The 576,716-nt window shown below is 41.6% G+C and overlaps 1 protein-coding gene across 1 annotated transcript; it reads right to left on the bottom strand.

The window, feature by feature from the left end:
• Positions 1–174,951: 174,951 nt before the first annotated feature.
• Positions 174,952–423,392, bottom strand: LOC124796307 (cholinesterase 1-like). Its single transcript, XM_047260433.1, has 11 exons — positions 423,299–423,392; positions 320,838–320,975; positions 303,262–303,393; positions 295,039–295,201; positions 272,384–272,569; positions 251,308–251,510; positions 241,014–241,179; positions 219,932–220,113; positions 203,453–203,582; positions 184,816–184,948; positions 174,952–175,342 (listed from the first exon to the last, which is right to left on the bottom strand). The coding sequence occupies exons 1-11, from the start codon at positions 423,380–423,382 to the stop codon at positions 175,183–175,185; spliced, it is 1,677 nt and encodes a 558-aa protein (XP_047116389.1). The 5' UTR covers positions 423,383–423,392; the 3' UTR covers positions 174,952–175,182.
• Positions 423,393–576,716: the final 153,324 nt, after the last annotated feature.

Consider the following 576,716-nt stretch of genomic DNA (forward strand, 5'->3'; position numbering starts at 1 on the left):
AGCATAAATTTATATAGCTTCCATAAAACCTCCAGCTCATGTGACTTCAATGAAGTTTCTTGTACCAATGTCGTTCGTAGAATTATAGCAGTTCAATTTCTTATCTTAAAATATAAGGCACTGAGCGTAAGCAAAACATGCAACAGCGAGTAAATATACCAGTAGAGAACAGAATGTCAACAAGTGGATGCAGCACAATTCCTACAACGAGGCTCTGCTAAGCGAACAATCTATAATTAATACCATAGTGTGACCTAAACTCCATGTTCGTACACCGCATATCAGCATTTCTATATACCAAATTAAAGAGTAGTTATGACAACAAACAGAAATGTATAAATATGCAATCCATACGCAAAGCAGCAAATATGTAACTTACATAATAAACAGGTCATTAGCATCATATCAGCATAAGCAAATAAATGTTCATATGTAATCTTAATAAGTAAACATGAAGGCGCAAGCAGATAAATCACAAAGTGTAACGTACATACATAACCATATCAGCACAACTAATCAGGTGACAATTAAAATTTAAATAAATAAGCACAGCAGGCACATAACAAAAAAAATGTGACATCAGTGAAAAAGCAGTGCAGCCAAGCGATGCATAATATACATAATTAACAACCCTGTTCATTAATCAATCATTGTCAAAATCAGTTAACACAAAGTATAAATCGCGAGCAGCAAATTACGTCTAAAGTACGTACCTAAGGGGAAATATGTTACCTGACAAATAAACTCAATTAATAGTTACCTTTTTAGTTTATTAGTTTCTTCTTCGAAATTACATTCTTTCTGAAATTTTCTCGATAGCAAGTCCTCCTAACGTCGGACACACACCGAATTTACATTAAGTTCTTAAATATTTTACACAACCGTATCCTGAAAAATACTGAACGTTAACAACAAAATTTATCAAGTCACTATAGCTTTATACTGAATTTAATCGGAGAAATTAGACTGTGTATTTGTTTACGGCTGTCAGTGCATTCGCACTGAGCGCTCGATCAGCTGTAGGTACGCGTGACGTAGGAAGTAATTGTTTGCGGTCAACGACTGCCTTGTGCGGCGCGCAGACTTGACTGTTGCTTTGAGTATGTGCCGCCGCCGGAACACGGCGCGATATCCTTGTATTCTCTGCATGTTTACATATAACTGGTAGTTTCTCTAAAGTATGTCATTCCACAAAAATTTTAACGTTCGATATATGATGTATTCCCTTAGAGCGCCGAGACTTAAAGAGTTTCTACTTCAACAGTGTTATCATGAATAATTTTGCGAACTCTATATGGACCGTTATAAAGCAGAAAAAATTTGCGACACAAGCCTTTTCCTTTGTGAGACAAACGATGAGACTTAATTAACACCTTTTGACCAACTGACAAGGTTTTTAAACGACCAGGACGTTTAGCTGATTTCTCTCTTCTAGCAGCCGCAGATGCAATATTTTGCAGAGCCATGTTCACTTCAGAATGCCGCAGTTTCCGTGAGAGCGGAAAAGGAACGATTTGTCGGTGCTTTATTTTTTAATATCAATACAGGCGGTAAAGAAGTTGAATCATTAGGGAGTTCATTCAGAATGTTTTGAAAAATATGAATATACTGATCCTAAGTTCTGTGATTCTGATGACAATAAAGACGACACAATTTATTGATTTCCTTCATCCATCTCTCTAAAGCGTTAGATTGAGGGTGAAAAAGTGAAATGAAAATTGGTTTAATCTTACGACGCCGTAGAGTACGAAGCCAAATTTTAGAGCGAAACTGTGATCCATTATCTGATATAACCTTATCAACATGACCCACTTCTTTAAGAAAATGTTTGATGAAAGCATTAGATATTGAACGAGCTGTTGCTTTGCGTTTAGGTGTAAAACACACATATTTTGATGTCAATTCCACAGCTACCAAAATGTACGCAAAACCATTAGTAGAACGAACCACTGGACCAAACAAATCGACTGCAGCCACGTCTTTTAATTTCGCTGGAATGATAGGAAACAACAGTGCTCTGTGAGAAGTAGTTGGCGGCTTAGCCTTTTGACATAATTTGCATTTGGCAAGACATCACGAAGTTGTTCAAATTCTGATTGAGCTTCCTCATCCCAACACCAATTAGATTTCTTTCCAGACAGTTCACATAAACGAGGAGTGGCCAAATCGTCCAATCTAACAAAGCGTCTAAGAAAATTACAGACACCAAGGAAACTACGAACATCACGTTTTGTAGTACGAACAGCATAATTACGAATAGCGTCTAGTTTCTCTGGATCAGGAAGAATACCTTCTGTAGAAATAATATGACCAAGAAATTTAACCTGTGAACGACTAAATTCAGATTTTTTCCAAGTTCACTGTAATGCCAACTCTTGCAAAAATACGTAATAATGAATCCAAAATTTTGTTATGCTCACTCCAAGAACGTTTAGCAATAAGAATATCGTCAACATATGAAGTAATATTGTCATGAAGATAAACAGGTAAAATTTCGTTTAAACTATGAATGAATGCTGATGAAGATACAGTAAGTCCAAATGGTAATTTCCTAAATCACTTTTGGGTAAAATAGTCATATCCGGTGCATGGGGGCTTAATTGAATAAATGAAAATAATTTTTTTTATTTTTCGTAGCTGTATGTCCGATTACGCTGTTTTGTAAACGTTTGGCCCTGACTAGTTTTTGTACGCAATCTGACTGCATAGAACAACAACAAGGAATGAAATGAAAATTTTCGTTAACGCAATTAATTAATTAAGTTCCCAGCAACTATAAACCCTACGAAACCAAAACACAAGTGTAATTGTTCTGTGTGTGGGAGTGTGACTCAACGTACACATCTGACACGGTTCTTCTTCAACAAGACAAGAAATTTTAAATACCATTTATACTGAAATAATTAAAAAAAAATAGAAATACTATAATTGCGCAAGAAAACCAGAATTACACTCTAATACAAGAACACACGCCATATGCTTTGTTGACTGAACCAGTAATGACGCATTATTCAGGACACTGAAATAATGAGAGAGAAAAGAAATTTTTTTTTACCTTCATTTATACTGATGAAAAGCACTCTAATCATTACAATATCTCCACGCCGACTCGCTACTACCACATCTCAACAAGAACTGACTACTGCCACATCTCGAGAAGCACTCTTCACTACGACATCTCAGCAAGCACTGACTACTACGAGTTCTCAACAAGCGCTGCACTCCGCCACTTCTAAATAATCACTGCCAGTGGAGGCGGCGAAACAAAACTCTCTGGCGCTGTGGCTCAGTGTAGCCACCTGTCATATACCCTTCCTCTACGGGCTAGAATTTGACGGTATTTTTGCCAGCATTGGTGGTGAAAATACCACCAAATTCGTCAAAAAAAAATACAGACAAAAACTAAAGATAATATTAATACGTAAATATCACATAATTAGATAAAATTTTGGCTATGCACTGACCGTTCAATAACCTAATATATAAAATACAGTAGGCAATACAAACTCTTTCATACATGTGGCTTTACATAATAGCTTACACAATACACAAAAAATCAGTTTATACAAATGTTCACATAAAATACTTTTAATTATTCAAAAAAAAACAAATAGTTGATAGTTCCAGCAGCAGTACCCAGCAATGGTCAACAGGTGCAAACACCAACAAGTGACATCATTTTAATAAAAGTGGTTCCATCTGTGGCACCCAGTAATGTTGAACAGGTGCAGACAGCAACAAGTGACATCACTCAGCAGAAACAGTTCCATTAGTGGCACCCAGCATTGTTGAACAGGTGCAGACACCAACAAGTAACATCATTTCAGTAGAAGCAGTCCATCAGTGGCACCCAGCAATGTTGAACAGGTGCAGAAACCAACAAGTGACATTATTTCAGTACAAGCAGTCCATTAGTGGCACCCAGCAATGTTGAGCAGGTGCAGACAGCAACAAGTGACATTATTTCAGTAGAAGCAGTTCATCAGTGGCACCCAGTAATGTTGAGCAGGTGCAGACAGGAACAAGTGACATTATTTCAGTAGAAGCAGTTCCATTAGTGACACCCAGCAATGTTGAACAGGTGCAGACACCAACAAGTGACTTCATTTCAATAGAAGCAGTCCATCAGTTGCACCTAGCAATGATGAGCAGGTCCAGAGAGCAGTCCATAATATTCACTATCACTGATGACACTGTTCATCAGAGTTTATAAGCAGAAATTAAACATGTCCTAGTGGCACCAATCATGTAGAAAAAGTACAAGTAACAGTCCATAATATTCACTATCCTAATCACACAGTTCATCAGCAGAATTAATCATTTCTAAGTGGCACCCATTATGTTGAAAAAGTGCAGGTAACAGTCCATAATATTCAGTACCACAAATCACACAGTTTATCAGCAGAAATTAATCATTTCTAAGTGGCACCCATTATGTTGAAAAAGTGCAGGTAACAGTCCATAATATTCACTATCACTAATCACACAGTTCATCAGCAGAAATTAAACATTTCTAAGTGTCACACATCAATGTTGAACAAGTGCAGGTAACAGTTCATAATATTCACCATCACTAATCAGACAGTTCAGGCATGAACAATAGTTTGAATGCACATACAAATGCTTTTACAAAATTATTCTCAATGCTCTTACACTAAACATACAAATTCTAATAAACACACAAATGATATCAGACAATTGTCATATTAACTATTACAAATACTCAAATATCAGTAAACCTATAATATTTATGGGTGTCAGTGCAAGCCACTACAAACAAATAAAACAATATTTAGGAGATAGGTGGGTAGGATTAGGAAAGGAAAACACACAAAACACACTCACTCATCTTTCATCCACATTAAGTACTACTGTGTAATTGAATAGTGTTAACTGTGTAAATGCAATTCTGTCAAAATTTGATGTTCATCATGTGTATCAAGTAGTAGTGGCAGCAATGTATAACAGTCAATAATAGTTAAGTCAATGTCATAGTCATCACGTCAAGACCAATGTTTGCCAAGCCAGATCAAAATGTACAGTTGCTGAACAACTGTCAGGGAGCCAAGATATGCAATTACTTCCTCTCTCTCCAAAAAAAAAAAAAAATATGTACTGCTTATTGATTTAACAAAGAGTGTGTAGACAATCTTCCTTCTACTTGAGTGTTCTAGTCTGCTATCTTCATTCTCCTTGTTCCATATAGACCAACAAAAAAAAAAAAAAAATGCACCTCACTTACTTTACCTCTTATCCACCAAAACTCCAATAATCATCAGCATCACATAATCTCAATACTTCAATAATGCCTCTTACATCGATACATATAAATCTTATCATCAATATCATTTACCTTACCTCTTGTCCACAAAAACTCCAATAATCATCAACTTCATATAATCTCAATACCTCAATAATACCTCTTCAATACGTCGACACATATAAACCTTATCGCCAATATCATTTCACTTCCATAACAACTCTTTCCTCTAGTCAGTCTCCTCGAACAAGTACAGATAAAATCCTAATGCAAACCTCATCATCCCATACAATCCGAAGACACACTGTCAACACACAACCTCTGTGTAATCCATCTGACCCAAATCTTCTACTCATTATAAATTATAAGGTGGATTTTGGTTACCTTGTCCATCATTAAATAAAAGAAATGCATACATGACCTCTAACAGACTTAGTTCGAATAACTCTCAGTAATTAATTACTATTACGGAGTGTGAATGATCATAATATTTCACAGTGTGTACACCACTTCAAGAATTATGGCAAACAGAAGCAAACATGTGGAGTATTTCTTGTGTCAAGTGTCACTTCCTATTTCAATTGCTCACGAAAAATGCAGTGTTATAACTGTCAACGGTCTAAACCTAGTTTTGGTATGTCATGTCGTTAGCTGTCTTCCTATTAGCATAAATTTATACAGCTTCCATAAAACCTCCAGCTCATGTGACTTCTATGAAGTTTATTGTACTAATGTCGTTTATGTCGAATTATAGCAGTTCATTTTCCTATTTTAAAAATATAAGGCACTGAGTGTAAGCAAAACATGCAATAGCGAGTAAATATACCAGTAGAGAACAGAATGTCAACAAGTGGATGCAGCACAATTCTTACAGCGAGGCTCTGGCAAGCGAACAATCTATAATTAATACCATAATGTAACCTAAACTCTATGTTCATACACAGTATATCAGCATTTCTATATACCAAATTAAAGAGTAGTTATGACAACAAACAGAAATGTATACATATGCAATCCATACGCATAGCAGCAAACATATATCTTACGTAATAAACAGGTCATTAGCATCATATCAGCATAAGCAAATAAATGTTCATATGTCATCTTAATAAGTAAACATGAAGGCGCAAGCAGATAAATCACAAAGTATAACTTACATACATATCAGCACAACTAATCAGGTGACAATTATAATTTAAATAAATAAGCACAGCAGACACGTAATAAAAAAATATGACATCAGTGAAAAAGCATAGCAGCCAAGCGATGCATAATATATACAAATAACAACCCTGTTCATTAATAAAACATTGACAAAAATCAGCAAATGTACGCAAGCACGTCGCTTCACAAGTAAATTCATAGAACATGAAATTAGCACAAAGTATGAATCACGTAATTGCGAGCAGCAAATTACGTCTAAAGTACGTACCTAAGGGGAAATATGTTACCTGAAAAAATAAACTCAATTAATAGTTACCTTTTTAGTTTATTAGTTTCTTCTTGGAAATTACATTCTATCTGAAATTTTCTCGATAGCAAGTCCTTTTAACGTCGGAGACACACAGAATTTACCTGAAGTTCTTAAATATTTTATACAACCGTATCCTGAAAAATACTGAACGATAATAACATAATTCATCAAGTCACTATAGCTTTATACTGAATTTAGTCGGAGAAATTAGACTGTGTATTTGTTTACGACTGTCAGTGCATTCGCACTGAGCGCTCGATCAGCTGTAGGCGCGTGACGTAGGAAGCAATTGTTTGCGGTCAACGACTGCATTGTGCGGCGCACAGACTTGACTGTTGCTTTGAGTATATGCCGCTGCCAAAACACAGCGCGGTATCCTTGTATTCTCTGCATGTTTACGTAAACTGTTGGTTTCTCGAATGTATGTCATTCCACAAAAATTTTAACGTTTGATATATGATGTATTCCCTTAGAGCGTCGTGATTTAAGAGTTTCTACTTCAACAGTGTTATCATGAATAATTTTGCGAATTCTATATGGACCATTATAAAGCAGAAAAAATTAGCGACACAAGCCTTTTCCTTTGTGAGACAAACGATGAGACTTAATTAACACCTTTTGACCAACTGACAAGATTTTTAAACGACCAGGACGCTTAGCTGATTTCTCTCTTCTAGCAGCCCCAGATGCAATACTTTGCAGAGCCTTGTTCACAACTTCAGAATGCCGCAGTTTCCGTGAAGGCGGAAAGGGAACGATTTCAGATATGCGATTTGTCGGTGCTTTGTTTTTTAATATCAGTATTGGCGGTAAAGAAGTTGAGTCATTAGGAAGTTCATTCAGAATGTTTTCAAAAATATGAATATACTGATCCCACGTTCTGTGATTCTGATGACAATAAAGATGACACAATTTATTGATTTCCTTCATCCATCTCTCTGAAGCGTTAGATTGAGGGTGAAAAAGTGAAATAAAAATTGGTTTAATTTTACGACGCCGTAGAGTACGAAGCCAAATTTTAGAACGAAACTGTGATCCATTATCTGATATAACCTTATCAACATGACCAACTTCTTTAAGAAAATGGTTAATGAAAGCATTAGATACTGAACGAGCTGTTGCTTTGCGTAACGGTGTAAAACACGCATAATTTGATGTCAACTCCACTGCTACGAAAATGTACGCAAAACCATTAGTAGAACGAACCACTGGACCGAACAAATCGACTGCAGCCATGTCCTTTAATTTCGCTGGAATGATAGGAAACAACGGTGCTCTGTGAGAAATTGTTAGCGGCTTAGCCTTTTGACATAATTTGCATTTGGCCAGAACAGATCGAATACGTTTTTCCATATTACTGAAGTAGCAATTTTCCCGTAATTTATGAAAGCATTTTCTGGGGCCAAAGTGTGCATAACTGAAATGCGTATACCAAATCAGCTTATTAACCAACTCATCAGGAATACAAACTAACCAAACAGAGTTGTCGACCGATTTTCATTTAAAAAGAACTTTCCAGATAGTTCGCAAAAACGACGTGTGGCCAAATTTTCCAATCTAACAAAGCGTCTAAGAAAATTACAGACACCAAGAAAACTACGAACATCACGTTTTGTAGTAGGAACAGCATAATTACGAATAGCGTCAAGTTTTTCTGGATCACGAAGAATACCTTCCGTAGAAATAATGTGACCGAGAAATTTAACCTGAGAACGACTAAATTCAGATTTTTCCAAGTTCACTGTAATGCCAACTCTTGCAAAAATACGTAATAATGAATCCAAAATTTTGTTGTGTTCACTCCAAGAATGTTTAGCAGTAAGAATATCGTCAACATATGAAGTAATATTTTCACGAAGATAAACAGGTAAAATTTCGTTTAAACTACAAATGAATGCTGCAGAAGATACAGTAAGTCCAAATGGTAATTTCCGAAATCACTTTTGGGTAAAATAGTCGTATCCGGTTATTGTTTAACGACTCTGTAGATAGATTGATAGTAGAAGAGTTGTTTTGACAGATGCAAAGAATAGTAAAAGAGTAGGCAGCGGTGCAGAAAACTAAAAGGGAAATAGCACCACTACAGCTCGGGGCCCTATGCACGCTACGGCACATATTCACTTAGTGTAGTGAATCCCATGAGGACTTTAATAGCCGCACATAATTTCTAGTTTGTGACTTAGTGGCCAATTTGGTGAAAGTGCGTACGTAAATTGATCTAACCATGCACATGGATGTATATCATTCTTAGAATTGCGAAAGATCTTAAATTTCCGAACAGTTAAGAAGTGTTTATAGTCAAAGTTTTCGCCTCGTGGCGACAAAGACCTACCGCGCCTGTCCCAGTCCCAATGTTGATTATTGTCAAGTTCGCGCGCCTGGCGCTCTCTTGTTGCATCCCGTAAATGAAACAAATTATTTTCTTGAAACCCCTCTGGTATCTGTGATTCTAAATTTCTTTTGCTGTCTTTTCCTACGATTTCGCCTTCAATTTGTTTGACTTGCTTTTTTAATGCCTCAAATTCCCTTTTCACGAGTTCATTAAATTTTCCCTGATTTTCAACATGCTTATTTATGTTCTGGTACTCTTCGGTTTCTGCAAATGGCAATGGTGCTGTATCATCTGAATCTCTGTCCCCATTTAAACTAAGACTTGTCAATTTATCTGAAATCTCCTCAACTCTTTCCGATAAGTCACCTATTTTTTCTTTCTGTTTATTTACGCCTTCCGTAAGTGTCGCGACTCGGGTTTCAGTATTGACACATTTGGTAGTTAACTGTTCATATTCTTGTGTTAGATTATTTATTCTGTCATTTGGGACGGATTCCTCGATTCTCTCAAATATTTCTTCCTTACCATGTGCACGTTGTAAATTTAACTCTGAAAATTCTTGTACTATCACGCGATCTCTTTCTTCCTGTTCTCTATCCTGTTCCCTTTGTCTAATCTCTACTGCAATTAATCTATTATTGTGAGAATTCAAAATCGGTTGTACTTCTTCTCTGATTTCTTTCTTTAACTCATCTTTCATATTTTCGAAACATGTCCCTATTCGTGAGTCTAACCGTGTTTCCAGTGTTCCATCTCAGCTCTGATTGTTCCTATTTGTGAGTCCAACCGTGTTTCCATTGTTCCCATATCAGTTTTTAATTCAGATCCCAAAGTTCCCATCTCTGTTTTAATTGATCCTATCTCTGTTTTAAATTCAGATCGAAACTGCTTCATTGTTCCCATTTGTGAGTCTAACCGAGATCCCAAATTTAATATTGCACTCATCAACTGCTCCATGTTAACTGGCTCGAAACTTTTTTCGCCTCTAACATTTCCCGCAAAACCAACGTCTTCCGTCAAAGCTGTAAAGCTATTTGTATTCGATACTATTCCAGAATCTTCTGTCGTTAATCTCAGATTCTGAAAATTTTTTGATTGAGAAAATTTTGAAATGGTTCCGGACTACTTTCCCGACTTATTAAATTGTTTTCCACTTCATTATTCATCATCCTGTTCTCCTGTGTTAGCGAGTTCGCCATGTCAACAATTTCGTTATTCTGGCTATTCATCGTTTTTGCCTTTTTCATTGATCGCATAATCATTTACAAATCATACAAAACTCGTCACTGTACGAAAATTACACACAATGACTCCTCATCTCCAACAATACCATTCACACGAAATGTTTCCCTCAAACACGATTAACGAGCAATTGAAATAATTGCACTAAATTGTCAAACGCGTATACAAGACAACAAAATTAAATTCTACAAAAAAAAAATACCTTTAGAAGAATGACAATTACCAAATCTACACATGCAAAATAGACTACAATTACTAAACTACAAATTACTACAACAATACTACTGTCTACTATTTTTACAATCAGAAGAATTCCAAGGGACGATCCGAAGCAGCAGTCGCCACGTGCATGGGGGCTTAATTGAATAAATGAAAATAATTTTTTTATTTTTCGTAGCTGTATGTCCGATTACGCTGTTTCGTAAACGGTTGGCCCTGACTAGTTTTTGTACGCAATCTGACTGCATAGAACAACAACAAAGAATGAAATGAAAATTTTCGTTAATGCAATTAATTAATTAAGTCCCCAGCAACTATAAAACCTACGAAACCAAAACACAAGTGTAATTGTTCTGTGTGTGGGAGTGTGATTCAACGTACACATCTGGCACGGTTCTTCTTCAACAAGACAAGAAATTTTAAATACCATTTATACTGAAATAATTAAAAAAAATAGAAATACTATAATTGCGCAAGAAAACCAGAGTTACACTCTAATACAAGAACACACGCCATATGCTTTGTTGACTGAACCTGTAAAGATGCATTATTCAGGACACTGAAATAATGAGAGAGAAAAGAAAATTTTTTTTTTTACCTTCATTTATATTGATGAAAAGCACTCTCATCATTACAATATCTCCACACCGACTCGCTACTACCACATCTCAACAAGAACTGACTACTGCCACATCTCGACAAGCACTCTTCACTACGACATCTCAGCAAGCACTGACTACTATGAGTTCTCAACAAGCACTGCACTCCGCCACTTCTCATTAATCACTGCCAGTGGAGGCGGCGAAACAAAACTCTCTGGCGCTGTGGCTCAGTGAAGCCACCTTTCACCGGTTATTCTTTACCGATTCTCTAGATAGATTGATAGTCGAAGAGTTGTTTTGATAGATGCAAAGAATAATAAAAGAGTAGGCAGCAGTGCAGAAAACTAAAAGGGAAATAGCAACACTACAGCTCGGGGCCCTGTGCAGGCTACAGCACATATTCACTTAGCGTAGCGAATCCTCTGAGGACCTTAATAACCGCACATAAATTCCAGTTTGTGACTTAGTGGCCAATTTGGTGGAAGTGCGTATGTAAATTGATCTAACCATGAACTTAGATGTATGTCATTCTTAGAATTGCGAAAGATCTTAAATTTCCGAACAGTTAAGAAGTGTTTATAGTCAAAGTTTTCTCCTCGTGGCGACAAAGACCTACCGCGCCTGTCCCAGTCCGAATGTCGACTATTGTCAAGTTCGCGCGCCTGGCGCTCTCTTATTGCATCCTGTAAATGAAACAAACTATTTTCTTCAAACCCCTCTGCTGTCTGTGATTCTAAATTTCTTCTGCTGTCTTTTTCTACGATTTCGCCTTCAATTTGTTTGACTTGCTTTTGTAATGCCTCAAATTCCTTTTTAACGCGTTCATTAAATTTTCCATGATTTTCGACATGTTTATTAATGTTCTGGTACTCCTCGGTTTCTGCAAATGGCAATGGTGCTGTATCATCTGAATCTCTGTCCCCATTTAAACTAAGACTTGTCAATTTATCTGAAATCTCCTCAACTCTTTCCGATAAGTCACCTATTTTTTTCTTTCTGTTTATTTACGTTGAAACGTACCCTTTGAACAATTTATATATGGCTGTGCTTAACCTGACACACAATATTTTGTTAGCGCAACGCAATCTGACTTTCAAAATTCCCTACAAAAGAATGGCCCTGACTAACATTAAACTATGCCTTTCACAAATCACTTACCTCACAAAAATCTTCGCTGCTCAAGCTACTGCAATACAGCGAGCGCCACTACTGCCAGCTAAATGAAAGATTCAAACTACTGAAGGCACTAACTACTGATAGGGATAGTTAGCAAATAAAAGATATTAATAGAGAACAAACAATGTATTTACCTTGATATCATCATATATAAATATAGCAGTTCATGACAAATTACAAATCTCCGCCATCTCTCTCCCCACATCCACCACTGCTGGCGGCTCAACTCCAACTGCGCAACGCTACGCGCTGTTCACATCCAGCTGCCGCTGCCCAACACTACAATGGCAGACAACAATGTAAACTAGCCACAGACTGCACACAGCACAGCCAGTGATTTTCATATTGAGCGCTACGTAACGTTGCCAATAAGAAAACATAAACAGCCTACTTACATAGAGAAAACATAAACAGCCTACTTACATAGCCCCCATGCTCCCCACAAAAAATTTTACAAATTTTTTTTGGGCAGTGGCCAATAATGATTTGATAAAATTTTTCATAATTACAATAACAAAGAAATCAAATGCACACACTTATTGATACAATGTTGGTCAAAAGCTAAAATTTTCTCCCAGTCCATAAAGATAGTCCTGATCATTCATCATAACAGTAATTACAGGTTTTTTTTCACAAAGTCTCATTAGTAAAAGAAATTGCACACAGAAGTAGTGGATTTCCATGCAGTCTTGAAGAAGTAGTGTTGTCCTTCCAACGGAAAGACAGTGCTGACTCTTGACATGCATACAGGTAATGGGCCACAACAGAGCAAACCCACAGCAGAGTCATTCGAAGTTTGGAAGAATATTGGTAGGTAGGTCATCACAGAGCAGACCCACTGTAGTCCTGGTAGAGATTACGGTATTGGTGGGCCACCAGAGGTGCAGACCCACTGCAGTCCTTGTAGAAATAATGGTATTGATGGATCATCAAAGATGTAGACCCACTGTAGTCCTTGCAGAGATAACCAACAGCCATCTGTTGTGACTGTGCAGGTGCACATTCACCATCAAAGAGTCTTGCGGACAATATAGCAAGTCCATAAACCACCACTTGTGCACTCACAAAGTTTTTGGAATTGTCCTTAGAACCAGCAATGCTGTTATCCAGTCCCTTGCTGAATTATTAACACACGTGCAAACATTAACAGTCCCTACTTCTCACATATTGTCCATATACTATGACCAACAGAAACGTGTGCAGTGAAATGTAACTTAATTGGAAGAACTGGTGTCTGTACAATTATAAATTTACAACATGAAAATACAATTACAAAGGTACAAAATACATCATTAAAGAACACAATAATACAGATAACATTTGTAGTACAGGCTTTACAAAAGAATAGAAATAAACATATACATCAGTGGAATTATGACATGAGTACATACATAAAGGATCACAATAACTTTTGAAACATCAACTTCACACATGAGCATTGAACAGAACAGAATTAATAATGTCTAACATCTTTACAAAGTAAATAACATATTATTAATGCCAATTATATTCGAGGATAACAGTATTCCTCATCATAGTGAATGTAGCTTAATATTAAAAGAAGAAAAAATTCTATGAAACTACACAGAGACAGGAAGAAAACAAATACACAAGGGTACACAAACACATAGTGGGATAACACCAATAGGAAAGGACAGGGTTCGTTTTCAGTGTCACATTTGGTACTGCAGTCCAACCCAAAACTTCATATATCTTTCCTCTTATTTCATCCTTTGTTTCCACCAAAAAAATTCTATCTAAGCATGCTTTCTGTATTTATATGTTCACACATTTCTCACCTCAACATTTATTTCCAAGAAAATCCTACCTAAACCTGTTTTCTGTAATTTAACCATATTTCTTTCAAAAGAAATATGGCTCATTGTGCAATACTCATTTAGGCCCAAATCGTTTTCATATAACTTTCAAAGCATTCTTTCCCTATTCTCCATAGTTAGGTTCTTATATAGTCTACCCCCTCTTAAGCTAACTTAAATCTACTGAGCTCAGATACTAAACTAAGGAACGAGGCAATGCAGCAGCACATAAAACAATTAATATAAACAGCAATAAAAAAATGGAAAATCGCAAAGCAAGCTACAGTAAATTTAAATTACCAAGCAATTCAACATTACAACTAATATGAGGCAATGCAGCAAACAAAAAATAAATCTGGCTTAGCAGAGTAACACAAATTAAAGTTCAGTAGCACTATGCCTGGCAAACAGCAGCTTATATCTAAACATGACATAGCTCAAGCAGAAAAAATAGTACACTAAAGATAACAATGCAGATAAGGCAAATGTATAATCACATCTTAATGTCTAAGTAATTAAAGTAGTGCACCACAACAACTTATTGTAAAAAAATATTACCATGTACTTGAAAAGAAAATTATGTGTTACTGTTACTAGTTCCTTCTTATTGTTCTTTCCTTTCCAAGTGCTCCTTTTTTAAAGAATGTGGATCATAAAATAATTATTTAATAGAGCTGTTGACAGAAAGTGTTCACATTAGTAAATGCATTTCATTTTATAAAAGCAATGCTGCAACACAGCTGGAAACCAGATATCAAATGAAATAAGCAACTATGAAAAGCAAAGCATAAAAATATCATTCAGTAGTCATGTGACATTTCATAAGTTAGTAGAAATTCTCTCAACTCTCATAGAAAGACACTTGTCATAATCAGGTTTGCAGATGTAAGAATATTTCCCATCAGTTTATAAGCATTTCAGTAAATATCATAAATTACGAGCTCCACAGTATGCTTTCGACAAGGAAATGTCAATAGCGAGTATAATGGCCCCCCCTTTTTTTTTTTTTTTTTATTTTTTTACCTGTGCCGCTGTAAGGCTAATGGCTTTTTTTCGGGCGGCTGTCGCCCAGGTGGGTGCCCGCGACGCATTACGTGCAGGTGGCCACTTAACTTTCTTACGGAAATGTTTACGACAGCAGTTTCCGCTACAGTGACAGTCTCACATAAAAATATTTCACAGGTCAAGAATTAGCGTTGCAAATCTGTAGAAAGAAAATCCTATGAATATAACGTTATCCAAAAAATTTTCGCCGGCATTGTGATACATTCACTCATTTACACATATTTCATAACTCTTAAAGTACGTTTCTTGGTTTCCAACATCCTTTTCATAAATCAGAGTCCCTAAACACTACTCATTGTTCCTTACCTCATTATACATATACATATTCGTCGACACTTCTTCAATATTTCATCATGAGAAATAGGTAGCATAATAAACATTCCTCAACAACATAATACACATCGTCGTCGTAATAATAACATCATAACACTTCAGTCAAATCTCAAAATCGTCGTAACTTCCTCCAATAATTTCTAAGCCTAAAAAAATTCTCTGCTCATGTCAAAAGTGTCAGCTGCCTCAAACGTACTTTAAAAATCATGATCTCATACCAAATACATCATTCAAAGTTCTCATAGTATCACAATGATTCTGAAAAAATATGAACAGTTTACAAAGTACTGACAAAATACAGTTTCATAAGTGTGAAGTTATCCAACTGTGTAATTGCGTAAACATGTGTCACTGATGTAGTAAAATAAATGTTTGTCTCTCTCAGTTAAATGATCAGATAGCTGTGTAATTTGTGTGTTAGAGAAATATGGTACCGATGTGTAAAGTTGTATAAGCAAATACCATATTAGCTAGGGTTCCTTGTGCTTGCCAAACACATGGTACACAAAGTAGGCGTGTACCCCCCTGAGGATTAATGTAATTATACCCTCAGGTGTTACAGATTACACCAATGGAATGAAATATATCACGGAAAACTTTCTTTGTAATTCAAAAATCTTTAAAAATAAATGTTTTAAGTATAAAATTGATCACTCAAATACGTGTACTGTAGCGCTAAACTGTGCGTCTTGTAACATAATCTCTGTGGAAGTGTCGTAGTTATCGTCCTCCGAAAGCTAAGTTCTGCAGAAGTCAATGTACTTACCTCATGATAAACAAAAGTGAAATGCTTTGCGTATAGATATCTTAGTTATTACGCTTATTGCCATGATGAAGAAAGTACTGTGCTGTAACGTATTGTTGTGCTACAGAAAAGGCAATCTCATTGTAGCTATACCACAAAAGTTACTACTAAAACATGTTTTTCTTCCTAGAAGAATTCAGAAAACTGTGTAGATATAAAACAGATACACTGCAAAAGCAACATTGTAAATTGTCACTCATTAGAAGCGTCGTGATAAAACCGTGTAGTTGTCACTTAAACTAACCACTGTGTCGTCTGGTATCTCACAGAAAGCACTTTAAATTCAGAATGTATTTTCAAATAAACCAAAATGTTGCATTAAAATCTCATTAGCAGTACTGGTAAATGTTCTAAGTATGTGAGCCTTATAGTCGTTACGTAATCGTGCAACTAACAAGCAAGAATGTACACACACAATAACACTGTGTCGTCTGTTCGCAAAAACAATGCATTCGTAAATTCTGTTTAAATAAGTTCTCTAGGTTCTTGATTGGATATTTAACTTCAAACATTGTTGCATGGTAACAGTTTTTTTAGTCTGGCAATGCATACTAGAAATGTGAAGTTAAGAGTTTTATGGCAAAGACAAACAGCGGATTATTATTCAATAAACGGTTTTACATGTGAAATGTGGTGTAAACCTTTACTCTTCCTAGTACACAGAGTTTCAACTTCAAAGCAATTATTATGTTGTATACATCGGTAAAGAATGCTAAAATTTTTCTCAAGGCTAACGTCTTATGTTATTTTTCTCGGAGCTAGCGGGCGCACGCGGCTCCCTGCTGCATGCGGTGTGAGTCATTGTCTGTCCCTTTGTTGGCGCGCGTCGTTATTGGGGTTTGGAGACCTAACTTCTACAAATTTACCGTGACGAGAAGGCCCTGCTCTGTTTGAATCCCGCCAGTTCTGATGCAATTCAGGTCTGTCGTTACGATCACATCGTCTGTCGTCATGTCGGTAGTTCCTGTAGTTTCTTTCTTGTCGGTTAAGTGGTGGAGAATTTCTCCCTGAATCGTAACTGCGCGCTGGTCCGTTGCGTCTAGAGTTAGCCTGTCTCCCTTGATAGTATTTATTTTGGTTCCCATATTGTCTGTTTCTCTGATTGTCTCTGTGATAGTCACTACCGCGGAGAGGTGATCTTTCCCTGTAATTATTACTACTCTGCCAACGGTTGTCGTACGGGTGGTGTCTATTTTGGTCACGATTTGCGTTGTAAGAATAGACCAGTCGTGTTCGGTTATTGTTTCTGTCGTCACGGAATTGTGACGGATGTGACCTGTAATTGTTGTGTCCTTGTTTTCGCGTTCCGCGATTATCAGTGTCAATTTCTAGTTCTTGTAACAGTCCCTGAAAAGCTTCAATGTCGTCTTTGCAACGTCCTGCTAAAATAATATGCCGTAAATGTTCAGGTAATTTGATTAAGCAAATGCGGATGAGTTCTGAGGGGCTGTATGGGTTTGACAGGTACTGATTCTTGTGCAACATGTCTTCAAAATATTTCACAAGACTGGAGAATTCAGATTGTTCGAAATGTTTCATCATTATGATACCATGTTTTACGCGGTCTTGTGTGGCTTGAGACCAATACGCTGAGAGGAAGGCATGGTAAAATTCTCCTTCACTGTGGCAATCGTGAATGACCGATCGCATTCTTACAGCTGGTTCATTCTCTAAGTAGCCACACATAAATTCTAATCTGTGTTCCAACGACCAGTTGGGAGGAAAACAATGAGAGAATTGATGGAGCCATGCTTGTGGATGAATGTCGTTGCCAGAATTCTTAAATGTTTTGAATTTACGTGTAGTAATGAACAGCTTATAGTCAAAATCGTCATGTCGGCGAGTCGCATATCGGTCATTGTTAGGTCGTGTCGGCCGTTCCATCTCAAAATTCGGTGCACATTGCCAATTTCTTTCATAACTTCCGAAATGCCCTGTGTTATTATTTTGCGGCTTTTCCGTATTTCTAAGTCCCTCTTCCCGTGTTGGAGCGCGAGTGTCCTCTGAAATACGTAATTCTTGTATTACCTGTGTCAGCTGATCTTGTACTTCCCGGATTTCTCTTTGGTGTTGCGTATTAATTTGATTCTGATTTTGTTTGAATTTCCTAATTTGTTCGCACTCTTCAGTGTCAGTGAAGGCTACAGGTCTTGTGTCATTCAGATCATCATCTACCTTTGTAGATAAGTTAGTGACCTGATCCGAAAGTTCAGCTACTTTCTCCGATAGTGAACACATTTCCTCAGTGTGTTTTTCTGAACCAAGTTTCAGAGTGTCTACTGTGTCCTTAAAGTTTTCCTGAGTTTTTGCAAGTTGCGTAACCGAATCGGTAGATGCAACTGAGTCAATTTTAGCCCACAAGGTCTCATGATTTTCATGAACAATGGTTTGCAGTTCTTTTATGGCTGCTTCGTGATTCTGTAATGCATTTTCATGCCGCGAAAAAATAGGTTGAAAATGCTCACAAATTTGTGTTTTTACGTCATTACAGACTTTTTGACATTTCGATTCAATGTTATGTAACTCAGTAGTTAAATCTTCACGTGTTTGTTCAAGCGTGGTGTGAAGATTTTGTTCCATTGCGTCTAACTGTTGCTGTGTTTGTCTCTGGCGTTGTTCCATCGTGTCTAACTTTTTAAGATTTTGTTCCACTGTGTCTAACTTTTTAAGATTTTGTCCCATTTGTCTCTGATTTTGTTCCATTTGTTGCATTAATTGCAATAATAATGTATTAGTGTCTGGAATCTGTTTCTCTACGCTTTTCGGCAGTGCATTTGCACCGGCAACATTCACACTTTGACAAGCGGAAAATGTGTCTTGACTTATTTGAGAAAACGGTGATGACCCAAAACCTGAATCTACAGTATTTGCGATATTGTGTTCTGTCATTCCTGATTCCTGAGGCGAGCTGTTGCCGACCAATCGATCGATAACGCTTCCCTGTTCACTACCTGTTTCACTGTCTACACCATTGTTTGCCGCCCGCTCCATTTCCCTATGCGCAATTACCAAATTACTACTTTGAACATTAGTTAATTCATTACTCTGCGGCGCTAACATACTGCCTTCGTCTTCACTGTCATTTCTCAGTTTACTTTGGAGCCTAGTATTACGTTTTTCACACGCCATAATTGTCACAATATTTCACACGATAACACAGAAAAGCACAATTTGAAGAGCAAAATAAAATAACATAGCAATGGAAATAATGTCTACTTAATTGCCAGCGCAGCTGCGAAATACTTGGTGCAAATCTACATGCATGCCACAACTGTTTTACTGTACAACAATGAAAGGCTACAACTCCAAAGGAGATTCTCTCTACAATTACGCTCTAGCAATAAACAAAATCTACACTAATTACACAAACTACAAGAAAAAAAATCAGAAGATTCCAGTGAGGTATCCTCGGCTAAGGGTCGACATATGAAACGTACCCTTTGAACAATTTATATATGGCTGTGCTTAACCTGACACACAATATTTTGTTAGCGCAACGCAATCTGACTTTCAAAATTCCCTACAAAAGAATGGCCCTGACTAACATTAAACTATACCTTTCACAAATCACTTACCTCACAAAAATCTTCGCTGCTCAAGCTACTGCAATACAGCGAGCGCCACTACTGCCAGCTAAATGAAAGATTCAAACTACTGAAGGCACTAACTACTGATAGGGATAGTTAGCAAATAAAAGATATTAATAGAGAACAAACAATGTATTTACCTTGATATCATCATATATAAATATAGCAGTTCATGACAAATTACAAATCTCCGCCATCTCTCTCCCCACATCCACCACTGCTGGCGGCTCACCTCCAACTGCGCAACGCTACGCGCTGTTCACATCCAGCTGCCGCTGCCCAACACTACAATGGCAGACAACAATGTAAACTAGCCACAGACTGCACACAGCACAGCCAGTGATTTTCATATTGAGCGCTACGTAACGTTGCCAATAAGAAAACATAAACAGCCTACTTACATAGAGAAAACATAAACAGCCTACTTACAACGTCTTCCGTATGTGTCGCGACTCGGGATTCAGTATTGACACATTTAGTAGTTAATTGTTCATACTGTTGTGTTAAGTTATTTATTCTGTCATTTGGTACGGATTCCTCGATTCTTTCAAATATTTCTTCCTTATCGTGTGCACGTTGTAAATTTAACTCTGAAAATTTCTGTGCTATCACGCGATCTCTTTCTTCCTGTTCTCTGTCCTGTTCCTCTTGTCTAATTTCTATTGAAATTAAACTATTATTGTGAGCATTCAAATTCGGTTGTACTTCTCTAATTTCTTTCTTTGATTCATCTTTCATGTTTTTGAAACATGTTCTTATTTGTGAGCCTAACCGTGTTGCCATTGCTTCCATCTCGGTTTTAATTGTTCCTATTTGTGATCCCAAATTTAATATTGCACTCATCAACTGCTTCATATTAACTGGTTCGAAATTCTTTTCGCCCCTAACATTTCCCGTAAAACTAATTTCCTTCGACATAGCTAAAGCTATCTGTGTTCGATACTATTCCAGAATCTTCTGTCGTTAATCTCGAATTCTGAAAATTTTTTGATTGTGAAAAATTTTGAACTGGTTCCGGACTACTTTCACGACTTATTAAATTTTTTTCTACTTCATTATTCATCATACTGTTCTCCTGTGTTGGCGAGTTCGCCATGTCAACAATTTCGTCATTCGTACTATCCATCATTTTTGCCTTTTTCATCGATCGCGTAATCATTTACAAAACATACAAAACTCGTCACTATATGAAAATTACACACAATGACACTTTATCACCAACAATATCATTCACACGAAATGCTTCCCTCAAACACGATTAACGAACAATTGAAATCTTCATAATTGCACAAAATTGTCAAACGCTTATACAAAACAACAAAAATTAAATTCTGCAAAAAAAATACCATTAGAATAATGACAATTACCAAATCTACACATGCAATATAGACTACAATTACTAAACTACAAATTACTACAACAATACTACTGTCTGCTATTTTTACAATCAGAAGAATTCCAAGGGATGATCTGAAGCAGCGGTCGCCACGTGCATGGGGGCTTAATTATTTTAGAATGCAAATATTTTTAACTTTTTGATTTAGTAGCTGTATGTAGGATTACGCAGTCTCGTAACTGGTTGGCCCTGACTAGTATTTGTACGCAATCTGACTGCATAGAACAACAACAAAGAATGAAACGAAATTTCCGTTAACACAATTAATTAATTAAGTCCCCAGCAACTATGAAAGCTCCGAAACAACAAGGCACAAGTATCGCTGTTCTGTGTGTGGAAGTGTGATTCAACGTACACATCTGGCACGGTTCTTCCTCAATACGACAAGATATTTTAAATACCATTTATACGGAAGTAATTAAAAAAAATAAACAGAGATACTATAATTGCACATAGAAACCAGAAATACAGTCTAATACAAGAACACGAGCCAGATGCTTTGTTGACTGAACCTGTGACCAAGAGGCATTATTGTTTAAGACATTGACATAATGGAAAAAAAGGGAATTTTTTTACCTTCATATATATTGACGAAAAGCACACTCTGATTATTACAGCAACCCCAATCCAACAACATCTGGAGCGTAGCCCATCAAAACAATACTACAAGTTCTGAACAAGCACTCACTACCGCAACTTCTCAACTACGACTCGCTACTGCAACATCTCAACAAGCACTGCCTACTGCTACTTCTCAATAAGCACTCTCCACCACGACTTCTCGACAAGAACTGCCAGTGGAGGCGGCGGAATAAAACTCTTTGGCGCAATCTCTGGCGCTGTGGCTCAGTGTAGCCACCTTTCAGTATGTACCGCAGAAGTTACGCCAACTCATGTGGGAAACACTCTAGCGCCGCTCTATGGCCATGATCTCTCCCCATCCGATTATCACGCCTTCGACCCATTAAAAAGAGCCTTGAAGCATCTACGACTCCTTTCGAATGTGGATGTGCAGCACGCAGTTAAGGACTTCTTCATGCAGCAGGACACGGCGTTTCATCAAAATAATGTCTTCAACTTGGTGCGTCGGTGGGATGATTGCCTCAAAGCCCACAACGATTTTGCCTGAGGGGCATACGAATTCTGTACCGTACGGCCTTCGAACAGAAACGTTTTGGTCTCCCATTATATTTTGATTTTCAATCGTACGACCAAAGAGGGATTCGCACTTTCGATAGTCAACTTGGCCATAGTTTCAACTATCGATACATCGATAGCACTATTAGCTATCGCCTATGCCTACTTTAGCCAAATCAGCTATTGCACATTGTTTATCTTACATAAGTTCTGTTGTTGTTTTGTAAATCAGTGATGTTCTTGCTTGCAGATGAATTTAATGTGAGTGCTGCCGTTTATTATTTTTGTGCTGTTAGTTGTTGTGATAGCTTCTAGTTATGGATATATTGTAACGAAAAAGAAGAGGAAAATCGATCCACTAGTGTTATGATAAGTAAAAAATATGTACGCACAATAGCCTAATTACACACTTATAGCAGTTTTAATGTTAGCACTGGAGCTATTGTTTGGCGACTGGCAGAACATCGGGGTTGCAATATGTCAGGATTTGACAAGGCAGTGGAGCGGTAAACAAAATCGCAAATAACACTTAATTAAAATAAACGCATAAAAATACTCTTGGATATCCCTGTGTTTCCCAAAAATCGCGTTGATCCACAAAAGTACCACCCAATCGGTGATAGTAGCATTTATATAAAAAAAATTGCTCAAAATTGTAGCGATATTACCCAAGTGACGTAATATCGCCCAGTCAGGTTACCCAGGTGAACCTCATTACGAAAACCGGTTCCCATACGGAACAAAGGAGAGAGGTTTGTGGAGAGAGGAAGGGATTTGTGATGACAGCGCATTCTATAGTCTGTTCATGTCAAAAAGTTTTTTAGCGGGCTGCTTCAGTTCTTCCGAGCTGCTCCCTACGTACTTCACCTCCTTTCGTCCAAAACCTGTTTACGCTCTTGCAGTACTATAACAACTTGAAGCCACGAATTTCTTGCAAAATTGAACCTTAAAATATGTGTGCGTTCAAGCGCTATCACATGACGAAGCATGCACAACAAAAGGAAAAACATGTAACCGTCAGAATTCCATCGGTTGTCGTGAATCATTTTATTTTATAAAAAAAAATGTACAACAACCTGGCCGGCCGAAGTGGCCGTGCGGTTCTGGGCGCTACAGTCTGGAACCGCGTGACCGCTACGGTCGCAGGTTCGAGTCCTGCCTCGGGCATGGATGTGTGTGATGTCCTTAGGTTAGTTAGGTTTAAGTAGTTCTAAGTTCTAGGGGACTGATGACCACAGCAGTTAAGTCCCATAGTGCTCAGAGCCATTTGCACCATTTTTTTTTTTTTTGTACAACAACCAGTTTTTCAAATTCTCCACAGACTGGTATAACTCTGCGCCTCGAGGCACTGAACTAGCAATACGGCAACCTTGAAAATGGTTTTTTTTTATTTCCTGTACCCAGTTTCGGCAAATGCCGAGGCTGTTCCCTTACCACAGGCCACAGCCAGTTTCTTCCAAATGCGTTTCTTTCCTGACATATTTCAGTTCGCTTAAGAATCGGCCTCTCTGCTTAAATGAAAATAGATGCATCGAAGGCGAGCCGAACACGTGTTCGGAGACTCCCTGCACTAAAAGCCATATCTACATTGGAAGGCGGCTAAAGATCGTCATTTTTTACTATGTATCTGTGCATAAGAATGGCTCACTTGTAAAACGGGGACATATCGTGTCGTCAAGTTTTACTATAAGAACGATGTTCTACTGTGGAATCTCTTATTCGTAACATCCTTTTAACACTGAGTACAGTTGTCACTACACTAATGTATTCGTAAATAAACGTCGTATAAACGACAACGTATGACGTACATAGCAGGGGAGTTCGGTACCATCAAAGTACACTAGCACCAAAGCATATTATGATGGATTAACATAATGAGATCGCATATAGTAGAAGTCTAGCTGAAATTAATGCATGAATCAATGTTAAGATCCCAAAATTGTAGCTCTCATAGTACGTGTGTATTTCGGTTTGTTTTATAAATTAGTTTGGTTGCTGTAGTTTTAGGCTTACTGTTTAAATAATAATTTTTAAAAAGAAGTTCTTGATCACTTAGGAAATTGAAGGATTTTAATGAAATGAAAGATAATTCAATAAAGTTTGAGACTGTATTGAGGAATTTGAGATGCTTTGCTGCGCTGAAGAAATTCTGACTTGATTTCAGATAAGTCATAAATTTTAATATAAGACCGTGGTGGAGAAAGACTGCTGTTGTCGAAAGGGATTCTAATACACTTAAGTTATTCAACCAGACGTTAAGATTCTTCTGCTCTGAGATGGTGATCCTTAAATTAGAAAACTGAGCTGTGTTTTGTTAGGAAAAAGGCAATACATTTCATAATAAAATTAAAACATTAAAGTATTTAAAAAATGAGATCCCCCCCCCTTCCCTCCCACTCTTTGGCAAAATCCTAGCTACGTCCTTGTCAGAGGTGTCAAACCTGTTTTCGCTTATAACTTCACACTTGTTCGTTACTGGTACATGGACCCTCACCTCAAATACGCTGAAAAGCCAACGAAACTGGTACACCTGCCTAAGATCGTAGAGGGCCCCTGCGAGCACGCAAAAGTGTCGCAACACCATGTGACATGGACTCAACTACTGTCTGAAGTAGTGCTGGGGGGAACTGACACCATAAATGCTGCAGGTAAGAGTACAAGGGGTTGGAGATCTCTTCTGAACAGCATCCCAGATAATGCTCATGTTTGGCGGGTTTGGTGGCCACGGAAGTGTTTAAATTCAGAAGAGTGTTCCTGGAGCCACTCTGTAGCGATTCTGGACGAGTAGGGAGTAGCATTGTCCTGCTGGAATTGCCCAAGTCAGTCGGAATGCACAATGGCTATGAACGGATGCAGGTGATCAGACTGGATGCTTATGTGCGTGTCACCTCTCACAGTTGTATCTAGACGTATCAGGGGTCCCATATCATTCCAGCTGCAAACACCCCACACCACTGCAGATCCTCCACCATCTTGAACAGTCCCCTGCTGAAATGCAGTGTACATGGATTCTGAGATTGTCCCCCTAACCGTACACGTCCATCCGCTCGATGCAATTTGAAACGAGACTCGTCCAACCACGCAACTTGTTTCCAGTCTTCAGCAGTCCAATGTCGGTGCTGACGGGTCCAGGGGAGGCGTTAAGCTTTGTGTCGTGTAGTCATCAAGGGCACACGAGTAGGCCTTCGGCTACGAAAGCCCATATCGATGATGTTTCGTTGAATGGTTCGCAGGCTGACACTTGTTGATGGGCCAGCATTGAAATCTACAGAAATCTGCGGAAGGGCTACACTTCCGTCACGCTGAACGATTCTCTTCGGTCGTCGTTGGTCCAGTTCCTACAGGATATTTTTCTAGGCACAGAGATGTCAGTGATTTGATGCTTTGCCAGATTCCTGATATTCCCGGTACACTCGCGAAATGGCCATACCGGAAAATCCAAACTTCATTGCTACCTCGGACTGCTGTATCCCATCGCTCGTGCGCCGGCTACAACACCACATCCAAACTCACTTAAATCTTGATAACCTGCCATTGTGGCAGCAGTAACCGCTCTAACAACTGCACCAGACACTTGTTGTCTTATATAGGCGTTGCCGACCGCAGCTCCGTATTCTATCTGTTTGCATATCTCTGTATTTGAATATGCATGCCTATAGTTTCTTTGGCACTTCAGTGTACATACAATTATCTTTTTCCATCATCCTAGAATTGTAACTCCATGACGCAATCATTCTGAATATACACATACATTTACTCGCGCCAGCACCTATAACTTTGACGCTCTGTAACGTCGTTGGATGAAGTCTCCGGGCATGGTTCCTATGTAAAGCTTGATCTACTAAGTCATCTCCACAACCTTGAGAAGTGTTTTACATGACTCGTGCAATATTCTGTATATTGTAATTTGGAACCACCTTTTGTTCATGGAACTGATGATCCAGTAGTTTAGTCCCTTTAAACACATAATCATCATCATCATCACTTCCTGTTCACAGGTTTTCTGGTGGACAGTTTCCATGAGGTTATCCTGCGAATCCTGATATTGGAGCTCTGCACTACCTGCTTCTTTACATTGTCTTCGATAAGCATTTTGAAGCAATTTAAGTGTCATAGTCGATGCACAATTTCTATATACCTCGGTAAAAGTAATTTGTTTCGTCCCAAATGCGATGTTTCAATTAATTAAAACGTCGATAAATTTATGAGATTCTTTGCCCTAGATAACACAAATCCAGATTTCTAATCTATGACCAATTCATATACAGGGTGACCCAGCTGTCTCTACCGCTGAGTTTTGTTCAGCCCACAATGCCTTCAGATACCACGTGCAAGACTTTCATATTCAAAATGGTTCAAATGGTTCTGAGCACTATAGGGCTTAACAGCTTAGGTCATCAGTCCCCTAGAACTTAGAACTACTTAAACCTAACTAACCCAAGGTCATCACACACATCCATGCCCGAGGCAGGATTCGAACCTGCGACCGTAGCGGTCGTGCGGTTCCAGACTGAAGCGCCTAGAAGCGCTCGGCCACTGCGGCCGGCCAGACTTTCATACTCTCTCCCTCATTTCAGACAAACTATTAGTCGTACATAAAAAGTGAACGGCGCCATTTTGTAGGAAACTTAATGTAGTTAAATTTTCTACAGGGGAGCGTTTCGCTAGAAGCCGTAGTTTTTGAATTATTCAAGGAAAACGTAGAAAAATAACCTTCTAATGTCTTTTTCTCGAATAACTCGAAAACCGTGGCCTCCAGCGGAAACACATCCCAGTGCAAAATTTAACTACCTTCAATTTAATACAAATAGGTCCTGTTCATTTTTTTTCTTTAGGGTTAATAGGTCGCACGTTGCGAGAGACCTAAGAGTCCTTGAAGGGATTGCTGCTGCACGTCCCTTAGGCCTTCCTTCCAACTGCTTCGTATGCAACACGGTGACATTGGAATCAGATTTGCAGCGCATCCCGGTGCTAGGAAGGGAAAATTTTCTTTACTGCTACCAGGGTCCACATCCTTGGATAAACAATTACATTATTATCGTTTATGTTACGTTGTGTTTACATGAAAGTTTTCCAGACTTCACTGTCATGGTTTTCTTTGTGGTGGAAGATGAAGTGTTTGGTGTGCGAGACACCAAAAGACACTCCAGAAGAGCTGGCTGCACATTTGCTGAAGCTAAAGCCATTATCCGTAAAACAGCTGATAGTTCTGAGCGTGCTACACGATTATTAGCACAAAGATTCTAGTTGTGCAGTAATGTAAATGGACGACATGTTCATCAACAGCAGTCATCATACAGCAGGTTGAACATCATTCCTGAACATTACAAGAGTCGGTTCACCTGTGACCCTTTTCACATGAAAAAGGATGCAATCGGTAGTTAACGCAGTATGGTATTTGACGAAGGTTGTTTCGGAACCAATTAGAGTGACACTCTGTGTGGTATGGCAACATGACTGCAAGGTATCATTGAAATGTTTACGATCGCAGACGAGCTGTTGGACGGCTCGAAGCTCGTCAAAGCATCACTACTGTCGCACAGTAATTGGTGTGTCAATACTGTCATCTCGCGATTAAACTAGGCCAATGAAGGTGGAAATTCTATGTGAAAGCGGAGGCTGTCGTAGATGGACCACCACACCGCAAGAGGATGGATAACCATAGTGGCGAAAAGTAACAGGCTTCTCACTCCAAGACATATCGCTGCAGACCTTGCAACCGCCACTGGTACACATGCCTCTGCCAGAACCATGTTGCGGCAATTAAATCAGGCTGGTTTGTGCGCTCAGAAGCCCGCTAAATGCATACCACGTAACCTCGCGATCGAGAAGGAGTTCGTTAGTTAGGGTCAGCAACAGTGGTCCAGCAGATCACTTAGATCTTCTTCAGTTTTGCTGAGGGTAACAATGTCATCAGCGAATTTCGTTGACATCCTTTCACCTTGAATTTTAACCCCACTCTCGACCCTCTCTTCTAGGCGCTTCAGACTGGAACCGCGCGACCGGTACGGTCGCAGGATCGAATCCTGCCTCGGTCATGGATGTGTGTGATGTCCTTAGGTTAGTTAGGTTTAAGTAGTTCTAATTTCTAGAGGACCGATGACCTCAGATGTTTAGTCCCATAGTGCTCAGAGCCATTTGAACCATTTGCATCATGTACATACCACGTCTTCGCCGCTGGACTGGTACAATTTCCATAAACCCCACCAGGCAGTTGTTTAGGCTAGTATAATCACATGTATAAAACGTAATAAATAAATTTTCATTATCTCGAGGTGACAAATTACTGTATTTGTTTCGACATTTGCAGACAACCGATACGGAAAAAAGGAGCTTCTACAGATCTTCAAAAGTGTAAGATAGTATGAAAATCACATTTGTTTGACACAGTTGCGTTCGGATTTCGAGTTATGTACCTTACTTCTGGACGCGGTGTCTTTTATCTGGTTTGTGCTCATTCGTAGATGCATTGTATGCTTTGCCATTAATACTCAGTTTCTTCTGCGCATCCTGCTTACATCCAGTACCTTTATTACTTCTTTTCTTCCCAATTTCAACATTATCTGCATGCAAAGCAACCGAATCATTGTCCTCCATTTTTCAAATCAGCTGTTTTCATTTAACAGACTTCTGGGTAAACAGGTGAACAATATAGTAAGCTTCCATCTTGTGACGAACGTATGAACTAGACAAGCCACTGTGGAACAAAATCAAGTCTTGGGTGCATTGGCAATTTTACAAGATGGGTTGTAATGAAAAAACTATTTTATTTAAAAAATGGCACGTAACAGGTTTGGGTTACACTCTTCAGTTGTACTAAGGATCATTTGATTCGTACGACAGGCTTGGTCACAATAAGAATGAAGTCACAAGCCACATTAGTAAAAGGAGCTGCCTCAGCCTCAGCTGGGCAGTTGTAGGGATTTGTGGAGAGTGTCCAGTGAGTTAGGCCAGCTGGCAGCAGAATGACGGCAGCAACTGTCTCAGATGGTTCGGTTGCGACAAACAGTATGATGGCAACACTGCTTACACCTTTTTGTAGTTACCAATTTTTTTGGTGAATGGTAATAAACATTACGCAACGTTTTTCTTCGTGAGTCATTAGCACACAAAAAAAATTCGCTTAAGAATGGAAGAAGTAAATAAGTTTTAATACGTGCCTTCGAAATAACTGATGATGCTCGAGAAAGAGAGGATATAAAAGGCAGGTTGACAAATAAATAATCCCTGAAAAAAAATCGTTAATATTTAACGTAAATTTAAATGTTAGGGACTCTTTTTGGAAGGTATTTGTCTGCAGTGTAGCCTTGTATGGAGGTGGAACGTCGACGATAAAGACAAGAAGAGAACAGAAGCTTTTGAAATGTGGTCTGCAGAACGATGTTGAAGATAAGATGAGCAGATCGAATAACTAGTGAGGAGGTACTGAATCTAATTAGGGAACAATAAATTATGACCCAATCTGACTAAAAGAAGGCATCAAGGAAGGGAGTGAAATTTTGCGGGAAAAATTGTGGAGGAAGAAAAATCATAAAGGTTCAGTGGATGTAGGCTGCCATAGTAATGCAGAGATGACGTGTCCCAGGATACACCAGCATGGAGAGTTGTATGAAACCAGTCTTTGGCCCGAAGTCCACAACAGCAACAAGAATGGCAAATTTCAGTTAGACTACAAATTCCTCACGATACAATTCTCCCGTCCATACTGAAATAACTGGGAGACACAACAGATCGAACTAAAAGAGGATAACGAGCGTAGACAAATAAGCACAACGCGTATTTTCACAAGCTTGTTTACTTATGAAAGGATCTAAGAGACTGTTGAAACATATCGACCTGCAGACACTAAATGAAAGACGCTTAACACGGGGCTAAAACATAATTAGTACTTCCTGTTAACTGAATTTCATAGCACGACCTTGAATGGTCTTTGCATATCTTTATAGACAATAGTCCGTGTTTATTCTCCGACATGCAGACCGTGATACACTGATAAGAGTTCCCATAGAAGTATATAAGCAAAATTTCTTCTCTGTCCGTGAATGAAGCAGTAAAAACAGTGCAATACACAATGCAAAGTACCTTTTACACGCTATTTTCGAATACTTCTCAAGAAACGAAGTCACACGTAATTGGGTAAGAAGCAAAGATATCATCTGAAGCATGCCGTAGCTAATCCTCACTGCCAGATTAATACTGCGTGCCGTATTGGGACTTCAGCCTGGGATCTTTGTCTTTCGCGTGCAAGTGTTCTACCAGCAGTTTTTAACCGATGCTGATTGCGCAATGTTATTTCATTCAACTCACATCCTCCACGCGCTCCCCATGTGCAAGTCTGCAGGTCTTGAGACACTACGACTGTGCTATCTAAGCACGATGCAAAACCATCCCTCACAGCTCTATTTCTGCCAGTAGATCTCCAACCTCCCAGTTCTCTTGCATAACTTGTTAGACTAGTACTCATAGAACAAAAGATATTGCCGAGACATTGCTTAGCCACAGCATGGGGGATTGTTTTCAGAATAAATCTTCAAATTGCAGCGGAGAGTGCGGAGACTAGAAACTTCCTGGCAGATTAAAACTGTCTGCCGGACAGGGACTCGAATTTGGGACCTTAGCCTTTCGTATCAAGAGCTCTACCGATTTTTGTTTCCAGCAGTCTACTTTTTTCAGATTTAGAAAATGAAAATGCTCATACATAATAAAGAATTTCTTTTAAAACATCACACATTCATGAAAAAAGAATAAATTCAAATGGCTCTGAGCACTATGGGACTTAACATCTGTGGTCATCAGTCCCCTAGAACTTAGAACTACTTAAACCTAACTAACCTAAGGACATCACACACATCCATGCCCGAGGCAGGATTCGAACCTGCGACCGTAGCAGTCGCGTGGTTCCGGACTGCGCGCCTAGAACCGCTAGACCACCGCGGCCGGCTAAATTCAAATATTTCAGTATTAACAAAAAGGAAGGAAGATTAAGTGGTTGTTTCTGTTCATATATACATTGTTTCTTTTATTTTAATTTTTCAAAGGAAAAGGAAAGACAAGTAACAACCCTTGTCGCGGGCGGGAATCAAAAGAAAGCAATCGTCTGCATCACATTCCAAACAGCACGTGGTATTGCATCACAAATCTTGCGTCCAGCCGGATAAATTTAATCATCCCCGCCATTGGGGCGGTGTCCCCGTTATAAGTGATGATCATTTTTCAGAACATTATGTGAGACGTTGTAGCCGTTTACCACAGTTAGTAGGTAATCCAGTTACATCTGGCGTCAACAGGAGGGGGGCCACTCGGCCTCTCAATGCGCAATATGCCAAAATGCATAAACCGTGTATATTATCGTCTTTAAAGCTGGAAAAGTAAGTTGTGCATTTCGTATTACAATGTATGAGCTCATGTTGTTCTTATACGTATATCCAACAATCCACCACAGACAATACGTGTCCAGCGACCCAGTTGACCGCATACGTCTTATGTTTGGGAAGATCGTCGTGTCCGGCAAAAAAAGTGTGTCTGATGTGATCTCTGTATCGGTTGAGCTCCGAAGAAAGGCCAATATTTGCATGCAAACGCATACCAAGTCATGTTCTTCCGTGTCCAACAATCCACAGGTTACGCAAAGGGAAGAATCAACCATATGAATGGCGTTCAACCGGTTCCGTCTGACAATTTTACTGTTAATGAGGGTAAATCACGTCGATTGCGCTGCCGTTGACAGTAGTGGCGTATGCACTACTGGCCAGATATGCTGCCAGGCTCTCGTTGGACGTTTGGTTTTCAATGACGTTGCATCCAAGCACGACAAACGACCCGCCCTCACAGCTCTACATGGTGTCCAACGAGGAATGGTCAATATTTAGTGATATGACAGGAATGAAGCAAAAGAGCCTAGTAAGCATGGCTCTAAAACGCATACCTAAGAAGCTATAAGCACCTCTTCATCTTCGATACTGTCGAACAAACCCCTTCTGCTGAAAGCTCTTTGTTTTCAATATTTTGTGAAAAGGTTCTATGGACCAAAACAGGAAAACATTGTTCAGTAGAAGACAGGTGTTCCACAGTGCTCTTTGGTCCGTACTGCCACCTCTCAAAATAAGGAAATTAAAGAGCTTTCCGCAGAAGAGATTTGCTTCGCAGTTTTGAAAATGAAGAAGTGCTCATAGCTCTTAATGTACGCCGTTTAGAGCCCATGTCATTCTATACTTCTTTGCTTCGAATGATCATTCCTGTCGTATCCCAGAATATTGAATGTTCTTCCCAGGACACCCACTGCAGGAGGCCAGCGGACTTTCGAGCCCAAATCGCTGAGTCAGCACATCTGATGTCAGTTTGCAGCTTATGCAATTGTAAGAGTTATCTACGTCAACATCAGTACTCTTCAAGCCCCTGACGGTGTGTAGCGAAGGTTACTTCCGGTACCACTAACCGATCCTCCCTTCCCTGTTCCACTCGCGAATGCTGCGTGGGAAGAATGATTGTCGATAAGCCTCTGTATTAGCTCTAATTTTTCGAATTTTCTTATCACGGTCATTTCACAAGATGTGTGTGGGAGTAATAAATATGTTTTTCAACACTACCCGGAAAGTATTCTCTCTACATTTCAATAGTAAACCTCTCCATGATGCTTAACACCTCTCTTGCAGAGTCTGGCATTGGAATTTGTTAAGCATCTCTGTAACTCTCTCTCGCGCCGATAGCACAATCTCTGACAAAATGCGCCGTTCTTTGCTGAATCTTCTTTACCCATCAGTTCTAACAGATAAGAATCCCAGATTTATGAACAGTGCTGAAGAATCAATCGAACAAGTCCCTCTTAAGCCACTTCTTTCATGGGTGAGTTGCATTTCCTTAAGATTCTTTCTACGAATCTCAGTCTAGCATTTATTTTTCCTACTCTCTGCTTTATACGGTCATTCCACTTAATGTTGTATCTGGACATTTACTCCAAGGTATTTTACAGTGGATTCTGTTTCGAACAATTTGTTGTCCATAGTGTAGTTGTACAGTAGTGGATTGATTGTTCTATGTATGTATGATATGTTACATTTACTGACATCTAGAATCAACTACCAGAGCCTGCATCATTCATCAAACCTGTGTAGGTCATTCTGTAAATCGATACTGTCTTCTGGCATCACTACTTTGTTATAGACAGCCACATCATCCTGAACAGTCTTAAAGAGCCTCTAACGCTTTCTACTTGATAATTTATACACAATGTAAATAGCAATGGCCATATCACACTTCCTGTATATACAGCAGGGTGTATGAATGTGTGTATGTCCTGGATCTCTTCTCAAACTCTGAATCGATTTCAACCAAATTTTTGCACAGAAACAGCAGGTGTTTTAGGTATCGGCGTGAGGTATTTGTAACGTCCCAGCTCCAGTAGAAGTGGAGGTACGGGCGAAGACGTGTTTTTACAGTCCACAATGTATAGGCTGCCCTGCATGACAATCATGCCAAATCAACCTGCTTTGCAGGGCAGTTTACATGTCAGGGGAAAGAAATGATTTTCCAGGCCCCAACATGTAGCCTGCCTTGCATAACAGGCGTGATGTGCGAGTAGTATCGGCCTGCTTTATTGAACTATATTGCAGGGTTACATGTGCCATTGAGCATGGCTGGGAATAGGTTAAGATAAATGGAGGAGGGGATGGACAGAACGAAGGAGAGGAGGAAGTGAATGGAGAGAGGGGAGCAGGGGAAATGTATGAGGCAGATAGAGGGTGTTGAGTAGTATTGGGCAGGTAGAAAAGGAATAGAAGGAGGAAGAATTGGAAACAGAGAGGTGGAGGTGGATATGTTCAGAGGGAGAGCGGAGGAGGATATGATCAGAGAGAGAGGAAATGGAGAATGGGAGGAGGAGATGAAAAGATATAGGGAATGGGGAGAAGATAGACAGAGGTGGGAGCAAGAGAGGGTGAGGGGATGGTGTGTTCAGTAAATGCGTTGAATGCAAATGAGGGCGAAGCCGAAGGAAAGAGCTAGTAGGCTTATAGCTAGATTCATCTATCCTACGACCCTTCTTGAAAACTAGAATGTCCTGCGCTTTTTTCTAGTCGCTAGGTTCCCTTTGTTGCTTCAGAAAATTATGATAAACTACCGTTATATGGTGAACAAGTTCTTTTGCATGATCTTTGTAGAATCTTACAGGTATCTCATCTGCTGCTGATGCCTTTCCACCACTAAGCAATTGTAGTAGCTTTCTGTTTTGCAAGCAGTTATTTCAGTGTTTCCGATTTAGACATTCGTACAACGATTGAAAGGAGGGACTCTATTATGATCGGCTGCGATCAAACAGTTTCGAAGACTTAGAGTTTTAAACATGGCTGTCTCTCAGCACCCGAGTATAAGAAGCTTTAATGTATACAATTCCACTGATCATCTATTAATTTCCCCTCATAAATCGAAAAGTGTTGAAGAAATAGCAATGGCGCGGTGTAGCTTGCTCGCCAGGTTTCGAGAGGGTGCGTTTCTGGATGAGGTATCGAATATACTGCTTCCCCCTGCTTATACCTCCCGAGGAGATCACGAATGTAAAATTAGAGAGATTAGAGCGCGCACGGAGGCTTTCAGACAGTCGTTCTTCCCGCGAACCATACGCGACTGGAACAGGAAAGGGACGTAATGACAGTGGCACGTAAAGTGCCCTCCGCCACACACCGTTGGGTGGCTTGCGGAGTATAAATATAGATGTAGATGTAGATGTAGAAATTTCCATTTTGCGTAAGGAAAAGAAAATTCATAACCTTGACGTACTCGAAGAGCTGGAGATTTTCATGCACATTTCTAGGAACGATGGCTTCATCCTCAATGAACAGTTACAATTACGCAACAAAAATATTTTCAATGGCTTTAATCCACTACTCGTGGAATTTTCATTCCTTTATGTTTTACTATGTTTTCCTGCTTCTAGTTCCGAAACATCTCTTTCTTCGAATCTCGTAGACGTGATACTTTTTGGATTGGGCAGCTGTTTGTATAAATATTCTTTAATATCCTGTGTTTTACGTAATGGTAATTTCTGTATAGTCAAATAGATAGGTCTGTTATACTTCATTTGCTGGACTTCTTTGTATTTTCAGAAGTACAGTAAGCTCTATTCCTTTGTATTTTTTTATAATTAACTGTTGTTTGATTCACTTATTTCTGTTACAATGTCTCAAATGGGCACATGTCACTTTCCGCGCCCGATAGGCGGCGCAACTTGTATTGTTTTCGTGTCAGCGATGTAAGCCACTGGGCCGATCAGGCTGATGTTTCTAGCAAGCCATATGTGCCCAAGTTTGGAAAGTGTTTAATTTTAATTTTTTACTTGAGCGTATCTGCTCCAAACTTTGACCACTGCCTTCTCGCAATGCAACTTTACGTAAGAAAACTTTGTATGTCATGACCATTGTCGTGTCGGTTAATGTTTGTGTCTAAATTAATTTTCTATGTATCATTTTATAGGCTTTCTTAAAATTTCATTCTGATGAAGACATCTTTAGAGATGTCGGAACCTAGGCCAATGTACCAAACAGTTAATTGCAACCGGTTGGTTGTCTGATCCCTATGCTGGAATTTCGAAGACCAAATTCAGTATTTTGACCTCTCTGTTATTTTCCGTTTCGTTGTCAGTATTGTCACTGAGTGACTGAACAGCTGATTTAGAACCGTTTACTGATTTTCCATAGGACCAAAACCACTTAGGGTTTTTGTCCAGATAGGTAGTAAAAATTTTACTGTCAAAATCACTTCTCTCATTGCTCTCCTTACAATCATTTTCGCTTCGTTCATCTTTTGTTTGTTAGCTAGGTTTTGATTTCTCTTGAATGTGTGATGCTTTCTATGTTTACATAACAGTCTTCTAACATGGCTACTGGGTCTTTCCAATCAAGTAAGTCCTTGGTCAGGTTGTACTTGTCTAAGTCATACTGAACGATACTTTTAAATTTTTGTCCATCTGTGCTCGACACCGTCGTCCTCTGCACTGAATATTTGATGTTGACTATTTGCTCTGCAACTTTTATCCTGCCACACTTGCTAAGCAAAAACATTTATCTACTTTTCTTAATAATCGTTATAATACCCATATCCATAGTTGCTTTCACAGCTTTATGATCACTGATGCCTTCCTCTATGTTAACTGAATGGATAAGGTTAGATGTGTTATATTCAAGATACCCTTCCTTTCTCCTCTTCGTTTCTACCCCCCACATATTCCCAACCCCCCCACCCACCCACCCACCCATCCTCCTCCACGACTTCCCCCACTTTGCTCTCAGCCAATCTTACATCGACATCATGTTACTCTCTGACAATCGCTGGTGAGGGAAAGGGGGGGGGGGGGAGGGGTAGGCACAGCTCTCAGGAAATTTGCTCTCAGCCATTGGAAATCTAGTTCTCCACCCTCTTTTTTACCATAAAAATCCAGTTGCCTCCGATTCAAAATTTGCACGTCATAGTTAAAGGATCACAGTGAAGTTGGCTATCAGCAGAGAGTAGCCACCACCTCAGGACAGAATAAAATGGAGATGGAAACTGTTAGATTTGAAAGTAAGTATCTACCCAGCAATTTTTAATTATATTATTATTATTAATATTGTTATTTATTCATTACTGATATATTTATTCATACTTAGGTTTTATTCCAGCAGTACAACATGCCCCAGCTCCATTACTGGCAGAACTGCAGGACCAGAACACTCACATGTTCAACATACTATTGTCTACACCACCACAACAGCAGCAGGCCCCAGACGGTTTTCCGGATTTATTGCCCCTATCATTCTACTTCTCAACACCACCACAGCTGCAACAACGTGCATATGAGTCACCAGATATTTCAGGTCAGGACACACAGATGTTTCCTGCTCCATTGCCTATCATCAAGCCACAGTTAAGTGGTCCAAGTGTTCTACAGTTTGTCACTACATATAATTTGATTGCAAGTGGGTCTAAACGCATGAATGTAGGTGTAGCACCAGACAGCATCTTTGATGTAGTTAACGAGGTAGAAAACGTTCATCATGTTGGGTTAGAGTGCAGTATTTCTGATATGAATGGGTCTATCTGTGCAGCTTGAAGGAGCACATAGAAAAATGAAGAGAGTACTACCCATTCCATGCACCTATTAACGTCTGTATGTTTAGGAGGGAGATTTCAGTAGTTGATATATATGGAGAAGCGGTACTTCAGTTAACTTCGGTGGCCACGCATATTAACATAAAACATTCGAGTGTTGTGAATCTGAATGATCGATACTGTGTGTTAATGATACTACAGTCAGACTGAATTATTTGTGCCTCGCAGGGTAGCCGCGCGGTCTTTGGCGCCTTGTCACGGTCCGTGTGGCTCCCCACGTCGGACGTTCGAGTCCTGCCTCGGGCATGGGAGTGTGTATTATCCGTAGCGTAAGTTAAAGTTAGATTAAGTAGTGTGTAGGCTTAGCGACCGATGACCTCAGCAGTTTGGCCCCATAAGACCTTACCACAAATTTCCAACTTTCCAAAAACTGCTTGCGTCCATATGTTAGCGGTGCGTTCTATGACTTTATAGAGTATTTTTGCGAGAATAGTGTAAGTATGAAGCATTTAGAACAGGCTTGTATTTATCCTGTACCAAAGTGTACAAGTGTAGGACCTATAATCGTAAAGTTCGTAGAAGCAGGATTCATGGATGATATGCCAATATATGTAGTTGTACCGATAGGTTTGAATGCTATACAGGCCGATTTTAAGGAATATAGAAGATAACTGTTCACAAAATATTGCACAACACAATCAGTGTAGAACTTTGTGACAGTGTATTATACAAGCAAAAATATTTCCTACAAAATTGTGCTTGTTCAAAAATGGCTCTGAGCACTATGGGACTCAACTGCTAAGGTCATTAGTCCCCTAGAACTTAGAACTAGTTAAACCTAACTAACCTAAGGACATCACAAACGTCCATGCCCGAGGCAGGATTCGAACCTGCGACCGTAGCGGTCTTGCGGTTCCAGACTGCAGCGCCTTTAACCGCACGGCCACTTCGGCCGGCAATTGTGCTTGTTTCCTCCATCCCTATCCTACCATTTAAATGCTTTATAGCTCGCTTTTGAGCAGTTGCATCAGTATAGTCATTTGTACTCTATAGTGAATGGATCAGTTTGGTCTGTAAATAAAGCATGAAACTGTTTCTAATCTTGCTTCTTGCGAGGTATTAGATGTTATTCATTTCAAATTCTACAAAATGGCGGAAAATGTTAGTCTTCTGTGTGAACTGTATGAGACTGGTGGTATCATACTTTAAAATGATATCTAATATTATCATAATGAATCGTGCAAACTGGTGGCTTTCAAGTACCATGTCAATACAACTAGCAGCGAATTATTAGCATTTTTCTGTAAGTACTCGACCTTCCATTGTACTTTGAGGATAGGCGAATTGCCTTACATAAAAGACAGATTTGACACGGAAAAGCTGATGTCCAATCGAGAATTCACTCGTAAACTTGAATCCTTATATCCAGAGTGCTGGGAAGAACTGCAACAAGCCCTGGCCAGAACAGCGAAGGGAACTGTTCCGCTTCTGAAACCGAAGAAGCATGCTTGGTGGAACTGTGATTATGAGGCAGCAGTGAAGCAAAGACAGCATGCGTGGCAGAGATGGAATGCCAAAAAAATGAAGCTAACAAAACAATCTTCCTCACTGCTAGAAAACACACTGCAAAGTTCATAAGAGATTGAAACAAACATTTGAGAAAATGCAGTTGGCACAAATTGAACAAGACTTCCAGAAGACAAATACGCGAAACTTCTGTAGAACTTTTAAGGCCAATCTCACCAAGTAAAATCCTCCAAGCCTACACTTCAAAGCTCCAAATGGGAAGCTAGCTCACAATGATAAAGACAACTGCCAGATATTGGCGAATTACTTTACAGCTTTTCTGAACTGTGAACCTCCAAATTCCAAAATAGCTCTGAGCACTTAGAACTACTTAAACCTAACTAACCTAAGGACACTACACACATCCATGCCCGAGGCAGGATTCGAACCTGCGACCGTAGCGGTCTCGCGGTTCCAGACTGAAGCGCCTAGAACTACTCGGCCACACTCACCGGCTCCAAATTCCACATTCCCCTTTATCGACTATGTAGAAGTACACCCAAATTCATCACCACCCACGAAAGAGGAAATCAAACTAATTATTCACTCGCTTAAAAACAACAAAGCACCAGGGGAATTGCTGAGCTTTGGAAGTATGCAAGGGATAAGGCAGTAGATAAACTAACAGAAATTAACAGCTACATTTGGGAAACTGAAAGCCTCCCACATGGCTGGAATTCTGCTCTAATTCATCCTCTTCATAAGAAAGGCGACAGAAGGAATTCTACTCTAATTCATCCTCTTCATAAGAAAGGCGACAGAACATATGTAAATAACTATCATGGTATCTCACTCATATCAACAACCTATAACGTTATGTCGAAAGATCTGCAAACTAGGACAGAAGAACAGCTATACCCACAGCTGGGAGAGTATGAAGGAGGTTTCAGGAAGGGGCGATCATGCGTCTAACAGATAATGAACCTCAAATCCATCCTTTCGTACCTGAAGCTCAGGAATAAAAATTTTGTTGTGAACTTTGTGGAGTTCAAAAAGGCATACGACTCGATTGATCGTAAATCCCTGATAAGAATTCTAGAAGAACTTGGCCTAGACAAGAAGCCCAAAGCTATAATTCGCCAAACACTAACCAACATAACCTCAAACGTGAAATTTAGAGGAGAAACATCAGAAGCTTTTGAAATAAAGACTTGAGTGAGGCAAGAAGATGGGCTCTCACCTCTGGTCTTCAACTGTGCCCTCGAGAAGGTGATTCGTGAGTGGCGCAAAGAACTGGAAATCCAAGGAATGAACATGATGTCAGGCTGGGTTACAAGAAACAAAATCTTGAAATCGATTGTCTCGCTTTTGGAGATGATCTTGCAATTCTTTTCCGATTCCATGGAAACATCTGAGAGACAGATTAATGAGCTTAACGTAGTAGGACAGAAGACTGGCCTCCAAATTTCATTTGAGAAAACCGAGTTTATAACGAACATAAATTCACCACCAAGGGAACTTGGAGTGCGTCAAGGCAAAATTAAGCGAGATCTAAAGTTTAAATATCTTGGAGAATGGATAACAGCCACCTTATCAGAGAAAGAAGCCTTCATATCAGGTATGAACAAAATGGAAATGGCATTCCATGTAACCAAAAACATCTACAACATAAGATCAGTATCGTTCAATGCAAAGTTAAGGCGTTACTGCAGTGTTATCCGTCCAGAGGTCTGGTACGCTTCTGAATGCCTAGTTATGAACAAAAAAGGCCTAATAGAAAATCTGGAGGCCAAGGAAAGGAAGATTTTGAGAAAGATCTTAGGTCCCATCAAAGAGAATGGGGAATATAGAAACCGTCATAATCATGAACTGTATTCAGAATGAAATTTTCACTCTGCAGTGGAGTGTGAACTGATATGAAACTTTCTGACGGAGTAAAACAGTGGGCCGGACCGAGATTCGAACTCGGGACCTTTGCCTTTCGCGAGCAAGTGCTCTACCAACTGAGCTACCCAAGCACGACTCAGGCCCCGTCCTCACAGCTTTATTTCTGCCAGTACCTCGTCTCCTACCTTCCCAACTTCATAGAAGCTCTCCTGCGAAACTTACAGAACTAGCACTCCTGGAAGAAAGGATATTGCGGAGACATGGCTTACCCACAGCCTGGGGGATGTTTCCAGAGTGAAATTTTCACTCTGAAGCGGAGTGTGCGCTGATACGAAACTTCCTGGCAGATTAAAACTGTGTGCCGGACCGAGATCCGAACTCGGGACCTTTGCCTTTCGCGGGCAAGTGCAGGAGAGCTTCTGTGAAGTTGGGTAGGTAGGAGAAGAGGTACTGGCAGAAATAAAGCTGTGACAACGGGGCCTGAGTCGTGCTCGGGTAGCTCAGTTGGTAGAGCACTTGCCCGCGGAAGTCAAAGGTCCCAAGTTCGAGTCTCGGTCCGGCACACGGTTTTAATCTGCCAGGAAGTTTCATGAACTGTATTCCCACATAGAGAAGATAACCGATACCATCCGGAAAAGAAGGACTAAGTTTTATGAACATATGACCCGAATGAGCCCTGGAAGACTCACCAATCGTATGATCGCCTACTTTCTGGAGAAGGAAACAAAATGGGGCTGGTTCACAGAGGTGGAGAAAGATCTTTAAAAAAGTGGGGATCACCCAGGATGACATCTTGGAGCGTGTCCCACTCAAGGAGAAATTTATGGCTTGGCAGTGTTCCCAAGAAAAGCCGAAACTAAAAACAGGAAAGGCTTGGACCCAGGAGATGAAGGAGCAACTCCGAGAACGAATGCGGGGCCAGTGGGCTGACATCAGAACACGCAAAGCAAGACCGTAGAATTAACGTTGTCCAAAGATGGCCTATACGAAATGAATTAATGAATTTATTATTATTTCAATTACGCGAGTTTCGAAATTCGAAGTCTGTATGCTGTAGTAAGAATATCAGAAGCAGAGTTATCCCACTTAAAAATGACGGCAAATATTACCATAATTTATGATGTAAGATACTTTGGCATTACAGTGTGTGTGTTTATAAACTGATGAAATCATAACTTATTCTGCAAAATTGCCGTAAGCTTATTGCATGCGCACCACACGACATGTCCACTGCAGTGGCTGGCTCGCTTTTGAGCTGCCACAACATGGCGGAAAATGTTAGTCCATAAGGCGAATCGTTTATGACCGGATGCTCTCCTACTTAAAATGGTAGCTAATATTATTGTAATTAATGGCCACCTTCAAGTTTTGTATCTTAATTAACACTATCAACAGCAAAGTATTAATCATTTTTTCCTGTAAGCACTCCACAAACAGCCACTCTAGGTATGAGACTGCACAACAAATAAGCTAATGCTACAAGGGAACATGTATCCTGCATTTTTTGGGGTTGTTTCACGTTGCACTTTGGTGAGGTTAGCCTAGAGGAAACCTCCAGCAGTTTCCTTCGAACGTGGGTAAGAGTGATGCTATACGATTCTAGACAAAAATGCCATATTCCCCTATACGTCAAAATACCCTATTAGTAATAGGCATATCGGAAAAAATGTAACAACAAATACATCCCTGTTTATACCTTCTGCAGGGACACTGACAAATGATCACATCTCTCCATTACTTTTTACCGGTATCTTGGGCGTCGGACGAGAGACTGTTGTCATGACCGGAAATACTGTGTCAAGTGCCTATCTACGTCGCCCCTACATTATTATATTATTGTTAGTGGTTGTGTGTGTGTGTGTGTGTGTGTGTGTGTGTGTGTGTGTGTGTGTGTGTGTGTGTGTGAGAGAGAGAGAGAGAGAGAGAGAGAGAGAGAGTGTGTGTTTCTTTGATTCCATAATGTGTGTCAAAATGGGCACATTGTTCTATTGACACACTTATTGTAATTTAATTACGCAATGGTGTTGTCTGAAAAAACACGACTATTGTAAAACAAGTACTCTACAGAAACATGAGATGTTTGAATGTTTAACAAATTTCGCAGTGCATTATTTAACAACAAAGATTTATCAGGTCCACATTATCCCCGCATTACTAGTGCGTGTCGCTATAAGTGCCCTAGTATACTCATAAATAATAAGAAACTATGAATAATCCAAATATGTCTTTCCACAACACATCGATGTTTAAGATATTTTGACCTATTTGTTTTCCCCATAATATCTAAAGATGCATGTAAAAAAGTCAGGCTGAACGCTCCTGTGACCTGATACTGTCTTCCAATGCTAGTATTTTAATCTAATGTGGCGTGGAGTTTTCTTCAAATTAATGTCTTTGTTTTATGTTTCCATTATATATATATATATATTACTGCTATGAATAATTTTGCCATGCGTTACTAAAAACAACAACTTAAACAAATCAATGTATGAACACATCCTATTGCTTTTCACATAGGAAATACTATCATTAATCCAAAAATAAATGGCTTCAAGACACGCAGACCGAGTGGACATTACCTCGTCGCAGTTAGAACAACTACCTCAGTAGCAGTCAGGGCCCAATACATAGGCACCACGTCAGCGAGGTCTGTCTGTTAAACTTGCATCCGCGCCACAGATTAAAGAGAGGCTCTCTCTCTCTCTCTCTCTCTCTCTCTCTCTCTCTCTCACACACACACACACACACACACACACACACACACACACCTTGCAAGTGCCACCTGACAGGAAGCAGCCTAATGCTATCGGGTTTCAATTTGTCAGAGCAGCCAGCAGAGTACACAGTGTGCATGTGATCTAGAAATATTTTTACTACACATCGCTCCAAATAGCGATTATATTTCCGGTAATGACGTGTTATTAATAATCGGCGTACTAGAAAAGGTCTCCCGCCCAGTAAACATTTTGCATCATGTACCGGTACCAGAAAAGAAAACTCGTCCTTTGACTACCGTATACATTAATTTCTAGGTGTTTTCGGTGTATGGGCGTGTGTTAGCCCTACTGCAGTGCCGGGAGTATGTTTTTTTTTTTTCAAATTATTTGTGACCATGTTACACTGTCAGACGTAAATCATATATGCTACTTGACGCTCCTGTGACCTGATACTGTCTTCCAATGCAAGTATTTTAATGTAATGTGGCGTGGAGTTTTCTTCAAATTAATGTCTTTGTTTTATGTTTCCATTATATATATATTATCCCATGTTAAACAACTACTGTAGCTGATTACGTTAACAAAAATTAACTGATATCCTCTGTTAAACAATTTCCGTGATGCTTTATTTAACAACAAACACTCTCTTGCTCGCATTAGCACTTCGTCAGAGACATCACAAGCTGTGGACTGCACGAATACCGTTCATATCGCGTCGCTGCGTGGAAGGTCACGGATGCCTTCACCCAGCAGCACTATGTCCACCTGGTAGCCAGTGAGTGCTTGTCTGCGTCTTGTGGCGTCATGCAGTATTTTTTTTTTTTCAAATAAGTAAATACACTCTTGCAAATAGTCGAACTAGTCGACATTGAATTGATTGTTGTAATGGAATAATGTAACAGCTTCGAATAGATGATACATGGATTACCCACAAGTACTATGTTACTACTGTTATTAAGAAAGTTGGTGAAATATTTTGGGCTCCATGGGCTGAAATACAGTTATTACATATGACTAAGTTGTATTTGACGAGTGGGGCTCTAAAGCAGGCAGTTAACTTTCTTTCTATAGTTCTAATTACTTAACGTGGAAATCGAGACAGATCAGCAGGGGAAATTTGCAAGGGGGCGGGGGGAGATGCGATACAGTTTTAAGGTTCAGCAGCTGATGCTTAATATCACATTATGACACAGACACTACCCGATCAAAAGCATTAATATGAGATATGTCCATCATTAGTTGGAACATGGGTTACACTGCTGCACTGTATCCGCAAGTATCACTATTACATATTGACTAATAGGCTGAAAGCGAAAATCACTTGATGATGCAGCTCAATTGCTCAGGTACAGTTCAGTGACACAGTGTAAGGCATTATGTCAGTATCACAACAATAGGAGTTACATACCATCACTTCAGTACAGTGCTAGAAGACAAACACATGTCGTGTATAGTTCACACGAGGTACAATGTGCATCTGCCTACTGTAAAATTAAGCTCATTTAATGGGGTTTTGGGAGGTGTGTTGACACTGCTGATAAAAATCGCGTTACCTGATTGGTTGGTTTGTGATGCTTTCGACGTGTGTATTAGGTGCTGCTAGCCTATTGCTCCAGCGCTAAGTACAATAACAGTACATGTGGAAATGTGTTACAGTTCCACCACACTACGCTAAAGTCAGTACTCCGTCGTGAGAGTACCTAAGATTAGCCGTCCTGATCGATCTAATCTACATTTATCTATCAGTTGCAAAACACGTATTTGGAAATGATTCGCATTTTCATATGCGTTTTTCGTGGTAAGTTATCTAAAAACAGATGAGGCTACAGTAATTGGTCGCCAGCCTGAAATCAGTAGCAGGTTGTGTTATAGTAGAAGTGGATATAATTATAGCAGAAGCTACCACAAACGTATGTTCCATAACAAAATATCCAGCACAGTTTCGCGAAAACAATGATGTCGTTCTCCGTTAGCAGTTAGTTGTTACTGGGTCTTAACATAGTATTCTAACGTCGGATGACCACAAATCAGGAAACTGGTAACCGTAAAATTGGCCGATTGACAGAATAGACTATAACATTGGCAAACTTGTACGATATGTCATAAAACGTGGCCATAAATTGGTAGGATAGGCTATTAAATTGGCAAATTGGCAGGAAAAACTGGCAAATTGGCAGCATAGCCCGTATACATTGATAGTAAATTCGCAGTAAAAATTGGCAGGACAGGCGCACTTGTAATTTCACTTAGACGCTCAGCAATATTAATCGAAACTCTCCTGTCTTCATTATGTACACTGGGATTAAAATTTCGTTCTGACAGTCGTCATAGGCGATCCGTTACACCGTACCGTGGGTGAGAATGGTTTGGATTAAGGCTATATACACTACTGCCCATTAAAAGTGCTACACCAAGAAGATATGAAGATGATAAACGGGTATTCATTGGACAAACATATTATACTAGAACTGACATGTGATTACATTTTCACGCAATTTGGGTGCATAGATCCTGAGAAATCGGTACCCAGAACAACCACCTCTGGCCGTAATAACGGCCTTGATACGCCTGGGCATTGAGTCAAACAGAGCTTGGATGGCGAGTACAGGTACAGCTGCCCATGCAGCTTCAACACCATACCAGATACCACAGTTCATCAAGAGCAGTGACTGGCGTATTGTGACGAGCCAGTTGCTCGGCCACCATTCACCAGACGTTTTCAATTGGTGAGAGATCTGGAGAATGTGCTGGCCAGGGCAGCAGTCGAACATTTTGTGTATCAAGAAAGGCCCGTACAGGACCTGCAACATGCGGTCGTGCATTATCCTGCTGAAATGTAGGGTTTTGCAGGGATCGAATGAAGGGTAGAGCCACGAGTCGTAACACATTTGAAATGTAACGTCCACTGTTCAAAGTGCCGTCAATGCGAACAAGAGGTGACCGAGACGTGTAACCAATGGCACCCCATACCATCACGCCGTGTGATACGCCAGTATGGCGATGACGAATGCGTTCACCGTGATGTCGCCAAACACGGATGCGACCATCATGATGCTGTAAACAGAACCTGAATTCATCCGAAAAAATGACGTTTTGCCATTCGTGCACCCAGGTTCGTCGTTGAGTACACCATCGCAGGCGCTCCTGTCTGTGATGCAGCGTCAAGGGTAACCGCAGCCACGGTCTCCGAGCTGATAGTCCATTCTGCTGCAAACATCGTCGAACTGTTCGTGCAGATGGTTGTTGTCTTGCAAACGTCCCCATCTGTTGACTCAGGGATCGAGACGTGGCTGCACGATCCGTTACAGCCATGCGGATATGATGCCTGTCATCTCGACTGCTAGTGATACGAAGCCGTTGGGATCCAGCACGGCGTTCCGTAATACCCTCCTGAACCCACCGACTCCATACTCTGCTAACAGTCATTGGATCTCGACCACCGCGAGCAGCGGTGTCGCGATACGATAAACCGAAATCGCGATAGGCTACAATCGGACATTTATCAAAGTCGGAACGTGATGGTACGCATTTCTCCTCCTCACACGAGGCATCACAACAACGTTTCACCAGGCAACGCCGGTCAACTGCTGTTTGTGTATGAGAACTCGGTTGGAAACTTTCCTCATGTCAGCAGGTTGTAGGTGTGAATGCTCTGAAAAGCTAATAAATTGCATATACAGCATCTTCTTCCTGTCGGTTAAATTTCACGTCTGTAGCACGTCATCTTCGTGATGTAGCAATTTTAATGGCCAGTAGTGTAGGTATGCATAATGGTTAAGGCGTGTAAACTCCACACTCAGCCGATCAGTAACTGATTCAATAAAGCTTAAAGTTGACCTTTTTTGTCATTTTTTTCTGTGTCAGCAATAACAAGAGCCACAGAACGTGTATCGGGCAGGCAAGACTCGGCCGCTGACAGCCAGACTTTGCCCAGCGCCTGCCGCAGTCGGGTTGGCTACAGAACCGCGCGGTGGCGATCCAGACAAGCCTTGCTGCAGACGCTCTGCATCAGCCGCTTTATTGACTTAACGGAGCTCATAATCGGATTAGGGCCGTAAGCCCGCTGGGTAGTAAACCATAAATTTCCGCCCGGAATTGGAATTTGGTCTTGCGAGCGCCGTATTCCGCCGCGCCACACTGGCCCCTCACTGCTGCAGTAGGTTACAGCTGTGGCCCGTGATGCTGAGTTAGCTTATATTCCGGTCAGACCTTGTTCCCCAGCGTGTAACGGCGCCAGTTGTTCCCCCGTGCACCAGCCGTTATCACAAGCGACCAACGCGTGTGCGACTCTCGACGTGGGGTCATTTCTGTTTACAACCTACGCCATTGCCGCAACGACTCGATTCTTATCACATTGTTTGCAACAGAAGCGAGTTCTTGACCTCTTAGCGACAAATAATCCTGAGTTAATAACGAGCATCAAAACCGATTCAGGAATTAGTGAACACAGGGCTGTCGTAGCAAGATTGAATATTGTTATCCCCAAATCCTCGAGAAATAAGCGAAACATATTCAAAAAAGCTGATAAAAATTCACTTGACGCCTTCCTGAGAGTCAATCTCCACTCATTCCAAATTAATAATGTAAGTGTAGACCAGATGTGGCTTAAATTCAAAGAAATAGTATCGGTAGCAATTGAGAGATTTGTACCAAATAAATTAACATATGACGGAGCTGATCCTCCTTGGTACACAAAACGGGTTAGAACACTGTTGCAGAAACAACGAAACAAACATGCCACATTTAAACAGACGCAAAATCCTCAAGATTGGCGATCTTTTTCAGAAGCTCGAAATTTAGTGCGGACTTCAATGCGAGATGCTTATAACAGTGTCCACAACGAAAGTGGCAGAAAATCCAAAGAGATTCTGGTCGTATGTCAAGTATGTTAGCGGCAATAAACGATCAATACCTTCTCTGCGCGATAGCACAGGATCTGACTCCCCGGATTTCTTTCTGTGGGGAAAGTTGAAGGATATTTGCTATCGTGATCCACCGACAACGCCTGACAGCATTCGTCAGCGCATTGTCAATGCATGTGCGAACATTACGGAAGGCGAACTACTCGCTGTTGAGAGGAATGTCGTTACACGTATTGCCAAATGCTTTGAGGATGACGGACATCATTTCGAGCATTTATTGCATAATGTGGTATTTACAGGTAATCACGCTGTAACAGCATGCTTTCTCAGAAATGACAAGTTCACAAAGGTACATATATCACACTGGAACAACCGAAATAAAGTATTCAAACGTACCTACGTTCTGTATTTTAATTTAAAAATCCTACCTGTTACCACGGTCGCAGGTTCGAATCCTGCCTCGGGCATGGATGTGTGTGATGTCCTTAGGTTAGTTAGGTTTACGTAGTTCTATGTTCTAGGGGACTGATGACCACAGCTGTTAAGTCCCATAGTGCTCAGAGCCATTTGAACCATTTTGAACCTACCTGTTACCAACTGTTGTCTAAAATTGTGAGCCATATGTTTGTGACTATTACAGTGCCATCTATCACAAAGCGAAAAAAGTGGTCCAACTAAAACATTCATATTTCTTTACGTACTACACGATTATGTAATAAAAAATGGGGACTCCTATTTTAAAAAATACAGTTCATATCCGTTTGACCTTTGGCAGCGCCATCTAGCGGGCCAACCATAGCGCCATCTGGTTTCCCCCTTCAAGATAGACAAGTTTCGTTCTTTGTAATTTTTTCGTTTGACACTTATTTCGTGAGATATTTGACCCGGCCACGATGGACCACCCTGTAGACTGACATTGACTGTAGATGATGCGCTGTGTTCCGATCTACCGTCGACAAGCAAAACGAAAGAAATCATCGAGGCTGCACCAGGTGGAAGGACCCCTTTCGGCCGGAACATTGGACATGGGTGGGAATTCCCGAATCGCTCCTATTGGCCCGGTAGGGAAATAAATTGTATGAATCAGTTTCAATGTGTTTTCTGTCACCATGCATAGGATTATAGAAAGATATTAAGTTTTAAAAAAAGGCGACGTGTTGAAACAAATATCATTTTCATCGCCAAAAACATCGAGACGAAAGCAGGCACCGAAAACAGACTTTTGAAGATATCACTAAACGGCTACGTACGCTGACGGAGAATTCAATTTAGAATACCAGCATCAAATTACGATCAAAATCGTACCGTTCTCAGGTTATGTTTCACACCAATTTGAAAAATACGGTTTCGATAAAAATGCGTTTAAACTTTGGGGCTAATTTTTTTTTTATTTAAGTTAAACATACCTTTTTTCATCGATCCCCGTGCCATAAAGCAATCCTTCCAGATCGAGAGAGACGCCTTCCTCCATCTTCTTCGTGGTCATGGTAGTCCTAGGGTGTTATTTGGCAGCTTCTGTCGTCCCCTACTCTGGTTGCTCATAAGTCTTTCCCCCGCTTTTGTGTAGAAGTATCAGGCGGGTCCTATCTCAAGTTGGAGCACGTTCATAATTTCCACAATGCCCTTTAGGTCGTTTTTTTTTTTTTGCTCTGAATAGTTTTCTGAGACATGTTTTTCACAAATCGCCTTGTAGCTCGATAACGGAGTTTCTGGCGAAATTGGAATGAACACTGCAATAAAGTAGACATCCCAGAAAACACTTTTTGTAGTATCGCGAAATATGGGAGAGAGTTTCACAGAAATGATACAAGATTTGGGCTGGGAATCACTAAAAAAAAGGCGTTTTTCGTTGCGACGGAGTCTTCTCACGAAATTCCAATCACCAACTTTCTCCTCCGGATGCGAAAATATTTTGTTGACACCGACCTACATAGGGAGGAACCATCACCACGATAAAATAAGGGAAATCAGAGCTCGTACGGAAAGATATAAGTGTTCATTCTTTCCGCTCGCCATACGGGATTGGAATAATAGAGAATAGTGAAGGTGGTTCGATAAACCCTCTGCCAGGCATTTAAATGTGATTTGCAGAGTATCCATGTAGATGGAAGTGTAAACAGTGAAATGAGTATGTTAAAATCGATTTATGGAATCGATGCCGTAACAGGGTCGACGTGGAGACGTGGGAGAATGGCAGAAAGGAGCTATTGTGTTTGGACGGTCCCACGTCCACAAAGTGAATGAAGTTCCCCGAGCTGTTGGCATATCAACACGGGGTATCCAATACGTGTACAGTGAATACTGCACCACACACAGCCTGTAACATTGTGTAAGAACTGCGGTCGTAAAAAGAACCTAACCGACAGGGGAGACACTCGACCGTCAGCCGATAGCAACTGCTTTATTTATCCTCGTACTGAGGAGTGATCGAAGACTTTTTGAAAAAATAACTTTATTAACAAAAGCAAAACTAGATTATAGTATCCTTGGATGAATATCTACACAACTACATACAACAAAAATAACTCTCCTGTGACGTTGTCTGCAATCTGCCTACATCGACGAACTCTAGACTAATGATAGGCGGCGGCGTGAAGACCTGGGACATTGCTGGGCCGTTGTTGCCGGCGTGTGAGATCTGACGTACTGCTGGTGAAGACCACTACGACCTGGGCGGGGTCTGCTGGCGCGGAGCGCTGAGATGGAGCTGTTGGTACTGCCAACTTTTAGCGCAGGGACTGAGCTGCTGATGCGCCTGGACGGAACTCCTGGTACAGCCGACTTGAGGCGCAGGGCGTAACTGACTTCGTACTGTCCGGCGGTGGCCTAAATAGTCGGTAGCGGATGGATATTCTCGTGGAGCTGCGACGGCACGTGATCTGGCATAGCAAAATAGTGGCCTGCTGTTAGCGCTCTCTGCTGTGACGAGGTTGGCGCCCGCAAATGCTGTGGAGACGACGTGTAACTCTGAGGCAAATTGCCCAGGCCATACGAGAAAACTTTTCTCGTGTTTGTGAAAGCCGTTTAAGCATGTCCTCCTGGCAGTTAGGCTGTCCGCAATGCCTAGCTGGTGTGCGGTGCAAACGACTATCAGGCGACACAACACATCTCAATCAGTTTCCGAACGAGCATTTAGAAAGGAACGGCATGCAATTGGCATTTGGAGTCGGGTACCTCGGAAAAGACCATTGATCACAGCAACACACAACGCTGTAAGTCTTCAATAGGTCGAACAACACAGAAGCTGAACGGTTGCTGTGTGCAGGTATGTAGTGACCCCCAACGAATCACGATTTGGCTTCTCTTCAAATGTTGCAAAACGTCAAGTGAACCGAAGAGTCATTACAATTTTACCCAGCAGTGTAGGGTGTATTTCTGGCTGGAGGCTGTTCTTTTGGGATGTTTTTCGTATCATGACTTGGGCCCCCACATTCCAACATTCTGAGTGGCCGATTGTTACCCTTCCTTCTGCATCTTCATGATGAGTGTACTGTGGATTCTATCGTCTTCCAAGGGGACAACTACTGTGGTCACAGGTCTACCCGAATAGATTTCTCGTTTGATGATCACTTGATGTACCTGTCGCACCCAGACTTGCCCGGCATATCAGCCGATCTTAATCTACTTATAAAAAAATATTTGTTGGCATACCTGTTTGAGATTAATATCTGTTTGAGATTAAGAGTTCGACGCCGTTCGACCAATCTGTGCGAAACTTGGCACGTTAAATTATTTTTTCATGCAAAATATTTTCACGATACCCACTTGATGGCGCTGCAACCTATCGACTTCTATAACGTTCTGTCGACTGCAAAATCATATCGACGCTTCAGTCCTCAATAGTAACAAATAGTGATTGTGACTATGATTACTAATTTGTGAATGAGTGTGAAATGAAATACCATTTTTATTTTGGTGAGAGCTGGACGTATATACGATCAACTACTCTACTTTTGTTTGTAGGCAAACAACGCCCCATTCTTCTTTTGATTTTTCTTTACAGGCGAAAGAAATTTGTGTCACACACGATTAAACTATTTTTGGACGTCTCATCTGTCATTAAACATTAAGCACTGGAAATTATCTAAAATGCCGCCCAAAAACTCTACAGCCATACACCAAATCAGAAAACCAAAAATATAGTTGTAGCCTATCATGCTATAATAAACGCTAACATTGCTTTATTCAGCCGAGCTGCCCTTATAGCCGTCCGCAATTGCGAAAATGCAGGACTTCGTGCACCAACTAAGCTCTTGATTATGTTCGATAAATACTCCACGGCATTCATGTCGGGCGATCTAGGTGACCAAACAATTGGCTCCGACTGTCCAGAATGTTCTTCAAACCAATCGCGAACAATTGTGATTCATTGACTTCGCGCATTGTCATCCATAAATAATCCATCGCTTTTTTTGGGAACATGAAGTCCATGAATAGTTGCAAAAGGTCTCCAAGTTCCCGAACACAACCATTTCCAGTCAATGATCGGTTCATTCGGAACAGACGACCCAGTCCGTTTCATGTAAACACCGCACACACCATTATGGAGCCACGACCAGCTTGCACAGCTTCTTGTTGACAACTTGAGTCCATCGCTTGGTGGGGCCTGCGCCACACTCGAATCCTGCCTTCAGCTCTTACCAACTGAAATAGAGACTCGTCTGGCCAGGACATCGTTTTCCAGTCCGTCTAGGATACAACCGATATGGTCATGAGCTCAGGACAAGCGCTGCAGGCGATGTCGTGCTGTTAACATACGCACTCGAGTCAGTCGTGTGCTATCATAGCCAGATTTCACCGCACTGTCCTAATGGATACATTTGTTGCACTTTTCACATTGATTTCTGTGGCTATTTCACGCAGTAGTACTTGTGTCTTAGCACTGACAAGTCTACGTAAACGTCACTGCTCTCGATCGTTAAGTGAAGGCCGTCGGCCACTGTGTTGCCTCTGGTGAGAGCTAATGCCTGAAATTTGGTATTCTCGGCACATTCTTGACAACGTGAGTCTCGGTATATTGAATTCGCTAACGATTTCCGAAATGGAATCTCCCCTGCGTTTAGCTACAACTACCATTCCTCGTTCGAAGGCTGTTAATTTCTGTCGTGCAGCCACAATCACATCAGAAGCTTTTCGCGTGAATCACCTGAGTACAAATGATAGACACGCCAGTGAGCTGTTCTTTTATACCTCGTGCACGCAATGCTACCGTGATTCAACATGTGCATATCGCTACCCGATGACTTTGTCACCTCACTGTACATAGTTCATCATGAATTTATACCTATAAAAATAATGGAATCTCATCAGTATGAACTATTTTTCATTTTTATATAACGAATTATGGATTCTAGTTACATACAGATCTTTTTTTTAAATATGCAGAGATAAATAAATTTACACAGGCAGGACTACGTCTACCGAGTTTCGTTAGTCCCATATAAACTGTCTGGAACTACATGGAAGCGGATGAAACACATGAAACACACCAGTCAAATCCCCTCATTCTATTAGTTTTACGGGACCTAAAAATCGGTGGGTGGCTCCATCTAGACATGGCATACAGGAAGAAACTTACGGCATTTTTTCCCAGCCCAACTGAGGCCATTGTCAAGCTTGGTGTTACGCGGTAGTAGCGTGATGTTACTCGAGCATGACCAAGTTTTTTGTCCAGCGTCCTTACTCCAAAGAACAATGCCTCAGTGAATTTACATTATATATCATCCTTCAATAAAATTTTCTCTGTTTACCATCGTCATCAGGAGTTGAAATCACTGATGCCGAGGCTGACATGGTTTTCTGCTTATATAGATGCAATGTAGGCGTCTGGAACCTTTCAGAGAGTGCCGGAGAGGCTCATGCACCGAAGGCAAGTTGGACAGCTCCTAGCGGCTCTATTCCGCCATGGGACAGAGTGACGTCATATGGCGCGAACCGGCGGGGCCACCTTTGAAACTGCCACTCCAGCGTACCTACGTCTTTGCTTTCGCTCAATGTCCAAAGCCCGCTCCCATCCCCTACTAAGTCTGTACCCCTAGTCTCTGCTAAAATTCTTGCTGTCCATTGTCATTTCGACCGCTTCTTTGATAACAGAATCCCGGTATAATGGTGTTTGAGCCAAAACTGTTGTTTTCTCATAGGTCAAACCATTCGCACTGTTACCGATCGTTGTGTGAAGCATTCTCGACGTATCAAACAAAAGGAACTTGGGAATTCGGTCGTGGTTGAACACTGCCTACAAAACGGGCATAAAATACAGTTTGAAGAAACGAGAGTTTTGGCTAGCGAGTGCTCTACCGACTGATCTATACAGGGTAGTACGACGGCAATGGCCATAAGTGCCCAAATGACAGAGACGGCACGTCCTGTATCAGGCAACAGCTGCTGCAATTGTGCTTCTTATGTTGAAGGTCACTTGTGTCAGGTTACAGATAAGACAATTGCACGAGTTATATTCAAGGTCACCCTTCATCTCCCCTTCCCAGATTTTGCCGAAACGCAGATACTAGTTTATTTACATTTACATTTCACATTTCCACCTTCACACATGATGTCACTTGGCCCTTTGCACTAGTTAGATTTTCTTTCTGACTTCACTAGAACTTGGCTCCACACAGAGGTCTTTGTCCATGATTCACTTCGTCAATCGATTTTTCATTAGTGAGCAGCTTTTGGTTCCACTACATGAAAGCGAACAGGTAACAGGATGGCTTCGTACGACTACGAGCCGATTTGGTTTTATCTGACGCTTTTCGTATCACTTTCTACATTTTACGCTAATAACTTACTACTTAACGTTAACCACTAAAAAACAAAATACATGTGGTGCAGACTGAGCTCTCCCTTAAACTATGAGGAGCAAAGCTTACCTATGCGTACAAAATGGGTCGCGCACTGCCCTGTTGCTTAGCGATACTGGCCTGCGTGAACTCAGAGATTTGCATACTGTCCTTTCGCTCCTCATACCTTAGCAATTCCAATAAGTTTCTTTACAACAGTTTGAGATCCATTGTAACTTGGCTCTCGTTGCGGTCTCGAGACATAGTGATTGGCGAATATGGTTCAAATGGCTCTGAGCACTATGGCACTTAACTTCTGAGATCATCAGTCCCCTAGAACTTAGAACTACTTAAACCTAACTAACCTAAGGACATCACACACATCCATGCCCGAGGCAGGATTCGAACCTGCGACCGTAGCGGTCGCGCGGTTCCAGACTGTAGCGCCTAGAACCGCTCGGCCACCCCGGCCGGCGATTGGCGAATATATCCGAACTTCCGAAACCTATTACTCTTCTCACTCTTTAATAATTCTTTAAGACTTTCTCTCGCTCTAAGAAATTTAACGAGTGACCCCTCTAGCTATCCGGTACCACTGACCCGGTATAGCCCCATCTGCACCGTACAACAACCCTGTAATTCCGCGAATGCAGGCGCAATATCATCCCCAACTGCGTCGTACAATAAAAAAGAGGCCCTTTAATTCCTTTATCCCCACACACCTTCTATGAACCAATAGATTTTCTCACTATATCACTTCTTTCGCTTGGCCGTCAATTGCTGGTGGGTTTACCATTATCAAGAACATCGCATCTCTATGGACCTGGAGTAGTTTAATGACGCGCCTCGCTTCCTTTGATACGCGTATCTCAGTGCTTTTGCTGTTCTGATACAATGCCACATGATGTGAAGACAGCAAAAGCTAACCTTGTTCTAATTTGTCGACAATGTATCACGGCTTGAACCTATCTTAAACGAGTAAGTCGTACCTGTTAACTATAAGAGACAGCGAAATGAAAACGAGACAGATGGCAGAAAGTAAGTAAACTGTTTATTACTTCAGAAGTAATGACCCTAACCGTTAATGTATTTATCCCACTGTGAGATAAGATGGCCGGTGCGTTCAAGGAGAAAAGATTGCAGTTGCCTATGGAACCATGACTGAATCCAGGTGTGCAAGTCTTCGTCTGAAGCAAATCGTTGGTCACGAATGTCTTTCTTCAGGTCTGCAAAAATAAGTAAATCGCATGGGGACAAATTGGGACTGAATGGAAGATGTGTAAGGGCTTCCCAAAGAAACTTCTGCAGCGTAGTCTAAACAACCTTGGCAACATGTGGATCCGCACCAGATAAGATTTATCCGATTCCGTAAGAGTAATGAGAATGATGGACAAGGGACACTGCATTAGCAGCGTGTGGATAAGTTGAGAATTTGGGCCGGACGGGAGGCATTCTAGGGTAGTCCGTACCGTTGCAATGACCACTGTGTCTGGTTGGCTTAGTGGTCAGTCGGGCTCTAGAGGTCGTGCGGCGAGGACGTATTGTTCACGTCCTAGCCAGGATAAGCAGCGTAGAGGAATCAGCGGAGAGTTCAGAGTACACAGACGACGATCACATGGCTAACTTTCTAGGAAAAACGACTGTGAAGTTCAAGTTTGAAAACAGATTTGCCCAAACAAAAGCGCTTGAACGTTTTTTGAGAGGTCAAACTGTAACTTCACGAAATGATTGGCATTCATCTTTCAATAGTAGCAAGTGTCGTAAAGCTTATTAACCAACTCATTCAATCGTCTTATAAGTCCCTTCACTCCGATGGAAATGTAGAGAACGTTCTGGTGGAGCCAGCAAAAATCGTAATAAGAACGGTGCGCTTTTTTGAACTGTCGTTTGAGGTAACGGCACAACAAGTAACGTGGGCATTCCAGCAATACGCCACAGTCCTCGCCCATACGGAAGAAAACTGGATGAGCTTTGAGACATATCCTGTTCCGAATGGAGTACGTAAGTCAGAATCGATCTGTCCACCTTATTTACATATATTTGTGGCTGCCATGCAATCGTTATGTATAAGGGACTACCTCAGACATGCTCCGGTTGTAGCAAAGAAGGTCATATATGATCAGTGTGCCTACAAAGACGAATTGTGCAATTGCCGGTGGGAGGAAGCCTTGAGCTGCAACAATCTCAAGCATGGCTGCTCACATACATCGAAGCAGCGCGAGGAACTACATCACCGCTCTCTGCTGCACAAGCACCTACCAGTGAACCACGGGAGATGACAGCTTTGCAGGATGGATCAGTATTGAATAGGCCAGCGAGAACAGTGGAAAACACCCCAATTCAAGCCTCTCGGCACTTGTTAATCCCATACAAATGGAAGGGATGGATGTGGTAGCTGACGTGATAAGAGAATTCAGAAACAGCAACTAAGGGACAGTCTGAAACATCAGATTCGGAGAAAGGACACACGCCTCGGAACCAGCAAAAAAGCGCAAGAAACGACGTATCATGCCCCCTGATCCCGAGAAGACAGTCCCTCATCTCGAGAACAGGCCAAACAAATAGCAAAATCGCAGCACAGCACTCCGACGACGAATCGTGCAAAAGAACAGGAACCCATACAGCATACAGCAAGAGACGACCCGAGGTCACTATGGCGGTGAAGCCTATCGTGCGACGCCCATGGAAGTGGGTACGGTGCAACAACAGGAAAAACTGGGCTGTAGAGATCAACAAATTCCGACCTTGCACCGAGCTACCCTTGGGCACAACTCTGTGAATTAAGGCAGATGATGTTAAGCATGACAACCACTATGCAGGCACGACGCACAGACAGACGGCAACACAGGACGCGGAGGAAAACAAAGGTGAACAGCACGACACAAGAAGGTGCAAGTGAAACAGCCCCATCTGAGAGAGAGAACGGCGAGTTGAGCCGCACAGTGGAGTTGTGCAGAATGAACCGCAGCAAGCGTATCGAATAGCGACGATAAACATCAATAAAATCAGCAGTGGGCATAAATTACAACTTCTAACTGATGTGTTACTGATAGTGGATGTCGATATCACCTTGTCACAGGAGGTAAGGGAGGCGGATCTCAACTCCTTGCGCGCTCATAACGCTCATATCGACCTAGGTACCGCTCAGAGCTAGGCACACCAAGCCTAACCAAAGAGGATATCGAAGTTAAGGACGTCGAGTTTTTACCTTCGGGGAGAGGAACAGCGCTTAAGCTCATCGACGTCCGGATCATCATTTTATACGCCCCATCTGACTCCAGCAACAGACGCGGCCACTCCGAATTCTATCGGGAACGTACAATCATGCTATTCTTGGAGGAGACTTCAAGGACTTGTCACCACGCGATTAGACCCCCAATTCCCGGCGGGGTCAGGGATTTTCTCTGCCTCGTGATGGCTGGGTGTTGTGTGCTGTCCTTAGGTTAGTTAGGTTTAAGTAGTTCTAAGTTCTAGGGGACTGATGACCATAGATTTTAAGTCCCATAGTGCTCAGAGCCATTTGAAGCATTTGATTAGACCCCGAATTACGAAACGTGGCCAGAACTATCCACCGTCGTAGGCGACATGGCCTTGCTGGACACGTGGACCTGCCTACATGGGGACGCGGCGGATTTCACGTACTTTGCAGTTACGTCAGCGAGTCACATGAACTACATACATATGTCAAGCGAGCTTCGGACCAATCTTCAGCAGTCGAAACTCCGGCCACTTCGCATGTACCTGCACCGTAACCCAGGCGCTCCAGGCAACGTATCGTGGCAAGGGATTGTGGAAACTGAATGTACCCGCTCTGAAGGATCGAGATTGTCGTGCATAGTCGCCGAAACCTGGACGAAATGCTCACAATGCATTCACGCGTATCAGTCAATGCTCCTGTGGTGGATACAATGCGCCAAACCGGCTTTGAGGAGGACACTGATGAACTGCTCCCGAGAAAGAATGCAACAGATCGATGACAAAGTGTTACTTTACTTTAGTGTCTTCCGTCATATGTGTCACAGTCAAGAATAGCAAAGGGTCCGTCTTGTAGAAATCAACCGCGTCAAAGCCAAATTGTTGCAACTCATGCGCCAAAATATGGATGGTACAGTCACTGGGGTACAGCAGGGATATGAGATTGTGTATGAACCACCCGCCAGGCACTATATTGTGGTTACAAGAGGCCGTCCAAGATGCAACTCAGGCAACTCGTCATGACACTTCGGACAGAAGACGACGAGCTGTTAGCAACTAAGGCAGAGATCAAGAAGGGGTTCGCGGATTACTACACCCGTTTGTATTCGCAGAAGACTCTAGATGCGGCGTCACTCAACGAAATGCTCACGGCACTACAGCGCAAACTGGACCGCGAGACTGCTGATAAGATGCAAACGGATGTGACGGAAGAGGCAGTGACAACGACTCTGGCGAAGGGTCGCAAGAATAATTTCCCTGGACTCGACGGACTGCCCATATTGCCGATATTGCGACAGTCGTTTCAGGAGTTACCGTATCTCGCGATTTTTACGCAAGGTCTGATCATCTCCTTTCCGAAGACATCCTCAGGATACTCGGTGCATCAATTGCGGTCACTGACACTTCTCAATAGCAATTAAAAACTTTTTGCAAGACTTTTAGCACTTCGTTTAAAATCAGCCCTTGCAGTGTTGACGGGAAAAGACCAGACTGCAGCCGGTGACAACGCACTACCCTCTCATTATGAGCCTACCGCGATCTGATAGCCACCCTAGAAGCCTGCAGAATTCATGGTGCGATGCTTGCGGTCGACTTAGAGAAAGCCTTCGACGCAGTCGGCCATGACTTTCTGCGCTCGCCGATGGCAGGGATGAATAGACAACAAAGGTTCATCACGACAGTAATGCGGTTTCTTCGCGGCTCGCAGTCAATCGTCTTTACGTACGTACGTTTGACAAGACCAATACAGACAATGCTCTGTCAGACAGGGGTGGCCCCCCTCCTGTTTGCACTCGCGATTGAGCCGCTCCACAAAACGCTAAAAAGCGTCAATGTGTGAGGAGATAAATTTGTGAATCGGGCGTATGCGGATGATGTGGTTCTTTCAGTACGTTCGAACGAAGAGATTGCTGTGGCTCTACCCCTAATTGAGAGATTTTGAAAAGCGACTGGTGCACAAATGAACAGGCGATAATCTGGAATGATGATAATTGGTCGTCGGTTACCTTTGCAACCGGAAGGACAAGTTAATGTGGTTAGCGAGGGTGGTGTACACTAACACAACACGTCGCACGGTCGCTCTCAGCTACAAACGCCTCTTAAACAACATCTGCGCCTGTATCCACCTGCGCTCCATACGATGTCCTGAGGCAGCTGCAAAATATCGAATTAGTTAACGCTTACTTGGTGTCGAACATCAGCTATTTGGCGAGAATCTTTCCCACGCCCCGAGTGACAGCGAATATACTCCAGTCAGCTTTCGGCCAGTACACTGATAAGCCAAACATTATGTCCACCTGCTTAATATCTTGTTTTTCCGTCTTTGGAACGAAATACATCACGGATTCAGAATATCAGGGATCCGACAGTTATTTGGTAGCTTTGTGGAGATATGTAGCATTAGACGTCTATGTACAAGTCATGTAATTCGCGTAGATAACGGGCTGCTGATTTGCGTATACGGTGATGGCGCCCTATAGCGACCCAGATGGCTTCCATAGGATTTCCATCAGACGAAATTGGTCGCAGAGATATCAACGTGAGTTCATTGTAATGCTCCTCAAACCACTGTAGCACGGTTCTGGCTCTGAGACACGAACAATTATACTGCCGAAAGATGACATCGCCGTCGGGGAAGACATCAGGCATGAAGGGATGCAGGCGGTTCGCAGCTATCAGTTTGTCTTCGACTACTATCATAGGCTCCCACCAGCCTGCGTCCGTGGCGCGCTGCATGTTTCGAGCTGCTGTTCTCCTCGATGACGACGTTTGTGGAGACGACCATCGACCCAGTGTAGCGAAAACGTAATTCACCCGAAAAGCCGACACGTTTCCATTGATCGACAGTCGGATCCCGATGATCCCGTGCCCACTGCAATCGTAATTGACGATGTCGTTGGGTCAACAAGTGAACACGTAGGGGTGAGCTGTTGCAGAACTTCATGTTCAACAATATACGATGAACGGTGTGCTCCGAAACACTTGTTCGTGCACCAGCATTGTGCTCTTTCAGCAGAAAAGCCACAGATCATCATCCATCCTACTTTACAGAGCAAACGAGCCTCCGGACCCCAAGTTCTGTGAACAGTTGTGGACGTCCAGCCATTCAGCGCCTAGTGGTAGTTTCACTGTCATTCTACCTCTTTCCGAAGATGCTCACGACAAAAGAACGTGAACATTCCACCATCTTTGCCATTTCCGAGATACTCGTTCACAGACTCTGCTTGATAATATTCTGCCCTGTGTCAAAGTCGCTTATCTCAATCGATTTTCCCATTTGCAGCCTATTTCTTGGCCAGGGTAAACAAAAAAACTACCCGAATTGCCCGGTACCAAACAAGCATCGGAAAAGACGGCTGTGTTCCTGGACAGTGCGGAAGTCTCCACACCATCTGACTCCACATTCTGAAATGTTTTCAGGAAGGAAATCACGTATGTTATAGGCCGGGAGAGGAATTTACTTTTGTTGTTTCTCTTATAACTACTCTTTTGTGAAAAAATTGAAAGAGTCTAAAGATTTTGTACATGTAACTACCGTAAAAATAAAAAAAAAGAAAGAGGTCAGATCATCTGCCTAGTAAGCAGGAGATTCAGGTTCGAATATCGCCCCAGCACAAATTTTCAACTTTCCCCTTCGATTTCAGTCAATGCCTGCTCACAGCCAATGTCTACAATTATTTTGTGTCTGAAATGAAATACGTTGGGACTACGTTGTCCAACTAACTGATGAGGTCAGTGCAATGCGTGATATCAAAGCGACTTAATGCTGAAAAAGCAATTTATGATTTGGAGATGGCCGTTGCATGGACGAAATAAGTAACAGTGTAAAACTTCTTGGCGGTTGTGTCTGAGAATAAATCGTTAAGACAGAAATCCAAAATCAGGCATAATAAATGAAATGCATAAATTATATCTCAGTCTTTAGAGGTGAAATTACAAATATATTACCTTCTGTTTGATAGATATAGTTACGTCCAATACTGAAGTCACTAAGAGGCGACTAAAAATCACCAGATAATTGATACTTATGTGCTCCTTATCAGTCAACCGGTGTTGTCCTCGATATTGTGTTGGCGCTATCAGCGCTTAAGACAATTCTTGTCATAGATCTGTGTCATGACACAAACACCGTCCACTGGACATCTTGAGGTAAACAACAGCATAGTTCCCTCAAGACTTTCAGGCGTGGGATGTTGTAAAAACAGGTAAAACGTAGTGCTGTTTTATGAGAGAATTTTCAGTACACGACCACATGAAATTCCTATTCCACGTTGGTGTGAATTTTTCATGCCGCGCACCAGGCATCAGTGAGAGAAGGTGATACTACAAATATACGAGTATGGAAAAGGAGAAAGTTTGACTGGAGTTATAAAGAATGCTTACGAAACTTTTGACAGCTGTAACTGCTCGGAACGTACTTTACCTCACGTCTCACGTGAATGGAGGATCAGGAACTACAGGTACCGACTTGCAAGTAAAATACACTCCTGGAAATTGAAATAAGAACACCGTGAATTCATTGTCCCAGGAAGGGGAAACTTTATTGACACATTCCTGGGGTCAGATACATCACATGATCACACTGACAGAACCACAGGCACATAGACACAGGCAACAGAGCATGCACAATGTCGGCACTAGTACAGTGTATATCCACCTTTCGCAGCAATGCAGGCTGCTATTCTCCCATGGAGACGATCGTAGAAATGCTGGATGTAGTCCTGTGGAACGGCTTGCCATGCCATTTCCACCTGGCGCCTCAGTTGGACCAGCGTTCGCGCTGGACGTGCAGACCGCGTTAGACGACGCTTCATCCAGTCCCAAACATGCTCAATGGGGGACAGATCCGGAGATCTTGCTGGCCAGGGTAGTTGACTTACACCTTCTAGAGCACGTTGGGTGGCACGGGATACATGCGGACGTGCATTGTCCTGTTGGAACAGCAAGTTCCCTTGCCGGTCTAGGAATGGTAGAACAATGGGTTCGATGACGGTTTGGATGTACCGTGCACTATTCAGTGTCCCCTCGACGATCACCAGTGGTGTACGGCCAGTGTAGGAGATCGCTCCCCACACCATGATGCCGGGTGTTGGCCCTGTGTGCCTCGGTCGTATGCAGTCCTGATTGTGGCGCTCACCTGCACGGCGCCAAACACGCATACGACCATCATTGGCACCAAGGCAGAAGCGACTCTCATCGCTGAAGACGACACGTCTCCATTCGTCCCTCCATTCACGCCTGTCGCGACACCACTGGAGGCGGGCTGCACGATGTTGGGGCGTGAGCGGAAGACGGCCTAACGGTGTGCGGGACCGTAGCCCAGCTTCATGGAGACGGTTGCGAATGGTCCTCGCCGATACCCCAGGAGCAACAGTGTCCCTAATTTGCTGGGAAGTGGCGGTGCGGTCCCCTACGGCACTGCGTAGGATCCTACAGTCTTGGCGTGCATCCGTGCGTCGCTGCGGTCGGGTCCCAGGTCGACGGGCACGTGCACCTTCCGCCGACCACTGGCGACAACATCGATGTACTGTGGAGACCTCACGCCCCACGTGTTGAGCAATTCGGCGGTACGTCCACCCGGCCTCCCGCATGCCCACTATACGCCCTCGCTCAAAGTCCGTCAACTGCACATACGGTTCACGTCCACGCTGTCGCGGCATGCTACTAGTGTTAAAGACTGCGATGGAGCTCCGTATGCCATGGCAAACTGGCTGACACTGACGGCGGCGGTGCACAAATGCTGCGCAGCTAGCGCCATTCGACGGCCAACACCGCGGTTCCTGGTGTGTCCGCTGTGCCGTGCGTGTGATCATTGCTTGTACAGCCCTCTCGCAGTGTCCGGAGCAAGTATGGTGGGTCTGACACACCGGTGTCAATGTGTTCTTTTTTCCATTTCCAGGAGTGTAGAATGTTTTCTTGCAGTCAACTGGCTAGGAAACTTTTGGAAATAACAAGAGAAATGTAAAGCCATATCGCTCGTTACTCTACCGCGACTGTTTCAAAAGGATGGTAAAGTTTTTCAGAGACCGCTAGAGTACAAATCTGTTGGCTTACTTAAAGTATTTAACGAAGGATCATGTTGGTAGGTATAAATATATGTACTTATACATCACATAATAAGAAGCAAAAGCAAATGAAATGAAACTGCCCCCATTCCCAGCAAAATCTTCACTATTCTGTAGAAACACTTCTTCCTACCGCGGTAGAATAAGAGCTAGACTCAACGTACATTCACCAAGAAAGGCTAAACACAAAACTCAAAACAGCATTTTCTGCCTTGGATAAATAATATACAATAAATTGCCCAAGGAGATGAAAGATATTACCAAAACAAATGTATTTAAAAAGGCAGTTAAAAAGTATCGCTACACATTTTATACATTGAAGGGTAACTTAGATAACACAGACTAGGCGTCTGACAAAAGAATGTAACACAAATAAATAATAATAACGATTATAAAACACCTTTCATCTCACGTAATATTTTCACACTATGTTTATTCGCTCTTTTCCTCTCTAAAAACGTACTTCCATAGCTATGCAATGTATAATACTAACTCCTGATCCTCTGTCCAAGCTCAATGTCTCACTCGTTGTAGAGTTGCTAACTCAGTTTTTCAATCTAGCAAATCGGAAGTTGCGGTACACGAAAGCGGACATCATCGCTGTATCGGCTGGTAGTGTGTGTAGTGTAAAATCATGAAACAATATGTGTATAGCGTGTGTAGAGTATGCTGTGACTGGGAGTGAGAGATGAATGAGTATTGTGATACTAGCCTTCTACATTATTAAATAACTTCTTTGTAAAGCATTAGAGCTTACTCAGGACAAACCGAATGAGACAGCATTGTTTTAAACAGACTGGCCTTGTATTCGGGAGGATTGAGGCTCCATTCTTCGTCTCGCCATCCTGATTTAGGTTTTTCGTGGTTTCCCTAAATTACTTTAAGCAAATGCCAGGATGGTTCCTACTATAAGGCCACGGCCGACTACGTGTCCCTCTCTTGCAAAACTATACCTGTAAGTATGTAAATGATGTATGTATGAATTATGTTATTTTTGTTGTTCTTAAATTGCAGTACCAAGTCATATCCAGTAAACTTGTAAAAGTGATCTACAGATGAATAAAACTACTAACACTAGCAGTACTACCTAAGTATATAAGTATACAATATTTAGGAGTCATTTCAGACAAAATACACAAACTTTTTGATAACACAAATATCAGGATCACTAATCATCTTGAGGTTGAAGCTCTTTTTTCCGCGTTTGCTGTAACACTACATATGTTTTTGGATAGAGTCCGCCTTTAGCAAAGAAGTAACAATTTTCGAATCGTAATTTTGGCTTAAACAATTTATCTACTTTAAGGTGTAAGTGGTTGCAGATGACAAACTCTGTAACAAAACAGTCACTTTAGAAACACAGTACATCAGGAAAACCATACCATGTGGTAAAAAGGTATGAATTCATAATTATATGTTTTTTCAAATATCTGTAATTAAGATTTAAAAAAGAATAGTTACATGTATACAAACCGTAAAGAACATTCTTTATCTTTAACAGCCATAAAATAAAAACCCACTGAAGATGCTGCAGCTGCACTGAAACACGTTTGGGTTAAGAAACAAAATTGTGTTTTGCTAAAGGCGGACCCTATCCAAAAACATATGTATCAGGATCACTTTTGCCACCACCAATAACATAAGGAAGAAACTGGTGCATATCATCTCACAACCAGCTGGGAAACAGCAAATCAGGAATCTATAAAGTAACTCGAAGTCTTTGCAATAAATACCACATCGGCAAACCCGGCAGATATTTTAAAACTCGTATTAAAGAACATATTGACTGTTAAAGTTAACAACTCAGCTATAGCGGAGCATATAGACGGAACAAGACATAATATTGCAGTGGACAAAAGACAAAAATCTGATAGCATTGCGTACCTTAGAGTCGAGCTTGAAAATTGACATCTTCGAAAGATTTATCCATGGATAAAAGTAGAAAAACGAGATCCTAAATGAAAATACAGATTTCAGGAACTCACATTTCTTCACCAACAGCAATTCTATACTGTTAAAAACTTTTACACTGTCTCTTTTAACATCAAATTGTCACAGACTCTTACCGACATCAAATATGCGACAGCAATATATACAAGTGACTGTAATACGATGATTAATTAAATCGAAACGAGCTTTGTCTTGACCGCCATCTTGTTTCTACTGCACAGAGAATTGATTGTGATGTTGTGTTTCAAGTGTCCCTTGCATGTTTATGAAGAGTGGATAGCAATATACAAGAACCCTTGACGGTGGAGGCAATGGAGGCAAACGAACGCACCACAAGAATACAGCCACCTCATTTGAACAACGACATTGATTATTTAAAATTCTTTGACTGAAGGGCAAGCCAACAAAGGAAGTGAGTTTCACTCATATTAAGTTTTCCTTCTCTTTCTCTGCACATGCCAAGGCTATTCAGAACAACTTTCATACCTATGTGTACTTTTATTAAATGTTTTTGTACTGCCACTGTAGCCTGATGATGAGTTTTTTACTTCAAAGCATGTTGAATCCTTGAATAATTTAAGTGATTTAACAAATTTGTGACTCATTCCAGTCTCTGACAATCCGTTTTAAATAAGACGAATAATGAAAATCAGAAACAAACTGGCTGGAACAAGCTGAGGAGTACAGCCAGACGCCTTAAATACAGATACATGATCTATTGTGCAGCTTGGCGCAACAGCTAATGCCGGTAGTAGCAACCGTCCTACTTTATTTTCGTATTCGATCTGAAGATGACCTAATTCATGCTGAAAGAGGTGGTTACAGTTCAATAAAAAAAAACGTGATCCATACCGTTTCGTTTGTAAATTATTATGTATTCGTTTGTCAGAAACTGCACTTGATGTCAATAAGATTGAGATCCTGCTGAAAGTCGTATGTTGTCATTGGCGTGCTTTAGTCAACATCAGTTTCCTGGCTTCAAATATTACTTAGTATAGCACTATCATGCGTTAGACAACACGCAGTAGACCTAAAATGGAATAAGATATGCAACAGGTAAGTTTCTAGGAACTCCCCAATCAATAAGAATCTTACCAAGTATAAATTCAGCACACATAGGATTTCACCAAACTCCACCAACTTACACTTCATGATTCAGAAGAGGGATGGAGAGCTAATTGGACATTGTTTGCTGTACCTGAGTTGGAGAATCAGACTGCCCAAACCAGTGCCCGCCAAAAATTCGAATGAGTGCCATAGCACTCAGCCTGGCTGCACGTTTCCTGCATTGCCAGGGCACGCTGTCCGAGCATGGGGAGGGAGAAGAAGAGAAACTGTGAATGTACCGCATTTGAATGGCAGCGCAGTCTCTCTGAATATGACTTGGATTTATATTTTACATTCCTCAACCACACAGATCACAAGTAAAACCATTTTCACTTTTATTTAATTATGTTTCGCACACTGAAAACGTAATATAATTTTTATTTGTACAAACAGTTAGCATACAGAATGAGATTTTAAACTCTGCAGTGGAGTGTGCGCTGTTATGAAACCTCCTGGCAGATTAAAACTGTGTGCCCGATCGAGACTCGAACTCGGGACCTTTGCCTTTCGCGGGCAAGTGCTCTTCCATCTGAGCTACCGAAGCACGACTGACGCCCGCTCCTCACAGCTTTACTTCTGCCAGAGCACTTGCCCGCGAAAGGCAAAGGTCCCGAGTTCGAGTCTCGGTCGGGGCACACAGTTTTAATCTGCCAGGAAGTTTCAGTTAGCATACAGATATATGCAGACAATTTCACTTCTGACTAATTTAGTTTCATAATCGAAAAAGCCTTTAACATACGTTTGTTGCTCGAAATACTGTTCCACCTTTGCGATCTCATTATGTAAATGTGGAAACCCTTCCTGAAGAAAACAATGTAAACTTCCTGGACAGTTCTAACATAAAAGTATTTTTCTTTTAAACTGGGCTTACACTGGAGATGAATCCGTTCCATCTCCACATGGGGCGCTTTCAGCTGTAATGACAACCGGTCTCAAAAACGGCTCGCAAAAAGATGTGAGATCGGCAGTATCCTTCAAATGTTTAGATAACTATTCTTGTAAGTCTTTCGAGGCCACAATGAATTACGACATTATCTCTAAGAGAAGTGCTGATACATCTGAAAGCCACTGCTTGCAAATTTTAATCACTGTCCAAAACAACCTTATGTTGTCTTCGTATTCTAGTTTACCCATTTGAAACAAAACTCACACCTTGCTAGTATACAAGGTTTATTCGCAAAGTAAGGTCCGATCAGGCGCAAAATGGAAAACGCAGAGAAACCCGAAGAAGATTTACTCAGATGTGTTGGGCAGTGTCTCTTGTATGCCCATCAATAGGGTCATGTCGCTCTTTTTTTGGTTCTGAGCGTACAGCGAGCACCCGAAGATTCCTAGAAATTAGTGTCTCACACCAAGTATCATTGCCTGGTGACAGATTTCGGCTGATGTCATGCAGCCCACATGACATAACTCTCGTGCGTTTCCTTCTTTGTGACCATTCTCAGCTGCAGTCTGCAGGGCCGATGGAGATACTCTTGCAGCGTTTTCGATGGATAGTTTTTTTTTTTTATCGCCAACTATACAGCACGTAATTGTTGCCCCCAGAGTTTCATCTCTGCTCACATGAACCGCTGGCTATGAAAACATTTTAGCACAGCATAAAGAACGGGTGAAACGAGTAGACAGCTGCCTTCTATGATGAAAGTACTGGGAAGTTGGCAGGTGTCTAAGGCGGAGCAGCAACTACGTAGAGAAGTTGCTGCAAGGAGCAGCTGACTATTGAAAGTAAAACATTTTTGATTTTATAGTGGTTTCCATTTCGCGACCGATCGGACTTCACTTTCCGAATAGCCTTCGTAAAAAGCTACACAAGCAATAATATTCCGCAACTAAGTTGAAAAAACAATTATGTTACTGTCCATTCGTCTTCTAAAAACATAATAAAAACAAAATATAATTGATATCGATGCCATCTCTGTACAAGGTTGAGAACTTTTCTCGTTACCCTCTTTTCATAGTAAATAACCACGTCTGTGTGGAGAATAATTATTTGTGTGACACCCCCAGAGTTTCATCTCTACTCACGTGAACCGCTGGCAATGAAACAACACTTTGGCGCAGACAAGCTGTAGATCAGCGTAGGTACATGAAATTCTGTTCTGGAAATTAGCATAAGAGCACAGATATTATTATTCAGAAACACGGCGGCGTTATTAAGCACCTAATAAAAGGAGGTTTCCTGTTTAACCTTTAAAATGAAGCGGAGGGTAGAGCGCTGCAGCGTTACTGGCCTATGTGAGCTATTGCTGCAGAACTGTTCGCCCATAGCTACCACCTGTGCCGCGAGTTACGAGCTCTGGTCCGGGTGGTGGGCTGAGAACCGCTCTACACGGCATGCTCGCCCCTCTGCTAATTATTCCGAGCCGGCTGTACTTCGTAGGGCCATGGGCCGGCCAGAGTTCGTTGAACCAGCTTTCTCCACCATTAGCACATACCGTCACATGGCCTCCTTGAAGCAAGTGGTAATCATTAGCTGTGAATGCAGAACTCTTGCTCTCATATTCGTTGAATGTATCGAAGCCCAGATCGAGATTGAAAAACTTATGCAGACGAAAATACTGCAATGGTACAACTTATTCATACTTGATAATCTTAATTTTATTTGAACTCGACCCTTATTAGCCATTTAGCCAGCTAAGATGTAGATAAAGTGAAGTATTGAGGAAAACATGCATCATAAGTTTATCAGAAAATTTATATGAATATATATGAAGATGGTATCTGTTCTTTCGGACATGTCCGAAGGAACAGGTACCGTCTTCATATATATAGTTAAGGCTCACCGGCCATTTCACATTCCTCTTCTGTGCAGATGCACAAACAGTGCCCGAACTCTTACGTAAATTGGCAAAAAGTCGCGAGTAATGAGTATAATGGGCAGGGGCACTATGAATATAGTGCGAGACAATAAGTTGGGAATGTGGGTCTCACCGGAGGAGTGACAGAGATAAGTCCTTGCAGTCGCACTATCCTCTGTGTCCTCGGTGGCTCAGCTGCACAGAGCGTCTGCCATGTAAGCAAGAGAGCCCGGGTTCGAGTCCAGGTCGGGGCACACATTTTTCAACTGTCCCCGTTGACTTATATCAACGCCTGTATACAGCTAAGGGTATTCATTTCATTGTAATTATCAGAAAATACTACTTATCCAGCCACAGGTAATTACTTGGTATCTAATTCCACTGGGAACCGTTTGCAACACGACAGTATAATTGTCACTACATTATGGATAAATGGCACCTTCGGTCGTAAATACTTAAATCCTTTATTTCACAGATCGATTTCGGTCACTTTGTGACCATCTTCAGCATAAATTATTCGAACCTTGTAGGCCCATGTCACATTAGCACAACATTTTCCATGAGGTGTAATTACTTCCAACAGATATCTACACTTTTACTTCTTACAGTAATTTTTATATTTACAGATGAGTCTATCTTGTAACCTTAGCTGTTGCCGATCCAACGTAGAGTAAACGTATCTGTTGGAAGTAATCATCACAGTTCAAGCTACACCTCATAGAAAATGTTGCGCTGTTACGAAATACAAGATTTGAATAATTTGCACTGAAGATGGTCACAGAACGACCGAAATCGCTCTGTGAAATAAAAGATTTCAGTATTTGCGACCGATGCTGCCATTTATCCAAAATACATATGTAATTATGCTGAATGGCAGGCTAATAAAAACACAAATTAAATGAAGTGAGATGAAAAATGTACGAGGGCGTGCTGAAAAGTAATGCCTCCAAATTTTTTAACGAATTTTAAATAGGACGAAAGTTATTAACATTCTAAATCTTTATTCTTCATGTCTAGATAATTATTTCACAACGTAGACACCTAGCGACGAACACGTTTCTCCCAACGAGAGACCAGTTTGTTTATACCGTCACTGGAGAATGTTTGACTTCGTTGACAGAGCCACAACCTCAGCTCTACTTACAGCTTCCTCCAAGGCGTTCTTTAAGCTTTGAAAACACACGAATGTCGGATTGGGCCAAGTCGGGACGGTTGTTGTTGTTGTGGTCTTCAGTCCTGAGACTGGTTTGATGCAGCTCTCCATGCTACCCTCTCCTGTGCAAGTTCCTTCATCTCCCAGTACCTACTGCAACCTACATCCTTCTGAATCTGCTTAGTGTATTCATCTCTTGGTCTCCCTCTACGATTTTTACCCTCCACGCTGCCCTCCAATGCTAAATTTTTGATCCCTTGATGCCTCAGAACATGTCCTACCAACCGGTCTCTTCTTCTCGTCAAGTTGTGCCACAAACTCCTCTTCTCCCCAATTCTATTCAATACCTCCTCATTAGTTATGTGATCTACCCATCTAATCTTCAGCATTCTTCTGTAGCACCACATTTCGAAAGCTTCAATTCTCTTCCTGTCCAAACTGTTTATCGCCCATGTTTCACTTCCATACATGGCTACACTCCATACAAACACCCTCAGAAACGACTTCCTGACACTTAAATCTATACTCGATGTTAACAAACTTCTCTTCTTCAGAAACGCTTTTCTTGCCATTGCCAGTCTACATTTTATATCCTCTCTACTTCGACCATCATCAGTTATTTTGCTCCCCAAATAGCAAAACTCCTTTACTACTTTAAGCCTCTCATTTCTTAATATAATTCCCTCAGCATCACCCGACTTAATTCGACTACATTCCATTATCCTCGTTTTGCTTTTGTTGATGTTCATCTTATACCCTCCTTTCAAGACACTGTCCATTCCGTTCAACTGCTCTTCCAAGTCCTTTGATGTCTCTGACAGAATTACAATGTCATCGGCGAACCTCAAAGTTTTTAATTCTTCTCCATGGATTTTAATACCTACTCCGAACTTTTCTTTTGTTTCTTTTACTTCTTGCTCAATATACAGATTGAATAACATTGGGGAGAGGCTACAACCCTGTCTCACTCCCTTCCCAACCACTGCTTCCCTTTCACGCCCCTCGACTCTTATAACTGCCATCTGGTTTCTGTACACATTGTAAATAGCCTTTCGCTGCCTGTATTTTACCCCTGCCACCTTTAGAATTGGAAAGAGAGTGTTCCAGTCAACATTGTCAAAAGCTTTCTCTAAGTCTACAAATGCTAGAAACGTAGGTTTGCCTTTCCTTAATCTTTCTTCTAAGATAAGTCGTAAGGTCAGTATTGCCTCACGTGTTCCAATCCAAACTGATCTTCCCCGATGTCGGCTTCTACCAGTACTTCCATTCGTCTGTAAAGAATTCGTGTTAGTATTTTGCAGCTGTGACTTATTAAACTGATATTTCGGTAATTTTCAAATCTGTCAACAGCTGCTTCCTTTGGGATTGGAATTATTATATTCTTCTTGAAGTCTGAGGGTACTTCGCCTGTCTCAAACATCTTGCTCACAGATGGTAGAGTTTTGTCAGGACTGGCTCTCCAAAGGCCGTCAGTAGTTCTAATGGAATGTTGTCTACTCCCAGGGCCTGGTTTCGGCTCAGGTCTTTCAGTGCTCTGTCAGACTCTTCACGCAGTATCGTATCTCCCATTTCCTCTTCATCTACATTCTCTTCCATTTCTATAATATTGTCCTGAAGTACATCGCCCTTGTATAGACCCTCCATATACTCCTTCCATCTTTCTGTATACCCTTCTTTGGTTAGAACCGGGTTTCCATCTGAGCTCTTGATATTCATACAAGTGGTTCTATTTTCTCCAAAGGTCTCTTTAATTTTCCTGTAGGCTGTATCTATCTCACCCCTAGTGAGATAAGCCTCTACATCCTTACATTTGTCCTCTACCCATCCCTGCTTAGCCATTTTGCATTTCCTGTCGATCTCATTTTTGAGACGTTTGTATTTCTTTTTGCCTGCTTCATTTACTGCATTTTCATATTTTCTCCTTTCATCAGTTAAATTCAATATTTCTTCTGTTACCCAAAGATTTCTATTATCCCTCGTCTTTTTACCTACTTGATCCTCTGCTGCCTTCACTACTTCATCCCTCAGAGCTGTCCATTCTTCTTCTACTGTACTTCTTTCCCCCATTCCTGTCAATTGTTCCCTTATGTTCTCCCTGAAACTCTGTACAACCTCTGGTTCTTTCAGTTTATCCAGGTCCCATTTCCTTAAATTTCCACCTTTTTGCAGTTTCTTCAATTTTAATCTGCAGTTCATAACCAATAGATTGTGGTCAGAGTCCACATCTGCCCCTGGAAATGTCTTACAATTTAAAACCTGATTCCTAAATCTCTGTCTTACCATTATGTAATCTATCTGATACCTTTTAGTATCTCCAGGATTCTTCCAGGTATACAACCTTCTTTCATGATTCTTGAACCAAGTGTTAGCTATGATTAAGTTATGCTCTGTGCAAAATTCTACAAGGCGGCTTCCTCTTTCATTTCTTCCCCCCAATCCATATTCACCTACTATGTTTCCTTCTCTCCCTTTTCCTACTGTCGAATTCCAGTCACCCATGACTATTAAATTATTGTCTCCCTTCCCTATCTGCATAATTTCTTTTATCTCATCATACATTTCATCAATTTCTTCATCATCTGCAGAGCTAGTTGGCATATATACTTGTACTACTGTAGTAGGCGTGGGCTTCGTGTCTATCTTGGCCACAATACTGCGTTTGCTATGCTGTTTGTAGTAGCTTACCCGCACACCTATTTTTTTATTCATTATTAAACCTACTCCTGCATTACCTCTATTTTATTTTGTATTTATAACCCTGTATTCAGCTGACCAAAAGTCTTGTTCCTCCTACCACCGAACTTCACTAATTCCCACTATATCTAACTTTAACCTATCCATTTCCCGTTTTAAATTTTCTAACCTACCTGCTGGATTAAGGGATCTGACATTCCACCCTCCGATCCGTAGAACGCCAATTTTCTTTCTCCTGATAACAACGTCCTCCTGAGTAGTCCCCGCCCGGTGATCCGAATGGGGGACTATTTTACCTCCGGAGTATTTTACCCAAAAGGACGCCATCATCATTTAACCATACAGTAAATCTGCATGCCCTCGGGAAAAATTACGGCTGTAGTTTCCCCTTGCTTTCAGCCGTTCGCAGTACCAGCACAGCAAGGCCGTTTTGGTTAGCGTTACAAGGCCAGATCAGTCAATCATCCAGGCTGTTGCCCCTGCAACTACTGAAAAGGCTGCTGCCCCTCTTCAGGAACCACACGTTTGTCTGGCCCCTCAACAGATACCCCTCCGTTGTGGTTGCACCTACGGTATGGCCATCTTTATAACTGAGGCACGCAAGCCTCCCCACCAACGGCAAGGTCCATGGTTCATGCGGGGAGGGGGGGGGGAGGGGGGGGACGGTATGGAGGATGATCGTTTGATCGATGTGACAGGGGGCCCAGGGCGTCAAACTGTTGCAGATGTCGCAGCGCTCGTCTGTGGTCTAATTGGAAATTCGATTACATCACGCTGTTTCTCACGCACTGACGTAGTTACGTTACACATCACCATGTTAGACGTCCTCCTCTGGTAGCTGAGTGGTCAGCTCGACGGAATATCATACCTAACTGCCCGGGTTCGATTCCCGGCTGGGTCGGAGATTTTCTCCGCTCAGGGGCTGGTTGTTGTGTCGTCCTTATCATCATCATTTCATCCCCATCGACGCGCCAGTCGCCGCAGTGTCGTCAACTCTTAAGACTTGCACCAAGCGAACGGTCTACCCGACGGGAGGCCGTAGCCACAAGGCTTTTCCATACCAAGTTACATGCTCCATTTGGGAACCCTCTAGCGGCAGAGGTCTGAAAATATGTAGACGTGAAGAATAAATATGTAAAATTATAATAAAGTTTGTTTTATTTAAAATGCTTTAAGAGTTTTCACATAGAAAGTTCGGAAGTATTACATTTCGGCACGCCCTCCTAAAAAATTTTGTTTGATAAAGAGTATTTGGTCAAATCGTTGATCCGATTAAAAGAGTATAAAAGCAAAAGTTTAACAGAAGTAGTTACAGTGAAATACGAGCGTTGTTCCACAAGTCATGACAACTATGGTGAATCCTGTGAACGTGTGGCATCACAGTAATCGCAGTAAATACATTGGAAAGCCCGCGACAAACATTACCGAAATCAACCGACAGATTGCGACCTCATGCGAGGATGGCCCGATACCAGCGCCTGAAACATTCTGTGTGAGATTGGCCGTGCTACGAGATCGATCTTCCCCCACCCACCCTACCCACCATACCTCAGTCCATGCGACTTCAATCTCCCCACAACTGAGGAAACCGCTGCGTGGAAGGCGCTTTCCAAACAGAGCGAATGTCCTCACGGCATTTCACCGACAGATGGTGCACATTGATGAGAATGTGAAAGGCGTTTATTGTCTTCCCCTTCGGTGGCAATGCTGTGTGTATGAACTTCGGGACAACTTTGAAGCAGTGTAGTTGATTTTGATTAATTTTTGTTCCATTTGTACTCGTGCACAACAAATTTACACAGAGTTCCAGTATGAGTCGTTCATATCAACCTTACCCTTACCTCCCGTACTGGAACCCTACACTGATGAACCAAAACGTTGTGATCACTGCCCACCGCGAGGATGTATGCTGCCTGGTGGCACCGAGTGCATGTGAGTGGAGCGACGCATGCAGAATCGTTCTAGAAACTGTAAGTGGCCCAAGTGCTGAAATCCACCGACTTCAGGGACGTTGACAAACGCCAGACTACTATGGCCCAGTGCCTGGGAGCGAGAATCTCGAAAACGGCAAAGCTGATGGGCTGTTCGCGTGCTACTATCGTGAGCTTCTATGGAAAGTGGTTGAAGAATGCTGAATCCACAAATAGGCGACAAGAAGTTGGACGTCCATACATGACAGTGCTGGCGCAAGCACAAGCGTTTCGGAGCTCACCGTTCAGGGCGCGGTGTTGGACATGGTGTTCCGCAGCAGAGGACCCTTGCATGTTCCCACTTCGACCCAGTAACATCGTCATTTATGATTACAGTGGGCATGGGGGTGAAGTAGTACCAGTGGTCTAGGGGTAGCGTCTTTCATTCATAATCAAAAACGTCTTCGGTCCCGGGCTCGATCCCCGCCACTGCCTAAATTTTGATAAATAATCAGCATTGGCGGCATAAGAAGTCAGCCTCATTCTGCCAACGGCCTTGTCAAAGAGGGCGGAGGAGCGGATGGAGGTTCAGGGCACTCTCTTGTCCTAGGGGTGGGAAATTGCCCCTAAAGGCGGAAGAATCAGCAATGGTCAACGACATGAGGATGCAGAAGGCAATGGAAACCACTGCATTAAAGACACGTAACGTGTATCCACAGGACACGTGGCCTGTAATTGAAGAAGTGTCATGATGATCTCTCCATTGGCAAAAGATTCCGGAATAGTCCGCCATTCGGATCTCCGGGAGGGGACTGCCAAGGGGGAGGTTACCATGAGAAAAAGATCGAATAATCAACAGAAGGATAACGTTCTACGATTCGGGGCGTGGAATGTCAGAAGCTTGAACGTGGTAGGGAAACTAGAAAATCTAAAAAGGGAAATGCAAAGACTGAATCTAGATATAGTAGGGGTCAGTGAAGTGAAGTGGAAAGAAGACAAGGAATTCTGGTCAGATGAGTATCGGATAATATCAACAGCAGCAGAAAATGGTATAACAGGTGTAGGATTCGTTATGAATAGGAAGGTAGGGTAGAGGGTGTGTTACTGTGAACAGTTCAGTGACCGGGTTGTTCTAATCAGAATCGACAGCAGACCAACACCGACAACGATAGTTCAGGTACACATGCCGACGTCGCAAGCTGAAGATGAACAGATAGAGAAAGTGTATAAGATATTGAAAGGGCAATGCAGTATGTAAAGGGGGACGAAAATCTAATAGTCATGGGCGACTGGAATGCAGTTGTAGGGGAAGGAGTAGAAGAAAAGGTTACAGGAGAATATGGGCTTGGGACAAGGAATGAAAGAGGAGAAAGGCTAATTGAGTTCTGTAACAAAATTCAGCTAGTAATAGCGAATACCCTGTTCAAGAATCACAAGAGGAGGAGGTATACTTGGAAAAGGCCGGGAGATACGGGAAGATTTCAATTAGATTACATCATGGGCAGACAGAGATTCCGAAATCAGATACTGGATTGTAAGGCATACCTAGGAGCAGATATAGACTCAGATCACAATATAGTAGTGATGAAGAGTAGGCTGAAGTTCAAGACATTAGTCAGGAAGAATCAATACGCAAAGAAGTGGGATACGGAAGTACTAAGGAATGACGAGATACGTTTGAAGTTCTCTAACGCTATAGATACAGCAATAAGGAATAGCGCAGTAGGCAGTACAGTTGAAGAGGAATGGACATCTCTAAAAAGGGCCATCACAGAAGTTGGGAAGGAAAACATAGGTACAAAGAAGGTAGCTGCGAGGAAACCATGGGTAACAGAAGAAATACTTCAGTTGATTGATGAAAGGAGGAAGTACAAACATGTTCCGGGAAAATCAGGAATACAGAAATACAAGTCGCTGAGGAATGAAATAAATAGGAAGTGCAGGGAAGCTAAGACTAAATGGCTGCAGGAAAAATGTGAAGACATCGAAAAAGATATGATTGTCGGAAGGACAGACTCAGCATACAGGAAAGTCAAAACAACCTTTGGTGACATTAAAACCAACTGTGGCAACATTAAGAGTGCAACGGGAATCCCACAGTTAAAAGCAGAGGAGAGAGCAGATAGGTGGAAAGAATACGTTGAAAGCCTCTATGAGGGTGAAGATTTGTCTGATGTGATAGAAGAAGAAACAGGAGTCGATTTAGAAGAGATACGGGATCCAGTATTAGAATCGGAATTTAAAAGAGCTTTAGAGCACTTACGGTCAAATAAGGCAGAAGGGATAGATAACATTCCATCAGAATTTCTAAAATCATTGGGGGAAGTGGCAACAAAACGACTATTCACGTTGGTGTGTAGAATATATGAGTCTGCCGACATACCATCTGACTTTCGGAAAAGCATCATCCACACAATTCCGAAGACGGCAAGAGCTGACAAGTGCGAGAATTATCGCACAATCAGCTTAACAGCTCATGCATCGAAGCTGCTTACAAGAATAATATACAGAATAATGGAAAAGAAAATTGAGAATGCGCTAGGTGACGATCAGTTTGGCTTTAGGAAAAGTAAAGGGACGAGAGAGGCAATTCTGACGTTACGGCTAATAATGGAATCAAGGCTAAAGAAAAATCAAGACACTTTCATAGGATTTGTCGACCTTGAAAAAGCGTTCGGCAATATAAAATGGTGCAAGCTGTTCGAGATTCTGAAAAAAGTAGGGGTAAGCTATAGGGAGAGACGGGTCATATACAATATGTACAACAACCAAGAGGGAATAATAAGAGTGGACGATCAAGAACGAAGTGCTCGTATTAAGAAGGGTGTAAGACAAGGCTGTAGCCTTTCGCCCCTACTCTTCAATCTGTACATCGAGGAAGCAATGATGGAAATAAAAGAAAGGTTCAGGAGTGGAATTAAAATACAAGGTGAAAGGATATCAATGATACGATTCGCTGATGACATTGCTATCCTAAGTGAAAGCGAAGAAGAATTAAATGATCTGCTGAACGGAATGAACAGTCTAATGAGTACACAGTATGGTTTGAGAGTAAATCGGAGAAAGACGAAGGTAATGAGAAGTAGTAGAAATGAGAACAGCGAGAAACTTAACATCAAGATTGATGGTCACAAAGTCAATGAAGTTAAGGAATTCTGCTACCTAGGCAGTAAAATAACCAATGACGGACGGAGCAAGGAGGACATCAAAAGCAGACTCGCTACGGCAAAAAAGGCATTTCTGGCCAAGAGAAGTCTACTAATATCAAATACCGGCCTTAATTTGAGGAAAAAATTTTTGAGGATGTACACCTGGAGTACAGCATTGTGTGGTAGTGAAACATGGACTGTGGGAAAACCGGAACAGAAGAGAATCGAAGCATTTGAGATGTGGTGCTACAGACGAATGTTGAAAATTAGGTGGACTGATAAGGTAAGGAATGAGGAGGTTCTACGCAGAATCGGAGAGAAAAGGAATATGTGGAAAACACTGATAAGGAGAAGGGACAGGATGGTAGGACATCTGCTAAGAAATGAGGGAATGACTTCCAAGGTACTAGAGGGAGCTGTAGAGGGCAAAAACTGTAGAGGAAGACAGAGATTGGAATACGTCAAGCAAATAATTGAGGACGTAGGCTGTAAGTGCTACTCTGAGATGAAGAGATTAGCACAGGAAAGGAATTCGTGGCGGGCCGCATCAAACCAGTCAGTAGACTGATGACCAAAAAAAAAAGAGGGCTCATCGAGACTGGACTGCGGACCAGTGGAATTATGTCTCCTGGTCGGATTAATCCTGTTTATTGTTAAAACAGGTCGATGGTCGTGTCGAGATTCGCCCTCATCCAGGAGAATGGCTCTTAGAGTCATGCAGCAGCGAGTCACGGACGCAGGCCAATGGGAGCAGCAATATGTTATGGGGTACATTCACCTGGGCTTCTTTGGGACCTACTGTTGTAATCGAAGGCGCCATGACGGCTGAGGGCTACGTGAACATTATCAGATACTACCTGTAGCCCCTTACGGTTGATGTCTTCCCCAGTAGCGACAGCATCTTCCAGCATGATACAATACTGCCCATTAAAATTGCTACACCAAGAAGAAATGGAGATGATAAACGGGTATTCACTGGACAAACATATTATACTAGAACTGACATGTGATTACATTTTCACGCAGTTTGGGTGCATAGATCCTGCGAAATTAGTACCCAGAACAACCACCTCTGGCCGTAATAACGGCCTTGATACGCCTGGGCATTGAGTCAAACAGAGCTTGGATGGCGTGTACAGGTACAGCTGCCTATGCAGCTTCAACACGACACCACAGTCCGTCAGGAGTAGTGATTGGCGTATTGTGACGAGCCAGTTGCTCGGCCACCATTCACCAGACGTTTTCAATTGGTGAGAGATCTGGAGAATGTGCTGTCCAGGGCAGCAGTCGAACATTTTCCGTATCCAGAAGGGCCCGTACAGAACTTGCAACACGCGGTCGTGCATTATCCTGCTGAAATGTAGAGCTCCGCAGGCATCGAATGAAGGGTAGAGCCATGGGTCGTAATACATCTGAAACGTAATGTCCACTGTTCAAAGTGCCCTCAATACGAACAAGAGGTGACCGATACTTGTAACCAATGGCACTCCATACCATCACGCCGGGTGATACGCCAGTATGGCGATGACGAATACACGCTTCCGATGTGCGTTCACCGCGATGTCGCCAAACACGGACGCGACCATCAAGATGCTGTAAATAGAACCTGGATTCATTCGAAAAAATGACGTTTTGCCATTCGTGCACCCAGGTTCGTCGTTGAGTACACCGTCACAGGCGTTCCTGTCTGTGATGCAGCGTCAAGGGTAACCACAGCCATGGTCTCCGAGCTGATAGTCCATGCTGCTGCAAATGTCATCCAACTGTTCGTGCAGATGGTTGTTGTCTTGCAAACGTCCCCATCTGTTGGCTCAGGGATCGAGACGTGGCTCCACGATCCGTTACAGCCATGCGGATAAGATGCCTGTCATCTCGACTGCTAGTGATACGAGGCCGTTGGGATCCAGCACGGCGTTCCGTATTACCCTCCTGAATCCACCGATTCCATATTCTGCTAACAGTCATTGGATCTCGACCAGCCGGCCGCGGTGGTCTAGCGGTTCTAGGCGCTCAGTCCGGAACCGCGGGACTGCTACGGTCGCAGGTTCGAATCCTGCCTCGGGCATGGAAGTGTGTGATGTCCTTAGGTTAGTTAGGTTTAATAAGTTCTAAGTTCTAGGCGACTGATGACCTCAGAAGTTAAGTCGCATAGTGCTCAGAGCCATTTTTGATCTCGACCAACGCGAGCAGCATTGTCGCGATACGATAAACCGCAATCGCAATAGGCTACAATCCGACATTTATCAAAGTTGGAAACGTGATGGTACGCATTTCTCCTCCTTACACGAGGCATTACAGCAACGTTTCACCAGGCAACGCCTGTCAACTGCTGTTTGTGTATGAGAAATCGGTTGGAAACTTTCCTCACGTCAGCACGTTGTAGAAGTCGCCAACGGCGCCAAACTTGTGTGAATGCTCTGAAAAGCTAATCATTTGCATATCGCAGCATCTTCTTCCCGTCGGTTAAATTTCGCGTCTGTAGCACGTCATCTTCGTGGTGTAGCAATTTTAATGGCCAGTAGTGTAATTGTCCGTGTCACAAGACCAGCATTGTGCTGCAGTGGTTTGAGGAGCATGATAGTGAACTCACGCTGATGTCTGGACCACCAAATTCAACTTATGTGAATCCGATGAAACCCAACTGTGACACTATCGAACTCCAGTTCCGCGCGCACAAACCAACCGCCTGTAAATTGCGGGAAGTGTGTGACCTGTGCCTAGGCATCTGCTGCCATAAACCTTTGGACACCTATCAAGTACTTGTCGAATCCTTAACATGCAGAATCACTGCTGAATTACGTTCCAGAAGTGGGCCAACAATCTTTTAAATAGGCGTCACAATATTTTGGCTCATCAGTGCATTCTATACTGGCATTCAGATACACACTGCCGTACTGGTACAATGCACATCGTGGAATTCTCATGTCGTCGCATTGTCGCAAGTGACAGATGAAATGACCCTCATCAATCTTAAGTTCACAATCACAGTACGTGTCCAAGCAAACGCCCGCTAGTAGTTCCCGATACTTTATTATAGCTACGATCGCAACATTCATAAAAATTTTAAAACATATTCATCGCAAGAGTGGGCAAAGACTGTGGGGTGGTAACACTAACGGGAAATTATGCTTTCAGGCGACGTAAAATGTGCAAAACTGGTCGTCTCTTCCTTTCCGACTTCGTACAGTTGTGTTGAGTACAGAACCGCATAAATTCCAATATGATGATGTTGCGCAGGAAACCGTCACTGGCAGAACCTCGTACGTAGTTCATATTAGCTGTCTGGTATGACAAACGTTGAAAAACTAATATTTAATTTTACAGCAGGTCAGGTTGACTGCAGATTAACGATATGCCAGTGTCGTGAATATGGCATAGTTCTTTTTCCATCTGTGGAAGGGGTTCTGGGCGCTCAAATGCTGCGTTTCAGAAGACTAAAGTCTTATATCGATTTGCGATCTTGTTTTTGTGACTCATTTAGAAAAAATACCAACTCCATCGTTACGAGTAATGATGCAGTAAGAAATAAACAGAAGTAATTGTTGCATTGGGATGAGAGGTCCTCTTTTAATTTGTGATTTCTACCATCTTTCCCCAGCTATTGTCTGCACAGTTTCGAGTGCAGTGAAAAAGTAGTGCGCGCAACCGGCAAAACTATAAACCCTTGCACAAACTGACATTCTAAGACTTCTTGGTATAATTATATTTTCTTTTAAAGTTCATAGAATTGTTGAAATCATGTTACGTCCAAGCGCTATAATTAAAAATGATTATTTATGATTTTACAACGAAGAATATCTTTTATTGATTTTTGCAACCTAACAAGTGGTATAAATTTGCTTCAAGTGCAGGGTTACAATATTTCAATAAAAATCAGGATACAAACCCCATTTAATGCCTGAAAGTATGTTGTCTTCACGTCGCCATACTGTGTGATAACAAGTCTTGTGAAGCCTTTTCTTTCACGTCAGTTATTGTTTTTTATTGTAAGTTATTTCGAATTTATCACTGAACAACACATTTCACTTCACAACTTTTTGGATTACCTAGCTTGCTCCTTAGTCACTTTAGATTTTATATTTACAGATCTTCATTTACTTGGGCTAAGCAAACTCCTGCCAGGTTAGCATATAATAATGACAAACATTGCAAACATTTCTCTAACTGGTAATTATGAGCTATTCACGAAACAACTTTTTGAATTTCTATACACGATGAAGCAATACTACTGGAGATTTGAGTCACTCACAATTTCTTGTAACCTAGCTCTCCTCGCGTAATTTTCAAACAATTTAATAGGAACCAGCAGCATTGCTGCTGGTAACATTATTACAGATATATCCAAAAAGATGATATAAGTTCTGCAATAAATTGTATGTCAAACCATGATGATCAACTGCTGAAAAAAAGTGGAAAACCACAAGAGTAATAAGTAGGAAGAGAACCGAGGAATTCAAGACCTGCTTGTGGAATATGGACTGATTCGATATACACACCACACCTCCTGTAAATTAAAAGTACGAAATATCCCATAATTTAACCCCGTCTACTTTAAAACGTTTTTAGTAATTACCTCACACCATTAGATTAAATGATCTTAAGCCCTGGTTTGAAACTGGCATCGAAACATTACGCAAAACTAAGAGAAGATTATATTTCATATAAATCTTGGTTACTGAATGAAATCACATTACAAATGTATTGTAGTTTTTTGAACAAAGTCATCTGAACATAAAAAAACGTGTAGTTTAAAGAGCTCTCAGCTATTAGTTCGTTATTTAGCTATAAACAAATTGCCTCACTTTCGCCTTTCATTAAACATGTTATAAAGTATAGACGGAAAGGTCAGCTGACAGCGTGAGGAATCATGTGGAATACACGTCCTGTTTAAAACAGCATCGTTCTGTTCGTTTCACATGATACGCGCCCCACTAGCAGCTGCTAGGAACACTTCGAAGATGTACAACAATTTTCACACAGTCTACACTGATATATGCGTTTCCAGATGGAACAACAGAGGTCCCAAAATATTTATACTGAAGAAGTATTCCAACAGGAGTGTCTCGTCAGCTGAAACTTTTTACTCAGTGGATATACTCCTGAGGTAATGTGGAGCATCTGTAGCACTCTGGGATTTACAGTTGGGGGATGACCGTTAACACGCAGTACGCATGCAGAGAAAAGTCTGTTGCGGAGAACCTCAGGGTAAGCAGTGGTTCTCTCAGCACTGCGTTGGGCAATGTGAATACTGTAAAGAACTGTGAATTACTTTCTGCCATTACACTCCCAACAGATAATGCTATACTGCACCTTCATTTTAAAGCATAAGATGAAAGGTCAGCATTGTATAATAACAATGCCTTTCGCAGTGAATTGTACAAGATGCATAACATACGTTTGTAAGAATACGCAAACCTTCACAAGATGTACGAGAGTGTAGCACTATCTATCGTCGTATTAGGGAAAATGGAACACAGACAGGGAGTTTAGGTAAGAAATTGAGGGATTTATTCTGAGTGATTGATTATGTTAGTGACCGACATTTGTTGCAGTAGGATTAGACAAGCTACTCGTGGTATGGTTGGGGCGGGATCAAGAATGTGAACTGGGAGTAGTTCTGGCAGTATGTGGTGGTGTCATTCACGTGAAATGTGGAACGAGCTGCCAGTCTGACTTTATGAATGATACAGATATTTTGAAGGACAGTTGTAATGAAAGTAATTATGTCTTCTATGGAAGGGTTAGAAGGTAGGGAGTTGTTAAAATGGAGCGCTGTTTACATGGAGTGAATGGCTCACAGGTTTTCTTTGTAGCAGAGGGTCAGCCGCGCACTTGTATGGGTAGGTCAGGTGGGATGTTACATTGAGGTAGGAGTACATTAGTCTGTCTCCTCAGACGACATGTCAGCAAGCACTAAAGAACCGAACCAGGTGTTCTAAAATGTGGAGGTCCACACTCAGTTTGCTCTTGCAGAGCCAAAAGCAATTGCTAGCGTTTAGTCATAGGCAAATCATGTGTGTAGTATAAGAGAAGGAGAATGGATCAGGAATTACTCACAAAATCTTAGCTACCTTAGGGTTTTGCTTATACGCTAAAGCGGTTACGAGTCGATAACATTACTTTCGCTCCAATTCATCACAACTGGCAGCCAAATCCCAGTCTGTATAATGTGCATAGGATGTTAACAACAGATCATGGAGTGTGACCACCTTAATCTTCATCTGCCCGCGACGCAGGAACGTTGCTTTGTGAAACGAACTGTGGTGTTGTGAGGTGATCATACCGTTGTGTTGGCGAAATTTCTTGATGTGACATGATTTCAGAGCCACTGTCCGAAAGACCAGAGTGAGTGTCACCCCTTATGAGTTTTTGCAAACGACCTGCAGAGGGCCCTAGCGAGAAGTTCACGTCACTGTTGTTTTAAAATTGTCATTTCTTATCGTTAAAACAGGTTCAGTTCTCAAATTAGCACGAGTACTTTGCTTATAAAGAGCCTCAAAGAAAAAGTGTTGTGAATAATGGAAATTTCTCGTGAAGGTTTTCGATGGACGAATTTTTTTATTGCGATTTTCGTAAATGCTAGTTTCAACAACAACGCTGCGTATCTCTTCATTCAGTTTTCAATAATTAATTAATTTGAGAAAAATGTGACTAAGTAGATTTCCCCAGTGTATTAACTGGTGTTATTCTTGTTGGGTATGCAGAGGAATCATACAGTCATCTAGACACATTATTTCAGGGGTATCTAGTCGACTTCTTCAGGTGAGAACGCTGTTTGCCTAGTGCAAAAGGTTAAAATGGCTCTGAGCACTATGGGACTTAACTTCTGAGGTCATCAGTCCCCTAGAACTTAGAACTAGTTAAACCTAACTAACCTAAGGACATCACGCACATCCATGCCTGAGGCAGGATTCGAACTTTCGACCGTAGCGGTCGCGCGGTTCCCGACTGCAGCGCCTAGAACCGTTCGGCCACTCCGGCCGGCTTGCCTAGTGCAGATCTGGGTCAGGTAACAGAGAATGTAGGTTCTTTATGCAAGCATTTTACAAAGGAGGATGCCGTGGTTATAGTGGGTTGTCCGGGAAATAGCATTGACAGAGACTCTGAATATTCCATAGAGAGTGACCTGGTGAAAATAGCATCATCAACGAAGCATACGAGTGTGGGATTTGTGTCTGTGTTGAGACGCCATGATCGGCCTCATTTGAACTCTTCCGTCGGGAGGGTGAACTTGGAGTTGGAGTGGCATATTGGTTTGATTCCCGTGGATGATATCGATAGGTGGGACTACACTAGGCATGACCTTCACCTCAATAGGAAAGGAAAGGGAAAATTGTCTGGGTCGATTGCAGTAAACTTAAGGGGGAACACGGTCACAAGTGGTAAAATACCAGTGGTCACAGGTGTAAGAGAGATGCCTTTTTTAGGATAGGGAAGGGGGAAAGAAAACGAGTTTTAAGAGAGATTGGCAGTTACACTCAGTTTGAGAAAACAGATGAACAGGAGTCAGATTTTAGCATACAGCCTCCATTTAAACAATGTTTAACAGAAAGTAATCAGAAACTGTCAGTTCATCTTCGCCAAAGCAGTTATAATACCATTAGTATGCAGTGTCAGTTATCTTTGTTACATCAGAACATTCCGGGACTCGGAAATAAAGTTGATGAACTACTCATTTGTATTGATGAAATGAATTCATCTAACCAAATTGACATTATCTGCCTCTCTGAACATCAAGTGACCACTGGTATAGATATGTCAGACATTTCAGGATTTAAGCTAGCTTCCTGCTTCTGCAGAGTAGATATGGATGGAAGAGGAGTTGCCACATTTATTAAAAACTGCCATAAATTCAAGAACATTGACATTAATAAATTCTGTTTAGAGCAGCATCTAGAAGCATGTGCAACAGAAGTAGAGTTCCATAACAGATCCTATATAATACCAACTATTTACCGAGCACCTGCAGGGAATTATAATCTATTCATAAATCATCTAGAAGATCTATTGGGTTACTTAACAGGAAGAAACAAAGAAATTTTGATTGCTGGTTACTATAATACAGTTTTTCTAATGCAATCTTCCAGTAAACATTTACTGCAGTTAGTAATGTTGTCTTTCAATCTAACTCACACTGTAAACTTTCCAACTAGGATCACTAAATCCTCAAGGACAGCCATTGATAACATTTTTATAGACAAATCAAAGGAACTAAATCGTATCATAAAACTTGTAATAAATGGACTATCAGATCATGACATGCAGCTCCTTGTTTTAGATGTAAATTCTAAGCAGATTATCAATAATGCTAAATCTGAGTACAGGAGAGTAGTCAATCAACCAAAAATTGAGTGTTTTAGAAAACTGCTCAACGATATGAACTGGAAAGATGTTTATAGTGCTCATGACGTGAATGAAAAATATAACACATTCATGAACAATGTCAGTACCATGTTTTAAAACTGTTTACCTCTAAAAGTTACTCAAATTAAACAGACGTCTATAATAAAACCATGAATTACACAAGGAATAAAGATTTCCTGTAAGACAAAAAGGAAAATGTATCTGTCGACCAAGAATAGCTCCAATGCTGATGATTTACCTAAATACAAAGAAAACTGTAAAATATTAAAAAAAGTAATTCAGGCATCTAAACAAATGCACTATGAGAAGAAGATAGCAATGTCAGGGAACAAAATAAAAACAATATGGGATATAGTGAAAGAGTAGACTGGTAGAACCAGAAAGGAACAGGAGCAAATAGCATTAAGGGTAGATGACACATTAATAACCGATGGACATAGTGTGGCAAATCTATTTAACAAGTACTTTATATCCATTACTGATAGAATTGGATTGTCTCGATCAGTAAATAATGCCCTTGAATATCTGAAACTAGTCTTTACAAATAGCTTCAGGTACATGAATATGTCACTCACTTCACCAAAAGAAATAACTTCCATAATAAAATCCTTAAAAACAAAGCATTCTGGTGGTTACGATGAAACATCAACAAAGTTAATTAAGGTATGTTCTTGTGAGTTTAGTACAATTCTAAGTTAGGCCTACTTGTGTAACCAGTCAATTATAACTGGGACATTTCCTGCCTGGCTAAAATATGCAGATGTTAAGCCTCTATTCAAGAAAGGGGATAAAGAGATACCATCAAACTATAGACCGATTTCACTTTTGCCAGCGTTCTCAAAAATTGTAGAAAAAGTAATGTACAGGCAGCTTCTCAACCATCTGACCACAAATAACATATTATCAAATACACACTTTGGATTTCTGAAGGGTTCTGATATTGAGAAGGCTATTTACACCTACAGTGAAAATGTACTTAATTCATTAAATAACAGATTACAAGAAGAAGGTATTATCTGTGATTTGTCAAAGACATTTGATAGTGTGAACTTCAACATCCTTTTAAATAAATTAGAATTCTATGGTGTCATGGGCATTGCTGTGAAATCATACCTCGCTAACAGGAAACAAAGGGTGTCAGTGGAAGGGACTAGTGAATTAAGTCATCAGTCATCATCACAATGATCAGAAATTATATGTGGTGTCCCAGAAGGATCCATCTTAGGGCTGTTGCTTTTTCTTGTGTACATTAATGATCTCTCATCAGTTACACTGCCAGAAGCAGAGTTCCTTTTGTTTGCAGGTAACACAAGTATTGCAATAAACAGTATGTCGAGTGTAGTTCTAGAAAGATCTACTAACGATATTTTCATGGATATTAATAAATGGTTTAAAGCCAACTCACTGACATTAAACTTCGAAAAGACTCACTATATACAATTCAGAACCTGTAAGAGGTTTCCACCCAACATATGCATAAAGTATGAAGAGGAGCAGATAGAAGAGGTTGACAGTCTTAAATTCCTGGGATTACAACTTGATAATAAATTCAGTTGGGAGGAGCACACCACAGAACTGCAGAAACGCCTTAACAAATTTGTATTTACAGTTCGAGTGTTATCTGACATAGGCGACATAAAAATGAAAAAGTTTGCATACTTTGCCTAATTTCATTCCATAATGTCACATGGTATAATATGTTGGGGTAACTCTTAAAGTCAAACAAAAGTTTTCAGAGTCCAAAAGCGTGTAATACGTATTATTTGTGGAGTAAATTCACGGACGTCCTGTAGAAACCTCTTCAAAGAACTGGGTATACTAACTACTGCCTCTCAGTATATTTACTCCTTAATGAAATTTGTCCTAAATAATATATCTCTTTTTCCAACAGAGCTCAGTTCATACATACAATACTGGGAACAAAAATGATCTGTACAAGGACTTAAAAAGCACTTACTTTAGTTCAAAAAGGGGTCCACTACTCAGGAACACTCATCTTCAATAATTTGCCAGCAAATATAAAAAAATTAGTTACAAATAAAGATCAGTTTAAAAGGAGCCTGAAAGACGTACTAGTGGCCAACTCCTTCTACTCCACTGACGAATTTTTTAATAGAAACAAATGATGTATTGTATATATTCATACTATTAGTATTGTTACTTCAGCTAAAAAAAACAAAACAAAAAAAACAGACATGTTCCACATCCACGAGGATCTCCTCAGCACGGAGCTATGGAACGAAAAAATAATCTAATCTAATCTCTAATCTCCCTGACATTGATTCACACCGTTAACAGTGGTCCTTTTACACGCCCGCGGACGGCCAGAAATCGTTACTGCTGGTCCCTAAAGCAAGTGAAGTTACAGCGGGCCAATTATGAAAGCTGACAGAAACAATGAATCGCTATCGAGCACCTCTGTCAATACATCCCGCCGGCTGAATCAAAAACCGTTGATTTTTAATGTCACATAAAACGGAATTCCATATATTACTTAAAATTTGTGCACAACTCACAGGGGTCCTGTGGATGTTGGCAAGGAGAGCTTACACCATCTCGGATGCGAAAAGCCTGACACGACAGCAGAATGGCTACACTGACAAACAAATCCATCGTGACTTCGAGTTTGTACCTCCGCCAGAACCAATAGAAGATGTATGTAGATCGGTTGTTCTCCTACCATATGCAAGGGCGTATCCCCAAAGATGGAAATGTACAACATTGCTTCCGTTGTTTTTTCTCGAAGTTCGAGGCTTCATTGTGAAAAAATCTATGCCCATTTCTTTCTCCCATCTTTCAGACAGCATACGAATGCCGCGGCATAAGGAGTGGGTGGCTTTTAATGAGATCCATGAATCGGTCCAATTTTGTGCTTGTCCTTATGGCCGGGAGTGCTGGTCAACCAGACCGTAATCCAACGATCGAAAATGGTGGTAGGCATATGGAGCAATTTCGAGAGAATACGACGGATGGGGCAGGACTTATTTTTTCAACATTTTCAAGTAAGTTTTGAAGGATTTTGAGAATGAGCTCGAACATTTTCATGTTGCGTAAGCACCTTTTCATGTCTGTCGCTGTATTGTGGCCATTTGTATTTCAGTGGTCAGATCAAACACAACTGCTTTCGATAATGATCTCTTGTGTGGTTTCAGTAGCTTCGAAAACCTTCTCTTTTCCACCACCATGCCGGTCTTCGTTGTCAGAATCACTGTTCCCGAAGAGTTGAAACCATTCTCTGCACGTTCTTTCACTAACAGGTGTCTCTCCGTAGGTCTTACCCAGCATTTTATGAGCATCATCCGCGGATTTATTCGTGTTAAAGCATAAAATTAAAATTTTCCGCCGATGGCGAAAACTGGGTTTGTTAGCTGACATATTCAATCAAGAATAACTTTACGATGGAAACACAAATCGACTAATATTTTAATGGTATTATGTTTACAAACGTCTAAGCTTATTGTATGACACTTATGGCCTACCTCCTGCACCATCACTTAACGCTACTGCCATCTATCGCAAAAATGCGGAAGCAAAGTTGTGTGTATTTCGTAGGCCGGCCAAGATTAAAGCTCCCCTTGGTTCGGTAAAAGATGGTCTAGGACCAAGAAAGTCCGGCATTTACAAAATCTCTTGCCATTGTGGAAAACCATGTATTGGCCAGACAATTAGCACCATTCAAGACAGATGTGCTAAGCACCAGTGCATCACCAGACACGGTTATTACAAACTGAGAAATCTGCGCTATCTAACCGGGCGACGCAGATTGAGATTGATGCATGGTGAGACACAGATAGCTTCCCATGCGTCTCGCTATTGGCACTATATGTTAAAGAAATCGACTGAAATTAGATTGGTAGAAAACATAGTAAATGAAGACATTGGCTATCCTTAAAAAATGTGGAACTTAGTTTTATCTGAAAATGAAAAATAACGGTCTTTCATTCGAACGGCATAATGTATTGACAGAGGTTCTTGATAGTGAGTCATCTTCTCTGCCAACTTTCACCACAGGTGCGCTGTAACTTCATTCCGTCATGGGGCAACAGCGTCGATTTCTGGCGAATGCACTGTTAGTCTTCCACGGCGTACGTAAGGGCCGCCGTTCAATGTATCAATAAAATAAATCACAACACCAGTCATAAATTAATCTAGACTAATGAAATTTCAGGAATACTTTTTTCTGGGTAATATACTTATGTGATTAACAGTGCAAGATCAAAGGTTAGTAAAGCGCGAGATAACCCATTGCAAATGTGAAATGCTGCTACATTAATAACCGGTGTAACCGACAGAGTGTTGAATGCAAGCACGCACACGTGCATGCACTGTGTGTACTGTTGCCGGATGTCAGTTTGTGAGCTGGAGTCCCATGCCTGTTGCACTTGGTCTGCCAATACACGGACGGTTGATGCTGTCCATGGATGACGCTGGAGTTGTCGTCCGATGATATCCCACATGTGATCTGGTGATGGGATAGGACGGAGCAACATGTCGACACTTTGTACAGCATGTTGGGTTGGAACAGCAGTATGTGGTCGAGCGTTATCCTGTTGGAAAACAACCCCTGGTTCGTGAATGGCAGCAAAACAAGTCAATCACCAGACTGAGGTACAGATTTGCAGTAACGGTGCGTGATCCTGCTGTTGTACGAAATCGCACCCCAGACCATAACTCCAGATGTAGGTCAAGTGCATCTAGCATGCAGACATCTTGGTTGCAGGTGCTCTGCTGGTCTCTTTGTAACCAACACACGACTATCACTGGCACCGGGGCAGAACCAACTTTCATAGGAAACACTACAGATCTCCACCCTGCCCTCCAAAGAGCTCTTGAGTTACACCACTGAAGTCGCAAATGGCTGTGGTTTGGGGCCACTGGAATGCACGCTGCAGGGCTTCTGGCTCGAAGCTGTCCTGGAAGTAACCGTTTTGTAACCGTTCGTTGTGTCACTGTAGTGTCAACGTCTGCTCAAATTGCTGCTGCAGATGCAGTGTGATGCGTGAGAGCCGTACGCCAAACACGATGGACTTCCCTCTCAGTAGTGGCATGTGGTCGTCCGGAGACCAGTCTTCTTGCGACCGTACATTCACGTGACCACCACTGCGAGCATTCTTGTACAGTGGCTACATTCCTGCCAAGTCTTACTGCAGTATCGCAGAACGAATATCCAGCTTCTCGTAGCCCTATCAAACGATCTCGTTAAAACTCAGTGGGGTGTTGATGATGGCGTATTTGTCGCCTTAATGGCGTTCTTATCTAACAACAACTCATCGCGTCCGGTCTCAAAGGCAATTAACTGTCACGACCGATACAGCGTGTATTTAAAGCAAACACGATTTGCATCCTCATAGTAGCACCACTCTTACGCGATTGGCGCGAAACTGGAACAGACATCAACTTTCAGATGCAGAAACACGTCTGCCAACTTTCGTTTATGTCGCACAACTCCTTCTTGGTACTGTGATTTTTTCTGTCAATGCAATTCCTGCAAAATCAGTTAACATTGTTATCACATGAAAGCAGCGGCCAGATGGAGAGCTGAAATACTGTGTCTAGATAAGTGACAGTCAATATTGATTCATCAAGTGGCTGTGATGCGCCTGCTCTTCGTCTTTTGTTCTTAGTATAATTCGATAGATTCCATTTTATAATCTGTTCGTCTGTGTCAATGATATTGCTGCCCACAAACAGCTTCAATCAGCTACAGGAGAAGACACCATCACGCTTCCAGGTATCTGTGCAACGCAATAGCTATCAGACCTATTCCCAACATTTATATCGGCTACCGCAAATTCCATAGTCTCTAACTGCCCATAAACTTACATATCTTCCGCCGTCCTACAGGAATCGCCTGCAACTTTTTTTGCCAAATTTGGAACATTTTAGGGACAATATTCAGGCTCAGAATAATATCCAAGACTTGAGTGACTTCATGTGCACTCTTGTTTTAGAATTAATTCATCATGCAGTCAGCTGGATCCAAATGACATGCCACCAGTTATATATAGAAACCACCGTATTATCAACTCGACTTAGAAGGCTTCAATTTTTCCAATAGAATACACGATCAGTAAGATCCACTCGATTAATGTCAGTTATCCATCAATTTTGACGATTGTAGCCAGACTGTTAGTTCTGACTTTCAGGTTAGAGTCTTCACATACATCTACGTCTACATGACCACTCTGCAATTCACAATCAAGTGCCTGGCAGAAGGTTCACCGAACCACCTTCTACCGTTTCAATCTCAAACGGCGCGCAGGAGAAACGAGCACTTAAATCTTTCCTTGCAAGGTTTTGTTCCTCTTATTTTATTACGATGACCATTTCTCTCTGTGCATATGGGAGCCAACAAAATAGTTTCGCATTCGGAGGAGAACGTTGGTGACTGAAATTTTATGAGAAGATCCTCCCGTAACGAAAAACGCATTTGTTTTTATGATTGCCAACCCAATCGCGTATCATACCCGTTGCATCCTGTCCCGTATTTCGTGATAATACCAAACGATCTGCCCTTATTTGAACTTTCTCGATGTCATCCGTCAATTTTATCTGATGCAGACCCTACAACGCGCAGAAACAATCCAGAAGAGGACGGACATACGTAGTGCAAGCAGTCTTCAGTAGACCTGTTACATTTTCTAATTGTTCTGCCAATTACAGTATAAAGTATTTCGAGAAAAAATGAACTGATGAAAAGAGTAGCATCGAGCAGTTAATACATGAAACTACAGCAATCCAGTAATTACAGGCCTCCCAATGAAGTGATCACTATTCCAGTTCGTTGCAGCGCACATAAAACTACAACGTGGCTCATTTATAAATGTGCCTTTCGTTTCCCACAGATGATGAAGAGCGCTAAATCTCGCACGGTATGAACCACCGAACTACATTTTCGGCAGTCTTGATGCTCAGGTTACAGCGTGAAACTGCCAGGCAACAGCCTGAAATGATGCGACTCCTCTATCGCTTCTATTGTCAAACGACGTTTCACCCTCGATGGTGTTATCACCTTATCGGACAAAGCCAGTCGCTGATATTTTCGTATATTCTCCAACTCGCTCTATTATGGGAAATCTTGAAAGACGTCACGGTACTGGACCAGTCCCACTCTGATCGCTTTGACAGAAAACTCGCCTCCTTCTCTCCAAATAACTGGGTCACGCAAATGGCATATCGACAAAGCTGACTGGGAAAGATATTCGACATAATATAAATTAATAATTTTTCTCCCCACGTCGTTGGACGAATGGTATGTGATTTCTTCAAGCAGACGTTGTAGAAGGCAGCTTCTAAAACGAGTCCAAAAAACCTGTTCACCGCTCAGGCGATAAGTAGCCTAGGACTTTGTGAACTACTTTGAAGATAACACAAACTCAAGATTTTAGACGATGTCCCACACAGGAAACGTGCCTAAAATATAAAAAAAGTCGACTCCTGAATTAAGCAACTCTTAAACAATGCAAAAAATTAAGCGCAGTGCTAACATGATGAACATGTGAACGAAATTTAAAAGGTTCAAAAACGCGAAATATGCCTACAACACGGAGTTACAGGACAAATAGGTTTTGCTGTCACAATCGCCCCATCTACCAGCTCTGAAAAACTTTCACTTGATCTCATGCAGTAGAACCACTTTCTGCTCAGACCTGTCACTGTGAATGAGCTTCAACAGGCAATCAAGCAAACATGAGACAACGTCCCTGGGATTGAATACGTTTGTCATCCGAAACCCTTAATTGCCATCAAAAGCGCTACACATCCTAAATGAAATATGGTCTATTGAATCTCGCCCAGCGGCGTGAGTTACATAGATTTTTGTTTCCATACTGAAGAACGGAAAAGGTCGGGTCATACCGCATCTTATGGCCTGATTTTCAAGAGCTAGTGCACCAGTAAAACTCGGAAAAGGATGGATGTTAAGCACAATTTACTTGCTGTCTAAAATCGAAATGGATTCAGGAAAGATACCAGGACTTACGGTAATCATGAAATATTAACCACTGATATCTTTGCCGCATTTGTCAGGCCCAGCTTCCTCGCATCAGTCTTTCGATATCTCAGTTGCATATTGCTGGGCCACGGATAAATACCAGCATGGATTTGGAGAATTCCTGAAAATTTTGCGCAGCTGTTGCCGGAAGGTAGGAGTTAAGGGACCTAAGGACACATTGGGTAGTGGGCACTGGAATGTTGTTATTAAGCAAACGGTTTGCGATGCAGGTTTACGACACCTCTCGCTTTGCGAGGAAGCATGGCCTGGTGGGCACTGTAAACAAATATGGATACGAGTAAGGAGTAATCATGCACAACATTGGGCATTTACGTGGCATGAAAAACGCGACTAGCAACCTGTGTGTGGAGGCCGAATTGGGCTACTTAAATATGACTCTATAATTACTAAGGAACACTCCACTCATCCTCTCCAGTGAGACTACGTCAGATGGGTAAGGAAAGGAGTATAAATCAGGAAGCCCAGAGGCTCAAGGCAGGCAATCGTGTTGCTATTCTGTTCGCGTCTGGAACCATAGAGAATGACGACTGTTTAAGTTGTAGACCAACCACGGTGACCATCTCGTAAGGAATTTCGGCGGCCAACCGACCCACTGAACCAACCGCCAAGCTCTGGCGTAAGGACGTGACGCAGCCGTGGTGAGGTGGATCCGAAACTTGGCGCTGCAAGAGTGCGAGGAGCAGGGGGTGGCCAGTCTCCACATTCTTGGTGGCGTCATCCAACGGACTGCAAGCTGCTGCCTGCAAGGACGAAGCCAGGATGCAATTTCGCATCATCCAGGGTCAGAGGCGTCCTCAGTCACAGACGGAGCCGCCCTGGGCGGGTGACTGGAGTTGCTGAGGCTCTTCTACAACAACGGCTGCTGGCTGCTACCCTTCAGCGCTCTACATGGTGACCACGAGAAGCGCTTGAGGGAACAGCCAGCCTCCGAAGGGCAGGGAAGAGGCTTCCGACTCGACGGACGCACGCTGCTGGCCACGTCACCTGGGACGGGACAGGAGACGGTACGTCACGATGACGGAGCGGTCTGGTTCCGTAGCAGCATATCCTGAAGCTGGCGTTTGTACTCACACGTACACATGCCGCGCCACCATCTTCTGGATCAAAAGAGGCACTGAGTATTCTTCGGCGGAATAAAAGTCAATGCCAATCTTGTCTATGTACACTGTGTGATCAAAAGCATCCCGACATCCCCAAAAACATACGTTTTTTTCATATTAGGTGCGTTGTGCTGCCACCTACTGCCGGGTACTCCATATCAGCGACCTCAGTAGGCATTAGACATCGCGATAGAACAGAATGGGGCGCTCCGCGGAACTCACGAATTTCGAACGTGGTCAGCTGATTGGGTGTCACTTGTCATACGTCTTCCCTCGAGTTTTCCACACTCCTAAACATCCCTAGGTCCACTGTTTCTGATGTGATAGTAAAGTGGAAATGTAAAGGCACACGGACAGCACAAAAGCGTACAGGCTGACCTCGTCTGTTGACTGACAGAGACCGCCAACAGTTGAAGAGGGCCGTAATGCGTAATAGGCAGACATCTACCCAGACCATCACACAGGAATTCCAAACTGCATCAGGATCCACTGCAAGTACTATGACAGTTAGGCGGGACGTGAGAAAACTCGGATTTCATGGTCGAGCAGCTGCTCATAAGCCACACATCACGCCAGTAAATGCCAAACGACGCCTCGCTTGGAGTAAGGAGCGTAAACATTGGACGATTGAACAGTGGAAATACGTTGTGTGGAGCGACGAATCATGGTCCACAATGTGGCGATCCGATGGCAGGGTGTGTGGATGGCGAATCCCCAGTGAACTTCATCTGCCAGCGTGTGTAGTGACAACAGTAAAATTCGGAGGCAGTGGTGTTATGGTGTGGTCGTGTTTTTCATGGAGAGATCTTGCATCCCTTATTACTTTGTGTGGCACTATTACAGCACAGGCCTACATTGATGATTTAAGTACCTTCATGCTTCCCACTGTTGACGAGCAGTTCGGGGATGGCGATTGCATCTTTCAACACGATCGAGCACGGCCTGTGGCGGAGCGGTTACACAGACGTAACATCCCTGTGATGGACTGGCCTGCAAAGAGTCCTGACCTGAATGTTATAGAACACCTTTGGGATGTTTTGGAACGCCGACTTTGTGCTGGACCTCACCGACCGACATCGATACCTCTCCTCAATGCAGCACTCCGTGAAGAATGGGCTGCCATTCCTCAAGAAACCTTCCAGCCCCTGATTGAGCGTATGCCTGCGAGAGTAGAAGCTGTCATCAAGGCTAAGGGCGGCCATCACCATATCGAATTCCAGCATTAACGATGAAGGGCGCCACGAACTTGTAAGTCATTTCCAGCCAGGTGTCTGGATACTTTTGATTACATAGTGTATCTCTGCACGCCCCGGCGTGGTTCATCCCCTTCTCCCAAATCGTATCTCTGGCACCCTAGAGCATCATGACCAATGAGGTCGTGGAGTCGTAACAATCTGGGGTCGGAGTGCTCGTTTAGCTTCCCAGTTCGACAAATTGTATCGGGAAGTTTAGTCCACGTCCAGTACTACAGTTTGGTGACAGAGCTGGTTTAGGTGAGTGGCGAGTGACGCAGTGGCATTTGACGTGGGTTCAGTGGTGTCAACTCAGCAAAACGTGGTGTATTATTTTTAATGTTCGCTCTCGGTGTCAGAGTTAACTGTGTGATGTTTACAGTTACTTTTGTGAAGCCACAGGAAAATGTGGACTTATCTTTATTTAGAAACATGACATGATAATGTAGTAACAGTGAGGCGTTAATTTTGTAATTTGTCTGGGCGCGATTTCCCATGTACGAGAGATATAGCAGCTACTTGTTCTGTGTGTTGGCGAATTGGTCATCTGGCTAGTAGCCTACCGAGTGTAGATGGGCGGTAATTCGCCGGAAGAATTAATTTGTGGTTAGATTTTAGTGTGGGGGGCAGTCGAACAGGAGTTTGAAAAAAAAAAAGAGGAAGAAGTAGACTACGTGAAATGATGGCTACTACTACCGCTGATGTAGTTGCTGCTTTAATTCAGGGAGAGCTTGCGTTAACAGAGGAATTGGAGCATGAGGGGCAGAGAAATTTCGAACTTAATCGTGAGTTAGAATCTGGTAATTCGATTCAGGTTCAGCCGCAATTGGAGTCAGACGAAAATAAGTTCAGATGGAGAGTGCTTCCTGCTCAATAGTGATCACATTAAACCCCTCTCGGGCAAGGCAACGGACCACGTGACAATTTTTATTGAAGATGTTAGAGACGATGCGGAAGCGCTTGGGTGGTCAGACGAAATAACCCTGCATGTTGCTAGTACGCGTTGGCAGGGGACGCCAAAGCATTTGCTGTGTACCATGAGACCTTGAGTAAAGCACGTATGTTGGTCGCTAGACTGTGCCAGCGGTACCAGGAACATAATAGGGCGCGATTTTTTCTGGAGTAACTTAGTACTTTGTCAATGCAATGCAACAAATCTGTGGAGGCTTTCTCGGATAGAATCGATAAACTGAATGCAAAGACGTATGTACCGACCCAGAACGCAGACGCAAATAGGGTGTCATTGCAAGAGCAGTGGACGTTTTCTGCGTGGTATACCCGCAGATCTGTCACGGAGGGTACGAATGGAAAATCCGGAGGACTTACCATCAGCTCTTAGGATCTCAATACGTGTAAAAGAGGGTGGATATTGCAAAAAGCAAAGAGTGAACCACCGAGTGTTCGCTTCCGACGTCAGGTGTTACAGATATGGTCAGGAGGGCCCATAGGGAAGCAATGTAGGCAACCGCAGTGCGATGCTTATGGTGAATGGGCCACTGGGCACCTGATTGTAGAAGGAGGAAATGCGGGAAGCACCGGCAAGGGAAGCAGCCGTCAAACGCAAACAGGAGTGCTTCTGCGCTTCAACCGTCAGAAGGCAGTCTCGACAAACCGTAACACTGCACAAGTTAGTGCACAGACGGAAGCTGCTTCGTGGGGTTGTTGAGTGGCAGGAAACAGATATTTAGTAGACATGGGGGCTTCGTGGGAAAGAGGAGACAGAGGCCGCCATGGTATTGATTACGTGGAGTTGGCAAAAATAGTGTGGAATCATTGGTTACGACAGTACTAGAGTTTTCGGCTGGGAAAACTACAGGGTGTCCAGAAAAGGGCTCCCTGATTTCAAAATTTAATATCTTGAAAACAAAGATCGATAGAGGAATGCAGTAAACGGTATGTTTATTGTGAAAGCTGTAAGACGTTTATACAGCAGTTTGAAATAATAGTTACAAAAGCTGCTAACAGATGGTGCTGTACGCTGTACAGCTCATATCAGCATTCATAAGTGAAATAATCGTATGAAAACAATCTTTGCAAACAATCACATCACAATGTTTTCAAAATGTTCACCATTGGCACTACAGAGGTGGCGCAAACGAAGAATGAAATTCGCCATCACCTTTCGTAGTGTCTCAACCGAAATGGATTCACATGCCACAGAGATCGCCGATTCAAGCTCGTCCAGCGTGGCGGGATGCTTCGGGTAGACCATGTCTTTCACTGTGCCCCACAAAAAAAAAGTCACAGGGAGTCAAATCCGGCGAATATCGAGGCCAATCCATGCCTGCACCAGTAAATTTGGGGTATTCCAAAGCAATGACTCGATTCCCGAAGTATTCCTCAAGAAAGCGAAACATTTGTTCGGTCCGATGTGGTCGGGCTCCATCTTGCATAAACAATTCAGTACCTGGTCGATCCTCTAACGCTTGCTGTGTGGCGACAAATTGTTCCAAAATTGCAACGTAACGTGCACCAGTGACCGTTTCTTGAATGAAAAAGGGCCAATAATGCCTCTGCTGCATATTGCAGCCCACACAGTAACTTTAGGAGAATACAGTGGTTTCGCTTCACACCAATATGGCTTTTCGGAACCCCAAAACCGCCAGTTCTGCTTATTCACGTATCCATTCAGGTCGAAGTGTGCTTCATCTGTAAACCAGATGCAGCCAACATCAAATCCTTCACTATCAATCATTGTGAGCATCTGATTAGCAAAGGCAACCCTTTGTTGCACAGCTCGTACGGGTATGGCCTGGTCCGCTTGAATTTTGAATGGAAACATGTGTAGGCTCTTTCTCAGTATTTTCTGCGTGCTGGAACGCTTCAAACCAGTCTCAGATGCAATTATACGGACGGATGACATTGGATTTCGCTGAATAATTCCAGAAACTGTGGCGATATTTTCAGGCGTAACTGCAGTTTGCTTGCGGCCAACATGCCCCACTAGATCATCAGTTAGGCTGCCTGTTCGTTGAAATTTTGCGAAGAGCGTACGAATGGTTTTCGCATCGGGTCCTTTTGGAACATCAAATCGTGCTTGAAAACTTCGCCTTGTTGCCGTAGGACTCTCTTCTAACCTGTGGTACTCAAGCACCAGAAAAACGCGTTGTTCAATGGAGTACATGGTTTTAAATCTCTTCCTTCGGTACGCTAACCTCCTTTCACGTTTCAATAGTGGAACTGATCGCTCTGGGCTTCGGATCACTATTTATACTAGGCATTACGTATGGCGATTACAGCGCCATCTGTTAGCAGCTTTTGTAACTATTCTTTGAAACTGCTGTATAAACTTATTACAGCTTTCACAATAAACATACCGTTTACTGCATTCCTCTATCGATTTTTGTTTTCGAGATATTTAATTTTGAAATCAGGGAATCCTTTTCTGGACACCCTGTATGTTTAGGGAACGCATGGAGGTGTTGCCACTTACAGTCAAAGGTTGTTCAGTGATTTCGAGCTAGACTTTCTCAACAAACACCCTGCTAAGCTTGATATTTGGCGATACACAATACAACTCCGTGGGAGTTTGTTTCAGCTGGCGGCAAACAGTTGAAACTGAGGCAGTGGCGCAAGTTTCACCATCACGAGTGTGAGACCAACTGAACTGTGTACGTTTTCGGTAAAGATCGATCATCAGGATAAAATGCTAGCAGGTACGAGGAAAACATTGTGGGTTTCAGTGGATGCCGATTTGCTGAGAGAAACGTAACATGGGTTTGAACCACTCTTAAGCAATACGGAGTTGGATAGTTCACATTGTTTTGTCCGTAGGATTTTGGCGCCTGTGAGTGATATTATGGCCAACAGATGACTGTGGTTAGTGTGGATAACTTTGGCCGGCCGGAGTGGCTAAGCGGTTCTAGGCGCTACAGTCTGGAACCGCGCGACCGCTACGGTCACAGGTTCGAATCCTGCCTCGGGCATAGATGTGTGTGATGTCCTTAGGTTAGTTAGGTTTAAGTAGTTCTAAGTTATAGGGGACTGATGACCTCAGAAGTTAAGTCCCATAGTACTCAGAGCCATTTGAACCATTTTTTTTGTAACTTTGGCAAAGGGGAGTGACTTTGCTAAGGATTGCAGTAATAGCCATTCCGGAAGTCTTGGAAGATGGATTTCAATATGTTGAGTGTAGAGGAAAGCTACAAGCAAACCGTTGAGACGCAAGTGTTAAATGGGGAAAGAGAGTCACTTGAAGGGCAGTGATTGAAGGGCTGCAGAAAATTTGTTGTTGAGCTTTGGTGATTTTTTTGTACACATGGAGGGTTACCAGCAACACTAATGAAACATTATATACCGAGGATAGCACACCAATTTACAGGAAGCCATACCGTATAGCAAGGCAACTACAATTATTAGTAGAAGAGTTTCTTGAGCAATAACATCGGGGTAGGACCATAGACCTGAGTCATAGTCCTGTAGCACGAATGTAGTGGTCGTACCAAAGAAATCGATGGAGGGAACAACGAAAATACAGTTTTTTCTGTGGCTACAGATATCTAAATGCACGAACCTTTTCGGATTCTTATCTAGTTCCCAACATCACAGAAACTGCGCATAATCTTGGTCAGTGTCAGGTCTTTACAGCTGTGGATTTCAGGAGCGGGTGCCATCAATTGGAAGTGGCGTCTGAGGATAGGCCAAAATAGCATTTACAGTACTATGTGGCCACTTTCAAGCGCATGCTGCTTGGACTAAAAAACCCACTGGGAACTTTTCAGCCGTTGTTGGACGGGCTATTGAGAGAATTAAAACCAAAAACTTGTATGGTGTATCTAGATGACCAAATTGTTTTTTTCAAAGGATTTACCGGAGCCTGTGAGACATTGAGATGATGGCTTCAGTAGACTACGATTGGCATGTTTAACGGTAAGTATGAACAAGCGCCTTTTTGCACAAACTCGGGTAAACTATGTTGGGTACATGATTAGTGAACATGGCGTACAGACTGATCCTCATCTTACAGACGTAACTCAAAATTTTCCGAAACCACAAACAACAAAGCAGGTACAGTCATTGATTGCCATTTGTAATTCTTATAGACAGTTCATGAAGGACTTTGCAGCCGGCCGAGGTGGCCGAGCGGTTCTAGGCGCTTCAGTTCGGAACCACGCGACTGCTACGGTCGCTGGTTCGAATACTGCCTCGGTCATGGGTGTGTGTGATGTCCTTAGGTTAGTTAGGTTTAAGTAGTTCTACGTCTAGGGGACTGATGACCTCAGATGTTAAGTCCCATAGTACTCAGAGCCAATCGAACCATTTAGAGACTTTCCAAAAATAGCCTAACCCTTGAACAAGCTACTGAAAACGGGTTTAAATTTCACTGGACACAGGAATGTCAAGTGGCATGTGAAAAATTAAAAGAAACATTAGATTCACATCCAGTATTGGTCTTTCCAGATTTCGAGAAGGAGTTTATCCTTTCATCTGATGCTCCAAATGAAGCAGTCAGTTGTGTTTTGGAATAGATGGTATATGGTCAAGAATATCCAGCAGATTATGCTTTGAGGCAATTAAACAATGCAAAACATAACTACTCAATGACTGAGGAAGAGATGTTGGTGGTCATATATGGTATTACATATTTCAGATGTTACTGTGTAGTAGGAAGTTTAAGGTCGTGACAGACCATGTCTCATTGAAATGGTTGCTTGGTTTAATATAGCCATTTAGTGGATTAACTACGTGGGCACTTAAGCTTAATGAATTCATGTGCAACGTAATCCATAAGCCAGGGAAATCACATGCAAATGGAGATGCATATGTCATAAGGTACCAATTTTGAGGATGTTGGGGAACAATGCGGAACAGTGACAGTGGTCACTGGCAAAGCGTAAGGAGCGCCAGGTATTTCAGTCACAGCCACAGGTTGTCATTCACCATGGTTTGTTGTGTAGAACAAAGAGGTATGGACCATGTGTGGTTCCAGCAGTTTTTCAGAGGGAAATTTTGCAGCAAGCTCATGACCGTATGTCGCATGACATGCGATGGATACACATAGAGCACTGCCGTTTTGATGGAGGAACAGAAAGCATGATATGAAGAGGTACGTTAGGACTGAGTGCCATGTGTGCACAGGACCGGCATTGTGTATCAGAAAGTGCCGTTGCAAAGATTACCGGAGGGGAGGTGTCCAGTCTAAAGGAATTAGTATGATCTCACGACAATCGATAATATTTCTCGATTTTTGCCAATGGTAGCAATGCCAGACCAATCGGCTAGTAGCATGGCACAAGTATTAGTGAACAACTGGATATTGAAGTTTGGGGTACGTGATGCTATAGTTATGGATCATGGGACAAATTTTGTTTTGGATTTAATGAGACAATTAAGCCACATGTTGCATTAGTAGAAGTTACAGATGAGTCCGTTTCATCTACAGGCCAACAGGAGAACCAAAAGTATGCATAAGACAATTGCAACGATGTTGAATTCTTAGGTTAACTCCAGGCACAGTGACTGGAAAATCTATCTCATGTGCACCTATAATTCGAAGAACCATACTACAAAGGACTTGTCGCCATTTCAGGTGGTGTACGGCAGGAAGATGCCTCATGCCTTTTACGTTTTGACTCCAAAATTAGATTCAAATAGTTCAAATGGCTCTGAGCACTATGGGACTTAACATCGGAGGTCATCAGTCCCCTAGAACTTAGAACTACTTACCCCTAACTAACCTAAGGACATCACACACATCCATGCCCGAGGCAGGATTCGAACCTGCGATCGTAGTAGTCGCGCGGTTCCGGACTGAATCGTCTACAACCGCCCGGCTACAGCTGCCGGCCAGAAATTAGGGCTGGATGATGGTCGATAAGCAAGTTTCTCAGAGGAGTGAGGGAAGTTTGGAGGAAAGTACAGAAGGCAAACACGAAGGGGCTAGAAGAGCAAGAATAGAAGCGTAGGCAAGCTGTCTCAGAACCGCATTGGACAGTGGGTCACGAGTCCCTGAAACCAAAGAAATTTTTAACTAAGTACCAGGGAACATACCAGATCGTGAAAATGTTCGCATCGGTCAATGTGCAGGTACACTTTCCCACAAAAATGTCTGATATACACGTCACTCACATAAAGCCGTTTAAAGGAATGGTAGTGATCGGCAACCAACCAAGAGGAGACAGTTACAAGGACAAAAAAAATTTACCTAGAATTGGTGAGCAACGTCAGGTGCATGTTGTTCAAAAATGTCTCTGAGCACTATGGGACTTAACTTCTAAGGTCATCAGTCCCCTAGAACTTAGAACTACTTAAACCTAACTAACCTAAGGACGTCACACACATCCATGCCCGAGGCAGGATTCGACTGGGACCGTAGCAGTCGCGCGGCTCCAGACTGTAGCGCCTAGAACCGCTCGGCCACCCCGGCGGGCGTGCATGGTGTGCTATATAAGTTAAGGTCGCGTAAGTTAGTTGTATGATTGTAATTTGTTGCGGGTTTTTCGGGTTAGGGTATCGGAGAGCGTATTTTTATTGCCATAGGAATATTTGCTTTTCTTGCGGAGTTGTTAGGTTTTAATCATGTTGTTACTATTGACACTGTTTTTTTTGTTTATTGTGCGTCTTGATAAGGCAGGAAAGGGTGATAGTAATGTTGTTCTACACATGGCGAAGCCATAAGGATGTCCTGAATGGCCAGGATGGTCTTGCTGTTGCTGTACTTCATCAAGGGCAGGCGCCACATGCAACGCTTGTGCAGCCTCTACTATCGGGTGTGGAGTTCTCGAGAAAACCAGATATATGGCTTTCTAATCCTAAATTGACACTAAAAGCAACTGTGGGGATCTGGGAAATTAGAAATGAGGTACGTAAACCAGAAGACGTCTTTTCAGAACTGTAAAGCAGGCACAGGGGAATAATTTTTTTTAAGGAGGTAAAGGGAGAGTACTAGGAGTTGCAGTACACTTACATTAAATTAAGGACGCAGTTGTCACAGTTGGTGGATGTGGCTCCACACAGTCAGGAGTCGGCGGAAGGGGCGCTGGGTAAATGTTGGAGGAAAATTCTTAAAGAGAAATTTGGAACAGCAGATGAAGAGAAAGTGCAGGACTTAAATAGCACAGTTGTCCAGGTTCAGCAGATGGCAAGTTCTATGAAGTATGTGAAGTGCCACACAACGCAGTTATCAAACTTGGAATAATGGGTGTCGAATAACACGATAGTAGTATGGGAATTGGCAACTGAGCTAACCCGATGTGCTAGTGAAACGAGGGAAGTGCTGAATAGCGACTTGGAGAAAATACGGAAGCAACTGCGTGCACTGGGCAACGAAATGAATATCGCAAGGTTGCTACGTGGGTTACGCACCAGCTTGGAGTTGCTAGGAGTGATGTAGCGATGTTGCAGGCGGCGACGTTCATGCAGCAAACGGGCAACTTTAGTCCCGCAACGGTTACACCTCTGGAATTCATGGTGGAATTGCTTCGAGCAGAAAAGCAGTTTCCCGCAGAATTACGACTGTGCCATGCAGCGGTTATATCGGTGGTTTCTTGGTAATCGATATACCCGTGGTTACAAGCTACGAAGCTCTTTGGTGCTCGCCTGAGGCAAGGAAGGTTTTGCCGAGAGCGAAAGCTCCCGGCGAGTGCCGCTGTGGCTGCTGGAGTAAACTGGACTGATGACTGCTGGCGGCGGCAGCCGATGTTTGGACGGTACGAAGTGGAGTCGCGCGTAGTTCTGTTAGTATTGACAGAATATGAGGACAGTCGGGGCAACTCACTACTGCCCTTCTCGAACTGCAAGTCTTATAAAAAGCTCAGTTTTGCTCGCCTTCCTGTTCACTACTGTTCTAACTGTTGTTGTAAGTTTCAGGTGACGTTTGTTTAATTTGATCCGAAAGCGCACGAGTCACTGATCTGTACTAGATTTATGGACCTGTTGTTCACATTAAGTTTGTTAACGTCCTGAAGCACTTGCCGTGACTATTGGCGCAAGATTGTGTCCACCTATGTCAATAAGCCTGACACAGGAATAAATTGTTCAAATAAGAATGAGGTAAGATTTTTTTGGAGCCGCACCTCACAGTCACTTAATGTTTAATTTCTGTTCTTTAGATTTTACTCAATTACTGTAATTGCTGTTCACGTCTGTTTACGTGAGAAAGCACAGTTTTAAGTTAACAAGTGTCAGATGAGCCTAGGCGACGCTTGATCGTTGGCTCATTTCAAATTTATGAATCGTCCGCGCCATTCTGCCTAACAGGATTATGTGTTCTCTCGTCGCTGGTACTGATATCAGCAGTTAACGTGGTTTTGTATAGCCTTGTTAAGGCTCGGGTCCGGCTGACACGGTGAGTGATTTAGTTCCTTGAATAGCATTATCTAGAGGATTTAATATCTTGCTTCAAGGCAAACCATGTCATTTCAGCAGGAAACTTACGCCTTAATCAAAACGTACTCTGGTATTTGACTGCGCCACTGAAGTAATTGGCAATAATCCTTTACTGCTTTCCAAATTTTGACAGATTGCTTTAACGTTTACCTGTATTTGACATTTGGCGTTGATTGTGTCACAGACAGTCTTGGCTGTTACAGGTTTCTTATTCTACCCTACTGAGCCGCGAGCGGTATATTATTTTCCACGCCTGAGATGGGTATAAATTGCTCAAATAAGAATAAGGAGGTAATGTTTACTCCCTTTAATGGAGCCGCACCTCATGGTCAGTTAATGTTTAATTTGAGATCAAATGGTTCAAATGGCTCTGAGCACTATGGGACTTAACATCTATGGTCATCAGTCCCCTAGAACTTAGATCTACGTAAACCTAACTAACCTAAGGACATCACACAACACCCAGTCATCACGCGGCAGAGAGAATCCCTGACCCCGCCGGGAATCGAACCCGGGAACCCGGGCGTGGGAAGCGTGAACGCTACCGCACGACCACGAGCTGCGGACAATTTGAGATCATTTTAAATTTAAGGTACTGTGTTTCTTTAAACCCCTTAGGTGACATACGTCTCGTCTAAGCTACATTAAACTTTTTAATTCTTTTTAAGTAAATTTTTGTTTTCTTAAAAGTGATATGTGTCACGCTTAGCCGCATTTTCTCTCTTGGTTTTGTTTAAATAGTTCCTGTTTCTTAAGAGTGACATATCTCACGTTTGTATGTTTGGTACCTATGATTCAGTTTAAGTACAATCTTGTCTTTCTACAAGGTGAAATACGTCACGTTCTGCTAAAGTATACTTCTATGCTGCTAAAGTAAATCCACATTTCGTTTAAGGATTTTGATGCTGTTGGAGTAAATGTCCGTATTACAGGCAAAGTGTCGCCGAAAAATCTGACACGGTACTTCCATATGGCTAGGGTAGAGGTGGAAACAATAACGCCGGTGTTCAAAAAGCGATCCGTGTACCTGTAGATGGGAGAAATTCGGAGTTTCAATGGCGCTACGCCATTCACCCATATCCAGCGAAATGCGGGATATTGGGGAAGTGGGTGCAGCTAAGAGCACGGGAAGTATTGCCAGTTCTAAAGGACAGGCAGACTCACGTGGTGATGTTACGGATAGAAGCGGAAAGGTATAAACTAGGAAAGGTTGCGAGCTGTGTGCGTGGCCATGTACAGAGTGATATGCGGGCATGTGAAACGAGTTTGTTTCTGAGGGAAGTAAATGCAAAGAGTTGTGAGAAGGGGCTTCTGTCAGCTCGAACCTACTTCCAGAGGACGGGCTTGGTTCAAATGGCTCTGAGCACTATGGGACTTAACTTCTTTGGTCATCAGTCCCCTAGAACTTAGAACTACTTAAACCTAACTAACCTAAGGACATCACACACATCCATGCCCGAGGCAGGATTTGAACCTGCGACTGTAGCGGTCGCGCGGTTCCAGACTGTAGCGCCTAGAACCGCTCGGCCACTCTGGCCGGCCCAGAGGACGGGAACACTTTGGTTACACTCAGTATTCACACCGGAAATTGTGGGTTGAATTGCTACTAAGTGGAAAGTTAGGTAGGGTTCAGAAAACTCAAGGTTCAGGAAAGTGGAATGATAATTAATGACAGGACTTCTGAGATAATCGGGAACGACTTTCGGCTTCTGGCTATGCTCACAGGCTCAACTGTTATGATACTGTCACGGAATACATTGTATTGGCCGAAAGGATTTCTGAGGGTATTGTCCGTTCAAAATTTAACCTATTTCAATAGCACACTCGATCCAGAACTTATGAAGTCCTTGGACAAATTAATAGAGTCACAGCAAGAACGTACTGTATTTCTGGGTAAAACGAAAGCAGCCATAGACTGTATACGTGCCAACATATCAGTTACTAATAGAACGGTTGACCGGCACTGGCCAGGGAAGCAATTGGTTTTAAGGACTCAACTAGAATATAACAGTAGAATAGAGGTAAATGGTTGTTAGTTAATGATGATGATGTTTGGTCTGTGAGGCGCTCAACTACGCTGTTATCAGTGCCCCTACAGATTCTCAATCTGCATTCTGTCCAAACTCGCCACTTTCATGAATGATGATGAAACGATGAGGACAACACAGACACCCAGTCCTCGGGCGGAGAGAATCACCAACCCGCCGGGGAATCGAACCCGGGACCCTGTGATGCGTAGGCAGCAACGCTAGCCACTAGACACGAGCTGCGGACTTGTTAGTTAAGTGGGCAATACGAGTGTGAGGAAATGTTCCATATGGGGACTCTATATAGTGAAATGGGGAGATTGTCCTTAACACATAAATTATTGGAGTTAAGGCAGTTCAGTTAGATTGGCGTCGAATCTTTTCGAAAAAGAGGAGGTATGATGCGCCATAAATAGACTGAAGAGCCAAACAAAACTGGTACACTTGCCTAATATAGTGTAGGGCGCCCGCGAGCACGCAGAAGTGCCGCAACACGACGTGGCATGGACTCGACTAAGGTCTGAAATAGTGCTGGAGGGAATTGACACCATGAATCCTGCAGGGCTGTCGTTAATCCGTAAGAGTACGACTGTGTCTAGATCTCTTCTGAACAGCACATTGCAAGGCATCGCAGATATGCTCAACAATGTTCATATCTGGGGAGTTTGTGGCCAGCGGAAGTGTTTAAACTCCAGCATTGCTGTAGCCACTCTGTAGCAATTCTGGGCGTGTGGGGTGTCGCATTGTACTGCTGGAATTGCTCAAGTCCGTCGGAATGCACAATAGATATGAATGGATGCAGGTGATCAGACAAGATGCTTACGTACGTGTCACCTGTCAGAACCATATCTAGGTGTATCAGGGGTCCCATATCACTCCAACTGCACACGCTCCGCACCATTACAGAGCCTCCGCCAGCTTGAACAGTCCCCTGTTGACATGCAGGGTCCATGGATTCATGAGGTTGTCTCCATACCTCTACACGTCCATCCGCTCGGTAGAATTTGAAACTAGACTCGTCCGACCAGACAACAAGTTTCCAGTTAACAGCAGTCCAATGTCGGTGTTGACGGACTCAGGCGAGGCGTGAAGCTTTGTGTCGTGCAGTCGTCATGGATATACGAGAGGGCCTTTGGCTCCGAAAGCCCATATCGACGATGTTTCGTTGAGTGGTTCTCCCACTGACACTTACTGATGGCCAGCATTTAAATCTGCAGAAATTTGGGGAAGGGTTGCACCTCTGTCACACTGAAGGATTCTCTTCAGTCGTCGTTGGTTCCGTTCTTGCAGTATCTTTTTCTAGCCGCAGTGATGTCGGAGAGTTGATATTTTACCGAATGCCTGATACTCACGATACACTCGTGAAATGGTCGCACGGGAAAATCCCCCTTCATCGCTACCTCGGAGATGCTGTGTCCTATCACACGTGCGCCGACTTTAATACCACATTCAAAGTCGCTGGAATCTTGATAACCTGCCATTGTAGCAGCAGCAACCGGTCTAACATCTGCGCCAGACAGTTGTCTTATATAGACCTTGCCGGCCGCAGCGCCGTACTCTGCCTGTTTACATTTCTCTGTATTTGAATTCGCTTGCCTATACTAGTTTCTTTGGCGATTCGGTGTACGTATAGACATCAATTTGGGGATTTCTTGAAGATTTTGCGCAGCTATGGCCGGAAGGTAGAAGGTAAGCGGCCGATGGAAATACCGGGTAGCGGCCCTGGCAATGTTGTTATTAAGCAATCAGTTCTGCGAGGTAGGTTTACAAAACTGCTCACAGGCGAGGAAGCATGACCTGGTGTACACTATAAACAAATTTGTAGATGGATGTGAAGTAATCTGGCGCAACACAGGGCACTGACGTGTTATGAATTAACCGTACTTTGCTGTTACGACAGTCCCTAGCAACCTGTACGTAGAGGCCGAAATGGGATACAGAAATATGACTATCTTTATTAAGAAACACTCCATTCATCCCCTCCACAGGAACTATATCAGAAACATAAAGAAGGATATGGCAAAGTCCGTTTCTATGAGAGCTCAGTGTAGTATGCCACGTATGCTGCTGATATCGAAACTTCACTAACACCAAATGTTAAAGTACTGTAACATGTAAATCACACACACCTCTTCCACACTGCAAAAAGCTCTTCAGGCACAAAATTTAAAATCCCTAGATATTGAACAAAAAGTTAAAATAATGCCTCATTATGAACTTATTCCACGAATTATAAGAATATTACGACTCAGGGATTCAGATTCCACATATCGCTAATGTTCATACTCAGCATATCATAACTTTGTCGGTATACAGACTGCTGATAGTGGTCAATGGGAAATAAATGCCTTGTTTGATGTATTACATAAACACACCAGCTGAACAGCATAAGGTACGGTTGTCTTTTCTCCTAATATACACTTCCTGCCAAAAAAAGGTGAAGAATCCAGAAGGGAAGGGGAAAACGTAACGAAAATTCACGGATTGAGAGGTATGTAACGTTATTTCAGTGATTACAGAACTCAATCACATTTACAAAGTATTTCGCGGTACACACCCAGTTACCAGAATGACATGTCACCTCCTCTGCCCTGGATGAATACACTGTTTCGGTTGGGAAGGTTGTCAGGCAACCGTTACATCCTCTCCTTAGGCAAGCTGGGCCACAGCTGTAACTGTGGTCTTTGATACACTGGACACTGGCCCTGGAGTGGAGATGACGACCGAGCTGGCCTCACTCATGTTCCGTTGGGGACAGATCTTCGAATTTTTCCGACCACTTGAGTACCTCAGTATCACGCAGAGGCTACAAAGCGACATGTGTCAGGTGGTTGAGCATTGTTCTGTTGAAAAATTGCACCACGATGCTGTCGCATTATAATAAATTAATTCCATATGCTTAACCCAACGATCTAAATGTATCAGGTATCTTCATTATCATTTAACATCCATGGTGCACTTTACGATTGTCAGTTCTAAAAATAATTGAGCCACATATTGCTTCCTGGGTTTCATCTGTCCTCTTGCATACAGTAAGTAAGGCCAATTTCTTGCTCGTTATAAATGTGCAACAGTAATAATAGTATCTGACTTACACGTTTTACTTCTCGGAAATAACACCACTCTCATTTATCAACGATATGTTTCAGCTTTTAACCATGGTGGAAAGCGATTGGTTTGTTGACACATCAATTTATGCGCCATCCGCGCGCCATTTTATATAGACTTGCATTCATACAAGTCGAAGCTTGCAGTCACATTTCTTTCATGAAGTCCGATAAATGTGTTTAGAACTATGCAAAACTTTTTGTCCCATTATACTACATATTATCAAGGTCCATCGCCACCAAACTTATCTGCTCTCCAGCGACGACTCTAACCTGACTACTGTGACGTCTCCTGGCAAGACATCTGCAAAAGTGGTGTAATATATGTGAAAAAAGAAACATTTATCTGTATTATTATTATTATTATTATTTCTTTTCTGTATGAACGGTTTTCTATTATCTAGAGTCTGTAAGAAAGGAAATAATCATTTTTCATTTTTTTGTTTGTGCAATATTTGTATCTCTATTTCGCAAATAACGTCTGTGGTCGGCGATCGTGGAAATCCAAGTCGACAATGATAACTGAAAAAATTAACAAAGATATTTATTAGCGTACTGAAGTGATTATAAATAGTGGAGACTTAATCTCTCTGTCTTCTTGTAGCCGTTAAAGTTGTAAGAGCCTGTGACGCTCGCTTGAATGCTTGGTTAGCTTTCTTTTGTTTTCGTTCGAGAAAGACGCCATTGGAGGGTGATGTATGAAAGGGGTGTGTACCTTGAATTTATGTTGATTTTTTATACAGAAATTATTAAAAATACTTGTAATAATTTATTGCTAGCTTTCCCAGTATTTCATTCCATATTTTTAGCCGTTTTCAGCATATTTAGAATTTTTCATGAAGCAGAGCTGCGCCGCAATTGAGCGGGCAGGTAATGGTACATTAAAATTATTTCTTTCGGCTTCCCAGAGCCCTCAGAGGAGTATTGTGGATTTTATTATGCCATTTTCAGGTGGACATGGGCAACTGCGATTACAATCTCAGTGACGTAAATAATTTACGTAAATCAGAGTGGTAAAACTTTACTTGTGATATCAAAGACTGCTGTGCTGAAACCTGTTCTGGCTACTAATAATATTAAAATCAAATTTCATTTTTTGTTTCATGCTCTCGTGTTAGTCGTGGCAATCAATAGTGTTCATATGTTATAAAAGCCACTGCAGCTTTTGTGTTTAGCGAACATAGCATAATGTAACTTCTGTACGTAATTTTCAGTGCATTTCAGAGATGAAAGTAGAGGAGGACATGTTTAATTTCATAATTAGTTACAGTAATGATACCGTGTTCCATTTCTAACAGAGAGTATCTCGTCTAGGTTAGCAAAAATTTACATGCTACGGCAGAGAATAAAAAATGGTTTTGGTAGAATCCATGTAATTACTATAGCCGACAAAGCTACTGCGAACAGGTGGCATCTGGCAAGTCCGTCACCTGTGAATAAAATTATGATTCGTCACGAGTAAAAAACATTATATAAACTTCACAAAAATTCGTAATTTAATAAGCCGACGGCGACCATACCCATGGTGTTGCTATAGGTTTGTCTTCGTCGCAGTCTGCTTCCTCAGGTGGCCACTGCCACTGTTCTACCAGACCACTGTTTTAGACTGCAACGTACCACGTAAATTTTTGCTGGTAAGTTGTACAGCTTACTCTTCTAACCGACATAGTCAGGTACGTTCTGGTACTTTTAATGTTTGGTGATGATATGGTGTAATAACAACGTTGTATTTCGTACAGTATTTGTTGATTAGTTATCTTACTGCTGTCTACAGATCTGAAGATAGTTCCTATCGAACTGACACTGGTCATTTTAAAAAATTAAAGCAACCAAGACGGACAATTAAAAATCTATTTTGGAGATTGTTTAGTACAGGCTTTTCCACTGTTGTGAAGGTATTTTCAAAGGAACAAAGGTAACGGGTAACAAACCGAAGAAATCATATTACATTATTACTCTGCAACGAGCTGAACAAACTCCGAAATTTTCTCGTTTGGTTGCATCTCCGTCCTGTACCGCGTCAGCTGCGCTGTTGCTGAAGATCTCTCTTCGCTTCAAGCAGCCTCTTATCATTCATTCTGAGAATGTGACCGTAAAATTTCAGTCGCCTCTTCCTAAACGTGTCAGAGGTTTTCTCGATGCTCAAGTAACTCTAGCGCTTTCCGTTCCATACAGATTCCATCTACACAGACTACGCCACTTTTATTACATTTTAAATCATTAAAGGTCGACTTTTTGCGTTAAGAAAAATACCTTGCCCCATTTGTAATACAAAGAAACTAAGTGACAGCATAAATGCTGGCAGGTGATGCAAGACTAGCATTATACGGAAGCCGTGTATCTACACTACTGGCCATTAAAATTGCTACACCACGAAGATGACGTGCTACAGACTCGAAATTTAACCGACAGGAAGAAGATGCTGTGATATGCAAATGATTAGCTTTTCAGTGCATTCACACAAGGTTGGCGCCGGTGGCGACACCTACAATGTGCTGACATGAGGAAACCTTCCAACCGATTTCTCATGCACAAACAGCAGTTGACAGGCGTTGCCTGGTGAAACGTTGTTGTGATGCCTCGCGTAAGGAGGAGAAATGCGTATCATCACGCTTCCGACTTTGATAAAGATCGGATTGTAGTCTATCGCGATTGCGGTTTATCGTATCGCGACATTGCTGCTCGCGTTGGTCGAGATACAATGACTGTTAGCAGAATATGGAATCGGTGGGTTCAGGAGGGTAATACGGAATGCCGTGCTGGATCCCAACGGCTTCGTATCACTAACAGTCCAGATGACAGGCATCTTATCCGCATGGCTGTAACGGATCGTGCAGTCACGTCTCGATCCGTGAGTCAACAGATGGGGATGTTTGCAACACAACAACCATATGCACGAACAGTTCGACGACGTTTGCAGCAGCATGGACTATCAGCTCGGAGACCATGGCTGCGGTTACCCTTGACGCTTCATCACAGACAGAGCGCCTGCGATGGTGTACTCAACGACGAAGCTGGGTGCACTAATGACAAAATGTCATTTTTGCGGATGAATCCAGGTTCTGTTTACAGCATCATGATGGTCGCATCCGTGTTTGGTGACATCGCGGTGAACGCACATTGGAAGCGTGTATTCGTCAACGCCATACTGGCGTATCACCCGGCGTGATAGTATAGGGTTCCATTGGTTACACTTTTCGGTCACCTCTTGTTCGCATCGACGGCACTTTGAACAATGGACGTTATATTTCAGATGTGATACGACCCTTGGCTCTACCCTTCATTCGATCCCTGCGAAACCGTACATTTCAGCAAGATAATGCACGGCCGCATGTTGCAGGTCCTGTACGGGCCTTTCTGGATACAGAAAATGTTCGACTGCTGCCCTGGCCAGTACATTCTCCAGATCTCTCACCAACTGAAAAGTCTGGTCAATGGTGGCCGAGCAACTGGCTCGTCACAATACGCCAGTCACTACTCTTGATGAACTGTGGTATCGTGTTGAAGCTGCATGGGCAGCTGTACCTGTACACGCCATCCAAGCTCTGTTTGACTCAACGCCAAGGCGTATCAAGGCCGTTATTACGGCCAGAGGTAGTTGTTCTGGGTACTGATTTCTCAGGATCTATGCACCCAAATTGCGTGAAAATATAGTGACAAGTCAGTTCTAGTATAATATATTTGCTCAATGAATACCCGTTTATCATCTGCATTTCTTCTTGGTGTAGCAATTTTAATGGTCAGTAGTGTATTTCGCTGTAAACTAAGGAATGGGTGTCCTTGCACACGTCAGTACCAATTTCCATGTAAATATATGCACAGTTCATGCTATTGCGGGGTCGGGGGGTCGAACCCAGGACTCCAGATGGCAGAGCTGAAGCCGGGACCCACCGCGCCGTATTTTGTCATGTGGCCGAGCAAGTTCAATAACGTCAAGGGGCAGTGCAGAGTGATACAGCGGTATTCGGCAACATTCGTTTATTCAGATAATTTACAGTACTCGATGGGTGAATCGTAGTGTCGGCGTGCCGCCAGCGCACTGTCCCGTGAGTCCAGCCGGATCAGCAGACTCCTGGGATGCCGACGCCACTGCTACCGTCATCAAGGCCGCTCTGCGGGAAGTCGAGCTCGCTCTCCCGGTCGCTGCTCGCCGGTGCATTGCGACTTGCACCGCGCTGATGCCCGCGATTCCGGAGACTGCTACAGTCCCTGGTCCTCGCCACCCTCCGCCCCGTTTGGCCTGCTCTGTCCGACCATGCGACGAAGGTGGCTGTACTGGTCACCTGTGGCCCTCGGGCCACGCCTGCTTCCAGGACAGGACCGGACTCGAACCCGAGCCCTCCTGGATGCTGTGCCGGCCGCGGTGGTCTAGCGGTTAAAGGCGCTCAGTCCGGAGCCGCGCGACTGCTACGGTCGCAGGTTCGAATCCTGCCTCGGGCATGGATGTGTGTGATGTCCTTAGGTTAGTTAGGTTTAAGTAGTTCTAAGTTCTAGGGGACTGATGACCACAGATGTTAAGTCCCATAGCGCTCAGAGCCATTTGAACCATTTTGATCCTGGATGCTGTGCTGTAACTTGCCGCTAGTGTTGCTTGCCGGATGTTAACACCCGCCACCGTCTCATACATCGCAATAACTTAAAGCAATGCTACAGTTTTCTGCCTCATTGTTGCTCCACTCAAAACAACTCGTGCGTGCAATACCGCCATCACAGCTCTGTGCCCGCAAGTGCCATGTTTACCTTGCCTGGCCTGCTGGCTGTCGACTGTTACCACACTCTGCCAGCGGCCCCAGATTTCATCGCCCATCCGCACCTTCATTGAATTTTCATAAAATTTCCCTTTCCCTTGACTAGGACTGACACTAGCGCATCAATGCGTAATTTTCACTATCACTAGTGACATGGCTGCGAAAAATGTCAGTTTTGTTCCAGAAGTATCTGCATTGTTTGTCACACTTTATTCTAGAAACTGCACATACTTAAGGTCAAGCTAATGTAATGTCTAATTTAGCGATTTCTACTACATATTATGATCTTTTTTCATGATAAAGGAATGAGTGACTACAGTACAACAGAAGTGAAGTAAAACAGAATCAGGTTTCTGATCGGCCTGTCAATGCCCGGATCACATTAGAGTTCTGAAATGACATAGCAAAATTATCGTCATGTTTGCACTAGTGTTGAAACAGTTGATTTTGTTCTTCTACATAAATGTGGAACACCATGTGGACGCAGAATGGAAAAGCATTTTCTTTGGAATTCAATCGACACTTCGTTTCGTGAATAGTTATGAGCATAACATGGTGATGACGAGGCCGAGGATCTGTAACTGTCACACTCACATGGCAGCCGTTTGACATCCAGATTGATAGAAATCACTGATCCACGCTGAAAGTGCCCAGTTGCCTTAAACATAATACACTCCTGGAAATTGAAATAAGAACACCGTGAATTCATTGTCCCAGGAAGGGGAAACTTTATTGACACATTCCTGGGGTCAGATACATCACATGATCACACTGACAGAACCACAGGCACATAGACACAGGCAACAGAGCATGCACAATGTCGGCACTAGTACAGTGTATATCCACTTTTCGCAGCAATGCAGGCTGCTATTCTCCCATGGAGACGATCGTAGAGATGCTGGATGTAGTCCTGTGGAACGGCTTGCCATGCCATTTCCACCTGGCGCCTCAGTTGGACCAGCGTTCGTGCTGGACGTGCAGACCACGTGAGACGACGCTTCATCCAGTCCCAAACCTGCTCAATGGGGGACAGATCCGGAGATCTTGCTGGCCAGGGTAGTTGACTTACACCTTCTAGAGCACGTTGGGTGGCACAGGATACATGCAGACGTGCATTGTCCTGTTGGAACAGCAAGTTCCCTTGCCGGTCTAGGAATGGTAGAACGATGGGTTCGATGACGGTTTGGATGTACCGTGCACTATTCAGTGTCCCCTCGACGATCACCAGTGGTGTACGGCCAGTGTAGGAGATCGCTCCCCACACCATGATGCCGGGTGTTGGCCCTGTGTGCCTCGGTCGTATGCAGTCCTGATTGTGGCGCTCACCTGCACGGCGCCAAACACGCATACGACCATCATTGGCACCAAGGCAGAAGCGACTCTCATCGCTGAAGACGACACGTCTCCATTCGTCCCTCCATTCACGCCTGTCGCGACACCACTGGAGGCGGGCTGCACGATGTTGGGGCGTGAGCGGAAGACGGCCTAACGGTGTGCGGGACCGCAGCCCAGCTTCATGGAGACGGTTGCGAATGGTCCTTGCCGATACCCCAGGAGCAACAGTGTCCCTAATTTGCTGGAAAGTGGCGGTGCGGTCCCCTACGGCACTGCGTAGGATCCTACAGTCTTGGCGTGCATCCGTGCGTCGCTGCGGTCCGGTCCCAGGTCGACGGGCACGTGCACCTTCCGCCGACCACTGGCGACAACATCGATGTACTGTGGAGACCTCACGCCCCAGGTGTTGAGCAATTCGGCGGTACGTCCACCCGGCCTCCCGCATGCCCACTATACGCCCTCGCTCAAAGTCCGTCAACTGCACATACGGTTCACGTCCACGCTGTCGCGGCATGCTACCAGTGTTAAAGACTGCGATGGAGCTCCGTATGCCAAGGCAAACTGGCTGACACTGACGGCGGCGGTGCACAAATGCTGCGCAGCTAGCGCCATTCGACGGCCAACACCGCGGTTCCTGGTGTGTCCGCTGTGCCGTGCGTGTGATCATTGCTTGTACAGCCCTCTCGCAGTGTCCGGAGCAAGTATGGTGGGTCTGACACACCGGTGTCAATGTGTTCTTTTTTCCATTTCCAGGAGTGTATGTAAAGCGCCCAGCTTTCATTTGAAGCTGGTCATGGTTCCTGAGGAGTTTGTCCCTCCCGTTTCGTTTTTGAGAAATGTTTGGCTGAATTCAGTAACACCTTGCATCTAATGAAGGCCATCACGTGGAGGACGTCTCAAAACTGGAGACACATAAAGGAACTGGAAGAAATGATATTGGATGGCAGCTAGTTAAATGTCTACAAATATCTGATGCCATCGGTATATCAGAAGGCAGACTACTGTGGTCTGTTCATGAATAATCATTAACCACAAAGCTTTATGCAAAACAGATGTGGCATTTGCTGTGTATAGGCAGAAAGTAAATTTGAGATCAATTTTACCAGTTTTGCTGAGACACTTTCAGAAATAATACGAATTATTTTCTGGTAGAAACTGCCAGTGGTAGCGGTCAAAGCTATAATGTGTAACAATCTCTTCGTTGTACCTTTCTGCAACTCAACGGGTCGTCTTTCAAAAATGGGTCAAATGGCTCTGAGCACTATGGGACTTAACATCTACGGTCATCAGTCCCCTAGAACTTAGAACTACTTAAACCTAACTAACCCAAGGACATCACACAACACCCAGTCATCACGAGGCAGAGAAAATCCCTGACCCCGCCGGGAATCGAACTCGGGAACCCGGGCGCTGGAGGGTCGTCTTTATGGTGTCCTTTTCCTAATATTGTCGATATCCCAACCTGGAGTTTCAATTGTTTAATGATTTTGTACACTTGTTTATCACTGTAGTTAAGACGTGAGTCCGCTATCTCACGCCAGAAGCAAAACAATCAAACCAGTGAATGGAATCCTATGCCCTTGAATTAAAAAAAGTCGACTTCCTCTTTAAGAAAGGTTAGTCAATGTAAATATAAATGTTCTAATCAATAATTACTTTCCAAACAATAAAACAGTGACTGGTGCACGCTCTAGGAATTTGCCCACTCGTTATTGTTTGGTTATTCAGAGAAATTGCTTTGAGGCACCTCTCCACACTACTCTATTCTATCCTGTGCACGTGCCTTCGCCTCTACAGGCTAGACCCATTCGAACTTGCTTACTATAATCAAGCTTTGGTCTCTCTTTACAAATTTTTACGTACCACATTTCCCTCCGTTACCAAATTGATAATTCCTTGATGCCCCACGATGTGACCTGTCAATCGATATCTTCTAAAACAATTAAAGCTGTAAATTTCTTTGCTGTCTAGTTCACTTCAGTATCTCTTCATTAGCTATCCGATCTACCCATCTAATCTTCAAACTTCTATTCTCTTTTTGTTTGAACTGTTTTACTGTTCAAGTTTCACTTACGTTCAAAGTTACATTCCAGTCAAATACCTTCAGAAAAGACTTCCCCACACTCACATTTATATCCAATGTTAGCAAATTTCTATTTTTCAAACCAACTTTTCTTACTATTTCCAATCTCCATTTTATATCCTACCCGGCCATCGCCGTTTACTTTGCTGTCAAATAACTAAACTCATCTACTACGTTCACTACCTTATTTCCAAATCTAAGTAACTGGGCACCACCTGATGTAATAGGACTACATCCCATTATCCTTGATTTAGTTTTGTTGGTATTCATCTTATAACCTCTTTTCAAGACATTATCCATTCCATTGAACTAAGTCTTAATTTCGGCTGGAACGGCGTTCCGTCACCTCCGAGGAAATTTTTGCTGAACTCGCTGGAATACGTCGGCACCGCAAAATTTAAAATGGTACAACATAACTATAATTTTGGTAAAGTATGTGTGTGTGTGTGTGTGTGTGTGTGTGTGTGTGTGTGTGTGTGTGTGTGTGCACGCGCGTAGTATACCCACGATAAGCTGAGCTTCATTCCGAAGTTGTGATCGCTACATGACCCCTTTTTTTACAACTACGAGCAACCTCAGCGATCTAGTAGTATGACAACGTATTGTCTTATGAGTGTGAATTAGTAACAAATAGGCCTAACGTTCATCGAGCAGCTGCAATAGAACTGTACGAACTTTGCCACTGGCAGCAGTTGAAAATATGACGTCACAGTCACGATGACTACCGCCTGTACCGACATGTATCGAGCAGACGTAAGGAGCAAAGTGACACTGATACGTGGGCAGACGGTAACACCTGCTACTTATATTGAATCTTGCGATTTTATTGTATTGTTTATACTATTTTATTTATTTATTTATTTATATTTTTTTTCAAACGTGAATTTCAAGATAGTATTGTGTAAAAACTGATTTCTCATTGTAAGACTTATCATCAGTTTTTAAATATCGGAAGTCGTGATTTTATGGGTGGCAAGTCGTTTGCTGTCACTAATAGGATAATAAACCCCGAAGTTTTTATTTCCCCTCCCTGAACTTTAATTTCCTTTCCAAATTTCTCCTTCTTTCTCTCTGCTGCTTTCTCACTGTGCGTATTGAGTAACATAGTGCACAGACTCAACGGAATTAAAAATATGTGTGAAGAGGACTGGACTACAAATGGAGTAAAATCGTGTATACCTGGGTCACTGCAACCGTACACATACGCAATTTGTCGATGAGAAATATGAGGGATTTGGTGTACGAACTTTGGAACACCCACATTATCAGAATGACGTCGCAGAACTGAAGAAATACAATGATAAGCCACGTTATGACCACCTGCTTAATAGCTTGTTTGTCCCTCAAAAAAAAAAAAATGGTTCAAATGGCTCTGATCGCTATTGGACTTAATATCTGAGGTCATCAGTCCCCTAGAACCTAACTAACCTAAGGAAATCACACACATCCATGCCCGGGGCAGGATTCGAACCTGCGACCGTGCGGTCTCGTGGTTCCAGACTGTAGCGCCTATAAGCGCTCGGCCACTCCGGCCGGCTTGTTTATCCCTCTTTGGAACGAAAGACATCACTGATTCTGCGTATCAGAGATCCGACAGTTTCTTGGTAGTTTTGTGGAGGTATGTGGCATTAGATATATAAGCATACGTCATGTAATTCGCGTAAATAACGGGCCGCTGATTTGCGTACGCAGTGATGGCGCCCGATAGCGACCCAGATGGGTTCCTTAGCATTTACATCAGGTGAATTTGGTCGCCGAGACATCATCGTGCGTTCACTATAATTTTCCTCAAACCACTGTAGCACAGTTCTAGCTCCGAAACACGGGCTATTCTATTACTGAAAGATGACCTAAAGTCGGAGAAGTCACCGAGCGTGAAGGGATGCAGGTGTTTTACAACTGTTAGCGTGTCTTGGATTACTACCACAGGTCCGATGCAAGCCCAGGAGAATGTCTCCCGCAGCATAATACTGCTCCCACCAGCCAGCGTCGGGGGCGCGCTGTACGTTTCGAGCCGCCATTCTTCTCGATAACGCCGTTTTTGGAGACGACCTTCGACCTAGTCTAGCAAAAACATGAGTCACTCTAGGAGCCGACACGTCTCCATTGATGGACGATCGAATCCCGATGGTCCTGTGTCCACTGCAATCGTAACTGACGGAGTCGTTGGGTCAACATGTGAACACGTAGGTGTGGTCTGCTGCGGAGCTCCATGTTCAACAATGTACGATAAACGATGTACTCTGAAACCCTTGTGCGTGCAACAGAATTATGCTCTTTCGGCAGAGATGCCACAGATCACCATCTATCCTACTTTACAGAGTAGACGAGCCTCCGAACCCCAAGTTCTGTGAAGAGTCGTGGACGTCCAACTATTTAGCGCCTAGTGGTAGTTTCACTGTCCTTCTACCTCTTTCCGTAGATGCTCACGTGAACATTCGACCAGCATCGCCGTTTTTCACAGGCTCTGCATAATAATAATCTGCCCTTTGTCAAGGTCGCGTTACCTCAAAGGATTCCCCCATTTGCAGCCTATATCTTTGTTAGGGTGATCCCCCGACCACGTGTGCTCCGGTTACATGCATTTATTACCGCGTCACGTGCCCGCAACGCCATCAGGCGGCTTCAAACGTCGTGTTGGGCAGTGGTCATAATGTTTTGGCTTATCAGTGCATATGGCAGAGAAACGTCTGTAATACCATAAAGAGGTCGAACCATCTGTAGTTGGTATTTTGTAGACTTTCCACAATACCCAGCAGGATTGGTTCTACTCCCAAGTTAAACGTCGGATAATAGAATAGAAGCTTTCGAAATGTGGTGCTACAGAAGAATTCTGAAGATTATATGGGTAGATCACATAACTAATGAGGAGGTATTGAAGTATTGAATAGAATTGGGGAGAAGAGAAATTTGTGGCACAACTTGACTAGAAGAAGGGATCGGTTGGTAGGACATATCCTGATGCATCAAGGGATCACCAATTTAGTCGCGCGACTGCTACGGTCGCAGGTTCGAATCCTGCCCCAGGCATGGATGTGTGTGATGTCCTTAGGTTAGTTAGGTTTAAGTAGTTCTAAGTTCTAGGGGACTGATGACCACAGATGTTAAGTCCCATAGTGCTCAGAGCCATTTTTGAACCAATTTAGTATTGGAGGGCAGCGTGGAGGGTAAAAATTGTAGAGGGAGACCAAGAGATAAATACACTAAACAGATTCAGAAGGATGTAGGTTGCAGTAGGTACGGGGAGCTGAAGAAGCTTGCACAGGATAGAGTAGCATGGAGAGCTGCATCAAACCAGTCTGTGGACTGAAGACCACAACAATAACAACAATCTTATTTGACCTAAAAGGGGACTAAGTAGTAAACTGAGGTCGTTTCTGACTTTTCGCTGCCAGGTCGAAATACAGTATGTCTTGTGTTTGTAAGCCGCAGGATGGTGAACTGAGCGCAGCCCTCGCAGCGGCTGGCGGGCGAGCGAGAAGAAGCGCCTTCAGCAGTTAGAGCTCTAATTAAAACATGTTGCGCGCATTTCCCCCTCCGCTCTGCCCCCCCCCCTCCCCCACCACCCCCCTATCTGCCGCCGACGCTTGTTTTACCAGCGCCAACTGCGGTCGGACTGTTGCTAAGGAGCCACTCCACCCAACGAGATCTGTACAGACCTGTCCTGAGAATTACGAGTTTTGAAAATACCCTGCTGGCGCACATCCTTCAAATTACCTTCTCACCAGAAATGAGAATATCATTATTTTTTAATGAAATAAAACTCCCGTTATGTACATTCTGCTTTCCAATTAAACGGTTGCTTGAAGGCACTCTTTCTGAAATACAAGCAAATATTCAGTAAGTGTTAGCAAAGAATAACAACGCTATTCGTAGGATTTATTTAATCCTCTCCTAACGGAGGGCAAATGTAAGGATTTAGAAGCATATTTTACTAGAGGAAAGACAGATACCGCCTACAAGAAAATTAAAGGGTCCTTTGGAGGAAAGAGAAGTAGATGTATGAATATCAAGAGCTCAGATGGAACACCAGTTCTAAGCAAAGAAAGAAAAGCTGAAAGATGGAATGAGTATATAGAGGGTCTAAAGAAGGGGACGAACTTGAATGCAGTGTTATAGAAAGGAAGAGGATGTAGATGAAGACGAGATGTGAAACATGATACTCCGACAAGAATATGAAAGAGCACTGAAAGGGCTAAGCAGAAACAAGGATCCAAGAGTAGACCACTGACACCCTTAGAAGAGCCACGACAAAACCTTCCATCTGTTGTGTGAGATGTGTTAGACAGACAAAATATCCTCAGACTTCAAGAAAAATACAAATTCCAATTCCAAAGAAAGCAGTTGCTGACAGGTGTGAATATTACCGAACTATCAATTTACTAAGCCATGACTGCAAAATATAACACGAATTCTTTATAGAAGAATGGAAAACCTGGCGGAAGCCGACCTCAGGGAAGGTCAGTTTGGATTCTGGAGAAATGTAGGAACACGCGAGGCAATACTGACGCAACATCTTAGAAGATAAGATAAGGAAAGGCAGACCTATGTTTACAGCATTTGTAGACTTTGAGAAAGCTTATGACAGTACTGACTGTCATACTGTCTTTGAAATTCTGAAGGTAGCAGTGTTAAAATACAGGGAATGAAAGGCTATTTACAAAGTGCAGAGTAACCAGACAGCAGTTATAAGAGTCGCAGGACATGAAAGGAATGCAGTGGTTGAGAAGGAAGTGTGACAGGGTTGTAGCCTTTCGCAATGTTATTCAATCTGTACATTAAGCAAACAGTAAAGGAAACAAATGAAAAATTTGGAGTAGGAATTAACAATGCAGGGAGAAGAAAGAAGAACTTGGAGACAGCAATGGACTTGGCAGAGCAGTTCAGCGGAATGGATAACGTCTTGTCAGGAGGATATAAGGTGAACTTCAACAAAAGCAAAAGGAGGATAAGGGCATGTAGGTGAATTAAATTAAGTGATAATGAGGAAATTAAATTAGGAAACGAGACACTTGTAGTATTACACAGCTTTTGTTATTTGGGTAGAAAAAGAAATGGCGATGGATAAGGTAGAGAGGATATAAAAAGTAGAAGAGCAGTTGCAAGAAAAGCTTTTCTGAGGAAGAGAAATTTGTTAACATCAAATATACATTTAAGATGTGTAAATGTGTGTGAAATCTTATGGGACTTAGCTGCTAAGGTCATCAGTCCCTAAGCTTACACACTACTTAACCTAAATTATCCTAAGAACAGACACACACACCCATGCCCGAGGGAGGACTCGAACCTCCGCCGGGACCAACCACACAGTCCATGACTGTAGCGCGTTAGATACATTTAAGAGTTAGGAAGTCTTTTCCGAAAGAATTTGCATGGAAGTGAAACATGGACGAAGAACAGCTTAGGCAAGAGAACAATGGAAGCTCCGGAAATGACGTTACAGAAGAATTCTAAGATTAGCCGGGTAGATCATGTAACTAATGAGGAGGTACTAACTAGAACTGTGGAGAAAAGAAATTTGTGGCACAATCTGGCTAGAAGGAGGGTATTAGTTGATGGGATACATTCTGAGACATCACGGGATCACCAATTTAATATTGGAGGAAATGTGTGTATCTGGGAGGGGGAGGGGGGGATGTAACAACTGTAGAGACGAATACACCAAGCAGATTCAGAAGGATGTAAGTTGTAGTAGTTATTCGGAGATGAAGAGGCTTGCACAGGATAGAGCAGCATGGAGAGCTGCATCAAATCAATCTTTGGACCGAAGACCACGACAACAACAACCGATTATTCACCTTTGCTGACATACCATAACATTCTATTATAGGGGGAATATTATCATGTATCTGTGTTGTGAAATTAAAGTCATTTTGTTTGTTTGTTACATCTTGGTAATTACGGTACATAAATTCACTGTGGTACTAACGCGACACCAAGTCTGATAATAAACTGCCTAACAAAAAACGTGAAGCACCCAGAATGCGAGCAGGAAACTAAACGTAACTTCATGGGTTGAGGGGGTATGTGATGTTATTTCAGTGATTATAAAACTGAGTCACATTTACGAAGAGCTTGCCAGTAGGAGCCCACTTATCAATATCACAAAGCACCTCCTCTGTCCTGGGTGCATGACATGGCTGGAAAGGATTTAATAAAGCTGTTGTATCACCTCCTGAGGCAAACTGGCTCACAACTGTTGTAACTGGTTCTCGATATCCTGGATATTGGCACCGGCATCAAGCTGATGTCCCAGCTGGTCCCCCACATGTTCTATCGAGGTCGAGGTGATTCTGTTGTCCAAAAGAGTACCTGACATCACGCAGGCGGTTCATAGAAAGAAGTACCATGTGTAGACACGTACACTCCTGGAAATTGAAATAAGAACACCGTGAATTCATTGTCCCAGGAAGGGGAAACTTTATTGACACATTCCTGGGGTCAGATACATCACATGATCACACTGACAGAACCACAGGCACATAGACACAGGCAACAGAGCATGCACAATGTCGGCACTAGTACAGTGTATATCCACCTTTTGCAGCAATGCAGGCTGCTATTCTCCCATGGAGACGATCGTAGAGATGCTGGATGTAGTCCTGTGGAACGGCTTGCCATGCCATTTCCACCTGGCGCCTCAGTTGGACCAGCGTTCGTGCTGGACGTGCAGACCGCGTGAGACGACGCTTCATCCAGTCCCAAACATGCTCAATGGGGGACAGATCCGGAGATCTTGCTGGCCAGGGTAGTTGACTTACACCTTCTAGAGCACGTTGGGTGGCACGGGATACATGCGGACGTGCATTGTCCTGTTGGAACAGCAAGTTCCCTTGCCGGTCTAGGAATGGTAGAACGATGGGTTCGATGACGGTTTGGATGTACCGTGCACTATTCAGTGTCCCCTCGACGATCACCAGTGGTGTACGGCCAGTGTAGGAGATCGCTCCCCACACCATGATGCCGGGTGTTGGCCCTGTGTGCCTCGGTCGTATGCAGTCCTGATTGTGGCGCTCACCTGCACGGCGCCAAACACGCATACGACCATCATTGGCACCAAGGCAGAAGCGACTCTCATCGCTGAAGACGACACGTCTCCATTCGTCCCTCCATTCACGCCTGTCGCGACACCACTGGAGGCGGGCTGCACGATGTTGGGGCGTGAGCGGAAGACGGCCTAACGGTGTGCGGGACCGTAGCCCAGCTTCATGGAGACGGTTGCGAATGGTCCTCGCCGATACCCCAGGAGCAACAGTGTCCCTAATTTGCTGGGAAGTGGCGGTGCGGTCCCCTACGGCACTGCGTAGGATCCTACGGTCTTGGCGTGCATCCGTCCGTCGCTGCGGTCCGGTCCCAGGTCGACGGGCACGTGCACCTTCCGCCGACCACTGGCGACAACATCGATGTACTGTGGAGACCTCACGCCCCACGTGTTGAGCAATTCGGCGGTGCGTCCACCCGGCCTCCCGCATGCCCACTATACGCCCTCGCTCAAAGTCCGTCAACTGCACATACGGTTCACGTCCACGCTGTCGCGGCATGCTACCAGTGTTAAAGACTGCGATGGAGCTCCGTATGCCACGGCAAACTGGCTGACACTGACGGCGGCGGTGCACAAATGCTGCGCAGCTAGCGCCATTCGACGGCCAACACCGCGGTTCCTGGTGTGTCCGCTGTGCCGTGCGTGTGATCATTGCTTGTACAGCCCTCTCGCAGTGTCCGGAGCAAGTATGGTGGGTCTGACACACCGGTGTCAATGTGTTCTTTTTTCCATTTCCAGGAGTGTATTTCCCTGTTTAAAATTGGCACCACAATACTGTACCATCACATGGCAGGTAACACAGGAGGACGCAGGATGTCTGTGACATACTGTTGTGATGTAGAATTCCATTAGTTACTACCGGCCGTGACCTTAAGACGTACTCTATGGCTCCTCGCACCCTGTGACCAGTAGCACACTACATCGACATCTACATACATATTCCGCAAGCCACCATATCGAGCGTGGCGGAAGGTGAGCTGCACCACTATTAGTCATTTCGTTTCCTGTTCCACTCACAAATTCAGTGAGGGAAAATCGACTATCTATATGCCTCTGTATGAGCCCTGATTTTCATACCTTATCTTCATGGTGTACATTGGTGGTAGTAAAAACGTTCTGCAGTCAGTTTCAAATGCCAGTTCTCTAAATATTCTCAATGACGTCCCTCGGAAAGAACTTCACTTCCCTTCTAGGGATTTCCACTTGAGTTCCTGAAACACCTCGGTCCCACTTGTATGAACCTACCGGTAACAAATCTAGCTGCCCACCTCTGAATTGTTTCGATGTCTTCCCCTTAACCCGACATGATACATATACCAAACACTTGAGCAGTACACAAAAATAGATTCCACTAGCGTCGTATAGGTGGGCTCCTTTACAGATGAACCACACTTTCCTAAAATTCTCCTAATAAACCAAAGTCAACTATTCGCCTTGCCTATCACAATCTGCATCTTTATCAATGCTCTGCAAATCATATTTAAATGTCTACCAGAGGGTTCATCGAATCACCTTCACAAAAATTCTCTTATATTCCAATATCGTACGGCAGGCGGATAAAACGAACACTTATATCTTTCCGTGCGAGCTCTGATTATCCCTATTTTATTATTATCATCGTTTCTACCTCTGTAGGTTGGCGTCAACAAAATATTTTCGCATTCGGAGGAGAAAATTCTTGATTGAAATTTCGTGAGAATATTGTGCCGCAACGAAAAAGTATTTGTTTTAATGATATCCACCCCAAATCCTGTATCATTTCAGAGACACTCTCTCCCCCTCTTTCGCGATAGTACAAAACATGCTGCCCTTCTTTGAACTTTCTCTACGTACAAAATTGTTAAGGCTTTCGTGGCCACTTGTTGACAAACTGCCTATTGGCTTCTGTCTCGGGTTCTTCGGCCGACGTTCATCTAACGATTTTACTGACGTTTCGCCAGCACGAGTGGCTCGCATTGTCAAAGCTTTACCCTCCATTGCCGGTGGTGAACTGGAGGCGAGCTAGCGGCCGCAGACTGTATGTACCTGGCGCGCCAACGTCCGATGGCTTCTCCGCGATCATTTCCGATGCTGTTCTCTAAGTACTTCGTCAACCCTATCTAATAAGGATTCCACGCCGCGCAACAGTATTCTGCACTGAGGTGCCAAAGAAACTGGTATAGGCATGCGTCTTCAAATACAGAGTTATGTAAACAGGCAGAATACGGCGCTTCAGCCGGCAACACCTATATAAGACAACAAGGCACAGTTGTTAGATTGGTTACTGCTGCTACAATGATAGGTTATCAAGATTTAAGCGAGTTTGAACGTGGTGTTATAGTCGGCGCACGAGCGATGGGATACAGTACCTCCGAGATAGCGATGAAGTGAGGATTTTCCCATACGACCATTTTACGAGTATACCATGAATATCAGGAATCCGGTAATTCATAAAATCTCTGACATCGCTGCGGCCGGAAAAAGATCCTGCATGAACGGTACCAACGACGACTGAAGAGAATCGTTCAACGTGACAGATGAGCAACCTTTCCGCAAATTGCTGCAGATTTCAATACTGGGCCTTCAGCAATTGTCAGCACGCGAAACATCATCGATATGGGCTTTCGGAGCCAAAGGCTCACTCGTGTACCCTAGATGACTGCACGACACAATGCGTTACGCCTCGTCTGGAGCCATCAGCTCAGACATTAGACTGCTGATGACTGGAAACATATTGTCTACTCGGTTGAGGGTCGTTTCAAACTGTATTGAGCGGATGCCCGTGTACGGGTATGGAGACAACCTCATGAATCGATGGACCCTGCATGTCAGCAGGGGACTGTTCAAGCTGGTGAGGGCGTATGCAGCTAGAGTGATATGGGACACCTGATACGTCTAGATACGACTCTGACAGGTGACAAGTACATAAGCATCCTTTCTGGTCGCCTGCATCCATTCATGTCCATTGCGGATTCCGACGGACTTGGGCAATTCCAGCAGGACAATGCGACACCACACACGTCCAGAATTGCTACAGAATTGCTCCAGGAATGCTCTTCGGAGTTTATAAACACTTCCGCTGGCCACCAAACTCGCCAGACATAAACGTTATTGAGCATATCTGGGATGCCTTGCAGTGTGTGCTGTTCAGAAGAGATCTCCACCCCCTCGTAATCTTACGGATTTATGGACAGTCCTATAGTATTCATGGTGTCAGTTCCCTCCAGCGCTACTTCAGACATTAGTCGAGACCATGCCACGTCGTGTTGCGGCACTTCTGCGTGCTCGCGGGGGCCCTACTCGATGTTACGCAGGTGTACCAGTTTCTTAGGCTCTTCAGCGTAAAAGAGGAGGGACAAGCATATGGTAGGCAGTCTAGTAGATATGTTACATTTTCTAAGTGTCCTGCCAATAAAACGCAGTCTTTGATTAGCCTTCCCCCCAACGTTTTCTTTGTTTCCCTTCGAATTTAAGTTGTTCGTAATTGTAATTCCTAGGTATTTTGTTGAATGTACAGCCTTTAGATTTGACTAATTTATCGTGTAATCGAAGCTTAACAGATTCCTTTTAACACTCAGGTGGATGATCTCACACTTTTCCTTATTTAGGGTCAATTGCCAATTTTTGTACCGCACAGATATCTTTTCTAAATCGTTTTGCTATTTGTTTTAATCTTCTGATGACTTAACTAGTCGATAAACGACAGCATCATCTGCAAACAACCTAAGATGGCTTCTCAGATTGTCTCCTAAATCGCTTATATAGATGCGGAACAGCAAAGGCCCTATAACATTGCCTTGGGGAACGCCAGAAATCATATCTGATTTACTCGATGACTTTCCGTCAATTACTACGAACTGTGACCTCTCTGAAAAGAAATCACGAATCCAGTCACATAACTGAGATGATATTCCATAAGCAGTGGTTTCACCAAAAGCCGCTTGTGTGGAGCAGTGCCAAAAGCCTTATGGAAACCTAGAAATACGGAATCAGTTTGAAATCCCTTGTCAATAGCATTCAACACTTCGTGTTAGTGAAGAGCTAGTCGTGTTTCACAAGAACGATGTTTTCTAAATCCGTGTTGACTATGTATCAATAGACCGTTTTCTCCGAGGTAATTCATAATGTTCGAACACAATATATGTTCCAAGAACCTGCTGCATATCGACCTTAATGATATGGACCTGTAATTTAGTGGATTACTCCTACTACCTTTCTTGAATGTTGGTGTGACCTGTGCAACTTTTCAGTCTTTGGGTACAGCTCTTTCGTCAAGCGAATGATTGTATATGACCATTAAGTATGGAGCTATTGCATCAGCATAGGCTACTCTGAAAGGAACCTAGCTGGTGTACAGTCTGGACCGAAAGACCTGCTTTTGTTAAGTGATGTAAGTTGCTTCACTACTCTGAAGATATCTGCTTCTGTGTTACTCATATTGGCAGCTGTTCTTCTTTCGAATTCCGGAATATATAGTTCATCTACTTTGGTGAAGGAATTTCGGAAGGCTGTGTTTCCTCTGCTTTGGCAGCACTGTCATCGATAACATTTCCATTGCTATCGCGCAGAGAAGGCACTGATTTTGTCTTGCCGATAGCATGCTTCGCATACGGATTTTCTGCCAGATTACAAGACAAAGTTTTGTTGTGGAAACAATTACAAGTACTCGCATTGAAGTCCGCACTAAATTTCGAGCTTCTGTAAAAGTTCGCCAATCTTGGAGATTTTGCGTACCGTAAGCGGGGGTGACTTTATGACTGCCGAGGTGACATTGTGACATGTGAACTTTTTCAAGGAGTTTAAATGTTGCTCCATTTCTGCGCTTGCCACAGGGGTACTGAGCGATTTTGTCATATGCCTTGCACTTCTACGCGAACTGTCATGGCTGCTACAGTGGTTTAGTTAAAACGTGTTTTTCTTCCCAGGAGAAAATCTGCTAACTTTGTATTGTACAACGTTCAACTCTCTTGCTTGTGTTTCTACAGGTTATTATATTAATAACCATGTTTGTTGGCAATCATTTAATGTTTAAAGAACTTAAATATATTCTTTTGGTGTAAAGTTATACAGACATAACCAAAATTTCGAAGGTTGATGGAGTGACTGTGACAGATACAGATGGTCACAAAGTCACCACACAATGTTTTGTTTTTTTTCTAACATTTTGTTTTTTCCAGTTTATTGTCAATTGAGTCAACTATATTAACAGTGCAGCATGCTGAGGACATACGTGAGAAGGATTGGGAGTTGTTCTTACCGCAGTTATACTGAGGAAACTCTGGCAGAAGCTGTCAAACAAGCTTTGGAGAAACAGCTATCATTGAGAGAAGCTACCTGCAGGTCAGTACCGGTAACATACTCATGAATGGAATTACTATGAAAAGATGTTATTACAATGCATAATATTAATTTATCTGTTCTTCTCAGCTACAACATTCATAAGAACACACTGCAGCTGAAAACAAAAGAGGCCTGAAATGTTCCAGTTGCACAGCTGTACCAGTGAGAACAGCGAGTTTTTACAGACAATAGGGAAATGGGGTTTGCAGTACATGCGGTTTCCATGTCTACATATGAATTTCCAATTACCTGTTTTGATCTTCGCTGCATTGCTAAGAGCTATCTGGATAGAACAGGGCGAAAAGTACCTGGTTTTGAAAATAATTTTCCTGGTAGAGATTGGGCCGATTTTTTTATGAAAGGTCACAAAGGTTTCATTTCACAATGAACTGCCAAAAATATTACCTATTGAAGGGCTTCAACTGATGAAAATATAATGAATGATTTCTTTTCAAATCTTGAGAAGGAGACTGCTTGTGTACCTCCAGAACAAATTTGGAACTATGATGAAACCAATCTCGTTGATGACCCAGGAATACAAAAAGCTCATAACAAGGCAAGTACCCAGAGCAAATTCGAAACTCTTCAAAGGCTTGCACATCATTTATGTTTTGTGGGAATGCTGCAGGGAATTTGGCGCCTTTATATATTAATTATAAAGCAGAAAAGATTTGGTCCACTTGGACTGAGAATGGACCAAATGAGTCTAGATATAATAGAACCAAATCTGGGTAGTTTGATCACCAGGTTTTTGAAGACTGGTTCATTTCTCTCATGTTGCCTATTTTGAAGAGATAAATGTGTGTCAAAGTATGGAGCTCCCACATCAATATGGAAGTGCTACATCACTGTGAAGACAACAAAATCAAATTTATAGCCCTCCCACCAAACACAACCCACCTTCTGCAACCTCTTGGTATAGCATTTTTTCCGCCCTTTGAAAGGCCATTGGAGGGAAATACGTTCTTCATGGAAGATGACAGCTTCTGGAAGCAGATGCTCATATATTCCCAAGGATCAGTTTCCTGGTCTGTTAAAGCAGCTTATGGAAGCCATGGCATCAAATGTAGAAAAAAATGTGAAGTCTGGTTTTCGCAAAACATAAATTTTTCCACGAAACAAACAAGTAGTTTTGTCAAGACTTCCTAAAGCTAACCTAGAAAACAATATGGGTGATACGGCAGACCACATTGGAGAATCATTTCTTCAGGAGCTGCAGAAAAGAAGGCAAAGGAGACAAAGCCAAGAGAAAAGAAAAGATGTAAGAAGTTACATGTACCAGTGGGGAGGAGCATTGGAACATCAGATGTTTTAAATGTGGAAAACAACCAAACTGAGGAAAACATGACAACTGATGCAAACAAACAAGGAAAGATGAGAATGAAGCAGAAAACAAAGAAGAGACAGTCAGATGATGAAACTGATGTCAGTGAAACATTTTCTATAAAGGAATCCGATGATACTGATTTGGACTTTTTACATGAACAGTTGTCTGATCCTACCGAAGACAACTTTTTTGATTAAACAAACTGTGTAAATCAAGACACATTTTCCACTGAAGAATCCAATAACACAGACTTTTCTGTTGGAAGTTATGTTGTTGTCAATTTTGAGGGTAATTTGTTCCCAGGGAAAGTCATTGAGATGAAGGTCGGTGGAGCAATCGAAGAAGAGTTGGAAATGGCCATCAAAACCTGACGTCATTTGTTATGGTGCAGAAGAAGTTTTGTACAGCATAAATCCACCCAAGCAAACAAGTGACAGAGGTTTATTTCGTGTGAATGGTGCAGATTTAAAAGGTCAAGTTTATTGTCAAGTTGTTGAGCTGTAATGTCTGAAACAATAGCTATTAGTATTATCAATGCCTAGCATTTAAAATTCATTTTTATAATTTTTTATTTGATCATGATGTTAAAATAACGTTTATGGGGTTAAATTGTGACTGTATTATTTCCCTATTAGTTTTAGTAGGAAAACCAGACTGTCACAAAGTCGCCCTGCATTGTGTGGTGACATTGTAACAGTTATTTTTAAATGTAATTGGGTCATACTTTAGTATTCCGTTTGTGCTTTTATGTTGTTATATAACCAAAGAATGTAGTTAGACATAGTAGTATATATACCCGAGATTGAATCATTTTTGTCTGGTTTACATGAAAAAAAGTCAAAAAGGTGTCCCAAAGTCATCCCACCCTTTACAGTACATTTAAATTCAGCATATTTTCTTTGTTGCTCCTGCAACAGTGTTCTGACTTGTTTTGTGTACTGAGGAGTTTGACGTTTACTAATTTTGTCATTTGTTAATTTATTTGGTATACATTTCTCAATTGCTGCCGATCCTATTTCTTTGAATTAAAGCCACATCTTGTCTACACTTACATTGTTAATTTTGAAGGAGTGGAGATTGTCTCTCAGGAAGTTGTCAAGTGAATTTTTATCTCCTTTTTTGAATAGGTGTATTTTTTTTATTTTTGGAGGATTTGGGGGTTATAATATTCAGTCTTGCTGTGGCACCCCTGTGTTCACTAATCCCAGTATCTGTTTTGATGCTTGTTTTTACCTCAGGATTATTTGTTGCTAAGAGGTCAAGTGTGTTTTCACAACCGTTTACTATTCGCGTGGGCTCATGAACTAACTGCTCGAAATAATTTTCTGGGAAGGCATTTAGAACATGATGTTTTATGCGAACCTCCGGATTTCAACATGTATTTTCGCCAACATATCGAGGGTAGCTTAAAGTCACCACCAATTATAATGGTATGAGTCGGGTACGTCTTTGAAATTAAACTCGAGTTTTCTTTGAATCTTTCAGCAATTGAATCATCTGATTTGGAAGGTCGGTAAAAGGATCCAATTATTATTTTATTCCAGTGCTAAGAATTACCTCTGCCAATACTAACTCACAGGAACTATCTACTTCAATTTCGCAACAAGACAAACTGCTTCTAATAGAAACAAATACTCCACTGTCAACTGTGTTTGGCCTGTCCTTTTTTTCGCAAAACATTCAGCTGAACTTATCTCCGGCTTTCAGTGCCTATAACATTTTTGGCATCAGTGCTTTCTATTAGCACTTGGAGCTCTGGTACTTTCTCAACACAGCCATGACAATTTTCAACTGTTATACCGATGGTTCATGTATCTACGTTCTTCCTGTGTTTGGCCTGCACCCTTTGAGACTAAAATCCCTTTTCTGTTTTCCCGAGACCATCTGACCTAAAAAACTGCCCAGTTCATTCCACACAGCCCCTGCTACCTGTGTAGCTGCCTCCTGCGTGTAGTGGACTCCTGACCTATTCATTAGAACCCAAAACCCAACCACCCTATGGTACAAGTCAAGGACTCTCCAGCCTACAAGTTGTGGAACAGGCTGAGCATCTGATTCAGACCCTCCTCTTGGCTCTGTACCAGAGGTCCACAGTCAGTCCTGCTGGCTATGCTGCAGATGGTGATCTCTGCTTTCATCTCACAAGCAAGACTGGCAGGCTTTACTACTTCTGTTACCTGCTTGAAACCAGAGAGAATCTCTTCTGATCCAAAGTGACACACATCATTGGTACCGACGTGAGCAACCACCAGCAGTTGACTGCACCCTGTGCTCTTCCTGGCATCCAGAAGGACTCGTTCCAGGTGTGGAATGACTCCACTAAGTATACACACAGTGTGCACATTGGCTTTCTTTGCTTCTTGGCAGCCATATCCCTGAGGGGCCCCACAATGCACCTAACTTCGGAACTCCAAACTACCAATAATTCCACCCTCTGTGACTATACAGCTTTTGCAGGCTGAGAGATTTTCTCTGAAAAAGGACAGGCAACTGCATCTGGCTGAGTGTCAGTGTCAGCCACATACAGCCCCTGGAACCCATTTGTCAGACTAACAACGAAGGCCTTACATGCATCCCCCTGGGAATCTTTCCCCACCTGCCATGCCCTAAGACAACCTCCCACAGGTGAGGGGTCAAACTCAGTGTGAGCAGTAACTGGGCTGGCCACTGGTGAGGACCGATCGGAGAACTCAGATGTGCTGGACATCCATTGGATCCCCACAGCCAGCCCACAACAGTGATTCCTGTCCACTCCAGCTTCAAGTTGTGTAACTGAAGCCATCACAGCCTGGAGCTGAGAGCGAAGTATCACCAACTCGGCTTGAATCCACACACAACAATCACAGCCCCTTCCTCACATGTTCATTCCATTTCATATTGGTTTGCAGTGTTATGCCCATATATTTAAATAATGTGATTGCGTCAAGCTGGACGCTAGTAATGCTGTATATGGACATTACAGATTTCTTTTTACTACTCATCTACATTAACTTACAGTTTTCCAGTTTTCCACTTTTAAATCTAGCTGCTATGCCTCTCTAAAGACAGTAGAAGAATTGGGCCTCTCCCCAGGTTGCCACCACACTCAACAACAATGATCATACAGTGTAGTGCAGAAACGATTGACAAATGAACACAATCAGCTGCCATTCATCAGCAGTCGATGCTTTCTGATCATGGAGCCACTAAAAATGCAAGCATTTATGTTACAAAGCTAGTGGCAACCTAAGTGTGGGACAGTAATTCCCTAATCTGGCTGTCGCTAGTCTCTTACCAATGATGCGGATGATACAAAATGGTTCACGGAGCCCATTACTTGTACTTGTATGGCAGGTGATATGAAGGGGTTCTGGTGTGCTTCGGGCACAATACGGCAATCATCCCTTGTGATGGTCAGACTTGTTCAATTGGAACCTTGATGATGTGTTGCCCTCATGTTCCCATGAAGTCTTAGTATCACATACATTTGAATGCCCCACAAATCTGAATATTGCACAATTCTACCAGTCAGCCACAATCACTCAACACGTGTGTGTGTGTGTGTGTGTGTATGTGTGTGTTTGTGTGTGTGTGTGTGTGTGTGTGTGTGTGTGTGTATGTGTTTTCCAGCACAACTCTGCCGCACTAGGAACAATGGGTACCACTGGATTATAATTTCACCAATTCTAGTCTAAAGAAGCATTATGTCCAGCAGATTTTAGCGAATCCAATGTCTTAGTGTTTGATCAATTTTAAATGTCACTCCTTCCAACTTCCTCCCCCCCCCCCCCCCCCCAATCTTCCTCCAGTCTCCATCACAACACCCACAGTGCCATCAGCATTGTCACAAAGAAACCTTTCATTACTCTCTCTCTCATTTTTTTGTCATCATTCTTGTGACTGGTAAAATGTGGTCCACCATGACTCGTTCTCTTGTGCCAAACTCTTCATCTGAAAGAAGCTCTTAACCCAATGTCATCAATTTTTTGTTGAGTATATTTCACCCTCTGTCTTCCCCTATGGATTTCTTCCCTCTACAGCTCCCTCTAGAATCGTGGAAGCTATTCCCTGATGTCTTAATGTATGTTCTATTATCCTAGTCTTTCTTCTAACTAATATTTTCCATATGTTCCTTGAATCATCTATTCCCTTGAGAACATCCTCATCTCTTCCATTATCAGCCCCTTAATTTTCAGCTTCTGTAACAGCAGTTCTCAGGCACTTTGATTCTCTCTCTCTCTCTCTCTCTCTCTCTCTCTCTCTCTCTCTTTTCCCACAGTTCATGGTTCACTTCCATACAATCCTCTGCTCCAGACACACACTCTCCAAAATTTCATCCTCAATAAGTTTAAGTTTAATACCAGAACACATATTTTAGTGAGGATACCCGCTTTACCTGTGCTTGTCTGCTTCTTATATCCTTCTTATTTCATTCATCATGTGCTACTTTGCTTCTAAGGTAACAGAATTCCTTCAATTTCTCTACAACACATGACTCCAAGTTTTTATGTAGACTGTACTGTCACTCTCGCTTCTGCAACTCTGCATTACTTTTGCCTTTCTTCAGTTTTCTCTCAGTCCATATTCTGTGCTCATTAGATTGTTTATTTCATTCAACAGGCTCTGCCATTCCTCATTTTCAATGACGATAGTAATTTTATCACTGATATTCTTTAAATCTGAATTTTAATTCCACTCCTGATCTGTCAGAGAACCTGAGAAAATTCTGGTCATACGTAAAATGATAAGCAGGTCTAGGGCTTCCATTCATTCCCTTGTTGACAAGTCTGGTGTGGCAGTTGAAGATAGTAAAACAAAAACTGAAGTTTTAAATTTCACATTCAGGAAACTGTTTCCACTGGAGAACCATACAAACACACTGTTATTTGACCATCAGACAGGCTCCCATATGGACGACAGAGAAAACTTGGCATAGAGAAACAACTGAAAGATTTGAATACAAATAAATCACCAGGTCCAGATGGAATTCCAATTTGATTTTACAAAGAGTACTCTATGGCATTGGCCCCTTTATCGTGAATCTCTCACCCAGCATAAAGTCCCCAGCAACTGGCAAAAAGTACAGGTGATTCCGGTATGTAAGAAAGGTAAAAGAATGGACCCACAAAATTATAGACCAATATCCCTAACTTCTGTTTGCTGCAGAATCCTTGAACATATTCTCAGTTTGAATATAATAAACTTTCTTGAGACTGAGAAGCTTATGTCCACGAATCAGCATGGTTTAGAAAGCATCGCTCATGCAAAACTCAGCTTGCCCTTTTCTCACATGATATACTGAGAACTATGGATGCAGGGCGACAGACAGATTTCATATTTCTGGATTTCCAGACGGCATTTGACATGGTGCCCCATTACAAAGGTATGAACATATGGAATAAGTTCACAGATACGTGAGTGGCTCAAAGACTTCTTGAATAATAGAGCCCAGTATGTTGTCCTCAACGGGGAGTGTTCATCAGAGACAAGGGTATCATCAGGAGTGCCCCAGGAAAGTGTAATATGACCACTGTTGTGTTCTATATTTTAATGATTTGACAGACAGGATGGGCAGCAATCTGCAGTTGTTTGCTGGTGGTGCCATGGTGTACAGTAATGTGTTGAAGTTGAGTGACCATAGCAAGATAAGACAACTTAGACAACATTTCCAGTAGGTGTGATGAATGGTAGCTATCCCTAAATGTGGAAAAATGTAAGTTACTGTGGATGAGTAGAAACATCAAACCTGTAATGTTCAGATACAGTATTACTAGTGTCCTGCTTGACACAGTCAAGTCGTTTAAGTATTTGGGCGTAATGTTGCAAAGCAATATTAAGTGGAACGGGCACATGGAAATTATGGTAGGGAAGGCAAATAGTCGACTTTGGGGGACTATTGGGAGAATTTTAGGAAAGAGTGCATCACCTGTAAAGGAGCCCACATATAAGACACAGGTGCGACCTACTCCTGAATACTGCTTGAGTGTTCAGGATCCATATCAGATTGTACTGAAGGAAGACATCAAAGCATTTCAGAGGTGGGCTGCTAGATTTGTTATCAATATGGAGAGGCTTCGGGAACTCAAATGGGAATCCCTGGAGGGAAAGCAACATTCTTCTCGTGAAACACTATTGAGAAAATTTAGAGAACCCAGCATTTGAAGCTGACTGCCAAACAATTCTACTGCCGCCAACTTATATCACTTATAAGGATAATGAATGTAAGACACAAGAAATTAGGGCTCTTATGGAGGTGTACAGACAGTTGTTTTCTCCTAGCTCTATTTGCAAGTGGAACAGGAGGTGGTTATGTTACCCCTCCGCCATGCACCATATGGTGGCTTGTGGAGTATCTATATAGATGTAGATGTAGCTTTTTTATTTTATTTCAGTCATTACTTCTTTGATGTATTCGCTGAACAGCAAGGGAAATAGACATCGTCCCTGCCATTAATCTGAAATCTTATCTCTTGGTCTCCCATTCTTATTGTTCCCTCTTGGTAATTGTAAATATTATATATTACTCATCTTTCCCTGTTGCCTATACTGATTTTTCAGAGGATTCCAAATACCTTGCACCACATTACACTTTTGAATGCTTTTTCTAGATCTACAAATTCCATGCAGCTGTCTCAGTTTTTCTAAGTCTTACATCCATTACCAAGCATGTCAGGACCATCTTTCAGGTCTCTGACTCTAATAATGAATTAAAAATGAATTCCAAATTGACATCTAATTTCCTTTTGATCATTTCAGCACACTTCCTTTGCCTTGTGGAGTTCTTCAGTGTGCTCTTTCCATCTATCCATCCTCTCTTCTGGGTTTAACACAGGAATTCATTTTGCTCTCTTAATGTTTACACATTTGCTTTTAGTTTCACAAAAAGTTATTTTGACTTTTGTATATGTTTATCTGTCCTTCTGGTTACCATTTCTATTTCAGTTTCTTCACATTTTTCCTGCAGCCATTTCATTTTAGCTTTCTCATGTTTTGGCTAATGAGGCTAGCTATCATGAAGCAATGTATTGATCACTTATATTAGTTGGTTTTGATTACCTTTCCAATCCCACCTCAATGGCTAAAGCTCACGGTGAGGTGCCATTGAGTCTGTTACAAGCTTGTTGCTTGAGACTATGGATTTGAGACTAATATTGTTGATTATTTTTACATGTTTCACCCTTTCCATCCTGGGAGTTCTGTGTGTGGTTTGTCCACACAGTAGTATTTCTGGTTCGTACATCTTATTTGTACCAAGTTTGGTTCCAGGCATTCCACATCTATGCTGGAACCAACCCATATGTGTGTACATATGCAAGCTTGATCCTAACTCCACCAACAGATTTTGGTTTTTATTCAAGGATATGTTCCAATTGCTTTGGTGTAGGTGGGTTTCATTACACAGTAAGTGTACTTCTTTGATTTGTTGCCCCCGTTTATCTTTTTATATGCACAGCACTGAAAATTTCTGCACTACAGTCCAAATGTCAACATTATGTGCTTTGTGTCTTGTTTGGAAACAATTTTATATCATATCAGTAGCACTGCCAGAAAAAATTGAGGCTGCGACATTGTCTATTGGCACGAAACCGGTGATACACAGCGAGCGACTGCAATGTATTTTCACTGCTTGGCATCACCAATGTGGTTTTTTTTGGCTATAGTGACGGACCATGCACTGAAAACTCCAACTTATTATGATAAGACACTTTTATTAAGGATCATATAATTACAGTAACACAAGAAAAACAATGCAGAATTTCAAAGATGTGTATCACTCAGTCAAGTCGCAGACAGGACAGCCAAAGAATCTCGAATCTCCAAAGATCATTTACTCTGCGCTTCGCCGGTGAAGTTACTGGTGGTCGACTGTCGCCACACAGTTATCTTTGTTTATACAATTATATGCTCCTTATTTTTCATATAACAGTGATACTCTTCTAATCTATAGAAAGTATTTGACTTCACCATGGGATGAGTCATAACTATACTCTACAGTCAACTGTTTAATTCTAGTCCTGTATATTGTGGACCCTTTTCAAAGAGTGCTGTTCTATGGCTGCTGATTTACAATATCTTTTTATTTTGAGTACTATACAGTAACGTACTGATATTAGCAAGCAATATAGATTTTGGAATATAAATGTTTATATGGTCAGCATACCAGTTTTTGGAAACTGGCCACAACATGATTCCTTATATGTATCTCCACAGATGATTCTCAAAGGAAGGAATTGCTGTCATTGATGGTGTGGGATGCAGTAGATAAACTAAAATCAGAAGAATAGCTGCCAGCAACAATAATGAAAAGCTGCATCAAGCCAGCCCTAGGGTTGATGATCAAAACATCAAGGAATTATTTCAGCATTTTGCACAAATGATTTAAGGAAAACAAGGAAACTCTAAATTAGGATGTAAGATATTTAACCCCACTCTTTCACATGTGAGTTCAGTGACTTAACTACATTTGTTCATTGAATAAAAGATGGTTAAATAAATTCTTTACTGGGCTCCTCATCATGGAAAGAATATTAGACTTTAATTTCCTGACAGTAATTCAGTCATCAGAAATGGAGCAGATGCTAAGAGTTAGGGAGGGATGGAGTAGGAAATTTGCTGTGTGCTTTTTAAAGTAATCATCTTGGTACACTATTTGTTTTAAGCAATTTTGTGAAACCTAATTCTGTAGTCTTAATCACTGTGCCACCTTGCTCAGTTTGATACTCTTGTGATTTAAAATTGTATATAAATGACTTACGGAAAGATGATTGAAGAAATCAGAAAAAAAGGTGGCACCAACTTGGAAGCTAAAGGTAATTACTGTGTGAAAACTTCAGAAAGTGAAGGAGATGGCTTAATGACATGTCAACATTGTGGTCATTGGAGTTGGGGCACTGCTTACTTGGACATGAATGAGGAAGTAAACTGTTAATGGTATTGCTGAATGAAACATCTCAGTAATTGCCTTATGTAATTTAGAGACATTGTAGAAAGTTTGATTTGTGTGTCTGGACAGAGGATCTGAACTCCCTTCCTCCAGACCTTTGGTACTATGTATAGCAGCAGTGGTGTTGGCTTCCTGTCTAGTACTGAGAAGAATAATTCAGTCACTTGATACCCCACAGTAATTCAATCTCTTACCCATATTTATAAGCAAAACAACACTGCCTGATGCTGTTATTACACTCTATAGTTGACTAACCAGAAATATCTGTGCCCTTCTTCTTTTCCTAAGCTATACCCTAGTTTGGCCTTTCCATTTCCCTTTTGATTTTTTAGTTTCCTCGGTATTCAAACATCTAAAATCCCATCCTCTGATTCTTAGAAAAGTGGCCCCAACATGTTCAAAAATACTTCTTTTTTGTGTGGACAGACATTTCTGTCTTTAATAAAAGCTTTTCATTGTCTTCAGTGTACCTGCAATGAAGATCATTACTGATTTTGATGGCATTATGATTCTGTGGTCTATTTTCTATTTTGTTGGCATTGTAATTCATTTCTTCTAGTAGGTATAGTGTGCTCTATCCTACTCACTTACGTGTATGACTTACCCATATAGGGTCATCCCACATTTTTAAACTGAGAAGCATTCTTCTAAGTTCATATTCATTTTGCAGGTTCATGCAAATGTACAATACCATCATTTTATATAAGTTTTAATGAAGTAGTGACAGTTGGAGGGCATGTAGGCCTGGTTAAAATGTAAAGATGACATTACAAACGTTAGGGAATCCATAATGATTTTGCAGTTCATAATCAGTAGACAAGTAACAGAAATAAACAAATTTCAAGCATGAAATCATGAACTGAGGAAAAAAAGAAAGATACAAGGTCAGCTGGCCTGCATTACAACTTGTGCAAAAGATAGCAATCATAAGAAGATCCCGCCATCACTGTTGCATGCCTCTAACTCTGTTGTGTATTTCAAAACTCCATTATAACACAGTTCAGAAATATGAAAATACAATATATTTCATGTAATATGTCACATTGTTAAGTGTGCCAATGATAAATTATATTGTGTTGAAAGAATTTTTCTATAAAATGATTATACATCCAACAAAAATGAGATGATTTTATACATGGTCCAGTCACATTAACCTGATCACTGCCTGTATTTGATATCAATGTGCAATAACCACTCATAGCTGGGAGGTAGGAGCAGATGCAGTGGATGATATATAAAATGTATCTAGTGGACACAGAAAAAAGTGCGGTTGTTGCCATAATGGAGAAACAGAACAATTTATCTGACGTCCAAAAGGACATGATCATTGGCTTTCAGACCAAGGGTGGAAGCATTTCTGAAACAGGTAAGTTTCTAAACTGTTTGGATGCCACCATGGTTAAAGTACACCATACATGGCAAAACGGCACTATCTAAAACCAGGGCCGAGGTAACTGCAGAGCACCACAGGCAATAGATGACAGGGGTGAATGACACCTCTGGAGTTGTGTACGAGTGAATAGATGTCCAACTGTTGAGCACTGACAACTCATGTGAGCCTTGGGGCTACCAACAGTGTCAGTGTCTCCTCAATGACCACTCAGTGAATATTGCCACGTATTGGCCACTGCCGCAGGCACCTGGTTCATGCACCAATGCTGACTGCTGTTCACCAGCAACAGACACAGGAATTTACATACCAGTACTGTAACTGGACAACCAAGGAGTAGTGGCTGGTGTCCTTTTGAGATGACTCATGTTTTACACTCCATTAGCATGAAAAGTCTGAAAGAAAACACTACCATCAGAAGGGTCCAGGCTGGAGAAGGGAGCATTTCGGCCCAACAAATGTTTTTGTGCCATTCTTTAGGTAATCTCATCTTTCTGGAAGCCACAATAGATTAATACGAGTATGCATCTATCCTTGGGAACCATGCCCACCTCTCATCCATCTTATTTTTTCTCAGCAAGATGTCATCTACCAGCAGAACAATGCAACATGTCACATGGCTTGCAATGTACATGTGCTGTCTGAAGAGAAACACAATGAGTTTACCATAGTCCTCTGGCCACCAAACTCCCCAGATTTAAAACCAGTCAAGAATCTGTGGAACCACCTCCACAGGCAGTTCGCACTATAGATCAACCAAGAAACCTAGTGTAGCAGCCATGGCACTGAGTCAGCATGGTTCCACATTCCTGCTGGCACCTTCCAGAACCTTATTGAATCTCTTCATGCATGTTTCACAGGCGACTGCACTACAAAAGGTGGCTATTCGGGCTTTTGATGGGTGAGCATGTTAAAGTGACTGCACAGTGTATGTTGAATGTTAATATCCCACAAGGCATGCTGCTTAATGAAAATGTTAAAAATTACAGAAAGAAAAATAAACATTCATGAGTCACTCAAAAAAGCATAAATATTATCTCTGAAAATTTACCTAAGTACATTTCCTAAGAGTAAACATGGTTTTCAGATGGGACATACATTCTGTGCTTATTATCTGCAAAAAGAAATATTATGATTTTACACTAAAAATCAGTTGGTTTAATGTGACCTACACACTTAGTGGATGTTATTGTTCTGAGTACAGTGGTCATAAGCAAACCAGACCTTCGGAGGCCAGATATAACACCACATCTGATGACCATTACAGATCTCAACAATGAAGAAACCTAAATTCAAGAATCAAGAAAAGAAGACCCACATGAGAAACTGCAGTAGTGACAGCCACATACGAGGTCTGTTCATAAAATTCCAGAACATTTGTACTTTCATGCCAATGATATGTTGAAGCAAAATGCAGTTGGCATCCCTGCACACACTTGTGTTTAATGTGTAACTGCTGGAAGTTTCATTGTTGTATGTTTATTATTCAGTGCTGTATTGAATAGAACGTTGTGTCACACAGTTTGCAGATTTCAAGGTGGCAGATTTATAGGAGGAACACATCTGCATTAAATTTTGCATGAAACTTAAGAAAACCTTTACAGATACACACCAAATGATGCAGGAAGCCGATGGTGATGAGTGCTTAAGCCATACTCAGTGTTACGAATGGTTCACATGGTTTAAAAATGGCTGGACAGAAGTTGAAGATGACCCTTGTTCAATGTGTCCCTCAGTGTCTACTGACAACACTCATGTCAAGAATATCAAAGAGGTTGTGTGTGCCAAATTAAAGACTAACTGTCTGACAGATTACAGAAGAATGTAACATTTCAGTTGGATCATCTCATGAAATCCTGACACAGCAGTTTGGAAAGCATTGTGTTGTCACCAAGTTCATCCCACAGCTCATGAGCCAAGACCATAAACACCTTCACTTCACAATCTATAAAGAGTGTTTTGACTTTTCCTTAAGAGAGTCATAACTTGTGATGAGACATGGGTCTATGGTTATGATGTTGAGACCAAGGTTCAGACTTCACAATGTGTTGAGAAAGGTTCTCCAAGACAAAAAAAGCTCATCAGGTCAAGTCAAATGTCAAATCCATGCTGATAGTTTTCTTTAACTTTGGAGGATTGCTTCATTATGGATTCGTGTCACAGGGAAAAACTGTTAATCGATTGTACTATCAACACATGTTGTGATGTCTGGAGAAAATGTGAGAAGGAAATCACCTGAAATGTGGAGAGACAATACATGGCTCATGCATCACGATAATGTACCAGTACATTCATCCCTGTTTGTACATGTATATTGAACAAAAAATGAAATCACTATGCTACCTCATCCTTCATACTCTCCAGACCTGATCCCTGCAGACTTCTTTTATTTTAAAAGTTGGGAAGCCCATTGAAACAATGAAGATATACAACAACAGATGAGACAAAAGAAAATTTGCAGAAGGTTCTTCACACAATCCAGCTAGAGGCATACCTAGACTGCTTCTGGAAGTGGAAATGACATTGGGAGTGATCTATCAATTTTGGAGGAGAGTATTTTGAAGGAGACCATGCACAATAAGTAAAAGGTATGCATAGAAAAAATTTGTGGACAAAGTTCCAGAATTTTTCGAGCATACCTCATATATCATTTCTGCAGATCCAAGAGCTAGGCAGAGCCACGCAAAGCTGTTACAAATGCATGTAAGTAGATTGACTAGTGTAATTAGTGGTTGACTATGATGCAGACACCAGCAAGACACAGCGTGACCTGGTGCTAGAAGCTGAATTCAAGTTGGTGGATCTATGCCGTGTTCCAGTTGGCCAGCAATTTCAATTCATACTGAAGAGGGATATTGTGACCAGGGGGCATATAAAGCACTTTGCCCAATGTCATACTTGTGTTTCCAAAAGTAGTATGGGGGTTCTGTGGTAGATAACTAGGACTCTAGATTACAACATTTTACCATGAGTGTAGAAACTTTGGAGGAAGTGGTTATATCTGTGGGTTTAAAATGATATTTAAACATTTTCAAAAATATATAAAAGATCATACTAAAACTGTACATCAAAAAATTGGCACTCTAGGTACAAAGATCAATAGTTCAAACTTGTGATTAAGTAATTTAAGTACACAGGTAAATAACAAATTCACACCTACAGCCTCATACTTGTAAATCATGAGAAGAGAAAGTTCAAATTAAATAAGACATTCAAATTTTAAGTGAGCAAGAAGGAGACCTAAAGATTCAGATGTAGAATGAGATTATTAAAAATAATGTTGTAATTTGAAGAGAGAGCTATGATCAAACTGAGATGGTACATAAATAATTTTTAGGATCAACTAGGGCAATATTATCACATGCAACTGAAAAATCTGAACTACAGAAACCAGGATTCAAAACGATTAATAATGATACAGATAAGGGACAGAAAATATTAGAAGGTTTATATTCATAAATGGAAAAGAACTCTAATACGTAAGTGCAGTTAATCTAAAATCACTACAGAGGTGGAAGAGTAAAATCTGTCCAGCAAATGAAATGCACAGATGACTATTTGCACGAAGAGTAGGAACTGGTTGTAAAGTTTCCATGTAGTATACTGGGCAAGGTGGTGCAAGGTTAGCACACTGGACTCGCGTTTTGGAGGACAACACTTCAAACTCGCATCCGGCCATCCAGATTTAGGTTTCCTGTGATTTCCCTAAATCACTCCAGGCAAATGCTAGGATGGTTTCTTTGAAAGGGCACAGCCAATTTCCTTCCCCATCCTTGGCACAATCTGAGCTTGTGCCCCATCTCTAATGACCTCGATGCCGACAGGACTTTAAACTCAGTCTTCCTTCCTCCCTTCCATGTAATATATCCCACACAATACTACAGACATTCTGAAAAGAACAACAGATAAAATAAAACAGTGCTTAATTTAATGAAAAACATAGGGGATGAACTGTGGTATATAGACTTTTCACCATTCCAATGAATGGAAGTAAAATTTGCCTAATGAATGGTGTGAAGATTTTAGGCTGCAAAACAGCAATCATTTGCTAAATCTCTTTCCTCATTTAATTTCAGAATGGCACCTTCACCCAATTATTTCCCTGATAACCTTAGCAGAAGCATTACCTGCAACATGAGAAGACAAAATGTAGTACACATTTAGTTTCTCATGGTCTACTGGAAGCCTAAGCAACTGAATGAGGTGACTTTCAGAAACATGGTTTCAAATACTCGGTAGACTTTATTTATTTATTTGTCCATATAAATCTCTTTTTAAGTACATATATTGCACACAGGATATTGGACAGAAAACCTTTTTAGCTATTGGTTTTTCAAATGTCAAACACACATTTTATAAATTTCTATGACAAATTGGATCTATACAGTTAGTAATTACAAATTTTTGAAATACTGTATACTTATAACTTATTTCTACAATTAAAGATACAAATTACTTTTTTCTTGCTTAAGATACTGTGAGATCGAATAGTAGCAGTTTCTCAGAAGGTGGGATGTCACAGACTTTTTAAAGCTTTGTAGTTCAGGAAGAGATTTTATATGTCTTAGTAATCTGTTGTAAAGTTTTGTTCCTGCATGATATACACCTTTTTGGCATAATGTGATGTTACAATGATTAACATGTATGTCACTGTCTGACCTGGTACTGTAATCATGGACACTTTTGTTTTGAGGAAAAATGTTTTCTTTTCTCAGTATGCTTTTTTTGAAATGTGTAACTACTTCCAGTATATAAATGCAGGGAAGGGGTAGGATCTTTAGATCTTTAAATAAAGGTTTGCAGAACAGTTCAAAGAAAACTATTGATCAGAAGGGGAACAACAAATGCTAGCTCTGGAATTATCTTATAGTAGAAGCTGGGAAGGATTTCAAAAACGTTTCAAACCAAAGGAAGTGCTTGAACAAGACTATTAGTGCAAGTCATCTTATTTGTGTGCTAATTAGTAGAATGTCAGTATATCCCAGGCAAAAAATATTGGATTAGAATGGTCCAAGGCTAGTATTATCCTTAATAGCCACAGTCAAATGGTGGTTTTCCCATAAAAAATTGTGGAAGTTTTTTTCTCTGTGATTCTATGTGTTTTTTGGGGTGCTGAATCTGAATTTCACGTTCATTGCCTCATATGAGGTTGGATTCACTATGAAAAATGCAAAATAACCTCAATTTTTTCAACTTTTTTTCAGTTTTTCACTTCTATCTGCATTTTTCAAAGCTGACAACCCTCAACAAAATTAAAGTAGGAAAAATTTTCTACAAAAATACACTAGTCACATTTGGTTCCCTGACAAATGGTATTGGTGTTGGAGCATGCTGAAAACCAGGGAATTTTTTGCCTTTCTGCAAAAACGTGACAAATACCAACTCCCACCCTAGACAACTCAAAAAAATATAAACATTTTCAACAAATACCCTATGCACATGAAAGTACATCAAATTACCTACAAGAGACAAAAATTGCAAAAGACGTCTTCTGCGCCATACAGCCAAACAGCCCCTCCCCCCTGTCTATTGCTTGTCAGCACTATACATACTTAAAAGAGGTTGTTTTGAATGAATTGATGGTGAAGCTTTTTTGATAAAAGTGGTAACATATATTATTTACAGCATGTCAGGTGCATGATGCTGAATAGAAAGATGAGTATGAAATCTGTATGTAATAATGTACTTCTTCCTTTCCTTGCGCCTTTGTCCCACATCGTGTGCAGGATTGGCATGTTAACTACAGATTTGGCATGGTTAATATTTAAGGGGTGGCAGGATGTCCTTCCTGCTGCCATCCCATCCCCACCCGGGACGGAATTAGTGTACCCCAGTCGTCTGTGTCTAGTGTAAACCATGAAAGAGTGTGAACATTTTTCAGATGTCTGCAAGGCATGTAACTGAGGTGGGACGTGGGGAGCAGCCCAGTATGTATCTAGTGAAATGTGGAAAACCGCCTAAAAACTACATCCAGGCTGGACAGCACACTGGCCCTCACCATTAATCTGCCAAGCGGATTTGATCCGGGGCTGGTGTTCCTACCCGAGTCCAGGAAGTGGTGCAATAACACCCTCGGCTAACCTGGCATGTTAGTAATATACATGTGCCATAAAATGAATGAATGCCCAACCTAGGATTTGATCATCACTTCAACAGGCTGAGGTATAAGCAGTATGTGACATCAGCCCACAAGGCATCAGACACCATGGTTTCCATACCTCCCATTGAAGCTGCAGCTCAACAGCACACCTTCAGAGTTTTCCATCCAAGAGGCTTCTTCAGCCTATATGCAACAAATGGAGGACAGACTGCCAAAGTCAGTGTGGGCATAGTCAAGATTGACTGTTCTGCATGAAAATGTGCCAACAAAGTGAAAGGTCACGCTAAAACATTGATAATAATTTTGCTGTGGAAGACGAAACAATGTGGACTATCCCTTGGAATACAATTGTCTCTAGCAGGTAAGACAACAAATGATATTAATTTATGTAATATTTTGCAGCATTATGTATCTATACCAGTCAATTTTTCAGTATCATTACATTAATCATTCAAATTACATTTTTATTCAGTTGAAGAAGAGAAACGACTTAATGTTCAGCCTTGACATTCCACAGCCCCTTACACATTACTTGAACATTTCATTGCTCAAGACCCTTCACCTTGATCTTCTATTGCACAAGAAATATTGCCTGTGCCACTAACAGCCTAATGGGGATGAGTAAAAGAAATGTGCACAAGACATTAGTAGTGGTATTTCTTCATACACCAATAGGTCACCTCACACCCAATCTATCTCTTTTAACATATTCTATCACTAAATGCCTTCTTTCTTTTCCAGATGGAGAACTTAACTGAAATGATGACCGAATCCTGGGTTCAACATCGACTCATTTCATGGCCCATATACATTACAACATACAGATTTCGCACTCGTCTTTCTATTCAGCATCATGTACCTCAAATAAAATATGCTAATGCTCCTTCACATCAAAACTGAATGAGACAGGTGTCTCTTGTAGTAAATTTAATCTGCTCTCATGTGGTGTAGAGCATTTGTTGATAAGGAGTAAATTTTTGAGTTGTGTGGGATGGGAGTGGTCATTCTTGACATATTCCCAGAAGGACCAAAAAATTCACTGGTATCCAGCACACTCCATTGGTGATATCGCTTGTCAGAAAATCAAATTTGATTAGTGTATTTTGTAGGAATTTTTGTCTACATTAATTTTTTGAGGGCGGTCATCTTTGAAAATTGCGGATGGTACAAGGTATAAGGGAAAAACTGAAAAAATTTTGACAATGTAAGGAAACGAAAGATTGCTACTTACTGTAAAGATGACACCTTAAGTTGCAGACATACACAATGAAAAGATGCATACACATTAGCTACTGGCCACAGCCTTCATAAAGAAAAATGGAAATGAGAATATAGCATCGTTGATCGGGAGGCCCCAGCAGGGGAAGTTCAGCTGCTAAGTGCAAGTCTTGTTTCAGTTGATGTCACATTGGGCGACTTGCGTGCTGGTGATGAGGAAGAAATGATGATGACAGCAACACAACACCATGTCATTCATTCACACAAGCATGCACATCTCACACACACATAACCACCAACTCCAGCAGCTCACATCAGAAGGCAACTGCTCCATGGAATGGAAGCAGCAATCTCTATGGGGCGGGGAAGGGGAAGGAGAAGGGATAGCAGTGTATTTGGGGGGGGGGGGGGGGAGGGGGCGAAATAATAGTCTGGCAGAGCGTGCAGGGACTAGACTGCCAACACATGCAGCTTAGAGAGGCTGTGGGGCAGGGAGATGGGGAAAATCAGCGAAGGAGGACAGGAACAGGGAAAAATGGGCGGGTGCATTGGCAGAGGGTGGCACACAAAGAGGATGGTAGTTGGAATAGGGAGGAGGTGACATGAGAGGGAGTGAAAACTGTTGAGAGGAGGGTTTGGGGGCACTATGTTACCATAGGGTGAGACCAGGATAATTTTGGGACTGGAGGATGTGTTGTAAGTAAAGTTCCTGTCTGTGCAGTTCAGAAAAGCTTGTGGCCGAGGAAAGGATCCCAATGGCTTGGGTAGTGAAGCAGCCATTGGAACCAAGGATATTATGTTCAGCTGCATGTTGTGCCACAGTGGTCTACTTTGCTCTTAGCCAGAGTTTGGTGGCAGCCATTCATCCTGGTGGACAGCTGATTGTTAGTCATACCAATACAAAAAGCTGTGCAGTTATTGCAGCAGAGCTGGTATTTGACATGGCTGCTTTCTCAGGGGGCGTGGCCTCTAATGGGGTAGGGCAGCATGTGCTAGGTGGAAAGATTGGGCAGGTCTTGCATCTAGGTCTTCCACAAGGATATGATCCTTGCAGCAATGGGTCAGGATTGAGAATGGCATAGGACTGGACTAGGACATTGTGGAGGCTGGTTGGCTGATGGAACAGCTCCTTAGGAGGGGTAGGAAAAATCTCGGGTAGGATGTCCCTCATTTCAGAGCATGATGGTATGTAATCAAAGCTCTGGTGAAGGACATGCTGTGGTAGGAGAATTGGGGGTGTGAGTGGAAATGGCATGTGAGATCTGTTTGGGGATTATGTTGGGGAGATAGTGCCTGTTAGTGAAGGCCTTGGTGAGCCCCTCAGCATACTGGGTAAGTTACTGCAGACACACTGTCCTGGGGTGGCCAGGCTATATGGGAGGGATTCTTTGATGTAAAAGGGGTGACACCTGTCAAAATGCAAGCACTGTTGCTGGTTGTTGGGTTTAATGTGGACAGATTTGTGGATGGAGCCATCAGAGAGGAAGGGTTCACTGAGCAAGAAGGTGGCATGCTGGATTTAGGAGGAACAGGTGAAGTGGGTGGGAGAGAAGGTGTTGAGGTTGTGACAGAATGAACATAGAGTGTCTTGGCCCTGAGTCCAGATCAAGAAGATCTGGGTCTGGCATTTTGGGAGGCTAGGAAGGTGTCCTCTAAATGGCCCTAAACAGGACGGCATAGGAAGGTGCCATCTGGATGTCCTTGGCTATGCAGCAAACTTTTTTTGTATACATTCTCTTCAAAGGAGAAGTAATTGTGTCCATATTAAACCCAACAACCACCAACAGTACTTGCATTTTGACAGCTGCCATCCCTTTCACACCAAGAAATCCCTCCAACACAGCCTGACCATCCAGCGATGGTGTATATGCAGTGACTAGAACTCCCTTATCCAGTATGCTGAGGGCCTCACTAAGGCCTTCATAGACAGGCACTATCCCCCAGACCTAGTCCACAAATAGATCTCTATGCAGTTACCCCACACACCCCCAATTCTCCCACCAACCCCCAAGAACCAGCCACAAAGTAGTGCCCCATTCATCACCCAATACCAACCTGAATTGGAACAACTGAACCATATCTTTTACTAGGGCTTTGATTACCTATCATCATGCCCTGTAATGAGGGACATCCTACCTGAGATCCTTCCCACCCATCCTAAAATGGTATTTCATCACTCACTCAAACTCCACAACATCCTAGTCCATCCCTAGGCCACACCTAATCCTGGCCAATTGCCACAACAATCATATCCCAGTGGAAGGCCCAGCTTCAAGACCTGCCCAATCCATCCAACCAGCACTTCCAACTCCAGTGCTGTCACAAGCTTTCCCTATCCCATTAGAGGCAGGGCCTCCTGTGAAAGCAGTCGTGTAATATACCAGCTCTACCGCAATCATTGCACAGTTTTTTATATTAGTAGGACTACCAACCAGCTACCCCCCAGAATGAATGCCCACCACCAAACTGTGGCAAGAGCAAAGTAGACCACTGTGGCACAGCATGAAGCTGAACATAACATGTTCAGTTGCAATGGCTGCTTCACTGCCCAAACCATCTGGATTCTCACCTCCACCACCAGTTTTTGTGAACTGTGCAGATGGGAATTTTCCTCATGCCACATTCTCCGTTCCTGAAATTGTCCCGGTCTCAACCTACAGTAACATAATTTCCCCACACCCTTCATCCAAAAGGTTACACCCCCTCTGTCCTCTTATCACCTCCTCCCCACTCCATCTCCCGCCCTCTTTGAGTGCCGCCCTCTGCCAATGCACCAGCCCATCTTTCCTTGCTCCTGCCCTTTTCCGCTCTGTTTTTCCTCACCTCCTTGCTGCACAGTCTCCAAATCCTACACCTGTTGTTAGTCTAGTTCCTGCACATGCCACCAGACAGCACTCCTCACCCCCCCCCCCCCCCCCCCCCGATATAGTGCTATTCCTTCCCCTTCCTCATCCCCTCCAGATTGCTGCTTTCATTTCATGTCACATTACTTTCTGTTCTGAGCTGCCAGAGTTGGTGGTCATGAGTGTGTGAGATGTGCTTGCTTGTTTGAATGAATGGTGCACGTTCCTCTTTCTTTTTCTGAAGTCTGTGACCTAAAGCTAATGTGGAAGTGTCTTTTAATTGCACCTGTATGCAACTCAAAATGTCATCTTTACAGTAAATAGAAATCTATCTTTTCCTTACACTGTTGATATTCCAACCTGGAGTTTCTATTATTTGAAAAAAAAAATTGCAAAAAATTTGATGTTTTTTTTTCCATTGTGAAGCTGACCTCCTACAAGGCAGTAAACATGAAATTCAGATTCAGTACCTCCCCACAAAAAGTATAGAACCACTAAGAGAAACACTTCTGTAATTTTGTTGTGAAAATGAATGTTTTGAGTACTGATTGGCTGGACTACAGCTATTTGGAGCAATTGAACATTCTGAATAAGAATAGGGAAGATGGTAGATTTATTAACAATGGAGAAGTCCACAGTCTGCACCTGAAGAAAGGAAAAATAATAATAAGAATATCTTGTATTAATGGTTCCAAGCTTCAAAAACTACAAGTGAGTAAATTTTTAGGGGAAAGCTAACAGCCCAAAGGTAGCCTCTGAGGTACTTTTAATAATAATAAAAAAAAGATTTACTGAATGCATTTATTTCGTTCCACCCCAATCTTAATCAGATGGTTAACATGTCAATGGATGCTTCAAATTATGGGGTTGCCTGTGAAATCTTCTGAGATTGATTAAATAATGTGGAAGGGTTAAGCATACTGTTGTGTTTCTTATGCAACAGAGAATGATGTACTTGCATTAGTATGAGGATTCCAGTGGTTTTGGTGTTTGCTGGTGATCACTATGTTTTTACTTTGTAACAAAGAGCCTGTTGTTATGCCATTGACTAAAGCAGTGGGTATTCTTTCTCCAAGAGTTTGACCTTGAAATACAATAAATAAAAACTTCATTCCCGATTTCTTGCCACAGTTACCTATGGGACTGAACAATGATGTGATGATGGGGGGCCGAGGCACTGGATTTCAAATTTATTTCCTAAATGTTGGAGAACACAACTTGAAGTTACCATAAAACCTGAATACGATAGTGATCCTCATCTCATTAAAGTGATCCAGGCCTTGAAGAAAAGGGATGCCATAAATCATCACCTACAGCAATGGGTAATGCATGAAGATGAGCACAACTAGAAAATTTCTAGTCAAGAAAGGTTTTGGACAATATGTATACCAAACTTGGCAAAATAAAGGCTCATTATTTATATATATGAAGGGTCTGAACATTTTAGTGTGGAAAAATGCATTACACATCTCATGAAATTCTATTATTTTAAAAATATGACTAGAACAGTAAAATTGGTGTTATAATCATGTCACACTTTGCAAAGACTCAAACCCTTTATTTGGTAATGTTGCCCTGAAGCAGCATCAAATTTGCATACTGTTTTCTGCAACATGTTTCGAGTTTCACATTTGCATGGGTAATGGTGCTTGCAAGCAACATTTGAGCTCTCATACACAGCAGTATCCTGTTGTCGCTGGTGGAAAGTTTCTGAATAGTGTGCTTCTTTAGCAGAAACTGTGCAAGTTTATGTGAGCATCAGTTAATAGTGTAGCAGTTTCTTTCAATTTTGTAAAACTGCATTTTTTCGTGCAATGCAAACTGCTTATAAATGGAAACAGGAAGTCTTGAGGATGAGTTATTATACATATGTGTTAGTGAATTTTTACCCGTGATATTGCAAATGGACAGATATTCTCTGGGAAGAGGAAGTCTGGCCTTAGCTATTGAAGGGACAGCAGCCCAGAAGAAGAAGAAGAAGAAGAAGAAAACAGCATCTTCTGTGCCATTGAGTGAATGATGTATGAAACAAAAGTTTTGGTCATTGGCCAGAGTATGGGTCAAGAGGGAAGATGTAGACATTGCCTTCAGGGGTATTCAACTGTAAAATGCGCCACTGTTCTGTGCTTTGTACCAAATATCAATGGTTTTAAGAAATTTCACGTGAAACACTGCCAAATTCAACCCTTTTTCATCCAATGGAACAACCGTGTGGTATTTATGTTGTTGCATCCATGAACCTTTTGAAGGCAATGATATCTAGCTACATTATACTGTATTTTGGGGAAAAATGTATGTAAAATTGTTCACATGGCCATACACATTTAATTTAAGTAACTTAATCTTTTCTCTTTGCAGTGTTTCTATGTGTGCCAAATTATGGGTTAAGCAAAAAGACTGTGGGACTTCGTAGCTGTAACCACCTTTAGTCCATTATTGCAAAACATAAGAGGGATTACCTACGACCGGCCGCTGTGGCCAAGTGGTTCTAGGTGCTTCAGTCCAGAACCACACGCCTGCTGTGGTCACAGGTTTGAATCCTGCCTCGGGCATGGATGTGTGTGATGTCCCTAGGTTAGTTTGGTTTAATTAGTTCTAAGTCTAGGGGTCTGACGACCTCATATTTTAAGTCCCATAGTGCTTAGAGGCATTTGAACCATTTGAATACCTATGTGTTTGTGGTTCTACAGTGTTGGTCACAACATGTAACATTTTACACAATGGAAAAGGCTACTACACAAATTGTACTTTTATTTGTAAGCCAAGACTACTTTGTCAATTGGCAGGTACAAAAAAGATTGTTGTCAGACAACAGTAGCACATTCATGAACCAACAGTTCAAAGAATTACTGCATCAGTGTAACATTAGACATGTGCTAATATCAAAATAGCATCAGCAAAAGAGCCCAGTGGAATGAGTAATGAAAGAACTAGAGCATTTTTGTCAGAAATGTTGCTCCACTAAACAGTCAAGGTGGGCTAGCTTGATGCCTCAGTTTGAAAATATTTTAAATGAATTACCACTGTTAAGTACAGGATTAGCTCCTCTGTAAATAGTGGCTGAAAAAGTAATAAGTGAGCCATTACTTTCATTATTAGCTCGTTGATCATTTGAAACAATTTTGTAACCCAAGTAAAATGTAATGCAGATGATGATGATGTTAATCAGTAAATTCTTTGTATTTTTGTAAGTCTTGTAATGATAGGTAGCATGGTAGTAATATTTTTCACTGGAGAAGGTGTCATTAATTTGGAGATTTATTCATTCTTATTTAAAACATGGAACTGATAAACAGCAACCAGTTTTGAACTTCTGACTAATCAAGCACATGAATCACATTCTTCTATTGAAGAAAATCAAACAATGGAAAGTCCAGCTTATGTCGAAGTTGTTATTCTTCTATTGAAGAATGAGGTATGAATATTTCCTTGAAATTTTAGTGACTTGTATGGCACCAGTTACGTACAATAGTGAAAGTTGGGACTACTTTTCCACAATGCAGCAGGGAAGATCCACATCACTCATTCTCCAAGATCTCCATCCTCCTGCTTGTGGGGATGAGCCATTTCTGCAGAAGGGATACTGGTGTGGTAGTGAGATGAATTAACTGTCTTTGGAAAATGTCTTCCATCATTTCTCTTGTTCCAACTTTCTGGACAATCTTCTATTTTCCTTTTACTGCCATTCTGATGGAACACTGAACCAAAGTGCCTCTATCCATACATACCTTTCCATCACACATGCTCTCCCTGCTTCAATTTTGTCTTCACTTAAATTCCATTATGAAGAGCTGTGTCACACATCATCATGCAAAGACTTTGTTTATTGAGAGCATGCAGTATTACTTCCAAATCACATTAAGTGTATTTCTTTTAAAAAAGAGTTTACTGATGAGGTGCAACATTCTTCAACTGCTACATTTGCTATAGGCTTATTGACATTGTCCAAAGCCTAGATGTAAACGTATGTATTGAAATAAGACTTTGTAATGTTGTCAGGTCATACTCTGCCATGATATACATAACTATTATGTAAAAAATTTTATTCCTTTCATTTTTCTCTGGAAATGAATAACAAATGTATGCAAGTAGATTCTAAATTAAAAAAATAATAATACTAATAATAATACTAATAATAATAATAATAATAATGGATAATACTCAATGCGAGGTGGGTTAAGAACTGTGAACTTATAAAGGCACATTTGCATGCCGAGCGTGAGTTTCCTCGGAAACGCGAAATATTAATTAAATAAATAATCAGTGACAAATAAATAAAGCCTATGGCACACAACTGCAGCGCTGTGTCGCTGATAAAACAAAAGCACAATTACGTTACTCTTATGTTTGATTAAAAAAGGGGAGAGCTTTGGTTGAAGTGGTGCGAGAAGCACGTATTTTATTTTATTGTCTGGCACACCGCCATATTTCATGTTATAGAAGAATACTGCGAGTTGCAACCACACTAGGCACTCGATTCTGTAAAGAATTTATATTTATAAAAGTAAGTAGGATTATGAACTGTAGGCTTATTCATTGAATATATCTGATTTAACTAACTGTGTAATTTTTTTATGTTTTGTAGACAATCACCTCTGTACGACGTATTGGCATGGCTGGCAAATTATTGTAATATTGAGATTTAGATTATGAGTCCGCACCTACCGCAGCAGTCTTTGGAAACGATTTAATTACGAAGTCCGATTATTTCAGTTTTATTTCACGGTCAACTACGAGTAACATTGCCTTTACGAAAAAGCCATTGTCAAGCGTCTGATACCGAATAATTAAACGTCCACATTCCAGATAAGCAAATACAATTGCAATCACAATCACCATCATACAGATAGAATAATTAATATTTAAATAACAATATATTTTTTTATTTATTTTATTTATTTTATATTGGCGACTGCGTGTCGGACTTGTTATTTTGTCATTTGTTACATTGTTCTCTTTGTTTCATGTAAAAAATCAACTTTCTGGACCTGGACGTCAATGTATGAGAGATAACAAAATCTGAAGATATTTTACAATTCTGAAATTTTGCGGGAAGACGCAATGAAACTTCCAGCAAAATAAGGTAAGACGCAGCATCTTTGCATTGGTAGGCTTGACCAGACGTATAATTCAGTGTATTAGCTATTCAGTAAATTCTGTAGTGTTTCTTTTCTGCTTAACAGTTTCAGTGATAAATTTCATTCTCAGTACTTTTCCCTAAACAATAACGTATGCAACAATACCAATACACGAGTGTACAATATGGCCGACTTCTGTACGATATCATGTAACATGGCCAGCAGCCATTACCAATAATCTCAAATTCAGTTTATATTTTTAAATTAACAGACAGCCATTGTTGCTACGAGCGATTCATGCTCAACTACATTTTATTTTAAAATCAGTGTCAAAAATTTTCTTGAAACATATATCACGTGTGGCATGGTAATAACTAGAAAACAATACGCAAAAATGGAACAGCAAGGACGCAATCCGACTCGGACGTGAGACAAGTGTTAGAAAATGACTTTACGACAGCAACCGGTAGTGACGATTCATCAAACATTGACGCAAGTGTTGACGAAAATTTTGACGATAGGCCGTCCACTACAAAAATTTCAAAATCTCAATCAGAGCCCATGTTAATGCATGACGTCACGTCTAATGACGCGGCGGGGGCAGAGACCTTGCAAACGGTAAACATTGCCGACATGTTACAAATGCTAATGAAACAAAACGCCGAAAACATGGCAACCTTAAAGGCACAATTAGAGACACAAAATGAACAGTTAAAAACACAAAATGACGAAATCAAATCTGATCTCATAGCAATCAAGATAGGTAATGACACTTTATGTAAGCGTGTGGAACTTATAGACGCCACACTGACCAAACAGATGACCGAACTCAGTACTAAATTTTCCCAGCTCAATACGAGACAAGAAAAGACTACAACTGACGTAGCACTTTTACAGACACAAGTAAAAAACCTTAATGTCACGTGTGAAGTTCTTACTGAACAAATTCAAACATATCCTTCAGTACATGACAATCTTGAAAAACGAATTACTGACATACAGAATAAATTTGACAATGTTGAACAACACCTGACTGACATCTTACAATCAGATGCCACAGCTCATTTTCAAAATATTAATAAAGAATTTCATGATTGGGTTGAGAACAAAGACAAACATTTTGATAGATGCTTACGTGAAAATTTACCAACAATTGCGCACGACTCCGTAGCGCAATACATTACTAATAACAAACAGCTGATCAGTGACGCAGTACAATCCGTCACTGCACCCATGAGACAATTCACCGATCAACTACAGTCTGAATGTAACGAAAATATCAGTCAAAATGTACAGTTCAGAAACCAATATACATTCGAGTATGATACACACATTCCGCACACGACAAATACACAAGAACAAAACACACCACGACTACAACACATACCACGATGTGGAAACACAAACACAAGCTATTATCATGGTAAACCACAGCAACATTATCGTAATTACTCGCCAGCTGAACATACCAGTAATTACAGTGGAATAAATCCATATCACAATGCGAAGGAAGATGAAAGCTTAATGAAACACAGGCAATTTCAGATTTTTATCCCAGAAAAACGAACCATTCATCCGGTGATTTTTCTTAAATCTTTTAGTAACGCATTTCCATGCACTTGGAGTGACCGGAAAAAGATTTCATATATTGTCGGTTACATCCAAGGCGATGCAGCTGTCTGGGCATACAGTCAAGCTGACGTATGTACCACGTACAGTGAGTTTGAGCGTGCTTTTCTGAACAAATTCTGGTCGCAATCCGTCCACGAGCGACTCAGAAGACAAATTTTAGAACCTGAAACTTTTAACAGTAAAAATGGTAACTTACGCAGATATTTTGAAAAATACTTGAACATGGGACATTTTTTAGACGAACCAGTTGCAACGCGTGATATACTCTGAGCGTTGAAGGCCAAATTGCCTTTCAACATTAAGGAAAAACTTCTACATATCCCGGATGACGATTCAGATTATTTTTTAACAGCTTTAGATTCGGTTGACATGTTACTTGAAGATCAGCGCTTCGCGCGGCAAAACAGCAGCCACAATGTTTACACTAGTGGTATGCAAAACATGCAGGCTTCCCAACACAATTCTGGCGCGCCCACAGTTGGATACGCGGTACAACAAAAACAGCAAACTCACATGCCGTCTCAGTACGGAAATCAAAATCAACACGCGTATTCCAATACAAACAATAGTTACAACAGTAATAACATTTCATGCGGCAATCCATACAAAAGGCACCGCGGTAATAACTACAACGGTAACAACGGATACAAAGGTAATAACAAAAACACAAACAGAAATAGAAATAATAATAACTACGAGCCAAGACAGCATCAAGGTTGGACTCGTAACGATCAGTACTTTCATTCAAACTCTGCTTTACCACAGCAGCCACCAGGACAAAATTGGAGCATACCTTACGACCGACAGGTAAGTTATAATGCGCAACAGCAACAACAACCGCAAAAGTTTGGAGATCATAATAGGCAATATCCGAATGTGAATATAATAGAAATGACACCTGATGCACAACCTCAATCTGTGTCAGTACCTAGTACAAATGATAATCCAACAAACTAGAAACAGTCACTACTTTGCCCCAGGTCGTGGCTGAAGAATTCTTGGGGGGCGACTTCAATGTTAATCAGTTATTTGACACCACACTTGAACAACAGAATAATGATATGCCGAGTAATTCCAAACAAAAACTACCTGTTTTATTTATAAGATACAACCACAATAACAATATATCAGATGAACTTTTACAAGACAGTACACAATGTCGTTTAAACACAAATGAAATTGTTTTAGCATCTACTACTGATGTAGTAGGTGGGATTCCAACTACTATTATCCTAGATACAGGTGCAGCTGTGAGCGTTTTGTCTTTTAATTTCTATAAAAAGATGTGTGAATTGGAACCTGTGCCTGAGTTTCCTGCCCAAAACTGTAAAATAACTACTGCACTAGGTAATAAGTCATGTAGGGTTACGAAGCAAGTTTTTGTAAACGTTAAAATAGGTAATGGAACCGTACAATGGCCATTCCTGGTTGTACAAAACCTTGTGACAAATTGCATATTAGGAATAGATATTATGAGCGAGAAGGACTGCATTATAGACTTCTCCAAAGGTAAATGTATTTTAAATGATAAAGGCAGTGTAATTATTATTGATTTGGACAGGAGAACTCTAAAGCATGACAAACACTGTACAGGGTACAAGGTTCAGTTAGTACTTGACAATGACATTCAAGACATGCAAACACACACATCTGACACAGAGCTAATGGACTTGAAAACATTGCTTGATCATAAGATAAGTGAAGCTACAGCTCTCAGTGTACATGAACGTATAAAACTACAGGAAGTGTTATCCAAATATTTACAAGTTTTTACCAAACGATTAGGTGTTATCAACACGTATGTGTACAAGATTGAAGTTAAGCCCCACAAGATCTTCTACCATAAGACATATAACGTACCGTTATCTCAACGACCTGCTGTGTGGCAAGAATTAAAACAAATGTTAGACTGGAAGGTCATTGAACCATCCACCTCACCTTATTGTAGTCCTCTACTTGTTGTCAAAAAATCAAATGGAAGCATTAGGTTAGTGTTAGATGCACGAGCTATTAATGAAATAATTTTACCGGTTCACACAAAACCTGAAAATTTAGAAGAGCAATTACAGAAATTTCTAGATGCAAAATATTTTTCCACAATAGATCTCGCTAATTCGTTTTGGCAGGTGGGTATCACTCCTGATTCTCGGAAATATACTGCATTTATGTTCGGGGGGCGAACCTATCAGTTTTGTGTTCTACCCTTCGGACTGAATGTCAGCTCTGGGGTATTCATTACAGCCCTGGATACCGTGCTTGGTGACGATTTAGTTGAGACAGTCACACACTATGTAGATGATATACTGATAGCTACACAATCTTGGAATGAACACGTTGACACTCTTCAAAGAATTTTAGAAAAATTTGCACAAGCTGGAGTCACAGCCAACCTAAGAAAATCAAAATTTGGTTGCAGTGAGATAAAGTATTTAGGACATATCATTAATTCACAGGGCATACGTCCGGATCCCAGTAAATTAGATGCTATCAGAAACTTTCCTAGCCCTCGAACTAAAAAGCAGTTAAAATCATTCCTTGGGCTATGTTCATTTTTCAGACGTTTTTTGCCACAACCACTTTTGAACAGTAAACATCTGCTAAATCTACTCAGAAAGAATCAAGTTTGGATCTGGTCGGAACAGTGCCAGAATGACTTTAATACAATTAAACATGCTTTAGTGAATGCTAACATATTGAGCCATCCAGATTTCAATTTAGATTTTTGTATGACTTGTGACGCTTCACGTACTGGCTTGGGCTGTTGCTTATTTCAAGTTGTAAAGAATAAAGAGGAGGAACAGATAAGAATTATTGGGTTTGCGAGTCGCACTCTAACTGAATGTGAGCGTACATACTCCACTACTGAGTTAGAAACACTTTCCATAGTATGGGCATTCAAGAAATTCAATTATTATTTATTTGGAAAACATACCGTAATTTACACCGATCACCAGGCCCTGACATTTTTGTTAACTTGTAAACTTGTACATCCTAGACTATCACGATGGGCAGTTACACTTCAGAACTACTCTTTTGAAATTAAGTACATAAGAGGTAAGGACAACACCATTGCAGACACTTTGTCTAGACTTCCACAAGGTATGAATGATACCAACAGTGACTTAGAAAATATAAATGACTACAGGATTCTCTTAATGCAAGACAAGCAGTATCACCAATATTATATTGATATGTGCAGAAACATGGCTGAATTACAAAAATCTGATCCTCACTGGTATAAGATAATAACATTACTGGTAGAAAAACACAATCATCCTTTGACTAAGTATTACAAGTTACACAATGATGTGTTATTTTACCGCCGACATCCAAATGCTACTAACTGGTGTGTATGCATTCCCAAAGAGTCTGAACGTAATCTAATTTGGCACACACACTTAGTTTGGGGTCATTATGGGACGAAAAAGTGTTGGGCAAAGCTCAGTACATACTGTTATTTTAGCAATATGAGAAGAAAAATTTACGGGGAACTAAAAACATGTGTCATATGTCAAAAATCAAAACCTCAGAATTTATCCACAAAAACAGATTTACATTCTATTTTACCTAGTAAACCCCTGGAAATTCTGTGTACTGACATCAGTGGACCGCATCCAGGAAGCTCTGGAGGCGTCAAATATATCTTAGCTTTTTACGATATATTTTCTAAACATGTAAAACTTTATGCTTTAAAATCCGCCACTGCAAATGCTATAATACGAAGATTCTCAAGTGATTACCTGACGCACGTGGGAAAACCTAAAGCAATTCTATCAGATAATGCAGCATACTACTCTGGGTACAAATGGAGAAATTTCTTGAAGGACAATAACATTAAAAGTATATTTATTTCGAGGTTTAGTCCACAATGTAACGCGACTGAGAGACTTTTCCGAGAATTAAATCGATTCATGAGGACCTATATTTCATCAAAACATACTAATTGGGTGTCCTACCTAAGTCTTTTCGAAGACGTACACAATAACTTAAATATTTACGATACGAATTACACACCTAACGAGATCATGTTCAATTGCAAACAGAACGATCAGTGGATAGAACCATTACCTAAGTTGTCAGACAAGGAAATCACACCTGAACAGAAAATAAAAGAAGTATTGACTACATTGACACATCACGCACAAATACGAAACAAACATCACAGAAACGTAATAAAAAGAAAACAAAAATTCGAGGTAGGAATGCTTGTACTACTTCGTACTCATCATAAATCTGTAGCACTCAAACGACGCAACGCTAAGTGGCGTCTGCTATATGAAGGACCTTATATAATTGTTAACATACCGCATCCTGGTGCGTATCTGTTACAACATCCTAGAACTAACAAAATTATTGGGCTATACGCACACCGAGATCTTAGAGCATTTCATGCTGAATAATGTCAAAGTCATACCCATCAAAATATTGCTAAGCAACTCGAAAAACTCTGTTGTTACAACACAGATAATAAGTAGTATAGAAATTTTCATTTCAGCGGTTCCAGTGACGCAGTTGAAGACAGAAGAACTCTTCTTTCAGCGCGCGCCTCCACCTGAAAGACGGAATATTAAAGTAAAATTTATGATTACGTAGCAGTGGATGACATATTAATTTTTCACGGAACATTTGTTACTGAAGGTACCACTGACTTGGTGTGACACCTGACGAACTGACAGACGTCATCTGTGAAGCGATCTTTTACTTTGAGAAATAGATTAGACGCACATCTCTCAACACGAAAAGCATCTATCAGTAGTCAAGGCCACACAGACACTCTACACACACGCACAAAACGCGAGGAATCGAACATTTTCTCTCTCTTACTATTTTGAATATTTATTGAGTAGTGAAAACGCCTGGTCTTGCCTACTGATGTAATGAATGTTGTGTCTAACCTATCTTAATTTCAGATGACATCACAAAAAACATCGATAATATCCCAGCAAAACCGCTAAAGAGGATGTAAATATCTGCAATTCATGTAATCAAATGTGACACAATGTAATAACCTATAGCGATGTAATGATGATGTAAACATGTTTATGTGCAACTATATTATGTTTATGCTAAGAAAATATGTGACGTGTGTATGTATAATTACTTATTTTTTTAACTGATGTATAGTGTAACTGTTACTATGTAAAAATTTGAACAAAACGAGTGCCAAAAAGACATTGCATAGTGAACCACTGTTCACGGACATTAACGAACATTACTAACTCTGCAACTACACGGAAACCTATGTGAAAGAAACTGTTAATGCCATTCATTATGCAGCGTATCTATGTGAACGCGATGAACGATTTCCTTGATTAATAACTACGAACATTTAGGTGAGCTATATTCAGCAAAAAACTGAAAATGTGAAGTGCATAATTCGTGCATCGTCTAGTGATATTACTACAGTACCCAACTTCAAGATGTTAACTGGATTAAATGGACACAAAGTGCCTGTCCGGAAAACAACACGACGGGTGGAAGAATTTTGGTTGGAACTTCAGGGAATGAAATGTTCTCGAAATGTGACGGACACTCTTACCTGGACTGTCCAAGGATCGACGCCAGCTATGTGCCGTCCGAGGTTCTGCAACCATGCTTCCACGGAATGTAAAAAACGAACTGCACGTGGACCAATTACTCGACGGGTCACGTCTGATCTGTAATAAGCAATGCTTTTAGTCACAACGAACTGCATCACTACGACTATAATGGAAATGAGAAATGGACACGCTTATGTATTAATCATGTTGTTATACAACGATGTTACTGTGATCAAAAAACTTTACCACGACGATACTAACCTGTAAAAAATTATTGTGCAGCGGATGAATATGAACTGTAATAATGACACGATGTGTATAGGTCAACGCACCTGAAAAATACGGACATTTTTCTTTGAAGTATTTCATAACAATACTATGTAACTAAGAACATTCAACAATCTAAGTTGTATTGTGTTATAACAAATATTGTAAATTTAAAACTAAGTTACCTGTCATAGAATGTAGTCTTCATATCTAATCTTGGTTGAATATTTTCTTTGTGCAACGACTGAAAAACGCGCGCACACGAACAATATGATCTGCAATACTGTGCCGCGTGATCTAACTGTACGATATAACGGCAGTGCCGCAGTTACACAGACGCTTCTGCGCATGCGCGCACTCTATCTGCCAACATTAGAACTTTTACGGCGCACCCGCGTCATTCAAATTTTGTATATAATGTGTATAATGTGTAATGTAAGTCATGTAAATAGTTGTAGATAACTTAGATTTTCTTGTGCCTTTAGGTGAATTGCTCGCCTGCAGGTGTGTCCTTTCGCCTCGCAATTCAGGGGGCAATATAAAGGCACATTTGCATGCCGAGCGTGAGTTTCCTCGGAAACGTGAAATATTAATTAAATAAATAATCAGTGACAAATAAATAAAGCCTATGGCACACAACTGCAGCGCTGTGTCACTGATAAAACAAAAGCACAATTACGTTACTCTTATGTTTGATTAAAAAAGGGGAGAGCTTTGGTTGAAGTGGTGCGAGAAGCACGTATTTTATTTTATTGTCTGGCACACCGCCATATTTCATGTTATAGAAGAATACTGCAAGTTGAAACCACACTAGGCACTCGATTCTGTAAAGAATTTATATTTATAAAAGTAAGTAGGATTATGAACTGTAGGCTTATTCATTGAATATATCTGATTTAACTAACTGTGTAATTTTTTTTATGTTTAGTAGACAATCACCTCTGTACGACGTATTGGCATGGCTGGCAAATTATTGTAATATTGAGATTTAGATTATGAGTCCGCACCTACCGCAGCAGTCTTTGGAAACGATTTAATTACGAAGTCCGATTATTTCAGTTTTATTTCACGGTCAACTACGAGTAACATTGCCTTTACGAAAAAGCCATTGTCAAGCGTCTGATACCGAATAATTAAACGTCCACATTCCAGATAAGCAAATACAATTGCAATCACAATCACCATCATACAGATAGAATAATTAATATTTAAATAACAATATATTTTTTTATTTATTTTATTTATTTTATAAACTCTGAAATCACATAGAATGACAGTTACTGTATTTGCCGACAGTGCAGCTCTGATGCACAGACAGTGAATACTTCACACATTGCCAGATACAGAGACAATAAAAGCTAACAGCCCACTCTTCGAAAAAATTGCATAGAGAAATAACAAAAAATACTAAGATTTTATATATGTAAAAATGGGTTGTTTTAGGTTGGACAGCAATCGACTTTCTGAGAGTAATGTAAGAATATTATTCTGAAAAAAGAAAGGAAGAGGAACTTTCATAGTAGTAAAGACAAGAATTTTCAAGTAGTCTAATTAGCAAAAGTTAAGCATCAGCAAAGTTTATGTCTTGGGTTTAGTTATGAGACTAATATTTCAACTCATGTTTTAATGGAAAATAAATTATCCTTTGCTGTTGTATCAAGGTGTCAAGCAAACTATAATCTCTTCTTCAATGTTTGGTTACAATATTCTCAAGGCACTAATTTGGCAAACAAAATCATTTATCGCAGTTATGTAAAAATTCATACAGATGGGCTGCATGCAAATGTACAAATTTAAAATTAGTGTGGTAATATATCTGTTACAGTGTCATGACTATCAGGTGCAGAGTTCACTTACTAAATGACACATTGCTATGAGAGGCAGACTGTTGAAGAGTAGCATCAGGTACCCAATATGATTTAGTATTTGTTTTGAGCCCACATCCATCAAAAATCAAATTAATTTTTCTTATATGTCTGTTCTCAGCACAAAATTGAGATAAAAAATTAAGTAATACACTAGATACTTCTGAGCTAACCCCTTTAGCATTATCTTCAGCCCATGTACGGAAATGTTTATCATTCAAAGTTTGTTTTGATATGCCTTCATAATGGCAAACTATAACTAAATATTACTGCCCTACCTGACAAGCATAAAATGCATCCCCCAAAGATGTTTGAGGCAATGGTTGGTTTTGCATGAGGTCAAACACAAAACATGCAGAAGTTTCAAGGGTAGGTTCACTCAAGAGTATTTAGAATTTTTTGCCCTCTGCTTAAAAACAGTGAGTAAACAAATCAATTCTTTTTGCACTTCTTCATCATTCTCGCACTTGAACTTTTGTTGTCTCTCATCAGACATCTGTCTTCCTTCAGCTGCAGCCATCTATTTGTGGAGTCCCAAAACCAAGGTTGTAGTTACTAGTGAACTCTTCATAGTACAGGTGATAGTTACAGGTTTTAGCATCCTTGTCATCTTTATGCTCATTCAGAAACAAGTTCCACATTTTTATGAAGTCAATTTCTGCAGACAAGTATTACCTATGTGGTGTCTGAAAAAAACTGATGAAAAACATAACGTGTTGTTTTCCTATGAAGTGCATACATTATTCAACTTCTCTTTTTCATTATGATTATTTACCTAAACGTAGGATAATGTAATTGTAGCCTAAAATATGTGATGTAATTCAGAGGCCTTGGTCAGTTCACAAATTTCCATTGTATTTTAATGATGTAGACCTATTTATAAAATTATTTGAGTATAATAAATTAAAGAGAGCTGAAACTACACTGCGAGTAACAGCACCAGTGCGTGATGGGAATGGCGACTGGGTGGGAGTAAGGAGGAGGCTTCCTCCTTACCCCCACCCAGTCACCACTCCCATCATGTGCTGCTCACAGTGTGGTTTCAGCTCTCTGAGACTGCAGATGTGTGTGCAAGTTGCACTTGTGTGAGTGTGTGTGTGTGTGAGTGTGTGTGTGTGTGTGTGTGTGTGTGTGTGTGCGTGTGTGTATGTGTGTCTACTGCTGACAAAGGCCTTAATGGCCGAAAGCTATGTTTGTGTGAATCTTTTTATTGTGCCTATTGCGGCTCAGCATCTCCACTATATGGTGAGTAGCAACTTTCCTTCTCTCATATTGTTACATTCCATCCTGGATTTTCCATTGTTTGATATAATAAATTAAAAATTGTTAACCTTATCTTTTCTCTGCCGTACCATCCCACATAAAATTGATATGAGGTACTCTTTTGTTTTCCCATTTTTCACCTCCTCTTTCTCCTCTTGAAACACCATTTCTGAACTGATATGCAGGTGAACATTAGGCATGCTTTGGGTGAGTCCTAAGAATGTTGCAGGAAGTTGCACAATAAACTTTTAACTTAGTTCCTTCAGTACTCTGAACAAAATATGCAATAGGAAATTGCCTCTTCTTACTCCCTTGATTACTCCTATTACATTCAGCTTTGCCTACTGAAACTTTATTAATTATGAAGTTATCACGTTCCACTTTGGTAATGCCATCACTATATAGTAAACTGTCTCACTATGTTGCTCTGTAATACTAGTTTCACCTCACACTGCCCATCATTGTGTTTACAAGATACATTCAGTCTGGTACCATCACTTCCACATCTCTGGACCTGCTCCTTGCTTTTCCTTTTCCTCACAAAAGAACTGAACTTTGTTGTTCTGTTATAACACCATCAAAAGATGCCATAATTCATAACAATTAGATCTACAAACACTGTATACCACTACACAGTACACATTCAAATGACTATAGCAACCATTATTATGACATAGTTCACGTGAGTTTAAGCAGTGCTTCTATTGGCCAGTGGAAATAAGTAAGATAGGAAATAAAAAAAAGTGAAGCAATAATTTCACGTTTTTTTCATATGAGAATGCAAGAAAAGAGTTAGCTCTTTCATTCATTCTTTCTTTTTTTAAGTGGGTATAAATGACTTTGGAAATACTCTCTTCAGTTTATGCTTATAAAGTTATGTGACAGCAGTAAGGTGGCTCATATCAACATACAGTGATTGAATGACATTAAAGCAGGGCTTAACAACTAGCCGGTTTCGAGCACGAGTACTCGCGTCTGCTCAGGCACGTGCTCGCGAGCAGTGGCAAGGTCCCGGAGGAGGGAGGGAGGGGAAATGCGCGTGCACGTTTGAATAGGGCCGCAATGTGCCTATTGAATTCGCGCCGACTGTGTAACGTTTAAAATACTACGATCAGTTCTAACAGTCACTTCGCTGGTTAAGAATCATGTCAAGTCGCCGTTGTGTAACTCCAACCATGCTTTCGTAGTTCAACCCCCATTGGGAGGAATTGTATCTGTTTACAGAAAAAGATGGTGTTGCAAAATGTTTAGTATGTCACAAAATGCTGAATTCTTTTAGGAAATTTAATTTGCAGCGACATTATATGTCGTACCACGCGAAAGACTACGGAAGTGGAAAATGTGATGGACCAGATCGTGCACAGAAAGTTATTAAACTTAAAAGGAAGCTATCCAAAGAAGATCTGCATGATGAAGAAAAATCAACTGAGGCAGCTCTCAGAGTGAGCTACTAAATTGCTTTGTTTTTAGCAAAATCCCTGCGCCCCTTCACTGATTGCGATTTAATAAAAGATGTTTGGTAGTTGCAGCGGTACATTCGTGTCCATCTCAAGTTGAACAGTTTCGGATTGTGCCATTATCTGACATGACCATTATGCGTCGCATACAGGACATGGCAGACGACGTCCAGAGCCAACTTGCAAATACCTGTAAAGATTTTATGGCATATTCTCTAGCTCTGGACGAAAGTGTTGATATCACTGGAACAGTGCAGCTTGCCATATTTATTAGAGGTGTTAATAGAGATCTTCAGGTGAGGGAGGAGCTCCTCGATGTAGTAGACATGAAGAACACTACAACCGGAGGTGATATTTTAAGTAGTGTTGAAGAAAGTGTTGAAAATATAGGATTGTCGTGGAATTCTTTAGTTTCAGTGTCTACAGACGGTGCACCAGCGATGACAGGGAAAAAATCAGGTTTAGTTGCGCTGTTGAAGGAGAAAATGCAAAAACTGACCGTGCCGAATGAAATAAGGGGCGTTCACTGTGTGATCCACCAGGAAAACTTACGGGCCTTAAAGAGTATCACTCTAAAAAATGTGACGATTGTTGTTGTTCGTACAACCAATTATATAAGGAAGCATGGGCTACAACACAGGCAATTTAAAAGCTTTCCTGAGGATGTAGAAAGCCAGTATGGTAGCCTGCCTTATTACAGCGAGGTCCGCTGGCTTAGTCATGGCGAATTATTAAATCGATTTTTTTGCCTATTAGATGCGATAAATATGTTCATGGAAATAAATAACATGTGTGTTCCTGAATTGGAAGAGCCTTCATGGAAATGTGATCTCGCGTTCTTAGCAGATTTAACTAGCCATCTGAATGCTTTGAACATTTCACTACAAGGTAATGATCTGCTAATTACTCATTTCATAGATCGAATACGAGCTTTTAAAATGAAATTGACACTTTGGGTGAGTCAGCTGGAAACAGAAAATCTAGCTCATTTTCCTAAATTATCATGATGTTCACAAAGACTGTGAACGTTATTCACATAGTTTAGTTGCCCTTAAGGAAGAATTTGATCAACGCTTTCAAGATCTGACAGCACTAGACAGTGATTTTGTTCTGTTCTCCTCTCCATATTCAGCGAATATTGAAGAGATTCGTCCTGAGCTGCAACTAGAAATTATTGACCTGCAGTGTGACAGAGAATACAGAGACAAATTTCAGAACAAGAAAAACATTTTGGATTCTACAGACACTTCCATCAGGATAGATTTCCTCATTTGCACAAACTGGCGGCTACAATAATATCAATGTTCGGTTCCACATATGTTTGTGAACAACTGTTCTCTGCAATGAAATGTAACAAGACGCGCCTGAGAAACGCATTGTCTGATCGAAATTTAAACTGCATGCTGCGCCTACAATACTCAAGAACAATTACTCCGAACATAGACGCAATTGTAAAGGGCAAAAAGTACAAGATAACAGAGAGTCCCACACTTCACTGACACCTTTTATTGTGTAACAGTTCACAAATTAATACGAATGTAGAGGCATACACAAAGCTAATAAAATTATGTGGCACGTGTACATTCTCCTTTATTTGTTTCATTTGTCGCAGTAATAATTCGAAAGTGATATCCCTGCAGGTGCCCGCGGATTTACATCGACTGGCGGCAGCTTTTGTGTGCCCCACGTGACTCTCCCCACTCTCCGCTCTGGTCCGGTAGTGGGGGGTAGCGTGCTTGCGCTGCTCCGTGCTCGCGCCTTGCTGCTCACAGCTTGCTCCGCGAGCACGTATGTTGTGAATCCCTGCATTAAAGAAAAGTTTAATGATGATTCAGAACGTTAAACTTTGAATTATGTACAACCTTCAGACCAGATGCCAGTGAATTGTCGTACATCAATTGAGATGTATATAAAACCATCTAGGACCAAGGTGGCCCTGTGTGTGTGTTGGGGGGGGGGGGGGGGGGGGGGGCAGTCCACAGTTGCACTGAGTCCAGAATCAAGTTCTTATTTAAATATTATGTAGGTGCAACTATATACGGAGTTACATAAGAGAATGTATCCTGTGTATGAAATTTGTGATACACTGTAACTTTTGGGACCTGTTGTGTCTCCTTTATGATACTACCGTATCAGGAGCTACAGGAAAAACACACTCCAAACCTTGAGGTATAGCACAAGCTTCATGAAATAAAGTAGAAAGCATTCTACAGACATTGTGGACGACAATGAGCAGTTTATAATGCCAGTTATACAAGAAAAGTTGGTGTCAAAATATAAAGTTCAGCAGCGTAGCAGAAAATGTTGCCTTTCAATAGCATATATAATTACTTACTGCAAATAATTATATAGGGAATATTAAGTTTTGTATTACTGAAAGGTAACAGAGATAAACATTAAAATTTCTCAGAAACACAAGGGCTGCTAAACAATGAAGAAGTGACTTTCTATATGCATACGCCTGTTAACAAGTATATACTTTCAAATAAGGGACTTACTGTCTCCTCCAAAATGTGAACTCTCTCATAAATGTGGAGTGTGGTACACCAGTGTTGTTTACTCTACTATTACATCAGTACACATTTTCCCTCATCTTAATAAGTGAAAAATGAAATAGCATTTGAAGTCATGTTAAGAATAACACCCTGAAATAAGATTATGCTCCACACAACTGTTGACAGCACATTACATTATAGTTGATTAGTTGGTTTTATGTTCTGTGGATCATATGTATGATTAATCATATTAATGTGGAACAAGTCATTTTACATTCACATTATACATTTGTATGCAAACATGGCTACATGCTGACAATTTACAAGTGGTTCTTTTTATATAATAATATTCAAATACATTAATATAAGGGTTGCTCAGCAGTCACGCAATACAACTGGCTTAACTTTAGTAACATATAAGAAGGAAAAGTTATACATAAGTCACTGTGTTGGTTGTACTCCAAAGGATGTAATGGATATAAAGTTAGACTAGAGAAAGTAATGGTTTAACATTAAAAAAACAGAAAGGTAACAAAGTAGAACATATGTAAATATGGCAGAACAAGTCACATGTGTGCAATGAAAGATAAGGTATATTTCTATTCTGTGTCTCATTCAATATTAAGGATGTATCCCGAAAATCTTGATAGTAAAACCCACATGAAAGGTTTTATTACTTTTAATTCATAGGTACTGATTGTACACAAAACAGACTTATATGTTTTGCTGTTACTTCCCATGTTAAAAATTAGTTAAGTCTACCACTCTTCAATCCAAATCGTTCATCACCTTCAGGTTGTGGTTCGTAGTGGCATTAGTTCATGCAAATAGTCTAACTTCTCACCCCACAGGTTGGATTTCATTTGCAACATCTCTCCAATCTCCAGATAATTACGATTAGACCCATAAATATCCCACAATGTCCCATTCACAGGCTCTGGGGTTGGATTTCTAAAAGTAATAAAAAGTTATTAATTTCTTGATTAACATATTTACAAATACATAACCATAAATTCATATGTATGTCTTCACTATGTCATAACAATGCATCACAGTTGCAAGTTGCACTGGCAAATTAATGATTGCCTAACACTCCAAACATAAAAGAGTTTCACAAACAGCTGATGGAACTTCAAATGCATTGATACCACACTGGCAACTATCTCCTCTGAACTGTCTATTGTTGTCTCATGTCCTCAGAACTTTATAAACCCACACAAAATAAATCCATAGAATTATTGTATAGCACATTTTTAATTAGAACAGCTGTCTTTCTATAGCTAAAAATAAAATGGTTGGTCCATATGCCACCACTTACCTTCTACGTGGATTCATATTAAACTATTTAAAGTTTAGACATGGTCATGAGAACTGAGCTACCAAAGCCTATAATCTTTATGTTTCTGACATATGTATGCACTTCATCTATTCTTCTACAGAAACAAGGTGAGTACTGAATTTAGGAAAATCTCAGCTAGAAAACTGGAGAGCATCTGCAGGTTTATAGGTTTCAGCTCCCTAAATGAAAACTGTTAAATGTGTACAAGACCCAAAAACAGTTTTTCCAGTGTAGACTCAGGCTAAATTTTCAGAAATGATGATGGACCCACACATCTCTTGGCCAGTGCATATTATTATAGAGCAGTTCCAAACTCTCAGTGTGATACACTTGATTACAAGAATTGTTGAGTGCATATCGTAGCTTTCTGATGTATAATAAAGTCTAGAGTGCACTGTGGTTGGATGATCTTCAGTAGAGGTAGCAGGAAAACTATTTCAAAATTAGAAAAAACCAGTTTAGTTGTGTCACAACTTGTCTACAAGTTACACTTCCAACATTTGTATAGGCAACAGGAGCTGCAGAAATGCTCAAAACCATCCAGTGGAAATTAATAATATAACATCAGAAAAAGGATAGACTGCTGTTCACTGTGCAGATGACTCCTTTAGTTGCAGACAGGTGCCAATGAAAAGATTGTTACACATGAAAGCTTTCCACCAAAGCCTTTTTCAGTAAAGAAAACAGACACACATATGCATTCACACAAGCAAGCACACCTTGTTCACACATGACCACTACCACTGGGAGCCCCAACTGGAATGCTACGGTCACATGAATAGCAATCTGGAGTGGAACAGGGAAGGGGGAAGTATAGCAGAGTATGGGTGGAGGGAGAGAAGAGCACCTTACGGCCGGTGTGCAGGGACTAAACTGTCAGGTACAGCATTCGGAGGTGGAGTATGTGCGTTTGTGTGTGTGTGGGGGGGGGGGGACCAAAAAGGAGAGGAGGAGAAAGGAGAGGACGAGAATAGGAAAGGACAGGTGGTAGAGTGACACAAAGAGAGTGAGGCAATGTGAAAAGGGGAGTAGGTGATAGGATGAGAGGGCATAAACTGTTGGGGAGAGGGGAAGAGAGTGTGAGGACAGTAGGTTACTACAGACTGAGGCCAGGATAATTTTGGAAGTGGAGAATGTGTTGTAAGGTTAACTCCCATCTGTCCAGTTCAAAAAAGCTGGTGGTGGAGGGGAGGATCCAGATGTCCCAGTGATATATAATATCAGCTTTTCCGAACTGCACAGAGGAGATTTGGCCTTAAAACATGGGTAGCAATCTATCCTTTTCTCAGTATTGTTGATATTACAACCTAGAGTTTCCAATGGAAATTAGTGACAGAAGTATTCCTCCTAAAAAGACATTCAACAACAGAACACCCAACAATTCAGAAATTAACACATTAGATAATGAGTAAATGAATGCACACAGAAATACACTAACTATAATTATGTACAAGCTTCATTAAAGTAAGTCATACTTATTCTGTGAAAAATACAAAACACTTTCTAATTCAGCTTACTAGTAAAAAAAAAATATCTTCAGCAATCAGTATTTTGTACTTTCCAATACAATCATTCTGCAGAGAATAGAAATTAGTTAAAGAAATTTTACACAGAAGGTCCTAAAACAACTGGTCATCTTAGAGTGGCTTGTGCATTTCTATGTCCAAGCTCCGATTACAAAGAACTCTCGCATTTCTGAGTGAGAAAAGACACAGCTGTATTTGTAGTTTTAGAGCACATACAGAATCGTACAGCAAAAAATATTTTGATTATATAACAGATTGCAGAAATTTGCTCTCAGATACTCATACTCCAACCTTTATTAAGAAATCTGATTCACTGGTTATGTACATAATAAAATCATCCCTGGAAAATTTGAACCTCCAGAAAAAGGTAACATTTCTGTGGAATAAGGGACATGCTAAATTCAACTATAATCAAATACTTCATGACTGAGCAAGGATGGTCACTAAAAGTGGAGCCTTTAGAAACTACTGCCACTGGGCCTTAAGACTATGTTATATACTACAGGAAAGCAAGATACCAATCAGTGGATGAATTTCAAGGGTTAAGACATGTTGTTGTTGTGGTCTACAGTCCAAAGACTCATTTGATACAGCTCTCCATGCTGCTGTATCCTATGCAAGCTTCCTTATCTTCAAATAATTATTGCAATCTATATTCTTTTGAATGTGCTTATTGTACCTCTTGGTCTCTTTCTATGATTTTCACTCCCCCCACATTTCCCTCAAATACTATGTTGGCAATCCCTTGATGTCTCAGGATTTCTTGTCTCCCCAATAATATTCAGTACCTCATCATTAATTATGTGATATACCTGACTAATCTTCAGTATTGTTTTGCAGCACCACATTTCTAAAGTTTCTATTCTGTTCTTATCTAAACTGTTTATCACCCATGTTTCAATACCATACATGGCTACACTCCAGACAAATACCTTCAGAAAAGACTTCCTACCACTTAAGTGTGTATTTGATGTCAGCAAATTTCTCTTCTTCATAAACGCTTTTCTTGCCATTGCCAGTCTAGATTTTATATCCTCTCTACTTCGGCCATTTTTCTTGCCATTGCCAGTCTAGATTTTATATCCTCTCTACTTCGGCCATCACAAGTTATTTTTCTTCCCAAATAACAAAACTTGTATACTACTTTCAGTGTCTTGTTTCCTCATCCAGTTCCCATGAGATTTAATTTGACAACATTTCATTATCCTTATTTTGCTTTTGTTGATGCTCATTTTACATCCTCCTTTCAAGACACTGTCCATTCTCTTCAACTGCTCTTCTAAGTCCTTTGTTGTCTCTGACATAATTACAATGACATTGGAAAACCTTGAAGTTTTTATTCCTTCTCCCTGAACTTACATTCTTACTCCAGATTTTTCTTCAGTTTCCTTTACTGCTCACTTAATATACCAATTGAATAGTAAAGGAAAACATTGTGAACATGCTACATGCTACCTGCCAGCACATGCACAATTGAACATTCTCTCAAACACTTAGTAACACTCAGTTGAATAGAATGTTCAAAGAAATTTTGGGCTTGCAGTTATTGTGTAGTGTTCTACATGAGCATGACCACCAGCCAAGTGTCCATCTGCATCTATGGTAACCACCGAACTGAGGAGAGGGGGACAAGTTTCATCATTCAGTGGCAGACCATGCTGCTTAGCACAAAATGGTCTATTTCAGTAACTGCTTCATAACAGTACCACCACATCAGGTGTTTCCAACTTGTAACTGCATACAGCTCCCATCAAGGAAACAGGACCTACGCAACATTGACGTTTTGACCAAAACAGTATCAGTTTTTCATTACACTGGTGAGCACCCAAAAGGCAGCAGTATATGGAGAGGCAGTACAGCCTCTTCCTGTGCCACTAGGTCAAAACAGCACATTGTATTTCAGAATACTTACATGTAAAAATTATGCATCCAGTGGACCTTTATGTGCACAGTCAAACTTTACACAGAGATCTATATATCACTGTGTCCACAATGCTTTTTCTGTGGTCATTATAAGCTTACTTTTTCCCAAATAAATAGTAACAGAACCATCTTTATTGAGTGCTCTGCAGTAAAATGTTGCTTGGTTATAGTCTAGCAGTTTGAAATAATGAATGTTATCAACTGACTTCTGATGTTCTGTAATTACTGTTACATGGGCAGGCAATACTGTAATAAATTATTCAAAAGCGTCCATTTTGTTATATAAGCTTTCTACATTATAAAGTGTAAAGGCATAAGACTCCATCACAATCCAGAGGCATGACCAGGCCATAGTCACTCCAGCAGCTGTAGGTGATGAACTATTGATGCAGTAACCCTTCACTGTTGGGCCACTTTTGCATTGATCTCCTTCCAAGTGGTGACACCTACACCTAATACACTGGCCCTGTTTGAGACGTTTCCACATGAGACAGAAATGTGGTTTATTCTGCACAGTTAACACTGGACAACAGTACTTAAGCCACCCAGACGAGCTCGTCCATCAGTCAAGCTGAGTCACATAATGATGCTCAGGCTGCACAAGTCGACATTGTACTTAGGACACAGCCGCCACTGCTGTCTCTGGGATGAAAACGCCGACCACTGACTGACTGCCTCAGCTCCTGGCAGCCAACCCTCCACCAATACCATATTGTCCAAGACAGACAGGGTGATCCAACCAGCTCAGCACGGCCACCCCAGCCTGCAGGATCTGTGTTCAACACCCTGGACAGAACCACTGAGCAAGCCTGCCTATCCTTGGCCAACAGTGATCATTCTACTGTTCTGTCATCCTGACTTAGCTAGCATATGTCTGCTAAAATACAGAGGTAGCAAACACTGTACACTACCATCCTCAAGGAACACCCACGTTGTCATGTCCACCCTGTGTGCTCGGTTCATTTCCCATCGCCTGCTGTCTGCCTGCTGTAGATGCACTGCTCTACATTTATTATTTTTAATAAAGGGTCTTAGCAAAAAGTTGACTGCCTACATCATCTGTGCTTCCACCCACTTCCTGCAAGGGGTCACTTATCCACAGCTTCCTATCAACTCACATTACATTTGGTGTCAGAGAAAATGTTGTTGGCTGAAATGGTGGACCAACAGGGTGCAGAAATGAAAAGGATGCTGCAGAAGCGGCAGTCAGTGCAAGAATACAAGTAAGGACCAACTTTCAGTTTTTGTGCCACTCTGGTTGTGTTTTTTTCCTTTCCTTTCTTGCCTGTTTGGATGTTGTACACATGGTGGTAGCAGTAAGCAAAAGGCCATTGATACAAGAGTGACAACCCAGAAGACAATTAAGCATTTGTTGGATGATGTAGATGTAGTTCAAGCAGGTAATGAACCTCTGCATAAGGAAATAGATCATTCAAAGGGTGAAAGAAGGGAATGATCAACTTCTACCATATCTCCACCCATCCTTGGTGCTTGTACTGGCTCACTAGTAGCTCCATTTTCTGGTAAATCTGGAGGAGATGTTTTTATCTTTTCTGACAATTTACATACAGTTATAAAGTTAGAAAACTGGATTAGTGAGCATTTGTTAAGTGTGACTCAACTACAATTAGTAGGTAGTGCTAGAACATGTTTAATGTGCAATGAGAAGTTGTAGAATGCACAGTCCTTCATGGACTTACAGGAATGGCCAGTGGATCATGACAGAAGAAAGAATACTTCTAGGTGTTATCAGGATAAACTTAATGGTGCAGTTCAAAAACTAGGAAAATTGATAGAACATTTTGTAGCTCAGATCAGGAACATCATGTTAATATGTACGAATCAATGATGATGATGATGATCATGCCAATAAGGCCATTTTGAAGGAAGTAGAGCAACAGGCACTTGATGTTTTTCTGCAGAGTCTATTGGCTGAAATGCCATAGAAAGTATACAAGGAATTTCCAGAAACCTTGGAAAAAGCAGCAGCAACTGTGGCAGCTTTGGCCAGGATTGACTTAGTGTTCAGACTATGAGAGAAGCAAGTAGTTGTTAATACAGATGTCATACACTATAGATTAGATGTGACTCTCTGGGCCACATTCAACAGATCTGTAGGAATCCACTGTGTTGGAGGTGCAGGTAGGTGGGGTACTCCATTCAAAAATGTCTGCAGGCATATGGAAGGTGGAATCAGGGTAACACTCATGCTCCTCTGTTACATGGGACAGTGGAAAAGGGCAAGGAAGGGGGTGGTCACTGTACAATGCTCCCAGAAAGTGTGACCATAGCATGTGAAATCAGTGGCAAACATTTGTCTAGCTAGCTATGTAAAAGAAAGTTGGTGTAAGTCTGTGTTGGTTACAGGGCCACTGGTACCCGTGCCAAATCAGAGCACATTTGATAATGTAAGTTTTAACCAAACACTCTGTAGACCATGTGATATGTGTGGTAATAGTGTTCACATGCTGAGTTCAGTATTGTTTGAGTACCAGTGCCTAAATCTTAGTGAATGAGGCAAACGAGAAAACAAGATGAACAGAAAGGACCTAGAAACTGTGTGGTTGAGCAGCATGAGACAGTGTATTTTGCGTAATATGAAAAGGGAAGAAAGACACTCAAAAAGGAACAGTTATGCAAGGAGAGTGTACTCTGAATTGATGCAGAAGAATCTAAAATTCATAAGCAGTGATAAGTATACCAGTGTCTCTGTTGCAGCTAGACTCTTGGAAACAGCAATCTGGTAGGCTGGAATTATGTAAAGAGAAAAGAAATATAATGGTATAAAACTCTGCCATATTCTAGAGGTATGATTGTGCCACAGTCATGCCAGCAACCCATGACAATGATCTGTCAATGTAGCCAACCTTCGCTGTTGGGCCATTTTTGTTTTGACCCCCTTCCATATGACAGCACATGCACTTAGAACACTGGTCCCATTTGAGATACATTGCCATTCAAGATATGTTTCCACATGACACAGAAACATGCCTTTTTCTGCACAATCAGCACCAGACAGTGGTATTTAAAACTCCCAGGACCAGCCCATCATCATTGGGACAGCTGGTTCATGTAATGACACTCAGCCTGCACCAGTCAACAATGTACTTATGATGAAGCCACAACCACCATCTTCTGGATGTGAACCCCTGACCACTGACTGACTGACTGCATGCACTCCTGGCAGCCAACCCTCCACCATCATCACATAGTCTGAGACATGCAGTGAGGTCCTGCCAGCTCAGTGGCACCACTCCCCAACCTGCCCAGCCCTGGCCACCGATCGTTGCTCCACTACTTTGCCATCCTGACTTAGCCAGCAGCCAATCACTGCAATGCAGAGGCAGCAAAAGCTATATGCTACCATACTCATGTCCATGCCAGCATGCTCATATTCCGGAGACCACACTCATCGCCTGCTGTCTAGCTGCTGCAGACACACTGCCCTACATTTATTTTATGATTGTTAAGAAAGGATTTTAGGAACAAGTTGGCTGTCTACATTGTCTGTACTTCCACCGACATCCAGCAGGGAGCTACTTGTACATACCTTCCTATCAACACCCAATACAAATTCAAAAATAAAATGATTATTCTTGTGCAACCTTAAGCATGTGTGAGGCTTATATTAATGGCACACACTGGCATTATCTAGTGCAGATATTGCCAACATTTTAGTGTAGGATGACTGTCAGGAATATTCCAAGAAGAACTGACAGGGAGTAAGCAGTGAGCAAAATTGGATAAGGATGTGATTTTACAGCTTCCAAGGTCTCCAGCAAACTCACTGGAACACCAGTGAAGTAAGCCTGATATCTGCATTCATTAATGGCTGCAGATTCAGTACTTAGTTATACTCTCTCGATGCCACTGGATATACATAATTGTACCTTCTCATTGCTTTTAACCTATTTCTCATATTTGATCCTCTTATTCTGAGCCTCAACAGTTGTATCCCTGTCAGATACTTTCTTACCTTAAAGTTGGCTGTCTACATTGTCTGCACTTCCACCGACATCCAGCAGGGAGCTACTTGTACATACCTTCCTATCAACACCCAATACAAATTCAAAAATAAAATGATTATTCTTGTGCAACCTTAAGTATGTGTGAGGCTTATATTAATGGCACACACGGGCATAAACCTAAATCCTATTCTACTCAAACAAAAACTGTCCTCTACACCAAGTGTGATATCTGCCATGTGCTATACTATAGCTACACTATGTGATCAAAATAATGGATCAAATGGCTCTGTGCACTATGGGACTTAACCTCTGAGGTCATCAGTCACCTAGACATAGAACTACTTAATCCTAACTAACCTAAGGGCATCACACACATCCATGCCCGAGGTAGGACACAACGGCCGGCTGATCAAAATATCTGGACACCCCCAAAAACATACTTTTTTCATATTAGGTGCATTGTGCTGCCACCTACTGCCAGGTACTCCTCATCAGCAACCTCAGTAGTCATTAGATATTGTGAGAGAGCAGAATGGGGTGCTCCATGGAACTCACAGACTTCAAACATGGTCAGGTGACTGAGTGTCATGTGTGTCATACATACGTCTGCACGCAAGATTTCCACACTTCTAAATATCCCTAGGTCCACTGTTTCAATGTGATAGTGAAGTGGAAACATGAAGGGACATGTACAGCACAAAAGCATACAGGCTGACTTCATCTGCTGACTGACAAAGACTGCCGACAATTGATGAGGATTGTCATGTGTAATAGGCAGACATCTATCCAGATCATCGCACAGGACTTCCATACTGCATCAGGATCTACTGCAAATACTATGACAGGTAGGCGGGAGGTGAGAAAACTTGGATTTCATGGTCGAGCAGCTGCTCATAAGCTACACCTCATGCCGGTAAATGCCAAACGACGCCTCGCTTGGTATAAGGAGCATAATCATTGGATGATTGAACAATGGAAAAAAGTTGTGTGGAGTGATGAATCATGATACACAATGTGGTGATCCGATGGCAGGCTGTGGGTATAGCGAATGCCTGGTGAACGTCATCTGCCAGCGTGTGTAGTGCCAACAGTCACATTCGAAGGAGGTAGTGCTATGGTGTGGTCATGTTTTTCGTGGAAGTGGCTTGCACCCCTCATTATTTTGCATGGCACTATCACAACGCAGGCCTACATTGATGTTTTAAGCACCTTCTTGCTTCCCATTTTTGAAGAGCAATTCGGGGATGGCAATTGCATTTCTCAACACGGTCGAGCACGTGTTCATAATGCACAGCCTGTGGCAGAGTGGTTACACAACAATAACATAATGGACTGTCCTGCACAGAGTCCTGACCTGAATCCTACAGAACACCTTTGGGATGTTTTGGAATGCCGACTTCTTGCCAGGCCTCACCGACCAACATAAATACCTCTCCTCAGTGCACCACTCCTTGAAGAGTGGGCTGCCATTCCCCAAAAAACCTTCCAGCACCTGATTAAACATATGCCTGCAAGAGTGGAAGCTGTCATCAAGGCTATGGGTGGGAAAATACCATATTGAAATCCAGCATTACCTATAGAGGGCGCCATGAACTTGTAAGTCATTTTTAGCCAGGTGTCTGGAAACTTTCAATCACATAGTGTATAAAAATAGTAGATTGAGCTTACCCTGTTTTTGCAAAATTTGTCCACATCTTAATCATTCTTATGCGTGTTTGATATTCGCCTGATGCTGGATCTGAGTCCACTTCACCAGCTGATGATGGGAAAAGATATTTCAATTCATCTGCATGTGCCACACCTGTAACCAGAAAAAAACTGTTTCATTAAATATGAATGAATGATGTTACACCCCATCACAAGGGAACAACACATTTTACAGGCTGAAGGCCTGTGAATCGTCATATCTCTCTTTCTGAAATGAAATTCTCCTCTCTTAATCAAATGCACACTATTATTCACAGTACAGTATGAAACATTTCAGGCTAGGATCTGCAGTGTTGGCAAGCAGGGCATGGGTCAGTGCTTCTGGACATGGGTGAATGCACCTTGCACACCATGGCTACTCTTTGGGTAATTGGAGATCTTTTGCAAGGTGGCAGAGAGAAAGTCACCACCAGTAGGGTACAGGGCTGGGTAATGTGTTTGTTAAGAGAAATTTTGTGAACTGTGTGATTTATTAACGAAGCTGGTAAAGTGCTCCTTTGCTATATTATTTTAAGAGATTATTAGTCACCACATAGAGCAGATGCTGAGTTGTGTGATGGGAGAAGCAATTTTGGTGGTGGGAGTAAGAAGGAGGCTTGGGCAGGGAGGGAAAGGAATAGCAGGATAGGGATGAGGGATGGTAAAGTACTGCTTGTTGAAACATGCAGGGCCATGGTGAGGACAAGGTATGCGAGTCTGTGACTCACCATCCCCTCTTATGGTGAGTAGCAATCTATCCTTTTCATAATATTGTCATTATTTCATCATGGACTGTTCAGTGTTAAATTTTCAAAATGAGGCCTGTCCAAAAAATTCCAGAACTTTGCCCACAATTTTTTCTATGCTTATCTTTTACTCACTGTGCATGGTCTCCTACAAAATACTCTCTTCCACAATTGATACACCACTCCCAATGCCGTTTCCATTTCTGGAAGCAGTCTTGGTACACATCTTGCTGGATCATTTGCTTTTATCACGTCTACTATAAATCTTCATCCTTTCAATGGGATTTTCAACTTTGGAAATACAAAGGGTCTGCAGGGGCCAGGTCTGGAGAGTATGGAGGATGATGCAGCACAGTGATTTCCTTTTCTGTGCAGTAGTCACGCATCCACACTTGGCAATGCTCGACGGTTCTTGTCTGCCAGTATATAAGGTCTGCCTGGTCTTGGTTAAGGTGTGGTTGTTTCAACAGTTGACCTGGGCAAGCTTGTCCAAAGGTACAGGCACTGAAGAGACTACAGCCAATGTGAAATACAAGAAATGTATTTGCAGTTGCGAATATGGACAACCGTCAGCTGTATAATGGAATCACAACAATGAAAATTTGTGCTGGACTGAGACTCAAACCCAGATCACTTGGCTGATGACATATGGAAGTTTGGATCTTGCTGTGAGGCATGCTCGGATAGCCTAATGGTAAGGCGACCACTTGTGATAAGCATGAAATCTGGATTCAAGTCCTGGTCCAGCACAAATTTTCATTGTCATCATTCCATTATACAGCTGATGGTTCTACATATTTGCAACTGTGAACAAATTTCATGTATCTTTTTGTAGTGGTGGGAGCACCTCTTGTGATTGCTAGTAATCAATTCTGCATTACATGGGGGTGTTCAAATACTTTTGACAAGATTCTTCTGAGACTTGACTGTTTTTGCTGCTGTTTCTGTTGGATAGAAAATTTAGGATTTCACTCTGGGTGGGCAGAATAGTGATAATATTGAAACTGTCTCTGATTTTCGATTTGAGATTTCGTTGTGAAGACACCTCAATTGAGGAGTATTGTGTATTTCACTTTGGATAAATTACCAGTAAAGTACAAGCTTTTGTGTTACTATATTCCTAGTCATATTTTTCTTCTGCTATGATTAGTCCAGTATTTCTTCTAGTCAGAACAAAGTTGCCCTTGCACATTGGTCAGCAATTTAAATTCTTCCTCAGGATCCTTCTCATTCAATTCTTTGGCAATACCCAAGCCTACGACCAACACAAAGTAATAATTTGCCACAATGGTTACCAAATGTCTGGTGCCAGTTATCACAGTAGGGAAGTAAAGGTTTTGCTGAAGTGACTTATGATACCAACATTAAGCTATTGTAACATACAAGGTAAGGAAGATAGCCCCTGAAAGCAGAAGGAGTGGAGCAAGCAGTTGAGCCACAGCAGTGCTGCTGCTGGAAAAACAGAAGGTATCAGTGCCAGGCATAATTAACAAATTAACAAAGCCATTTAACAGGGCACGTGCTCCAGGTCAGGCAGTAAATGAAGCACTGCAGCTGTAAGTCCACAAATTCAAGGCTAGAGCCCAGATGCAGTAGAAGCCAGAGTGAGCATCATGGTCAGGTGCTTTGCAGCTCACATTTAAAGCAAGTGTCAAGACCAGTCCAGTCACAATAAATAATGTGGCATAGAATTCCACATCTTGAATTGTCACAATCATTTGTACCTGTAGCTAACTCAGTCTTATCTCCTCAACTCCTCACAGTCGTCCAAATTCTGTTATTATTCAGACCTCAGATGAGACTGGCTCTACCTGAAGAGTCAATTAGCTCTATAGCTACCCTTCAAATTCTCCCTACAGGTTTCTCTACTAACTACTTCTGATAAATCTCTTTGCATTTTGTTTATTTTATTTGCCCAGATAGCAATCACTTCCCCAAGACCATGTTTTGCCTGGAATGTTCTGCAAATGTAGCTGTTAATTGATTCTCTTACCAGCATAATTTTTCTCAAGGAGCTGTTTTACTTCTTTCCCAACACTGGTTCCTTCAAGCACTTTCAGTCAGGTTTTAAATTTACCCATAATCTTGTACATAAAAATTGAAGTGAGAAATTTTATGAAGTTAAGAATAATAGTGCATGATAAAGTGAAATTTTAAATAAGCACTGATTGTTGTTGTTGTGTTCTTTAGTCCAGAGTGTGGTTTGATGCAGCTCTCCATGCTACTCTACTCTGTGCAAGCCTCTTCATCTTTGAGTAACTACTGCAACCTACATCCTTCTGAATCTGCTTAGTGTATTCATCTCTTGGTCTCCCTCTACGATTTTTACCCTCCATGCTGCCCTACAATACCAAACTGGTGATCCCTTGATGTCTCAGAACATTTCCTGCCAACCAATCCCTTCTTCTAGTCAAGTTGTGCCCCAAATTTCCCTTCTCACCAATTCTGTTCAATATCTCCTCAATAATTATGTGATCTACCCATCTAATCTTCAGCATTCTTCTGTAGCACCACATTTTTAAAGCTTCTATTCTCTTATCTTGTCCAAACTATTTATCGTCTATGTTTCACATCCATACATGGCTACCCTCCATACAAATACTATCAGAAACAACTTCCTGACACTTAAATCAATACTCAATGTTAACAAATTTCTCTTCTTCAGAAATGCTTTCCTTGCCATTGCCAGTCTACATTTTATATCCTCTCTACTTTGACCATCATCAGTTATTTTGCTCCCCAAATAGCAAAACTCCTTTACTACCTTAAGTGTCTCATTTCCGAATCTAATTCCCTCAGCATCACCAAAGTTAATTCAACTACATTCCATTATCCTCGTTTTGCTTTTGTTGATGTTCATCTTATATCCTCCTTTCAAGACACTGTCCATTCTGTTCAACTGCTCTTCCAAGTCCTTTGTGTAACGTCTATTAGCAAAAGACATATTTTGTAGTAAAGAGAAAATATTGTGTATCATGTTTTGTTATTGTATGGAATTATGTATTTTTTTTATTATTATTTATTTTAGATAATATCTGTGTCGGCCAGTACTGAAACCGCACAGACGATAAATATCATACAAAGATGAAAAAATACCACTAGTATAAATAATACAGAACGATCATTAATTTCTCTGTCTTCTTCTTGGAGTTGTACGAGTAAGATAGCCTGTGACGTTGCAGTAAATGCTAAAGTAGTCTTCTTTTGTCATGATCAACAGATGTACGCCATTACGTAATCATTGTAAAAGGTGTGTATTAGTTAACATATTTGAATGTTTTGACTAGAGTTATTTAATGAAATCTTGCATTATTATTTCTGGTAGCTTGCTTGGCATATTATCCCATCCTTTTAAGAAATTTTCAGTTATTTAAATATTATCCGTGGTGCAGAGCTGCGCTACGAACGAACGAGCCGCTGCCGCGGCGCATTCAAACTGCATTTAAAGACATCGATCATACCGCAAAGAAGAGGGAAGGTAATAGTGAAATAAAATCATCTTTTTCAGCTTCCGGACTTGCAGAGCAGCGCAGCAGATTTTATGATGTGTTTTGCAGGTTGATGCAGGCTGCTGATAATATATTGCTAACAGTACAAAAAAGATAATTTACCTTCGTAACACAATAGGAATTTTGTTGTGCTTAGTTCTGGTCTGGCAAACCTTATAGTAAAAACGTATTTTTCCCCGACAATAGTCTCATGTTCTTGTGCTGGTCGTGGAAATTATTGGTGTTTTACTCTTAACATCCACTGCAAAATTTTGATGTTGAACAATCTTCGTGAACTGTAACATCAGTATTTCATAACAAAGTAATTTTCATTTTCAATGGCGATAAAGTAGGGAAGATATGTTGACTTTTATAGTGAGTTACAGTAACGGAAAATGTTCCTTTAATAGAAAGCCAGATACAGAACAATAACAATCCAACATATTCTGTTTTGTTGAAAATTAATGATTATAAAGAAATTCATGGCACAGCATTACTAAAAGGTATTTCGCGGCTCTTTTCGTATATGCGTTATTACGCGAGCAATGATAAAGCAAATAATAGAAAAGAGTTTTTACGAAAAGTGAAACTGACGCGAAACTGTCGCCCGAATTTGCAGTGGCCACGAAAATAAATGTTTATGTAATTTCTTTCAGTGTCTATTGTTATATATATGTATGTATTTAGTGATAAATGTATGTATGTGTATCATGATTAATGCCATGTATTAATGAATGTACAAAAATTTTTATGAAAAACCGCACCACTGCAAGCAAGTCAGAGGAAACGATCCTGATAGTACTGAGAAACTGTAACGACTACATAATCCGGGGGCAGCCGAACCCCGAGATCAGATAAATAAAAGGTAAGACTACAGTGTAGTTGTCCTGTTTGTAGAAGCTGAACTCCAGTGAAGTGATCTCATATCGCTAGTGCTGTGTAGTTTGATGTTAGTGTTTATGACAGGACAAAGTTGATTGTAGGTAGTAATTTTTAGTGTGCAGTGTATTGTAGATAAATTAACGTATTTTGTGTGCAAGTGGAAACTGTTAGATCTTGTGTTCGAGTAGGTAATTTATGAATATGGTTAAACTGCGTAGTCAACGTCCGAGCAATATGGATACTGAGGAACAGCCATTAGTTAGTGCAGGAAATGTAGAAGCGGGTGCATTAAGCAGTACAAGTACTCTCTTTGAGGATATACCATGCGAAAATGTGGGGGCAGGGGCACAGGAAGTGACGCCACCGCCCACCAGTGCTCAAGGAGAGGTAGATAAAGAAATTACACCACCTCCAGAAAAGCAGGAACCAGAGAGTGGTAATCTGCCTGGTGGGAATTCACTTCAGGCGATATTAGAGCGCATGCTGGATTACCAGACAAAATTTGCGCAACAGCAAGCCGAGCGAGATCGCCAGCAAGCTGAGCGAGATCGCCAGTTAGCAGAAAATTTACTTGCCCAGCAAGCTGAGCGAGATCGCCAATTAACAGAAAATTTACTTGCCCAGCAGGCTGAAAGGGATCGCCAGCAAGCGGAGCGAAATCGCCAGCAAGCTGAGCGGGACCAGCAACTTGTGCAATCGTTAGAACATATGAAAAAAGAGATTGCCTGTATGAAACAGAATTATGAGTCGATACCTAAGGCCGTGCAGGAGTTGACTGAACAGGTCAACAACCTGCAAGTAGCAAACACTAACATGGTATATGAAATAGGTGTCTTAGCCAACCGATTAGAAAAGCTAGAAGTAGATTCCACACAGCTTGTAGAGAGGAAGAGGAACGAACAAGCAACTAAAATTGAAACTGAATTCAACTCATGGCTAGAAGTGAAGGAGAGTGAGATCGACAAAAATATTAATTCTAAGGTACAAGCAGCTGTGGCAGATAGAGATTCCGACTCGTTCAGTACCGCAATAAATAGTCAGGTACAGAACGACGTGCAAACCATCAAACAAATACTCAGTGAGGATATTCCGCAGTGGCAAGTGAATATTAACAAACGGATATCCGACTTGGAAAAGGGTTTAGCACAAAGTAGCAAACATCTTGAACATGAAACTATGTCGCCAACAGCCAATGTGTTTGGCAACGCACAAACTTATATGCGACGCAACAATGGTGAATCTTTAGGCGATAATGCGAAGAGCTGTAGCTTCGGTTCGGAGCACACAGCATATGTCCCAGGGGCAAACCAGTATAGTCCAAAAATATTAGTTGAAGAAAGTTTGATAAAAAATAGGCAATTTCAAACGTTTACTACTGAACGGAAGTCAGTACACCCAGTAGTATTCATAAAAAGCTTTAAAAATATCTTGCCTAGTGTGTGGAATGAAGCACAGAAAATTCAATACGTAATGTCATACATTCAGGGTGATGCAGCGTTGTGGGCTACGGAAGTAGCAGACAGCTGCATGACGTATGAACAGTTCGAAAGGGCGTTTTTGTCGAAATACTGGTCGCCTTGTATACAAGAGCGGCTAAGAAAAGAAGTATACAATCCGGAACCGTACTCACCCCGTCTTGGGAATCTGAGACGGTATTTTGAGAAGTACATAAACAAAACGCGCTACTGGGACGAGCCTATCTCACCAAGAGACATAATAAGACTCCTAAAATCACATTTACCGATTCATATCAAAGAGAAATTAATACACGTACCAGAAAGCGACATGGAACATTTCCTGTCTGTTCTAGATTCAATAGACTTAATCCAGGAAGACGCAAAAGCAGTGTGTGATCACTCGCGGAATAATGGATCAGGGTGTAAACATGACAGAAATAATAGTGCACAAAACCACAACCAGGGAAATGGTGGGGGTGGTAACAAGCGGCAAGAGCATTCGCAAAATTGTAATAATGGGAGAAGTCAGAACGGGTATGGGCAGCCGTTCCATAATAAAAAGCGTCGATTTGACGACCGGTATGATTCCGGACTGCCAGGGACCAACCACTGGAAAAATGCGCGAGGTCAGTGGCATAGCAATTACAATGACGGTAATCGTAATTGGAATCAGAATCAGCGACCAAGCCCAGAACGGCAGGGTAATGACCGGTACGATAACAACAGACCACCACTGCAAAACGCGCCTATTGCGCAGTCGTGGCGGCCCACAAACCAAAATGTAAACATTGTAGAGGTCGCGGACAATAGCCGTCCAAGTACCTCGCAAGCAAGCCATCCAACAAACTAGAATCGGCCTCGATATGCTCTCCATCGCTGGCCGAGGGGTGGAGTGAGAGCAACACGAATGACAATAATATCCCTGGAATACATATGCTGCGATACAACGACGGTATCAGTATGGATAAAGATCTACTGACCGAACCGCATGAATGTAAGATAGATAGCAACGAAAATGTGCAAGCCATAATAGAAGCTAAAATCAATGATGTTGCAGTGAATATAATCATTGACACAGGTGCCTCGGTGAGTGTAATGAGTACAGAGTTGTTTAAAGTGCTAGGGAAGGGACGTAGCATACCGACTTTCCCGGTTAATAATTGCAAGGTGTCTGGAGCTATAAGTGCACAGAGCCAGTTAGTTAAGTACCAGGTGCAGGTGGAGATTTGTAAGGAGGGCGAAGCCATAGTGAGCTCGTTCCTCATTGTTAAAGGGTTAAGGGTGGCCTGCATTCTGGGAGTAGATTTTCTCCGTGAGAGGGACGCAGTGATCGACCTCTCCTCGGGAAAACTAAGCATAGTTAACAAAGGTAGGAGGGTTGAGTTGTCTATGATGAAATCGAAGGAGGTACTTGTGCCATGTTGTAATCGAATTAATATCAAATGTAGGAACCCCTGGGTACTACACTTCAATGATTATTCACCTGTGACGGATCTCTATTATCCGAATATAGAAGATAGAAATTTTGAACCAAATGTTGATGAATTTCAAACCAAAGTACAGGAATCTGAAAGTTTAAGCAACATACAAAAGCAACAGTTGACGCAGTTGCTATCAGAATATAACATGGTATTTACCGACCGACCAGGAATAGTCAAAGGGTATCACTATCACATAGAGGTGATGCCCCACAAAACATACTGTCGCGCATCTTACTCCATCCCTTGGTCGAGGAGGGAAGTAGTGGCTAAAGAGATTCGGAAGATGTTAGAATGGGATATCATTGAGCCCTCTCTCTCCCCATACAGTAGTCCTCTTGTAGCAGTAGCGAAAGCCAACGGAAAAATCCGGCTAGTGTTAGATGCACGGGATATCAATAAAATTATTATACCCGTCAGAACTCGCCCAGAAAATTTAGATGAGCTGATACAAAAATTCCACGGGGTGCAGTACTTGACCTCGGTCGATCTTAAAAGTTCATACTGGCAAATCCCACTTACACCAGAATCAAGGAAGTACACAGCCTTCATATTCGGAGGGCGAAGTTACCAATTCAAGGTACTTCCCTTTGGATTGAATGTAAGTGCTGGAGTATTTATTACTGCTCTAGACACAGTACTGGGTCCTGACTTGTTAGAAAAAATCACAGTATATGTTGATGACCTTGTAATCGCGACTGCTACTTGGGACGAACATATGGAATTGCTGCATAGAGTATTAGAGAAATTTAAGCAAGCAGGTGTGACAGCAAATTTAGAAAAGTCAAAATTCGGACGCAATAAAATTAAATTCCTAGGACACCTTATCACGCCGCTTGGTATCAGCCCAGACAACAAAAAACTAGAGGCGATCCGAGAATTTCCGAGCCCCCGAACTAAGAGACAATTGAAAGCGTTCATTGGACTTACGTCTTTTTTCAGAAGGTTCGTACCTAATCAGTTGTTAAATGACGCGTCATTGTTAAATCTACTGCGAAAAAATGTGCAGTGGGTTTGGACTGACAAATGTCAGCAAGCTTTCGAAGCAATTAAAACCGCCCTGCTGAATGCAAATATCTTGCAGCACCCGGACCTATCAAAAAATTTTTGTCTTGCGACGGACTCGTGTTCCTATGGCTTGGGAGCATGCCTGTTCCAGTGGGAGGAAGGCAACGACCCGGCAACAACAAAGATTATCGGCTTTGCCAGTAGGACTTTAACTAGCTGTGAGAGAGCCTACTCGGCAACCGAACTGGAAGCGCTCGCCGTAGTCTGGGCTGTAAGAAAGTTTAATTACTATCTATATGGGAAGGAGATTAAAGTGTATAGTGACCACCAGGCGTTAAGTTTTTTGATGTCATGCAAGCTATTCCATACCCGACTAAGGACATTACAAGAATACCGAATAAAGATTATGTACATAAAAGGACAAGATAACATAGTAGCGGATGCTTTGTCGCGACTGCCGGTAGGATTACCAGAGTTAGCAGAAATGCTAGAACAATCCGCCGAGTATAAAGTGCTTTTAGTACGAGACAATGCTTACAGAAAGGATTTTCTATATATATGTCAAAATATGTCTGAACTACAGAGGTCAGATCCGATGTGGGCAAAAATCATTAACAATATTAAAAATGGTGTCATCAATAGAGATGAGCAAGGTTTTAAAATTGTGGACAATATTTTGTATCATAAACTTAGCACGAAAGAAGACGGCTGGGCAGTATGCATACCTAACCAGTCCGTCAAAGTCATAATATGGCACACGCACTTGGCATGGGGCCATGCAGGGATCGGGAAGTGTGCAGAAATCATGGCGAGATACTGCCACTTTCCCCGAATGAAACACCAAATTCAGGTAACAGTTAGGACTTGCGCTACATGCCAGAAAGCAAAACACTACAATAGGTCCACCAAATTTGAACTTCATCCCATAGTTCCACTCCGGCCACTTCAATTAGTATCTGTGGATGTAGCAGGTCCCTACCCCATGGCCAGAGGAGGTATGAAATATATACTGGCCATGTACGATATTTTTTCCAAATACTTGGCAATTTATTGTATAAAATCAGTTACTGCCAAAACCATAGTCAGACGGATCAATCAAGAATACTTGCCCCAAGTGGGGAAACCTGAAGCCATAACGACTGACAATGCCACTTATTTCATGGGTCACACTTGGAAAAATTACCTAATGGAACAAGGTATACAGCATATTCTGGTATCCCGGTTCCATCCAGAAGCAAGTTTAGTCGAAAGAACGTTTAGAGAATTGAATAAGTTCCTTAGAATTTACATAGGGAACCGACATACAAGATGGCCTGAGTTGGTACCTAAATTTGTAGAAATCCACAATTTAACACCCCACTCAAGTACAGGATACCCACCAGTAGAGATATTGAAAGGGGTTAATGAGACACAGAATGAATGGCTCACGCCTTTACCGAGACTACCAGCCAGGGCAGAAACAAGAGAGGAAAAGATAAAAAAGATGTGGGACAACCTAACCAGCTGTGCTGCAAAGAGAAAAAAGAAGTACGACCGAGGTGTAACTAACAAGCAGAAATACAATGTAGGGGACATGGTGCTTATTCGTAACCACCCCAAATCCTCAGCCACCCTAAAGCGAAATAGTAAGTGGCAATTGGTATATTCAGGGCCCTTTGAAGTAATAAAGGTGCCACACGAATGTAGCTATTTGTTAGCACATCCCCAGATGGGGAAAATAAAAGGACTGTATCCACGTAAAGATGTAAAATTATTTATTCAGTGACATGTCTGATGTAAATAGTAGTAGTAAGAAGATTTCAATTGTGTTTTAGAGTATAAGTATGTTAGTTTTATGAAAGAATGTGTGTATAGTTAAAACATTGAGGAAGTAGAGTCAGTAAACTGAGCAATAACAGGCAAATTGAAGACAGTTAGTGTCATTAAAATACGATATGCTCTTCAAGCAATGAATAATCTTTTTGTTGACAAAATAATGATTAATTTCTTGAATCATTTTTCATTTGTAGTAAGTAAGTACAATTAATGATGCAATCTCATATAATTATGTAACAGATGTAATTGTGTTAGAATTAAGGAACCCTGAGAGAGAGTCTCTACTAGCCAAAAATGGATTTTGTAGTACGAAATAATTATGTGATGCAATTACTGCCAATAGTGATCTGAGAACGACACTGGAGCAGAATTCAATCAAAACAAAACCGTTCCGTGTGACCTACGCTTTGTATGTATCGATGCTTCAATTGAAGCCTGTGTACTTGGTACACGCCCTTGAATATTAATTACGCGGTACGCGAATCAAGTTACACGGAAACTACACTGTAGTCCTGTAGGACAAACCGTTAAAAAATAATACTAGTACTAAATAAAGTATTTATTGAACAATATGCCCAAGTCAAGCTGTCATGCACATGGTAAAATCTGTTTGCTAGATGCGTGATAACCTGGCAAGCTACACTAAAAAAGGAAAAGAAAGCTATGTAACAAAAATCACACACCTTTAAATAATTACAAAAAAAGCCATATATGCCTAGTAATAGTATTAAAAGTGTCTAATGACAAGGTAAACACAATGGACTCAATGGAGATGAGAGTGATTATGCTAAGAACAGTTGTTATGCATTAAAAATAAACTGTGTGCATAAACAATCTAGGAAAGGACGGAATATTGTGTGTAGTAGGGACAGAAAATGACTGTTGTATCTGCACCAATATATACGTCAGTATAAGTTAAGTGTTGAGTGACTAACCGTCATAGTGCAGTGCTCAACGAACAAGACACTGTGAGTAAAAACGGTAGTTATTGATCCGTTCGGAGTCGATACAAACTAACATCGCTCGACGGAAACATTTACTGTGTGTGTGAACCGAAACATTTCACGTGTTGAGAGACGCTCTGGCAGCGAATCGACCGTGAGAACAAATGAAAGTGTGTAGTACAATGTGTGTGTGACGAACCCTAAATACCAGTGTCGCAAGAAACCTGTTATCACGCCAAAACAGCCTGTGCATACCAGCGAAGCGACGGCGTAATGAACAATAAACGCTTTTAACCAAAGTGCATTTTCTTCCACAGCTAATAATTTGTATCCTTAAAGACAGTACACCGTTGTGGAATATTTGTTTCATGCATTACGACGGGGAGCCATGCGGAGAAGCAGAGACGGGTGCCGTGCCGCCAGCCAGCCAGTCGCGGGAAACCACTGCAACACGCCGACATTGGTGAATGGTTCGGCGCGGTTCGCGACTGCTCGGGCGCCACCTCAGCACGCCGTCACTGTTACTGCGAGCAGGTCGTCGACCTCAGCGGTCGTTGACACGCCACGTTCCAGACAACGCTACGCAACAATTGCTTCGCGCCACCCGCTCCGGACGACATTGTTGACATTCAATCGAACATTACCAACTACGTTGTTAATGTACTAATATGAAAATGATTTATTGGACACGAAATTACGTGACAAACATTTTTCCTATTTTAATTTACTGTGTATAAACTCAAAACATTCACTTGTTCAATGATATATGTGATATGTTTTCGTCATATTGGTGAAGCAAACTGACATGAATGCCATACAATGGTAGAACATTTGTCGTGAGTAAGTGCAGAGACAATCCATTACCTTGCTATAAAACTGTTTAATGATTGACTTTCATTGTGACACAGAACACAAATGTGACAGAGTGTAGAAGGTACATTTTTAACAGAGAGACTAAAAGTTTAACATTGGGTAATAAATAACCTTTGTTATCTGTGAACATTGGATAAAGTCCAACCTTTTTTGATGAATAATCAAACCGCGTGTTAAGACAAACCAGGTGAGATGACCATGGCTCCGGCACAGTTTTCCCAGGTTTTCTGACCGCACGTAGCCCAAATGGGGGAGCCAGAAAGCTGTAATGACCCTGGGACTAGGTTTACGGTCACCTCGCAAAGTGTGAAAAAACTATAAAAAGTGTAATTAAAACTATAGTGCAAAAGAGTAAAGAAGTGAACAGTGAATATTTCAAACAAGGTGATAGACAATGACAAAACGGGCGTTAGTGGCAGCATATTGCCGAACATTCTTAACGTTAGTCAATTGCTGCCAGGGGGCATTGTAACGTCTATTAGCAAAAGACATATTTTGTAGTAAAGAGAAAATATTGTGTATCATGTTTTGTTATTGTATGGAATTATGTATTTTTTTATTATTATTATTTATTTTAGATAATATCTGTGTCGGCGAGCACTGAAACTGCACAGACGATAAATATCATACAAAGATGAAAAAATACCACTAGTATAAATAATACAGAACGAACATTAATTTCTCTGTCTTCTTCTTGGAGTTGTACGAGTAAGATAGCCTGTGACGTTGCAGTAAATGCTAAAGTAGTCTTCTTTTGTCATGATCAACAGATGTACGCCATTACGTAATCATTGTAAAAGGTGTGTATTAGTTAACATATTTGAATGTTTTGAATAGAGTTATTTAATGAAACCTTGCATTATTATTTCTAGTAGCTTGCTTGGCATATTATCCCATCCTTTTAAGAAATTTTCAGTTATTTAAATATTATCCGTGGTGCAGAGCTGCGCTACAAACGAACGAGCCGCTGCCGCGGCGCATTCAAACTGCATTTAAAGACATCGATCATACCGCAAAGAAGCGGGAAGGTAATAGTGAAATAAAATCATCTTTTTCAGCTTCCGGACTTGCAGAGCAGCGCAGCAGATTTTATGATGTGTTTTGCAGGTTGACGCAGGCTGCTGATAATATATTGCTAACAGTACAAAAAAGATAATTTACCTTCGTAACACAATAGGAATTTTGTTGTGCTTAGTTCTGGTCTGGCAAACCTTATAGTAAAAACATATTTTTCTCTGACAATAGTCTCATGTTCTTGTGCTGGTCGTGGTAATTATTGGTGTTTTACTCTTAACAAAAATCCACTGCAAAATTTTGATGTTGAACAATCTTCGTGAACTGTAACATCAGTATTTCACAACAAAGTAATTTTCATTTTCAATAACGATAAAGTAGGGAAGATATGTTGACTTTCATAGTGAGTTACAGTAACGGAAAATGTTCCTTTAATAGAAAGCCAGATACAGAACAATAAGAATCCAATATATTCTGTTTTGTTGAAAATTAATGATTATAAAGAAATTCATGGCACAGCATTACTAAAAGGTATTTCGCGGGCAATGATAAAGCAACTAATAGAAAAGAGTTTTTACGAAAAGTGAAACTGACGCGAAATTTGCTGTCTCTGACAGAATTACAACTTCATCGGCGAACCTCCAAGTTTTTATTTCTTCTCCATGGATTTTAATTCCTACTTTGAATTTTTCTTTTGTTTCCTTCACTGTCTGCTCAATATACAGATTGAGCAACATCAGAGATAGGCTACAACCCTGTCTCACTCCCTTCCCAACCACTGCTTCCCTTTCATGCCTCTCGACTCTTATAACTGCCATCTGGTTTCTGTACAAATTTTAAATTTGACCTCTGCCACCTTCAGAATTTGAAAGAGAGTATTCCACTCAACATTGTCTAAAGCTTTCTCTAAGTCTACAAATGCTAGAAACGTAGGTTTACCTTTCATGAATCTATCTTCTAAGCTAAGTCGTAGGGTCAGCATTGCCTCACGTGTTCCAACATTTCTACAGAATGCAAACTGATCTTCCCCAAGGTTGGCTACTACCAGTTTTTCCATTTGTCTGTAAAGAAATCATGTTAGTAGTTTGCAGCCATGACTTATTAAACTGATAGTTCAGTAATTCTCACATCTGTCAACACCTGCTTTCTTTGGGATTGTAATTATTATACTCTTCTTGAAGTCTGAGGGTATTTCGCCTCTCTCATACATCTTGCTCACTAGATGGTAGAGTTTTGTTAGGCCTGGCTCTCCCAAGGCTGTCAGTAGTTCTAATGGAATGCTGTCTACTGCCGGGGCCTTGTTTCGACTTTGGTCTATCAGTGCTCTGTCAAACTCTTCACACAGTATCATATTTCCCATTTCATCTTCATCTAAATCCTCTTCCATTTCCATAACATAGTCCTCAAGTACATCACCCTTTTATAGACCCTCTATATACTTCTTCCACCTTTCTGCTTTCCCTTCTTTGCTTAGAACTGGGTTTCCATCTGAGCTATTGATATTCATACAAGTGGTTCTCTTTTCTCCAAAGGTCTCTTTAATTTTCCTGTAGGCAGTATCTGTCTTACCCCTAATGAGATATGCCTCTACATCCTTACATTTGTCCTCTAGCCATCCCAGCTTAGCCATTTTGCACTTCCTGTCAATCTCATTTTTGGGACGTTTGTATTCCTTTTTTCCTGCTTCATTTACTGCATTTTTATATTTTCTCCTTTCATCAATTAAATTCAATATATCTTCCATTACCCAAGGATTTCTACTAGCCCTAGTCTTTTTACCTACTTGATCCTCTGCTGCCTTCACTATTTCATCTCTCAAATCTACCCATTCTTCTTCTACTGTATTTCTTTCCCCCATTCCTGTCAATCGTTCCCTTATGCTCTCCCTGAAACTCTCTACAACCTCTGGTTCTGTCAGTTTATCCAGGTCCTATCTCTTGGAATTCTCACCTTTTTGCAGTTTCTTAAGGTTTAATCTACAGTTCATAACCAATAGATTGTGGTCAGAGTCCACATCTGCTCCTGGAAATGTCTTACAATTTAAAACCTGGTTCCTAAATCTCTGTCTTACCATTATATAATCTGTCTGATAACTTCCAGTATCTCCATGCCTCTTCCATGTATACAGCCTTCTTTCATGATTCTTGAACCAAGTGTTAGCTATGATTAAGTTATGCTCTGTGCAAAATTCTACCCGGCGGCTTCCTCTTTCATTCCTTACCCCCATTCCATATTCACCTACTACGTTTCCTTCCCTTCCTTTTCATACTATCAAATTCCAGTCACCCATGACTATTAAATTTTCGTCTCCCTTCACTATCTGAAAAGTTTCTTTTATCTCATCATACATATCATCAATCTCTTTGTCATCTGCAGAGCTAGTTGGCATATAAACTTGTGCTACTGTGGTAGGCATGATCTTCGTGTCTATCTTGGCCACAATAATGTGTTCACTATGCTGTTTGTAGTAACTTACCTGCACTCCTTTTTTTTATTAATTATTAAACCTACTCCTATTTGATTTTGTATTTATAACCCTGTATTCACCTGACCAGAAGTCTTGTACCTCCTGCCACTAAACTTCACTAATTCCCACTACATCTAACTTTAACCCATCCATTTCCCTTTTTAAATTTTCTAACCTACCTGCCCAATGAAGGAATCTGACATTCCACACTCCAATCCATAGAATGCCAGTTTTCTTTCTCCTGATAATGACATCCTCCTGAGTAGTCCCAGGCCGGAGATCCGAATGGGGGCTATTTTACCTCTGGAATATTTTACCCAACAGGACGCCATCATCATTTAAACATACAGGAAAGCGGCATGTCCTCGGGAAAAATTACGGCTGTAGTTTCCCCTTGTTTTCAGCCGTTCACAGTACCAGTACAGCAAGGCCGTTTTGGTTAGTGTTACAAGGCCAGATCAGTCAATCATCCTGACTGTTGCCCCTGCAACTACTGAAAAGGCTGCTGCCCCTCTTCAGCACTGACTAAACGGTAATGAAATCATACAACATTTTTACTGTTCATATTGCTAATGCTGCTATGACATACAAATATAAATAAATATTAGTCAATGAATACTTCTTAAATGTAAAACTACACTGAGTATATGCAGACTGTATAGTAGATTTTAAAATCTTCACACATCAAAAAAAGGTTGGATCACCTAAGTTCCCAGAACTCCTAAAGATGGACATTGACTGTGGATATTGTATCACAGCCACAGTCACTTTGACTGTTCAGAGATGTCAGTAAACCCACCCAAAGATGTAAACAACCATCCATAAGCAGCACCTATTAGACGGAGGGGGTCCGACAGCCGATCAGTTCCAGTTATTCCACCAGGAAGGAGGTATGCGGCTCATGTTGTCTGTAGTTCAACCATGCCTAGACAGTCAATACTACAGTACAATTGCATCCGCATTGTTACTTTGTGCCAGGAAGGGCTCTCAACAAGGAAGTGTCCAGCCGTCTTGGAGTGAACCAAAGCGATGTTGTTCGGTCATGGAGGAGACACAGAGAGACAAGAACTGTCGATGACGTGCCTTGCTCAGGCCACCCAAGGACTACTACTGCAGTGGATGATCACTACCTACAGATTATGGCCTGGAGGAACACTAACAGCAGTGCCATCATCTTGAATAATGCTTTTGGTGCAGCTGCAGGTCAACGTGTTATGACTCAAACTGTGTGAAATAGGCTGCATGATGCACAACTTCACTCCTGACATCCATAGTGAGGTCCATCTTTGCAACCATGACACCATGCAGGGCTGTACAGATGGGCCCAACAACATGCCGCATGGACCACTCAGGATTGGCATCAAGTTCTCTTCACCGATGAGTGTCACATATGCCTTCAACTATATAGTCGTCGGAGACATGTTTGGAGGCAACCCAGTCAGGATGAACACCTTAGACACACTGTCCAGCGAGTGTAGCAAGTTGGAGGTTCCCTGCTGTTTTGGGGTAGCGTCATGTGGGACCGACATACGCCACTGGTGGTCATGGAAGGCACCGTAACGGCTGTACGATATGTGGATGCCATCTTCCAACTGATAGTGAAACCAATCGGCAGCATATTGTTCGCCTTCATGGATGACAATTTGCTCTCCCATCAAGCACATCTTGTGAATGACTTCCTTCAGGATAATGACATCACTCAAATAGAGACATGAACCCTATCAAATATGTCTGGGATAAATTGGAAAGAGTTGTTTATGGATGACGTGACCCACCAACTACTGTGAGGGATCTACGCCAAATCGCTGTTGAGGAGTGGGACAATCTGGACCAACAGTGCCTTGATGAACTTGTAGATAGTATGCCATGATGAATACAGGCATGCATCAATGCAAGAGGACATGCTACTGGGTATTAGAGGTACAGGTGTGTACAGCGATCTGGACCACCACCTCTGTAGGTCCCCCTGTTTGGTGGTACAACATGCAGTGTGTGGTTTTCATGAGCAGTAAAATGGGCAGAAATGATGTTTATGTTGATCTCTATTCCAATTTTCTGTAAAGGTTCCGAAACTCTTAGAACCGAGGTGATGCAAAACTTTTTTTGATGTGTGTATATTAGTGCATGGTGGCATACTGAAAATGTTTGTTTTGGAAAATCATTGTTAGAATTAAAATGTGTTTATGAAAATTTACTTGGAAAATTCATAAATCCAATATGTATTTGGACCACATTAACAGTTTCAAAAATCAAGTTCCTAAATAAATAAATTTCCCTTAACAAATGAAAAGCTCCAGTTTGCTTTTGTTCTACAATATTGTAGAACAAAAGCAAAATGGTACTTTTCATTTATTATAATCTTATTCTACCAAGAACTGGTGAAAAATTCTGTTAACATGATGAAATATGCCTTACTTTAAAACAGTATCAAAAATGTAATAAATTACCTGAATATTGTGGATATGCAGCATGCGGTCCCTTGTATGAGAAATGGTAGTAGTAAATGGGTACTGTCTGATTTGCCAGAATTCGTACTAGGTAGTCCACTGGCTCCACAAAATACAAGTCACTCATCATCTGGGATATCATATATTTCCAACATTACTAATAGTTAACAACATTTGTACAATTATTATATTAATAATTGCTACCAACAGTCATTGTCTCACCTAGTACACAATAAGATATAAAAAATCTCTTGATTATCCTATAATGTGAAAGTCATTTGATGCTTTTTGATAATGAGAAAAAGTAAAGCTATTTTTAAATGATACTTTATTGCTAAATGAAATATGGGCTGCCGTTTTTTCATTTCTGGAATGTTAATTTAATTGTGTATTTATTACAAAGCATTATAGCCTTTAAATGATTTCGTACTTTGAACAATGCATTCTTCATTGAAATAAAACTACTCCAAGTTCCAGTAATAATAGTAACAGTACAGGGATGATAAAAATAATAGCAACTTTTGTAGCAGTTATAGCTATTATGACTAATGTGAAACTATACTGGTTATGAGATAATTAATAACTATAATACAGTAACAATAGTTATCACAGCATTATAATTAATAACTGTAATGTAGTAACATAATTATCACAGCATTATAGCCTTTAGATGATTTCGTACTTTGAACAAGGCATTCGTCATTGAAATAAAACCACTCCAAGTTCCAATAATAATAGTAACAGTACAGAGATGATAAAAATAATAGCAACTTTTGTAGCAGTTATAGCTATTATGACTAATGTGAAACTATACTGGTTATGAAATAATTAATAACTGTAATATAGTAACAATAGTTATCACAGAAGCAGAATAATTGAAACTGGTCCAAAAGAAATGATAAAAGAAGAGAAGTAATGGTATAAGAAAGAAGAAGAGACAAGGATTAAGAAAAGGAAAGAGGAGAGAAATATTGGAAAGGAACAGACATGGAATTGTGTGCTGGACAAACATTATATTGAGTGCCAAGTTATGCCAAGAAGAACACAAAATGTTTTAGCATGATCATATATCCTTGATACAGAGATGGAGCATATTGTAAGTCATGTAGCACCAAGGATGTGCGCAAGAAACACATACTTTTCACAGTCTACATTAATCACTTTCCTGTTGGTAGCCAAGGGTAATATTTTACCTATGGGAAAAAATCTGGAAGAAGCTGTTCAAAGAGTTCAAACAGTATTACTTACCAAAAACAAAAGCTTTGGCCCTTTAGTTATAAACCAGTACACCCCTCCTTCTTGAAATAATTGAATTTCCATGTATAAAACAGCTTCAAATTTCTGATTACTTCATAAATGACTTAACGTGTTAAATATTTAAAATTAAGCATGTAAGCAAGCGAAACTTCAAAAAATATTTGAAATTATGTAGAAATTTTCTTGGAAGTCACTAAGTGCTCTCATTACAGAACATTTGATTAGCATAGTCTGGGTAATTTGTGCTCTGTTTTAAGCAAAAGATGGTTTCTCATGCATCTCAATGTTTGGACATCAGATCTCCTGAACTATGTGCTATGTGTCATACAACAATATAATTTTGCAGGTACATTCAGTGGTATATGTGGATATCATCTGCAAAATGTGTTATGAACAGAATAGGTGACAAATAAACAATAAAGTAAAACACCATGCCTGACGTGGCTACAAGTGTCCTTCTAGCAGCTGACAACAAAACATTTTTTACTTCTATCAATATCTTAAGATGTAGATCACTTAGTACTAACTTCATAACTTGCTATTATCAGTCAACTGTTGTACCAGAAACATTATATGGGTGTGAAGCATCAATATTCAGAAAGAAAGAAGGAGAAAAACTAATATTTGAAAATAAATAATTTAAAAATTTTTTTAGACATGTAATTGATCAAGATAACATGGATTGCAGGAAATGAAAAAAATAAAGAACTATGGGAGCTGTATGATCATCGACATGCTAAAGAAGAGAATGTCAAGCTAGGCTGGCCACATAGCAAGAAGGATGGAGAACAGACTACTTAGAACAACATTCTGCAGGACAATAGATGGAACAAGAGGAAGAGCAAGACCCAGAATTAGATGACGAGAGAACACTCTGAATGACATAGCTGGGATGAACATCAATACCAAATGGACAAACAGTGTGCTTGACAGAAAGAAATGGTAAAGGCTCATATAGCAGGCATATGGTCAATAACACCCTTGTCACATGTAAAGTGAGTAACGTAAGGACATTATATATCTGAAAAACCAATAATGCTGCTATAATGTTTTTATTGAGCTATTCTGATTGAGTTATAGCAGCAATGTAAGGACATTATATATTTGAAAAAACAATTACACTGCTATAATGTTTTTATTGAGCTGTTCTGATTGCATTATAGCAGCATAATTGGTTTTTCAAATACATAATGTCCTTACAAGACATATACAATGCTGCAGGTCCAAGAGAAATAAAAATAAAGTGAGTAAATCTGCTATAGTTCCAACAAAGTATTTTGTATAATCATTGTGGTATATCTGTTTGTTGCAAAATGAAACATTTGGCTTTGTGTCAGCCAGGTGGTAACTGAGATGGAATGCTCAACTTCACAATTTTGTCTGGATTTTGGCACATAATATACATTCAGCTGTTCAAAATTTGTTCAAAGTCCTTCTCATAGGTGTTTTGTCAGTCGAATAGTACTACGTTACCAGCATAGTAGAATTACTGTGAAATCATTACTGCCATGTCAGAATGACTTAATAGTTTTTTGCACCATAGTGATTGATTTATTATCATCTTCTTCATGAGCCTGTTAACTTTTGGGGATGGAACTGTTCTCTTCAACTCCACCATGAGTCCATTTAGCAATACAATGTCCCAAGTACCAGTCACATCTACTGCTGTTTCTGGCCTTTCTGGAATTCTGTAACTAAATGTGAGATATAAATACTAACAAAGAGATAGAGGGGCTGGCTAGTACTTACCTCAGCTCAGTACAGCCGATAGATACACATAAAACAGAACTGAAAATTTATGTGTATCTATCGGCTGTACTGAGCTGAGGTAAGTACTGGCCAGCCCCTCTATCTCTTTGTTAGTATTTGTTTCACATCTTATATGAGATTTTCCATTAATCATTTAAATGTGAGATATCAAAGATAGAACCTGTCTACAGCAACTGTGTTTAAAGGCCAGCATGTTTGAGAGGAATAGAATTGTCAACCAGTTGGCATATTCTACTATAGCTGAAGTATCACATGCAAGTTATAACATATATTTAAGAGTGTTATTGGATGGTAACTTGCTGTGTCTTCACTGGGTTTCATTGTCTTTGATACTGCAATACTTTCAACTATTTTAAACTGGTTTGGAATCTGTCCTGATGTCAGAATGTCAGTGCAGAAATGTTTAAGCCAGCCTCAGGCATAATTTCCATGGAAAAAAATTATCCATTGTTAATTAATTTATAGCTTTGTCCATTCCTTATTTAGTAAACGGTGCACATAAAATAGGGTTTGCAGTGAGTGTGACATCCATTCTCTTCAGTTATTCCTTGATAGTTTTCACACATTTTTGATCATCTGGGACTTTCTTTGAATATTGTTTAATCTGCTCTTCTATTTGTTGATGGTGATGTGTTCTGCCCATTAGGCAGGCCCATCACAGCAAATTCAGCATTCTTCATCCCACCACATTTTCATAGCTGTGTCAGATACATTTAGCTTATGTTGTCAGTTAACTGAATCCTGCCAATTTCTTTTTCTTCTATTCATAATTTCCAAATTGTCTAATCTTGTTCACCCTGTGTAAACACAACATCATTCTTTACATTATCTGTCCATTTCACATCTTCCATTCTTCTCAAGATCCACATCTTAAAAACCTGTGAGCATTTCTCCTGCCTCAGTGCAGTGTCCATGTTTACACACCATACAGTTTAACACCTCAAACAAAATACTTCATTAATCTTTACCTTAACTGTATATTTGACAGACCACTAAACATACTCCTCCATTTGCAACACATTTCTCTCTCTCTCACCACCCTCCCCTATCTTCATCATCATCTTCTTCTTATTCTTATTCTTCATAGCCCATACCCCACAGCTGGTGTTCAGATCTTTCAACAAGTTGTTAACTGTATTTTCACTTTCACTCTGCAACACCATGTCAGCAGCAAATCTTACATATTTTCTTTTCCTTCTTCCTACTGTCACACCACACTTTTGTTGGATGAGTTTTGAACTACGTCACATAAACAGATACTAAACAGAGTACATGAAAGACAACAGCTCTAATTCCTCTGCCAATTTTAATTCCTGCTATCATTTTATCTCCAGCTCTTACTTTAAGTCTTTGTATGATGTTTAAATAGCTTATTTTACTCCTTTCCTTCCAGTTAATTCTGATCTCCTTCAGGATACCTAAAACTTTGATCCACTGAACTCTGTCAAAGGCTTTCTCCAAGTCAACAAGAACTACATGGACTTCCCTACCTTTTTCTAGGAATATTTGGCCAATTATTCATAAGAATCCAATTGCATCTCTACTTTTGTGCTTTCTGAACCCCAACTGTTCTTCATCCAATTTTCTCTCAAATGTTGATTCATACATCTATTCATTATTCTTAGTGGAATTTTTGGCATATGAGATATCAAACTTAGTGTCTTATATTCTGTAAACTTAGTGCATTCTGTACAATTTGTGCATTTATTTTCTTCAATATTGGTGCCATTACCTTAATCACATAGTTATTGCACAAACTCAGTATTTCTGCCTTTCATTTGATGAGTCAAATCAGAATAGCCTCTCCCCCAATTGCTTTTCCACATTTAATGGCCTTAAGTGCTATCTCAACTGCTTCCAAAATGATGAAAAGTCCTTTGTCCTCTTCTATTAATTCTTTTTTATCCTCTAAATTCAAAACACTCAAACATCTCTTGTCTCGTGTAATTCTTCTAAGTATCTGTTCCATTTATAAAATAGACAAAGGTGTGGATCCTCCAGGTTAAATAACAGACTGTGTAAAATACTGTGAATCTACACTCTATTACAGGTGGAGATGCATCCCAGGATATGTGTACAACACAAAAGCTCAGGACAGACTTGCTCAAAGACTGTCCTGTGGTGAAGCCACAGTGCTGGGCAAAGAGTTTCCTCATGCTGCATCACATGCTGCGTCATCACATAGGGGGATGGACGGTGCTGCTAACGACCTCATCTTCATGCAGGAGCATGGGACCAGCTGTGCTGTGGCTGACTGCTCATGAAGAGGCATAGCTGGAACATTTCTCATTGTGCTGTATAGGTGGAGTGTGGACGATTGGTAGCAGTCAGAAAAGGTGGTTTGTGGGAGGTAAGGTGGTAACTGGTGAGGCCAGTCAAATAGGAGTGGAGGTTGAGGCTGGTGTGTCTCAGAAGTAAGAGAGGAAATGGTGCCATAGCATTGTTTGTGTTTTGCTCTGATGTGAAATGATGGAGCTGAGCCCATTTTTAATAGCCTGACTGTGAGAACCCCATCTGTTGCAAATGTGGAAGGGATGGAATCCAGATCAACATTCAAGAGAGTCTGTATCATAAGGATAATGTTCCTAGGAATGTACCATCACAAATAGATGAATCACATTGCTTTCCTTCCATAATAAGAAGTTAGTGGAATTTCTGTTGGGTTGTAGCCCAAGGAAACACACTCATTTCTGTAAGACTTGGTATATTTCATGCAGACGTCCACATTACAACAAATCATACAGCGAACTGCATAAGCAAGATAGCATGGACCGTTTGATTACAGAGTCAAAGAACTTGCGATGGCACAGCGTGGAGCATGGTATGAGTGCAGTGGAAGTGGGGCATGTCCAATGGTGAAGGCGGTGAGGGAGACAGCAGTGATGTGATGAGGATGTCCATCTCCGGAGGTTGCTGAGGCAGGACTTTCTGTAGGTGGTGTGAGCAGATGATACATCGGCCCCCAGCATGACTGGCTGGCAGCATTTGAACTGTACCCCTCCCTAGGGGGTTACCATAGCTTGGAGGAGCATGTGGTTGACCCCACACGGGAGTGGGTGGGAGCTGGTAATCGACCAACGAACCGGGTCCCCGGTCAGGAGAGGTGAGTTGTCTTGCAGCAGAATGAAGATGTGGTTGTCGTCGATGAGGATGGTGACATGCACCACATCTAAGGGCGGGATGTCTGTTTGCAGAACTACTAAAAGGGGTAGGGGGGAGGAGGTACATAGAGAGGGTGAGAACCTGAGGAATGTCATTGATGGTGATGCAGATGCATGTTTGGGCGAGGGCTGCAGCGGCAGCTCTGAGGGGTCATAACTTGAGCACGAGTCCTCAGTGCTGTGAGGCTGTGTTCATCTTCGTGCATGGAAGACACTGGGTCGAGGTGTGCCGGTTTCACTTGGTGGAGAGAAACAGTGGGTGGCATACCTTTTACCTCGATGTCCATCATATTAGCAGTGCAGTTTATGACTTTGTATGGGCTTGAATATGGTGGGGCATGTGGGGTCCAGACTCTATTGTCGTGGAGAAAAGTGAACTTGCATGAAAGGAGATTAGAGGGGGGGAGTATGGATAGATAGGGGGTCAGGGAAATGTCAAAATGCATTTGGGTCTTACTTATGAAGTTTCGAAGGGGGTGGGATTGTCATTGGGGTGGGGTGGGTGGGGAGGGGGGGGGGAGGTTGTAACACCTCCCCAGGAAGGACAGGGTTTCAACCATAGACGAACTCATTTGTGGTGCTCTTGATTTCTGGTTTGTACAATGACAGCAGGCTGAGGAGTCCCCCCGTGGGAGGGGGCCTCAGTCCAAAGACTGTCGTGATACTGCAGTGCTGTCTTGAAAGTGCGATGTCACTGCTCTACCAGTCCGTTTGCTTGGGGGTGGTAGGCAGTCATGCAACATTTGTTGATACTGCACAGCTGTCAGAGTTCGCCAAAAAGTGCTGATTCAAACTGCCGGCCCTGGTCAGTGCTGAAGGTAGCAGAGCAGCCAAAGTGGGAAATGCAGGAAGAAACAAAGGCCTTAGCCATGGTTTCAGCAGTTATATTGGTGAGAGGTACAGCCTCTACCCACCAATATAAATGTCTGGTGCAAGAAAGAACATAACAGAAGCACTCTGAGGGGGGAAGGGGGCTAATGAGGTCCAGGTGTAAGTGGCAAAAGTGGCCAGATGGAATGTCGAATTTGCGGAGAGGTGGAACAGTGTGCCTGGTGACTTTTTTGCACTGGCAAGCAATGCAGTTCCGGGCTGAGGTCTGACAATTGCGCTTAATGTCTTGCCACTCAAATTGTTCAGACACAAGGCCTGTTGATGATTTAATTCCGAGATGTGCTAGAAAATGTATTGTGTCAAACACTGAATGGCAAAGAGGGGGGAGTGATGAGGGGTCGGAGGGTGCTGGTGCAGTAGTAGCACCAGACTTCCTCTCGGATGCCAGCAAATTTTGTTTTGGTGAAAGACAGCGAAGTGGAGGTGCTGTTGAGAAGTTGCTGTGTATCCTTGTCCTGGTTCTATAGGGACACGACGTCAGAAAGGTCGATGACCATTGAGATGGTGCTAATGTGGGAAAGGAAATCTGCAATGATGTTGTCAGCACCTTTGATATGGTGGACATCAGTAGAGAACTGAGAGTTGAATCGAAATTCCGAAAGTGACAGGGGAAGGGGGGGGGGGGAGGAGAGGGGGAAGGGGGGTTGAGAGGGGGTTGCGTATGACATCTGCTACTGGTTTGTGGTTGGTCAGGATGTGGAATGGTGGGCCCTCGATGGCAGTGAGGAAGTGTTTCACTGCATCATAAACTGCTGAGAATTTTTGTTGGGCATGTGAAAGTTTCTTCAAAAAGACCTGAAGTGGTGTGACCATATCGTTGTGGTATTGTTGTAGGTCTGCATCTACTGTGGAGTCACTGACATCTGTGGTGATGAAGAGTTCAGCATCCGAGACTGGATGAGTGAGGGTGACAGCTCATGCGAGAGAGTCTTTCAGGGCCTGGAAGGCGGCATGCATTGGTTCTGTCTACAGAACCAGGCATGTCCCTGAAGTTTGCTTGCCAGCAAGGGTGTTAGCGAGGGTGACCTGGGTGTCGGCTGCTGCAGGCAAATGATGACAGTAGTAGTTCTTCATTCCCAGGAACTGATGGAGCTCTTTGTAGGTGGTAGGGAGCGGCATGGATAAGATTGATTGCACCTTCGATTCAGCAGCATGTATACCAGTGGCTGAGACTGTGTACCCCAAGAATTGGACAGATTTTTGGAGCAGCTGCAGTTTGTCGGTATTGATCTATACTCCATTTGATGAGAGAGTGTTCTTTACTGTCAAGATGTGGCGTTTGTGATCTTGCACAGTTTTGCTGAAGATCAGAATATTATTGAGATACATGAAACAGAAGTTGAACTGGAGCAAGAGAGAGTCAATAAAATATTGCTTCTTCTGGGTAGCATTTTTTAACTCTAATGGCATGAAATTGTACTCGTACAACCTGATGGGAGGGATAATCACTGTTTTTTGAATGTCTCTAATAACAACTGTGATTTGCTGATACGCACATTTGGAATCAAGTACACTGAAAATTGTAGCACCTGCGAGAAGGTGATTGAAGTCAGAAATGTTTGGTATAGGATAATTGCAGACGTGCGTGGAGCGGCACAGTAAAATGTTGCCACCGGGCTGTCAATATGACAAGCTAGGGTATGTTCAGAGGGATGGAAACCACAGTTAGTATCTCTATGCAGCACATTGTTCACATCACATGGGGGCCTGTAAGGTGCACTGAGGGGCCAAATGGTCAGTGGAGGCGGAAACTGGCCTGGAAATGTTCATGATACACACTGGACATTGTCCACTTTGTAAACTGATGAAGCAGTAAAGCACTTGTGCATCATGGAGGCACGATCAGTACACATGGTCTGTCCTAACAAAGGCAAGGTTGCACAATGCACTGTTGTAATGGTTGCCCAGGTGGCCGGCGTCTCATACATAGTTTGTTCACGAAATGCAGAATCCACATCAGCATGATGAAATTCAAGTACTTTGCTCTCCTCATTGTCATTTTTGAAATTCACGTGTCAATGCACACTTGCTGGAAAGGCAAAGCCTGAGTCTGCAGTCACATGTTGCATTGTCGAGTGGCGAAACTGTTGAGGTGACGAAACTGCAGGAAACATGTTGTAGAATCCAGGTGGTGGTGAAGTGTTGAAGTGTCTCATTGTAGGTGCAGGAGCTTTGATATCCATGGGCTGCATGGCAGGATACATGGCCAAGCAGAATGAATGAAGGCGTAAACAAAGCCAGCACAGTAGATGCGAAAATACTTGCACTAAGGGGCAACGATGTGCAAGTTCTAATTCGGGGTCCCCACTGTGGGATTTCTGTTGGGTTGTAGCCCAAGGAAACACTCTCATTTCTGTAAGACTTGGTATTTTTCATGCAGATGTCCATATTATATCAAATCATATAGCAAACTGCACAAGCAAGATGGCGTAGGCCGTTTGGTCACAGAGTCAAAGAACTTGCAATGGTGGAGATATGTCATTTGTACTTGTTGCCACCACAAGTTTGTCAATAAGTTCAACTGAGATCCCCTCAGATCATAACATCATAACTGGTCCATGTCCACTTGTTCTAAAATTTTGTTGTCATCAGGGTCAAAGTGCAGAATGTCATCTATGTCAGTAATCATACTTCTAGGCAAGTCAGTGGCATTGAGCAGGATAAACATCAGTTTAAGTCTGTTGAATATAACAGTAGTCCATTTGCAATACAGTAAAATGTCAAAGATGTTGTCACACCATGTAATCACTTTACGTTCATCTGAGTAGGGCGGGTGTAATGCTGGTCGGTCAGTATTGTCTCACAGCATGACGTGATGACAGTGCCGCAGAGCTTCATGGATGAATATTTTATGAGAGTCATGTGCCTCCATGGGTGGTATTTTAAGGTGTGCAGTGTGTGCTCAGACACTATGAACTGCATGACCACAGCATTTTGCTGTATACGTCTTATGACTGACACACAAATAACGTGACAGTTACGTGACTGCCACAAGTTTCGCCAAGTGAAACACCCCAATGTTTCCCTGCTATACAGACAAGTTTTAACATTGTTCCCTGACAAATTTTCAGATCTTATGAGTAAGTTAAGACATAAGTTGACAGTCTGTCTTTGCAGCAACAGTACAAGAAACCATAGTGCAAATGAGGAAATATCTAAAAAAAACTTGCAGCAAGATGGCGTTTCCTGAGCAAAAATCTTTTGTAATGAACGGTTTTTAGATGGAGAAAGCAAGCCAAATGGTGTATGTGTTTCATTACGACAACTGATGTTTTTATTTCAATAAAAAGAAACACGTTTGGTGATAAAAGTCTGCATTTCTTGAAGCCAATAGATGGATTTAAAATACCTTCACTGATTTCAAAAATAACCTCAGAAATAAAGTAGGCCTCTTGAAAGAGATGTACAAGGTGGGGAGAAATTGTGTAAACCAACACTGTAGGTGACCACGAATAAAATGTTGGTTCTACTATGTTTGTTAGTGTCGCTTATTACCCACTGTGTTATATCTATTATTTTACAGGTATTGTGTGATTTTTCTTTCAGGAAATATATGAGTATATAGTGTACAAACCACCAGCAACTGACACAATTTTCTTCTTCTTATTGTCCGTACTTTTTATATGCCATATACAAATGGACTCGGCTGCAGGCAGGTTGGTGAGACTAGATATGACAGGCAGGGCCTGCACATTAGTGGGAACCAAATGACTCCAGTTCGGCAGGCCTGATTCATTGCAGATACCTGCAGAAATGGTCTGTGGTTTTGGCCCGTCATGGAAATCCACTCAAGTGGCCAGCTATTCGTGAGCCACAGACAGCATGTTGATGAAATGAGACCATGGTGATCAATCCATGCAACAGATAACTTGTTCAAATACTCTGAGAATCGATAATAAGGAGGATGGGTAGCAACTCACCATAAAGATGATTCCTGAGCTGCAGACAGGCACATAGAAAAGACAATCACGCTCTCAATACTAAATTTTCAGCCATAGCTTTTGTCAGAATGAGAGCACACACACTGACACAACTAATGCATACATGACTGCCGTCTCTGGCCACTGTGTCTACAGTCTCTGAGAATCAGATCCAGACCAACCACTCCTCATGTCTCCCTGCCTCTCTTCAGTAACTGCTAGGTTAGTGGCAAGAAGTGGTGGCAGCACTGACTGTAAGCTGATGGGAATGGTAGGAAGAGGACAAACAGTAGTAGTGAAGGAGTAGGGAAGCAGCAAATATACTCAGCTGCACCTAGGCAGCAATGATGTATGACACCTCAGTAAACAAACCATTTCATCTACTGAGACAAAAATGAGATTTTTGCAGTGTTTCTTTCACATTTCCCTGATATTTCCATGATGTGTTTAAGATTCCCTCATATTCCCTGATTTTAAGAACCTGTGGCAACCCTGAGTTACAACCTTCTGAAGAAGGGCTCTAAGGGCCCAAAACTGGTCCTGGTTGCTTATTATTTTGTTACAATCCCACTATGTTGTCACTTAATTGTGCATGTTGAAGGTGCACTGCTGCAAGTGTGTAAAATCAATATCTACTGAGAGAGCACTGATGCTTGAAAGGAAATCAGCCATGACATATGTCCATGCCATGAAGATGTTGGATGTCTGTTGTCAATTGCATGATGTAGTTCAAATGGCAAATGGGTTGAAAATAAAATCCAATAGTGGGCAATGATATTTGTAGACTGTGTAAAGGGTCTGCCTCCAGCATCATCTTTAAAGTACCATATTGCTCTGTGCACTGCCAACAGTTCACATTCATAGGCTGACCATTTATGCTGAGAATCTATCAACTTTTTGAGAAAGAAATGCAGTGGATGTTGCGTGTCTGCTGTTGGAGAACAGCACCAGTTGCTAAATTGCTCACATCAGAGGCGATTGCCAGATGGCTAGGGAGTAGTGGGTATGTCAGTGTTACAGCCTGAGAAAGGCAGGCTTTAATTTGTTCAAATGCTTGTTGTATCTGCAGGGTCAGCTAATATTCTTTTGCTCAGGCTGCTAATGTGCTAATGTGTTTATACGAGGTGCCCAGGTGGCACTTGCTCTAGGCAGGTGTCTACAATAAAAATTTATCATGCCAAGAAATTGATGTAATTCATGAAAGGTCTGTAGTCAAGGTAGGTGACAAATAAGTTCAGCGTGTTGTAGTGTAGGTTGTAAGTTGTCATGGCAAACCAAATGGCCATAGATGGTAGCCTGAGACTGTCTCAGATTACACTGACACTGATGGCAACACAAAGTTTGTGTAAAGCATCAAAAACTATTTCAAGACTCTCATCGTGTTCCTTTTTGGAAGCTGAAGAGACTAAAATATTATCCAAGTAAGCACAGCAGATGAAAAATTTGAAAAGAGCATTGTCAATGAATCTTTCCTGAATCTCTGCTGTATTTTGATGTTCATGTGACATATAAAATAATTCATAAAGTCCAAAAAGGGTGCTGTCTTCATCCTATCCTCTTGGTTCATAGGGATCTGCAAATATGCTTTCTTACAATACAACACACTGAACACAGAAGCACCTGCCAAATAATGTGTGAAGTCTTCAGTATTCAGTGTCCAGTATCATGTGGAAGTTATGATGCCGATAGTTGCTGCATAGTCTACAGGTGCTCCCCTTCTTTGGTATGAGCTGGGTGGGCAAGGCCCATGGACTCTGAACTGTCTAACTATACTGGCTTGCAATAACTCCTCTAAAACCTACTTACCCATGTGAACTTTACCCAGCACTAATGAGAGTGTCTTTAAGTCAAACTGGTAGTAACAGCATTCTATTTATTTTATAAAGTTTTTCACTCTAGCACAGTGTCTGAATTGTACATGTGTATCTGGCAGTTAGGGATAAACACACACAACAGGAACATGGGCAACAGACAATGATAGATTTGAGTGAACTGTACTGATGCTGGTAATGCTGTTGCAGACTGCTCCAGTGGTGTGTGAGTGTCTGCTACTGACTGTCCTATATCCGCTGACTCATTTGTGATGAGCCTGCCTGTGAGTGATGTATAAAGGTTCCACATCCCAATTTGGGAAAGTGATGAAAATGTCTTAAAAAGTCATATATATATATATATATATATATATATATATATATATATATATATATATATATAAATAATTGAATAACGTTACAACCTGTTCAACTGTTGTAAACAATGTGGTCACAGGATTTTGCAGTACATATACTGCTGGGTTTGCATACAAAATTCTAATACAGTCATTTCAGTAACTTTGGTACTGAAATGGGTTCTTCATCCTTAAATAACCAAAATTTACTTCATTACATTTCCCCAAGTTAAAATATTTGAATAAATTTGTGGTCAAAGTGCAAAAAGCAGATCTCTTAGAACTGCAATATTATGAGAAGGAAAGTAGCTACTCACCATATAGCATAGATGCTGAGTTGCAGATAGGCACAACAAAAAGACTCTAACAATTATAGCTTTTGGCCAATAAAGCCTTCATCAACAATAGACAGACATATGCCCACATGCACACACACTCATGCAAATGCAATTCACACACATGACTGCTGTCTCAGGCAACTGAAATCACATCAAACTTAGAACTGTTGAAAACTCTGAACTGCTTTATTTACATTTGTTGTTCTGTAATTTCATTAACATTCTCACCTTTTGTCTTCCACCTCTTTCTAAAGTCCAAGTTATTTACTTCCTGGTAAATTAAATTCATGCTGCACCTTTCTCTCTAGTTGCTCAATTTCTTCACAATTCTATTAAGGCTTTGTCAATTTCTTTTCACAGTTGATTGCTTACAGCCCTAAATCTTTGCCTATCTCTGTGGCAGAATTTTTATATTTTTTTCTTTCTTCCATTCCTCCAATATTTTTTTGCTGTTCATGGTTCCTTGATGTTATTTTGGCTCTTTAAGCCCAACTGTTACTTCTACTGCTTTCTGTTAACAGTTTTAATGCTAATACAGTACTGTTACTGAGTTGTGTATTTAGATTATTTTTTCCCGGAACTGAGTTGTGTATTTAGACTATTTTTTCCTGGAAATTTTCTTGAAACACGTTCTTACTTCATCCTTTTCAAGTCCTTCCAGATTAAATTTTCTCTTCTTTTGATCTTCTTCATCTTTTTAAACTGAATTATTATTTCTTCAACAAGAGGATATGATCTGAATTGATATCCACTCCTGACAATGTCTTAGAGTTTGTCACACAGTTTATAAATCTTTCCTGTATCAAAATATAGTCAATGTGGCATTTCTTTGACCCAGTTCTAAATGTAGAAGTGTAACTTCTTCTTCTAGGTTGTTCATACAACATATCTCCAGTAGTCAAGGAGTTTCTCATGAAGAAGTCCACCAAGAGCACTCCTTACTCATTGTTTTTCCCTAATGCATATTTGCACACAATTCTTTCATATTTGTCTTCACCTACTACAGCATTCCAGTAACCCATTCTTTCCTTTCTCTATTATGTCCTCTTTCTTGCCACAGATTTTTTTACTTCTCAGGTGATCCACCGTGTGGAATATGTATTTGTATTATCACTAGATTTTCCTTCTTTCAGTGGATCTTCACTGCTGTCAAGCTTTCATCAACATATCTCACTGATATCACTTTATCTGTGACTCTTGTTCCTAATATTATCCCAACACCATGAATTCCTCAAGAATAAAATACTCTGAATTCCTCACTTAAAAATTCTTCATTCTGTCTCCATCTCATTTCAGAGTTTCCCATTATATCCATTCTGTTTTTTCTCATTTCCTTCTTCAGATTTTCCAACTTCCCCACTTGTAAGACATTCTCAACATTCCATGTTCATAATCTTAATCTTCCGTTCTTCCTCATTTCAGTGTGACCTAACTCAGCATCTGCCACCCAGCTATCTCATTGGGGAGATATTTTACATCCTGAATCAACTTTGACCTTGCTAGACTTATCATGCTATTTATACAGTTTTCCTGAGAACCCTGTAAATGAATTAGCTTCCCACTGTGCTCCATTTGCTAGCTGACCCAGCCAACTTTCCTCCTCTCTCATTATCATTACAGGCTTGCAAATAGTTGTGACTGGGTGTTTTTGGTTTGTCATGAGGAATGCGGTTGCAGCTCCAAAGTGTCTCAATAGCGGCCATCCTATGATGGTTGACATATTAGTAGAACATGCAGGCCAACAAAGTAGAGGTACTTGTCATTCTTTGGAGGAGACTTGCACAATCTGGGACACTTCTGTCCAGGCACTAGCATGCTGAAATATACCAAGTGGAGTTGCCTGAAGCAAAAGTGGAACCAAGAGCTCAAAAACTTCTCTCTTGTAGCAATTGCTATAAAGGTGGCACCCAACACACAGAAACTGAGATTGCAACCCCAAATCACTCTTGGTCTTTGTCTGCAATGCTGCACAACAATGGAGGCTGTCCAACAGCACAAACCATGGTGACATGTACCACATGTGTGGCCATCACTGAAAGGTAGTCTGAAGCATGATTTGTCTGAAAACTTTACAGTATGACAATGATGGTATTCAAATGCTCCTTGTAGTCAGAAGCATGTATGATTTCTGGACAATATTTAAATGTTCATCTATAGTTATTATTAGGTCAACTTGTGGCGACAGAATATCACTTTTGAAGAGTGATATGTCAGAGGCAATATACACCGTATTTTTGTAGTTAAATGACAACCCATTTGTGAAACCCATCTGCTGATATTACCTTACTGTATCATAACCTGTACATTCCATATCCTTAAGAATAATATTTGTGTCACATGCACAATTACAAAATACTCCTGGTAACACTACTGTCATTTCCATCCAAGAGACAAAGGTTATTGTTTACATTTTAAAATTTCATGGAATTTACAACACCATAGTATTGTCATAATGCAATGTCATATTTTTTTACTTAACGCAAATATTTTAGCTGAAAGTAAGCTTCCACAAGAAGATGATACCTGCATTTTCTAGACAATCCATGTTATTTATTGTAATAATAACAAATAATTTTAACATTAACTATTGTAATCTAATTCTGTAACAGATGTAATGCACTGTGTCTACATTTAAAAGTACCAAAATTCAATAATTTTTTGGTAAAAAATATCTCTGTACTAATTCTTCCTCTGCCAAAAATAGCCATAAATTGACAGCCATTAATGTGTATAACTACAATGCAGTCAAGGGAAACGTGTGAATCAATTTTCCTCATAGTTGATATTGGATACTAAAAATGAAATGGACAAGAGAAACAGTTTTTTTTAATTAATATCTTTAAAACTTTGGAAGGCAGCCTGGCTGTCACATTTATATGTGTCAAGTCAATCTAAAAAAAGTTAATGCTGATAACAAACTTTAACTGAAGACAAGACCACAAGCTCTCAAATAAATGTTGTCAGAAAGAACATACCTCTTCTGTTTCGTTAAAGCTTTCTGTAGTGATAGGCTCATCTTGATAATATAGGGCACGCAGTTTCTGTGCAACCTGCCTTTGTGTCTCAGCATCTGGAGCACGAACATCAAGTCCAATAATTTCTTCAAAATTTTCATCTAAGTCTTGAGCCACAGATGCATTTGTTGTCAGTCCTTTTGCTAAAACAAAAACCATACATATTCTGCATAAATAACTGGTTATATCTTGTAATATAGCATCACTTTTATGAATTGATTGACATTGGCACTGATGTACATCCCAGCACAGAGGTTGTGGATAGAATTTATGTTTAGTTGGGATCAGCTTTTAGGTGGTGGATTGTGGTTCTTTCTGCAGATGTAAGGTTAGTTTGCAGCTTAAAGGATTTGGGGAATGATGGTCAGGCAAGGTCTGAGGTTAAGAAATTCTAAAAAGTTAATAGGAGGTGATTTAGCAGCACTGGGGGTGGCTCACGGTTGGATAGAGGAGTGAACTGAGTCAGGTAGGGTTCAACATTGGTCTTAGGTTGAGTCTGATTGGTAGGGTTGGTGGTGAAAAAGTGTTTCCCCTATAGGGACAGGGACTGGCAGAATCTGAACAGACGAGTGCACTGTGGAAGGAAGGGTGGCAGCCAGAGATGGGTAATTCAATGGTAAGGCCATTTGGGGTGGGGGGAATGAGCCAGGCAACTAGGCAGGAACAGTGTGTGGGACTGGGTCCTGGCTAGGGGTAAGGAAACTTTTCTGTATTGATGCAGATGGAAGGAGCAAGGATCCATGGTGGTGGAAAAATGTGAAATACATAAATAACATAGAATTATGTCCCAAAAAATTAGCAAAAAACAGCTAAATACATGAAAAAGTCACTAAAAGGATGAAACGGATAAAATAAGGGGAAAATACTTGAAAGGTGAAAACCAATTGAAATTGGAGTCACAAAGAGATCAAAGAAAAAATTTAATTTTTTTATTTTTTATTTTATTTTATTTTATTTTATTTATTTATTTATTTATTTATTTGTTCTGTGGAGTGAAGGTCTGTGGGTGTATAAAAATGAAGAAGGGGGACGGCAGATGTGAATGGATTAGGTGAGATTAGTATATGTGAACTGCAATAGAGAGGAGAAGGAGTAGGGGGTGGGGTAGGATGAGATACAAGATCATGTGGCACAGGAAATGTGCACAAAAATATGGGAGAGTGATGCAGGGAGGTGATCAATTTGAAGGTATAGGCTTAATTATATCAGTTGGAGTAATGAGGGTCATAAGATGCTGCATCAATAATCAGTGTTGTCTTGTAGCCATCTGTTGTTTGCTGCTGAGACAGTTGATACAGTGCGGCTCATAGTAGAGCATGCAATACAGTTTGTATGATGATAAGAGCAACACAGGAAAGAAGAGACAGAAGTATGGACATTGAGTATAGTAGTGCATTGGAAAATAGTAAGAAACGAAAACTGCACTGGGTCAGGATGGAAGAAAAGCTGTCAGGCAAAATCAAACAAAGGAAAATCCAGGATGGAACATAATAATATTATGAAATGAATAGTTATTATGCGCCATATAGCAGAGATGCTGTGTCACTGATAGGCACAAAAAAGAGACTGTCACACAATAAGCTTTCAACCAACAAGGCGTTTGTCAAAAACAGACAACACCCCCCCCCCCCCAAACACACACACAAAAGCGTGACACGCGGGCAGACATGCAAACATGACTCACACACACATGACCACAGTCTCCCCGGGAGCTGAAGCCAGACTATGCACAGCAATGCATGATAGGAGAGGCAACTGGGTGGGGGTAAGGAAGAGGCTGGGGTGGGAAGGGGGAGGGATAGCAGGTGGGAATTGCACAAGTGGAACCCTCCCTGCAACATATCCTATGATCCCATAACCCTCCTTGCCTCAAACTTCATTAGTTGTTGTCCTTACTCATCTAGCCTCTTCCCTGTTCCAATCCTGGAAGAACACAGCCCTCTATTCCACCAACACCCCCAGTCTTTTTACTTCCCTCCCTTTCCACTACCACCCCTCTCTCCTCACACTCCATTTAACCTCCCAACTGCACATAGTTGTCCTACCCTCTCTCCAACCCTTCCCTGCATGCTCCCACAGCAGCATTTTACCATCCCCCACCCTTATACCCACCCAGTTGCCTCTCCCATCATGCACTGCTGTGTATAGTCTGGCTTCAGCTGCAGGAGACTGTGGGCATGTGTGTGTGTGTGTGTGTGTGTGTGTGTGTGTGTGTGTGTGTGTGTGTGTGTGTGTGTGTTTTGTCTATTTTTGACAAAGGCCTTGTTGGCTGAAAGCTTATTGTGTGACAGTCTTCTTTTGTGCCTATCTGCGACTCAGCATCTTCAATACATGGTGAATAGCAACTATTCTTTTCATAATATTGTTACATTCCATCCTAGATTTTCCAATTATTTGGGTTTACTGAAAACATTGCCTTACTAAATTTCACTAGAATATAAGTTTACAAATCATTTTACATAAAGTTCACCTTTAAGAATATTCCAGAAAACCGGTTTAAAATCAGTCCCTGACATTGCACTTGCAAATTATTTGTTACAAAAATGACTGTTGCATGTCAGTCATCATAGTAACATTCTGAGAATATATTAGTAACTAACATCATTATGTAATTAAAATAAAAAGTAGAACTTCCACTTCTCGGTTGTTTGAAGTGATCAATTTATTCAAATTTGTACTAAAAATATATGTTTGTAGCAAGTTGATTTACATAAAACATGTCAATAATTTCTTACAAACCAAACTGTGTATCCAGATTCTTATAGAGTTGTAAATGTTAAGGTTAATATACCTATTCAGTCATGCCATTAAAGTTATATAAAGTTATTGTCCTTTGTTATATATGGATGGGCTCCAAAGCCCATGTATCTCAGAGCTCTCAGTGTTTTGACTCAAAGTGTTATGCACTGTAAGATTATGATAGCAAAGTAAATATCTTTGGAGTTATTTGGTTTATGTTAGGAGCAGAGGTTAGCATGCTGAGGGTAATAATGTAATTGTTTTAGCTAAGAAAAGCAGCCTGAGTGCTAAACATATAAGAAGAAAAACATAACTCTGTATCAATAATACATCATTAGAAATAACAGTTGAGTTGAGGCTAGAGTGCCAAAGGGAATATGTGACTGTCAGAAGTTAGAAAAAAAGTGTTCAGAGCAGCAAAGAGTTGTAGTTTAATTACTGTTTCTAAAAGTTTATGATTCTGATTGTCAAAGTAGAATAAGGGACATGATATAGTACTGTTCAGTACCGACTCCCCAACACCAATACCTTAAATTAAATGTCTAAGATGCAGATGCTCATTTCTTAGTTTGTCACAAATGTTGTATTTCATGAAGGCTTATGATATGCAATGAAGAATCATCAAAATTTGACATACTTTTCTTAATCAACCTACATAAATGTAAAAACATGTACAGATATGTAAAAATACACACAAATAAGTACAAATATATAAGAAAATACAACAATGTGAACTCTGTCTCTCTCATTTGATATCACCATCCAACAGTGGTCCTTCCCCCTCCCACCTAACCACACCATGGTTATCTTCCAGGAATTCCTTACCTCCAACTTGGCTTCACCATCCTTACCCAGGTCCCTTCCTAAGAACACCAACCTTTCAGCAGAAGAAAGGACAGCCATGTACAGCCTCAAAATAAATCCTGATCTAACCATCCTATATGCAGACAATGGTTCCACCACTGTTGTTACTACTTGGTGAAAGGTCTTTGCCAATTGGCTGACTCCTCCATCTGCAAACTCTGCCAGAGCGATCCCATCCCAGAAGTCCAATGTAACCTCCAATTCATACTTAATGCCTTAACCCCTTCCCAGAAAATCTCCTCTGAACCATTCTCCCTCCTCAATCCTATGAAACCCCACAAACCCACCTTCTACATGCTCCCCAAAATCCATAAACCAAACAATTGTGGGTGTCCCATTGTAGCTGCTTATTGCACTCCTACTCAAAGGAATTTGGCCCTCATTGACCAGCACCTCCAAACAATGACCTGAAATCTCCAAGATCCCTCATTGTCTCTGTTGAACCATTTGCCTGTACACCAACATCCCTCATGCCATGGTCTTGCCACTACTGAACACTACCTCTCCCAACGTCCTTCACACTCCAAATACACTAACTCATTCCTCATACACCTTACTAATTTTATCCTAACACACAACTACTTCTCCTTTGAAGGAAAGGTATACAAACAAATCTGCGACACAAGCATGGGGCAGCATGGCGCCACCCTATCCATACCTATTTATGGGCCATCTAGAGGAAACCTTCCTAGCCTCCTGCAAACCCAAAACCCCTGGTCTGGTTCAGGTTCATCAATGACATTTTCATGAATTGGACTCAGGGCTAAGACACCCTATCCTCATTCCTTCACAACCTTATGACCTTCTCTCCTATCTACTTCACTTGGTCCTCCTCAACACAACATGCCACCTTCCTGGAAGACCTCCTCCTCTCTGATGGCTCCATACAAAACCTCTGTCCACATTAAACCCACCAACCACCAACAGTGCCTGCATTTTGACAGTTGCCATCCCCTCCACACCAAAATATCTCTCCCATACAGCTTTGTCACCCAGAGGTAGCATATCTGCAGTGACAAGAACTCCCTTGCCCAGTAAGCTGAATGTCTCAAAAGGCCTTCACAGACAGGTACTATCCCCCAGAACTAGTTCACAAACAGATTTACTATGTCACACCACCACATACCCCCAATTCTCCCACCACACCCAAGAAGTAGCTACAAAGGAACACCCCCTTCACCAACCAATACCACTCCACACTGGAACAAGTGAACCACTTACTTTGTCAGGGCTCTGATTATCTATCATCATGCCCTGAAATGAGGGACACCATACCCAAGATCCTTCCCACCCCTCCAAAAGTGGTGTTCGACCCAGGTGCAAGACGTCCAATCCACCCACCCAGACCATCCGATCCCTAACTTGTCACATGCTTATTCTACCCTATTAGAAGCCAGGCTACCAATGAAAGCAGCTGTGCCATATACTAGCTCTGATGCAGATATTGTACAGCTTTCTATATTGGTATGACTACCAACCAGCTGTCCACCAGGATGAACGGTCACTGCCAAACTGTGGCCAAGAGCAAAGTAGATCACCCTTTGGCACAACATGCAGCTGAACATAACATGCTTGATTTCAACAGTTGTTTCACAGCCTAGGCCACTGTATGCTCCCCTATACCACCAGCTTTTCCTAACTACACAGTGATCTGCAGTGATGAGAGGTCCCCTGCCCAGTAAGCTGATGGTCTCAAAAGGCCTTCACAGACAGGCACTATCCCCCAGAACTAGTTCACAAACAGATTTCCTGTGCCACACCACCACATACCCCCAATTCTCCTACCACACTCAAGAACTAGCTACAAAGGAACACCCCCTTCACCAGATGGGAGTTACCCTTACAACGCATTATCCACTCTTAAAATCATCCCAGCCTCGACCTATGGTGTCCTACATCACTACACCCCACCGCCCCCCCTCCCCCAACACTTCTCTCCTATCACTTCCTCCTAATTTATATTCCCTCAACTTCACTGTGTGCCGCTCTGTGCCAAAGTACCCACCAGTCTCTGCTCCTCTCCTTTTCCACTGCACATTGCTGCCCCCACCCTCACAGCCTCCCGACACTGTGCCTGACAGCCTTGTCCTGCCACCATCTAGTCTCTTTCACACGCCACCCCACAGTGGTGACTTCTCAGTACTCATAGAAGAAACTCTGGATAACATTGCCCTGCAAAGGTCTAGAGAATCAGTTTGACATATTTCTCAGCAAATGGGAATTTCATATGGCGCTGTTCAAACAGCTACAAAATTACTGAAGTGATAGCCCTCTGAATAACTGCTGTGCAAGAACTTAAACCAGGTGTCCCTGCAAAAATTTTGCAGTTTTGTGAGTAGATTTTGAATAGGGCTGCATGAATGGAGAAACTGACCCTCATCTATTTTTCTTTTTGGGTGACTCGTGGCTGCATCTAAGTGGAAACGTTGTGTATTAGAATAACCATTACTCCAGTTCTGAAAAGCCTAAGATAATACCTGAGACACCCTTTCATGTTCAAAATATAGGAGTTTGATCTCCTGTTGGCTGTGAGAGAATAATAGGCCCTATTTTTTTCCAGGAAACAATTAACAGTGAGCGATATGTGCAAAACATATTGCAGTTTCTTTTTGGCCAATTAACTGAGAGAAAACATGTTCTCATGACCTCTCAGCAGCACTCTGTGATGGCACATACTGCCAACTTCTCACTACAGGAGTGCTTCAAGACAGAGTTATCACTAACAACATATGGCCCCCTTCTTCCCCCTTATTAAGCCTGTGTAATTTTTCTATCAGGGGCCATTAAAAGAGAAAGTGTGTAAATCAAATTACATGCTTCAGATGAACTTAAAATTAAAGTTCATCAAGGAATTGCTGCTATTTCTCAGAGGGAACTGCAGCATTTAATGAGCAATTTCCTAAAGAGGTATCAGAAATGCTCAAACAATGAAGAGAGGCAGTTCCAGTATCTTCTTGCTTAATATAGGCCTATATGAGTAATTTACTTTTCTTTTATAGTGTTTATGTTATGTGAGTTAGAAACAACTTATGTGATAAACCATTCTGTATTTACTGCAGACCTCCTGTCACCCACAACACGGGCACGGCAGCTGGCCTCACCAGCTGTTCACACACCAAGAAAGCAGTTCCAATCACCCTGTTCTGAGAGAAATTGGAAAGCACTTTTGGAATTATTATGGGAAGTGTCTGAGAAGTTAAGAAAGTTAGGGCAATGTAAATTGCCGTGAGACAACTCAAATTTCTGTCACAACAATTCTGAAGATGGAATTTTGTCTAACAAAGATAAAATTGAAACCATTACAAAATTTGCAATCTCAAAGGCAAACAAGCAATTAAAATCACTTTTTAGACTATGTGGTCTCACCAGAAATTTATTAGCACACAGGATTTAGATGCACCTAATTTGACCAACCTGTTTAGACCAGTCAACAAAGACCAAAACAGGTCGACAGCAAGGAAAAAAATTGTGTAATCACAGATTTTCATTCTGTGGTAGGAGGGAGTGGCATGAATACCATAATAATAATCCTGACTAGTGGGGTGTGATCATTGTGGTAGGGGTGGGCTTAAGGGTCACTTTTTTATGCATTTCTTCAATAACTCAAAAACTGCAGCTTCTTGTGAAATTGTTTCTGTGTACAAAATTAATTTACATTAAATTCCCTACAAAAATGGCCCTATTCATTTTTTCTTTAGGAATAATAGTTTCTGTATTGCAGGGGATGAAAAAGTCACAGCTGGCCAAAGTGGCCGTGTGGTTCTAGGCGCTACAGTCTGGAGCCGCGTGACCGCTACGGTCACAGGTTCGAATCCTGCCTCGAGCATGGATGTGTGTGATGTCCTTAGGTTGGTTAGGTTTAAGTAGTTCTAAGTTCTAGGGGACTGATGACCACAGCAGTTAAGTCCCATAGTGCTCAGAGCCATTTGAACCATTTTTTTGAAAAAGTCACAGGTTATTAAAAATATTGTTTTAACAGTCTAAAAGTAATGTTTATCTTTAAATGAAGTGGGTTAAAAACAATATTAAATGAATGTACCATGTCTACACACAGTAGAGCCAAATTAAGGAATAAATTCTGTCCAGGTGTGTAATGGGTGGGGATGGTTAGGGGGAGGCAATGTGTGGGATAGAAGCGCACAGGAAGGTAGGTCACTGGAATGTGTTCCTTCATAGGCTCACAAACTGAAGAGTGAGCAGATGAGTCACTGCTCTATCTACCCAAGTACGTCACTAGAAGAAACTACAAAGTGTTTCACACACTTTTACTGTCTCTCCATGGCACACTTTATGAATCACTGGTGATGCAGTGCATAGACAAACCAGAGGTGGGGAGGCTTATTTTCCACAAAGTGCATTAACACTACATCAAATACAAATTTGAGACACTAATGCAGGAAACACTTACAGATAGAATCTACATAATTCTCTGCACCTGAGCTAAACAGTTTGGTCAAACTAGGTGCATCTAAATCCTATGTACTAATAAATTTCCAGTGAGATCACATAGTCTAAAAAGTATTTAACACTGCCAGAGGGGAAATAGATTTTTAGTCATCCTGTACAGCAGCTGTAGTGTTCTTCCAAGTAAGGCAACTTTCTCCCCCTAAAGTGCCACTTGCTTTTCTGTTTACAAACAGACTACAACTCCCAAGCATTTCCTGTCCAGTTCTTTTATGTTAGTAAACAAAATTACTTTACTCAACTCCTGTTTACATAGTAGTGTCCTCTTCTGTTTATTAAGTGAGTGCTTATTTCAACTGTTAAGCAATCTTTTGTGTAAAATATGCTCAAGAGATGGTGTTGTCAGCTGCCTATCAACTGAAGAGCCTGTCCACAGTGTAATATGCTGTCTATATGTATTTGACAATGCCAGTTTCATTGTCTCCACTCTTTACTGTCTGAAATACTTTTCGCAGCATCACAGGTATCAAATGCATCACCCCAGCCTCAGCTCTCCCAGCATCTAAAGAGGCCCAAGGGTTTAAATTGTCTCCCTCTGTAACAGAAGCAAGTCACCTAGGTGTCAAAGAATTTTAGTTATTCTGACATAAGTCAACAATACATTATAGACTTGAACATGAACAGTCTTACTCCATCAAACATATTCAATTCCATCACACATATTCACATCCACCTTGGAATACATACTGTGAATGTGTGGTGAATGGATCCACTCAGTACAGTCAACTCTACAATCACTAGCAATTCATGAATGGAAAAGATTTATGCAGTGGTGAGAGAAGTGAAGTAACTTTCTGGACATTCATTAATTCACCACCAAGTGACAATTACAACACAATTATGTGGCTTTATATTAGGCTGCTAATGACAGACAGCTGCAAGGTGCCACATTTAACATTCCAATCCCTTTCTCACCAACACTACTTCAGTCACTGACAACATCACATTTACTAATTAAGCACTTCACAGCCATTGTTCACAGGATTTATTTTGGATAAAAGCTCACTTAACAACAGCAAATAATAATTCACTTAAAAAATTGAAAATAACTACACTTTATAAACATGAACTCAGTGAAGTAATTTTATCTACTCACATTGAGAACTGGACAGGAAATTCTGGGGAGGTATCATCTGTCTGAAAACTGAAAATCGAACAACACTTGTGATGGAGAAAGTCCCCTTTCCAGAAGACATTACAGCTGCCATATAAGATGACAAGGAATCGATTTCTCCTCTAACAGTGCAGAACAGTGCACATTGATTTATGTGTATTCTCTGCATAAATGTTACATGCATTGGTATTATTAGTAACTCATATCTGAATTCCATATAGTGTTAATGGACTTTGTGAACAATAAACACCCCCAGGCATGTCTGTGCATTTGTGAAATGTAAACTTTCATGACCAAATTTGTCACAGTTAACACTTCATTCTGGGCTATATTGCCATGATCTAAGGGATTTCACTTCAGAACCTGACGTTCCATCCCCGTCTGGAGAGGACATTTTCAAGGGGCATGGTAGCTTTGCTGAACGTCCAATTCAAACCCTGGCTTGCTACTGACAAGCCAGGGTGTGAATCAGATGTTCAACAATGCTAAAATCCTCCCTGAAAATGTCCTCTGCAGATGGGGACAAAAGAATGCTTGTGAAATACAATTATTTCAAATGAACATACCTGTTAAAGTGAAGAATTATTGTGAAATAGTGTTGCAGACCCTGGCAACAAGATAAATAATTGAATGAGAAGGTGAAGTGTGAATATCAAAATACATACTAAAAACCATAATTTAAGAAGAACTGCATTGCTTTTATGGATGATGACTGTTTTTAATGGGTAATCGAAGACTCCACAGCACCTGGCAGCAATAGCGGCACCTCCTCTATGTCAAAAAAAAGTTGCAGTGGTGCAGTGCATTCTACCTTCAGACACTACATGATGCACAACACAATCCAGTGAGCTGTACTTATTTTAAAACAATTTATTTTTGACTATGTGTCAAGCGCAGACTGAGATTAGTTTTGCCAGATTTTTTTTTTATAAAAGTGTTGTTGACTGTTGTGAATTCAGGAAATTCAAGCATTAGGATTGTAAGAACTAGAATAATGGAAGAAATCTTAAAGGTTATTGTTGAATTAAATGCGAAGATGGATGCTCAAGAGGTTAGGATCTTATAATGGAGCATGTTTAATAAATAAAGTGCCAAATAAGTACATGCTGAGACAAATTATCACATGATTAATGAACTAAATGCAAAAAGAGATACAACAAACACTCAGGTAATTACTGAACTAAAAGCAAATTAGATACATACAACAACCGCTAAAATAGACCAACAAGTGAAAGACAATAAATTAGATAAAACAAATATTAAAATAGATTGACAAACCAATATGTTAGATGAACACATTGGTAAATGTATTAGGGAAACATAGAGATACCAATATGTCAGATGAACACATTGGTGAATATGTCAGGAAAACATAGTGATAAACAAAAATTTATTGGAAACTGAATCCAGAACAGTATATTTAAAAGGGAAATTGCATTCTGACACAAAAGAACAGCTTGAGTTAGTTGTGATGAAGTAAATGAACATTCTAGAGAATTAAATACAGATCTGAGACAAACTTCAATCTCCCACATCAGTTTTAATATCTCAGAACATTGTACAGATCCAAAAGAATATAAACATCGTGTTCCGCATGAACAACATTGGAGGAATTTTTTTTATGACTTAATTGAACGAATGGTTTAGCAAAATACTGAGTCATATGTTAAAACACCTTTTTGATCAGATATTGTCTGTGAACTATCTGTTTTGGGCCCTTGGGCCTGGCTGCCTCTAGCTGCCAAAGTTGGTGATCACATTTGTATGAGGTGTGCTTGTTTTTGTGAATGAATGGTGTGTGTTTCTCTTTTTCTGATGAATGCTGTGGCCAAAAGTTTTGTACAATCTTTTAATTGTGCCTGTCTGCAACTTAACATGTCATCTTAAGCACCTCAACAGGTATGGAAAGGGGAGGTTGGCAAAGCTTATAGGTGACAGCATAGGTGGGGGTGGTGGGATCACTCATGGGAAAATTCCGGTAGTTGTGGGTGTTAGAGCTGTACCTTTTTTAGATTGAAGTCAGCTGACAGGTATTCCTGCTTAAAGGAAGTCTCTCTAACAAAGAAACCACTTTCGACAAAGCTTAGGTATATGATTAATGAGGGAATTAGTATATCTCATCAAAACATACAAGGCATTAGAGATAAAGTTAGTGAACTGCTTATAGATGTTGACTCTGAAATTATTGGTATATCTGAACACTTCTTAAATAAGGAGATAATTCAGAGGCTTCCTTTACCAGGATACAGGTTGGCTGGCAGCTTTTCTAGGAGCTCTTTGTGGTGTGGAGGAGTAGCCATGTATGTGAAAAACAGTATCCCATTTGAGTCAATTGATGTTTCAAAGTACTGTACTGAAAAGGTGTTTGAATGTTGTGCAGGTGTGGTTAAATTTAGTGGAGCTAAACTTCTTACTGTTGTTATTTATAGATCCCCAGACTCCAATTTCACAACATTTTTGCTAAAGCTAGAGGAGGTTCTTGGTTCACTTTATAGGAAATACAAAAAGTTAGTTATATGTGGTGACTTCAATATAAATTGTATAAGTGATTGTGCAAGGAAAAGGATGCTGGTAGACCTCCTTAATTCATATAATCTTATGCAAACCGTATTCTTTCCAACGAGAGTGCAAGGGAACAGTAGAACAACCATAGACAATATTTTTGTTCATTCGTCATTACTAGAAGGGCATTCTGTTAGCAAAATGGTGAATGGCCTTTCAGATCATGATGCACAAATTTTAAGTCTAAAAGATTTTTGTGCTGCAACACATGTTAAATATAGTTACCAACTTTTTAGGAAAGCTGATCCAGTTGCTGTAGAGACTTTTGTAAACCTTATCAAGGAACAAGAGTGGCAAGATGTTTATAGCGCTGATACAGTAGACGATAAATATAATGCTTTCCTCAAGACTTTTCTCATGCTCTTTGAAAGTTGCTTTCCGTTAGAACGTTCAAAACAGGGTACTAGCACAAACAGGCAGCCTGGGTGGCTGACTAAAGATATAAGAATATCTTGTAGAACAAAGTGGCAATTATATCAAAATGTTCGAAACAGTCACAATCTAAATGCAGTAGTCCATTACAAACAGTATTGTAAGGTGCTTAAAAAAGTTATTAGGAAGGCAAAAAGTATGTGGTATGCAGATAGAATAGCTAAGTCTCAGGATAAAATTAAAACCATATGGTCAGTCGTAAAGGAAGTGGCTGGTCTGCAGAGACAGGTCGAGGATATAGAATCAGTGCCTAGTGGGAATGTCCGTGTTACTGATAAGTCGCATATATGTACAGTATTTAATAATCACTTTCTGAATATAGCAGGTGAACTAAATAGAAACCTAGTCCCAACAGGGAATCACATAGCGCTCTTAGAAAAAAGTGTTCCGAGACTGTTACCTGAAATGCTCCTCCATGATACTGACAAGAGGGAGATTGAATTAATAATTAAATCACTAAAGACCAAGAACTCTCATGGATATGATGGGGTATCTAGCAGAATACTGAAGTATTGTTCCATGTATGTTAGCCCAGTACTTAGCCATATCTGTAACTTTTCCTTTAGGAGTGGTCGGTTTCCTGACCGATTAAAGTACTCAGTAGTGCAGCCACTTTATAAAAATGGAGACAGGGATAATGTTGATAATTATAGACCCATTTCTATGCCATCGGTGTTTGCTAAAGTTATCGAGAGGGTTGTATATAGAAGGTTACTGCAGCATTTAAATTCATATAATTTGCTGTCGAATGTACAGTTTGGTTTTAGAAATGGCTTAACAACTGAAAATGCTATAGTCTCTTTTCTCTGCGAGGTTTTGGACAGATTAAATAAAAGGTTGCGAACGTTAGGTGTTTTCTTTGATTTAATGAAGGCTTTTGACTGTGTTGACCACAAAATATTACTGCAGAAGTTGGAACATTATGGAGTAAGGGGAGTAGCTTACAACTGGTTCGCCTCTTACTTTAAGAACAGAAAGCAGAAGGCAATTCTCCACAATATTGAGAGTGGTAATGATGTTCAGTCCCAATGGGGCACTGTTAAATGGGGCGTTCCCCAAGGATCGGTGCTGGGGCCACTGCTGTTTCTTATTTATATAAATGATATGCCTTCTAGTATTACAGGTGATTCAAAAATATTTCTGTTTGCTGATGACACCAGCTTGGTAGTGAAGGATCTTGTGTGTAATATTGAAACATTATCAAATAATATAGTTCATGAAATAAGTTCATGGCTTGTGGAAAATAATTTGATGCTAAATCACAGTAAGACTCAGTTTTTACAGTTTCTAACTCACAATTCAACAAGAACTGATATTTTAATCAGACAGAATGGGCATGTTATAAGCGAGACGGAACAGTTCAAGTTCCTAGGCGAACAGATAGATAGTAAGCTGTTGTGGAAATCCCATGTTCAGGATCTTGTTCAGAAACTAAATGCCGCTTTATTTACCATTAGAACAGTATCTGAAATAAGTGACATTTCAACACAAAAAGTAGTCTACTTCGCATATTTTCATACGCTTATGTCATATGGTATTATTTTTTGGGGTAATTCTTCTGATTCAAAAAGGGTATTTTCAGCTCAAAAACAGGCTGTTCGAGCTATGTGTGGTGTAAGTTCGAAAACCTCTTGTCAACCCCTATTCAATAGCCTGGGAATTTTGACATTGCCCTCACAGTATATATTTTCTTTAATGTCGTTTGTTTTTAGCAATATTAGCTTATTCCCAAGAGTTAGCAGCTTTCACTCAGTTAATACTAGGCATAAATTAAATCTGCATGTGGAATACACTTCCTTGACTCTTGTGCAGAAAGGAGTGCAGTATTCTGCTGCATCCATTTTCAATAAGCTACCACAAGAACTCAAAAATCTTAGCAGTTGCCCAAACGCTTTTAAGTCTAAACTGAAGAGTTTCCTCATGGCTCACTCCTTCTATTCTGTCGAGGAGCTCCTGGAAGAGCTAAAAAATTAAGCAAATTTCAGTGTTACATTCTTGATTTTCTTTATTTAAACTAACGACGTGTCAGCTGAATATGTTTCTTATATTTTATTTTATCTGTTTCTACAATCGTGTTATAATTTCATGTATTGACTCGTTCCATGACCATGGAGACTTCTCCTTAATGTGGTCCCACGGAACAATAAATAAATAAATAAATCTTTATGGTAAGTAGCAACCTATCTTTCCTAAAGTGCTGATATTACTTTATAGTAAGTAACTGAATCGCGAGGATTGCTGGCAAAAATAATATAGATGAGCACTTAGAACACTACCTAAAAATAGTATACATGGGGACTTAAAAGATGGAGATAAGATAAAACCATGCAACCAGGTGTATTTATTTACAAAGCTGTTGTAAGTATTCCCTTTTTCAGAAAAGTTCCAGGACTAGTTTTTTTAAAAAAAAATAGAACATTGCATGTACCAAGTAATGTTCCTAGTTCCTATCAAAGTAGTCCCCTTGACTATACACACAGTTGTCAACATTTGCAGAGGTCTTGGAAGCAAGTAAAGAAATTTTCAACTGCCATGCTTGTAAGTTCACTTGGCCACAGCCTGTCGGATGTCTGCAATATCTTGATGAAGCTTCCTTTCAGTCACCTTTTCACTCACGGAAACAAGAAAATCAATGCAAGGTGAGAGGTCAGGGGCATATGGTGGATATGAGATGGCAATAACAGAGCGTCTGGTCAGATACTTAGTAACAAATAAAGCATGTCTTGTATTGTCATGCAGTAAGAACTGGTTCTGAGAATGCCACAAATCAGGGCGGTGACATTGAATTGCTTGTCACAAACATTTCAAGACTTTAACTTAAAGATTTTGGTTCACTGTTTGACATGGAGAAACATACTCATGCTGAACTAATCCTTTACTATCAAAGAATGTGATCAACATTGCCTTTATTCTCGAAGGTTGTTGTTTGGCTTTTTTTGAGGCTGGTGATCCAGGACTCCACCATTTAGCACTCTGACACTTCATGTGAGGGCCATACTGGTAGCACCAACTTTCATCCCCAGAAGTAATCTGTGGCAGAAATGTGAGATCATGTCTGGCTCTGTCAAGAAATACAGCCGAAATTTCTTGTCTTTACTCTTTCTGTTCATCTGTTAGTGTGTGAGGGATGAGTTTTGCATTAAGCTTGCATTTCCCTAAATCTTCACATAAAATCTTATAACATACATCACAATTCAAATTAAGTTCTTCTGATATTACATGCATAGTTACATGATGGATGGTCTTCCTGCAATAACTGCCTTACACGCTCCACATTTTCATCAGTACATCAGTATGTGCTGTAGATGGACAACCTGTTCTTGGATCATCTTATACTCATGAAACCTTTTGTACCACTCAAAAACAAGGCTCCTTGAAAGTGCCTTGCCTGCATGTGCTTGCTTAATCATTGTAGACATTTCACTAGAGGTTTTCCTGAGGCTAATGCAGAACTTAATGTTCACTCTTTGGTCACAATCAGCATCCATTGTGCCACCGTAACTAATGTGGCAATAATCCAAACAGTGTGTTGCTAAGCACAGCCCTGCCACCTAGTGAGTTTGTGCAGAAACATGGTGAAGGCACTTTCAAGAATGTACACATACCAGGTAACATGAAACCAACATTTGTTCCTTTTTTTTTTAAAATAAAATAAAAAAAAAAAAAAAAAAAAAAAACTCTTCTGGAACTTTTCTGACAATGGGAACATATCTTAATGTAATAAGTGTATAACTGGAGGAAATATTGTTTTAAATAGGATGCTGGGATTAATACATGTAATATAGTATGAAATAGGAAATAGGGTAGGGGTACCAAGAAAGGGAAACCTACACGTTTGCTGGTTGGTTAGTTTGGGGGAGGGGACCAAACAGCAAGGTCATCTGTCCCACCAGTTTAGGGAAGGATAGGGAAGGAAGTCTGCTGTGCCCTCTCAGCAGAACCATTCCAGCATTTGCCTGAAGTGATTTAGGGAACTCTCAGAAAACATTACTCAGAATGGCCAGACATGGGTTTGAACCATCATCCTCCACAATGCAAGTCCAGTGTGCTAACCACTGTGCCACCTCACTCGGTCCTACAACTTTGTTTAGTATATATGGACAACATCTCTGTAGAAGAAGAGAGAAAAGTGTTGATAGGAAGAGAGAAGAAATGTATCTGAGGAAACAAGTGTGTAAGGTAATTTCAGTAAGTGTGCTTCTGGGTGTTCTGCTGAGTTGTGGTTTCCATTTTATATACAATATTTCAGTGACCAATCCAGCCATCTTCTTCAGGTGCTGCAAGTGCTGCCTGGTTGGAGTTTTATTTAATTCTTTACACAGCTCACTATGAAGTTGCTAGCATCACACAACAAATTAAAAAGGTTGCTCAAAATCTATATATGCCAAGACAGGTGAACTTGTAAGAATTTCCTTTAATTTCAACATGCCACTCTTGCAGACCACTGACTAGACAAAAGGAGTTTCTTTCTTTAATAATTTTGTGAGACGTTTGTGGTGGCTGCATAATTCTCCATGAAACATCAATAATAATTGTCTCATCAAAGAAACAATTGCAATTCTTTAGATTTCTTAGCACTTTAAAATCTTCTACTGTGTCTATTAATCATGGGTCTGCTCTTTGGTCTCCTGAAATTATATGGACTATACAGTGCTCTTGTGATTGCACAAAACTGCACTTCAGTAATTTAAAATTTAGATTAGCACCACTCACACATGTTAGCATGTTTCTCAATTGCACTGCAAGCTCTCTCATCATTTTTGAATATATAATTACGTCATTCAGGTATATAAGACACATTGTTGATGTTAAACCCCATAAAAGCAAATCAGCAAAACACTGCAACATGGCAGGAGCATTTCAGAGGTTAAAGGCCATCCTTAGACGTTTTTAATGCTTTTGGCTGGGTGATCCAAAGTGCCATCGATCCTTGGAAGGAGACAGATATCCAGGATCTTGACCTATTGATCTGTATAATGTGTATGCAAAAGCGATAAGTCATTTGTCTCTTTCTGGTTTTCTTGTGGACTATCACTACAGGAGAAGCCCAGAAAGAAAGTTGGAAAACTCTGTTCCAACAAATCTACAATATTTTTCTCTAGTATGGGCTGCAAAGCATAAGATATGTGATATGGCTTCTGGGCTGTAGGATTAACCTCACCCATCGGAATCTCATGGTATGTTATGGAGGTTGCTGGAAGTAATTTCCATCCTCCTATGTCCCAGATTCAGCTAGAACAAGGTGCAATGCATCCTCACCTGCCTTACACAGGAATCTCATGGTATGTTAAGGAGGTTGCCAGAAGTAATTTCCTTCCACCAACGTCCCAAATTCAGCTATAATGAAGTATAATAAACCCTGACCTGCCTTACACAGGTGTTCATGTTTGTTTTAAATTTCTGCTTTATAAGTGGACTTTACGTAAACTGTTCTTCCAGGCTGTTAATTTTACTGGTATTCTGTTATCTCATAAGCATTTACTCAATGCACTTTTGCGAATATGATATCCCAAGAAATTTTAATACCTCTGCTTCCATAATTATCTTTGCTTACTGACAAAGAGTACCCTCTTCTGGCACACTCATTCATGATAAACCAGGCTTTACATATATCTGCTTACCATCTAAAACTTCATTCATTGTTAACGGACTGCCTAAGTGAATATCTACTCCTACAAAATCTTTCTTCATCTCCATCCAAACAATTGTTTCCTCTACCACTCAATATTGTCTTGGATTTGTTTAACTTCAACATTATAGTACATGGTTAGTGGATTGCCAGAATGTGGTCATTTCTACACAACACCATCACATTGCCAAAATGGTGGACATTTCCGCATATTTGGATTTCCTACATTCAGAAGTTAAATATGCCGTGGAAATAGTATGGGAGATCATTATCTAAGATGGCATTCATACTTCAACAACACTTCAAATGTAAACTGACACATCCATCTCTTTATTTCCAATTCCACATTATGTTAGCCTACTGAGTAAATCTTTTTTTCCCAATCCTCTCCATCTACAATGTGACAGTTTGGTTCTCAACAACTAGTAGATTTAATGAACAAAACACTTCTTTGTATTCCTGTGTCAGTTATAAGGCAGACATAGTTATGTTTGCCATCTGAGTCCCACCTCTCTTACTGGATTCACTTTATGGTAGGGGAGCGACAGGCAATGGCAGAACTGCTCCCATTTGTGTTTTCTGTATTCATACTCATATACATATTCCCTCAAACGCTTCACTAACCTATATGGTTAGCCAAGCAATGCGGGAAAGTTCGAAAATATGCTTTCTCAAGTGTGATCTTTCTACAGTAAGCACATGACAATTCCAAACATTCAGAAGCTATGTGGCCTGCACATTTGCAGCAAGTGCAGCACACTTCAGCAATGAATGCACATCTAGTTTTTTTAACCCTGAGGGGAGGGAGAGGCAGGCGGGAGGAGGGAGGGAGGGGGGGGGGGGGGGGAGGTTGGGCAAACTGCCACACCCCCTCGGGTAGAAATGTGAGGCATACCCGCTTTCACAGTGTGCTCAGCAAAACACACTTCACCTTAGCACCAACCTGTGGATCAGTCCACAAACAAATGTATCCACACAGTAAACTTCTGCTTTTCTGAGAAGTACCTTATTCATTTCATTACTTTCCTTCAGGACATAAGTGTGGCATGACATAGCTCTTATATGGTCAGAAAAGCTTTCTGAAATGTTTAAAGAATTTTGGAGTTAGGTTGGAAGGTTGTCTCTATAGCAGCTCCCCTATTCTCGCCTCCACAACTATCCACTGGTCCTTTTGCAACAACATCAAATACCTTGGCATTTCTCCACCCTCCTACTAAATTAACGAAAGTGAAAGCCTCTCCTCACAACTTACATCTGGGAGCTCCTACTAACACTTCGTGAACCCATGTGGATATTTTTCCTATGTCTGTCAAATTTTGTGAGAAGGTGTGGATATTTTCACTTGGTTATCTATGAAGATAGGAACTTGTGAACACAATGCACCATCAATTACAGGCCATGACAGAGCATCCTGTGAGAATACCACAAATGAGGAAACAAGATTAGCTGCAGTCACAATGCTGTTTTGGGACATCACAATAAAAATGTCTCACTGAAGCGTTTTTGCAGGTCTCCATTCTCCATCCACAGTCACTCCATCCTCACCTACAATTCTGAATCCATCACCAGCAGTCCTTGTGATCTGGTTGTTGACATCCATTTAAACTATATGCATCAAACCAAAAAGAGGTCTCTGACAACAGCTAACAGTGCTGTCTCTGGTGGCATTATCCCCGACAGCATCCTCTCCCTAAAAGCACAGCTTGTGACTTATGTCTGCTGATCAGCTACTGGTGCAGCACACTGGGCCATGACAGGGCAGTGGCACCCAGTGTCAATGCAGCACTGGGTCATCATACTCACAACATGACCTTGTGCAAAGGTGACAGAGTTGGTGGGCAAGGTCATACAGCCTTGCGCTTGCGCAGCAGCAGCAATGCTGGGAAGACTGACACTGGTAGCCTGGACTGAATGCGCTAAGCACTCATATGCTGCACTACCACATTGAATCAGATGCTCCAGGTGATGGTTTAATATAGCCACCCATGGCATAATGAAAACAGGGGGAATCAGGCATCCCATCCTGGTGTCAGATTTGAAAACATTGTGGGCTTGTTACTGACATACACATTCTCAAAAAAGAATAAATTGTATTGATTTATTTTCTTATGGGGATCACATGATGAGAATTGCCAGGGGGCAGAAGAAAGTAAATCCAGTAGCCCCAGACCCATCTCCGAGGAGAAGTTTAGCAAAAAGACTCAGCCATTTAATGTCTGTTATGGGCAGCAACTCAGAACAAAAGAGAGTTCTGTTTTTTGGGCACTACTCCAAGAGCCCTCCATTTCATGAGTTACATGACCTTGCAGTGTGATTTGATTGACAGGTTGACTTTTCCAATGACAATTTGGCCTATTCCAGTACATACTAGTTGATTTTTTGCTGCATCAGTGGAAAGGCAACGGACTAAAAAGGTGATCTTATGTAAAATTTAAACAATAAAAATTTCTTACATTTGAGGTCTGCTGACACATTGTACAGATGCTTAGTACAAAAGTGGTATCTATATTCTTGTCATAGTATGTGTAATAATGTAATAAAGTAGTTCTTCAAAAAGAACTGAGTAATACAAATAATTTATATTCATATTCCGTAACGATGGGAAGAAGAGATTATTTTTTTACCCCTACTAATATGGACAGAGCACTGGAAAATATTGTTTGTAAATTTCATTTAGTTTTCTCTGTGCCAACTTCTGTAATTAAATCTTACATTAAAGGTAAAAATCTGTTTGTTACATTTTTACATTATGAAAACTGAAACAGCAACCAGTTTCTTTTTTTTTCAGATGGTAGGTCTACGTATGAAATACATGTGTGTTCATTTTAAAGACCTACCCCTTTATCGTAAGTAAAGTTTCGTGAATATGTTGCAAGCACTAGTAATCAGTTAACCAAATTCCATTTCAAAAATATTTCAGATGAAATGATTTGCAATTTTTTCAAAGCATCCACATTTATGTTATCACAAAATTTCAAAAAATTCTAAGAAAGTGTGCCACAGCTTATGGGCTAAATTTGTGGTTTTGACATGGAATGACCCAATATACACATAATGCACATGAAAAATGATAGCAGATCTTGTGATAGGAAAGCACTAGATAGGAATAATTCCAAGTTATTATCTTTAAAATTGTAGCACACCAAGGACAATTATACACATTTCAATTTGGAATTATGTGATGTATTTAAAGTCAGTAATACAACACAAGTACTTCAATTCAGAAAAGGAGTACTTACATACAACATTTGCAATGCATTCACCACTTAAATCACCAATCAGCAGTGGCACAGCATTTACGTTTCCACTAAGAAGAACATCTTCTGGTCTGGAACTCAGGAACGCTGTCTCACTCTCAGGCTCTATTACACCCATAAAAACCAGTGTGTCAAAACGACGCTTGTCCTGTAACACGGAGAATGATGCATTTGGAAATTGTGAGCTTTGTGAGGTTCTGTAATAATTAGAACTGAAATACACATGTATAATAAAAATAATAATGGGCATTTATATCCACACCATAAGAGGTGTCCACATGCATTTGAGGGCAGCAATTCAAAGTAAATCACATACTTATAAATATTCTAATAAGAATTAAATATTCCTTGAGAGCAATTAATACAAGCAGTTCAACAAGAAAGAGGAGAGGCTTCAGATAAATGAAGGTTGGATCCCCTTGCTGTAGCTAACAACTGATGCAGGTACTAAGGGAAAACTACAGTGGTAATGACATGCAAAAGGCCCTCAGACATTGGCACAGCAAGTACAAACAACCTCCACTAACGAATTTGATTCATTCCTAGTACCGAAAATTGAGGGCAAATCTTTGATAATACTACCCATTGGTGCTTACAAAATATCAGAAAAATCAGTATACCAGCATCAGAAGAAGAAGTCGAGACAAGAGTCAATAGGCTAAATATCTTTATAAAAGTTCCCATACAGTAACTGCACACCATGGACGATCCCTCCCAAAATTAATTTTTCTACCATGTGTTTTGGCAACTATTGTCTGCTTGTGTCTGTGTATGTGCGGATGGATATGTGTGTGTGTGTGCGAGTGTATGCCTGTCCTTTTTTCCCCTTAAGGTAAGTCTTTCCACTCCTGGGATTGGAATGACTCCTTACCCTCTCCCTTAAAACCCACATCCTTTCGTCTTTCCCTCTCCTTCCCTCTTTCCTGATGAGGCAACAGTTTGTTGCAAAAGCTTGAATTTCGTGTGTATGTTTGTGTTTGTTTGTGTGTCTATCGACCTGCCAGCACTTTCGTTCGGTAAGTCACATCATCTGTGTTTTTAGATACATTTTTCCCACGTGGAATGTTTCCCTCTATTACACTCCTGGAAATTGAAATAAGAACACCGTGAATTCATTGTCCCAGGAAGGGGAAACTTTATTGACACATTCCTGGGGTCAGATACATCACATGATCACACTGACAGAACCACAGGCACATAGACACAGGCAACAGAGCATGCACAATGTCGGCACTAGTACAGTGTATATCCACCTTTCGCAGCAATGCAGGCTGCTATTCTCCCATGGAGACGATCGTAGAGATGCTGGATGGAGTCCTGTGGAACGGCTTGCCATGCCATTTCCACCTGGCGCCTCAGTTGGACCAGCGTTCGTGCTGGACGTGCAGACCGCGTGAGACGACGCTTCATCCAGTCCCAAACATGCTCAATGGGGGACAGATCCGGAGATCTTGCTGGCCAGGGTAGTTGACTTACACCTTCTAGAGCACGTTGGGTGGCACAGGATACATGCGGATGTGCATTGTCCTGTTGGAACAGCAAGTTCCCTTGCCGGTCTAGGAATGGTAGAACGATGGGTTCGATGACGGTTTGGATGTACCGTGCACTATTCAGTGTCCCCTCGACGATTACCAGTGGTGTACGGCCAGTGTAGGAGATCGCTCCCCACACCATGATGCCGGGTGTTGGCCCTGTGTGCCTCGGTCGTATGCAGTCCTGATTGTGGCGCTCACCTGCACGGCGCCAAACACGCATACGACCATCATTGGCACCAAGGCTGAAGCGACTCTCATCGCTGAAGACGACACGTCTCCATTCGTCCCTCCATTCACGCCTGTCGCGACACCACTGGAGGCGGGCTGCACGATGTTGGGGCGTGAGCGGAAGACGGCCTAACGGTGTGCGGGACCGTAGCCCAGCTTCATGGAGACGGTTGCGAATGGTCCTCGCCGATACCCCAGGAGCAACAGTGTCCCTAATTTGCTGGGAAGTGGCGGTGCGGTCCCCCATGGCACTGCGTAGGATCCTACGGTCTTGGCGTGCATCCGTGCGTCGCTGCGGTCCGGTCCCAGGTCGACGGGCACGTGCACCTTCCGCCGACCACTGGCGACAACATCGATGTACTGTGGAGACCTCACGCCCCACGTGTTGAGCAATTCGGCGGTACGTCCACCCGGCCTCCCGCATGCCCACTATACGCTCTCGCTCAAAGTCCGTCGACTGCACATACGGTTCACGTCCACGCTGTCGCGGCATGCTATCAGTGTTAAAGACTGCGATGGAGCTCCGTATGCCACGGCAAACTGGCTGACACTGACAGCGGCGGTGCACAAATGCTGCGCAGCTAGCGCCATTCGACGGCCAACACCGCGGTTCCTGGTGTGTCCGCTGTGCCGTGCGTGTGATCATTGCTTGTACAGCCCTCTCGCAGTGTCCGGAGCAAGTATGGTGGGTCTGACACAACGATGTCAATGTGTTCTTTTTTCCATTTCCAGGAGTGTATATTCATATCATTAATTTGAACCCTGATTATATTTATAGGCATATATAGTGAGTGAAGTGTTATTGAAATAATCCTAAACAAGTAGACATATTGAGATACAATTTATCAAACATGTTTTAACAGAAACATGTAAATTTAGGAGGGAAAATTATGTCTGCCAAAGCTAGACTGACAGAGACTTTGGTCATGTGTTGCGATTTGCATTTGTGTGACTGAATGAGTGTATGTTGTCCATTCTGATGAAGGCCTCTGTGGCAGAAAGCTTTTTTTGACAGTCTTTTTGTTGCACCTATCTGTGACTCAGCATCTCCACAATGTTGTGAGTAGCAACTATGCTTTTCATAATATTATCATTATTCCATCCTGGGTTTTGCATTGTTTGAAGTTCTAATGAAAATGTGAACACATTAACATCTCTCAATTTCTTAGAAATGCACAGACATTTTCCATCTGAAAACACCTGGATTTCATAAGAAATTAGAAGCTTAGGGATAGTACTGTATGAACAATGGAAGTAAACAACATTTGAATATGCGCTGTTCATTATCAGTCACTGACAGTAACTCGCATTCAGTTGAGAGCATTGTTACTGGAAATAAATACTTTATTATGCTGTGATGGGTAATTACACAATTAAATATTATACTCCTTCTATTTAGGTGTCACAAGGACTTGAATACTCCCTTTGTCAGATAAGTTCCAGGGCAGGTCTCTTTGCTTTCGAGTTTGAAATACTAAAAAGCAACAAACATTGTTTTTATATTAGCATATATGTGTGCATCCTTGATATGATCTTGGCCATGTTTCTGTCCACACTCACAAGGAGACAGAGCTGCATTTAGCAACACACTGTTTGGGTTCTTGACACATTGGTTACAGTGACACAATGGATGCTGATTGTGAACAAAGAGTGAACATTAAGTTCTACATTAAACTCAGGAAAACCTCTAGTGAAATGTCTACAATGATTAAGCAAACATATGCAGGCAAGGCACTTTCAAGGAGCCTTGTTTTGAATGGTACAAAAGATCTCATGAAGGAAGAGACTCAGAGTAAGAGAATCCTACAACGGGTGGCCCATCTACAGCACAAACACAGGCAAACGTGGAGTGTGCAAGGCAGTGATTGCAAGTAGACCATTAAGTACTGTGTGTGTGCAATGTTAGAAGAACTTTATTTGAATTGTGTTGTGTATCATAGGATTTTATGTGAAGATACAGTGAAATGGAAACTTAATACAAAACTCATCCATCAAACATTAACAGATGAACAGAAAGAGGAAAGTTGAAGAACCTCTGATCAACTACAGGATACAGCCAGATGTGATTCCAGATTTCTATCAGAGATTATTGTTGGGAATAAAAGTTGGTGCTACCAGTATGAATCCTCACATGAGGCATCACAGTTCTGGATGATGGACTCCTGGATCACAAGCATCAAAGAAAGTCAAACAACAACCTTCAAGAACAAAGATAATGTTGATCACATTCTTTGATAGCAAAGGATTAGTTCACCATGATTACGTTTTTCTGGGTCAAACAGTGAATCAAACTCTTTACATCAAAGTCTTGAAACATCTGAGACAAGCAGTTCGAAGTCGCTGCCCTGATTTGTGCCATCCCCAGAACTGGTTGTTACTGCATGACAATGAAAGACCACACACTGTTTCATCTGCCACTCAGCAAATGGCCACACATTCTGTTATTAGCATCCCACATCCATTTGATAGGAGCTAGGATTATTACTTGGTAAGTGCAATTTCTTTTTTTAAAGAAAACCTATCCTGTAACTTTTCTGACAAAGATTAAATAAAGTACAATGTTTTATAGAAGGTGAAGCATTTTATGCAAAGAATAAATTCCCAGGGCACTATTTAATGATCGGGTTGGGGTTAGTAAGGAGACAGATACTATACACAACTCTGTCTGTGTGTGTGTTTTGTTTTCTAGCTCTGATAAAGAACCATTGGCTGAGAGATATGCATTTCTCAACGTTCTTTATGAGTTTACCATCTGTTGGTTGGCACCTCTACTAGGTTAACATTGATCAATCCCCTTGTAAACAGAGTCACATATGTAGTGATGTGGTTAGTATGTAAGACCACATACTAGTAAAATCATGGAGTCTTCTAAATCCATCAGATAATACAGTATTTGTGTGTGGCTCAATGGCTAACTGTAAGCCTTTCAATTGGACACTACTTCAGCGACTTGTGTGTCCCTACCTACCCCAGGGACTTACAGTTTACTGTGGAATCTGATCCACATGTCATTCCTGGTGATTCCTCACATCATTGAGAGGTGAAAATTAGATTAAAGGCAGACTGAAAATTTCTGTAGTCTGACGAGGATTTAATCCCTTCACCTCTTGGTTTCCAGGAATGCTCTTAACCACCAGACCATCACACCAAAAACATGTCAAATGAATGGATCACAATGTTTATAATGAAAATCAATTTCAGCTGAATTTTTATATGCCCAACTGCTGTATGCACACAAGTATTTACATTTTGACTTTGAATCCTTGTACACAGTCCTATGAACAGTCCAGAGTGCTTGTGGGAAAGTTATCAACAGGTTCACAGCTGACATAAAGCAAGAAATTAAGAATCAATATGGATACAAAAGAAATTTAAATTAAAAAAGTATTGTATTAAACAGTCCTATAAATTATCTGAGTGTCTAGATTCAAGGACTAGCTACTTGACAAGAAGTAGCACTCATTGTTTAAAGACCTCTATTCCTATAATATATAGGTGTATTTTGTTTTATGATACACTGTCCTGTCACATTAATGCAGTTACAGGGTGTTTGCTTTCAAATGTTTCATGCTGTACATGCTAACATCTTCAAGTCGGATTGAGCACAAAACATGATTCATCAGAAATGGGCACCTGTTGCCACTCAGTGGATGTCCAATTGTCGTATTGGCATGCAAATTCCAGCTTTTGTCACCAATGAACAGCAGTCAGCAGGGATTCACAAACCAGACATCTCCTGTGGAGCATACACAACAATGTTTGCTGAATGGTCATTGAGGAGACATTATTGGTAGCCTTTGGTTCATTTGGGCAGTCAGTTAATCAACAGTTGCACACCTTTTCACCCATACACATCTCCGCAGGTGTTGTTGACCCCTGTCATATATGGTACTTGCACCACAGCTGCCTCAGTGCTGGTTCTGGATAGTGCCATTTTGTCATACGTGGTTTTCTTTAACCTTGGTGGCATGCAAATAGTTTACAAACTTGGCCAGTTTGGAAACACTTCAACACTTGCCCTGCAAGTCAATGATCACACCCTTTTGGACATCAGATAAGTCACTCCATTTCCACATTACAACTACTGAACTGTTTTCCTCGCCATCCAACACACTTTATATACCCAATGTGTCTGGGTTTTGTAAATATCAGTTTCATCACATACATATTAAGTTAGGAAATGGAGATGTAATATAAATGAGGAAGCAGCAGCTTTTTCCAAAACAGGTAGTTTTCTGTTAACTTCACAATGTTCAATTAAAACCGAACAAGCAGCAATAGATTACAGAAATTTAATGGTACTTAGTAATTATTAATATAGTTTATAACAGCTGCTTAGTTTTATTATTCCTTGTCTTGTTCATATCCCTGAAGACTGTCTTTCATTAAAGGATCTATACAAAATGATGGCTAAGTGAGTGAATGTATGAACAATACTTTGGGAGCATACTTGTCAGCTGAGTTACAAAATTGTTGGCCAATACTTCCACCAGGAAGCAAAATTTCTGCACTACTGATAGACACATACAAATGTACATGCACTATCCTAGATTTTGGAATTAGTAGCTCTTTCCTTGTGGAGGACAGAGGAATACATTGGGGGAAGTTAAAAAGAAGGGCAGGTCACTCAGATTCCAGGAACTGTTGTGAGGACAAGTGGAGAAAGAGTCACTTGGGGAGGGGGGGGGGGGGGCGGACAAAGCATAAAGATAATGAAGAAAAGAGTGAGACACAATAAATTAAAAAATGATATATAATGAAAAGTTGATGACAGCGAAAGAAGAGAGAGGACAATATGTTAACAGATGTTAAACCAGATAGGTTGTCGGGATGCAGTGATGTGCTGATGAATAGGTTCCCATTGCCAGAGTTCAGAGAATCTAGTATCAGATAGGAAGATCCATGTAATCAATATTTGTAGCAGGAACTCAGGTCCCTTGAGTCACACTGTAAAGCATGTTCAGCAAGTGGGTATTGAGTGTCTCCCAAGTTCTTCTCGACCCATTCATTGTACATCTTTTACAAAAAAGTATAGCCATGTTTAAAGGTGAGTTTACACTGATCAAATTTTACAGCACTATGTGGCCACAATCACATTGCTATCAACACTACTGAAAGTGGCTGCAATACACGGCTATACTAAAGTACAGTCAGACAACATTGCCGATGCAGCATGCTGTTCCAGGTAGTTACCAAAATATTTGCTCAACCAGGCCACATCTACAACTGTCCTTGTCTGTTAATGCTTCTCTCTCACTATCAGCTTTAATTAATCTTTCTCATGCTGACAATACTGCAGTGTCCAGTTATGTAATTAGAGCAGTCAAATAACGTAATTTCCATTCAGTCTGAATGATGTTGCATAGTTGATTTGTTAATTGTCAACTGGAATGTAGAAGTGGGCAAATGGGACAACCGTGAATTCCATAAATATAATACACACATCTACAATCAGCACTGTCAAACACAAAATGTAATACATGAAAAGGCCAAAATCTGAAAAAGACATTGTCACTGCTACCAACATAATAGCGAATTTTCAGTAGTGCATCATAATTGCATTCCACATAGTTTCTTATGGCTTCTAAACTTGTTCTGAAATTTCATTACATGTGTTTCCATGTTCATTGTCACCAACTTGGGAAATGTCTTTTTTTATTGTGTCTTTGTACATACTACTTTTCATGTCCAGTGACTCTGATTGTAGATGTATCACACATTTATGAAATTCATGGTTTATCACTGTACTGGTGCACCAAATTTAAATATTGTCATAAATAACTGATATTATTTCAGATCTACTCAACAAGTGGCGGCAGAACACACACACAAAGGAAGGTTCCAATCAGGAAGGCTTTTGGAGCCAGGGGCTCCTTCTTCAGGCAGAAGGGTTGATGAGGAAGGAAGAAGGGTGATGGAAAAGTACTGGAGAGATCTAGGAAAAGGGGGACATTTGGGAAAGTCACACAGAACAGCAGTCAGGGAAGGCTTACTGCACAGGATGAGAAGAAAAGATTAATTGTTGGGGATTGCATCAGACGAGATTTGAAAACCTGAGAGCTTAAAGGTGGAAGACATAGTAATATGCAAGACAGAGATTACTGCTTAAACATCATCCATGAGTTAATACGAGACTTGCAGGCCAAGGGTTGAAGTGTTTCCAAACTGGCCAAGTGACTGACAATGAACAGCTCATACAGATGTTGGTTACTTCCTTTGTCCATATAGTACTATCCTTAAGCTTCTAATTGCTTATGAAATCCGTGTGTTTTCAGAGGGAAAATGTCTGTATATTTCTAAGAAATTGAGAGATGATAATGTGTTCACATTTTCATTAGAACTTCAAACAATAGAAAATCCAGGATGGAATAATGATAATATTATGCAAAGCATAGTTGCTACTCACCACATTGTGGAGATGCTGAGTCACAGATAGGTGCAACAAAAAGACTGTCAAAAAAAGCTTTCTGCCACAGAGGCCTTCATCAGAACAGACAACATACACACAGACAAACACGCAAACACAAATCACACACACATGACCATAGTCTCTGGCAGTCTGGCCTTGGCAACCATAATTCTCCTTCCTAAATTTACGTGTTTCTCTTAAAACGTGTTTAATGAATTGTGTCTCAATATGTCTACTTGTTTAGGATTATTTCAGTAACATTTCACTCATTATATATGCCCATAAATGCGATCAAATTTCCTATTTTTATTGAGAGTTTATTTATATTAAAATATTAAAAAGAGACTTAATTATATCATGATCTTCTGTCCTATATAATATATATCATTATTTGATGTAGCCTCAGAACAAAGACATAATTTTAAGTCTTACAGCTACTGCTTTAAGATCTCTCATTGTGATCAGAACCATCTTATAGAGGCCATCTTGGCAAAAGTGTTATATCTCAAGGAAGAACATCTTTGGAATCTCTGGATTTGGACAGAATTTGGCACAATATCCCTCAGGAGCGCATCCAATGGCTCTGTCGATCAATGCCAAGCCAAGTAACTGCTTACATAAGGGCCAGAGGTGGCCCAAGTTGTTATTGACTTGCTCAAGTTGCAAAGATCTTTCTCTTGAATAAATCATCCAATTATTCTGTAATTGTAAACTTTTGTTTGTCTGTGCATATACATCATATGTACCAATTTCTGTCCCATTCAGATAATTCCTTCGTGATGCGTATTTCCTTTTTTTTTTTTTTTTTTTTTTTTAAATCTGATGATACTCAGTGATTCATCACAAACATCAAGAGGGAATATAGATAAGTTTACAAGATCTCAAACATATTACAGCACAGATTTTATTCAGGGAGATGGTTTACAACAGCAATAGTTATCTACAACTCTGTCCTGACTGAGGAATCACAGTGATTTTTCCATCTTTCATCAAATGTGCATCTTTCACTTTCTTATTCACTTCAATGTCAGTTTTTCCCCCCTTATAAAGTAACTGTGTATAATATTTTAATATCTTGAGATTCAACAAAACATCTGCTCTTTTATTCTCTCTCTCTCTCTCTCTCTCTCTCTCTCTCTCTCTCTCTCTCTCTCTCTCTCTCTCTTTCTCCCCTCTCTCTCTCTCATTCACACACACACACATACACACACACACACACACACACACACACACACACACACACACATACACTGTAGTGCCTCGAGAATTTCAGAGTAAATTCTAGAGACACTCATATTTCACCATCTCGAACATACAATATTTTAAGGATGAGTGTGTGAAAGTGGAAATGTGTCTACTGCGCCACTGTTTATGTGTGTGCAGGATGGGCAAGTGTTACGAGAAGACTAAAGTTGTGGCAATCTATCAGCGCTGACAAAGTGGTGGCCGCGCACACCTTGGAAGCCATATGTCCAGTACAAGGAGTAATCAAGGGCTACTCTTTGGGAACAAATTAAACGGATTTTATCTAGAGCCTTACAAACTCTGTTGTTTGACTTGCTAGGAGCAAGAACTGTTTTGATGAGTGTTGTTAAAACCAAAAGAGACTGTAATGGTATATGTTAAGTACTAAGTTTTTCCACATGTAGTTGATTTATGAGACTTGAAAGAGCATGTGAAACTTGTGTAGTTGTCTTATTGTGAAGAAGAAAATATAGCGGAGTTGATATAAAAGTATTCTGATAGTAATGAATCATTTCAAGGGTAGAGAAGTCGTTCAGTAATATTTCCCTAACCAGCACATAATCTTCAGAGAAGAAGCATTGTGAAGATAGGCGGAGCCATCTGTCCTGAGAAGAAGATTGGCTGCACACGATACATAAATCACCCGTAAGAGACGTTTGAGTCTTGCAGCCCAGTACTACACAGTCTCTGGTCATCCGGTCATTGGGAAAGTGTTAGAAGATGTGCACACGCACACACACACACACACAAACAAACAAACAACTTTACAATCCACTGCAAGCTATTATATGTTCTCTGCATCTACACACACACTCCACAAACCACTGTACAACTCATGGCAGAGAGTTCAGAAACATACCTCTTCAGAAAGAGCTCGCTGATCATCTTGCACTAGTTCATCTCCGCTCAGTGAGTTCAAGAAATCTAGTAAATCCTCTGAGGAGTCACTCCCAGTGTAGCCAAGCGCCCTTGCAAAGCGGAATGCTCGATCCCGTGCAGGTGCTGCTATTGCACGTGGATTTAATATGCAGCCACTCATTGCAATGGCTCGCTGAAACAGCCCTATGAAAAAGATGACATCTGTAGACTGAAACCATCTAATGAACATACACCAAACAGTATAGCCCACAAGTAAAAGTAACCATAGATTTAATATAAAATCTTCTTCATGAATAGCTCATCAATTCACAGAAAATTCAGCACAATATATCATTTCCTTTCATACATATCATTTAACAACCCTATGTTTACATTTAGGAATTTAGCTTAATACTATTAGACACAGGAAAGACTCTATGGATACTTTAAGGTAACAAGATTTGGAAATAATGTCACTTGTAACAAGCAACACTTATTAAAAAGTCACTTGTTACTTATTGTTACATATTAAAAAGTGTAGCTCTTTCTTTTTGTAAAACACCATGGCTTAATTAGTATCTCTCAAAAGATAGGAAACAAATTGTGACTCAGAAAAACCTGGAAGAAAACATAATCTGCATGTTATAATTAATGAATTTTTGTAAGATTTGTCATTACTAGGTGAAGGAGATATGGTGATTTGAATTATTTGTTAAAAATTCTAATAGTGCTCAATTCAATAACAAATAAAATCATGAATTGCTGATTACCAGCTTTGGTTGATTAATAATCACCTACAGGTCATGCTTATTTACTAAAGAATCAGTACCTATGTACAATGTTGGCAACAACACCATCATAAATGTAAATGTCATGTGACCAGGGCCTTCCGTTGGGTAGACCATTCACCGGGTGCAAGTCTTTCGATTTGACGCCACTTGCGCATCAGTGGGGACGAAATGATGATGATAAGGATAACACAACACCCAGTCCCTGAGCGGAGAAAATCTCCGACCCAGCCAGGAATCAAATCCAGGCCCTTAGGATTGACGTTCTGTCATGCTGACCACTCAGCTACCAGGGCGAACAACACCATCATTACCAAGTATAACTCAGATCATGTTTTCTAATAAATCTGTAATTAAGTACAATGTCAGTCATATCAGTATTATTAATTGTAGTATGATCAAGACTATTATAATTTTTAACAATTAATGAATAACAGCAGACTCACACAGCCTGGAGATGAAATAAATAAATGTACATCAGTTCTGCCAAGAGGGTCCACAAATCCATCTATTGCAGATAACTTCAAGATATTCTGACTGTACAATCCATCATCAATTAGACCATTCAGTAACCAGTGCCAGTTTTACATATCATAAATTGAGTTAAAAGAAACCATATCAAGAGAACAGGATACAAAAAGTTCCTCGTGTTCACCCTACATAGATGATTTTCCAATACCACTGACTGTCAGTGACAAATCTGTAGACATTATATCATATTGTATCAGCACATGTTGCAATGAGTTGCAGATGTGTTGACAAAATATGCTAATAGGCATACACTTACAAATGGCTCTCCTTTATATTTCATATATATTGTTAAAACAAACAATGGAAAATCCAGGATGGGATGTAACAATGTATGTTTTACATACTGTTAGTGACACATTTGAGAAAAATGGCGTGAAATAAATATATTAGGCAGATTTTTAAATATATCATATCACATGTGATAACCCATGCTCCATAAAAGTCTCTAGAGGGAATAGGGGGTGTTTGGTGTAAGTCACATTCCAGATTATGATTTTTAAGAATTACACTCGAACATAATATTCTTTTTACAAGTAAAATATTCCACTTAGCTTTTAAATGATTGATAACACCTGATGTGTTTGGTTGTAAGCTCAATTTGTAGCTATAAGAAGCAAGAAAATAACAAACATAATACTGATTCTAAAAAGGTTGCTCAAGGTAGACTAGCACTTTCTCAGATAAGTATGTAAGGAGTTTGTAAGGCACAATGAGACAGGAAGACTGTACCGAAGTGCTTTGTAAGTACAATGTGGGGGCAGTTATTACACAATTGTTTAAAATCATGACAGAAATTTGTGATTTTTGCAACTATGTAATAGCTATGTATCTATACCAATAATTTCTAGATGCTATAGATGTAGTTCTCAAGAAATCACTGTATCAAACTCAATAAAATTTTCAGAAAGAAGAAAGCAGTTTAAAATATCACCCTATGTAAGTTCTCAGAGAGCAGTAGAATAGATATTAATAGGGGAACAAATATTCATTTAAAGCTTGTAATTAATATGCATGGCATTGCATAGAAGGTGAATATCAGGTTTGTCAATATAACCACTTTCACATCACTCAGTAGCACTATGTAATTCACCCAAGCTTCATAATAAACATCCCATATTCAGTAAAATTCCTGAAGTTGCTTTTTCTTTAATATTTTAGTTTAGTTCATTTACTGGTTCATGATACCTGTAATAGCATTGCATACTGCAAGTACTGAACACATCACTACAATTTAATTACATTTTAAGTGTTAAAAGAAATTCCTTAAATTAATGTATGTATGAAACCTCCAACATAATACATAATTTTTACAATATACAGCAGCACTCAACCACAATTTGATATTGGCTTACTTTATTGAAAAAACCAGTTACTGGTTTTGAAATCATGAAACGATCATCAGACAGAATGCATACTTTTATCAAACTGACAGTACATCAATCTACAGGCAAGTTGCACTACTTTAAATGTGAACATTTTAGGTTAGGCTTTACCGTGGCTGTTATTGACATTAAATGAAACAACAAGTTTACTGTTACCAGTCACTGTTCAATAAAGCTTTATAAGATTGGCTAGTTTTATCTTCTGTGTAGCTTTCATTTTCTGTATGATGAACTCGGTGTGCTCTTTGACTTTTTTGGTTATGGAGTCGTATTCTAATCTATGAAGCAACTTTCCCAACTGTAATTCTGCAATATAAATCTGTGTGTTGAACATTTGTTTTTAATATAAAGTTCTTTCAGTTAATTATTAACCCAGAGTTTTCGTGCGTTTTCCAGTGTTTTCTTTGCAGTTGTCGTGTTTGTTTTGATGTCAATCTTGACATAATTTGGAATGACGTTATTCTTGAGACAATTCCTATTGAAGTGTATGTATTGTGTCGTCATTGCGACCTTTTCTGCACTGTTTTTGTACTTGAAAATGTCCTTGATTGCCTGACTGGACACATTAACTTTAAATGTGAACATTTTAGGTTAGGCTTTACCATGACTGTTATTGACATTAAATGAAACAAGTTTACTGTTACCAGTCACCAGTTACCAGTCACTGTCTAAAAGAGCTTCAGTTTTTCTTTTTCATATTGAACAGTGACTGGTAACAGTAAACTTGTTTCATTTAAAGTTGTGCTACAATGAAGACATACTAATAGTTTCAAAATGTGATAACAATGGCTGCACTATAAACTCTGTTAGGATACAGCTTTCATGAAATGATCACTTAGGCAAAAATAAATTTTAATCAGCCTTCAAACTGTTTCGTATCCTAATAGAGTGGCACTTACACCCAACTTCCTCATTTATTCCATTCTCTGTTATACCTACAATTTTTGCTCTCTGCAGCTCCCTTTAGTACTATGTAAGTAATTCACTAGTGTCTTAATATACTTTCTAGCATCCTGACTCTCCTTATGTAAAGTGTCTTACACACATTCTCTCCCCTCATAAGTCTGCAGAGAATCATCTCATTGCATATCAGTCAACTTAATATTCAGCATCCTTCTGTGACCCCGTATCTCAAATTATTCTCTTCTTTTCTGGTTTTCCTACAGTCGGTGATTCACTTCCACAAAATGCTGTGCTCCAGACACACAGTCTCACAAATTTATTTCTCAAGTTAATATCTACTTTTGGCATTAACAGATTTCCTCTGGCAAAGAATGCTTTATTCACCTGTCTGTGACTTACATCCTCTGTACTTTGTTCACCATGCTTTATTTTGCCTACAAGGTAGTAGAACTGCTTTGATGTTAAAATTAGCAATAATGTCATTTCCACTGCTCGTCATTAGTTTCATATTTATTTGTTTTACTCTCAATCCATATCCTGTGTTCAGTACAGTATTTACTAAATTTAACAGGTCATGTTATTCTTCTTCACTTTCACAGAAAATAACATGTCAGCTAATCTTATCAATGATATCCTTTCATTCTAAATTTTAGTTTCATTTTTGAACCTTTATTTTGTTTCATTCAGTTTTTCTTTGATATAAGGATTGAACATTATTGGAGAAACACTGCATCCTTGCATTATGCCCTCTTCGTATATGAGTGCTTATCTTTCAACTTATGCTCTTACGGTTTCCTCTTCGTTTTTTGTGCATACTGTATTGTGTACTATTTTACCTGTCTTTCTCTAAAGTGCATGCAAAATTTTTGAGGATTTCAAAAATCTTTTACCACTTTAAAGAGTCAAACATTTCTTCTAGGTAGACAAATACCACATAATGTCTTTGAGTTTTCTCAAATCTTGCGTCTATTATCAACTGTAATGTCATAACTGGTACCTTTACCTGTTGTAAAACCAAATTGGTCACCTTCTAAAATAGCTTCAGTTTTTCTTTTTCATTCTTCTGCTACTATTTTGGTAAACAACATACATGAATTGTCAAGTGAATTGTATGATAGTTTTTGCATTTACCTGTTGTTTCTATCTTCAGGATCATGTGAATGATATTCAATCTAAAATCTGATGGTATATCACCAGTTTCATAGATTTTATGCTCTAACTTGAATAATTATTTCATTATCATTTCCCACAGTGATTTTAGAAACTCTACAGGAATGTTATCTGGCATTTCTGACTTATTTCATTGCACTTCTTCCAAAGCACTGTCGAACTCTAGCTCGATTATTGGATAGCCTTGTTCAGAACATTATTTTGTTTTGTTCTTTCATCTATCAATTGAATTTCTTGTTACTCTTAGCTTTATTGCCATTACCTTTCTTATACCTATAACTGCTTTGTCCAATTCCTGACCACCCACTTTAGAGACGTCCATTCACACCTCAGCTGAATTACTTACTGTACGATTCATTATCGCATTATCAACAGGTTCAGAGAACTTGACTGCAGGTCATCATTCCTTAATACTTCAGTATTCTACTTCCTTGTACCTTGATTACCATTACAATTCTCTTAAGCTTTGATCCACTCTTCATCACTACCAAATTATGATCTGGATCTATATTCCACCACTAGATTTTAGTTTTGCAAATCAATTGTTCAAGACATCATGAAAACATTAGCTCACTTGAAAACAGTAACTCTTCTGGTTATATGACATTTCAACTGAAGTACTAAACTCTTGCAATGACTTAACAAATCCCCTTCTGAGTCCTCTTTTTTATCAGTTGAAAAGGCAACATATATTTCTTGAAAGACTGAAGTACATAGTAGCAACATCAATTTTAAAAGTGGAGACAAGTTTGCGATCTCTAATTATGAACCCATCTCCCTCCTTCTAGCATCCTCAAAAATTTCAGAACACTGGATCACCTTTCTGACAATAACCTGATAACAATAGCTTATTACAATTTCTGTAAAGACATCTTTACAGAGAAAGCATTACATGATGTCACAAAGTCAGTTCTGATTGTATGGGTTTCAGTTATGCTGGTCATAGAATTATCAACATCAACATCGATACTCTGCAAACTGCCGTTATGTACATGGCAGAGGGTATGTGCCATTATACTAGTTGTTAGAGTTCCTTCCTTTTCCATTCACATACGGAGTGTGGGTAGAATGAGTGTTTGAATGCCTCTGTGTGTGCAGTAATTATTCTAATCTTATCCTCACTACCCCTATGTGACGTAAACTATCATGAGAAAGCCTTCAAGAGTCTTCCAGTTCAGTTCCTTCAGTATCCCTGTGACACTCTCCGACAGATTAAACAAACCTGTGATCATTCATGCTGCCTTTCTCTGTATATGTTCAATAGCCCCTGTTAATCCTATTTGGTGTGGGTCCCACACACTTGAGCAATAGTCTAGAATTGGTCATGCAAGTGATTTGTAAGCAATCCCCCTTTGTAGATTTATTGAACTTCTCCAGTATTCTATCAATAAACCAGAGTCTACCAGCTGCTTTGCCCACAACTGGACCTATGTGGTCATTCCATCTCATATCCCTACGAAGCGTTACCCCCCGGTATTTGAATGAGTTGACCAATTCCAACAGTGACTCACTGATATTATAGTCAGAGAATACTACATTTTTTGTTTTTTTTTTTTTTTTTGTTTTGTTTTGTGAACTGCAAAATTTTACATTACTGAACATTTAGAGCAAGTTGCCAGTCTCTGCACCACATTGAACTCCTATCAGATTTAACTGAATAGTTGTACAGCTTCTTTCACATAGTACTTTGTTATAGATAATTGCATCATCTGCAAAAAAGCCTGATTTTACTATTAATATTATCTGCAAGGTCAATAATATACAATATGAACAGCAAGGTTCCCAACACACTTCCCCTGGGGCACACCCAAAGTTCCTTCTACATCTGACAATGACTCACCTAAAAGTCCTCAATCCATTTACAAATTCACTTGATACACCATATGATAGTACTTTTGACAGTAAGCATAGCTGTGGCACTGAATCAAATACTTTTTGGAAATAAAGAAATACTACATCTACCTGTTTGCCTTGATCCAAAGCTTTCAGTATGTCATGTGAGAAAAATCTGAGTTGGGTCTCACATGACTGATGCTTTGGAAATCCATGCTGGTTGGCACTGAGTAGATCACTCTGTTCAAGTCACCTCATTATGTTTCAGCTCAGAATATGTTCTAAGATTTCACAACAAACTGATGTCAAGGATATTGGATGGTAGTTTTGTGGAACACTTCTACTAGCCTTCTTGTAGACAGGTGTGACCTGTGCCTTTTTCCAAGAACTGGGCACAGTTTTTATTCAAGGGATCTACCACAGATTATAGTCGGAAGAGGAGGTAACTCAGCTGCAAATACAGTATAGAATCTGACTGGGATTCCATTGTTCAGTTTTAATGATTTCAGCTGTTTCTCAACACCACTGACACTGATACTTATTACATTCATCTTTTCAGTGGTACAAGAATTAAATAGGAGAAATTCTCCTGGGTTTTCCTTTGTAAAAGAACATTTGAAAACAGAGTTAGGCATTTCAACTTTTTCTTTGCTATCCTCAATTTCAGTTCCTGTCTCATGCACTAGGGAAAGGACACTAACTTTGGTGTCACTAAAAGCCTTTACATACAACCACAGTTTCTTTGGGTGCTGTGGAAGATCACTTGACAATATTCTGCTGCAGTAGTCCCTGAAGGCTTCATGCATTGCTCTCTTGATGGCCAAGTGTGCTTCATTCAGCATCTCTCTATAGCCCTACACTTTGTTTCTTTAGAAGTTTCTTTACAGTGACTGTGTACTGTGGAGGTTCCCTAATTATGAACTGTTCAACTGGGTACATGTCCATCCAGTGCCTGGTCAACTATTCTTTTAAACTTGATCTAGAGTTCCTTTACATGCTCGTGCTGAAAGTTTCAAGCTCCTCATTGAGATCTGACACCACTGATTCACTGATTTTTTATCTAGTTTACTGAACATATATACCTTTCTGCACGTTTTAGTTGTCCTTTGTACTCTGGTAATAATTGTTGCCACACCTCAGTCATGGTCACTGATACCAGTGTGAAAGTGGACATCCTCAAAGAGGTCATGTCTATTCATTGCCATTAGACCCAATATATTTCCATCACGAGCCAGGGTTCCTAACTATCTATTCTAGGTAGTTTTCAGAGAAGGTATTTAGTAAAGTTTCACAGGAAGTCTTATCACACCCACCACTAAGAAAACTGTAATTTTCCCATTAATTTTTGGATGATTAAAGTCTTTGCTGATGATTACAGTATGATTATAGTATGACTGGTGAACTTACATACATGTGAATTGAGCTTGTCTCTAAAGTTTTGAGTTACATCAGGAGATGGGTCTGTGGGTGATCGAAAGATCCAATAATCATTTTATGCCCATCCCCAATACTGAGTCTTGCTCAAACAGTCTCACATGCAGCTTCAATTTCTACCTCAGTAGATTTGAGTTTTTTGCCTACTGTGACAAATATGCCACCTCCATTTCCTACACTCCTGGAAATTGAAATAAGAACACCGTGAATTCATTGTCCCAGGAAGGGGAAACTTTATTGACACATTCCTGCGGTCAGATACATCACATGATCACACTGACAGTACCACAGGCACATAGACACAGGCAACAGAGCATGCACAATGTCGGCACTAGTACAGTGTATATCCACCTTTCGCAGCAATGCAGGCTGCTATTCTCCCATGGAGACGATCGTAGAGATGCTGGATGTAGTCCTGTGGAATGGCTTGCCATGCCATTTCCACCTGGCGCCTCAGTTGGACCAGCGTTCGTTCTGGACGTGCAGACCGTGTGAGACGACGCTTCATCCAGTCCCAAACATGCTCAATGGGGGACAGATCCGGAGATCTTGCTGGCCAGGGTAGTTGACTTAAACCTTCTAGAGCACGTTGGGTGGCACGGGATACATGCGGACGTGCATTGTCCTGTTGGAACAGCAAGTTCCCTTGCCGGTCTAGGAATGGTAGAACGATGGGTTCGATGACAGTTTAGATGTACCGTGCACTATTCAGTGTCCCCTCGATGATCACCAGTGGTGTACGGCCAGTGTAGGAGATCGCTCCCCACACCATGATGCCGGGTGTTGGCCCTGTGTGCCTCGGTCGTATGCAGTCCTGATTGTGGCACTCACCTGCACGGCGCCAAACACGCATACGACCATCATTGGCACCAAGGCAGAAGCGACTCTCATCGCTGAAGACGACACGTCTCCATTCGTCCCTCCATTCACGCCTGTCGCGACACCACTGGAGGCGGGCTGCACGATGTTGGGGCGTGAGCGGAAGACGGCCTAATGGTGTGCGGGACCGTAGCCCAGCTTCATGGAGACGGTTGCGAATGGTCCTCGCCGATACCCCAGGAGCAACAGTGTCCCTAATTTGCTGGGAAGTGGCAGTGCGGTCCCCTACGGCACTGCGTAGGATCCTACGGTCTTGGCGTGCATCCGTGCGTCGCTGCGGTCCGGTCCTAGGTCGACGGGCACGTACACCTTCCGCCGACCACTGGCGACAACATCGATGTACTGTGGAGACCTCACACCCCACGTGTTGAGCAATTCGGCGGTACGTCCACCCGGCCTCCCGCATGCCCACTATACGCCCTCGCTCAAAGTCCGTCAACTGCACATACGGTTCACGTCCACGCTGCCGCGGCATGCTACCAGTGTTAAAGACTGCGATGGAGCTCCGTATGCCACGGCAAACTGGCTGACACTGACGGCGGCGGTGCACAAATGCTGCGCAGCTAGCGCCATTCGACGGCCAACACCGCGGTTCCTGGTGTGTCCGCTGTGCCGTGCGTGTGATCATTGCTTGTACAGCCCTCTCGCAGTGTCCGGAGGAAGTATGGTGGGTCTGACACACCGGTGTCAATGTGTTCTTTTTTCCATTTCCAGGAGTGTATTTGCATATCCTTTCAACATAGACTTCAACTTTCCCCAGAAATTTCACTGATATCAATTTCAGGTTTCAGCCAGCTTTCTGTACCTAATATTATGTGAGCTTCACTGCTTTTCATGGCACTTTGCTGCAAATGCTTCAGCTGTTTACAGTTAGGATTTTAATACTCCCACCTATGGGAGGCATTTCTTTCAATCTTACACTGATACTTCTGAGTTGCCAATAGCTATCATTATCTGGATTGGATAGAGAGTTGCCTAATCCAAAAAAGTCTTGCGTGCACCCTACACACAGTCAGCTACCTGAATGGCAGCCTCTGATGCGTACTGCACACATGATTTATTTAGGGGAACCCTACAGTTCTCAACCCTATGGCACAAGTCCAGGAAGTCGCAGCATAGCTTGTCACAGAACCTTCAAAGTCTCTGGTCCAGTCCTTTCACTCAACTCAGACCCAAAGGGCCATGATCAGTTCTGGGGACAACGCTGCAAATTGTGAGCATCACTGAAACTCCACATGCAAGGTTAGTCTTTTCAACCTTCTCTACCAGTCACTGGAATGACCCAAATATGACTTCAGAGCCCAGATGACAGGCATAATTTTTTCCAATGTGCACCACAATCTGCAGTTGGTTGCACCCTGTTCCTTCAATGACTACCAGAATAGCCTCTTCAACATCCTGAATGAGGGCCCAGGCATACACATTAGGTGCATCTGGTGTCCTTTCCTGTTCCTTGCTGCCATTACCCCAAGGGTTACCATCATTCACCATATGTTTGAACTGCCAACAGTTAATAGACCCGCACCCTTTTGTGTTTGCTTCCTCCTGAGAACAGAAAAAACAGTTTCCCAAAACAGGTGAAGTGAGTCCCACTGGCTCAGTTTCAGTTTCAGTGAAAGACAGCACCTAGCACCTCAAACTTGTTGGTTAGGAGTATTGGTACAACACTCTGAGTCCCCCCTGGTCCCTGTCCACTCTGTGCCTAGGTCTATCATTGACATTGACATTGACCATTCTACTAAGGAAACTAAAATCGTACTTTACTAAATACCTTCTCTGAAAACTACCTAGAACAGGTAGTTAGGAACCCCAGCTCATGATGGAAATATATTGGATCTAATGGCAATGAATAGACCTGACCTCTTTGAGGATGTCCGTATTCAAACTGGTATCAGTGACCATGACTCATTTGTGGCAACAATTATTACCAGAGTACAAAGGACAACTTTGTGTTGAAACAGTCATATCATAACAATAGAAAGCAAGGAGATAACACTGAAAAATGATACCAAGTTTTCTGGGTGTGGTCCATGTTATGTTGTAAATAACTATTTGTGATGAAACCAACATTGCAACCACAGCCACAGTTACAGAGGCCTTGGCCTTCCTCTGTGTCTAATCATGTATGTTGTTGTCCAGAGTGACTGTATTTTGTCATGACTGCTCTACTGAGTATGACATTACATTATAATTTTAAAAATGTTGATATAATTGATCTCTGGTGGTAGAAAGAGTGGGAAACTTTATTGTAATAGGTTTTCTGAGGTGGAGGGAGTGGGGATCTGCTGTTTTCTATAGTCTCCTACAATTTGTGCCGTATTTGGTAGTCATCAGTGAGTGAGCTATGGATTCTCATTTCCCATGTGCCGCGTAGCAACAGTTACTCACCAGTAACTCTTGTGTCTTGTGTAGTTATGAGTTATTTCTTATTACATTTCTTGTTACTCTGATTATTAATGGTTTTATATTAAAGTTAAATGTTCAGAATTAATCTATGGTATAATTTACAAGACTATACAGAAAGTCCGAGTGAGGTACCACTTCCTGTGAACAAAGATTAGTCAATGGTCAAAGGGACTCCACGGTGTACAATGCAGGCCCAAATAGTGAAGCTGGAAGCTCTTGTAGTGGAGGCATGAAATGGTGTTGACTGTGTATCAGGCTTGTTGAAGCATCAAACACTCCTTTTAAGCCCATACAATCATAACCGAAACCTTTATGACTGAAATACTGTAAGTAGCTGATGTAATTTGATTTGAGTCTCAGCAGTGGTCTTTTATTTGACTCCTTCTTCTTGCTTCATTTCCATTCAGTTAACATGTAATGGCAAAAGACTTTTGATTGTACATTAACAACTCTCTGTACAGCTTATTCTTACCAAAAAGATATAAATCCCATAACTCTGTTCCATACATGGATATGTCACAATACTTGATACCAAGGGATAACCAACACACAGAGCGCATGTCACAGTTATGACATGATACTCATATAACCATTAGTCAACCAATGGCACACTGCCAATATACGTAATTGCCCAGTACGACACAGACATACTGGGCTGTCAGATTAGAAGAGGTGATACTATACTTAGTGAAGCTCGTTGGGCTCTGGTGGGTGGCAGCCATGTTGGCACAAGCCTAACTACATCCCCTCTATTCATGTTGTTAGGGTGTTTTAATACTTCAGTGACCTCACTGATCTTCCACTTCCTCATTCCAGCTGCTTGGCAGGTACGCAGGTTTTGTTGAATTTTATTTTCTGTTTGAATATTTCTGGCACTCAACCACTGCAGATTTGTTGTGCTGCTAAACTGAAATGTGGCACTCATGCTCCCATACGTGTATTGCTACTGACTTGCTAGTTTTGCCTATGTAGACTTCTCCACTCTCACAGTCCACTTAGGAAACAACTGCAGCATTCAACTACATCTTCTGTTATCAGTTACGCAATCATTGGCAGAATGGGATAACATTAACAGAATCACTCACCTGCAAGCACTTGCAACCAGTGGAACTATCGCCAGTTACCAGATGAAGAAATTTGATCAGTTAGCAAAGATGACACATGACAATAAGCTTTGCTTGGATGTTAAATCTCTCATCTCATGCCGTCAGAAATGTAATGACAGAAGCAGTGGCTAAGTGATTAAACTTCACCTCACACATGAACAGATCCCAAAGCATTCTCATGCACATCTGTGAGTGAAGCTGAGAAAATTAGGCAAGAAACTGTTCAAATTTTACTATGTCCCAACTCAAAAAAGCACAAACATAGCCTTGAGGAAAGGCCAGATTTATTAAATGAGCCCATCTGCAATGAACTACCAGTGGACCCTATGACTAAGACAGGTCAGAAGACACAGACGTTAATCAAGGACTCAATAATTGATGCTGATACAGCCAAGGGACTCATTCCCAGAATTGAAGTCCACTTAGAATTTATGGAGTGCCAAAAATATAAAAATAAGGTCAATCATAAATGGGATTAATACGCCTACATACAACATAGCAAAGTATCTGGCCTGTAAGTTAAGACTTCTAGTGGGCCAAAAAGAAATCTTATGCAAAGAACTCCATGCTCTTTATAGAGGGCATAAAGGGAGAAACAATTTTACCCATGGATATCATGAGCATCTTGAACTTGAAGTCATTATTTGCAAATGTGGCTGCAATCAAAACTGTTCACATTGTACAAGAGCTTATCCTGTCAGATATTAACTAACTGGTTGGTTTATGTTTGTTATCAACATACTTCAGATGGCCATGAAAATACCACCAACAGATAGACACCATGGTAATCCATTGTTATCTATCTTCATTAGCAACTGACATATTCATGGAAGTCTTTGAAGGAAAGGCACTTTGTTTAGCTCCTTTATACTCACAGTGCTGGTTCAAGAATATGGACAACATGTTCACTACATGGCCTCATGGTGGGGTGGTGTTACACAGTGTAATGTAGCAACTAAGTTATATAGTAATGTATAAGTGAATCTGCCTCTATTTGTTTTTTTTTTTTACTTACATTTGATAATACTAGTAACAACTAAAGGTTCCACCCAAATTTAAAGAGAAGAATTTCATGCCACCCTTAAGATGATGCAAAATAAACTATTTACTTTGTGCTCCAATTAAATTAAGAGAGAGCACTTGAAATGACACAAGGCAGGCAGACGACTGAACGTTACTTATGGATGGCAATGAGTTGTTTAGAGTGGGAAGGCATGACAATGGAGTAGCCGGAAGATATAAGGGTAAGATGTTTGCTTGGGAATGCAAAAAAAGTCTCCCTTTGTGATGAAGCACGCTGGGATATTTTTTACTTCCCCTCTTGTTTTGCCATCTACCTCATTAAAATTCATTTTTCCATTTTTGACTAATTACTGTTAACATACGTGAGTATAAGCTGCATTTTCATAAAAGAGAAAAGTTAGCCCTTAAGTTTTACAGAAAATAGCACCAGATCTAATTTTCTGCTTAGTTTTGTGTATGTCAGCAAGTTCCTAATTTATTTTCACTGTTTCTATTTAATATCTTTTGTTATAGGGTGAAATCAGTAATTGTTTTGTAACTTAAATTCTATTGTTGATTTATAAAAAATATAAGTTCTGTGCTAATTATAAACATGTGGAGGAACAATTAATAGTATTCTTAAAGGATCTATTTGGCCCTATTCGAAAACATGTTAGCAAAGCCAGCCCTTAATTAATTCCAAAGTAATTAACAGTTTTGTCGAAAGTATTGTTTGTATAACTATATCTGTTGATTTCATCATTTAAACAAATAATATGGCTTAACCGTTGTAGTAGAAGAAACTGTTAAAAAGACCCAATTTTTTTATGTATTCAGTTAATTTGATGAGCTAAGTTATAATTGTGATTTCTGTAAATTAAACATCAAGCAATGTGTAGTTTCAGTGCTTTTTATTGTGATAATATATAAGGGCCTGATTTTTGGTCCTGACACAGTTAGTTCACGGCTGGGTTTCAGACGCGGAACCTGTATTGGTTAGATCAACAACAATGCATCAACTTAACTGTGAATTAAGTGTTACACCAATATGCCATGTGTTAAAGCAATGATGGTGACTGTTCAATTTATTTGAAAGACTGTGAAATGTGTGGTTAGGTTTTTACAGCTCGTAAATGTTCAACAGTAAACTATTGTAACAATATGTGGATGTTTGCCTGCGACATATTAATGAGGCTTATCGAAAGTTAAACAATAGTTAACTGTCCATATTAAATGTGTATATTTGGGGGTTGTGAACAGTGAAAGTAAGGAACTGTGAAATGCAAATGTGCACCTGTTGGCTACATCATTTAAAGTAGTCAGTGTTGAACTTCCATCCCCATTTTTCAGCCAGTATAGCAAAGCAGTATGTTGACACCGAGGACAATCAACGAGGAAATAAAGCAGGTGAATCTCACACCTTCAGGTTAAGAACATTTTATTTTAATTGCTGTCTAATGAAGGTAATAGAGGGCGATACCTCATGGGTCAGATTCCTCTTATTTGAATTTATATCTTTTCACACATTTTTAAAAATGGATACATCTACTGGACTCATGAGTACCAAAGCTTATGTTCAGTGGAGAGGGCTCCAGCTAAACCAAAAAGCTCAGTTCTCCTTGCTTTGCCCTTAGAAGTCTGTCTCATAGTGATGACATACAGACATGATTGCTTGCGTACTTTCACTTCACTCAATTCTGTCCTATGGCATAATCTACTGGAATACAGCTACGGTCAAAAAATGATTTAGTCTATGGAGAGGTGCAATAAGAATATTGCGTAAAGTCATTAATCAAACATCTTTAGAGTATTAGGAATCCTTACACTCTGTAACAATACATCTACATCTACACTAAAACTAAACTTAACTGAACTCCATCCAAACAGGCCTTGGAAGTCCCAATGGTACCAACTGGCTGCTATGTCATCCTTAGCCCACGGGCATCACTGGACACGGGTATGGAGGGGCATGTGGTCAGCTCACCACTCTCCCAGCCATATGTCAGGTTATGAGACCGGAGCCACTACTTCTCAATCAAGAAGCTCCTCAGTTTGCCTCACAAGGGCTGAGTACACCCCGCTTGCCAACAGTGCTTGGCAGACTGGATGGTCAGCCATCCAAGTGCTAGCCCAGCCCGAAAGTGCTTAACTTTAGTGATTTGACGAGAACTGGTGTTACCACTGTGGCAAGGCCGTTGGCTCTACATCTACAATGGTGTCCAAAATTAAAGAAACAAACTGCTATTTCCCCATCCTTTATCTAACTCACAATATAATCATGCAAACTGTCAACAGATGTCTGTATGATAGTGTTTTGTACAGAAGATGACATTCCAGTCAACAGACATGATGTCAGGGCAGCTACCAAACAGGGTACTGTTTGCTGGGTAGTCCCGCACCCACAATCATTGTGTACACAGTTACAGACAGAGCATTATGGCAGTCTCTCTGCAATGGAGAGCCATACGAAGAATGGAAGCATGACAGTCGTAAGCTGATGTGTCCCAGTGACTTAATGTGGATTGTTTTGTTGTTTCTTGGATGTGGCTACAGTTTATAGAGACTGAAACTGTATCCTGAATGCCAGAGCAGGACCAACCATGTGTGACATCAGAGACAGAGAGGACCATTATTTGGCTGTAAGGGCATGACAGTACTGCTTCAGTACTGCACAGCAGCTGGCATCTGACCTTGCAGTATCCACTGGATGCCTGTATTGAGGCCACCAGTGTACAGAAGACTTCAGCAGAGTGGCTGTTGTTGTCAGAGACCTGCTGTATGTGTACCTCTGACGTATCTTCATGGAAGGGAGTGTCTAGAGTGGAGTCATCAACATGCCACATGCATAGTCGAACAGTGGACCAATGATCTTTCCACAAACGAGTCACGATTTGGTCTGGAAATTAATTCTCAATGGATCTGCATCTGGATGAAAGATGGTTTCAGGACCCAAACATTGTGGAAAAAGACAGATATTGAGGAGGGTCCTTAATGGTGTGGGCAAGGATTACGTTCACCACTCAAACAGCTCTTTGTGAAATTGTATGGGTGAAACTGCAAGGTTTAAATGGTGTCAGGTATCATGACAATATCTTGGGACCTCATGTGCAGTAGTTGCAAGACACTGATTCCCAGACTTCATACTGATGGATGATAATGCTCAATCTCATAGAGCACATGTTGTTGATGTTCTTGGAAATGGAAGATATTGCATGCATGGCATGGACTGATCACTCTCCTGATTTGAATCCCATACAGCATGTCTGGGATGCCCTAGGAAGACAGGTTGCATCATGTCAGCATCCACCAACCACTCCACAAGAGTTGTGAGCAGTTCTGCAGGAAGAACGGCCCTTATTGCCTCAACAAGAGATTGATGACATCCTTCACAGGTCTGCATTGCTGCCAGAGGTGGTCACACCCCATACTGAGCACTTTAACCAGTTGTCGGCATGTGTGTACAAAGCAGTTAAGTTGTAAAAAATTAGGAACATTTTTGTCTAGCATTATGCATGTTGCAATTGTTTATGTTCTGTATTCTTAATACCATTTCTGCTACGCTATCACCTGTTTATACTGTTTTGTGTCAAAATAAATGCAGTCTTGCAAAATTTCCATTTGTTGCCTTAATTTTTGGACATCAGTGTGCATCAATACTCCACAAGTCACCTGATAGTGTATGGCAGGAGGTACTTTTGGTACCACTAACTTACCCCCCTTCCCTGTTCCCCTCACAAATGGCAATAGGAAGATTGATCATCAGTAAGCCTCTGTATTAGCTCTACTTTCTCAAATTGTCCCAGCATGGTCATTTCACAGGATACATATGGGAGAAAGAAATGTGTAGTCCTACACTTCACAAAAAGTACTTTCTTGAAATTTCAATAGTAAACCTCTCCAGGATGCACAATGCCTCTTTATAGCTTCTGCCCTTGGAGCTTGTTGAGCATCTCTGTAATGTTATAGCGCTGACAAAATGATCCCAAGATAAAATGCACTGCTCTTCATTGGATCTTCTTTGTTTCTTCTATCAGTTCTACCTGGTAAGGGTCCCAAACTGATGAACAATGCTCAAGAATTGCTTGAAAAAGTGTCTTGTAAGTCACTTCTTTTGTGAACGAGTCACATTTCCTTAAGATTCTTCCTATCAAAGTAAGTCTGGCGTCTGCTTTCTGTCCTATTCATTTTATGCGATCATTCCACATAAGGTCACTCTGGATATTTAGTCCAAGATATTTTATGCTTGATACTCTTTCCAACAATTTGTCACCAATATCAGTAGTGTAGTTGTACAGTAGTGGATTTCTTTTCCTATCTGCACACAATATGTTACATTTATCTACATTTCTGGTCAACTGCTAGACCCTGTAGCTCCTCTGTAGATCATCTGCAAATTGATACTGCCTTCTGGCATTGCTACTTTCTTATAGACAACCACATCATATGTAAACAGTCTTAAAGAGCTCCCAACACTTTCTACTGGATCAGTTATATACATTGTAAACAGTAACAGTCCTATCATATTTACTTGGGGAACTCCAGAAATAACCTTTACATCTGTTAATTTTGTTCTGTTAAGAGTGATGTGTTGAGTTCTGCAAGGAAGTCTTGAACCCAGTTGCAGATCTGGTGTGATTGTTGGCAAGCTCATATTTTTCTCTCTAAACAGCACTGCACGACAGTGTGAAATGTCTTCCTGAAGTCAATGAATACAGAATCAACCTCAGCACCATTGTATGCAGAGCTATACTCGTGGAGTGACAGAGTGAGCTAAGTTTTGCAAGCTATCTTGTTTGCAGAATCTATGTCAGTTTTTATAGAGGTGACTTCCTTTCTCCTACAAGTCATAATTCTTGACCATAAAACATGTTCCATAATTCTACAACAGACTGACGTCAACAATATAGGCCTATCATTATGTGCAATTATACTCACTCAGAACATTTGTGGTTAATAACAAGAGTGAAATTAGGAGAACTCAACAGTTCTCAACACAGTAGTAGAATTAAACATAAATCTCATACATATTCTGTGTGTCCTAGTCCAGGGCACAGAATGGAGTTGTACGTTGTAGTACAAAATTCTACAGTACATTGCCAGAAGACATCAAGCAGGATACTAGATATCTCCCGATACTGAATAACAAAGCAGCCATTTCTTCTATAATTTATCAAACTATTTGCATCCACAAAAATAAATTCAGGTTAACTAATGTTCACATTAAACATGCTTCTCTGCGAGTTACCACTTGTTAAATTTAAGCTACATCAAAAAAAAGTTGTTTGTTCAGTTTCAGGAAACTGAATGAAGTAAATGTTTGGCAACATTGTCCCTGACAGGCTGCTTGAATATGCATGCATGATGACCTGATTGGTTAACTTCAATGTTGAATAACACAGAAATGGTGCAATGTATCGAATTTTTTTCTTAACAGTCATTTCTCAGCTCAACCTCCCCTGCCACACACAATTTTTTAGACTGTTTCTGACCCCCCTGTATATGTATTCAAGACACTTGAAACTAAACACTTCACTCTCCAATGCTGGCACAGAAGAATCATTCAGCTTATCAATTTCAGCTACATTTTTGGTAAAAAAGTGTAACTTCAGAGCTGAAGAAATACTGAACATTCTGTATGGCCAGATGGGTCCATGGGTCCATGTGATATGTCAAAAAAGAAAGTTACAGCCCACTAGCATTGCAGTGTTGTTGTTGCTCAGAAGTATGATGTAATGTTCCTTCCACTCATGATAAGTGAGAAATCCTGGTTCGAGTCCCAGTCCAGCAAAAATTTTTGCTGTTATCATTCCATTCTACAGCTGGTAGCTGCCCATATTTGTAACTACAAATACGTTTCATGAATTAGCATAAGGGTTCTGTACACACTATCATCGCAACTATATCAGGAGATAGCTGACATTTGTTTTTGTAGGCCACTGCCAAGTTTGAAAGGGAAATTTGGACAATTTCTGGTTGTGATAAATTTGTTATAGAGATTTGTATTCCTGGGCCCAGTAATAGAAGCCAGTGGCTGTATTACAGTGAAGAAATTAGTCACATTTTTCAAAGATATTATTAAACCCAAATGTACTTATACTGTCAATGAACCTCAATTCAAATCATACTTTCCAAACCGTTGTTAGAAATTTAAAAATGAGACAAATTCTCTTTTCAAATTGCAGATCAGGTTTCTGCCCAGCAGAATGTGTTATGAAAGAACTAGAGACACTTTGTAGAGTCTATTATGTTAAGCAGGAGAAATTGTGGGTTGACAAGTAGTCAGATTTGGGGAATGTAATGAACAGTTTAATCTGAATAAAGTCCTAAAAGAAACAAAATAAAAAATCGAGCTTGTAATAAACTAGTCAATATTTATTTGATGAAACTATAGAATTATGATACAGAATGGCTGGCCATACTTACCTCCAGGAGGTAAAATTTTTAGTACTGCTGATAAACACATCTAAAAGTACAACTACTTACCCTAGCATTACCAGGGTAAAAAAATTGTAGTTTAGGGAAATTTTGAAGAGGAGGGCAGGTCACTCAGCACCAGCATGAAAAGAAACCATGTGCTGTCAAACAGACAAAAAGCTTTGGGAACAATGCACAATATAGGATTTCATACATTCATTGTCAACCCATTAATTTTAGGGTCATTTTTCACATGAATGTAGTAATTCTCCTAGCCTTTCTGACCTTTTTGTCTGACTAATCACTTTTGCAAACCATTTATGTAAATTTTATTATAAAGGTCACTCGTTAGCAGTGAATCAGCTGCTTAATATGGTTGATACTATGATTTGTTTAGCTATGAAGTATATTCTGGCTGACATTGTATTTTTTTCTAATAAGGGCATTATAAACTATCTGAAATACTGGATACACAGATAACAGTATATAATTTTGATCTTAAATTTAATGTTTGTAAAACTGTGCACTTTTTTGTTACAGAGATACTTAATCAACTGTGGTCAGGATTTACATGAGTTTTTATGTCCTAACTCTTAGAATGGGAGGCAGGGGATCATATTACCAACTTTAAAGTCACTATGCAGCCTGATGACTGCATATTCAAACTGTTGAGGCAAGATGCAGCACCAGTACAATTCACTCCACCAAGGCAAGCAACTTTGCAATGTGTGTGTGTGTGTGTGTGTGTGTGTGTGTGTGTGTGTGTGTAAGAATGGGTACTTTGATATTGAATCAACAAATGAATGTTATAATGGTGGAGATATTCACATATCATGACCTGTACCCGAGATCACACCTTGCTGTTACTGGATCATCTCAGCACAGCAAAGACCTTGCAACGGCTACAAGCAATGCTGCAGGAAAATGGCCACTGAGAAGTCTAGATCCAGAGATTTATGTGGATAGTAATGAGAGTAGTAAATGATTTCCATACATTTCAGTTTATAAGTTCTGTCTTCTTAGGTTAAATTATTATTTGTATAATATGTGGGGATTTGCACTACATTGTTTATTAGTCAGTGTTTCCTATAATTATTTGAATTATAGAAAGTGTACCACTAAGGATATACCACTAAATCATTACCAGGCTACAGCAACATCTGCATGAAAAACTCCTTCAAAACACTCTGACACAAGTATAGTATATTATTATAAGTGAAATCAATTACCAGATGATTTGGGAGACATGAGATGATATGTAATCGATGTGCTTCCTGCACTTTCTCCAAATATTGTAACTCGTTCAGGATTGCCACCAAAGGCAGCTATATTCTCCTTCACCCATTGTAGAGCCAAAACCTGGTCTTTAAAACCTCTGTTTCCGGGAATTATACTGTCCTGTGTGCTTAGGTAACCTGAAATTAGAGATATGTCTCATTATTCATATTTTCCAATCAGTGAAAGAAGCTGTCTTCTAATAAATCCTTAAGTAATAATTTCTTCTGCAATAAAAAGAAACAGCAGATTGATAGAAAGTAATTCAGTATGGCATCCAGAATGAATCTGTTTTGAATCTTCCTGGGAGATTAAATCTGCATGCCAGACTGAGGCTCAAAACTAGAACCTTGTCTCATTTGGGAAATGCTCTCAATGGCTAAGCTACGCAGAAACAGTTCTCAATGCATCCTTACAGCTCCACTTCTGGGTTTAAGTCCACGTCTCTGGCACACAGTTTTAACCTGTCAGTAGGATTTAATTGTAAGGCATGTCTGAATACCCACAAGTGGTGTACATACCTGAAATTGAAGGTATATTTCTATTTATAATTGGTTAAGGAATGCATTAAATAGGTATTAAGGATAATTATATCAAGATGTTACAACCAAGATTTGTTTATTGAGAGGTGGGACAGGAGACAGTGCAATGTTGACACAGAGGGAGGGGGTGTTTCCTACAGTAGCACTGGGAGAATATCACTGCTTGGTTGATATGATCCATCATGGATTTTGCCTTCTGTCAAATGTCTAAATATGGGACTTCTTCACACATTGGTGCAATTGAGGAGTACACTTCATTTTATCACATATGTGTCATGTCCAGCTTATGATTGTATCAATCCAGAAGTATCTTCCTACATCTACTCTACATCTGCATCTATTCTCTGGTACCACGTGCCACGGAATTTGAACCTGCACCAGATGGCATGGAGGTCAAAGACCCCTAGAGGTCTCTGCACCATCACGCCATAAGCCATGGCGGTACGCGCCTCCTGGCCCATATTTAGTGTGAGGGCACCACTGTGGAACACGTGGTCCCAGCAGCCAATAGCGACGCCCCCGATCATGTATTTAAGTGCCTGCCTCTCACTCAACAAGTCAGTCTAACCTTGCGTGCGTCTCTGGACATATTGCCTCGCCTTAGACAGTGTATTTACTTTCTTGTTCTGTGTACGAGTGGATGTGGTTGTCTAGTTAGGTTTTCTTGTGACTCTGTTGTTTTGATCTTGTTGTTGTTCATGAAGTCCTTCATTGGTTGTGTCTGTTCTCTCCCATTTGTGTTGTTGTTATCGGGCCACTCCACGGGTCCCATTGCGCTTTCCGTCACGGTGGTCATTGTTGGCATGGAGGCAAGGTTGGTCTGTCTGCTGGAGCAACAGCAACAGCTCATGCAGCAGCAGCAGCTCCAGATAGACATCTTACAGCAGTCACTGTGACTGCTAATGGGCAAAGTCGATGCCCGGGACGCATTACCACAACAGCGTCCGAGTCCTCGGGTGTCCAATGCATTCCCACGTCCGACGTCATTCCCGCCATTTAATGACGCTAAAGAAGACTGGGAGCCATACTTACATCAACTGAAACAACATTTCATGGCTTTTCATGTCACAGACGACTCCTTTCAGCAGTTATTGCTTTTGTCTTGGGCCTCCCCAGACACGTTCTTTCTTCTCCGCAAGTTGGCACTGTTGTCCGATCCTGTGGCTCTCTCTTTCCAGGAGCAGAATGGTATCTTGGAGCCCAGGAGGGGCAGGACTGGAGCGAGTCGAGTGATTACAACAAACTGATTGGATGTGGCCCTTCTTGTCACACAGCATACACGTTTTTCAGTGGTGGGGACAATCAGCTCGAGAATGTGCGGTAAAGCACTATGGGCAAGACGGAAGTGGGCCTGACAAACTATTATTCCCAATATTACCATGTGGTCACCTCTCGGCTGGAGTTCCACCAGTACCATAAACAGCTTGGTCAATCTTATCATTCCTGGGTCATGGACTTACAGGGTCTCAGCCATCAATGCGATTTTACATGCACCAATCAGCAGTGTAAGACTTCATATGTGGACTCCCTGATCTGGGATGTGGTGGTTCAGCCGGCTCCTGATCCTGAGGTCCATACTGTGGCGTTGAAACTTGATAACTCCCCCTTGAAAGAGATCCTCCGCATTGCCCACTCATTTGAAATTGCTCAGGCAGCTAACAAGCATCTCATGGTGCAGCCGCAAGTGGCGGTGATCGATGCATCTCGGCGGGTTCCGCCCTCATTACATCAACATGACCCAGCCAACAGAGGCCAACACCATCGTGATTCCTCTTTGTCCGAGATCTCTATGGCATCGGCGACTCCAGTCACCCCTTGTCACCGGTCCAACGACCCACTTCCGTCTTGCCCATAGTGCTTTACCGCATATTCTCGAGCTGATTGTCCCCACCACTGAAAAACGTGCATGCTGTGTGACAAGAAGGGCCACATCCAATCAGTTTGTCGTAATCACTCGACTCGCTCCATTCCTGACCCTCCTGGGCCCCAAGATACCATTCATGCTCTGCAATCGGTCGTCCCACAGGATGACCCATCGGCGCAGAATCTTTTCCTCATGCTCCTCCTTTTCACTGAGGATGTCAGTTTTTAGGTCAATACTGGGGCCACTGTATCCCTGATTAATATGGCGACATATACCCGACTAGGCTCTCCTGAGCTGTCACCTTCCTCTCGCCATTTGGTCGCCTACGGAGATGGTTCCATTCCCCTTTCTGGACAGTTCATCACCCAGGTGATGTACAGGTGTGTTCCCTGGATCCTTACCCTCCTTGTCATCAACCAACTGTCAGCTTCGAATATTTTTGGCCTGGATGCATTTCAATTGTTTGGCTTTTCAATTTCCGACGAAGTTAAGGTCATTTCCAAGGCTGTTCCTTTTCAGGACCTGGACGATCTGTGTTCCGCTTTTGCGTCATTGTTTGCAATGGATCTCCAATGTGCTTCCAGTTTACAGGTGCACATCACCCTTCGGCCAGATGTGCAGCCTTGCATTTTCCGGGCACGACCCCTTCCAATGGCCTTACAGCTGGCAGTCAAGCAGGAACTTGATCGGCTCCAGGCTGCTGGAGTTCTGGAGCCAGTGACTTACAGTGCTTGGGTGACATCATTGGTGGTCATAAGGAAACCAAATGGGTCCCTTCGGCTGTGTGGGGACTTCAGCGCTACTGTCAATGCTCAGTCCCTTGTCAACACTTACCCCATTCCCCGACAGGAAGACCTTCTCACCAAGCTTGCCAGGGGAGGGTATTTTTCAAAGATCGACCTGGCTGAGGCATACTACCAGTTACCCTTAGATGCCGAATCTCAGAACATGGTTCTCAACATGCCTTCCCTTTGGTGTCACTTCGGCGACAGCCATTTTCCAGCAGTTCCTGAAGCAGCTTACACAGCCTATCTGGATGACATCTTGGTCACCAGACGTTCCTGCCAGGAACATTTGCAAAATCTCAGTGCCTTATTTCATGCTCTGCAATCCACAGGTTACGCTGTCAGCTGGATAAGTGTTGTTTTTTTCAACCAGAAGTGGAATACTTAGGCCACTGGCTTAGCAAAATGGCATTCGCCCTTCAGATTGTAATGTCGCGGCCATCGAGGCCCTTCCTCGTCCCAAGGACTTATCTGAACTCCAGGTGTTTTTGAGCAAGGTTACTTATTACGTAAAGTTCTTGCCCCAGGCTGCCTCCATTGCTCAACCCCTCAATCACTTCGTTACAAAGAGGTACCTCTTGACTGAACTCCTGCCTGTGACCAGGCTTTTCTCCATTTAAAGGCGAAGCTGCAGTCCGTCCCTTGCCCCCTGACCGCCCCTTGGTTGTGGCGGCTGATGTGTCGGCATATGGCAATGGGGCCGTCCTAATGCATTTGGATGCCGATGGCTCTGAACAGCCCATCGCTTATGCCTCTAAGACGTTGACCCAAAGTGCATCAGAACTATTCCCAGATTGAAAAGGAGGTCCTGGCGATCATGTTTGCCATCCAAAAATTTCACACCTATCTTTTTGGGACAAAGTTCACCATCCTGATGGACCATAAACCCTTGGTTACGCTTTTGGGACCACACTCTCACCTTCCAGAGCAGATGGCTCAATGTCTCCAGCACTGAGCATTGTTTTTATGAAATTACGCTTACACCATCTGGTAAAAGCCCACTGCCCACCATGCTAATGCGGACGCTGTGTCACATCTCCCAGCAGGCCCCAATCCTGCCATTGACCAACAGGAGGTCCTCTGCTTTCCCATTGATTCTGCCTGCCGGAATGCACTGGATGGTCTGCCTCTCATGGGTGCTCACATTGCCACAGCTACCCGCCGCGACCCTATCTTGCGGCAGGTTCTCCACTACATGGTCCACAGGTGGCCCTCCTATGTTACTCATCAGATGCAGTCCGATTTCAGGCTCTGGTGCCACTGGTCCCACAGGCTCTCCGTTGTTGATGATGTCCTTCTGTTGGCCATGGAGTCGGATGCCCATCGGGTGGTCATCCCTCCAGATTTGCGGCTTCGGGTGCTCAGTTTGTTACACCACGGGGACTGGGGTGTGTCCCGTATGAAAGTTTTGGCTTTTCAGCACGTGTATTGGACCGGCATTGATGGTGATATTGACTGCCTGGTCCTTGCATGCCACCAGGAAAGCCCCTCTCAGTCATTTGCATCCCAGCCTGTGCTTCGCCAGCCTTGGAATCACATCCATATCGATTCTGTGGGCCCATTTTTGGGGTCCATGTGGTTACTTATCATTGATGCCTACTCCAAACGCCCATACAATGTTCGCATGGCATCCACCACCACGGAGGCTACACTCACGGCCCTGGCCCAGGTTCTTGCCATTGAGGGCCTGCCACACACGTTGGTCTCCGATAATGTCCCCCAATTCATGGCGTTCTCCTTCCACGACTTCTGTCAGGCCAATGGTATGAAACATATCCATAGCCCCCCTTTACACCCTTCATCCAATGGCATGGCGGAGAGGCTTGTCCGCACTTTTAAACAACAGTTGACAAAGGCGGTCGACACATCTCCAACCACGTCGGCCCTCACCCTGTTCTTGAGCACCTATCGCACTTGACGGACACAGTCCGGCAGAGCTCCTTCATGGGCGACAGCTGTAGACCCTGCTCCATTTGCTGATGCCATCCTCCTCCCACCCCGACTCCTGGCCCTCGCAGCGTTATGCCACAGTATGTCAGTGTGAGCCCATGGGTACAGGTGCAAGGTGGGTTGGACGCCCGCCATGGCCGTCATGGCCCATGGGCGGCATGTGACATTGGTGCAGATGTCAAAAGGGTTGGAGCACCTCCATCATAATCAGCTCCACCCGCGTGCCCTCACGGGACTCGCAGCGCCGCCTCCTCCCCTACCTCCTTCTGGTATGGACGTGGTCCTCCTCAACTCACCGCCCCTGCCCCCGGTTGCTGTCTCCCCCACAGGCCTGCCGCCGGCCCTCCCCACCTCCAGATGGATCGGCAGCCCCCTCCACCACCCTGGATGCTGGGTTGGCCATCATGGATACCTCGGGCATCTCTTCCTCCCTACCAACGGCAGTTGATGAGCCCGGCTCTTCTTCTCACTGCCACCCACCTCGGCGCCATCCGGGGCATTTCTGCTCCTACGCCAAGTTTCTGGGGGGAGGGATCTGGTACCACGCACTGTGGAATTTGAATTTGTGCCAGACAGCATGGAGAACAAAGACCCCTATAGGTCTCTGCACCATCACACTGTAAGCCGTGGTGGCGCATGCCTCCTGGCCCACATTTAGTGTGAGGGCACCACTGTGGAAAACGTGGTCCCAGCAGCCAATAGCGGCTCCCCCGATCATGTATTTAAGCGCCTGCCTCTTGCTCAGCCAGCCAGTCTAACCTTGCGTGCATCTCTGAACATATCACCTCATGTTAGACAGCGTATTTACTTTCTAGTTCTGTGTACGAGTGGACATGGTTGTCTAGTTAGGTTTTCTTGTGACTCTATTGTTTTGATCTTGTTGTTGTTTATGAGGTTCTTTGTTGGTCATGTCCATCCTCCCTTGTTTTTGTTGTTGTTCATGGGCTGCTCGGTGGATCTCGCCGCTCTTTCCATCACACAACCTGCGACCGTTCTGGTCGCAGTTACAAAATATACTGTGAGGTGCAAGGCAGAGGGCACATCCCATTATACCAGTTGTTAACATTTCTTCCCATGCTATCCATGTAAGGAGCATGGGAATAATGATTGTTTGACTGCCTTTGTGTGTGCAGTAATTATTCTAATCTTATCCTCACGATCCCTATATGAACAATACATAGAAGAGTGTGATATACTCTTAGCCACCATTTAAAGCTGGTTCTTGAAACTTTGTAAATAGACTTTCTTGAGATATTTTACATCTACCTTCCCATTCAATTTCTTCAGTATCTGTATGATACCCTCCAATGGATCAAACAAACCTGGGACTATTTATGCTGCCCTTCTCTGTATACATTAATTATCCCCTGTTAGCCCTGTTTGGCATAGGTCCCACACACTTGAGCAATATTCTATAACTGGTCACACAAGTGATTTGTAAGTAATCTCCTTTGTAGACTGACTGCTCTCCCCCAGTATTCTACCAATAAACTGAAGTCTAGCATCTGCTTTATCTACAACTGAGTTTTCATGATCATTCCATTTCATACCTCTACAAAGTGTTACCCCCAGGTATTTGTGTGCTTGGCCAATTCCAACGGTGACTCATCGATGTTATAGTCATTGGATACTACATTTTTTTTGTTTTGTGAAGTGTGCAATTTTACATTTCTGAACATTTAAAGCAAGTTGCCAATCTTTGCAGCACTTAGAAGTTTTATGGAGATCTGACTGAATATTTATGCATCTTTTTTCAAAAAGTTCTTCCATGAAAAGCTGCCAAGATCAACTGGTTGACCATTCAGAATGAGCTGAATGCATTTGGTAACTCTATCATTAAAAGGTAACTGTTTCCAAAAGAAGGCCTAAAGAATAACCAAAATACATTTGGAACAACTAAAGATCAGCATAAACCAAAATTGCTGTAGCTCAGACAGAATCAAGAATATTAATGATTACTCTTTTCACCAATTTCACAAAAATAATTGAAAACCTATAAATAAATAGACCTCCCCATGAACCATGGACCTTGCCGTTGGTGGGGAGGCTTGCGTGCCTCAGCGATACAGATAGCCGTACCGTAGGTGCAACCACAACGGAGGGGTATCTGTTGAGAGGCCAGACAAAAGTGTGGTTCCTGAAGAGGGGCAGCAGCCTTTTCAGTAGTTGCAAGGGCAACAGTCTGGATGATTGACTGATGTGGCCTTGTAACAATAACCAAAACGGCCTTGCTGTGCTGGTACTGCGAACGGCTGAAAGCAAGGGGAAACTACAGCCGTAATTTTTCCCGAGGGCATGCAGCTTTACTGTATGATTACATGATGACGGCATCCTCTTGGGTAAAATATTCCGGAGGTAAAATAGTCCCCCATTCGGATCTCCGGGCGGGGACTACTCAAGAGGATGTTGTTATCAGGAGAAAGAAAACTGGCGTTCTACGGATCGGAGCGTGGAATGTCAGATCCCTTAATCGGACAGGTAGGTTAGAAAATTTAAAAAGGGAAATGGATAGGTTGAAGTTAGATATAGTGGGAATTAGTCAAGTTCGGTGGCAGGAGGAACAAGACTTCTGGTCAGGTGACTACAGGGTTATAAACACAAAATCAAATACAGGTAATGCAGGAGTAGATTTAATAATGAATAGGAAAATAGGAATGCGGGTAAGCTACTACAAACAGCATAGTGAACGCATTATTGTGGCCAAGATAGATACAAAGCCCACACCTACTACAGTAGTACAAGTTTATATGCCAACTAGCTCTGCAGATGACGAAGAAATTGAAGAAATGTATGATGAAATAAAAGAAATTATTCAGATTGTGAAGGGGGACGAAAATTTAATAGTCATGGGTGACTGGAATTCAAGTGTAGGAAAAGGGAGAGAAGGAAACATAGTAGGTGAATATGGATTGGGGGACAGAAATGAAAGAGGAAGCCGCCTGGTAAAATTTTGCACAGAGCACAACATAATCATAACTAACACTTGGTTTAAGAATCATGAAAGAAGGTTATATACATGGAAGAACCCTGGAGATACTAAAAGGTATCAGATAGATTATATAATGGTAAGACAGAGATTTAGGAACCAGGTTTTAAATTGTAAGACATTTCCAGGGGCAGATGTGGACTCTGACCACAATCTATTGGTTATGACCTGTAGATTAAAACTGAAGAAACTGCAAAAAGGTGGGAATTTAAGGAGATGGGACCTGGATAAACTAAAAGAACCAGAGGTTGTACAGAGATTCAGGGAGAGCATAAGGGAGCAATTGACAGGAATGGGGGAAATAAATACAGTAGAAGAAGAATGGGTAGCTTTGAGGGATGAAGTAGTGAAGGCAGCAGAGGATCAAGTAGGTAAAAAGACGAGGGCTAGTAGAAATCCTTGGGTAACAGAAGAAATATTGAATTTAATTGATGAAAGGAGAAAATATAAAAATACAGTAAGTGAAACAGGCAAAAAGGAATACAAACGTCTCAAAAATGAGATCGACAGGAAGTGCAAAATGGCTAAGCAGGGATGGCTAGAGGACAAATGTAAGGATGTAGAGGCCTATCTCACTAGGGGTAAGATAGATACCGCCTACAGGAAAATTAAAGAGACCTTTGGAGATAAGAGGACGACTTGTATGAATATCAAGAGCTCAGATGGAAACCCAGTTCTAAGTAAAGAAGGGAAAGCAGAAAGGTGGAAGGAGTATATAGAGGGTCTATACAAGGGCGATGTACTTGAGGACAATATTATGGAAATGGAAGAGGATGTAGATGAAGATGAAATGGGAGATATGATACTGCGTGAAGAGTTTGACAGAGCACTGAAAGACCTGAGTCGAAACAAGGCCCCCGGAGTAGACAATATTCCATTGGAACTACTGACGGCAGTGGGAGAGCCAGTCCTGACAAAACTCTACCATCTGGTGAGCAAGATGTATGAAACAGGCGAAATACCCTCAGACTTCAAGAAGAATATAATAATTCCAATCCCAAAGAAAGCAGGTGTTGACAGATGTGAAAATTACCGAACTATCAGCTTAATAAGTCACAGCTGCAAAATACTAACACGAATTCTTTACAGACGAATGGAAAAACTAGTAGAAGCCAACCTCGGGGAAGATCAGTTTGGATTCCGTAGAAACACTGGAACACGTGAGGCAATACTGACCTTACGACTTATCTTAGAAGAAAGATTAAGGAAAGGCAAACCTACGTTTCTAGCATTTGTAGACTTAGAGAAAGCTTTTGACAATGTTGACTGGAATACTCTCTTTCAAATTCTAAAGGTGGCAGGGGTAAAATACAGGGAGCGAAAGGCTATTTACAATTTGTACAGAAACCAGATGGCAGTTATAAGAGTCGAGGGACATGAAAGGGAAGCAGTGGTTGGGAAGGGAGTAAGTCAGGGTTGTAGCCTCTCCCCGATGTTGTTCAATCTGTATATTGAGCAAGCAGTAAAGGAAACAAAAAAGAAAAATTCGGAGTAGGTATTAAAATTCATGGAGAAGAAATAAAAACTTTGAGGTTCACCGATGACATTGTAATTCTGTCAGAGACAGCAAAGGACTTGGAAGAGCAGTTCAATGGAATGGACAGTGTCTTGAAAGGAGGATATAAGATGAACATCAACAAAAGCAAAACGAGGATAATGGAATGTAGTAGAATTAAATCGGGTGATGTTGAGGGTATTAGATTAGGAAATGAGACACTTAAAGTAGTAAAGGAGTTTTGCTATTTGGGGAGCAAAATAACTGATGATGGTCGAAGTAGAGAGGATATAAAATGTAGGCTGGCAATGGCAAGGAAAGCATTTCTGAAGAAGAGGAATTTGTTAACATCCAGTATTGATTTAAGTGTCAGGAAGTCATTTCTGAAAGTATTTGTATGGAGTGTAGCCATGTATGGAAGTGAAACATGGACGATAAATAGTTTGGACAAGAAGAGAATAGAAGCTTTCAAAATGTGGTGCTACAGAAGAATGCTGAAGATTAGATGGGTAGATCACATAACTAATGAGGAAGTATTGAATAGGATTGGGGAGAAGGGAAGTTTGTGGCACAACTTGACCAGAAGAAGGGATCGGTTGGTAGGACATGTTCTGAGGCATCAAGGGATCACCAATTTAGTATTGGAGGGCAGCGTGGAGGGTAAAAATCGTAGAGGGAGACCAAGAGATGAATACACTAAGCAGATTCAGAAGGATGTAGGTTGCAGTAGGTACTGGGAGATGAAAAAGCTTGCACAGGGTAGAGTAGCATGGAGAGCTGCATCAAACCAGTCTCAGGACTGAAGACCACAACAACAACAACAAATAAATAGAAGGAGCTTTCAACACCTAAACAAGAATGTTGAAGGGTAATGCAATTTCTGCTGTGTGTGATGTCAGTTTGAATGCTAACTAGATGATACAGAAGGTTGGCAGATACACTTTGAAAGCAAAATGGTGATGCCATATTACAGTAAAGCTAATGATGGGAATGGAAATGGTGGCTTAAACACAGAAAATAAAATGTTATACCAAATTAAAATTGTGCTAATAGACTAAATAGTGTTTTAATTTTCTCAGGTGGCTGGAGAAATTATTAATGATAATTTATGCACGTGAAATACATTCTTTACAGAGACTTCATATTATACTGATATTTTAATGTGAGATATTTCTCAAGGTCCACCTACATGGCACAAAGTTCAGCATGCCTGACGGACATAGAGAGGCCCTGTGGCTGTATCTTGTTGGACAGACTACAGTGGGAAGCACATGCCTTTTGACAACAACTCTATAGGATAATAGCACAATAGGAACTTTTGTTTTAACCATTACTACAGACACATATGCTTTCTGGGGTCATATTTTTTCTTTCACAGAAGAGCATATACAACAGCAGTAGTAGGTTGTGAAATAATAAGCTTTCACAACCTTTTATGAACCAAAAAAATTCAAGTATCTCTGTGTAGTGACATCAGCTGATTGAGATGTGATATTTTGGTGAGCACAAATGACCATGCTCTATCTTAGTACTCTGTAACATATGTAAATAACAGCAGCCACTTATTGGAGGTGCAGATGAGGTAGCTGTATGAGGAATGAAACAGAAGGTATACCGATTTTAATGAAGAGAGGAAAATCAGATATCAGTTTGATGTAAGGCATGACGCGAGATAGTATGGACTGCATGGGTGGCAGTGCCGAACAATTTTGGAGGGAACCGAGTTGAGTGTCAGCACTGGGGCGCAGTGACTTGCACAATCAAGGAGATAGAGTAACACAACCACAGAAGAGCTGGGTAAAAAGAAATGCAATATCTGTAAGTGGATGGCCTTTCACAATAGGAAAGGTGGACTGCTCCTACCAGTGTGCTCTAGCAAAGACAAAATATTTCTATTGGTAAAAATTATAATTATAATTCTGCAGTTTGAGGGCTAGGAAGTCAGTAAGAATGAGTTAAGCATTCGGTTTCGCAGTAAATATGGTGGCTCATGTCACAACAGTACAGAGAGATGGAAGGGCGGCAGGAATGCCATTGTTAGGACTTGGAGCTCTGGCAGCTAAAGGGAAGGATGGGCATCATGTCGCTAGTTCAAATCTTATAAATAAGCTTTGCAGAATCAAGAGTGTGTGAAGTAACTTGTCCTAGGCTGTGCAGTTTTATAACTTTGAATTAAAGTTTGATTTGGATTGTGACAATGACCATCATAGACAAATGTAGTTCACTTCACAAAGCTTATTCTGCACAATAACATGGATGCTATCACACACGGCAATGCAGCTGCTGTGCCTGCTGCTGATGGTGTACTTCTCTTCTGTGGTCAAGCAGCAGTTGATGATAACCTGTTGGTTACAATCACTACTAATTTGAATTGTGGGACTTCACTGGGCTGTAACTGCGTAGTTCTGTGTTGTTCCTTTGGGAAAGGTCCTGGCATTGTGTAGGGAAGACCTGTATGGCAAAAAGATCATTATTCTCATGACAGTGTAATTGGGATTGACCAAGCTGTGTCAAGATTCATTACAAATCTGAACCAGATGGGAGGTTGCACCAGTGGCAAACCATCACAGGGAGGGGCATAACCACATGTCCACCATCATAGTTGATTCTGAGTCACACAGTATGGAAGCGGTGGTGTTTGGAAAACTTTGTAAGAAGATTTTGTAGAGACCAACATTCCTCAAGAATATATCACATTGTTATAATTGAATTTTCCCTATTTAACATGTTACAACACAGAAAACAATTATGGTACGGGGACAAAACTTGGTTGCCTTAATGTCAAGGACATGGGAAAGAGAAATAATGCAGAATCAATTCAATTGAAACACAGGGTGGTCCAGGGCCAGCCCTCATCAACTTCAATTATATCATTACATACCAGTACCATTACTGCTACAAATGCAGCTCAATATGGCACCCCTCAGTCTCCAAAAGAATCTGAAAGCACAGGATTTCATTCCGCTCAGCAGAATGAAACATGTCCATACGTATGCTCGCTATCTCTCTTGATATGCTGCACTTCAGATCAGCACACATGTCAATGTTCCCCTGGTAAACCCTGTCATTCAGGTAGCCCCACAACCAGAAATCACAGGGAGTGAGATCAAGTGATCATGCTGGCCAAGCATCACAAGTGATACGCGGTGGGACCCTATCTCGCATGAAAACTGTTGAATTCAATGAATCTGTCTCCTGTAGGGCAGGTATGACATGCTGGTGAAGCACATCACACTAATGCTGGCCAGTCACACTGTGCATCTTTTGTCCTTGTGTGCCAACCTTTTCACAAAAGAATGAGCAAATGATGAACATAGCCATGAAGCCACATCATATGGTGACACATTCACCAAACAGAGGAACTTCATGCCCAGTGACTGGGGGTGAAGATCCTCACACTCGGCAATTCTGTGTGTTCACCTTGCCTGTCAGAGAACAATGAGCTTCATCTGTCCACAGGATGGTCCAGGGCCAGCCCTCATCAACTTCAATCCTTGTGAGAAATTGGAGATTGAAGTCAACATGTCGTTGTGCATCCTGTGGTGCAAGCTGACGTATGATATGGATCTTGTACAGATACCACTTTAGAATGGTTGATATCACCTTCCTTACAGTGGACCATGGGATGTTCAACTGTCATAAAAACAGCACGCACACAGCCTGATAATCAGGAATTGCATGCAGTGTTGTGTGCAACAGCGATTTCATCAACCACCTGTGGTTCAACTAGTCGTCAGCCTCTTCCCCAGAGCAACACCCAGTTCTCGAGTTGATCTGAACTACTTCATCATGCTCCACACAGCAGGTGGAGAAAGAGGACCCTTCTGTAATCCTTTCCACTGGCATTATTCTCGAAGTGCAGCTACAACATTACTGTTGTTTTGATAATAGAATTTCACCAATAATGCCCTGCTCCTTTTGTTCAAGGTCATGTTGACACATCAACAAGTTCACTGCAACTGGTCAGGTTTGTGAGACTATGAATTATGATGACTGATCACAGCACCTAGTGGCCATAGTTGGAGCTGGATGATGGTGCTGTGATGCATGGAAATCATGCACCCCATACTCTGGATATTAATGCTACCAAGTTCAGTACTTGTGTGGAATTAGTTTCAGTGTTATAATGTGTTAAATAGAACATGTTTAATTATAGCCACCAAGTACTTGATTTTTACCAGAACTTTAGTATTTTCTTTAGTAGTGGCAAACCTTTATTCCCACATGTTAGTTTTATGCCTTTATACAGAGAGAGAATTCACAGGGTAGCAAATAACGCATGACTGTATGCACTGCAGGTAAGAGCAGGTAAGTCACAGGTTGAGAAAGTACAGAGGCTGACCATACTGCTAATGTGCTAGTAAATCTTAGACAGGATCTGCCACACACTCCTGTAAAGCTATTGCTTACCATACCAGTCAATCACTGTGGTCCAGATGCACTGTTGCGTAGGGATCGTCTGATTGCTTCTCCTGTTGAAATGCCAGTGTAAGAATCAATGTACTCCATCTGTCTGTGTCTAAAGTAAGTTCCATGTGGAAGTGTGAGAACTTTTTCTAAATGTTTGCACAGCACATATCTGAGGTAGGATGTGGGTTCAGCCTCATATTCACCTAGTGGGATGTGGAAAACAGCCTAAACCTACATCAAGGCTGGCCAACACACCAGCCCACATCAACCACTGTGGCAACACTGCCCAGATCATGCTTGTAATCACAAGCATCTTCTGATGAGGCCATGCCAGACTTCTGCATATTAGCCAGCTGTTGTGACTCGCCAATCATTCAAAGCGCCGCCGCACAATTACGCGCGTCCTCTACGTGCGGCGCTGTCTGCCAGCCATGCAGCAGCTGCGCCACCTAAGCGGCCAGCCGAGCAGCGGCCGCTAGACTGGGATGTTAACATGTGCACATGTCTTGCTTGTCAACTTACTCTGTGACTCATATGTGTTGTGTCATTCTGAAATATATGTGTTAAACTTGACATTATAACAATTGGCGATGAGGTAGTGGATTTTTCCTTTTCACTGTTGACCCACAGGTTTCCATGGCTACTGTCGAGCAACTATTGCAAAGTCTCCTTGAACAGCAAACGCTTCTAACAGCGGCGATTCGCAATTTCGACACGGCGTCAAATGCGGGGCGTTTCTCGTCGTTGGCTGTACCTCCTTTTCCTCCTTACGACAAGATGGCAGAAGACTGGTCTGATTATGAAAAACATCTTCGACAGCACTTCTTGGCATTTCATGTCATGGATGAACAACCATGTAAGTCTCTGTTCCTTTACTGGATTTCACTTCAAATGTATCGGTTGTTGTCGCAATTGGCTCCTTTGAAGGATCCTGCATCTTTGTCCTTTGCTGAAATGTGCTCACTCCTGTCTGTCTTTTTTCAAAAGCAAACGCATGTGGTAGCCTCTCGTGTTGTCTTTTATTGTTGTCAAAAACAGCCGCCTCAATCCTATCGTGCTTGGGCTGCTGAACTTCACGGTCTCAGTCGAAAGTGTCAATTTGTTACTGACATTAACAAAGAATCCTATGCCGATTCCATGGTACGGGATGCTATTATCCAGTCGGCACCTGACAAAGAAGTTCGGCAATGTGCTCTTCAGTTGGAAAATCCGACTCTAGATGAAGTTCTCTCCATTGCGCAGTCTTTTGAAATTTCTCACGCCGCTGGGGCGCAAATAGAGGCGTGGGGTGATGTCGGAGAAATACAACCTCTGTGCGCTGTTGATGACGCGTGTGGCGCATCCCCGCCAGCTGACGTGGCCGCAGTGCGCTCCCACGTGCAGCCTCGGCCTAACCGTAAACAACCCACTAAGAAACTGCAGCAAAACCCCTGGCAACTTCCTTCATGTCCGCGGTGTTTTACGAAACATTCACGCGAGGATTGTCCCTAACATTGGGCCGTGTGTCACAAATGCAAAAAGAAAGGTCATGAGTCATCTGTTTGAAAATCTGACCGCATACCTGGTCATGAACATGACGCTGATTCTGCTTCTGTGTTGTCTGTCAATTGCACTTCTTCCCTTTCAGGGAAGTTATTCCTCAATGTCCAAATCCTTGGTCGAAATGTTCGCATGCAGGTGGATACCAGTTCTGCTGCCACTATAATTAATTCTCAGGTGTATCTTTAGTTGGGTTCTCCACTCCTGTCACTTTTCATTCAGCAATTACAGACACACAATAAACAGAAGATTTCTCTCTTGGGACAATTTAATGCTGACGTATCTTACAAATCCGTCGTTCGCACTGTTCCCATATTTGTGGTCGACCAGAGTAACGCAGAAAATCTTTTTGGTTTCAATGCCTTTCACGTTTTTGGGTTCTCCATAGATGACTCTGTCAATATCGTCTCTGATGCTATTCCTTATGCTCAATTTGCTTCCTTGTCGACGACATTTTCGTCCCTTTTTTCTCCTGGGTTAGGCCGTGCAAACGACTTTGAAGCTCATATCACGCTCAAACCCACTGCTTGGCCTAAGTTTTTTCGGGCTCGTCCCATTCCTGTGGCCCTTCGAGATCGGGTAAAATGGGAGCTGGATCGTCTCACTACTTCAGGGGTCTTGCTTCCTGTCACTTCCAGTGAGTGGTCTTCTCCTGTCGTTCTCGTTGCTAAGCCAAATGGTGTTATCCTCCTTTCCACTGACAATGCTTCGCCGCGTGTTGTGGTACCTGCGTCTTTGCATGCTTCGGTCTTGCGCCTCCTTCACCAATGGCACTGGGGTGTGTCTCGCACAAAAAATCTGGCGTGCTGTCATGTGTACTGGCCTGGCATCGACTCTGAAATAGCACACATGGTCACTGCCCGCAGCCCTTGTGCGTCACAGGCCGCTGCCCCGAAGTCATCTTTGTCATCGTGGCCTTCACCTGAGAAGCCCTGGGAGCGCATTCATGCTGACTTTGCGGGACCCTTTTTAGGTACTTATTGGCTCCTTGTAATTGATGTCTACTCTAACTTTCCTTTCATTGTCCGTTGCACGTCGCCTACCACCGCGACAACCACAAGTGCTCTCGCCCGCATTTTTTCTTTGGAAGACCTCCCCTCTACTCTTGTTACTGATAATGGTCCGCAATTTGCCTCTTCTGAATTTGTGGATTTTTGTGCTCGTCACGGCGTTATGCATGTCACGGCCCCGCCATTCCATCCACAATCAAACGGTGAGGCTGAACGACTGGTCCACACTTTTAAGGCTCAGATGCAGAAACTTCTGACTTCTTCTGCTACTGATGATGCGCTTCTCCAGTTTCTGGCGTCTTACCATTTCACCCCCATGGGCGACCACAGCCTGGCTGAGCTCTCACGTGGCCGACAGCCCTGCACACTACTTCATCTTCTGCGGCCTTCCACCTCACGGCCGCGGGTGCCTTCACTTGGCCAGTTCACCACCGACGACCTCATCTGGGTATGGGGATATGGCAGGCGGCCAAAATGGAGCCCGGGCCACTTCTTACAACACCGTGGCCGACGCCTGTATGAAATCCAGATGGACACGGGTGTTGCAGTGCGTCATTCGGACCAGCTTCGGCCTCGTGTGCCGGCAACGCCTGTTCCGAATGCCACTACACCACCTTCGGCTCTACCTGACGCTCGGGATCTTGGCATATCTCAATACTCACAACGCAGCCCTCTCACCATCATCGCGATGCCAGCACAAGACCGGATGCCACCAGGAGACATGCCCATGCAGAGCCAATCTACTCGCCTCCTCCTCCAACGGACGCCGACACATCACCCATGTGTCCTGTTATATCAACTGGACTTGCCACAATGGGCAGATTGGTGCATGGGGCCCCAGCAGATTCGACCCCTACGTCTCTTGTCATCTCGAGCCATTATCATTGGGGACACTTCCGTCCGTACGGAAAGCCTCCTCCTCTAGACTTTACAGTGAGTCAAACAATGCCTATGGATGTTAGCCATCTCCAGGACACCTCCATCAGGACCAGTGCAACAATTTCAAAGGGGGGAAAAGTGTTGTGACTCGCCGATCATTCAAAGCGCCGCTGCGCAATTATGCGCATCCTCTACGTGCGGCGCTGTCTGCCAGCCATGCAGCTGCTGCGCCACCTAAGTGGCCAGCCGAGCAGCGGCCGCTAGACTGGGACTCAGTGCTCATTTGAATGTTAATGTGTGCACATGTCTTGCTTGTCAACTTACTCTGTATCTTATATGTGTTGTGTCATTCTGAAATATATGTGTTCAACTTGATGTTATAACACCAGCCCAGGTCCAGTCTGAGTAAGCTGTAATTTGATCTGTGAAGTGTGTGCCAATAAATGTATCAGTTTCTTGTGTTTACATTCTGAACTCCAGTTGTTACTGGAGGAACTCTGATACAGAATAAACAGGACTTGGCTTCAATTTGTTGCTCTGTGATAGCTTGTACTGTTCCAAACCAGATCACAAATTATCAAATAAGTTGGGGAGAGTCCCCACTGGTTTCATATGCAGCTCAAGTTTAAAAAACTCTGATAATCGAATTACAAAAGCCTCACTAAATGGTACAACTGCCTACAATGTCATACTTGAAGGAGGAGAAGCAGTTCCATTACTAAAATCCAACAATAACAGCCAAGAGAGTAGTACCTGGCCAAATGTAAGTTTAAATTACAAGAAAACAACACTGTCTCACACAGTCACAAATAATGGTTCAGTAAGATTACTTGCAAAGAATTTAATGGAAGGGGAGGGGGTGGGGTGATGAAAAACATTTACAGAGCACATGATCCAAAACAGAATATTAATGAAACTCCTTGGCAGATTAAAACTGTGTGCTGGGCCAAGTTTCAAGCTTGGGTCCTTTGCTTTTGTGAGCAAGAGCTCTACCAATGCAGCTACAAAATCATGACTTCACGACCTGCCCTCGCAGCTTTATTTCTGTGAGTAGCTCAGTCATACTTTCCAAACTTCACAGAAGTTCTCCTGTGAAACTAGTAGGACTAGCAGACGTGGAAGAAAGGATATTGCAGAGAAATGGCTCAGCCACAGCATGGGGGATGTTTCCAGAATGAATTTCAGCCTCAGGCTATGACTAAACCATGTTTCTGCAAAGTTATTTCTTTCAGGAATGCTAGTTCTGCAAGTTTCACAAGAGAACTTCTGTGAAGTTTGGAAACTAAGAGATGAGTTACTGGTGGAAGTAAATCTGTGAGGGTGGGTCATGAGTCATTCTGGGGTAACTCAGTCAGCAGAGCACCTGCCCACAAAAGGCAAAGGTCCTGAGTTTGAGTTTTAACCTGCCAGGAAATTTCATATCAGTGCACACTCTGCTGCAGAGTGGAAATTTCACTCCTGCATATTGATTCTGGAAACAAATTACTATAATGCTACCTGTTGCTTTCTCTCAATGAAATTAATTTCTACAATTATGTATAATCACATAAGGAAATAAAACTTTTCCTACCAAGTGGCAGAAGACACTTGTACTACACTGAAGAAGTGGCTCCCTTAATTCTCAAGTAGTTCCATTTGCTCCATCACTTTCATATTTTTAATGAGTTCCACAACCTAGGGTTTATGTGAGCAGACAGTTTTAACTTAAGACAGACATGCTTGAATCTAAACATAAATGGAGGAAAATGGAGACTATCACCTGCAAACAAATTGTTGTACATCAAAGAGAAGACTTATTGAAACTACATTAAAAACAAATTCTAAAAACCAAGTACTACACACAAGATTTTTAATAAAAAAAAATGGCAGGAGAGAAATCCAATAATGAAATAAAAAGCCTGGGGTTTCATATCACAGGGTAGGAGAAAGGAGAAGTGGACAAAATAATAGGTCAGTGAAAAATCAATGTTCAGTTACAGTGCCTAATAACAACCAATACGATCCTATGTGAAGGATATAAGGGGAACTGGGCCATTTTTTCAACAATGCAAGAAGGTGTCTAACAGCATTTCAACAATCTGAATGTGACTTGTGGTAAAGGCATGACTGGGATAACTTGTTTGGGAACCAAACACTTTGTTTCTAACAAACAGGACTCCACTCCAATCTTAGATAAACAAATGCTATGAGAAATGGAAGGAATCATTTCCTTACCCCATATGGTAAGCAACTCTCTACCGTTAATGGCAACAGACATTCATGTCCTTTGGGGAACTGACTGATGTATGATCTGAAGCAAATTGGAGATATCTGGCCAACTACATCCCAACACTCAACTTCTTCTTCTTCTTCTTTGCATTACCAATTTATCTAGAGTAAATGAATATGTTTTCTTAATCTGTTATAATACCAACTACCAATTTTGCCTGATTATAAGACAAGGCTTTTTCCCAAAATTGTCATTAAAAAATATGGGGTCATCTTATATTCACAGATTAAACTACTGCTGCTGAGGTCAATGTTTTTACATTTTTTAATAGATTAATATATGACTTGTCCTACATTTATAGATGAAGCCTTGGCTACAAGGGTTTCATAAAAATTTATTTTGAACAATCCCGAAGGGTAGGGCATATCAAACAATTCTTGCATTTGAATATTTCGAGATTTCCCTACACGCTGAAGTACTCAATACAGAATCAGCCTTCATTGAACAATCACATGATATTAGACTAGTGCAAGGGACATGTGAGAGGGACACAGTCTATGTGAGAAACTATGAACTAGCTGCTACAACAATCTAACAATCTACTTAAAAATTGACAATTTTGAGAAACACAGGATGAAATAACATTAAATTCAATCAACTTGCAAACTTTTTTGTATCTGAACAGCCTTGCAATAAAAGTTCTCATAAATATATGGATACTGTGCACATACATTTACTCTGCTTTTTAAGTAAAGATAACTTCAAAGGCAAAAATCTTGTGCTTCAAAAAACATTACTTGATTCTGAACCAATGTCAATATTTTATTTGGTTATGAGAAAGTAATGATTTACCAAGGTGATGTAAATGAGAATTTTGGTCTCTGTGCACGAATTAGAATACTGGAGAAAATTGTTACCAGCTTTTTAATCGGATTTAGAACAAGATTATGGCTCTCAGATGAAATGAGACGAAAAATTAACCCAGAATGAAACGTTTAACAAATGAAAAAAATGATACTAAACAAACTGTGATTGTTGTCATAATAACAAAATACAACAAAAAGACCCATTCTGGAGATAGTACCAACAGACGCCACTACATTGCAGGATGGGTGAAAGTTTAAGAATTGGACTGAATAGTGATTGCTATTTTTTATTTCTGTATTAGTTGCTGTTGTTCATATGACCTGCACCCTAGAAGATAGCACTGTCTATGTTTCACTGTTTCTCAAGCACAGCAATAGAGAAAGTTGGAAGGGGAACAGTACCCAGCAGGGTTGAGAACTACAATGAGTTCAGGGAAGGGAGTGTTGAACAGGAAGAAATTTCGTCATGCACCCAATGATGGATAGGTATTCTGTGTACACTGGCTTTTTATGAACACCTAACATGTTTAAACTGCAGTTTTCCTGAACCTGTTTGCACTCAGAATCAAACTGACTTTAAAATTGAACAAATACTCACTAATAACATACATGTTTGCAGGCAGCACTGAAATTCTAGATGTGCACCAGTGGTGTACTTACATGTTTTATGCAGCAGTGTTGTCGACACTCACCGGGAGGTATGAAATGAACAATTGAGGTTGTGTCAGCTGCTGGCCCAATGAGAGAACAGTGGGCAGATGATGTGTTTGGAAGCAAGTGTCATTGTAACATTATCATGTCAGGATATAAGCAAAATCAGCTGTGTGTTCAGAGAAAAACAGCTGTGTTCTCATATCCCACAGTAACCACAACCTCAGAAATAACAACATATTCAGAAGAAACACCCAAATATTTGTGACAATGGACAAATAAGATTCACAGTTTTCCTTTTAAGGATGATGCCCATGATGATGATGATGACTGAAAATACATATACCACAGATGACAGGCTAAGTAAACAAAAAAGACAGTGGAGGTAAAAATTAATGTAAACAATTTCTTTTTATTTATGTTATTTCTCCATGTATTATCAAAATGTATGCAATAAAAAAAAATAATATAAATTTAGAAGAGGTGTAATGTTAACTTTTTAGGTAGATCCCTTACATGAATAAAAGTTTGTAATTTTGATTAGTCAGAATGTGTTAAATTCTCAAAGAGCCTCAAAAAAAAAAGGTCAGTCATCTTATATTCAGGGTGGTCTTATGTTCAGGTAAATATGCAAAGAATTTTTCTTTCTTTTCGATATTAAAGAAGAACAGATGTAGTTCTGGGGGGGCAGTGCCGCATAGCCCTTACCCCATCCGCTCCCCACCCCAACCCTCCCTCACCCCAACCCCACATCTTCCCCACCCCCTGGACTGAAATTCATTGTTTTAAGGGGGGAAATTAGACAGTCTAGAGGAAAACCTAAAATTTCAAATAGATGACACAGCAAGTAAGCAAATATATCTTGAAAGCAAAAGGCTGATATTACATTACAGCACAACAAATAAATGAACACAGAAAGCTGAATGCTATAACACATTACTTATTTTGTTAATACACTGGTGGTTTTTTTTCCAGGAGGCTGAAAATACTGTTAATGAAATTTTATGGCAGAGACTTATTACCAAAATTTTATCATAAAGTGCCTATCAAAGAAAAGTAGTTATCTGACAGCTTTTCTACAGTTAGTTCTATTTTAGAAGCTGCCAGAAGATGACACCCCTTCTGTAACATTCATTTCTATTAGTCTGCATCAGGCTCTGACACTTGTATTTACATAATGCACATATAAAAATCAAAATGATGTTTTCCTTTCTCATTTATGAATGGACATAGTATATGAATCTTCAGTTTCTTATATTCTGTTCAATTGAATAGAATATATGGCAAAATCATCTAGAGTTTTTAATCAACAACAAGCATTGTTCTAGTAATAACAATCTTAGCTACGTATTTTTCTCTAATCTGAATAACATGCCTTACAGTACAGAAAGAAGTTAATGTTAACTGCATCTCTAAAGCTCACCAATTGCTGCCAACCTGTAGTTGATTGTCACAAGTATTACATCATCTACCTCCATAATGTAGTCTGGTGCATACATTAGATCATTTCCAGAACCAGATTTGAAAGATCCACCATGTATCCAAACTAAAACAGTGGCATCTTTATTAGCAGTTTCTTGAGGTAGCTATCAAGAGAAAAAAATCAGTCCAAAATAATGCTCACTTTTATTCTTTGAGGTTATAAAATTATTATTACTGAACTACAACACCATATGCATCTGGAATGGAGAGAAACCCTAACTTGTGGTACAATTGTAAGTATTCTCTAACACACATTTCATGTTGTTTGCAGATTATGTACATAGATAAAGATGTATGCTTTAGAAGAGCTGAACCTTCACGTCCACGAAATTAATGAAGGCATGCAGCATGATAATGATCTTATTCTGTATATTCTTGTCAGTACTTATATTCAGTAGGTGAAATTTCAGTGCTGCTGACAGGTATCCATAACTGCACATACACTATCCTAACTTTTGGAACTAATAGACCCTTGCTTGGGGGGAAGAGGAGTGTAGGATGGGGAACATTAAAAAGGCAGAGCAGGTCACTCAGACCATTGGATGCGAGGGTCCAACCTGTTATGAGGGCAAGCGGTGGCGAAGGTAAGTTGGGTGGGGTGCATTAGAGAGAGTAGGAGGTCAAAGATAGCACATTGGTAACCACTGTGTCAGCTTAAGTCCAGAAATGTTGAGGAGTAAAATATTGACTAAAAGGATGGGAAAAAAAATATTGGAATTAAAAACTAGAGGTAAAATACGGGGTGCTGAGATGGTGTTTCCATTTCCTTTGTGTGAACAAAAATACTAGCTGCACATTCAGTACACGTTGAGAGTTTAGCGCATAACACGTATGTCTGGATGTCTGTGGCTACACAAAGAATGAATGCAGCAAAACATTTCAAGTCCATGAACAAGGCCTAATCTGCCACTCTGCTATGAAAAATCCAGCCAGAGTCAACCAACAAACATGGTCCAGAAAAACTGAATAATGGAACAGGCTTATACCTGGTTTGTACCAAACAGCTTAACTTTCAATTTTATAAAGACATATATTATGCATTTTCCAGCAAATAAAAGTGACTTACAGGTACCAGAAGTAGTGATCAAGGAGCACTCCATGTATGAAGGTCCTAAGCACCCATATGGACAATAACCAGAAGTGGTACCAACACTTGGATAGGCTACCCAAAAAGCTTTGTTCTACCTGCTTTTCTTTTTGAAACCTCTCTGATAATGTTGACTACTAAATTAGATTCCTAGTGTACTTTGTATTCTTCCACTCAATATGGACATGATGGAATAGAATTCATTGTGAATAGGAAGGCAGGACTGATAGTGAGTTACTGTGAACAGTTCAATGATAAGGTTGTTCTCTTCAGAATTGAAACCAAACAACAATAACAATAATTCAATATATGCTAAAGTTGCTATCAGAGGATGAAGAGGTGGAGAAACTACATGAGGATATCAAACAGGTAATTCATTACATAAATGGACAGGAAAATCTAATAGTCATGGATGTCTGGAATGTGGTTGTAGGAAAGGGAGTAGAAGAAAGGGTTATGGAAGAGTATGGAATTGCTTGTAGGAATGAGAGAGTTGGAAGACTAATTGAGGTCTGCATCAAATATCAGTAAGGAATAGCAAACACTTTGTTCAAGAATCACAAGAGAAGGAGGTATACTTGGAAGATGCCAGGGGATACAGGAAGATTCCATTTAGATTACATTATGGCCAGGCAGATATTCTGAAATCAGATATTGGATTATGAAGCACACCCAAGAACAAATATAGACTCAGACCACAATTTAGTAAAGATTAAGAGTAGGCTGGAGTTCAAAAGACTAGACAGGAAGAATGAATGCACATAGAATGAGTTATGGAAATACTATGGAAGGAAGAGATGAGCATGAAGTTCTCTGAGGCTGTAAATACTGCAATAGTGAACAGCTCAGTAGGCAGTTCAGTGGAAGAGGGAGGGACATATCTAAAATTGGTAGTCACAGAAGTGGGAAAAAATTTAGGTACAAGGAAGTTAACTGCGAAGAAACCATGAATAACAGAAGAAACACTTCAGTTGATCGACAAAAGAAGGAAGTATAAAAATATTAAAAGAAATTCAAGAATGCAGAAATACAAGTCACTTAGGAATGAAATAAGCAGGAAGTGCAGAGGAAGTAAGGCAAAATGGCAGCATGAAAATTGTGAAGAAATGAAAAAAGAAATGATAGTCGGAAAGACTGACTCAGCATAAAGAAAAATCAAAACAAGTGTCAGTGAAATTAAAAGCCAGAGCAGTAACATTAATAGTGCAATGACAGATCCACTGTTAAATGCAGAGGAGTGAGTGGATAGGTGGAAAGAGTACACTGAAAGTCTCTATGAGGGGACACCTTGTCTGATGATGCAACAGAAGAAGAAACAGGAGGTGACAGGAATGACATAGAGGATCCAGAATTAGAATCATAGTTTAAAAGACCTATGAATGACTTAAGATCAAATAAGCCATATCAGATACTTAACATTCCATCAGAATTTCTAAAATCATTGGGGCAAGTAGCAACAAAATGACTAGTCATGCTAGTGTGTAGGATGTATGACTCTGACGGTGTACCAACTAACAACGGAAACTCCAGGTAGGAATATCAGCAATGTAGGAAGAGACAGACTGCTATTTACCATAAAGAAGACACATTAAGTTGTAAAAAAACACAATTAAAAGACACTTACATAAGCTTTTGCCCACAGCCTCCATCAGCAAAAGAGAAACACACACCATTTGTACACACAAGCAGCACACATGACCACCATCTCCAGTATCTTGGGCCGGAATGCAACTATCACTTGATATGGAAGCTGCACTCTGGAAGGAGTGGGGGGGTGGGGAAGGGATAGTAGTGTATGGGTGGGGAAAGAGATGAATGGTGTCTGGTGGAGTGTGCAGTGACTACAGTGCCAAGTGCAGCATCAGGAGGTTGCAGGGCAGGGAGGTGGGAAAAAAAGGAGCAAAAAAGGAGAGGAGTGAGGAAAGATGGGTGGGTGCCTTGGCAGAGGGCATCAAATAAACAGGGTTGGATATGAGAATAGGGAGGAGATGATAGGACAGAGGGAGTGGAAACTGTTGGGTGAAGGGTGAGGTGACAGAATGTTATCACAGTTTGAGGCCGGGATAATTACAGTAGTGCAGAATGTGCTGTAAGGATAACTCCTATTTGTGCAGTTCAGAAAAGCTGGTGATGGAGGGAAGAATCAAGATGGCTTGGGCAGTGAAGCAGCTATTGAAATCAAGTAAGACATGTCCAGCTGCATGTTGTGCCACAGTATGTTCTACTTTGCCCTTGGCCACAGTTTGACAGTGGCTGTTCATCCTGGTGGACAGCTGGTTGGTAGTCATACAGATATAAAAAGCAGTGCAATGTTTGCAGCAGAGGTGCTAAATGACATGGCTGCTTTCACAGGTGGTCCAGCCCCTGACAGAATAGGATAAACCTGTGATGACAGAACTTGAATAGGAAGTGCTGAGTGAGTGGATTGGTCGGGTCTTGCACCTGGGTCTTCCACAGGGATATGACCCTTGTGGAAAGGGGTTGTTAATGGGAGCAGCATAATTGTGGACTAGGATGTTGTGGAGGTTGACTGGGTGACAGAACACTCCTTTGTCAGGGGTAGGAAATATCTCGGATAGGATGTCCCTCATTTCAGGACATGATGATAGGTAATCAAAGCCCTGGCCTCCAGGGTGATAATGTGAGACAAAGAGGACGTTCCTTTGTGGCTGGTGCTTGAGGGTGGTGAGAGGACTGGGAGTGTGAAGTGAAATGGTATGGAGATCTGTTTGTGGACTAGGTCAGGGGAATAGTGGCTGTCTGTGAAGGCCTTTGTGAGACCTTCAGCATACTGAGCAAGGGGGTTCTTGTCACTGCAGATATACTGTCCCTGAGTAGCCAGGCTGTATGGGAGGGATTTGATGAAATGCAGGTAATGTTGGTGGTTGGTGAGTTTAATGTGGACAGAGGTGTGGATGGAGCCATTAGAAAGGAGGAGGCCAACATCTAGGAAAGTGGAGGGCCATGTGAAGTGGTTAGGAGAGAAGATGTCGAGGATGAAAGAAAAAAGATAGGGTGTCTTGGCTCTTAGTCCAGATTATGAAGATATCATTAATGAACCTGAACCAAACTAGTGTTTAGGGAGGCTAGGAAGGCCTCTCCTAGATGGCCCATAAAAAGGTTATCAGAGAAGGCTGCCATACAGGTGCCCATTGCTGTGCTGTGGATTTGTTTATATATTTTCCCTTCAAAGGAGAAGTAGTTGTGGGTTAGAATAAAGATAGTAAGAGGTAGAATGAGGTAGTGGGTTTGGAGTCTGAAGGACATTGGGAAAGGTAGTGTTCAACAGTGGTAAGACCATGGGCATTAGGGATGTTGGTGTACAGGAAGGTGGTATCAACAGTGACGAACAGGGATCCAGGAGGTAAAGAAGTGCGGATGGTGAGAGTCGGTGAAGGAAGTGGTCAGTGTCTTTGACATGGGAGGCTAGATTATGGGCAATTGGTTGGAGGTGTTGGTCAATGAGGACCAAAATTCTTTCAGTGGGGCCACAACAACCAGCCACAACAGGGTTCCAGGATTGTTAGGTTTGTGGATTTTGAGAAGCGTGTACAAGGTGGGTTTGTGGGGTGTCATAGGGTTGAGGAGGGAAATGGCTTCAGGGAAAGAGATTCTGGGAATGGCTTTACCACAGGCTTTAAGCAGGGATTGGAGCTTGCGTTGGGATTCTGGGATGGGATCATTCTGGCAGAGTTCATAGGTGGAGCAGTCAGATAACTGGCAGAGGCCATCATAACAACAGTGGTGGAACCTTTCATTACTGGTAGACGATTAGGTTAGGATTTGTTTTGAGGTTGTATATGGATATTACCTGTTCTATGAATCAAGAATCACAATGACTACCTGGCAGAAGGCCTCCACTAATTATCTCACTCCTCCCTCATAAACAGCTCCTCTCCTTTTTTGCTCCTTTTTCCCCACCTCCCTGCCCCACAACCTCCTGATGCTGCACTTGGCACTGTAGTCACTGCACACTCCACCAGACACCATTCATCTCTTTCCCCACCCATACACTACTATCCCTTCCCCACCCCCACTCCTTCCAGAATGCAGCTTCCATATCAAGTGATAGTTGCATTCCGCCCCAAGATACTGGAGCCGGCCGCGGTGGCCGAGCTGTTCTAGGCACTTCAGTCCAGAACCGCGCGACTGCTACAGTCACAGGTTTGAATCCTGCCTCGGGCATGGATGTGTGTGATGTCCTTACGTTGGTTATGTTTAAGTAGTTGTAAGTTATAGGGGACTGATGATCTCAGATGTTAAGTCCCGTAGTGCTCAGAGCCAAGATACTGGAGATGGTGGTCATGTGTCCTGCTTGTGTGTACAAATGGTGTGTGTTTCTCTTTTGCTGATGGAGGCTGTGGGCAAAAGCTTTATGTAAGTGTCTTTTAAATGTGCCTGCCTGCAACTTAACACGTCTTCTTCATAGTAAGAAGCAGTCTGTCTTTTCCTACATTGTTGATGTACCATCTGACTTCCAGAAAAACACCATCCCCATAATTCCAAAGACTGCAAGTGTGAGAATTATCACACATTCAGCTTAACAGCTCATGCATCTCAGTTACTAACAAAAAAACATACAGAAGAATGGAAAAGAAAACTCAGGATCTATTAGATGACAATCAGGTTGGCTTTAGGAAAGCTAAATGCACCTGAGAGGCAGCTCTGATGTTGCAGTTGATAACAGATGCAAGACTAAAGAAAAATCAAGACATGTTCATAGGATTTGTTGACCTGGAAAAAGTGTTCTACAACGTAAAATTGTTCCAGATGTTCAAAATTCTGAGAAAAATAGGGGTAAGCTACAGGGAAATTTGGATAATGCACAGTATATACAAAAACCAACAAGGACTAATCATATTGATAGACAAAGAATGAAGTGCTCAGATTAAAATAGTTTAAGACAGGGATGTAGACTTTTGCCCCTACTGTTCAACCTCTACATCAAAGAAGCAATGATGGAAACAGGGTAAAGGTTCAAGATTAGGAATAAATTTCTGTATGAAATGACATCACTGATAAGATTCACTGATGACATTGCTATCCTCAGTAAAAATGAAGAAGAATCATAGGAGCTGTTGACTGGAATGAACAGTCTAATGCATACAGAATATGGACTTAAGAGTAAATCGAGGAAAGACAAAAGTAATAAGAAGTATCTGAAATGAGACCAATGAGAGACTTAACATCAGAATTGGGGATCACAGAGTGGATGAAGTTATCAAATTTTGCTACCTATGCAGCATTATAACCCATGATGGTTTGAGCAAGGATGACATAAAAAAGGGCAACCACTTACAAAAAGGATATTCCTGGCCAAGAAAAGTCAACTAACATCAAACATATGTTTTAATTTGAGGAAGAAATTTCTGAGAACATATGTTTGGAGTACAGCATTGGGTGGTAGTGAAACATGGACTATAGGAAAACTGGAACAGAAGATAATCAAAGCATTTGAGATGTGAGGCTATAGAAGGAAAATGAGGTGGACTGATAAGGTCAGGAATGAGGAGGTTCTCTGCAGAAACAGGGAGGAAAGGAATATATTGAAAACACTGACAAGAAGAATGGGCAGGATGATAGGACATGTGTTGAGATATCACAGAATAAATTCCACGATACTAGAGGGAGCTGTAGAGGTTAAAAACTGTAGAGGAAGACAGAGCCTGGAATACATCCAGCAAATAATAGAAGATGGTTGCAGTTGCTACTCTGAGATGAAAAGTTTGGCCCAGGAGAAAAATTTGTGGTAGGCATCAACCCCCCCCCCCCTCCCCCACACACACACATCACACATATATACAAAAAAAGCATAGTCTTCTGGAGCAATGCAGCTAACTTCTAAAAATGTACATTTATTCTGCATGAGCATGCAATAAGAATGTTAGGTGAAGTTGATACTGAGCACCTTGTGCATGCCTTGTCAAGGACAAGCTTACTTGCCAATAAATTTGCTCCCTAATTGTATTTGTGGTTAACAACAAGTGTGAATTCAGGTTGAACTATTCAGTCCACAGCCATAATATTAAAAATGAAACTAAGTCTCATATAGACAATGCATCTCTATCTAGGGTTCAGGATTGAGCCTTATAATCTGGTGCTGAAGTCTACAACAGGTTACTGGTAGATATCAGGTAGGAAATTTAAGTCCCTAGGTATTCAAATATAAAGTAAAAAGAGTGCCTTATTCACCAGTCCCTTTGAAAGTTATCAGAGTATGGGGTTCAAGTTTGGTAACTCCACTTACACTAGTGTTCATAACAAACATGTTTTGGATTTGTCAGAATATATACATAAATGCTTTAATGATGTGTTAGATAAAACAGCAACTGAACAGCATAAGAGGAGAAGCACAGGTGTTTTTCAAAGGACTTGTTTTACACCTAATTTACATATAATTTATATAGAGTAATCTGGATTTAACTACCATAATTTTGAGTGTGAGCAGATTACCACTAGCCATAATTTGTTGTTATCATCCTTTACAAACTACACTGAAGTTTCTGATTCTCCTTATTAGTGCTTAATTCATTCTACACTGTTAAAGACTCTCCTGCTTTATGGGTTTACAGAAATTGGCGTTTAGTTAAGATGGAATATAAACATAATTAGTAGCTTGTTCTGATTATTCTTATTTACTTTTTTGCTTTTCAAAAAATTTAGGTTTCTAAGCTCTCTGTTTAAGATTTCCTATATTAGCTTGAATTAAGGTCTTATACTAGCAAATTATTTTTAGTGCTCTGTCAATGATACGAGAAAACAAGATGCACTACATGGAGGATGCATTGAGCAATACATTAGCACAAATTGCTTGTTATTATCCATCACAAAAGTAGCTTATAATTACTGCTTCTGTCTGTTAATTTATAATATGGCTTATTCCGCATCCCTGTAGGCTATGTGGGACAGTGGGATTTACAAAACACAGGATATGAATGAATGAATGGATGAGTGGTTGGTTGATTTAAATGGACTTACCTATGAAACAGTTTCTGCAGTCTGAATTACCACAAAACACCTCAACTTTGCCTGCTCAAACTGGTTTAGAGTATTATATGTGAATTGTTTTGCACTCACCTTCTGAGTATATACATTGAGATACAGACAGTCCTCTTGTCCATACGTTATTCCAGCAATTAGCTCTTGTGTGCAAAATGGAGAGCTCTTAGTTGCATCTACTGTTTCATTTAAAACAAAAGGCACTGGATCCTGAAAATTTTGACACAATGAAAATTATTTCAGTCATTTACATGCTAATGCATTACAAGAGTATTCATTACAAGCTCTGAATACTTGCATAAAGCAGCAAAGTAAATAGGATTCCTTATTCTCATCAGGCTAGTATCAAGGAATTCACACTAATTCGAGCAGGCCTACATCCAAGGTCCAGAATTTTCATTGCAGTGATGAGAGTGACAAACACATGATTTATTATGAAAAGGATAGATTACTACTAGTGGGCATGTTGAGTTACAGACAGGCAAAACAAAAAGACTGATAAACAAGTAAACTTTTTGCCAAAAAGGCCTTCATCAGAATTAGACAATACACACACACACACACACACACACACACACACACACACACACACACACACACACAGAGGCAGACACACATGAGCAATAGACTCTGGCTGCCTAGGCCAGACTGCAAGCAGTACCACATGATGGGTGAAGCAGTCCGGGTGGTGGGGGTATGGAGAAGACTGGGATGGGAAGGGGGAGGGATGGCAGGGTAGGAGTGGGTGGTGGGAGACAGTAAAGTCTGCTTGTGGGAGCATACAAGGAGAGATAGAGACTGACTGGGATGAGGTAGAGAGGGAGTACTACAGTTATGGGCAGAGGGAGGGGGGGTGGAAATGGAGAGAAGTAAAAAGACTGAGGATGCTTTGGCGGACTAGAGGACTGCGTAGTGCCGGAGTAGGAACATGGAAGGGGATATGTAGGTGTAGTGCAATGACTAACGAAGGTTGAGGCCAGGAGAGTTACAAGAAAACAGAATATACTGCAGAGTAAATACCCACCTGCACAATACAGAAAAGCTGGTGTTAGTGGAAGGGATCTAGAGGGCACAGACTGTGAAGCAACCATTAAAATGAAGAATGTTGTGTTGAGCAGTGTGTTCAGCAACTGGGTGGTCCAGCTGTTTCTTGGCAACAATTTGTTGATGGCCATTCATACAGTCAGACAGATTGTTGGTTGTCATGCTCACAGACAGCCCTACCTATGATAGGATAGGTGATGTTTGTGACCAGACTGGAGTGGATGGTGGTGGTCTCAACATGTCTGCAGGTAGTCATTGTCATTTTCCATCCAGATTTTCCATTGCTTAAATACACAATTTAGTCATTTCCGTGATGGAAGTCAATTAATAGAACTGCTACCAAGTAAAGTCTTAGGCAGAAACAGTCAAAACATAATATGGGGTTGATGGGGAAGAAGAGGTGGGTAATTATGAACACTGATGAAAGAATTATTTAAGATCTTAATAACTTATGCATACATGGAGCTGTGGCGACTGGCAGTCATTCAGCTGTCATCGCATGATAAGCAGGTTGCTTCCTACATATCAACTGAGTTTGTGCACTGGCCACTAGGAGCCAACTCCGTGATATTGTCACAGATGTTCTATGGTTTTAAGAGATATATTTTAGACTTTTCCATTACTGACTACTTTCTGAGATTCTTGCTCTTAGCATCTATCAATGAATTGTTTTCTCCAGTTTATGTTAATTGTATTTTCATATTTCCTTGTGATTGCTGCAATTTAAAAGCACTCTAATTACAGATATAAAATGTATTAAATACAGTAGACACCTGCACAAAATTATTCCACAATAAGAACATGAAATTAAAGTCTCAAGCCTCCCACACCGCAAGACCTACAACAGTGGTGACCCTGACACGATTTGTCGGTGAGAATACATTTTACACACTCAATCATGTCTCATTAAATAACAGGAACATGTCAGAGATGGATGTACCTGCATCTCAAGACTGGGGGTACAGCTATCACCATTCTGGCCTCACAACCCTGCACTATAATTTGCAGACACTGATGTGAGCTTCCTTTGTGCAGGTATGATGTCTGATTCCACAAATTTTGTTTTAGTAATTACTCACTTGGATCATCAATATGTTGCCAAAGTGCAGGATGATATGTACTGTCCGGCCACTGTATTTCAACTGTCAGCCACTAACAGCTCTGCTATAGTGACATAACATACAGAATGCAGCACTTGGAACTGGACCTGGGACTGAGGCTTGCTTTGGTATGGAGCTTCATAATTGTACTTATGACAGAGCCTATCATTGGCACAGGCCTCTCAGTGCATTACCATTTGATGCCCAATGTCAAAAATGCTCAGCTACTGGAACCGTGACCAGGCTGTCCACCACTGGGTTCCAGTGTCATGCTGCCTCATATGATGCCAAGGTGACCCAGGCCACAGGAAAAGGGTATGCCAAGTTGCTCACTTAATTCCCTGCTCTCAAGAGGGTGCTGGAGGCTCTGCAACAGGTACAGTGTGATACGATGGTAGTCCCGCCGATTTCATACAGGCACAGACGATTAGCTCCTGACCAGTATGTTACTGTTAAGTTAGAGTTTGACACTATTCTAACCAAGAGGATCATCTGCCTGCCTAAATGATCATGGTCATCACATTTGCTTTTAGTCCATAAAAAAAAAGTGTGTGACATCCACGTTGCTAGCGCCATGCTTTAAAGACAAGAATGATTGCAGACCATTACCCAGTGCCTCTGTCTGCTACAAGACTATAACCATGCATTGTGTGGGAAACAGGTATTTAGCTTGCTAGATTGTCCCAAAGCAAACATGCAGACCCTGGTTGGTGAGAAAGACACTCCAAAGATGGCCATTATAATGCCTTTTTGTATGTTTGAAAGCTTAGTCATGGCTTTCAGCCTGACAAATGCCACACTAACATGGCAATGATTCATTGACTCAGTGTTATGGGGAGTACCATGTTGTTTTGCATACTTTGATGACATAGTTGTCTTCTCAGCAGCACCAGAGAAACATGAGCAGCATCTCACTGGAAGTTTTGAGCACCCTGACACATATGGCATTGTTTTGAACATCTCTAAGCGCTTGTTTGGATAACTAGATATAACATTTTTGACCCACCTTATTTCTTCAATGGATTCACACCAAATGAAGTTCTATTTTGGACATTTCTGGTCCAGAGACAGCCAAAGAATTATGTAGGTTACTTGGGGTGCTCAATTTCTACCACTGCCATCTGCCATACGCTGCAGAACTTCAAGAACCACTTACAGCAGCTCTGGCCAATCCAAAAACAAAAGGAAGGGTATCTGTGCAGTGATTGCAGATGATGACAGATGCCGTCAAGGCTGCCAAGAGGAGCACAACTGAGGCCAAGCTTCTCACTCATCCTGCTTTAGATGCACCCTCGTGCTTATGGTGAATGCTAGCCAGATAGCCATTGGTGCAGCACTGCAGTGAGGCCTGGCAGCTCCTTGCTTTCTACTCTCAAAATACTCTCAGAAACTGTCTCCAGCTTAGTAACAATGGAGCACATACTACTGGGAAATGTTGGCAATCTGCACATCTGTGAAATATTTCCGAATGCAGCTGGAGGCAAGAATATTCACAATCTACACAGACCACAAACCTCTGACTTCCACCTTCCATCAGAACAATGACAAATGCTCTCTGAAATGACAAATGCTCTCTGAAGCAGTTCAATCAGACGGAATTTATTTTCTCACTCAGTATGTCTGTTCTCCATACATAGGAGCATTACTGCTTTTAGTATATGTTTGCTGTGGACAGATCTATTTACATTATCACACTTAAATGTATCTTTTATCCAACACAATAAAGAAAAACATATGGAAATGTTGCTTGTAAGAAAAGAGTTGACCGGAAAAATGAAAAGGTAGCGTATGGAGGAAGAAAATAAATGATGATTTGTACACATAGCAGATAAGACAACAAAAACAATACACAACAGGTCTGATGCTCATTACAAGACTGAGAATAAGTAGATAACGATGAAAATTTTCAGATACATAAACCAAGTTAAAGTGAACACTTTAAGAATTGCAGAAATAAATATATGGATAAAGATGGGATTTTATGTAAACCCTTGTCTTATGCTAACCAATCAAGTGCTTTAGCCACTAAGCCACCTTGGTACAGCAGTTCACAGAACTGCATGAATTACCCTGCCTCCCTCCTCAATCCAAATTCTCACTATCATTCCAGTCTACTCTAAATTCCTTCTAACAAGTGAATGGAATTGCTGAGGCTGCCCATAGTCCCTCAGCATCAAACTTAAATGAAGGATCCAGCCTTAAACCCAGGTGCAGGTACTTGTACAAATGAAATGACATAATTTCAGAGACTTTACTGGTCTCATACTGATGGCTTAGTGGTTAATGCATCTGCCTAGTAAGCTTTGACAATTCACGCATGCAAGAGACCATTGACAGCAGTCCTTTTGTATCCCAGGCCATATTGTTCTATGAGATATGATGTGGGGTCTCTCTCTACCTCTAGTGCTGTGATCGTGTATTTATTTATTAAGCGTTTTGTTCCTGTTTACTGCCATAATTATTATGTTCAGCACATACAGGTTATGAATCATCAAATGCCGCTACTGAAATGGCTGTGAATTAAAATTCAAATTGATACATTATGTACCACATCAGAGACCTTGGCAATTATGCCATCTTCACCTTGATACAGTGCCATCCTAAAGGGTTCTACACATTTTCTGGTTTGCCTCTCACTTCTATCTGAACAGATTTACCTGGAAATGTATACCTCCACTAAATATGGCTCCAATCCATGTATGCTATGGTACTCCTGAGAGGTGTTCAACTTCAGCTGTAACCATGGTTTCAACTGAAGATTACATATTAACCATGGTAGGCTTTTTACTTGCTTTTTTTCATCAATTTTATGGAAGTAGCATCTTGGTTTCCTCAACTGTGGCACTACTTCCTTTTTAATTAAAAAAAATGTTCTGATCCATAAAGTTCAATGAATTGTTCAGTGGTGGTGTTCCTTAATGATTTGCCTCGTTTTCAAATGAACACACTAACTCAAAACAAAAGGATATGACTAACTGTACTACAAATTAGCACAATTAAAACCAAACCACAATGCTCTTTCCAACATCTCATAGCCATAGTCTTGAAACTTGCATGGGCAACTTGAACATGTAGTCCAGTCTGACCTTTTACATAGAAAAAAATCATATTTCATTTCTCCTCAGATGGTCCTACTGCCATGCTTGCCTGCGCGGTTTTGTTGCTCCATTTCACCTATCAAGTACACTTGACAGGTATACCAGTCTAGAAAATGGGGGCTACATTAGATGCTTGATGCAAAATATGTATCAATTGGAAGCTAAACAAAGAAACACACTGATCAGCAAAAAAAAAAAAAAAAAAAAAAAGGGGGGGGGGGGTCATGTGTATGCATTTCCATGGTGACTCAATTATTATTTACTTTCTAGCTATTTTATTGGTGGCTGTAAAAGATGGTTAACGAATCCATGGTAGCATTTAAAGTCAAAAACTTGTCTGTGGTTTAGAAAAAAATGTGTTTAGATGGAACTATCTTGAAGTTTTACTCATTTCTGCTATGTGATGAAATATTTGTATTGTTTGTATTGTGCTGTGATCAAGACAACTTCACAGTAGTTTTATTCACATCATTCAAAATAAAAACCATTGCCTAGGTTCATTCTCTCTCATACAGAAGAACCACAAGGAGCAGTTGAGTTGATAGCTTGTCTGTCTCCTCTCAGAAATTCTTATCCATTCACAGATGTTTTCTTCTTTTATTCTGATAAGGTATTTTCAGCGTTTGTCAATTTTTTTGCCTGAAATTCCTTGAAGTTGTTGGCCTTTGTTTGAATAACCTCTTTACTGTCTATCCAAAATTTAATTCAGATCAATACCAGCTTTTACCAATGAAATGATGCAATTTCAAAGACTTTACTGGTCTCATACAGACATGATTTTATGTATGTAGACTGAAGCAGCGAGTGAAAATTTGATCCAAGGCCAGGAATCAAAGCTGGGTCTCCTGCTTACTAGGCAGATGCATTAACCACTAAGCCATCAGTATGAGACCAGTAAAGTCTCTGAAGTTATGTCATTTCATTTGTACAAGTACCTGCACCTGGGTTTAAGGCTGGATCCTTCATTTAAGTTTGATGTTGAGGAACTATGGACAGCCTCAGCAATTTCATTCATGTGTTAGGAGGAATTTAGAATAGACTGGAATGATCGTTAGATTTTGGATTGAGGAGGGAGGCAGGGTAATTCATGCAGTTCTGTGAACTGCTGTACCAAGGTGGCTTAGTGGCTAAAGCACTTGATTGGTTAGCATAAGACAAGGGTTTACATAAAATCCCATCTTTATCCATATATTTATTTCTGCAATTCTTAAAGTATTCACTTTAACTTGGTTTATGTACCTGAAAATTTTCATCATCATCTACTCATTCTCAGTCTTGTAATGAGCATCAGACCTGTTGTGTATTGTTTTTGTTGTCTTATCTGCCTATGTGTACAAATCATCATTTATTTTCTTCCTCCATACGCTACCTTTTCCTTTTTCCGGTCAACTCTCTTCTTACAAGCAACATTTCTATATGTTTTTCTTTATTGTGTTGGATAAAAGATACATTTAAGTGTGATGATGTAAATAGATCTGTCCACAGCAAACATATACTAAAAGCAGTCATGCTCCTACATAAGGTGAACAGACATACTGAGTGAGAAAAGCTTAATTTTAATCAATATTTTAGTTTTCCACACCTTTATTCTTCATACATCTGAACTGTGTTCTACTAAAGAGCCAAGACTGGCTCACTACCGGCTACCACCCGATATCATGGCCAACCTTGCTCACATGTATACCATTCCCACAGTAACAGTGATGAGGTAACGCTTAGAGGAGTGCCGCTGATAAAGGTTCTGGAAAAGCCTCCTGCAGCCAATCAGAGAACTGTAAATGATGACATTCAGGCCAGAGCATGGGCTGGGTTGGGGAGGCTGAGCCAGGACCAACCACTTGCTCTCATGGCAACCAGCTCCCAACCTTATCAGATGTGCCTTGTGCTTCCCTCTCTCAAGAAATATGTCCCTCAGTCTTTTTGATAGCCTCACAGGCAGCACTTCTACACTACAACAGTAAATTTCTGTAACAAACTACAGCCACTTTTTTTATGTTGTTCTCTTTTCACCAATTTTCATGCACTCTTGGATGCCCACATCCTGATACTACACTGCCCTCGACCAAGTGTTGTACAATACATAAGTAGTTGCCATATGAACCATATTATTAGTGATTCCTCTATTACCTACATTTGATCCTTTCACTTGTAATGTAATAAGTGGTTTGTCAAAATTGGCAAAGCTCAAAATTACTCAGCCATTAAATAAATAGCAGCTTTGGTGTTAAAGATTTAAAAATGCCTTCTATCTCTAAAGCTGCAAGAGATTACATACTGAACACATTTGTTGTTGTTGATGTGGTCTTAAGTCCAGAGACTAGTTTGATGCAGCTCTCCATGTTACTCTATCCTGTGCAAGCTTCTTCATATCAGGTACCTACTGCAACCTACACCCTTCTGAATCTGCTTAGTGTTTTCATCTCTTCATCTCCCTCAATGATTTTTACGCTACTACCATGGTCTATGGGTAGCGTCTTTGATTCATAATCAAAATGTCTTTGGGCCCGGGTTCGATCCCTGCCACTGCCTAAATTTTGATAAATAATTAGCATTGGCGGCCGAAGACTTCCGGCAAGCTGAAGATGAACAGATAGAGAAAGTGTATGAGGATATTGAAAGGGTAATGCAGTATGTAAAGGGGAACGAAAATCTAATAGTCATGGGCAACTGGTATGCAGTTGTAGGGGAAGGAGTAGAAGAAAAGGTTACAGGGGAATATGGGCTTGGGACAAGGAATGAAAGAGGAGAAAGACTAATTGAGTTCTGCAACAAGTTTCAGCTAGTAATAGCGAATACCCTGTTCAAGAACCACAAGAGGAGGAGGTATACTTGGAAAAGGCCAGGAGGTATGGGAAGATTTCAATTAGATTACATCATGGTCAGACAGAGATTCCGAAATCAGATACTGGATTGTAAGGCGTACCCAGGAGCAGATATAGACTCAGATCACAATATAGTAGTGATGAAGAGTAGGCTGAAGTTCAAGACATTAGTCAGGAAGAATCAATACACAAAGAAGTGGGATACGGAAGTACTAAGGAATGACGAGATACGTTTGAAGTTCTCTAATGCTATAGATACAGCAATAAGGAATAGTGCAGTAGGCAGCACAGTTGACGAGGAATGGACATCTCTAAAAAGGGCCATCACAGAAGTTGGGAAGGAAAACATAGGTACACAGAAGGTAGCTGTGAAGAAACCATGGGTAACACAAGAAATACTTCAGTTGATTGATGAAAGGAGGAAGTACAAACATATTCCGGGAAAATCAGGAATACAGAAATACAAGTCGCTGAGGAATGAAATAAATAGGAAGTGCAGGGAAGCTAAGACGAAATGGCTGCAGGAAAAATGTGAAGACATCAAAAAAGATATGATTGTCGGAAGGACAGACTCAGCATACAGGAAAGTCAAAACAACCTTTGGTGACATTAAAAGCAACAGTGGTAACATTAAGAGTGCAATGGGAATTCCACTGTTAAATGCAGAGGAGAGAGCAGATAGGTGGAAAGAATACATTGAAAGCCTCTATGAGGGTGAAGATTTGTCTGATGTGATAGAAGAAGAAACAGGAGTCGATTTAGAAGAAATAGGGGATCCAGTATTAGAATCGGAATTTAAAAGAGCTTTGGAGGACTTACGGTCAAATAAGGCAGAAGGGATAGATAACATTCCATCAGAATTTCTAAAATCATTGGGGGAAGTGGCAACAAAACGACTATTCACGTTGGTGTGTAGAATATATGAGTCTGCCGACATACCATCTGACTTTCGGAAAAGCATCATCCACACAATTCCGAAGACGGCAAGAGCTGACAAGTGCGAGAATTATCGCACAATCAGCTTAACAGCTCATGCATCGAAGCTGCTTGCAGGAATAATATACAGAAGAATGGAAAAGAAAATTGAGAATGCGCTAGGTGAAGATCAGTTTGGCTTTAGGAAAAGTAAAGGGATGAGAGAGGCAATTCTGACGTTACAGCTAATAATGGAAGCAACGCTAAAGAAAAATCAAGACACTGGAAAAAGTGTTCGACAATATAGAATGGTGCAAGCTGTTCGAGATTCTGAAAAAAGTAGGGGTAAGCTATAGGGAGAGACGGGTCATATACAATATGTACAACAACCAAGAGGGAATAGTAAGAGTGGACGATCAAGAACGAAGTGCTCGTATTAAGAAGGGTGTAAGACAAGGCTGTAGCCTTTCGCCCCTACTCTTCAATCTGTACATCAAGGAAGCAATGATGGAAATAAAAGAAAGGTTCAGGAGTGGAATTAAAATACAAGGTTAAAGGATATCAATGATACGATTCGCTGATGACATTGCTATCCTGAGTGAAAGTGAAGAAGAATTAAATGATCTGCTGAACGGAATGAACAGTCTAATGAGTACACAGTATGGTTTGAGAGTAAATCGGAGAAAGATGAAGGTAATGAGAAGTAGCAGAAATGAGAACAGCGAGAAACTTAACATCAGGATTGATGGTCACGAAGTCAGTGAAGTTAAGGAATTCTGCTACCTATGCAGTAAAATAACCAATGACGGACAGAGCAAGGAGGACATCAAAAGCAGACTCGCTATGGCAAAGAAGGCATTTCTGGCCAAGAGAAGTCGACTAATATCAAATACCGGCCTTAATTTGATGAAGAAATTTCTTAGGATGTACGTCTGGAGTACAGCATTGTATGGTAGTGAAACATGGACTGTGGGAAAACCGGAACAGAAGAGAATTGAAGCATTTGAGATGTGGTGCTGTAGACAAATGTTGAAAATTAGGTGGACTGATAAGGTAAGGAATGAGGAGGTTCTATGCAGAATCGGAGAGGAAAGGAATATGTGGAAAACACTAATAAGGAGAAGGGACAGGATGATAGGACATCTGCTAAGACATGAGGGAATGACTTCCATGGTACTAGAGGGAGCTGTAGAGGGCAAAAACTGTAGAGGAAGACAGAGATTGGAATACGTCAAGCAAATAATTGAGGACGTAGGTTGCAAGTGCTACTCTGAGATGAAGAGGTTAGCACAGGAAAGGAATTCGTGGCGGACCGCATGAAACTAGTCAGTAGACTGATGACTAAAAAAAAGAACCAATACTAAATTGGTGATCCCTTGATGCCAAAGAACATGCCCTACCAACTGATCCCTTCTTCTAGTCAAGCTGTGCCACAAATTCCTCTTTCCCCCCCCCCCCCCCCCCTCCACCCCCCCCCCCCCCCCCCAAATTCTATTCAATATCTCCCCATTAGTTACAAATGGCTCTGAGCACTATAATATCTCCCCATTAGTTACACATTTATTCTCAAGTAATTGTTGTGATGCACACTGTTGAATATAGTAGTCATAATTGTGGTGCCTACCTGGCTAATAGGATGACTTCTTCTTACCACAATAAGCAACATCTCATAATTTGCTCAAAGCAAATTCATTGTTCCTGCCATCCATCCACCCTTCTGTCTTCAACCTATACCAGTTGCCTTATTTCTGCCAACATACATTCTGTTCTCCCCTCGCCCACACCATAATTAGTTTTCTATCATCAACTTCTCCTCCATAATTATTTTCTTTTTTAAATTGACTTTCTCTGTTTTGCCATACCTTCATATTTTTCATGTTCTCTTGTCTTTATTTTTAGCCTTGTTTTCTACCATTTGCCCCTTCTTAGGCTTGTTCTCTACAGTTTGCTCCTTCATTTTCCTGTGTCACTGCTCCCCGTGCTTCTAATTTTGGACTATTTCTCCTACTGTATATCTAACTTGCTGACTGTTATTCCTGGCAGTTTTAATATTTAAGGCTTTCAAATTTTATCTACCGCCATTTTTTACCTGACTTGTCATGCTGGCCTCTCCCCCCAGCCTCAGGGCCAACATGACTTTTCAGTTTTATCTTAGAACAGCCCCAGCTACTTAAACCATTTCTACCTTTCTTATTTATTAATCTTTTTGATGATAAAACCTTATCATCAACATTTTGGCATTTTGTGGTAGTTAATAGCTTTTTCTATCTCCATATATTATTAAGTTTTTGCACATTATGATAATCTTTTTTTTTTTATTTTATTTATATTTCTTTTTCCGTGTAGTCATCAAATGATGGCTTTTGTAAATGTCATTTTGTTACAAAGGTATAGTACATATTGTATTTGTGTGCAAAGATTCAATACATCAAATATTTATTACACAGTTAATACATAATCCTTTCAATGAATACAGACATTTTTTACAAGAAATTCAATTTTGTTTAAAATGGATACCTGGTATATATTCTTATTGCTTCTGGCAATTTTTTATACTGCATTGGCCACAGATATATTGACAGTGCTCCGGTATGACACTTCCTGGCAGATTAAAACTGAGTGCCGGGTCAAGACTCAAACTCGGGACCTTTGCCTATTGTAGACAAGTGCTCTACCAATTGAGCTACCTAAACATGACACGACCCGTCCTCACAGCTTCAGTTCTGCCAGTACCTCGTCTCCCACCTTCCAAACTTCAAAGAAGCTCTTCTGCGAACCTTGCAGAACTAGCACTCCTGGAAGAAAGGATATTGTGGAGACATGTATTAGCCACAGCCTGGAGGATGTTTCCAGAATGAGATTTTCACTCTGCAGCACAATCCACTGCAGAGTGAAAGTCTCATTCTGGAGTGCTCTGGTACTTTAAATTCTGTTCTCTGTCTGTAATAGCTGTGCTTATTTCTTCTGTTGTGATTATGCACATCATAACATTTGAGTTTGTCACCCTGATGGGTTCCAAAAATATGATAAGTCTATGTATATACAAGCATATAGCAAGACAATTATTTCTGGAAAGGGCATCATGGTGGGTTTCCCTGTATCCCAGACAATGTATCAGCCTAACAACTCTCTTCTGTAGCAACAATATTCTATTCAAATGCATATCAGGAAGACATCCCCACAGCTCCCATAACTTATAAAACATAAAACTGTCCCATAGTAGGCCTACGATGTTTTTAGATTTTTATTATATACAATTTTGGACAGAGGTTAAATAAGTACAAAGCTCTGCTTACTTTCCTATGTATGTAGTTAACATGGTTTTCCCCTCAAACACTGCCATCCAAGAGTAGATGAAGGAATTTACAGTCTTCACTGTCCGTCTGCATCTATATTTATCTCACAGAAACACAACTGGCCTTTGCCCATTTGACTTATAGCCTGGGTGAATGATGTTTGCAAATGGCAGTTTTTTGTTTGTCTGGATTATTGTTTTATGTATGACTGTTTTTCTGTAATATTTTACATGCTAAATTGTCTGGTTAATGAGAGACTGATCTTTAATCTGAATTGTCAGGGTATTACGCATGTCACTGACAAATAAGATGGTGGGTTGAAGCGGAAGCTTTCTCATAAAGGCTTTCTGACCTCCTTTTGATGAATATGGTGATTGATGGTTCTCCTAGAAGTCCTTAATATGTGTGTATTGGGTGTCCCAGGCTGCAACTGCAGTGGTTCAGAGAATCCTATTTTGTAAGTCCTGTAGTTTCATCAGATGAGAGCTGCTGACATGGACCATACTTCAGAACCATATAGCATCATTGGAAGGATGACAGCTTTTTACAGTCATAGCTAGTCACAGTCAGTAGCCCTCCATCCTTGAGGAGCACGTAAAGTTGATTATGGGCCTATTTAATGACTTAGCAAAAGTTAAGCATCTATCTAGGTGAATCCCAAAATAGACTGCCAAGTCACTCGATTCAAGCATTCTGCCACCCACAGAAATCTGTCAGTTTGGATGGGGAGGTGGGGTCACTTTTTGTGTGAACCTTAATGCTACACTCTTCTCTGGGTTTATCTTTATCTCCCAGATTGTACAGCAACTGGTGATCTCATCAAAGTGTCCTTGTAGCTTTCTGGCTATGAATGTGATGTTGCTGTTGCTCTTATAGACCAGTGTGTCATTGGCATAAAATGCTATTTCACTGCCTGCCAATTTTGTATGTCATTGGTGTATGGTTCTATTGACAGCTTTGGTGGTCTGGGAGTTTTAATTGATGTGATGTTATTAGATACCATACTTTTCAAATTAGTGAGGTTTATAATATGTATATTATTACAATTTATTTTAGTTCTAGTATGCTTCTTCCCAACTAATTAGAAAAGTTATAATCTTACTTTACCTCAATAAGAACCCCATCCTTCCCCAAAGCTAATGATCAATTTCACTCCTTTGTTTTCTAGGGAAAAGTACTGGAGTATCTTATCCACAGAGACCTCACCAACTTCCAACTAATTAAAAAAGTTATAATCTTACTGTCAAAACTAAATTCCATCTGATGAAACTACAGGACTTACAAAATAGGATCCTCTGAACCACTGCAGTTGCAGCCTGGGACACCCAATACACACATATTAAGGACTTCTAGGAGAACCATCAATCATCATATACATCAAAAGGAGACCAGAAAGCCTCTATGAGAAAACTTCTGCTTCAACCCACCATCTTATTCATCGGTGACATGCATAATACCCTAACATTGGTACAACGTGATTCGAGACTTGTGTTTTTGTGTTCCTTCTGTAACAACTGATGTTAGTTGTGCCATGGATTCTATTCACTGTGTTCAATCTTTACCTAACAATATGAGTAACCAAAGTAATGCTATGATACCTGTTAAGTTGATGAAACCCAGTGAAGACAGTGTAGATGTAGCATTTGATGAAATTGAAAGTGATCTTTTGCATGAGGTGTCTGACAACACAGAAGATGAGTCAGATTTTGGGTGTCCTTACATTACAATTAAGATTGACCAGTGGGAAGATAACTGTCTGATTGATACAGGTAGACTGATTTGTGATATGTCTGAACAATTTAGAGACAAGATCAAGTAAAGTAGGAATTTTGTGGAAATGTCCATAGTAGATGTAAAGATTAGGAATAGTATCTTAGTATGGCTTTGTATATCACCTTACTAGTTCATTTTTTCATTGCATTTAGCTCTGTTTATTGAAGTTTCATATGTGAACTCTTTTTAATCCATTCTGATGTAATCCCTGTATATTTGTTTTTTTCAATATAAATTGACAGAGCGTTTGTCATGTGTGTGACAGAGGTATTGAATAGCATATTTAACACACAAAACAATGTTGCAGGCTTTTATGTGAATGCTAGACAGGAAGTAACCTATCTGTTGGAGTGTGTGATGAGAAATCTAGGCGGGAAACTGGAAGATGAGGGTGGATCCATTCCCACACTCCTGTATGGCTGCAGCCTTGCCAGTCCAGTTGACTTACAAGAGACCATAGGCGCTGCCTAATGTACTCAAGCATCTGTGGTGGTGGTGGTTAGTGTTTAACGTCCCATCGACAACGAGGTCATTAGAGACGGAGCGCAAGCTAGGGTTAGGGAAGGATTCGGAAGGAAATCGGCCGTGCCCTTTCAAAGGAACCATCCCGGCATTTGCCTGAAACGATTTAGGGAAATCACGGAAAACCTAAATCAGGATGGCTGGACGCGGGATTGAACCGTCGTCCTCCCGAATGCGAGTCCAGTGTCTAACCACTGCGCCACCTCGCTCGGTAAGCATCTGTCAACTACATCAGTGTTGTGACTGAAATTTAAAAATTGATAGCCAAGAAATTATTCTATATGAGGAATCCATGAAACTATTTGTTTAGGAAAGTCGTGACTGCCATGGATTGCATTATTCCGCACAAATGTATGTTTTTTCAAGTAGGGGGATTAACTTCCCAATACATTATGTAACTTGAAATAATGATGTGGAAGACATTTACAAGTACAGACAGTATAACAAGCTGTATACATTTCTGATTTCACACACCTATTTTGGTCCTCAAGTTACTCGATTATGTCATTATTCAAAGCTATTTATGAGTCTGATTACCTGTATTTACCCTAAGTATTGCATTACTCTATCTCACTGGTACTTGAGTTGTGGGCAAACTCATGCTTAATTCTGTTTTGGGTACCCCTGGTCATCGCGACTGTATGTGTGTAGTCAGGGAGAGAGGGCAACTATTGATTGAGGATAGATGCTTCCTATAATTACTCTTTACACATGACTGAGCTTACTGATATACGATTATGAACTTTATGCATTTTGTTGTGTCAAAACATTTCTGCTGGTGTGTACCCAGTGTGGTTTGCGTTCATGGGTCGGTCCCCAAATCGTAAGTTTAGGCCCAAATATTTTTTCATTATTTTCTCCTTTCATGAGTCAACATATCCTTACAAACTCTGGTTTATGTGGCTGATTGATTTTGTGCTATATTCCTACTCATGACTGAGTGTATTCTTCTGGTCTGTACCCATCATTGTAAATCTTACTCCTCTCGAATCTTGTGAAAATAATTCATCGTCATGGACTGTAGCAACAATAAGAAAGGGAGGGGTAGAATAGAAACCTAAGTTCCCATATTTGGAATTCAGATCCTCAGCTACTACTAACCACTGCCTGATGCCTACCAATCACTGAAGATCCTGTACACTGAAGTTTTCTTAGTACCATCTATAATCTAAAACTACTGCCAGTACTTGATTCCCTACTTTTAACTCTCTCCACGCAGCCTCGACCATACCAAGTTTGGCATCTCAACTGAGTTTGGCATCTCAACTGTTCAGTGGCAAATCCTCTGCTTCATGAAGGTTGCACATCCATCACCCGGGTGGCCTTGGCAGTTGAACCTCTGGGCAGAGTAACTGCACACGTTGAATCGCTTGGTTGGCAAGAGATGCGTCTCTACGATGCAGATGACATCTATGGTGCAGATTTGCCACTGTCTGGCTGTCTGTCTGTGTCTGTATATGTGCGGATGGATATGTGTGTGTGTGTGTGTGTGCGAGTGTATACCTGTCCTTTTTTCCCCCTAAGGTAAGTCTTTCCGCTCCCGGGATTGGAATGACTCCTTACCCTCTCCCTTAAAACCCACATCCTTTCATCTATCCCTCTCCTTCCCTCTTTCCTGATGAAGCAACCTTAGGTTGCGAAAGCTTGAAATCTTTCTTTTGGTTCAAAAATTATGTGTGTGATATTGCGCACACTCAGTATGTGCAAGAGAAGTGTACGGGTAACAAGGTCAACTGTCTTGGAGAGATCTAAAAATGTGCCTCCAGTATGCTTTCCTTCATCTAGATAGCTGCTGACTTGCACAAATTTTGTGACATCTTTCGTGGTATTATAATATTTTCAAAATCTACATTGGGTTTCTGTGAGGAAATTGTTTTTATTGAAAAAGGCACTAAGCTTTATCAGCAGTGCTTTTTTTCTAAACAAAAGTTTGAGGTTACTCCGACATTGGATATAATGCAGTGAAAATTACTTATAGCTGAAGCATGGGATACCACCCATCTGCTTTTAGCCATGACGTCATCAACATCGAACTACAAAAAAAATGGTATCGGCCACAGCTTCGAAATGCTTGAACAGTCAATGACATCGCTTTTCCCACCAAAAACTGCACTGGTATCGTTTGTATTACAATTACCAACACGAAAAAAATGAAATAAAAAATTTACGTCCATGAAATAAATCTTTGGCACTCTTCCAAGTTCTCAACATCATACAAAATTTACTTTGTTGACGAAAAAATTTAGGGGTACACATCCCCCAGTGTACCCCAGAAAAACAGCACTGTTTATCAGCATTGCTGGAACTGTGACTATGTGGAATAATGATCTGTATTTTTCTGCCACCTGTCAGATATATTTATTTTATATTTAATTTAACACACTGAAATGTGTTTCAAGCATGTTTCACTCGTTGTTAGTTGTTTATGCATACCGATGTTACTTAAAGATGAAATGCCTTAGTCTAAATTTAACTAGAACTGTTCTGTTCACTTGTGCTGCTGCTGGAGTGGCTACTGGCGTATTTGGGGGTAGCAGCTGTGCCAGAAATTCTTGTACAGTGTTGTCTTCTGCTGGTATGGAGCTGTACTCCAGTAGCCACTGCAGCAGCAGTAAACAAAACAGTTCTATGTTAAGTCAGACTAAGATATTTTATCTTCAAGTAACAGCTGTATGCTTAAACGCCTGATGATAAGCAAAACATGCTTGAAATGTGTTTCAATGTTTTGAAATAAAGTAACTGAATTTGACTAGTAGCAGAAAAATGAAAATAATTGACTAATTTAGCTGGGAGTTTCCACTTAACTCTTTTTCCACAATAACTGAGAATTGTTTTTGTTGTAATTGGTCAACAAAAATTAAAATGCCTCAAGAGAAATGAATAGAATTCATCCCATTTATTATTTGTACCTTTTAAGTGGTAGACATGTCTCAATTGTATCTAGCTAGTGTGTTTTTAAATTTTATTATGTCTGTGGTGAAACAAAGATATACGAGCATTCTTAACATGTTAAACAAAAATTAGCCTGCACAACAAGCTGTACAACAATAAAAAATTAACATTCTTGCAAATAAAGTAACCCACCTGGAATCTGAGACTCCCAACTGGGGGTACAGCATAAGGTATTCTCCTGAAACTGTAATATGGCTTTCCTGCAATCGAAGTCACATTAAGACCCACCACTGACCCACTGCCTACTGGCACTGTTACAGTATTTTCACTCTGAAATGTAAAAGTAAAATTACCATTAATTTGCAGTAACAGATTTCAGAGAAATTCAGGAATTGCCTCTCTGGCAATTACTACATTTGTAGGCAATAATGCCTAGTCCTTTCTTCCTCTGTTACAATAGGAGTTTGCACTGCGCACTGGTACAAGGTAGATTACGTGGTTACACATAAAATAATTACCAGCATCACTGTAAATTACAATCATATTTACATCTAGTAAATAGAGATAGTGGAACATTATTTCACATCTCTTTATGTAACTTTAAAAAGTGTAGGAAATTATGGAATTGGGTACTGGATATATCAAAACAAGCAGACATCATTGAGAGTTTCAAGGGGAGCAAGGGCAGTTACTAGCTCAAACAGGGGAAAGGAATACTACAGAGTATGGAGAGTTGGCTTTGATGAACGAAATAATGCTGACACTGGAGGAAAAATTTGGCAAAAAATATAAATTGAAGCACATTTTTCTTGTCACAATCTACACTGAAGAGCCAAGGAAACTGGTACACCTGCCTAATATTGTGTAGAGCCTCCGTGAATACACAGAAGTGCTGCAACAGGAAATGGCATGGACTGGACTAATGTCTGAAGTAGTGCTGGAGGGAACTGACACCATGAATCCTGCAGGGCTGTCCATAAATCCGTAAGAGTATGAGAGGGGTGGAGATCTCTTCTGAAAAGCTTGTTGCAAGGTGTCCCACATATGCTCAATAATGTTCATGTCTGGGCAGTTTGGTGTTTAAACTCAGGAGAGTGTTCCTGGAGTAACTCAGTAGCAATTCTTGGCGTGGTGTGTTGCATTGTCCTGCTGGAATAGCCCAAGTTCATTGGAATACACAATGGGTACAAATGAATGCAGGTGATCGGACAGGATGCTTACATACATGTCACCTGTCAGAGTCATATCTAGATGCACCAGGGGTCATATATCCCTCCAATTGCACACACCCCACACCATTACAGAGCCTTCACCAGCTTGGAACAGTCCCTTGCTGATATGCAGGGTCCATGGATTCATGAGGTTGTCTCCATACCTGTACACATCCATCCACTTGATACAATTTGAATCGAGACTCGTCCGACAAGGCAACATATTTCCAGTCATCAACAGTCCAATTTCAGTGTTGACAGGCCCAGGCAAGGCATTAAGCTTTGTGTTGTGCAGTCATCAAGGCTACACAAGTAGGTCTTCAGCTCCAAAAGCTCATTTCATTGATGTTTCATTGAATGGTTCGCATGTTGGCACCTGTTGATAGCCCAGCATTGAAATCTGCAGCAATTTGTGAAAAGGTTGCATTTCTGTCGATTGAATAATTATCTTCAGATGTCATTGGCCCCATTCTTGCAGGATTTTTTTCTGGCCGCAGAGGTATTCAGCAATAACCGATCTATCAACTGTGCCAGACACTTGTTGTCTTATATAGGCATTGCGACTGCAGCACTGTATTCTGCCTGTTTACAAATCTCTGTATTTGAATATGCATTCCTATACTAGTCTCTTTCGTGCCTCAGTTGCATTTATATCGCTGTGAGTAAAACAAGTTTCAATTTATAAAAGAAATATTTATATTCTTGGTGCTGAAAATTGTCACACCAACAACCTTGGAGAATAAACGAAAAATACAGAAAATGAAGTAGACAAAATTGGATACATCTACATTTCCATACATACTCTGCAAGCCACCATACGGGGTGTGGCAGGGGGTACTCTTTACAAATACTTGTTTCCTCCTCATATCTTGTCTTTGTGTTGGTGACAGTAGAATCATTCTGCAGTCAACTTCAAACGCCAATTCTCTAAACTTTCTCAGTAGTGTTCTTTAAAATGAATGCCTTCTCCCTTCCAAGGATTTCCACTTGTGCTCCTGAAGTATATCGGTAACACCTACATGCTGATCAAACCTACTGATAATAAATCTAGCAGCTTGCCTCTGAAATGCCTCAATGCCTTATTTCAAATCAACCTGGTGCAGATCCCAAACACTTGAGCAGTACTCAAGGGTAGGTCACACCAGTGTCCTATATGCGGTCTCCTTTACAGATGAACCACACTTTATTAAAATTCTCCCAATAAACTGAAGTCGACCATTTGCCTTCCCTACCACAGTACTCACATACTCATTCCATGTCATATCACTTAGCAATGTTGACATAATGTTGATACATCACAACGACTGCAGAGCCTTCTCCATCTTCAAAGATCTAAAGACCTACCATCCCACGACATGATGTGTTGCTGCACAGTAACCTTAGCACTGTCACGGACACTATTGAAGTGTGGCAAGATCTGTTTATGACCAGTAAAATATGTTGTGCTTAGTCATGTATCCAAACTCCTCGTCCAGGCCTTGAAGACTAAGGGATGACAATTAGCAGCCATGTCACCTTCTGCAGTGAAGTGTCATGTGAAAGAAAGTTCTCCTGGCCATTTTGTCTATTTGCCAGATGTGTCAGCTGCTACTTCTCATTCAAGTAGCTCCTCAATTGACATCACAAGGCTGAGTGCACCCCTTAACAGTCCTCCCACCATGGAAAAATCCTTGGTAGTACCATAAAAAAATTCTAGGTCCTCTACAAGTCAGCAATCTACACTACCTTTTCAGATATGCAGGCAAACTTTTCATGTATCCGCTTAGTTGAAAATAGGCTTCAGCCGATACCCAAAAATTTTCAGTGAAGTTAGCACCTTACTGATTTTAACCAACAGGTTTCCACAAAATTATACGAGCAATACAGAATTATTAGGTTTTAGTTCTTGAACAATCTGAAGCTTGTAAGGATGAAACTGAAGGCCACAGAGTATTCTGAGCATGTTCCAAGATCTCAGTTCCAATGCTGAGGCACTCTTTTGAACCAAATGATATGGACTCCTGATCACTGTTGCTTGAACAGCATCAGTATTTTCTGGGGTACATACAGATAAAACACATCCACTAGGACAGCCATCTGTCCATGACTTGGACTATAGCACAAATTATTTAGAAGTTGATCTGGTGGGAGAAGATCACTTAAAAAACTTTTAACAGTAGTGACAGGAACAAGCTTTTTGAAATTCTGATATTACCTTGTGCAAAACACAGGGGGCAAAAGGTTGTCTACAACTTTCACAGAAACAAGATAAATCAAGCAAAGTGGCATGGTGGTATGATATTGGATGCGAACTTGGCAGGACAGTAGTTCAAATCCACACCAGGGCATTTAGATTTACATTTTACTCGATTGTCCTAGTTACTTAAGACAAATACTGGGATGGGTGCTTTGAAAGGGCACACCAATTTCCTTCTCCAACCTTCCCCTCTCCAGTCACATGCTCTATCTCTAATGTTCTTGCCATCAAGGTGGAACTAAATCCATAATATTCCTTCCTCTTTTTGCAGTTATTGGAGTTGAGGGACATGAAAAATGGTTCAAATGGCTCTAAGCACTATGGGACTTAACATCTGAGGTCATCAGTCCCCTAGAATTTAGAACTACTTAAACCTAACTAACCTAAGGACATCACACACAGCCATGCCCGAGGCAGGATTCGAACCTGCGACTGTAGCAGTTGCGCGGTTCCAGACTGAAGCACCTAGAACTGCTCGGTCACAGCGGCCGGCAAGGGACATGAAAGAAAGGTGGTAGTTGAGGAGTGTAACAATATGTCACGTTAATCAGTTTGTGCACAGAGGAAGCAGTGCAGGAAACTAAGGGGAAATTGGGAAAAGGAATTAAATTTTAGGGGGAAGAAATAAAAAGTTATAAGATTTGCTAATGGCAATGTAATTCTATTATTATAGGTAGGTAAGTTCCTAAGGGACCGAACTGCTGAGGTTATCAGCCTCTATTAGTATAGCAAATGGCTTAAAAGATCAGTTGAGTGGGTTAGATACTGTCTTATGCGAGGTTATAAGATGAAAGTCAACAGAAGTAAAATGAGGCTGACCAAGCATAGCCAAATTATGTCATGTGACACTGGGGGATTAGATTTGGAAATGAGACACTAAACTAGATTTGCAAAAGAGATGTTAACAATAGTAGACAGGTTTTGCTATTTGGGCAGCAAAATAATGGACAATGACAAAACTGAGAAAATCTTTCCTGAAAAAGTGAAATATGCTAATGTCAAACATAAATCTAAGTTTTTGGAAGTATTTTGTGAAGGTGTATGCGTAGAGTGTAGCTCAGAATTGAAGTGGAACATAGGTGCTGAACAATACAGAGAAGAACCAAATAGAAGCCTTGGGATGTTACATAAGAATACTTGAGATTACATGAGTAGATCAGATGTACTGAATTTTAGGATGACATTACAAGGTTTATGGCATAAATTAACTGAAAAAGTGATTGGTTGATATGACATATGCTGAGGCATGAAAGATTTATTCCTTTTGTAATGAAGGGTAGTATGTAGGGCAAAAATTATACTGGGAGACAAAATCTTAAGAGGTTCAAATGGATACACATTGTAGTAATAATGCAGAGATGAAGAGACCTGCACAGGATACGTTAGCGAAAAGAACAGCATCAGATCATTCTTCAGACCAAGAACTGAAACAACAACTCTAAATGTGGACTTTGAAGAAATTTTCAAAGGTCAAGATTGCTAGTAAAGCATTTATTAGATTTGGATAATCTGTTTGGGCAAGGCTATGTTGCCAACTTTGAATGTTATGCTTTGCCTTGGCAAATTAGTGTTATCTAAATCCAGTAATGCTTTACTATTAGTCTTGGCATTTGTAGGTGTCTTCAAAATCTGCACTATTGCAGGCTGTCCACACACTGATACAACGTCAGGAATATATAACTCTGAATATTCAGGATGGTCCATTGATCGTGACCGGGCCAAATATCTCACGAAATAAGCGTCAAACGCTGTCATAACAGTGAGCACGCTGTTACACCGAGTGTCAAAAGAAGGCGGCAGAAAACTGCTCTTGGTGTGCTGTGCTGACTTTCTTTATTGCCTTCTTCGATGTGTTAATGTTGGCTACGAGGCATTTCCCAATTGTTGTCGAAGCAAATTGCCCGTCAGTCTTCTTAGCTAATCGACGATAGGTAAACGCAGCGCTTTCTACAACATTGTTTGGTTTCACAGAATGCCATATGCGAGAACGTGTGCGCTTAGAATTAGTTCTCTGCATTATCACTTTCGAGCAAGATTAGCGAAAGAATTTTTATGACTGATTATTTTTGTTTATAACCCACTGTATTCTCGCTTCTGATTATTTTTTGTTACACACGTTTTTCAGCATCTATCAATCTAATGTTATTGCTATGCCTGTATAAATAAAAATATCTTTTCTAGTTTTTTACTGCTTTATTTCCTAACTTATAGATCATTTTGGAGACTAAAAAAAATTAATCACAAAAGGATATAATTTTAGATCTATAAATTCCAAAAATGAGTCACATCCATAAAAATTTTAATAACGCGAAAGGTTTTACTTTGCAGTTACTGATGAATCACGCTTACCATATTAAGTATCAAGTAGGCTACGAATGAATAATTTTTTTTGTCACCTGTAAAATTTAATTCTTATGGCATGGCTCGTCTCAAAACTGATCATTTAATTTGTACCAAAAATGTAAGGTTTAGTGTCTTCTCAGTTGTCGCGAAATCTCAAAGCTATTTCGTCTTCGTCATTCACTAATCACGGAAGCTTACCGACGTCTGCGGCCACAATGAATAATATTGAGACAACAGTGCTGCTAGCAGCCCAAAGGAATATTACACACGAAAAGTAGCCTTACCTTTCTTTAACATATAAGAAACCAGTTCCACAGTTGATTTCAGAGGCATCGAAAATTAATGAAACCCCCTCAGATTATCACTCCAAGGGAAAGCGCAAAATGCAGTGCACAAGACATACTAGAGTTTTGTTTGTAGAGTAGCCTTGAATGAAATGAGATGTGGACGATTTGCAGGTCAGACAAGAGGCGAATAGAAGTTTTTGAAATATGGTGCTGTAAAATAATGCTGAAGGTTAGACGGGTGTACAGAACAAGAAAAAAATGGTTCTGAGCACTATGGGACTTAACTTCTGAGGTCATCAGTCCCCTAGAACTTATAACTACTTAAACGTAACTAATCTAGTGACATCACACACATCCATGCCCGAGGCAGGATTCGAACCTGCAACCGTAGCGGTCGCATGGTTCCAGACTGTAGCGGACATCGAAAGACACCCATGTCAGTTCGTTGTTGATCCATTAACTCAGGTTTTTTATTACAGAGGGCAGCTAGCCCTCTGACCAAACACGCTGCGTTACCGTGCCGGCTGCGCCTAGAACCGCTCGGCCACTTCGGCCGGCACAGAACAAGAAATGAGGAGGTAAAAACTGTAGAGAGCGACCAAGGCTTGAATATGGTACGAAGATTCAAATGGATGTACAGTGACGGAAAGAAAATCGCAACACCAAAATATTTTTAATGTAGATTAATGAAACTACAGGAACGCGTTTGTCTAGGTAACATTTGTAAGTGATTAACATTACAAGATCACAGGTTAATGTAAGCGCGAGATAAGACATTTCAAATGTGAAATGCCGGTACATTAATAACCAGTGTTAACTGTCAGAATGTTCCAAGCAAGCAAACAGTGTTGTACAGGTGCCAGATGACAGTCTGTGGGGTGGATCCCTGCATGTTGTACTTGGTCGGTCAATAAATGGGTGGTTAATGCTGTTTGCAGATGCCGCTCGAGTTGTCGTCCAATGATGTCCCATATGTGCTCGACTGGAGACAGATCAGGTGATCGAGAAGGCCAAGGCAACAAGTCGGTACTTTGTAGAGCATGTTGGGCTACAACGGCGCTATGCGGGTGAGCGCTATCCTGTTCACCAGTTGGGATGCTGTCCATGAATGGCAACTCAAGTCGAATCACCAGGCTGACGAACAAATTTTGCACTAGGGTGCGTGAAGTAACTACGAGATTGCTCCTGCTGTCATACGAAATCAAATCGCACCCCCAGACCACAACTCCTGGTATACGCCTACCTTGGGTGTGTCTAGCACGCAGACACGTTGGTTGCATGCCTTCAACTGTCCTCCTTCTAACCAACATATGTAAATCAGCGAGGCAGAAACAACTTTCATAATAAAGCACAATAGACATCCACCCTGCCCTCCAATGAGCTCTCGCTTGACACCACTGAAATCGTAAATGGCGGTGGTTTTGGAATGCGTGCCACTGGGCATCTGGCTCGGAGCTGTCCTTGAAATAACAGATTTGATTTGTACGTTGTGTCACTATGGTGCCAACTGTTGCTGCAGATGCAGTTCGATGCGCCAGAGCACCTCCTCTCCCCCCCCCCCCCCCCCCCCCTCCCGATCCGAACACGATGGTCGTCCCTCTCGGTGGTGCCACGTGGCCTTCCGGAGCTCGGTCTTCTTGCGACCGTACATTCTCGTGACCACCGCTGCCAGCAATCATACAGGGTGTTACAAAAAGGTACGGCCAAACTTTCAGGAAACATTCATCACACACAAATATAGAAAAGATGTTATGTGGACATGTGTCCGGAAACGCTTAATTTCCATGTTAGAGCTCATTTTAGTTTCGTCAGTATGTACTGTACTTCCTCGATTCACCGCCAGTTGGCCCAATTGAAGGAAGGTAATGTTGACTTCGGTGCTTGTGTTGACATGCGACTCATTGTTCTACAGTACTAGCATCAAGCACATCAGTACGTAGCATCAACAGGTTAGTGTTCATAACGACCGTGGTTTTGCAGTCAGTGCAATGTTTACAAATGCGGAGTTGGCAGATGCCCATTTGATGTATGGATTAGCACGGGGCAATAGCCGTGGCGCGGTGCGTTTGTATCGAGACAGATTTCCAGAACGAAGGTGTCCCGACAGGAAGACGTTCGAAGCAATTGATTGGCGCCTTAGGGAGCACGGAACATTCCAGCATATGACTCGCGATTGGGGAAGACCTAGAACGACGAGGACACCTGCAATGGACGAGGCAATTCTTCGTGCAGTTGACGATAACCCTAGTGTTAGCGTCAGAGAAGTTGCTGCTGTACAAGGTAACGTTGACCACGTCACTGTATGGAGAGTGCTACGGGAGAACCAGTTGTTTCCGTACCATATACAGCGTGTGCAGGCACTATCAGCAGCTGAACGGCCTCCACGGGTACACTTCTGCGAATGGTTCATCCAGCAATGTGTCAATCCTCTTTTCAGTGCAAATGTTCTCTTTACGGATGAGGCTTCATTCCAACGTGATCAAATTGTAAATTTTCACAATCAACATGTGTGGGCTGACGAGAATCCGCACGCAATTGTGCAATCACGTCATCAACACAGATTTTCTGTGAACGTTTGGGCAGGCACTGTTGGTGTTGTCTTGATTGGGCCCCATGTTCTTCCACCTACGCTCAATGGAGCACGTTATCATGATTTCGTACGGGTTACTCTACCTGTGCTGCTTGAACATGTGCCTTTACCAGTACGACACAACATGTGGTTCATGCACGATGGAGCTCCTGCACATTTCAGTCGAAGTGTTCGTACGCTGATGGCTGGGTGTTGTGTGCTGTCCTTAGGTTAGTTAGGTTTAAGTGGTTCTAAGTTCTAGGGGACTGATGACCATAGATGTTAAGTCCCATAGTGCTCAGAGCCATTTGAACCATTTGTTCGTACGCTTCTCAACAACAGATTCGGTGACCGATGGATTGGTAGAGGCGGACCAATTCCATGGCCTCCACGCTCTCCTGACCTCAGCCCTCTTCACTTTCATTTATGGGGGCATTTGAAAGCTCTTGTCTACGCAACCCCGGTACCAAATGTAGACACTCTTCGTTCTCGTATTGTGGACGGCTGTGATACAATACGCCATTCTCCAGGGCTGCATCAGCGTATCAGGGATTCCATGCGACGGAGGGTGGATGCATGTATCCTCGCTAAAGTAGGACATTTTGAACATTTCCTGTAACAAAGTGTTTGAAGTCACGCTGGTACGTTCTGTTGCTGTGTATTTCCATTCCATGATTAATGTGATTTGAAGAGAAGTAATAAAATGAGCTCTAACATGGAAAGTAAGCGTTTCCGGACACATGTCCACATAACATATTTTCTTTGTTTGTGATTGAGGAATGTTTCGTGAAAGTTTGGCCGTACCTTTTTGTAACACCCTGTATACAGTGGCTACATTCCTGCCAAGTCTTTCTACAATATCGCAGAAGGAATGCTCAGCTTCTGGTAGCCCTGTTATACCACCTCGTTCAAACTCAGTGAGGTATTGATAACGGCTTCTTTGTCACCTTAAAGGTATTGTTGACTAACCACATCCACTCTCAAAGGTTTTCCCGCGTTAACGTATGTATCAAGTGTGTTTGTGCGGTACACTAAAGGTGGTCGTTCACAATATAAATTCCACACAAGTGTTTTCCTTTATGTAGTGAAATTACCCCTACAAAGGTAATGTAACATCTCCTGGCAAAACACATATTAAATGTGGTAAAAAAGAAAAAAATAATTGAACTGGATAATTGTGATTTTATTTATGCATTGACAATGATTGTGTGAACTTTATGTAATAAAGAGAAACCATTATGTGTCATGTTTTATACTTGTATAGAATTATGTACCGATTTTTTAAAAGATAATATCTGTGTCGGCGAGTACTGAAACCGCCACAGACGATACTTATTAAATATCAAACAAAGATTTAAATATATCATACCGAGTATAAATTGTGACGCTACTTGTGTAGCATTCTTTTGTCAAGATTGAGAGAAGGACGCCATTGGGCATTGATTTGTAAAGGTGTGTAAGAATTATCTGTCTAAATGTTTTGAATAGAGTTACTTAGTGAAAACTTGCATTATGATTTGTAATAAGCTTGCCTGGTATTTTATCCCATCCTTTTAAGAAATCTTCAGCTATTTAAATATTATTCGTGGTGCAGAGCTGCGCTACGAACGAACGAGCCGCTGCCGCGGCGCATTCAAACTGCATTAAATGAAACCAATCATACCGCAAAGAAGCGGACAGGTAATAGTGAACTAAAATTATTTCTTTCAGCTTTCGGGATTGCAGGACAGAGCAGCAGATTTTATGATGTGTTTTACGGGTGGACGCGGGCTGCGGATGATATATTATTAACAGTGCAAAAGGATAATTTACCTTCATGACATAAAAGAAATCTTGCTGTGCGTAGTTCTGATCTGGCAAACGTTACAGTAAAAATTATTTTTTCTCTGATAATAGTCTCATGTTCTCGTGGTACTTATTGGTGTTTACTGTTAACAAAAATCCACTGCAAAATTTTGATGCTGAACAAACATTGCGTACTGTAACATCAGTATTGATAACGAAATAATTTTCAGTAACCTTTTTAGTAACTGTAAAGTAAGAAAGATATGTTGAACTTTATGGGGAGTTACAGTAACGAAACAATGTTCCCTTTATAGAAAGCCAGATCCAGAATAGTAAGAACATAATATATTTTGTTTTGTTGAAAATTATTGATCCAAAGAAAGTCACAGCACAGCATCCCTAAAAAGTATTGCAGGGCTCTTTTCGTAGCAACATATTAATCTCATCCATTTATCAATATATTAGTTGTTACACAGGCAATAACAAGCAGACAGCGAAAGTAACTAACTCTCACGATCGTTACAATGTGTGTTTAAAGCAAACGTGACTTGCATCGTCATCCACTCTAATGCGACTGGCGACATCATCTTTAAAATGTAGAAACACGCCTACCACCTTACGTTTACGTCGCGCAACTCCCTCTTGATGTTGCGATTTTTGTTCAGGTAGTATCGACCGCAGTAGTTACGTAGTGGTGGAGAGACTTGCACAAGGATAGACCAGCATGGAGAGCTGCATCAACAACAGTTAAATTTTATAAATTCATGTTGAAAGAGCGCTCAACAGCAGCTGCCGAAATTGTCATTAGAAACAGAAAGTGACTTGAAGAAGAACGAAGTGCACAACCATAGACCGCTCGACAGTGTAACAAATGTACCGTTCAAACTTTCTTCTCGATGTTAGAACTCTCTTCCAGATTCTCATTATACTACGCATTTCGACTGCAACGCTGGAAAGTTCAAAAACCTAACTGCAAAAAATCAAAATAGAATAGGTGGTCTAGCTCTCCTCTCTGTTCCTACTGATGCAGAGTTAGTAGTGGATCGGTTATCCGAAGTTCCAGGATGGTTAAATACACTGCGTAAAATAATTAACGGGTCAATTTTCGGAGCCCCGTAATTGTCTCAAATTGGCGGCGCCCAAGGCGTCGCCAGACGCGAAAAAAAGGCCACAGCTCAGACGTTATGTAAAGTGTCGCACTGACACCAAATTTCACCATAATTCCTTCCAACGCCGCCATGGACGTATCACACGATCGGAAGGCCTTGACAACCCACATTGCACCCTTTCTTTTGACACCTCTGCGATGGAGGTCAGAACTGCAAAACCCAGCGTTGAAATCACGCTGCTTTCTTATCGGTAGCCGAGAAAAACATTTCAGACATACCACCGCTCAAAATCGACATAAAAATAACTCAGGAAGTGACACACAGGCTGACAATGAAACCAACGCCTTCCCTTGGGGCGTCGATTCCTACACATTTCGTGGTCAAAAACGACAGTTCGCAGTGCGATGAGCAAGAGGAGGACGTTCTTGGCAACCTTCGATACTGCTGACTCCCCACGGACGATTCAACCTTCTCTAAGGACAACGTGGGCAAGCACCTCACTGAACGCGATTGCACCCATTCTGAGTGCAGTGCGACCGCAATTTTTGCTTTGGTGTACAGGGTGGAACCACTAGGGACCATTTAAAACCATTCGACGAAATTTGAATTCGATCCGAAGCAGCAAAGGGCTCTTATGCTTTTTCTGCCATCCTGCCATCCTGTGACGTGACCACAGGGAGGTGCGACACAGAGACAAACTTGAAAATATATACACGAAGGGTCTCTCCAAAATCACCCAGCTTAGCAACACCTTCGGTGCCACCTGCCCACGTTTATTGAGCACTCTAGAAACGTACCTGTACGGAAGCAGCCCGTGACGAGAGTCGTAGATGACTGCAGGCTGCGCTCTTGTACCTGCTAGTCAGCATGTGCAATCGGAGGCATGGCAAGGGGGTGCCTGTCTGCAAGTGCCTAGCACTCCGTCGTAGGTTGTCTCTGAACAGGAACATTACAAAAGGGCACAACACAGACGTGCAGATGGCATCGAGGGAGGTGCTGTGCTGGGTGTTTTATTCGCGCATGTGTCAATGTCGCACCCTTCTGTGATCACGCCACAGGAGGGTCCGAAACACGAGGGCTATAAAAGCATCAGCATCCTTCGCTGCTTCGGATCGTGCACAAATTTCGTCCAGTAGTTTAGAACGGTCCCTATTGGTTCCACCCTGTACACCAAAGTAAAAATTAAGGTCGCACTGCAATCCAAAGAACGGCAATCACGGTCAATGGGACTTCTGGCCCATGACTTCCTGAGAGATGGGTTGAATCGTCCAAGGGGTGCCAGCGGTGCCGGCAACTGTCAAGAACGTCATCCTGCTGCCCACTGCACTCCGCTCTGTCGCTTTCGACCGCGTAATGTCTGGAAACAGACGCCTCAAGGGAAAGAGTGTTTGTTATGATGCTCTTTATGCCACCCTCTGAGGCCTTTTCATGTCGATTCTAAGTGTTACTGTGTCTGAAACGTTTTTCGCGGCCACCTATAAATAAACCGCACGATTTCAACGGTTGGCTTCAAGATTCTGACCTCCATCGCAGAGACGTCAAAATAGAGGGTGATATGCGAATTAGTTGGGTGTCACGACCTTCACATCGTTTTACACGTTCGTGTGGCGTTGGGCGGAATTGTGGTGAAATTTGATGTCAGTGTGACGTCATTAACCCACATCACACCTCGTGCAACCTTTTGAGCTCGGGCCTTTTCTTGGCATGTCGACATTCTGCTGTTTGAATCGTATCCGAGCCGGATGGTGACGTCGCAGCATGCCAGGCTCTTGCATTATCACACAGGAAAATTGTAGGCAACTTTGAGCCGTATGTGAAACACACTGAGTTTCGGAAAAGTGAACATTAATTATGTTGCTCAGGGTATTTTCCAAAGGTTAAGTGGTAGCAACTGTTCTGTGCTTTGACTGTAAAATGTTGAGAAATATTTGAGCTGAAATAAAATATTGAAACTTGTGTCCTTACAAAATGGCTGAAGTATCTCCTCCCCCCCACCCCCGGAAAAAAATAAAATAAAATAAATAATATGCCGAAGGCTGAACAGTAAACTCTGAAACAGTATCAATAATTTTCTTTTCTGTACTTCTTATGCGAATGAGATTCCATAAAACAGTTGTCATACGCTGTAAAGTGGAATACCATACTTCAATCATGTTGCCAATTTATTTTCTTTCCATTCCCTGGGATTCGAACTGTCGCCAAAGAATTGGCGCGTTTTTTAAGCACGGTGAAAGTACTGAAAATATTACGTGATTTCATCGTGCCCCTGTGAACTACGAAAGTTTCTAAATTAAATATACAGTAATTCATTACGTAGCACGCTCCAGATTCGCGAAAATTAATATCGGCGTTCCGTGGATTACAACGAACTCGCCAAACAATCACTTACACTGCACTTTCATTGTGTAAATGAGAGACTGTTTTACATTTTACAAAACACAAATCTGGGCCACTACATACATTAAATGAAAAACACCAGATTGCTTAAAGATAACTGCCAACCGATGCTTTGACTTTTTGCATTTATATATTTTTAGCGTCGCGTAACTTGTCTGTAACAATCCTCAACAGCATTGCATTTGTGCGGCCCCAGATTTTGCAGTAATATGCATCTAGCAACTAACTACTGAATCCCAAAACGTCAAATAACATAAGAGCGTCTTTAAGAACGTATAATAGGTTTCTTGCTTAGTAACAAATGGTCAGTGTTCAGGGATACGACAGGAACGGGCATTCCAAACAAAGTCTCATAAAAATGGAATCTTCAATGCTTATCTTAAGAGCAATGGGCACTTGATCTTCGATTCTGTGAAATAAATATCTTCTACTGCAACCTCTTTGCTTTTCATATTTATGAGGTAGTAGTATGAACCAAAATAAGAAAAAATGTCCAGTAAACACGAGGCTTAAAATGCATACCTTAAGAGCTATAAGCGCTTGTTCTGCACAAGAGAGGTGTTCCGCAGTAGCGAAGATGGAAGTGTTACAGCTCTTGAGGTATTATATGACTTCCAGGACTGACAACTGACGACCGTGCACGACTCATACCGAACACCGGCTGTGCTACCACTACGTTTACATGTGCTCTCAAAACCAGCTTTCGTAAACCGATTTATCAATACCGTTTCTGGTTAGTCATGTAAACACTTCAAAACCGATTCTGAAAATCCGTTTCTATCTGCCGGTTTTCCACTTTCACATTCGATGTTCGCTCCCAAATAAATACACAACCGTTTTTGAAATGTGTTTGGATTGTCAGGTTACGTCTTTAAATATTCCACTAATATAAACGGAGTTACTTATTCTGCAATGAAGGAGAAGCAAAATATTAGACTGAGCATGAAGCTTGCTACCTCTAATATTTAAGTGAAGAGATATAGCAGTTGTTATGACTAACCCAGAAACTGGAACAGCTGTTTTCCAGACACCATATTTAAATGGTCTATCAAATCTCTGCAAACCTTAAGGCCCTATTCACACGGGGATACTCAAATCAGGTCTCCAGCTACCCGGCAAGCAAGAGACTGGGAGACTGTACTACTCGAGTAGCCGATCACATTTACAAGGCCACTACCCGAGTCTCCTCTAATGCCAAGATATTTGCGGTATGAACAAAAAATTAACTACTTTCGTTTGCTGTGAGCAAAGGACGTACGCAGCGCGCTTTTTTGTGTACCGTGGCCCCAGTAGTACAATGTCTAGTGACTATTAGTGATGATGATATAATAATATGGTATTATTATTGTCACTCGTACAGAAGGAGAAAAGTGAGAAAGTTGTGGGTTCATCTTTTCACTGAGAATAATATAAATTGTAGGTCACAAGATGCTGCAAAAGAATTGCAGCGATCATATTCTGAAATTCCTCACTTTCTACAGGATGAGAAAGGGGGCTTACCTAGAAATAACACGGATGATTACGCCTTACATTCATTATACTGATATAAACATGAGAGAATGTGTGAGCCCCGATGAGCGACCCCTAATAACAGGTAGGCAAGTCTCGAAATACATTGTACCAATATTTTTCATTTCGTTTTTTCTACATGTATTTACACAAAAATGAACAACGTAGGTGTATATGCCTATTAAAGAAAACAAAATATTAATGTAAAGATTATATACAGATGGAATGATGCACAAAAATTATTTAGCTGTTGGCTCTGCAAAAACAAATGCCGAGGTGGTGTCGCTGGAATCGAAAACGTCACACACGACTTCACAATATGTTGAAGAGCCTTGTCACTGCTTCGCCTCCAGTGATATGTCGCTCCCATATCTCTCACTCTGAGTAGAATGCGTGGATGCCACCGTAGGGGCCTGTCCGCTGTGTACTTTGTGTTGGTCGCAATGCATTATGTCGTCTGTTACTTGCAAGACTCTATGCCTGAACGATCTCATTCGAGCGTCCGTCGCTGGTTCGATTTATGAAACTGATAAAATGTTCTCGTGACGTGGGGATCGCTGGCTGTAGTAGCAAGTTTCCTATTTTTGGCTCCAAGATATTGTTTGATGGATTTATCCACACCTGCGAGAGACTGTTGTTTTCGTTTAAGTAATAGAGGGCTGTTTGATTCGTGGGTCTGGAGCATGTCTTACTGCGGCTGCGAAGCGGTTGAAGAAGGCGGTGGTGATGGTGGCGATGATATGGTCCTCTTCTGCCAGATAATCGTTGTGAGATAATTCACACACTGCTGTGACGGAGTAGGTGTACTTTCTGCTTTCTTCGACAAATTTCCGTCAGGTTTAGTCATCGTTTTGATGAACGAAGCCGGCCGGTGTGGCCGAGCGGTTCTAGGCGCTTTAGTCTGGAACCGAGCGACTGCTAGGGTCGCAGTTTCGAATCTTGCCTCGGGCATGGATGTGTGTGATGTCCTTAGGTTAGTTAGGTTTAAGTAGTTCTAAGTTCTAGGGGACTGATGATCTCAGATGTTCAGTCCCAGAGTGCTCAGAGCCATTTGAACCATTTGATTTTGATGAACGGAAGTGCGAACTTCATCGCCTCTGACAAATAATACTGTTTCTTACTTCGACGGGAACCACTGGGCAGCGGCTTCAGACGGCGTACAATAACAGATAGTAAATTTCGCCACTTCTCCTTTCAGTCGTTTTTTTGCAAAAAAAGTGTTATAAACAAATAACATAATAATTAATAAACAATGTAAAATATGGCAGTACACACATAGGTTGTCAAACCTAAACATACACACACACACATACCTATGTTACGGACGTCAGTGCACAACTGTATCATCTCTTGCACGTACCTGGAAAAGGGTTTTGCTTTTGCATCGCTGTCGCTGTTCTTTGCTAAAAGGCACAGCACAATTACATACATCGACCGCGAAACTACCAGACTCATTTGGGAAGTGTTGAACCAAACCTACATGCCTATTCCAAACAAGGGCAATGGAAAATGATAGCTCACCGTTTTTTATTCGCTATGAAATTTGCCTAATTGCTTGAGTGCATTGGACGGGAAACATATCCGCATTGATATATTACCTGGGACGGGTTCAACTAACTTCAGTTATAAGCAGTACCACTCCATACTATTGTTGGCATGCAGTGATAATGATGGTTTCTTCATTCTCATTGAAACTGGTTACGCATGTAGAAATAGTGATAGAGGGATATTTCGTGCTTCAGCAACCAAACACTGTATTACAAATTGAAGAGTAAACGTGTCATTGCCTTCGATATTACCAGATGATGAAAATTAATATGATTTCCGTAATTACTTTGTAGCAGATGAAGCGTTTCCATTTTCACGCTACTTGAGGCGAGCGGACCCATAAAGAACACTCGATAATGTGAAGAGAATTTATTATTATAGATTAATCAGAGGAAGAAAATCTGTGGAATGCGTATTTGAAATGCGGACAGAGATGTTCTAACTACTGAGGAGTCCTATTCATTCTGGAGATACGGAAAGAGTGATGACATCATAAAATAATTTCATTCAAAAACATGATACCCAATACTGTTGTGATGAACAACAATGCAACAACTCCGAAACGCCAACAATGAGAATACAGCCAAGGAAAGACATTACACTGCATCCTCATCCTACTGCTTATGAAGTAAGGAATTATTTAGCCAACTGCTTTCTGACACCTCGTGCTTCCTTAGCACGGTAGTGGAAGTACTTCATCAACAATAATCAGTGTCTACTATAATTGTCTTTCTTTACAAAAAAATTTTATATGTAATATGTATTTCTGTAAAACTTATAAATGAATCTCTGTACATCTTAATTTACATTTTAATACGCAATTAAAAACGTTTTAGTTAAGTATTTATTACATATGTGGTTGGTGCTTATAAATTTTTCATTAGTTTTTCAATAAAATGGATCTTAAAGTACAGTGAATAGGGCGTATTTATTTTATGTTAAAAATGTTAATTCCTGATAATGAACTTAACTGATCGATTAACCTCCTTGGCTACTTCATGCCATGCTCTCTCTGTCACCTCATTCCTTGAATGACCTTTCAATCCGTAATTTTGTACTTCTGGATATTTCTCCACGTCTCACACGAATTTCATATTAAACATTTGTTCGCATATTGTGCAACCCAATGATACGAATGCAACTGACAGACTGGGAGACTCGGCGAGTTCGGGAGCAAAGGTGAGCGCAATGGTTCCCTTAAGGGAATCTTGCCTCGTTTTAGCGACAGTTTGCATTCCACTTTATAGGTAAAGTGTGGCGATGGCCACAAATTCAGAATCATTTGAATATTTAGCCATTTATTGTGTGGAAGGTTAATATTTTGTACAGAAAACTACGTCACCAGCTACATAAAACGTACGCACCACGTTTTCAGTTTTACAGGCAGTGTCATAGCTATTAAAAATTCGCAAACTCATGTTTTCAGGACTATCTGTATGGTTTAGGAATCTGTTTGGGGGCTAGGAGAGATTATTTAATATATTTTAGTCCGTTTTAAAGTCATGTTATATCAAAAAGCTTTGTATTTAAATAGTTATGTTCTGCCTTTTAGTTTTGTGTGTGTGAAATTTTTCAGTTGATTTCAAACATTTTGATGAGGTTACAGCAGGACATGTGGGAAACTTCAGCTTTATTTCAGTTTCTCTTCGCATGAGTCAACCAATATATTGCTTCCTCATAGGCGTATCTCGAGAGAAGACCACGAATGTAAAGACTGGATAGAATCGAGCTGACAGGGAAGCTTAGCAGCAATCGTTCTCAAGTTCCGAAACATTCTTGAAGGGAAATAGCAGCGGTACACCAAGCACCTACTCTCCGTCACAAACCAAAAAAAGAAAGCGAGTTAATATTGCATTGTCATCCAGTTCTGAGCTAAGTTGAAAGTTTCAAGTCCATAGCTTATCGGGAAGTTAGTTTAAAAACAGATTCGAAATCTGAACGAACAGACAGACAGACGGAAAAACAAAGTACTCTCCGCCACTTGCGAGACTCGAAAGCGAGTTAATATTACATTATCATCCAGTTCTGAGCTGTGTTGAAATTTCAAGTCTCTAGCGGGTTTAAAATCAACTGCAAAACTTGTACCTAACAATACAGACAAGAAAATGACCTAACAAAAATGTGTTAAAAAGTGATTGTTCATTTATATATACAAAAATTTACAGTGCAGCACCAGATATTCAGCTTTCAAAACCAAGCAAAAATTGATAAGGTACATGTACCATATAAGACCCAGTTCCTAATAAGGCCCACTGTCATTTTCTAGCGTGAAAGTTTGAAAACAGCGCTAAATGTCTTCGGTAGTGATAGCTTGTGACAACTAGTGGCCAAGCCAACAAATATTTCCGCACCCGCTCTCGTGCCAGCCATTTTACTTTCAGTTGTTCTACGGCGTTCAACGATGGAGGGCTGCTCCTTATCTTCACGGTATGTTTCATCCTCAGCAATCATTTCGGTTATTAACCATTTTTACTAGTAAATATGCATTTATGAACAGAAAATTGTGCTGTAATAAGATAGTGGAATTATCTTCGAAATAATAAGTTTCTTTTTAAACAATAAACGCACGCGCGTTTTAAACTGGTTGTTCCCAATAAGACCCATCCGTGGGCTCGGGCGGGCCTTATTAGGCACCCTATTGTACAGAGCTGTGCATAATGACAATGCATATTTAATTTTAGTGTATCCTGGGAAACCTCATGTAACAAATATTTACGATCTCTAAATTAAATCTAAATTATTTTACACATTTTTACTGAGCTATTAGTTGGTCGTTGTAAGAAATGTCAAAAGAAAACGTTTTAAATTCCTTCTTGGTAACCTTTGTGACAGGGCGTTCTGCATTTAGATCAATAATTTTTAGTAGCTATAATTGAAGTACAGTACTTTAAAAATGTATAATCACAGTTTTACAGCCCAAATTCAGGAACATCAGGCTTACTAGACATATTTGTTTTTAGATGGAGCCACAAAAAAAAGAGCAGCATGGGATGCAGATAATTTAAAACGAGCTATGGAAGCTATTGCTGAAGGGATGCCTGTCAGAGCCACTTCGAAAACATATAGGATTCGTCGATGTACGATACGCAACCACATAAGTTCTGGGCTAACAATCAAAAGTTTGGGACGAAAAACTTGTTTGGACAAAGCTCAAGAAAGAGAATGGTGCCAAAGAATTTTTCGACTCGCTGAAGTTGGGTATCCAATTACACCAAAAGTGCTCAGAAAATGTGTATATGTATATTGTGAAAAGAATAGAGTGCAGAATCCTTTCAATGAGATGAAGAGATTGGCTGAAAGCAAGTGGCTCAAGCTCTTCCTACAAAGACACCCAGACATTGCAAGAAGCAAGGCACAACAATTGAATCCAGGAAGATCTATAAAGCTAAACAAGATTATTATAAATGATCATTTTCAGAAACTGAAAACGGTCTTGTCCGAATTAGAGTTATTTGGCAAACCCAACCTTATCTACAGTATGGACGAAAAGGGATGTCGCCCCTCACTCAACAAGTCTCCTGCAGTTTTAGCGAAGAAAGGTGAGAAACGCTTTCACTTTGTTGACTCAGAACATGGGAAAAATGTTACCATTGTCTCATGTGGGAATGAAATTGGACAGGTTATTCCTCCTATGATACTTTACAAAGGAAAGCGACACAAGCCAGAATGGGAAGACTATTTGCCACATGGGACAGCAGTAGAAATGACTGGTAAGGGCTCAATTAATACTGCGACATTCATCAAATGGATACATCATTTTGCCAAATACAAGCCTGCAAAAGATGTTACTTTGATATTAGATCGAGCATCGTCACATTTGGACCCTGAAATTTGCGACATTGCTGATGAGCACAATATCAGACTTTACTGCTTGCCCAGCAACACAACACATGAGCTGCAACCCGTGGATAAATCGGTATTCAAGCCGTTTGAGTCTTATTGGGATCACGAAGTCCAGCTGTACTAGTCTCCACATGAAAGGGAAGAAAACAGAGCAATAATAGACGTGTGTTTGGAAAAACCTTCAGCAAAAGCAGCATGTCTGGGTTCCGCGCAACAGGGGATTTTCCTTTTGACCCAGAAGCTATTCCAGGCATTACATTTGCTCCCTCTCGTCTATCAGAGCGTCCTGTCCCAGAAGAGGACATGACAATCGCCCCTGAAACAAGGAAACTGCCAGAAACTCAATCTGTCCCAAAGCCTTCCCGAAAAGAAGAGACGCCAATCCATTGATTCTAATACAGCAGAAAGAAAGGCATATTCAGTAAAGGGTAGTTCAAGTGACTTCAGTCTTGAAGATAGTGACGCACTGAAGATCTCGATTGTTCTTTCAAGGAAATTTTGCAAGCCCCAAAGTTGAAGAAAAAAAAGCCAAACACCACGGAAGAAGGTATTAAATTACAAGGCGCAAGTCGCATGTAAGGTACTGTCCACGCAGAATCAAAAGAAAAATGGCACCAACGAAAGTACTGTGTCTAAGGAAGATACACGACGCAAAAAAATGTCACTCTCAGTGAAGAAAATCCAGAAGAAAAAATTCAAAAATAAAGACTCTGTTCAAGCAAGCAGCAGCTCTGCCTCTAAGAAAGTGTTGCAAGAGGTTGCCTGGTTTTGTCATTTGTGCTGTGAAGACAGGATATTCGACATGACACTTTGCAAAAAATGTATGAAATACACACATCAAAAAAAGTTTTGCACCCCCTCAGTTCCGAGAGTTCCGGATCCTGTACAGAAAACTGGAATAGAGATCAACATAAACATCATTTCTGCCCTTTTTATTGCTCATTAAGACTAGACATTGCATGTTGTAGCACCATACAGCGAGACCTTCAGAGGTGATGGTCCAGATTGCTGTACACACCGGTACCTCTAAATACCCAGTAGCACGTCCTCTTGCATTGATGCATGCCTGTATTCATTGTGGTATACTATCCACAAGTTCATCAAGGCACCGTTGGTCCAGACTCAACGGTGATTCGGCGTAGATCCCTCGAGTGGCTGGTGGGTCGTGTCGTCCATAAACAGCCCTTTTCAATCAATCCCAGGCATGTTCGACAGGGTTCATGTCTGGAGAAAATGCTGGCCACTCTAATCGAGCGATGTCGTTATCCTGAAGGAATTCATTCACAAGATGTGCACGATGGGGGCGTGAATTGTCATCAATGAAGACGAATGCCTCGCCAATATGGTTGCACTATCGGTCAGAGGATGGCATTCACGTATCGTACAGCCGCTATAGCGCCTTCCATGACCACCGGTGGCGTACGTCGGCTCCCCATAATGCCACCCCAAAACAGCAGGGAACCTCCACCTTGCTGCACTCGCTGGACAGTGTGTCTAAGGCATTCAGCCTGACCAGCTTACCTCCTAACACGTCTCCGACTGTTGTCTGGTTGAAGGCATATGCCACACTGATCAGTGAAGAGAACGTGATGCCAATCCTGAGCGGTTCATTCGGCATGTTGTTGGGCCCATGCGTACCGCACCGCATGGTGTCATGGTTTCAAAGTTGGGCATGCCGTGGTCGTCGGAAGTGAAGTTACACATCATGCAGCCTATTGCGCACAGTTTGAGTCGTAACACGACGTCCTGTGGCTGCACATGGTGGCGTTGCTGTCAGGGTTCCTCCGAGCCATAATCTGTAGGTAGCGGTCATCCACTGCAGTAGTAGCCCTTGGGCGGCCTGAGCGAGGCATGTCATCGACAGTTCTTGTCTCTCTGTATCTCCTCCATGTCCGAACAACACTGCTTTGGCTCACTCCGAGACACCTGGACACTTCGCTTGTTGAGCGCCCTTCCTGGCACAAAGTAACAACTCGCATGCGATCGAACCGCGGTATTGACTGTCTAGGCATGGTTGAACTAGACAACACCAGCCGTGTAGCCTTTCTGATGGAATGACTAGAACTGATCGGCCGTCGGACACCCTCCATCTAATAGGCGCTGCTCATGTAGAGTTGTTTACATCTTTGGGCAGTTTAAGTGACATCTCTGAACAGTCAAAAGGACTGTGTCTGTGTTACAATATCCACAGTCAACGTCTATCTTCAGGAGTTCTGGGAACCGGGATGATGCAAACTTTTTTTGATGTGTGTATGTGCATGAAGATTGTGTAGGGTTGATACCCAAAGGGAAAGTGCTAAATTTCCCGTTCCCGCCTGTAAAAAATGATTTAAATGAGCAAAACCAGTTTAATGAATCATTATTCATGTGTTCATTGAAAACGTAATGATTGGAATTATTGTTCCTTTTATGATAAGGAAATTTTATGCTGTCAGAACAATTTTGATTGCTGATTAAATTTAACAATCTGAAGAGTTAATAATCAGTAAGTACCAACAGTTCTGTATGAAGTGTTTGTAAAAACAAGTAATTATAAAAGTCTATGTATCATCTCATTTCCCTTATTTCTAAAATAAAATTAAGATTACAACTCTTGCAATGTATCCAAACAGTTTTCCTGCCATTTACATGACCCAGAATGATAATATGAACAACATGTGGCTATAGGCCATATTAGGAACGAGGTCTCCTATCAAGGCCCTCTTGCAAGAGTTAAAATTTTTATTGAAAGTGATGATATTAGTTAAATAAACTATCAATGTTCATTTATTTTTGAACTGAATATAGTTGGAGGACGTTGCACATATGATCTCGGAATCTTACCACTTACATATACTGGATGCTAAATTCCTATGCCTTAGGTGGGCCTTATTTGGTACACATACCTTATTTAATGCCACATGCACGAAATTTATTATTTCAGTAAGTGAATACATATAATTTGAATGTACTTAATTTTTAGAAATATACTTTTTATTCACATCTCCTTCAAATAAGATAATTTATTTGTCTCTTAAAAAGTTGTCACATCTGATGACGTTTCATCAATAACTGAAAAGGCTTAAAATCACTCAAACCCCTTGAGTGAAGGAAAACACCATATAATGCCTGCAACCGACAGGGGCTTGTTTCAATCCATTGTCTCACACTGAATGAGACCACTCAGACGCGGTGAGTGAGTGAAAACATGCGTATATCTCGTGGCTTGAGACTAGTTTCATTCAGTTGCTTCATTCGACTGTAAACACCGACTGAATGAAAAAACTATCGACTGCCCGATCGATTATTAAAAACAGTCGATTGTTGCAACACTATAGTGCTCCAGAGAGTTGTCTAACTCGGTGTATTCAGCAATATGCTCAAATCACAACAAACAGACTCACAACAGCCAGCTAAAGCTTTCGCCAGTGATTCTGCGGTTTGTCCTTGCGACGCCGCTCTAAGCAGTAAATTGTCAATGGAGATAGCATGAAGATATTCTAGCTAGCGCATACTCACCGAGGCAAATGCGACAGCGAAAACTGGCGTCAAAAGCAACAGCATACGTGTAGGGGAGCTCATGTCGAGATGTTACCCCACTCTGTACTGTCGTAAAGCTCTCCTTCCTCCGCCTCTTATCTGTTTCTCATCCACATGCTACTTGATCCTATCTATGCCGAAAAGTACTTCAGCAGTCTCACTGAAGATCTCAATCTGAAGGCTGCTCCTCACGCAACGATCTGTCTATACAAACAAATCGGCGTCCACTCGACACAGTTTCACCCTACTGCGGGTCCTCTGTCAGTCGATCTACGAAAACACTTTCAGCTGCAAGCAGCTACCCTCGTGTGGAGCATATTTCAGTGCCGGACTTTAACTCGTAAGGTAGGAATTTCTGCAGTGGTCGGTTTCCGGAACTAGCTTTAACCCAGAAATAATCTCGTGAATTTCTGCCACATTATTGCTCGCATGTGTGACATCTGGCACCCACCACTGTTTCCAATTTTGTTTCTCTATATCTTCTCTCCACAAACCCCCATGAGCTCCATGGCAGAGAGTAAATCCTATTGTACCAGTTTTAGGGTTTCTTGCTGTTCCATTCACGTAGAGAGCATGGGGGAATACGGCGTTCCGTATCACCCTCCTGAACCCACCGATTCCATATTCTGCTAACAGTCATTGGATCTGTGCATTCAGTAATTATTCTAATCTTACCCTCATGATCCTTATGAGAGCGATATGTAGGGGGTTGTAGTACTGGCCATTAAAATCGCTACACCAAGAAGAAATGCAGATGATAAACGGGTATTCATTGGACAAATATATTATACTGGAACTGACATGTGATTACATTTTCACGCAATTTGGGTGTATACAGCGTGTTACAAAAAGGTACGGCCAAACTTTCACGAAACATTCCTCACACACAAAGAAAGAAAATATGTTATGTGGACATGTGTCCAGAAACGCTTACTTTCCATGTTAGAGCTCATATCATTACTTCTCTTCAAATCACATTAATCATGGAATGGAAACACGCAGCAACAGAACGTACCAGCGTGACTTCAAACACTTTGTTACAGGAAATGTTCAAAGTGTCCTCCGTTATCTAGGATACATGCATCCACCATCCGTCGCATGGAATCCCTGATGCGCTGATGCAGCCCTGGAGAATGGCGTATTGTATCACAGCCGTCCACAATACGAGCACGAAGAGTCTCTACATTTGGTACCGGGGTTGCGTAGACAAGAGCTTTCAAATGTCCCCATAAATGAAAGTGAAGAGGGCTGAGGTCAGGAGAGCGTGGAGGCCATGGAATTGGTCCGCCTCTACCAATCCATCGGTCACCGAATCTGTTGTTGAGAAGCGTACGAACAAATGGTTCAAATGGCTCTGAGCACTATGGGACTTAACATCTATGGTCATCAGTCCCCTAGAACTTAGAACTACTTAAACCTAACTAACCTAAGGACAGCACACAACACCCAGCCATCAGCGTACGAACACTTCGACTGAAATGTGCAGGAGCTCCATCGTGCATGAACCACATGTTGTGTCGTAGTGGTAAAGGCACATGTTCAAGCAGCACAGGTAGAGTAACCCGTACGAAATCATGATAACGTGCTCCATTGAGCGTAGGTGGAAGAACATGGGGCCCAATCAAGACATCACCAACAGTGCCTGCCCAAACGTTCACAGAAAATCTGTGTTGATGACGTGATTGCACAATTGCGTGCGGATTCTCGTCAGCCCACACATGTTGATTGTGAAAATTTACAATTTGATCACGCTGGAATGAAGCCTCATCCGTAAAGAGAACATTTGCACTGAAAAGAGGATTGACACATTGCTAGATGAACCATTCGCAGAAGTGTACCCGTGGAGGCCGTTCAGCTGCTGATAGTGCCTGCACACGCTGTACATGGTACGGAAACAACTGGTTCTCCCGTAGCACTCTCCATACAGTGACGTGGTCAACGTTAGCTTGTACAGCAGCAACTTCTCTGACGCTAACATTAGGGTTATCGTCAACTGCACGAAGAATTACCTCGTCCATTGCAGGTGTCCTCGTCGTTCTAGGTCTTCCCCCAATCGCGAGTCATAATGCTGGAATGTTCCGTGCTCCCTAAGACGCCGATCAATTGCTTCGAACGTCTTCCTGTCAGGACACCTTCGTTCTGGAAATCTGTCTCGATACAAACGTACCGCACCACGGCTATTGCCCCGTGCTAATCCATACATCAAATGGGCATCTGCCAACTCTGCATTTGTAAACATTGCACTGACTGCAAAACCACATTCGTGATGAACACTAACCTGTTGATGTTACGTACTGATGTGCTTGATGCTAGTACTGTAGAGCAATGAGTCGCATGTCAACACAAGCACCGAAGTCAACATTACCTTCCTTCAACTGGGCCAACTGGCGGCGAATCGAGGAAGTACAGTACATACTGACGAAACTAAAACGAGCTCTAACATGGAAATTAAGCGTTTCGGGACACATGTCCACATAACAACTTTTCTTTATTGTGTGTGAGGAATGTTTCCTGAAAGTTTGGCCGTACCTTTTTGTAACATCCAGTAGATCCCGAGAAATCAGTACCCAGAACAATCACCTCTGGCCGTAATAACGACCTTGATACGCCTGGGCATTGAGTCAAACAGAGCTTGGACGGCGTGTACAGGTACAGCTGCCCATGCAGCTTCAACACGATACCACAGTTCACCAAGAGTAGTGACTGGCGTATTGTGAAGAGCCAGTTGCTCGGCCACCATTGACCAGACGTTTTCAGTTGGTGAGAGGGTGGAGCCACGGGTCGTAACACATCAGAAATGTAACGTCCACTGTTCAAAGTGCCGTCAATGCGGACAAGAGGTGACCGAGAGGTGTAACCAATGGCACCCCACACCAGCACGCCGGGTGATACGCCAGTATGGCGATGACGAATACACGCTTCCAATGTGCGTTCACCACGATGTCGCCAAACACGGATGCGACCATCATGATGCTGTAAACAGAACCTGGATTCATCCGAAAATATGACGTTTTGCCATTCGGGTGTTCGTCGTTGAGTACACCATCACAGGGGCTCCTGTCTGTGATGCAGCTGCAAATGTCGTCGAACTGTTCGTGCAGATGGTTGTTGTCTTGAAAATGTCCCCATCTGTTGACTCAGGGATCGGGACGTGGCTGCACAATCCGTTACAGCCATGCGGATAAGATGCCTGTCATCTCGACTGCTAGTGATACGAGGCCGTTGGGATCCAGCACGGCGTTCCGTATTACCCTCCTGAACCCACCGATTCCATATTCTGCTAACGGCCATTGGATCTCGACCAACGCGAGCAGTAATGTCGGGGTACGATAAACCGCAATCGCGATAGGCTACAATCCGACCTTTACCAAAGTCGGAAACGTGATGGTACGCATTCCTCCTGCTTACACGAGGCATCACAACAACATTTCACCAGGCAACGCCGGTCAACTGCTGTTTGTGTATGGTAAATCGGTTGGAAACTTTCCTCATGTGAGCACGTTGTAGGTGTCACCACCAGCGCCAACCTTGTGTGAATGCTCTGAAAAGATAATCATTTGCATATCACAGCATCTTCTTCCTGTCGCTTAAATTTCGCGTCTGTAGCACCTCATCTTCGTGGTGTAGCAATTTTAATGGCCAGTAGTGTATATCCCTAGAGTAATCATTTAAAGCAGGTTGTTGAAACTTTTAATAGGCTCTCGGGATAGGTTACATCTATCTTCAACAGTCTTCCAGCTAATTTCATTCAGTATCTCTGTGACACTCCTCGACATATTAAACAAACCTGTGACCAAACACGCTGCCCTTCTCTGTGTACGTTCAATATCCCCTGTTAGTCCTACGTGGTAAGGGTCCCACACACTTCAGCAATATTCTAGAACTCTAGTGATTTGTAAGCAATCTCTGCAGGCTGATTGCACTCCGCCACTATTCTACCAATAAATCGAAGTCTGTCGCCTGCTTTACCCCCGACTGAACCTATGTGATCATTTCATTTCATATCCCTACATAGTGTTACTCCCAGATATTCGTATCAGTTGGCTGTTTTCAACAGTGATTACTGATATTATAGTCAAAGGATAACACGTTTTTTTCTGATATTTAGAGCAAGTTCCAATCTCTGCACCACGTTGGACTCTTATCAAGATCTGACTGAATATTTATGCCACTTCTCTCAGACAGTACATCATTATAGATAACTGCATCATCTACAAAAAACCTGATTTTTAGTATTAATATCGTTTGCAAGGTCATTAATGTTGTTGTTGTGGTCTTCAGTCCTGAGACTGGTTTGATGCAGCTCTCCATGCTACTCTATCCTGTTCAAGCTTCTTCATCCCCCAGTACCTACTGCAACCTACATCCTTCTGAATCTGCTTGATGTATCCATCTCTTGGTCTCCCTCTACGATTTTTACCCTCTACGCTGCCCTCCAATACTAAATTGGTGATCCCTTGATGCCTCAGAACATGTCCTACCAACCGATCCCTTCTTCTAGTTAAGTTGTGCCACAAACTTCTCCCCAATCCTATTAAACACCTCCTCATTAGTTATGTGCTCTACCCATCTAATCTTCAGCATTCTTCTGTAGCACCACATTTCGAAAGCTTCTATTCTCTTCTTGTCCAAACTATTTATCGTCCATGTTTCACTTCCATACATGGCTACACTCCATACAAATACTTTCAGAAACGACTTCCTGACACATTAATATACAACATGAAAAGCAACGGTCCCAACACACTTCCTCAGGGCACATCCGAAGTTACTTCTACATCAGACGATAACTCTTCATCCAAGATAACCTGCTGTGTCCTCCCTGCCAAACGGTCCTCAATTCAGTAACAAATTTCACTTGATACACCTTAAGATCGCACTTTTGAGAATAAGCACTGGTGCGGTACAGAGTCAAATGCTTTTCGAAAATCAAGAAACACTGTGTCTAGCTGGTTGCCTTGATTGAAAGCTTTCTGCATTCATGTGAGAATAATGCGAGTTGTATTTCACATGATCGAGGTTTTTGAAATCCACGTTGCTTGGCATTGTGGAGGTTATTCTGTTCAAGATTCCTCATTATGTTTCAGCTCAGAATATGTTCTAAGATTCTACAACAAACTGATGCCAAGGACAATGGACGGTAGTTTTGTGGATCACTTCTAATAACCTTCTTGTAGACGGGTGTGACTTGTGCCCTTTTCCAAGAACTGGGCACGTATTTTTGTACAAGGAATATAAGATGGATTATAGTTAGAAGAGGGGCTAACTCACCCGCAAATTCAGTATAGAATGTGACCGAAATTCCGTCGGCGCCTGGAGCTTTGTTCAGTTTTAACGATTCCAACCGCTTCTCAACGCCACTGGCACTAATACTTATTTCATTCATCTTTTTTGGTGGTACGAGGATTAAATTGAGGCAATCCTCCTAGGGTTTCCTTTGTAAAGGCACGTTTGTAAACGGAGTTAAGCAATTCAGCTTTTGCTTTACTAACCTCAATTTCAGTTCCTGTCATTCGCTAGGGACTGGACACTAACTTCGCCTCCACCACCAGCCTTTACATACGACCATAATGTCTTTGGGTTCTGTGAAAGATCATTTGACAGTATTCTGCTAACTAGCCTTATAAAACTGCAAAATGCTTGTACGAGGAGAGTTAATTCACCACATGGACTTCTGATAGCGATTCGCATTAAGCGTAATAATACCTGACACATATTCACTATTCCGAAGAAGGCTTTCATGAAGACAATAAAGCATTTCAATTACTTTACGTTACATTACATTAATACTTGTTCCATAGATTATGAATACAACATTTCGTAACAATGTGGGACGTGTCTCTTAAACATAAGTTTTCATTACAAAACTTTTTTTTTTTTTTTTTTTTTTTTTTTTTTTTTTTTTTTACAGTTACTACTTCACATTTAAATATTCATCTCCTCGCAGGAGAGCTTCTGTGAAGTTTGGAAGGTAGGAGACGAGGTACTGCCGGAATTAAAGCTGTAAGGACGTGCCCTGAGTCGTGCTTGGGTAGCTGTCGGTAGAGTACTTGCCCGCGAAAGGCAAAGGTCCCGAGTTCGAGTCTCGGTCCGGCACACAGTTTTAATCTGCCAGGAAGTTTCATATCAGCGCACACTCCGCAGTAGAGTGAAAATTTCATTCTAAAATCCCATAGTTTGAGTTGTCCAAGTCTTTGGTAAGGAATATTGTTGACAGGAGGGAAGGATATACAAATTCAAGAAACTGCATTCTTTATTTAATATACATCTATTTAAAACGTCGCTGCAGTGCTCTCCGTTCACATATGTTAGAATTTTGAAATATTGCCACTGTACAGATCTATCTTCAAGAGAGTAGTTTGCAAACCATTCTCTTCTTAATGCTGCCTGCTTCGAATAATTATTGTTGCTAGTGTTAATAATTATTACTGTTAATGTTAATAATTATTAGTGTTAATGAAATTGCGTCATCACTAACTAAAACCGTATCTTATAGCACACCAAGTGTCCTCGATTGTAATGCACGCAATATGATACGTAATTTCAGTTCTGGCGACAGTATTTCATGCATTACAGTACCTTTATTCCTTGTTGCATAATTGACTCTATTTAGAACAAACGTGAACAGTTCTTCTGACATTCCAAGATAATTAAAAGAACTTCTGGGATCTTCCGTTATAAATTATTTCAAGATGTTGAGTAACGGAGCTGACGTCTTTTCTTCATGCAGTCACGAATCGAAACAGGTTTCTTAATTTTTTCTTACGCAGCGATTCCACACAACAAGCTTTAACGCCATCACAACTCATGCGACGTGCAGCTGCCAAAACTTTCATTTCGGACACGACTCAGGGACTGACAAAACGACGAAACTAAAGTGTATATTGGTGTCGCCGTGTCTACAGTCATATAAGAAACCACTTGCGTGCAACTCATTCCACGCAACGAGTGGCGCAACCCAATGTCGTCATGTAAACTAGGCTTTAGTTTCGTTGTCTTCCGAAAGACAGCAGCAGCAGGAGACCTTTCCAAAATGGCTTCGAGGTGCGAATAAAACAGATGTTCATTGAATTCCTCGCAACTGGACAAATTGTGCCAATTGAAATGCAGCGACGCTTGCTAAGTGTGTATACAGGCTATACACTAAGCATATGTGAGGTGGTGGGTACTGCGTTTCAGTCGTGCTGAAAATGACGTGCAAGACAAACCAAACCCCAGGCGGCACTGCTCAGCTGCCATCCCTCATAAATGAACAACGTCTCGATCAATTCAGAAAGCTCTACTAACCTGACTGTCGAGCACCTTAAATATGCAAACACACAAACACACGCATTCGCACAAGTGCGCGCACGCTCGCGATGGATTACGACCAAGAAATTGTATACATAGCCACAGTTTCGGCTGTAATGTCTTAGACAAGATATTACTCAACCTTGATTATCGCAAAGTGTGTGTAAGATAGGCCCTGTGGATGCTTACACGAATGCAAAAGAAATTCATCAAATGGATGTTTGTTAGTACCTGCTGGAGTTAAGGCTGACGATGACAATTTTCTGAACGCAATCACCACCGGAGATGAGACGTGGTGTCACCGCCACGAGGCGGAATCCAAAAGACAGTCCTTGCAGTGGTGACGTGAATTCTGCACTGAAGACGCAGTTCAAGACACAGTCATTTGCATGTGAAGTGATATGCACAGTCTTCTGGGACAAGGAGAGTGTTTATTTTTTGATGTCTTGTAGCCTGAAGTAGTTATCAATTCAAAAAGCCACAATTCACAATATTACAAGTTGACGCTACGCTGAAAGTCAGAATTTCCAGATTCAGGCACGAGAAAAAACAAACTTCCTTTTGCAGCACGATCATGTCAGGCCACACGGCAATTTTGCTACCATAGAATTCATTTCAAAATTTGGCTGTAACTAACTACCACATTTACAGTATAGTCGTGCTTTAGTACCTTTAGACATTCATTTTTTTTGAGACTTTGAAAGATAGTCTACGTGTACAACGTTTTCCAGGCTAAGATCCTGTCATAAAAGCTGTAACAATGGTTAGCCTCATCTGGTTCAGGTTTTCAAGTGCGCAGCATGCGCCACCGTTTGCAAAAGTGCGTTTCAAATGGTGGTGACTATGTGGCGATGTAACAATATGTAGTCGAAATCTTGCGCTATTTAACTATGTTACTTTGCTTGTTGAGGTTTCTATGAAAAGAAAGAGAGCTAGTAGTTCCGGCATAACACTTGTAGTTGAGCAAATAATTTACCTCCAAATCAACAATACCAACTCGTGTCTGTAGTTAAGCAAACAGTTTACCTCGAAATCAACAATGCCAAATTGTGTCTCTAAGGCACCCTCTCTTCCTAGCACATAGGCCTTCCACGTCGAAAGAACTGAGCTATACCCAACGTTTGCAGCAATATGACGAAAATTATTGCACTGGGTGGCTTTGTGTGCTGTGTCCAAGTCGTTGGATGAGACACGGCATATGTGACAGCGCTTTTCCGTGACCTGTCGTAGGCTGGTACCAGGTTCTATTTCTGCCTGCTGTCGATATCCGTGGGAGAGGATGGTGAGCGTGGGTCGCCGACCTATGACCGCTGGGCAATTAGCCGATATCATCGCCCGGCGCACGGGCTCTTATCTCTGAGCACAGCAATCACGCTGCCCTATTATGTAATCATTTATACTGGATTTATCGACGGAAGCAGTTAACGTGCAGACTGTTCCACATCTGATAAGGGCAAGCAATAATTTTCTGGCGCCTGTACACCTAAAGCTTCACGCCATCGAGCGCTGTGATAGAGAAAAACCTTTTTTCTCAATTTAGCTAACACTTACAGTGAATTTCTGAGGAACCCCGACGAATGGATAAGTAATCATAAACAGATGGTGTTTCCGTTACGTACTACTAAAAGATTAAAAGAACACAAATCAGAAAAAAGGTTGAAAACGTTATTGTTATGTGCCGAAAACAAGAGACTCGCATTAGTAGCTTCAAAAGCTCTTCTACTAATGAACAAATTCCGTACTTTACAGAGAGGTGGCTGTCCTGTTCGCTTTCATGACATGAATTTCTGAACAACGTTAAGCGCTGGAACAAACTACTCACAAGGAGAGTTTCTCTTATTTTCTTCCAACGCAGTCACAAATGCGATTCACACTGTACCAGCCGGTTTCACCAGCCAGTGGTATCATCAGACATAGCTTTCCTGCAAGCGATAACTTACGTTTCCGTTACGTTCTCAACAAAAACACTTTCGCTAATAAAACCGATTACTGCTTTGTTAAATGCTTTTTTGATTGTGCCTTAAGAAAACAAATTAAGATAATCAGTCGATCACATAGTATCCATTGACAATATGTAATGTTTTTGCAACAAGGAAAGCTTTTGTTGTATAAAATGCAGTAATGCTGTAACATCGCTTTTCATCGAAATAATGGATATCAAAGGGCCACATGGGTCGTATAGAATAAATATCGAAGAAAACTACCAAAATCTTAGCATGTAGTATTCGAGCAAGAAAGTTCACGAATAAGTAAAAGGAAAAGGAAAAGACGTAGAGTAGGCAATTAGGTCATTTGAGAAGCTATACAACCTCAAATGGAACCATTCCAGCATTCGCCTTAATCGATCCAGGGAACCCGTGGGGAACCTAAATCTGGACGTCCAGACCCAGTCCTCCAGAATGTCTTTCCAGTGATTCACACCAACCTGTATGCAGTATACCTACATTGACAATGAGGAACGCCTTTGACTATATCGTGAGATGAAATGTGCCCCCAGTCGAGCGTAGAACAAGGACATCCTACCTTGACTATTGTACTATCTTGGTACGTCTCCAGACCTGGTACAAATTTTTATTGTCACTGACGTGTCCTGCTACTACTTCTGAACACTTCAGCCGGAGGTAAGTGGATATAGCATCACTGAGGGAGAGGCGAATTTGACTCAGGACCGTGACTTGCCCTGTCATACTGATCACATGAATTAAATTCGCTTAACTAAAACGATGGGAATCACACGCCCTGTGGAAGTAATACGAGAAAATGTTGGTGGCTATGAAAGTTTCAGCCATGACTAGAGGTGGCTCTCTCAGATAACGTAATGGTTTACTGCAAGGTTCAGTTTCATTAATTTAGTTTACCCCTGAGATCTTACTGATTCTGTTCCCAGCGACCTATACTAATAGCAAAGTCCCCAAAGATCATGCGAATTAAAAGAAAACAAGGGATAGCAGCTTATCTAATGAAATTACCAGGCATGGCCAAATTAAGCGTAAAAGTTTGGACATCACAGTTCACACAGACATATTAATAACAAGATCCAGCAATCTACGAAACAAACTAAAGGTTACTGTAACAAGCTGATATATTGTTAAAGGACACCAAAATTGTTTTATCCACTGAATCATGAATACAATCGAATATTAAAAGAAGAAAGAGTGGAAAATACCTACTATAGCCTTGGCACAGGTGGGTGGATATATCATGGAAAAGACATAAAACTGTCACTCAGATATGACCAGTGATTGCGAAAAAAGGTAATGAGTTAGAGAAAGATCCCAGAGAAACATAAACAAACACCAGAACACTCACCTAAGCGCATGGCGGGTGCGATGAAAAAATTAGATCAGCAAAACAAAACGCTGTTGCAAGATAAATAACTTCACACTTCCTCGTCTTAGTGGATGCAAATACATCGCATGCACACTCTAGTGATGTAGGACGGCTGTAGTAGTGGCTCAGAATGTAAGTTCAGCCCCGACATCAGGATTCTGCGCTAAATTGGAAACATCTCGCTCCACAGTTCTAAGATATCCCAAGAAGAAGTGTTCTATCTGGTGTCCCCACAGCAAGTGGTTTCTTGCTCTTCCCCTACAAAACTTAGCAGGTTCTGCCAGTGTCGGAATCTCACTGGCCAACTGCAACATACTTTGCGAATTCTTATCAATGATAATTTAATGAACATTCTAGCAAATTCCTTACTCTTACAGATTATGCCATGGTTAACCAGTGAAGTATATTTCTCGCTTGCCATGGGGAAGAAGGCAGAAAATCTCCTCTACTATGTAACAGATTTCTAGTTACGGCCAGTGAGAAGGGGTCGACATAAACACATGTGGGAACTCTCCCCATCTAACAAACTAAGTACTATGAGACAATCGCAGATCGCCTTACTAAATTTGAGAAAAAAAAAACCATATCAGATGGCCTGCTCTGGACCTAACGGCTGGTTCCATGTTCCTAGCCTAGTGTTCCATCGTATCCTTCAGATCTCCATCTTTGCTAAAAGGGATTCTTTCCACTTCGCGCACAATGAAGTTTTATTGACCGCCCTCGCTCACCGAAGGTATGCTCTGTCGACAGAGGGCTCTGTCCTTCGCAACTTGCCTGAAACTGTGGCTTTCAGCAGAAACATCTTTACAACTCATGCAGATCCACCAAGTGACTCTTCTGTCTCGCCAACAGCTAAAAGCCCCAAGACTGATGTAATTACAAGACCATCATACCAAAAGGAAAAGACATAGAGTTAATTAGAATTGAAATTTGTTATTACAGCTTGCAGTTTTCACGCAGTGCTAGTGATTTGATTTGATGTACTGGCCAGATATTGGATTGTTAAACAGGTGACGTTGCAGTGTTTGGGAAAGCTGCTGTATATCACTGTTGTGGCTCCTGGCCATGAGCAGAAGATCTAGGTACAGGTCATTGAATGGTAGAAACATTCATTTCATGCGACATGCACTCACGAACTAAAACACTGTGACCAAAACAGAATGACACAGCCCATCTCCATCAGTGGGATGCATTATTTCGTTATGGCTCCTCTGGTGGCACGCTGCAATGTTATGCCCAGGGCTTTCCGTGTGTACCATATCTTCAGACCTGTATTTTTTTGTCCACGATAAGAAGACATGGTGCAAGATGTTCGAAATCCTGAGAAAAATAGGGGTGTGCAGTAGGCGTAGATACCTAATATACGATATGTACAAGGGCCAAGACGAAACATTTAGAGTGGAAGACCACGGATTAAAAAGTGTGTAAGACACAGAAGTAATCTTTCGCCCTTGCTGTTCAGTCTATCCGTTGAAGAAGCAATGACGAAAATAAAAGAAACGTACAAGAATGCAATTAAAATTCAACGTGAAAGGATATCAATGATAAAATTTGCTGATGACATTGCTATTCTCAGTGAAAGTGAAGAAGAATTACAGGGCCTGTTGAATAGAATGAACAGTCTAATGAGTCGTAATAATGGACTGTGAATAAATCGAAGAAAGACCAAAAATGACAAGTAGCAGAAATGAAAACAGTGAAAAACTTCACATCATAATTGGTGATCATGAAGTAGATGCAGTTAAGGGATTCTGCTGCCTAGGAGGGAGGACAAAGCAGAATACACTGACAAAAAAGGGCATTCCTAGACAGGAGAAGTCTACTAGTATCAAACATAGGCATTAATATGAGGAAGAAATTTCTCAGAACGTGCATTTGGAGCATAGAATTGTATGGTAGTAAAACATGGACTACAGGAAAACTGGAACAGAAGAGAATAGAAGCATTTGAGATGTGGTGCTACGGAAGAATGTTGAAAATTAGGTGGATTGATAAGGTAAGGGCTGCCCCTGTGACCGAGCGGTTCTAGGCGCTTCAGTCCGGAACCGCGCTGCTGCTACGGTAGCAGGTTCGAATCCTGCCTCTGTAGTGGATGTGTGTGATGTCCTTAAATTAGTTAGGTTTAATTAGTTCTAAGTCTATGGGACTGATGACCTCAGATGTTAAGTCCCATAGTGCTTAGAGCCATTTGAATTTGATAAGGTAAGGAACGACGAGGTTCTCTGCAGAAGCGGCGAGGAAAGGAATGTATGGAAAATACTAACAAGAAGAAGGCACAGGATGATACGACATCAGGTAATAGTGGAGGAGGCGTGTGACGAGGGCCTCCCGTCGGGTAGACCGCTCGCCTGGTGCAAGACTTTCGATTTGACGCCACTTCGGCGACTTGCGGCGATGGGGATGAAATGATGATGTTCAGGACAACACAACACCCTGTCCCTGAGCGGAAAAAATCTCCGACCCAGCTGGGAATCGAACCCGGGCCCTTAGGATTGACAGTCTGTCGCGCTGAGCACTTTTTTTTCATTTTGTTAGCTGTTGATCGTTGTGTTTGGTCGTTGCGGACGTCACAATGACATCCGTTCAAGTGCGTTTGTTGTTCCTTCCACTCAGTTTTTTTTATTACAGAGGCCAACCGGCTCCCTGACCGAACACGCTGAGCTACCGTGCCGGCGACCAATCAGCTACTGGGGGCGGACATCAGGTAACGACTTCCGTGGTACTAGAGGAAGCTGTAGAGGATAAAAACTGTAGAAGATGTCAGAGACTAGGATACATCCAGCAATTAACTGAGCACGTAGGTTTCAAGTGCTACTCTGAGATGAAAGGGTTGGCACAGGAGAGGAATTCGTCGCGGGCCATATCAAATGGCTCTGAGCACTATCGGACTTAACATCTGAGGTCATCATTCCCCTAGAACTTAGAACTACTTAAACCTAACTAACTTAAGGACATCACACACATCCATTCCCGAGGCAGGATTCGAACCTGCGACCGTAGCGGTCGCGCGGCTCCAGACTGAAGCGCCTAGAACCGCTCGGCCACAACGGCCGGCCGCCGGCCGCATCAAACGAGTCAGAAGACTGATGACTCGAAAGAAGACCCGTCGTCGAGCGGCATCCGACGGTAACGGCAGGAGATGTGCCTTGTCCCTGAATGAGGACTTGCGCGAGGACAGGAGTGGTGAGGACAGTGTAGCGCCGACTCATTTCCGCAGTGCTGTCATCATTTTATTTGTTTTATGCTAAAGTAGGGGAGACAGCTCTTTGAAAGTTGCTTTCCATTAGAACGTTCTAAACGGGGTACTAGCAGTAATAGGCAGCCCAGTTGGCTGACTAATGGGAGAAGGATATCATGTAGAACAAAGCGGGAATTATATCGAAACGTTAGAAGTAGTCGCAATCAAGCTACAGTAGCCCATTTCAAACAGTACTGTAAGGTGCTTAAAAATGTTATTAGGAAGCCAAACAGTATGTGGTATGCAAATAGAATCGCTAATTCACAGGATAAAATTAAAACCATATGGTCAGTTGTGAAGGAAGTGTCTTGTCAGCAGCACAAGGTCGACGGTATAAAGTCAGTTCGCAGTAAAAATATTTCTGTAACTGATAAATAAGATGTATGTACAGCATTTAACAATCATTTTCTCAGCAGTTCTGATGAATTAAATAAAAATTTAGTTTCAACACGGAACATATAACTTTCTTGGCAAATGCCTTTCCGAGATTGATGTCTGAAATACCCCTGTGAGATACAGACAAGAGGGAGATTGATTGAGTCAATAATTAAATCACTGAAGACTTAGGACTCTAATGGTTATGATGGAGTGCCTAGCAGAATATTAAAGTACTGTGCTGCACATGTTAGCCCTATATTTAGCCATATTTGTAATTTTTCCTTTAGGAATAATCAGTTTCCTGAACGATTAAAGTGCTCAGCAGCAACGCCACTTTATAAAAAGGGAGAAAGGGATAATGTAGATAATTTTAGACCTATTTCTACGCCATCAGTGTTTCTAAGGTTATTGAAAAGGCTGTGTATGTAAGGATAATTAATCATTTTATATCACACGATTTGCTATCAAATGTACAGTTCGGCTTTAGAAGTCGTTCAACAACTGAAAATGCTATATTATCTTATCTCTGTGAGGTACTGGATGGGTTAAACAAAAGGTTTGGAACGCTAGGCGTATTTTTTTGATTTAACTAAGGCATTTGATTGTGTTGATCACAAAATATTGCTCCAGAAGTTGGACCACTACGGAATATGGGGAATAGCTCACAATTGGTTCACCTCTTACTTTAGCAACAGACAGCAAAAGATAATTATTTACAATGTTAAGAATGGTTGTGATGTGGGGTCTGAGTGGGGTATGGTCACGTGGGGAGTGACCCAGGGATCAGTGTTGGGGCCACTCCTGTTCCTTATTTATACACTCCTGGAAATTGAAATAAGAACACCGTGAATTCATTGTCCCAGGAAGGGGAAACTTTATTGACACATTCCTGGGGTCAGATACATCACATGATCACACTGACAGAACCACAGGCACATAGACACAGGCAACAGAGCATGCACGATGTCGGCACTAGTACAGTGTATATCCACCTTTCGCAGCAATGCAGGCTGCTATTCTCCCATGGAGACGATCGTAGAGATGCTGGATGTAGTCCTGTGGAACGGCTTGCCATGCCATTTCCACCTGGCGCCTCAGTTGGACCAGCGTTCGTGCTGGACGTGCAGACCGCGTGAGACGACGCTTCATCCAGTCCCAAACATGCTCAATGGGGGACAGATCCGGAGATCTTGCTGGCCAGGGTAGTTGACTTACACCTTCTAGAGCACTTGGGTGGCACGGGATACATGCGGACGTGCATTGTCCTGTTGGAACAGCAAGTTCCCTTGCCGGTCTAGGAATGGTAGAACGATGGGTTCGATGACGGTTTAGATGTACCGTGCACTATACAGTGTCCCCTCGACGATCACCAGTGGTGTACGGCCAGTGTAGAAGATCGCTCCCCACACCATGATGCCGGGTGTTGGCCCTGTGTGCCTCGGTCGTATGCAGTCCTGATTGTGGCGCTCACCTGCACGGCGCCAAACACGCATACGACCATCATTGGCACCAAGGCAGAAGCGACTCTCATCGCTGAAGACGACACGTCTCCATTCGTCCCTCCATTCACGCCTGTCGCGACACCGCTGGAGGCGGGCTGCACGATGTTGGGGCGTGAGCGGAAGACGGCCTAACGGTGTGCGGGACCGTAACCCAGCTTCATGGAGACGGTTGCGAATGGTCCTCGCCGATACCCCAGGAGCAACAGTGTCCCTAATTTGCTGGGAAGTGGCGGTGCGGTCCCCTACGGCACTGCGTAGGATCCTACGGTCTTGGCGTGCATCCGTGCGTCACTGCGGTCCGGTCCCAGGTCGACGGGCACGTGCACCTTCCGCCGACCACTGGCGACAACATCGATGTACTGTGGAGACCTCACGCCCCACGTGTTGAGCAATTCGGCGGTACGTCCACCCGGCCTCCCGCATGCCCACTATACGCCCTCGCTCAAAGTCCGTCAACTGCACATACGGTTCACGTCCACGCTGTCGCGGCACGCTACCAGTGTTAAAGACTGCGATGGAGCTCCGTATGCCACGGCAAACTGGTTGACACTGACGGCGGCGGTGCACAAATGCTGCGCAGCTAGCGCCATTCGACGGCCAACACCGCGGTTCCTGGTGTGTCCGCTGTGCCGTGCGTGTGATCATTGCTTGTACAGCCCTCTCGCAGTGTCCGGAGCAAGTATGGTGGGTCTGACACACCGGTGTCAATGTGTTCTTTTTTCCATTTCCAGGAGTGTATAAATGATATGCCCTCTAGTGTTACGGTTAACTCTAAAATATTTCTGTTTGCTGACGACACTAGCTTGATAGTAAAGGATGTTGTGTGCAACATTGGCTCGGTTTCAAACAGTGCAGTACATGACCCAAGTTCATGACTTGTAGAAAATAAACTAACGCTAAAACACAGCAATACTTAGTTTTTACAATTTCTAACACACTATTCCACAAATCCTGACGTTTTAATTTCACAGAATGAGCATATGATTAGTGAAACTGAACAGATCAAATTTCTAGGAGTTCAGATAGGTAGTAAACGTTCAGGATCTTGTTCAAAGACTTAATGCTGTCATTTTTACTATTCGAACGGTATCTGAAGTGAGTGAACGTTCGCCTCGAAAATTAGTCTGCTTAGGTTATTTTCATTCGCGTATGTCGTGTGGTATTATATTTTGGGGTAACTCTTCCGATTCTAAAAGATATTTTTGGCTTAGAAACGGGCAGTTCGGGCAATAAGTGGTGTAAATTCACGAACCTCTTGTCGACCCCTGTTCACGAGTCTGGGTATTTTGACATTGGCATCTCAATATATATATATATATATATATATATATTCCTTACTGTCCTTACTGGCCCAAGAATAAGCAGCTTTCAAACAGTTAATACTCAGCAGAAATCAAACCTGCATTTGGATCGGACTCCCTTAACTCGAGCAGAAAGGTGTGCAGTATACTGTTGCATCCATTTTCAATTACTGCTGCATCCGTTTTCAATAAGCTACCACTCGAATTCAAAAATCTTAGCAGTAATCCAAGCGCTTTCAAATTGAAACTACAGAGTTTCCACATGGGTCACTCCTACTCTGTCAAGGAGTTCCTGGAAAAATTAAGCTGATTCTTGTTGTATTGTTGATTGCGTTTACTTAAACTTATGGACTGATTTTTTCAGGTTCATAAACATTTATTTTATGTGTTATTACTTTCATGTTTTAATTTCATGTACTGACACGTTCCATGACCTTGGAGATTTGCTCCTCAGTTTGGTCCTATAAATAAATAAATAAATATTTTCAGCGCTCGCAGACAACGAATATCTTCCAATCAGTGCCCACTTTGCCCGCTACCGACAGCACCACAGTCTAAAGTTAGACTGTGACAGCACAAGTAGAAAGGTTCTTCTTATCGTGGAGAAACAGTATCTGCAAACAAACAAGAAATTAATTACGTAAGATTATTTTGTCGAGGCGATAATTACAACTTGATGGTGGTCCATCGTATGATCATTTGTGGGCAGACAATGTTACTTTTAGAAGCAACTTCGACACAAATCGTACCCAGATTAACTCACATTAAAAACTTTAATTATCTCATTAAACATGATGGAGTTCTTGTGACAACAAACATATTGCGCCGCGTTTTTATAAACCGCTCTGATATTAGAGAGTATGCAGATTTGAAAGAATCTCGACGGCATTTTTATCGGTTCCTATACCTTTCAATTGCTATGTGTATCTATTTGTTCCTAATGGTTCGTTACATTTTCACTTTGCTGTTTTTCGTTTGATGTCAAGTACATTTGAATGTGTATCTAACAGCAATTTTAGTACTTTATGTTGGAAATATTTGGTAATATCATAGCATTTTATGATATACACAGTTAACTGGTAAGAAAAAGTACTGCCGCTTTGTTTTCTCTTTCCCCGCATAACAATACCATTTTCATTCCCATAAAAATAGAATTCTTTGCTATGTTAGCGACATGAGAGATGCCTAACGGTCAGCAGATTGAATAATTTTTCCAAGAATTGAAGGAGAAGGAATTGTTATACACCCATTCGTTAAAATGATTCATTTACTAAGAATAAGAAAGAGATTAATGTCTTTAACACATATGTTTTTTATAAGGCTACAATCATTACTGAAATTAACAATAAAATTATTTAATATGTAGAGGAAGCTTAATTGCCTGTACTTCTTTTTCTTCCCTGAGCTGTTTCCGAATACGTAAAATGTCTAGTGCCCATAGTTTTTTAGTACCGGAAAACTATTATTTAGAACCAAGCAGTTGTACTAAAGAGATGTTACAGATGGTTTGCTATTGTGTGTCGCTGCTATTGTGCGTTGCTGCTGATGGGGTCGCTTCGCCTTCCTCGCAGGTTTGCGTCTTTTGTCCCTCGCTGCTGCTGGGTTTTCCCATCCTCTCGCTGTTGGGGTGAGGTGTAGGACAATATTCTTCAAAATACATGTGGCTCGGTCTCCGCACTAATGTGAAGCTTGAAACAGTGAATTCCTTACTTCGGTCTCCGGTTTGCCGCCAGTACCATATTGTGCAATTGTATAAACTCTCACATTCAGACCGTAGCTTCCTGTCGACTTTCTGGTTCTGTCATCAGTTTGGCTTCCTTCCCCAGACAATTGTTGTAACGTTGTTTGTGTCTTCTTTGTTTCATTTGTTTACAATGACTTTTTCTTAATGCTACTACTTACAAGTTTCTTTACCATGAGATTTACATCTGAATATTTACGTGAATAATAAAAAAATGTATGTTCAAATAGGTTTCTTTCCCAGTACTTTACAGAAGAATTTTGTCATTTACACGTTAAGTTACTTCATTTTATAACGGTTCCTTTACTTCTTGAAAGAGCATGGATTTATGATGTGTAGGTTAGTTAATTGGTACATCATTCCATTAGTTTTTTTTTATTTTTTTCTGACCTACTTTGATGATTTAAATGGTTGGTATTATTGTACCTATATTTGAATATTTACAAGTTTGTAGCTTGTTCTGTCTGCCTCTTGAGATCTGCTGCTACCTGAAACATATCTACATTCTTTTGCTGTATCGCTGTTAACTCACTCCCACTATCTAAGATTGCATTGACAATATTCTTGACTGTTACACGAAGTATCGGACTTATCTCTGAAGCAGTTTCGTCTTCGACTTCCTCCATCAATATCTCCTCAATTACTTCGTAATTTAACCGATGTATGTCTGTTTGTTTCGTCACAACCGGATGTTTATGAAAATCCATAGTTGCGTCATTTTCCATTAACATTTGATGGTCTTCATCGAGAGATTGGGAAGAAGTACTTCCTTTTTTTAAATTGTGCAACTTTAGTCTCGCTGCTTCTAGATCAGCTTCTAAAGTAACCAAGCTAGATTTAAAATCCTTATTTTCACACCTTGCTGCTTCCTTTTAAGTTTCTCTCCTCATCATACATCTGCGTTATCGTGTTTAATTTGGATTTTAGAGACTGGCAAGTATTCTTTAAGTGTGACAGTATTTCACACTTAGATTCTGGGGAGTTGTCAGATTCTACATTAAGTGTATCTGTACTTACATAGTTTCGGTAATACTGCCGTACTATTTACCAAAATTGTCACATCTGAGTCTGATTTATCAGACTGTTCACATATTTTATAATCTGGTTCGTTTTCCGATCCAGACGGGATATTTTCCCTGTCATTTTCTTCTCCATTATCAACTTGTTCTTCCCGACATTGTGCGATTCCCGCTATCCACAATGCCTCAGACTCTTTCTGCTTTTCTTCCAAAGTTTTGTGGAAGGGTTTTAGTAGATCTTGTAGCGTGTCGAACTTTTGATCAGGTGTACTTATCAGTGCTTCCTTCTTTTTTCTTTGACCTGTATTAGCCGTATTTTTTCGGTTAATACTATTGTCTTGATCAATCGTAGTGTTAAAGGTACAGTAGGGTATGTATTATCCTGCTGAAAATCATTTTTCGTCTGTGCAGAATCAAACATCTGCACCATATGCATTAATGCTTCGTCATAATCAAATGCTTCATTACTAGGTAATGCTGGGGGTTTATCCTCATCGTCATTGTCAGTCCAATCTATCTCGTCCCAACACTTCAGTTGTGACTTCCTCCCTATTTGTAGTATCTGTGCGGATACCTTTGATGATCTTTCTGTCCTATTTCAGGCTGTTGTACGTCAGACTTTAACCTATTTATTGTTGTGGACGCCTTGTCATTCAGTTCTGCAGAATGTATATTACCTGCTTGAACTCCTGCAATACCTAACGTCAGTCAATCCTCACGCTTCCTAGGTTTTGGTGGTCGTAATTCAGCGTCCATCTGTGGTTCGTTTGTTCTGTAATTACCTAAAGTATTTTCATGTGGCTGCGTTCTCGCACCACCTCCCCATCTGCTTTCTCTCCATGGACCTGGAGATCGCTGATGAAAGTCAGTCTGTCGGTTATCCCGAGTTCTCCAATTTCCATTCTTGTTTTCGTCTGTATTCCGCCTGTTCCAACCACTATTAAAATCATATCCATTACGCTGTGGTCTAGTGTTTCCACTACTCCCATTTCCGTAATTATTCTCATTTAGTCCAGAATTCAATCCCACTACTGGCGTACGATCGCTACCATTATTACTATTCTCCTTACTATTGCGTGTTCTTTCAAAATTATTCTGTGCTGAATCGCGACGTCTTTGAGCGTCGTTTTCATACGTGAATTCTACTTCTCTCAAAACAACTTTGAAAGTTTCTATTTTATCGCCCCCACGTCCTATCAAGGCTTGTAGATACTTCATTGGCAGTTTCGTTCTGCATGTTTGAATCAATTCTCTGTCGCTATGTATTGGTTCCTTTTAGCCATATTCTAAAAGGATTTGACTGCTATTTTCTCACGCGAATTTTCAAATAAGACATTTTCTAATAATCTATAAGCCTCAAGCGACCAATATCCTGCTATAAAGGCAGCTCTAAATGAATCATATGAATCGCAAGTTTCTGCCATCTTCTGCGCAGTTTCAGCAAAACTTCCCTCCATATGTGCGCAAATGAAATCTGACTTATGTTTCAATGGCAAATGTGTCAGTATTCCTACTTTAAATTGGTCAATAAATGTGCGGGGGTGGAGAATATTTGCATCTTCCTGATAGTGCTGGTATTTTCGCTCTGAAAGAAAGTGGTTATCATCAAAACCTCTCGCTTCTCTCTGTGATGTATCTGCTGGGTTTCTGAAGACTGGAATTCTGTCCTTGGTTTGCGTCAAATCTACGTAAACGTGTGTAACTTGTTTCATTCTGTGACATATGTGCCGTAGAATCACTTGCAGGTCTCATTGCGCAATATGCGTGCATAACGCCCGCTTCTGGCTCTGTATCTTGACGTGTAAGCAGTTCTGGCTCGTTAGACGCCGTACTGTAACCCGTCTGCATTCGTCCTATAGGTTGTGGCGTTGCGTAACGCGTCTCTGTGGTTTGATCAACGTATGTCACGCTTTGTGCTTGCTGCAAACCACACTCTTGTATTCCCGATTGACCTATTACTCTTTCCTGAACAAGTGGTCGCAGTCCACACTGTTCCTTACGGTTACCGTGAAGTTCTGGCATACGCTAATTTGGACTGATTTCCCGTTCCCGATCTGCGGTTTCGGACTGGCATCCACATGTGTCTTTCCGCCTTACGTCACACGTAAGTCTGCGTACACTTTCTGTCGTATTCTCTGGCAACTGTTGATTTTGCAGCCTTCACAGTAGTATCTGCCGACACTAAAGTGGATTCTGTCGTCACCTGCGACTCCTCGCTCACGCTTTCTACGTCACCACGACTTTCGATCGAACGTAAAACATCCGATCTCAGCTGTTGAAACTGGTGCTCGTTTTTCTCTTGTATTTTTAAAATATGAGCATCAAATTTCTTTAATGCTGCTTTTGTCGTTCTTTTGTGAGACGTCGTCTCAGCAATAACATGTTCGCCTTCGTCGTCGCTTTGACGGCAAAAGGTTCGAACTGTTGTTTAACCTTTTTGACTCTTTGTTGCGTATTTTCACGCAACGTAATCATGTCTGTTTGGACAGTGTCAATGTCTGTTCTCAATTGTTTGTTCCCAGTAACGAGCGTTTGAAGCGTGATTTGCGCTTCCTTAGCTTCAGTTCATATTTGATCTAATTGGCCTTAAATATTATCACGTGTTTTTTTTCGTTGTTAGTTCCTTTCAGCTCCAGTGTTAAATCTTTTTGTTTTTGTTTTATGCGCCCTTCTAATTCTTTTTGCCCTCGCGTCATGCGCCCTTCTATACGCTTTTCTGCTTCCTGAGATTGCTGTAATAAACTCTACAACATTCCGAATATGTTGGCGTTTTCATCGACACCTAATGCAACCGTTCCTGATCTCGTTTTTCGTGAACCGTTTCCTTCACGTCCGAACATAGTGTAGGAGCACTAACACTCGTTCTATACTGCAGTTGCAAGCCTGACTGATTCAATATGATTACGTGTGGTTCAGTATGCTGTAAATCACTATCTACAGACTCAGCGTCTGATTCATTAGTAACGCCGTTCTCATGTCCATTCTTTGGACCATATTGAACATCATGTGCTGCATTTTCGGTCTCATTCGGTATGTCTAAGTGTTCTGTCTCATGTTGTTCACGCTGATCCACCTGTTGCGTGTTCAACTCGATCCTATCAAGATCGTCCATGACTTCTATTTGTCTTAATCGATTATTTTCTCTCATTTTTGAGCGTTCCACTAAGCGTTGCTGTTCGCATTTTCCGAACCTGACTACGCGTTAACATCAGATCATAAGACTTGTTTCTACTCCAAAATATCATCCATGGTCCTATATTCAATATTTGAATCCGTTTCCTCGTCTTTTATATAGCCTTTTGGTTACTGGAGTTGAGTCAGAACTAAAAACAACCCAATTCAATGATGTGGTGCCCCAGCAAATAAGAAATACATGAATACAATTCTATCTACACTTACTACACAGTTGAGTCACATTTACATTTTCTTCTCCAATTTGCGTCAGCTTATTGTTTGAGACGATAATGTGTTTTGTACCTTTCAAAAGCCAACCCTCAATCTATCAGAATGATGTAATTTCACATCCTGGCAGGCGTCGCCATTTTGTCATTGCGCAAATGGACAAAACATCTGAACTGTCTTCTCAAGTCCAGGGTGTTAAACAGACATTCTAATTAAATATGAACTTGGCCCTGTAAGGCAGCTAATATCAGGTGCGGATCATAACAAAAGTCATTAAAATGCTGTTGTCACGTAACTAGAATGCATGAATTAATAAAGGTGACAGTTCCAGGTCTATTCTAGAAAGACAAACAGCTATTCCCTTTTTTATTCTACATATTATTTATCAACTGTGCTTTCAGGGATCAAGTGCTACACAATAATCATGTTCAGTTACTTTTGACACCCAATAACAAAATATTTAACTCTTGGACATATTGACTTGATGATTATTAAAATCGTTATCTCTAAACAGAAAAATTTTTATCACAGGAAAGAATCATTAAAAATCTTCATCAACACATTTACATCTACATTGTTGTAGCTGGTCAACGCATTGAGTTGGTGGAGAATAAATTTAATTTTTGAACCAATGAAAAACTCTCATGTATGCAATGTGTGGGTAGGTTAGTATCCAAGCTTTTGATATTCAATGGTCAAAGCGTACGCAATTTGGAGTGAGCAAAATCTAGACTCACAGCATAACAGTGGCTCCAATGGTCTGTGTGAGTGACGTGGAGCATGTTTCGAGAAGCTGTTAGCCTGGATGATGGCATATACGTACACAATAATCGACCTGGTGTAATAAGGAACGTGGTTCATCCGACCACTTGATCACAGTCCAATTGTGATGGTCTCGTGCACACTACAGTCGTTACTAAGGATGTCTTCGGGCCGACATGGGAACACGTGGTGTCGTCTGCTGTGGAGCCCCAAGTTCAACAATCTGCGCTCAGCGGTGTGCCCCAAAACACTTACGCCTGCACCTGCATTGTACTCTGTCGTCCCATCTCCCAAAGACGGCCACCCATCCTGTTTTTCACAGCGGGCAAACCACTGACCTCCACGTCCTGTGTTGAGGCGCGACGGCCGTGAACGTCCAACGCATTGTCGCATACTCGTAGTTTCACCGTCCTTCAACCACATTTTCGTAGATGTTCACAACAGTAGCACGCGAGCGGCTGACCAGCTTCGCAGTTTCGAGATGCTCGCTCACAAGTGCAGGGCCATGAGAATCTGATTGCCGTTAAAATCACTTATGTAAATGGATTTCGCTATTTCCGCCTCGTATCTCGCTAGAATTAGTCCTCAGTCTCCTCTGCTCCGGTTAAACACTGTGGCGACGAGGAAATATCGCGTACACAAGGTATAAAAGGGCAGTGCAGTGATGGAGCTGTCATTTGTACTCAGGTGATTCATGTGAAAATATTGCCGTGATTATGGCCGCACCGAGCGAGGTGGCGCAGTGGTTAGCACACTGGACTCGCATTCGGGAGGACGACGGTTCAATCCCGTCTCCGGCCATCCTGATTCAGGTTTTCCGTGATTTCCCTAAATCGTTTCAGGCAAATGCCGGGATGGTTCCTTTGAAAGGGCACGGCCGATTTCCTTCCCGATCCTTCCCTAACCCGAGCTTGCGCTCCGTCTCTAATGACCTCGTTGTCGACGGGACGTTAAACACTAACCACCACCATTATGGCCGCACGACGGAAATTAATAGACTTTGAACGCGGAATGGTAGTTGGAGGTAGACGCATGGGACGTTCCAGTTCCGAAATCGTTAGGGAATTCAATATTCCGAGGTCCACAGTGTCAAGACGGTGCTCAGAGTACCAAATTTAAGGCATTGCCTCTCACCACGGACAACGCAGTGGTCGAAGGCCTTCACGTAACGACCAAGAGCAGTGGCGTTTGTGAAGTTGTCGGTCCTCACAGACAAGCAACACTGCTTGAAATAACACAGGAAATCAGTGTGGGACGTACGTCTAACGTATCCGTTAGGCAGTGTGGCGAAATTTGGCGTTAATGGGCTGTGGCAACAGACGACCGTCGCCAGTGCCTTTGCTAACAGCACGACATCACCTTACCTGGGGTGGGGCGGTGGCTCCATAATGGTGTGGGCTATGTTTACATGGACCGGTGTGGGTCCTCTGGTCCAACTGAACCGATCACTGACTAGAAATTGTAGTATTCGGCTACCTAGAGATCAATTGCAGCCATTCATGGACTTCATGTTCCTAAACGACGATGGAATTTTTATACGTAGATGACAATGCGCGATGTCACCGGTTCACAGTTGTTCGCGATTGGTTTGAAGAACATTCTTTACAGTTCGAGCGAATGGGTTGGACACCTAGCTCGCCTGACGCGAACCCCATTGAACATTCATGTGACATAATCTGGAGGTAAGCTTGTGTACAAAATCCTGCACCGGCAACAATTTCGGAATTATGGACCGCTACAGAGGCAGCATGGTTTATTACTTCTATACGGGATTCCAACGATATTAGGCGGTATCCAACGACTTTTGTCACCTCAGTGCGTACTTTCCTCGTCGCCTCACGTGCCCGAAACGTCACCAGACGGCACTGAGTCTCGCGCTGGGCAGTGATCTTAATGTTTTGACTCATCAGAGCATAATTCTGTATTTTTCTTCATATTTGTGTCTATGTTCATGTAAACTCAAAGTCTGGAGACTTCGATTTGATTTAACTAGAAACGGAGTGGGTGTAAAATACCTGCATGTGAACACTGTTCTGCGAATTGGCATTTGGAAGTTTATTGGAAGAGATCACACGTTTGCGACACTCAAATTGATCGCTTCCCAACACGGTGTAGCAGAACACACTTGTAACGTCACTATGTTCAAGCTATTCTTGCGGTATACGTTCCAGTCAGCATTTAACATTTCACTGGCATTTATTTCTGGCTTCATTGGACGTTGGTTATCGTCAATGAGAGTAATTTTGGTACCTTCCCCTGAATGGTCCTGCAATTAACTACCGGCAATATTAGGTCTATACTTTCTTTTGTTGAGCTGAGTTTCTCTTAAGGCCAATTAGACCTCCGAACGTTTCTAATCAGTTAACGTAGAGAAGGGAACAAATGACCGTACTGCTACTACAGCATCAGCAACTAGAAGTGTTACAAGGAAGATTAAAAGTCAACGAGGAAAATATACTTGCTTTGCAAGAGTGTCAGGAAACAAATTATAGCGTACCTGAGCAGTCAACATCAGATTTTAGTGTGTGAACGAAGACATGGAGCCCAAACCGATATAATTAAAAAGCGATGTAAGCTACGTGTTAGTGACGAACAGGGTTGAGAGGGATGGGAAAGATTCCCTATGGTTCAAAATTGCTACAAAAGCAAAGGGAACTTCACTACAGATTGAAACGTAGGACGTAGCCAAAGGGTCTGTGGGGGTCCGGAAAACCCCGCCCCCACCACCTAAATGAAATTATGCACCACCTAGTTGCTTTGGAGTGCAGTTGTGAGATATTTTGGTTTTCAATCATACGACGAAAAAGAGATAGGCACTATTAGTAGTAAACAAGACCAAGATAGATTTAAACTCTCGATGTATCGATAGCAGCCAAGACAAACTGCTGTACATTGATTGCCTTACTAGCGGTCAATTGTTGCTTAGTTAATCAGTCCAGTTCTTATTTGCAGTTGAATTTAATCTAAGTATTGCCATTTATTGCTTTTGTGCTGTTGGGATAGCTTGTAATTACGGATAAGTTCGTAACAAGAACGAAGAGGAAAACCTATTTTGATTCGTCCACTAGCGTTATGATAAGTCAAAAATTTGTACGCACGGCTATAATAGCCGAATTACCTATATACAGCAGTTTAACGTTAGCACTGGAGTCGTTATTTGGAGACCATTAGAGCATTGGGGTTGTAGTATTTCAAGGCAGCGGAGCGGAAATTAGTGTCACGCGAACATTTAATTAAAATCTGCTAAAAATATACTTGGATTTGCATGTTTCGCCCGAAAATCGCGTTGATCAAAAAAAATATCACCCAAACACTGATGGTCGCTTTTCTTTGAAACGTCTGCTCAACATTCTGTCATCAGTAGCCCAAATGGCAAAATATTCCCAAGTAAAGAAATATTTAGTTGTTCTTTCGGGTATTTCTCAGAGTTGAGAATATTGTTATAGCTTTTCAAGAAAAGCTTTTCTTACTTAATTTTATAGACCGGATACTATTTGTTTGACGGCCTCCCGAAACGAAACTTTATATACAAATTCCCCTTGACAAAATCCTGGTTACGACCTTGTGCAGACAAAGAAAAGCTGTATGAATGAGCGCACAGAGAGGCATTTGTTAAGCGTTCAGTGACTTCTAAAGTAACATTTTATTCACCAGTCTGACAGAAATCCCAAATACGTTGTTTGATCTTACGTTGACCCAGAAAACGTATCAAAGCCACCTATCTAGTCACTCAGTGACTATACTGGCTCCGAAATTATGACAGAGAGAAGGAGAAATACTAAATTCCGTTTTCCGAAACTGTTTTTTCTGAGAAATCAGAATCAAAGAGACATTTAGAGATAAATGAGCGCGAGATAAGAAACTGCTCAACACAGAAAAAGCGACTGAATCTGATGTGATATCTGTAAAAGTTTACAATTCCACGTACAAGATGCGAAAGTCGTTCCCTAGCTAAAGGCTATTGTAGTAGCAATCTAAATAAGGGGAGGGGGGCAGGGCGAGTCATGATATTCCTCCCTCCCCACTGCCTAAAAAGAGATTTCCAAATTTATTAGCTAACTTTTGGAGACCAAAGTAGCATAAAAACCAAGAGTCTCGAAAATGGCAAGGAATTCTAAGAACTTGCAAGCTACTTTTCAGTCTCTCGGCCACGTGGATGGGCTTCCGTCCTGACCATTCACAGTCTGCCGAAAGGAAGTAGCGCATTCAGAGAGGAAAGGGAAAGAACCGACCCATTAAGAAATAAAAAAAGAACACCGACTTGTTGAATGTAAACGGAAATGACAAGAAACCGTATTTCCCTCGTTTATCAGCTCGTAGCGTCATATTCTGCAGACCTGTTTTCATAATCGTAGTGCCAAATGAAACACTGGTATGTAATAGAAATTGTGCATTTCTATTTTATATTGTGTAATTTTCGATGCTGCCAAAGGCGTGTGAGTTTGTTGTTTTCATAGTTCATAAATTAACTGTTTGACACATGTTCTCACATCTTCCTGGACGAGTCCTTTTCCAAATGCCTTATTTGCCTGGAACGGAGTTTTCTTGAAAGTTATGCTAAAACGTTGTACTTAGTGATGTAAACAATTATTATTGTATTAAAATATATTGTACAGTTTATAGTTATTATTATTATCGTAGGCATCTCTGGCACGTTAAAAATATTGGTGACAGCAAGTTATTTTTGGGAAAGGGGTAGACAGTAATTAACTGTGACCTCCTGCCCGTCTCCCTCCCCCCAGAACCGAATTCGCTTCGCCCTTGCTGAAAGAACGAACTGACTGGAAAATGGCGCAAGTCATTCCTGTTTTAAAAAAGGGTCGCCGAACAGATGCATACAACTAAATCACAGATATCACCCCATCATTGAATTTTGAAATGCGTATTATGCTCCCGTAGTATGATCTATCAGGACACACAAAAACCTTATGTAGAGAAATCAAACACGCATTTTATGAAAACCAGCTCGCTCCGTTCGTCTGCGAGCCCAGAAAACAGTAGATTCAAGCGTGCGGGTTGATGCCGTATACCTTGACATCCGGAATGTGTTCATTACAGTTCTACACTGTCACCTTACGAACAAAATACGATCGTGCGAGATATCAGACAATCTATGTGATTGGATTGAAGAGTTCCTAGCAAATATAACACAAAATGTCGTTATTAGTGGAGAAAAATATTCAGGTGTAAAGTAGATTTGGGCATACCACAAGGGAGTCTTCACAACGGATGTCAATGACATAGACAATAATGTCAGAACGTCTACTATGCTGTTCGCAGATGGCGCTGTTGTATATAGGGAAGTCTCACCGCTGGAAAATTGTATCAAAACGTAGGAAGACTGCAGAATACCGGCACTTGGCACATGAGGTGGCAGTTAACTCTCAACATAAACAAATGTAAAGTGTTGGTCATAAATAAGTGGAAATATCTGTTATCGTTTGATTAGAAGATTGTTGAAAAGCCACAGAGAGCAGTCACATATGTTAAACATCGAGTTGAAGTTGAATAATTACATAAAATAGTCGTAGGAAAGTTAGTTGTCAGAGAGAGACTCTTTTGAAGGAACCACAGGAATCGTAGTCCACGTGTACCTGTCGTTCCTGTGAGGCCGTCCCGTTCGCTATTGTTGACGCCAGAGCTGGTTTCCGGTATACCGTGGGCGGCGGCTTATATCCAATCTGGAGGTGACATGTCAGCCTCTCCATAACAAGGGCCAACGAAAAATTAAAAAAAAAATCCTTTTTTTACTTTGATAGCTGATCTTTATAGATTTTTATGAGCTGAATCCAAATATAGCCTTCATTTTTTGTATTGCCCATAGTTTTCTAGCAATACACTTTTTATTATGTAATATAAAAACCTATGCTATACGGTAAACGGGGAAATTAATAAAATCTTTGTAACAAGGTAAGCATGGTTTGTATTTACAGTAAGCTACTTAAGACAATGATATGTGTTAATAGAGGTTTCACTTGTCAGCTGGATTTGGTTTGTATTTTCTTTCTCTTTTTTCTTTGAAGCATCTTGTGTAGCTTTTTCTACGATGAGTCGCTTGCTGAACTTCTCGGTGAAGTGACCAACAGTTGTGCCCAATCGTGTTGGTGTTCCAGCGGCCTTGGTAGCGTTTTTCCATCACTAGTTTTGGATGAATCAATAAACAGCCTCCAGTCTTCCTTTTTGTATTCAATACCAAACTCTTTCATCAGACCGGGAATGTCTGAGCAGTACACTAAATCACCTTCTTGTTGAAAAAACTTGAAAAATTGTTGCTCTCTCTTATTATATATGTATATGCTGGTTCCAACTGTCAATAAGTTCTTTTCTTTTAATCTAGAGCCAAGAAATTCAGCATTTTTTTCGTGAAGCCCAGATCCCTAACCAAATCGTTAAGCTCTGTCTGAGTAAACAATTTGGGCTCTAGACTTTCTGTATTACAATGGAAGTCATCATCACCTAGTTCATCTAAATCAGATTCTACATCAGAAAGTACTTCTGTGGGAACAGAATTTAAATCATCTGGTGGTTCAGGAACTGGCAAATCTACACCATGTCCTACTAGTCGGATGGCGGACGGAAGGTTCTTGTTTTTCGAATTATGACCAGTAATATCAACACTGTAAAAGTAGCAATCATCAGAATGATTTCTTGGCTCCCTCCATATCATAGGAACAGCAAATCTAAAGGCTTCTTGCTCCGTTTTGGACCATTTTCTCAGATCTTCAACACACACATAATGTACCTTCTGAGGCGCCCAAGATTTATTTTGATCACCAAGTTTAGATCTGAAGTATGATAGATAAACCTTTTTCACAAAGTCTGTAATGTTTCTTTGATGTTGTTTAATCACAAATTCATCCCAAATATAACAAAAACTGTCATCTGAGTTTTTACAGCCACGATTAGACATTGTACTGAGGACATGTACAGGAAACGGGAAAGTGAGGTTAGGTTGACAGTAAATAAAACACCATCTGTTAACACAAAAATAGAATCGAGCTTTTTTTTCAGCAAATGTTTTTCAGCACTGCTACCAACGCCATCTACACTCATTTCACCTCCTTTTTAAATTATTTTATCTATGTACAAGCTGTTAAATTTTTTAAAAATCGCTTAATTTAATAAATTTAACTGTAAAATGTGAAGAAATAATGGGTGATACAGTTTTTTAAGTATCATATTTGGATTTCCCACCCTAAAAAACATAAGAATAAGGTATTTTCAGCAAAAAAGTTTTTCCATCGTTGGCGTACGATTATCCTTCTAAAAGGGTTATGATCGAGGAATGCTGTACTTACGGATGTGTGACTTTCCCGTTATGGCTGATGATTTTCCAGCACCTGTGGGGAAAAACTCCTGAAACTTACAGAAGAATGCTATTGGTGGGAGCAGAAAACAGCGAATGAAAGTGACTACGTTACACTCTGGAGGTTGATTGGCTGAAACGCCTGACTCTTTAATAATTTCATGGAGCAGCTTGGAGCTCGCGAAATCGAGAAGTAGATTGGCAGCCCTCGTGGGTGGGAGAAAGGCACGTCGTGGACCCCGCGTGACGGAGGTGAATTTTAAAAACTGTAATGCAATCATATCCATTCGGGAGCGTAGTTTACCTTGGTTGTCCTTGATTGGCGTATCACCGCCAAATTTCTTATTTGACAGTTTCCTTGTGGTGTTATATAGGGCCTCGACGTCGCCTCTGTTAGCTGCTGCCTCCTCCTTAGCTGCGAGATTGTTGATGAAGGTTCCCTTGTCTTTTCTGAAACTCCTCGTCACCCTCCTGTTTCATATGCAGACTTCCTAGTGGATTTCTTCTTTTACTGCCCCTGTCCGTGAGCAATTTAACCAGAGTTTTGCCTTCCTCCTCTGCTGTACTGCATCCAAAGCATGGACAGAGATCCATACTTGTCTGCCGTGGTCATTTGTTCCAAGAATTTCTTCGGCAGTCTGTGCATAGGTCGTTTTCGCTGCATCCCTCTGACCCTCAATGTCGTTCTCTTACATTCTTCTGCTAAACACTTCAAAACGATTTCTCAGTTGGATGAGCACTCCTCTCGGACTTTTGTATTGTCCAGCTTTCCAAAACTAAACCTAATCCTCTTCTGCACGCAATGTCGGTTATGTGCAGCTATTTTTAGACGGACAGTTGCTAAGCATAAGGTGGTGGTCCCTACCGACATCCGCCTCTCTTTCATCCCTCACATTTAGGAGTGATCATCGCCAGGTCCTGTTAATTGCGAAGTGGTCTATCTGGTTCTCTCTTCGGCCATCTGGTGAAGCCCACGACACTTTGTGACACTGTTTATGGGAGTAAATAGAATTTCCAATGATCAGGTTAATCATGGCGCACAAGTCTAGGAGTCATTTCGAGTGCCCAACCCATGGTGCCTGATAATCCGCTCTATCCCATGGTTATCATTCCCAATTTTTGCATTGGAGTCACCCAGCCGATACCAACCGCCACCATACATGCAGTTTGTTGACTTTGAAAGGGCCTTCAACAATATGATTAGAACAAAAACATGGAGCTCGCTCCAATCTTTTGGAATTCCCAAGAAAATAATTGCTCTTATTAGGTGCATGTATGAAAACTACATGTGCCAAGTTCAACATCAAGGTCTGCTTTCAGATCCAATAGCAGTGAAAACAGGAGTTAAGCAAGGCTGCGTGCTGTCACCGTTACTATTTAACGTAGCACTGAATCTACTGATGATGCAATCAATGGATAAAGTGAGAAGAATAAAATGGAGCAAGGAACACACCTAGAGGACCTACACTAAATGATCAAAAGTATCCGGACACCTGGCTGAAAATGACTTACAAGTTCGTGGCACCCTCCACAGGTAATGCTGGAATTCAATATGGTGTTGGCTCACCCTTAGCCTTGATGGCAGCTTCCACTGCCACAGGCATAGACTACGTTCAGTCAGATGCAGGAAGGTTTCTTGGGGAATGGCAGCCAATCTTCACGGAGTTCTGCACTGAGAGGTATCGATGTCGGTCGGTGAGGCCTGGCACGAAGTTGGCGTTCCAAAACATCCCAAAGGCTTTCTACAGGATTCAGGTTAGGACTCTGTGCAGGCCAGTCCATTACAGGGATGTTATAGTCGTGTAACCATTCCGCCACAGGCCGTGCATTATGAACAGGTGCTCGATTGTGCTGAAAGATGCAATCGCCATCCCCGAATTGTTCTTCAACAGTGGGAAGCAAGAAGGTGCTTAAAACATCAATGTTGGCCTGTGCTGTGATAGTGCCACGCAAAACAACAAGGGATGCAAGCCCCCTCCATGAAAAACATGACCACACCATAACAGCACCGTCTCCGAATTTTACTGTTGGCACTACACACACTGGCAGATGACGTTCACCAGGCATTCGCCATACCCACACCCTGCCATCTGATCGCCACATTGTGTACCGTGATTGGTCACTCCACACAACGTTTTTCCACTCTTCAATCGTCCAATTTTACGCTCCTTACACCACGAGAGGCGTCGTTTGGTATTTACCGGCGTGATGCGTGGCTTATGAGCAGCCGCTCGACCATGAAATCCAAGTTTTCTCACCTCCCGCCTAACTGTCATAGTACTTGTAGTGAATCCTGATGCATTTTGGAATTCCTGTGTGATGGTCTGGATAGATGTCTGCCTATTACACATGACGACCCTCTTCAACCGTCGGCGGTCTCTGTCAGTGAACAGATGAGGTCAGCGTGTACACTTTTGTGCTGTACATGTCCCATCACGTTTCCACTTCACTGTCACATCGGAAACAGTAGACCTAGAGATGTTTAGGAGTGTGGAGATCTCGCGTACAGACATATGACACAAGTGACACCCAATCACCTGACCAGGTTCGAAGTCTGTGAGTTCCGCGGAGCGCCCCATTCTGCTCTCTCACGATATCTAATGACTACTGAGGTCTCTGATATGGAGTACCTGGCAGTAGGTGGCAGCACAATGCACCTGCTATCAAAACAGTATGTTTTTGGTGGTGTCCGGATACTTTTGATCACATAGTGTAGATTTGACCTTTGCCTTCCATCCAAAATTCTCAGAGACATGGAAGGGAAACTAGAAGGTCTGAAACCTGCAGCGAAGAAAGTCGGATTGAAAATTAACGCCCAAAAAACAAAAGACATGTGGGTAAATGATAACAGCACCGCAGGGCTTTCGCTAGGGCGCCAGGTAGTCGAAAAGGTGGATAAGTTTTGCTACCTTTGAAGCATGATTACACCATATAGTGGTGTAACAGAGGACATTAACAGCGACATCAACAAAGCCAATGGCGGTTTTATAACTCTCCGCTCTGTCTGGAGATCAAAGAAAATAACAAGGGGGACCAAATTACGGATATGTGAATGTGATGTAAAATGGATGTGAAACATGGAATGTGACAAAGCAGCAAATCCATAAGCTGCAGCCATTCAACAGAAGATGTCTGAGAAGGTCCTCGGGTTATGGTGACCATCATTTCCAACGAACCACTCTGGGAAAGAACCAACCAGAAGCCAACCGAGCTGCAGATAAGAAGCAGGATGTGGCGATGGTTAGGACATACACTTAGGAGACCAAATGAACATATTGCGAAGGAAGCACTTTATTGGATCCAGCAGGTACTACGGAGACGAAGCACGCCCAGAATCACGTGGAGACGATCAGTTGAAGCAGATGGTCTACAGTAAGGAATAGATTGGAAGAAGTGAAAGTACCACCAGAAGACAGAACAAGATGTCGATCCTTTGTTGCAGCCCTATGCTCCATATAATGAGGTATATGGTAACAGTCAACGACAATTAACGCAATTTGCTTTTATTAATTTTTTTTGTCGTTGTCTTAAAGCACCACACCCTTGGTATTACACGTTACTGAAAGTGCGTAGATATTGCTAAGAGCGTGTTAAAAGATATTTTCAGGTTCTGGAGCCTCTCATACAACAGTAACTCTTTAAAAAGTAGGTCAATAACAATTAACGATTTTTTTTTATTTTTTTGAGGGTAGGCGTAAAGAACCCCCATCCCCCGTCAGTAATTCGCGTTGTGGAAAATGGGTTAGGTTTGTTCAGAAATTTACATTTTACACGATACATTTCAAGAAATGATTCACAGTTTCAACTATGTGCTCTGTGTACTATGCCATTTCTTCGTAATATTTTTGATGTGTAAGGTTCTGCTTTATTCTGTTGGTTTACTATTTCTTGTGGTCCATTTGTGCAGAGTCTCACACATGTTGAACAACACACACAATTTTCTATGCACAGTATTTATCGAGAATAACAAACTTACATAAACAAACAGTTCCAAAGATGTTTTTAGATGTAGTCAACAGAGATAATGTTACTGGACATGAAAGGTGGAAAACACAGCGTCAATATTTGCTCTTGTCAATTTTTAAAGATAAATCTTTAATGTGGATGTTTTGACAATCAGGCAGGACGCGCATATGATCAATTATAATAACAATGGAAAACCAACCACACACAAGAAAAAAATGAAGTCTAGCCACTTTCAGAGATACATCCATGTCCAGTCACTAATTAGGAAAACGTTCACGGTTAACAGTCACTGGATGCCTCCAGGTGGTTTAGAGCAACTCCCGCCGATAACATCCTCCGAAACAAATACTAGATAGTAATTCATAGTTAGCTGGTCAAAAGACGCACTAAACACCTCACTTCGAGTTTCACCAGAAACGAATAGAGTTTATTGGCTTCAATTATAAGTTGCCAAGTCCGCCTCGTTCCTTAACCCTAACAATGCCAACGCATTTTCTCGTACCAGCTGAGTAGATTGGAACCTTACACTGCGTCGATCCAATTCCACACAACGCTGTGCTCCACTCGTACATTTTCAGAAATGTCTTCCTCAAATCAAGGTGTTATTTGGCCAGGAATGTCCTGTTTGCCTGGGCTGTTTTTGCTTTTACTTCCTGCTTGTTTCGTACATTATGTGTTATTTTGTTTACAAGATAGCAGAATTTTGTTCGGTCTGTCGCTAATCTCATTTCTGATACTCCTCGCTACTTTCGTCTCTCTTCGTTTTTCTCCTGCAAACGTATCGCGATGAGACCACACCAGAGGTCAAATTGTGAGAGATTTCAGCTCATACGGAGCCTTATCAACAGTCGTTCTTCTCCCAAACCAACACCGACTGGAACAGGAAAGACGACTACAGAGAGCTGCCTTCGGGATAATGGAGGCTTTTAAGAGACGGGATAAACTGAATTGTGGAAGATAATTATTTTTCAAATTTTAATTGAATTTTACGTTGAGACTCCAAACGGACAATAAAACAAAAAATTATGGACACGACCAACGTGCTCCAAATAGCCCTTTTCGAAATGATTGTTTCCTTAGCTCAACAAGTGGCTTCTCAAAATTACTCAGCTGGCCAGAGAGGCCGAGCCGTTCTAGGCGCTTCAATCTGGAACCGCGCGTCCGCTTCGGTCGCAGGTTCGAATCCTGCCTCGGGCATGGATGTGTGTGATGTCCTTAGGTTAGTTAGGTTTAAGTAGTTCTAAGTTCTAGGGGACTGATGATTTCAGATGTTAAGTCCCATAGTGCTCAGAGCCATTTGAACCAAAATTACTCAAAAGTTTTCCAAAATGGTTCCTATGAAAAGTATACGACCTATTCCTGCACCTTCCTGCTCCGAAATCCGAGCATATCCTCTGTATTTAATTAGCGCGTTGTCAGTGGACGCTAATCTCCAATCTTCCTTCCTTCATGCAGCAAAATGTTATTTTAGTGTTCAGTCACATTAATGTGACCACCTGTCAAAAGCCCGGATAACTGCCTTCTGCAACGCTGATCTCTGCAAGACGTGCAAGAAGAGAGTCAAAGAGGTTGTGGAAGGTACTGACAGGTATGTGGAGCAATGCCGACTCCGTACCGTGGCCAGTTGAACTAGGTGTCTCGGTTGAGGATCTATGCGCGAAAAGCCCGATCGAGGTGGTCCCAAAGATTTTCGATTATGTCTTAATCCGGGGCGTTTGGTGGCCAGGGGAGTACATTAACCTCATCGTGGTGCTCTCCGGAATACGCACGTACACTGCTAGTTGTATGAGACGTTGCGTTGTCCTGCCCGTAGATGCCATCGTGCTGAGGAAAAGTAAACTGCACATACAGATGGGCATACTTGTCTTGATCCGTTGTGCCTTCCAGAATGGCGAGATTACCGAGGGAACGCCACGAAAACATTCTCCAGACCAGAATGCTCCCTGCTCCAGCCTGGACCCTTATGACGATTGTTGCAGGCTGATTGCTTTCAGACATTTCGCGCTGTGCACTCTAACGGCCAACTGTCTGATGCAACGTGAGTCATCTGAAATCGCCATCTGTCACTACTCTCTGAACGTTCAATTGCAGTACTGCCGTGCAAATTCTGGCCTTCGTCGACGACGAACAGCAGTTAACGTGGGAGCATGAAGCTGCGCGGCAAAGTTCAATGAACGTCCGTTGAGGAGGCACTGTCGGTAGCCTCTTAGTTCTTCTAGGCGGTCAGTTGCTCGTCTATGCGCCCTTACACATTTCCGCAGCCGTCTTTCACCCCTGTCATCTATCCCTCGTGGTGTACATACCTGCCGGTTTTGAATAGCGCCACTTTGCAACTTACGGTGTGTTTTAACCATTTACGGTGTGCTTTAACCACGTCGTCACGCGGACAGTTTACAAACTTAGCCGTTTCGGAAATATTTCTACCCTTGCCATGAAAGCCAATGATAGTGCCCTGTTGGACGTCAAATAAATCGCTCCGTTTCCGAACTAGGACAACGACCGCACTGTTCGCCGTTTCCTCCTTCTCCTTCCACCCGACCGACTCGCTTTATATACTCTTCGCTGCTCGGGCCAGCACCCGCCGTCTGTGAGTGTTTATTGCACGTTCACGTCGAACATACATCTATCTCCATCTACGTGGTTAATCTGCTATTCACAATAAAGTGCCTGTCAAAGGGTTCAATGAACCACCTTCAAGCTGTCTCTCTACCGTTCCACTCTCGAACAGCGCGCGGGAAAAACGAGCTCTTAAATTTTTCTGTGCGAGCCTTGGTTTCTCATATTTTATCGAGATGGTCATTACTTCCTACGTGGGTGGGTGCCAACAGAATTTTTTTCGCAATCGGAGGTGAAAAATGGTGATTGAAATTTCATGAGAAGATCCCGTCGCAACGAAAAACGCCTTTGCGTTAATGATTCCTACTCCAAGTCACGTATCATGTCTGTGGCACATCTCCCCTATTTCGCGATAATACAAAACGAGCTACCCTTCTTTGAACTTTTTCGATGTCATCCGTCAGTCCCACCTGGTGCGGACCCTGCACCGCACAGCAATGCTCCATAATAGGGTGGTGCACATATTAATGAGACTGGACCGAGTTTAATCACAGTGAGATACCAACTTAATTTCACTTTTTTACTTCTTCCAGCGAAATTTCGTGTTGTCGTAACACTGAAATCAGCCTCAATTAATAATTAATTAGATTTAAGTTACAATGTCTGATGTATGGAACTATTCCAAGTTGTGGACTTCTGCAGACGTGGAACCTAACAAGGTCGCTTGTCACCATGGCAGCTCTGTCCATTGACAGCGCTGCCAGCGCATCCAATAAAGGTCACCGCGCACCTGCTATCCAAATGTGGCTGCGGAAGCGAGGAGAAAGCGTTGCCGCCAGGAAACTGGTCCCGTATGCGGGTCACGGTTGCCGCATCGCAAAAAAGTGTGGGAGGGGAGGCAGCTAGTCAGCGCGCGCGCATGCGCAGTGCACGCCGTGCCCACGATCAATGCTGCATCACGCTGTAACTACTGCCACAGCCAAGTAGGGGCCGGCCAATTTGGTGTTCCTCTCCGCAGCCCCACTTGCCTGGAGACAAATAAGGGAAGATAGCGAGTCTTATTCCGGGTAACAAAATTATTAGGTCTACAACTTGCTTCCGCCGTTTTGCAATAGACGGCAGTAGCGGCAAGTGGGGTTCAGGTGGCTGGTCATAGGTGTAATACAGTAAATTTAGGCAACTGAAAACATAATGCCATAAAAATATTAGTCGATTTGTGATTGCATCATAAGGTTATTCTCGATTAAGTACGTCAACTTACGCACCCATTTCTCGCCATTTGCGGGAAGTTTTAATTTTTTGCTTTATCTTGAAGAAATCTGCTGAGTAAGACCAATGGTGAGGGAACTATTAATAGAAGAATGGGTAGAGAAAGTTTTCAACGCCATAAGAACGGTGATTTTGTTGTTGAAGACCGGCATGGAGGGGGAAGACAGTACGTTTTCGTAGATACTGAAACAGACGAAGACAGTCACAGGACATCATTATCGAAAGCAATTGATGCGTTCCAGCCCAGCACGGAAACACAAACGGCCACAATACAGCGATAGACACGTAAAGGTAATTTTGCAGTAGGCCAGTGCTCGACTTCATGTCGCAAAACTCGTCAAAATATACATGGAAACGTTGAAATGAGAAGTCCTATCCCTCTCGGCGTATTCTCCATACGTTGCTCTCTCTGACTACCACCTTTTTCGATCAGTGGCATACAGTCTGGCTACCAGCACTTCCGATCATATGAACAAGTGCGAAATTGAATCGATTCATGGATCCCCACAAAAGACACCCAGTTCTTCCGCCGCGGAATTCGTATGCTATCCGAAAGATGGGAGAATGTAGTGGCCAGCGATGGGCAACACTAAGAATCATAATTTTTTTGTACGTTTTTCACAATAAAGCCCAGAACTTCGAGAAAAAATGGCGGAAGCAAAGTTGTAGACCTAGTAGAACAAAGAAAAAGAAAGGGGACCAGATTATAAAGTTCCTTGGATTCTCAGTCGAAATCTTTCCTATTTTGGTGACTCCGCACATTCACCTCACCATCATCTTCATCGGTAGCTGGGGAAGTCTAAAGGCTAAAAAACTGAAAGAAAGTCTGGAGTGATGGCTCAAGAGGTATGGACATGCGAAGAGATATCAGGCTCACATTGCAAGAAAGAGACGGTAGAATAAAACTCCGAAGAAAGATGAACACCTTGGAAGAGTACGGAGGAATGACATACACGACAAGTTTAAATCGAAGAAAGTTCCCAAAAGCTTCGATTCTACATAAAACACCAAAGGATACAGCAGCAAAAAGAGAAGAAGAATTCTTATCAATAGAACAACATCGCTGCCAAGTTTACATATAGATTTTTGATGTGAAAACGCCTTTAAAATTATTCCAGTTTAGTTCTCGCCGAAGTTCATGGCCTGACAAAACAATATCACCTTTATTTTCGTTATTATACATGTATTGGAGACCGCACGGTTTTCTTAGTCTTTCTTATTGTAACATCAGATCAGAAGTCCATAGACTCTCCTTGCGGAAGTTTTGTGCTTGCTAAGTTACGTCATCGAGCAATCAGGCAGCAGTTCAAACATCGACCAAGCCATAACTTATAGCAACGGACGAATGGCGCGTGACTGTTTCGCATACAAGTAAAAACTGGGTAAGCTAAAGAAAAGCTTTAAATTCAAAAATTATAGGAAATAATTCACTCAAAAACATATATCGATTGTTACAGAAATACAATATAAAGATGCATCAGAAGCGGTGCCAAAGAAGTAAAGAATCAAAGAATCCTAAGAACAGATGATGATGATGAAGTCTCATACTCCTTGACAGAGCGTAGGGGACGATGCGGGAGACCCGCACTGCTGCACTAGGCAAGGTCCTAGCGGAGGTGGTTTGCCACTGCCTTCCTCCGATCGTAATGGGGATGAATGATGATGATGATGAAGACGACACAACAACACCCAGTCATCTCGAGGCAGGCGAAAATCCCTGACCCGCCGGGAATCGAACCCGGGACCCCATACTCGGGAAGGGAGAACGCTATCGCGAAACCGTGAGCTGCGGACCTAAGAATAGAAGTCGCTAATAAAATAACTGGACTGATAGCACTTTTTTTTTTTTTTACTATCAAATTCTACTGTTACTACTACCACTGCTAACAAGTCAAGCTTGAGTACACATAAAAGTGTATCCGTTAGTTACAGTTGAAAAGGAAAGCTATGCAACGATTTTTACTAACACTATAAATATACTGAAACGTGTGTGTGAAATCCTAAGGAACCAAACTGCTGAGGTTATTGGTCCCTAGACTTACTTATGCTAAGCCCGAGGGAGGACTCGAACCTCCGGTGGGAGGGGCGGCACAGTCCGTGCAGGGCGCCTCATACCACGCGGCCACTCCGCGCGGCTATAAATACAGGGTGATTCAAAAAGAATACCACAACTTTAAAAATGTGTTTTTAATGAAAGAAACATAATATAACCTTCTGTTATACATAATTACAAAGAGTATTTAAAAAGTTTTTTTTTCACTCAAAAACAAGTTCAGAGATGTTCAATATGGCCCCCCTCCAGACACTCGAGCAATATCAACCCGATACTCCAACTCGTTCCACACTCTCTGTAGCATATCAGGCGTAACAGTTTGGATAGCTGCTGTTATTTCTCGTTTCAAATCATCAATGGTGGCTGGGAGAGGTGGCCGAAACACCATATCCTTAACATACCCCCATAAGAAAAAATCGCAGGGGGTAAGATCAGGGCTTCTTGGGGGCCAGTGATGAAGTGCTGCCTGGCGGCCGATCCATCGCCTCGGGTAGTTGACGTTCAGGTAGTTACGGTCAGATCAGTGCCAATGTGGTGGCGCTCCATCCTGCTGATATATGAATTGTTGTGCTTCTTGTTCGAGCTGAGGGAACAGCCAATTCTCTAACATCTCCAGATACTGTAGTCCAGTTACAGTAGCACCTTCGAAGAAAAAGGGACCAAAAACTTTATTGGTTGAAATGGCACAGAAAACGTTCACCTTAGGCGAGTCACGATCATACTGAGTTGTTTCCCGCGGATTCTCAGTGCCCCATATACAGACATAGTAACGGTTGACTTTCCCGTTAGTGTGGAAAGTTGCTTCATCACTAAACACAATCTTTGAAACGAAAGATTCATCTGTTTCCATTTGAGCAAGGATAAAATCACAGAAATCGATTCTTTTAATCTTATCAGCTCAACAGCGCCTCAAGCGAACAAATGTACAACTAAATGAAACTTTATAGCTCCCTTAATTCGCCGACAGATAGTGCTTAGCTTTGCCTTTTGTCGTTGCAGAGTTTTAAATTCCTAAAGTTGTGGTATTCTTTTTGAATCACCCCGTATACTGAAAAAAAAAAAAAAAATCCCAACACCAAGAAGGAGTTCTGCGAGATAAACGAAAGTGACGTATGGCGTTGCGCATCGTACTGCACCCGCTGCAGCAGTTGGCACCGCAGTCACACAACGAACCATTGCAAATCGGTTCTCCAAGGATAGCTCGGAGCCAGACAGCCTGTAGCATGCATTCCACTGACCACTTCGGTGGTGTCAAGTGCGAGCTCACTGGAGGGCGGAATGGAGGTCTGTTGTGTTTTCTGATGGTGATGACCGTGTGTTGGCTAGGAGGAGGCCAGGTGAGTGTCTGTAACCAGCTTGTCTGCGACCTAGACACACTGGACTTACACTCGGAGTGCGATTTCGTATGACAGCAGGAGCAACCATGGGTATCCCGCGCAGCCTGACTGCAAATTTGTACGTCAATCTGGTGATTCGACCGTTTGTGCTGCCATTCATGAACAGCATTCCAGGGGATGTTTTCCAAGAGGATAACGCTCGCCCACTTACTGCTGTCATAGCCCAACCTACTCTACAGTGTCGAATTGTTGCCTCAGCCTGCTGGATCATCAGATCTGTCTTCAAACGAGCACGTATGGAGCATTGTCGGGCAACAACTCCAGTCACATCCACAAACAGCATAAACTGTACCTGTATCGGCAGACCAAGTGCAACAGGCATGGAACCCTATCCCACAAACTGACATCCGACACCAGTACGTCATAATGCATGCGCGTTTGCATGCTTGCATTCAACATTCTGGCAGTTAATATACCTGCATTTCACGTTTGCAAAGACTTTTCTTGCGCTTACATTAGCTTGTGATTTTGCGACGTTAATCACTTACATATGTCATCTAGGTAAACGTATTCCAGAAATATCATTACTGTGTATTGGTGCTGGAATTTTTTTCCGCCAGTGTGCCATTTTCACTAACGTTGACTAGAATTTTCTGCTGTATAAAGACTACTCTGTTGTCTGGATACTGCACTGAGACATTTGCTTGATGTTACCATCGCTTTGCCTCAAGTCTAAGCCAACCATTCCTGTTCTGTCTACATAGTGAAGAAATGGAGAACCAGACTATGTCAAAATCATCTAGAATTGTTCTTGACGCCAAAACATTATCCCCACGTCAACAGAGTGATCTAAGACTTGAAAGAAGAAGAAGACTTGAACAACTGGCTGCATATTATAACGACCTGGTCTATAGGGAGAGGGTAGATTCATCCCTGGGCTTCCAGTTAAACAGTGGTGGTATTCATAGGTGTTTATTCAAGCAGCGTTACACAGCAGTTCGGCCGGTCTCAGGGTCGCACTGTGCCGTCCAAATGCAGCCGATTGTAGAATATGCGCTGCCCCCACCCCCCACCCCCCTTCCCCAACCGCCTATCACGCCGGCGGTGACGTCTGTTGTAGTGAGTCAAGTGAAGTTGCCTCCGACATTCGAGAAATAAACATTTTTTGCAGAATTCTTGGTATATATGGTTTAGTTCTAGAGTTCTCTGTACTAAATTTGAATAGTTCTGCGGAATTTCCCAAATAAAACGCTAGCAATGGGGAAAATTCTAATACAGTAGAGGGTCGATTATCCGAACGTCGGTCAACCGAACGACTGCTTAACCGAACTGTGTACTCGCTCGCACCTGTTACTCTCCCACCCTATTGTCCATCATCCCCCTCACTCCCAAACCAAGTTTCCCACAGTAGTCGTCGCACTGGGCCACCGCTGGCGGAACATTACTTCTAATGGGGCCTTCACAAGGCGCTGCTGACCGGCCAAGCCGCCAGTCGCTGTGTTTCAGCAATCAGCACACTTCTGTCGGCTTGGCACTGGCAGTAGAAGTAGCGGAAGTATCAAAACTGTTCACAGCAACAGCTGCGCCAGCTTAAGGTACGTTGTCCAAGACGCGACGCACACTAGCGACTGCGACGGGTCGCTACGTGACGTCAGAAGTTGCCTGCTGGCGCATGCGCAGTTCGAGTTTGGGATGCGACGTGCGACTGTTGCGACAGCTGCCGCAGCACTGCACCAGTGAGCAGTGTTGCGACGGAAGTCGCACGACACAAAGACGTACGGCTGCCAGAAAGGTATCGAGCCAGTCAAGGAAAACTGAAATGAGCCACTCACAGGATGTGATGCTCTGTGAGCTGGTCTCGCAACATCCTTGCCTTTACGATTTGAAGAACCCTAAATATAGAGACACTATGTTCAGAGACAGAATTTGGGAAGAAATTGGTGCACAGTTGAAACTGGTAGGTGAGTGAAATATATAATATTTTCCCATTAATGCAAATTTTTCAGGCCTGTTATGAAAATCAGTATAATCCATGCAGATGTAGAATTAGAATGATGAAAATGAACTTGAAGGTCAATTTTCGCATTACTCTTTTTTGTGACGATAAAAATTGAAAACGGCAAGTGCATTATAAAATGAACAATCTAAAGTACAACGAGAAAGTTACATTTTACAATACCTTCACTTTGAAAGTAAACGGTAAATTGGTGTCTTGATGATACCTTCTAGTTGTGAAAAACCACCACCAGATTGTTGTACAGCTTTCTGTAATCAATAGATGTTCGTTTTTGAGGAAGGCGTTTCTCAACAGATTGCGCAAACAGTATGCTGCAATAAGTAATTTGTCACATTCACTTCAATTCATTGGTAGAAGATGGTGCTCAAAAAACTTGTGCCAAAAGTGCACTACTGTTTTACAAGGCCCTTCTGGTCTGACTCAGTTCACAATTGAAATTCGTCTTTTGTAAATCCTGGAGTCATCTTTTGAGTGCAGCTTGGCAAGATTAAATGTTCATGTCATCCATAACGATGTATGCTGTCAGAATATAAGAATATGGAAGTTCATTAGGATGGGAATAAAGATTCAGTCAGCTATGAAAGTTGCCTTAGCTTGTTCCAAAAGTTTCTGCATGGGAGAAACTGACAAGTATAATTTGGGGAAATTTTGTGAACAAGCACGGACATTATTTCTTCCACATTTCTCCCAATGTATACTGTAGACGTTCAGAATCAAAATTCTAGAAATGTTTAAGGTGTAACCCTATCTTGTTGTCAAGAACTTGAAACAATGCAATGACGCTAGCGTGTGCTTATTGTTAATAAACTTATCTTTCAGTGGAATTTTAGGTGAAATGTGCAAAAACAGATGGAGGAATATTCGGGACTCGTATCAGAGAAATAAACGAGAAAGAAAGCTTGGAACAGGTTCAGATGCCTCAGCAAAACCAAGAAAATGGGTTCTGCTTGATCACTTAGCTTTAAGAAACCTACATTTCGTGGCATTTTAAATGAAATTGTCAAGAGCATACGGAGAAATATTAGTAACTCATACCGGAGAAATATGACATAAAATGGTTTCATTAGGTCCAAATGTGTCAGCGAAACAAAACAAATGCATTCTCTATCGTGTGAAGACCACACGATTCTCGTTGCGCGTCGACAGAACTGGCGGCTAGTCGCGACGCTCCCGGAGATATATGAGCCCAAATCTCGGAAACGGAGATCGATATCTTTCTGATCTCAACTTTAAAAATAATTTCGATATGTTAGCTTCTTTTCATCGGCAACGATGTATGACCTAACGTGAACCATACGTAAAGTAGCCAGCGACCACATTTTTCACTATACACAATTCAAATTTTATGCAGTAGGTTACTTGTAAATTAAGTACCGGAATAACTGTGACGAATATCCGAAAAATAGACACCTCATTATCAAGCTGTGATGTGAAACTGTAAGATACGCAAACATCAATTTTTTGTGCCTTTTACTTTCCTCACAATTAATAGAGAAGTAATATACAGCGAAAAAAACACGCAAAACCGGAAGAGATACTTTTCAATGTTTTAAAGTAAAAGGAGAATCTGTATCGAAAAACTAACTCTGGGAGCCGATGTAACTTTGTTGCATTAACATACAGTATTTTTTACAGCAAGAAAATCGGAATTCTTATTTTTCTTATGTATTTGAATCCGCCGCCGCTGACCGGAGCTTGGGAAACGGCGACGACTCCAGTCGTGTTGCGGCCGTGTCGCCGTCTGCCAGGGTGGGGAAAGAGGAGGGGGCAGCGTCGCAGTCGCAGCCAACTGTCGCGTCTTGCACAACGCAACTTTAGAGTTGAGGCGTGCCGCTCCGCGCAGTTTGAAGATTGCGCGCCCCCAAGAAGAGCTTCTCACGGTGCTAACAGTCACCTTCTGTTCTCTATTACGACCACTTGTGTGCTGCTGCGTGAAGAAGTGAACTTGACGATACAAAACACTTAAACGTAATCGTGTTGTCCTTTCTATGGGGGACAAGTACGAGATTATTAAAAGGTTGGAAGAAGGTGAATCTGCAACCACTTTATCCAATGAGTACAAGGTGGGGAGTCGACAATTACGGATATAAAAAAACAAAAGACGAGCATAGCAAATTTTATAGCTATGCTTGATTCTACTGATTGATCAACAAGCCGCAAAACTCATTAATCAGTGCTCCAGAATGTGAAGATGAAAGTATACCAATAGTTTCTGAGGCGTTCACTTGTTTAGATACTGCCTTGCGATGGTTTGAAGCCCAAGATGAAAGTGACCAGTTTCAGATATCTGTAATGAAAAAAATACGTGACTTAGCTGCTCGTAAGCGTGTAGGCTTGCTTAGACAGACCAAAATAAAGGATTTTTAAACGTTAATTTTGTATACTGCGTGTATTGTTCATGTAAAATGCTTATGCAATATGTATATATTTTTGTTTAATAAACTGTGCCACATACTATATATTCCTACTGAAGTTGCTTTTGTATGTTACTTTGTAATACTAAAAGAGATGCCTGTTTTTATGAGTAAATCTACTGTACAGTACTTCTTTTTGGCAAATAAACATGTACAGTTCGATTATCCGAACAAACCAGTTTTCCGAACACCCATGTTCCCCAATTACTTCGGATAATCGACGCTCTACTGTATTTTAAGAAATTATTCGCCAGTTTGTGAAAATCACAGTGTGATCACAATTTTGAACAGAGAAGGCTAAAGCATCAGTACATTTAAAATTATATTAAAACTGATCATCTCTCAGTTATAAAATGAGGATTTGAGTCAATTGGATCAAATGGCTCTGAGCACTATGAGACTCAACTGCTGAGGTCATTAGTCCCCTAGAACTTAGAACTAGTTAAACCTAACTAACCTAAGGACATCACAAACATCCATGCCCGAGGCAGGATTCGAACCTGCGACCGTAGTGATCTTGCGGTTCCAGACTGCAGCGCCTTTAACCACACGGCCACTTCGGCCGGCATTTGAGTCAATTACCATACCTGAAAGAACAGAGTGAATGTATTGCAGATATCAGCAGTTTGACCAAATATACTGAAAAACATAAATACCACAAGCCGATTTTATAAGGCTTAAACCATTTTTAGTTAGTGAACAAAATATAATGCAGATTCCTAGTGACAGAGGAACAGAGCTGATTAGTTCAAAAACAATTTCATTGATATAAATGAAATCTGATAAGCTTTTCATATCGAAATGATTCTGCCGTAATTAGTTCTGGCATTCATTACACAGTGAACATTAGCTAGAGCTAAGAACGTTAGTATATAGTTGTATAGGGCTATGTCTCTTAAAGACGACACACAATGAATAAAAAGTCTGCAATCTTTATTTTAGGCTGTATAGCATCGGCTGGGACTCCTAGTGAGCAGAAACAACAAACAACTCCAAGTTCTCTCTCTATCTCCCCTCTCTCTTTCTCTCTGTCTCTCTCATCACTCACTCAGAATTTCATGACATGATCCAACTGAAATGTTACATTTTTCTGCAATCTCTCGGACAGTCAGTCTTTGACTGGCACACGCTATTTCGTTGACGTTCCTGACAAGAGCGTCGTCGATAGAGTCGGAGGGGTCCTGAATGAGGGTCAAAAAAATTTCAAATGGCTCCGAGCACTATGGTCACTTCTGAGGTCATCAGTCCCCTAGAACTTAGAACTACTTAAACCTAAGTAACCTAAGGACATCACACACGTCCATGCCCGAGGCAGGATTCGAACCTGCGACCGTAGCGGTCGCGCGGTTCCAAACTGTAGCGCCTAGAACCGCTCGGCCACACCGGCCGGCAATGAGAGTCATCTTTAGCTTTCGTCCGGTGTAAACTATTTGTAACACCGAGTACGGCTTAAACACTCATTACCGTAGGCTTCCTGCATCATTTGGTGTGTCTCTGTAAAGGTTTTCTTGAGTTTCATGCAAAATCTAACACAGACGTATTGCTCCTCTAACTCTGCCATCTCGAAATTCGCAAACTGTGTGACACAACGCTCTACTCAATAAACCACTGAACAATAGCTGACAGACATAAAACAATAAAACTTCCGACTGTTACACATTAAAGACAGGCGTGTTCAGGGATGCCAACTGCACGTCGCTCCAACATACCATTGGCGCGAAACTACGAATGTTTCGGAATTTTTTGGATAGATCTCGTACAGTACCTGTCCTGTCAGCTCTTCCTAAGGCGCTCTGCCCGAAGCACAGGCTGCTGGGACCGACTAAAATTGCAACTTGTGAGTGTCTTGTAGCAGAGATGTACTTCGCGTTTGGATGTGTAACGTCACCCCTGGTCACACTGTGATCGGCGTTAGCGGTTCCACGCACCTCGGCTGTGGCCCGAGTCGTAAAGCCTGACTGCCCGGAGTGTTTTGACGTAATGTCAACAACATTACTTGAATAACACATCGGCTGCGCTGGTCTCCATTGTCTGGCCACGGCTGGAAAAAACTTTAAAAAATATATTGTTCGGGAGTCGAACTTTTTCGAGAGGCAGTAATATACAGGGTGGCGCAGGGGAACGGGAAATTTTGAACGTTACAGTTGGCAGCACTGTAGCGCCGGCAGATGTTCGAAACTTTGCGCAATTGATGTGAACGCATTGCCATTTAGTAATCATGGAGAATTGGACTGGTGCGGAACGTGTGAGAGCGTTTTGCAAAAATGGTGACAGTGCGACTGCCGCGCAGAGAACATTTCGACAGCATTACCAGCTTGGACGTCATGGACATGTCCCATCTGCGTATGCGATTACAACGTGGGTGCGTAATTTTGAAGAAACAGTATCTGCCTTGAAAAAGAAACCTCCAGGTGGCATTCCAATAGTACGTACCCCAGAGAACATTGCAGCTGCTAGAGCTGCAATCGAGAGAGGTCCTCGCCGCTCCGTTCGACAGCATGCATCTTCGCTAGGGATTAAGCGACGAAGCTTACAAAGAATACTGCACGAATTAGACTTCCATCCCTATAAGTTGCAGATTGTGCAACACTTACATGAACGAGACCCAGCGTCACGTATGGAGTTTAGTAGCCAGATATTGGCTAAAATCAACGAGGACGCGAATTTCCTTGGTAACTTATGGATATCAGACGAAGCCCATTTCCACCTGAACGGATTCGTGAACAAACAGAATTTTCGTTATTGGGCACAGGACAATCCTTGTGAGTTTCACCAGCGACCACTACATAGCGCCAAGGTCACAATATGGTGTACTGTATCATGTCATGGTGTTACCGACCCTTATTTTTTTGAACGTGAGGATGGTAGTGCAGCGACAGTAACATCCGCTCGATGTGTTGAAATGCTTCAAACATTCTTTACACCGAGACTGTACGAGCTTAATCTCAACGTCTAAAACACGTGGTTTCAGCAGCACGGAGCCACGTCACACACTGCTCGACAATCGATGGCAGCCGTTCGTCAATTGTTTGGAAGACGCATTATTTCACGTAACGGTGACATTGCATGGCCTGCGAGATCCCCTGATCTTAGTGTGTGCGACTTCTTCCTGTGGGGATATCTTAAAGGCAAAGTGTACCGCACACGTCCTGCAACAATCCATGAACTGAAGGAGAACATTGAAAACGAAATCACTGCCATTCCCCAAGATTTGCTACACCGCGCATTCCAGGCTGTTAGAGTGTGAACGCCGAATGAGAGCACAACTTTCCGATGTCATCTTTAAAAAGTAAAGAGACACTTTTGGACATTTTGATTGTAAAGACATGCTGAATAATGGCATACTGAATACATTCACTTTCGTTAATAAATTCTTAGTTTTATGAATTTATTCATGGAAATGACGTTATTTCGAAATTTCCCGTTTCCCTGCGCCACCCTGTATTATGAAAGAGATGCCTTACTGTAAGATAGTGGTACATAAATTTGGATTGAGCCGTTGATGAGTTCATTTCAGCACCACTGTCTCCGCAAACATTGCAACTAACAAGACTACTCATCGTAGTTACACCGATTTCTTCTCTCTTTTTCTTTCACATTTGGCATCCGTAAGGAAGTTTTGATAAAGTATGCAACTGATAAACTCCTATTGGCTTCTGTCTTTGCCAATAGGCAGTTTGTCAACAAGTGGCCACGAAAGCCTTAACAATTTTGTATGCAACTGATAGCTATCTCACACGTCTTTGAAACACTATGAGTCAGATACTTGGCAGGAAGAAAAGAAAGTCGTTCATCTCAGAAATGTCAACATCCGCCGTGACAATTTTATAGAGATCAATAGGTTGATACATTAGTAGTGCTTATTTCACTCCTCGCAAGATGTATCTGGGACACTTCATAGCACTTATGGAGTGCTCCATTTGTCAAAGCCTTCAACTGTCGGAAATGAATCATATCAATGCACTTGCAATCTGAAGAAGATGGAATATCACGCAGGGAAAACAATACGTGTGACACACACTAGTAAGCAATAGATTAAACACCTGCTTAGTAGCGTCTGTCACCTTGAAGTAACGCGTCAGCTCTGCAAGACATCGAAACTTTCCGATCCATAACCGCCCGACCGTCTGAAACAAGCCAGGGCGTAACAGTTAATTAGCAAATACTTATGGTCGTTTCTCGGCGATCTCTGAGCTGCAGTAGCTATAAAAGAATTTTGCGAGTATCCGCTGCATCGAAATTTGTTGGAACTTGCTAGAGTTCTTGACAGTGTAGCTAATGAACTGGTAGTGCCAAGAGAAATTTCAAGAAGTTTGGGATGACTCGTTTTTTTTCAGAATTACATATTTATTGCGTAAAACTGTGCTCACAAAATTCTGTCGGAAAACTGAGGTACCGATGGCTGATTCTCCACTGCTTAGACCTATATATATTTCTAACAATCACTCTATACGTCATCCTTGATTAGAAACAGAAAATTTATAAATTAGAGTCAAAACCCTGACGTTGTATAGCAACTAGCCACGTCCAGTTACGTTTTAATTTGTTCCTCCTACATTGCAACGTGAACTTTTACACGGCTTTTAGCTTTTAGTATTGAAATTCATAAAATGTGTTCGATAAAAGTGCTTTTTATTAAGCTGCTTATATCATGAAGATCACTGGTTGAAAAATGTTCCTAACATTCGCATGAGTTTACTCCATAAATACTAACGAAAAACTAGTTTCACTTCTTCTAAAAGGTATTCTGGAATTACAAAATGAGAAATGTTTATGTTTTATGTTCAAGTATCGTTTAATAACAGTAAAACCGGCGCAGTATATGCTTGCTGAAGACGAAACGAAATTAATGAATCAGGTTAATAAACTGAGTTCTAAAAAAGCAGATAAATGAAATAAGATTGTTACAGAATCTATATAAGCCTATAAACTTGGCAGCCTGACACCTGAGGTCAACGCTTCATGTCATACTTACCCCAATGATAATATGCTGGCATATTTCACGTCGTCCACCTCTCACGAAAACTGATATTTGTTGGAAGTGGCTCTAAGGCGCAACATCTCGCTCAACATATACAGTACACTGCTGGCTTTAAAACTACAGTACCATGGAGGTGGCATGCGAGAAACATCGAACTGGTGTGCAGCGCAACCGTAAATAGCAGATACGCATAATGTCACCTATATTCTGTGTACTTCGCTAGTGTTTAAAAATTTCTCACATTGCTTTTCTTTAGAACAAAGGAAGATTCTTACAGTCTAATCTATTACTCTCTGGCATTCTGTTTGTTGTAGTAAATTGACGCATCTGCGTGTCCTTGCTCTAGGTGGCATTGTTACTGTTAAGGAGCACGTATCATCCTCCAAACAGACAAAGCGATTATGTGAGGACTTTATTTATAAATTCCAAATATTATGGATCGTCCCCTCAATGAAATTCGGTATCCCTAAAGTTTTAGCACTAGAAAAGAGCAGAGCCTGATTGGAAGTTTCCTGCCAAGAAGAAACCGACGACAAACTTTAATTAATTTCCGCAGATGCCTAATTGCCTTCGTGCAAAATAGGAATCCAGAGCACCCAACAATGAGGAACAAGAGACTTCTGTCACTGTGCTCCAGGATGTAGCGACTTCACTGCAATCTTCGGATCTGAGTCAGAGAACAACATAATTGTGAGGAAAGTATAATAGAAATACCAACTGCAACATAAAATTAATGCACTGATTCTTCTCTTTCACTAACTTTTACTCCGAATGAGATCTCGTAGTCTGCCAACCACACGACACCGGAAAAATGTGTGGGGGAAGTGTGTATAGATTTGGACTTCAGGAAAACTACAGACACCAAAACTCAAGTTAAACATTTAATATCAATAAGCAGCGCATGTCGAACTGCCGTTTTCAGTAGAATTTTGTACAAAAGCGTAGATGAACATAAGCACTGAGTGTAATGGCCGACAACAGCCATGCAACGAGCATTTAACATTGTTGAGAGTGAGTGGTAGAAGAGAGAAGCAATTACAGACTGTAGCACGAAAATTTTAATTACGCAGTTGGTGAAGGGTAATTTTTTTTGTGTGTTTAGAAAAAAGAATTTTGTGTTTATTCTGTGTCTGAAAAAAGAATTTAAAAATGGTTGCTAAACGATGATCTTTTTGAAGGTAGGTAGGTTAAAGAAGCTGGTGGAAGAAAAGGATTAACAAATGGCAGAAATGCGAAATTTAATGAATGGGAGGTAACGCAAAATGTAAAGTGCTAAAAGGCCATAAAGAAGGCATTTAACCAGTACAAAACAGAAACAGATCAACATCTAGAAGGTTTAGAGACCCTAGATTTGAAGAATACAAAAGCTATCCCAGTAGGCAACATCAATAAAATTAAGGGCAAGATAAATGAAATGGAGCGAGCCATGGAAACCAAACTAATAACGGAATAGATCTTAAAGTGAATGCTATATCAAACTCTGTGGAAGAAATGAACTTTCACATTCAGCCTGTGCAAAGTGCATTTGACAAATTTAAATGTAGAATGAATGAGACAGAAAATGCAACCTAGTTATTAGCGCACATTTTCAGTGGACAAGAGTTCAGGCGGCACGCTATAACAGAACAGATTAGAATTCATTAGTTAGCAGACCGTTCTGACCCGAGATTGTTTCAATCGCCCTTACAAGAAGCCACATAGTCCAATCTAACCACATACTTAAAGGAACATCATGTTGTTGTTGTTGTTGTTGTTGTGGTCTTCAGTCCTGAGACTGGTTTGATGCAGCGCTCCATGCTACTCTATCCTGTGCAAGCTTCTTCATCTCCCAGTACCTACTGCAACCTACATCCTTCTGTATCTGTTTAGTGTATTCATCTCTTGGTCTCCCTCTACGATTTTTACCCTCCACGCTGCCCTCCAACACTTAAATTGGTGATCCCTTGATGCCTCAGAACATGTCCTACCAACCGATCCCTTCTTCTAGTCAAGTTGTGCCACAAACTCCTCTTCTCCCCAAACCTATTCAATACCTCCTCATTAGTTATACGATCTACCCATCTAATCTTCAGCATTCTTCTGTAGCACCACATTTCGAAAGCTACTATTCTCTTCTAGTCCAAACTAGTTATCGTCCATGTTTCACTTCCATACATGGCTGCACTCCGTACAAATACTTTCAGAAACGACTCCCTGACAGTTAAATCTATACTCGATGTTAACAAATTTCTCTTCTTCAGAAACGCTTTCCTTGCCATTGCCAGTCTACATTTTATATCCTCTCTACTTCGACCATCATCAGTTATTTTACTCCCCAAATAGCAGAACTCATTTACTAGTTTAAGTGTCTCATTTCCTAATCTAATTCCCTCAGCATCACCCGACATAATTCGACTACAATCCATTATCCTCGTTTTGCTTTTGTTGATGTTCATTTTATATCCTCCTTTCAAGACACTATCTGTTGTGGCGTAACAAGCTAGCTACGCCACACTGAGAAGGGAGCCGAAAGGCACGCGTACACACACGCCGACTGGCGTCAAGTCTGGAACAGGATACGTTATGACTGCTATCAAGAAAATACGTAGCTTTGGAATATACTTAACTTTATTCTTTGTTGGTTTACAACGTTCTTCTTGAGACATTTATACGATAACTCTCAAACTAGGTAAGGCTAATGGCGCCTTGCTAGGTCGTAGCCATGGACTTAGCGGAAGGCTATTCTAACTGTCTCTCGGCAAATGAGAGGAAGGCTTCGTCCGTATTATCGCTAGCAATGTCGTCCGTACAACTGGGGCGAGTGCTCGTCCGTATCCCGAGACCTGCCTTGTGGTGGCGCTCGGTCTGCGATCACAGTGGCGACACGCGGGTCCGACATGTACTAAATGGACCGCGGCCGATTTAAGCTACCACCTAGCAAGTGTGGTGTCTGGCGGTGACACCACACTATCCACTCCGTTCAACTGCTTTTCTAAGTCCCTTGCTGTCTCTGGCAGAATTACAATGTCATCAGCGAACCTCAAAGTTTTTATTTCTTCTCCATGGATTTTAACACCTACTCCGAATTTTTCTTTTGTTTCCTTCACTGCTTGCTCAACATACAGATTGAATAACATTGGGGAGATGCTACAACCCTGTCTCACTCCCTTCCCCACCACTGCTTCCCTTTCATGTCCCTCGACTCTTGTAACTGCCATCTGGTTCTAAGATAAGTCGTAGGGTCAGTATTGCCTCACGTGTTCCAATATTTCTACGGAATCCAAACTGATCTACCCCGAGGTCGGCTTCTACCAGTTTTTCCATTCGTCTGTAAAGAATCCGCGCTAATATTTTGTATCCGTGACTTATTAAACTGATTGTTCGGTAATTTTCACATCTGTCAGCACCTGCTTTCTTTGGGATTAGAATTATTATATTCTTCTTGAAGTCTGAGGGTATTTCACCTGTCACATACATCTTGCTTACCAGATGGTAGAGTTGCGCAGGTAGACACTGTATTGTGGGCTGCTGAAGCCTCAGATAATTACAATACATGTGAAAAGTCGTTGGTGATAGATTTTCTAAAAAAAAAATAAAAAAATAAAAATAAAAATAAAAAATAAAAAAACTGGTCCACAAGAATACAGGAAATATGAAGTAAGGAAGAACTGCATTCAGAAGCACTTAATCTGTGTTAAGACAGTCTCCGACGCAATGTTGAAAATTATTTGAATAAGACTAAATATTGGGAACGGGAGATTCTGCAGACCGATGTCCTGAAAATTTTGAAGAACCAGCTCCACATAGAGACCAGAGACATACTATTAACAATACCGGATGGAGCTATCGAAACATTTATAGACTCCTTGGACCAGTTAGAAGATGATCAGGAAACGGACGGTGAGCGCACTTCCGAAAGACAGCTAACGCAAAACAAAAAAGATACGTCGATACTGGCAGATGTGAAAACCGCACAGTGTGAGAAAGGATTGACGTAAGAGGCTCAGTGCGCAATGTAATGCGTCACATGTCGTACCAAAACAGAAATGTTAAGAGAGACTTTAACCGAAGAAAGCTATGGGACAGTTGTCATGTAGACGGAACTGGAAGAGGATATAACAGAGGAAATTGGACAGAAAGAAAGTAAGAATGACATAAATTTGAATCCTGCACTGGAAATCAGGGGAAGTAAGACAACAGACAGGGGAATGAATAATAACCAGACGTAAGTTCCGCTCCCGGGCCATTTGGGAAATCCAGCTCACTTGGATCCAAACTGAGGAACTAATGAGAGACACTTTAAATCAGGAACCAACTACAAATGAGAAACATCATTTGAGCCAAGCTGCAAACAACATTAAACGCAACGGAGAAAACGTAAAAGCAATACCACCTTGTTGTTGTTGTTGTTGTTGTGGTCTTCAGTCCTGAGACTGGTTTGATGCAGCTCTCCATGCTACTTTATCCTGTGCAAGCTTCTTCATCTCCCAGTACCTACTGCAGCCTACATCCTTCTGAATCTGCTTAGTGTATTCATCTCTTGGCCTCCCTATACGATTTTTACCCTCCACGATGCCCTCCAGTACTAAATTGGTGATCCCTTGATGCCTCAGAACATGTCCCACCATCCGATCCCTTCTTCTAGTCAAGTTGTGCCACAAGCTCCTCTTCTCCATACAAACTCCATACCAGCTTATGGATCATAATGAGAGTAACTTTCGAAGACAAGTGCAATCAGTCGAAGAAGAAGAAACAAATTCCAAAAGCAATGTAGGTTATGTAATGGATTTTGCAACTATAATAAAAGTCTTACTTAGACCATACACATTTAGCTTTCTTCAAACAGGCTTCTGTGGTCACTGTAACAATGTGGTTTTTCTTACAAATTTTGATGCACAGGTCGTAAACAGTTTTCATGTTTTAAATTAGTAATAAGCAAAAACATTATAACCACTGCCCCGCGCTGCTGGATGCCGCCTGGTGCCGTTGTGGGCACGTGACGCGATGACTAAAGTATATAACGGAACAGACGGACGTGGGATTACCATAGCGAACATATGGGCTGCAAATGGGGAAGTCCAATGAGATAAGCGACTCTGACAAAGGGTAGAGTACTATTACGCGCAGCCTCTGAACGAAAAAGGCGAAGCTCGAATGTTCACGCGCTACTGTCGTGAGCATTTATAAAAAAAGGTAGAAGGCCAGTGAAACTATCTCTAGATGCTAAATGGTTGGACGTCCACGAATCTTCACAGAACGTGGGGTTCAGCGACTTGTCTGCTCTGTAAAGTAGGACCGATCGTGATTTGTGGCCTCTCTTCCGAAAGAACACAATGTTGGTGCACGAAAAAGTGTTTTGGAGCACACCGACCATTGCACATCGTTAACATGGAGCTCCGCAGCAGACCGCCCCTACGTGTTCACATGTTGACCCAGTGACATTGTCAATTACAATAGCAGTGGGCACTGGACCGTGGTGATTCGACCGTCGATCAATGGAAACGTGTCGACTCTTCGAGTTAATCACATTTTTGCTACACTTGGTTGCTGGTGGTCTCCACAAACCAGCGAGGTAAACGGTCGCTCGAAACGTGCTGCGCGCAATGGATGCAGGCTAATGGGAGCAGTATTATGCTATGGGAGACCTTCTCCTCCGCTTTCGTGGGACCTGTGGTAGCCGAAGACACGCTGACACCTGCAAATCACATTCATCACTTCACGCTTGATGTCTTCCCCGACGGCGCTGTCATCTTTCAGCAACATAGTTGTCCGTATCTCGGAGCCAAAACCGTGCTACAGTGATTTGAGGTGTATTGTAGTGAACTGATGTTGATGTCTCGCCGACCAAATTCGCCTTATGCAAATGCTATTGAACCCATCTGGGCCGGCCTGTGTGGCCGAGCGGTTCTAGACGCTACGGTTGCAGGTTCGAATCCTGCCTCGGGCATGGATGTGTGTGATGTCCTTAGGTTAGTTATGTTTAAGTAGTTCTAAGTTCTAGGGGACTGATGACCTCAGCTGTTAAGTCCCATAGTGCTCAGAGCCAACCCATCTGGGTCGCCATCGGGCGCCATCACCGCGTACGCAAATCGGCGGCCCGTTATTTACGAGAATTACATGACCTGTGCGTAAACATCCCATGCCACATACCAGCACAAACCTACGGAAAAACTGTCGCATACGCGGAATCAGTGATGTATTTCGTTCCAAAGACGGATCAAGCTATTAAGCAGGTGGTCATAATGTTTTGGCTCATCAGTGTATCACTCACAATTTTTTTAACTTCCTTCCAAAAATTTACATATATCTATAAGAGTTAGATTTTAGTTCATTGCACTGCACTGAAACGTTATATTTTCGTTTTCATGTCATGTAGATCCATTCCCAGCTCGTGCTCTTTATTCTGATATTGCAAGATGCAATAGTCGTCAGTTTGGTTTTTATGGTTGTAGAAGCACCTGTTATCTACGGCATATGTATTTATATTTTTCGAATGGTGTGTGTGTGGGGGGGGGGGGGGGGAGGGAGGTGCATATTTTAACACTGTTTAATAAAAGTAATTTAAAATATGGGAACTGATTACGATGTTGGCAAACAGATTTATAAGAGAGACCACATTATTGCACTGACCACTGAGGCGTTTGAAATAAAGCGTAACGGATTTTGGCTATATTAGACTTTTATTATAGCAGCAAAAGATTATATACAACCTATAATACCTGTTTAAATGCGGCTGAAGAAATGAGGCGTAACAGCTAAAAAGACAAAAATTCTAACGCTACCAGTGAGCGCGTCAGGTAACTAAACATGTCCAATGAAGATTCAATCTCATGTCGAAATAGGAAATTAGTGGCGAAGTGCTGGAACACATATATTTAGAAGTGGAGAATCTGGTTGTTGGCTGCTTACTAGGGATTTATTTTTATGGCGAATGTGAGAAGAAGAACTGATTTAGTTGAAGCTAAATTACAAATGCGAGTAAAAGTACTGGTGGAAGAGAATTTGATTGATGGGATGGATGGTCGATGGAAAGGATGTTAATTAATGAATGTTAGAGTGGACATGTCGCCACGCCAATAGAAAGGCTAGGGCGATTTTGCTCACATTTACTGACCCTGAGTCCTCTGCTGGCATGATGTGTCTCAGTACAGTACTCATGATGTGACATTTGTGACTTGCCTAGGTGTATGGGAAAGATACTTGGTCAACAGTAACCCAATAGTTCTGCGAGCAACAATTCCAGATAGTCAATAAATTTCATTTCTCTCTCACACATACATATTTACATCTTCCAATCACATCCCAGTATTTTTCCAGCCATTAAATGGAAACGGCCAATCAGAAGGTAGCTGCCATTTTGGGCATGTTGAAAGTACCCACATGACCTGAATTTTGCGCCATGTCCAAAAATATTCAAATAACCTGAATTATTTATCAAAAATATGTTAGTACCAAGTCTAAAATGTCTGTCAGTATATACACTGAAGAGTCAAAGAAACTGGTACACCTGCCTAATATCGTGTAGGACCCCCATGAGCACGCTGAAGTGCCGCAACACGGCATGGACTGCACTAATGTCTGAAGCAGTGCTGGAGGCAACTGACACCATGAATTCTGCAGGCCTGTCCAGAAATCCGTAAGAGTACGAGGAGGTGGAGATCTAAACAGCACACTGGAAGGCATCCCAGGTGTGCTCAATAACATTCTTGCCTGGGGAGTTTGGTGGCCAGCGTAAATGTTCCTGGAGCCACTCTGTAGCTTATCAGGACGTCTGGGGTGTCGCATTGTCCTGCTGGAATTGCTCAAGTCTGTCGGAGTGCACAATGAACATTAATGGAAGCAGGTGATCAGAGAGCGTGGTTACGTACGTGTTACCTGTCAGAGCTGTATCTAGCCGTATCAGGGGTCCCATATCACTCAAGCTGCACACGCCTCACGCCATTACAGAGCCCACACCAGCTTGAACAATCCCCTGCTGACATACAGGATCCGTGGATTAATGAGGTTGTCTCCATACCCGTACACGTCCATCCGCTCGATACAAATTGAAGCGAGATTCGTCCGACCAGGCAATATGTTTCCAGTCGTCAACAGTCCAATGTCGGTGTTGACGGGCCCAGGCGAGGCGTAAAGCTTTGTGTCGTGCAGTCATAAAGATTACATGAGTGGTCTTTCGGCTCTGAAAGCGCACATCGATGACGTTTCGTTGAATTGTTTGCACGATGACGCCTGTTGATGTGGCACCACTGAAATCTGCAGCAATTTGCGAAAGGGCTCCATTTCTGTCACGTTGAACGATTCTCTTCAGCTTTTGTTGGTCCCCTTTTTGCAGAATCTTTGTCCTGCCGCAGCGGTGTTTTACCAGATTCCAGATATTCATGATACACTCGTTAAACGGTCGTACTGGAAAATCCCAACTCCATCGCTACCTCGGAGATGCTGTATCCCATCGCTTGTGCGCCGACTATAACACCGCGTTCAAACTCACTTAAATCTTGATAAACTGCCATTGTAGCAGCAGTAACCGATCTAACAACTGCGCCAGACACTTGTTGTCTTATATGGACGTTGCCGAGCGCAGCACCGTATTCTGCCTGTTTCCGTAACTTCTCTGGAGCTTCAGTGTATAAAGAGTCTACCTGAAGCCGTGTCCTTACTGCCACTGACAATGTTTCCAACTCAAACATGTTTCCAGTGGCAGTGTAGACGTATTTCAGTTGGATACGTTGTTTCCTGTAGTGTTTTGCATCTGGTTTTGAAACTGTTGCTTGTCACTGTTCGTGTACATACGGGTGGCAACCATTTTTTGTAGTATATTCGCATTATCTGCAGCGGCACTTGTAATATTGTTTTCATGTCGTCTGCTGCATTATGCTGGGTGACGAGAAAGTTGTAACGATACTTGGTGCTGCACTATTAACACCGGAAGATGAACGCAAACAAAATGAAAGGCTTCGTCGTCGTCGTTGGTGGGCGGGAATAACTTGCTATGGGAGATTGCTATGGAAGTCAGCTCTGGTTTCTTTAACTTCATTTGGATATCATTTACTGAGTTTGAATTTTTACCAAATATGATAGCACTATTTCTTTATAAAAATACACAAATTTCAGGAAAGCAAGTACAGTCAACCAAAGACTTGCTGCTAAGTAAATGGAGAACACTGTTAAATATGCATATTAGCTAACTTTTGTTTGTTCTGTGTGATGTTACAGAAATCGCCCTTCACTTTGTCGCAGTGTCGCTATGTATGTGGCAGGGAAATCAACACTACTGGTTGATGCTCCTGACATATCCACACCATGACGACGCCAAACTGAGTCTGTTTGTTCTTTTAATAGGACATCATTCAGCTTGGCTATATTTTTAGTTTTTCTCACCTGTGACAGTTATCACTTCATTGATGCCACATACTGCCTGTAGATACTGCATTCATCATTAAACTGCTCTTCCTGTCTCTTCATGCGTGCTTTTTTTGGAGAAGATGACTCTTTACCCATCAACTGCGACGACTGCATCTTCGTTTCAGTATCGTAGCCGTATCCCCACGTCTCATTGCCTGTTATGATGTTCTTAAGAAAGTTTTCTTTGACATTAACAGCGGCAAGCAGTTCCTCGCACATTTCAACACGAGTCTGTTTCTGATCTTCAGTCAACAAATGCGATACAAATTTTGCATTGACACGATGCATCTCAAGTTTTTCACTCAAAATTTGATGGCATGATCCTACGCTAATGTCTACCTCCTCAGCAACTTCCTCAACTGTTATACGACAATTTCCGATATGCAGTTCAGAACTTCCAAGAGATTTCCTTCTAGTGTGTGTATAAAATATGATGACATGGAAACAGGAGAAGTTGAGAGTGTAAAATTCTTCGGATTACATGTTGATAATAAATTCAGTTGGGAGCGACATACTAACGAACTGCTAAAGCGCCTAAATAAGTCTGTGTTTTCAATGCGAATGATGTCAGACATAGGAGATATAAGTATAAAAAAACTGGCAAAATTTGCTTATTTTCACTCAGTTATGTCATATGGTATCATATTTTGGGGTAACTCCACAAACCGAGAAAAAATGTTTGGAATACAGGAGCGTATAATAAGAGTAATGTGTAGTGTAAATCCAAGAACATCATGTCGAAACCTATTCAAAGAACTGAGCATACTAACCACAGCTTCTCAGTATATTTATTCCTTAATGAAGTTTGTTGTAAATAATACATATCTTTTTCCAACTAACTGCTTAGTACACAATTTCAATACTAGGAATAACAACAATATACATAAAGATTTAAAATCACTTATTCTTGCCCAGACAGAAGTCCAGTATTCAACAACGCATATTTTCAATAAGTTACCAGCAACCATTAAGAGTTTTGTTTCATACAAGGCACAATTTAAATATAATTTAAAAGAATTTTTGGTGGCCAACTCCTTCTATTCTATCCATGAATTTCTCAACAAGTGCAGTAGACCATTTTAATGAAAGTTTATTATACTTTAATATTTGACAATACTTGGTTGTAACTAACTACTGTGTAAATGATGGATGTATGGAAAGCAGGTATAAGTCTTAAGTCTGTAAACAGTGGAAGTTTAATTTTAAATCTTGTACATAATTTGACTGTTCTTAAGCGAGAATCATTGAAATGAATAATTTACTTAAATTTTTGACAATACTTGGTTGTAATAGCCAAGCAACTAGCTACTGTGTGAATTATGGATTTAATGAAAGCAGATGTAAGGATTAAACCTGTAAATATTAGAAGCTTAATTTTAATTCATGTACATAATTTTACTGTTTATTGACTGAGGATCATTAAAATTAATGAAACTCAAGTTTTTCTAATTATATTTTTATAATAAGTTTAACTGACATGTTCCACACCCAGGAGGATCCCCTATTTTTGTGGGTCTATGGAATGAATAATTAATCTAATCTAATCCGCGAATCACAGCACGATCGCTATCCACAAGGCCATCATCTGTTGATGTGGAAGGACGTGCAGACTTGGAATCGTCACAGACCGACATTCTGCCCTGTTGAAAAGATTTAAACCACTTGTAGCACTGCGTGCGACTCATACAGTCCTCCCCGTATGCTTGGCTAAGTATCTGAAATGTCTATGTGAAAGTTTGTAGCAGAATTTCAGACACACGCGTTGTTTTTCAAGCTCCCTCATTGCGCTAACCCACAAGCAGGCTGTACACGAGCTTCCTTCGCTTGCTGAGCCACACGAGGCAAATGGCAGTTTGTTGTCTAAGGCAACAGCTAGGTGCGCTCAGGAAGGGCAGCGCTCTCTCTCTTCTGCTTGGCTCGCTATTTCAAAATTTCAGTTTCTTTTTGAACACATATATATGCGTGTATGTGTGTGTGTGTGTGTGTGTGTGTGTTCAATTCATCCCCCTTTACGTTATACACATGCAGCAAGGACGGAGGGGGCGGAATGAGAGGGGGCCACATAAATATGGCATCTGGAAGGCTGTGCTGAGATGTGTGTGTGTGTGTGTGTGTGTGTATTTCAAGTCATACGTATATGCTCGACATTGTATGACAGTGTGATCTATGTGTGTGTGTGTGTGTGTATGTTTAGTCATATGTATACGCTCGACATTGTATGACAGTGTGATCTGATATGGGACCCACACACTTCAGCGGTACTCAAGTAGGGGCCATGTAAATATTTCGCATGCAGTAATGTTTGTATACAAACTTCAGCTTCCTAGTGTCCTAGCAGTGAATTGGAGCCTGCCATTTGCTCTGCCTACAACTGAGCCTTTGTGTTTGTTCCACTTCATATCACTAGAATTTGTTACTCCCAAATATTTGTATGACATATTGACATTGTGATGATAATTAATCTTATTGTGAAAGGCTGTTACATATTTATGTATTTTGAGAAACACAGAACTTTACATTTCTCCGTATTTAAAAGGTAGCTGGCAGTCTTTGAAACAGTCTGGCTTTTTGTCTACATCTAACTGGATATTAGCCCAGTTTTTACAAGGCAGAATTTCCTCACAGGTAACTGCGTCATCTGTGAAAAACGTGAAATTATGACTGATACTGTCTCCTGAGTCATTAATGTATGTCGGAGCGAAATGCGGCTGGCATCCCAGCACATGCCTGTGTTTAATGTGTAACTGCCACAAGTTTCATTCTTGTAAGTCTGTTAGTTATTGTTTAGTGCTGTGTCGAGTAGAACGTTGTGCTGCACAGTTTGCGAATTTCGAGATGGCAGAACAAAAAAAATAGCTCTGAGCACTATGGGACTTAACATCTATGGTCATCAGTCCCCTAGAACTTAGAAGTACTTAAGCCTAACTAACCTAAGGACATCACACAACACCCAGCCATCACGAGGCAGAGAAAATCCCTGACCCCGCCGGGAATCGAACCCGGGAACCCGGGCGTGGGAAGCGAGAACACTACCGCACGACCACGAGATGCGGGCATGGCAGAGCAATGCGTCTGCATTAAATTTTGCGTGAATCTCGAGAAAACCTTTATAGAGCACACAAAATGATGCAGGAGGCCTACGGTGACGAGTGCTTAAGCAGTACTCGGTGAAACGAATAGTTCACACTGTTTGAAACTCGCCGGATGTTAAATATGACACTCGTCTAGGATGCCCTCCGACGTTTACCGACGACGTTCATGTCAGGAACGACAAAGAAACTGTGCGTACCAATTGAAGACTGACTGTCTGAAAGATTTCAGAAGAATGTAAGATGACGTGCCGGCCGATGTGGCCGAGCGGTTCTAGGCGCTTCAGTCTGGAACCGCGGGACCGCTACGGTCGCAGGTTCGAATCCTGCCTCGGACATGGACGTGTGCGATGTCCTTAGGTTAGTTAGGTTTAAGTAGTTCTAAGTTCTAGGGGACTGATGACCTCAGATATTAAGTCCCATACAGCTCAGAGCCATTTGAACCATTTGTAACGTGACGTGTTGGGACGCCTGCAAGAAAATGTGAGAAGGAAACGGCCTGAAACGAAGCGTTACAATTAATGGCTCTTGCATCACGATAACGCACCCGTTCATTCATTCCTGTAGATGCGAGACTATTGCACAGAAAACGAAATCACTGTCCTGCCTCATACTCTGTACTCTCCAGACCTGGGCCCCGTTGACTTTTATTTTATTTCCAAAATTGAAATCCCGTTGAAAGGACAAATATTTACAACGATAGACGAGATGAAAGAAAATTCGCAGACAGCGCTTCGCACAATCCATATTTTGTCCACAAAATTTTTCTACACTTACCTTTCACTTAATGTGCATGGTCTTCTTCTAAATACTCTCCTTCACAATTGATACACCGCTCCTAATACCGTTTCCACTTCCGGAAGCAGTCTTGGTACGCCTCTTGCTGGAATTTTTTGAAGAGAATTCAAATTTTCTATTTATTTATTGTATGTCAATACACATGCGAGGATTCCAAAACTTCTACATGTCAAAATTTAAACACAGCCCTCCATCATACAAGAACACAAATGTCGACAGCTCTACACGGATTTCAATGTCTTTTATGTATTTTGTCACGCCACTCCTCGCTGTCAGCAATCTTCGAAAGAACTCTTGTAGGCACATGTGGGACATGCTGATGCGGAATGAACAATTGTCTGTCACTGTGCACTGCAGTCACATGATGGTGATGAAGATTTGCCCCACTTGTAGAGAGTGTCTGCACATCTTCCATGGCCCGTTCAGATGCAGTTCATGGTAGCCCAAATTGCCTGAGACTGCTCAAATCCAGGGGGGTTCTTCTGGATGCAGGGCAGTTTCAGGCAATGTGGAGTGAAGTTTTGTTGCCAGCAACGTTTCCATCCATCCGTGAGAGTCCTGGCTGTGATAAGAGTGCGATGTCTTGATCTTAGCCTCTTCTACTCAGCAGTGAATACATTGTTCAATGTTTGAACGCCAGTTTATCGGCAGTCTTCTGGCATTCTAACAATAGCACGCTCTTTCATCCAGTCTCAAGAGGTGGAATGTGGCTCAAGATAGGTAACCAGTATGTGTGAATAGCTCCTACCGACCCACTAATAATGCACATGACTTTTTTAACTTGTACATCTATCATTCTTTTTTACGTGCAGACTATTAAACTAGATAGGCACACGGTACTCTGCTGCTGAGTATACCAAACCGAGTGCTGATACTCGAAGAGTGTTTTACTGTGCGGCTGATCCCGGCGGAGGTTCGAGTACTCCCTCGGGCATGGATGTGTGTGTTTGACCTTAGGATCATTTAGATTAAGTAGTGTGTAAGCTTAGGGACTGATGACCTTAGCAGTTAAGTCCCATAAGATTTCACACACTTTTTTTAAAAAAGAGTGTTTACTGACAATCCACAACGAGTGCCACAGAGTTTATTGAGAATGTTGTGTTTGCTTTTGAGATTACCAGATTCTCGTGTCAAGTGCTCCTTAAAAGAAAGTATCCTATCTAGAATGATCCCAAGGTATTTTGGATGCAAGTTGTGATGAGGTTTGTCTCCCTCAAAATAGACGTCAAGGGCTCTGTGTACCAATCTATTGGACAATTGAAAACGCAACTTTTCCTGTTTTATTTGAGTTTGGTTGTAACCTCCATTTACGGAAATATTGGCTTAAGATGCCTCGATCAGAAGTTAGGATTTCTTCTGTTGTTTCAACTGTTTTGTGTTGGGTGGCTATTGGCCAGTTGTCTGCACAGCCAAACTTTCTGGACTGTTTTCGAGGAATATCAGATATATATATATATATATATATATATATATATATATAAATTAAACAAGAGAGGAGCATTACTCAATACTTTTGGACAGCTAGAGTCTTTTCCCGTAGTTACTGTAAATGTTGTCAATTAGTGTTGTTGCCTGCATGGGACAACTTTTAATACTTTATAAAGCAGTCCATGCCCCCAAACTTTGTCATTAATGTATAACATGAACATGAACGATTCTCTACTAAACTACTTTGAGACACACCAGAAATCTATTCAGTGTCTGTATATAATTCTTTGTATAGGATAACTTGCTTCTTGCCTGCATAATGAATACCTCTCTTCTACTTGGTAAGTTTCTCATCAAAAAATTATCGATCCAGTAGCAAATCTAGTTAGATATACAACACAAAATTATTTTTTATGTGGTAACACTGAATCAACAATGCTTCAAATGTCTAAAGACCCTTCATTTTCTCGTATTCATGCTGGTGTGTCTCTGAGTGTCCAATATTGCTGGATACCATAAAGCTGAGGCTCGGTAACTGTTTGCTCACATTATGAGACTTGGGCGCTAGATGATTCTGATATACGCTCTGATATTAAGTGCTATCATCCAATGATAAATGATTATTATAACAACATATCAGTATTTTTTCCAGTTTTTCTTGTATTAGTAAAATTACTTTTTACCAAGTATAATACCTGAATTATGCACTGAGTCACTAGTGACAAAGTAAGGAGTCTTACTTACAAAATATGAATCCAAAGTGCTGCAAAATCTAGAGGAAGTGGTATAAATTACGATATCTTTGTGACATGATCCCTATCATTTACGTGTCTTCATCTGTCTTCTTTTGTGTCTTCCTTCGTTACTTTTCCTCCTCCCGGCCTTGGTCTATTAAGATGTATGTATCATTGCAAACACACATAAGTGTGAATAATTATTTATATCGTTCAAGTGATGACTCTTGTTTTATTATTTCTTACCATTAATGTCTTTAATACATTACTGACAGATTCCCAAGTGGAGGTGTGGGTGACTCTTGTTGCATGAGCGCAAATAACATGCTTGGGCGATATTTATTTAGCTGCTATTGTGGCCATCTCGTTGAGATAACTAGGAATTGTAGTACTTGCTTAAAAAGTGAATATCATTCGATTATAAAAGTCTGATTACCCAGTGTGAATCAAATTAGTACACTCAAGATATTCCAAATATTCATGAGCACGAAATACGAAACCAAGCTAGTTGATCCGCGAGAATAATATTTTGTGTCTTACAGATTTTAATCCATAGATCTTTCGTCAGTTTAATTTGCCCATCGCTAATTAGTGTGAATTAAACTGTGACGTTGCAAAGAGCAGTAAGAGTACATTGGTAGGTTTAACGAGCAAAATGCCTCAGCTGTCACCTTGATGGCCTTTGAATCGTAGAACGAAACGTCGATTAAGTTTGATAATATTTTGCCGTCCAGAATCCCAAAGATATTATTCGTACAGCCACCGGATGCAAAAACATTCGTTCATACGTCGTCGCTGTGATCTTCAGTCTGAAAACTGGTTTGATGCAGCTCTCCATGCTACTCTATGCTGTGCAAGCCTCTTCATCTTCGCGTAACTACTGTAACTTACATCCATTTGAACCTCCTTACTGTTTTCATGCTTTGGTCTCCCTCTACAACTTTTATTCCCCACACTTCCCTCTATTACCAATCTCATAATACCTAAATGACTCAGAATGTGTCCTATCAACGTCATCAACAGGTTGTGCAACAAGTTTCTTTTTTCTCCAGTTCGATTCAGTACTTCATCATTAGTTACCTGATATCCCCATCCAATGTTTACCATTCTTTTACAGCACCACATTTGAAAAACCTCTACTCTCTTCTTGGCTGAATGTACTGTGTGTCCGCCAGATGTAATACACAGTGATAGCTCTCAATTGGTGCCACACTCCGCAGTCTCAGCAAGGTGCCACACTTAATATGGTCACTCGACACCTAAGTGGCGCATATACCAGGAACTACTCTATGCTCCCTCAACAAGATATTCAATTAGGCCAGTCATCTGGCATCAGAGACAGCGCTGAAGCTCAGAAAAATCTGATGCGTCTGCCAGAAGACCACTTGCTCATTAATACACCCGAGCACCAGATTTAAGCGGCCACAGCCAGCATTCTGCCCCTTCCAATCGTTCCAGTTCCAGTTGCTTAGACTTGGGAGACAGTTCTCTACAGTTATCGTCCACCAATTGCCAACATGTTATCTGTAACTGCTGACCTGTTCCAATTATTGTGCAACGGTACTTAACGGTTATTGCTGAGTAGTTGCTCTTCTAAACAGAATCTCATATGAGCAAACCAGTTGAATCTTTGCCTGTGGTTACTCATACTTTAGGCACTTAGGCTACGCACGGCTCTGTTTAAAAAGAATAGGCCGATGTAATCTTAGGGTCGAGCAGCGCACGTCTGATTTCACGTCTTGCAGCTAGTTTGCTGTAAATAATCATCTGAAGCTGTGATTCTGCAGTCAAATAGTCTATGCATTGGCTAGAATAGTGAGTTAATAAAATACATAGAAATACAAAATAAAAGTTAAATGAATAATTCAAAAACAGGGGTTCTATTCTACAATCTTTAATTGATATAGCTGACAGAGAATTATGTTGAATAAGTTTATTCAGGAAAGGACATCCCAAATAAAAGAAAAAGGTCCTAGATATTGAGTGAAAACACAGACAGAAAATACTCTTATCAAATGCAGTAAAATTATGCTAAGAACATCATGAGAATACTAGCAAAATCCCCATCCTAAACTGCAATCAAAGATACGGAATAATTATGTACGTTTCGACGTACTTGTATCTACCAGCTCAAAACAGTTCAGAGTCCAACATGATGGTTTATAAATTAACACACACAATACAAAGAATAGCAAACATACTCTGCCTATCCTCACTTCCTTAATACAAACATAAAAAGTTAGAGTCCTACTCTGGAGCAGGCTCAGACCTCTCGAAAAAAAAATCCCTTTAAACGTTAAAGTATGGTAACGGTCATTTACCGTCCAGAATCTATCACTCAGTCCACGGAAACCCACAGAACACCACAGACAAGTCTGCTTTCTTCCGGAACCAACCTCCAGGTGTCCAGAATCGCTCCCTTGAGGTGTTCACTCCAAACGTCCCAGTCTCCACTTGACTTCTGTAGTGTTGCGTTACTATCTGTTTTTCCATTGGCTAAAGGCCATCACCACCAAAAAACGTCGTTCTTACATTCCACAAACATAATTTGATTGATTTTGACCACTTCCACGATCAATTATATTACAACAATTTGTAAATAAAGAAATGTTATAAACATTCAGTCACACTCAAACCATTCACAATAAATGTAAATGAAGATTTGTCCATAAATAAGTATCCAGTATTTTTGCACAATTGTGCTCATGATAAATGACAACAGATAGTCATTAATACTGTCTTAACAATTATTTAGACCTGCTTGTCAGGAATGTCTTTTGGCACTCTGTTACAAGGATGGTGTCAGCTAACACATGTGACTGACCACTTCTTAAATTACCATGTTGTTGTATTGTCAGTTGTAGTTAATATTTAAAGTTACTGGCAAAATATTAAGTTGTTGATTAAATAAATACAAAAGTACAGCAAAATATGAGGTATTCATGCAGTATTCATTTGCTATGAAATTGTGGAGGATACAATGTTCTGACACACATTTGCATAATGAAAAGATATAAAAAACATAATAAAACAAGAAACAAAACAGGTATAGATACGTAGCTTTCAGTGATTTTAGCTATAGTGCAATGCTATCACCTGAGATTTCGTATGTTGAAATCACACAAAGTGCTTAAAAGTTGTTAATTCAGAGGTTCATTGTGAAAATATTTAGTCACAGTGAATTATTAACATTTGTTGCTTTAAAAATATTGAAATTATTGTTGTGTCGTTGGATTACCTCATTTTTCTGGGATCAGTGATGAATTCACAGCTGCATTAATATTTGATTATACATTATTATAGGCTCTCAAAGAGCTGCAAGAGGCCATCTTTCAGTTTGTCTGACATTTAACCATTTTTGGAGCAATTTCTGCTTCACAAAGAACATGCAAACAATGTTGTTGTTGTTGTTGTTGTTGTGGTCTTCAGTCCTGAGACTGGTTTGATGCAGCTCTCCATGCTACTCTATCCTGTGCAAGCTTCTTCATCTCCCAGTACCTACTGCAACCTACATCCTTCTGAATCTGCTTAGTGTATTGATCTCTTGGTCTCCCTCTACGATTTTTACCCTCCACGCTGCCCTCCAATGCTAAATTTGTGATCCCTTAATGCCTCAAAACATGTCCTACCAACCGATCCCTTCTTCTAGTCAAGTTGTGCCACAAACTTCTCTTCTCCCCAATCCTATTCAATACCTCCTCATTTGTTACGTGATCTACCCACATTATCTTCAGCATTCTTCTGTAGCACCACATTTCGAAAGCTTCTATTCTCTTTTTGTCCAAACTGGTTATCGTCCATGTTTCACTTCCATACATGGCTACACTCCATACAAATACTTTCAGAAACGACTTCCTGACACTTAAATCTATACTCGATGTTAACAAATTTCTCTTCTTCAGAAACGCTTTCCTTGCCATTGCCAGTCTACATTTTATGTCCTCTCTACTTCGACCATCATCAGTTATTTTGCTCCCTAAATAGCAAACAATAGCCATCCCAATTCCCAGCTTTTGGATTTAACCATTTTCGGCGACGCAGCTCGTCCTTGTACCTGGCTGCCCTGTACCCGTTGCTGCGGTTTGCCCTGCCATGGTGCTTTGGCTAAGGTGGCCATGCAGCACTCTGAGCGCCAGGAGCGCACAAGCAAATTCACTTTTCCTCCTAGCAACTCCATGCAGCCAAATCGCCTGCTTACAGACACATAACGTTACAATTGGACAGTTAATGCCGAGTCTTGGAGATTAGTCATAATGATAGTCTAGGTATTTATTAATGGGGTGAACTTATAAACTCTAACTGCACGCCAAATTAAACTTCCATTATTAGTTTAGATAGTAATCATCTACTGTGTTAGTTTAGATCAGGTTCAGAACTTTACATGAAGGCCACATCTTTGTAAAAAAGAAGTTGAATAGATTTTGCTGTATATTATTTTAATAAATGATTATTCTTGTTTCTCATGTGTCTCCACAATCATTCTGTTTCGGATATATTGCTCTGTCTGTGACGTGACCGCCCCTCGTAAGTGTGCAAATAAGCCACTGTCGTATGTCTACAAAGCTCTGTAGCTCAGGGTCCGCTTCCTGCAAACATATGTTGGGTACCAAAGTTACTGATGAATAAAAAAGAACTGTTCCGATGTAACGACAAGCGCCGACATGAAGATCAAGAACGTAACCGCAGAGAAGGCTGTGAGACGACGTCAGCCAATGGTATGCTGACTAGGACCACACCACGACAGGAACGGCCTCTATACAAATAGAAATAAGCGCTGCTCCTGCCAGCCTCAGACGGACACTAGTAGACTTGGACAAGAAGAGAGCGCTAGAAGAGCCCTGACTTGTGGTCCATATGAACTTGTGTGAGTAACTGCATGGACATTGTATATACCAAAGGACATTGATTATTTGCATGTCGCCAACTGCTTGCGACAACTAGTTGTAAATACAGAGTTAAGTATAATCAATACAATTACTGAATGAGATTTTCACTCTGCAGCGGAGTGTGCGCTGATATGAAACTTCCTGGCAGATTAAAACTGTGTGCCCGACCGAGACTCGAACTCGGGACCTTTGCCTTTCGCGGGCAAGTGCTCTGCCAACTGAGCTACCGAAGCACGACTCACAACCGGTACTCACAGCTTTACTTCTGCCAGTACCTCGTCTCCTACCTTCCAAACTTTACAGAAGCTCTCCTGCGAACCTTGCAGAACTAGCACAATCTGCCAGGAAGTTTCATATCAGCGCACACTCCGCTGCAGAGTGAAAATCTCATTCTGGAAACATCCCCCAGGCTGTGGCTAAGCCATGTCTCCGCAATATCCTTTCTTTCAGGAGTGCTAGTTCTGCAAGGTTCGCAGGAGAGCTTTTGTAAAGTTTGGAAGGTAGGAGACGAGGTACTGGCAGAAGTAAAGCTGTGAGTACCGGTTGTGAGTCGTGCTTCGGTAGCTCAGTTGGCAGAGCACTTGCCCGCGAAAGGCAAAGGTCCCGAGTTCGAGTCTCGGTCGGGCACACAGTTTTAATCTGCCAGGAAGTTTCATATCAGCGCACACTCCGCTGCAGAGTGAAAATCTCATTCTGGAAACATCCCCCAGGCTGTGGCTAAGCCATGTCTCCGCAATATCCTTTCTTTCAGGAGTGCTAGTTCTGCAAGGTTCGCAGGAGAGCTTCTGTAAAGTTTGGAAGGTAGGAGACGAGGTACTGGCAGAAGTAAAGCTGTGAGTACCGGTTGTGAGTCGTGCTTCGGTAGCTCAGTTGGCAGAGCACTTGCCCGCGAAAGGCAAAGGTCCCGAGTTCGAGTCTCGGTCGGGCACACAGTTTTAATCTGCCAGGAAGTTTCAATACAATTACAGTACTAAATTCTGTTAATATGATTTGTTTGTGTGTTATCTATGAGGCGTGTTTTATAAGTAAGTACCGTTTTGCCACGCCGCGGCCGTAGCGCTGCGGTCGACATTCTGCGCATGCGCACTGGGTACCTACATCTGCTGTCTACGCACTGACGCCATTACAGTCTGATTCTTCCTTGTTTACGTTGTATACTGAGTGTTTAAGATGCCTCCGATAATCGTGAGTCCCGCCGACTGTGAAGTACGGGCTGTTAAAAGATTTCTTAGTGCTAAAGGCCTAAAAGCGATGGATATTCATCGTGAGATCTGCGCACTTTACGGAGAAAACATTATGAGTGATGGAATGGTAAGACAGTGGGTGAGAGCATTTAAAGATGGCCACACAAATATGCATGATGAACAATGGAGTGGGCGTCCTTCGGTCGTTAATGAAAGTTTGATGCAGGAAGTGGGCAATAACGTGAGAGAAAACAGACGCTTTACGAGTTCCTCATTGCGGGATGACTTTCCTAATGTTTCTCGTAGTGTTTTGTTTGGCATTGCGACCGAGCACTTGAATTACCGAAAATTGTGCGCACGTTGGGTACCGAAAATGTTGACGGATGTGCACAAAACCAAACGTTTAGACAATGCATTGACTTTCCTTGAGCGGTACCACAATGACAGTGATGATTTCTTCGGCCAAACTGTTACGGGCGATGAAACATGGATGGCCTACGTCACACCAGAATCAAAGCAACAGTCCATGGAACTGTGGCATTTAGATTAACCCAGAAAAGTGAAGCTAAAGCAAACAGTTCCTGCCCAGAAAATCGTGTACACAGTTTTTTGGGACGGAAAAGGAGTATTGCTTGTGGAATTTCTGTGTCGTAAAGAGATAATCAATGCAGCAGCTTGCTGTAAGACATTGCACAATCTGCGCCGTTCAAATCAGAACAAAAGACGTGGAAAGTTGAACAAGGGGATCGTTTTGCTCCAAGACAATGCCCGTCTGCATGTAGGAAATCAGATCAAAGATTTCATCACATCTTTTCGATGGGAAACCCCAGATCATCCTCCGTACAGCCCTGATCTTGCGCCCAGTGACTACCATCTGCTCCTGCACTTGAAGAAACACCTGGCCGGTCAGTGTCTTCAAGACGATGACGAAGTCAAAACAATGGTGATGCAGTGGTTAACAAGTCAGGCGGCAGACTTCTATGAGGAGGGTATTCAAAAACTGGTACAACGTTATAACAAGTGCCTCAATATTGACGGAAATTATGTAGAAAAGTAGATTAAGGTACAGGCTTTTATTTAAAAATAAAATTATTGAGATATCTTAGCACATCTTTTTTTTAATTTCAAAACGGTACTTACTTAAAAAACACGCCTCATAGCTATCGAAGAAAACAGCTTCCTAGGCACCCTATAAGACCTGAGTGGACAGGATTCCACAAGAACTGCTTACTGTCACTTTTGTGCACAGCTACACGCTAGACTAATACCTTCAGAAAAGATTTCCTAACACATACATAATTCATATAAGATATTAACAAATTCTTCTTTTTCAGAAGTGCTTTTCATACTGTAGCCAGTCTACGTTTCTCCAGAAACCTACACCAAGAGCAGCATGCGAGGGCGTTAAGGAGCGCCCCTCGCTAACATGGTCCGTCAACTTTGAGTTTTACGGTGCAGGATGAGGGCTCCACCCCACCTGCATCCTATACAAAGGCCGCTTTAAACTGTCCTGACTAACCGTTCCCTCGCCTCATCGCACAAGGCGCACTGTGGCTCGCAAAAAAATGTAAGGTGGGCGAGTGATTTAGACGATGCACACATTCTGGATGGTCCACATCCGTTGCCACATTGCAGGCAGAATTACAACGCCCTCGGCAAACCTCAAGGCTTTTATTTCTTCTCCCTGAATTTTAACTCTCCTTCTAAAATTTTTCTTGGTTTCCTTTAGAGCTTGCTCAATGAACAGAGCGAATAACATAGGGGACAGGTTACGACCCTGTCTCACTCTCTTAACGACCACTGCTTCCCTTTCATGTCCTTTAACTCTTATAACTGTAGTCTGGTTTCTGTACAAGTTGTAAATAATCCGTCACTCCTGTATTAACCCTGCCACCTTCAGAATTTCACAGAATTTATTCCAGTCAACATTGTCAAAAGCTTTCTCTATGTCTGCAAATGCTATATATGGAGGTGTACCATTGCGCAACCTGTTTTCTAAGGTAAGTGGTAGCCTAGTATTACTCCGAATGTTCCAGAATTTCTCCAGAATCTGATCTTCCACTTGTTTGGCTTCTTTAAATAATATGTGTCAATATTTTGCAACCATGACTTATTTATTACATCCTTTTTGAAGTGCGAGGGTTTTTAGTCTGTCTCATCAAGTACATGCATGTACGTCCATGTACAGAAGATGATGTTATCCATCTGTTACAATAAAAGAGGCACTGTGTACCATACATTGATTCCCAGGTATACTGACATCTGTAGGCAACGACTCACACCTTGTTGACACATAACAGAAGAAACTGCACCTGGTGGAACGAACTGGAACATGAAAAAGCCGGACTATAAGATGATGACAGAAGTAAATGGGCTTTCCCAGAGCCTGATTCATTGATAATCTACATCCCCTGCATTATCTCGCATTCTCAGAATTCATCCTTTTCTGTTTATCTAACAATATATGAAGTAAATTAATGCTGTCAGTAATCTGAGTCCTTCGTATTTATACCATTTCGGACGCTGAATGAGGATTACGGCCTCTAGACTGATGAAACATGCAGTCTCACAACCCTCCTTTATCGATAAAATCTTATATTCGAAACCGTAACCAAGACACTTATCTTGAAGTGAAGTAACACATTTTCCATGGGTGAACTGAAATTCACGCTCCAGCTAGTCAGCTAATACAAACTCGCATACTGTCGGTAGAAATTTCGAACACACTTCAAAACATCGGTCGCGAAGGCCACTGTCACTTAGATTTTGCGTAGCACTCTGCTCACCAATTTCCCATACTTCTCTTCATTTTTACACCTCCAATCAGCCGTTTCCATACACTCAACGGCATGCATTATCGTCCTATTGTAATTTTGCAAACTATTTCTAAAGTCAAATTGCTTTTCAAACGTAGCGCCTTCAACTCCAAACAATAGGTTTCCTTAGACGTGGAATCGACAAAACTCCCTTGTGTTGGAATAACGCCGTATAAAACACAGCAGAACATGTAAATGACTACTCTATATGCTATCAATCAGCAATAACTACGCAGTAGTCGAAAGACACTATGAAAATGAGCGCAGACTAATATTATATCTGGAATGAGAATGTCGCTCACATTTTTTTTCGGTTTCGCTTATGCAACATGGTGAGTGAACAATGGCTTCAGCGAGCAACGTCTTACGCTCTTAGCCAGGCAGCCGGGGAGCACTCACCACCCAGTCACATCCGCTTAGGCAGTGCTCTGCCTGGCCCAGGGGTTAGGTCCCCAGCCACTGAGGCAGAATACTCGCCTAAAACACGTCGCTGGCCTCCTTATTCCATCTGGAAAGCACTGTTGTGGGGCGGCGCGTGGAATTATTGTTGTTATTAAATGTAGAATGTAATGTAGAAAAGATGCTTTCCTGGCCGATTAGCAACATATGTGGGGCGGCGGGCGGAATAATTGTTATTAAATGTTCCTATTATTTATTTGATGCTGTTTGCCGTTCTTAACACTGGCTCTCTAACTACAATATTGGCAACCAGAAAGTGATTAACAAAACGTGAAGCCTGTAATTAGAATTCCTAGTGCCCACTTCATCTGAGAAATACATTTATAGCTACAGCTTATAGCTCTGAGGAATTAGGAGATTGTCTGGGATTCATAATCAAAAACCATTTTCTCTAAAATGTTCACTATATTCTGAAAGACACAGACCAAAAAGAATCCACACAATCCAACTAACTACCAGAGCAGTTCAGAGTCTAATGCGCTGATGCAACTATAACTGTTCAGATTAAATGTTTAAGTGAATGCTCGCCATAATTTGATGATAATGTTCATCAAACGCCACACTAAATAATGGTAGAATGTATGTCCCGCGGCGGGACGTGAAAATACGACATACGCAAACTGAAAATAGATCATTAAAGTCATCCCAGAATTAACACTTCACTCGAAAACAATTTCGTGGTTACGCGTATCCCGAGTAACTTATTACGGCATCCGAGGCTGTTTATAGCAATGATACCGACGCGACGCGACTCCCGGCACAGGTAGTGCGCTAATCAGCGTCTGGAGAGAACTGGGGCCTTTCTTTCTCGCGCAGCGTTCTTGTATATAAAGCCGCGGTGCAGACGGCTAAGGGAACGCCTGATCAAATCCGCTCTCCCGACTAGCCGCTGGGCTAGTAATGCACCACTTTAAGTTATCGAATAAATCATTGCTTCCTTTGCTGATGGCCGATGAAGCTCCCAATTTAAATGTGTAATCAGCACACAGGTAAGTAATCATAATAAAAGTCTGACGTGGCTAAGTCAAATATTTTGGGCGAGAGAATTAATTTAATTACACTACACGCAGTAGACGAGCTCTGAACTTGCCTTTTGGAGATACGCTATCGCTATAGTTTTATAGTTATTCAGTTGAAACTTCTCACATCTTTATGATTATAGCGGATCTCCCTTCTACTTAAATTTAAACATCCTAGCCTTTTTTATTCGCCTACTTAATCTATCTTGCTTCCTTAATTTCTAAGACAAAAACCAGAAAATCATGAATTTCAACTAAAATTTTAATTTGTGAGATCCAGAATACTGTTTCTACTAAATTATTATGAAAAAGGAATCTAAATATAAATTTTTAAGTTTCTAGCTCTTTTCTGTTGCGCCAATGATTTTTACAGAAAAACGTCCAAATTTCGAAAATGGTTAAAGTATTGAACTGATATTCAACACATATTGATTTAGTATTACTCCTGACATGATAGAAACGTTTCAGGTTATTTACTTGATTTTTAAAGTATTGCGCAACATTTATGACGTCAGAGCTAGTTAAAGCGGACTAGGCTGGCACACAATGGAAAGACTGATGTGAATTTTATAAGGCGTGAGTAGGCTGCTTCCCTACACTGTGGAAATCAAAAATGTTTTATTTGCAACAGTTAGGTACACCTTCCAGCTACTTCTCTTCATGGATGTCTCTCCAACTGAGACATATGTCGCAGCGTTGACCCAACTTCCCAATACCCTCGTCATAGCAGGCAGCCGCCTGTGCTGTCCGCCAATTCTCTACACTGTTCTACAGCTCGTTGTCTGTGCCACGATGTTGTCTTCATCGCCAGCGGTTCATGTGAGTAGAGATCAAACTCAGGGAGAGCCAATAATGGGCTGTATTGTGGGCGATCAAACACTTCCCATCGAAAATGCTGCAGGAGCATCTTTATTGGCCCTGCAGAGTGTGGTTGCGAATTCACCTGAAGAAAGAAACACATGACAGTTACATTATGAGGGCTGCGTGACATGAGGCGAAAACTCGCATCAGGCCCTTATCCTTGGTGGGAGACACTATTTTCTAGGCATCTTCATGTGCTCACTGCTCTCTCAGAACTGAAAAGAGTGACGTGACGCGATCGATAGGCATATTAGAGACACTGCAGAACACAACTGCGCAAAGCTTCATCGGATTTTTACTGTTGTTTCCATTTCGCGCCCGATCGAACCTTGCTTTCCGAACAGCCCTCGTATTTGATGTTTCAAGAGGTACTATATCGAATATTTATACCGCATACTGCGAAATCGAAAAAACATCATCCGCGAAATCAGAATACGGATGAAAGTGTGTGTTGAGTCATTGCGAAAGAGTGTCATTGAAGAGGACCGTGATGAAAAATACAAGGATGAGAGCTGCAAAAGTCACTGTAGAACTGAATGTCACAGTCGTGAAACCTGTCACCAGCTAAACAAGACGAAGGGAGTTCCAATAGCAGGGAATTTCAGGGCGATCTGGAATTTCAAAACCCCTCATTAGCGACGAAAGCCGCGCGGGATTAGGACTGTGCGGCTGGTTCAAATGGCTAGAACTTAGAACTACTTAAACCTAACTAACCTAAGGACATCACACACATCCATGCCTGAGGCAGAATTCGAACCTGCGACCGTAGCGGCCGCGCGGTTCCAGACTTTAGCGCCTAGAACCGCTCGGCCACCCAGGCCAGCTTGTGCGGCTGGTCCCGGGGGAGGTTCGAGTCCTCCCTCCGGCATGGGTGTGTGTGTTTGTCCCTAGGATAATTTAGATTAAGTAGTGTTGTAACCTCCCCACAAAATACAGCCAACATAAATAATATTCACGTCAAGTGTAACCTCCCCACAAAATAATTCACCGTAACCTCTCAACAGAAAATATTAACATAAATAATGTTCACGTTTAGTGTAACCTCAAAACAGAAAAATTCCTAAACCGCTCAACAGTAAAAATTTATAATTATGTCGTTCACATTCAGTGCAACGTCCCAACAAAAAAATAAATTCAGTAACCTGGTGATAATACAATGTAACTAACCTCTCAATTAAATTATCACTCACTTATAACTTTTCAATAATTGATTGTGAATTTAACCTGGTAAATTTTGGACGTCAGCAGTGCTGCGTCATGGCCCTGAAAGATCATTCTGAATAAAAAAGAGAAAAATTGTTACCTCAATGAAGTCGCCGGATAACGCATATATATCCGCTCTTAAAATAATGTTTTCCGGCACAGCCCTGTGCAATGCTGGTCGATAGATTTGTCATTTATGAAAGGAAGCAACTGATTTTTCTTTTGTAACAATCGGGATGATCATGGATGGGAGAAATTAGTAAATTCTTTAAATTGAAATGAATGGTTGTTGAAAGTTACTTTTTATGAGAAAGATTATTATTACGAGATTTTTAAAACATTTACATGGAACTTGAGATGACATTACTACATATGCGCGAGGCTGCTTTTTACCTTATACAATAATATTCAGGCTCCGACATCGCTGCACCGCGACCGGCCAACCAACACGATACACCAGAGCAGACCAGAGCAGACACCAGACTAGCAACAAACTGCTACAGCTACACAGTTCGTACTGCAGTCAACACTGCTCTCTGGTCGGAGATTCTCCTATACCTTGCATATCGCAGGCAGCGCATGAGCAATACATCGAAATTACATCTGCTCGGACCTCTTACAGTGTGTAAGCTTAGGGACTGATGACCTTAGCAGTTAAGTTCCATAAGATTTCACGCACATTTGAACATTTTTTAGTGACGAAACCATAAAACGTGGACTATGGAGCATGCTGTTAATGAGTCGGATGGTTCTTGCTTCACAGTGTTTCCAATGTGTGGCCGAGTTTACTTCCCAAGCGTGAAACAGGATTGAGGTACGGTGATGATGTGGTCAGCCTGTGGTGGTAGTCCATGGACCCTTTGTTTACTCGTCAAGTTTGCATTACTACCAAGGATTGTATGATGATCAGGCCCATCCAAACGATGATGCTGTGTCCTCAAGATGACAGGGACCCCGATAACACGGCTCACATCATACAGGACTGGTGTTTGAGCATGAGGATGGATTGCTGCATCTCCCCTGGTGCCACCACAATCACGAGATCTCAACATTACGAAGCCTTTGTTGCCTACTTCGGAGAGAAGGGTGCGTGGTCGATATCCACCACCATCATCACTGAACTGGCCACTATTTTGCAGGAAGAATGGTATGAGATTCGGTTGAAAACCATACAGGACCTGTATTGATCCATTCCGAGACTAGCCGGCCGGTGTGGCCGAGCGGTTCTAGGCGCTTCAGTCTGGAACCGCGCGACCGCTACGGTCGCAGGTTCGAATCGTGCCTAGGGCATGGATGTGTGTGATGTCCTTAGGTTAGTTAGGTTTAAGTAGTTCTAAGTTCTAGGGGACTGATGACCTCAGATGTTAAGTCCCATAGTGCTGAGAGCCATTTGAACCATTCCGAGACGACTGGAAGTTATTTCGATTGCCACTGGCTTTCCTACACCGTATTAGGCACGGTAATATGTTGTGTTTTCGGTGTTTCCATATTTATATTCAACCTCTGTGCTTATATGATGTTCCTCATCGGACAATGTGAGCAGCACTCACAAGGTTTTTTATATTTTTTGCAGCAGAAGTGTGTAGAAGGAATCATCCCCATTGAATCGCTATAAAGGAATTCTACTTACTAGCGAAGTACCTCAGCAAAGTTATTTGAAAAGAAGGAGAACTTTTATATCACCAGTCAGACGTCTGTATACGTCTAAAATATATGTTTGGAGGTAAACGAAGAAACAATGCCGTTTAAAAAACAGTTAACCACCAGCAGATTCACAATAGTCATAACTGAGGTATTTCTTGGATAAAAGTAAAACTTTTGCTTGAAATAGCTTAAGATAAGAAAAACAGTGCACCACAAAGGAATTATCCGAATGGAACGGAAATCGGTAGATGTGATGCACATGTACAGACAAACAAATGAGTACAACTTCAGAAAAATGGATGATGTATTCAAGAGAAAAGGCCTCACAAATTGAGCAAGTCAGTAACGTGTTCGTCGACCTCTGGATACTAGGAATTATTCGGTTCGGCATTCATTGATAGAGTTGTTGGATGTCCTCCCGCGGGCTATTGTGCCAAATTCTGTCCAGCTGGCGCTTGAGATCGTAAAAATCCCGAGCTAGTCGGAGGGCCCTGCCCGTAATGCTACAAACGTTCTCAGTTGGGGAGAGATCCGGCTACCAAGCTGGCCAATGCAGGGTTTGACAAGCACGAAGACAAGCAACAGAAACTCTCGGCGAGTACGACCGGGCATTATCTCGATGAAATGGAAGCCAAGGATGGCTTGCCATGAAGGACAAAAAAACGAGGCATAGATTATCGTCGACGTACCGCTGTTTTGTTAGGGTGCCGCGGTGACAACCAAAACGGATGCTGCTACGAAAAAAAGGCACCCCAGACCATCACACTTCACTGTCGGGATCTATGGCTGGCGACAGTCAGGTTGGTACCCCACTGCTGTCCGAGGCTCTTCCAGACACGTCTTCACTGGTCATTGGGGCTCAGTTCGAAACTCATCACTGAAGACAAGTCTGCTCCAGTCAATGAAATTCCAGGCCTAAGATATATCTGGAGACGTCCCAGAGACCGGAGGGATACCAGTCTGACTGTCGCCTCCCACGCGGACGGGCAACCAGGAGTGATGGTCTGGGTGCCATTTCTTTCCATAACAGGACCCTCTTGGTTGTCATCTGCGGCATCCTTACAGCAAATCGGTACGTCGAAGATATTCTACACCCCATTTTTTGCCCTTCGTGGTAAGCCATCCTGCACTTATATTTCAGCAAGATAGCGCCCGCCCATACACGGTGAGAATTTCTACAGCTTGTCTTCGTGTTTACCAACGTCTAAGTTTGCCAGCAAGATCGCCGGATTGGAGCATTAGGGCAGGGTCCTCCAACACTCTCGAGATTTTGATTATGTAACGTGAGCACACCGAACAACTCTATCAATCAACACCAAGCCGAATAACTGCTTGCTGAAGGGCCAGAGGTCGACCAACGCGTCATTGATTTAATTTGTGGTGCTCTTTCTTTTGAATAAATCAATCAATTTTTCTGAAATTGTAATAATTTGTTTGTCTGTATGTGTACATCACACCTACCGATTACCGTCCCATTTGAATAATTCCTTCGTGGTGTGTCTTTCTTTGTCTTATAGCGCATCTTAACACTTGAAGTATCTTCTGAGTCACATCACCCAAAATTAAAGTTGCTCTTTGTCATACCTTCTTGCCTTACTCATTGTCGAAGTGCGTATGTGGATTATCACTGAAGAAGTCAAAACACAGTAAAATGGAACAGCTCGTGGCAGAGACCTGCTTTACATAATCGCAGTGGCTTTGGGTGTTTGACTGCTATAGTGCGGACACACCGAAAATGACAAAGGATATTCACATGTTGCCCTTGTCCAGTGTGCGCACTGTTCTATACCGATGTACTTTAAGCACTTCATTGAAACTCCACATTTGCACTTGGGTGACAAGAAAGTGAAGAACGTACGACAAATCAGCCACGCTTAATTTTGGCTAGTAAAGCTCTACAAATGTAACATAAGTTAACAAGTATTTTCTCAAGCAAATGTTCAGCTTTTACCAAATAATTCCCATTTTCGACTCATGTGAATCTGTTAGTCATAATTATCTGCTACACGGTATTGCTTCTTCTGTGAGTTGTGCATCTGTGGTCTGAAATTCGTTAACCCTCAAGTATCGTTTGTACAGACATGCAGAGTTTTACAAATAAATGATCTTGATGGGTGGTGGAACAGACACACCTTCGTATTTTCAAATACTCTTAACTCGGCTTTAGCCGTTCGAGCTAGTGTACTTCTATTGTTAGCGTGTATAAGATGAGGATGAATGTAGGATAGGGAATACAAACAGGTGGAAGAATTCGTCGGTTTCTCGTATCATTTGCGATCTGTCGCTGTTTCAGACACACGAATCAAGTACATAGATGTTACATTGCCAAACACTGTGAAGCGGAAAGAAAAATAAAAATCAGTTTAACGATGACTAAAGGACTACAGATTTATTGGACGATTTTTGAGACTGTGGTATGCCGCTACAAATGCGTTCGCGTACAAGACTCTTGTGCAACCCATTTTTGAATACTGTTCGAATATTTTAAATCCTTTCGTATCAGGTCAGGTTAAAGGACGAGGTAGAAGAAATTCATAGGCGCGCTGTCAGATTTGTAACCGGCTGATTTATGCAGCGCAAAAACGATAAAAGCATAACAAAATTCTTCTCATAATTAGTTGCACTATTTGAATTCAAAGTAGTGTACCTGCAAATTACGCTCCCGCATTCCTGAAGGTCTCAGGTAACACAGTGATTGTGACTCCGCCTTTTTACGGAGACTGCTAAAATATTTGTGTATAAAATATGTTGTATTAAGATGACTGGGTGCTGTGTGCTGTCCTTAGGTTAATTAGGTTTAAGTAGTTCTAAGTTCTAGGGGACTAATGGCCATAGATGTTAAGTCCCATAGTGCTCAGAGCTATTTGAACCATTTTTTTTGTTGTATTAAAGAAAATATTGTGAATCCTCCAGTTTCGACCGAGTACCCATAAAATACAGAACAGAGTCTCGGAAACATATCCACTGGCGTAATCAAGAATGTCACTCATAATTCTATTGCAGCTGCGACCTCGCGCTGAGTCATGTTTTCTTTGCGACGCAGGAGTGTTATGTAACTGTGTCTGACCTGACAAGGAGACTCTACACAAAATACGCATACAGCCGTTTCCCGCGTTCTGCTCGTATGGGGTAAAACTGATCGATTGATAAGAGAGCGTCCCGAAAATGTACAGGCCCTGCTGGAAAGCCGTGTCTCCGAACTCTTAAAGCTTATCAAAGAAAACAAACGTTCTTAACATTCTGCATCTTATTTCTTCTCAACATTGTCACCCTGGCGACGAACACATTTCTTCCAATGAGAGACCAGTTTATTGATACTGTCACTGTAGAATGTTTGACTTCGTTGACGGAGTCACAACCTCACCTCTGCTTGCACTGCTTCATCACTATCCAAGTGAAGACGTTCTTTAAGTTTTGGAAACAGTTGAAAATCGGATAGCGCTTAGTTGGGACTGTATGGAGGATAATGGATGCCAGAGAGCCCAAGTTGTCGGATTGGTGCAGATTTAGCAGCTCACGTATGTGGTCTGACAGTATCATCCTGAAGGATAGGGTGCTGCATGTGATGACGAGCTCCTCAAATTCGAAACTCGACAACAGCAAGCTGTTTCTCATGCGCCAACATAGTTACGTGACACACAGCACGTGAAGAATAAAGGTGTGGATTGTTCAAATGGTTCAAATGGCTCTGAGCACTATGGGACTTATCATCTGAGGCCATCAGTCCCCTAGAACTTAGAACTACTTAAACCTAACTAACGTAAGGACATCACACACATCCATGCCCGAGGCAGGATTCGAACCTACGCGGTTCCGGACTGAAGCGCCTAGAACCGCTCGGCCACCGCGGCCGGCTGTGGATTGTTAACAACGTTTGTTTGTTTAAAAAGATTTAAGAGTTTTCACATTAAAAATTCGGAGGTATTACTTTGAAAGAAGATTAATGTTAATGAAGTAAAAGATCCACGCAGTGGACACCAAGTGAAAAAGCTACTCCTATGTTTCAGTTCTAGACTGCCATAAAAATGCGAAGGAACTGTTAATCAGAACTCAGGGAGAAGCTGTAGTCTAATTCACAATCGATTTATTGATCTTAAACATGACAAGACAACAAAATTATTAAAGAAACATTATACAAAAATATTTATTTAACAAAAGCCTTACTAAAATGGGATCTACGGTGGACAAAGCGATCTGCTGGGGATCGACGCACGACACTAACCAGAACACTACTCGCTTTATCTCACTTCATACACGTGAATCCAGGTTATGGCATCAAACTACGCCACCACCAAGCATCTATATTCTACGAAAAAAAAATGGCTCGAAAGAACAGGGTGCTGAGAAGTATATATTATAGCCCTACGTCGCAGCAGCGAATACTTTACCATCCTGCTGGTCAAGGCGGCACACCACGATGCGTACGGCGACTGAAGTCATGGACGACGGCAATCTGTTGTTTAAATGCGCGTTCCCGAAAAAAGCAAGTACTCGGTCTCGCGTTCGGTTAATTCAGAACGCAGGTACTTCCCTATGAGCCTCTGAAACCCCGATGGATTCCAGTGTGCAAGTGGACCCGTTTGCTGTCTGCCAAACCAATTTGACTCCGTGCCACGACTGTGCGTGTCGAAATACGTCAAATGTTTTAGACGGCCGACCCAAGACAAATAAGTACACGCACGCGTCACTCATTGTGACCGTGATGACATAAGCAATATCTCTGACGGTTCAGAAGGTGACCGGCACAGGCTCTAAGTCGCACACTAGGAAAGGACACCAAGTCTGACCGTTTAGGTAGAGACCTGCAGTTCTTTACTAGCGAAGCGCCAGTACAAGAGACTTATACAAGAGTGATCTTTCTTCCTTTCTCTCCGTTTCCACCTCAGCTCGGTTTCAAAAGCACATTTCTCTTTTTTGACTTCGCCCACTTTCACACAAGCCAATCACAAGCTGGAGCCCGCGCATTCTAAGCTCGGAGAATGGTCTTTGCACTGCAAACCGATTTGACCAATCAGAGATTTTAAAGTTAATTGGCAGAAAACGGAAAAAATTCAGCTTTACGGCCTCTTTCCCACACGTTTGCCGTGTCTTTTGCTAACACAATACAGGGTGAAAGCATAGCCCTCCTCCATAAACAGCTTGTTATCTCCCTGTTGCGTCCGTTTCAAAGTTTGCAAAGAACGGCTATAGATACGCAAACAGCTTCGTACATTGACAAAACATGTTTTGAAACAGAGTCTGGATGTCTGGGCGGCATGCGGTCGTCTGGAAACGTCTCCTCACCGTTCTCCAGAAAAAAAACCTGCTTTGTCGGCCCACCAACGCCGTGCTTTTACTGCAGTCATTTAAGTCGGCACCCTGATCCTTTGAACGCAGGTAAAGCTTGCCGTATTTCCTCCCCTAGAGCACGCAAACAAGACCATGAACTACTGCCCACCATTTCATCATAATGTATGAAGTCAAATCGCAGTAGATCGTATTCCCTACACCGAATCAGAAGTGAGAGTGCCCTGCAATCTCTCAACTTCTCATCACGCCCTTGTACAGTAGCCCATAAGAATTGTGAGTGGAGCAGAGATCCTTTCTTCTATTGCAGAGAGAATAGCAAGATTTGAGGAATCAATGCCCACCGACATTTCACAGACCAATCTTGTTATTTAAAAGAACGCTGTAGCTTGTGTTGCTTGTTCTCACAGGAGATTTTATATCGTAATATGTCTTTTAGTTTCACTCTGTGTAGCCTAGTGATCACTGCCTGTCTACGATATTATCTTGCCTTTTCTACGTGACAAAGTTCAAACCTTTTAATTTTTGTCTAACGAAAACCATCTGCAACATGGAAACTTGCTCTTATTTGTACAGATTTCTTAGACCAATGTTTGTGTGAAGTGGTACAATATTTCTTTGTAATTTAGGCACATTACAATTGAGCGCCTTTTGCTGATTGAACATTCGCGCAATAATACAATAACTTACTTTTAATGTTCATGATATTTTATCACTCACGTAAAATGTATAGGAGGAGTAGTCAAATTTTCACAGATAGCGCAATTAATGATTATCTTCTGTTACAAAGTTGCCAGCGATCACGGACACAACCTTCAATGCACAACATAATATAGAGCATTGGGGGACATTTCAGTTGTTATTAGGGAGATATAATGACAAACAAGTTCTTTCATAGTCTATAACGTCAGCCTCCTGTGACTTCAATTTGCCTCATAGCAAAACTCACAAGGCATAAAAAGTGAAGAACTTGGAGGCCTTTAGTGCCATAAAGTATGACGAAGGGCATGGTTTTTCGCGAAGTCGACCGTAGCAGTTTTTGAGCGAGCCCCACAGTGTGCGAAGGCGCTCCGTCCTCGACCGTGTCAAGGTGATACCGCACCCCTGGCAAAACTGCTACAACTGTGCTTTCCACCCACCCTCTCACCCCCTTACGTGCCAAATCTCTGTATTTTCATACTCACTGTGTTTCCTCTCCCCAGCCTACTTCCATATTTCCAACTCCACCCTACTGAAAAACTACCTTGAGCGAAGCAAATGTATTTACTATTTCTTTGAAGTCAAGTAATGTATCTCTGTTTCTCCTTAAAGGCAACTTACGAACATGTGATTAAGAAGCGCACCTGGTCACTGCAATCATGATTTGGGGGAAATCGAACTTCCTAAATAAAGAGCATCTCATTGTGTGACGATATGCTGAATAACTGACAGTTTCGAGCTTACTCTGAACACATGCTCAATAAATTCCATACTGCAAAATGCCCTGCCTCCATGTTCAGTTCTCTCCCCTGCAGTATTTAATCCATATACCGTGATCTACCAAAAACTGTGCAAATTTATATATGCCGATAACATCCGTCCAGTGACCCGTTGGACCACAGTTACAAGAAACAGTGACAGAGGACACGCATTGTTGATTAGTATCTCATAAGGTGGCAGGTAAAACCAGACCGATTGAAGTATTCCACATGATCAACAAAAATACAAACTACTGTTGGGAACAGTCCATCGACCTGTCAGAAGGAACAATTTACTTTGCGAACGATTACAATGTAGACTCGAAATTCAAGAGAGGAACGGATATTCTGAACACATAAGTGCTATGAGTTCCAGAATAATTATTGAATTTATTCAGTTCAGCAGAGACAAATTAAATAGATTGTCTTTAAAAGTTCTCCCTAAGTGATAGGAAGACAACAATTAAAATCTACACAGTAAACTTGGAAACAGCTTCTGTGACGGCTGGCACTCTCTCTATCCGGATGTACTGCACAAAAATTCTTCGTGTATCCTGTCATTAGTCTATCGGAATAAATTACGTAAAGTGGCGATCACGAAAGGTGCGAACTGGTAATCAAATGTCGCAATCTGTATCGCTCTAGCAGGATGGAGCAACACGCTAGCCGGAAAACACTAGGCTGATCATAGTACGCCGGTGCTGCGTGTATTTACTAATAATAATTGCAGCTGTATCCAATGTTGTCGTCGACTGCCTGCATTGCTCTATGGATTGACCCACGGAGCTGCAACTGTGAGGATGCGCCATCGCGGTAAGCAACGTGTTCGTGTCCGGGCTACCGGACAGGAAAAATTACTGTCTCTGTACTCCGTAGCGGTCAATACAGAGTAATATGACAGCTCGCTAGAGCAGTGAGAGCACGAATCCCCTTTCTTTCAGGTCGAGCGTAGCGTCAGTTTCTCCTACTTTGCACCGGCGGCTGTCCAGTCATCTTCTCGCAACAAAATTTCCCCCAATCCGCTATCTTCCCTCCAAACATTGCGTACGCGGCAACCATCACACCAAGTGACAATTTCAGCCAGTGGCTGGCTGCTGAGAGGCGTTTTAAGTAGAAACGTTCTCGAGGCTTCTCCGTCGCTAACGGAACCATAGGTATGTTTCTGCAGAATCCCACGCCAAGAGCAGAGGTGTGATGGGCTTTCAAGGAACGCACCTCACCAACGCGGCTCGTAACGACGCCAGTCCCGTCTTTCGTGTGAATACTGAGCCTTGGCCGGAAAAAACGAAGTCTAGACCAGCCTTCCATGTAATGGAGAAATCGTAGCTTTGAGTTTTACCTTAGCGCCATGGTTTTTACGGTAGCGGTTAAATTCCGTTAACATTTGTATAGTTTAAATAAAACATTTTCACTGAATAAATAATATAACCTATATAAATAGACATTAAAAATGTCTCCTTAACATCTTCTGTGGGGCGAGGACACCACCCCATTCCTGTCCTATACAAAGCCTACCACCTGCCAGGGGCGGCATGTCCGCTGGCTTTCTCTTGGGCCGCCCGTGGAGGTTTTCCATACTGTATGTGCCCTGCCCAGCCGTAAGGTATCGTTCAGTAAAGCTGTTAGGAACGGGGTGATCTGCGGTGCTAGTTTTTTCAGTTTTCCTAGTGGATACCATCTGGTTCAGGTGCTTTCTTGTTTTTGAGCTCTGCGATTGCTAGCGCAACCTCTTCTTGGGCAAAAGGATAGGTGACAGTTGCAGTGTTGTATGGTGTGTGTAGGTTTTCTCTTAGTATTGTATGATATTGTGTGTCTGTATCGATAACGCTGTCAGGAAGCAGTTTATACAGAAAAAACTCCGCTGTATTCCACCATCCCCTAATCATCGTGCAGTACCGGCCGCGGTGACCAAGCGGTCCTAGGCGCTTCAGTCCGGAACCGCGCGACTGCTACGGTCGCAGGTTCGAATCCTGCCTCGGGCATGGACGTGTATGATGTCCTTAGGTTAGTTAGGTTTAAGTAGTTCTAAGTTCTAGGGGACTGATGACCTCAGATGTTAAGTCCCATAGTGCTCAGAGCCATTTTCATCGTGCAGTCATCCTGTCTTAGCGTTCCCAGAACTAGTGGGGTTTTTATCTTCTCTGTCAGTATTTTGTATGGTTTCCCCCATATATTTTGCTCTGTTTGTATTGTTATAAATAGCTCCCACTGTTGTCTACGCGTGTTGTTTAGGGTCTATCTGTATAAGTCTTGTGCATGGCTATATACTTCAAGTCTTATGCGTCTGTCCCTGTCTGCTATCGCTCTTTGATATAATTTTCGTTTGGGTCTGGCAACTTGTTTGAGTCTTCGTTGGTCCATGGTACTGGTGAGCGTTTTGTGTTCTTTACTGTCGGTATTGATGTGTTTTGTGCAAGTTGTATTACCTGTGTTAGCTTCTGTGCTCTATAATCGATACCTCCATTGATGTTTTCTAGATCGTGTTGTTGGATAATTTCCGTTAATTTGTTCCAGTCCGCTTTGTGCAACAATAAGTGTCTGGTGTTTGATTTGGTCGTTGTGTTTCTGAGTGTGATTCAGTGTGTATATTATGACATTGTGGTCACTACTGGTTATGTTGTCGTTTACAGTCAAGTTTGTTACGTATGCCATTGCTGCATTATTTGCTAGCGTAAAGTCGATATTACTGATCGTTCCATCGAACCTCCATATGCTTCTATAGGTCCTTCCTTGTTCATCACATGTAATTGTGTATTTGTATTAGGTCGGTGATTAAGCGTCCTCTGTCACCTGTTGTGTTTGAGTTCCAAAGGTTATATCTGGAATTAATGTTAGCACTTAATCGCTAATTTGTTTGCCTCTGGTATACACTACTAGGTCTCTGATGTAGTCTGCGCATGGTTGTATTTGATGGCTGTATTGGGCGTACATGGATGCAGTCACCCAGGTGACGTTCCCATTAGTTATCTCTATGGTGACTAAGTGTTGATTGCATAACTGTGTTACCTTAATTATGTTATCAGTTCTATTTAAAATTGCTGTTTAGGTCTTGTAAGCACATGGTGTCTGCCTGCAAGTCTTGTGTTATTTTAGGGATTTCCGCGTTGACTGCCCTACTGTTTTTTGTATTATTTTGTAAGATATTCATTTTTTGCCCATGTGTTCTGGGTGTTTTACGTGTTCAAAACATTTACTGTATGTCTGTGAGTAATCGAAATATGTTCGACCGGGTGTTCTTACATGATTTATATATATTTTGTCCAAGTCGAATGATTCTGACCTGTGCAGGCAGACCTGGAGCATGAGGTCGAGAAGCGGCTCTGCTGATATAGGAATATTTTATGTCCTCAGGATGATTCTGTCTGTCTGCTCAGTTACTGGAAAACAGAGAGACTCTCCCTTTGGATGGCACAATCTAAGTAGCTTCCGCTGCGCTATCTGCAGTATCTCTTTTTTTCTCTAAATTCTAAATTATCGTAATTAGGTGTAGCTGGCTTGCTGTTGGTGCTGATTTTGTTGCGGTTTATGAGGTGGTACTAGATGGATTGTGGCTTGGTGTTGGCCGCTGAATGGGAGACATTAAGATCTTTTTGGGATGTCACACGGTTACACTTAATTTTATCACACGCTTCTTCAATTCTTTTTGCCTTCACACGATTTTCACTGATGTTGGTGGAGCTTGTTGGGGTATTGTCGGCAATGGTGGTGATTTGTGTGGGACTGACTGTATGTGTTACGTTGTCTTTGTTGATGTTTGGAGTGGTGGTTGTTTCTAGACGCACGTTGACATCGTTGCCATTATCACATGTGTCTCCCTCAGATTCGTCCTTATCTAATTTGTCGACTTTATAAGTCTGGGTCCGGTAGTTCTGAGTTTTGTATTGGATTGTGGCCTGATTGTTTCGGTGTGAATTGATTCAGGCTCTACGTATCTCTTCCTTGTTCCTTTAGCCCGGGATGAAGAGTGTCACCCCAGACAAATTTGACTGGTTTTGATGAACTGTTACCTCCCGCCGGAAGTTCGAGTCCTCCCTCGGGCATGGGCGTGTGTGTTGTTCTTATCATAAGTTAGTTTAAGTAGTGTGTAAGTCTAGGGACCGATGACCTCAGCAGTTTGGTCCCTTAGGAATTCTCACATATTTGAACGTTTGATGTACTAATCACATTTAGTGTGTCGTAGTGTTTTCCATGTGATGATGAAAAAAATGGTTCAAATGGCTCTGAGCACTATGCGACTTGACTTCTGAGGTCATAAGTCGCATAGAACTTAGAACTGCTTAAACCTAACTAACCTAAGGACATCACACACATCCATGCCCGAGGCAGGATTCGAACCTGCGACCGTAGCGGTCGCTCGGCTCCAGACTGTAGCGCCTAGAACCGCACGGCCACTCAAGCCGGCGTGATGATGATTCCATGAATCCCTCACAGTATGAAGCAAGGATTCAACTAAACATTTTAATTACTGAACAGTATCCAGCTTTTGTTAAGGACATTTATTCATTTCTCCAACTATGATCCTGCCTGCAGTTTAATGAAGTTAAAGGAAGTTATAATAACGATAACAAGGGTAATGCGACAGGTGTGTGTGGCCGTGACCAACACACATATGAAGCCAGCAGGCGGAAGTCTAGAAACACGGAACTGACTGTTTACACTTTCCTTGCTAGGAAGATTATGTCTGAAGATGTATTGTGCTTCCAAGAACCGTATACGAAGGCAGGAAAGCTCCCCAGTACGCCAATAACTGCCCAGATAGACACACAAGGGCAGCGTCCTATGGCAGCATTAATAGTACTTAACAAGGCCATAACAGTGACAAAAATATTACAGTACTGTTCAGAACACGTAATCTATGTGGAATGTTAACCGGAAGCGAGAGTTCCATCCTGGTTTCATGTATTTTCGGTTTCGTGATGAGATCGGCGAGTATTTGCTAAGACTAAAAGATATTAGTCACCTAGGACGAACTAAGCATCTTGCGTACTCTATTGATGCAAATGCGAAGTCAGCATTGGGGTATAGCTGCCTGACTGATGACCGTGGAAAACAACTAGAAGAAGCCGTTATGAAACTCAGCCTACAGATACTGAATGCACCTCTCAATCCGCCAACCTACGAAGGGAGGGTCGGAGCAACGTCAAATATTGACGTCATTTTATCAAATATGGCAGCGGCGATCCTTGTGAAAGACTCGAAGTTTTCGAGTGGAATTACATCGAGTGACCACAGTACCATACAGCATACCATCACTGGTGTGGAGGTCAGTCCACCCTAATCAGGCAATTACTGTAGAGCGGGAGGGCCGGGCCACATAAGCAACATTCACAGTTTATAACAACAACACTTTTATTAAACTTTTCTTTAGCAAATAAAATTTTATCTTTAAAATTCTTGTGATAAGGTAAGTTAGCAAAGAATCCTTACAAGCACGGACAAGCGCACTATTCAAACAACAACGTTAATCTTTAAACAGGCATTAAGTGATTCGGAAGTTAATTCAAAATGGTTCAAATGGCTCTGAGCACTATAGGACTCAACTGCTGAGGGCATTAGTCCCCTAGAACTTAGAACTAGTTCAACCTAACTAACCTAAGGACATCACAAACATCCATGCCCGAGGCAGGATTCGAACCTGCGACCGTAGCGGTCTTGCGGTTCCAAACTGCAGCGCCTTTAACCGCACGGCCACTTCGGCCGGCGATTCGGAAGTTAATTAAGTTCTGTACACAGTAAAGCTCGCAAAAGGAGACTACAATAATGAGATAAAGTTTAACCAACCATGGATACCACAAAAAAAATTTTAAAGTAAAATACAAACAGATACACCCCTTCGTGACAAATTTTCGAAACAGGTGACGTCACAGAAGTAGAAGGGGGCCCCACTGGACCCAAACCAGAGGCGGCTAGACCCAGAACCCACAGCAAGCGGGCGAGGTGGACAGGGTGCCGCACACTGTACACTATAATACACTGGAAAAAGATCTTAGAGCCCGTGCTACTACACAATTTCAGAGAAATGGAGAGGGGGGGGGGGGGAGAAAATGGCAAACATTAATTCCTCAAACGTAAAATAACTACGATGTATAAAATAATAGCCTATTTCACGAACATTGAAATAAAATAGTCAAGGGTGAATTAATAACTAATGCCCTTGACGTAATCTTAAAGGACGAGGGCGAATAGCATAATACAAAGTCAGCTTAGAAATTTAAACTACACCACTAGGTTAACATATGCTCACTGAAACTGGGGAGCTCATTTAAATTACCCCGTAACAGGATACTGATGAAAAACAGTTAAGTAAAACTGCCATTTCACTGTTTACGAGTGAACCAGTATTGCAATTAGATAACACACAACGTACAGATTTGATGTTAAGCCTGTGCTTTGAACCAACTATAACAACGTCCACACAGCTCAGTGTACCAGGAAAAATATTACAGTTTCACCATACTGGCTTATGCCGTCTGCCATTCCGAACAGCAATAGTACCAATTAACACACCTCGCTTACTCGGCCTGTATCACATCACAAAATCCAAATAAACCCTTAACCAAACACAATAACACGTGTTTACTTAAACAGCACTAAATAGAGGGGGCCTTTTGGTTGGCAAGACAACAGTTTCCAGTCATGGTGCAGATACCTGGGAAGCAAGAATCAGCATAATATGCGCACCAGAAACATGATAAGCAATTCTCACCAAATGTTTTATGAAGTCTTTTACAGATCCAAATCAGGGCCGCACGACCCGATTCGGGTAATGTGGTCGAGTCCAGTTCCCGCACTACAAGCCAGGTTCGGTCTTGCAAACGTGCCAAACACACCACAACCTCTGCGTCGTGCCCCGGCCTGCTCAACCACGCTCCCCCTGATTCTCCAGCGCCGCGCGGCTCTCCGGCTGTCCCCCTCTAGCGCCATACCCCCGTCGGGGCCAAAAGCCGCGTCAAACGGCCGAGCCCAACGATCACATCATGCCGACCCGATCGATCAATCGATATGAGCCGGCACCGCTCAACTGGAAGGGAAATCGAAGACGACACAGAAAACGTGCGCATAAGGCCCAAATATAAGATCAAGGACGCTAACTGGGAAGAACTAAGAAGAGCGTTTCAGTGTCCAGGAACTCCATCGATGGGTGACAACGTAGATGTTAAAGTGCAAGAACTGACAATGAGTACACATAGAGCAATGGAGGGATCGATACCTACTAGCAGAGGTAATTCTAAAGGAGTACCTCGCATCTGGACCGAGGCGCTGCAGAAATTCAGATGCAAAACAAGAAGATCCAGGAAGCTATACCAGATCAGCATGACTCAAGAAGGAAGGGTCCGAAGTTTGCATATATACAGGTATTTTAAACAACGTTTTAAGGAAGAGTTGTGGAAAACAAAAATGGAACGATGGAAGCGATTCGTGGCAGCTAACTCAGAAACCGATGCCTGGGGTGTACCATATAAAATAGTATGCCAGAAAATACGATCACCAACAGTCTTGTCCACTATCAGAAGGAATGGTTCAAATGGCTCTGAGCACTATGGGACTTAACTTCTGAGGTCATCAGTCGCCTAGAACTTAGAACTACTTAAACCTAACTAACCTAAAGACATCACACACATCCACTCCCGAGCCAGGATTGGAACCTGAGGCCGTAGCGATCGCGCGGTTCCAGATCAGAAGGAATGATGGGACGGTAACAGAAAGTCGGGAACAGCCAGCTGCCCTGCTACTGCTTACTGACGACGGAGAAGAAGGCGAGACAGGTGAGCAGCGTAGGCTACGGGATATTTAATGGGAAGAATGTAGGAACAATAAACTTGTGTGCCCCTTCGCACAAGAAGAAATTAGGCACATAATTTTGAGACTGAAAAAGAAAAAAATCTCCAGGACCGGAGGGTATCCCTGACGAAATAATACAAGCCTTATGTGACCAATTAGATAGTTCCTTGTGTGATCTGTACAATGAGTGTGTCTTGTAAGAAAGGATCCCTGCACCGCGGAAGGACGGTGAAGTGGTAATAATTAGTAAGGGGCAAGATAAAGATCCAATGATACCCAAATTATGCAGACCAATTTGTCTTTTGAACGTTCTCGGATAGATATTTGAAAAACTTTTATGCAAAAGATTACAGGATCACAGATTGCTACACGGGATGAGCCCCCACCAGTACGGTTTTAGAAGAGGAAAGTCAACTGAAAACGCAGTTAATGAGGCTATTTCGCTAGCGACAGATACTCATTCTACGTACGCTCTAGCGATGATGATTGATATTGCTGGCGCTTTCGATAATCTATGGTGACCGACTTTCTTTGGTCGCCTTAGGGCCGCATCACTGTCTTACACCTTTTCTAATCCGAGCACTTGGTTCTTGGCCTTCTACTCCTATTGTTCTCTCTTGGCGCTTGACATATTTTATACTAACCATCTACCCCTACAGCTTACCCCTAGTTTTATCAGAATTTCGACCGCTTGCACCACATGACTTTGTTGCACAACTTTTCCAGGCCAACGAATCCTATGAACATGTCGAGACTTCCCTTTAGTCTTGCTTCTGTTGTCAATCGTACGTCATCATTGCCTCTATGGAGCCCTTACCTTTCCTAAAGCCAAACTAATCGTCATCCAATATATCCTTAATTTTCTTTTCCATTCTTCTGCGTATTATTCTTGTCAGCAATTTGTATGCAAGAGCTGTTAAGCTGATTGTGTGATAATTCTCGCACTTGTCGGCTCTTGTAGTCTTCGGATCGTATGGATGATTTTTTTACGAAAGTCAGATGATATATCTCCAGACTCATACATTCAAACATCAACGTGAATAGTTGTTTTATTACCATTTCCCCCAATGACTTTAGAAATTCCGATGAAATGTCATCCATCCCTTCTACCTCATTCGAACATAAATCTTCCAAAGCTCTTTTAAATTCCAATTCTAATACTGGATCCCCTATCTCTTCTATATCCACTCCTGTTTCTTGTATTACGCCATCAGACAAATCTTCCCCCTAATAGAAGCCAAGTTTAGAACTTTATTTTCAGGCTTCATAGCTGCAGATCGCTTCTGGAAACCTAGCGGGAATTGCACAACCGTGAGGACAATAACGATCCATAGCATCCTTCACGATCAGCTTTCATCACCGAATTTCTGGAATATTACTGCCGAAAAATAAATATTTGTAATGTGAAACAAGTCTGTTTATCGACGAATCTTGAGAAGAAACGATGTAGGTGTTCGATGACTGCATTCGTTGGATGTTCTTGCTGCCGCGGATTTATTTGCTTTGAATATTTTTATGATAAATCCCCCCCCCCCCCCCCCTCCCATTTAGTTGTTCGAAGGTCTGTGAAGACATGTAACAGAGTGATTAAAGAGCGATTGTAAAACAACCAATATTAAAATTACAACTCTTTGCTAATCAAAAACATACGCTAAATTTAGTGCCCTACCTTGATATATTTACTTTGGTAGCCCTCCTACTCCCACCAATTTCGATTTGACTGCTTGCAGGAATCGAACACAGCTATCCCGCTCCTCAGCCAGGCGTCTTGGTCGCTCGGCCATCGCCGATTTGGTTGAAAGCTATTTTCCTTATGAGTTGAATAAGTAGTGGTCGTAAAATTTTCTTTTCACGATTTTTCGGGAAAAATGCGTTTGCGGACCTCATATATCCTCTGAGAGACGCTCAGTTTTCAATCATCGATCGAACCCGTCAATTTTAAATCGATTCCACGTCATAACTGCAGATGTGATTTTTCATAAAATCGGGAGAGTGGGTGGTTAGTGAGCCAAAGTAACAGAGTCCTTCAGATTAGCTGGTGCACATGCAACCTGCCAAGGGCCGAATCGGTTGGCCGTGTCTGAGGGCTTTCCCTCGTTAGCGTGAACTAGTTAAAAATAATAAGAAGTGGAGCTCCTCCATCCTCGATCTGTGCGGAGACCATCACAAAAAAATCTGCTGTCACCTCAGCGAAATGGGACTCACAGGATACGAGGCTGAAACTTTTTCCGCACGCCACCTACTAATAAGGTCCTATCTACGAGACTGTAGACAGAAAGCGGTTAAAGAATAAAAGCTTTAGGGCAGAAACGAGAAAGTTCCGCCGGAAGTGCTGTTAGAAAAAAACCTCAATGACAGTTTTGGTGGGTAGCAGGGCTACTGACCGATGGTTAGACAAGGTATAAGGATATGTTGGTAAATGGTAGACTGCCATTATCGCTGGGTACCGATGATGTTTCCTGGGCAAACTTAAGCGTCTGAGTTCCTGTGACATGCCAAAGTCGTCATCAGGGAGGTCAATTTGATCATAAAACAGGCCGCTCAGTACAGAAGCTCATGCGGGTTTTCGCCTGCATTTGTGTGTGTTCGGCTTCCCTGTCGTTGCCGGTTTGTTGGCTAGAAAAGGACAGCTGTTGATTTGCTGTGGTACAGGGGCTTATTGATGTTGCTTTGTCTTATGCTTAATTTAAGCTTCATAGGGGGTTAATTTTTATCAAGGAATAGTGTTTTCGACCGATTATGTTTCCACCTGTGGTTATAATCGCAGTTGCGCACATTTAGCATGAGGGGATTGTACGAATGTCTCGAGTTTCTGTACGTCGTATTGACGCAACAGTCATTGACTGCGTATACCACTTGACACCATGTACACCAGAAAAGTTGCGAAACAGGTTGCATGGGTATCTAATCCACTTAAATAAATACAGGTACAGTGGGCTATTGGACTTTTCGTTCAGTTTTATATTTTAATAGTTTTAACGCCTGTATTTAAACACCTGTTGCACTGTATGAATAGTCAGTCAATCATGTATAGCTATGAATCTTTCCCTTTTTTCAGTCTATCTTTCAAGACTGGTTGTGGGGTGGTTATTGCTTCGCGTGATCCTGCATTTCTCAGATACCCCAAAATTGATCTCTTCTCAGGTCCACTTCTACCAGTCGTTTCTATACTCTATAGATGATTCGTGTCAGTATTTAGCAAATATAATTTTTTAAAGTAATTGTTTAGCAATGCACCAGTCAGCACTTAGTTTTTGGCATTGTTATTATCACATTCAACTTGAAGCCCGAGGGTATTTCGTTTATCTGTTATATCCTTCATATCAGTGGAAATTTTATAATACTTGTTTCTCCCAAGGATCTTAATCATTTTGAGAGAATGTCGTCTACCCCAGCAACCTTGTTTCGACTTTGGTCTTTCAGTGCTCTAATAAATTCTTCTCGCCCCTCCGCTTCAAGACGTTGCTTCTGTCAACGTGCTATTTACCTTCTTCTTCATCAAATCAATGATTGGTTCCTAATGACTTAGATACTGAGGGTTCCAATATAAAAACAGTGACATTTAGGATCACGAAAGGGGTGTCATTTATTCATCATCCCGCACCCACTCAAGTTTCACAAAAAACACACAATCAAGTGTGCCACTTTTCATACTGAAACTTCTTGCAACTTCCCTTTGCAATGCGATTCTCTCCGGCTCTGCTTGGTTGAATCATCAGAATAACATTTTTTTCACTAGCTCACAACGAAGTATGCTGCTACCGCGGTAAGCTGTGACACTGCTTCTATGTAGCCCGTTGTTGTCGGCAATATTTTTTCTTATTCTTAAACAACTGAATATCACTTAAGCTGTTTTCGCGTATCCACATCGATAGCCAACCAGATTCCACACGAAAGATTAACGAACACAAAAATAAATAACATCAAATCGGACTATTGTTTGTACTCGGCCCTTGAGTCAGTTTCATTTTTCAGGCGTCTATAATCGATTTGGCTTGTTTCATTTGTTGCGCTGAACAGAATGTTGCGTGACAGGACTTAAGGGAAATGAAATAAAAATGCTCGAAATGAATCTTTAGACAGAAAACTATAGCGTAGAAGAAGGAATAGCACCTGATCATGGCACCGTGCTTTCGAAATTGTTCGTGTTGATTTGGTTTGGCTGATAGAGGACTATTGTGGTGTCACCGCCAGACACCACACTTGCTAGGTGGTAGCTTAAATCGGCCGCGGTCCATTTAGTACATGTCGGACCCGCGTGTCGCCACTGTGTGATCGCAGACCGAGCGCCACCACAAGGCAGGTCTCGGAGATACGGACGAGCACTCGCCCCAGTTGTACGACGACATTGCTAGCGACTATATGGACAAAGCCTTTGCTCTCATTTGCCGAGAGACAGTTAGAATAGCCTTCCGCTAAGTCCATGGCTACGACCTAGCAAGGCGCCATTAGCCTTACATAGTTTGATAGTTATCGTATAAATGTCTCAAGAAGAACGTTGTAAACCATCAAAGAATAAAGTTAAGTATTCGAGGAGCTGCATACTTTTCTTATTAGAAGTCAATACTTATCCTGTTCCAGACTTCACGCCAGTCGGCGTGTGTGTACGCGTGCCTTTCTTTCGGCTACCCGTCACTGTGGACTGGCTGCATTGTCAGTCCACATCATTGGCGACGAGGATGGGATCAAACCCACGCGTGCAAAGCACCTGGGCAAACCTCCGTTGCGTGCCGCAACTGTTAAGCTCACTACATATTCAGGACAGAAAATTCCAGTGTTAGGACAGTGCACTCTTCTTGCAACATACAAGGGACAAACAAAACTTGTGTCATTTTACGTTCTTCGTTCTTCTACTGCAGTGAACTTGTTTGGTTTAGATTTATTTCAATTGTTTAACATGTCTATCGTATATCAGGTCCATCAGTGAATCAGACTGTGCCCGGGAAAATATTTTTCAAAGTTGGACCTAGCCGATGCGTACTTGCAAATACCAATGGACGACGAATCCCAGCGCGTATTGGTGGTTAACACGCATCTTGGATTGTACAGATTCAAAAGACTGCCATTCGGGTGTGCATCCGCGCCTGCATTGTTTCAGCAATATTTACAAACTATTTGTGCGTCGGTCCCTACTGCAGCAAACTATCTGGACGATATAGTCGTCTCCGGACAGACAGAAGAAGATCATCTTGCGAACCTACGAACATTATTTCAGGTCTTGCGACAAAATGGTCTTCGCTTGAGGAAGGACAAATGTGTGTTTTTTGCTCGTGACTTACCATACCTGGGACATGTCATTAATGCCCAAGGCATACATCCGAGTCCAGAGCACCTCCGTGCCATACAAGAATTGCCTTCACCACAAAATGTGAAGCAGCTACAGAGTGTGTTGGGTAAAATTACCTATTACCATCGCTTTCTGCGCAATGCCTCTTCCATTTCAGCTCCGCTTCATAGATTACGCCGTAAGGGTGTTCCGTTCGTCTGGACGACGGAATGCGAACGCGCCTTTCGCCAGTTGAAATCGGCGTTGCTTTCTAATACTTGCCTTACGCCATTCGATCCCCAGAAACCCCTTTTGTTGATGGTAGATGCATCGGATTTCGGGATCGGTGCTGTGCTTGCGCACAAAGTTGGCTCGCATGATCGCCCTATTGCCTTTGCGTCCAAATTGCTCTCGTCTGCGCAAAGAAATTATTCCCAGATAGAGAAAGAAGCTTTGGCTCTCGTATTTGGTGTTACTAAGTTCCATGATTTCTTGTATGGTCGTCACTTTACCATCATCACAGACCACAAACCTTTGACGTCGCTTTTCCATCCGAACAAGCCTGTACCTCCGCGTACAGCGCAGAAATTCATTCGCTGGTCTATTTTCCTCTCGCAGTACCGCTACGATATCTTGTATCGGTCCACTGCTAAGCACGGAAACGCCGATGCGTTGTCCCGTTTGCCTGTTGCTGAGGATAGAGCATTCGATTCTTCCGAACTTGCTTGCATGTTCATTGATTCGGAAACCGATGAAGTGGTCGAATCGTTTCCGATTGATTTTCGTCGTGTAGCTACAGCCACAGCTGCTGACCCTGTCCTTGCTACCGTTTTGCGTTTTGTTGCTACGCAATGGCCCTTGTCAAAGTCTCGGATCGAGGATCCGTTGGTTCGCCGATTTTTTGCTCACAAGGAGAGACTTTTTGTACGACGTGGTGTTTTGTTGCTGCGTTCTGATAATGATCAGTCCAGAGTAGTGGTCCCACGTTCGTTACAGTCCTCTGTTTTACGGCTTCTTCACCAAGGACATTGGGGTATAGTGCGAACGAAACAACTTGCTCGTCAGCACTGTACTTGGTTCGGAATCGATGCTGCGATTACGAATATGTGTTCTTCTTGCTTGGCGTGTGCCGAACAACAATCCGCGCCGCCGCGGAAAGTCTTTGCATGGCCAAAAGCCACTTCCCCTTGGCAACGCTTGCACATCGATTTTGCTGGTCCGTTCTGGAATGCTCGATGGTTGGTTCTGGTAGATGCCTTCAGTAATTTTCCTTTTGTTGTCCGGATGTCTTCCACGACGTCCTCCGCCACCATCCAAGCGTTGTCTGCTATCTTTTGCATTGAAGGTCTTCCGCAGACTATTGTTTCCGACAATGGCCCACAATTCATGTCCGCAGAATTTCAGTCATTCTGCCAGGCCAATGGTATACAACATCTGACATCCGCGCCGTTTTCGCCTCAGTCAAACGGTGCCGCTGAACGATTGGTCCGGACTTTCAAGTCACAGATGTTGAAGTTGAAAGAGTCGCATTCGCGGGAGGACGCGTTGTTGCTCTTTTTGTCTTCGTATCGCTCTCAGCCCCGAGATGGTCGCTCGCCGGCTGAGTTGCTCCACGGTCGTCCTCATCGAACCTTGATGTCTTTGCTGCATCCGCCGCATTCGGTTCCTGTGCAGCGGCAGTCTCCTGCTTTTGCTCCAGGCGACGTTGTATTTTATCGCAACTATCGAGGTTCACGGCGTTGGCTCGCAGGCCGCATTCTTCGCTGCCTCGGCCGCGCGATGTATTTGGTTTTGGGGGCCTCTGGTGAGGTGCGTCGGCATCTCAATCAGCTGCGCCTCTGTCGTCGCACGGGTTCTGCCGCTCCCCGTCTGCTTTCAGCGACGGTGCCGTCCGGTCAGCGCCCTGGGGATCCATCTACTGGCTCGCCTCATCCCCAGGTGTTACCGACGATGCGTTCCATTTTGCCCCATGGCGGCGCGCCGCCGCCGCCGCCGCCTGTTCTCCAGCCGGCGCCGCCCGCAGTGGACGCTTCGCTGCAGCCGCCAAGCGCCTCCCTGGGTCACGCGCCGCCGATCACTTCCCGTGACCAGCCGTCCTCCGCCATGTAACTCTTGCCCGCTCCGGACCCCATGACGTCATCGCGCGTCGGGTACCCCGACGCAATGGAGGTCGACCCTTCGGCCCCTCCTGTCTCTTTACGGGCGCATACACCGCATGTTGACGTGCACCCTGGACTAGGTTTTCAGGCGTTTCCTAGCTCCCCTCGGACCGAATGGCCGGGTGCGGGTGGCACAGCCTCGCCTGTTGTTAGGCTCCCCACCTCATCGCATACGTCAACATGGGGTCCTCCCCACGGCGGGCGGAAGCCTTATAACACGACCGTTCGCCGATTTGCGGGGGAGGAATGTGGTGTCACCGCCAGACACCACACTTGCTAGGTGGTAGCTTAAATCGGCCGCGGTCCATTTAGTACATGTCGGACCCGCGTGTCGCCACTGTGTGATCGCAGACCGAGCGCCACCACAAGGCAGGTCTCGGAGATACGGACGAGCACTCGCCCCAGTTGTACGACGACATTGCTAGCGACTATACGGACAAAGCCTTTGCTCTCATTTGCCGAGAGACAGTTAGAATAGCCTTCCGCTAAGTCCATGGCTACGACCTAGCAAGGCGCCATTAGCCTTACATAGTTTGATAGTTATCGTATAAATGTCTCAAGAAGAACGTTGTAAACCAACAAAGAATAAAGTTAAGTATTCGAGGAGCTGCATACTTTTCTTATTAGAAGTCAATACTTATCCTGTTTCAGACTTCACGCCAGTCGGCGTGTGTGTACGCGTGCCTTTCTTTCGGCTACCCGTCACTGTGGACTGGCTGCATTGTCAGTCCACATCAACTATTATGCTGCATATGTTCCTAGACAGTGTCATAGGGCTGACGGCGAATCGTGAAGATAAAGAGCCCCACGTATCAACGACGGATCGCAGCGATCCGTCGCATGCAATATCGCGTGTAATCGGTCGCTCGCCTCGAGACCCCACATACGAGCGATTTGCCAAGTAATTTCCATCAGTATTACCACTGTGTCGAGAATTTCTGCTTTGGAAAATGAACTGCTATGTTTAGCAGCAGTTGCGGCTTATTTCCGTATCCCCAAGAATTTTTCCAAAACATAAATTTCAATTAAACTACAGTTATACACTGAGGTCACAAAGTCATGGGATAGCGATATGCACATGCGTGTTCACAAATGGTGGTAGGATCCCGCCCACAAGGTATAAAAGGGCAATGCATTAGCGGAGCTGTCATAATGTACTCAGGCGATTGACGTGAAAAGGTTTCCGACGACAGAAATTAACAGATTTCCAACGCAGAATGGTAGTTGGAACTAGACGCATGGAACATTCCATTTCGGAAATTGTTAGAGAATTCAATATTTCGATATCCACAGTGCCAAGAGTGTGCCGAGAATACCAAATTTCTGGCATTTCCTCTCACCACGGCAAAGCAGTGACAGACGGTCTTCACTTAACGACCGAGAGCAGCGATGTTTGCGTAGAGTCGTCAGTGCTCAGAAACAAGCAACGCTGCGTGAAATAACCACAGAAATCAATATGGGACGGTGTTATGAATATATGCATTAGCACAGTGCAGTAAAATTTGGCGTCATTGGGCTGTATCAGCAGACGACCTACGCGAGCACCTTTGCTAAGCACAACAACGTCTACAGTGCCTCTCCTGGGTTCGTGATCATATGTTCAACCCTAGACGATTGGAGAACCGTGGGCTGGTCAGATGACTCCCGATTTCAATTGATAAGAGCTGACACCAAGAAGCTATTGACCCAAGTTGTTTAAATGGCTCTGAGCACTATGGGATGTAACTTCTGAGGTCATCATATAAGGTGTCAGGCATATCCAACACCTTCCATGAAAACCTTGACATGATAGCAAACCCGGCAGTATGTCACATAGCTCCGAATAAATCTTGACATTAAATTAACCAAAGTAATACGATCAAGGAGTGAGCAAATGGAATACCACAGACTAACACAAGAACGCCTAAATGCATGTCATACCTTCCCACCGTGAAACAGACGCAGTTCCGAGGGGAGAAACGAGAACAGAAGCCGAGAGCAGAGCCGTGTAGGCTAGGAGGCCCTACAATAAGGAACAGACACCCACATCGCCAGCCAATCGCCAAAAGCAGCCCCCAGCCCATGTTAAAAGATAGAGCCCTCCAGATGAACAGTATAGGTCTTCACGATAACACTAAAAGGGCCACACCAGCTGCAAGTTTTAGCGTGAGACTATACGCGTCTCTATTACGTAGCAAACATTAAAAACATTGCCCCACCACGAAAAGTATAACGTTTCTCATTGGATAGACAGAATTTTTGTAGGCGGAGCTTAAGGTTAAAATTGAGACCCTGATTGGTCAGTTGAAAACACAGTCAGATACCTTTTTCTTAAACCAACTTCGGTAAATTGTAGTAAGGAGAAGTTAGAGAGTTGCTACCGAGACGGCGAGGTGTGTGGAGCTGCACCGCCCGCCACGCCCTGACGCTGACTAACCACCGACAAGGTAATGAACGCACGCGATGCCCCATAAGAGCGCATAAGGCTTCACTCAGAACTGCAGAAGTCAAATCTGTTACATCCCCCTTTTACGTAATACTAGTGTCGATCATCAATTAAACTTCGTAGTATTCACATTTGCTACTTGAAGTTAAAATCTGAAACGCGATGATTTTTCTGTTATATAATTATTGAGAAGCCACATCAGCCACTGTAATTTACGACAAGTTAGATAAGCAATTAAAGATAATTGAGGGTCACTGTAGACCATTTTGATAGTTTTCTCTTTTATGAAACTTAACTGAAACCTGGATTATAGATGTGATATGGCATAGGTCATCCTTCGATCCATTATAGAACTTGGAAAACTATTCAGGGAATTTTCGTTCACATTTTTGTTGAACGCAATTGGTTTTTATCATCCTGTATTAAAATATTTCCTCTTATCAATAGTGCAATTTATAAACAATGTTGTGTGAGTAGAATAAAAATTCCAGTGGTAAACTTAACTGATTTTTCGACGTTATTTTATCAGCTAACTAAAAATAGGAAAGCCTTGAACCCCTTCCACTAAATTTAGTTAGTATTAAGATTCTTTTACAGGGAGTGCAGTGGAGCTGACGCTTAAATTATGAAGTATTTGATTATATCATCGCTCGTCTCACTGAACTCTTCTGAACTCTACATGTCATATGTGGTCTGGTGCCTCCTTACCAGCAGTAGGTCTCAGGTTCAAACTAGTCAATTCCCTAAAAAACAAGCTCAGAGCGTCTTTGTGCGAAAGTGGTAGGGAGACACGATACAGAACAAACAGACACCACACAGAATGTTAGAATCAGTCCCCTAGAACTTAAAACTACTTAAACCTAACTAATCTAAGGACATCACAAATATCCATGCCGGAGGCAGGATTCGAACCTGCGACTGTAGCGGTCGCGCAGTTCCAGACTGTAGCGCCTAGAACCGCTCGGCCACTCCGGCCGGCGACCCAAGTTGTTAATAAGGCACTGTGCAACCTGGTTGTGGCTTCATAATGATGTTAACTGTGTTTATATAGATTGGACTAGGTCGTCTGGTCCAACTGAACCGATCATTGACTGGGATTGGCTACGTTCAGCTACTTGGAGACCGTCTGCTGCCATTCATGGGCTTCATGTTCCCTATGACAGTTCACTACGTCACTTAGCCACAGTTGTTCGTGATTGCTTTGAAGAACATTCTGGACAATTTGAGCGAATGTGTAAGGTGTCAGCCGGCCGGAGTGGCCGTGCGGTTCTGAGCGCTACAGTCTGGAGCCGAGCGACCGCTACGGTCGCAGGTTCGAATCCTGCCTCGGGCATGGATGTGTGTGATGTCTTTAGGTTAGTTAGGTTTAATTAGTTCTAAGTTCTAGGCGACTGATGACCTCAGAAGTTAAGTCGCATAGTACTCAGAGCCATTTGAACCATTTTTTGTAAGGTGTCAGGCATATCCAACACCTTCCATGAAAACCCTGACATGATAGCAAATCCGGCAGTATGTCACATAGCTCCGAATAAATCCTGACATTAAATTAACCAAAGTAATACGATCAAAGACTGAGCAAATGGAATACCACAGACTAACACAAGAATGCCTAAATGCATGTCATACCTTCCCACCGTGAAACAGACGCAGTTCCGAGGGGAGAAACGAGAACAGAAGCCGAGAGCAGAACTGTGTTAAGCTAGAAGGCCCTACGATAAGGGACGGACACCCACATCGCCGGCTGACCGCCAGGACCACCCCCCCAGCCCATGTTAAAAGATAGAGCCCTCAAGAATGACAGTATAGATCTTACGATAACACTAAAAGGGCCACACCAGCTGCAAGTTATAATGTGAGACTTTTTCGCGTCTCTGTTACGTTGCAAACGTTAAAAACATTGCCCTACCACGAAAAGTATAACGTTTCTCATTGGATAGACAGAATTTTTGTAGGTGGAGCTTAAGGTTAACATTGAGACCCTGATTGGTCAGTTGAAAACACAGCCAGATGACTTTTTTTAAACCAACTTCGGTAAATTGTAGTAAGGAGAAGTTAGTGAGAGTTGCTTCTGAGACGGCGAGGTGCGTGGAGCTGTGCCGCCCGCTGCCCCCTGACGCTGCCTAAACACCGACAAGGTAATGAACACACGCGATGCTGCATTTTTGATCGTATAAGGCTTCACTCAGAATGGCAGAAGTCTCATCTGTTACATCCCCTTTTTACATAATACTAGTGTCGATCTTCAATTAAATCTCATGGTGTTCACATTTTGTACTTGAAGTAAAAAACTGAAACACGATGATTTTTCTGTTATATAATTATTGAGAAGCCACATCAGCCACTGTAATTTACGACAAGTTAGATAAGCAATTAAAGATAATTGAGGGTCACTGTAGACCATTTTGATAGTTTTCTCTTTTATGAAACTTAACTTAAATCTAGATTATAGATGTGATATGGCATAGGTCATCCTTCGATCCATTGTAGAACTTGGAAACCCATTCAGGGAATATTCGTTCACATTTTTGTTGAACGCAGTTGGTTTTTATCATCCTGTATTAAAATATTTCCTTTTATCAATAGTGCAATTTATAAACAATGTTTTGTGAGTAGAATAAAATTTCCAGTGGTAAACTTAACTGATTTTTCGACGTTATTTTACCAGCTAACTAAAAATAAGATAGCCTTGAACCCCTTCCACTAAATTTAGTTAGTATTAAGATTCTTTTACAGAGAGTGCAGTGGAGCTGACGCTGTCATTAAGTATTTGATTATACCATCGCTAATTTCACTGAACTCTTCTGAACTCTACATGTCATGTGTGGTCTGGCGTCTCCTTACCAGCAACAGGTCCCAGGTTCAAACTAGTCAATTCCCTAAAAAACACGCTCAGAGCGTCGTTGCGCGAAAGTGGTAGGGAGACACGATACAGAACAAACAGACACCACGCAGAATGTTAGAAATGATTTGGCCACCCAGATCACCCCACATCTCATCGAATATTTATGGGATATAATTGGGAGATTAGTTCGTGCACAAAATCTTGCACCGGCAATACTTTCGCAATTATGGACAGCTGTAGAGGCTGCAGTGCTCAATATTTCTGCAGGGGACTTCCAACGACTTACTAATCCATGCCACGTCGGTTGCTGCACTACGCCTGACTAAATGATTTCCGATACGCTGTTAGAAGGTGTCCCATGACTTTTGTCACCTCAGTGTAAATCATTAAACTTGTTTTGAAACACTTTTCGTGGGAACTGTAGGTTACTTTACAGGAAATATTACATTTTTCGCTGACACCAAATGGGTTGTGCACTTCTTTCTAGCGTGCGAAGACAATTCGTTATTAGTCCTGAATTCTTTTTTTATTCATTAGTCTTATAGTTTAACCGTAAGCATTTTCGCAATTTACTCGTGTTGCCTATAGATTTGTTGTCAGCAGCAGCACTATTGATTACCGTAACTCTCGTTATAAATCGTATGAAGGAGAGATAGATCATATGAAATGACAAGAGAGTTTAGTATTACTGTATAATGGATATGTCCCGAACATTTAAATTGAAATGTCCTCGTAACATTACAGTAGATACTGTTTAGAAGTTAAATACTTTAATAACGCGTATAATTATTAGATACATAAACCAATATCATAAGATCGTGCCCTTTGCATCGGGACTATTACTGTGATCTTACCATCAATTCTACTTCTATAGCACAAGCGTCAACATGCTAATCACTGGAAAATCGGAGGAAGTATTTCCAGTTCACTTCTCAGAGTACTTCGTGCTACCGGGGTAACTATAAATTCTAATGTACACTAAGGAGCCAAACAATTATGACCACCTGCTTAATGCCTTGTTTGTCCGAATCTGGAACGAAATACATCACTGATTCAGTGTATCAGTGTAACACCCTAATGAACTCCAAAATCCAATTAGGAAAGACCATCATGATGTAAAGTAGGGAAAAGTTATCTTGACAGGTACGACAACTTTGCCGATGATATAACGCCAGAAAGTCTTGATAAACACTAACATTAAGCATTACAGAGTGTGTTTTGGTAGAAAGGAAGAAGAAAGAAAGGTTATCTTTAGTTATTTGTCAAACATCTAAGTAATAATTGCAAGTTATACCATGACAGTTAAGTCCAAAGAAATGTCGGTCAGAGATAACTTTTATGTAGAAGAGAGTTGTAAATGCAACGAAGAAATTCAATGCGCCTACAATACTCATTCAGGGAAAAGGTAAGTCGCTTGCTAGCTATCGTGCTATCACGTCACACGGGAGCAGCTCTCGCCATAGTTGAGCGAACGGAGCGCGACTAGATTGTTTTACTTGCAAGAGTCGTTGTTGTGTGACGTAGGCGCACGGATTTTGTGAACTGATATTCAGACAAGAGACTTGAACCGAGATAGGATGCTGACTGTGTATACCGGGTTGTTGGACTTTATTAACGGAAGTAGGCAATATTGGACTCAACATTCATATAAGTGAACTTATAGAAAGGAATGGACAAAGTTTCAAAAGACTATAACACACGTTTAGACTCGAGTAGGAGACACGGACACGAATACATGAAGAAGATACAATTATGCCGAGGGTTAAAGCTGTCTTAATTGGCGCGCTACTTGAAACTAACAGAACTGCCAGTGCTAAGTAACCGTGTGTGTGTGTGGCGTGACGTTTATAAAGTATTTAGCGAAAAGGAACAATAAAATTGGTCATCAAAAGTGGAAATTCAACGTGTCGTCTCCATCATTCTATGAATATTTGGTAATTGCTCATCAAAAGTTAATGAACAGTGGCTATTTAACTTGGAAGTAAATTCGTGGACCGTTAGTTGTGACAAGGAAGGTTTGGACATACATAATAACACGACGCAAGATAATGAAGACATTGTTAAAGAGTATCTGTGCATCTCGCGTCATATAGAGCGAACAGTTTTACTTAGCAAAGAACAAACAACGACCAATACGATCTGGAATTGAACTTTTTCCTCGCTTTTGGTGATGTGGACGATGCGCATGAGGGAAGATACAGGGTGTTTCAAAAATGACGGGTATATTTGAAACGGCAATAAAAACTAAACGAGCAGCGATAGAAATACACCGTTTGTTGCAATATGCTTGGGACAACAGTACATTTTCAGGCAGACAAACTTTCGAAATTACAGTAGTTACAATTTTCAACAACAAATGGCGCTGCGGTCTGGGAAACTCTATAGTACGATATTTTCCACATATCCACCATGCGTAGCAATAATATGGCGCAGTCTCTGAATGAAATTACCCGAAACCTTTGACAACGTGTCTGGCGGAATGGCTTCACATGCAGATAAGATGTACTGCTTCAGCTGTTCAATTGTTTCTGGATTCTGGCGGTACACCTGGTCTTTCAAGTGTCCCCACAGAAAGAAGTCACAGGGGTTCATGTCTGGTGAATAGGGAGGTCAATCCACGCCACCTCCTGTATGTTTCGGATAGCCCAAAGCAATCACACGATCATCGAAATATTCATTCAGGAAATTAAAGACGTCGGCCGTGCGATGTGGCCGGGCACCATCTTGCATAAACCACAAGGTGTTCGCAGTGTCGTCTAAGGCAGTTTGTACCGCCACAAATTCACGAAGAATGTCCAGATAGCGTGATGCAGTAATCGTTTCGGATCTGAAAAATGGGCCAACGATTCCTTTGGAAGAAATGGCGGCCCAGACCAGTACTTTTTGAGGATGCAGGGACGATGGGACTGCAACATGGGGCTTTTCGGTTCCCCATATGCGCCAGTTCTGTTTATTGACGAAGCCGTCCAGGTAAAAATAAGCTTCGTCAGTAAACCAAATGCTGCCCACATGCATATCGCCGTCATCAATCCTGTGCACTATATCGTTAGCGAATGTCTCTTGTGCAGCAATGGTAGGGCGCTGAGGGGTTGCCGCGTTTGAATTTTGTATGGATAGAGGTGTAAACTCTGGCGCATGAGACGATACGTGGACGTTGGCGTCATTTGGACCGCAGCTGCAACACGGCGAACGGAAACCCGAGGCCGCTGTTGGATCACCTGCTGCACTAGCAGCGCGTTGCCCTCTGTGGTTGCCGTATGCGGTCGCCCTACCTTTCCAGCACGTTCATCCGTCACGTTCCCAGTCCGTTGAAATTTTTCAAACAGATCCTTTATTGTATCGCTTTTCGGTCTTTTGGTTACATTAAACCTCCGTTGAAAACTTCGTCTTGTTGCAACAACACTGTGTTCTAGGCGGTGGAGTTCCAACACCAGAAAAATCCTCTGTTCTAAGGAATAAACCATGTTGTCTACAGCACACTTGCACGTTGTGAACAGCACACACTTACAGCAGAAAGACAACGTACAGAATGGCGCACCCACAGACTGCGTTGTCTTCTATATCTTTCACATCACTTGCAGCGCCATCTGTTGTTGAAAATTGTAACTACTGTAATTTCGAAAGTTTGTCCGCCTGAAAATGTACTGTTGTCCCAAGCATATTGCAACAAACGGTGTATTTCTATCGCCGCTCGTTTAGTTTCTATTGCCGTTTCAAATATACCGGTCATTTTTGAAACACCCTGTACATCAATTACTGCACTGAAGTGTTAACCGGGCACACAATAATTCAAATTCAAACCACAAGAGACAATCAGAGTGCGCAGTTCGCATTAATAAGGAAACTGTGCGGACTCACAATCAAACTTTAATCATTACGCGAGGAACGATTTCTTAAGAGCTTTTTCAGATCTTGTCTTCGTTAACCGACGGAAACACCCATCATCGCGCATCGCGTCTCGACTCCACCAACCGAGCTGTAGCAGTAACATCTCCACGGCGTCGACAACACCAGTACGCGGCGGAGATGGGACGTCACATCAGGAATCCAACAATTTGTTCGTAGCTTTGTGGAGGTATGTAGCATTAGATGTCTAAGCACAGGGCGTGTAATTGGCGCAAATAATGGGCCGCTGTGCTGCATACGCGGTGGTGATGCCGGATGCGACACAGATGAATTCAATAGGATTTACATCTGGCGAATTTGGTGGCCGAGACATCAATGTGAGTTCACTATAATGCTCCTCAACCCACTGTAGCACGGTTCTCGCTTTGAGACGTGGGCAGTTATACTGCTGAAAGACGACATCGTTGTTGGGGAGGACATCAAGCCTGAAGGGATGCAGCTGGTTTGCAGCTGTCAGCGTGTCTTCGATTACTCCCACAGGTCCTATTCAAAGGCAGGAGAACGTCTCCCATAGCATAATACTGCTCCCACCAACCAGCGTCCGTGGCGCACTGCATGTTTCGAGCAGCCGTTCACCTCGATGATGGCGTTTGTGGAGACGACGGAAACGACCTTCGACGTAGTGTAATAAAAATGTGATTCACCCGAATAGCCGACACGTTTCCATCGATCGATGGTCTCGTACCCACTGCAGTCGTAACTGACGATGTCGCTGGGTCACCATGTGAACACGTAGGGGTGATCTGCTGCGGGGCTCCATGTTCAGCAATGTACGATGAACGGTGTGCTCCGAAACACCTGTGAGAGCACCAGCATGATGCTCTTTCGGCAGAGATGCCACAGATCGCGATCCGTCCTACTTTACATTGCAGACAAGCCTCCGAAGTCCGCATTCTGTGAAGAGCCGTAGACGTCCCAACCACTTGCCGCCTAGTGGTAGTTTCCTCCTACCTCTTTACGTAGATGATAACGACAGTAGCACGTGAACATTCAACCAGCCTCGCCGTTCTCGAGATTCTCGTTCATAGGCTCAGCATAATAATAATCCGTCGAAGTCGTTTACCTCAATTAATTTCCCCACTTGCAGCTCACATCTTCACTAGGATGATACCCCGTCCGCGTCTGCTCCACTTACATATTTTAGTTGGTTAGTTAGTTAGTTAGTTGGGTTGGGTTGGGTTGTTTTGGGGAAGCAGACCAGACAGCGAGGTCATCGGTCTCATCGGATTAGGGAAGGACGGGGAAGGAAGTCGGCCATGTCCTTTGAAAGGAACCATCCCGGCATTTGCCTGGAGCGATTTAGGGAAATCACGGAAAACCTAAATCAGGATGGTCGGACGTGTGATTGAACCATCGTCCTCCCGAATGCGAGTCCAGTGTCTAACCACTGCGCCACCCCGCTCGGTGGTTAGTTAGTTAGGTGTTACATTGATCAATAGCACGGAAAAACTCTTATGATATGGAACGTGTCAAATTCACAAGAAATGCGCACAGGAAACAAGTTTTTTTTCATTGCAGTGTTATACCTAAATATTTTTATTATTTATCCCACTCCATTAAATTGCACAAAATGCATATATTATATCTCCAGATTTATTTACTCATATTCAAGAATTCATCTATGGTATAGAAGGTGGTATGATTTCAATTTGTTTTTGAAACTGTTAGTGCTGTCTGTCAGACATTTTATTTCATCAGGTAATTTATCAAAAAGTTTTATAGCAGGGTATTTTACCCCTTTCTGTGCCAAAGATAGGTTAAGTAAAGGATAGTGTAGGTCTTTCTTTTTTCTGGTATTGTAATCATGAATGTCGCTGTTGATTTTAAACTGGTCCATGTTGTTGAGAAAAAATTTCATTACTGAGTAAATGTACTGTGAAGCAGTTGCAAGAACTCCTAACCTTTTAAACAGATGCCTACAAGATGTGCGACTATGAACCCCACGCATTATTCTAACCACTTTCTTTTGAGCAGTGAATTCTTTTTGTCTAAATGTTGAGTTATCCCAAAATATTATTCCGTATGACATCAGAGAGTGGAAGTATGCAAAATATGTTAGCTTACTAATTTCTACATCCTCAAAATTGGCAATTATTCTCATCGCAAAAGTTGCTGAAACTAGTCGCTTTATAAGATCCAAAATATGAAATTTCCAATTGAGATTCTCATCTATATGTACACCCAAAAACTTAGTATGCTCTACCCTGTCTACTGACTTCTGTTGGTGTGTTATATTTATTGAAAGAACTGTACTTTTTGCAGCAGAAAATTGGATATACTGTGTTTTTTCAAAGTTTGCAGAAAACCAATTAATGACTTTTCCAAAGACCTTATATGTATTATTTTCAATTGAACTTTCTTTTACTGGATTAATAATGATACTTGTATCATCAGCAACCAGTGTCAGTTCAGCTTCCTGTTTCAGATAGGAAGGGAGGTCGTTCACATATATCAAGAACAGAAGGGGACCCATGATTGAATCCTATGGAACACCTAATGTAATTTCACCCAAGTTAGATGAAGTGGCAAACTTATTTAAATTCCTTACACATATAAGGAAACTTTTTGCTTCCTGTTGTGTAGGTATGACTTAAACCACTCATATGCTATTCCATTTAGACCATAGAATTGTAATTTCTGTAACATAATGTCATGGTAAACACAATCAAATGCCTTGGACAAGTCACTGAAAATTCCTATGGGTGGAATTTTACTATTTAAAGACTCTATTATGTGGACAGTGAAATTGTATATTGCTGCTCAGTGGAACAGCATTTTTGAAATCCGAACTGTGATTTACTAAGTATCCCATTACTGTTGAGATGGCTAACCACTCTTGAGTACATTACTTTCTCGAAGATTTTTGAGAATGCTGTAAGCAAGGATACTGGCTGATAATTATTGACATCTGTGGCGTCTCTCTTTTTGTAGAGAGGCCTGTCTGGGAAAATACCTTGTGTTAGTGATGGATTACATATGTGACTCAGAACATCAGCTGTAATTACTCCACATTACTTTAATATCTTATTAGAGATGTCATCTACTCCAACAGAACACTTATTTTTCAGAGATTTAATAATTTTACTTATTTCACAAGAGGTTGTTAGGTGAAACTTAATCTGACAAATTTTTTTTCAAAACAGACTCTTCCATGAACTGCCTAGCTTTTTCTTTTGAACTGTTCTCACCAATTTTGTCTCCTACATTTAAGAAATGATTCTTAAATACATTAGCTACTTGTGTACTGTTGGTTAGGATGGTCTCTTTCTCTTTAAAAGTAATACTACCTACCCCATTGGTTACTTTTCCTGTCTCCCTTCTATCAACATTCCATATTGATTTTATTTTGTTGCTGGAGTTGTTAATTTCTTCTCTAACATACATATTTCCTGTTTTCCTTACAACTTTTTTCTGTATGTTACAATAATTTTTATAGCGTAAAACTACTTCTGGTCTTTACTAGTTCTTGCTGTCTCATACAGTTTTCTTTTCCTTTCTGAAGACACTTTAATACCTGTAGTAATCCAAGGTTTCTTTGAAAAATGTTTGGTTTCACACTTAGTAATTTTCTTTGGGAAACAGTGTTCAGAGAGGTATATACGTTCATCACGAAATATTTTGCACTTATCACTGGCATTTGGCTCATTATATACATCTCCCCAATTAACATTTCTTAAGCTTTCTCTGAAGTGCGTATAGATATCGGGTTGAGCGACATCACACTTTTACTTAATGGTTGCTGAACTGTACACCCTGCTAGGTTTTGTAAGTTAATCAGTTGTGCATCATGGTCTGACAATCCATTTACCATAGGGAAAGCACATGTTTGTTTTACATCCTCTTTCTGTACAAATACATTATCTATTAGTGTGCTACTGTCCTGAGCTGTACGTGTAGGGAAATTTATCACTGATTCTAAGTTATATGTTGTTCATAACACTTCTAGTTCACTTTTCCTATCAGAATTACTTAGAAAGTTTACATTGAAATCACCACAGATTAATAACCTCTTTTTTTTGTCTGACAGACAGCATAATAGGGAGTCAAACTTTTTTATGAACAGCTCCCAGTCTTCTAATGGGGATCTGTACACTGTTTCTAATATCAATACTACATTATCTAGCTGAAGTTCACATGCACAAACGTCAAAGTGCTGATCAACATAGAATTTGCTTAGTTCTATTGTTTCGCATTTATACCCTTGTTTTGTGAAAATGGCAACTCCTCCTTTATCCATTCTAGATCTACAAGTGTAAGATGCTAAATTATACCCACTTATACTGACACTATCCATGCCCACAGTTACATGGTGTTCAGACAGATAGATTATATCAATCTCATTCTTATTTTTGAGATCATCTAAACACACTGATAGCTCATCTATTTTATTTTTTTATTCACCTGATATTTTGATGAAGTATGTTGATACTGCCCTTAGCTTTACCCCAATTAACTGTACGTGAAGTTTCTTTTATTCTATTTATCTTGATTGTCATTTGTCAGTTTTGCGGCATATTTCACTTCAAGTCATGGGCTACTCCCTTGGCAGATTGATTGCTTATAGATGGATAATACAAATGATTACTTTCTATACAAAATGAGACATAACTAAAGATCTTAAAATTGTCTACATTGTTCTCATTATGCGCCCAAATACTTGTCAAAGGTACATCGCCCGACGTTGCACATCTTGACCTTGGACCGTTCTCTCTTTCTCTTTTGCTACTATTTTCACAGTTCAGTACACTTTCTTCCTGTTCTCATCCTTGGTCTGTGCTCAGTTTTTGACAGGCTGTCCACTGGGCCATCTTATCACCAAATCTGGGGGAGGTGCGATGGCGAGTTTCCCTTTTCAGTGAATCTGTGTAGCGTTACTGTGCTTTTGAAGTTGCTATTGTTGTATTATTTTAAGAACTATCAATAAACAAAACAACAAAGGCTTAGTTATTTCATTTCTTTCTTCTTCTTCCATATTTCCCCATCGATCTCTGACAACACATACACTTATAACGATTTTTAAAATCAGTGTCGCGAACAACATATAAACATTCACTGTCAATAAGCTCCACTCTGAGTGACGGGCTTACATACTTGCATATCCTTACACACTAAGGTAAATGTAGAACAACCTTCAACAATCGTCGCCCCTGATGCCACGCCGCGTTAGTTTAACGATCGTGTAGCCTCTGACATTTAAGCAAGAAAATAGGTCCCGGCTCATCCACCTGCGGCACGACCTTGAGAACGCGCCTGTCGTTCGACAATATGTTAATTTCCGTACCGTGTAGCCATGTCCTATGTTACAACACTGATCCTATTTCTTGCGTTATTAATTGCACAAAAGTTGCGGTAAAGAACGCCCGTCTAGCCCTAGTCATAATTATTGAATCGAATTGTACTGTCAGTATCTACGATTTTTGTTAGAACATATGTTAAATGTTCTTGGAATTTTTATAATAATTAGCAGTACAGTTGTGTTACAATATGACCGCCTATTATTTTATTACTATAATTTGAATATAAAATGAATATGGATAACACTTACCGTAATGTAACTCATAGGTTTTCTTCAGTTCCTATACTATTCGTATTTATGCGTGCACGTTTTTCACGTATTTAAGAAAGGAGATACTCAAATGATTGTATTGACATACGACGATAATCACAAAACAAGGTTACACAATATTTCAGTCTTTCTTGTATATTTACGAACTTTCCTTTGCCAGGTTGATCTACAATTATTGGACTATCTCTGTTTTTTTTTTTTCTACACTACTGGCCATTGAAATTGCTACACCACGAAGATGACGTGCTACAGACGCGAAGAATACGCTGTGATATGCAAATGGAAGAGCAGTTGAACGGAATGGACAGTGTCTTGAAAGGAGGATATAAGATGAACATCAACAAAAGCAGAACGAGGATAATGGATTGCAGTCGAATTAAGTCGGGTGATGCTGAGGGAATTACGTTAGGAAATGAGACACTTAAAGTAGTAAAGGAGTTTTGCTATTTGGGGAGCAAAATAACAAAATAACTGATGATGGTCGAAGTAGAGAAGATATAAAATGTAGACTGGCAATGGCAAGGAGAGCGTTTCTGAAGAAGAGAAATTTGTTAACATCGAGTATAGATTTAAGTGTCAGGAAGTCGTTTCTGAAAGTATTTGTATGGAGTGTAGCCATGTATGGAAGTGAAACATGGACGATAAATAGTTTGGACAAGAAGAGAATAGAAGCTTTCGAAATGTGGTGCTACAGAAGAATGCTGAAGATTAGATGGGTAGATCACATAACTAATGATGAAGTATTGAATAGAATTGGGGAGAAGAGGAGTATGTGGCACAACTTGACAAAAAGAAGGGACCGGTTAGTAGGACATGTTCTGAGGCATCAAGGGATCACAAATTTAGCATTGGAGGGCAGCGTGGAGGGCAAAAATCATAGAAGGAGACCAAGAGATGAATACACTAAGCAGATTCAGAAGGATGTGGGTTGCAGTAAGTACTGGGAGATGAACAAGCTTGCACAGGATAGGGTAGCATGGAGAGCTGCATCAAACCAGTCTCAGGACCGAAGACCACAACAACAACATGCAAATGATTAGCTTTTCAGAGCATTCACACAAGGTTTGCGCCGATGGCGTCACCTATAGTTTGCTGACATGAGGAAAGTTTCCAACCGATTTCTCGTACACAAACAGCAGTTGACCGGCGTTGCCTGGAGAAACGTTGTTTTTATGCCTCGTGTAGGGTGGAGAAATGCGTACCATCACGTTTCCGACGTTGATAAAGGTCGGATTGTAGCCTATCACGATCGCGGTTAATCGTATCGCGACATTGCTGCTCGCGTTGGTCGAGATCCAATGACTGTTAGCAGAATATGGAATCGGTGGGTTCAGGAGGGTAATACGGAACGCCGTGCAGGATCCCAACGGCCTCGTATCACTAGCAGTCGGGATGACGGGCATCTTATCCGCATAGCTGTAACGGATCGTGTAGCCACGTCTCGATCCCTGAGTCAACAGATGGGGACGTTTGCAAGACAACAACCATCTGCACGAACAGTTCGACGACGTTTGCAGCAGCATGGACTATCAGCTCGGAGACCATGGCTGCGGTTACCCTTGACGCTGCATCACAGACAGGAGCGATGGTGTACTCAACGACGAACCTGGGTGCCCGAATGGCAAAACGTCATTTTTTCGGATGAATCCAAGTTCTGTTTACAGCATCATGATGGTCGTATCCGTGTTTGGCGACATCGCGGTGAACGCACATTGGAAGCGTGTATTCGTTATCAAATGGTTCAAATGGCTCTGAGCACTATTGGACTTAACATCTGAGGTTACCAGTCCCCTAGAACTTAAAACTACTTAAACCTAACTAACCTAAGGACATCACACACATCCATGCCCGAGTCAGGATTCGAACCTGCGACCGTAGCGGTCGCGCGGTTCCAGACTGAAGCGCCTAGAACCGCTCGCCCACCACGGCCGGCTATACGTCATCGCCATACTGGCGTATCACCCGGCGTGATGGTATGGGGTGCCATTGGTTACACGTCTCGGTCACCTCTTGTTCGCATTGACGGCACTTTGAACAGTGGACGTTACATTTCAGATGTGTTACGACCCGTGGCTCTACCCTTCAGTCGATCACTACATTTCAGCTGGATTATGCACGACCGCTTGTTGTAGGTCCTGTACGGGCCTTTCTGGATACAGAAAATGTTCGACTGCTGCCCTGGCCTGCACATTCTCCAGATCTCTCACCAATTGAAAACGTCTGGTCAATGGTGGCCGAGCAACTGGTTCGTCACAATATGCCAGTCACTACTCTTGATGAACTGTGGTATCGTGTTGAATCTGCATGGGCAGCTGTACCTGTACACGCCATTCAAGCTCTGTTCGACTCAATGCCCATGCGTATCCAGGCCGTTATTACGGCCAGAGGTGGTTGTTCTCGGCACTTATTTTTCAGGATCTATGCACCCAAATTGCGTGAAAATGTAATCACAAGTCAGTTCCAGTATAAAATATTTGTCCAATGAATACCCGTTTATCATCTGCATTTCTTCTTGGTGTAGCAATTTTAGTGGCCAGTAGTGTATTTCCATAGTCTTCTAACCAATAACGAAGTAATCGCTTTTGGTATCAAGTTCAAGTTCTCTCATTGCATATCTCAATTCTTGACACGCGTACTTCCCACTAATCGGTGCACAGTAGACCGTACTACAAAGGAAACTACGTTAACAATACTTCGTATAGCCTGCTTGTTCCAAACCTGTGTCACTTTAGCGCGCAAAGCCTTGTGACATTTAACGTTGTGGTAATTGCTGTAAAAAAACGGCCGTCTAGCCTTTCTCTGAATGACACTCTTCACATGACAGCTGGCGCTGCGGGGTGCGGGGTGCGGGGTTAGAAACAGATATAGACACAGACACGCAGAGCGCGAGCAGCCGCTCGCTAGACTCGGGAGGGGCCCGCAGAGCTAAGTTAAGGGCGCGGCGCCAGGCAGGAAACACGGCTGCCTTCCGGGCACCTGGTGTTGCCGTCTGGCTGCCGCGCGCCGTGCTACCGCGGCGAGTGTTTCCCAGTCAGGCGAGCGGGTGAAAGCCAGACGTTGGCGGGAAATGAGGCTAGAGTGCAGTGAACCAGAGAGCGAGGGGATCCACATCTGCATCTGCACTACCGAGTGCGTGGCAGAGAGAGCTCTTTATTGTTCTTCGCGTTTCGTGCACCAGTAAAACTTCGGAAAAATTATCGCGATATGCCTCTGTGTACTCATTCAACGTCATGATGACCTTTCTAGACTCTGAGAAACTCATCTCCAGAAACCAGCAAGGTTTTAGGAAACAGCGGTCATGCGAGACACATGTGCATGATATACAACAGGCTCTAGATACCGGCTCCCAAGTTCATGCCATATTTCTCGATTTTCGAAAGGCGTTCGACTCAGTTCCGCACTATCGCTTGCTACAAAAAGTGCGCGCTTACGGTCTATCCAATGACATACGCGGTTGGATAGAAAGTTTTCTAACAGACAGGGAACAAAATGTCATCCTGAACGGGGGAACTTCAACAGAAACAAGAGTAACTTTAGGTGTGCCCCAGGGCAGCGTAATAGGTCCTCTGCTTTTTACGATTTACATAAACGATCTGGTTGATGGTATTGACAGCGGCCTTAGGCTGTTTGCCGATGATACTGTAGTCTATAGGAAAGTAGTATCACACGAAAGTTGTGAACAGATCAATGAGGATTTGCAGAAAATAAATGCTAACGGCTGGCAGTTATCTCTCAATATTAGTAAATGTAACCTACTTCGTATAACAAGGCGAAAATCCCCATTAATGTATGAGTACAAAATAAATGATCAGTCTTTGAAAGTGGTAACATCCGTCAAGTATCTGGGTGTGACTACTCGAAATGATCTCAAATGGAATGATCAGATTACACAAGAAACGGGTAAGGCGAACTCTAGATTGCGGTTTATTGGTAGAATCCTGAAGCGATGCAGTCCTTCAACAAAGGAAATAGCTTACAATACGTTAGTTCGTCCATTCTTAGAGTAATGTTCGTCTGTATGGGACCCTTACCAGTTGGGTCTGATTCAAGAGATTGAGAAGGTCCAAAGAAGAGCGGCAAGATTCGTGACTGGTACATTTAGCCATCACGAGAGCGTTACAAATCTCATAGAAAGATTGAAGTGGGACACACTTGCAGATAGACGACGCGCTAAACAGAGGGGGCTGCTCACTAAATTCCGAAATCCAATCTTCACCGAAGATGTAGAGCATATCTTATTACCACCAACTTTTAAATCTCGTAATGATCATCATTCAAAGATAAGGGAAATAAGAGCTCTTACTAAGGCGTTCAGACAGTCGTTTTTCCCTCGCGCGATCCGCGACTGGAATAGGGGGGGGGGGGGGGGGATATGACTTAGGCGCGAATTGTGCCCTCTGCCACACACCGCTTAGTGGCTAGCGGAGTATATATGAAGATGTAGATCTTCGCAGTTAAACTTGTGCAACAGGTAGAGAACAGAATGTTACGTGATTCTTGGAATTTTCGAAGGGGTTCTGTCCCCACAATGTAGATTCTGCAACACTGCAGTTACGCTTGAGGGAGGGAGCTCCTATAACTACTATGTTTTGGAAGGGTTGGTCTTGAAAAACCACTGGTTGCACCAGGAAATAAGTGGCTGAAATAGAATGAAGGGATCGAGATTTCCGTACGGTGGGGTACAGGCGTTGAAAGATTGTATCTTGCATGTTCTTGATTTATGCATATAAGCGCACCCGGCAGTGGAAAAAAGTTAGCGGCTTGAAGCGCACCTGCATTGGGGTGGAAGATACGGGAATTGGTGTTGTTCATAGTTACAAACGCCGACCGGAGTGGCTGAGCGGTTCTAGGCGCTTCAGTCTGGAACCGCGCGACCGCTACGGTCGCAGGTTCGAATCTTGCCTCGGGCATGGATGTGTGTGATGTCCATAGGTTAGTTAGGTTTAAGTAGTTCTAAGTTCTACGGGACTGATGACTTTAGAAGTTAAGTCCCATAGTCCTCAGAGCCAAAGTTACAAACGAATTTTTTTCCCCAGAGTTGATCGGTGTCCTTTGGTTTGGGAACGACTGAAGGGTCTGAAACAAAGACTTCGTCGACTCTGTGGCCGCCTTGGCAGCAAATTCGTTGACCTGCGTCATCGGGTGGGAGATGGTAGCACTTCCCTTGATAGACTTAATCTCATTGCTAATTATTAGGCCGGCCGGTGTGGCCGAGCGGTTCTAGGCGCTTCAGTCTGGAACCGCGCTACCGCTACGGTCGCAGGTTCGAATCCTTCCTCGGGTATGGATGTGTGTGATGTCCTTAGTTTGGTTAGGTTTAAGTAGTTCTAAGTTCTAGGTGACTGATGACCTTAGATGTTAAGTCCCATAGTGCTCAGAGCCATCTGAACCATTTTTTTGTTGCTAATTATTGAACAAATATTTCTATTAATTTTAGAATCAGCAATAACTATAATTCAAGCTAACGTATTCTCTATCTTAAGAACTTTATATTCCAGTGAAGTATATTAAACTTGTGTTAACAACTCACTCAAACCACCCATTTCACTTAGCAGATCATAGACCTTGCTGCTAACAGGAGAGCACTACACGAAGGAGGCAGTTACTCATGTGGCAGAGTACTTGTGTAAAGCACATGAGTGTTTTTTATACTAGACGGTTGTTTGAGGGACTCTGATGAACGCTCGCCAGGAGACACGCAGATAGCGAAATCAGAACACGTTCAGAGCAGACATATCGACTCTCAAAATTTTACCAGTAAACTGTCAAAGTATTCGTAACAAAGTTCCCGAAATTGCTGTTCCCCAGAAAATTTCTGTCGCTCAAATTACTCTCGAGACCGAGAGTGGCAGAAACCCGGAACAGAAAAGTCGAAGGTATTTAGCGAGTCATGCAACGTATATAGAAAATACAGACGCCACAGGAGGGGGAGTGTTCATTGTAGTTGCCAAAAATATTGGCTCTGTTGAGGTCAAGTTGAGTGTGACCGTGAAGTTATCCGGTCGCGTGTAACAGGTCTATGTGAAATCACGTTAATTGTTGGATACTATTACCGACCACCCGATTCCGCTGTGACATTTTAAGTGGCCGTGCGGTTAAAGGCGCTGCAGTCTGGAACCGCAAGACCGCTACGGTCGCAGGTTCGAATCCTGCCTCGGGCATGGATGTTTGTGATGTCCTTAGGTTAGTTAGGTTTAACTAGTTCTAAGTTCTAGGGGATAATGACCTCAGCAGTTGAGTCCCATAGTGCTCAGAGCCATTTGAACCATTTTGTGACATTTTAGATTAATGAAAAAAAGTCTACGATCAGTAGCGCTAAAATACACGGATCATTCAATATTAGTTGGAGGCGACTTTAACCTACCGAGTATAGACTGGAACGTCTTTGGATTCATTGCAGGGCGTACAGAAAGACAGTCATACGAAGTACTTTTGAACATGTTCTCCGAAAACTGTCTTGAGCAGGTAGTTCGACAGCCCACAAGCAATGGAAATATTTTACTAGACTTTATACCTACAAACAGGCCTTACGCTATCTATGGCGTCAGTATAGAGACAGGGATTAGTGAACGTGATGTAATAGCAATTCCTCCTCTACGGCCTTTGCCGCCTCTGAGAGCATTACTATGTCATCTACAAACATCAAAGTTTTATTTCTTCACCCTGAACTTAAACTCCGCTTCCAAATTTCTCCTTAGTTTCCTTTACTGCCTGCTCAATGAACAGACTGAATAACTCTGGGGAGACGTTACAACCATGTGTCACTCCCTTTTCAACTACCGCTTTCCTTTCATACATTTCAACTGTTATAAGCCGGGCTTTTGTGCAAGTTCTAAATAAACTTTCTCTCTCTGTATTTTACCCCTTCTACCTTCAGAATTTCAAATAATGTGTTCCACTCAGTGTTTATTTCTTTTTTTATAGAGTTCAGACATACTCGGAGCAAAATTCTTTGTGATCCACGAAAGACTTTTTATCTTTATACCAGTGAGAGTAAACAATTTTTAAGCAACCCAAATTGTCAAAAGCTTTTTTTTTCTAAAACTGTAAATGCCGATAATGCAGGCTTGCCTTTCTCCGCTCTATTTCATAAGTCATAAAGTTAGTAGTGCCTCTCGCGAGTTCTTACATTTCTTCTTAACCCAAACTGATCTTCCCCGACGTCATCTTCCACCAATTTTACCATGCTTCTATACGTAACTCGAACTCGGTCTTCCGTATCTGATCGAGGCTCCCTCAAGGCGGTGGGTCAATTCTGGGGACTCACACGATACCCACAGACGGAGGTCGATCCGAACTCCCTATCTATCTTGCATCTATGAGAAATTACGATATTTTTTACCGCTAATCCTAGGGAACTTGAAACCCCTTGCTTTTGCTCTACGTTTGGTACTTTCTCATCCCAGCCCCAGTGTCGTACGTGCCATCCGATTTTAGAACGGGGACGAACATCAATGACGACCTGAAGCACATCCTTACCCGACATTGGTCACACTATTCATGTGTCTATACGGGTGGCTCTAAAACTGTGGCAGGTGTGAGATACGCCTTCTTCAGCCTGCCTAGTGACACATGCCAAATGCTTGCACTGACATTGAATCTTCTATTTGCACGTAGTAATTACTGTTCATAAGGGAGGATGTCAGGGAGGGTGTTTATTAGGGCACTCAGACTTTCCAGTTCGTATTGATCCTCACCGAATCTCAAAGTCTTTTGCACAAACTACAGCATCCGGCGTTTGATAAACAGACTAACAGATATAGCTTGGATGTCTTGGAGACCTTAATAAATGCGCAGATATTGGGCATTGACGTCTGGTTACTTTGGAGGAAAGGGCATTACGACATGCTCCATAATGAAACTGTTGGCCGCCTCGCTAAGAAGAGCATTACGGAAGGACAGTTCCGCCCAACACAGTCCTTTGTACGGATTTGAACTCGACGGTCAAGAAAGCTACTTATCGCGACTGGAACTGTGAATGGCACGTATCCCAGCGTTATAAGGGCGGCCACCTGGCAGTCACCTAGCGGCCATGCAACTGAACGTCTCTTCTCGGCCATGGTTCACCTCTGTGATGTTTAGTAGATGTCGCGTTATCTCTCTCAGCCACACGAGGCAGGGACTTGGGTGTTACCCTGACCACCTATACCGGTTTGAAAATCATCGCTTCTGAACACTATGACCAAGACACAATGAAGGTTGAGGATATGAACCACGTCATTTGGCGTGTACCAAGAACTCGGCCGCACAGGTGGTGTTGAACGAAATACTGGTTGCCAGGGGCTACCCCCTGCCAACTAGTGCAACTGCTTTACTTCACTGGTACTTGTAAGTACTATTTGTTCCCAAACTATTTAAAAGGCGCCGGTATCGAGCTTTGATCTTGTCCTCCCATGGAAATAGCTCGGTTCGAAACCTAGGATGTTTGTTTGTGTTTTTACTCTGCGTTAAGAACTTATCTTTGTTTAATATATTTGTTTGCATTGTCATCTTCTGAGCAGCTGTTGAAATCAGTTATTATTGGTTTCTCCGGCTTGAACTTAGTGCAACTTAATTAAAGAGAGTTTTACACAAGACGCGTTTCGCTTTTATTTATAAAGCGTCTTCTGTGGTTATTCTCCAAATTGGATACATGTGTTTGTACATTTATGTTGTTTGAGATTAAAAACAGTGTTTCTGCTTATAAAGTTGGTGTGCACTTAAGGTGTTTCTGCTTCTCGTTTACATATTCTGCAAACCACCGCTTCTTCCCTCTTTGTTAGCAGAGGCTGACGTTGACAGACTTTGTGTCGCATATTCAGATGTCGTAAGAAAAAGCGGAAAAACTGTCAAAGTGAAAGGAAGTCTGTCAACATCAACATCTGCTAACAAATAGGGAAAAAACGCCGTAAGTAGAGCGCACTCCAACTTTACATAAAAAAATGCTGTTATCAATCTACAAAACAAAAAAATATACAAACATATGTAACAAGTTTACGGAATAACCACATAAGAGGCTTTCTAAATAAAAGCGAAATGCTTCGGGTGTAAAACTCTCTTTAATTAAATTGCAGCAAGTTTCAGATGGAGAAGCGAATAATAACTGACGCCGTTGCCAGCTTTCCATTATAAGTTGTTGAGGAAGTCATTCTACTATGTAACGGAGCGAAGTAGAATTCTGGGACGTAATTTTGTGTTTTCAGTTTATATTACGAACCCATCTTTGTACTTCACACTCTTGCTATTTTTCTATTGTGGAAATTGCGTTAATTCAACTTGACACTGTTGTAACTACTGCTGGCCATACGGTGATCGTCTTTTAGCGCTTCTGTTTTACGTTCAGAATATATATTGGATGAATCACCTGGAACATGCACTGTAAATATTGCGGCAATGGAAAGTGCTATTTGTTATACCGACAATCTTCACAAAAGTGACAGGCAACCCTTCGGGCATCTCAGGCATGCGTGCAGCCTACATAGCCCCTGCACACCTCATCGTCGCGAAATCGCCCTGTCGCAGTAACGGACGGACACCAGGCGGCGGTACCAGTGCTAACAGAGGCCGCCATTTCCAAGGGACCTATTTGCATTCGTCACACACGTGACCAGAAAACAGTGTCGCCAATATACCGCCGCCGGCCGCTACAAATGTCACGACGGAGCTCTACCGGCTACATTGCTGCAGATACGCACACTCATAAACTCCAAGTGGTCCAAAACAAGGCCCTTAGAATAATTACAGACGCTCCCTGGTACCGCCCAAACGAAGATATCAGATCAGAGCTTAACATCCCCTTCATCTCACCCCACATCAAAAACTGGACTGTCAAATTCTACAACACATCAGAACTTCGCCCCATGAAATCATCTCATCATTAGGCCGCGACTCTTTCGAAATCAGTTACAAACACCCCCAAAATATCCGCCAATTTAGGCAATAACACACTATTATACAATTCATTTATACCAATCACAGAAACACTACGTATGTCTGAAAACCCATTATGTTTCAAAACCCCTAGCTCAGACAGAAGGCCGGAAAGAATCATTCGGACTTTAGAACTACATGGGCCGTAACCCAACATGCTGTCTTCGTCGTTCCGGCTACGGGGGCTTCTCCTAGCCTCCGGGTGGATGCTACTCAGCCTATCGTCTCAGGACGTTCTCTAAGACCATCGTAGGGACCGATGCCGCTGTATTCAGCATTCATCGTTTTCCTTGGCGCAGTTGGACTGTACCCCAGGATAGATTTTTCTGTTCAAATGGCTCTGAGCACTATGAGACTTAACATCTTAGGTCATCAGTCCCCTAGAACTTAGAACTACTTAAACCTAACTAACCTAAGGACATCACACACATCCACGTCCGAGGCAGGATTCGAACCTGCGACCGTAGCAGTCCCGCGGTTCCGGACTGCAGCGCCTAGAACCGCACGGCCACCGTGGCCGGCTTTTTCTGTTCCTATGCTGGTGTTATTCAGAACATCTTCATCGGACTTAGAATATTTTCCATACAGATGAATTTGTCTATGAAGGTCGCAAATGTTGTTACACTCTGGAATCACAATATTGTCAAGTCTTCAGACCTGTGAGACACTGCAATTTTGATTTTGTTATTATCTTCCAAGCAGACGTTTCTTTCCTTGGCCAATAAACTTTTGTAAACCTTAAGCACTGTTTTCCTTATGTTTGTCTGATCAACACATCAGTATTTATTTGCGGTTTTCACAGAATGGATTGGTTGTCAAGGACTCATATTACTAGCAGATAAACAGATTGAATAATACTTAGAAAGTGTATTTTTTGTACAAACATATTCTTTTATGAAAGGAACAATGCCCATTGTCACTAACAGACTAAAAGTAGGGTAAATTAAAATGTCAGTGGTATGACAATCCAAGCAGTAGATTGTGAGTGGACGACGGGATTTACCAATGAGGAAAAAAGTCGATATGCTCATGGCATATGGATACTGTAGGAAGAATGCAATTCGTTCTTGTACGGTGTATGCGGCAAGATATCCCAATAGATGTCAACCATCTGGCAACTTTTTATCAACATCTTCAATCTTTTACATGAAAGTTGTAGTGCAACACCTAAACAATGCAACAGAAGGATAATACAAGTGACGACAGAAGAGGGGGAAATTAATGTTCTTGCTGCTGTTGCAGTTGATCAGCACGTTAGCTCCCGCGCAATCGCAAGACGAAGTGGCATGTGTCAGACAAGTGTCCTACGCAATCTGGATCGACATAGGTTCCATCCCTATCGCATCTTTCCCGTTTGAGAGCGTCATGGAAACGATTATGAGAATCGTGTTAATTTCTGTACATGGGCATTAAGACAGGGTAATCCAGATGTATCTTATTTAGTGATGAAGTCACATTTACCAATCACGTCTAGGTAATCCGCCGAAACATGTGCTATCGGTCTGTTGACAATCCAAGTTGACTTCGTCAGGTGGAACGTCACTTCCTTGGAGTGTAAACGTTTGGTGTGGGATACTGAACCATCAGCTCATAGGCCCTTTTCCATAGTTGGAACACTGAACCCACAGACAGGCTCCTAACAGACCATCTTCTACAGGTGCTAGAAGATGTTCCCCTGCAGACCAAGAGGAACCTGTGGTACCAGCATGAGGGCTGTCCAGCCTAGAGTGCACGAAGTACTACATCATGCCTTCACGAATTGTTTCCAAATCGTTGGATTGGATGCAAAAGACATATCCCTTGGCCAGCCTATTCCCCGGATTTGACGCCTGTAGACTTTTTTTAGAGGGATTTTTTTTTTTGCGGGTAAGGCTGATAGACGCTGTCTACAATGACATGCCAACTACACCCTTTGATATGCAAAGGTGTATAACTGCAGCTTACTCGAACATCTCCACTGAAATGCTAGCACGTGTGAGCAGTCATTCCATACCAGACTGGAAGTGTGTATTGCTGCTGCCGGTAATCATTTTGAACACAACCTGTGATTGTCAGTTGTCTCGCTACTGGTCAGAATCCACATAACTAGTGTATTTACGTGTGTTGTTCTTTAGTGTGTACTACCATAGGTATTGCACAAGTGTCGTTGTGGGAACTCCTCAAAATACGGTATCTCGTAAACGACTCGCGCTAGTATCCTGAGACGAACACCATTTACGTTCTAATTCACCCTACTTTTAGTCTATTAATGTCAATAGCGATTGTTCCGTTAAAAAAAAGTTGCACAAAAATACAGTTTCTAGGTATTATTGCAGTCTGTTTACTGCCTAACAGCACGAGCACCAGAGTACTAATCCATACTGTGAAAACCGCACATCAATAGCACTTTCCATTTCTGTAATATCTGCGGGGCAAATTTTAGGTTATTCACTCCGTATATGTGATTCACACTCTTTTTATTGTTCCTCTGCGGAAATTACAATTATGTTAACATGGCACTTTCGTAACTACTGCTGGCTCTATAGTCTTTGCTGACCAAAGCCAAAAATGAACAAGAAAGAGGGCCAAAAGTAGCTATTGAATCGCGGGGAGTGACCACAACGCAGGATTGCTAGTTTATTATCCGTTTGACCGTTACGGTCAAAATAAACAGCTTCGTCCAAAGGCCTTGCTGGAGCACAGCATGTCTGGTCGTCTGCGCATACTCAACATGTTGCGTGCATGTCATTCCGCTGACTTTCATTGAGCAGAAAAAGCAGGCGCCTCACCAAGCGAGATACTGCTGTGACTGGCTATATTCCGCAGAGGTACCACTACTATTTCACCCGTTATCTATGCCACTCGCGAATAGCACTGGAAGAACGACTGTCGGTAAGCATTCGCATCAAATCGAATTGTTCTGATTTCCTCGCCGTGATCATGTCGCGAGGTATATGTGGGATAGTAACATAGCAGTCTCACTCTTCTTGAAATTTTAACACTAAATGATGCACGATCCCGTTATTGCAGTCTGTCACTGGAGTTTGATGGGCATCTTCGTGACATTCAAGTGCTGATCGAAAGATCTTGTGATGAAATATGCCGCTCTTTCTTTGATCACCTCTTCGAGTGAGGGTTTTGTGAGCTACCTTTGTCGCAGATTAATTATATTTCTTTAGGATTCTCGACTCCCGGCTGGGGCAGGAGATTTTCTCCGCTACGGGACTGGGTGTTGTGTCGTCCTCATCATCACTTCATCCCCATCTTCGACGCATAAGTTGCCCAATGTGGCATCGAATGCAATAAGTACTTGCCCTCGGCGCCGGAACTTCCCCGAATGGGGGACTCCCGGCCCACAATGCCGTACGCTCATTTCCATACCGTTGTAACAGATACGTTCGTAGCATTATTAACAAGAACAGCAAAAGACTAATAAAAGCCAGTACACCGCAGTGAGTGAGAATGAGCATCGTTCCTGCCAGGTGGTAGCTGGTAAGACAACGCACACAAGGTATTCTATGTCGGGGGAGGAAGACGTACCGAACATAAGTGTTTACTAGTATTTTGATGCCCTTTCTTGGTATCGACTGCCAGGCTTGTCATTTCTCGTCGACTCGAATTCGTAAAGACGAAGATTCAGATCCGTGTCCGAACATCCAGAAGTGCTGTTCCGCGATTTCCCTAAGATGGCTCCCTTTAAAGAGCACGGCCGATTTCCTTCCCCACCCTTTTGTAATCCGAGGTTGTGCTCCGTCTCTAATGATCTCATTGTCGACGAGACGTTAAATTCTAATCTTCCTTCCTTCCTTCTTTCATTTCTTATCCCGTGTGCCAGCCTGTGCCGTTCTGTCTGTCTGTTATCGCCATGCAGCAGAGAGAGAACTTGCTGTTCTTAAATGGCTCTGACGACTACGGGACTCAACTGCTGTGGTCATAAGTCACCTAGAACTTAGAACTACTTAAACCTAACTAACCTAAGGACATCACACACATCCATGCCCGAGGCAGGATTCGAACCTGCGACCGTAGCGGTCGTGCGGTTCCAGACTGTAGCGCCTTGAACCGCTCGGCCACTTCGGCCGGCTTGCTGTTCTTATACCGCTGTCCGTATACACAAGTACCACACAAGACTAATTTGGGGAAACTATTTCGAATGAGCACATTTCGTTTGTAAACAAACACACACGTTTTTTGGTGACACTAAACGCATAAAAATGATGAGCAGTGGTTGGACTTACTCGATCTACATACTGAAAAAACGAATATGCAAATATGCGTCTGACGATTCTTAGAAGAGACATCCATTTACTACCGCCAAACAAAATTTACATCTGATTTCACCTTGTCAAGAACAACAGCTCGGGTTATGTCTATTGTGGAGCCTTGAGCCCAATCATGAAGCTGATCATATATAACATATGCTCGTATTTTATTCTGTAAGTGACAATATAAAACAGCATCGAAAGGCTTCTGGAGGAACACAGCATCAGCCAGCATTTACAGCCTTTTGGATCTCATGGATCAGGGACATGGCATTAACCTGCATCTACTGCCTTGTCTATCTTATGCATGTATAATATCAGCATGCACCTACCGCATTTGGGATCTCATAAATGTGGAACATATGAAACTTCCCCTTTGAACAACTATACATGACTGTGCTTAAACTGACACACAATATTTTGTTAGCGCAACGCAATCTGACTTTCAATAATTCGTACAAAAGAATGGGCCCTGACTAACATTAAACTATACCTTTCACAAATCACTTACCTCACAAAAATCTTCGCTGCTCAAGTTACTGCAATACAGCGAGCGCCACTACTGCCAGCTAAATAAAAGATTCAAACTACTGAAAGCACTAACTACTGATAGGGATAGTTAGCAAATGAAAGATATTAATAGATAACAAACAATGTATTTACCTTGATATCATCATATATAAATATAGCAGTTCATGACAAATTACAAAACTCCGCCATCTCTCTCCCCACATCCACCACTGCTGGCGGCTCACCTCCAACTGCGCAACGCTACGCGCTGTTCACAGCCAGCTGCCTAACACTACAATGGCGAGTATTACAACAATGCAAAGCAGCCACAGACTGCACACAGCACAGCCAGTGATTTTCATACAGAGGTAGCGTTACCAATAAAAAAACCTAAACAGCCTACTTACATAGCCCCCATGCTCCCCACAAAAAATTTTACAAATTGGATTGGGCAGTGGCCAATACAGATTTGCAAAAATTTTTCATAATTACAATAACAAAGAAATCAAATGCACACACTTATTGATACAATGTTGGTCAAAAGCTCAAATTTTCTCACAGTCCATAAAGACAGTCCTGATCGTTCATTACGGTAAAATAGTAGTGTTTTTCTCAAAGTCTGAGCAGTAGAAGAAAATGCACACAGAAGTAGTGGATTTCCATGCAGTCTTGAAGAAGTAGTGTTGTCCTTCCAACGGAAAGACAGTGCTGACTCTTGACATGCTGACAGATAATGGGCCACAACAGAGCAAACCCACAGCAGAGTCAGTCGTAGTTTGGAAGAATATTGGTAGGTAGGTCATCACAGAGCAGACCCACTGTAGTCCTGGTAGAGATTACGGTATTGGTGGGCCACCAGAGGTGCAGACCCACTGTAGTCCTTGTAGAAATAATGGTATTGATGGATCATCAAAGATGTAGACCCACTGTAGTCCTTGTAGAGATAATGGTACTGGTGGGTCATCAAAGATGCAAACCCACTGTAGTCCTTGTAGAGATAGTGGTATTGGTGGGCCATCAAAGGTGCAGACCCACTGTAGTCCTTGTAGAAATGTCCAGCAGCCATCTGTTGCGATTGTGCAGGTGCACATTCACCATCGAAGAGTCTTGCGGAGAATATAGCAAGTCCATAACCACCACTTGTGCACTCACAAAGTTTTTTGGAAGTGTCCTTAGAACCAGCAATGCTGTTATCCAGTCCCTTGCTGAATTATTAACACACGTGCAAACACTAACAGTCCCTACTTCTCACATATTGTCCATATACTATGACCAACAGAAACGTGTGCAGTGAAATGTAACTTACAAGTTAATAATATGATGAACTGGTGTCAATTACAATTTTATAACATGAGAATACAATTACAAAGGTACAAAATACATCACTAAAAACATAATAATACAGATAACATTTGTAGTAATAGGGGCTTTACAAAAGAATAGAAATAAACATATACATCAGTGTTACAGGAATTATGACATGAGTACATAGATAAAAGATCACAATAACTTTTGAAACATCAACTTCACACATGAGCATTAAACAGAACGGAATTAATAATGTCTAACATCTTTACAAAGTAAATAACATATTATTAATGCCAATTATATTTGAGGATAACAGTATTCCTCATCATAGTGAATGTAGCTTAATATTAAAAGAAGAAAAAATTCTATGAAACTACACAGAGACAGGAAGAAAACAAATACACAAGGGTACACAAACATATAGTGGGATAACACAAAAGGGAAAGGACAGGGTTTGTTTTACTGCAGTATTTTGCATGGAGATCTCCCTTTGTTCATCATTATTCCCAAAAAGTCCTATCTAAGCCTGCCTTCTGTATTTTGTTCACATCCTCTGTCAATAATAGTTTTTCTCCACTGTGCAGTATCCTATTTCTTATAAATTTATAATAGTTAGTTTCTTATATAGTTTACCCCCTCTTAAGCTAACTTAAATCTACTGAGCTCAGATGCTAAACTAAGGGACGAGGCAATGCAGCAGCACATAAAACAATTAATATAAACAGCAATAAAAAATGGAAAATCGCAAAGCAAGCTACAGTAAATCTAAATTACCAAGCAATTCAACATTACAACTAATATGAGGCAATGCGCAGCAAACAAAAAAATAAATCTGGCTTAGCAGAGTAACACAAATTAAAGTTCAGTAGCACTATGCCTGGCAAACAGCAGCTTATATCTAAACATGACATAGCTCAAGCAGAAAAAATATTACAGTAAAAATAACAATGCAGATAAGGGAAATGTATAATCACATCTTAATGTCTAAGTAATTAAAGTTGTGCACCACAACAACTTATTGTAAAAAAAATATTACCATGTACTTGAAAAGAAAATTATGTGTCCAGTTACTGTTACTAGTCCCTTCTTATTGTTCTTTCCTTTCCAAGTGCTCCTTTTTTTTTAAAGAATGTGGATTACAAAATTATCATTTAATAGATCTGTTGACAGAAAGTGTTCACATTAGCAAATGCATCTAAGTTTATTTTATAAAACTAATGCTGTAACATAGCTGGAAAACAGATGTCAAATGAAATAAGCAATTACGCAAACGAAAGCATAAAAACATCATACAATAGTCATGTGGCATTTCGTAAGTCAGTAGCTCTCAACTCTCATAGAAAGACACTTGTCATAATCAGGTGTGCAGATGTACGAATATTTCCCATCAATTCATAAGCATTGCAGTAATTTGCACAAAGTGCGAGTAATCATATGTTTTCAGGTAATGAGCGTGTAGTATTTGCGATGCTTTCTTCAAAGGAATGTCAATAGCAAGGTTAATGGAAGTAATGAGGGTGTCGCATTTGCAATATTTTCTCTAAAGGAATGTCAATGGCGAGGATAAAGGCCTGCCTTTTTTCTTTTTTTTTTTTCTACCTGTGCTTCTGATGAGGCACTCACTAATGACTTGTTCTCCCAGCATCTGACACAGCTGCGTGCCCATGACGCATTACGTGCAGGTGGTCACTTAACTTTCTTACGGAAATATTTACGACAGCATTTTCCGCTACAGTGGCAGTCTCATATAAAAAATTTCAGAGGTCGAGAATTTTCGTTGCAAATGTGTAGATACAAAATCCTATGAATATAAGTGTCCAAAAAAAATATTCGTCAGCATTGTGATACAGTCACACATTTACACACATTTCATAACTCTTAAAGTACGATTCTTGGTTTCCAACAACCTTTTCCACAAATCAGAGTCCCTAATCACTACTCATTATTCCTTACCTTATTCGTCGACACTTCTTCAGTATTTCATCATAAGAAATACGTAGCATAATCAAACTCCTCATATACGGTATCATCATCTTATTAATCATAAACATACCTCAACAGTATAATACACATCGTCGTCGTAATAATATCATAACATCTTAGTCAACTCTCAAAATCGTCGTAGCTTCCTCCAATAATTTCAAAACCTAAAAAAAATTCTCTGCTCATTTCAATAGTGTCATCTACCTCAAACATACTTAAAAAATCATGATCCCATACCAAATACATCATTCAAAGCTCTCATAGTATCACAATGGGTCCGAAAAAATATGAGCAGTTCACAAAGTTCAGACAAAATACAATTTCATAAGTGTGAAGTTACCCAACTGTGTATTGCGTAAACATCTGTCACTGACGTAGTAAAAAGAATGTTTGTTTCTCTGTCAGTTAAATGATCAGATAGCTGTGTAATTTGTGTGTTAGAGAAATATGGTACCGATGTGTAAAGTTGTATAAGCAAATACCATATTAGCTAGGGTTCCTTGTGGTTGCCACACACATGGTACACAAAGTAAGCGTGTACCCCCCTGAGGATTGATGTAATTATACCCTCAGGTGTTACAGATTACAGCAATGGAATGAAATGTATCACGGAAAACTTTCTTTGTAATTCAAAAATCTTTAAAAATAAATGTTTTAAGTACAAAATTAATCACTGAAATGCGTGTCCTGTAGCGCTAAATGTGCATCTTGTTGTAAGATAATCTCTGTGGAAGTGTCGTAGTTATTTTCCTCCGAAAGCTAAGTTCTGCAGAAGTCAATGTACTTACCTCATGATAAACAAAAGTGAAATGCTTTGCGTATAAATGTCTTAGTTATTACGCTTATTGCCGTGATGAGGAAAGTACTGTGCTGTAACGTATTGTTGTGCTACGGAAAAGGCAGTCTCATTGTAGCTATACCACAAAAGTTACTACTAAAACCTGTTTTACTTTCCAGAAGAATTCAGAAAAACTGTGCAGATATAAAACAGATACACTGCAAAAGCAACATTGTAAATTGTCACTCATTAGTAGCGTCGTGATAAAATCGTGTAGCTGTCACATAAACTAACCTCTGTGTCATCTGGTATCTCTCAGAAAGCACTTTAAATTCAGAATGCATTTTCAAATAAACCAAAATGTTGCATTAAAATCTCATTAGCAGTACCAGTATGTGTCCTAAGTATGTAAGCCTGATAGTCGTTACGTAATCGTGCAACTAACAAGCAAGAATGTACAAATACAACACTGTGTCGTCTGTTCACTATACCAATGCATTCGTCATTTCTGTTTAAATAAGTTCTCTTGATTCTTGATTGGATATTTAACTTTAAACATTGTTGTATGTTAACAGATTCTAAGTCTGACAAAGCATATTAGTAATGTGAAGCGAAAAATTTTATGACAAAGACTAAGTTAAAAAGCAGATTATCTTTCAATAAACGGTTTTACATGTGAAATGTGGTGTAAACCTTTACTCTTCCTAGTACGCAGAGTTTCAACTTCAACGCAATTATCATGTGGTATACGTCGGATTCTGTAAGGTCCATTGTAAACTAGAAAGAATTTGTGACTCAAGTGTTTCTTCTTATGTGACAATGAATGAGCTTTAATGAGAACTTTCTGACCAATATACAATTTCTTTGCATTTGCTTTACCGTGTAGTTTTCTCCTTTTGTCTGCTGCAGATTTTATATTTTTAAGAGCCAAATCAATTATGTCTTTGTGTCGAAGTTTACGTGTATTCGGGAAAGGTACAAGCTCTCTGATTCTGTTCGGTGGTTCTTCATTCTTCAGTACAAGAGTAGGTGGTAAAGCAGTGGAGTCGTGAGGCATTTCATTCAGCACGTTTTGAAATAAGTGTAAATATCTGTCCCAATGCTGATGCTTTCTGTGACAATAAAGTCTGTAAAGCTTATTGATTTCTTTCATAATCCGTTCAGACGGGTTGCAATGTGGTGAGTACAATGAAATAAAAACAGGTTTGATTTTATGGTTGCGAAGCATGCGTGACCAAACAGCAGATCTGAATTGAGGTCCGTTATCTGAAATGACTTTACTAACGTGTCCAACTTCACGTAAGAAATTTTTAACAAAGGCGTTGGATACAGACCGTCCAGTGGCTTTACGTAACGGTGTGAAAGAAACAAATTTTGAAGTAAGTTCAACAGCGACTAGAACGTACGAAAATCCATTAGATGTTCTGACAAGCGGTCCCAAGAGATCAACAGCAGCAAATTCTTTTAATTTAGAAAGAATGATAGGAAACAACGGAGCACGATGTGAGACAGTAGATGGTTTCGCCTTTTGACAAAGTTTACAAATAGACAAGACTCTTCGAATTCGCTTTTCCATATTGTTAAAATAACAAGTCGTTCGAAGAATATGATAACATTTTCGTGGGCCAAAATGTGCGTAGCTGAAATGAATGTACCAAATGAGCTTATTAACAAAATCGTCTGGAATGCAAAGTACCCATAGCTTGTCATCAACAGTGCAGCGTTTGAACAGTATGTTGTTTCTAACCAGGTAATAATGCCGAATCTGTGTGTGTGTCTTTTCATGCCATTTGCTCTTGATGTCTTTCCAAATCGGATCTTTATCTTGTTCATGAGCAATGTCCTTTAAAGATGTGGTGATGAAGTTTTCAAAGGCGACTTTCTGAATGTAAAGAATACTGAAATTTTTCTCGAGGTTGCCTTCTGTGGTACTTTTCTCAAGCCCAGCCGGTGCGCGTGACAGTACGTCCGCAACAATGTTCTCCTTGCCGGGAATGTAGACTATTGTGAAGCGGAATTCTTGCAGAAACAATGCCCAACGTTTTAACCTGTCATGATTTAATTTTGAAGACATAAGAAATTGTAATGCACGATGATCACTGTATACTTTTACGTGCTTACCAGAAAGAAAGAAACGGAATTTGTTAAATGCCCAAACGATAGCTAAAGCTTCTAATTCAGTAACGGAATAATTTTTTTCAGATTTTGTTAGCACTCGGCTAGCAAAAGCAATGGTTTTCTGAACAGTAGTGTCATTTTCTGTGGCTTCTTGAAATAAATGGGCACCAAGACCGACTTTAGAAGAATCCGTGCTAAGGCAGAAATCTTGTGACAGATCTGGATGAGCTAAGATTGGCGCGTGAAGTAACGCTTCTTTCAAAGAATTGAATTCCAATTGTGCTTGTTCGTCCCAGTTCCAAATAGTATTTTTTCCAGTGAGAGAACAAAGTTTTGGTGTAACAAGAATTTGCATATTCAGAAAACGACGGTAAAAATTTACGAGACCTAGAAAACTGCGGACTTGTCTTTTTGTGGATGGAACTGGAATGGCTCTGATTGCTTCTAACTTTTCAGGATCCGGCTGAATGCCTTCAGAAGAAATAATATGTCCCAAAAACCTCACCTTTGACCTACCGAATTCAGACTTTTCCAAGTTAACTGTAATTCCAGATTCTGCAAAAATACGTAACAAACTGTTGAGGATGCGATTATGTAGTTCCCATGAAGCTTCTGCTATTAGAATATCGTCCACATATAAGGTGATGTGACGTTTTAAGAACTCAGGTAATATGGAATTTAGCCCGCGAATGAATGCTGCTGAAGAAATGTTCAAACCAAAGGGAAGTTTCCGAAACTGATAACAAACGCCGAAACAAAGGAAAGCTGTGTATTTTCTACATTCTGGATGAAGTTCGATCTGATAAAAGCTGGATCTGAGATCAATAGAAGACAACACTTTTACACCATTAAAATTTTGAAGAAGTTCTTCTAACGTTTGCGGCCTGTCTGTTTCAGGAATTATGGTCGTATTGATTTGTCTCGAATCTAAGACAAGCCTGATCGATCCATTTTTCTTCTCAACAACATGTAATGGATTGTTGTATGAGCTTACTGCAGGCTCAATAATGCCCTCGTCGAGCATAGATTGTATTTCTGTTCTAACACGGTCCCTATAATGTGCTGGAATTACATATGGTCTAACACAAAATTTAGTATGCTCACGAACACGAAATTGGTATTGAAATCCCTTGATTGTTCCTGTTTTATGAGTAAAAACTGTGGAATGTGCTTGTAAAATCTCAAAAAGGTCCTGCCTATCAGTGTCATTACAATTCTCAATTGTTTGAATTTTATTCTGAATTAACTCATTAATTTCAAATATGCCGTCGATATCATCCCTGTCAGTTCTTGCAGAGTGATTGTTAGTGTCTAGTTCCGTAGAAAATTCCGAACTGTTGTCCAACAGAAGGTAAAGCCGATTGATTTCTTCGTCATGGTTTGAGAGCCAATCTTCAAATTTCAAAGCTATTGACTTACCTTCCTTCTCTAAACTTATTTCAGCATCGTGAAAGTTTAAGATTGCTTTGAATTCATTCAAAAAATCTACTCCCAATATAATTTCCGTCGACAATAATGGAACAATAAGAAAGCTCATAGAGAAGCTGTGGCTTTGACAAAAGAATTCTAAGTTGGTTTGTTGGCGTACATCTACACTTTTTCCAAAGATTGCACCTTGTAATTTAATCTTACGTAACGGAAGTGTGGGACAATCGTTCGATTTGTTGCATTTACGAAAGGCTGTTTCACTAATTACTACAATGGGACTACCAGAGTCAAGTACTGCCGTAAATTTTACATCATTTACTGTAATGTGAATCACAGGATATGCAATGTTGTTATGTTTTATGTCGTGTTCCTGGAGTAAGATGTCCCTAATGTCTTCCATTTTTACGTAATTACTAGCTACGGCAACTGCGTTGTTAGTGTCATAAGAACGTTTTGTGGCTGCCAGCGGTGTGAGTCATTGCCTATTGTCTCTTTGTTGGCGAGCGTCGTTATTGGGATTTGGAGACCTAACTTCTACAAATTCACCGTGACGAGAGGGCCCTGCCCTGTTTAAATCCCGCCAGTTCTGATGCAATTCAGGTCTGTCGTTACGATCACATCGTCTGTCGTCATGTCGATAGTTCCTGTAGTTTCTTTCTTGTCGGTTAAGTGGTGGAGAATTTCTCCCTGAATCGTAACTGCGCACTGGACCGTTGCGTCTAAAGTTATTCTGTCTCCCTTGATAATAATTATTTTGGTTCCCAAATTGTCTGTTTCTCTGATTGTCTCTGTGATAGTCACTACCGCGGAGAGGTGATCTTTCCCTGTAATTATTACTACTCTGCCAACGGTTGTCATACGGGTGGTGTCTGTTTTGGTCATGATATGTGTTGTGAGAATAGCCTTGTCGTGTCCAGTTATTATTTCTTTCATCGCGGAATTGCGACGGATGTGACCTGTAATTGTTGTGTTCCTGGTTTCGCATTCCGCGATTGTCAGTGTCAATTTCTAATTCTTGTAAGAGTCCCTGAAATGCTTCAATGTCGTCTTTGCAACGTCCTGCCAAAATAATATGTCGTAAATGTTCAGGCAGTTTGATTAAGCAAATGCGGATGAGTTCTGAGGGGCTGTATGGGTTTGAAAGATACTGATTCTTATGCAACATGTCTTCAAAATATTTCACAAGACTGGAAAATTCAGATTGTTCAAAGTGTTTCATCATCATGATGCTATGTTTTACTCGGTCTTGTGTAGCTTGAGACCAATATGCTGAGAGGAAGGCATGGTAAAATTCCCTTCACTGTGACAATCGTGAATGACCGATCGCATTCTTACAGCTGGTTCATTCTCTAAATAGCCACACAAATTCTAATCTGTGTTCTAACGACCAGTTGGGAGGAAAACAATGAGAGAATTGATGGAGCCATGCTTGTGGATGAATGTCGTTGCCAGAATTCTTAAATGTTTTGAATTTACGTGTAGTAATGAACAGCTTATAGTCAAAGTCATCATGTCGGCGAGTCGCATATCGGTCATTGTTACGTCGTTTCGGCGGTTCCATTTCAAAATTCGGTGCACCTTGCCAATTTCTTTCATAACTTCCGAAATGCCCTGTGTTATTATTTTGCGGCTTTTCCGTATTTCTAAGTCCCTCTTCCCGTGTTGGAGCGGGAGTGTCCTCTGAAATACGTAATTCTTGTATTACCTGTGTCAGCTGATCTTGTACTTCCCGGATTTCTCTTTGGTGTTGTGTATTAATTTGATTCTGATTTTGTTTGAATTTCCTAATTTGTTCGTACTCTTCTGTGTCATTAAAGACTACCGGTCTTGCGTCAATCAGATTATCATCTACCTTTGTAGATAAATTAGTGAACTGATCCAAAAGTTCGGCTACTTTCTCCGATAGTGTACTTATTTCTTCAGTGTGTTTTTCTGAACCAAGTTTCAGAGTGTCCATTTGTGTTGAAATCGAATCTACTGTGTCCTTTAAGTTTTCCTGAGTTTTTGCAAGTTGCGTAACCGAATCGGTAGATGCAACTGAGTCAATTTTAGCTTGCAAGGTGTTGTGATTTTCATGAACAATAGTTTGCAGTTCTTTTATGGCTGCTTCATGATTCTGTAATGCATTTTCATGACGCGAAAAAATAGGTTGAAAATGCTCACAAATTTGTGTTTTTACGTCATTACAGACTTTTTGACATTTCGATTCGATGTTATGTAACTCAGTAGTTAAATCTTCACGCGTTTGTTCAAGAGTTTGTTCCAATGAGTCTAACTTTTGAAGCTGTTGCTGTGTTTGTCTCTGATTTTGTTCCAGTGTGTCTAACTTTTTAAGATTTTGTTCTACTGTGTCTAACTTTTTAAGATTTTGTCCCATTTGTCTCTGATTTTGTTCCATTTGTTGCATTAATTGCAATAATAATGTATTAGTGTCTGGAATCTGTTTCTCTACGCTTTTCGGCAGTGCATTTGCACCGGCAACATTCACATTTTGACAAGCAGAAAATGTGTCTTGACTTATTTGAGAAAACGGTGATGACCCAAAACCTGAATCTACAGTATTTGCGAAATTGTGTCCTGTCATTTCGGATTCCTGAGGCGAGCTGTTGCCGACCGATCGATCGATAATGCTTCCCTGTTCACTACCTGTTTCACTGTCTACACCATTGTTTGCAGCCCGCTCCATTTCCCTATGCACAATTACCAAATTACTACTTTGAACATCAGTTAATTCATTACTCGGCGGCGCTAACACACTGCTTTCATTTTCACTGTCATTTCTCAGTTTACTTTGGAGCCTAGTATTACGTTTTTCACACGCCATTATTGTCACAGTATTTCACACGACAACACAGAAAAACACAATTTGAAGATCAAAAATAAGAGAACACATTAACATAGCACTGAAAATAATATCTAGTTAATTGCAGCTGCGAAATACTTGGTGCAAATCTACATGCATGCCACAACTGTTTTACTGTACAACAATGAAAGTCTGCAACTACAAAGGAGATTTTCTCTACAATTACGCGCTAGCAATAAATAAAATCTACACTAATTACACAAACTACAAAAAAATCAGAAGATTCCAGTGAGGTATCCTCGGCTAAGGGTCGACATATGAAACTTCCCCTTTGAACAACTATACATGACTGTGCTTAAACTGACACACAATATTTTGTTAGCGCAACGCAATCTGACTTTCAATAATTCGTACAAAAGAATGGGCCCTGACTAACATTAAACTATACCTTTCACAAATCACTTACCTCACAAAAATCTTCGCTGCTCAAGTTACTGCAATACAGCGAGCGCCACTACTGCCAGCTAAATAAAAGATTCAAACTACTGAAGGCACTAACTACTGATAGGGATAGTTAGCAAATGAAAGATATTAATAGATAACAAACAATGTATTTACCTTGATATCATCATATATAAATATAGCAGTTCATGACAAATTACAAAACTCCGCCATCTCTCTCCCCACATCCACCACTGCTGGCGGCTCACCTCCAACTGCGCAACGCTACGCGCTGTTCACAGCCAGCTGCCTAACACTACAATGGCGAGTATTACAACAATGCAAAGCAGCCACAGACTGCACACAGCACAGCCAGTGATTTTCATACAGAGGTGGCGTTACCAATAAAAAAACCTAAACAGCCTACTTACACATAGCATCAACCTACCATCTACCGCCGTTAGGATCTTACAGTTCTAAATCACAGTACGTAGCAACATGCTTCTACTGCATTTTGGATTTCAGGATGTTGAATATGGGATCAGCTGCATCTACTGTCTTTTGGATCTGATGGTTGTGGGATATAGCGTTAGCCTGTATCTACCACATTTTGGATCCTGTGGATGAGGGACACAGTATCAGTTCACATCTGCTGCGATATGGATCTTATAGTTGTGGATCGTGGCATAAGCTTGTATCTACTGCCTTTTGAACCTCAGAATTGTGGAATCCGACATCAGCCAACTTCCACGGCCCTTTGGATCTCACAGACGTGGAATACAGCATCAATCTGCGTCTGCTGTCTTTTGTATCTCAAGGCTGTAGGACAGCATTAACATGCATCTACTAACTTTCGGATGTCGTGGATGTGGAACATGGCATCAGCCTGCACCTACTGTCTTTTGGATTTCAAGGATGAGGAACACAGCTTCAGCAGGCATCTATCACGTCTGGGATCCCATAAGCGTGGAACACAAAATCAGCCTAAATCTACTATCATCTGGATCTTATAGTTGTGGAACCTGGCAGTAGCCTACATCTACTGCCTCTTGGATCTCAAGGATGTGGAATACTGCATCAAGCTGTATATACTGTCTTTCGGATCATATGAATGTGGAAACAGTCTTAGCTTTCATCTATGCCTTTTGGATCTCAAGAATGTGGAACACTGCATCAGCCTGCAGCTACTCCCTTTTGATGTCTAGGATGTGCAACACTGTATCAGGCTGCAGCTACTGCCTTTTGGATGTCAAGGATGTGGAATACACCACCATCCTGCATCTACAGCCTTTTGGATCTTATGAATGTGTAACACATCATCAGTGAATGTGTAACATATCATCAGCCCAACTTGGATCAGTTTGATGCGGAACACTGCATCAGCCTGCCTCTACTATTTTTCGGAATACAAGGACGTGTAACACGTCGTCAACCTGCATCTACAGCCATTTGGATGTTGTAGTTGTCGTGCATTGCATCAGCCCGCGTCTACTGTCTTTTGGATCTCGAGGTATACTGCATCAGCCTTCATCTACTACTTTTGAATTTCAAAGCTGTTGAATACGGTATCATCCTGCACCTACTGCTTTGTGGATCATGCAGAAGTTGAAGAGGGCATAATCCTACATCTACTGGCTTTTGGATCTAATGTATGTGGAACACGACATCAATCTATATCTTCTGCGTTTTTGATATCAAGTCTGTTGAACACAGCATCATCCTGCATCTACTGTCTTTTGGATCTCATGGTTGTGGAACAATACGTCCGCCAGCATTCGCTGTCTTTTGGACCTCTTGTATTTAGAACCCGTCACTGCATTTTACGTTTCATCAGAACATATTCAGGAGGTTAATGGATCATATTCCTATCTGGTCACTCTCCTTTAGGTTTTACGTAGTATCTGTAAGCACCTTTTGGTAAAAGTGGATGATTCTGGCGATTTCCTTCCTTTATCTCAGCTCCATCTTTAATGGCCTAATCTTCAATGTGATACTAAAGCTCAGTCTGCCTCTTCCTTTGCTGCACATGGGCTAAAAGATCGTACATTGAGTAGAATATTTACCGTGCAACGTTTTGGACAACAATTGCAGAATATTTTCTAGTGTCTTCCATTAATGATACAATGCTGTCGCCGTTAGTCAAAGAATCTTTGCAGTAGAGCAGAGCACATCCAGCGCCAATATTGTTCTACACACAGACAATGGAGGCAAAGATTATCATGTAGTTTAGGGTAGGTGAAAAAGTACTTTGTGCACGATCATAGCCATATTAGGGAATCACATGTTTCTTATGTTGTTGTCCGTTTAATTTGCTACATTTGCAGTACTCTTTTACATTTAAGATAAATTTGACACGTACTAGCTTATGTTTATGAAACATCTGTAACCTCAAAATAAAAAATATACTTAATCCGCCAGCTGCATAACTGCTAGTCTTGTAAATACGTATCGCCAGATTTCTCATCCTTTACCAGTTTTCCTTTTAGACACCAAATTATACAAACCAAATTTTCTTTTCGTATCGACGGAGTGTTAAATTTTACGTTCTCCCAGGGCGCTAAGGGACTGTTAGAGCTCTAAAGTTTTAATTTAATAAATGAAAAATAAAATGCCGACCTACAGAAATGATACCAATTTTATTGAGCTATTTTGTAAGCCACAATATGCCCATCGCTTTTAACCACAGTCAGAAAGCAAGTAACTAGTTCGTGAAAAATTTTATGATTCGTGTGACGTTATTGCCTTTGAAGTGACACGGCGGTACGATCATTCAAAGCACCGAAACACCGACGACGTTGACAGCGAGGCGATAGATGGATTGCGTTTCCTCAAAACTATTAATTGTGGTGGGAAGGGAGGAGCGGGCGGGGGTTGCAAAGGGAGGGAGGATAGAGACGTGAGGTACCACACAAACAGCAGCATGATCAGGAAGCTGATGACTAGCGGAAGAGTTCTCCTATCGGAACACAAAAAAGGCATGCATGTTCCTCTTTTAAAGACCCTGACACAAAAGTGGAGAAACAATAGCTTCATTTTTCATTCGACCTTTCCACCAAAAATTTTGTCCGTCAGGGTCTCTATAGGATGAGTATATTCTCCTTTTTTCCACCTGGTTCCCTTCTTTTGCCTGCTACAGCAGAGTGTTTCTTGCATGAAACGAAATGTAGAGAGCAGTAAATTTTTCACTGTTTGTTTACGTACTTCGACACATTTATATACTTTGACACATAAAAATAGCAAATAAGTAGCCTCCGCACATTATTAGGTTAACTCAAAATCGTTTGTTTTACATCTTTTGTGAATTTTTTGCTCATTGATCTAATTAATTGAAAACATTCGGCTTATGATTTGTATCTTAAAATATTTGCATAGGTGAGGAGTAACCATTATACAGAGACGACGTGTCATAAAGTTTTATTGACAAAGAAATCCTTACTAAGAACGTAACTAGTTTGGTAACCTCAGAACGACGCTAGAACACTTTACATGTGTTCACTACCTCAGTTAAAACATTTACGCCTCAGACTGAATATTATGTGCATATTTTACGCGCATAACAGTATAAGTACGGTTACTTTGAACCTTCGGATCTCGGTAATGGATTATGATAAGAAAAAAAGTTTAAGTATTCTCCGAGAACATCATCTTAAGAACATATGGCAAAAATTTCGATGATTTTTCCCTGAATAGAAATTATCGAAGTGGCCATCCGCATAACTGCTAACTTTGGTACCCAGAAATCATTGCATCCCGAGTTTGTCTTGATAACAATTACAGACGTTCGAAAGTGGGAAAATGGCGTTCCTAGATGAATGTCTAAAGAACGTATAGCTAAAATTTGAGCAATTTGCTATGATTAGTTATTTAGATAATTGCGGCCCATGGTGTAAAAACGACTAAATACCTTTTTCTGCAATTTTCCGCATAAGTACGGTAACTTTGATCGTCTGGATCTCGGTGACGAATAATTATATCGAAGGAAGTTTCTATATCCCCTGAGAATATCCCCTTAGGGCCATATTGTAAAAATTTCGACGATCGGCCACGAATAGAAATTATAGAAGTGGCCATCTCCACAACAGGTACTTTTCGTATCCAAAAATCATTGTTTTTTGTGGTTTTCTTAGGAATCGCTCATGAAGCTGCCTAAGGTCCACCCTAGACCACACCTAATGCAAAAGAACCAAGCAATCTGCTCAATTTGCCTGGTTTGAAGGAAGTGTGTAATGTTTAAATGTGGACCTTGCACTGTAGGATAGTTACAGTATGCTCATTCTTTCGATAGGTAAATAGATAGTCGCTAGGCTATCCGAAACACTTGTCCACCTATCTCTGTGATTAAAAGAACCAGAGATACGTCCCCTGAAAATTCACATATAAACGCGAGGCTTTTTGGAACGTACTGGTACCGTGGACTGCCATGCACGGACTGATCTAGATGTTATCTTGTAATCCACAAATATCACTGTTTCATCTAAAAAAATTTGGAGATGTGTACTCGCAGTAGGCTGTGACTAACCACTTGATGACGCGCGGAGTTGACTCTGTCTGAAACACAGCAGGTGTCGCTGCTGTTCGGGGCATGAATCTGTATCCCACTGCCTTTCAGAAAAAAGGAGAACATGCATGCACTCCTTCCTCGGACAAACACCTGTGCACAGCTAAGTCAAACATGTCCAATTTTACGCGAAGGCCACGCTTCTGATTATGCCACTTGTATGAATTGCGCCCTTTGTTTTCGGTCTAGTTTGTCTGCAAAGTTTACTAACCCACAACGGTGCTTAAAACAACAGACCTGCCTTTCAAAAAATGAAATCAGCTTTTTCATGGTGAGTTTATGTTCTTTCTCTGTCCATTGTGCGGCGCTGTGAATCGTTTCCCTTTACTGCTCTCTGTCAATGTCCCATGCTTACTTGCTGTTTCATGTCACGTTTTCAGAGTTATATGATGAGAGTGTGTATATATGAATATTAAGAGCTCAGATGGAAACCCAGTTCTAAGCAAAGAAGGGAAAGCAGAAAGGTGGAAGGAGTATATAGAGCGTCTATTCAATGGCGATGTACTTGAGGACACAATTATGGACGTGGAAGAGGATGTATTTGAAGATGAAAAGGGAGATATGATACTGTGTTTGACAGAGCACTGAAAGATCTGGGTCGAAACAAGGCCCCAGGAGTAGACAACATTCCATTAGAACTACTGACAGCCTTGGGAGAGCCAGTCCTGACAAAACTCTACCATCTGGCGACCAAGATGTATGAGACAGGCGAAATACCCTCAGACTTCAAGAAGAATATAATATTTCCAATCCAAAAGAAACCAGGTGTTGACAGATGTGAAAATAACCGAACTATCAGTTTAATAAGTGGCTCTGAGCACTATGGGACTTAACAGCTATGGTCATCAGTCCCCTAGAACTTAGAACTACTTAAACATAACTAACCTAAGGACATCACACACATCCATGCCCGAGGCAGGATTCGAACCTGCGACCGTAGCAGTCGCGCGGTTCCGGACTGCGCGCCTGGAACCGCGAGACCACCGCGGCCGGCTGTTTAATAAGTCACAGATTCAAAATACTAACGCGATTTTCTTTACAGACGATGGAAAAACTGATAGAAGCCGATCTCGGGGAAGATCAGTTTGGATTCTGTAGAAATATTGGAACACGTGAGGCAATACTGACCCTACGAGTTATCTTAGAAGATAGATTAAGGAAAGGCAGACCTACATTTCTAGCATTTGTAGACTTAGAGAAAGCTTTTGACAATGTTGACTGGAATACTCTCTTTCAAATCTGAAGGTGGCAGGGGTAAAATACAGGGAGCGAAAGGATATTTACAATTTGTACAGAAACCAGATGGCAGTCATAAGAGTCGAGGGGCATGAAAAGGAAGCAGTGGTTGGGAAGGGAGTGAGACAGGGTTGTAGCCTCTCCCCGATGTTATTCAATCTGTTTATTGAGCAAGCAGCAAAGGAAACAAAAGAAAAAATTCGTAATAGGTATTAAAATCCATGGAGATGAAATAAAAACTTTGAGGTCTTCCGATGACGTTGTAATTCTGTCAGAGACAGCAAAGGGCTTGGAAGAGTGACTTGAAAGGAGGGTATAAGATTAACATCAACAAAAGCAAAACGAGGATAATGGAATGTATTCGAATTAAGTCTGGTGATACTGAGGGAATTAGATTAGGAAATGAGACACTTAAAGTAGTAAAGGAGTTTTGTTATTTGGGTAGCAAGTAACTGATGATGGTCGAAGCAGAGAGGATATCAAATGTAGAATGGCAATGGCAAGGAAAGCGTTTCTGAAGAAGAGAAATTTGTTAACATCGAGTATAGATTTAAGTGTCAGAAAGTCATTTCTGAAAGTATTTGTATGGAGTGTAGCCATGTATGGAAGTGAAACATGGACGATAAATAGTTTGGACAAGAAGAGAATAGAAGCTTTCGAAATTTGGTGCTACAGAAGAATGCTGAAGATTAGATGGGTAGATCACATAACTAATGAGGAGGTATTGAATAGAATTGGGGAGAAGAGGAGTTTGTGGCACAACTTCACAAGAAGAAGGGACCGGTTGGTAGGACACGTTCTGAGGCATCAAGGGATCACAAATTTAGCATTGGAGTGCAGCGTGGAGGGTAAAAATCGTAGAGGGAGACCAAGAGATGAATACACTAAGCAGATTCAGAAGGATGCAGGTTGCAGTAGGTACTACGAGATGAAAAAGCTTGCACAGGATAGAGTAGCATGGACAGCTGCATCAAACCAGTCTCAGGACTGAAGACCACAACAGCAACATGATGAGAGTCTAACTGATGCGAAACAACATTGTTTGATAGGCTATACGACACGCGATACGACTCGTGATAAGATGCAGAGGCAACTCGCATCGGTGGACCGCGAAGAAACGTAGCGGCTGGGACTCAATTGGTTAAAACTGCGATGACAGCGATGCAACACCGATACGATCCTCTGTCACATCGCCCAGCGCAACACGGAGTGTTGCTTACCCATGCATCTATATCGTATGATACACGAGGAGGGAAATTTCAAGTCATCTGATGTGTCTCAGAAAAAAACTGTATTGTGTACAATAGATGAAGCAGTGCCACATCCGCCACTGAAGTTAGTTTCTGAGAAAAACTTTTACTTTTCGCGTAAAAAAAAATTAAACCACTGTTTTGGGATTTGTGCATGTTCACTGTTGCGCAACCATCCTCATTCGATTTTGAGGAAACCTTTAGGTAAACAAAATTATTTTTGTTTCTTATAGTCTGGTATCACAACTTGATAACGAACTGGTTTTCTTTTCAGTTCTGCCCATAGTTATTGTTACACATCGGAAGTAATTAAAACAGTCTGCAATTTTGAAAAGTTTGCAGTAAAATGTAATGACTGCTCCTATGGGAGCACGAATGTCGCTAGGAGAGCTGTCGCATCACACGACCCTTGTTGCACTGTGTCGTGTCACCTCGGTGGGAGACCGGCCGCGGTGGCCGAGCAGTTCTAGGTGCTTCACTCCGGAACCGCACGACTGCTACGGTCGCAGGTTCGAATCCTACCTCCGGTATCGATGTGTGTGATGTCCTTAGGTTAGTTAGGTTTAAGCAGTTCTAAGTTCTAGGGGATTGATGGCCTCAGATGTTAAGTCCTATAGTGCTCAGAGCCATTTTTGAGCCTCGGTGAGAACTACGCCTTAGAAGACAATTTGCTAGTGTCGTTTAATGTGCCTGCAATAACAGAAGCTACCCTCTTATTCGTCCAAATGGCAAAGAAAAGGAAATAAATTAAGTCCTGACAAAATCTTATGGGTGACAATATACGGTTAAAGACTACGTACGTAGATACATAACTTTGCGAAACCACGTTAAACTAAAATCAATGGGAGGATTCCTATGGCTGTCAATCACGATACACATCACTTTCTCCTCCAAACTTGTCATCGCTGTTTTTCTTTTCTTTTTTTTTTACATATTATCTGATTCTTTATAACAATGTGAATGGTATTAGCAGAATATACGAGATCGACAATTACTATCCTACTCTTAATTACCTGGTCATTACTTCATTCGTGACCCCTCTACTTGTAAAATCATCTGTAAACATAGCACGGACCACTTTTTTAAATGCTGTTGGAACGCATTATGATTAAACGTGATTTATCTAAAGTCCTGTTGTTCTTTTTGCTACTGTGACACATCTGCCCTGAAGACATTCGTGCACAGGCGCTAGTAATCTCTGTGACATTAACAGCTATGAATAACATGTTACTCATTTGTGCTGCACCGATGACAAAACGCACCGCCAGTTTAGCTGCAACACTGCCCCTGCGGATGCCCTTGAGCATAAGATATGTGTTGGGTCGACAGCTAGATGAAGACGAAAAAACAAAAAACGAGATAGTTTTTTTTTCTTGCAAAGATGCCTCCCTCATATCAGGTAGCTGCGGGCCACAATATCTGTACAAGGGAATACGGTCGCCCATCGCTCGTGCTGCAGAAACAGCTGGTGTCTCAGAGGTAATACTGGAAGGGGTTTCTTTCAATAACTGATTGATTAGGGACCCTAGGCGGGTCAGCCAAATGTTGGGGGGTTTTAACAAGAATGCTTTTTCTTGTTCATTTTGCCTACTGGATCGGGTCGTTGGCTCTGGCTGAAGGCCTGTTATGAGAACCAACCTGTTAATTATAACTGCCTCTTCATTAATTTTGATTAATATTTAATAACTAAATAGTGTTCAGGGAACAGATCACTACTAAACAAACAAGGATAGCATTGAACACATTTATTGAACAACAACCTAACATCAAACTGAACAGTGACATACATTTATAAGTGATAAAATTAAGCTAGTAATGGCGATGGCCCTTAAATTCCAAAACTAACCCCTAAGGTCGGATAACGCATCTGTACTTGTTATTTTCTACTCTCTCCCCTTGTCAGACGGCATAAAATACGACAGACGAACCTACTGCAACTAACAAATTCTCAATAAGAGCGTGGCTGGAAAACTGAGCTCTGGTAATCACTGGCGTGCGTAATATCGGATTAAATGCCGAAACTGAGCATCACGTTACCAAATGCACCATCGTGGACAGGTCAGCAAGCGTCGTCTGCGTCGTCGAGGAGCCTCAATTGCAACAAAATGAATTTATTTTCGCAAACAGGCTTCCTGTTCGTAAACTCCTATTCAAAAGTTAATTCTGCTTTCTTTCCAATCGTCTCGCACTTGTTAAGACGGGACTCACCAGCCCAAAGGCGGAATCCAGTAACGTCTTTAATAAAGTGTGGTTCAAGGAAATTGCTCTGCTCCTGTCTGCTTCCTGTTAAACAGTATTCCCAACCGTAATTAGCGGAATCAGCCTGTCTCTAACAGTAAAACATGACAGTACCCCTAACTGAATACTAGTTTCAGTTGCAACTGGCAGACTTATTCAAATCCTGCACAACACACTGAAAAGAATTTACTCTCCTACAGCAGAGCCGAAAGCACGACGTCCGCTCGCTACAGGAGCTAAGACGCTTCTCCCCGATAACAGCTCCAAAAGCTTTCCTCTGCAAAAATTAGCATTCCCACGCTATTTTTCGAGCTGGCCAATCCCTTGGCTCTAGACCAGCACAGTTCGCTCCCACTATTATTTCCTGGCTTCTTCCAGCCAATTAAAACATTCTGCGCCTTACTGCACCTAAAATGTTCTGGAACAAACTGAAACTCCGTTCAAAATTGAACCCAACAATCGTGTCTCTCTGTTCGCCCTCGCGCGGGAAAAGGTCATTGCACTAGCTTAACCGCGTTTCATAGAAATCCCCAGAAAACTTTAAGATTCGTGGGAAGGCTCCCTTAGGCGCCAGCTCATCTCGACATAGGGGCGTCGGCGTAACGTCCAGCGCCAACGAGGCGCCGTCCCTCAAAGGCCCCACGCAATGGGTGCCTACCTGCTCCGGCGGCGCGTCTCCCCCAGTGAGACGCTTTCGCATGCCAACTCGTAATGGTCGGTTGTAAACTTCCGCACCCCTCTGCCCTGCCTTTGAGCAGTGCCGCTCGTCCGATCCAGCCAAACTCCGTGAAAATATCACCTGAACCCCGACTTCATGCAACATGCGAATTTCTTAAAGTTAATACGCATCTTATGCCGTCTGATACTCCCTATATTAATTTCAATAGGCTGATTGCCTGATAAATAACATAATAACCGATATCTAACTCGTCTTTGCAACAATTAGGATATTACGGTAAGGTGCAAAATACTGCTACGTTACAATAACAAAATCAAGAGGAGGGCGAATAATACTGTACTTACCAAAAAAGGCAAAAAGGTATAAAAATTTTTAGGTGGCAGCATCGAAAACCCATTTTTTCACAAGTGGAAGTCGAGAGAAACTTCGATTTGCCAGTAAGTGAGAGCAGTGTACTCATACATCTTCACGCTACTAATTAACATTACCAAAACCCAGAAAAAAATCGCTGTATGGAAGAACGCATAGCATTCTTTCTGCAGTAATTACTAGCTGGTAAAGACTTAGTAACATGACACTATGGTACAACCAAAAAATTAGTGTCATCCCAAGGATGGCAGACCCAGTTACGTTAGCTGCTTTCCAAATCGCGTTGTGGCAACAGCACGGAGTGAAAGTATAAGCACTGCTGTTTGCGATTGGATCACTGCAACTGGAATTGGGGAATTTATTGAGGTTTCATGTAGGATGGACATGGAGAAATACACTCATATTTTGGAAATGTGTATGCATTTAATCTTTCGATCACTTTAACAACCAGAAAACATGCCAATCGTCCACCTCATCCATAACAGCAACGTGCATACAACGAAGACAACAAAGAACGGGCTGAACAAACGTCCAGAAGAATCAAGGAACAGGCAATCTGGGCAGGAAAAATGTAAAGAATTGCTTGAATACGCTGATCAAGTTATAATAGGTGTAGGATGCAGTAGTTATGCAGAGATGTATGTCTTTGATATATTTGCTCAGAAGAGACTAGCTTGGAGAGCTGTAGCAAACGCATTTGGATTGAAGACTGCAATAACAACTAATATTACTAATTTAAGTTCATGGAGCAAGTCTCAAGTGTTCCAATTTTCCATAGCGTTTATCCTTAAATTGCTTCCGTTTTCATTGCTGTTTATTATCTATAGTGTCACAGCCACATATCTTCGTTAGCTGTCCTGTCTCTTCTCATTAAGCTTATAACTGAATAAATAACTTCCCAGAGGCATGGCGTCTTCATTTGTTGTTGCTAATTAGAACTCATGATTTAGCACCATTAATACCAAATGTAGGGCTGTAAGTTTTTAAAGTCTGAGCAGCTGCTCTTACCTTAATTTGACTCTCAGGACGCTATAGTGAAAAGAAGAAAACTAGTCTGAAATATATAGTCGATATATATAGTGATAAATGAAATGAAATGCGCGTGTGGCTAGGGCCTCCCGTCGAGTGGACCAGTCGCATGGGGCAAGTCTAAAAAATTGAGGCCACTTCGGTGACTTGCGTGTCGGTGAGGAGGAAATGATAATGAAGACAACACAACACCCAGTCTCCGCACGACATTCTGGCACATTGACCATTCAATAATGGTGGTGGTCTACATGGTAATAATTATGAGCCTATACTGCAATGGAAAAAGTATTAACCAAGCCCGTAAGTGTAGTTTCTACAACCGGTTCTTACTGTGATCAGCCCTATTCTAGCGACAGAAAACGTAACAGGTGACAAAATAATCACGGAAATTTTTAAGAGATCGAAACTTGCACACAATCTTGAGTGTTTGCTCTCACGAAGAAACTTTATATTAACCTACAATCTGTCGATAGCACCTTAACTGGTTATTTCTGAAAACTTACTGTCGTCTAACCGGTAGATAATCTCCTAATATCACTCTAAAACATTATCGCGTACCACTCCTTACCTTTTTTCCTCAATATTAATCTAAAACAATTGTATTTGTTCCTAGTTACAACAACGTACTGTTTTGATCTAACATCAACTTCTATCCCCTCTGAATATACTTACGTAAACTGGTTTAAATTGAAAGTTTCCAAGTCTTATAAGTGCTACTGAGCAGGGTCGTGGTACATAAGCTGGGCATGTACAATGGATCATGCTTCCCTTTATCAAGGACTGCATAAAAGGAACCGTGAAAGTCTTTAGTATCCTACATAGTGAGCAGACTACATTGGAATCCCATTCGGTGGCTCCATGGGGGATACGAAGGCGGACCATTTGCTGAATGCCTGCAGAAAGGCCAAAAATCCATTACCAACTACTGTTTTAATGTAAATGTGCTAAACAAAAGCACAATAATTACTTGCACTATGTGTTAAGCTGTAGAGCAAGACAGTCCGTAACAGCTTACCTTTGCTTCTTTTGATATGCTTTTCCAATTCTCTGGGTCCGATGTGGAAATCCGTGCCACATCTGGAGCTGCTTCTTCTAGTGAAGATTCCATTTTTAATTGACTGTTACTAAAACCGAATCGTTTGAAGAGAATGTTTACACAGAAACAAGCTAATAATAGTAGCCGCCATGACAGGTTTAGCCGGTCACTTGTTGAAATCCAGATATGTGGCAGGTTCATAATCAAGTGTCCGCTGTGGTATGTCCACCTTTTTGTCTGAGCTACTACTGTTCATTTTCATTTATTTATGTCCGGATCTGACACAAATAATTAGCATCATTCCATTCAGCATACAATTTCCTACAAAAATCAATTCACAGCTCAATTTCCACCATCGGCTCATATGTCTGTCTTTGAACAGATAGACTCAAATAAACCCATAGCACCCAGAATACGAACATGCAAAACAAAAACGCTACGAACTTATTTGCCAACCTAATACATTAAAATTTATTGGTAAAAATTTTCTAAAGGCAAGATCGCATAAATATTTCTTTGTTTACAACTGGTTTACCTTGTACACATGGCCATGTCCTTCTATGTAGCGCTCTCAGATGATTGTTAAGTTCAAAAACGTTCAAATGTATGTGAACTCTTGTGGGACTTAACTGTTAATGTCATCAGTCCCTAAGCTTACACAATAATTAACCGAAATTATCCTAAGGACAAACACACACACCCATGCCCGAAGGAGGACTCGAACCTCCGCCGGGACCAGCCGCACAGTCCATGACTGCAGCGCCCTATACCGCTCGGCCAATCCCGCGCGGCGATTGTTAAGTCATAAAAATCACATGACGCAATAAAATGCACAGTAGCACATCCGCTTACGTTAGATGGGCGTGTCCTAATCACTGAAGATTCACCTTAGACGGCGTGTAAGGTGCAACTCAATTAATCGACAGTTCGAGCACACTACTTTCTTTACTTTGCAAACTCTATTTCGTTTGCTAAAAGTATGTTTGATGGAACCGTAAAGGTAATTTTCTTTACATCTTAACCTTCCAACCATAGCGTAACTTTCCAGAAACATTTCCGCGAAAGAGCGCGCGGCTGCCTCTCCCGTTTAAAACAATATCTGCTTGAGAGTTTCCTTGTACTCTAGCAAACGACTAGCCGCCGTCCGTCCAGGTGATGGCGACGCTTTGCACCGTGCGCTGTGACCTGAAGCACTCGTTGCGGCACTCTCGTGGCAACCATAAAATTATGAATTTGTGTAGTTTCATTTTCCATGCTAAACATCTTCTGTAATCCGAGTGAAACCATGCAGCAACAGTAGCCTCGTGACCACTGCTCACGCAGCATATGATGTGTGGTATATTGCTGTGGGTGTTCAAAAGTCTCTCCGCAGTGCCGTTATGATTGTTAGCCGCTTATATAGGGAACGGGTGACCTTGCTTACGTAGCGCGCTGATAAGGGACTTAGACTCTGCAGGCACCAGCAGGCGGGAGTTCCTGGTTCCTCTGAAAGGGCACAACCAATTTCCTTACCTATCCTTGAAACAAATCGAGCTAGTGCTCCGCATCTAATGACATTGATGTTTACGGGACGTAAACCCCTAACATTCCTTTTTGCCTATGATGTGGACTATTTTTCTTGTATGATCTTTGATATATCATTACTTTTGTTATGATTTGTTGAAAATGCCGGGCTTCTACCCATGTATGTGTGTCATGTCAAAATACATTCTTTCAAGTATGACGTGCTGTGTATGTGTTTGTGTTCCCTGCCACGCTCAAAAGAAGATTAACATTTTACGGGCTCATCATCACCGACTCACTGAGACAGGGAGTATAGGTGCTATCTAAATGAAGACAGGCTGGAAAATCATTCGAAACGCTGAGAAACCGTGAGTACCGAAAATTTTCTCTTTTGCGGATTGCGAAGAGGATTCGTAAGCGATATTACGAAATCAACGTGAAAGTGATTCCTCGAAAACAGGCGGGACAATATAGGAACGAAAAGTTTTTCTTTCTCTTACTGTGCGATATATTTACAGTACACACATGGCGGATGAGCGAAAAATCGAAGTTTTGGAGGAAGATAATTACTGTCACTGGTCGCAAAGAATAAACGGGATTCTCAAAAGTAAACAAAGCTGGTGTGCTGTCGATACCGGCATAGGAAACAAACCGACAGTGGACGAACGAAAAGCAAAAGACATACGGCACGTATGTCACAGTGAATATACCGAAATGAAACTCAATGAAATACAAGTTATTAATTCTCTGCCTCGTGATGACTGGGTGTTGTGTGATGTCCTTAGGTTAGTTAGGTTTAAGTAGTTCTAAGTTGTAGGGGACTGATGACCATAGATGTTAAGTCCCATAGTGCTCAGAGCCATTTGAACCATTTGAACCAAGTCAGCAATTTATTGAATATTCATTTTTACTTACAAATTTTCACATTAAATGTTGAAAGTGTCCCCCCTGTTGTTGAATACACAATTCAATTCGTCTAATCATGTTTCCAAACACAAGCTGTAACACTTCTTCTGTAACAGAAGCAGTGAAAGTGGTTATTGCAATTTTCAGTTCATCGATGGATTTTGGACGGTTTTTATAGACAGTTGCTTTCGCTGCACCCCAGAAGAAAAAGTCATGTGGTGTTGGGTCAGGCGATCGCGGAAGCCAAAGTCCTTGTGAAATTATGCGATCACCATAAACATCAGCAAGCAGTGACATTGAAACTCGAGCTGTATGCGCGGTTGCACCATCTTGTTGAAAATAACCGTTCAGTATTTCACTTAACACAAGTTCTCATATGAATGGGTACAGAATATCACTGCAGTATCGTTGTGCGTTTGTTGTTTCGTTGAAAAATCCAGGCAGGCGAACAATCATACGACACGCGCTGCTAACAATCATAAGGCACTCCGGAGAGACTTTTTGAACTCTCCGCATCACTGATGATTAATTTCTGTCGTACTTTTATCTCTTGTGTTCAATAAATCAACAAAATAAACATTATAAAATTTATTGTGGCAATACAAAACAATAACGGTTCATCGTGATAATCTTACGGCGAAATCATTTTTAATTAAATAAAGTGTCCGTGATACCGCAGGGCCCAAATCGTCAAGAGTTAGCAAGAGATTATTTACCGGTACTTTTGATCTCGGAACGGTCTGTATCTACATGCAGTCCATAGCCATGCTAAAGAAAAATTACATATCAACCACAAAGGTATGGAAATGAAGAAGTGTGAGTATACAAATAACGAAAACCAGTTAACATATTATTCAGTGCCACAATTTAGTCAACAAAATTGTGTAAATAAATAAAAGGTAAATATTATCTCGGTAGAAGCAGAAAAAGCATGCCTTAACAGATATGCAACTCTGCGAGTTTTTCACCTATAGCTCTGCAGGGTACTGAATCACTGTAGCAAGCAGACTTACAAGAGAGAAGGTTTCCTAAGATTTCTTTACGGGTTGTCGATCTGGCTGCTTATAGCTCTGTCACAGTAGAGGTGCAGTTCTCGTCTTCAGAGAGATTAGAACCACCAGCTAACACAGGCTTCACTTCAAGCACAAAAGCATTCTCACGGCATTAGCAAACAACTGCAGCCTTTAGTACTACACGAATAATTCGCGACATAAAAGAACGTAAGTACGTTGATTAAGAATTCTACTTTGTTGTCTCGAGGTTAACTGCAGAAGTTAATTTTATTTTAATTTTTTTGCCTGTGGCCTGGAGCCATATTTTGTAAACTATTATCTTTGTTCGCCCGAATCTATCTGCTGGGGCTAAGTCTATTTTAATTTCATTTTCATTGTGTTAAAGGTATTTTATGCTGTTATTCTCTTGTTGAGCCCTGCTTTAAAGGACTGTACTGGGCTGCAAATTAAGTTTTGTTTGTCATCATTTCTCGATTGTCAAGAAGAATATTTTACGTTTAATAAATTCTTTGTAACATTGAACCCACTCCTGCACAACTCCCAGCGAGAACTCCATTCAAATACTACATCAAAATGTGGAAGTATTGTCAGAAAGTTCAGATATCGTTTTCTATCTGTGGCTGAACCCAAACAATCTCTTCAGAATCTTCAGAATATGAAAGCTGGGGCACAACATTAGAGTCCATTGCCTCTATTACATTCATTTCTCGAGTAAATTTCAGATTCATGTGCGCGACAAAAACGAACATTTCGAAGTTGAATTATATTGTGATCCACCGCATGTCTTATACTGCCGGAATATTACCTACTCCCAGGGCCGAACGCCTCAAATGTCACAGACATAGTATGTGCTCCTCCAAGTGCGAAACCAAAACGCATACCACTTCCTCCTCACTGTTTACTTGCTTCAGCCGACCAGTGTTAAATTTAGAGAAATGCCTTTCACTTAAAATTTAGGCACTCATTACAGTAAGCCTAATAAAACGGTTTTTTTTGTCTTTTCAAGCTTCTCATTTCGAGATCTTACACCCTGGTTCCTTTATAATCAGTAAAATTGTAAATCTAACAAGCTATAAAAGCACATCAAACAAAGCAAAAAGATGTGTCCTTTATTCTACTGATAAATAGGGCGAATCATTCTGAAGTGGCTTTATATGGGCTTTTCATTAGCACTGTCAAATTTAACATATTTCATACCGGTTTTGAATTACAGTCAGTTTTACTAGTCGTCATTTAAATTAGGTGCTAATTGTAGCATAAAATCAATCTTACATTATAACATTTCAAAATAAGGAGATACGCTATATGCCCCCTTAGATTGTGTTGTCGATTTACTCCATGTACTTATACATGTCACAACTAGCACATTGTGGTTTAATTTGCATATCACTTACTTTTAAATCGTGATGTAATGTCTGAATCGTTTAATGGTTCGTTGGTCAGATGTAGCTTACGTTTGACATAATGTACGTCTATACTTCTGTATGGAATGCTATATTTAATTTATTCGCCGTAACTTAGACAATATAGACTGTTGTAAGTGTCGATGAGCTGGTCTCATCTAGGGGCGCATACCTTCTGATTAATCGGGCTTGTCCCTTCTTTGAGCCTCAAAAACTTGTCCCGACACTTTTTTTTAAAAAAAAAAAAGCTAGCGGCTTGTCCCTTCTTTGAGCCTCAAAAATTTCTCCCGACACTTTAAAAAAAAAAAAAAAAAAAAAAAGGCTAGCGGCTTGTCCCGATTTTCAAAGGACTGATTTCAAATATTTCGAAACCGGATAAACTATAAGCTATCGATTTTAAAAAAACTAAGTTTTGAACTTGCTATGGTCCCAATGGACAGATCAGAGGAATAGATTTAGTGTGAGGAGTGTTATGTGTATTTTACTGACCTGTTTCAGCTCCAGTAATTACAACTGTACTGATTTCTGCTCATGCCCATTAGGCAAACCTGCGTTGCTGAATGAAACTACCATCTTCAAAGAAATATTATTGCAGTATGGAATTCGTAAGAACATAAATTCCTTACGTTCTTTCAAAACTTTTTTATGATGATTGTTATTGTATGTCTTCTTACATTCTATACTGCGAATGTTACATTTCTTAATAAGTAAATTTCTGAAAACTTGAAATGTTCGTCTTTACAGAGTTTTTCCAATATTTATTTTGTTGTACACTTGTCACCGTTACTCATATCATTAAAGGTTACATTTTCAGAAGAAAAGCAAATGTTAGACTTGATACCAATATTTAACGAGAGACTAAAAGTTGTACCACTTTTTGCCCAAGAAAAGGAATGAAAATCCCACTTTTGTCAAAAGAAATTGTGGTCAGTCTAGTCTCATCGATACAAATAATAACGGGTGCCCAGATTTTTGGCAGCATTAACGGATTATATAGAACTTGATTCCCGAAGGATGCAATGGCCAGCCCGTTCACAAGTTGGAGCCATCAACTTTAGATGTCGTACCTGAGAGTTTTCCGACAAAACACTCTTACAGAGCTCTGCCTCGCCCTCTCCCCAGAGAGCTCAGCCTGGTGCATAGACAACAAACTCAGCCTCAGGTAATGGCTTTGAACCCTTTCTGCAGCCCTCAGGTTGCCAACCCACTATGCTCCTCATTGGTATTTCGCTATGTTGCGACGGCCAGCTCATGCTGTCGCTTATGACAGTCACTTACATGCACCAATTCATTTGTACACACAACGTGAACACCAATGACAAAATTTCGGAGGTTGTTCATCGTTATTTTCCGAGCAATTTGTTAGGAAGGAGTCGAGGTCTCAGGTGGCTCCTCTTCTTCTTTTTCTTCTCCTTCCTCTTCTTCCTAACAGTCGCTTTGGCCTGGAGGACCATATGCCTTCTCTAGATTCCTCCACAAAGCATTTCTGTTCCTGGCCTTCGTGCCCCTTTCTCCTCTTCTCCGGCCCATCGCCTCCGCATCCCTGTTGGTACCAGCCTTCCATCTTGTTCGTGGCTTCCCTCGCCCCCTTCTGTCTTCCACAGATCCTGAGAACGCTACTGCGGTAGTCTTTCCTCTTCCATCCTACTTAGCAGTACAGTCCACATCAATCTCCTTTTCTTTGACCTTTGGATAATATCATCTTGCGAGTTGCAGTTCCTGGTTTTTTCATATCATCCATACTTGTGACTGGTGTCCAACTTAGGGCCAAATATTTTCCTTAATATCTTTTTCTCGAAGACTAGCAGATTTTTGTTCATCCGTTTTTCTTAATGTAAATGTTTCACAGCCATATAGAGATACCAGGAGAATTATACTCTGGTATAGTCTGATTTTAAAACCTCTCGAAACTGCTCTACTGCACAGCACGTTCCACAAACCAAAATAATGATCTGTTTGCCGCTGCGATCCTTAGTCTTAATTTCCATTCTATTCTGCTCGCTAAAAATGCTTCCCAGATATTTAAATATGTCAACTCTTTTAGAAGTTAATCCATTAATTATCAATAGGATTTGATCATTGGGCGCCTTGTTCTCTACCTCATGCACAGTTTTCTTCTTGTTTATTTGTAACCCCGCTTTCATTGCAACATCTTTGTAAGGTCATGAGCTTCAAGTCCTCTTTGCTGTCACTTATTAGATCAACATTGTCCGCATATGCAAGCTGATTTATTGTGTTATTATCCACTTTTGTTCCTGCTTGGTCTAATTTTTGGTGTTGTCTGCCCGTCTTTTCTAAAATTAAATTAGGAATAACTGTAGATAATGCATCTCCTTTCCCAAGACATTCTGAAATACACTGACGAAAATTTTTATTGGAGGAAACTTATTACTGAGCTGTCCGCCCCTGGTTGCTGAGTGGTCAGCGCGGCGGCATGTCATACCAGCCGGCCGGTGTGGCCGTGCGGTTCTAGGCGCTTCAGTCTGGAACCGCGTGACCGCTACGGTCGCAGGTTCGAATCCTGCCTCGGGCATAGATGTGTGTGATGTCCTTAGGTTAGTTAGGTTTAAGTACCTCAGAAGTTAAGTCCCATAGTGCTCAGAGCCATTTGAACCATTTTTTTGCAGTAGCAGGATTTGTCCAAAGGTAACCAAAAAAGCCGGTTTAACATTGATCTATGTGGAGCATTCATTGCAAGCAATATTCGTCTTCACAGACTTACAAACCCTATCCTCAAAGGCTTCCTGCGCAAATATTGCTTAAATCAGTCAACATTGCGTAAAAATTACATACCGACAATTTACATAAATGTTTCGGAACAAATCCGCAATGAACTCAAGGACAGCATTATGTGGATTTCACATGAAAAAACTACAGACACTGCTGGCTTTTACTGCAAATTTAATTGTGGATTCTTTAAAAGAAGAACCTTCTTCTTCCTATTTAGCGGCCTGCAAAGAACTTGAAAACGTAAATCATTCTACGATCGCCAGGTCTGTGAATGAGGGAATTAGAAAAATATTTCCAGAATCTTCTGCTGATGAAAGTGTGTTTGAGTTTATTTCAGATGCTGCTCCCTGTATGATCAAAGCAGGAAAAGCCCTCCGAGTATTTTATCCCAATTTGATTCATGTGAAATGCTTTGCTCGTGGAGTACATCGCCTTGCCGAAGAAGTACGTTCCACGTTTTTGAATGTAAATAAACTGATTTCATCCACAAAGAAAGTTTTTCTAAAGGCTCTTGCTCGCATCAAGACCTACAAAGAAAAACTACCAAATGTGCCTTTACCTCCCGAACCAGTGGTAACTCGTTGGGGTGCGTGGGTCAAAGCTGTGTTGTTTTACAATGAACATTTCGAGGCCATTATAGGGGTAGTAAACGACTTCGATAGTGCAGTTTGCCAGTGCAAGGACGCTTTTAATGATTATGGTATTAAAAACGACATTGCTGTGATTAGCTCACATTTTTTTCATATACCTGCAAGTATTAAAAATCTTGAAGTCCAAGGTTTGGCGTTGAATGAATCTATGCAGTTAATGGATAAAATTATTCTACTGAACTCCTAATTGCCGGAAGTATTCCCAAGAAAACTTAAAGAAAAGTGTGAACACATTTTAACCAATAACCCAGGCTTTGAACTCTTGGGCCAAATTGATGGTTTTATTAATGGGACAGGTGAACTTTTACCAGAAACAATAAGAGCCAACATAGCAGCCAAATTCAAATACTGCCTAGTTACCTCAGTTGATGGAGACCGGTCATTTTCTGCTTAGAAAAATGTTCTGTGTAATCGAAGACACAAACTTCCTACGAACATTTGGAACAGTACTAGGTCGTTTATGTTTACAATAGTAGAAAATTTAAAATAAATTGTAAATGATGCTTTGGTCCAGTAGTATTAATTAAAAGTTAACCCTGTTCAAAAAAATTCATGATAGTATGTTTTTTTTTTTTTAAATAAACTACTATGGAGTTTTTGAGCGTGCCTCTCTGCATGCGATATATCTCGAAATTGGTCCTGACATATCGATTGTTTCGCTGCGATTCACTCGTATCGCATCCGCTTGTTACCGACAGCAATAGCAAAGAAGGAACAATTCTTGAAACACGATATGCGTCCCAATTTTACTAATTTTTATAAAATAATCCCAGAAAAGCCCCCTACCAGAAAGTATTCAGAAAATGATATCAGCGAACTAAATGTAGGTATAGATTTTTCGCGTAGCGGGCGCTCTTTGTCGTAACTGATATGTAGGGTTCGACTTCGAAATATAATGCACGCAGTAACTACCATGTTTTATTATTAGTTGATCTTGCATATGTCGAAACTTTTCATGCATTTTTAAGCATTTTTCATTTATATTTGCATGCGTATTTTTAAGGTTTTCACGATGCATATAATCCGGGCTCTAGTAATTATAATTTATTCATTTGTTACCGCAATAAATTTTGTTTCTATGACAGTACCTTCACGACAGTGAAAAGGCATGTAATATGCAACCACCAAAATGTACAATACATAGCGTAGTGTAATACAACTTTAAGACAGATGAATTGCAGCGTGATGTCGCCGCCGCTTCGGTAACAGCGCAGCATCAGCGTCCTTGTGCCGGTCTTCGATTGCATTCAGTGAACCCAAACGAGTTCCACATCGTCCGCTTCTTCGTGGGTAAACCTACCCATACTGCTGTTTATCACTGATAACATTGTCGGAAAACCCCGATATAGAACCGAGCTGTATTGAAAGGAAGCTCGAGGGCGCAGAATAAAACAGGCGTTACTGTTGTCTACAGCAAGTACCGTGACAAAACAGAACAGGTTTATTTCCAAACAAGACACACAGCGGATACTGTCCTAATTAGTACTGTTGTGCAGACATCTTTATCGTAATGCAAATTCAGATATGAAGGTAAGAAATCAAACGAAATGAAATTGATGTCAATAGAGTTCGAGTTTACGCATGACACTTCACTAATCACAATCGGATCTTAAGTTCAATACCTCGACCTTCGCAATATGAGAAACTCTTTTCCTGTGTACAATTAGTTTGGATCCTATAAATCATTCGTACGATTTCTGTCATCACAGTGCCAGGAATCGGTTTGCAAGCTACGTACAGAATATTAGTGTGTCAATATGGACGCTTACAAGTCACAAAGCAAGACACTAACATAATAACAAAGCGAATCTATTAGTCTTCGACCCGATTCATGTTGTGAGTGACATTTACTTTAAGTACAAAATAAAACGTGTCAGTCTTTTATGCTATTAGTGAAATGTACTTACATTTAAAGACAAAACAGGTATTCGTTAAGATCATTGTTTTCTCCTGTTTGCTACTCTTTACAAATTTTAGTGGATGGTTACATTATTACTCTGTACAAGCCGCCGGAGACCATGTGACCCTTCTACCAAAACAGTCAAGAAATATCCCTGAATAACCTTTCACTCTGATGGAACAGTAGCGGTACCGTCACAAGACTTTCAACTAAGCCGACCTCTTCTTTTGTTTCTGACGATACTGCCATTCTTCGCTCCAATCCAATCTGATTAACAACGAAATACGGAGTTCTGTGTGCTAGGAATATATTCTGACATTTTATATGCACTATTTGCATACTAGGCGACGGTGCACAGCTGTATCAATCCGAGCTCCTCTGTCTACTATCTGAATCTCATTAACGTAGTCGCTGTCAGTGACAAAAGGCTTGAACAGACCGCGAGCTACGCGTTCGCCAGGTTGACCGATGGTCAGACAGAAGATGATTATGAAGTCCCATACTCCTTGATCGACAGAAGAAGTGAAAATAAAAACATCAATTTAGCAAATTGGTACTTGATGAGTTTACTGACTCCACAAGAAAAATCACTCAGACCTCTGATTTGCAGCTAGCGAGTTGTTACTGAAGCCCCAGAGACGGTGAATTCTGTGATGAGAACTGTTACGTTGGACATCTGTCCATTTCGCTGTTTTCTAAACAACATGAACTGTTCTAAAATCGTGTGTTCAGCCGTAGTACTTCACGAAACATCTTGCATACTGATGAATATTCGGATCGATTCCATTTTATCGCGTTCTTGTATTTGACGGAAAAAATCGGTATATTTTAAAGACATTAACCACTGCCAGCATTCTAAAGCAATAGCTGTTGCTGCTCCCATAAGACGGATTACTCAGACCTCAAAGTAGCCTCATGCTGTCCGGCCACAAAGGAATCGGACCGTAAATTGTGTGTCAAGACACAAAAGGGGAACAGAGCGGTGCGCTGGCGCCTTGGAAAGCCGAGGCCGCAGCTCACGGCTCCACACCTCCCCCTCATTTCCTGTTTGCTCTTCTCTTTTTAGGCGCTGCGCTCCCGTGACAATAAGGCCTATTTCTTTAGCTTCGGAAGTCACTGTACAGTGCATGGCGGAGTGTGTTTCGTACCAGTATTCTATTTTTCCTTTACCTTTCGGAGAGAGAGAAAAATGTACATGTAGATATAGGTTGTCCCAAATATGTAGGGTCAAAATTAAGGACGTGGTTACGGTTCCTATACTGAACATTTTTAAACGAGCAACTAATGGCCCGAATTAAATATTTAGTTCTTATTGATATAAACAACTAACACAACTAAATCTCACAGGAACTGACAATCAAAGTTCGGCATTCCATGGCTACGACTAAGTGAAGTGATGCAGTGGTTAGTATAGTGGATACGCATTCGGGAGAAGGACATTTCAAACCTGCGTTTGGCCATCCAGATTTAGGTTTCTCGTGATTTCCCTGAATCGCTCTAGGCAAATGTCGAAATGGTGCCTATGAAAGGGCACAACTAATTTCCTTCCCCATCCTTGAAACAATTCGAGATAGTTCTCCGTCTCTAATGACATTGATGTTTACGGGACGTAAACCCCTAACATTCCTTTTTGTCTATGATGTATACTATTTTTCTGGTATGATCTTTGATATGTCATTACTTTTGTTATGATTTGTTGAAAATGCGAGGCTTCTACCCATGTATGTGTGTCATGTCAAAATACATTCTTTCAAGTATGACGTGCTGTGTATGTGTTTGTGTTCCCTGCCACGCTCAAAAGAAGGTTAACAGTTTACGGGCTCATCATCACCGACTCACTGAGACAGGGAGTATAGGTGCTACTAAATTAAGACAGGCTGGAAAATCATTCGAAACGCTGAGAAACCGTGAGTACTGAAAATTTTCCCTTTTGCGGATTGCGAAGAGGATTCGTAAGCGATATTACGAAATCAACGTGAAAGTGATTCCTCGAAAACAGGCGGGACAATATAGGAACGAAAAGTTTTTCTTTCTCCTACTGCACGATATATTTACAGTACACACATGGCGGATGAGGGAAAAATCGAAGTTTTGAAGGAAGATAATTACCGTCACTGGTGGAAAAGAATAAACGGTTCAAATGGCTCTGAGCACTATGGGAGTTAACATCTGAGGTCATCAGTCCCCTACAACTTAGAACTACTTAAGCCAATCTAACCTAAGGACATCACACACAACCATGCCCGAGGCAGGATTCGAACCTGCGACCGTAGCGGTCGCGCGGTTCCAGACTGAAGCGCCTAGAACCGCTCGGCCACATCGGCCGGCAGAATAAACGGGATTCTCACAAGTAAACAAAGCTGGTGTGCTGTCGATTCTGGCATGGGAAACAAATCGACAGCGGACAAACGAAAAGCAAATGAGATGGCGATGGGAATTCTACTAACAATGGTAGATAATAATTCACTTGATGATATACAAGGCTGCAGAGCAGCGAAAGAGATATGGGATGCGCTGAAAGATTGCGGTACACATTTTGGTTTGGAAAAGAAAGACGAAGAATCGATGTTAGATTACCTTCCGAGACGGAACCCACTGCTGCCTCAAGTTCACAATTCTGGCATTATCAGACAAGCAGGCAGCTATGCATACCTTGGTGGATTTACCTTCTGAATACGAGACTGTTGCAAGAATTATGCAGTGTGATGAGACCAATTTCTCCCCTAAGAAATTCAAAAACCGGCTCTTAGAAGAAGAAAGACGGCTTACAAACATGAAATTCGGAAGTGAAACGAGAGTATTAGAAGTTTCGACGTTCAGAAGAGGCCAACCACAACAAATAAAGCGTGGCGGGAGTATTCAAAGGGGACGAGGAAGTGGGAACAGCCAGCGTAATGACGGAGTCACGGGTATTACGAGACAACACATGACCCTGGTCCAGGACGTTTTCATTATCAGAAATACGGACATATTGGAAATATTGCCCGCAGTTCGGTGATAAAATTTCAGATAACGAGCAACCAAACCATAGGAAGGAGAAGGATAAAACATTTTCAAATTCTGTTACGTTAACTGCTAGCAAAAGTGCGTTACTGACTGCGAAACACTATGACACGAAATGTCATTCTACAAATGAATTAAGTGTGATCACGTTGGACGGTACTGTGTATTCACGTGTGAAATGCATCACTGTCTGTGGAAACGAAAAAAAAAAACGATATGTGGATTCTGGACAGCGGAGCAACAGATCACACGACTTAACCCACCTAATAAAGCCGTCACGATCACCGAACGTGAAGAGTCAGTACAGGCAGCTGTCGGCGGGTATTTGTTGAGTTCTGGTTTCGGCATCGTAACCATATGCTTGTTAGAAGAATGTGAAGGACAAACAGTCGACTTGCACACTTCGTACATTCCAGATATCAGTCCCTCAGGCGACTGGCAAAGGAACGTTGGCATAATTAACAAAAACTGAAGCTAGAATAATGAAACAATGTGGGGAAGTAATTGCGAAAGGTTCAAGGAAAGGCAATTTCTGTAACTTTAGTGAAGACAATTCCAGTACTCCAATGAGTGGACATGTCCAAATCGCACTAGTCGGGAACCGGATTTGTGGCACCGAAAGCTAGGATACATTCACATCGGTATAGCAAAGAAACAAATCAAATGCAGTGGAATAACTCTCGAAGCATCTGTCTACCAGATAACTCAAATGTGCAGTGTGTGCACTGAAGGCAAGATGAAAGCAAATCCTTTCCCCAAACTGACTGACAACAGCACAAATCAAGTACTCGAACCTGTACAGAAAATTGGAATAGAGATCAACATAAACATCATTTCCGCCCTTTTTATTGCTCATGAAAACCACACATTGCGCGTTGCACCACCACACAGCGAGACCTTCAGAGGTGGTGGTCCAGATTGCTGTACACACCGGTACCTCTAATACCCAATAGCACGTCCTCTTGCATTGATGCATGCCTGTATTCGTCGTGGCATGCTATCCACAAGTTAATCAAGGCACTGTTGGTCCAAATTGTCCAACTCCTCAACGGCGATTCGGCTTAGATCCCTCCGAGTGGTTGGTGGGTCACGTCGTCCATAAACAGCCTTTTCAATCTATCCCAGGCATGTTCGATAGGGGTCATGTCTGGAGAACATGCTGGCCACTCTAGTAGAGCGATGTCGTTATCCTGAAGGAATTCATTCACAAGATATGCACGATGGGGGCGCGAATCGTCGTCCATGAAGACGAATGCCTCGCCAATATGCTGCCGATATGGTCGCACAACTGGTCGGGGGATGGCATTCACGTATCGTACATTCGTTACGGCGCCTTTCATGACTACCAGCGGCGTACGTCGGCCCCCCATAATGTCACCCCAAAACATCAGGTAACCTCCACCTTGCTACACTCGCTGGACAGTGTATCTAAGGCTGCGTTCACACTGCCGGCCGGGCCGAGCCGAGCCTGGCCCGGCCGCCACCCGCTTTGATATCAAGCACTTGGTTTTGAATTGCGGTGTTCACACTGGCGGCCGGGCCGCGCCGACACGGCGTGAGCCTCCCGGAGCCGAGCCGGCGACATCCCGAGTGTTTAATATTGCCGGCGCGAGCCGACCGCAGGCGTGAGCCTGTGGAGCAGCACTACAGCTTCTGCAGTACACGCATCACTCGTCTCCCTTCTGCTTTCATCACAAGTGTGACTGCACACATCTTTTATTTTAAGATGTTACCTCACATTTCACAATCAGTGAGGAAAAATTACGTTTATTATAATGATACATGCGAAATTACTTTTATTTCATTTATTTAATCTACCGTATTTACATGCATTTACAACAATAGCTTGCCAGCGATCGCGGCATTGCTGCCACTGAATAGTTCGTATTTACTTGTAAACGGAGACAGATATGAGTGTCACTGAGGGACGGAAATGTGTCCCTACCAGATGATAATGCATTGTAAAGTCATGCTGTGGCAGTTCCTTATCAGTGGAAATAGAACCACTGAGTCAAAGAGCATAATCTCAAAACTCTTCGCCTATCAATCTGTCTATCTTACAAGGTAATGAAAAGAATTCTGTGTGGTCATCAGTGCTCCACATGATGAACCATCACCACTGCCAAGAAGAAAAAAGAAGAAAAAAGTTGGAAAATTCTGAAGGAGTATTTCTGCGATTCTTCGTTGAAGGCACAGCAAGACATTACCCTAAATGACGAAGCTAATTACTTCCTAATGATTGACAGGAGTCCCATAAACTCTCTTCCCCTCAGAGGTAAGCGTTTGTGAAATTTAAAATACAAAAGCATGACTACAATTAATTGGAGGTAGTGAATGCTGTACAAAGTTCTACTGCAAACCAAAAAGTGTGTACTAACGAATCTTACCTTATCGTTATACACAATTCTTCTTCTGCTGTTATACTTCTGTGAAAATTTGTGTTCTGCTTAGAAATTTTGTCTTGAATGTTCTGCAGCACATACTGAAATGTATTATGATTCATTCTGTAATCTGAATAAAATTTTTCAGGATAGTTTTTAAGTTCTTCATATAAAGAGAAAAACTCTCCTAAATGTCTGTCGCTATTTATGGGATGAATCCATAACCTCCTAGTTCTTCTGTACTTCAAAACTCGACGAGTTACTGCAGAGTCAAAACAATACCAATAAAAGAGTGAAGACTTTGTTCTACACGAAAGCACAGACTAGCTAAAGGCGAGCAACTGTTGACTGCAGCTGCGTTTTCTACTGGCTTGCTTGTCAGCTGTCGAAGGGTGGGGATCTTTTTAAATTTATTTATTTGGCCTCCGGCCAGCCATTTAGCCAAAGAGTGGGGATTACCTTGACAGTGCAGCGCAGCCCGCCAAGGAAGAAAAAAAAAAACAATGAAGAACAATGAAACGCACATCTGTGCCGATCTATAGTAGTTTCATTAACTCTCCATTATTTTTTCTGCCAAAGTAGACAACGAGACTACAGAATTGCGCCTCAGTTATCTTCTAGTTCGAAATACGAAATGTACATCATACTAATTGTAGGATGTTGATGACAAATAATTGTTTGTCTTCTGTGATGCAACCTGTGGCCAATTATAAAAGCATAGCAGATGATTGTCCAGTAGCCGAGGGAAAAATTCTTATACATTTGGATTTATCTAGAGAATGAGACCATTAAAATAATACGTGGGATCGACACTAGGTCTGCGCTGATCACTAGTAATTAGTTTTTTTCTGTCCTGCATTATATGACTACACTAAACCAAGCTGTAACCGCGCGAACTCCGTGGCTTGCGGACGCGGCACTGACGCCACTGAATAGCTCGCATTATTTGAGACCAGAGACAGATATCAGTATCATTATCATTTCAAAAACTTTTTGGTACTTTTAGCTACATTTCATTCCCAACAATGTATGGTCTAAAACGGATCTAACAGTAAGCTACCCGCTACATAACTTTTTCACTACAGGATTTGTAAATCAAGTGCACAAGGTTGACAAATAGCATCATTTCACAATGACTGTTAAGAAATATGGAAAGATAAATGATTCAATACGAAGCTAAGATGTTGCACTACCATGTGAACAAAAATCAGATTCTTTAGCCGCATACTTTCTTCAAAATCGGTTGGGAAGCGTTACGAAACTAAGAAATCACGCGAAACGAAAAGTAGACTTTTTCTTTTTTCACGACGTAAGTAACGCTTTTAAGGAAAAAATAAGTTCATAAAACGATGTGGCGAAGTCTTATATACCGCTAAGAATTTTTAAAACGTGAAAATCGGAGAAGTGGATTTTCCCCCATTTCGCCGTCCCGGCTCGGCTCGGCGCGCAATGTGAATGCACTACACGTCGGCCTAAGGCACGAGCCGAGCCAGTACGCGTCAGCCCGGCCCGGCCCGGCCGGCAGGTGAACGCAGCCTAAGGCGTTCAGCCTGACCGGGTTGCCTCCAAACACGTCTCCGACGGTTCTCTGGTTGAAGGCATATGCGACACTCATCGGTGAAGAGAACGTGATGCCAATCCTGAGCGGTCCATTCGGCATATTGTTCGTCCCATCTGTACCGCGCTGCATGATGTCGTGGTTGCAAAGATGGTCCTCGTCCTGGTTGTCTGGAGTGAAGTTGCACATCATGCAACCTATTGCGCACACTTTGGGTCATAACACGACGTCCTGTGGCTGCGCGACAAGCATTATTCAACATGGTGGCGTTGCTGTCGTAGTTCCTACGAGCCATCATCGGTTGGTAGTGGTCATACACTGCAGAATTAGCGGTCTGTGCGAGGCATGTCATCGACACTTCCTGTCTGTGTTTCCTCCATGTCCGAACAACATTGCTTTGGTCCACTCCGAGACGCCTGGACACTTCCCTTATTGAGAGCCCTCCCTGGCGGATGCGATCGAACCGCGCTATTGAGCGTCTAGGCATGGTCGAACTACAGACAACACGAGCCGTGTACCTCCTTCCTGGTGCAATGACTGGAACTGATCGGATGTCGGACCCCTTCCGTCTAATAGGCGCTGCTCATGCATGGTTGTTTACATCTTTGGGCGGATTCAGTGACATCTCTGAACAGCCAAAGGGATAGTGATCCACAGTCAACGTCTATCTTCAGGAGTTCTGGGAACCGGGCTGATGCAAAACTTTTTTTGATGTGTGTACGTTGATGTAATGTGTGTCTCTGGCTCAGAGTCACTTGATGGAGCGGAATATGTTGTCACATCATCGGCGATTACTCGAGGTACGCGGTGATAAATTTACTAAAAGCCACAAGTGAAGTGTTTCAGTGACTTAAAGAATATAAAGCGTATGCAGAAAACTATCAATAGAAGAGAATAGGAACGCTCCGTTCAGACAATGGAGGCGAATATATGAGTAAGGAATTCGAAATACACCTGCTAAAAGAAGGAATTTGGAGGCAGTTAACAGTCCCTGGCTCACCTCAACAAAACGGTGTAAGACAACGGCTCAACAGAACTCTTTCAAATATCGTGTGATGTATGCTGTTAAAGAGTGGATTACCACATAATTTCTGGGGCGAAGCAATAGCTACAGCAAATTACTTACGAAACAGATGTCCGACAACAGCAAATGATGGAGAAAGTCGCTACGAACGAAAGCATGGACGAGAACCAAATATTGATCATATGCGGTTATTCGGATGTCGTGCATGGGCAGTTTTGAACATGTAATGGTTGGATATTCAGAAACTATGAAAGCCTACAGACTGTGGCATCCAAAAACACGAAATATAACTATTGCCAGAGATGTTGCATTTGATGAAAGACTCTTTCCTGCAAAACTGAACAAAGGTGTTGCGAAAGTAGCTAACCTGAAGCCCACTATAGTGACAAATGATGAAAAACCATTACTGATTGTGGATTTTATGGAAATACGAAAAGTATCTAAGCTACGGAAGCTACGGAAACAGGCATGACTTCCGGAAACATTGCCGTAGAAAAGGAGACCGATGGCAAAGATGAGAGTGCTGACAACGATTACTATTAACAGAAGATAATGACTGTCATCTACATGAACCTGAAATAAATGAAAATTATAGAACTCGTTCTGGTCAAGTCAGTCCATCGAAATGGCTGATGGACTGCATGACAAGAGAAAATAAGAAGGCTATGCAATTGAAAATGAGAGTACGCCGAGAGAAAGGGACCCACAAAGTTTATGGGAAGCCATGTCAGCAAAATATAAAAACACATGACAAGAAGCGATGTCGGAAGAACTGAAAAACCCAATGTGAAACCTAATCTGGACTTGTACCACATACCAACAACACAAAAACCATACGAACAAAATGGATCTTCAAGTGGAAATATGATGAGGATGCAAAAAATTGCTAGACACAGAACACGAGTTGCCATTTGAAGTACGTTGAAGTCAGGCACAACTCAACCAGGTCGCATATGTCTGGCGGGACGTGCTCCTGAAGGATGTGGATAGTTTCATCTGTTGGCACGTTCGTAAACTGTCATCATCCTTCAGGAGCATGTCCTGCCAGACATATGCGACCTGGTTGAGTTGTACCTGACTTCAACGTGCTTCAAATGGCAAGGAAAATACTACGAGCAGACTAACTCCGCTGGCAGCCGACATGCTCATGGAAGTCTTTGAAGCAACGGCCCTTGGTTCAGATCCTTTACGCCCACGTTGCTGGTTCAGATACGTGAACGACACGTTCGCTATATGGCCTCGTGTTGGAACGGAGCTACGCACGTTTCACGAATATTTGAACAACATGCATGGGAAGATGCAGTTCAAGCCCAAAGTAGAGAGGAATGGTGCAATTCCTTTTCTAGACGTGGAAGTGTACAGAACGACGGAGGTTACACCGGGGCACAGAGTATATAGCAAGCCTACACATATAGACAGGTATCTGCACGCCCAATCCTACCACCACCCAGCGCAGAAGAACTCGGTCATCCTTTCTCTGGCAATCCGTGCGCAGCGCCTAAGTGATGCTCAAAACATAACACCTGAGCTTAAAAGCCCACGCACAACGTTTCTAGCTAATGGCTTCAGCCCTGAGTCGATCCACGCAGCTTTGTCGACGAACACAAGCAAGATAGATAAGCAAGAAATTGACAAACTGCAGCCAACAGTGCGCTTCCCTTATCTGAAAAATGTTACACCTTCGCCGGGTTGTGGTGCAGACTGTCTTCTATAGTGGTTCCAGGATCCAGGACGTGCTAGGCTCCACTAAGGACAAGGTAGATGCATTACACCCAGCAGGCGTGTACAAGGTGGAATGCAAAGGTGGAGAGGCATACATGGCAGACTGGCAGGCCAATAGCAATGCGCATTCGGGAAGACGAAAGCTATATTCCTCTAGGCCTAGGGCAATACAACAAATCTGCAGTGGCAGAACATCAGCAAGACTGCGGAAAAGAAATAAACACCCTAATAACATGAATAGGGAGGGTGGACTCCGGCTTGCCCCATCTTGGCTGCCAGCAATCAGAGCCCAACAAACCGCACTGTCAACACGAGGCACGAGCGCTACCGGCGAGCAACTGCCGCCGCGCGGCCGACGTCCGGTATTTGGTAAACAGCAGCCAACTTCTCATTCGACGGTGACCACCAATCATGGCACGTAACACAAGAGCCAATAGACAACAGAGGTTACGTTCTCCCTCCACTGCAACAACCTATTTGTTTATTTATTTACATAGTTTACGCCCACATTGGAGCAACCTATTAAAATAAAGTTCCCTCTTCTTCTTCCTTAAGTGACCAATGAAACGAACTATCGTTTTAAAATTATGACGTAATGGCATGCGCAGTGAAACAACCAACTAAAATACTTAGACAAACTAAAACAAAATATCTTAACGAACAACTAAACTCAATTGAGGAAGACTTTAGGAACCACAAAATCACGGCTTTTACAAAACGTTTGCAAATCAAATCAAAGGATACAGTCCTCGAAACCTCTGTTTCAGGAAAGAAAATGGAAAATTGGCACTAACAAACAAATAAAATTGTCAAGAATTAGCCAAATATTTCTCACAACTTTTAAATTGCTCACAACCGAACACGAGATTCCCCAGATTACAACCAGAACACATGAATGAAACTTCACTACCGCCAACCCAAGAAAAAAATTGGTAGTCACATCAAAAAGCTCAAAAATAATAAGTCATTGGTAGAAGATGGAATTGTAGCTGAACTACTGAAGAACCTTGGTTCAAAATCCTTAAAAGAGATCAGTCAAATCATCCAAGAAATTTGGCTCGCAGAAAAAATTCCAGACGATTGGAAATGTGCACTAATTCATCCATTGCACAAAAAAGGGAGATAAATAAGATGTAAACAACTACAGAAGCATTTCATTTTTGCCGGTCACTTGCAAAAAGCGTGTCTTCTAAAGAGAGCACAAGTACACTAGAACATACAGTTTCAGATTACCAAGCAGGCTTTCGAACTGATAAATCATGCCCAGAACAGATCTTTAATCTTAAAACTATTTTAAATGTTAAAGCAATCAGGTCGTAACCAATAGTCTGCACATTTGTTGATTTTAAAAAAGCATATGATTCTGTAGACAGACAAATCTCTAAGCACTATTCTGGAAGAACGCGGACTAGACACCAAAACTCGAAAACTGTTCGAACAGACACTGTCACAAACCAAATCGAAAATTGAATTCACAGATGAAATTTCGGAACCATTCGTAGTTAAAGCAGGAGTAAGACAAGGAGATGGGATTTAGCCACTATTACTCAACATAGTTTTGGACAAAGTAATGAATGAATGGGAAATGGAACTAAGAAAACAAAACTTTTGGAAGCCAATCGAACTAGGAAGAGGTCAAGGAAAATTGAACGTTCCATACTTGGCGTTTGCAGATGACATGGCGATTCTAGGCGACAATGAAGAAACAGTAGTAAAACAAAACGAGACCCTCAAAGAATGTGCAGAGATGGTTGAGCTGCAACTTTTCTTTCAGAAGACTGAGTCCATGTGTTCCAAGTTTGATATCCCGAAAATTAAAACAAATTATGTTGAAATCAATAGAGTCAAACACTTTAAGCATCTCGGTGAAATTATTGAACCGACATGACTTGAAAAAATAGCACAAAAAACAGATTGCAAAAAATCAAGAAAGCGTCCGGACTTGTTTCAAATTTGTATAACAAAAAAATCACACTACAACACAGTAATCAAACCGACAGTCACATATGCCAGTGAAACAGTCTCATTGAATCGAAAACTAGATTTACAAAAAATTAAGAGAGAGAAAGATTATCAGAAAAAATCTGGGACCACGATACACACAAGATGGATACAAAACTTCCTCGCAGATTAAAACTGTGTGCCCGACCGAGACTCTAACTCGGGACCTTTGCCTTGCGCGGGCAAGTGCTCTACCATCTGAGGTACCGAAGCACGACTCATGCCCGCTCTCACAGCTTCACTTCTGCCAGTATCTCGTCTCCTACCTTCCAAACTTTACAGAAGCTCTCCTGCGAACCTTGCAGAACTAGCACTCCTGAAAGAAAGGATATTGCGGAGACATGGCTTAGCCACAGCCTGGGCGGTGTTTCCAGAATGAGATTTTCACTCTGCAGCGGAGTGTGCGCTGATATGAAACTTCCTGTAAAGTTTGGAATGTAGGAGACGAGATACTGGCAGAAGTGAAGCTGTGAGACGGGGCCTGACTCGTGCTTCAGTAGCTCAGATGGTAGAGCACTTGCCCGCGAAAGACAAAGGTCCCGAGTTCGAGTCTCGGTCGGGCATACAGTTTTAATCTGCCAGGAAGTTTCATATCAGCGTACACTCCGCTGCAGAGTGAAAATCTCATTCTGGAAACATCCCCCAGGCTGTGGCTAAGCCATGTCTCCGCAATATCCTTTCTTTCAGGAGTGCTAGTTCCGCAAGGTCCGCAGGAGAGCTTCTGTAAAGTTTGGAAGGTAGGAGACGAGATACTGGCAGAAGTGAAGCTGTGAGACCGGGCCTGAGTCGTGCTTCGGTAGCTCAGATGGTAGAGCACTTGCCCGCGAAAGGCAAAGGTCCCGAGTTAGAGTCTCGGTCGGGCACACAGTTTTAATCCGCCAGGAAGTTTCATATCAGCGCACACTCCGCTGCAGAGTGAAATTCTCAGACTGCAAACCATCGAGACAACAGAAAAAGTATCAAACATCGAAATCGACATCAGAAAGAGACGAATGAAGTTCTATGGACACCTAGACAGATTATCTGGAAACAGACTAACTAAACGTCTATTGAACTATGTGACATTCCTTAAAGCATCTTGGGTAACTGAAATTAAGAAGGATTCGACAAAAACAAAAATTGACGTAACATACACATCAGACAGGGATAGATCAGATAAGTGGCAGTTTATTTTAGAGATGGAACCGAAACCATATCGACCAAAGTAGACTGAAGAACGACAAAAGGCCTTCGGGGAGAAAATAAAGAAATATTGGGAAACTGATAAGAACCCTAAGAAAGACTGAAAATCACCTGTTTCCTGTTCTCCAGTGTGGACATTTGCTAGTAATAAATATTGTATTTTGACACATATTTTACGATACATTTACAGGGTGTCCCAGAAATGTTGCGACAAACTTCGATGGGTTGCGGAAGCTGTCTTCAGTAACAAATTTTGGATAGGAAGATGGATTGCGGTTTCCATTCGCAGTTTATTTTTCTCCTGTATACCGAATAACACTGGAGATTTTGGTGGGTTCTCTCATAGATCCCTCTTATGAAATACTTTACCCAGTAGCTGCAAGAAAGCACCTGTCACAACCGTCTACAAGACGGGTAGCAGAAGTGATCCACAAAACTACTGTCCAGTATCACTAACATCGATTTGTTATAGAATCTTAAAACATGTACTGAGCTCAAACATAATGAGGCATCTGCAACAGAACGAATTCCTCCATGCCAACCAGCATGGATTTCGAAAACATAGATCATATGACACTGTACTCGCACTTTTCTCACATGACGTGCTGAAAACCGTGAATCAAGGCAGTCAGGTAGATGCAGTATTTCTCGACTTCCGAAAACCATTTGATTCAGTATTACAGCAACGGTTGTTATCAAAAGTACGCTCATGTGATGTATGTGACGAGGTTGACGATTTCTTCGTGGGTAGGACGCAGCTTGTTACTTCTGATGGAGAGTCATAGACAAATGAAGTAATTTCGGTGTATCCCAGGGAAGCGTGTTGGGTGTATTCATGTTAATGATCTTGCGGACAATATTAGGCTTTTGACAGATGAATTACAGTCTGAACAAAGCTGTACAAATATTCAGTTGATAAGATTTCAAAGTGATGTAATGATCGGCAACTTGCTTTAAATCAAAAACGTAAAATAGTGCACTTCATGAAACGAAAAAACATAGTATCCTGTGAATATATAAAGGGCGTTCAAAAAGTTTTGCACAGTCGCCTCTTGCAGGAGGCGAATGAAATTTTTTGTGAACATACTTGGAACATTTAACTATAAGCTGGTATACAAATGTATCTTCTTTTATTTACAGGTGAGCCATAATGGACCGTGAAGTAGATGTCAGGTTGCGACAACGGTGGGTGATGGAGTTCCTCTTCAAGACCGGCGATGACTCTGCCACACCGATTCACAGGAAGTTGCTCCCTGTTTATGGGGAGGACACAGTGGATCGCAGCAGTATCCAGCGGTGGTTACAGAGGTTTAAAGAAGGCGATTTCTCTCTACTGGACCATCGACGGCAGTGAGTGATGTGAATAAGGAGACCATTGATCAAATCATCCAAAATGACAGATGTGTGACGACACGACAGCTTGCTGAAATGACTCGTTTGTCATTGGGTAGTGTGGTTTCACTGGTATAGTCACTAGGGTACAAAAAATCTGTGCATGTTGGGTGCCTAGATTATTGACAAGAGAAATGAAAACGATGAGGAAGAATGTGTGCGAGGGTCTCATGAAGACCATTACTGAAGAGTGGAAATAGTGTTTTGAAGGCGTTATTGCCCAGGATGAAACATGGTTGTTTTTGCCCGAACCTGAGAGCAAAACCCAATCCATGGAGTGGCGTCCTCGGAAGAAGAAACCAAGACTTTACGAACAACAGACCGAAAGGTGATGGCCTCCTTCTTCTGGGATCAGTGTGGTGTCATTTTCATTGGCTTTTTGGAACCTGGCTCCACAATTAACTAGGACCGTTAGTGTTTGTCACTGGAAAAGCTGAGACGTGCCATCAAGACCCACAGACCACAGCTTCAGGGTCAGCTCATCAGACTACACCAGGACAATGCCAAACGCCATTCTGCCCTTATGACTCAGGAGAAAATCAGGAAAATGGGTTGGAAAATTGTTCCTCATCCTCCGTACAGGCCGTATTTGGCTCTGTCTGATTTTTACCTCTTTGGTTGTCTGAAGGCCCACCTGCGCGGTAAAACATTTGATAGTGAGAAAGACCTTATTTCCTGTGTCAAGCGATGGTGCAAAAGTCAATCCCCAGAATTTTACCAAAAGTGCATTTACATCATGGAAGCCGGCCCGCGGTGGTCTCGCGGTTCTAGGCGCTCTGTCAGGAACCGCGCGGCTGCTACGGTCGCAGGTTCGAATCCTGCCTCGGGCATGGATGTGTGTGATGTCCTTAGGTTTGTTAGGTTTAATTAGTTCTAAGTTCTAGGGAACTGATGACCACAGATGTTAAGTCCCATAGTGCTCAGAGCCATTTGAACATCATGGAAAGAACGTTGGGCCAGATGCGTCACAGCTGATGGTGGCTACATTGCGTAGGCTCAATGTATATTTAAATGTTCCAAGTACGTTCACAAAAAATTTCATTCTCCTCCAGCAAAAAATTAAAAAATTAGAAACGACTGTGCAAAACTTTTTGAACGCCCTTTGTATTATTAGTGAGTCGCAATCGGAATCTGTAAACTTATACAAATATTTGGATGTAAAACTTAGTAGGGACATAAGGTGGAACGACCACATAGGCTCAGTTGTGGGTAAAGCGGGTGGTAGGCTTCGGTTTGTTGGTAAACTGTGGAAATGCAGTCAGTCTACAAAGGAGAATGCTTACAAATTATTCGTGCGACCCATCTTAGAATTTTGCTCAAGTGTATGATAACAATAACAGATTAAGTATGACGAACTGTACTGAGTACAATATTGCAGTGGCTGTTATTATTAAGAATTAAGATGCGAAGTTCCTTTCGATATGCGTGCATGTCCGAAGGACCAAGCACTGCGGCGACTACAGCCGTTACGAAATGCAAGAAATGCATTCGCAGTTGCGAATATGGACAACCATCAGCTGTGTAATGGAATGATGACAATGAAAATTTGTGCCGAAGCGGGACACGAACCCGCATTTACAGCTTCTCGCTAGCTTTCGCCTTACCATTTGTCTACCCGAGCGCGACAGGCATGCATCTTCGAAGGAACTTTGAATCGTTAATTCGTAATAACACAAGCACCGGGCAAGCGAATTTCAAGAAAAACGTCTTCCCTGTACGGGAATATACATAACGAATGATATACGACTCTTTCCGACATACGGAAGTTTGGGTCTGGCCGTTGAGTCGTAATCGGGTAGCCAAATTATGAGGCGACCGCTCGCGCGAAGTGGGACCGGGTACGAGTGTCGTCATTCCATTATACAGCTGATGATTGATTGTCCCATATTCGCAACTGCCAATCCATTTCTTGTAATTGTACTGAGAGATCGATGTCTTACAAACTTGAGCCAAGGCTCTTAAGTTACGAGCAAGAAGCCAATGTATAAATAAAGAATGAACATGTTACCTAATACCATAAAACAAATAGAACATCACAACTACAAATGTAGAACATGAATACAAGACAATGAAACGGCCAAATGTTAAAAACTTTATGATGAATACACTGACGAAAATTTTTATCGGAGGAAACTTATTACTGAGCTGTCCGCGCGGCCACTCCGGCCGGTTTTTAAATTGGAATTTTGGAAATTTGTGGTAAGTTCTTATGGGACCAAACTGCTGAGGTCATCGGTCCCTAAGCCTAGACTCTACTTAATCTAACTTAAACTACCTTACGCTATGGACAACACACACACCCATACCCGGGGGAGGACTCGAACCTCTGACGGGAGAAGCCGCACGAACCGTCACAATGTGCCTTGACGGCGCGGCTACCCCGCGGCCGCTTTTAAATGTATGTTCATGAGTAGCATAAAAGGTTAAGATGTTTAATTTTAATGTTTGCTTGAAGTACATTTTACTGGCAACATGTTCGGCTAAAGGACCAGCAAATTCAGTTTGTTATTACATTTATGCCGATGTGTTGCTTACCGATCTGACTCCTGGTAATACGGCAACTGAAATCGCATAAACGATGGACAAGACATTAGTTGAATAAAGCTATTGTACACAGAAAGTGGTTCACTCACAGTGCGAAGGCCGAGGCAATACCGGCTGTGGCTAGCGCAGGCGCTAAGTGTCATAGCATTGGAGTAAGTAAGAGAGGGTATAAGATTCTCTTTTATATGCGCCTTTAGCGAAGTACTCATGGTGAGATGTCCCACACCTCATCAGCGAGGGAAATGTAAGTTACATACATAACTGGCGGGAGAGCGTGCTTGAATCATATTCGACAGGTTCATTATTCAAAATTGTGCACATCTACTTCCTTTCAGCTTTTCTATGCTTTACATAAAGAGCGAGAACAGATAAGAGAGTTTCCATGGTCGCTTACTTGCTTCATCCTCCCGTAACTGCACTGTTTATAGTATTTCATGTTTAACGACATCGACGAAACGTCATCCTGCCTCCTTCGTCCACACACTATTTTTGAGCATGACCGTTACGATATTTCCATGTCAAAATTTTCCAGGTGATAATTTTATATGTGACACTACTGAAATACGTCGAAGACCAAGTAAAGGTTCGAGGCAGTGATTCCTCGGCGGTTGCGGGCGCTGTGCGTGATGACCTTGAATGGTATCCTCGCTTAGCTGCGCCTACTGCCTCGGGTTCCTTCGCCAGACATGGCAACGCCGCGTTCCGGTCGCAGGCAGCTGTCTCGCCGAGGGGCTGACCCGTTGTCAGCAGCAGCAGCAGCAGATACTTTAAAATGGAAGAGAGTAGGGCTACCCCAGCGCCTCTACCCACGGCGGCACACATCTGCTCGTTGTGGCAGCTGCTGTGCATTTGCTGAACCACAAGTTCCAAGTGTCAGCGGTTTCTCACACTCTTAGCACAACCAATGACACACCATCAAAAATGTAGTTACAGTACTAGGCTATCGTTCGATAGTGAAGCAAGCTTTGATAAATTTGCTGATAGATCTGTGATCGGACCACCCGAATTTGGAAAGCGGGCTGCAGGACAGAGCCACACGTGTTAGCGCGCTGCATTGCAAGCGAGCCAATATGCACTACGTAGGCCAGAGGAAGAGCAAAAGGTCCGCTCTTCTGTGGCGTGACCTAGCGTCAATTTCGTTGTAGCCTTCACCGCAAGCGATGCCACTCACACTCTGATGACTCTGCAACATATTCGAATAAGTCATTTTTCGAGGACGTTATAATATCTTCTATGAAATAGACTATGGACTCTAAGTACGTGAAAAGCAATAAAGTGAAGTGGAAAATTAAAGAAAACTTTGCTTGACGTGACTGTAAGAGAAAGAAATGTTGATTCTCATTTCCATCAATACTTACGGTTTTAAAAAACATTTGTTTCAGGGCTAAACATCACGAGAAATCTGAATTTCGGTTGTTAGCCTCTTCCGCTCAACTATAGAACGCGGAATTTCATAATTGGCCGGTAACCATAAACATTGTAAAGAAACTTCTCCTTCCTCGCATAAAATTTTATTGCTGTTTATGTGGCAGTGGATAAATTACGTCAGCCGTTCTGACAGTTTATGTTGTCCGACCTCTGGAAGAAGTGAATTATACAACGGGGGCACATCTGCATATGAACGTCTTTGCAATGTACGGTACGTGTGCGGTTAACGACCCTCGTTTCTACGGATACAGTTAGTGCACTGGTTGTGGTTGTGGCTCGATAAAAATTTGATGTCCCTGTACTTTTCGGAGAGAGAGTCAGGCTCGAATCCAAGGGGATAAAAGCGTTTACATTTTTGCATACATTAGTTTCCAAATTTTAAGCACTATCTTTAGGAGAATAAAGTAGTTTGAAAACTAAGAGTTCCGAGAACAGCAAGGAATTCTAGAAACTGCGAGCCACACAGAAGACAGTTTACTTTTCAGTTGCTTGCATGGATGTGATAACGATCTGACACATAACTTTCCAGCCAGGTAGAGGCAAACATTCCCAAGTTCACCATACCTGTTATCAACAACAAATCCGACGTCGTCTGTAAGCATCCAGATAGAAATTTTTGGACGAAAATACATTAGATATACAGGCAACAAACAGAGCTGAGCTCTTTCAGGATGTACTTATTGAAAGTGATATCAGCAACCATCAGGTAGTTGTAGCAACAATAACAACTAAAGTAGAAAGAAACCTAAATAAAGAAGGAAGATTTACGTAAGTTAAAGAGACAGCCGTGTCACATGTCGAAAAGGAACTCGAATCATTTACCTCTACAAAAGAGCATGTAGTAGAACTGTGGTAGATGTTTAAAAGAATCGTTGACTATACACTGGATAGATATCTGTCCTCCACTTCATACAGTCACCGTAAAGAAACAGCAACTACTCATAACAGCTGTAAAACAAGGTGTAAGGCCATAGACGGACAGATGTTGAATGAAATGCATTTCGTTGTCAAGAGGGCAATGCGTGAAGCCTTCAATGATTACCGCAGCAGAATCTTCTCGAAAGATCTACAAAACCCAAAGAAATACTGTCGTATCTAAAGGCTGTCAATGCTACTAAAATTGTTAGTGTCCTGGATGACACAGTAGCTGAAACTGAATGTAGCAAAACAAAAGCAGAAATGCTAAACACTGTCTTTATGTCCTTACTGTTGTTGGTCAGCGAATCCTTTTCTTTTATTTTTTTGTGGCAAGCTCTTATGGGACCAAACTGCTGATGTCATCGGTCCCTAAGCTTACACACTACTAACTTAAACTAACTTACGCTAAGGACAACACACACACACACACACACACACACACACACACACACACACCCATGCCCAAGGAAGGACTCGAACCTTCGTCGGGCGGGGGGGAACCACGTGGACCGTGACAAGGCGCCTGAGACCGCTCGGCTACCTCGCGCGGCTAGCGAATCCTTAGCTGCCGTTAATATTATATAATGATTTTTAGGCTAGGATCTTCTTTTAAAAATGAATATAGGTAATATTTGTTTCGCCAGAGGCGTTTCACCTAAACGTTGGAACATGTACGGTGTTCGACCATTACGACGTACGTCGAAGAAAATGATTTATTGACAAATAATCAGTACAGATTTAGGAAATATTGTTCATGTGATACGCAGTTAGCTCTTTACTCACATGAAGTAATGAGTGCTGTCAGCTAGAGATCTCAAATTTATTCCATATTATTTCCAGAAGACTTTTGCCACCGTTCCCCCAAGCGACTTCTAATCAAATAGCGTGGCTACAGAATATCGTCTCAGTTGTGCGACTGGATTAGTGATTTCGTATCAGAAGGACCACAGTTCATAGTAACTGACGGAAAGTCATCGAGTAAAGGAAAGAGAAAAAAACAGAAGTGCTATCTGGCGTTCCACAAGGAACTGCCATAGGTCCTCTTCTGTTCCTAATCTACACAAACGATTTCGGAGACAATCCGAGCAGCCCTTTCATACTGTTTGTAAATGATGCAGACATTTACCGTCTAGTAAAGTCAGCAGCAAATTTAAACTTATTGCAAAATAATTTAGACAGAATATCTGAAAAGTGTGAAAAGTGGCAGCTGGCGTTAAATAATGAAAAGTGTGAGGCCGTCTACATGAGTACTAAATGGAATTCGTTAAGGTCGGTTACACGATAAATGACTCACTCTACTTCATACTTAGTAATCATAATTATGAACAACTTAAATTGGGACGATCACATACATAATATTGTAAGGTAGACAAATCAAAGACGGCGTTTCATTGGCAGAACACTGAAGAAGCAACAGGTCTACTAAAGAACCGGCTACACTACACTTGTCCATTCTCCTTTAGAATATTGCTGTGCAGTATGGGACCCTTACCAGATAGGATTGACAGAGGACATCGAAAAAGTTCAAAGAAGGGCAGCTCGTTTCGTACTATGGCGAAATAGGGGGGGGGGGGGAGGGGGGGAGTGTCACAGATGTGATACACAAGTTGGGGTGGCAATCATTAAAACAAAGATGTTTTTCGCTGCAGCGAGATCTTTTCACGAAATTTCGTTCTCTAATGGTCTTCTCCGAATGTGAAAATGTTTTGTTGACACCCTCCTACATAGAATGAATGATCATGTTAATAAAATAAAAGACATCAAAGCTCTCACGGGAAGATGTATGTGTTCATTCTTCGCGCGCACTGTAATACAGTGGAACGGCAGAGAAGTTGTGTGGAAGTGGTTCGATGAATCCTCTGCCAGACGCTTACCTGTGAGTTGCAGACCATCCATGTAGATTTATTAGGTGTAGATTTATTAAGGCGTCATCAGTAGCCTGAAATACGAGTATGTACTGAGCATGGTGGCGGAGTGGTTAGCACACTGGACTCGCATTTTTCGGTGAGACGACGATTGAAGCCCAGTCCGGCCATCCAGATTTAGGTTTTCCGTCCCTAAATCGCTTCAGGAAAGTGCCGGGATGGTTCCTTTGAAAGGGTACGGCCGATTTCCTTCCCCATCATTGACACAAACCGAGCTCGTGCTCTGTCTCTAATGACCTCGATTCGAAGAGACATTAAACCCAGTCTTCGTTCCTTCCTTCCCTCAAATTCATGTACATTTTCATTTGTATGCAGGACGTTCAAATTACATATTCTGCTAATGTTTTATTACTTACGTGTGTGTTGATATTTTTCTAGATGTGCTCTTGCTGTAATTCTGGTGTCTAACTTCTCCCAGAACCTAGTACAGAAAGGGACAAAAAATATGGGAGGTATTTATAAATCAGGAGCCAAGAGGTAGAGGGCATGAGTCAAGACTATTGTATTACAGATGTGTATGGTTGCATCTCACAGGTCTTCGTTATAGCTTCTCTCACAACTGTATCCTAGTTTTTAATCAAATATGTTATGAGCGATAGAAGGTTCAAATGTGTATCTCTGTCGATTCTGAAATAGTCATATAAATCATGTGGATATACAATGATGGGAAAAAATAGTAATACCAAGAAGGTGCTGTGTGACATAAACGTAAGTTGGTAGGCGCGTTTCTACATCTAAAAACGATGTCTACTTGAATTTCGCGCCAGTCGCATAAGAGTGGCATTCGTAGCGCCACTATGAGGATGCAAATCAGGTCTGCTTTAAATACACGCTGTCACGATCATGGGCGTTAGTTACCTTTGAGATTGGACGTGCTGAGTTTATGCTACTCGAGAATGCCTTTAAAGCGACACCATTGTCAACACCTACTGAGTTTGAACGACATCGTGTAATAGGGCTACAAGAACACGGATGCTCCTGCGATATCGTAGAAGGATTTGGCAGGAATGTAGTCACTGTACACGATTGTTGGCAGCGGTGATCACGGGAATGTACGGTCTCAAGAACACTGGCTCCGGCCGGCCGGCCAGTGTGGCCGGTCGGTTCTAGGCGCTTCAGTCTGCAACAGCCCGACCGCTACGATCGCAGATTCGAATCCTGCCTCGGGCATGGATGTGTGTGGTGTCCTTACGTTAGTTAGGTTTAAGTAGTTCTAAGTTCTAGGGGACTGATGACCTCAGATGTTAAATCCCAAAGTGGTCAGAGCCATTTGAACCATTTTTTGGCTCCGGACGGCTGTCTGGCACTACTGAGAGGGAAGACCATCGTGTTCGGCGAATTGTTCTCGAGCATTGTACTGCATCCGTAGCAGTTGACACTACATTGACACAACGAACTGTTACAAATCAGAATGAGATTTTCACTCTACAGCGGAGCGTGCGCTGATATGAAACTTCCTGGCAGATTAAAACTGTGTGCCCGACCGAGACTCGAACTCGAACTTTGGAAGGTAGGAGACGAGATACTGGCAGAAGTAAAGCTGTGAGGACCGGGCGTGAGTCGTGCTTCGGTAGCTCAGATGGTAGAGCACTTGCCGCGAAAGGCAACGGTCCCGAGTTCGAGTCTCGGTCGGGCACACAGTTTTAATCTGTCAGGAAGTTTTGTTACAAATCAGTTAGTTCAAGAACAGCTCCGAGCCAGACGCCTGCGAGTGCATACTACCGCGATTTGCTTCTTCAGTGGTGTCAAGCGAGAGCTCATTGTAGGGCAGGGTGGAGGTCTGTTGTGTTTCCTGATGAAAGCTGATTCGGCCTCAGTGCCAGTGATGGCCGTGTGTTAGTCAGAAGGAGGCCAGTTGAGGATCTGGAACCAACCTGTCTATGTGCTAGACATGGACCTAAACTTGGAGTTTTCGTCTGCGGTGCGATTTCATATGACAGCAGGAGCACTCTCGTGGCTATTCCAGACATCCTGACTACATCTACATACATACTCCAAAATCCATCATACGGTGCGTGGCGGAGGGTACCTCGTACCACAACTAGCATCTTCTCTCCCTATTCCACTCCCAAACAGAACGGGGGAAAAATGACTGCCTATATGCCTCTGTACGAGCGCTAATCTCTCTTATCTTATCTTTGTGATCTTTCGCTAAATATAAGTTGGCGGCAGTAAAATTGTACTGCAGTCAGCCTCAAATGCTGGTTCTCTAAATTTCCTCAGTAGCGATTCACGAAAAGAACGCCTCCTTTCCTCCAGAGCCTCCAACCCGAGTTCCTGAAGCATTTCCGTAACATTCGCGTGATGATCAACCCTACCAGTAACAAATCTAGCAGCCCGCCTCTGAATTGCTTCTATGTCCTCCCTCAATCCGACCTGATAGGAATCCCAAACGCTCGAGCAGTACTCAAGGATAGGTCGTATTAGTGTTTTATAAGTGGTCTCCTTTACAGATGAACCACATTTTCCCAGAATTCTACCAAAGAACCGAAGACGACTATCCGCCTTCCCCACAACTACCATTACATGCTTGTCCCACTTCATATCGCTCTGCAATGTTACGCCCAAATATTTAATCGACGTGACTGTGTCAAGCGCTACACTACTAATGGAGTATTCAAATATTACGGGATTCTTTTTCCTATTGATCTGCATTAATTTACATTTATCTATATTTAGAGTTAGCTGCCATTCTTTACACCAATCACAAATCCTGTCCAAGTCATCTTGTATCCTCCTACAGTCATTCAACGCTGAGACCTTTGTACGTCAATTTGGCGTTTCGACCTGCTGTGCTGTCATTAATGAATAGCATTCCAGGGATTGTTTTGCAGCATGATAGCGCTCGCCCGCCATAGTCTACAGAGTATCGACATGTTGCCTTGACCTGCTCGATCACCAGATCGCCAGTTCTGTCTCAAATCGAGTGCATATGGCGCACCATCTGATGAGAAGTACAGCATCGTCGACAAACATCATTAACCGTCCCTGTATTGACTCACGAAATGCAACAGGCATGGAATTCCATCCCAGAAACTGACACGCGACGCCTGTACAACACAACGCATGCACGTTTGCATGCTTGCGTTCAACATTCTGGCGGTTAGACCGGTTGTTCATGTACCAGCATTGCACATACGCGATGGCTTATCTCGTGCTTACATTAACCTGTGATCATGCAGTGTTAATCACTTAAATATGTTACCTAGACAAATGTATTCCCGAAATTTTATGACTCTACTTTAATTATTTTTTGGTGTTGTGATTTTTTCTCCGCCAATATATCAGATGGAGCAAGGTTTTCCGTTTCATGAACCTGTCGTCACCCCACATATCACGTTTTCTCTTTTTTTCACATCTATTACGGCTAAACCGTTCAAATTGTCGTCCGCGCTCCGCATGTTCGAAGCACAAATCTATTCTTGTTGAAGCGTTCTTGGACTGTGCAAAGGCAAAGGCGAAGGCAAAGTCAATTGGTGCACGCTTGCAAGAAAGGTTGATCGTGCATGACTTGTTAGGCTCTCATTTACGTTAATGGCCGCCAGCCGTCTGTAGACTCAATGAACAGCCGGCCTCGATTAGCATTTGCGCTTCACCTTCGCTTCTCATTTGAGTCAGCCCGCAGTCGGTACTAGTTCGCTGCTGCGTATGACATGAGACAAGCAAACTCCCGTTGACAGATCAGTAACCGCAGCGAAATATCCTCAAAGGTACACTAACTCAAACAAAATGTCAATTTATATCAGTTATCTGTGAAGTCTTCGAGATCAAAATGAACGTTGGACAAGGGAATAAATTCTCAATCATTCTCTTCACTAGGTGTTACAAGGGGACCCTCCATACCGTAAATCACGGATTTTGATGCGTTTCAAAAATGTTGTAGAGGCACTTACCCTGAGTAGCTGGCTGTCCGGTTTTTTAGCGACGGGCCTTGGTTTATGAGAAAATCGATTTTGAAGTTCATTGCGCGCATTGTGTATCTATAACATTATATGTATATATCGAGCAAGATAGCATAACGCAGAGGTAAAGGCTCACGGCTACCACGCTGGAGGTACCGTTTTCGATTCTTGTTCGCGTAGTTTCGTTTTTTTTTTTTTTTAATTCGACCGAATTTTCCAATTTTATTTCAAAGAATATCAACAAACATTGTTAGGTGTTCGAAATTATAAAGATATATTCAGTTATTAATTTTTTCTGTCATACAATATTACTAAATCTTATTTTTCATCGTCCACTTTGCTTGATGTGCCAGAACAATATCGTGGGTGACACTTATCATAGAAACAACCGAAGCACAAATTTTCGTAGCACCACGTGCATTTTATGAAAGCAGCCGTCTTGCAGGCGCACGGTTTCTTCATGAGCGATACAGGGAAGCACAATTCTTTTGCACTCAAAAAGATTTCTCTTTGATCTGCTAATTTCGATGCGAACCATGCGTATCTAATCATGCTTTCAAAATTAGGTACGCTGAATTGATGTGGGATTAGCGAATGTAATTTTATCGAATCTTCCCTAGAAGCGATTTCTCTATTGTCTTTCGTCGAGTCGGGAGCATTCTGAATAATTTTCGTGATGATTTTCACCTGTCGGTAAAAATAAACATCGCAGGGCTGACAATAAGGAGTGCACTTTGGTGGGACCACTTTTAGGGTGCAGGTGCTCGCTTTCCATTCATCAGTGAATATCGTATAAAGTTAAATCGGTTTGCCCTCCCCACGAATCGATAATGCACAAAAAAATTTCTGTACCACGTACGGAAGTGTTACAGAACGCAAAAATTCTTCGTACACCAGTTTCGTGAACTTCCCGGATTTCGTGAAGGACATGACTACATTTCTGTACTTCCCAGTTAATTCGTCTACTCGTTTTTGAACGTTAGGACCAAATTTTCCGGACGGTTCTCGCATACATAAAAAAAACATATGGGAGTAGGATTCGAACACGGTACCTCCAGTGCGGTAGCTGCGAACCTTTGCCACAGCGCTACGCTGACTTGCTCCGAATATTTGTAACGTTACGGGTATACAAAGCACGCAATGAACTTCGAAATCGATTTTCTCAAAAACTAAGGCCCGTCGCTAAAAAATCGGATAGCCAGGTACTCAGGGCAAGTGCCTCTACAACGTATTCGATGCGCATCAGAATCCGTGATTTACTGTAGGGAGGATCCCCTTGTTAGAAAAGATTGTCAGAATGAGAAAAAGACGCCAGAAAAAGATGTCGAAAATACTCATACATACCATTTCAGATCACTCTAACTCAGATTTTACGGATCACCTGCCGTCATTAAATATGGATGACAGTTTTTTGGCTGTGTGCCCGTGCTTGCATAAAATCTACATCTACATCTACATGATTGTTCTGCAATTCACATTTAAGTGCTTGGCAGAGGGCTCATCGAACCACAATCATACTATCTCTCTACCATTCCACTCCCGAACAGCGCGCGGGAAAAACGAACACCTAAACCTTTCTGTTCGAGCTCTGATTTCTCTTATTTTATTTTGATGATCATTCCTACCTATGTAGGTTGGGCTCAACAAAATATTTTCGCATTCGGAAGAGAAAGTTGGTGACTGAAATTTCGTAAATAGATCTCGCCGCTACGAAAAACGTCTTTGCTTTAGTGACTTCCGTCCCAACTCGCGTATCATATCTGCCACACTCTCTCCCCTATTACGTGATAATACAAAACGAGCTGCCCTTTTTTGCACCCTTTCGATGTCCTCCGTCAATCCCACCTGGTAAGGATCGCACACCGCGCAGCAATATTCTAACAGAGGACGACCGAGTGTTGTGTAAGCTGTATCTTTAGTGGACTTGTTGCATCTTCTAAGTGTCCTGCCAATGAAACGCAACCTTTGGCTCGCCTTCCCCACAATATTATCTATGTGGTCTTTCCAACTGAAGTTGTTCGTAATTTTAACACCCAGGTACTTAGTTGAATTGACAGCCTTGAAAATTGTACTATTTATCGAGTAATCGAATTCCAACGGATTTCTTTTGGAACTCATGTGGATCACCTCACACTTTTCGTTATTTAGCGTCAACTGCCACCTGCCACACCATACAGCAATCTTTTCTACAACGCTTTGCAACTGATACTGGTCTTCGGATGACCTTAATAGACGGTAAATTACAGCATCATCTGCGAACAACCTAAGAGAACTGCTCAGATTGTCACCCAGGTCATTTACATAGATCAGGAACAGCAGAGGTCCCAGGACGCTTCCCTGGGGAACACCTGATATCACTTCAGTTTTACTCGATGATTTGCCTTCTATTACTACGACCTTCCTGACAGGAAATCACAAATCCAGTCGCACAACTGAGACGATACCCCATAGGCCCGCAGCTTGATTAGAAGTCGCTTGTGAGGAACGGTGTCCAAAGCTTTCCGGAAATCTAGAAATACGGAATCAACTTGAGATCCCCTGTCGATAGCGGCCATTACTTCGTGCGAATAAAGAGCTAGCTGCGTTGCACAAGAACGACGTTTTCTGAAACCATGCTGATAAATATTATTTATACGATCCCCCAACCACCGAAACACGGTTACGAGCTTGTGTAAGTTACAGCGCAGTTTTAGAATGCTCATTGCCGCCGCTGATCTGTAGTTAATAAAACGCGACTTTGTTATTGTAGTGGGCTTGATCAACTTTCTGAGATGATTACTTGTTTGTACTTTCTGATGCCAGTCACTTTTATTTGTTTGTGTCTTGTCGTTCATTAGGATTGACATCACGGCAATTTTGGCGTTCCAAAGCTTCATTTGCGTCACTGGTGCATGTGCGGAGTTCTAAGACGTTATACTATTGGACTTTACACTTTGGCACTGAATTTCATCGTAGTTCACTGCACAGATTTTTCTGCACCCACGTAAATACTACATGTATAAGGTTTACCTGTGTGTTCAAAAATTTCCTCATCTTGAAAGTACCAAGGGAGAGCCGAGCTTAACCTCCACAGAGACAGTCACGAACCTCGCTGACGAACAGGAGCAGAAGTGTGGGGCGTGGACCAACTAACCGATAGGTTTCGAGCTGTCAGTGGTAAGCATATGAACCAAAGGTCGAGTAATGTGACAGAAGCATCTTGGCTGCTTTTGGTGCTATCAAGCATTAATCTAACAAATAATCAAGGCATCTTGGGTATGTCATTGTATACCTCGTTTTTAAGTCGGTGGGAGTCACTAAGAAATTTTATTTTGATTATGTAAGTCCAGAGCGTGAAATGTCAGATCCCTTAATCGGGCAGGTAGGTTAGAAAATTTAAAAAGGGAAATGGATAGGTTAAAGTTGGATATATTGGGAATTAGTGAAGTTCGGTGGCAGGAGGAACAAGACGTTTGGTCAGGTGATTACAGGGTTATAAATACAAAATCAAATAGCGGTAATGCAGGAGTAGGTTTAATAATGAATAAAACAACAGGTATGCGGGTAAGCCACTACAAACAGCACAGTGAACGCATTGTTGTGGCCAAGATAGACACGAAGCCCACGCCTACGACAGTAGTACAAGTCTATATGCCAACTAGCTCTGCAGATGACGAAGAAATTGGATGAAATAAATGAAATTATTCAGATAGTGAAGGGAGACGAAAATTTAATAGTCATGGGTGACTGGAATTCGGTAGTAGGAAAAGGGAGAGAAGGAAACGTAGTAGGTGAATATGGATTGGGGATAAGAAATGAAAGAGGAAGCCGCCTGGTAGAATTTTGCGCAGACCATAACTTAATCATAGCTAACACTTGGTTCAAGAATCATCAAAGAAGGTTGTATACATGGAAGAACCCTGGAGATACTAAAAGGTATCAGATAGATTATATAATGGTAAGACAGAGATTTAGGAACCAGGTTTTAAATTGTAAGACATTTCCAGGGGCAGATGTGGACTCTGACCACAATGTATTGGTTATGAAATGTAGATTAAAACTGAAGAAACTGCGAATAGATGGGTTCAAAATGGTTCAAATGGCTCTGAGCACTATGGGACTCAACTGCTGAGGTCATTAGTCCCCTAGAACTTAGAACTAGTTAAACATAACTAACCTAAGGACATCACAAACATCCATGCCCGAGGCAGGATTCGAACCTGCGACCGTAGCGGTCTTGCGGTTCCAGACTGCAGCGCGAAAAGATGGGAATTTAAGGAGATGGGACCTGGATAAACTGACTAAACCAGAGGTTGTACATAGTTTCAGGGAGAGCATAAGGGAACAATTGACAAGAATGGGGGAAAGAAATACAGTAGAAGAAGAATGGGTAGCTTTGAGGGATGAAGTAGTGAAGGCAGCAGAGGATCAAGTAGGTAAAAAGACGAGCGCTAATAGAAATCCTTGGGTGACAGAAGAAATACTGAATTTAATTGACGAAAGGAGAAAATATAAAAATGCAGTAAATGAAGCAGGCAAAAAGGAACACAAACGTCTCAAAAATGAGATCGACAGGAAGTGCAAAATGGCTACGCAGGCATGGCTAGAGGACAAATGTAAGGATATAGAGGCTTATCTCACTAGATATAAGGTAGATACTGCCTACAGGAAAATTTAGAGACCTTTGGAGAAAAGAGAACCACCTGTATGAATATCAAGAGCTCAGATGGAAACCCAGTTCTAAGCAAAGAAGGGAAAGCAGGAAGGAGGAAAGAGTATATAGAGGGTCTATACAAGGGCGATGTACTTGAGGACAATATTATGGAAATGGAAGAGGATGTAGATGAAGATGAAATGGGAGATATGATACTGCGAGAAGAGTCTGACAGAGTGCTGAAAGACCTGAGTCGAAACAAGGCCCCGGGAGTAGACAACATTCCATTAGAACTACTGACGGCCTTGGGAGAGCCAGTCCTGACAAAACTCTACCATCTGGTGAGCAAAATGTATGAGACAGGCGAAATACCCTCAGATTTCAAGAAGAATATAATAATTCCAATCCCAAAGAAAGCTGGCGTTGACATGTGAAAATTACCGAACTATCGGTTTAATAAGTCAGGGCTGCAAAATACTAACGCGAATTCTTTACAGACGGATGGAAAAACTGGTAGAAGCTGACCTTGGGAAAGATCAGTTTGGATTCCGTAGAAATATGGGGACACGTGAGGCAATACTGACCCTACGACTTATTTTAGAAGCTAGATTAAGAAAAGGCAAACCTACGTTTCTAGCATTTGTAGACTTAGAGAAAGCTTTTGACAATGTTGACAGGAATACTCTCTTTCAAATTCTGAAGGTGGCAGGGGTAAAATACAGGGAGCGAAAGGCTATTTACAATTTGTACAGAAACCAGATGGCAGTTATAAGAGTCGAGGGACACGAAAGGGAAGCAGTGGTTGGGAAGGGAGTGAGACAGGGTTGTAGCCTCTCCCCGATGTTATTCAATCTCTATATTGAGCAAGCAGTGAAGGAAAGAAAAGAAAAATTCGGAGTAGGTATTAAAATCCATGGAGAAGAAATAAAAACTTTGGGGTTTGCCGATGACGTTGTAATTCTGTCAGAGACACCAAAGGACTTGGAAGAGCAGTTGAACGAAATGGACAGTGTCTTGAAAGGAGGGTATAAGATGAACATCAACAAAAGCAAAACGAGGATAAGGGAATGTAGTCGAATTAAGTCGGGTGATGATGGAATTAGATTAGGAAATGAGACACTTAAAGTAGTAAGGAGTTTTGCTATTTAAGGAGCAAAATAACTGATGATGGTCGAAGTAGAGAGGATATAAATTGTAGACTGGCAATGGCAAGGAAAGCGTTTCTGAAGAAGAGAAATTTGTTAACATCCAGTATTGATTTAAGTGTCAGGAAGTCGTTTCTGAAAGTATTTGTATGGAGTGTAGCCATGTATGGAAGTGAAACATGGACGATAAATAGTTCGGACAAGAAGAGAATAGAAGCTTTCGAAATGTGATGCTACAGAAGAATGCTGAAGATTAGATGGGTAGATCACATAACGAATGAGGAGGTGCTGAACTGGATTGGGGAGAAGAGGAGTTTGTGGCACAACTTGGCTAGAAGAAGGGATCGGTTGGTAGGACATATTCTGAGGCATCAAGGGATCACAAATTTAGTATTGGAGGGCAGCGTGGAGGGTAAAAATCGTAGAGGGAGACCAAGAGATGAATACACTAAGCAGATTCAGAAGGCTGTAGGTTGCAGTAGGTACTGGGAGATGAAGAAGCTTGCACAGGATAGAGTAGCGTGGAGAGCTGCATCAAACCAGTCTCAGGACTGAAGACCACAACAACAACAAGTCAAGAAATCTGATTTTCATTTGTTTTCACATCCTATGACTGACAGTCATGTAGCACATTAACCTGTCAGGCTTCTATATGTACATCTGCTTATACATCAATGTTCTGGAAACACACTGTCAAGTGGATAGTGGAGTGTACTTCCCATTGCAAGACATCGCACCCTGTTCCATTTGCTTATAGAGCACGACTGCTTAGAAACCTCTCTGCCCGTGAGGGACTGATACGTAGCGTGTTGTACTACATTCCTAGATTCTGTACTTAAAGCTGATTCATGAATATCTGAAAGTAGTCTTTCGCGGGTCACACGAGGACTGTCTTCAGGCGTCCATCAGTTCAAGTTTTTAGTATGTCCATGACGTTTTTCAGTGAGTCACACAAACCCTTGAACATTCCTGACGCCCTTCTTCGTATGCACTCAATATCCTCTGTTTGTCCTATTTGGTATGAGCTCCACAGACTTGAGCCCACCCATCTGCACAGTCCTTCCCCCTTTTCGCGATGACGTCTGCGACTGTATGTCGTTACAAGGGATCCGGGTTGTCAGTCTTTGTATTGAGTCAGTCACACTGTATTTTTCATTCTGTCTTTTATTTCGGAACTTTTCTACATCTACAACCATACCATGGCGAGTACAAGTGAAAGTGTGCCACTCCCTCAGTAGTCCTGTTCCGCCACCAGATGTTCGTTTGTGACCCATGGAAGTACTTGTTAGTACGGCGTACGAACTCATTCTACATCTATATCTACACTCTGCAAACCACTGTGAAGCGCATGGAAGAGGGTACGTCCCATTGTACCAGCTATTAGGCCTTTTCCCGTTCTATTGACGTATGGAGCGCGGGAAGAATAATTGTTTGAATGCCTTTGTGCGTGCCGTAATTAGTCTGAGCTTGCCTTCACGAACCCTACGGGAGCGATATCTAGGGGTTGTAGTATATTCCTAGCCATGATTCAAAGCCGGTTCCTGAAATTTTGGAAGTAGGCTTTCTCGGGATTCTACCAGTTCAGTTCTTTCAACATTTCTGTGACACTCACCCGCTTGTCAAACCAACCCACGACCATTCATGTTGCCCTTGTCTATATAATTTCAATATTCCATGTCAGTCCTATCTGGTATGGGTCACACACACTTGAGCAAAATTCTAGAATGGGTCACAGGAGCGATTTGTAAGCAATTTCCTTTGTAGATTGATTCCCTTTCCCTAGTATTCTATTAATAAACCGAAGTGTGGTATTTGTTTTACCCACGACTGAGTCTATGTGATCGTTCCATTTCATGTCCCTACAAAGTGTCACACACTGGTAACCGCATGTGGTAACCGAATCCATTCGTTTTAATCCTGTGTCATACTCTGCAAACAACTGTGAAGTGTACGCCAGAGGGTAGTTCCCATAATACCAGTTTTTAGGACTGCTTTCTCTTCCATTTACATATTAAGAACTCGTAGAATGATTAAATGCCTCTGTGCGTTCTGTAATGAGTCTAATCTTATCCTCAAGACCCCTATGGGAACAATTCATATGGGACTGTAGCATGTTCCTAGATTCTCGAAATTACTATGTAGGCTTTCTAGGGATAATTTGCGTCTATGATCAGGCGTTTGCCACATAACTTCTTCAGTATGCCAATACGCTCTCCCATGGATCAAACACACCTGTGACCGTTCATGCTGCCCTTCTTCGTATACGTTCAATATCCCCTGTTAGTCCTGTTTGCTACAAGTCCCACGCACTTGAGCAAAACTACAAGTCGAATACGAGTTTTTGGTAAGCAGTCTCCTTTGTAGACTGTATGCGCGTTGTCAATATCCTACTAATGCATCAAGGTTTCCACCTGCTTTACCCACAACTGATCCTATGAGATCATTATGTTTCATATCCCCTGATGTTACACCCGGGTATTTCGATGAGTTGACTGATTCCAGTTACGACTTATTGATATTGTCAGATGAATTCGCAACTGCGAATAATGACTACCGTCAGCTGTAGAAAGGAATGACGACAATGAACATTTGTGCCGGACCGGGATTCGAACCCGGATTTCCCGGTCGCCTTACAATTTGGATACTCGTGCACGACTCACGGCCAGACCCAAACTTCTATATGTCGTCAGCCCTACGTCTACACTCTGGGTGTTTTATTATGAGTTTTTGTTCTTTCTGCAAAAGGACACTCGCATTTCATGCTCCACAAATATATTTCTCTTCTACTGTACAGGCGTTTCGGTCAAGCTAGTTGTGGAAGCGCATAATCTGCGTTGTTTTTTGCTTGAAACAAAAGCTCAGCCGACGTCGCAGAAAGCTTTCAAATTGTTGCAGCTACGATCCGTTAGCAGGTTAAGATAACAGTCCTTGTTCCGCTTGGCTGCCCTCTGCGTGACGGACCAGCTTCCGGCTTCCCAGGCAATGACCGACCGGCGCTGAATCGAGAACACCGCCAACTTTGAAGGGTTCGCTCACCACGAACACTGGGTACTAGGAGCGTTGCAGTGTCCCATTCTATAAGTGCTACGGTTGATCAAGAAACTTCACAGGGGAGGGAAGTCGTAGCGAGTAGCATCGTTCTATTCAGGGGACTGAAGACAAAGAAGACATAACTTTCCGTTCTTTTTAGATTGAATGTTTAAACGACAAAATTAAGTCATTTGGTGAGATCGAGTCAGTGTTTTAGTCACAGATCCGTAAGATGTAACGGATGTTAATCGAACTGTGTACTGTGTCTGACTGGTCCTGAAAGGACTACCTGTACGTTTCGTTGCATGTCATCTGTTGCTGTGTAGTAGCTCACATTTCGAAAAAGTAGCCGGTATTGTGCTGTCGCCGCAGGAAAGCCCGATCATAGTTCCACAATCTTCGGCAAGGCCCCATCCACAGCAGTCCCCTCTAACAACAAAGGTCTAATGTTTAATAAAAATGTCATAGGTGTTCAAGACTATCGATTGCTTATCATCCAATGATGTGGGCAATAGTACATAGGTAAATGATTGAAGAAATTTTGTGACCCTTAAACTGGGAAAAAACGGAAAAAAACGAGTCAATGGGACATGTCTGAACCACCTTCATTTTGAAAGTGTAAAGAATGTGTAACCTCCTTACTATATTTTGTTTCTATCAAAATTTCCACTTACCTCGCGTCTTGGCACCATTGTTGTAGATTTCTCGAAAGCGCAACAGTAAACAGCAAGCAGGCAGCGGCAAAGCTAGATTTCTATTTCTAAATAAAATTTCCAAACTATACTCACCTCCTTTTCCATACCACATGGTACAATGTGGTAATGCGAAATGATTTTAGAATGAAGTATGCATTCAAAAAGACAGAGTAAAACTTCGCCTGATCTTCACACATAACATAGGTCTGAACAATGCTATGCTTAATTAAGTGAGCAATGATTTAAAGAGGGCACAATGTTAACAGAGAATTTCTATAAAAATCAAACAGCTTAATGTTAAGCATGTTACAGGGATGACTCAGCGGAAGCCTTTCTCTTGGCTCTGAGCAAGTTAACTAGATGACAATAATTACAGTGACAAACTAGCTGCGCAGTGCTGAAGTCTTACTTCATACTTCTTCTCTTCAAAAATAATGACATTATTCACGATATATTTTATCTTCGATTTCTAATATATGCATCTTATTCATCCTCGCCGTCCTTCACAATCAGACTTCCTTCATCTAACATACTATCACAAGTCCGCACAGCACTACTAAATACGCCAGTCATCTACCAAACTGCAACCAAGAATGTAGCAGATTGCGCAGGGGCGAAGACTGTGCTACGACAAGACCAAAGATCGTATAACAGTGAGGTAACTTGCTTTCATTCTGACGTGCACATCGGTAACATGCAAAAACCAAACTGACATGACCACCTTACAAGTGTAATGTATCTCGACTCAGGGAAAAGCAACACCACTAGCAAGCTTCCCTTACAATACCAAAGACCAGACAGTATTCGTCGTCAACTGTCGCGATTGGTTAACGGCAATAGACATATCACAGAAAAATAAATGCCGGTCGCCAATTTATCGCTGAACAGCTACGAAGACCGATGAACTATCACACGAACCAGAACCACCTCTTCGCTATAGGGACAGAAAAGACACCACCCAACACCTGTAGCCGGTCGGGGTGGCCGGGTGGTTCTAGGCGCTTCAGTCTGGAACCGCGCGACCGCTACGGTCGCAGGTTCGAATCCTGCCTCGGGCATGGATGTGTGTGATGTCCTTACGTTAGTTAGGTTTAAGTAGTTCTAAGTTCTAGGGGACTGATGACCTCAGATGTTAAGTCCCATAGTGCTGAGAGCCATTTGAAACATTTTTTGCTTATACATTCTCTCGTTTCTGTTCAGAGGACTTTTCTTGCTTCTCTAGCTGTTTCCATGTATCCCAACTTCGTTCTTTTATCTTGTTCGTTTGTCGGCCATAACATTTCAGCCGCTTTTCTCTTGTTGGCTGCATCTCTACACCTACCAACTAGACGAAAAATATACCCGAGTGTTGCATTGGAAAGGAAAAGAAATATCTAGCATCGTGGCGATGAAAAGTGCAATGCTAATAATCCACCCTATTTATCAGATTTAGTACCTTTTGACTGTCACTTACGGGTATCAAGAAATACGTGACTAGAACACGTTTTGAGGACAACAAAGAGGCTACGGTAGCAGCAGGTGATGTTGAATGGGAAACAGGTCGGAATCATTAGTAAGTTACGTTATGACTGTAACGAAGTATTTTACCTGAGCGACGTCATCTGTGAAAAATGCGCAACTTCATCAGGCAGACCTGTTAGAAATTTCCTAATGTTTACTTAAAATCTTCGATAATCTTACGCTGTCCGCAAGTAAGGTCTGAGTGCAGAGTACACTGCTTTTCGCGGCTGGCGAGATGGTAAAAAGATAAAGATGACGAATGATAGGCAGAACGAGGTGTATCTACAGCTGATGATAGGTGCTGTGGTGACTAAGCGATGGCTGACGTCACGTCGCGTCGATCACGCAACATAGGCGTCCGGCGTGACGCGCTCACAGTCTTCTTCATACGAAATCAGCGACTGTGCAGAGATTTCGAGCTAGACGAACATCCTGATCACACCTGGCGATAACTCTTTTTTCCTCTCACTGAAGAATGAGCTCTTCTCTGTACCAACTGTATATTTTGCTCCTAGAACCAACAAAAGTAACGTATAGTGCGAACTACTTAGAAATAACACCCCTTGCGTGACAATACAGTAGAAGTACGAAATGAATGCAAGGCATTGAACTTATATTAACGTGGAGCTGGGTGCAAAGCCCGATCCAATTATTCGGATTCAGCTTTTACGTAATCTCCGTGAATCACTTATTACGAATCGCTGAGTGATTTCTTGAAAAGGTCATAGAAAATTTCAGCCCAAGAGCTGTCATGTCCGAACTTGGTCTTCGTCTCTTATCGTTGTGCATGGTTCCATCAGATTGCTCGAGGCGCGTTGTGCCTTCGGAATGGCCATAAACACTTCGTCTCTCCATCTTAGTACGACATTCCGTACAGTAACTAATGACCTCACGGTACACGAGATAATGGAACCTGAAACAAGAAGTGGATACGTTATCTTCTAATTGGCTGTTAGCGTAAGAAACCCAGTAGAACTGCTTTTCAATTCAATGCTTACGTACTTCTATAGAAGCGTTCATCACTATCGAAGAAGCATTCCTAATACCTGTTTTTGGATACTGAACATATAATATATCTCACAATGACAACTTCTACCATCCTCCCAGATTAACGGATCCTCTCAGATACAGCAAAGGAATAACAGGACTCACATTGGAGTGTCCACGTAGCATCAGCTATATAAGTTGTTTGTCCGTTTACGATTTTTTTTAGAAAAAGTTTCCATGTATATCTAGTTAGACAGAACACAAGAAACCACATTCATACATATCTAAATGTAAATAAAAGTTTCGATCTGACCAACTTAGTTTTTTATCAAATCAGGCGCCACAACAACTGACCATCCAACAGAAAATACCATTTTTATATGTCATAGGATACACTAACTGGAATCATTTAAAGAAGCAAGACACTAAAATATTTGTGCCTGGAAAAGAAAGAACCTCTGCTGCGAATGTTTCGCGCATATCTTCGAACCACACAGCACTTTTTCCACATCGTCGCTGACCTGTTCACAGTTCTGTTTTCATGCAGAACTCAAGTAGCGATCATATTTCAGTGACAAAATTATCCCTTCCTGTCGACCCTTCAAAAAAATTATCTGCACGTCAGACGTTGCAATATCTTGCTCCGGCTCAAATCCTTGATTTGACCGGAAGCTATCGCCTCCCAGTCCAACATGTTGTCCCTGACATTACATAATTGCAGACGGATATTACATCACTTGTGAGGTACTTTAAAACTATTCACAAAATAATTTTTAAAACGATGCGTTTTATTTGATGTGTTCTATTTTACGACTGCAATTTTGGCATTATGCCATTTTCAAGCGTCTACAAAACGATACAACGTAACGAGGAGAATGTAAAGTGAGATTAACGGTACATACAACCAATTTTGTCTATTTTGACACTCGCATACTTTCAAGATTTTGACGTGTATGTTCACGTAAGCAGAGATAACAACGTAATACGCACATTGAAGAACAAACAACCAGTCAGCGATGCTAGCCAGTATTCCATTTTATTTACTACAGTTTGGAGTGGACTGTATGTATCAGATTGACACAATTGAAAGTGTGCACTTATAAAACATTAGAGTAAGTGTCTAAAACAATCGAGAAAATTTTTATTTTTGAGGTCTTTTTGTTTACTGAGTGCATATTGTGGTTGTTCTTTGAAGACGCTATAAATTACAATTTCTTCTAGATTGTCTATTAATCTGCTTTTCTCTACTCTAAGTAGTACCTTCAAAGATTCCTCGATGCTGCTGAGGTTATGACTGTAGTTTCACAGCGGTGCACTAAATGAAGATATACAGTTCTCGCTTATGTTTGTGCGCCCGCTGAATGTGGCCGGGAAACAGCGACCCATTTGCCCCCTACAGAAACTTTGACATTCACCGCATATGATTTTAAAAGTCCCTGAGTGTGTAAGCAGTTTTCTTTTGTCGGTGGCGTGTTTGAGTATTGTCCATAACTTGTTGTCGTGGAACCCGATTCGCATGTTAGTTTTGCGAAAGTTATCGACTGTACAATACATTCAAAATTTCAGTACATAAAATGGAATGTTATCGCTGACTAGTTCTTTGATGTGCGTATTATATTGTTATCTCTGTCCAACGTAAACCTATATTTCAAAAATGGCTCTGAGCACTATGGGACTCAACATCGTAGGTCATAAGTCCCCTAGAACTTAGAACTACTTAAACCTAACTAACCTAAGGACATAACACCCACCCATGCCCGAGGCAGGATTCGAACCTGCGACCGTAGCAGTCCCGCGGTTCCGGACTGCAGCGCCAGAACCGCTAGACCACCGCGGCCGGCTAAACCTATATTTCAAAATCTTGTAAGTATATTAATGTCAACAAACCACAAAATTAGTGTACCTATCGTTACTCCCACTTTACAATGTTCCCATTACGTTGTATTATGTTGAAAATGACATAATACCGAAGTTGCAAAAGTAACATAAAACATTAACAGCTGAAGAAGAATGGGTAGCTTTGAGATATGAAGTAGTGAAGGCAGCAGAGGATCAAGTAGGTAAAAAGACGAGGGCCAGAAGAACTCCTTGGGTAACAGAAGAGATATTGAATGATGAAAGGAGAAAATACAAAAATGCTGTAAATGAAGCAGGCAAAAACGAATACAAACGTCTCAAAAATGAAATCGACAGGAAGTACAAAATGGCTAGGCAGGGATGGCTGGAGGACAAATGTAAGGATGTAGAGGCGCATATCACTAGGGGTAAGATAGATACTGCCTACAGGAAAATTAAAGAGACCTTTGGAGAAAAGAGAACGACTTGCATGAATATCAAGAGCTCAGATGGAAATCCAGTAATAAGCAAAGAGGGGAAAGCAGAAAGGCGGAAGGAGTATACAGAGGGTCTGTACAAGGGCGATGTTTTTGAGGACAATATTATAGAAATGGAAGAGAATGTAGATGAAGATGAAGTAGGAGATATGATACTGCGTGAAGAGTTTGACAGAGCACTGAAAGACCTAAGTCGAAACAAGGCCCCGGGAGTAGACAACATTCCATTAGAACTACTGACGGCCTTGGGAGAGCCAGTCCTGACAAAACTCTACCATCTGGTGAGCAAGATGTATGAGACAGGCGAAATACCCTCACACTTCAAAAAGATGGCTCTGAGCACTATGGGACTTAACATCTGAGGTCATCAGCGGTCGCAAGGTTCCAGACTGAAGCGCCTAGAACCGCTCGGCCACGATGGCCGGCACTTCAAGAAGAATATAATAATTCCAATCCCAAAGAAAGCAGGTGTTGACAGATGTGAAAATTACGGAAGTATCAGTTTAATAAGCCACGGCTGCAAAATACTAACACGAATTCTTTACAGGCGAATGGAAAAACTGGTAGAAGCCAACCTCGGGGAAGCTCAGTTTGGATTCCGTAGAAATGTTGGAACACGTGGGGCAATACTGACCCTAGACTTATCTTAGAAAATACATTAAGGAAAGGCAAACCTACGTTTCTAGCATTTGTAGACTTAGAGAAAGCTTTTGACAATGTTGACTGGAACACTCTCTTTCAAATTCTAAAGATGGCCGTGGTAAAATACAGGGAGCGAAAGGCTATTTACAATTTGTACAGAAACCAGACGGCAGTTATAAGATTCGAGGGACATGAAAGGGAAGCAGTGGTAGGGGAGGGAGTGAGATAAGGTTGTAGCCTATCCCCGATGTTATTCAATCTCTATATTGAGCAAGCAGGAAAGGAAACAAAACAAAAACTCGGAGTAGGAATTAAAATCCGTGGAGAAGAAATAAAAACTTTGAGGTTCGCAGATGAGATTGTATTTCTGTCAGAGACAGCAAAGGACCTGGAAGAGCAGTTGAAACGAGGATGATGGAATGTAGTCGAATTAAGTCGGGTGATGCTGAGGGAATTAGATTAGGAAATGAGACACTTAAAGTAGTAAATGAGTTTTGCTATTTGGGGAGCAAAATAACTGATGATGGTCGAAGTAGAGAGGATATAAATTGTAGACTGGCAATGGCAAGGAAAGCGTTTCTGAAGAAGAGAAATTTGTTAACATCGAGTATAGATTTAACTGTCAGGAAGTTGTTTCTGAAAGTATTTGTATGGAGTGAAGCCATTTATGGAAGTGAAACGTGGACCATAAATAGTTTGGACAAGAAGAGAATAGAAGCTTTTGAAATGTGGTGCTACAGAAGAATGCTGAAGATTAGATGGGTAGATCACATAACTAATGAGGAGGTATTGAATAGAATTGGAGAGAAGAGGAGTTTTTGGCACAACTCGACTAGAAGAAGGGATCGGTTGGTAGGGCATATTCTGAGGCATCAAGGGAACACCAATTTAGTATTGGAGGGCAGCGTGGAGGGTAAAAATCGTAGAGGGAGACGAAGAGATGAATACACTTAACAGATTCAGAAGGATGTAGGTTGCAGTAGGTACTGGGAGATGAGGAAGCTCGCACAGGTTAGAGTAGCATGGAGAGCTGCATCAAACCAGTCTCTGGACTGAAGACCACAACAACAACAACAGCTGTAAGCAAGACGACATCATTTAAAAAATACAAGAAGTTGTGGACCCATATTACAAGAAAGTAATGCACAAAGTAACTGGTATAACTGGAAGGACTCTATTAATATTCACTTTGTAAGCCATCAAATGGCCTCTCCAGTTCTCCGCCTCACCCTTACACTTGGACACACACAGAAACACACACACACACACACACACACACAGAGAGAGAGAGAGAGAGAGAGAGAGAGAGAATGAATCTGCCAATCCTCCTTAGACATGTGTGGTCAGAATACAGCAAAAAACTTAGGACTACAACATAAGCACCTTTCAGAATCCACTACGAAATCTGTCGAGTGTTTCAGGTTGTAGTACTTAGATACCATAGTACAAATTTGAGCGAATCAGTCACTGACATTCCCCAAGGATGGATGCTAGGAATGAGACGAATTAAGCATTGTTTCCATTAAGACTCTACATTGCAATACTAGTTAAGAGGAACCAGTATTGGGAAACCAATTTCGTAAAAGGATACCTGTACGAAGGCATCAGCACACACTTCACTTACAATTACTGCTAGAGCGGTCTTCTACATCTACATCCATACTCCGCAAGCCACCTGACGACTTGTGACGGAGAGTACCTTGAGAACCTCTATCGCTTCTCCCTTCTATTCCAGTCTCGTACTGTTCGTGGAAAGGAGAATTGTCGGTATGCCTCTGTGTGGGCTCTAATCTCTCTGATTTTATCCTCATGGTCTCTTAGCGAGATATACATGGGAGGGAGCAATATATTGCTTGACTCCTCGGTGAAGGTATGTTCTCGAAACTTCAACAAAAGCCCGTACCGAGCTAGTGAGCGTCTCTCTTGCAGAGTCTTCCACTGGAGTTTGTCTATCATCTCCGTAACGCTTTCGCGATTACTAAATGATCCTGTACCGAAGCGCGCTGCTCTCCGTTGGATCTTCTCTATCTCCTCTATCAACCCTATCTGTTACGGATCCCACACTGGTGAGCAGTATTCAAGCAGTGGGCGAACAAGTGTACTGTAACCTACTTCATTTGTTTTCGGATTGCATTTCCTTAGGATTCTTCCAATGAATCTCAGTCTGGCATCTGCTTTACCGACGATCAACTTTATATGATCATTACATTTTAAATCACTCCTAATTCGTACTCACAGATAATTTATGGAATTAACTGCTTCCAGTTGCTGACCTGCTATATTGTAGCTAAATGATAAGGGATCTTTCTTTCTATGTATTCGCAGCACATTACACTTGTCTACATTGAGATTCAATTGCCATTCCCTGCACCATGCGTCAATTCGCTGCAGATCCTCCTGCATTTCAGTACAATTTACCATTGTTACAACCTCTCGATATACAACAGCATCATCCCCAAAAAGCCTCAGTGAACTTCCGATGTTATCCACAAGGTCATTTATGTATATTGTGAATAGCAACGGTCCTACGACACTCCCTTCGGCACACCTGAAATCACTCTTACTTCGGAAGACTTCTCTCCATTGAAAATGACGTGCTGCGTTCTGTTATCTAGGAACTCTTCAATCCAATCACACAATTGGTCTGATAGTCCATATGCTCTTACTTTGTTCATTAAACGACTGTGGGGAACTGTATCGAACGCCATGCGAAAGTCAAGAAACACGGCATCTACCTGTGAACCCGTGTCTATGGCCCTCTGAGTCTCGTGGACGAATAGCGCGAGCTGGGTTTCACACGATCGTCTTTTTCGAAACCCATGCTGATTCCTACAGAGTAGATTTCTAGTCTCCAGAAAAGTTATTATACTCGAACATGATGTGTTCCAAAATTCCACAACTGATCGACGTTAGATATAGGTCTATAGTTCTGCACATCTGTTCGACGTCCCTTCTTGAAAACGGGGATTACCTGTGCCATTTTCCAATCCTTTGGAACCCTACGCTCTTCTAGAGACCTACGGTACACCGCTGCAAGAAGGGGGACAAGTTCCTTCGCGTACTCTGTGTAAAATGGGACTGGTATCCCATCAGGTCCAGCGGCCTTTCCTCTTTTGAGCGATCTTAATTGTTTCTCTATCCCTCTGTCGTCTATTTCGATATCTACCATTTTGTCATCTGTGCGACAATCTAGAGAAGGAATTACAGTGCAGTTTTCCTCTGTGAAACAGTTTTGGAGAAAGACATTTAGTATTTCGGCCTTTAGTCTGTCATCCTCTGTTTCAGTACCATTTTGGTCACAGAGTGTCTGGACGTTTTGTTCTGATCCACCTACCGCTTTGACATAAGACCAAAATTTCTTAGGATTTTCTGCCAAGTCTATGAAATGAAAGTTTTGGCAACTATAGTAATAGTGGCGAAGATAATGCTTAACTGCTTCAAATCAGAACAAAATCAAAGGAAGAACCGCGTTTGGATCCACGATTGAATAAATCGGGTTCTCGGCGAACTTGGTGAAAAGAATTGTTGTGGATGCCCCACAAGTTCAACCATCTAACAATGGCATCACAACAATTCACACATGTTCCTAACTGAATTCAAGATGCAAATCCGAAATATGATGTTATTATTCGAAAAACATTATCGCCGGAAATGAAACTATAGATCACACTGCATTTTGATAATCGAAGATCCTTAAGTCGCCTCTGCAATACGCCAGTGGACTTTTCAGGTTTTGATTTATTTTTTATCTCAGCTCAATATACAGTAGGATAAAGAAACAGCTACAGAGACGTACTACGAAGAGCATACAGTTTTTACAAAATAAAGTCATAGTACGCCCATGTAATCGCATGAGACTTGTCTGCAACAATTTCTTCAACAGGGAAGTAATCCGAGCGGGAAATTCTTTTTCCCACATTTTCTAACACGCAAGCTTTTTATTTCGCAGATAATACATTTTGCGGTTTTGCCATTAGCTCTACATCGCATTCTTCAAACAGATTTCCCATTTGCGGAGTTACACACGCTTGATATCTCTTCAGTCTCTTCCGGCTGATTTAACGTTGCTCCTAATGAGCATCTACCGTAGTTCCCACATGCAAAACAGCACCTTCATTATTTGTAGAGTGCTTGCAAATTGATCTTCATGCCATTCAGTTCAAACTGCTGCTCGAATGTGTTTGCTCAGCTTCAACATTTTCCACTGTAATGCTCCTGGTTGTAAAATTACTATGCCTACCGATACTTGTAAGTTTGTTTTTTGACAAGTGTGATTCTCTTCGGCGTGCTGAAAAGGAGAGAATTTCGTTGTTACAAATTAAGCTGAAGCACTGCTAATGAGAATTCTGTATCATTGTTATGAATCAGATAGTGTGGATAAATAATCCTCTTTTACGACTGGTACTTATGGCTGAAAATGAAGGGAAGGGTATAATGAAGAACTTCGCGATCTGGTGGAAATTTCCATGCTTTGGCCCGTCCAGCCATCCAGATTATTTTCTTAAATCGCTCCAGGCAAATGCTGGGATGGTTCCCTTGTAAAGGGTGCGGTTTATTTCCTTCTCCATCCTTCCCTATCCCGAGCTTCGTGCTGTATCTCGAAATAACCTCGTGTTGGAAAGGAAATTAAACTCAAGTCTTCCTTCTTTCTTCCATGCTTCAGTGCTATTGTTCTCTTTGCTGTATTGGCTATAAGTACTGCTTCACGTACATTGACACGGTGAGGCTAGAAGAACTTCTGAACGTCGCGATGGTGGTATTTTTGGATGACGCAGTGTTACTGGGATCTATGCATTTCTATTAACTGTACATTTGATGAAGCCTTTCTCAAAGCATGGTCTACTGATACAACTAAGAAAGAGAAAGTACTCAAATACAGCTGTCAACAGCAATCCGTGGTGTGGAAAATGCATTTGAAATTCTGGTTTATAGACTGCGCTCATGTGACAACCCAAAACCGCTTCGCCAACACATAACTGACTGAATTGTTGTAGCTGAATATGCGATTCATAACTGGAATCTAGAAAGAAGCGCTTCAACAATATGTACAACCACAGTCAATAACCTAGGCATGTCGATAATGGAGATTATTATTCAGGAATATGAACACCATAAATTCGGGAAAAATGATTGATTTTTTGATATCAGGCTGCATTCCCGCTGCAATAATTTATTCGATGCAACTGTTTGAAGAAAAAATTGGTTATTTTTCGGTACCATGTACTACATTTTTTAATGTAGAGCACTGTTGCTGGATAAATTAAATGAATAAAAAGTTCAGATTACCAGATTTGCTTAGCTTTCCCATCTTTGGACATTTATCCTTAAAAAGGAGTTAAATTTTTGGCTTATAAAGGTCCTTTGTTACACAACCATATATTTTACTTTTCTTCTACTTTCCATAACTCAATGGCGCAGGTGTTCCCAGGCGACGTTACTCCGCCGATGTTCAGTTCAGGTTGGAGGGCCTCAAGTGCAGCAAGACGTAGCTACTTCCTATTGAAATCTTCATCATTGAACACGATATTGCTGTGCCTGTATTGTTATGAAGAATGATGCAATGTTCTTTCGGACAGGTCCGAATGAACAGGCACTGCGGCAACTACAGCCGTTATGAAATCATCATCTGCATAAGGGAATGACGATAACGAAAAGTTTGTGCCAGACAGAGTCTCTAACTCGGATCTCCCACTTGACGCGGGTGGTCGCTTAAGCGCTTTAGCTATTCGTGCACGACTGACGGACAGACCCAGATGTCCACATGTCGTCGTTTCTGCGTCACATCCTATACTCGTCCACACATTATGTTATTCCCATACGGAGGAGGACATTTCAATTGAAAGTCGCTGCCTAGTATCGGCGTATAAAGACGATATTGCAGTCCCTGTGTTGTTAAGAAGAATGATGCAACGTTTCTTCGGACATGCAGGCAGCGACTTTTAATTAAAATGTCCTCCCCTGTTCCATAACATGTGTACGAGTACAGGTTGTGACGCAGAAACGACGACATACCTTCAAATGGCTCTGAGCACTATTGGACTTAACATCTGAGGTCATCAGTCCCCTAGAACTTAGAACTAATCAAACCTAACTAACCTAAGGGCTTCACACACATCCATGCCCGAGGCAGCATTAGAACCTGCGACCGTAGCAGCGGTTTCAGCCATATTGGTCTATTTCTTTGTGTTTGGAGTTCGTGTGAATCAAGGAAGTCGAGTGATTGTCAAAAAATGGACGAAGAAGAATTTCGTGCGGTGATTAAACATTACTTTATGAAAGGCAAAACGCCTCAGGAGACTAAAGAGAAGCTTGATAAACATTACGGTGACTCTGCACCTTCGATTAGAACAGTTTATAAATGGTTTCTAAATTTTCGGAGTGGCCATATTGGCACAAGTGATGCTGAACGTTCTGGACGCCCTGTGGAGGTTACGACTCCAGAAATCATTGATGAAAATCATGATATGGTGATGGATGACAGAAGAGTTAAGGTGCTTCAGATTGCTAGTGCTGTAGGCATCTCGAATGAACGGGTACATAATATTTCGCGTACACATTTGGACACGATAAAGCTATCCGCGAGATGGATTCCGCGATTGCTCCGCTTGACCAAAAACGGAATCGTGTGAAGTATTGTAAGGATGGTTTGCAGCTGTTCAGGAAGAATCCGCAGGACTTTAAGCGTCGTTTCATCACTGTGGATGAAACATGGGTACATTACTATACTCCTGAGATCAAACAACAATCTAAACAATGGATTACCAAGGCAGAAACTGCACCAAAAAAGGCGAACACCAGTCCTTCGGCCGGAAAGGTTATGGCTTCTGTCTTTTGGGGCTCGCAAGAGATAATCATCATCAACTATCTGGAAAAAGGTAAAACTATTTCAGGTGCATATTGTATATCGTTATTGGACCGTTTGAAAACCGAGCTGCAAGAAAAACGCCAGCGATTGAACCGCAAAAAAGTCCTTTTCCATCACGACAATTTACCAGCACACCCATCAGCAGTTGTGGTCGCAAAATTAATGGAAATAGGATTCCAACTCATTTCACATCCCCCCTATTCTCCAGACTTGGCTCCCTCAGACTACTATTTGTTCCCCAATTTGAAGAAATGGCTGGCGGGACAAAGATTTTATTCAAACGATGAGGTGATTGCAGCAATTAATAACTATTTTGCAGACTGGGACAATTCCTATTATTCGGAAGGGATCAACAAGTTAGAACAGCGTTGGATGAAGTGTATGTCTCAAAGGAGACTATGTAGAAAAATAAAAAAGGTTTACCCCAAACACACAAGTTGTTTTGATTTTTGCACGGACTTTTCGCCCCTAGGATGAAAGTTTGGGTCTGGCTGTGAATCGTGCACGGATAGCGAAAACGGCTAAGATGACTGATCACTTAAAGATGGAAATCCGGGTTCGAGGCCCGGTCCGGCACAAATTTTCAGGTCGTTTCCCTTATACAGCTGATGGTTGTTCATATTTGCAACTGCGAATACATTTCGTGTAATTCACTGCTGAAATCCCACACGAGTCTATGCATTGTACAGTTGTGTAAGAAATGAAAAAAGTTGCTGCGTTGTCCACTTCATATTTCCTGGCCACTTCCTTTCCTAAGCTGTTAGTTCGTGTACACACAATTACAACGCGAATGAAATGTCATTGATTTCTGGGCAAAGGAAAAACCCTTTGTATGCTCTGATATCTCATACTACACTACCAAAGAGTAATCTGGAACCACCCATTCATTTGCAACGATAACGCATAGAAACAGGATGAAAAGTTTACAACTGTTAAATGAATGTGAAGCTCGTTTAATGTGTCCACTTTATACATGCTTCACAATTCCGTGGTTCTGCTCTCCGGTGTTATAGAGTGGACTGCAGTGTGCAGCAGACAGTTCCAAAGTAGGATGACAGCGGACGGCCAGCCTTGTACGGGGTTCTACGAGCGAGCGACAGACGATGAGTCAGTTTCCTGGCGTGTAATCTCCCCTCCACAGGACGCCTCGCAACCACCTCGGCACAAGTGTGGCTCCGAGCTGAGTCCACTTCGCGCCGCACCTAACTGCCGCAGAACTACTGAACAATTTGACTGAAATTTTCTCGTTTTCCTCGTACCGATAACAAACACACATTTCACTTACCGACCACTTCAAATCCTCCCGCCTTCCAGAAAACGAGGAACATTTCCTTTTTGTATGTAGAAGTATGACTTATTTGTACATCTGCATTTTGTAAACCAGTGAAAACCACGAGGCACAGGTTACTTTCTGTACTACCACATAATAGTTCCTTTCCGTTTCCCTCACAGGTGGAGCGTGGTATGTGTGACTGTTTATACGCTTGTGTGCGAGCTGTTCTATTTGTTTTTACACTCAATATACGTCATTAACGGGGTTTTATACTTTCATTAATTCTGTGCTGGAAACTGGTCCTTGGAAGTTTCGTTCCAATTAGTACATTCACTTGTCCTACGCTCATTTTAGGTTTTGTGTCCATCTACGTTTACTCCATATCTACCTACTTGCTCATTTTTAATCAGGCTCGATATTCTGTCAATATCTCTTAGGACAGGGGTCTGCAAACATTTTAGTCCGCGGGCCACAATGACTCCTCCACGAAGTCATAAGGGCCAAGATCTACCTAGTGGGATTAAAGCACCCTAGCACTCCATGATCACCGTAATGTAAGGCTAAAGGAAAGATGAAATCGCAAAAATCTAAGGTTGTGGGAATAGCTAGCACTGAAACGAACTACGATTTTTATTTAATTACATAATTTTGATTGGTGGAAGTACCTGGCCGAAATTCTGGCGTATTTTATTCTGGCGAATTTCACCGACAAAAAAACTATGTCACTGCACATTCTGTATGTATTTTACAACGCAATCAAAAGAAAGTGAAACCTCGCTTAAGAAGCATCTTCCATAATGATTGATTACTAAGGCTAGTCGCCGAAGTGGCGTCCATTTGAAAGACTTGCACCAGACTCGTGACTAGAATAAAATGCAAAGAATTTTTTTACTTAAAATCTTTTCGTCAAACTAACCTGTTAACCGTTCTTTTTTCTCATTATCGCACGGAGAATGGTCTGTCTATTTATTGTGGATAGCCACAAGTTTAACCATGACCTTCCGCTTTGTAAAGACACAGCTCCGCCAATGTCGCGGTGTATTGGTCGCGATAGGCCTCGAAACTCAATTGTTGGCGGTGTAGGTACCACCTCAAGTATTTGGCGGGCCGGATACCGGGGATGACCGGCCAGCTAACCCGCGCCGGTTTGCCGGCCCTCGCGGGCAGGTTTCGGCCCGCGGGCCGTAGTTTGGAGACCCCTGTCTTAGGATATTACGAGTTTTTATGAGATGACTCTTTTTCCCCACCGTTTATTAAAAATCTGATTGTACTGTTTAAGGTTTCTCGAAATAATCGTTCCTTAACATTTCTCCTTGCGTAAGGCCTGTTGTTAATTTTTTTGTTGTTGTTCTAACTACACAATATTTTTCAAGATCACTGGCGGACATGTTTAGTTGCTGAAGCTGCTATTGGTGGTTATAATTAAAGTGCAGCTACTCACGGAGGACCAGTATGGGTTGTAATGGCAGCGAAAGTTGAAAGATACACTAATGCGTTAATGCGGAACCGATTTACTCTGGAAACAAATGAGTTTCAGAAATGAGTTCCAGAGCTTCTGCGAAGTTTGGAAGGTAGGAGACGAGGTACTAACTGAATTAAAGCTGTGAGGAGGGGTCGTGAGTCGTGCTTGGGTAGCTCAGTTGGTAGAGCACTTGCCCGCGAAAGGCAACGGCCCCGAGTTCGAGTCTCGGTCTGGCACGCAATTTTAATCTGCTAGGAAGTTTCAAATGAGTTCCAATTTGGCTACTATGTGCAAATCTGGTGCTGTGCATTGTTGTATCACCACGCTGTCGTTTGACAAGCTGTAACGTGACTGAACAGTGTGGCTATCAAGAAGAGAGACTGTGTACTGTTAGTAAAACTTTTTAATGTGAACGGCAGCAATTACAGTGTTCCATTGAGAGAGTATCGTTGACTGGAAGGTGTGAGATCCCATGTCATTAAATGGTTTAGAGAAGATGACAATGAAATTCGAAAACCAAGGTGAGCTTCGTATGGTACGTGGAAGAAGAAGGCACCCTACCCCGGTGGAAGCTACTGACGAGATTACTATTGCGGAAAGTGACCATGCAGCGCAAACCCCCGGGTAATGCTACTTTTCGTGCAGCGTCACGAGAATTGTCTTTCCTATGGTCAAAAGTACAGAAGTTCTAGCGATCTGTATTACACTGGTATCCGTACAAGATCGAGATGAAATAGCTGCTGAAACCTCACCATCCGCAGCGAATATTCTGAAATTGCTCGTCGTTCCTGGCACGGATCGAAATTGATGACATATGGCCGGGCAATATTCTGGGGAGTGACGAGGTACATTTTACACTACATGGTGCAGTGAAAATACAGAGGTACTGTAAAGCGCGTGTTGTGCACGTAGAACCATGGCACTCGCCGCATGTGACTGTGTGGTGTATATTCACAAGCACCTTTACTCTTGGTCTATTCTTCTTTGAAGAGAATACACGCAGTCAGGTGTAATGTGACGTCTGCACGCTATCGAGACCTCCTTGTACAGTATGTGATTTCTCTTTTGGAAGAGCGCTACGGTATGGAAACCACAGTTTTCAAACAAGATGAGGCAACAGCTCATGTCACTCGCCCTGTGAAAGATCTGCTTGATCGTCTTATCTCCAAAGGTTTACCAGATGCATGACCTGCAACATAACCTGATATGAATCCATGTGACTTTTGTCTCTGCGGAAATCTAAAAGACCGCGTTTACCAAGAGCATTTCGGTCTCCATCTTATCAAAAGCTATACAGGAACTCGTTGCTCAGATTCCATGGGAACTGCTCCGAGCAACTGTTGTCACGTCATTTTATGGATGTAGTATCTCGTCGGCGTCTCCGATGCTCATACTGAACAAATTGTGTAACGGCGTCTAACAATAAAATCAACATCATGTCTTTCTCACTTGTTTCGCCTTTTGCGCCCACATCCCGTTCCAAATCCATTACAAATGGAAACATTTCTATACGTCTTTCTTGCATTCACAGCGCCGAATTTGTACCTGGCTGCAAAAATAGGAAGTAATTTTTTTTCCAGCGTAAATCGGTTTCGCGTTAACGTATTTGCATATATACCAAGTTTTGCTGCCGTACGATAATTACAACCCACACTGGACCACAGTGAGTAGTTTCTGTGATGGGTTGCATGAAATCAAGCGCAATCTAGAAGCGGGCACTCTACTTGGTGGGAGACACTACTGTGCTGTGCATCTTTACGTGCTCGCTGTGCGCTCAGAACTGAAAAGAGAGACGTGACGCGATCGACAGGCACGTTAGAGACACTGCCCAACACATCTGTGCAAAACTCCATTTGATTTTCACTGACGTTTCCATTTCTCGACTTACCGGTCCTTACCCTCTGTATAGACCTTACATTTGTAACTTGCTCTTCATCATCTCGTACCTCAATGACAGAATACGAGAATGCAGGAGCAGATATGCTCTTCCTCATAGTATGATCAGTGCTAAAAATACTTGTATTCAACATCAGCAACACGTTTATAATCCGTGAGACGGACATTAAATCCAGTAAATCCTTCTGCATATTCTCCTCGAATTTGTGACGTCTTGGCGCAACAAATGCGTACCTTTCACGTGACGGTTTACGAACAGTGAAGCGTCACGGCTATTGTAAGGTTTTCCGATTCGCTGAGGTTTTCCGATTCGCTGGTGAGGAACAAGTTACAAATACAAGGCCTATACAGAACATAAGGACCGATAGTTAGAGAAATGGAAAGAAACAGTAAAAAACCGATGGAGCTTGGCACAGATATGTTGGGCATTGTCTCTAGTATGCCTGTCGATCGCGTCAAGTCGCTCATTTCAGTTCTGAGCACACAATGAGCACGTAAAGATGCATAGCACATTAGCGTCTCCCACCAAGTATGTGTGCCAGCTTCGAGGTTGCGCTTGATTTCATAGCAACCCCACATAACATACCTGTCATGCATTTCCGTCGTCATGAGAATTCTCGGCCGTACACTGCAGGGGTAATGAGGAAGCCCTTGTAGCGTTTTCCATTAAAAGTGTTCGATCACCCACAATACAGTTGGGGCCTGGCTCCCTCCGCTGTTCAGTTTTGCTCACACGAACAGCTGGCGATGAAGATAATTTTAGCACAGGCAACGAACTGCAGATCAGTGCAGACAAGTGGCGAAAAGCACAAGCGGCTGCCCCCTCTGACGAGGGTATTGGGAAGTTGGTACAACATTACGAAGAATATTCTAAGACGGAGGGACGACTATGTAGAGGAGTAACTGGAAGATGTAGTAAACTATTTCAAATAAAATTTTTTTTCATTTTCATTGTGGTTCACACTTCGCGACCGATCGGATATTACCTTCCGAATAGCCCTCGTAACGCCGTACCATATAGGGAGGAGAAGCAGAAGAATATATCACAGCGTGTCTTGTCAACGAATCCTGCCTCGGGCATGGATGTGTGTGATGTCCTTAGGTTAGTTAGGTTTAAGTAGTTCTAAGTTCTAGGGGACTGATGCGCTCAGAAGTTAAGTCCCATAGTGCTCAGAGCCATTTTTGTCTTGTCAACGAAAAGTGAGAATGGTTTACTGGCGAAAGCTAAAACTCTGAGATTTCAGCAACTTAGGTTTGAACAGTTCGAAGACTGATTGATTCGTGGAAGTTTCTTCCCTTCTAACGGCTGTATGATTTTGAACTGTATATCATTTTCCGCAATATTTACTTGCTGTGACCGACTGTGTGCAAGTGTTTGTAGCTACATCGCCATGAGATCTACTTTCTGTAGGAAACGGGAAACCTTCTTCAATACTTTTCACAAGAGCACCACTCAGACACTTGGGGTCATTTGATACAAAGCATTAGGAAGTTTCTAGTTCTCCTCTCCGGCTGGGATGGGGGAACTGTTATGAATGGAGAAAAGACGAATATTACTAAAGGAAAATAAAAACAGCTGCTTGGAATGTCCAGCGCTGGTTCAAACGGGTAAATTAGCAAATTTAATGCATAAAATGAAAAGGATTAATGTGGATATAGCGGGTGTTGTGAAAACACTGTGACCCGAATCTGGAGAATGGTGTGGATCAGACAGGACCTTATTTTCTTCTATAAATCAAGACCGAAACCAGAGGAACCATTGTATCAGAGTATGATGTCAACTATGCAGGAGATTTTATCTCAAATTCTGACAGAAGAGCGCTTATACAATTAAACAGTAAGCCGTCAAACCTTGTTAGACAGGTGTAAGGACCACTGCTGAATCAAATGATCAAAAAGTCGACTCATTTTATGGAGAGATCTATGATCTTTCAGAACTTACAGAGAAACTAGGCATCAGTACAGTCATGGATGATTTTAATGCAAAGTAAGAAATGGTAGCAATGAAAACTTAATAGGCTCTTTTGGCCTACGAAAATGAGAGAGGAGATCATATCCTCCAATTTTGCCGGCAAGAGCTGAACACTAATATAAACGACAGTGGGAAGGCTAAAGGCGAGTTGTGTGGATGTAAAAATTCAGTAATGGATACGGATCCAAAGGAGGAAAAGCAAATTATTGTGTCGTTTACTACATCTTTAAGTCCTATGCAAGCTACATTGAAATTAAAAAATCACCAAATAGTAATCATTGCTTTTATATTTGAAACCGTGAAGCTACAACACTTGAAAAGACGCTACAATAATATTGTTCCAATAAAGACAACTTAGTACCAAAATAACAGTTTTATACTTTTCAAGAACCATCTGGTGGTGAATGTTTTAGAATTATCTATTTAGTTATATCTATTAAAACTTTGTGTTGCACATTCATCTACTTTATCAGAGGGATCCTTTCTTAAAAGCTGTAACAAATACTTAGGACTCCAGTTTACTTTTTATAAAAAAGTACTAGTACGTCGTTTTTCATTTTTGCTTGTGATTATACGGTGTGAACAGTTTAGAAATGCTGAGCACGAAACTAGCACACAAATTTGTAGGAAAATATAAGTTATTTCAGTCGGTTGATTGGTTAATTTCGAGGAGGGGACCAAGCAGCGAGACCTTCAGTCCCGTCGGATTAGAGAAGGATGGGGAAGGTTGGTTGGTTGGTTTGGGGAAGGAGACCAGACAGCGTGGTCATCGGTCTCATCGGATTAGGGAAGGACGGGGAAGGAAGTCGGCCGTGCCCTTTCAGAGGAACCATCCCGGCATTGGCCTGGAGTGATGGTGAAGGAAGTCGGTCATGTCCTACCAAAGGAACCATCCCGGCATTTGCCTGAAGGGATTTAGGGAGATCATGGAAAACTTAAATCAGGATGGCCGGACGCGACTTTGAACCGTCATCCTCCCGAATGTGAGTCCAGTGTGCTAACCAGTGCGCCACCTCGCTCGCTCTAGTTATTTCAGCAGAAATGTAAAAAGAGTTATCGTAGATGAAGTTAATGTTGATATTCGAAGTACAGTGCACTATTCGCCCGCTTCATCATGACAATAACGAGAAATTTCAACACGAGTGATTTACGGCTATTTCTAAGAAAAAATATCGCGTTCAGGCGAAGTACTTGCAAGAAATATTCTTGAAACTGTGAAGCTAATCTTACCGCATACCCGGTCTTTCCTTGGATCGTAAGAAAGCACCCTTCAACAAAGATTTAACGCACAACGTTTTTCATAAAGTATCTTCTGCACTGAAACAACAGATTTGTTCGTTTGCCGACGCAAAAGATGCCCCCCCCCCCCCTCTGCTTTGTCATCACGAATAACTGCTCCATCTCTAATGATCTCACAGTCGACGGGACGTTAAACTTCAACCTTCTGACCTTGCCACATCAGTTCCCTTATCTTCATTTTTTGATAAGTAAGTTGCTTTTATCTTCCTATTATTCCTTATCAGCACTTACAGGATGTCATCCATCTGTCACCTGCCTTATCACTTAAAGCACGTTGATTTTACTCTGTAAAGCAACTTTTCCAATTGTAACAACAGTGCAATGGCGTCATGACCGTGATGAGAGAGGTGGAACAGGCATTGAGATTGTGATCTTCTATTTACGAGAACCAAGTTCGCGTTCTGTTCAGGTTTTCCTCATTTACTTTATTCGTGATTTTCCTGAACCACCTCAGATAAGTAGTGGGATGGTTCTTTGGAAACTACAATTGTCTCTATACTATCCCTTTACTGTGCAACTAACTTCCAAAGCTCCTTGCACCGCCGAGACGTTAACCCTCCTACTAATAGGAATTTTTTTTCACTGGGTACCACCGGGGTCATAAAGATCCCCAAGCAATATAGGCGGGATATATTGGCAATATTTTAATGGAATAACATAAAAACACATAACAGGTGTTCAACGTAACACTCTTCATTCTATTTACATAAATGTTACATTCAAGAAAGAAAAACAAATTCAGATTGCAGTCATATTGATCCGAGTTGTACTCAGTGCAAAAAACCATGAATAGCTTTTAATGTGTTGTAAATATAAAAGTGAAAAAAAAACATGACTGGATACAACTGATTTAGAGGGAGAAATCAACATATCTTGAAAACAACAGCTTTGAAAACAAGGGAGGTACAAGTTTCCAGTGTGCTGTGGTGTCAGATTGCCCCCCCCCCCCCCCATTCCCCGTGGTACTCAGTGCAAAAAATATGAATAAATTTTAATGTATTGTAAATATAAAAATGAACAAAACATCATAGGATACAACTGAGTCACAGAGAGAAAGCCATAAATTTGAAAAAAAACATGGTTTTGAGCCGGCCACTGTGGCCGAGCGGCTCTAGGCGCTTCAGTCCTGAACCGCGCTGCTGCTACGGTCACAGGTTCGAATCCTGCCTCGGGCATGGATGTGTGTGATGTCCTTAGGTTAGTTAGGTTTAAGTAGTTCTAAGTCTAGGGGACTAATGACCTCAGATGTTAAGTACCATAGTGCTTAGAGCCATTTTTTTTTATTGATTTTGAAAACAAGGAAGATATGTATTTCAAGTGCACTTAAGGGGCCATATTGACCATAGTGGTACTAGGAGGGTTAATTACGCACGTTGTGAGCATACTGTCATCCCCCCCCCCCCTTACGCAGTATTTGAACATGTTAAGTGCTGTAGTTTCATTTGAGGCGTTGTCGCCGGAGTTGGACATCGTCGCCAGCAGGAACTCGAGGCACTCAGCGTGTCTCGGGACAGCCAGATAGTGGAATATCTACGTTGTCCAGTGACGTTAATGTGAGCACTCGTCAAAAGGTTTTATAACTACTTTTTGCAGCGCCGACTGCTACAGGAAGAAGAGAGATCGGTAAACTCATCTTTTCGCTCTGTGAACCACACACGTATTCTGCTAACTGTGTGGTACGTTCCATTGTCCTGCTGGTAAACGCTGTAAATGCCATGGTGCCAAGGAAAAACAAGCTGCATGTCTACATCTACATCTACATCTACATCTACATGATTACTCTGCAATTCACATTTAAGTGCTTGGCAGAGGGTTCATCGAACCACAATCATACTATCTCTCTACCATTCCACTCCAGAACAGCGCGCGGGAAAAACGAACACCTAAACCTTTCTGTTCGAGCTCTGATTTCTCTTATTTTATTTTGGTGATCATTCCTACCTATGTAGGTTGGGCTCAACAAAATATTTTCGCATTCGGAAGAGAAAGTTGGTGACTGAAATTTCGTAAATAGATCTCGCCGCGACGAAAAAGTCTTTGCTTTAGTGGCTTCCATCCCAACTCGCGTATCATATCTGCCACACTCTCTCCCCTATTACGTGATAATACAAAACGAGCTGCCCTTTTTTGCACCCTTTCGATGTCCTCCGTCAATCCCACCTGGTAAGGATCCCACACCGCGCAGCAATATTCTAACAGAGGACGACCGAGTGTAGTGTAAGCTGTATCTTTAGTGGACTTGTTGCATCTTCTAAGTGTCCTGCCAATGAAACGCAACCTTTGGCTCGCCTTCCCCACAATATTATCTATGTGGTCTTTCCAACTGAAGTTGTTCGTAATTTTAACACCCAGGTACTTAGTTGAATTGACAGCCTTGAGAATTGTACTATTTATCGAGTAATCGAATTCCAACGGATTTCTTTTGGAACTCATGTGGATCACCTCACATTTCTCGTTATTTAGCGTCAACTGCCACCTGACACACCATACAGCAATCTTTTCTAAATCGCTTTGCAACTGATACTGGTCTTCGGATGACCTTACTAGACGGTAAATTACAGCATCATCTGCATGTAGGGACGGACACGGTCCCCGAGGATAGATACAAAGTTGAGTTGATCCATTTTGCCTTCCAGACTGATGAGATCACCCAAGGAACGTCCTCGGGCCTAGACCGTTCCGACTATTGTTGCACGGTGTTCGCTTTCAGACGTTTCAATGCGTACACGCCAACAACCATCTGTTCAGTGGAGCATAAAATGAGATTCGTCTGAAAGGCCATCTGTCGCCACCCAGCGGACGTCCAGTAGCAGTACTGGTGTGCGAATTCCAGCCTTGGTCGCTGATGGACGTCACTCAGCATGGGTGCATGAACCAGGCTTCTGCTGCAAGGGCCCATATGCAGCAACGTCGCTGAACGGTCGTTGAGGAGACACTTTCGATAGCCCCTTGGATCATCTAAGCGATCAGTTGCTCTACAGCTGCACGTCTGTTCGCCCGCACACATCCCTGCAGCCGGTGTCCACCCCTGTCGTCTATGGCCCGTGGTGCTCCACAGTTACTTCGGCACCCGTTTTGGATGGCGCCTTTTATCATCCGCAATGTACTTTAACCACGGCAGCAGGGAACAGTTTACAAACTTAGACGTTTCGGAAATGCTTGCCCCGAAAGCCAATGGTCATGCCAATTTACACGTGAGATAAATAGCTCCGTTTTCACATTATAAGAACTGCATTGTTTTCCGCGTCCACAGCACACACTTTATACACTACTGGCCATTAAAATTGCTACACCACGAAGATGACGTGCTACAGACGTTAAATTTAACCGACAGGAAGAAGATGCTGTGATATGCAAATGATTAGCTTTACAGAGCATTCACACAAGGTTGGCGCCGGTGGGGATACCTACAACGTGCTGACATGAGGAAAGTTTCCAACCGATTTCTCATACAGAAACAGCAGTTGACCGGTGTTGCCTGGTTAAACGTTGTTGTGATGCCTCGTGTAAGGAGGAGAAATGCGTACCGTCACGATTCCGACTTTGATAAAGGTCGGATTGTAGCCTACGACGATTGCTGTTTATCGTATCACGACATTGCTGCTCGCGTTGGTCGAGATCCAATGACTGTTAGCAGAATATGGAATCGGTGGGTGCAGGAGGGTAATACGGAACGCAGTGCTGGATCCCAGTGGCCTCGCATCACTAGCAGTCGAGATGACAGGCATGTTATCCGCATGGCTGTAACGGATCGTGCAGCCACGTCTCGATCCTTGAGTCAACAGATAGGGACGTTTGCAAGACAACAACCATGTGCACGAACAGTTCGACAACGTTTGCAGCAGCATGGACTACCAGCTCGGAGACCGTGGCTACGGTTACCCTTGACGCTGCATCACAGACAGGAGCGCCTGCGATGGTGTACTCGACGACGAACCTGGGTGCTCGATTGGCAAAACGTCATTTTTTCAGATGAATCCAGGTTCTGTTTACAGCATCATAATGGTCGCGACCGTGTTTGGCAACACCGCGGTGAACGCACATTGGAAGCGTGCATTCGTCATCGCCATACTGGCGTTATCACCCGGCGTGATGGTATGGGGTGCCATTGGTTACACGTCTCGGTCACCTCTTGTTTGCATTGACTGCACTTTGAACAGTGGACGTTGCATTTCAGATGCGTTACGACCCGTGGCTCTACCCTTCATTCGATCCCTGCGAAACCCTACATTTCAGCAGGATAATGCACGACCGCATGTTGCAGGTCCTGTACGGGCTTTTCTGGATACAGAATAAGTTCGACTGCCGTCCTGGTCAGCACTTTCTCCAGATCTCTCACCAATGGAAAACGTCTGGTCAATGGTGGCCGAGCAACTGGCTCGTTACAATAAGCCAGTCACTACTCTTGATGAACTGTGGTATCGTGTTGAAGCTGCATGGGCAGCTGTACCTGTACACGCCATCCAAGCTCTGTTTGACTCTATGCCCAGGCGTATCAAGGCCGTTATTACGGCCAGAGGTGGTTGGTTGTTCTGGGTACTGATTTCTCAGGATCTATGCACCCAAAATGCGTGAAAATGTGATCTCATGTCAGTTCTAGTATAATATATTTGTCCAATGAGTACCCGCTTATCATCTGCATTTCTTCTTGGTGTAGCAATTTTAATGGCCAGTGGTATATACCGTCTACTGCTAGTGCAGCCACCTGCTGTCTGTGAGTGGCTATTGCACGTTGACGTCGAACACAGGAGGTGTTCATATTAACGTGACTGGACCCTGTATGTTACTAAAAAGCTATCCTGGAATCCGGTACAGTTGCAGCGCAGGGACAACAAAAAATCTATTTTCATTATTTCATGTAATTACTGGCCGAATTTAAAAATGTAAAATGCTGTCATACTTTACTCAGTAAGAGGTATAATTTTATGTGAAATGTTTATCACAGTAAGACAAGTGCCACAGATAGAAACCGTACGTTTGTCTTGCGGCAGAGTAACTGACGACGCGCAAACGCACGAACTTCATTCATACAGTATTTCAGAATGAGAGCACTTAGCGGCCTCCAACAAAGGTTACACAGAATCTCAAACCTTTATGAAATTTTTTCCCGCTGACACCCCGCAAAAGGAGAACAGGAAAAAAGTTTATCGCTTACTACATCCTCGTTGCTCATTCAGTCAAACGTCAGCATCAGGTATGGGGTTCTAATTCATTATTTCTTTATCACTAAATCCATTCGCAATACAGTTTAACAGACAGTATCCTCATATACCACTGAATTTATCTGCATAATTATATCATCGTACGCTACTTAGTTACAGGAGATATGACGTTATAAAATTTAGATGCGTGAAAAGCTAGCTTTTGCTTGAAATGTAATGTACATTACCCAGGTTATATTCATTCAGTGCTTCATAACGAGAGCAGTTAGCGACTTCTGGCAAACTTTAAGCATAATTCCAAACCTTTCCCAAATTTTACATGCGTAAATGGATATATGTAACGCTTTAACTCATTTGTAGAGTAATCACACGTTTGAAGTTGTTTTATATTTGGAAGTTCGATTCTTTAAAGAATCGGGGTTTACTGTTCGATATACAAAACGCATTATGCGGAAAGCGATAATACTTCTCCAATGGGCCGCCGGAGTGGCCGAGCGGTTCTAGGCGCTACAGCGCGGAACCACGCGACCGCTACGGTCGCAGGTTCGAATCCTGCCTCGGGCATGGATGTGTGTGATGTCCTTAGGTTAGTTAGGTTTAAGTAGTTCTAAGTTCTAGGGGACTGATGACCTCAGCAGTTAAGTCCCATTGTGCTCAGAGCCATTTGAACCATTTGAACTTCTACCAATGCTCTGTTGCAATGTGGCTTCAATATTGTGAAGAATCTGATGAAAGTATTTTTATAGAAGTGAACTGTATTCACTAACATCTGGTTCAAATGGCTCTGAGTACTATGGAACTTAACATCTGAGATCATCAGCCCCATAGACTTCGTATTACTTAAACCTAGCTAACCTAAGGACATCACACATATCCATGCCCGAGGCAGGATTCGAACCTGCGACCGTAGCAGCAGCGCGGTTCCAGACTGAAGCGCCTAGAACCGCTCGGTCACAGGGGCCGGCCAGTAACATCTCGAAAGCGTTTATGTAGACGCGAACATAAGCATTATCAAGATACGAAGGCGTGTTAAAAAGTAATGCCTTCGAATTTTTCATGTGAAAACTCTTAGAGCTTCTTATATAAAACAAACATTATTACCTTCTACATCCTTATTCTTCATGTCTACATATTTATTTCTCAACGTAGTCACGCTGTCGACCAAATATTTCTCCCATCGAGGACCAGATTGCTGATACTGTCACTGTAGAAAGTTTGACTTTCTTGACGGAGCCACAACCTCGCCAAGCTTGCACCGCCTCATCACTTATCAAAGCGAAGTTTTGGAAACAGACGAAAATCGGACGAGGTTAAGGCGCTAGTGTGTAGTCCGGCATTGTCACGCTGAAGGAGAGGTGCTCTGTGCGTGGGCGAACTCTTGGAATTCGAAACTCGATTACAGCATGCCGTTCTGAAGCATCAACGTAGTTACGTCACACACCGCCAGGTTGCGCGCTACAAGTCGGTGGCCTGCAGCGGCAGGGTCTGCAAATATGTAAACATGAAGAGCAAAGATGTAGAATGTTAAAGTTTGTTTTATTTAAAAATTCTGAGATACTACACTTCAGCACTCCCCAGTATTTGTGAAGAAACTCAAATAACCGTAGTAAACTGAACTCTGCTTCCTGTGTATAAACGTGTTTACTGACAGTAAGACAGTAGTGCTTATAACCTTTATTTCAGTACTAAGTCGCGAAATATTCTGAATTTACTCATACAATAACGGACAATCAAGAATTATTTCCGATCATACACACACGCGTGATTAACCATTATCATACGTACTGTGCAATGCAATTTGTTACTTCATTGCAAGATTTTCAGAATGTACACAAGTGTGTTTTTGAGCTTGTGGTACTTTATTCGGAACTCGCTTTGGTACTTGCGTAATTAACACTTTCTGCTACGGTCTTTAGTTGCAGCCTACGTTCCGCCGAAAGGTGCATGACTACTAAAAAGTGTTGCGTGCTTTGGTTGGACATAGATGAACATACAAATGGACCACTCACCTTTTCGAGGGCTATTCGGAAAGTAAGGTCCGATCGGTCGCGAAATGGAATCTAGAGGGAAAATCAAAACCGTTTTATTAGCAGAATTTAGCTACACCTTCCAGCTGCTTGTCTACATAGTCTCCGCTCCGACTGAGGCACTTGTCGTAACATTAGATCAACTTTCCAATAACCTAGTCATAGAAGGCCTGTGCTTTCTGCCAATTTTCCGTGCTGCTCTGCAGCTTGTTGTCTGCGCCAGAATGTTGTCTTTGTAGCCGGCGTTTCATGTGAGCAGAGATGAAAATCAGACGGAGCCAAGTCCCGGCTGTTTGGTGGGTGATCAAACACTTCCCATAGAACGAATCTGTTTGCGTGACCGTCTTCTGTAGTAAACACAGAAATTATTGTTTTGCAAATAAAAAACGCCTTCTCTGCTGCACTGTATTTTATTTCTCCCAGACGCTCTTTAAGGCATCATCAGTGGGATCTAAAATAAGAACAGCTTTGTTTGTATGAGTTATATGTACATTATAAAACAGTTCCCGTCTCGTTTTTTATGTATATAAGTAGGAACCAGGTTTTAAATTGTAAGACATTTCCAGGGGCAGATGTGGACTCTGACCACAATCTATTGGTTGTGAACTGCAGATTAAAATTGAAGAAACTGCAAAAAAGGTGGGAATTTAAGGAGATGGGACCTGTATAAACTAAAAGAACCAGAGGTTGTACAGAGTTTCAGGGAGAGCATAAGGGAACAATTGACAGCAGTGGGGGAAAGAAGTACAGTAGAAGAAGAATGGGTAGCTCTGAGGGATGAAGTAGTGAAGGCAGCAGAGGATCAAGGAGAAAATATAAAAATGCAATAATGAAGCAGGCAAAAAGGAATACAAACGTCTCAAAAATGAGATCGACAGGAAGTGCAAAATGGCTAAGCAGGGATGGCTAGAGGACAAATGTAAGGATGTAGAGGCTTATCTCACTAGGGGTAAGATAGATACAGCCTACAGGAAAATTAAAGAGACCTTTGGAGAGCTCAGATGGAAACCCAGTTCTCACCAAAGAAGGGAAAGCAGAAAGATGGAAGGAGTATATAGAGGGTCTATACAAGGGCGATGTACTTGAGGACAATATTATAGAAATGGTAGAGAATGTAGATGAAGATGAAATGGGAGATATGATACTGCGTGAAGAGTTTGACAGAGCGCTGAAAGACCTGAGCCGAAACAAGGCCCCGGGAGTAGACAACATTCCATTAGAACTACTGACGGCCTTGGGAGAGCCAGTCCTGACAAAACTCTACCATCTGGTGAGCAAGACGTATGAGACAGGCGAAGTACCCTCAGACTTCAAGAAGAAATTAATAATTCCAATCCCAAAGAAAGCAGGTGTTGACAGATGTGAAAATTACCGAACTATCAGTTTTATAAGTCACAGCTGCAAAATACTAACACGAATTCTTTACAGACGAATGGAAAAACTGGAAGAAGCCAACATCGGGGAAGATCAGTTTGGATTCCGTAGAAATACTGGAACACGTGAGGCAATACTGACCTTACGACTTATCTTAGAAGAAAGATTGAGGAAAGGCAAACCTACGTTTCTAGCATTTGTAGACTTAGAGAAAGTTTTTGACAATGTTGACTGGAACACTCTCTTTCAAATTCTAAAGATGGCCGTGGTAAAATACAGGGAGCGAAAGGCTATTTACAATTTGTACAGAAACCGGATGGCAGTTATAAGAGTCGAAGGGCATGAAACTGAATCAGTGGTTGGGAATGGAGTGAGACAGGGTTGCAGCCTCTTCCCAATGTTATTCAATCTGTATATTGAGCAAGCAGTAAAGGAAACAAAAGAAAAATTCGGAGTAGGTATTAAAATCCATGAAGAAGAAATAAAAACTTTGAGGTTCGCAGATGAGATTGTAATTCTGTCAGAGACAGCAAAGGACTTGGAAGAGCAGTTGAACGGAATGGACAGTGTCTTGAAAGGAGGATATAAGATGAACATCAACAAAAGCAAAACGAGTATAATGGAATGTAGTCGAATTAAGTCGGGTGATGCTGAAGGAATTAGATTAGGAAATGAGACAATTAAATTAGTAAAGGAGTTTTGCTATTCGGGGAGCAAAATAACTGATGATGGTCGAAGCAGAGAAGATATAAAATGTAGAGTGGCAATGGCAAGGAGAGCGTTTCTGAAGAAGAGAAATTTGTTAACATCGAGTATAGGTTTAAGTGTCAGGAAATCGTTTTTGAAAGTATTTGTATGGAGTGTAGCCATGTATGGAAGTGAAACATGGACTATAAATAGTTTGGACAGGAAGAGAATAGAAGTGTTCGAAATGTGGTGCTACAGAAGAATACTGAAGATTAGATGGGTAGATCACATAACTAATGAGGAGGTATTGAATAGAATTGGGGAGAAGAGGAGTTTGTGGCACAACTTGACGAGAAGAAGAGACCGGTTGGTAGGACATGTTCTGAGGCATCAAGGGATCACCAATTTAGCATTGGAGGGCAGCGTGGAGGGTAAAAATCGTAGAGGGAGACCAAGAGATGAATACACTAAGCAGATTCAGAAGGATGTAGGTTGCAGTAGGTACTGGGAGATGAAGAAACTTGCACAGGATAGGGTAGAATGGAGAGCTGCATCAAACCAGTCTCAGGACTGAAGACCACAACAACAAGTAATTACTAACAGTTCTTCACGTTTTTGGTTAGCATCTGCGTTTCCTCTCATCTGGTCACATGCTGGAGGCCGCACTACAGCCCTACTTACGAAACATGTACGGTAACGTGTTCAAATATTATAATAAAAAACAATTACCTACATGAAATTTCCTGGTAGATTAAAACTGTGTGCCGGACCGAGACTCGAACTCGGGACCTTTGCCTTTCGCGGGCAAGTGCTCTACCAACCTTTTTTTTTTTTTTTTTTTTTTTTGATCGATCTGTTTGGCCGTTGTGGACATCACATGACATCCGTTAAAGTTCGTTTGTTGATCTTTCGACTCGGTTTCTTTTTATTACAGAGGCCAACCAGCTCTGACCGAACACGCTGAGCTACCGTGCCGGCAACTGAGCTACCCAAGCACGACTCACGCCCCATCTTCACAGCTTTACTTCTGCCAGTACCTCGTCACCTACATTCCAAACTTTACAGAAGCTCTCCTGCCAACCTTGCAGAACTAGCACTCCTGAAAGAAAGGATATTGCGGAGACATGGCTTAGCCACGGCCTGGGGGATGTTTCCAGAATGAGATTTTCACTCTGCAGCGGAGTGTGCGCTGATATGAAACTTCCTGGCAGATTAAAACTGTGTGCCGGACCGAGGTTCGAACACGGGACCTTTGCCTTTCGCTGGCAAGTGCTCTACCAACTTTCATATCAGCGTACACTCCGCTGCAGGGTGAAAATCTCATTCTGGAAACATCCCCCAGGCTATGGCTAAGCCGTGTCTCCGCAATATCCTTTCTTTCAGGAGTGCTAGTTCTGCAAGGTTCGCAGGAGAGCTTCTGTAAAGTTTAGAAGGTAGGAGACGAGGTACTGGCAGAAGTAAAGCTGTGAAGACGGGGCGTGAGTCGTGGTTGGGCTGCTCTGTTGGTAGAGCACTTGCCCGCAAAAGGCAAAGGTCCCGAGTTCGACTCTCGGTCGGGCACACAGTTTTAATCTGCCAGGAAATTTCAGATCAGCGCACACTCCGCTGCAGAGAAAAAATCTCATTCTGGAGTTACCTACATACCACTAATTACGAGAGACACTTGCAATCTTGCTTCCTA

This window comes from Schistocerca piceifrons, chromosome 4, assembly GCF_021461385.2.
Source record: "Schistocerca piceifrons isolate TAMUIC-IGC-003096 chromosome 4, iqSchPice1.1, whole genome shotgun sequence".
NCBI lineage: Eukaryota > Metazoa > Arthropoda > Insecta > Orthoptera > Acrididae > Schistocerca > Schistocerca piceifrons.

What these genes read in the sequence shown, in the direction of transcription:
- LOC124796307 (XM_047260433.1), bottom strand. Translation starts at nt 423,382, where the DNA reads ATGACGAGGGTATTGGGAAGTTGGGTCAACGCTGCGACATATGTCTCA. An exon ending in TTGGGAGTCTCAGATTCCAG is followed by an intron (nt 303,394 to 320,837) that starts GTGGGTTACTTT and finishes CAAAATTTTCAG; the next exon opens with GATCCAGTGCCTTTTGTTTT. An exon ending in AGCGAGCTCTTTCTGAAGAG is followed by an intron (nt 241,180 to 251,307) that starts GTATGTTTCTGA and finishes TCCGTGTTACAG; the next exon opens with GACAAGCGTCGTTTTGACAC.